This window comes from Fringilla coelebs (assembly GCF_963513975.1).
Source record: "Fringilla coelebs genome assembly, chromosome: 6".
Classification (NCBI taxonomy): domain Eukaryota; kingdom Metazoa; phylum Chordata; class Aves; order Passeriformes; family Fringillidae; genus Fringilla; species Fringilla coelebs.
The window spans coordinates 47440514-47900737 of record NC_140034.1 but is presented as its reverse complement, the minus strand read 5'-3'; the positions used below and the strand labels follow the sequence as shown (position 1 = coordinate 47900737).

The following is a 460224-nucleotide window of genomic DNA, read 5'->3' as shown; positions in this document are numbered from 1 at the left end:
GCTTTGTAGCAAAGCAAGCTGAACTCGCTCTCCTCTTTTCCTTCACTTCTGCAGTCTCTAGACAGAGTTAAATTTCTCCCGGATAACTGAAGAATTGAGGCAGGCTCTTTTCCTATAGGACCCGGACTAAGAAACTTGGAGAAAAATTAGCTGATTTTTTTGGATAAAAGTGCTGAAGTTTTTTTTTTTTTTGTGAGGCTCAATTCTCAGTAACTAACCTGGGCTTCCTCGAGAGCCGTGCTGCAGCACACGACTCAATTCTGGCAGTCAGGGCTGTGAGCGGAGCACACAAAGTACTTGCTCCAAACTTGGGCATTTCCAGCAGGTAATTCCTCCTTCCCACTATCAGCGCAATTCTCGCAGGAGACTTTGTACTAGAAGAAGTTGCAAAGTATGTAATTACGTAAGCCTGTAGTAAGAGCAAGAGATACTCAGTACAGGGAGGGGAAAAAACCTGGAAGGAGGGTTGGTGCAGTTTCTGGAAGTGGCAGGAAGGCTCTGGCACTGCAGCCTGGTACGTCGGGGCTTTGCATCCTCATCCCTCGCTGGCAGCTCGTGCCCAGGCAGGGTTGCACATGACTGAGCCGTGGATGTAGCAAACCTCTGGCCACAGCATTTGAAAGCCTTTGGCCTTTTGCTGCATTAAATGCATCTCCAGCCTTTGAGAATGCTGGAGATGCATTTAATGCAGCAAAACAACGCTCAAAAGCAGATGTGTTTTACCCCCCGTTTTTTCTTGGTACCATTTCAGAGCGCTGAAATAAAAGGCCAAACCAGAGCAAAGGCACTGGCTCCTAATCCCTTCAGTTTCAGTGAATCCAAGCAGGAATGCTGCCTGACAACAGCTGAGGGTTGGGGGCTGTTTCCTGCCCTGACACCCACTGCTGAGGGGGGTTAATGGGAGGAACCTGATAGCTCCAGGGGTCCCATGGCCCCCAGTTGCTCCAGCATGGCTCCAAGACCTTTGCAAACTGATCTGTCCCTTACTCTAGAGGCAATATTGACAAAATGGAAGGATTGTTCAAATTGTTTTATTCCATGTTTACAGAACAAAAAAAAACAAAAACAAAAACAAAAACAAAAACAAAAACAAAAAAACCTCAAGAATTTATTTCTATGGGAAAAATAAGGGGGTTACTTTCTTGCAACTGTGTTATTGGCTTTTCATCTCTTCCAGTGGGATTTTACTCTTCAAGAGGTAAACAAACAAACCTAAATTGACCATTAACTGTAAATAGCCAAAGGAAGAGACTCCAAATTGTTTATACAGAACTCCACCGATGGTTGGACCCACCGTCCGGGTCAAGGGCTGCACTGAGGCACAAATCCCAAGCATGGCACCTAGGAGAGATGGCAGAGACACACAGGGTGAGAGCAAGTCCTGGCATGGAAAAGCAGAGAAGAGCACACAAGATCCCCTTCATCCCTGACGCTGCTCCCCTCCAATAGCAGTAAATCACTTCAAATAATTTCTTGCATTAATTATAGTGGGTTTGTTCTGGTTAGGGACTGCTGCAGGCACAGGGACCACTTTCCACCATGAGCCAGCTCAGCTCTTCCCTGAGCAGTCTGGGCAATCGCAGCACTGCCCAAAAGGCAAAGTGGGTGCTCTCCAGGGTCCAGGGATGCCTTTGGCACCACAAGGTGCTGCTGAATATCACACCTGGCAGGGCTGGTAACTGGGATTAGGGATGGAGAGGTAATTTCTAGGGTCATGTTTGGGCCTTCCTAGCAAATCACACAGATTCTTCCAATTTCCTAATTACCTGAGTGGGCCCTGCTTCACCCAAGCTACTACTGCCATTTATTCTCTAGTCTGAAACAGAGAAACAGCTCTCTAGCAGGAGTGAGAGGGTTTGGCCTAACTACATCTTTAAGAATAAATAAATAAAACCTCAGATAAAGACAGAACCCCCTTGAGATATTCCCCCACCCCCCTTTGCAAAAAGAGCGGATATTTCCATTTGGATGGATTTGGGAGCTCTTGCCCGGCTGGGCCGGTTCCCCCTCCAGCCGCTCTCACATTTGCATCCTTAACAGGAACCCAGTGGATGGGGAAGCACCTCCAGTTTGGCAAAGGTGAGGTTTTTTCCACGTGCAGACGGATGGCCAGGACATCCCCTGGGACACAAGGCTGTCCCACACACACCCAGTGTGCTCTTTTGTCCTGCAGTCTTTGTTCAGGACAGCTGTCATGTTCAGAGGAGCAGAAAATACCCGGCCAGCCAGCAAATCATTGGTCCCCAACGCTGGGAGGAACAGCTAGCTGGCAGTGTATTCAATAAAATTGTGCCCAGCTCTGAAATGATGTTTGCATTTTGTATTTGTATTTTTTTACTATCAGTATGATTATTTGGGCTGCTGGCATCAGTTTTCCACTAACACCACATACCCAGGAATGATGAGGAGAATGCTGTCCTGTTTGCAAGAAGAAGTGGAGCAGGAGTGTGATGTTTAACGTGGGCAGCCACGGGGAAATGATCCCCAGCTCCCAGAGAGAACAGGCAGCCAGGTGTTCGTGTAATGCCGGGCAGCGACTGCTGGGCTTTTATCAGCGTGCTTAAAATACTTGTGCAATGAGCCCAAGCCAAGGGTGTAGCCATGTGGAGAGGGAAATCTCCCGGGAAGCGCTGCCGAGCGCTCCTCCCACGCATGGGAACACAAAGGCGATGGGTGGGACCTTGCCTTGACCCTTTGCCAATGGGAACCATCCCACAACCACCAAACTCTCTGGGCAGGTTTTGCAATTATTTTTTCCCCTCTAGGTATTTGAATTAAACTAATTACTACGTGCAATTGCCAAACTGGCTCTTATGATTGAGGAGGCACTTTTTTCCCTTTCCTTTTTTTTTTTTTTTTCTGGAGCAGAAATCCATCGTCTTAAAAGCCCGGGCTCTCCCTCTGCACTTCTCCAACACGTTGCTGAGAAAGATAATTTCTGTCTAATGGGCTTAAATAAGATCCCTCGTCAGACGCCCTCGGGCTTTGGGACACTGTAAATCTCAGCTCTGCAGCACGGCCGTAGCTCTGTGGCGAAGCCGCACATGTGATAGATCTCACTGAAGGCGAGACCTTTAACTGGGACGAGTCACCGCCTCAGCAGAAAATTTCCTGAATTGCTTCGCGCAGCTCTGCCAACGCGCACGCTCACCTGCTTTACCTTCTGCACCTTCCCTGCTCTTTTTTGTCCCTCTCCAGCTTTTTTCCGTTCCTTTTTCCCATACCTGGCATGACCTGTGCCGGCTGGGAGCCCATCCTCCCCTCCCATCCCAGCTCTCCTCTGCTCCCGCCGGTTTCAGGGCTGGGTGCTGGCGGCTCTCCAAGACGGGCGACTCCTTTCCAGCTCACATCCTGTTGCCTCGCTCGGATGATGGTGCTGGCCCAGATCAGCCACCCGCCCATGGGGCAATCGCGTTTAACCATTAGGTCACTGTGGCCGGCGGCCGCCTTTGAACCTGCAAAGCTCCAGCAAAGCCGGGGGGCTCAGCGCCCCGAGCCCTGCCTGGCTGCAAACTCTCCTGCTCAGGTTCTGATGCACAAATAAGATCAGGACACATGGGCCCGTTACGCAGGGAGGCTCTGCTGGGCTTCCTGCCTCCCTCCCTCAGGAACGGGGGGATCTGTGCAGGAACAAGCCCTCCATTCTTGGGGAAGGACCCGGGCTGACAAGGAGTGCTTGTGTGAATGCAAGTCCCCCTGGGCTCCGGGCTGCCCTCCCACCAGCTCATGCGTCCAGCTGAGCAGCACGTGCGTGTGGGGCTGGATTTTCTCTTCCTGCCTTTGAAGATGAAGAGAAGGGGAAAAAAAAAATCAAAGGGAAACTAATTAAATCATTACTGCTACCTTTGCTTCTGCGCAAAGCCTGAGCTTTGAGAGCAAGTAAAGAGCAAGTGCCAAACGCATCAGCCTCGGAAGGAAGTGACCTTGGATCGGATCTAAAGCAGGCTGATGGGTGCAGGGGATGGTGCTGTGCCACCTCCCACTGCTCCCTTTGTGAGACGCCTATTTAAAATGCGAGGATGGGTGACTCAGTGTCTAGCAAGGGCGGACAGGCTACTCTCCTGCAACGCCCCATCCATCCCAGCCCCGTGCTGAGATGGACACCTGAGCTCAGCCTAAACTTCAGCTTCTTCAGAATTGCCTTTTCCTGACCCAAAGAAAAACCTCCATTGCTTCTACGGCCCCGAAGCTGACCAAAAACATCAGGAAAAGATGTCAGCAAGGCTCAAAAGTGATGCTTCCAAAGGCAAATTCTCAATGTGTGTTTTACTTGCGTTAGCTAAAAGTTGTTGCAAGGGAGTGCTGAGGTTTTCAACGCAGCAACAGGAAAGCTTTTTCATAAAACCAGATTTCCACACTCATGGTAAGGGTTTTCTAACGTGCCACCAAAAACCTCTCTCTGCAGAGCTGGTCTCAGGCTCACAGAGGAAGGAGCAGCCTTTAGGCTGCTGTATGGGTGGAGAAGCCTTTGCGGGGTGCCACCCACGGCCAGGGAAGGATGGCAGGCATTTTAGTGGCTGCATTTCTCTGTGAGACACCCACGCCATCACTGCTGCAGCTGCTGTGGAAGGGCAGCCTGCTGGCTCTGCTGTGTCAGGCATTCCTGCCTTCGCCCCAGCCCCGGCCCGGGTACATCCAAAACAAGCACAGGACCATTAGTACTGCTTCCCCCAGAAATATTGTAAGGAAAAAGCACAGTTTGAAAGGTGCAGGCCAGGAAGGAGTGGCAGAGACAAAGTTTTCCCCCAGAGCCAGTTCCCAATTCTCTGTGCCAAAGCGTCCCTCTGTGGTATGCCCAGTTTTGAGCCAGCTGTAACTCTGCATTTGTAGCAGCACTTGGCATGACATCAGCCCAGGATGGACAGGCAGGGGAAAGCCCTCAGTAGCCCATGGCATCCCCTGATGATCTGCAACCTGCTCCTGAGCATCTGCACAGCTCTGCAGACTGCCTCCATCCTGCCCTGCCAAGGGGAGACCATCCCTCCCGCCAAGGCACAGGCTGGCCTGACAACATATGCAAGCACGGAGCAGGGTGAGGCAACTAAACCCATTTTCCTCCCTGACCAAAGCTTGCCTCCGGGCTCCAAAAGCTAAGCACTGCTCTGGGTTTCCTCACAAAACCCCTTTGAGAAGAGCCTGGATGAATTCCAGCTTGGTTGTGTGTCCCAAAGCTGCTTGGTGCCCTTCCCCGCTGGCTCTCCCTCACATGAACATTGCTCCAAGTCATGAAGCAGCAAAATTTCTTCCTGGCTGGGCAGAGGGGCTGAGACTCTTCCCAGGGAAGTGAAGACTGGGGATAAATGGTCCTTACAGGTGTAAATATCCCACTTGAAAATCACAGGCTCCCAGCAATTGTAGGAGATGTAGTGGGTCAGCTCTACAAATAAACTGCTGAAGTGATTTTCAGAAAAGCTCTTCACCCAGAAACATCTCAAAAGTGCTTTATAAACTTCACTAATGGGCTGTGCAAACTACAGCTCCCATTCTTGGTAGGGTCTGCGCAGAGGTATCTGCTCAGACAGCTGCTAGGGAAGATGAAGGGGGCAGACTGGCATCCCAGAAAATCTCAGCTAAAGTAGAGACTCTCTTGGGTACCTGCTCTGGGAGCAAACCCTGAAAGAGCTTGAGCAAAAGACACAAACCAGGTTAAGCCAGCTCCATCCCTGCACAAACCCAGACAGGCTCCCATGACAGTAGGCATATTTCCTTCATCAACAGAACTAAAGCCTCAGGTATAAAGATTTAAGTGTCTACCACTGCTGTCTTGCACAGAGAAATACAGGAACTCTCCTGAAACAAGGCCAAAACAGAGAGGGGGGCAATTATTGCACCAGGCAAAGCATGTTTGCAAAGAGTAACCCAGAATCCCCTCCTGAGATACCCTGAGTTAAAAGGTGTGAACAGGCAGCCCTCTCTCACACTGTCACAGTGGAAGAGCAGTGTTTTTTGGGTTTTTTTTAACATATCTTGGCTTTCCATGGAAAAGAGAGCTTGAGAAAGCTTTCCCTTTCTGTGCCCACCACTGTGGATGTCAGCAGGCAGCACAGGACTGGGAGCACTGCCCAAGGTTGTTCAAGTCCATCCTGAATTAGCCCCAGCAGTCCCGTTCATCTGCTCTGCCGACACCCATCGTGTGCCCACTGGATCTGGGCATTCACCCAGTGCTCCTGGTGCCCCAATGCTCCACAGCTGTGGTGGGAGCTGGGAAGTGCCCAGGGGAGTCAAAGCTGAGAAAATACCAGCCTGACCTTTTTTGATGAGTCTTACCAGTGTCGGAGGAGGGCACAGCCTTGGTGAGGATGCTGTCGGTGATGGTGGCCAGCATGCTGAAGGCAAACATCATGGGGACCGCAATGATGCAGTAGTGCCACACCGTCCTCATCAGGGCCTGAGGGACAGGACACAACAGACCACAGATCATTCAACAGCACAAACGGTGACTTTGTGGCAAGAAACAACCTGGAGGAAAATCACGAGTCAAACCCATGACTTAGGGAAATGGTGGGAGCCACAATTGATGCGTGGTGGTGTGGCTTTGGACACTGTGGGGTCTGTGACAGCCTGCCATTTGTCTGCAGTGAATTATTCCAAGCATGCAGAGCAAACGATACCCTACAATCTGGCAGCACGTTTCCCCGGCACTGCTGTGGGTATTTTTAGCATCTGGGAATTAGTGACGTCCCTTCCCCCTGTCTTCTGTCTTCTGTCCAACTCCCGAGGAAATGTTGAACAGCAGATGTATGTGGTGTACTTCAGGAAGCTTCCATTACTTATACAAAACAGCCTAGAGAAGGCTTTTTGGTTCATTATCATAAATAATTAAAACTAAACCGAGCCTGTCAAAATAAATGAGCACGGTGCATTATGTAACACCGTACCTTTGGGATTTCTAATCCTGTTCTGCTGCTTCCCTGCTAATAAATTCACCAAATTCAGTAATCTGGAATAGGTCTTCTGGCCATGAGTGCACATTAGCGAGCATAATTAGGGAGAGTAATGATTTTGTTATTGCACATATTCTTAGCAGAGACATCCCTCCAGCTGTTTAATGCTGAAACAAAAGCGGTGAGGCTCCCTAAGCTGTAGGGCTGGAGCGGCTCCCAGCTCATTCACAAGCCCTGCTGGTCAAATGAATGGATTTCTCTGGGGCATGGAAAGAAATTCCCCCTTTATTGCAAGTCTTCTGCCCTAACCCATGTCTCAAGGTGTGTTATTGTGGCTGGGAAATATTTCTGTCACTGGTTTAGCCAGAAGTTTCATTCTCTGGAGTTCTCTGTCCTAAAATCTGGTCCCTGCCTCTCGGCTACAGAAGATGGAGGAGCCCAGAGACATTGCTCACTAATGACTTGGAAATGTTGAGGTTTATTCCTAGATCCCCTCTAGAATTACACACAGCCAGGTTTTTCTCCTCAAAGGGGCTCTTTGCTTACATTTTGTTTAAGATCTAGGCACTTCTGATGAAGGAACGAGAGAGAACAAAGACAGGGGAACAGGTATTTGGTACATAAACAAAAGGAAGGAGAGTAATTCCTTGGTAGGGCAAATGTCATTGCAGGACAACATTGAGGAGCTCATAGAAAAAATCCGTTTTAATCCCTCGTGGGCTAGAGCAAGTGAGCAGAAAAGAGCAGAGGCATATCTTGTGTCTCCTGTAAAACAAGGGGAAATGGCTCCTCACTTCCCAGGGGCTGAGGGAGGACCGAGCCAGGCAGAGCCCAGTCCTCGCTACTCCTCAGCTGCTGGGTGGTGAATAGTTTCTTTTGAGGTGAGCAGATCTGAAAGCATTTTTTAGGTGAGAGGCAGAATCAGGACTCTCAGCAGACAACTCAAAAAACAAATGCCTGGGAAATGCAGGCAGGATGAGGTACAGCCGGGCCTTCAGACAAGGGGAAAAACTTCCCCATCGCAACTGCCAAGCCCTCCTACAGCCCTGCCCACGCTCTCCCAGCTCCCATCTGCAGATCAGACACTGCTTCTTCCCTCCCCTCCTTATCCAGGTGTTACTGCCCAACTCCCAACCCACCCCTTCCCGTCTCCAGCTGCCTGTTGCTGGGAATATCCTGCAGCCTCTTCCCAGCTGCAGCGCTGTCTGTCTGCTGCTGCTTGTGCCAGCCTTCCAAAAACGCTCCAGCCCACCTCCCCTGCCTGTGATAGCAGGATGGGTTCTGGAGTGTCTTTTGTTAATAGCTCGCCTTTCTCCTCACTTCCATCCTTCAGGGAGGGGAACTGCTGCGTGTGGAGGCCACATGCTGCAAGGGCACAGCAGGTGGGACGCTCCTCCACCAGCAGCTGTGAGGGATTAAAAGCTTCACCCAGAAACTTCTGCACTTGGGGCTGCTGCTGTGACAGCGCTCATCCCCGCCGAGACAGAAAGCCACCCCAGAAGCGGATGTGTTCTTGGCAGCCACTTGGACAGAGCACTTCTTAACGAGGCGTCCCAGCTGCATTTGCCTATGAATAGCTCTCATGGGAAGCCACTGCTGACCCTTGTCCCCAGGGCCGTGCTGTTAGGATGTCCACAGCCCTCTGGGCTTGGCATAATTAGCAGCTCTAAGATGATTTCCCTTCCTGGCTCCTGGTTCTCCTCCCTGTGCAGCCAGTGTCAGCCTTCCTGCACTGGGACATCTGTGCTGCCCCGTGTGCCTCTCCACCTTTCTCTCCCACCTCCACCTGACTCCAGCCTTCCCTGGAGGTCAGTGACACCTCAGTGCACGAAAGCCATATAATTCATGTTGCTGCTCTGCCTGATTCCCATGGGACTGGGCTTCAGCACAGGGATTCAGTCCCAGCAGCACCTGCCCTGCACCTGGCTGGGGGTGCTCATCTCTCCAGACGGGCCAGGTCCACCTTGGTCCCACCTAACTGCTCCCACCCATCACCAAAAAACAATGGGGAGCCCTTCAAAGTCCAGGCCGTGTTCAGGAGCATCAAGCTCTGTGCAGATGTCCCATGTCAAGGGGGCATATTGATTTCAGCCCAAAGAGCATGACACCAATTGGAAGAGACCCTTCCCAAGCATTCTACACCTGACAGAATCCCCTGGAGCCTCAAAAACCTTAGGGAGAGGGACCACACTCCACCTGCAGAGCCAACCCTTGGTCTGCACCCATCCTCCCTTCACAGCCTCATCTCAGACATGATTTTGCCTCAAATTAGCTAAGGTGTGTAGGTGCCTCATCTCATCCATGTAGCTGGGAGGCACAAACCTCAACACCCTCCAGGACTTGGCCCTGAGCTCGCCATGGCTGTGGTATGGTTGTGGGAATGGCACTCATCCTACCTGCAGCAGTGGGAGCACCACCAGCGTCCTGGCAGCAAGGCTCAAGGCCAAATCCCGCAGGGAATGCTGAAAGGCTGATGTAGCTCAATTTTCCTTTCGGTCCACTGCACTGACAGGGACTGCAAGCACCTTTCCTCCATCCCCATGGACTGGGCAGAGCTATCAGTGCCCTAAACGTGGCTTATCTGAGCAAACCCAGTTCCCAGCACAGCTACCTACATCCACTCAGTTTTCCAGTTGCTGTTTGAGATTGGCATCAACCATGGCCCGTGTGGACACAACCAGCAACAGCTAACATCACTTATCCCAAAATGGAGGAACAAAATTACTGCCTCGCTGCCTCCTTCCCCAAATACTCTCATGTTGGTGGATTAGACAAAAATAAAGCCCCAGAAGGAGAGTGCACAACCTCTGCTGTCTCACTGCAATGTACAACTGCAATGATTTTTCCCCACCGCAATCTTCATTTACTTTCTGGGTAGTCCAGGAAATGCAGTTGCTGACAAGACCAGGCCAGGATTTCTGTGCAAATCCGGTGACTCAGGAGGGACGTAGCGAGTTTCTGTGCAAGATTAATATAGTTTTTAATCCCCATAACTATTACTCACACGGTTCTTTATCACGGCTCGGCGCAATGCTGACGTGGAGCGCGGCTCTGTTTGCGCAGAGGCCCAGCACAGCTGGTTTTCCCTGCCCTGAAGACCACCCGAGAGAGCCAGAGGTGGCATTTCCAGGGGCAGAGCTGGCAGCCAGGTCGCACAGACCTCGTGTCACTGCTTGTGACGTTGTCAAAGGCGTCGTGGGTGACTTCCCACCCCACTTACCATGCCTAAGCCCACGCCGGCAAAGACGAAGACGCTGAGCCTGAGCAGGGTGATCTCAGAGCAGCGATTAGCGAGCTTCCCAACCACCAAACCCTGGACAACCTGGCAAAGAAACACACCAGCACCATTGAGCCTGATATAACATAATAATTTAAACAAACTCAGAAGAGAATTGCTACTTTCTTCAAGCAAACAGGTTCTTCTTTCAGGGTTTCTCACTGCCACGGTAAATGACTGGAAGGTGTGATCCATTATTTGAAATGTTTTGTTTTCGAGAGAGAGATCCATCCCATCAGCTGGAAGTTTTACTCAGGGTGCATGCCTGAGTTTACCATCACTGCCTACTCAGCAGCAGTGACTGAAACTTTCTAAAAAGGCTTGCAGATACAACTTGTGATGTGTTTGTGAAATACAGTTAATATTACGGTCTTCGTTCCTGGCAAGACCTCTCAAAGAAAAACTGTACGTTTGTAAGCAAAGGAGGAAAATGTCTGTACCTTCTCTTGCCATTATTTTAAACTATAAATATACAAATTGGGTGGTTCATAATTTTTAGGCAGGAAACAAGTATGACGGAGATGCTAATATCCAGTCCCAGCAGTACACGCAGATGTAAAGGATGGGGAACTGGTTCTACAGATTTTAAACAAAAACTGGGGGGAGGGGGAGGGAAGGAAGAGCAAAATATTAAAATCCCAGAAATTATTTTACTTTTCCAGCCCTTTGCTGAGCACAGATTCCCTCTTTTATTTATCTGTTCAGCATCTCCCATGCTTCAGGTGATCCTGGCCCAAGTGGACATGAGAGGAGAGAGACTGGAAGAGATCATGGTTCAACAGTCTGACTGACTACAACACAGGGAAGGGACTGATAGGGATCTACTGAGTTTCCCCTGCCTTGAAAGGCTTTGTTTGATCCAAATGAAAACCCCTCTGACTTGAAAGAAGAGCTCTAGTTCAAAATGCTTTGCTTCACTTTATTTCTGTGGCAGTCCAACCTGGAGAAAACTTCAGTGGTCTGTTTGGATCAGGAATGACACTACACTACATTCGGCCTTGTTTTGTTAGTCCTTAGGCAGAAACCCAAAGCCAGCTAAAAGGAAATGAGTGCAAAATAAATAAGAAAGTAAGTTATTAAACAGAAAGGATATGTTAATCTCTATTAACCAGTCCAAAAGAAAAAGAAAAAAGGAAATAGCAATAGAGTGAAAATGAAGTTGACATAAAGAACAATAGCTACAAAATTAATATATTTCCAACAGCATACCACTGAATGGAAAACCATCAAAATCCAACCCTTCACTTTGCTTCAGAGCACAAAGGATTTTTGACACGAGGGCACATCAGCCCAAGAAGACATTCTGGCTCCCTTTTTGTCATTGTCCCTGCCTTTGGCCAGGGCTCGAGAGCTTGGCTCACGTGTGCCCAGCTGCCATGTGCCACTGGCACGGGCTCTGTGTGTCCTGCCCGGGTCATGTCACCTGTCAGGCAGCCTCTGGGACAGGAGGACCTGCTGTGGCACGAGGCTTGGACAATGCCTAGGGTGACCTGAGTCACCCTGACCGAAAGCCCTGCCATGAGAGGAGGCTGATACCAGCCCCAGCAGCTCCTACTCCGGGGGTGGGTGGGGAAACCACTGAGTGACGCTCCATTAAGCTGAGTGCTCCAAAAAGGGAGAATCGTCATTAACTTTTTGCAACTTCCCAGTCCCTCCTACAGCTGGGGCTGTGCTGAGTCACATGGGATGGGGGCTGAGCCTTGTCACAGGGCACGGATTGACTCAAGGGTGGCATCACCCGAACCCCAGTTCAGCTCTGCTGAGCCATTGGAGGAAAGGAAACATTTCCCAATTTGCCCAGACTTGAATGGCATATTTTATTGGGATACACCATGCAGGCACAGCCCAGTCCCTGCCCTTCCTTGAGTCATTAGAGTAGAGCATCAGCAACGTCCCTGGTCTGATGGCCATGGGAGTGGCATTCCCAAAAACACTGCCCTCGCTGGACACGAGCTCCCGTGGGAAGGTGACAAGCAGTGCTGTGGCAGAGACAGGCTCTGAGCAGGCAGGAGCTGGAGATGTGCAGAAGAAGCTGTCCTCAGAGTCAGCAGAGCAGAGGGATGGTCCTGGTGCCAACGCTGCCATTCCCCATGGGCTTTCCCACCACTTGGACTGTGGCAATAAAAAGCTCAAGGTAAAACAGCACTGCTGAATCAACCAGCTTGGCGAGGGGACTGTTTCCAAGGGCAAGAATGAGCCCAAGTCACCTGCTTTCCCCTTGGGGCTGGGCAGCAATCCCTAGGTTGTACAGATGGCAGTCCCCCCACGGGCTGTCTAGCCTGCCTGCCTTCCTCCCCAGCAAGGGCACTGCTGATCCAGGCAGGCAAGGCCCATCATCCTGATTTTGGACACAGAGCCTTGATTTAGGCACTAGATCATATTTCCAGTCACCAGTAAGCATGACCTCACTTTCCAGTCTGAATTTAGACCTGAAAACCCATTACTTCCAGCCTGCAATTTTCCCTGAGTGCAGAGCTCCTGGGCTGGCATGAGCAGCACATCTGGGAAGGTGAAAGGTGGCTCATGTGTACTCCCATGTAAGATTTTGGACATGTGCTGCTGGTTTACCAGAAGGCAGCGGGGACATCCCAGGTGACTTGGCCATCACCACTCCCATGGACAAGTTCTGGTAGCTGGTAAAGGAAATTTATCCTTATTTTTATTCTTACTGGTGTGTTCTGTGCTTTGTCCTTGCACATAAACTCCCCTTGAGAATGACTGTGATGGGCCTTACCCTCCTGCATTTTATTTTGCCTGGATGGTGCTTGCCTTTGTAACCTGACCTCCTTTGAAGTCGGGGAAGAGCCAGTGTACCTGGCTGGAATGCCTTCTGCCATCAATAAACAAAAGAGAGAGGAAATTGTTTGCAAGTGAAATAACAGGCACTGCCTGTGGCTGTGTACATATGTCACAGGAAAAACCAACTCATCTTTTTTTCCGCCCCCCTTTCCTTCTTTAAAGGCAAATAAGTCTCCCAATAAATGCATAAGAACAGCCAAATCTCTGTTCATCATTTTTCTGCATTCAGCAAGCTGGGGATTTGTTACACTAGTCCAGCAAATCACATGGAAAAATACTCTCTTGCCTCTATCACTGCATTTGGTTTCTGGGAAAACAGCTGCTCCCATTTGCTCAGAAAGGCCAATTACACATTTGACTGTTAACCTCTAACAAATTTCAGGAACCCCTTCTTGCAGGATGGAAAAGATTGCATTTAAAAGTCCAAGGTGCTAGCTTTTGGAAGACTTTTGAAGCACTGGCCTTGCTGCACGGGGCCGCTGCTGAGCTGACTGGCACCTGCAAGAAGCTGACCTCACCTGTGGAGGTCAGAGGAGTTGTGCAGATGCTCAGCTTCTCCTCTGAGCTCAGAGGACATGGGACTGTTGATAAAGATTCCTCAGATGCTCAGCTTCTCCTCTGAGCTCAGAGGACATGGGACTGTTGCTAAAGATTCCTCCATCAGCACTGATTGAAAGCCTGACAGAGCCCAGTGACAAAACCAGCTCCCTTTCAAACGGGAAGCTGTGAGAAGGTCAGGGAGGCAGACACAGCAGGCCAGATAAGCTGGTACAGCCCCGTAGAGGAGATGCAGGGCCCCATCCCTAGCACAGATAGCATGATTCACATCAGAAGCTGCCTCCCACGCCCTGGACCCGTATCTCGCCTTTGAAATTGTGCCGGCTGGCAGTTCCCAGGCCAGCCCGGCTGGGAGGGAGCTGCTGGGGCAGAGCTCGGGGGTCAGCACAGCCCAGGGGCTTTTCTGCACGGGCTGAACGGGGTGCACAGCCCATGCTGGGGGAGAAGGGAGCTCTTTCACTGACACAGCGATGCCAGGAATCGCTTGAGTAGTTCAGGTCTCGTGGAGGAGCGGGAGGGCGGTGGGACTGGAAGGAGGGCTGGTGGTGAGGACCAAACTGCTGAAGGCAGCACTTTGCCAAGCAGGGGGAAGAGGAGGATGGTGTGTTTTGCAAACTCCAGCCTAATCGCTTTCTTTCCCCCTCCAACCCACCCCCCTGCACAGATATAAATCCTTCAAAGCGAGGAAACTGGAGAACTTTCTGTTTGTTGTTGCAAGGTCCTTTCACTAAGTGGGTTTTCCCCCTAGGCATACCTGGCTGTAATTAAATCCCCGGCTCTTTAATCATCTCTTTTGCTGTGTAGGGAGAAAAAAAAAAGCGAGAGGGACAGACTGGTGATAAGATGATACGCAATGTAAATCTCTCCTCCAGGAATCTCTCTCATCTTTTCAGGATCGCTCCGTACCAACTTGTCCCTCCAGAAGCTGCACAGCTAGAGGTGGAGTTTGTATAACAATACAAATTTAAATGCAGTAAATAGAACAGATGTCTTATGATTTCTTGATCCTCAGGGTTATAAATATCTACCACTTTGTCCCACCCAGAGTTTTGTTTGGTGCATTTTGCTTTGGTTTTTTTTTTTTTTTTTTTAGAAAAAGTTCTTAAAGGAAAGTTTCCCCCACCCCCTCCCATGGTTTGAAATCTAAGCATCAGATGTGACTTCAGATATCAGCTGGGGACTCCAGGTATTTCACTTGCCTAATCTTCCAGCAGCATTTTCCAAGCCACATTCTACACCTGGAAGGTGTGCATGCTATCACACAAAAAAGAAAAAAAAAAAAAAAAAAGGAGTCTAGGTTCATTTCTGCCCATTACTCAAAATTAAATTATATATAAAAACCATAATGAAATTAATTATTCTCTGGAGGGAGAATGAATGGCATTTCACACTGCCAGGCATTTACTATGAGGGAAATCTCATTTGCATGGCTTCTCAGATGAGAGGGCTCTGGAAGCCCAGCCCTGGAGGACAGAGGGATTGTGTCCCTGACGGGCTCTCATAACTCTTGCCTGGAGACCTACCAGTGATCAGATAAAGATGCTTCAAGCACATCATGAGCAAGGGAATCTCTGCAGTGCAGGCTGCCTGGTGCAGAGGCAGCTCTCCCGCTGTCTGCCCTCCTCTCCTCATCTCGTTATCTCCCACACGACTTCTCTTCACCTGGCCCAGTCCCAGCTCATCAGACAGCCCCACACTTTCAGGGTGCTTCAAGAATCACTGCAGAGACCTGGATTGCTTGAATTACCCCCATGGGCTACTTTCATTTCCTCAGCAGTCCATTCCAGCTTTGGTCCTATTCCATTTTCTAAGCCACAACTCTGTTTCCTCATCAGACATTTCTTGTCTCACTGATGTCTCACTGCCTTCCCACACCCCCTTTTCTGACCTTGCCTGGCTGTGTCCTGACCCAGAGACGAGCCCCCTTCCCACCCCCACTGCACTTCACCCTGCCCACACTTTCCCATGTCCCCTGCTGTCAGATGATGCTCACCACAGGATGAGCTGAGGCTGAGGAGCTCTGGATGGGATCCCTCAGTGATGCCTGAATTTGTGTCTAAACCAACATCCTCCATCTGCAGAGAGGGCAAACACCTCACACCTCCTAGAGGGTCTGTGTTTCTGTGCTGATTCCCCATGCAAAGAGCTGTTTGGGATAGCAATGGCAAAGAACTTGAGTTGCCTGCTTTAAATTAGGACTGACTCAAAGCCTCGCAAAATCTCCTCTCTAGGTACTCTGCAGCTGGCTTGAATGAGAGGAGTGAGGAGAAACAGATTGTTACAGTGCATTGGCCACTTCTCACCACAGCAGGTCAAATGAGGTTGGGAAGCTGAAAAACTAGATTAAGCAATTGGAGCATAATATCCTTGGGGTGGGAGAGCAAGGCAGGAAGACACCATCACTATTTGAGTCATCCTGGGATTGCTGATCAGGCTGGGAAAGGGAGCTGCAACATTGCCTTCTCTAAGAGGAATATGTAAGTTTTGAGAATGTTTAATTTAAAAAATAGAAACTACAATAACACAAAGAAATAATTTCCCCCTTAATTTCCTTAATGTCCCCCTCCAGCTATAAAAGTCCTTAAACACTATCTTTTTCAAGTCCAGGAAGAGATGCAAACATGGGGGACAGGTTTGCCCTAACAGAAGGGCTCGGGGCAAGTCCAAGAGGATGGGAAAAATCCTCACAATGATTTACAGAAGGGCAAACTAAAGAGTAAAAAAAAAAAAAAATCAAAGCTGAGTATCTGGCTGATGAAATTCACTGAAAATTACATTGTATTCCTTCTGAATAAAGCTGTCATTTAGTCAGTGAAGTGGGGAAGCCAGTCAGCAGATATTAATCATCGTTCACCTATCCAGATGGGTGGAATTCACTTGCACCCTAATCTGCATTTGTATCTCAGCAGTATCAATTCACTGTACAGCAGAAACAAATGCATCTGAAATGGCAGCTTAGGTAACACAAGCAGCTCTGGGGCTCAGCAGGACAGAGCCAGCACACTTCTATTCCCTGCAATCCAAGCAGAAAGCAACCATAAAACATTAACACAGACACCATCCGCAAGAGATATCTTTGGGCGGTTCTAGACAGATACCTGAGTAAAAACATTAATTCTAATGTTTTACAATAATTTAAAAGCCAGAGAGTGAGAGTTCACTTTGGTGCAGTTGAGGATCTTGTCCTGCATCAACCAGAGCAGAGTTTGGCGCTGCCGCTGTGGGACAGTCTTTGCAACACGGATAGAAACCGCATGGATGTATGAAAGAAAACTGCCTGGCTGATGAAAGCCAGTTTCTGTGTCAAATGTCCCAAGGCAAAGACTCCCAGCAGAGCAGATGCTGCACCTGAGCCTGCAGGGCCCTGCTGGGTTGGATTGTGGCAATAGGAACGACTGGCCTCTGTGGGATGAAACGCTGTGACTCTGGGAAGGGTCAGGTCCCTGGTTAGCCCTGGCATCTGACCATCCATGGGGAAGCAGAGTGGATGCTGTAATTCCCGTATCTTCCAGGGCTGTGTCTCTGTGTGGGTCGCCCCAGCAGGGCAGAGGAGCTGACCTTATCTACAGCAGTTTCAACCAAACTAGCCTGGGGAACAATGGCACTGAAGGCAGGCAGCTATTCCAGACATAACAGCAGTATCCTCAAGACAGATATCCTGGACCTAGCAGCAGAGTCCAGGCTCCATCTAGCCACACAAAGCCACTCCTTACAAGAGCAATTGCTGCCCACGTTACCCACTCTAAACAAGCACACCACAGCCATGCTGCAACTCCAGATCTTATTTCTGCCTATGTAACAGGGGTTTAAGTGGTGTGTCTTAAGTTAAAAGCCCAGCTGTGGGGAGTCCTTCTGCATTCAAATGGGGAAGAAGATGTGGGACAGTGACTTGACCCCTCTAAAACCTGAGGGATTCCTGCAGATCCTGGTCTAGGAGGCAGCATACAAGGCTAACCTAGGGAAAGCCTCTGAAAGCAGTGGAGTGTGGGTCAGAGCTTGCTTGTACACTGACAAACTGGTCTTCTTTCCTAAGAGGCTGAATGGGACTGCATTCAGCACGTTGGAGATGCTCACAGGACCAAGAGACAGCTAGTCCAAAGCCACCCTCACAGGAGGGACATGGCAAAGGCACCATCTGCTCAGCTGCAGCCAGTTAATACTGCAGAATCCAGCTGCTGGTGTACAGCCCTGCCTGCCTGCTGCTTTACCAAGATGCCCAGGTTTGGTGAGAGCAGGCCAGAGCCCAAGTAACTGGCAACACCATGCCAAATCTAAATCCCAAAGGAAGCAGCTTAAGCTGCCATTCCCCGGATGAGAAGCTCCCACAGGAACTCTGTGGCAATACCCAGGAAATGAAGAGGATTTAATAACAAGACCACTCTCCTTCAGGATATTGCTTAACTTGCATTCCTACCTCGGGGCTTGGTTATAACATCTGCTGCTCTTTCTGCAAAATTATTAAGCCTCTTCCTCCAAAAGGAACACTCTGCTATAGCACAACACTGCACATTCTTGGCCCTATTACTGCCTAATTCAGCTGACTTCCCTTTTACCCATTTTGCTAGTCTCCTCACCATGTTCTGTCACCCACCTTTCTGTGCTTTGTTGGTTTTGGTTTTTTTTTTGGGAATCACAAGCTTGCTGTGCTTGTTTCCATGCAGCAGAAACAAGTTCTTCCACACAGTGAAAACACCAGTAAGGTTGTCTGCTTCCCTGAGTATGCAGGGTGCTACTATATAAACGTAAGTCAACTCACCTGCACCAGGAAAAACCTCAGCCAAGGCACTTTAGCTTCAATGTAGGTTGTGTTACAAAACCCAGGACATATCAGTCCAAGGAAATTTTAGCTCTACAGCTTAAAGATCGACAGAGAGGGACAAGGGGAAGAAAGCTTTCAGGACACTCCTTGCTCCAATTTCTTCCCATTCCAAGGAACAGAATAAATTTGGAGTCACTTCTCTTTTTGAAGCTAAATGCCATATGGCAGAGCTAGGATTTGCCTGTCAATAATGCACCTGGATTTGGAAGAGCATGTGTCCAGAAGGTAGTGAATTAGGCAGCAGTGTGGCAAGCTGATCTGTCTAAGAGGGGGACTTGCACTTCACTTACCATTTGAAGGACACCAAAATATGACATCAGATATCCAGACTCCACTGCTTCCAAGCGAAAGAAATCCATAGAGATGATGGAAAACATGATCATGAACAAACCTGGAGGGAGGGTTAATGCAAAGAGTACATCAATACACTTGCAGTGCACATAATAGCCCAAACCCTGCTCCCAGTCACCACCAGTCCAAGTCAGTAGCTCTCCCTGGGTTTGCCAGCACTGGGTATAAACATGAGCACAATCCTATTCATAGTCATTGTAGTAATTTAATCTTTAAATGTTAACTTTTTTATCCCCCTTACTTTCATCTTTAAGTAATGTGACTATGTAGGCTGTAGTTTCAGCTGTTAATTATAAACTGGTAAATATTTGTATCACTGAAGCCAGGCTAACCATTAAGACAGCAAGAAAACATTTGTTCAGACAAGACTGTAACCATAAAAATAATCTGATTGGATTCCTCAGCCCGTTTGCCTGACTTCAGATATTAACTGTGGGGAGCAGCCCAGTGACATCAGCCAAAATGCAGTGGTTTCACTGCACACCTCAGCAACAATGTCTGGGGCACGTGAAAAATCTCCTGTGAGGACCATGATAGCAATGTCAACACTAGCAGTCAGGAAAGCCCGGGCAGCAAGAGCACAGACCAGGTCCGCTTTCCAATTGTGGCAATTTCTGCAAAGTGCAACAGAGAACATCCACTCAATCTCAAATGAAAATACAATAGCGTGTTTTCCCCGCTGCCAAACAGACACAAATACAGGCGTGCTTGCACACGCTCCCAGTCTTACAGAGAGAGACATCAAATTAAAAATATTATGTCAAAACACTGTACTTCAAGTGTGGTGTGGGGTAACAGCCTGCTGCTTCCCCTGGTGTCTTGTGCACCTGAGGTGGACCAAGACAGTAGGAAACTGGGGCTCCTCTCTGTGTGTGAAGAACCCCACGGTGTGCCTGTCAGAGATCACTGATCCTTCCAGGAAAGAAGAGGCCAGATGACTTTCAGCAGTCCTGCCTTTCCTGGTAAGATCCTCTGAGTTATAAAGACTGGGCATAAAGGGAGCCTTATTCCTCTCCTTCCTGAAAAAAACAGAGTGCAGGAGGCAATGCGTGAGGACTGAGAAGGCAGCTGTTGGCCTGGCAAAGTGACATGGCATGGGAAGAATTTGCCAGCTTTTCCTGGGAGGATGAAGAGGGTGATCCCAGATTGCTGGTTAAAACACCGTGGAGAATTCGCTTCCCAGCAAATAAGAACAACAAACAATTCCCCTGCATCCAGCACCGCCAGTGCAGCACCTGCAGCAACAAGGACCTGCCTCCAGGCACCCCAAAGCTTTGCCTGGAGGGAGCACTGCCCTCCCACCCCAGGACCGGCCACAAAGCCTTCCTGAGCCCCACCAGAGACTCATCCTGCCCTGTAACAGGAGCAGCTGCCCCCCAGCTGGCTCCATGGGGTCGGGAGGGAGGGAGCCCTGCTCTTCTACTCTCCAGCTGTGTGGGGAAAGTGCCTGGGAGCTGGGGCTGATGAACACCTATGGCTTTGCCACACCCCTCCACGGTGAGCACCCCTCTGTTTTCCAGTTACTTTGAAATTGCTCTCAGCTCCAGCCAGCTTAAGGTAACATGCAAACACCAGTATTTACTCACAACACCCAAATCAGGCAGCAGGGTTGCACACGTTTACAAAAGGCACACGTGATGAAATGAAAGAAAAACCACGCTTGGTTTCACTTGTAGGAAGATTAGATGGAAGCAGGAGCTCGCCCTTCATCCTCACCCCACTGCAGGTACCACCTAGGAGGGGCTTGGCCTCCCTACGTACCTGATGCCTCTTCCTGGTACTGTGCTCCAGCTTCTACAGCTCCTCTCCCCTTTGAAGTCCCTCATCAAGTTCAGACAGATTTGGATCTTTCTCCTCCAAACAAGCTGCTTTCTTTCTGAGCAGGGGAAGAGGCTGTGCTCTTTAATTGGAATCATACATTGCACAGCTCCCCTGCAGGTGCAAAGGTCTCATTTTCAGATGGGTGTCACCCCCTGTGCCTGCATGGTCCCTTAAAGCTACATGGAGGAGGGAGACCCCCTTGCCCCTCTCCTCTCAGAAGCTAAGGTGGTCTCTCCCACTGGTAACACATTTCTTGATGAAACCCACAAGGCAAGCCTCAGATTGAACTAGAAAAAGATGTTTGCTCATTGGAGCAAGCATTTTTTACAAAGATCTCAGCAGGTTCCCAGCTGGGTAGGCTGCAGGTCAGCTGAGTGCAGCCACATAAATAATGATAAGCCTCAGTCCATGCTGACAGGCTCGATGTGGAAAAAAAGAAAAAAAAGGAAAATGGCATAAAACACCCTCAGAAACCTTGCCTTTTTTTGAGGATTACTAAAAAAAGGGTGAACTCCTTAGAAAACCTGGCATCAGTGGGATGAGTAACAAAGGTCATGCAGCAGAAAGCAGGGAAATGGTTTGCGAGATGCAGTGACGATGACAAAAAGCACCAAGGAAAATCAGGAGTGCAAACCCTATTTAAAAAAAAAAAAAAGAGTGACATGCAGTTTTGGAGGGCCAGTTTAGCAATCCCTACTGCAAGATGGTGTGAGAAGGCAAGCACACAGCCTGTGGGAGCTCATCACAGCCCTCCTGCACTGGACTGGAAACATGATGGGATGCAGAGCCCCAAGGCTCACTGCAAAACGCTGCTCAACACGTGAAAGAAAATCCTTTAAAAAATGGGATGCAGGTGCTAAAGCAATCATGCTGAAACCAGATTTTCCAAAGGGATTAGGCAGCCAAAGATTCATACAAGCAGGTATTTATTAATATTTTCAAGGTGATTTCTTGTCAATGAGATATTTTCAAGGTGATTTCTTGTCAATGAGAGTTACGTTTGATATTTTTATCCTCTTGTTTTTCTTTCCATCTCCTATCTACCACAATGCAGCGAGGCTCTCTTTTCCCAGGTCAGCTGAGAAGGTAACTGGGCTGTGCTGGAGCTGTCTGCTGCCTGTCCAATCCCTGGCAGCTCCTTTCCTGCAAGAGGCACAGAGCCCACCTCTCTGCTTTTATGCAACACAGGGAGGAGGTTGCCAGCCCTGCAGCCCTCTCAGGGAGGTTCTTTCGGTCTCAAACGAGCTAATTTTAGACAACAATGAGATCCATAAGGAGCAAAAGATTTTCTTTGCTGCATATCACTAACTTGTTTACAAAGTAAATAGAAAACGGTCTGTAATTTGGGCAATCTAATTAATTATACAGTTGCAGCCTGGGGAGGAAAGGTAATTGAGCTCATGAGGAGCTCAGCCTCCAGCTGTGAGCTGCAGAGAATTAGTGATGGCCAGATCCCCTTTCAGCTGCCAGCAGTTTGGTCAGTGACCTGAAGTGAGGAGAGACCTGCAAAGAGGAGTCACTAGGATTTTAATCACTCCTCGCTGTAGAGGGAGTGCCACAGCAGGAATGCCTCGAGTGAACCTTCTCCTGCCCTTACAGAAATACTGACAGACTGAAATCCCAGTGCCTCAGATTCCAGTGCCTGCCTTAAATCCCAGCTGCACTGTCTCCATCCTCTTTGCCTAGAAACTGCCTGGCAGTTTTGGGCAGGAGATGTTTATTTTGGTTCAGTGAGCATTTTTGCTTTGCACGGGGACAGAAGAACGGATTCTGTAACAGGCAGGAATTTGCATTTCGGCAGGAATGTCTAAAGCAAAGTGCATTTTGCCTGGCCTTTGGAAAAGAGAGAGCACACAGGAAATTACTGTGGGAAGCTCACATGGATGAAGTCTCAGGCATTTTTAACAGAGAAATGAATGCTACTTTAAGTTGAGAAATGAGTCAGAATCAGCAAAGAAACCCCTTTTAAAGTCCCTTTCTCATTCTGTGAAATGCTGTCATTTTATACACTTTTTAGAGTGCAGCTTTAGAAGTTTATTGTATTAACAACCAAAAAAATTGCACTGTTAGGTCAAGCCAGCAGTGGTTTGAGACTGTATCCTGTCTCCAGTGGCAGGGGTAGGACCAACTGGCATTATTGATCTCAGCCAGTACCAGCTACGCACAGCAAGGGGAAAAAACCCAGAAATCTTTTACTTCCTGCTCCAGTTGGACTCGTTCCCCCAGAGATACAGCAAGAAATAATAGATGAGCCTGACCAAGCCCAGGAATGCCATCCCCTTCCAATTCACACTCCACAGCCAAATTTACTTTCATTTGTAAACTGAATTTACAGTTTACAAATTAGTATTTAATTTGTAAATCATGTTTCACGTTCTTTATACCTTTAACTTCAAGAACTTCTCCAGACAAAAATGAATTGGAGAAATATGTAAAGTTTAAAAGCTAAGGTGCCTTAAGTCCCCTCTCAGGATCCCTGTTTGGAAAGGAAGTGCCTTGGCTTGTTCAGATGCATGGTACACACGTGTTATGATGTGCACAAAACAGTTCTTGAAATCATCATCAAGAGAAACTGGACTTTTTGGGTTTGACTGGGAAAAGAGCTGTGAATGTTTTGTATGTGGAAGGGCAGAGAACATCACCCTGTCCTTCCACATCACTGACAAGGATGACATGCAGCTTGTCTCTAGTCAAGTGTGTGGGGAAAGAAGTTAGAGGGTAGGCAAAACTGAAGATTATTAAATTGTGCCAGGGATACATAGTCAGGCAAATAGGGAGATATTTGTCAGGACAGCAACTGACTCAGAGGAAGCAGGGAAAGAGATGGGTTTGGGAAAGGTTTGAGGGATCAGCAAGTTCCTACCATGACACAAAAAAACCCCAGCAGAATATATAAGGGAGAGAAGAACAAGCATCCCCATCAATGTGCAAGGGAAGACACATGCTATGGGTCCCCTGTGTGCAGCTTGGCCCTCTCATCCATCAACAATTTTTAATTGCTGGGGAAAAGGTTAGGATACACATACACCTTAAAATCACTCAGTAAAATCAGGAAGGACCTCAGTTTTTCTGGCAGAGGACAAACAAATTTTTTCTGCTCCGAAGAGCTGACAGCACAAAGAGAAATGACAGACAAGAGGAAAAAACATTTGCAGTGAGGGGAACAGAGAGATTAAGTGATTTGCCAAAACTCCCAGATGCAGCTTATGACAAGTAATGTGTTGGACATTAAGTCCCAGGCTTTTGACCCTGTGTAGCTGAGACTACCTGAAAGCACCCAGCACCAAGTTAGGAGGTGAATCCTCAGTGCTCTGTGATCAAAAGCAATGTGCTTTCAGTAACTTGAGACAAGCCTGGTCTACAGAGTATGTAATCCTATTCTAAATACATCAGCAATGATGGGTAAGGGGTGAGATTCACCTATGGGAAATCCAGCAAAGACCTTGACTATGAAAACTTCCATGACTCCCGGAAACTTCATCAGGCGCAGGATTTCTCTGATGCTAAACAAGCTGCCAGACTGTGATGTGCCTGCAGAGGATGACATATGGGTTAATATTCTGTTTATACAGGCTGAGGGTAGAAAGCAGGAAACTCTGAGATTCTGCTCAGGTTCAAAACCCACCCAAAAATCACATCTCCGCTGCCCCAGCTTTGTGCCAGTGGCAGGAGGTTGGGAGCTGCTGCCAGGTCTGCACGTGGAGGAACCCTCTGAGACAGTGGGGTTTCCTCCCCTGTCAGACCAAACTAACCCCCAGCAAGGGCTCCACAATCACCTCTTCTGAGACACAAGTCTGGGCTGGAAGACTGCAATTCTACATGGGAGAGTGATCAATACATTTGGAATAATCCTCTTCCATAAGCTCAGCTTAGACATTGAAGCATCAGCATCTCAAGGCTGGGACCTTGTTGCTCTTAAATGCAACTCCAAGGTCCTTCAGCAGTTCTTGCAGCATGTCCATCCCCTGTCCCTTTTCATATACCATTTTTCAGAAACACAAAATACTCACTGGGCTCTGTCATGTGATGGTCTGACTTTGGTTTAGTCTGAGAAGGGATCCAAACCACTGCTATCAGGGTGTTGATGAGACTTCCCACCAGCCCAACATATGTAGGAACATAAACACTGCAAACAGAAAAAATAGAGATAACTGGATAAATACCAGAAACAAGAGATTTATGCCTCCATCCTGCAAAGGCTTGGGCATTTAGATGAGGAGCAATTCCCCTTCAAGTCACAGTACATAAGGCATTGAAAGAACTCACATCTTTTCATGGAGGGTTTGGATATGACCACAGTTTAAAATTTCACCAAAAAATGGCTATTTTTATCAAGATAGTTTATAATTTTATTAATAATAGGGTATAATAAAGTGCTTTTAAATCTCCAAGTGTCAGGGGAAAGGCGCTTTTATTGGTTTAATGAAGTTTAGAAATCTTCCTACAGAAAGCACAGCATCTGCTTGTTAGAGTCCATCTAATCCCTGTCTAATCCCCAATTTCATTAGTCTAAGTATCATCTCACTCCTTGAAATTTCTCAAAGAAATAAAATGAACTTAAGGAAAGTACTCAAGATGATTAAGGATGGTAGAATACGCCCTACAAGCAGAACTAAACCCACCAGATAGACAGTACCATTTGAAAAGAAGGCATTAAAAATAAAAACATGACTACAAAACCTTCTGAGAAAGTAAGCAGTATTTTGACTGATGCACTTTTCTCCAAAGGTGCCCCAAACCAATATCAACTATCAACTACCAAACCAACTTCAACTATCTCCCCAAACATTGAATCTTTAACAGAAGTGGGGCCACATCCTTGGATGTAGGCACAGTGAATAGCAATAATTAACTACAGTTGTACAACGATAAAAAGGAACAATTAGAACTTATCTAAAAAAACACAAATATGAAAAAGTCAATAGAGCCCGTAATTAGTCCCCAGTTATCACTGTCCTCTTAAAAGAGAAGATTAGGAAATGACTCCTCCTCGTCTTTCAGGGCATGTGGGAAGATTCCACACTCTAAAGGGCTTTAATTTTAACAAACACAGTGAAGTCCAGGCCTGGAAGACTGAAACAGAGAGAAGTCAAGCTGAAAACAAAGAGAGCAGCTTGTTTTAACAGAGAGAGCAATTATCCACTAAACCAGCTCATTAAAAGTCTCCCCCAACCTGAGAACCCAGTTAGTTGTAGGATTTCCTAAAACATGTGCTTGAAACCAACCACAGGAAGCAGGTTTGGGGTGGAAATGTTCAGCAGAGACACCAGACATTGCTGTCAGGTAGGGCACAAGACAAAGTGACCACCAGGGTGCCTTGGAGGCATCCAAATTTAAGCATTTTTGACTTCAGCAGAATAATGCCTGGATTTCACCAGAGAAGGCTTTGAAGTTTTGCAGATCCATGCAGACTTGGAGGTGAGTGTGCCATCCCTGCACTGCCAGCAACTTGTGCTGCCAAAAATAAGATTTAAAAGTGAGCTGCAAGCCCCCAGCTGATGCTCCCTGTGATCCTGCTGATGAGACTCTGCTTCTTGCCTGGTTTTTTACTGCTGATTTCCTTGTCAGGCTATGGTGCATGTTTTTCATTAAATAACCAGCAGCACCAATTGCAAAAGCCTCAAGTTTCCTCCATGCCAGACAAAGGTGCAGTCTGAATAATTTCTGGAGCATTATTCAAGCCACAGAGCAAGACAGTCAAGGACTGGGATGCAAACAAGCAAGAAAATCATCAGAGAACAAATATAAATATACATATATTCACACACACACACATATTCCCGCTAATAGTAACAGCAAAAATCCCAGCTGAATATTTTAATTCTCATTAATTATTATTAAAACAACAAGGCCAGATAATATCTCTCTACAAAAGGACTTAGCACAGTAATTTAGACCTGCTGCCTTCTATCCACCAAGCTGCTTCACAGCTAATTAACTCAGACCACAAAATTAGTCATTTACTGGATCATTACTTTTCATTTTTAGTGCAGCAGATTGCCACTTTCTAAATTAAAATTATATGCCAAGCAGTTGCCAAACTACTGAAATCAAATTTGTGGACAAAAATTTTTATCCAAGACATCCAGAATTTCTACTTTGCATTGCAACATAAAGTAAATTTACTAAGAAAATAAAAAGGATTAAATAACCAAAATAAGTTAGCTGCAGCTGGCTAAATGTGGGTGGGGGTGGGGGTTTGTGATAGTTTGATTTTTTTGTTGTTGTTGTTGTTGGGTTTTTTTGCTTGGCTGTTTTTTTTTTTCCCAGGGTGTTTCTCTATTTCAAGCTTTCATTCTGATATGTAAAAAACACATCTCAAAATTTTTCATCAGCCAGAAGAACTTCCTTTCCAGCTCTACTTTTTCCTGAGGTTGTCCAGAATCCCACATACCAATGTAAATATGTTTTACTCTTCACATCCAAGAAGAATTACAGTAAGCAATGACAGAAGGATCACTCTGTAAAACTATAAGCAAACAATGCCTTGTGCTTACTTCACTGCAAGCATAGGACTGTTAATTCACTGCTGTGAAAGGGAGAGGAGAACCTTGACAATTTACATGTTTGGGAAAACTTGGGCTCGATTTAACAAATTTGTGGAATTTTATACGGCTGGTTGCTGAAATCAGAGAAACCAGTAAAATATGGAGCTCAAAACTGTGTTTCCCACACCAGCCTGAAGCAAAGTCATCTGAAAATCCCTAAATTTCCTAAAAACATTTCTCTGTAAGTGCCTCATCTTTTCCCACACATTAAGCACTGTCGTTCCTTGATGGAATGGTGAGGAAGGTACACCCTCCAGTTAGCTGCTCTGCTATCCCATCCTTCAGCAGGGACAAACGCTGAAATTTGACAAAACTCACCCGTGTCCTGGAAAGCACCTTTTGCATTTGATCATTGGCTCATTTAAGAGAGATGAAGTGAAACCAAGGGAGGTGCTGGTAGGAAAGCTTTGCTGGGTTGGTAGCACCTGCTGAACAGGAGTTGGCTCGTGGTTGCTCCTCTGTTTTTTTAATTTTAACATTTAAACATCCCATCTCTGCTGATATCAGCCAGAGTCCTTTTGCATTCAGTTTTGTGTTTGGCTTATCAGGAGGAAGCCTCACCAGGAAGGGATGCAGTGGCACTATTAAGATTAATGAAGTACATCAAGCAGGTTGCTCCCGTGGGACCTTTTCCCATCCTCTTCCCCTTCCTGCTCTCCCTCTCATCCCTCCTGGCTGTCCACAAACCAGCCATGTGGAACCAGAGCGAGCCCTGCCAAACCCAGCAGCAGATTTCCTGAGCGGGGCAGAAGAACAAAGGCTGCGGGCAGGACTAATACAATTAAATTAAATGGAGCAAAAGGGCACAGCAGCTTTGGCAGCTGAGCTCATTGTACGGCCTCTTCCAGCTTCTTGTTGATTAATGAGAGATTAAGGGCCTTTACTGTCCTGGACTTTATGGCCAAAATAACTTGGGTAACTTTATCTGTATACTACAGCATGTTATTTATAATTCCTCTGCTTTTTAATCTGTAGAGAGAGCCCCTTCCTGACTTTTGTCAGCAGCCTCATAGTCTTCCCTGGGGATTTCAGCTAGCAAAGTCTCTTTCAGCTGTCAGCTAAATCCACAGCTGCCCACTATTCTTTTTGTTTTTCCAGCCCTGCTATGAAGCAGAGGAATAAACATTTTCCTGTCCTGCATGGGACTGATGTATTCCAATCCCATGCTTTCAGGAGAATGCAAACATTTTGGCTGCAGGGAGCAAACACTTGAATCTAGGACTAGGAGGAACTAGGACTTGTTTTTGCCAACATGACTGGCTGCACCTTGTCCTGACTTAAAACTTTCAGAGAAGCAGGAAGAGAGCATGAGCAGAGGGACCTGGAGGCCAGGAGTCCATAACATCAGCCAAGAACTGCTTAATAACCTAACAAAAGCCTCTCCTTTTCACTTTCCTGAAGCCAATAGGTAAAGTGTGGATGTATTTAAAGCATTCCTTTAAAGAGTTTTAAAGGGTTTCAAAAAGTGGGATGGCCACTTGCCACAGGACCCATGGTGTAGCCCAGTGCAAGGCTGACTTGGTAGCCCTTGGCCATGGAGAAGGGATGAGTGGCTGGTAGCTAAAATTACCCATCTGGAAACCATCCTGAATGCTGGTGGGAAAGCAGAATTGATGTTGAAATTGTAATAGTAATGTACTGGAAAACAGATTGACCCTCAAAACAATCCTCAAAAAAGGATCTAAAGCCAGCTGGAGCAGGGTTGCATTTCTTCCCAACTAACACTTAACCAGCCCCTCTATTTACTGGCAGGGAAATCCCAACCTGCACCTCCCAAAGGCAGCAAAATGAGAAGCTAATCCACGTTCCTTCACAACCTGCTCCCATCAGGGTCAATTACTGTGAGCCAAACGAATGCAATCAGAGTTCAGTTTCTGAATCAAGACACCAGTAACACAGCAAGGCAGTAACACAGCAAGGCAGTAGCACAGCAAGGCAGTAACACAGAGGCTCTCCAACTCCTGTCACCTGCTCCTGAAGTCAGAGGTGGCACACATGCAGCATCTGAAAAACCTGGCAAACTTTAGAGCAAATGCAGCTCTTGGAAAGCAGGGCCTGGCCAAAAAAGAATGTGTGGGTGTGTACAGGTACATACATAGGTACAAATACATGTGCAGAGCATTTCACAGTAGCTTTGAAGCAATGCTTTCAGCAAAACTTCCATGAAAATCTCAATCCCACAAAGGCAGATGCAGCATGCGGGCATCAGGCAGTGGACCAGCAGCAGGAGAGAGGCCACTGGCCAGGAATTTACAGGCATGTTTCCAGGCATATTTCCAGCTCACAGACAGGGAGCCTGAGCGGAATCCCAGCTGGTACCTGCCAGCCACAACCCCCAGGCAGTGCCAAGCAGGGACTGGGCACCGGAACCTCCTGCTTCCACCAAGGGCAGCTACAACAAACCAACAGGAGCCACAGTTTTGGGCTCCAGCCCAAATTCCAGTCCTTGCTCAGCTGCAATTCCCATCTTGGATTTCCTGCCTGAGAAGCCTGGGACAGACCATGGAGGCAGGTACCTATGGGGAGGCTGCCTGTGCCACGAGATGGTATCAGTGGCTTTCCCATTAGCGTTCCAGCCACGGAGCCCTGCTCTGCAAAGCCCCGGAGAAGGCGGCACGCCTGCGATTGCACAATTAAACCTCGCGGCAACAGCAGCGATTCTTTCGAGGAGGAAGCAGCTCCCAATGATTCCCCGAGGATTAAAGGATCAATGTGTACTTCACCGTGAAGGGGATTGTGTTTGTTTTCTTTCTCTTTTTCTTGATAAAGTCAAAGTTGAACGTGGAGACGGCACAGATTGTTTTTTAGTGACTCACTCCTACTTCAAAACTGTGCTGCATAAAGCCAGCATTCATAGCCGGCCCAGATTCCTTAAACAGCTCTGAGAGGACTCTCAAAATATTTCTTTGATTGCAGTTTGGCCACACTGTCCCCTCATACCCTTAGAGGGGCAGATATAGGTGAAAAAAAACTGGTGAGTTAAAAAGAAAAGCAAAGCAAAGAACTGAGGTGAAAAAAAGAAAGTTCAGGTGAAATCATGACACCGAACTATGGGCTCTGGTAACCAGCTTTAGGTCTGTAAGAAAGTGAGCAGTGACCACTGTGGTCCTGATAACTCAGTGATGCATAAGTTACTGCATAACTTATTGTAAATTAGTGATGGTTTTGTTCAAGAAACTGTTTTACTGTCTTGCTGAATGCATTTCTTCTCTGACCCATTGGGGTCTGGTCTATATTGTTGAGATTCTGCCTAAATATTAAAAAAAACCAAAACCAAAGACCAACTAAAAAACCCCAAAAACTCAAGCACAAAATCTCACCAAGACTTCTTAAAAAAATAAGCCCACAAAAGCCTCAACCAAAAAAAGATTTATTGAGCTGACAGAATTTTCCCACATTTCCTCAGATATTCATTGCCAATGTACAGAACTAGTCCAGCTTCCACAGCCCAGGGCAAGAGACAGCACAATAACACACACAAACTCAGACACCCCAATGCTCAGCAGACTTCAAGGCAGCACTAACAGAGCAGGACCACCCATCACATTATTCGTGTCTTTGAGAGGAAAACAAAACACCCCCAAGTCTTCCTTTCTGCAGTTCCTACTCCTGTCCTCATGGAAAAAACATTACAGAGAGACATGGAGAAGTGTGTTCCCCATCTCCTGACACAGAGCACAAAACTTGAGTGGATAGCCACCCCCTCCCATGCCTCAGCAGGAAAAGGGGGGAGTTCACCCTCCTGATGCAAATGGAAACCATTACCAGGTTGTCTTTTTTGTCACATATGCTTTAGATGAGGAGCAGCAGAAGTTGGCTGCTACTGCTTTGAGCAGAGCAAGAGGCTTTTTTTCACTATGGTGAGCTTGACATCACTGCAGGCTGCCCAAGGAGGGAGTGAGACTTCACATCCACACCCTCCAGAGAGCCCCTCACAGGGTGAGAATGAGTCACCCACTGACAAGTGCTCATTCAACTGCTCATTTCTAGTGGCAGCCACATCTGGAAAATTCATGTGGTGCGGAAGGAAAAAAATATTCAGAGGGGAATGGGCAGTCTCCATGACCTGTTTCCATCAGAACTGGGTGAGGGAGGGGTGCTGAAGATTGGCACCGGTGCATTAGCAGGGCAAAGAGCCAGGAGTGGAACTACAGGGATACATCAGAGCTGCCATGTGCTGGGGACATGAGGATCAGGACTTCACAGCCATCACCAGCCCTTGGAGCCACCTGTGGATTAACTTTCCTTAAGGGACATTCCCTCCTGTGCGTGTCACTGACCCAGCACAAGGAGTGTTGCAGGTGGGTCTTGATACTAAGCCTTGAAGAAAAAACACTAGGGCAATGCAGGGCACTGAATAAAAAGCATTGGGCTTCTTCCACACAGAAAATCCTCCTTAGGCAGCGCTCTCCAGATAAAAAGTGTTTGGGACGGATGGATAAGGCTGCCTGTCCAGCAGGGCCCTATCTGCAGCATGAACATGATCCATCACCACCGGGCGCCGGCTGCAGAGAAAATCCCAGCAATGAGAAGCAGCTGGAAGGAGGCAGCCCCTGCCACAGCCCATCCCACCGCTAGAGCGGGAAGGAGATCCCTGTGGCAGGATGCTAATTCCCAGGCAGCTGGAGATCCCTGTGGCAGGATGCTAATTCCCAGGCAGCTGGAGATCCCTGTGGCAGGATGCTAATTCCCAGGCAGCTGGAGATCCCTGTGGCAGGATGCTAATTCCCAGGCAGCTGGAGATCCCTGTGGCAGGATGCTAATTCCCAGGCAGCTGGAGCAGCCTGGCCACGCCAGACTCGCGCTGCCCCATCCAGCGCAGCGCTCTCCCGCGGCACTCGGCTAATTGCCGGAAGGGCGATATCAGTTACGCTTCAGTAAGATGCGGGCGGACCTGCATGCTTTGCCCGTAGTCTGCCGCTAATTTCGAGTATCATTTAGCCTCATGTGCTCTTTTTCTCTGATAAAACACCCAACTACTGCCCTTTCCTCATTCAAAGCTTCACTTGTACGTGTGATTGTTGCTTTTCCCTATTGCACGGCATAAACAGTCCCACTGGCGCCTTGGTTCACGGAGCACCTGCACACCTACATGAATTTATAACAAACAGGGGGATGAACTGCATTCCCCAAAAGATTTTAGTTATTTTAGGCACTGCTTGCCTCACACTTCTACACAGCATCACCCTGCATGCCTAGAAATGGAGAAGTCTAGCCAGGGACCAGGTGTGAGCCGCACTCCCTGAATGGGGGCTTGCAACACCTGGCTGTGGTCCCAGCAGTGCTAACTAATATTGGATGAGCTGGGACAGGCTGAGATAGGCATCAGAAAGTAGGTGTTGGTGGTCAGTGCTCACATCAGAGGCACCCCACTGGTGAGGCTCGGACATGTGCTCTTCAACCTATCTGTGATCAATCTGGCACAGCAGTGAAGCAAGAAAATTTTCTGAGAATACACAACTAAAAGAATATTGTGGAAAAGAACAGCTAGTGGGGAATTGCATATGGCCCTCACAGGGTTGAGGGATTGGCCAATAATGCAGATTAAAGTTTAATTAGATGCTTGCAGGCTAAACAAGTCCTAAATTCACATGTGAAATTATGCTTTCTGAACTGCTTATTTCTGGAGCAGGCAGTTAGACAGTGACTGACATGGTCATTTCCACCACAAAAACTGGGAAGCACCAAGTGAAACTGTCAGAGACTAATTCAAAAGAAAGGCCTAAATCTTCTTGCAACATGATGGTCAGTGGAGTCTGTTGTTACTGTTATTGTGGAAGCAAAAGGTTTGGACAGGTACAAGGAGAGATTAGATAAGCACTTAGAAGAATGATGCACTGAAGATTACTAAAGCATCACGAACCATATTCACTCATTCATGTCAGGAAATCCCCTGAGCTGAAAATAGTTGGAGGCTGGAAAAGTAATCAGAGAAGTATTATGCAAGTTTGTCCGACTCTTGCTCTTCACTAGGACTCTTACTATGATTTTTGTCAGAGAAAGGACAAGGACACTAAATCACATTGAGAGGCAAGTGCAATTTCCTTCCCTACACTGGGAATCAAACCTATATCTCCCACCACCATGTCACCAGCCAGACAGGCACATATTTGCTCATTCCCTGGAAAATGCTGCCTTTTTTCCTGCAACCCTAGAGAATAAATATTCCAGAGGATATATAAGAATAAGCACAACTCTCACTTTGTGTTTGGGAAGGCGTACAGTTGGGAAAGGGCAATGCCACATTTCAGTCCAAGAAATGTTCATGTACCTTATCAAGTGACTGTTGAATATGACACAAAGATGCAGTCTCCTATCTCTTAACCTTTTTCTTGGATACTTCAAAGAAAGTAATAGAAAGTAGTATTATAAGCAGATTTTTGGGGTTCTCCCTCACCTTCTCCTTCATGTTGGTTTGCTCCCTAACAGGTAGAAAAGCCTTTAAATATTTTTTTTAAAATTACTTAATTAAGGAACAAAAACCTACTCTTCCAAGCTCAGAATGTGGTAAATTATTAAAATGCTCAGTTTGGGTGTGTTGCTGGGTAAGGACTCCCACACACAGACTGGTTGAAGGTGAGCTTGCTAGACTACTCAGTGACTCACCACCAAACACATCATTAATTATATGTTACAGCATGTCTGACTTCATAGAGTGCTGTAGGTGGTGTGAAATAATCTCTGAATGAGTTCAAGCTTTTTCCAGCTTTTATGAGGTTACAGTGCTTCAGACTCCAAAAGACTCAGCTAGGCAGGAAACTGTTGAGGATTTGCTGTAGTAACCTGAGCTGCACTCCAGCATGTCAAGTCTCAACTCACAGCAGTGGCTTTGGAAGATCTGCAAGCTTGGCACTGGCTGGAGCTGTTACCTCTCACCCATCATGATGCACTCACTCACTCACTCACTCACTCACTCACTCACTCACTCACTCACTCACAGCAGTGTGTGGGCAGAGCTGAATTTGGCTGCCCAAGGATGAGGGGTGGGGTCCAAGTAGTTCCTGCGAGGGAAAGGGGTAGGATTTGGCAAAAAAAGGATGAAGAGATCTGAAAAAAGCCACTGCCTTTTTTACTAGCACTAAGGTGTGGGGCAGTGACTGCTGCTTCCAAGAGGACCTCTCCCACCTTCCAAAAGCAGACACAGAGACCAGAGGCTTTGGCTTTCTGCAAAGACTGTGCTTTCTTGACACTCTGGCAAGTAGACAACAGGACTGTGGGCAGATAGTCTGATGCTGCAGGTAACAACCTATTGAGCCAGTCTTGGAGGTGTCCCAGCACCAGCCCACTAAGGGACTCTAGCTTCTCCCTCTGTCAGTCCCTTTTGCAAGCAATGCTGCTGCAGTGATCCCTGAGAGCAACCCTTGTGTCACACAAAAGCAAGGACTCTCTCCACACCCCACACCCACAGGCTTTCAGGTAAATAAATAGGGAAGTCATTGGCTAGCCAAGTCTGACACTTAAAATTCATCTCCTACCAGGACTGTGCTCATGTGAATGACATTGTAAAGCTACGTAATCCCTGGCAAAACAAGTTAATTCTTTACCTTGAGGTAAGTAACTGTAAATGCAGCATCCTACCAGAGGTATGGCACAGACTGAGCTCACCTTGGAACAAGTAGTGGCAGCCAACACCTCCTTCCTCAAGGTGTGAAAAACCTTGCCATGCTTCATCAAGGGCTCCAGCATCTTTTGTCTAGTAAGACCTTTTAATGAAATAGGACACATTAGGACTAATTTTGTATGGGAAGCAGCGTTGAAACACTAATACCCAAAAGTCACAAATAAGGCATTTCAAGGGTCAGGTGGGAGACTTTCCAGCGTCCCACTGCAACCTCTCTGGTTGCACAACAGGCCCCTTGAAACCAATCCTTTCTCCAGCAAAGACAGAGCCTGAGGGCTGTGGGGCAGCTGAATTGATTTCATGAAGAGTTTGACCCCAAAAGGAGGCATCTGCATGAGATGAGTGAGTCACTCCATTTCAATAATGGGCGAAACCATTAACTGAAGGCACACAGTCTGCTTGTTTGGGCAGGCTTCCTCTGCTCTAACCAGGAGTGGTCTCACTGCTGCTCTATTTACTGAACTCCTTCAATTAAGTACTTTGTTTCCCTCATCCATAATGACAATGGTTTCTGCATGTCAAATATATTCAGAAAGGAGGTTGCTCTGGGTTTCGCATTTGCAAATTGGAGTAGCTTTCTCCTCTACACAGTTGGTAGGAGAAACACTAGCCAAGGAATGGCAAAGAAACTTCTCACTGAGGGAGGTATTCTCAACTACTTTGTTTAGCATAGTAGGAAATTATTTGGGTTAAAAAGCACATTCAACATTAACGAGAGTTGCTCGCACATTTTGGAGCAATGAACGAAAGCAAACTGAATGCATTTCACACCAGTAATTGCCCGGTGTTGTATTCATCCTGGGTATTTTGGTGGATTCCAGTATTGCCAAAGCCCTGAACAAGAACATCCCTTAGCTGCAGAGCTGCTGCAGCAGTTGCATCTCAAGCTCTGCCTCCCACACCTTTGCTCTCGGTTAGAGGAACTCCCCTTAGGGAGAGAAAGCGCTCAGTTCTTTCTTCACACCACATTTCATCTTGGCCCCACTACAGAGACCACCTACAGGGATGCCAGTTAGCATCAGCTGCACCATGCTGAACTGGTATTTGTGGGAGCACTCAGTGGGAACCACATCTTAGGCAGCCTCACGGGCAGCTCTCCACCCCGCCACCCGCTGACGGCACAGCCCCGCTCCGCTCACCGCCCCATGGCAGCGGGGCAGCTACCTGACAGACTGGTATGGAAAACTGGCAGCAGCGTGTTTACTGTATTTTTAGTTGCATTTAATTGCAAATTAGCAGTTGGAAACAAGGAGGGGTGAGGGAGGTGTGAGCTGCCAGCTGTCTGCAGAGGAGTTTGGAAACCTCTGATGCTCCACGGCTGAGGCTGTGTGGGGTGAAGTGCCAGCCCGCTGCACGCTTGGGGCTTGCTGTGGCTGGGATATTTACATTGCAAGCCATCTGGTGGTGCAAGAGCCAGAGGCCACACACTTCTTTGGCAGGACATCCTAGGGAACACCTGTATTTCAGGTGCCATGAAGGCAGCAAGGGGCCATGTTATTTTTAGTGGCCAGCAGTGCTGATGATTTCAGACTGGTGTTTGTGGTATCCTGGAGCCTTGCAGAAGCTGGCTGCCTTCAGTGCACCAAAGAGGTCCACTTAAACAGATGAACTTATCAATTAGGAAATTATTTACCTTGAGATTGTTGGGTTTTTTTTCTTTTCAGTGCACAGGGGAAAAAAATTACATTTTCATTTCACATCAGTTTTACTTTCAGGAGGACAAAACCATGGAAACAAGGACTTCAGAGTGCTGCCAAGCCTGTTGGATGTACATCTGTACAGCACCAGGGAAATACTGGGGTGTCCAAAGTACACAAATCCCCAGACCTGGGTCTGCATCAGTCCTTGTAAGAGACTTGTATAAAGTTTTCCTTTCTTACCTGCAGAAACAGACCTAATGCAATGGCAGCTGAAAACACCCACACTTTAAATCTAATTTAATTTATCTTCATAATATCCCTGTGGGTAATGGTGGTGCAAACACCCTGGATGTACTCACAGGCAAATGAAGCACAGAAAACCTGAATGCCCTAGTAAGATCCCATAAAGACCATGGTGGCAAGAAAAAGCCTTAAAAATCAGGTGTCTCACATGCAAGTTTAGTGCTCAGACCAGAGTACCACAGTCTTCCTCTCCTCTTTCTTTTCCCTGGATCCCCCAAGAGCCATTTTCTGCCCCAGCCACAGCAGTGATGCAATGGGAACCCACAGCTTGCTGCGTCTCGCAGCACCCTGACAACACAACAGCAGCACCTACACATTACAACACCACTTATGAGAGATGCACACACATGTAGACTTTGAAAATGTGTGACATCCCTATTACTGTTCCAAGAATTCCTCCCCAGGAGCCTTGATGTTGCACAGTGGTGTCAGCTGGCCCAGCTCCACAAGAACCAGGTGCCCTAGGAACAGGCTTCGCCCCGGGGACACATCCTAGAGCCCTGACTCAATTTAAGCATGAATTTGAGTCAGTGGAAACTTGTCTGAGGAAGGACTGAGTAAAAACCACAGGGTGAGAGTAAAACAAGCAACGAAGATCCTGAGGAATTAGTAATAAAAGCTGCAATCCCAGCTGCAGCAGGGGCTGTCATGGAAAAGGGGCTGGAAAAGATCAGCTGCGGGCATCATGGAAAAGATGAAAGTCGGTAAAACTGAAAATGGTTTAAGATCAGGCCCAACATCAGCGGCATAGATGTGATGGCTGCCAATGCCCTTCAAAACGGCATCGAAATCCAATACAAAGAGCCCAGCCAGAGCACAGGGATAGGCATTAGCAGTAGGAAAGGACCTGAAAATTCAATGCTCTTCAGTAAATTATCAGATAGCAGCAGCTGAGTAAAAAAGGGTGCTGAGTTTGGTTACTACATATTTACCTTCAATCCCTGCTTCAGATCAAGTCTAGTAGTGGTCTCTGACAAAGGCTATTTTTTAAAATTAAATTACACAAACTAAGCATAACTTATTGTATTTACAGACACAGCCAACAAACCCTGTATTTCAGCTACACTAATACTATGATGTCCTAAAAGCAAAGCACCATGGAGTTGGAAGGCTCTGGGGATGTTCTTTGTGAGTTGCTTTAAGTCTGGTTAATATATACCTTTAATTTCTTCCCCAGACTTACTTCTTGTAAAATCCAAACATAACCCAGAGAGAAGAGAGTGCTCAAAGATCAACAAATACGTGGAAAAATTTATCCTAGAGGGAACATGAAAGCCATCTGCCTGAGACTCCCTCTGCACTCATCCCACAGATGTGAACAGTGAGAGATGGATGCACTGGTGGCAGAAAAATAGAGTGGCAAACCCTGGTCCTGTTGGCATCAAAAGGAACCGCACATCCAGCCGGCCAGAGAGCTGGTTTTGCTAGGAGCAAATGAGCCCCGCGGCTAGCCAAGACTTTATCGGCTGGAAAGTCCCAGTCATGGGTGCTAGCTGCAAGGGGCAAAGGAAAAAAAAGCAACAGGGAAAGATCAGGCAGTACAAGCCTGAACATGTTCAGTTTGCCCTTCCTACGTTACAATTATATCCTCATTCCTCAGAGCAAAAGGCAGTTCAAAGACACAATAAATCCCTTTCTAGTCTTACGCGTCTCAGGAACGTCATGGAAACGGAACTGAAGTGGTTCCCAGAGATAAGGTGACAAAGTAAAATTAAACCCTTCCCTACAGCGACACTTTGGTAAAATATCAGCAGAGAAATAGAGGTACCATTCAGACACAGCCATTTGACATTCATCTGAGGAAACAGGACCGACCTTAGAGGTTTCAAACTGATGGATTTAATGTACTGCTCCTCACGCTCTGCAGCTGTTCCTTTCTTTGCATTGCCTCTAAGACTCACAGTAACTTCATTTCATGGGCTGGATTTTATTGTCAGGAACTGTAATTCCCTTTTGAGGTACATCTTAATAAATGCTTCAGTTTAGGTCCCAAGAAACTTGGGCTAAAGCACTGTAGACCAAGGATGGCTTTGGAGCAGGCAAAACCTGAGTGACCAGTTAAAGCAGCCACCAAACAGGAGATTTTTTCAAAGCTTTTTCTTTCATCCCTTCAGGCCAATGGAGGGGACAAAGAAAAGAGAGAGAGCTGAAAGACAAGGCAGGCAGCACACTCAAGATGGGGCTGGGAGGTCTCCAAGGGTGTTCCCACTCTGTGTCCCTCGCAAAGCAAACGAAGCAAAACCAAAGGCACAAGGCATAATGATGCCACAGGGACCAATTAAGTGGCAAGGGGAAAATAATTGGATCTTCAACTAAACCATGTGCTAAACAGCCCTAGACAGCAAAACATTAGATAGCTGCAAATGTAGACATGGATGGAACAGACAGAAACAAAAGGCTCCATCATCTAGTACCAAATCACACAGAAGCTGTCCAGCACTTGTGCTGAAAGGTTATGATTAAGTGAAATAACAGCGGCTTTAAAAATTATTTTTTAATCTGCTTAACACCAAGACTTTGATAGAGTATGGAAAGCACCCTGTCCATCATCCCAGCTCTCACTGCTGACATACGCTCACGTCACTGTTACAAGCTTCAGCCTCTCAGAGGACAGACACCTTTTTTTACCATAACTGGGCTGCATGAGATTTTAATTACCCTATTGAAAAGGCATAAATATTTCAGACTGAGTCATTTCTGGATTTTTTCCTGCCTTTCACAACGTCAGGGAATTTCTTTCCACCCTGCAGCCCTCAGGAAAGGGGCACATGGCTGAAGGAGTCAGCGGTCATGAATAATCAGGGAGGGACTTCTCCAGAACAGGGCACCAATGTGAAGAAGTCTTTCTTCTGGGGCGACATTTGCATGACTGAGGGGTGACATAATAATTCCACAAACAAAAAAGGCTTTATACCCACATGGTGGCTTTTGAAACCTCTCTGCACTGACTTAGTCCTTCCCTTCTGTACAGCAGCATCACATTTTGGGGGCAGGAATTCAAGCCCCGTCTCTGCAGCCATGGCTTTATCTCATTCTTTCTGGCTAATGCAATCCCACAACTCACATTAGCAATGCCATTTTATGGCACACAGCATTTCACTAAAGTGCTGAAGGATTCATTTCTGCTCTGGTACGAGGGCATAAGAGGTAGGCAGAGCCCAGGGTGAGACCTGTTTGGGTAAAAGAAACATCAACATACAGGTGGAGGTGAGGCCAGTGCCTGGACACCAGCTTGCAGTGATGGAGCAGAAAGAAAAGGCAGAAATGTCATTGCTAGAGAGTGAAAAAGAAGCAGCATGCCAAGCCCATGCCCCCAACCCCTCCCTACAAAGGAAAAAAATAAAAAGAAAACAACCCTAGCCCCATTAGACATTTGGGAGCTCCTGAAAGAGCTACGCTGAAAAGGAGGTGCTGAAGTGCAGCCAGAGGAGCTGCGTGCCAGGGCACATCCTTGTGAAGGCACTGTGTGTGCCGCCAGGGCACCAAACTGCTGCTGGAAACGCAGCCAGGGTGTAAACACATGGTGCAGATGATCAGACTGAGGCAGAGCTATTGTTTCACTTCCAGCGTGGGCTGTTTGCCAGACACGGACCTCTGCTGAGAGATAACTGAAACGCATTTGAAATTCGGGAGAAAACCCTCTGTTTTAGGGGTAGCTTCTTTTTAAGGAGCGGGCTGAGTAGTGATCTAAGCAGTAAGAATCAGCTAGTTCAGACACCTCCCACCCCAAAAAGCATCTGGGGACTTTCAGAGCGGTGAAGCAGGCACTGCAGGAAGGATGGATGCTGGACCAAGCCCAGCCTCCCAAGCCTGAGGGGATTCGCTCACGCTGCCGGGAGCGGGGAAGCCGTTTCTCACCAGGATAGGAAGTCGAGCGCTTGGCAACAAGGGAGGCAGCTCTCCCACAACTCTGGTTACGCAAACAGCTGCCTTCTGCTGGGTTTCAACATGCTTCACCGCTCCAAAAATAATTTCCTGCTTGATTTGATAGCATTAGCAGGAGCAGGGAGCGCAGTGAGAGCGGTTGTGCCGCTGCACACTGGCTGCAGGTAGCCACTGGGCTCCTGCAAAAGCCCCAATTGCTGGTTTTGGCAGAGGGGCCTGATGGCACAGGAGGGAAGGTGAGCAGGGCGATAGCGTAAGCCTTCTCTTCCTCTCTGAGGGGTTTTGATGCAAGCCTGGACAAAAGTACCTGTCACCTTTGTCCTTTCAGGCCCCTTTTCCAGAGCTGACATTTCCCAGCCCTTACAGCTTGTAACACTCATGGCCTGTAACCAACACTCAGCAGCCAAGCAGGGACCAATGCCAACATAAAGTTCAACGACAAAGTCGCTGCTCGCTGGGTGATTAGGAGCTGTGCTGCTCCTGGGCAGAGTTGCTGGTGTTCTCCCACAGCACAAAGCTGCTATCATGCCTTCTTGCATTCCCCAGTGGATGACTTTGTGTCTGCTTGGAGGTTGTTGGAGTCTAGGCCAGTGCTTTGGGAACAGCAGCACTTGCCATTCCTAGCTGGACTGGAATTTGGATATCAAATTTTGCCCTAAGGTGCATCTGGTTTCCTGTTCCCTATTCCCAGCCCATCCATCTGCATGCCCCTTCCCCAGGGCCTGCCTTGGGGGGACTCCTCCAAGATTTGGAAGCCTCGAGTAGTGCAGAGAGTTAGAGATCCCAAGGGCCAGCCCATCAGCCCTGCGCTCCGTGGGCTGTGCCACACCAGCAGCACAGCACAGCAACCTGCCCAGCTCGTGGCCTTACACAGGGGTCAGCTGGTACCTTCCAGATGAAGTGCAAGTCACCTGCAGCAAAGAGATGAGGCAGCAAAGTAAAACTCAATGTCACTCATTTAAACAGCAGCTGCAGGCTTCAGGGGTGGAGAGCGCAACCACAAAAATCAGAGTATTTTAAGGTAATCCTTTCATACTTTGAAAGCAAAATTGTGCAATGGCACATGTTTATGCTTATACCTTTTAAAGCCAAAGAGATCGTGAGGGGCGATTCCATCTGCCCGGCACCACACTGGTCTTACCAACCCTGTTTTCCAGAGTCATTCTTTGAGCCACACAGTGTTTTATGAAAGATGTCCCTTGGCCATGACTAGAAAAGTAAAATGGGTGATGAACACACTGCTGCTTTTGGGGAGCTTCGACAGAAATGACCCTTGGAAGGTAAAGCCATCAAAAGAGAGGAAAGGTCCCCTCAGCCGTCCTGCATGGGACAGAACTGCAGGATGACATCCCCAGCTTTCACACACAAGACAAAATTTGCATGTGAGCTGACCCAAATGCCAGGTGGGGCCTCTCCTGTCACTGCCACAATAAAAGGGAATAACCCTGCAAAGCAGGTGAGTCCTCAGCTGCTAGAGGACCTGAGCTGGATGGCAAGACAGGACTGGTGGGAAGAGTGCACAGGCTGGTTTCTGTGCTCAACTGACCCATGTCTGCAGCAGCTGCTGCTCCCACAGCCCCAGGGAGTGCAGATAAGCAGCAGTTCAGCTTTTCCAGACATAGCACAATCCCTGTTTACAGCCTCTGGGCTTGTCTTTTCAAAAGAAAGAGCTAGGTGTCTATTCTTGCAGGAAACCAGGTGTGTAAACAGTTCAATTAATATACCCAGCAAACCGTGCTCTAGCACAGCAGAGAGGGCTAGTGGAGACAAGCCAAGAGCACAGGAGCCAAGGAAGGAAAATACTTTTAAAGAATACACCTAATTAGAGATGGGCCTGGGCCAAAAGTTCATATTTGAACACCTGGAATAGCCCAGGGGAGCAGAACAGTAACCTGAACCCAGATCCACATTTTGTAATTCTCTCCTCTCCCAAATGAAGTAAAACCCAGCCCCAAACCCAACCCACAGTTGGAGCTACAGGCTTCCAAAAGCCAGAGTCTGGAGATTTGGCTTTCTGGTTTTGGCCAAGTCACTGTGCTCAGCTGCTGGTGCCCTCTGTTCCTCTCCCCCCACACCCTGCTGTGGGCTCACCATGCTCCCCTCGAGAGCTGGCTCTTGTTCCCTGGCATCCCCATCCGCTCCAGCAGCCACGGCATCCTCGGCACTGCGACCAAGCCCAGCTTGTCTCTGCACTCCCCTCTCCCTGCCCTCACAGTCCTGCTCAAGGCAAGAAGCCTGCCCCAACCCAAAGCCCAGGGGCTCCACTCATGCCTGTGAGACAAATATTGGCAGCAAGCCCCAGTTTTGTGCCAAATCCCCAGATTTAGGGCTTGTTTTGAAGGGTACAACCACCATGCCAGGGAAAGCCCTCCCCCATGCCCTTTAGGAAGGCTTGCAGAAGAAGCAGGCTCCCTTTTCTCCCCTGCAGCTCAGCTTTCCAGAACAGACAGCTAAACTTCTCCCACACCTTATCAACTCTTGTCTGTAGATTTTCTTTCTAGCAGAATCACATTTGACAATGAAAGGTCAGCCTGATCCCCATAAAATCACCCTGTCACAGGCACGTCACGCATTTCAGACAGCTTGCAAGGCTGACTAAACATTTACTTTTGGATGGCTCACTTCCAAAGTCCAGGAATAGATCCCAGTTCCCAGTAAAAGAGTGCCTGAGTGTGCCATCAGATGGCTTCACTGCCCTGTCAGAGCGTGCCTTTTGCATTCCTGCGCTTTCCCCCTCACTGGGTGCCACCACTGAGCTCCCTGCACATCCCCTGGAGAGAGGTGAGGCCTTATCTCCCAGCTGGATTATTCCTGGTAGGTATTTGTCACTCCTTTTTCCATCATCTGACCTTGGGTCCTGTTAGGCTGAGGTAAGTGACTAATGCACAGGGAGGGCTCTGGATTGCTTTCCCAGTGGGCACCCAGCCTCTCACCAGCATAGCTGGAGAAGAGCAAATAGCATTTGCTCACACTGGATGCCACAATAGTCAAGGAAGAGTTTGTGTGCTGAAAAACCTTTAAACAATTCAGCTCCACTGCTATTCAGAGCAGTTGTAACACAAGTACAGGGAAAAAAATTATATAATCCTTCAAGGGCCAAGAGCCTCTGTGTGCAAAGTGCTTGCCACACAGCACCCAGGCAAAATCAAAATGATGCAACTTTTGTTAGGGTGTACAGATTGCAATCAGGCAATTACACATCCCAGACCGTGTAATCACATGCAATGAGAACACACGTGGGCGTAGTGCGAGGTGTGAGCCTGGTGTCACCCACCACAGGCTCCTCCAGTTACCCAAGAGGAGTCATTCAACAAATGCTTCAAAAATGTCTTTTCTAAACATCACTAGATTCAGAAGAAGGCCTCTTTCTGTCATGAAAAGGAATTCCTGAAAGACTGGGAAACCACCAGCGCTGCACTGGAAAACGTCAGCCGGAAGAACTGATCCATCATCTGTCTCATATCTAACTGTGTCCGGACAGTTGGAAAGGGAAGGGGGGAAAAACCCATTGTGCACAAGACAGAATCTGTTATACAGCTTTATATCAGAAAGGAGCCTCTCCAAGCTTCTGTAGGAAGTAAGTTTAAACATGTGATGCATGAACATCCTCAGCTTTAATAACCATTACTGTCTTTCATCTACCCTTTTTTAAAAGTCTCAGAACAGCATTTAAGACTCTGGCCTCCTGTAAGCATTGCTCAGATGCTCCCCAGATGGCTTTTCCAAGGGGATTTCTAATTATTCAGGGTCTTTTAAAGAAATATCCTGCAGGAATCTTTTAGGCTTCTGGGGCTTTCCTTCCTTCCTCTACAAATTTCTTTACCCGGAGCTTGATTTAAAACCAAACTCAAAGGAAACACAATGACTTCAGTATGTCTCAGATCACATACCCTGGGGTAAAAGAGAATTGAACCAAATCCCATAAAAATGGTGCAGATTTCAAAGGGATTCACAGTGAAGTTTTGTAAAGATGTAATTAGACCAAAAGTTTTAGCTGAGAATATAATGGAATAAAGGAACATGTAGTGAGACTGAGAAAGTTAATACTGCATATAGACCACAATGGATTGGATATGCAGTCCCCTCTCCTCAAAGAAAAATAAATTAAAATTGAAACAACAGTTACTGTAATAGCAGCTAAACAGGAAAACCTCTGATTCTCAAAAACTCTCACAGCTTTCAGATCCTGAACTACCTTAAATGGATTGGACGTCCAAAAGTGCTGAATTCCTATCTGCTGAAAATCCACTTTAGACATTGCCAAGTGGGGGATGAAGAAAATCACAGTGATTTCTAGAAAGGCTGGCAACTGCTTCTGCAGAAGAGGGCAGCTGGAGAGCAGAGCCAAACCCCTTACATGATGATAAAGCAAAGCAAATAATTTTAATGAACCTATAAGGCTTTTGTCTCTCTCAGGCCATCCAAGCGGTCTCCCAAGCAATAGCTAATAACAAGACATGCTACTCTTCCAAATCTGCTGCTGCATATCCCCCCTCAAGTGGGATACAACCCCACAAGATGTTGTTTTGCCACCTGCAGATGCTGACTGGGCAAACTGGGAGTGTTTCAGCATGTCCTATGGCACAGACACACTGCTGGCTCAACACACAGCGCTAAGCTCTGTGCACTAATAGACTATCACAGATCCCACCAAGAGCATTGCCCTCCTCTTGGATCAGCATCTTTGTTTGCCAGCAGTGCTTATGGTAATTTCCTGCCCTTCTTGCCACAGCACAGGGCTCAGCCCAAGCAGTCAGGAGCTTGTAATCTGAATGCTACAGAGAACATTTGATAGAATCACAGAATGACTTGGGCTGGAAGAGGCCTTAAGGATCACCTATTTCCAAACCCTTTCCATGGGCAGGGCACATCCTACTAGGTCAGGTTGCTCAGAGCTCCATCCAACCTGGCCTTGAACACCTCCAGGGATGGAGCACTCACAACACCTGTGCCAGTGTCTCACCCTTCCCACAGTAAAGAGTTTATTTCTAATATCTAACCTAAGCCTGCCCTCTTTGAATTTAAAGCCATTACCTCTTGTTCTGTCACTACACGCCCTAGTGAAAAGCCCCCCTCCATCTTTCTTATAGACCCCCTTTATGGACTAGAAGGTGCTTTAAGGTCTCCCCAGAGTGTTCTCCAGGCTGAAAACCACCAACTCTCTCAGCTGTCTTCACAGGAGAGGTGCTACAGCCCTTGTGGCCCTCCTCTGGATTCCTCCAACAGGTCAACATCCTTCTTATGCTTGGGCCTCCAGAGCTGGATGCAGCTCTCCAAGTGGTCTTGAGAGTGGAGTAGAGGAGCAGAATCCTCTCCCTCAAACTGCTTGCTACACTGCTCTGGATGCAGTCAGGGACACAGAAGGCCTTTAGGGCTGCAAGTGCACATTGCTGGGTCATGCTGAGCTTTGCCTTCTAGAGCAGAGGGATCTTTCTCCCAGTTCCTGCTCTTGCTTTCTTGGCTCTGACTTGGGCAGTGTGGCCGGGGCACTTGCCAGTGAAGACCAAGGCAAAAACATCATCCATACCTCAGCCTTCTCCACATCCCATGTAACCAGGTCTCCTATTTCCTTCTGGAGGGGGCTTGTATTTTCCACCATCATCCTCTTATCAACCACATGCCCATAGAAGCTTTTCATATTGCTCTTGATGTCATTGGTCAGATTTAATTCTGTCAGGGCTTTTGTTTTCCTAACCTGATCCCTGGCTACTTAGATGATCTTTCTGTAGTCCTCCCAGGCTAGCTGTCCTTGCTTCCACCCTTGGAAAGCTTCCCTCAGACATCCTCTGTTTGAGACTTTCCAGGAGCTGCTTGTTCATCCATGCATTTTTGCCTGACAACTTTGTTGGGATGCATCTCTCCTAAGCTTGGAGGAGATGATCCTTGAATATCAACAAGCTTGCTCAGACCCCTCTTCCCTCCAGGGCTTTATCCCATGGCACTTTACCAAGCAGATCCCAGAAGTGGCCAAAGTCTGTTCTCCTGAAGTCCAGGGCAGGCAGGTTGCTCCGCACCCTCCTTGCTGCACTGAGATGCTCAAACTCCACCATTCCATGGTCACTGCAGTCAAGGCTGTGCATGAGCTTCCCCTTCCTCATCAGCCTTTCCCATGCTGAGAACAAGGTCCAGCATCACACCTCTCCTCGCTGGCTCCTGTATGAGACAGAGCAGGAAGTTCTCTCCCCTCCTGCATTGCTTATCACCAGATTTGTTGTCCCTCCCAGAACCAGAGCTTCTGAACACGAGGCCATTCCTATTTGAATAGAGGATGCATTTGCTCTGTCACCCTGGCTGGATGGCCTAGAGCAGACCCAGACTATAGCATCACTTGTCCTGTCCTCCCTTTAGTCCTGACCTATAAACCCTTGGTCCTGGCTTCATCCATCCCCGGGCAGAGCTCCATGCAGCGGCTCCACGCGCTCCAGCTGCTCACTGACCGGACTCTGAGGAGCACCGAGAAGTTTCTGATGCTGGAAATACCTGCTCGCTTGGCTGCACTGTCCCGTGGTTTGTGAAGGAGACAGCAGGTGCCAGGGGCAGCCTGGAGATGGCCATTCAGAAATTCCTCTGCCCTCTGGCCGTGTCCACTGCCCAGATGCTCACACACCTGTGGCTCTGCTGCTGTGGCTGCAAGCAGGGTTTCCTAAGGAGACCGGGAGCCAACAAAAGCCCTGGGTGGGGCTGTGGAAGCTGGTGTAGTTCATGAGAAGGTCACACCCGTTCCATTTCATTCTAAACACCCCATTCAAGCAGCCTGCCTTCAGCCTGGCACACAAGTGAACTGGCACTTTGTGACAATGGGGTGTTGCATCTCTCCAGCCAGCCAGCCAGCAGCAAGAAAAGCACCGGGAATGGCTTAAAAGCCAAGACCAAAGCCTTACAAAAGGGCTGCTTTTCTGCCCATCCTTTACAGCAGGCACATTTCAGTCAGGAGAAATACAGGAAAGCAGCAGCAGTGGATGTGCTGTCCCTTCTTCCCCTGTGGCAAATGAAGGTCTATTTTGGAAACACTCCTTCCTTGCAGCCCAAGCCCCTTGTGCCCTAATCTTACTGCTCCTGGTGACACAATACATCTAAAATCTAAGTTTGTCTCCTGCAGAGCTTCACTCCTCAAGTCCTTAACTCCAGGAGTCTTAACTCCTCCCAGTCCACCCTTCACAAGCCACATCCGCACATTTCCGTTCATCCTGACCTTCCCTCCCTCCCTCCCTTGTCTGATAGTCCTTCCCACACAAGCACCACATCCTTCCTGCCCTGGCCTCACCACAAAGCTGGGCTTGTTCACTGCAGCAGATCAGAATGAAACATAAGCATGACCCTTTGAACCAAAAGGATTAGGAGAAGTAAAGGAGAGGGCTGGCCGCTTGAATATGCACAAACACAAAGGTAGGGCCACCTCAGGTTGCCCTGGAGGTCCTTCTGCTAGGTCTTGCTGGGCTCAGCCTCTGGGACTCTTCCATGACAAAAAAAAAAAAAAAAAACCTAACCTGGCATTGACTCTTTACAAACAACTAAGAAAGAAAGGGGAAAAAAAAAAAAAAAGGAAAAAAAAAAAAGAAAAAAAAAAAAGAAACAAGACCCCCAGAATTGGATGGTAATTTGGCTTACAAAGACTCTGCCTGCCCAGGGCACCAGGGGAGGAAAAAGAGAATACATCCAGGAAAAGCAGGATGTATTCCCTCAAGGTAGTAGATATTTGCATGAGCATACCTCATGATGGAGAAAGTCTGCATCCCAAAGGCTGTATGATCTAAATAGCAATATTGTAAATGTATTGGATGAGGGAAGGAAACACTATCGCTTTGCCCTGTATTATGCATGAGAAACAGCAGTGCAGAGGGATGGGATAACTTACTCGCTTCACGGGAAAATCACAGCAGAGCCAAGCCCCAAATCCCAATTCAGGGACTTAACCACAAGCTATTCTGTACTTTCTATTTTCTGTTAACAAAGAAAACAGTATTTTCTTGGATTTCAGTCCCCAGTGATACTGCTGGATTTGCTGCCCAGTCGTGAAATAGTCCAGGAGTGGGAAGAGCAGATGAAGCTCTAGTGAGTCATGAGCAGACACTGCCTCATTGTGTAACCTGGGCTGTGAGGGTCATGTTCAGCCGTCCAATTCGACTTCTGCTAGCGAGGCCAGACCTAAAATACCTCGTGTCTTTTAATAAAATTCCCATTTTGGTTTCACTGTGGGTTCCTTGCCTCCACTTTTTACTTATTCCTTGGGGCTGTTAAGCCAGGCTTGACAAGAAAAATCAGCCACCACCTCTCACAGCCGAGGAGGGATGCAGTTACCAACAGACCAGGCAGGGCTCTGCACTGCACAGGCTTTCAAAGCATCAGGAGAGGGGAGCAGCGTTCAAACATCCATAATTGCTCAGCAGAGCTGACTCCACAAACACACAGGCTTTTGATTGCGATCTGGCGACCACGCACACAGACCGGGGTTTCGCTCGCCCGCCGCCCCCTCACTTTCTGACTCCAGGCATGGGGTGCGAGGCAGGGCAGCCTCCCCCAGTGCACAGGCACGATGAAAGCTGGAAAAGGCAGCAGGGAAATTTCCTTAGCTCCCCTGGAGATATCCTCCTCCCTCTCCCTTTTATTTTCTATCTGCCTGTTTGTTTGGATAACTGCTGTCAGCCTGTGGAGGGAAACCAGGCAAATCCTGCCAGGAGTCCCTCTTCCCATGGCTCTGGTGCAAGCCAATTTCCAGCAGCCTCCAAACCTCAGAGCTCTGGATACTTGTTTTTTGGTTTTTTATCCTAAAATGCATTTTCACCATGGTTACTTTAGGAAAATGAAGCAGCAAACCTCTAAAGGTAGAGATGCCCAGGAGGTAGGAGGGCGCTGTGGGGAAGAGGGGCAGGTGGCCATCCCCTGTGAGCTGGCACAGCCTCACTCACAGCCCTCCCAACATAATCCCTGCAGAAGGCTAAGTGGGAAAGAGGGTTTTGAAAGAAAATGGAGAGCACACCTGATAAGGCTGAGGAAGGGGCTGCCAACAGCCCCCCATTAGCTGAAGCCAAGCCTAGCCCTCCTTGAGGGCAGCCACAGGGCACGAGCTGCTGGCTCCTGTCCTCAACCCCACTCTCCCTCCCTTGGGAAAGGGCCCCACCTACGGGTGAAGGACCAAGGAGGAGCTCTTGGCTCCATCATCACACCTCCCTGCACTGGAGCTCAGGCCAGGGGTTGTAGGGAGAGCACAGAAGAGCCAGGTTTGCTGAAGGTGGGCTAAGAGGGAACAGGGGCACCTCTGCAGTGACAGTGCCATCTATAAACTGGGTACATAGCAGAAAGCCAGCGGACCCAAACTTAAAAATTGGTGGCCTAATGGGGAAGGCAGGTAAAGGATGCTGTAGAACCACCTGTGTGCCTCTCTGTCAACCACAGAGTCTGAACTGCAAATTTAGGTGTAATTGTCTCCCCTGCAGATGTCTAAGATTAGATGAACTCCACCCAAAGTGCACTGAGACATTTCTCAGGTTCAAGAACAGGTTAAACAGTTATCAGAACTAGAAAATTCTGGGGCTGGGAATAGAGGACAGAAGTGCCCTAAACCTGATTTCTGAACCAACAAGTTGTTGAAGGATAACATCCACGATCCTCTATCACAGACTTTACAGATAAACGTCAAGGCCATGTCTTCCAAATTGAGACAGCTGCCATGCAGAGTAAGTGACAAGAAAAAACCCTTAGATTCTGTTTTGTTTTCTCAGAGAAGGCCACAGCTGAGGGCATCTGCACCTTTCCCAAGCCATCAGCTCCTTGACAAACAGCCCATTTCCTCTTCTGTCCCCATTCCTGCCAGGACACCAGGGAGCTCAACCAGCAGTGACAGACCATGCTGGAGATTATGGATGACTTGCCTGCTGGCAAGCAGACTCCACCTCCCTTTCTCCCAAGTGCCTTGACACAAAGGACAAAGCAATGCCTGTACAAGCACCACCAGTGCTTGCTGCTTGGCTGAGCAGCATCATCCCAGGCAGAGAAACACCAGAGTTTTTGCTGGAAGGGAGCAGGAGCAGCTCCCAGAAGCAGAATGCCTTGCTTTGTCCCGAAATGGAGCACAACCCTTTCACCCTTTGCTGTGCTCCCACCCGCCTTCCCAGCTCCCAACCTTCAGTCCTTTCAACACCCACAGTTTTTCCACTCTGCCACGAAGCCATGAGAAATTCCCTGCCAGAGGACTTGGTTCAAATGGGTTTTTGAAAAAAAAATATAAAAAATGCAATTCCCTACTCCAGGCAAACAAGCTCCTTCTTTTCCCCACGAGGAAAAAGGATAATAGCAGAGCCAGGGGGAAAAAAAATCCCAGCAAACTCTCCCCAAAGCCTGCTGTAATCAAAAGAATAATTGCTCCAGGAGATTTAAGCCTACAGCTGAGTCACTAAAATGAAGAAACTTCTCCGTGTCCATAGAAAGCAAACAATTCTTGGGTGATGCAGCAGAGATTCTCTACAGCCTTGTTAGAAGGAAAGAAAAAAAGCAGCCAAATGTAATTAATCATAGTCCCAGGAGAAAGGATGAAATCTCTGTAATTAACTACCTAGACTCATCTTTCCACTTTTGAAAACTAATCCAGCTGCCTACATCCACCTTTCACCCACAGGGCTGCCACAAAAGCCTGTTGCAAACACCAAATCACCTCCCTTTAGGGGTGCACTCACCTGCAGCAAGTGGCCCCACAACAGATTTGCAGAAGGTGTACAGGGAGGGAGAAGCTCTGCAGAGTGCAAACAGAGCTCCTTTTTTTAGTCCCCTTTTGTGGATGAACTGTTAGGGAGTTTGCACTCCCCAAGAACCTGTGTAGCCCTCAGCTGAACTACAGGAGTTATTTTCAAGCTGAAGAAATTTTATATCCACAATCCTGACCCAACCAATCAAGTACCAGAAAAAGCCAATTAAAAAAACAACAACAAAAAAAATCCATACAAACAGGAAAACACTTCCCAAATGGTTAAATGGTTACAAGCGCTTGTGGTAATAAATTGGCTTATACTTCATCCTCAGGGGGTGAAATTTGCCTGAGCAGCAAAGTTTTGGAACACATGGGGGGAAATGTAGCACTTCAAGGAGAAGAAGAGGAAGGGCTGGAGCTGGCAGTCACAGTTTAACAGCAGAGGTCAGGATCTAACATCCAGAAAATCCTATGCAAATCAGAACAAGACATTCGACTTCCTCGGGGCTCCCTTAATAAATAAGGGTTGACAAATATTATTCCAACAATGGAAACAATAACAGACCAGTTCTTTAGGTCAAATACATCAATGGTAAATACAATACAGAAGAATAATACTAAAATGACATCAGCTGAGGAACTGAGAGCGATTTCTACTCCCTCTCTTGTATACAAAGCACTGCTAACATATGAATAATGCCATCAACAACACATGGGGAATGCTGGCCAGCTTTGTGGTGAGGGAAAGCAAAGCCCACAGAGTGGACAGAAATCTCCAGCTTTGCTCTTCCATGACACAGCAGAAACCCTTCTTTGCAATGGAAGGTGATTGGGTCATTCTTCTGGGGGGAAAAATGGAAGTGATTACACAGCTCCAAGCGCAGCTGGTGCCTTCCTGTACAAAAGTGGGAAAGAGGGCGGGAGGATGAGCAGCCGGGCTGGGGGACACAGCATGGGAGCCTCGGGCACGTCCCCGGGCAGCCCCCGCTCCTCTCCCCGGCCGGGGCGGCAGGCACAGCCGGAGGGATGGCGATGCTCGGTGCTGCTCGTGGCACAGAACTGAATTCCTGCTCTCCACCGGTACCAGCCAAAACACTGAAAGAAAACCCGGTGGATTGTTCCTCGAATCTTTGCACTGAGATTTGGCAGAGGAGCTAAGCACAGTGGGGTTTGGCCGCAGCAAACCTTGCTACCGAACCCCAGCGCGGCTTCCTAAGGCTGAAGCTGCTGTTTCTCCCATCGTATCAACCCTCTGCGCGCATCTCGGTGCTCAGGAGGGCGCTGCCAGCACGGCACAGCTCGTCCCGTGCCAGTAGAAATTCCCATGGTCCTTCCAGGAGGATGCACAGATCCTCAGGGAGAGGACCAGGCGCTGCCGGGGGCGGGCTGCTTTCCCCAGCCCTGCCGTGGGACTGCAGAGTAGCCGGGCAGGAGCGGCGGGCTGAAGCTGCCCTCCGCAGGACGCAAGGGAAACAAGCCCTGCTCGGGAAAGCCAAGAGCCAGCTCGTTTTCCACAGGCAGCCGTCTTACTCTCCCGGAATTACGGACAAGGTTCGCTTTTCTCAGCGTTGTGCTGCAGTCACGAAGTTTAAGGTCCAGAAGCTTTCAAAGCGAGCGAGGAGTCTGGAAGCCTCCCGCTGTCTGACAGCGCCGAGCCCTAACACGCAAAAGCCAGGCTGCCTTCCAGTCAATGTCCCTGACCGATTAAATGACACAGGAGATGCCCTCCCCCTGCCTCTCTTCTAAAATCTATGACTGATGCACACGCTGGAAAGTGAAGCCCCATAAATTTTTTCTAGATGGCAATGACGCTTCTATGTTGATGTTTAAATGTGGGTATATAATCAAAGCTAAGAACTGAGGTAACCTTGGCTTTCAGTTAACACATAAAGGTCTACAATCACTGTATTTGGTTAAAAATAATACTTATTAAAACCAGCACTCAGGCAGTGTATAAAACCTTCTAAATGATGATCAGTTAATATTATGTATGTCTCCAATTTTAATTTTATGTAACCATGTCATAACTACCAAATGAATCCTCCTGATCAGTTTTGTGTCATTTGGCCAACACAGACAAGGTACAGCAGCCAACAGGTTTTAGGGCTGCTCCCCAAGGTTACAGCATTCTCCTGAACCTATGAAAGGATTTTGCACGCTAAATTGCATCACTGCAGTCCCTGAATGCACAGTGGGATTCAGAGAGCAACACACGACACTCCACATCATAATCCACTGTGCCCTGTGCAAAACACCCAGGAGATGCATGGCCATACACAGCCCACAGAGCTTACGGCACTAGGACAAGGATGGGAGCGATTTTTACCTTCTATCCTATGCTGTAGAGTTATTTTAACCTGAATCTGCAGAAGCAAGCATCCATAGTAAAGAGAAGTAGAGCAAAACAAAATCCTGAATGTCCACCAGGGACTTTTTTCCCCCACCAGAGCAGTGCTGGGGAATCCTCCAAGGAAATTACAGCCACGTGCACTTCACTGCCTGCAAAATTCTCTGACACACCATACCTTTTGAACATTTATTTCCTACTGCAAAATGGAAGAGAAGGTGGCAGCTGCTATGATGTGCCAGGCTGTGGAGAGTCAACTTGGAATTGTCAGGTGTCTGCTTCATCTTGCTGTGACAGGGTTAGACATCCCCACTCTCTTCCCCCACTGTCCCAAGCTTGCCTTCCCCTTTTCCATAGTCTTGCCCTATATTGAACATCCCCCAAAGACACCATTCACATTGCTCCTGATTTCCATTTCTCACTTGTACTGTATCATTTCTTAAAAGCTCTTTCAGCACACTCAGCTCCAAAGACAAGAAAATCAGGGGAAAGACAAAATCCACCTCTCAATCTAGTTTGTTTTTAAATGTATTTAAGCAGGCAGAAGGTGAGATTTTCAACAAGATCTCCTTGAAAACAGTGGGAGTATTCTTTGCAGCAGCAGGGAAAGCAAAATGTTGAGTTCTGGTATGGTCCTCTACTGCCACCAGGAGTAAGACAGCATCAAAAGCTGTAGGGCAGCAAAATATCCTTTAGCAGCTCCCTCAATGATTGCAACAAATTCAGTACCAAACAAGTGGGCCACTCACCCAAATTTGGTGGACAGAACACCTCCCACGGCAGAGCCAGCAATGATGCCCACTCCAAAGCAAAAGCCCAGCTTCCCCAAAGCAGCAGCACGTTGGGAAGGAGTGGTCACATCTGTGATAACCTTCTGAGCACCTGCAGGGGGGAAAAACAGCCCTTAAAAGAACCTTTCCACAGGGTTTGAGCAGGTGCCCCAGCAGTTCCCATGGTTTTATTGCTAAGCCATTAAGAGCTTTTGGGGTTTTTGGTTTTGTTGGGTTTTTTTCCAATTAAAACTTTTCTGGGATGGTTTCTGGCCAGAGGCAGTTTCCCCAGCTTTTCATTTTCATACTTTACATGGAAGAGGGCCTCCAAACAAGCACTGTCAATCTCCTCTGGGAGCCCCATAGTCCATCAGTTTTGAACACAACAGCCCACCAGTCATGAGAAACAGAACCATTCAAACCACTCAGATGAACCCCTTCACAAGTGACAGGAAGCATTATCAACTTCATTTGTCTTGCAGGAGTTACATGGACTTCTAGTAGCTGAACTTTGTGTCTTCCACATGAAAAATATAGGAAACATCAGGCCAAACAGAACATCTTGGTGGGTCATGGAAAGTATTTTTGTAATAATGTTTAATTTTTACCAGTATGCTCATTTTACCAGGAGAAAGGGAAAAAGCTTTTGTGTAAAATATCCTGGTTGCAAGAAGGCAGCTGGAAAGTCTGGGGTAACACTGCTGCCAGCAAGTGACTTGCACCCATGATGGCCTGGGTGATGAAGGCCAAACAATTCCCTCAAGATTCTACAGGAAGATGGGCCTGGAACTCACATTAATAACCACTGCTTCCCACAGGCAGTACACCTGCTGCTTCATGCTCCCACCATTCCCCCCCTGAGGACCCTCCCATGTCCCTCCTGCCTTCCTTCATGCTGTTGGACCTGCTGACTTCCCCTAAAACGAGCAAGAAGGGGGGGATCAGGCAGGAAGAGCAAGTTGGAAAGCTACTCATCCCTGACTGACCTCACCTGGTATCCCATGCATGAACACTCCTGGCAGCCTGGAGAGGAAGAGGAGGGGGATGTTGGTGGAGAGGGACATGAGCAGGAAGAAGACGCTTCCAGACGCACAGGAGAGAATTAAGGCGGCCCGGGCACCAAATTGATCTGCAAACCTGGTACAGAAATGGCACAAGCTTGTCAGTTTTCTATTTAGGTTTAAAAAAAAAGAAAGACTTCTCAAATAGTAAATCAGTTTTGCTCCTATTCAAGGGGCAAAAACAACACCACAACTAAACATACTAACAAACAACCACAAACCCTCCAAGCCCCAAAACACAAACAGGCAAAACTCAGATCAGGTTTTGACCCACCTCCAACTCTTTGCTGTAATTCAACTCCAAAAAGCTTAAGGACAAAGTCTGAGAGTACCACAGAACTGGTTCTGAGCAACAGGGGCTAAGATGGCCATAAAACAGCCTTAGATAGAGTTTCTCATTACAATTCCTTCTTCCTTCCCTTTATTTAAGCTGCATAGTACAGTTAGCAGATGAATATTACCTTGCACAGCAATTAGTTATGTGTACATTAAGAGGAACACCTCCCTAAAAATGCCAGGGTTGGTATACAAACAGAGCTAAACTTAAGTAATTAAAAGGTTTTTTGTTGAGGGAGAGGTACAGGTCAAAACTTTGCTGTTTACATGTAAGCCAGAGCAGTTTACATTTGCTGTTGGTTACCTAAAGACCACAAATCATTACATTGTTGGTGTGGGGAATTTTTTGTTTTGTTACTTAAAAGTAAGCACAGTGCTTTATCTTTTCATGTCTGTTTAGGAGCATCAAGCAAGAACACGAAAAACTGAGCTAAGAAACGCATTCTCTCTTATCCTCTTTTTTCCTATTTTCTATTTAATCTGTCCCTACACTGACATCAAAGCAGTTTCATGTCTAGAAAAACCCTTTTTATCTCAAAGCTACATTGCAAATTTTGGCTTCAATCTGGCAAAGGACACCTTCAGTCCCAGTCAGATTCTGGTTTGCCATTTTCCTTCCCTTCAGCAGTGACTCTGGATATTAGTGAATGACATGCAGGGAGGAGAACCAGATTTCAGATGGCACCAGATCCAGGACAGAAATACTACTCTAGCTTTGTGTATTATTAGGAAAAACATTAAAAGTGGGCCCTTTTGCACCATCTCCATTCTTAGAAATGCATTTTCTGCCAAGCAGCACTACAGAATCAAATGTTGCTGTTATTTATTTGAAAATGTGTCCAAGGGCTGAGATCAGATCCTCAAAGTGCCCCACTCCATGTACCAGAGGATCCTGTAGAGCTCCCAATCTACATCAGCCAGAACATAAATTTCCTGCAGGTAAACTGAAGCAGCACACACCAGCTCCTATCCATTTATTAATTGGCTGACCAGTAGCAGGATCAAGAGAAGTTGTTAGATTTTCTTGGTCCCATTTTAGTTTTCTGTCACTGAATTACACACATCCTTCAGGGTTTTATTTTTCCTGGTCTTTAGGAATGCATTCTCCCACCACTCAATTTTTCAGGGCTATTTGCATTTCATTAGGAACAGGAGAGTCTGTTCCATGGGGTAAAGAGGCAGAAAACTCAAGCATTTTCCACTCTTTTCTTATTTTGATAGCTTGAGTTTATAGATACTCTTAAAAAGATTCTCAGAAGTTCTTAAAGGTCCATGCAAGTCTAAATTTGTATTCAACATGGATGCAGATTCAGCTGATGAAATGACACCTCCTTCACTTATTGAAATTGACAGCTCTAGTTACCATCAATAAATAAGACATTTCGAAGGTTACACATGGCTATAAAACATTTGCAGGATTAAACTGTTAGGACCTGGGCTCTGAGGACTCTGGTGATTTAAGCCCATTCCCAGGATATTGTTACACTTAAATGTGTGCCATTAAAATGTAGCTAAGTTAATATAAAGGCTGCTTCTATGCTGCAGTATTTCTAATAATAGCATTTATTTTTCCCTCGCTCATTATGAAATCCTCAAACATTTCAACAGGACCACAAACCAGAACAAACTTATTTTTATGAAAGTGTAAAAATGCCTGGCCTTTTTCAGCTATGTAAAGGGTCATGAGAATCATTCTCACTTACCTTCCAAAAATGTAACCTCCCACGAGCTGGAGGACACCAAAGATAGTCTGCAGATAGCCAAACCCCACTGAATCCAAACCTAGGCTCTTTGCCAAGTACTAGAAATGGGGGAAAAAAAAACCAACACAAAAAACAAATAAACATAAAAGAAGCACACTATATTTATGAATAAGCATCTTAATATCTGTGTGGAGAGGATCACAGCTCCAAACAACCACTTCCTTCAGTTCCCCACCCCTACAGAGGAAATCTTCAGTGGGCCAGACACTGACAGCTTAATAAAGTCCAAATGTCTCTATCCCACACCCTGAAGGACAGGGAGATGTGATCAAAACTATCAATTTTGCACCAGATGGCACATTTGTATCACCATTTACCTTTGCAGTTCAACACAGCTGAACACATTCAGCAACTGCTAAGGGGGATAAGGGAAGATTTAGATGCTTTCCTGCCTCCAGACCCTGCACCTGGGACAGCCCAGTCACCCTCTGGGAGATAACTATGGAAAAGTTCTGAGGCTGTTGTTTAATCAAGCAAGCCAGAATCAATGAAAGTACAACATGAGCAAATATTGCCTTTACTAGATGATGCACCCACAGCCTGAACTTGCAAGATGCACACCTTGAAGAGCCAATGAAAGTTATTTCTGATTCATGTTTTTGTTGTGTCATGCCTTTTTTTTTTTGGCCTGGAGGTGCTGGGAGACCTTATCTCTCTCTACAACTGCCTGAAAGGGATTGGTAGCCAGCTGGGGTCAGTCTATGTTCACAAATAACTAGCAATAGGACAAGAGGAAATGACCTGAAGTTGTGGCAGGGATGGTTTAGATAGGATATTGCAAAACATTTCTGCACTGGAACAGAGTGCCCAGGGAAGTGATGGAACCACCATCGCTGAAGGTATCTCAAAAATGTCTAGATGTGGCACTCAGGGACATGGTTTGGTGGTGGACTTGGCACTGTTAGGTTTCTGATTGGATTCAAGGACCTTAAGGGTATTTTCCAACCAAAAGTCTTCACTGATTCTATAAAATCAGACATAAGAGTCCCGTAAGTGAGAAGCAATGAATCCCACTGAGCTGGTTAATTACACACTCAGAAAACCCCACCTTTGATCTGAAACCTCTGCTTCCTGATAGCTGCAGGATGGGTCACTCACAGTCCGTGCCAGAAGACACAAACTACATCAGCTTCACCCAGAGCCCTCCGGCCAGGAAAGGGCTCTGGGCACTTCTGCATCCCAAGTAACAAATCTGCTTTTATGGTCTGGCTGTACCCAGAGACACAGCCTGCCTGTTTGGTAAGAATACCAAGTATTCCTGTCAAGTATTCAAGGATACCTTTCCTCTTTGCTGCTAAAAACCATCCTCTGGCTTTGCTGGAAAACCACAGAGCCCGTCACTGAAGGAAACGTGCTGTGGAGCAAGAGAACCCATACTCACAGGCATGAGTCCCATCTGCATGAAGAGAAAGGTCAGGTCTAGGGCTGCAATCACATAGGCAACACGGATCACTTGCCGCCTTTTGGCCTCTCCCAGGGTCTCATTCCTCATTCCTGAGGCTTCTTGCTGGCCTGCAGAGCTGGTTTTTGCATTCATGGTGCTCCCAGAATGGCTTGTCACAGGACGGGCAGGGAAATGACACGGAGGCACTCGCTAGCTGCCAACGTGAAGCGGAGATAAGGGGCACAAATTGTGTGCACAGTTCAAAGCTTACAGTGTGAAAGGTGCTGAGCCAGCATGCCACGGATTGAATGTCTCTTTCTTTCCTTTTTTCCTCTCCCCTTTGCTTGCTTGCTGGGCAGGATCAAAGGTAACCATACAACAATCCACAGATCTGGTTCTTCAGCCTCGTGGGCTCGCTGCCCCAAGTGCCATCACAACAAAAATCAGCTGGAGTGTCTCAGCAAAGTGAAAGTGGACATTGCCCCAAACAAGAGCATGTGATAAGCTCTTCAACTCTTTTTAACTGCTTCACTTCCTTCACTTTTACTGCCCCTGGTGGCTCAGGAGAGGTGACTGTTTTAATTCTTCATGAAAAGCACTTTTATTTTTAGAGGTTGCAAGTGAAGATTACAGCAGAACAGCTATTTCCAATTCCAGTAGGTTTATACAGACCCTGGAACAAAGAAAACTCTTGCAAGTAGTCAGAGCCCCTCTCATCACCTTTACTTGAGCCATTTTCCCTCCTTTCCACGTGCTGCAAATTTATAGTAATTCTGAGCTAGCAAACATTCACATGTGATTCCACCCAAACTACAGATTACCAGCCAAGGTCAAAAACATTTTTAAAAAAAGTATTAAATCCACACAAATCATGAGGCTGACTGCCAACTGGGAAATGAAATAAATAAGACTCTGGCCTTTGGGGGGTTTTGTTGTTTGCTTGCTTGCTTACTTAGGGTTTTTATTTGTTTGTCTGCTTGCTTATTTGCTTGGGGGTTTGTTTGTTTTCTTACTCATTGAAGCCTGGAAGTCTGGTTGAGGATTATCTTTCTTTTGAAGAGAAAAAGAAGGCAGAGATTGCAATGCTCTGACTTTGCAGAGTTATAGGACTTTTAGAAGGAAGGGAACAGGAGAGTTCATCCACCCTGCTGCTTGAACACCTTGGTTCAGCTGTGGCTTTTTCTAGGCAAGCTTTGAAAACCTCAAAGAAAATAGATTTGCCCCTTCTCTAAGTATCTGGGAAAGAAGTTTTTCCTACTGTCCAGTCTGAATTTCTTGTGCTGCAGCTTGACCATGTCACCCAGTCCCTCTAACTTAGTAACACCTCAGCTTAGAAACAGAGTCTTGACTCACCATGAAGGCAGACACAGACACATCAACACAGAGACATACACAGATGTCTGCTGGCTTGCATGTGGAGGGGTTGTCAGAGCTCTAGGATGCCAGGCAAGCCTAGGGAGAGTGACCTGTAAGATCTCTGGGCACACCTTTTTGTTCAACATGTCACCACCAAGCTCTGGGATTTGCTGAAGGCTGCCAGGCTCTACATCCTGGCAAAGGAGAGGGGAGTCCAAAGGTTAAATCTTTCATCAGGGTTGGGTACCATATCACTGGAGATTGCACAGAAACAACCCTGCACAAACTCAGAGCGTGAGTGAAAAAAGCACCTTTAAAAATTACTTTGCTACAGCAATACCAGCACTCAAGCAGATCCAACTCACATGACCCCAGAATTTGGATTTTTTTACTGAGGAAGGACGATTACCCAGCACATATCCCAACCCAGCAAAGGATCAGTGCTCGACATTTGGTTCATCTCAGAGCAAAACAATGGATCTGCCTGCACTTTGAATGTCCCTCAGCACAGCACCGACATCATCACTCCCTGGCTTGTGCTGGATAGGCACAATGTACAAATTACCATTGAATAGAAGAGTCAAATTAATGACAGAATTCTGTTTATGGAGGTTTCGAGACAACCAAAAAAGCGACTCATGCAAATGCAATGTACAACTGTGCTTGCAGGAAACCTTGCTGCCTTGGACTTGGAAGGCATCAATAATTTCACTGGTAAGTTTGTCTCAGCAGCAACCAAAAACAGATCCCAGCAAGGCAACCAGGGCAGCAAAGACTTGCAGATGCAGCCACTCTCCACCAGACAGGAGCCTTGTCCTGCCAGGGCATGCAGTGCAGACAGCTAGCCAGACACATGCTCTCCCTTGGATTTGCCTTCTTTTTACTGGCATTGATTGTGGAGTAAAAAACCACAAAGTTCAATTTCCAGCCTCTGGGGCTAAAGGCACATTTCTAAAAAGCAGGAAGCTAAACTTGGTGCCTGGTGTGGAGGTGTCCATGGAGAATAAGCTGTGATTATCAGTTCCTGTACACCCCCACCCCTGGATGGTTTAGCAGCCAAAACTGCTCCTTAGCATCCCAGATCAGGCTGCAAGTAAGAAAATGCCCTGGGCCCAGTTTGGTGAGCCTCTTCTAGCAGTCGTGTCCTTGGGCAGGATCATTTCTCTCCCATCCCAGCACTTTGACCCACACAGGACAAAGGCAAGAAGGTGGCAGTTTTAGGCCATCTTTACAAGCCAATGGCCAGGTCATGCCCACGCTGCCCTGGCCCCAAGGATTCAGGGATGAGCTGTATTCTCCAAACCTGGCCAAGATGTTGGCAGCCTCAAACCATCTCAGTATCTTCTTGCAAGGTTTTCTGCACAGGCACTTGGGTTTTCCTGACTTTCAGCTCCTGATTTTTAGAATCTCCCCCCATGAATCCATTGGCCTAAGGGCTAAATGTGGCAGCAGGAGCACTGATGGGAATAGAGCCACTGTGATTGACACAAGACAAATTCTCCTCCTCCCCTGAGTGAGAAGTCTGACTGAAAATGTCTGCAGGAGTCTAAGTATGGTGGAGATTAACCCCATTCCCAGCTATGCTCCACTGAACACCACGTTTGCAGCCCTGCAGCTCAGGGCCAGCTCATTTATACCTGCAGAGATAATGCACCACTAATGACAGATGGCATAAGCTGGCATTGCACTTTTATCTAAAGGCTCCTTCTGGCTCAATTATAGACTACACCATGGGTAGCACTCGGTCACTGACAAGCCATCTTTGAAAAACAAAATTAATTTTAAAACTGGGGAGGAACAGGTTATGAAGAGGAAATGAGTTTTCTTGAGTAGGATAAATAAACTTTGAATAGACATATATTTCAGGGAGACTACCATGAAAACGAGCAAGGGAGATAAATATCTTGTGGTAAAATTGCAGATTAGTCCATTAGCTATGCATTAAGCCTTGACACTTATTCTCAGCAATTTTGGAGTATTTATAGTTGCCTTCCTGGTGTGTCTTTCCTGAGGCCTATTCATCTGAATTTATCTGATCTCTGAAAAAAATTGAGCAGGAAACCTGAGAACATCTTTTAAAAAATCATAAAGGCTCACTGTTTATGTTACTTGGGCAAAAATTTTTTTCTTAAATTGCTGGAATGGGAAGCAAGGCTAGCGCATGCATAGGGAAGGGAAATCCACCCACATCAGTACCAGAAATTGAAAATGTTGGTTGGAAAACAATGAACTGGGGGGAAATAAATCTTGAATCCTTCTGTGAACTTGTTTTTTCTTCCACAGAGGAAGCTAATATGATCTGGAGGAACATGAGGTACCCTGGGTGGGATCCTGCAGGGGGTCAAACCAAGTTTTCAGCCCCAAAGGAGCCTTGAAGAGGGATGAAAACGCAGATATAATGCCCTGCAATGGAGAGCATCTCTCAGGCCTCGATCCTCTATGCATTTGAACTGGCCAATGTCTTCAGCTACACAAAAAAAAAAAAAAAAACAGAGATGGGAAGAAGCAAATCCTGCTCCAACACAGATCAGTCACAAATCCTTGCCCTTGTGGGTGTGCATGCATACCCATGGCAAGCAGGACAGCTGGCTGGGAATGCCAGGGAGGGAATCACTGCCTCTTGCTGCCAGCAAAAGTTTCATTTCTCCTTGAAAAGAGAAACAGCATCTCTGTGTGCTGTGTACTGCCTGTGCCAGGAGAGACATGAGGTTCAAGTTGAAGCATTATGAACATACCTCACCTCCCGGTCCAAGAAGCAGCAGAGAAAACCCCTCCTCTCTCTGGAAGAGCACTGAGAGGCCACCAACCAAAACCAGAGAGGCAGGCAGACATTCAGACATGGAGGGACATAACAACCCTGCACAGTCCTCAGGGAGCCATTGTCCTGGGCATGTTTCTTAAACTCTGTCACATGAGAAAGGAAATGGAAGAATTATCTTGAAGCAATTCCTCATAGTGGGAATGCTGAATGGCTGTAATGAGGGAAACTGCTCAACACCAGCCATGGTCAGTGGGAGCCATCAAATCTGCAGGATCTGGCCTGATCCCTCTCTTTCCCCAACCCCAAGACTAAAGGAACAGGCCTCATTTGTATTCTGGTGAAAGATTTATACAGTTAAGCAAATAAGAGCATAGATGGCCTGGTATTGCCAAAATTATATCCCGAGTTTGTTGACTGATTTATTCCTTTGTCTAATTGTGTCCGTGAAAAAAGCAGCTCGCTAATGAATGGAAAAAAAGACTCCACATGGCCAGCAAAAAAAGAAAAAAAAAGCAGCCATGTTTAGTTTACAAAATAGCACAGTCTTCAGGGATTTTCATAAAAACTGCAGAGACAGTCCAAATCGACAATGAAATCAGATTCCTGGTAGCTGCTGAGCTCTTTTGGCTTTTTCTATGTGTGTATTAAATTGCAAAAAGCAATTATTTATAATTTGTTTTTATAAAAATGCTGGTGCACTTATTATGCCTGGCAAATTATTTTGTAAAATGGAAAAGGCTATTGTTCATTCTCTTGGTAAAGTCTTTGTTACTTAGCATATTAAACTGCAAATCACATTTTATCTGAAAGGTCCCTTCCAACCCAAAGCATTCTATGATTCTATGAAATATGGCTGGTTATTATTAACTTTTTAATGGTAAACCCCCAAAGCTCCAACTAATACTGAAGCCTCATTTGGTGCCTTGTAACCACAAAAAGAGGCTGAGATTCAGATGAAGGAAAAGCATTAAATCCTCCTTGTCTTGCAGATGGGTCTCTAACAGACAGAGGGGTTTAATGACTTCCCTGAAAGCAGAGGAAGTCTGTGGAAGAGGCTGGAGTCATTCATTCAATCATCCTTTGGATGCCAGTTCCCTTGTTAACCACAGGGCAGTTTCTTCTCTCTAATATTCTGGAAAAATTAAAATAAAAGAGAACATTTCTGAACACTGGAATTTGACAACAAAGCACGCAGATGAGACAGAGACTGTGTCAATTTAAAGGAGTTTTGGAAAAATCCTGTGGCCTGAATTCAGGGGAGTTACACCAAAAATGACATGACCAAATAGGAAGAAAAACTCAGCTCTTTGTACCCATCCAGTCTGCTGGGCTCCAGCAGGACCTCAATGGGGCAGGAGCCGCCTGTGTCTGCTCACACTGAGTGGTTTAGGATGATTTCAGCTCAGCCTGAGGACTCACTCTGGATCATCTCCCAGCTGTGGCCATGGCTGTGGCCCCCCCTGCCCAGAATTTCTCCCAAGCAAACTGAAACCCCTTGAGTTTCAGTGAGCTGTTGCCATGCAGTGCAGAAGGGCTGCTGGGCTGCCTCTCCTCCAAGCAGGGTCATCAAAAAGCAGCAAATGCCTCCAGTCTGTTATGCCAGAACACTGAAGAATCAGCAAAAGATGACCCTTAGTGAAAGCCCAGGTCTGCTGCATGGCCTCTCTGCTAGGCAAACATTCTCTCCTAGACCTGACACTGTTCCTCCACAAGCCACACTTGCTTCCAGCAAGCCTGACCTGTCCATCTCTGGAGGACAATGTGACTGAAAGACTGGTTGTTCCATCAGCTGCTGAGCAGGGTCCAGGCAAAATTCCACACACTAATAAGCTGTGGTGACAGCCCAGAATCGATGGATGCTTCTGCTGCCTCTGTGGTTGTGTCTGCAGCTTCCTGGCATGTTGGCATGCCCAGCCTTCAGACAACTTGTTGCTGGATAATGGATGAAGGCCTGGGCTCCAAGATACACGCTGGGAGATGTTGGGAGTGTGAGGTTCACGGCCAAAGAATATTCTAGGAGGGATAAATCCGGATGTACACACAAATGGAGCCTCAAACTTCGCCTGCAATGCACAATATTTCATTCGGCTGGTATTACACAGCCACCTTCTGGAATCACAGCAATGTCTGGAATGCAAAAGCTGTTTATCATTTAAATAACATTTAGGCCATTATAATTTATATGAGAATTGTGACTGATTGGGGCTGTATGGAGCTTCTTGTTGTGGTTTGCTGTAGGAATGCTGCAGATTTCCTCTGCACACATAACATTCTCCCCACAATGGGAGTCCCAGACATTTTCAACTAGTCTCAAGCCTTCTGCCTTTACCAAAACATTTTCCTGTGTCAGAATCAAACAATTGCCTGATTTATAAATCTCAAGCATTCAGGAGACCACCAGCAACACAATGTAGCAAGAATCTCTCCGTCATTCAGCCTTCCAACAAGGCTGTACACAGCACAAACTGAACACGGGTGTGTATCCAGGGCTGCTGCAAGTGCACTTTTCTGTATAGAGCAAGGAGGAAAGGGCAAAGCATGTGTGTCTGTGAAACCTTGCACATCCCAGAGACAGCTCCCCTGCACACAAGGGGGTCTGTGCTACATGCTGAGACAAATCCTTACTAGTTCAGGGCCAGGGGAGACATTTCCTCTCCCAGTCTTGCACCAAACCAACATGCCAGGAGTGGAAAGAGGACAGCTGACCCCATGGCACCACCCTCTACGTGAGTGGGGGATAAACCTTTGCTGCAGAGATGTGCTGGAAGAGAACAAAGATGTCCAGAGCCACGCAGGCTGGATTTATCAGCAGCTCAGAAATGGTGAAATGTGCAAACGTGGCTTCACAGCCCCTGACTGATCTGGGCTCTAAATTACTTACAAAGCATCCAAGGTTCTTGTTCTTCTTCCTCTAAGTAAAACACCTCATTTCAGATGAAGGCTTGAGCGATCTTGTAAAGTCAGAGCAAATCCTGGAGCTCAGACTGCTGCACATTGGAGCAGAGCACGTACCCCTGTGTATCAGTCAACTCAGGAGGAAAACCAAAGTTTTAAAAGACACCTTTAAAAAGGTGTCCTCTCTGCCAGCCAGGTCTGCACCCCCTGCATCAGCAATAAAGGCTGTAGCCACGGCTACCTGGGGAGAACAATTACAATCTTGATTTTAGTTAGAAATACAAGAACAACGACAGTCCTACAAATGCTGGGGGTTTTGTACAAACCACCAGGAGGCTTTGGAGACGCTTCATTGTTTCCTACAATCTCTGCTTGAATTTACCTGGGACAAAAAGAAATCAAATCACCTTTCTTGGAAGTGGGAATTCCTCATGGACTCCTCAGCACTGAGATTGTAGGGGGAACCCACTAAGGCTCTTGAGTGGGACATGAGGAATCCTCACAGTGGTTTGGGGAAAATTTTCAAGCAAAACCAGTGGTGAACACTGAATGCAACTCTAGAACAGACAGATAGATGAGAGTGGCAAAGTTTAGAAGACACATCTTTAAGCTCAATCTACTCTATCATATAATTAAGTTCCACTTCAAATAGATCTGAAATTTTGCTATAAGAAGCCAGAACCTGCATGGTACCATTTGATTCTCTTCTTTCCAATTTCAACCTCTATAGGCCCGGCCTTCCCTTGGAGCAAACTATGAGGATAGATTTCTAACATGTTGCAGGTATGTCTGTCACAAGAAAACACCAAACCTGCTCAATTGTTCTCTCTTGAGAGCACATTTCTCATAATAGTTCCTCAGAATTATTTTGAAACAACACCAGGACCTGTGAATTAAATTTATCTCTTTTTGTAAAGAATCAGGGCAGACTTTGCACACTGTTAGGATCCAACCCTGGCATCAGGACATGAGGGCACAAATTTTCCCTAAGAGCTATTTATTTTTTTTTTAATATTTCAAAATACTTTTTAAAACTTGTCCCTGAGATGATCACAGGCTCACAATGCAGAAATCAAGCAAGTATTACAAATTTTTAGACTAGCTCTGTAAAACTGCCCCAGGTAGGGCGCTGGGAAGCAACTCCCCAACTTCCAAACTTGACTGGGTCCTGAAGGCTCCTGTTAAAACTGACACCAATCTACTCAGCAGGTCTGCCCAGCCTCTCTCCTCACCACCTTCAAAGCAATAAGGATTCATTCCTTTTATTTATTGCCCAGTACCACCAGGGGAGTAGTGGGTTATATTGCTTCTAAGCCTCATCAATCAAATTGCCAAATTCAGCCATCTCTGCCCAGGTGAAGCAACAACCACCACAAATCCCACTGGAGGTGCCCTCAGAAGCTGCAGGACTGCCAGGGCAGGTCAGAGACAAATCTTGCTTAATGGCTGCAGTGCATGAAAAGAAAAGACTCTAGATTAAAGTTGCAGCCTGGTGGTTAAAAAGGGAGGGAAGAAAAAAAAAAACAAAAGCTATTCTTCCATCTGCAAAGCAAGTGCATTTGATCCAGAAAGCAGTGAGATTCTGTAAACATAACACCTCCAGATGTATTTATTTCCTTCCAGAGCAAACTCACAACCATTTGGCCACTGTCAGCCTAAATGATTTCACCTGGTTTCTGTTTTCTCTTTGAATACCAACGATGACCAGCTGACTCATTTTTACTTTGAGAAGTACAGGATCTGGATTACTTGGCTTTAGACTGAAACCATGACCCCAATTCACTGGGAATTTTGCCTCTGATTTCCATGCTGCCAGGATTTAACTTTCAAGTCTTCCATCCAGCTCCTCTTCTGTTTTTATTGTTAGAGAAACATTTGTTTTAGACCCGTTTGCTCATGACTAAGTTTGAGAATGTGTCTCCTGGTTCACACCAGAAGAATTTGTACCATGTCATTTTGAAATGCCCTCACGTGCACACTCACAGGGAGATATCTGTTATCTTGCATAGCATCAGGGTGTGGTTTTAATTGCACCTTCATGGAATTAAAGTTTAATTGAGAAACTCAGGTACAAATTAATCTCTTTGTGCCTGATTCTCCTGTCCAAAGTCCAAAAGTCATCCTAGCTGAAACTGAGAGCTGGGCATCTGGAGCTCAGTGCCCTACATGCTTGTTTTAGCAATAACTCCTGAAAGAAGTTTCAGAGCAGCTGCTAAGGGAAAACTTGAAAGGCTACAGCACAACCTGATGATTTTTCAACCTGGTCACACCACAGGAAAAAACTTGACTTTCCCCTGGCCTCCACCATCTACCAAGGGACATTGCAATCACATGTAATCAGAGTATTTAGTAACATTCCCAACCATGATCTCAGGTAACACGTCCTTCCAGCCTCTGTCCAAAGCTCAAGAACTGCCTCATTAAGCATTAGCTGTGTCAGTGGGTGTAATGCAAACCATTAGAAAGCCTTTAGGCCAGTGCTACCTGTGGTCTTCCATCTCTCCTGCCCTGTTAGGGGACATGGCATTTGTTTTCTCTTCGGATCTACAGGATGCTGAAGGCTAGTGGGATTTGTGCTGAGTGCTGCTGTGGATGGCACATACAAATCCCTTAATGCTGCCCCATACATACATATATATATATATATATAAAAAACACAGGCTGGGCTCCCAGCAATGAGGCACAGCACTAATTGTTCTGCATTGTATAAATGTGCTCACGGTGTGCTGCTGGAGCCAGGTACAATTAACTCCTCACTCTGTAGGAATACATACCTGATTGTGGGCATGGCAGCCCTTTTATGGTTAAACTGCTGTAAAATGAATGTGATGGACTCCCCCAAGGGAGTTCTTTGAACCCCTCCCTCTGCAGGTTCACCACTGGCTTGGTGATGTTTGGTCCACATTCAATGCTTGCAGCAAAATTAATGCTCTGATTCTAGCAGAGAGATTATAAAGTGATTGCTTTCCAAGATTAAGAAAAAAATAAAATTTTAATGCTGCGTCTTCAGAAAGTTACTACCCTAAAAGCAAGTTTAAAGCCGTAGGCAAGAAGATAAATTAATCAAAGATTACAAACAAGAAGCCGGGGGGTGAGGAGGGAGGAAAGATGATCTCACCGTGCTGCGTCACTGCAGGATATCTCAACAGCCCATCGCACGGAATGGAGGGAGCAAGCCCTGAAGGAGAGGCAGATAAGAAGAGGGAATCCAGCCTGGGGTGCAAGAGAAGGAACAGCCAGATCCCTCAGCACTGCACTGCTTTGCCAACCACTCCTAGAGAGGGAACCTGCCGCAGGAAAATGTAAAAGAAACACAACTCCTGGGGCTCCTTGAGACATGCCAGGCCTCCATGAAGCCAGACAAGTGTCTCAAGGTCTGCATCCTCTACAACTGTATCTGCTTCTCTTGGATTGCCAGGGTTGGAGCTGCCATTGAGCTAAGTCACATCTGTCATATTTGAGAAGTGGCAATGACAGAACAAGGGCTAATGGTTTTAAACCAAAAGATTTAGGATAGATATTAGGAAGAAATTCTTTGCTGTGAGGGTGGTGAGACACTTGTACATTTTGCCCAGAGACACTGGGGATGCCCCATACCTAGAAATGTTCAAGGCCAGGTTGGATGGGGCTCTGAGCAACCTGTTCTAGTGGAAGGTGTCCCTCCTCGTGGCAGGGAGATTGGAACAAGATAACCTTTAAAGTCCTTTGCAAAGCGAACCATTCTATGAGTCTACGATAGCCACGTTACACCTCAACCCTAATTTCTCACAAAATAGCGAGTGTATTCTTCTATTCACAAATCTGGCCAAAGAATGGTACAAACTTGGAGCAACTCGAGAAACCTTTAGGATGGTTACTACAGCGACAGTGCATTTCCTTGCTCCAGAAGCACTGTGCACACCGTATGGAATTAAAATCTGCACTTTTCCATAACCTGCTCTCGCAAAGCTGCCCAGCGCTGTCTGCAGGCTGGCGGCCCGCAGAGCAGTGTCCCCAGCAAACTATGCCCAGAGGGATCTCTGCGGGGAAGCAGAGAGCCTGATACCAGGCACAGCGCAGCCCGGAGCCCCTTAGGCGGCGAACAGGGGCAGACACCTCCGGGGCTGGACGACAGGAGAAGGCTCCGACGAGGCAGGGGTGCTGCGGGAAGAGCGGGGCTGGCAGAGCGGGGAAGGGGCAGGGGCGAGGTGTGCTCGGGTGCTGCGGGCAGAGCGGGGCTGGCAGAGCGGGGAAGGGGCAGGGCGAGGTGTGCTCGGGTGCTGCGGGCAGAGCGGGGCTGGCAGAGCGGGGAAGGGGCAGGGGCGAGATGTGCTCGGGTGCTGCGGGCAGAGCGGGGCTGGCAGAGTGGGGAAGGGTCAGGGGCGAGGTGTGCTCAGGGTGCTGCGGGCAGAGCGGGGCTGGTGTGCTCGGGGTGCTGCGGGCAGAGCGGGGCTGGCAGAGTGGGGAAGGGTCAGGGGCGAGGTGTGCTCAGGGTGCTGCGGGCAGAGCGGGGCTGGCAGAGCGGGGAAGGCGCGGCGGCCGCGGGAGAGCGAGAAGGCGGCAGTGCCGACATTAGAGGGCACCATTGCCCCGCGCATCGCCGCACGCCCGGCTCGGCTCCGCGCCGGGGCTCGGGATGGATGGGGACCGGCGGCAGGGACCCGCGGAACGGGGAGGGACGAGGTGCGGGCACCGCCCGAGCGCAAATGCGGCTCGCCCCGGTCGGTTTTCCGCCAGCGCCGCAAGGACTGGGGCGAGCAGAACTTTGGTCTCGTTTAACTCTCCCTTCATACTGTTTTTAAGGTCTTCGTCGTTAGCTTTCTTTAGACAGCCTCCGCTTCTCGGGTGTGTGTTGCTTTCACAGTCAGATTTCAAGTCGTCTCTAGGGCTTTGGGTCATACTCTGTTTTGTTCCCTCTAGGCATATGCTGGGATCCATGTGAAGATGCCTCTGATGCACTTACGGCTGCTCTTGGGTTTGCTCGGGGACCAGGCACCTCCCCTCTGCAACAGTCCAGGCCATGAACGATCTCCTTCAGGACTAGACTAGCAGCAGTAAAAACCTGTTTACTTAAGAAACACGAAACCAAAAATAAAACCTGCGTAATGGCCCCTTCACCACTACCTCCCCCTACATAAAGCAGAAATAACCTATGAAAAGATACTCCAAAAATAATATTACCATGGATCAAGATGAAAGGCGAGGGGAATGTCAAAACAAGCAAAATGCAAACCTCTAGTTTAATGCAGAGTGGCAATGAACAGGACCTGTGAGCGTAGAGCCTGACTTTGACAGCACTTACACCAACAGAAAAGCAGGGAATATAAATAAATGGAGCATTTAACTACTGCTGAAATATCACTACACAGCAAGCAAAAAAAAGCCACCCTCCACAGGTACGTACTGCGAGCTCAAAATGCTGCTTGGTACCTGCCATTGCCAGCCTGCTTTCCCAGATAACAGCATCCTGCAAGCGAGCCAGGCTCCCAGTCAGGATGAAGAGCCAGATGGCAAGTGGAGTTCATCTAGTAAAACAACATGATGGCAAGAGCAAAAGAGGAGTGTGAAGAGAGAATGCAATGGCCCCTGGTGCACTGGCAGGTCCATCAATAGATTAGGCTAAATTCACTGCTACCTTTGTGCTACCCTAATGATGCACAGCAGCTGGACAGCAAGGCTGGCTCTTCTTTTAACAACCAAGAACAGAAGGCATAATAAAAAAAATAATTAAAGGAAATTAAATTAAATTAAGCAATTTTTTTTTTGTCTGAGATATTAGCTTATGCTTTTTTTTTTTTTTTTTTGAGAACACAACAAAAAGCAATTCAAACTCAATTAAAGCTGCCAGAATTTTTCCAGGGCTCTGCTCAGATTTCCTTTACCCATTTTAACCCCTGTAATAGTGTGGTTTTTGCCCAGCTATCAAATCTAATAATTTGACACTTTATGACCTTGTCAAGAAATGGAAAATTCTGAGTCTATACCAGTTTGAATAATTTGAATTGTCAGTTTGGTGGTAGAAAAGCCTCAATGAAGAGATTAAGTAGTCTGTGCTAACTTGAACCTTAATTGTAATCAGTTTATTGAAGCAGGATTCCAAAGTATCAAGCAAAATTGCCACTGGTATAAATGAAAATTGCTTATGATCACATGCTTAATAAAAGAAGTGCAAAGGAGATAAAGTACCAATGTCTATTGGCCTATGCCTCTGCTAAAGCAATTATGGGATGCAGCACATTCTGAAATGAAGCAATCTCATGTAGATCACACAACAACTGAAGAATCTTGAGTTAAACATTGCTGAGTGCAGATGATAACCGTGTACTGAAGGAAATAAGAAGAGAGCAAAGCACAAACCTCCCAGCCTCAGGGGCCCAACAACAGGTCTGCTTGTCTGGCAGCATGCTGAGGACAGTCCCTGCAGGAGAAGTTCACTCCAAGACTTGCCAAAAGACAGAGGAGTGCTCCTCCATGTCACCATGTCATGGGGACTGTTTGCCTCTATACATAAGCATCTCGCTAAACCCTCTCTTCTCAATAAGTTAACCTGGAGTTGCACAACAGCCAGCCCCATCAGAATGGCAGCACGAGAATCTCTCTTTTGTTACCTCCATAACTTATCAAATCTCCTTGGTTACTCCTTGCTCAGTTTACATGCAAGGACCTCTCTTCCCCTATCTGCCAAGCCATCAGACTCAGCCCTGGCTCTGACAGTCAACCTGGACCCTTTCCAAACAGAAATAGTCAAATGCAATAAACCTCCTGCAATGGCAATCCTATTGCAATGATGCACAGGCCATAAAGGAGTTTGTTTTTCCCTCCCCTCACCCTTTTGAAACAGAGCAGCCAGCAGGAATACACACTAGTTAAAGTCATTATTTTTCCTGACATAAGCAGATATGACTTGGATATTTGGAGCAAAAACGTTTCATTCTCATGGGGCATTGTTCTAACCATAGCGGTAATTACTCTGCTCAGTGTTCTGGAGCAGGAATTTCTAAAGAAGCTAATAGGCTTGGTGGTAGGAGCTCTTGGGTAAGATTTTGTGGCTCATGGTAGGCAAACTGCTGGTTTAGAGGATCATAACCTACCCCTCTGCCCTGAGAGTTCACAGATCCACTAAATCAAAAACATCTCCCTGTGCATACAGTACTTCCTCCTCATATGGGCTGGATGCTCTCTATCTCCACACCAAAAAGAAAAACAAACAGTGCTAGAACTTGTGAGCAGAAAGTGGCCAAGACTGTCACCACCACCTTAAAACCTAAAAGTATAGTGGGACAAAAAAATTGAGTCAAAAGCATTAGGGAGCATTAACAGTGAGGAAGCTGAACTAAAAAAACCAAGGGTGGTAATCTCAAACCTGACCTGCTTTACCTCCCAGGTGAGCTGGAAGGTGAAGTGGCCTCACACAAGGCAACTCCTGAACGTTGAAACCGTCGTTCCTTGCCTCCCTCAAGCACTGCGTAAATATTGGCTAACCTCCGGGAGGGTTTGGAAGGACAATGACGTGGGTTTTGCAGAGGGCGCACCCACATCTTGCAAATAGCAGGGGATCTTGCTGGTGCAGCTTTCATGGCAGGAATGGCTAAAATCGAGGAGGTAGGACACAGGGAGGCGGTCGCTGGCCTCGCTGGCATGGGAGGAGGACGGCAGCAGGCTCACGAGGACTCCTCACAAAGAGCTCCTGTCTGCAGGGACCTGGCCATTGCCTTTTGGCTCGAGTCTTGAATAGAGGGCACTTCTCCAGCAGGTTTCTTGAGGACCTCAAATTATTTTCTCTGCACAGCACATTTTTTCCTAGAACCACCCCAACCTATATCCCGAGAGATGCATTTGATGGCTGCTGAGAGAAGTCCTCAGGTGAACACCATACCCTGTTCTCCAACCATCCCAGTTTGTGAGAACCACACCTCCTCTCCTGACCCGTGCCTCAATGATGTGCACCTTCTGCTTTTTAAAATGATGTGCTCTTAGTGACGAGGAACTTTTCATTACTTGCTCCCTAAATTATAACCTTGGGGCCAAGAGACCTCCATGTGGCCATCTTCAAGGGCCATTTTGGGACAAAAAGGACAGTGGGGTAATATTCACCTAAAGCAGCCACATGGGTAGGTTGTCCAGCTCACCTGGGAAACTCAGAATGGCTGTTAAGAAAACAACATCTGAACAAGCATCTTTAAAAGAAAAAAGTCCTCACATTTCCTAAAATACCAGTGCTATCACCATTAGTGAAATGAAAGTAGTCTGTCTGTACCACTGGTCAGCAAAATCTTCTGCCAGGTGTGACTCCATGCCAGCCCAGGAAACAAGTGGGGATCTGCACCCTGAAGGCACTTGCTGCCTCTTCTTCTCTCCATCACCAAGCTAGAGACGGTCCCCACCGAACACCCCACCTGTCCCCACAAACATCAGGAAATGACTTCAGGAGATCAAACCTGTCATGGCATCTCACTGCTCAGCAGCCTGAGCATGGATAGATCTTTCCTGTGCCGTGAGCCAGGCTCCAACATTCTCTGTGCCAGCAGCAGCCAACCCCAGGTGCATGGGTCCAAACCCATGGGCACTGCTGGTACCTCCTGGGGCGGGCAGACTTTGGGAGCACCACTGACTGTGCAGTGCCTGGGCAGTGACCAGGGGCTGTGCCAGCTGCCACAAGCTCCTCACTGCCATGGCAAGTGCAGGAGTGAGGGTCCCCAGCACTGCTGGAGGGCTGCTCTATCACAGAGGTGGGACAAATATAGAAACACCACAGACTTACTTTGGTGTACCTGGCAAGGCCTTTCCAGGGATGCAAAGACAAATGCCTCTCTTCTTGAAGCAGATTTACCTGTGGTCGCCATTGCCCTAAGGGGCCTAAAGCTGCAACCCCTCCAGCCCTGCAGCAAGCAGGCATCTGGGGCAGTGTCTGCAGAGCCAGCACATCCTAGGAATTAATAGTAATTTTATTCCCTCTAGGAAATAAAACCATCCAGGTTGTCTTTGCTCGAGGGTTTGAACTTTCCGAAGGCAAGAGCCATAGGGACATGAGTGAGGGGGTCCCCAAACACACTGCTTGAAAGAGGTTCTTTCCCCTTGTTGTCTGCAGATGAAAAAATCATTGCCACGATGACCCTCTGAGACACGCATCGACACTGTGAGGATGTTCTGGGACCAATTTTAGCACGGTGTCAATTATGCTCCCCCTTCTTTTCCTTTCATACTCCTCCATCCCAAAACAACAAAAGGCTATGATTGCAGTGACCTGCAGAAAATGTAAAGCACAAGCCAGCTGATCCCTGGCAACACAATAGCAAGATTAGTTCATCTGCAGTGAACAAACACGTATTATGTGGGTTTTAAAGTCAGGAGAGGAAAATGCTGTGGTTTTCATGTACTTCTATTCACTAAGGCTGCAAGTTATTACTTCCATGCAGCTGAGAAGCCCTATTTTTAAAAACAGCCTTTAGCTTGTTTTGAAATCTGCAAGCATCTCACTTTGTTTCGCAGCACTGTAATAAAAATCTCCGAGCCAGAAACGATCCCGTTTTCCTCCACACGCATCACCTCCCCCGCCCCAAGCCCCCGCGCTCCACGGATGCTGAAAAAACTGGCGACACTCCTCGAGGAGAAAAAAAAAAAAATCTTATACAAAATAATAGTAAAAAAATAATAGTCAAAACACTCCCACACGCACCCTTCACGCGGAAAAGGCAACACGGAGCGGGGGGAAAAAAACAACCCCGAAAGTCGCCGGCTTGGAAGCGGCGGCGGAGCTGCGGCCGGCGGCAGACAAAGGGAGCGGGGGGCGGCAGCGGGCGGGGAGCGCGGCAGCCGCCCTCCGGGGCCGGGCTAGCGCCGGGGCCGCCCCCCGGTCCGCGGCGGGGCCGGGCCGGGCCAGTGCGGGCCAATGCGGCCGGCGGCGGCGCGGCGCTGCCCGGCGCAGCCAATGGAGGGCGCGGGCAGGAGCGCTGCCGCCGGGGGCCGGGGGGAGGCGGGAGGGGCCCCGCCAATCGCGGCGGGCCGGCGGCAGGGAAACACTATTATGCTAATGGTGTTTTGCTCGCACTCGCGGGGAGCGGGGTTTAAAAGGCAGCGGCCGGGGGCAGGGGTTCAAAGGCGGGAGGCACGGCCGGTCTGAGCGCGAGGGAGCGAGCGGACGGGACAGGACGGGAGGAGAGGAGCGGCGGGGGGGCATCCACGCCTTCCCGGCCCGGCGGCGATGTCCAACGTGCACCTCTCCGGCACCGCCGCCCTGGAGCGCCTCTCGGCCCGGCGAGCCCTGGTCGGGCACGGCCGCAGCCCCGTCTGCAGGAGCCTCTTCGGGCCCGTGGACCACGAGGAGCTGGGCCGGGAGCTGCGGGAGCGCCTGCGGGAGATGGGGGAGGACGACCAGCGGCGCTGGGACTACAACTTCCAAACCGACACGCCGCTGCCGGGGCCCGGCCGCCTGCGCTGGGAGGAGGTGGAGGCCGGCGCCGTGCCCGCTTTCTACCGAGAAACTCTGCAGGTGGGACGGTGCCGCGTCCCCCTCGTCCGGGCGCCCCCTTCCCCGCCGCCGCCGCCCGCCGCCGGCAAGGGGCCCGGGGGGCGCCTGAGCCGGGAGAACCGCGCAGCGCCCCGCCGCCGCGGCATGCGGCTCCGCCGGAGGGGCCCGACCGCCCGCATCACAGGTGCGTGGGGAGCCGGGGAGCGCGGGGGACGGGGGGCGTCCCGCCGCAGTGGCTGACGGACCCCTCTTTCCTCTCCGTCCTCCATCCAGATTTCTTCGCGAGGAGAAAAAGGGCGGCGGAGCCCAAGGCGGCGGCGGAGCGCCCCAGCGGCTGCCCGCCGCCCCCCGCCGCCGTGCCCGCTGAGCAGACTCCCCGCAAGCGGCTCCGGTGAGCCAGGTAAGGCGCGCCCCAGGAGCGGGCGAGGCTGTCCCGGCGCTTTCTGCCCCGCTCTCTTAATTCCTATACCGGGACCAATTATTTTTCCCCTGCTTACCCCCCCCCCCCCCTTTTTTTTGTTCTTCTCCAGACTTTTGCACTACTGCACCCACGGGAGAGGCGCGCCGCCACGGGAGGCGCGACGCCCCGGAGGCGCGGGGGGCCGGGGCGGGCGGCACGGCGAGCCGGGACCCCCCCGCGCCCGCCCGGCCCGGCAGCGGGAGCCGGAGCGGAGCCGCAGCGCCGGCCGCGCACGGAGCAGTGTTATCGTACAACAGTGCAATGTATGACGTTCTGTATAGAAATGTATTATGCCTAATGTGAGTACACTGGCCAGAAGTGTAAAGCTTTAAAAGTCATTTATAAGAAATGTTTAATCTCTGCTGAGCTCTCAGTGCAAAAAAAAAAAAGGAAAAATTAAAAAAACAAGTGTATATTTGTACAAAACTTTTTTTAAGAGTTATACTAACTTATATTTTCTATTTATGTGAGAAACGTGGATAACTTTGACATCCAATAGTCTTTTTTTTTTCTTTTGGTTAAGCCAAAGGGCACTATATTTGCTTTTGTTATTCACAAAATGTAAATTTATTTTTATAGTGGATTTTTTTTTTTTTGCATTCACAAGATGTAGCTATGAATCAAAATATTTTTTAGATTTTACTTGAAGACAAATCTCTTTCAATGGATCCTGAGCCGGTCTGTACCACTGCCATTGCAAATAATGCCACAACTTCAATAAAAAAATCAAATAAAAGGAAACGGCCCCAAGCCTGCTTGCTGTGTGCTGGAGGGGAAGTCCGGGGGGAGGGGGGGTGGCAGAGACAGCCCCGGCAGCTTGGGCGGGGGAGCCCAGCCCCGTCTGAGTCTCTCGGTGCAGGGGGTCCTCCCTCGCCGCGGGGCCCGGGTTCCCCCGGAGCGCGACCCCGCCGCGGGGAGCGCGCCTGCCCCCAGCGCCCCGCCGCGAAACGCGGGCGTGCGGTCCGGAGGGGAGCGGAGGGCTTCTCCCTTAAAAACAAGTTCAAACTCCTGAGTACTGCCGGAGTTAACCAAGCGTGAGGGGAGCACACGCCCTTCATCACACCCTGCTTCGCCTTTCGGCACGCTGTAATGGTTACTTTTAACAGTTCACCCTTTCTTCCCGAGGCTGTGTCTGCCCCCCTCGAGGAGCCCGGCTGGCCCCGGGCGCCCCCCGTCCCCCCATCGTGGCTATGGCCGCTGCCTGCCTCTGTTGGGGTGCGTGCGGGCCGTGGCCCCCAGCGGGCTCAGCACGGGGGGGACGCCCCTGTCGAGGCTGTGCAAACCTTCCCCCCTCCCCCTCTTTCGACCGCGGGCTCTCACTCCCCAGCCCGGAGCCCTGGCTACTGCAGGGAAGCACTTCCTGGTACCTCGTGCCCAGCAATGATTTACAGGACAAACACAACAGTTCTGGGAAAGGCAGCAGTTTCAGCTCGCCCTAAAAGACGTAAAAAGCAAAACAACACTCACACGAAATAAACCCTCCCACGAGACGAAATAAACCCTCCCAGCCAGCATTTTGACAGTGCTTTGGTGACAGTGCTGTCACAGCTATGCAGCAGCAGCACTTTGCGGCGTCCCCGTGGCCTGAGGGCAGGTTAAAGCCGCGGCATCCTCAGGCAGCCCCGAGGGGTCGGGGCGCACGCCCTGCTCTGAATCCCAGCCCCGCCGCTGCCCGGGAGAGGGGGACAGAACAGCTCTGGTGCTGGCTGCAGGTGGTGTAGGATTGGGATGCTGGGGAGTACAGATGGGGAGGAGGACCAGGACGTGGGGACTGACTGGACTGATTTATGCCTTTCCGATTCCACACCCCAATTTGGCACCTCTGAAACGCTGCACACCCCCCTCCCCTGCTGGACCCAGCAGCTGGGGCGGACCGAGAGGGCGTCACTCCCCGGTTTTCTGATCTCTGTATGATACACTTCCACGGAGGGGGGAGGGAGCTGAGAGAATGAGGTTCAGGGTGAATAAGGCTCAAGGTTGACCCACATCGTCTTCCCCCGTCACAGCGCTCCTCTCTGCACCCCCCCCCCCCCCACCCTTTTCCCCCAACCTCTCCCCTCGTTTCACGGCCGCCAAACGCTCCTGGCTGTAAAAGTAACATTGATTACCTCCAGCTCCATGATCGCTTAATCAGAACGGGATTATTTTACACGCCCGCATCAGTGGCCGCTGACTCAATACGATTTTCCCCCCCCTTTGAAAAGAAAAATAGCTTTTCCCTTTCCTTATGAAAGCCAACAATACCCGGAGTGAGGCAGCTGGATCCTCCAGGATTTATGGGCTTTTCTCTCGCTTTCATGAAAGCAGGTGCCTTTGGGACCTCCATTGTCCCAGCCCGCAACTAATAATAGGACTTTTTGCAATGAAAGATCCCTGCTCCGAGCTCCCAAATACCTCGGCCGGAGGAGCCACGAGGTGTGCCCAGCCTGGCTCAGGAGGAAAGCTCTCGCCGCGGGGACAGTTTAGGCACGGGGCTCTAAAGCAAATAACTGCAGCCCCTGGGCACTGCCCGAGCGGAGCCGTCGGGTTTGCAGCCCGCAGCAGGGAGGGCCCCGTCCCGCAGCCCCTGCGCTCCGGCTCCCCGGAGGGCCGGGGGTGCGGGAAGGTGTGCGGCGCCCCCGCGCCCTGCCCCACCCAGCCGGCCGGCCCTCCTCGCCCCGGCACAAAGCACACTGCCCCTATTCTTTCGGCCTTTGTAGCCATATGGCAAATCCATGTAGACACAGCCAACATCCATTTATTCAGGCACATAATGTCCCGCAACAGGGAACAATTGGAACTTTGTTTGCTTCTATTATTGATGCGAATGGGCGACAGAGAGAGAGAGAGAGAGAGAAAAAATCATTTAACTATAAGAGATATCCAGCTAATTATGAACCATATGTGCCTATAGTTTCAAAGCAATCCAATGAAGTTCATTTTAAATCTAGACTACTTTATTAGTACGGAAGACAGATGTCTCAACAGTACATGCATCAGGGGAAACCATGTAAAGAAGTTCTTGAAATATTTAACTAGGACTCATTCATTGTCAGAGGGGCTTTAAAGTGCCCTTTATCATGAGAATGCATAGGCAGAAGCGGAGGGAGGCTGCTGGTTGTTACCGCCAACCCACTTACCCCTTAGCGCTAAATCCCAAATTCCACTTTGGATTTGACGACAGGAATATTTTTGGAAAGGATTCAAAATATCAGGGGTCTTGAAGGACCGAGCTTGCTGCTCATTACAGCTACAAAAAGTCAGGTCATTATTTGAGCTGCCTTAATCCCAGACTGAAACCAGCTACGCAATTAGAGGAATAATCTACTCCAAAATCACCACTGCTCCCTCTCCCAAGGAGCAGGGCCGTGCATTTGGAGCATGGCTACTGCAGCTCCTCCCCTGCCCCAAGAGACACCAAGACAGGAGCCTTAACAATACTGAATCTCCAGAAATTTTTAATACAAGCACCTCTCGATGTGAATCTTTGGTGGGCACCTAAAGGAAAAGGGTGCTGAAGGAAGACTGGAAGGGAAGCTTGGTGGGAGCAAGTTTCTCAGATTTTTTTTTTTTTTTGGGATGCAATTATCAGCAAACAATCTTGGCAAAAAGGTATCTTTATGAGCTCAGCAACATCTACCAGTAATTAAGCCACTTCAGTTAGATGAATGCAACATATGGTTGACACTGGGAATCATTCTCCTTCCTAGCCACAACTTTTCTTTCTGGGCCAAAACTTGTTCTATTATCACTTAAAATAAACAAAACGCTGCTTTCCACTTCTTCAGCAAATATTTGTTGCTAATGAGCAGGAGGCATACGTAACAGGATGGGGGGGAAAACCCATCATTTTAAAAGAATAATATCTTATGTTTTGATACAGAAATAAAATATTCATTTTCAATGAGTTGTGATTGCTTGGTAGGATGGCTGCACAGGGAGATTCATGTGAAGGATCCACAAAGAAAGATGTAAAACGGATAGACAATTTTAAAGCAAAGAAACAGATATGAAGAGTAGTAGTATACACACACACACATATAAATATATACAAGAAGTAAGAAACCAGGGAGTTCCTGTTTTACTGATAAAATAATTCATCCGGGAACACGGGATTTTTTAAGTCACATTGTCACCTATCGCTACAGGATAAAATTAAAATGGTTTTCCAATGTCTTCTCTTTCAGTACCTGCTCAGAAACGTTACTCTTGACAATTATTTTTGGAACAGGGTAAGCCAAAACACAAACCAAAAGTCTTTACTTAAGACAAAAGGGTGGGATTATATCTGACTCTCAGAGGATGGAGAAAATCAAGTATCTTCTCCCCCATACACACAGTATCTAACACTGAAGACCACACAATTCCCAAATTCCCAATGGAAAGTTCTTCATGTTTTGGTTTATTTTGTTGTTTTTTAAAACAAGGGGGATTTTTAGCCACGTGTTTCCAAGAAACCTTGGTTGGAACAGTTTTTTGGGGAAGAAGAGAGAATGAAAGATGCCAGAACATTTAGATGAGCTGTATAGGACGTAAAAGCCCTGAAACAGGCCCTGCTGAGACAAAAAACTCTTTTAAGGGTGGAACAGAACAAACTAAATTTCAGACCCACTTTCCAAAATCCACATGGCCAAGCCTCTGCTCCAGGAAAGCCAGTGGCCTCACATCTACACCTGTGGTGTCATGTGGGACCCAGTCTATAGGATGGGGATGCAGGGAAAGGGAACATGAGGATGAGGAGGCAGTGCCAGCAAACACCGAGGATGGGGATAACAAGGCATGGGTGGAGCAGAAGCATGGCTGGGGTACACTGGCAGAGGTTGGGAGAGGACACAAAATTCTACTGGTGGGCACCAAGGGAGGGAGAGAAGGGAACAGGCCACAACATTTATACCCTGCACATTCCTCAAGAGGCTGCCTGGCCCCAGCACATCTCTGCTGTCAGCAAACACCCGTGAAACTCATCCAGTAACATCCTATCCCTCCCCTCAACTCATTTACAGATGGGTGCTAACAATAATCTCCTCTTTTCTGTCCCTGTGTCCCAGGTCAGTGTGGGAGCTAAAATTGCCCCAGACCTGCTGAGGAGTCAGTAGGTTTCATTCACATCATCAAGGACTACTGACTCTCCCCTACCAGATTTGCTTTGGCCTGCTTGATACTCCCTGTCACACACATTACACCTGTATTACACAGAGAAGGAGGATTGGGGGGAAAACCCTCAAGTCCTTGAGGTGCCCAAGCTGTCTGTACAATTTCAGCGCAGATCTTTTGCTCCCAGTGCATTTTCACAGCGATACACACCATTTCCTCCCCCAGGACACACAGTAGCCAATTCATCCAGTGCTTTACCTTACAGAATGAATCTGGGCCATGCAGCAAAGGTGAAACTTCTGGAAAAACTCCTGCCAGAGAAAGCAAAGCAAGGGGCTAAAGGATGCTTTCATGTATAATCCAGTGCCAACACTTGAATGCAGATTTTTATTCTTCAGAGCACAGTTGGCTCCTCCCGACCTGTTCCTGCAACAGAGGCTTTGTGCAGTTCAGGGCCAGGTGCTTCAAGTTTTCCTCAGCAGCCACTAATTGTGCCCAGGTTTGTTGGGCAGCTGATACGAGCTGCTGGAGTCTGACCTGTGAGAGTGCTGAGCATCCACAGCTGCAGCCAGGGTCACAGTGCCTGGCTCTGCATGTGGTTTTGGCCAGACGAAGCTCACGGTTTGAAAAGGAGCAGGCATGGGGTACCTTGGACCAGCACTCCAAATTAGTTATTATCTCCCATCTCTTTTTATTTCTCTCCCCATTGTTAAACAGGGATAATAACACTCATCACTTATATTTTGCTCCATTAATGTTTGGAAGTTGCTGGGTTACTACCGTGAGCAGCACTGTATAAATCTGGTGGGGACGTTAATAATGTCTTTGAGCAGGGTTTGAATAGTGCCCAGTTAATAAGACGTAGCACCGTCCATTGAACGTCGAGAAAAACAAAATTGAGCAACTGCTCATTAAAGCGAGCACCGTTCTCTCTGTGCACTCAATGCGATCATTTAATTAAAAGATTTTATCTTCATGCGCAGACACAAGGGGGCAGAGCCAAGGCCACATCTTCCCTCATCCTCGCCTGCTCCACATCAATCACACCACAGTATTTCTTGGATGTAACCTACAATAAGAACCTAAAATCATTCAATATTTTTTTCCAAGCCCCTGCACTAACAGAAATCACTGCCTGAGCTTTGGGAAGTCTTTTCACCTCGCCACACATTTTTTCCCCGCTTGTCACCCCTCAGTCCCACCCTCACCCTGCTGACCACTTGCTGGACTCCTGCAGGTGCAGCCACTCAGCCCCAGCCTGCGGTCTCCACCATCCTCGACACCACAGCAAGCCTAGGAAATCACCTCTGTGCCCGGCTATGAGGTGGGGGGGAAGGAGGAGAGATTTTCAGAGCAGGAAGATGCTTTGTATGGGGTTAGTTTTGGGTGGTACTGGTTAGAGGAGCATGAGCACACAGCTCCTCTTGCATGCCGCTCTCTGCAGGGGCTGGTGGCAATAAATGTGCAATCCAGCCACCTCAAAAACTAGCAAATGAAACCAAAAACACCTTCCCCCAAGAACACATCCCCACCATGGCACGTGTTTCTACATGAAAGTTCTGAGGGAAAGTCCCTGTTTGGGTCACATCAAGCAGCCTTAGACTTACTGGGGACTGAGGTTTGGAGCAATTTATTCTGGAAAACAATGAGCACGAATTAAGTTGTTTTCATACATTTGGTAATTGGTTTAGCAAAGCCAGCTTTTCTTAGGACCTTCAGTCAAGATGTTTTCAAACATGAGTCGAGCTAGCATCACTTCAGTTTTGCCAGTGCAGTACAGCATTCCATCTGCTAACTGGTGATCCCAAAAGCTTTGGATTTTTTTGTTGTAGTTTTGTTTTTTGCTCACCCAGATGAGTGAGCAGGACTGGGATTACTGCCCCCCGGTTCTCTATTTCATTCTGCACATCAGGAAGCAAAACCTGTTTCTTTTTCCTGCTGACTGAGGGACTCCAGACACATATCCCTTCAAACGAGGAAGCCCAACTTTTACACCAAGAGCAAACTTTAAGGAGCTGCTATGACCATGCTTTTCTGGTTGGAGGTCTGTAGGAGAGGATGCAGTGGTACCCACAGCTCTGCCTTCCTGGACTCTCACCCTCCTCTCCAAAACATTCAGGATGTCCACAGCACCCCTTGCAGCACGAGTGAGGAGCCCAGGGAGTGCAGCTGGGGAGCGCACATTTAATTGGAATCGAGATGGCAAAAGGCACCTGCCCCACGCAAAATCTGCTCCCCGAATGTGCCAAATTGCTCATTCCCCCTCCAGCACCCGTGAGCGCTGGGGCAGGGCAGGGGGAGAGGGGACGCCCGCAGCTTTCTCCCCACCGGCACGACTGCTGGGCTGGGCGCTGCCCGGAGAAAGGGCAGGCACAGCCTTTCTGCTGCGTAAATAAAATAAAAGCAGCCGTCCGTGTTTGCTCTCGGGTGTGCAGCGCAGCCCCGAGCAGCAGCAGTCACCTCTGCGGGGGGATACAACAGGAGATTTGGGCATCATTTCCATAACAATCGCTGTTAGCAAACACCCATAAAACACAGCGGGCAAAGACACCTTAGCAGAACGAGCTAGCTGCAAATTAAAAGACGTGCTTGTTGGTTGGGCTTTTGTGCCTGTCCGCAGGATTTCGAGGACTCGAAAAAGTCTCTTTAAAATATTCTCTTTAACCACGCTAGATTAAAAATAATAATCCCAGTTGCATTTAGCAGCTATTAAAAGGCAGAGAGAAAATACAGAATTTATATATAAAGCCCGATCAAAGTTCGATGAACTATTCTATTAGATGAAGGACAGCGGGGAGGGGGGGTGGAGGGGGAGGAAAAGGAAGAGAATAAAATTTCCCCAATTATCATATTTCCCTGAAATTCAGCTATGCAGAACCGGAAAAATTACAGACTTAGCAGAAATATTGCAAAATGTCGGCACGGAAGGGGCTTTTTCTTGACCCTGCAGACTATAATGGGAGATAAAGAGATTGACCATTTTGAGAGGAGGATGCCTTCATTTCTCGACGTGACTGTAGATTATTTCGGCTTCAGGAGACAAGAATGTCCCTTTAACATCTGACCTGGCCTTTATTTAAGAGCAGCACTTCACGGTTCAGGAAAGACAGACAATTTTCTAATTCCCAGCTCTGCTGGAGGCTGAGGCAGCAACTTCCAGACAGGACACCTGCTAACACTAGAGAAATGGCATTATTATGTCTACAAGTTTACAAATCTGAGGATCAAAAAGCCTTTGCTTCTGCTGCTACTCCACAGGCCAAGGACGACGACTTCTTCAAAACAGAGTTTCACAGAGTTTTTTTTCTTCCCCCCTCCAAGAAATGGCTTCTTTTCACTTTGAGCAGATCGGTTTCCACGTGAAAAAGTCAATAGTCAAAGAGTTTCCTAAGTTTCATTGGTGTGTAGCAGAAAGGGGATTAGACCTGGGGCCTTTTTACTGGCAAGCCTTTAAGCAAATAAATGTTCTTGAATTCTTAGAGAAACAAACTTAACTTAAACAAAAATCCAGAATATATGGGATTTGCCCCTCCCCAACACAAATTTAAGAGAGAGAGAGGAGAGAGAGAAATAAAGATTTAAGGGATACTAGGGTTAAATCTTTTTCTACTGTAATTTTGCTTTTATTTTTTCTAGTTAACTGAAAGAGAATACCTGCTTCCATATATTCACAACGAGCTATTATTAGTAACTAGTGTAATCCAATATTAGAACCATTAGGGTAATGCAATATAATAAATAAATATTAGAACAATGCAATAATTCATCTTTAACAGATCAGTTGTGATTTCCCAGCACTGAGAGGGTCAAAAAGCAGATGGCATGTACATTCCCCACCTTCCTTCTGAACCCTACCTGGTAGGCAAAGGCACTACTTAATTCCTTTACACCTAAAACTCCTAAAGCTGGACCTGTGGTTTTTCTCTTGGGACACAATCAGTCAGATAATGATTATGATTTTTTTAAAAGGGTGTTTTTCTTACCTCCAAAAATCAGAATAGATGGGTCATTCAAAAGACAAATATTCGAAGTGTGTGTATGTATATAAATATATACATAAATAAATAAATAAAAATAAATAAACAGACATTTGTACTGAAAGCCAACTGCTGCTGCAGGGCTGCTCCCCCAGCCTGCAGACACAGGTCCAGGTGTCTGTGCCAGCCATTTGCCAGCCATGGATGGATAACACCTGGATCAGTGTTTGCAGGCTGGCTTTAATTAAAGCCAGAAATCTAAGGAGAACTCAAGTAATGCAGTTGATTAACACGATCCAACATCAGTGAGTAAACGACAGCATCTTGCTGTAACAAAACAAATAATTTGGGAAAAATCAAGTGTGGGTTTGTGACTGCACAGAAAATAAGCTGTCTGTTAAATTTGCCTCTCTGCACCATTAAATAGTTTTAAAACTTTTCAGACAATAATTTCCTTTTCCTGCCCTGTACCTTTGTGAGCCCAGATTGCAATGCTCACCTGCCCAGCTCTGTGAAGGTGCCACCTCTGATTTTGCTGTGAGCCATCCTACAGCTCTGCCTCTGCACCCCCCAGCCTTGGTCCGTCTGGAAGCCCTTGTGGTGCCTTAAACCACATCCAGCCCCACCGGCAACTGGGGCAGATCCTTGGGCCTTTCTTACTGCTGGGGGATTTGCTGCAGAGCACAGTTCCAAACCCAGTTCCACTTACAATGCAGAAGTGCCTTAAAATTCTTGTCTGGCTGACCTGCCTTGTGAACAAGGCTCCTTCTTGCTGCAGATTCAGGAGCCAAACCCACCCCTACCGCAGGGGAAAAATCACCCTGCCGTAGGGTGAAGAAGAGCAGCATTCCCCCAAGTGACATGTACCCCCAAAATACCCACAAAAGGGAATAGCCCAGACCCGGGGCTTACCCCGTGCAGCAGCAGCTGGCTGTGTGAGAAGGACTCTGGCTTTCATCTTGCAAACTCTATGTAGCTGTCTTTAAGGTGAGGAGAAAAACCCACTTTTCCTCTTTCGGCACTCTTTTCCTTGTTGAGAGCAAACATTTTTAGCTCGACCGCTTTTAAAGGATTTCAGAGGTCGCAGACCCCACCTGAGGACAAGTTCATCCTACTAAAACTGAGTGACACGCCCGAAGAAGAGGGCACACCTCTCCCAGCATCTCTTGCCGACCTGTTTTGGTGTCTCTCCCGTCCCTAACACACGTTTGGAGGTAGCTGGGCTTCCCCAGGGGGTTTTACTCGCTGTGGTGCCGGCGGCTGCCCTCCTGTACCCTGCAGTCCCCATCCTCACAGACTCAGACCTGTGCTGGCACCCGCTCTCCACCTCCCATCAAGACCAACGCTTGCCTTTTCAAAAGAAAGTTTGCAAAAGAGAGAAAACATTTATTTTTACTGCAGATCCAGCCTTATGAACCCACCGATGGCAAGATGCTCAGGAAAGAGTTTGCCTTTTTCCCGGGAGGAAAGCGGCGGGGAAGGAGGAGAGCTTTAAAGGGAGGGAAGGACGAGGCCGAGCTCATGCACGGATTTTAATCTGATCACTTCCCTGTCAAGCTAATCCCTGCCTGACTCAGATCGGACTTTTAGAAACGTGCCTAGAAACCAAAAAGCAAACCTCATTTGAATGAAGCACACACTCCGCAGCCCCCATCTGCAAAGGGCTGCAATTAAATGCAAAAAAAAAAAAAAAAAAAAAAAAAGAAAAAAGAAAAAAGAAAAAAAAAAGAAAAAAAAAGGGGGGGGGGAGAGAAAATTAGCATTTTCCGCGGCCATCTGGCATGAGGAGCAGGCGATGGGGAACAAAAGGAGATTTAGGCAAAGGGGAGAGGCGAGTGTGCCATGGCATTGACCTGCAAATGAGCCTTTGTGAGCGAATTAAAGCTTCCCGGACCCCCCGGGACACCCCAAAACAGGCACCATTACAAACCATCCGGACAAAAACCCACTCATCAAAATTGTCTGCGTTTGAAGGGAGGGGGGAGAGGCCATTTAAACCTGCACCTTCCCTGCCCCCACCCGCAGTAATAGGCTGTTAATAGGGGCTTGGCGGGGGGAGTCACCCCTGCACCCCCGACCCTACACCCCGCTCTGACGGTATAACAGGGGGACACCTTAGAAACGTGGCTCGTCCATCAAACGCACCCGACACGTTATTTACAGCCCTAATCCTAAACAATAGAGAAGGGAAAAAAAAAATAGGGGGGGTTATTTGGTGATATATCAGCTGTTTATTTAATTCGAGGGGAGAGGGGTATAGGGTTGTTCCAAAGCAGATTTCTAAAGCAATTATTAATATATATATTTTAATGGAGATGATAAAGAGAAAAGGAATAATCGGGGATCCCAAAGGAAATGAAAAACTGTGCGGGTTAGAGTTTTTGTCTCCTATCCCCCCTTCCCCCAGGACTCTTGCCTTTAAACTGGGAAACCTTCAGGATTTGGAAGTGAAAGCAAAGATTTTGGCCTGGGGTAGATACATGAAAAGGGAGGGCGGGGGGAAGCCATCTCCCCCCATCCCCTCTCCAGAAAGGGAATAAGGACTAAAGTCGGGGGCCAGCTGGGGGAAACTTGTAAATGAAACGTGTTTCTTTTATGGTGCTCCCCCCCGGGGGACAGCCCCATTATAACCCACCAGCTATATAGACTCAGCTGCCGCATCCCCGGCCCGCCGCAGGTACGCGGGGGCGGAACGGCCCGGGGGGGCTGCAGCCGGCCGGACCCTCCGCCCGGGCCGGGCCGGGCCGGGGCTGCCGGGCACGGCTGCATGGGCGTGCAGGGCTGGACATGCCGGGCAGTATATGCAGTACATGCATGGCTGTACATGCAGTACATGCAGGGCTGTACATGCATGGCTGTACATGCTATACATGCAGTCCATGCATGGCTGTACATGCAGTACATGCATGGCTGTACATGCATGGCTGTACATGCAGTCCATGCACGGCTGTACATGCAGGGCTGTACATATATGGCTGTACATGCATGGCTGTACATGCAGTACATGCATGGCTGTACATGCATGGCTGTACATGCTACACATGCAGTACATGCATGGCTGTACATGCAGCCCATGCACGGCTGTACATGCACGCGCGTGCCCGCGCCCCGCTGCAGGTGAGCGCGCTCGCCGCGGGGGAAGCGGCGCTCGCAGCCCCCCAGGTGCCGCTCCCCCGGGGTTTGTTTGCAGTCAATATTCATGTGTTTCTGTCACCGGGGCGGCTCTTTTCACAGTGATCAGCCGGGCAGAAGGCTGAATGACAGGAGACTCGTGGCTCGGCTGCTTTGGGGAGGGGGAGGGATGGATTCCAGCCGCCCGGCCCGCTGCCCTTGCGGGGTTTTGGGGGGGCCCAGCCCCGGGGGGAGGGGTTGCCCGGCTGGGGGCCGCGGTCCTGCTCTGGGTGGGCACAAAGCAGCGGCGCTGGGCACCGGGTGCCTCCCGCTGCGAGCAGACAGCTGTGGCTTCGGGGGACCCCCACCCCAAACACACACACACACGCACACGGCCTGTGGCTAACAGGGCCGGTGGTCACCCCCCATTCCGTGTGACCTGGGGTCCCGCCGAGCCGCAGGGCAGAGGGAAGCCCCAGGACGGCCTGAGCCGGCTGGCCTGAGCAGGTGGGGCGGCACCAGGGCTGGAGGGTGGGCTACCGAGACATTTTTTTCTGCATATTGGGCAACGGGAGACAAGCGGCAGCCCGCACCTCAGCCCCCGATGCTCAGGGCACCGCACTGCTGCAGTGGCCGTGCTCCTTGGGGCTCGCAGCCCGCCTGGCCCCCAGGGTCACTCCAGGCTGTGCTGGCAGCCGGGGACAAGGGCAGGAGCCGCGCTCCCAGCCGGGCACGGCGGGGCTGCCCACCGCAGCGCAGTGCGTGACACCCGCCTTGCAGGAGCTGCGTTTTGTTCCCTCCCGCTTGCCCAGACGCCTTCCCCTCGCCTCACAGCGCTGCTCTGTGTGTGCGTGTTTTGTTTGGTTTTGGTTTTTTTTTTTTTTTTTTTTTTTTAACGTCCACAAACTTGTGGTTTTCTGTGCAAGTTGTGGGGAGCGAATCAGTATGAGGGAGCACCCTTCTCATTGAAATCGGAGGTGAATAAATTATGAACAGGCGAAAATTGGAACAATGTCTCTGAGTGAGTGTTTTCTAGAGAGTTACTATTCCAGGCTTTGAAATCAATTGATACATAATTAGATTCCTCAAGAGAGGACAAACAAGGGCTGCCATTCACCCCTCCTTCTCCCACATGCATCCCAAAGAGAGACTGGAGGCTTTAGCAGAAACCAGACAGCCAGCATTCTCCAGCACTAAAAACATATTCTGGCTTTGGGTGTTCATTTAACAAACAGATCCTTGAACCTTGCTTCTGTTTTCAGTTTATTTCGACCATGTTTCTTTGTGTTCAGTTCATTAAAACATGTCTCTTTTGAGATCTATTTTTACATTTCAAGAATCCAGTATTGTACTTCTGTGGTGGCAGATGGCCCTAGACATCCAAGCATAAGCTCTTTCCTGCTTTTTTCCCCCTCTTTCTTAGGTCCTTTCTGCGCTGCACTTGAAGCTGTGAGCAGCAACCATCCCTTTCTGCAAGGTCTGGGGCTGGCTCTCGATTCAGCACGGGGTTCTAACACGTTACAGTCCCTGCTGTGCCCTCGAGGTGTATTTTAAGCACAGCGGCTGCTACTGTCTGTAAAATAAGAGCCCTCCACAGCTGGATAGATCCTTGTCACACGGGTGGCACACGGGCTAATTTTGCATCTTTGCCTCATATTTGCCTCATGTTAATGTTCTGTGGTCCCCCAAATGAATTTATTAGTGGTTAAGGTTGAGTTACGTTCTTGAGGGAGACAGAAAATGCAGATTTGGGTTTGTAGAAGACAGGAAAAAGCATGTGACAATTAGAAAAAATGTCATAAAGGTTATTGAACAAAGCAGCAGCACCCCTAGCCAAGTGGGCCACCTAAACTGAAGGCACTGGCTTGGCTCCTCTGGCTGCTCTTGGGATTGATGTACTAGCTACAACCACTTCCAAACCTGCTATCAAATGCAGATCAGAGTGCTGCAGCCATGAGCATAATTTTTGTCACATGTCAACAGGACTAAAAAGACCTGTATCAGCAACAAGAGAAGCCTGTCTGAGCTGCTGTAGACCATTTCTTAGGGGAGGCAGCAATAGCTACAAGGAAGGCAGTGTAGCCTACAATAAGCTGAGAGTCTTGAAGACATTACAAACAGAATGACAAATTCCTACATCTTATTGAGTCACTGGATCTTTGGGAGAGAGTAAGGTAAATTTGATTTATGTATTATTTGGAAGCATAGGCACAGGTAAATCTATGTCCTCTCTAGTAAAAAGATAAAAAGGCTGAGAGGTTTTCATCCAAAGATGTTTGTTGGCATAATAAGCAAAGCAGAAGTGCTCAAACATATGTCTAAGAGGAGGCTATATTTTCTGTTTGCTGCACAGATGGTGTCTATTTATGTCTTTGTGTGTGTGCCTATTTCAGTATCTGATTTTCTGTGGTTTGCTGTCTTACCTGAGTTAACCAGCAGTCCACAGGCAGAGCCAGCTGGAAGATCCCAGTCAGTGCAGGCAGGACAGCTTTGTGCTGCTCCACGGGCACTGCACGAACACGCTGACACAGACTGCTCCCTGATGGGAAAAGGGACAATCCAGAAGCACCCAGTGCTACCCACCTCTGCAGGGCAGTGCTCTTCCTTGGTGCCCTCTGCTGCTTCCCAGCCTTGACCACGGCAGCCCCTCTGCCCTGGAAGGGTGAGCAGACTGCAGGCTGCTTTGCTGCCTCAGCAGCCCCTTGCTTTGAGTGATTGCCCACCTTGTGTCCTGACCCAGCCCTGTCTACTGGCAAACTCTGAAGAACAGTATGGATCTGACTTAGCCTCAAAGTCTTTTTTCTGCCCACCAGCCTTAGCATAAAATCCCAGCAGACACATTTATGCCTTCCTGGCGGATTTGGACAGGAGATTAATACATATACAGCTCAGTGGAACAAGTTTCCATCCCTGCTGCAATTCCTCTTGTGTTGCTGGCCCCAGCCACAGCGTGGAGTGAGTGCAGCTGGGACCACCAGGACTCCTGACTGAGGGTACAAAATCCTTTGGCCCCACCTGGGGAATATAAGAGAGGATGGCACAATCTGGGATTGTACAGATTGTACTGGCAAACGCAGACTCCTCCAGGATGAGCCTGTTTCAGGCTTGCCTTGCAGCCTCCAAAGAGCCTCAGGTTTCTGAGAGCTCACAGGACAGGAATAGCAGGAATAGCACAAGCTTCTTCCTTTCCCCTTCACATGGATCCCCTCAAACTTCTTCTCATGGGGCTGCACTCAGAAATGAGAAGTGGCAGAAGAAATCACTGTGTTAGAAGGTATTGCCACCTCACTTAAACACTTGGGATTTCTGCAAGCCAGAGACTATTCTTTTTACTTCTTTTTGAGTGTCTCCTTCCTCCAAATTCAGAAGGTGCAGTTGAAGACAATTTGGGAGTGAAACAACCCACAGATTCACAGCCTGGATGGAGGAGAAACTTGGCAGGTGCAAGCCAAGTCAGAGAGGTCAGAGAAAGACAGTAAGAACACAAAAGTAGAGAGCCAGAAACATTCACCGGGCAGGCAATGTTTGGGGCTTGTCAGGAAAGGAAAGAAGAAAAAAAAAAAAGCTCTGCAGATCAAAGCTTGATTAGTCTTAATCCTCCACAGAAATGCCCAGGTCCTTCCAGCACTTGCTTTTTCCCCCCTTCCCCATCATCCCTGCTATTGCTTGGCTTGGTGATTTGCTTGAAAATGTGTTAGACAACTCCAGATCTTTCACTGTTAGAAGCATGAAAATAGAGGATAGGTACTATTATCCACTAAGCAACACTCCCACAGCTAGCACAGTCCTCTAGAGAGACCTGTCAGATAATGGCTTTTGAGAGGAGCTTAGAGACATCTGGAGTAGCCATTTTCCCTCTTTGTACATGGAAAATAAAGATTAGCTAGGGCACGAGGAGGGGGGGCTAAGAGTATAATGAAGGGCAATGGATAAACCAATGCCACATTGCCCATCTGTGTGACTGGCTTCAGGTCTACTCCTGCAAAATGGTTCATGCAGGCTCCCCTTAAATCCATGGATTTCTGTGCAGGTGGAAAAACTCCCCATTGGTTTGTAAGTCTGGGGTCTCACATCACAGGCTCTTTGGGGTGGATTTTGTCTATAAAGCAGCTGGTGCTTTCTGAGTGGCAGATGCAGAAATAAATTTCTTTTTTTATTATTATTACTAAGTCTTTTCAAGAGTTTTATTTTCTTTGTAAGACCTGGTTTTCTTTTTAAATTTTGATCATTTTCATGCAAAAGACTTATTCCAACCAATTCTGCATCAAGGGCCACTAGAGTTTGGGACTGAGCTCAGTTTTCACTCTCCTGGCTGCATATCCCATCAGAGAGTGAAAGCTCCAGCACTTGCAATCAGAGATGCTCACAAGGGCTGCAGAGGTGATAGTCACACGTAAAGCATCAATGGCAGACCGGGGATGACATTCCTAGATATGGTGTCTGCTTAAAAAGGTATTTGTGGATTTTGCGGTGTGGTTAGAGAAGAGATGCTCTGGAGGACAAAGCCAGACCTCACCACCCTAAAGGGCCTGGGTTCAGCCCGGCAGCCGGAACTGCCCATACCGCCTTTCAGCGTAAAACGATGGTAAAATCACACTGGCGCGGGCTGCGGCCGGGCTGGGGAAAGGGCGAGGCGGGGCGGTTTGGGAAATTCTTTCCTTTGCCCCGAGCACCCCCAGCCCCCGCCGGGAGCGGGGCCGCAGGAGCGGCGCGTCGTGTGCGCTCCCTCTGCTGGCCCCGCACGGAGGGGACAGACCCTGCCCGCGTCCCCGCTCCGCCAACGCCGCGGGGAGCGCCCCGGCAATCCCCCCGCAGGGATGGACATCCCCCGCGCAGCCCCCGCCGGGCTGCTGCTGGAGCGAGCGTGACAGCCAAAGGTGTAGGGGATGGGAGCCGTGGGGACACACTCCCTGCACCCACTGCATCCAGGCATGCTAAGGAAAAAAGGTCGTTTGGGACATTTTCCAAAAATCTACATTGGAATGGACTCACACGGACACGTCGCTGCCCAAAACTTCTGAGCATCCACCTGGAAAAAGAGAGCAGAAGACCGAATGTGTCTCACTACGATTCAAGATAGGCACCAATACAAGAACACACAATGTCTCACTGCAATTCCACCTCCCAGCTTTTGGGGAGAAACCCAAAGGCGGGGTGGGGGAGGATAAACAGAGGCCCTGACAACATTGTCTCACGTGCTGCTGTGTTTCCGGATGGAGAGGTGCTGAGGAGTTCCACTTATGGTCTTATTGTGAAGACCTTAACCTTGAGCAAGAAATGAAGCTGCTGCTCCAGACTCCTTAAATGGGGATGTGGAGATAACCTGAGCTGTCTCTGGTTACAAGGGAGGAGCTACAGGTGGAAAAGGGGCAACAAATAAGTCTATTTTGGGACAGACACACCTGTGCAAAGCCACCCACCGGGAGCTAAAGTCACTTATTCAACCCCAGGGAGATACAAGGCAAGTGATGCTCAGTGCAGCAGGTTTTACCAATACCTGCAAGATGCTAAGGGAGGCGTGTGGGGGGCAGCTAATCATGCTGGAGTGAGAAAGTAGAGATCTTTGTACTGCTCCTGTTCTCACGGCAGCTGGACTTCTCAAGCAAGGTGGTCATCAATGGAACAGTTTGTATCTGATGCCTTCCTAATGCAGCACTTCAGAACTACCTTGGTTTTGAGATAAAGGGAGCAAATTGCATGGACTTGAAAATTGTTAGTTGAGATCATCAGGTGCACTTCCAAAACCTTAACACCTTTGTTCGCTTTTTAGACCAATGAAGGCAGTAATAAAGTTCTGACTCATCTGATGTTTATCCATATGGTTGAGGTAGAAGATTTGATTTCTTAAGGCTTAATTTCTATTTCACTGAACCTATTTCTGTATTTCATCTATGAATTAACAAATCTTGAGCCTTGTTGCTGTCCTGCTTCCCACCTGCTCCATTCTTCCCAAACTCCTGCAGACCTAGACTGCAATCTGACTGAGCAATTAGAATAGAAATCACAGAGTAAGTGTTTTAATTGGCCACAGAGCACACGGTGCATTTAAATCTCCAGTGATAACACAGAGAATACAATGAGTAACTCTGATGATTTTTAAGACAAGTATGTACAGTTTTAACTTTATTACACAAAAACACCTGAAGTGATTTTAAAATTAGGGTAATGCTTTTTCACAATAGCCAGGTGAGTGATAGCAAAATTAAAGTACCTAAATGTTGATTTTTGGATAGATTTTAAAATCTCCAAGTGTCATGTTAGATAATGTTTCATTAATAACTGACGTACGTGTAATTTGGCCAAAGAAAGGTGGCAGAGTTGTTCCAGGAGCAAAATCTACCATTATGCAAAATCAAATGCAGTATTTTTAAGAGGAGTATTTAGTAAAAAGAAGAGGTACCAAAACATACAGAATCCCAGAGGGACAAGTGGACAAAAAAGAGACAGGACTAGTATTCAAAAAGAGGAAATAAGGCTCAAATATTACCAAATGCTGCTTGAATAAACACATTAGAGATCCAAAAAATTATAGGACAACTAGCGAGGCCAATAATAAGTGTGTAAAGAGGAAAAAAAAAAGGCTAACCAAAATAGCGAAGAACTAAAGCATAGGATTGTAACTGTACTTGAAAACGTTGTTTCCTTATGGTGGGGATCTCAACTGGTCCATAGCTTGGTCTGGCTGGTGCTTGGTTCTTGCCAGAATCCATCTTCAGGAGGGTTCAGGCTGGGCTCATTGAAACACAGGGACCTGATGTTGCTGATGAGATATGAGAAACTTGCCTTAACATGTTTTTGTGCAGCTGAGTAGGGAAAGGAAGGAAAACGAAGCAAATGGAATTGCAGTGAATGGGTCTGTGAGAGGGGGAGCATTCCCAGCATAAGTGGGGAGCCCTGACATGGACAAGGAGCACACATGGATAGACTTGGGATCGAGAACTTGCACTGTGAAGAAGGATATGCTAAAAACCTGTCCCAGTCTGATCTGCCTTGGCTCCTTCCTGGAGGACCCTGAGCTGAGCAACTGCTGGGACCCCAAGAACTGAAATTATTCTCTTATCAGTAGCATTTACACAAATGGGACATGCCAAATGGGACATTGCATGGCTCCCCTACAGAGCACACCTGGTTAAACCCTAGCTGTGTACCTCAGGGTGACATCACAGATGGCCTTTTTTGGCAGCTCAGCACACATTTTCTGCTCTTGACCTTTTCCTGATAAACAGCATAGAGCAGGTTTCTCTACTAGAGGCAAACCTACTTAGCTAACACTCCAAAATACACCTCAATAAAAATACTATCCTAAGCTTTCCTTACCTGTGTTTAACAGAGAAAGGAGATGATGAAGCATTTTATTGACTCCTCTGCAGATGAACACAGAAAGATTAAAACATCACCCCTAGAGAGGTGCCCCTCCATCCTCCTTGGGAACACACTGCTAGTGCTACTCACCCAGCTCAGGGTCTTTTCCAAGGCTCTCTGTTGGAGGAATTTGGTAACAGAGCCAGCAGGGAGGAGTTTTATTTGTGAGGGTATTCCTGCTTGGCTGCCCCACACCTGTGAACATCGTGGATCTCTGGCAAAGGGCACAACAGTGCTCAGAGGCTGCAAGCTGAAGTCAATTATGTGCCAGGTGCATACAAACCAGGTTTTGTCCACCTTCAGGATGCTTTGCAATCTGATCACACTTCCCACCTCCACCCACCTGCTCAAATAAAGAGCTAAAAAGCTCCTTTTTGAAACAAAGAAACCCCAAAACTTTTGGGTAATCCTATGCATTCAGAAGCTGCGACTCAAAATGAATCAACACATCATCTTTGGTGAAGTAATGGCAAGGCTGCTGTTTTAAGCCACTGCCTTCCCTCCTCATAGCTAAATACCATTCATGTCGAGCCACAGTGTGGTATCTAGCAGCAAATTGCTGTGGCAGCCTGGTTTCCTGGGAGACATCCACCTTCCTCTTATGATCTGTGTAACCAGGAGAGTGCTAAGCCTGGCTCAGCTCCCACTACCCCCTCCCAACAGTATTTTCACCAGCTCCAACAGGAGGTATTCAAGCCAGGATTTATGCAATCTCAATGAATCCTCATCTTGATGATGGCAAAAATTGCCTTTTTTTTGACCTGTGAGCAGTGAATCTGCCAGAGAGGAGGCACAAGGCAGCTGGAGGAAAAACAGTCCTTGTTTTGCAAAACAAACATGTTGGTAGTTCCTAACTTCCTACCTTAACCTTTTAGGGAGAGTAAAGCTGGCAGTACCACCAGTATTCCCAAGTCCATAGGGAGCTACCAGCTGGATAGTCCCCATCTGGTGTTTTCTCAGCAAGCTCAGTAAATGCCAACACTTTTTGCCTATCTTTGAGATAAGCGTGTGACAAAAACTTCATCTCTCATATTCAAACCTCTGATTTGTAAAATATGTGAATTGGAGTCTTTTCAGGTGAAAATAAGAGCTCCTGAGAGGAGCCACTGGCATCCACCTCCCCCTTTGTGAGGGACAGGAATGATGCAGTCGCTGACCCTGCTGCGTAAAGTTTTGAAGAAATACGAGTTTTTCTCCTGATGAACCTGCATTTCCCCATGCACAACTGGCTTTGAAGGAATCTATCCCTGGTTACTCAGCAACTTCTCAAGAGCCCAAAAGAGTGTGAGCCCATGAAACCCTTTCTTGTGCTGTTTTTGTGATGACAAGATCGTAGAAGAGGAGGGACTGGACACTAATATTTTGAGTTCAGTTCAGTTGGTAGATAATTCTTCTAAACATGTGAAAGGACATTAACCAACACAGAAATTAGAAATTGTAACATATAGCTTTCTCCAGTTAGAAATTGTATGGTTTTGTATGATTTCCCACCCCCTAAATATAAGCCATTTTCTCGCACAGAGATGATGGACAACAGCCTGACCCCTCCTGGCATTTACTGTTTTCCTTTAGAGAGGTTTTGAAGGCTGGAGCCTGATCCATTCACCATCAGATGCTGGATTTTATACTGTATTAAATGTTTTCTTTTGCAGAAATATTACTTACACAAGCTTCATTAGCATAGGGAAACTGTTGCCATGCATTTCAAACTAAGAAGAGTTTCCAGGAATCATCCCTTCCAGTAACTTTGCTGCTAGAACCATCTTGTACAGCCGTCTTCTCTCACGCTCCCTTACAAATGGAAGCCAAACTTGTGTTGCTGCAATCCATCCCAAACAGTGATGCGCTTCAAACCTGTCCAGTAGGTTTATCTCAAAGTCCACATGATCTGTGTCTGCTCCCTTCATAAAAATCCTTTCCATTCCTGGAATTGTGATATGAACTCCACCCTTTCCTGGAATACCTGTTGTGGTAGGCTTATCCAACAAACTTTAAATAAATGCTGTCATTTTGATTACTAGGCAACTTACTCCTTCCCAGCAGAGCAAATTCCATCCCTTTTCCAGTCGTTTTTCTTCTTTAGGTGGATGGGTTACCTTGTCATACCTTGTTTAGCTACTGACAGCTTGTCACAAGCAGAGTAAAACCATCATTCTCCTCTTGGGTATACTGATTTAAGCCAGGCTTTTGACCAGTACTTTAGGCAGAAATGCAGAACAGCTTCTGTAGGCCAAAGGCAGGAGGATGCAGAGGAGTTCAGCAGGGGGCTGAACTCTTCCTGCATGTAAAATCTCTCCCAAACTCGATCTCACGCTGCACTGGTAAACACAGCTACCCTAAATACAAAAATCCAAGTTAAAACAGTGTGAAGGCTCTTCCGATTCAGAATAGATTTCATTCTTGATATTTAACTTCCAGTTTTGGCCACATGCTTTCTAAAGCAATAGAAAACACTTGTTCTGCATGTCTCCCTTTCTGCTCATTTATCTCCTTGCTTGGATCACACAGATCTAGAATCCCTCGGCCCAGATTCCTTCCTTGACCCTGAAAAGACTTTTTACAAGTTACATAATTCAGGCTTTCTTTGTGCAGGTTGCACAGTGGTGTTATAGTGTCAGCAGCAGCAACCCCACAGTCTGGCAGCAGAAACACTCGCGCCATAAGAGTTAGTTACTTCTTACCAAACATTTCCCCTCCCTGCCGCCTCCTCCCCCTCATCTGCTGCTCATTTTCTTATCCAGCCTGGCTCATATCTTGCAAATGGCATCCCATTTGGTGGGACACACACACTCAGAGTGAAGCCAGACACGTTTGCCCAGTCACGCAGGCTTTACAAAAGCATCCATAGTGATGCAATAATATATAATAATTAAAAATACTGTTTACAAGCTCAATCCAAAGCTTCCATGGCGGGAGGGGAGCTGATGCCAATAATCTGCATGTGACAAAGTGTAATTAAAGAGTAAGAGGATGATGGATGCAGCTGTGGAGTTGACAAGGCTGATGCAGTTCAGGCTGTTGATGATTTTCTTTCCACAAACGTAGAAAGCAGACTTGGGAGAAACTGCCCCATTTTGCAGGATTCTCTGGTGGTTCTGCAGGAATGTTCTCCATTAACTGCCACAAAAATGTCCCCTACAGATCCCCACTTGCAGATGACTGTTGCACACAGGTTCTGACAGCATCTGTATGGGCTTTGAAGGACCTAAACCCATCAGCTGACACACGGATAGCCGGGACTAGAGAGTGATCAACCACGGTCTGAGAGATTGGAGCCCGGCTGGAAACGGTGCCAGTGGCATTTCTGTGCTATTTCACAGGCTGTAGGTGCTGTTTTGTGCAGACATTGTCTACGGTAAAACACACACAAACTGTGTCTTACAAATGTTTCTGGATTTAAAAGTTTCCTGGAGAAGTAGTGCAAGTTTGCAAATCAGGAAAGAATATTACTGGGACTTGTTGAAGTGCTCAATATAAACTGTAACACACAAGCCATTAAAATGAGGATATTTGGCATTCAGAGTCACACATATGGGCCTTTCAAAACCATTCTTCTCATTTGGCAGCTCCTACGGTCCTTGAATGATGCACAACCTCCTTTTATATGTTCCTGTAAGATGCTTCTGCAAAGTTGGCATTTTTTAAAATAAATTGTGGAGGAGAAACCTTACCAAGAAACACAGATCTGATTTAAGGGAAACTTTGGAAAATGACTTCATTTGCATAGTTATTTTTGCAAATCCTAGCTGATATCTGTGCTTTGTGCTCAGTTTTTCATTTGGCTGCTTCTAGACGTGCGAATCTGGAAGCCTACTTGTTCGAAGCAGCCCTGAGCCAGGCTTTGCAAGCGAAATGTCAGCGCTGTCCGAGGCTGGGGACACTTTCTGTGCTGATAAGCACCTCCTCTGAGTGGCCAAACTGATCCATCTCCTGCTCTGACAGTGCCATTGTCTAACCTGACTGTTGAGCGAGGCTTTAAGGCTAAGCAAAGGATAAAACCCTACAATTGACCATGTCCAATGACTGCCTCCATCATGTGACATTTCCTCCACGTACATAAAGGCATAATTGACACTTTGGACCTTGCAGATGTTTTGCAATTCATTTGGTTCCCACAAAGATAGCAGAAAGTAAGTCTCGTGAGCTGGCAATACTGTGTTTTCCTCTGAACACGTACTTATCTCTAAAAGGTATTTAGATGCAAATTGCATCATGTCTCACGGCCCCACTTGTTTTGTTTTGCTTTTTCCTCTAAACAGTCTGTGCCATGATTTTTTTTTAAAGTATGAAAGTATTCAGATATTCCTGGAAAAACTGAGTACCTTTGACTTCTTAGATCACATGCAAACAGCAATATATTCTTCTGCCCTCTGCCCATGGCACTCTGCTTTATGGTCCTTAATTTAATTTGCTTTTCTGACTCTTCAGTGATCCTTTCCAAAGAGAAACCTCTTTGCTAAGAGGCCATTTGCTATGCTGTCAGTGAAACAGATTATATGAAAAACTGGTTGCTTCATCTGGCTCTCAGAGGTTTAGACAAAGGCAGAGCAGCATGGTCAAGTGTGGCCCTCAAACTCTACACAGACATTTTACTACAATCCTAGAAAAATGCTCACTTCTTCATGTAATTGAGCAAAGATTTATTCTCTATGGCTTGTCCATCCTCTGTGTTAGATGGGAAAGATGAAGGTTCCGTTCTGGTTGAGCTGAGATTTTTCCTGTTAGGAGCCTTTGCTTTCACAGATGGAGACCCCTTGGGCTTTCTTTTCACCCTCTGTTTGCTCTGAATTAGCTCCCCTGAAGTAAGACAAGGCAGTAAGTGCAGGGATATTGCAATGTGCAGTATCTGCCTGGCTTGCCTTTCTCACTCTGGATTGATCAGAAGCAAGAAAATGGCAGCTCCTCTTTTCCCCAAGGGAGATAAAAACAGCTTCTTTGGACAAACCCTTCTAGGCTGAAGTGTGCAGGCAAGAACTTCTTCTAGAATTGGAGTCCTCTCATCTGATTCCATAGTGCATGTACCACTTGTGCCTCTGTGTGCCTTCACTTTTTTTAAGTAGTGATCGAAAATTATATCTATTTAAGTATAGAAATACATATAATGTTTCTTTCTCTGGTGATGGTAAGATAATACCTTAGTCAGACAAATTGCTGGGCTCAGCAAAATGTAATTGGGTGAGATCTGTATCACACAGAAATTCAGGCCAGATGATCTTATGGGCTCTCCTGGCTTTAAAACTGAAGAAATACTGGAGAGGGAGAGATGTCCTGAGTCACAAGGATCAGTTCCCTGCCTTTGCAGGCAATCACACCTCTTCTACAAATGATCAAGTGGCACCTTAAAGCTTGGAGGTTTGGTTCCTCATATTTTCACCAGAGTGCTGTTGCAGAAATCCCCTTCTGTGATGCTTAGAAACCTTCAAAAATCTATTTGCGGACAGCTTACATATTTGTTCACACGCCAGCATTGTCCTTTGGGTGAAACAGCAATTCTCCTTCCTGCATTTTTAAGGAAACCAACCTTAGCCTTTTGTTTCGTTGGGTTAGATAGAGAAACTCTTAACACAGCCCCTTAATTCCTCTCACCATCCTTGTTACCCTTCTTCTGCTCCATGCCACATTCAGGAAAAACTCATCCAGCCCAAGTCACCAGACTGCTACACAGTGCTCCTGGTGAAGCCTCAGCACTGGGTGCAGCTTCCACAATCCTTAAGGAAACTCCTCACCTGGTACTGCACGGGGAGCAGAGCACCTTCTGCAGAGGGACAGGCTGCTCTGGTTCCCTTCCAGCTGTTCTCATGCTCTGAGGCACCTCAGGGCTGCAGACCCCATCCCTGAAGCTGGGACAACGGAGGTAGGAGGGCTGTGAGAAGTGGGAAAAGGCTGCACAGCTGAGCCCCATTTGCAGTCCAGGTGACAGACCTGGGTGTTTGCGCCTTCCCTGAGCACTCACAAACACCTGAAGCCCAGGTGCTCCTCCTGCACCTTCCCAGCTGGCCCTGCTTGGTTGGAGAAGTGGAGGGTTTTGCACCTACAGAGGTAATGCAGAGGCTCTGATGGAGCAAATTGCTGACAACTTTCAACACTTAAACCAGAAAATAGGAACTCTGTCCCTTCCTCCTCACTGATGAAATCTGCCAAGCAAAACACGGCTAAGCCAGGCTTGCCCAGGATCAGCTCCTCCTCCTCTTACACAGGCACCCTCATGTGGTCTCTGTTTTATGATCAGATGCCAACTCAAGCATGTGATGAAGCAAATGCACTTACCATGGCACACCTCACGAGCAGGTCAGGGGCAGAACGTGCTGCAACTCAAAACTGAATTTCATTAGAATATTTAAAACCAGGCTCAGGGCGGCATCTATTATTTCCTGCCACCAGTCTACAAAAAAGATGTTGTTTCATGAGGGGAAAACCCCAAAATTCTTTTACTGTTTTCCTCATAGTAGCCCTGAAACATTTTAGGCAAATGATTTAAAAATTGCCTTTAAGGTCATATATCTGTATTTTACAAATGTTACTTTGAAATTAAAATCTCCATTTATAAATGTGTGAAAATAATTTATCAGACTGGATGTTATGGCAAATTTATCACAAAATCAATATATAAAGCTATTATTATTTCACACATGTATACAGAACCTCTCTTAACTGTTATTTCTGGTCCTCTAATACTTGACCTGAACCTGACATACAATGCAGTTTTTTTAAAGTTACTCACACCTTGACTGAGACCTGCAGTTAAGCAAATTTTGCTTAGGCATCAATTGTACTTCCTTAGTTTTGTGTTTTAGAACTCACACTTGATGTTTTAAATCTTTGGACAGGTGTTTTCACTCCATTGAATGACCAGTTGATTTCATGCAGATATAAGAAGAAATTGGGGGGATTTTGGCTGGCTGTGAGGAAGGTAATGTGAGGTAATATGTGAGGAAGGTAACACTGCTGGTATAATTGTTCTGTAACAGAGTAAATGATTCAGTGGGGCACATGTCTTTTATTGGTAGAGAAAGCACCTACTACTTCTTTTTTCTGATTAGGTTTAGCTTGCTGAAATGGAATTTTAGAGTACTGTGCATAGTGCTTGGTCATGGTTACAAGGCAGACACTGGCTCTTTAAATAGGTCGAGAGAATGAGCGCTCAAACTCCAAAGTCACTTCAAAATAAACCCCACAGAAAATTAAAAGGAAGGTAAACCCCTCACTTTTTTTTTTTTCAATCCCAAACAGTTTCTCACAAAGCAACATCCAGAAAGCTCCACTCAATAAACAGAACTACTTCTTCAGTACTGACTTCTTTACGGAGGCTTTAAGCTTTTTTGGGGTCTGGATTAAAAGATGTGAGCACCTAAAAAAACCTGAAACAGAGAAATAAATAAAGTCACCTCAGTGCTTCACGGATACCCTGCCTTTTGCAAATGCTTGTCCAACCACAACCTAAATAATTCAAACCATCGTTGTCAGGCAGCAGCACAGCTCTCCTCAATAGGCACTTGCCTTATCACTCTACAGCAGATGCTTCAGTCAACCATTGGATATTGAAAACATAAATAATGAAACAAAATTTGGAGACAATGGTTTCTGGGCCGGGGACAAAATACTGATGGATATTGTCAGTCTCGGTGTAACCAAGCAGCAAAAGCTCAAGTGACAACAATAGGGAGGAGAAGAATAGGGACAAGTGAGGAGCCCTGAATCTCAATAAGGCCTGGAGCTGCACATGCTGCTGTTACCCTAGAAACTAACCTCTCCCCTGAAGAGGTTTGCTGGGGCATTGTCCAGGGGACACAAGATGTGTCATACACCAGATGGTCGTGTGCTGTATAACTCAGTTATCTGAGTGCTGGAGTGGAGGAATGCACGCCGCCGAGTGCTCCGGAGGGCCGCCCAGGGCACCATCTGTTCTTTCAGACCCAAGGCACTGCTTTGGCGTTGGCTTTTTTTTTGTTGTTTTTTTCTCCTTCCAAGAAAGGAGGGGAAAACAAAATTAAAATGATTCACCATTCAGCAGGGAAGGGAGAGAGTAAAAAAAAAGCGGCTTAATACAGTTGCCATATCTTGCTTTCATTTAGCTAATTTTATCCCTGGGTTTTATGTCAGGTGAATTGCTTTTTTACGCCTGGGAGAGCAGCAATTATTTCTCTCTCAGGAGTCTATCATTTATAAATAAAACCCCTTTGAGACCTCATCGGTCATTTACCATCTGAAAACCCCCAAATGCTTTTAGCCATATGTTCTCCAAAGTCTACTCTCTCCTCCCCAGAGCTCCCTGCAAAGGTTTCAGCAATGCAGGGGAAAGAGCATTTTTCTTTTCCAGGAATTGTTCTCCCCTTTGGCTGGGAAGGGGGGAAGGAGGAAAACAAAAAGTCAGGGCTGAAGTGGCGGCGTGAAGGACTGGCGCAGGAAGGAAATGCTAATCACGGGCTGCGCCGTGCCAAGGAGCAGTGACTAACGTGCCTGAGAGGGGCAGGCACCAGCACACATCCCAGGGCTCAGCCCCAGTGCCACCAGGGCCAGCCAAAAGCCTTCCTGCCTCCTGCTGGCTTTGGACTGAGACCTGACTCAACTTGTGGAAGAGGGAGAACCAGACGGAAATTAAGGTTCAGGGCACTTCAGGGTACTTCAAAGGTGTATCAAGGCACTTAATACGTTTGGGTGCAAGAAGATCAAGCCAGGGCAGCAAAAGTGATGCTCAGGCTGCAAGAAACAGGGACTGAAGTGTGAGTGCTTGGGGCAGTACATTTTGCTTAATGACAAGACCTGTCTTTTGATGCACCTATCTGCTCCCCTGCTTCTGGTTTCTGTCTTGCAACTGCAGAGTATTCTCCCTCTTCTCAACACAGGAGAGAAAATAAATGGAAAATAAAGTGCTGGCTTGATTGCCAATTGAAATAACAGGGAAACATTTGCAACCGTTTAGGCAAAGGCACTATTTCAAATCTGCTCCACAATGGCTGCAAGTGGGCACACGTGGTGGTGGCTGTGAGTCTGCAGCTCCTGCAGCACAGGCAGAGGAGGCATTCAGCAGGATCCTCTGTCATTCAAGCTTTACAAGACAAATTATGATTAAAAAGACATTGTGGCTTGCAGAAGACTCCCTGGTGCAGTTGTGACCAGTGCTCACAGGGGTAACTCTTACCTGATTGTTTCCAAAAGTGGTCTGAAGTGCATTAATCCCTGTGCCAATCAAACCTGCAGACAGTGTTTCAATGAACAGAAGGAACTAGGAAAAGGGATGTAATCAAAGCAAATTTACAAGAAGGATAACAGCCAAAGATGTAAAAGGAGTAGAACCTGAATCACATTTACATTTAGGTTCCATTTTTAACAGCCCAGTTAAAAATCCAATTACGTGACCATTAGGACTGATAAATTATTAGGCAATGCTTAAACAACAGATGATAACGCCTCACAAACTGCTTGTAACCCTAATCCTTCACACATGATTATCATTCTTACAGCATTGGTACTACCTGTATCAACTCTAACGTACTGATGTTTAAAAATCAATAGTCAATATAATCCTAAGGATGTAACATATAGCAGAAATGAAAACTGAATTAATTTTACTCCTTGCCTTTTTGATTTCTATTTCCCTGTAAGATTACTTGCACAGAAAGCAGCAGTGATGAATTTCAGCACAGCTGGCTTTAAAGATTGTGTGAAATGCACAGGCATTGGGGGCTCGGTGTGGGAGGCTCCCAGACTCGGGAAATTATGGCAAGAAAATCTCTACGGATTTGTCTGCACACCCCTGCTGGGAATTTGGCCCTCTCTGATCCAAGACAGTTCACTGAGGGCTGCCTAGCCTACTTTCTGCACCTGGCTGAGAGACTGACCAGCAACTCGATGGGGTCGTGGAAGCTTTATTCCCATTGTTCCATGGGTGTCTGCCATGGAGAGCCAAGCTTGGATTAGCTGAGCCTAAATCCCTGGGCAGCCTGCCAGGGCAACACTAGCTCTGAAGCAAACGTAGCTCCAAGATGGTTTCAAGACAGGCTTTATAGATCTGCTCTTCTTAGGTGCAAATCCACACGCAGAGAGCACAATGCCTCATGTCAGATCCCTGGGAAGTCTCTCCCAGGGGCAGCAGTTGCTCATGCTGATGCGGGAGCGATGTGAACTTGGACAATGCCGCTCCTTCGGGCCAGCCCTTCCCCAGCAGCGCTCCCCTGCCACATGGATGCAGACAATCTCTCTTTGGACACCGTGCTGCGTTACAGTAACACACATGGGCATGGTTTATAATGTGCCCATCCAGCACCTGTGTGTTCTGTGCCACAGCACCAAGCATTTTGATGTTTTAAGCCACTGTCATTGAAAGGAAAAAGCTATTTTCCAGCATCTTTCAATAGCTGATCCAAAGGCAGGGTGCATCAAGCCTTGCAGGAGCAAACAAAACCCTAGTACACGTCTCCTGCATGTCTCCTCCTCACCCCAGGAGTTAGAAGAGGTCTTCTGCTCCAAAGTGAGGGTTACATTTCTTTCAGACCTCTGTGTTTGGGCAGGGCGAGAGAGGACTTTCAGCCCAGTTCCTGTGAAAACAAGGTTAATGCGCTCATGCTGTGTTTGTTTTGCCTCCCCCTAATAACTTTTGAACCTGCTGGCCTTGTTCAATTCAACTTGACAGAAGGATAGAGGTCTAGAAAAAAAATGGAGTTCTCCTAAGTTTTGTGAAAACAGGCACTGAAGACAGAGGGTCCTGGTGTTGTCAACATCCTCACCAACGAAAGGCTGAACAGGAAAGCACGTCTCGTTGGGCATCAGGGGAACAACACAGAAAACAAACCTGCAACCACAGAAGAAAAGCTTCAGCTGAAATTCACACTTCTTAGACATCAGTCAGACCACAGACAAGACCAAAAAAGCCAGTGTTCACAGAAATCCTTTCTAGTTTCAACCTGAATTCAACAGCTTATGGCAATTCCATAGCTACATCTTGGGATGTGGCCAAGTGTCACCTCCACATCGTACTGGCATGACCACCTGCTGCCTCCATCACAGCTGCTGCTGCTGCTCAGGAGACCCAAGATGCAAAACATTACAGAAGCTACTTTAATTGAAATTGGAGGGCATTTTACAGGCTGCTCTGTGTGGTGTGTGTGCAGTAAGACTCACATCACTGAAGTGGAAGGAAATACCTCTAATCATTTTGGCTTGAAAACTCAAGTGGCATGCAGGAATATTAGAAAGCAATAACTTGAAAACAGGAATGGGAAGCAGAAACTTGTGAATTCACATGGTTCTGTGGCTCTGAGACCATGAAGAAAGGAATGCTGCCTACAGAGCTGAGCCCAGCTTCCACTGAAAGCCATGGAAAGGCGTCTTTAGCTCACATTTTCAACTTCCAAAGGCTTACACTGACCTGCATGGACTGAGCAGTCCCACTGCAGGCAACACCCAACTCCAAGCCAACATAAATCAAGTGCACAAGTACATTTTCATGGGAGCTGCATTGTGCCTTCAATCTTTTTCCTTTTCTTCTCAAACCACCACCCCAGCAGTAAAACCCATCTCAGCAGGGTACATGAGGATAAGCTTAAAACTATTTTAGCCTTTTTTCCTTTAAACTCCCAGAAAAAAAGATCTTCCTGTGTTTTAATTTTTTATTTTTCAAAAAAGGAGCTTGTTTTTTGCCCAGACCTTTAAAGCTCACCAGCTGGAATATTTCCAGCTTCCTCAGCACTGATGGGTGCTAAATCAGGTATCTGCTAGCAACAAGAAACCTTAATTTGCTGCTGTAAAATCTCTGTTTAATCTACTGACATCCAAAGATTTCTGCCTTAACTAGTATTTGAGCATAGCAGTGGCCCATTGTGTTATTTGAAATGAACCTGCTTTAAAGCAGAAGAGTGAAAATGAGTGATGGCCAGGCTCCTGATCTTTTGTAAGATACTACATCGAAGGAAACCTAAACCCAGCCTCCTCTAACTGTTGGTTTGGCAGCAGGCACTTCCAACTGACGCTCCTTGGGCTCGGAATAATTAAGGGTTTGCCTGTAGCAGGACTCCAGGGTGGGTAATTATTTATCTGAGAGTGGTACCTCCAGTCCCCAGAGGGCAGGTCCCTTTGTGTAGGCACTGAGCAAACACACAGAAAGGGGCCCTCCTTTCCCGAGGAATTTGTGGTCTAAACAAACAAGTGGGCTGAGTGCAGGGGAGGGGGCAGCAGATGTGGCCAAGCAGGTGAAATGACTCGCCCTGAGGTCACACTGCAGATTAATGCTGATGCCAGGCAGTGCTTCTGTCTTTTGAATCCCAACACAGTCCCCTCACCAGGAGCCTAGATTTTGCTCATGGACTAAAACTCCTCCCCTGCACAAATCCTCTCTACCTCCTGTGGATCTTCCTTTTTGCAGACTTGCACATCGTCCGCCTCTGCTGCAGGCTGAGGGTAAGCTTTCATCACCACCTTCAGCTGGGCAGCCCCATGTTTTGCCTCCTCCCCTATTCCTTGGCTTCTCACCATCCAGATCTGGCATCCATCTGGCATCCCCCTGGTAGGCTGGGCAAGCTAAGCCAGCTAGCATTTTTTTGGATGACTATTTTTAAATTTTTTTTTTTCAGCAGGGACGAGGCTCTAGGCTCAGCTTACACCAGCCTGGAAATGCAAACTGCTATTGAGCTGCTCCAAGAAAGATGCTTCTTTTGCAGCTTCAGGTGCGTTTTATGCATTAACACAGCTCACAAAAATGGGGCAGATAGTCAAGATTTGGCCTGCCTTACCGTCTCCTTTGCTCCCTTTCAAAATACTTACAAACATTTCCTACCCACTTAAAAAACCCCCACTCTAGACAGTTTGGCCAAACAGGAGACACCAGTAGAAAAGGTTTTAGCAGAAACACATACTCACTGAGTGCTGGCTACTTCAGGCTGCTCCAGTGTTGGACTGCTCAGCTCATCTTCCCACTGCTGCTGTTCCCTGTGCAAGAAAGATGCTGAGGCACTTGCTTCCAGGAGAAGTCATTGAGATATGAAGTCCCAGCAGGGCAGAAAATTCCAGGCAGTCCTGCAAGCAGAGAGGTCAGATCTGTCTCTGTGAGCCCTTGTGGATGACTGGCTCCAGGCAGCTGCATGGCAAACTTGGATGGTTCTTTTTATAACATCCCTCTTCAACAGGGAAAAGGGATCGTCTTCTTTTCCTTAGGATGAGGTGGATTGTAAGGTTTGAAGTAGTAGATCTCAGAGCTTTGTACTTTCTGAAAGGATCAGCTGGACTCAGGTGAGGAATCACTGACCTCACAACTGGCCAGCAGCCTCAAAAATCCAGTGATTCCCATGAGGCTGGTTCCAATGGAGACTTTCAGATGGCTATGGAGAACTGACAAGAAAGGGACATTATGTTTTGCATTAAGTGTTTGCTGTGCCATGCTGTTATCACCAAGATTAGGTGTCAAACAGAGAATGGAGGTATGGTCTTGGGAACAAACAAGCAGGAATGGAAGCATTTTCTGTTTGAAACAATGGCCCTAGAAATGCACAGACCTGTCTGCTTTCTGCCAGGGCTATGTGACATACCTTCCTCTCCAGTCATCCCATGATAAAGTCCAGATTTTCTTTTATTTCTCTAGTGAAGAATCAGCAGAAGCTTTACAGTCATGCATTGCAAATAAGGTATATTTACACTGTACAGTGGGCTAAGAGAGAAAGGAGAAGAAAAGCCATCTGCTTTCTTGTGTATATCAAGTGTCTGGATTTTAGAATAACCAAAAGACATGGCACTCTCATCCTGTATTTTATTAGGAAATTAACAGGCTGATTGATAACCTGAAATTACATAGTGAATCTTATTAAAAAAATGTTCAAAATCACGAGAATAATTTTGATTTCCATGAAAACATAATGCCCTGATACAATTCTTCTTTATGCCTGTAAATTTCTACACCCTTAACATTTATCTACTGTACAACAGAGAGGCTGGATAACTGTAACAGAATCTGGAAAGTTAAATACAGGATATTTAATACAGGACTTTCTCTGCAGTCCAAGTCAAAGAGATGAAATGTTGGAAAGAAAGCCCAGAATGTGAGAGTTCCCTATGAGGAGGTTCCCTGTGATCTCATTCATTATGCATCCCTATTTCAGACTGGTAGTATTGGTCAAAAGACTGGTCATATAAACTGCTGTGCCAAGGTATGAGGCTTTAGGGCATCCCCCAGGAGAGGGAGAGCACTGTGGGGTTCAGGCTCTGCAGTGAGGGGCACAGGGTGCACTGGATGTGTAGGATGCTCAAAGTGCAAGAGCTGATAAATCTGTCTACATCTCATCTCCCCAGCAGTTGGAGGTACCACTACCACCAGGCTGGACTAAAGAGCTTTTCCTGAGGCTGTCAGCTCTAAAGACTGATATGATTCAGGTGCTGAGTCTCTGCAAGGGCTTGGTAATTTCAGCCTTAGCAATCAAAGCCCCACTCATGCTCACCTTGTGTGTGAGAGCTCACACTGAGCCAACACTGCCGGTTTCATTGCAGTCATCACCTGGGGCAGTGTGGTTATGCCCCAGGGGTCAGGCTGGGGCCCACAATTCTCTAAATAAAGAGCTGGCCCTTGTCAATACCAACCCCCTCTTGTAGGGCGTTGAGTTTCTCAAGACATTATTCAAGAAAACATTAAAATTGCCATATGTGCTGTGTGGATTAGAGATGCTTTCCTGAACTGAAGCCTTGATTCCTGCAGGGATTATGGATGTTCTGTGAGTGGCCAGCTCAAACACTTGACCAGTGAAGTCCAGCCACTTCAGCCTCTTGTATTATTCTTGGCGTCTGTAAGCTAAAAACCAGTAGATTTAAGAAGTAGAAAGCCTTCCTTTTAAAATGCTCAGGACAAGTACATTTAGACCACTGTGTTTTCTATTTATATATAAATTCTTTGGCAACAATTTTCTAGAAAGCAGAATGATTTTTTTGCTATTTAATACTTTATTGTCTCCCCATGAAAAACTGATATCTTAGAAAATCTATAGCACTTTCCACTATAAATAGTAATGTTCCAGATTAAGGATTAGTTCCTCCCTGAAGAAAAACAGATTTTAAAAATCTGGTCATTATCTGATAACTGTTTATGTAGTAACACTAAAATAAAACAGAAAAAGAAAATCATTCAGTATGTGGTTTGTTATTGTCTAGAATGTTAGTGTATGTTTATACAATAAAAACAACATAAGTTATCCTAGTTTGTTTTAAAAACCTTAGTAATAGAAATAAATTGCTATCTGCAGATTCATAAACAGAATGCATTTTTTTCCATCTAAGTTCAAGTATTATTAGAATATTATTATTACTATTATTATTATCATCATCACAGGAGCTCTAAATCCTTGCCATTTTGCCTTTCTTTGCATCATTTTGGTCTTTTTGAGAAATAACAAGTTGTGATCATTTGTTCAGGAGCAAAATCAATGCGGAGCTTCCAGAAGTTTTGCCAGGAGGAAGACAGCCTGGCAATCCTTTGGCTACTGTGGGTAACTTCAGCATGTTTGAGACTAGTGGTGTAGATACAGCAGTTGCACGATTTCTTGGTTGGCTGATGAACTTAATTTCTCCCTGGTTCTCAACACTCAGTCCCGTTCAGAGGAGAAAAGTAGGAACAACCCAACCCCGACTTGCGCCCCATCAGGAGATGTCGTCCTCGTTGCCTGCCGGCACTGTCAGCTGCTCGTAGGTGGGCAGGGTGTTGTTAGGGAGGAAAAGCTCTGAACTGACATTGCTGCTGTTGCCTCTCTGAGACGATCTGTTGTTGCCCTGATCCCCCTGCTGACGGGAAACCAGATGATGCAGCATGTCCGTGATGAGGTTCAGCTTCTGGTCCATTTGTGTCACCTACAAAGGCAAAGGGCAGAGTTGCTCAGGAGCAGCATGCAAGAAAATTGCAACAGACCAGGTGGCATATGTGTAATATTAATTAGAATCACAGCAACCTCTCTGAAGATACCACAGATTCACAGTCCATCAAACAGATCATTAGGAATTTAATGCAATAGGTCAGGGTTGGATGGGGACAAGCTGGCTAGTACCTCTGGTGTATGCTTTGACACTCATTTTATATCTGGGTGAACACATGACAAATGGGAGTTTAAAGACATCTGCTGGAATAGAGAACTAAGCCCCAGAACTGAATTTCTGTAGGGTTTTTTTTTTTTTTGTTAGTATTGTGTCCTTTTTTTTTTTTTTTTTTTTTTTCAAATTTAAACTTCTAGCCCTAGCCCTAATAATACCAATATGCTCTAGTAAATAACTGCTTGACTTGCAGTTGTCTAATCAACTCTCAAGCTGGGACTGAGTGATGCTCTTTACTACATTTGGGTTCAATTAACAACTGAGGCCACAAAATGCCCATCGGTGTTTTTGCTGCCATTAGTGAATAGCAGCTGGGAGTGGGACATGAGTCAGTTTTATGCTCTCAAAACCCAGTGACACAGCATTCCCTGGGATAGCCATCTGAAATGACATGATCCCCAGCAAAACTGAAACTAAGAATTCTAAGATGGCTGAAAATGATTTTCTTGACTGGGCGACTCCAGGTTCAGCCTGTATCCATAATGCTCATTTTCTTTTTTAGACAGAGGCTCCTTAAATTATTTGATTTCTCTTCTCTCCCCCGCTTTTTTTTCTGGTATTTCTTCTAATGTTTAGGAGAAAATATAATGAAAAAGCTGATACCTAAGAGAGGTTAGGTTTGGGATGTTTTTTGGGATGTATTTGTGGTACTCAGGGGAAAGTTAAGAATTAGGTGTTTATAGGAGTGTCACCCCTTTTATCTGGCATTGGGAGCCTCCCCTCTGCACTGAGCAAAATATCCCAAGGGCAAGGTGGGCACTTCTAGCTTCAAAGTGCTGTCCACTCTCTGACCCTTGCTGTGGTAAAAGCATTGAAATTAGGCAGTAAGACTCTGCCTTATGGCCTCCTAATTGCTTCTTCAAGCATAATAAGAAAGCCTTGATTTTGTCATTGCAGTCTCTGACCCATTGATCCACAGAGATCCCAAAACAGTGAGTAAATTCTAGGCAAAGAGATGTAGTACTTTTTAGAAAGGGAAAAGAAAGCAAACAGAAAAAAAAAAAAAACTGTGATAGGAATAAATTGTTGTCTAAAATATCTGCTAGAAAGTAGTGGAAGGCACATAAAACTGCCAGAGAGAGCATGAGTGGGAGCAATTTATATGTGCCTGGCTGTCATCCAAGTATCACACAGGATAGTAAAAGACAGTAAGGCTGAGCAGAACATCAACAAACCTGGAGGATTTCAGCAGAGACTAAAATGTTTTTCCACCATAGAGAAAATGCTGGGTTTTTTCAAACTCTTTGTACAACTGGTAGGGAAGCAGATACAGTGATTTAAAAGTATGAGGTGCCAGAGATTTATACTTTGCAGCTGCTTTTGAAAACATTAGGCAAAGCACCCTAGATGGTACATGAAACACTAGTAATTCTGGATGGAAATGGCTGTTGAAAGATGAGATTCTATGAAATGAGGAAGCTGAAGAACAGATAAGTTCAAGATTTCTAGAAGGAAACGCAGATGGAAAACGGAGCATATCATCAGGTTCTCATTTCAACCCTGTTTATTCCCTCCCTTAAAAAAAGACACATTTTGCCCAAATGGTGCCCAGTACAGATGGCAAACTCGTGAGGCTCCAAGTGTCACAGCACAAATCAGTGGTAGTGAAACCTACAAAAATACCTCATTCCTGCATCCCCCACTGCCCAGGTATTGTTTTCTGAGATAACTCTGCTGGAAGGACTGCAGTGAAAACTTCCAGACAGCTATCTTCAGAATGCAAAAGACAACCTTTCCTTCTACAAGAAATGCCTTTTTGCTAACTATTCTAAATGAACTGGGGGATTTTTATATGCATGTGCATCTTAATTTGTGATTCCAGGCAGGGATTACCAGAGGGAGCACAGGCTGGAGATATATCTGGAAAACGTGCATTCATGAAACTCTTGCAGTGATGAACTATTGAACATGACAGCAGATTGGACTGAGATCTGGATAGTCCTTCAACAGCTGTGCATCTTGGTGATGAAGTACTGGGGAGAAGTGAGAAGTGAATATTCTTGCTGGGAAATGAATTCCCAGAGATAATTGTCTAATTTTTTCTAGGCAACAAGGTCTGGCTGCTGCAGCTGTGGAGTGCAGGAGGCCCACAGAAGCAGAGGCAGGAGCTAATTGCTATTGAGCTGAGCCATATGAGACTTCAAGACCTTTCTTGTCCACGTTCCTGCTTTTTGGGGTAGGGCTCTAAAGCCACAAAGATTTTGTGGAGGGAGGTCCAGAAAGCTGGTTGTGTTTAGTTGTTGTTTAATCAGTTTTGCTTTCCATTGCCCAGGGGGTTCAGTGCCCATGAAGGGCTTGCTCCAAGACACACTGGACTCAGTGGTAGATTTTGGCAAGCACAGACTCCCAGTGGCTTCAGTGGGCTCCGTACCAACCTTGGACTGAAACATCAATCCCACATAGTAACATGCTCTTTGGATGTTACAGGAGAAGGAGCAGTCTGGATTTCTGTACATGGATCTTCTGCTTCTCAGGGCTGTATTAGAAAAGATGACATTGGCAAATGAGGCAGCAGTGGCCCCCATTTTTAATTCTGCCAGAGGAGTATCTGCTTAAAGTATGAGATATTTTAAAAGGAGAAGTAAAAGCCACCAGAAGGCAGCTTCTACTGTCATCACAGGCCTCTGATGTACCAGAAAAAGAGGCTTGCTGGTGAACAGCCTGGCTTATTAACGTGCCCAATCTGCCTGTCATCATCCAAACACACATCCTGAAATACATCATTCACTTGCTTGCTGCGGAGATAATTATACCCGCTAGAAAAATGCCATTGTGTGCAATATCCTTTTTATTAAGCCAGCTTTAGGCAGTTAGCATGGAGAAATGTATCATCCCCCCTGAATCATACTTTCAAACACATTTACTTGATTAGAAATTAGCTCTGATGCCAGAATGAATAAAAGTAAAGCAAACAGAAAAACTGCTGATGTTGCTCTAATCTTAACCGCTTTGAACAACTCTGATCTCTCTACTTAAAACAGCAAACATGGTTAATTACATAGAAAAATAACTCAGACTGATTTGTTTCCTTTAGGAAAAACTAAGTAAGCCCTTTGTAGCTGATTTATGTTTCATTAGAAGCATGATGTTTGGATGATCAGATTCTTTATATGCAAAATAATTTCCTTTGTATTTCACAGTTGTTGGGAGGAGGAAGCAGTGCTTGAAACTTCAGAAATTACACACCACAGTTATTCCTAAGTCTTACTGAAATATTGTATGAATACAAAATCTCTCCATCCTCTGAGTTAAGTTTAAAAAAAAAGTAAAAATTCAAGGATCATAGATTGAGCACAGATGGAGAGAAGATTTAAACAAGTTTTGAATCTATCTCTTAGAAATGAATAAAATCCCATTCATGCAGTGCACTGAGAAAAAAACAACCCAAAGCCAAATAGTTCCTCAGGAAGGCTGAAGGGTTAGCACACAAATCTTAAATGGCACATCATGAGGAAAAATTAAAACATGCAGTTATAATAGCCTCTCTCCATCTCTCCTGTAGGCTCCCTTCAGGTGCTGGAAGGCCACAAGTAGGTCACTCCAAAGCCTTTTCTTTTCCAGGCTGAACAATCCCAATTCTCATAGCCTTAGTGACATGCATTTACAAAGGTAATAATATTTGTAAAGGGATCAAAGGCATTCCAGGAGGTGCTACTGAACAAGACAGAGACTGTTCTTGCTGAAAGAGCAAAATCATTTCCAATTAAAAGTGTCTATTATTTTTATCTATTAAAATTCCGCAAATCTTCACGCTATATTGACTTGAAACACTTTGTAATTTTAAGCTTTCACAAAAAGTTCATGGTGTGATCTGGAACACAATATGTAACAATAAATTTATTTCCTCGATTTTAAAAACAAAACAACCAAACCAAACCAAAACATAGAAGCCTGGTTGGCTCCAGGGACAGCTCCAGGGACAGAAGGGTCTCTTTTAAGCTCCCCTGTAATGGAGGACTAAAGGGTAGCACTTTGGAGACCTACTCCCAAAACTAATTATAGGAATTTCCCAGGAAAAGGCAATGACAGACACAATTACAAAGCTGAGTGGAACAGCATTTTCAGCCATGGGAAGCAGAAGGACAAAACTTTGAGTTTGGCATAATTTCAGCCACAAAGACCACAAATTATTAATAGGTTATTCCAAGTATTGCTCCATAATCTGCAGAGATCAAGGTTGATTAATGCTGTTGATTAAAGCTGCATCATCTGCCTGTCATTCTCATCCTCAGAGATTTTAAAAGTAAATATTAAGAGTAAAAAATCACAGTCACTTTGAACAGAATGCTGTTTTATAACTACCTATGTTCTAAACATGGTTCACTGATTAAACAGATTTTTTTTTTCCATAATGAAAAGAATTTTTATCAGCTCATTGCTCACTCAGTGGGTTCAGGGGGGCTGTCCTTGTTCTCAGTAAAGAAAGCCAAGCATGAAGCTGCTAAAGGAGAAGAGGGAAACCAGGATGCAAGCAACACTTGGCTGAATGAAAAGGTGATAAAGGAAGATTTCAGCTGCTTTTACAACATTAAGCTCCCAAGTCTGCTGCCCTGACTTAAGTAACATTGATTCCTGTGGGTGCAGCTTTTTGGCTCAAAGAGAACTGATTCTTTAAGGCACTTTTTCAAAAGAACCAAAGAAGACTGGGGAGACCTTCATGTATTCAGCACTTCTGGTGGCCTATTGTTCTAGCAAACTTCTAGGGGAATAAAAGATGATGCTGTCTTTGAGCATCTCTCCATGTCGTATCAAATCTCTAACGTGTCTGCTATTCAGTACCACACTCAGTTATAAGGTAGCTTTATCTTTCATAAAAACACACAAAAAGGTCCTATCTGCTAACAAAATAATCACCAGGCACACCAATGACTCAGCTGGAGAGAAGATAAAGACTAAAAATATTCCAGAACTTATAGCACCTGGTAATGGCAATGTTATGAAGGAATGTATCAGCATCCAGTGGTACTTAACAACAGTGAGACTGTTCTGGAAGAAAACATGTGGTTATAAATCACATTTGTCTTCGGTGGGATTTTTCCTATATAAGTTCTTCAGAATATTTGAGGGAGCTTCAGAGAGAAACTCCCCTGGCTCCTCTTCTTGCTAAGTCCTCTCACATGTTGGTATCTCAGCATTTCTAAAAGTTAATGCTTTATCCCAGAGCATAAAAGTTAATGCTCTGAGGACAGGAACAGGAATAATGTTAGAAGTGGCTTTCTAGAGGAGCTCAGGGATAGGTATGGGAATCTTCCCAGAGAATTTAAAGATTTCTCTATGATAGTGGCAGGAGAGACCAATGGTTTCAGTATTATTAAGGAATGTTTCATTCTTCAGTGCATGATTCTTCAAAAATCATGGAATGTGCCTCCCTTCCATTTGCAATGCCCAAGATCCCCAGATTCTTGCAAAGCCCCCTGTCAGAACTTCTGGCTCTGATGTGTTTATTTTGTTGCCTGAGATGAGGCAGCAGTTTTGCTGGAGGTTATATTCCTGCCACTGAGGTGTTTAAAGCAGAATGTAATCTGAAGATTTGCTCTCCAGACTGTCTGTACTTTCTCTTGAGAGCTGGCCAAAGAAGAAAATATGTGTGTGGTGTCCAGGGGAAGGATAGAAGAAGTGGAGACAGTGAAAAAAAACTCCACCGTAAGATTGATTATTGCTCAGAAAACAGGAAGGCTGAGCTTCTGAGGAACAAAATTGACAGGTTTTGAGGGTTACATGAGTAAGTCTCTTTCTAGTCAATGAAAACATTACATGAACACTGTAACCACTGTCTTAACTGACAGATAAAATGGATATTTTTCAGACAAAAGGCATCTTTGGAAAGAAAGCCACTTACTGCACCCTGACTTCTAAAATCAGCTCTCATGCATAAAGCTATCAATGACAATCTCTGCTTTGAGATATTAAAAACTGTTCTGCTTTTTCAATAAACTGAGACTCTTGCTGCTCTCGTCTTGCTGTGTATTTTTATAGGAAAATATTTATCTTGCACGTCTCAAAAGCGTAAAAAAACCACTTATTTTTTGTAGTAAGATCCCCTGAACAGCTGCTGAGAATTCACCATTGATCAGGGTGCCACTTGTGCATTCAACAGAGGGGGATGACTCTGGGGAGAAAATTCTGAGCCATTGAGCCAGGATCAGAGCTCAGCAACAACCAGGATTTATAAACCAGTTGCTGGCTCTGATTCTTCAGAAGTTATCTTGATATCAGTGAACTATTACAAAGGGCTTGACTTCTACAGTAAATTCCTAATGCACTGTAAAGAAACTCAGTTTGTACCATGGTTTTTAAAAATTGTTTTGGGAATTAAACTAGCAACACCAGCATGTAGCCATTTGGTTACTGACTGTAATACTTGTGGCACTTTAAAGTAATTTTTGTTTGAAGAATTTTGTTCTGGTTGTGCAGCACAAGATCTAGGGTAGCAAATGCTCAAGCTATAGGAAATGGGAGAAATTACATGGTTGATTTATGCATCTGTTCTTTCTATTAGGATTGGGAAAGCAATTTTGATTAGCAAGTAACTAAACTGCAGAGAATTATTTTTCTTTTCCAAATGTTCTTTTTCTCGAAGAAAAGCATGTTTTTCTAAAAGCTTTCTCAAAGTTTCTGGAAATATGACACCTCTGGTTAACTATTCACTCAGCTCCATTTCTTTAATAATTCTTAGGAGAGGGTAGGTTACAACTATAATGTCATTTTTCAGATTAGGTGTCTCCCCTGAATTATATTTGAAACCAGTGGCAGTAAGAGACATTCTCTGATGGGTCAAAACCTGAAAAACTGATATGAAAAAGCCACTTTAGTAATATGTGATGGAATAAATAATATGATATGAAATTCAGCAGACCAAATACAGAATATTAGCAGCAGGTTATCAAAACTCTCTTCCATGATACTGCCACTTTTCCCTGTGAGGAAACAAGCAGCAACAACAGATGTTGTGATTATGTAAGAGAGCCATTCCTTTAAGATTTTAAAAAATTTGAGGTATAAGTAGAAATCAAAGGTTACAAACAAATTGGTTTGGTCTTTTACACCTTCATAAGATTATTTGTCTATAACTTGCTGCTTGACTAACAGAAGCAAGGTAAGATGAATACAAACCAACAAACCACTCCTTCTAACAAAGAGCTTGGTAGGATGCTGGCAATTGTGAGAATTAAATTACAGGAGAGTGAAATGCATTTGGTCATGGACTGTTAGGGAGTGTAAGACCCTGAAAGATTTTGGAACAGCACTTCTTTTAGGAGGTTTTTTTTTCTGGGTTCAAACTGGAAGAGGGGAAATTTAGGCTAAGTGTAAGGAAGAAATTCTTTGCTGTGAGGCTGGTGAGGTAGCGGAACAAGCTGCACAGAGCAGTTATGGATGCCCCATCCCTGGAAGTGTTTGAGGGCAGGTTGGATGGGGCTCTGAGCAGCCTGGTCTAGTGGAAGGTGTTCCCATGGCAGAGGGTGGAACTGGATTATCTTAAGGACCCTTCCAACCCAGGCCATTCTACGATGATTCCATGATTCTTTTAGAAGTGGAGACGATCCAGAAAGGCTTGAGGGTAAAAATGTTGGGAAGGGATGACCTAAAACACTAGTAAGTCAAGACAGGAATGAGGACCATGATGGATGTGGCTGGAGGAGATGGTGAAAAGCAGGACTGGAAACAGCTGCCACTGAAAAAGAGAGCAGAGAACTGGGGTCTCCGTTCAGTGCCTTTGTTGCCATTATTAACAACTTACAAAAATATTTGGCTTCTTTAAAGCACCCAAACTGTTGGAAATCAGCTTTTCCTGGGAGCCTTCCTTTAGTTCTAGGTGTAGTCTTGTGCCACGAGGCCCATCTGCTGCCTCACCACTCCCCAGGCGTGTCCTGCTGGCCTCCCAGCACTCAGTCCATGCCCAGATGTGTGCAACGCTCACAGATCTATCTGGCATCCAGAAGGCTATAGCCAAGCAATTAAAATTTGTGGTTGACTCTTGTTTTAGATAAATCAGACGAGACTTAAAACACATGGAAATTTTCAAGTTAGAACAGCATCCAAAATCTACAGTCTTTGGCCCAGCACTGCCTCAGGATACAGCATATTTTTTTCTCTAAAATATTACAAAGGTCAGATTTTTTTTTTAACCCTTTCCTCTAAATTAGCAGTGTATCAGTAGACAAACAAGGGAGTTTGGAAAATTTTTCCCTCCTTGCATGAAGCCAGGAAAGTGAAGGTGAGGGTCTTGTCTCTAAATATAACTTTCATCAGAAACTACCAAAGATTATTAAATCCCCCTATCCTATTAACTGAATACCCTGATCTTTTCAAGAATTAGCTTATCTTCATTAACTATAGCCCCACCTTCAGGAAACAGTGTCTCTCTGACCAGACACAACTTTCCTCCCTCTCTATTTAAAGATAAGACATGAGTTGGCAAGAAGGGAGGGATTCTTTCTTTACAAGTGAATCAATGATACCAGAGTATTAGAAGTTAATGTATCTGCAAAAATAGCTGGATATCCATCCAGCACCATAATCATAAACAGCTTCCCAAATTATGCTTAAATTGAAATCCAGCCTTATGGAGGATGGGAAACAGGCTTGAGATAACAAGAAATATAGTGGAAATATTGATCAAAGAAACCAGGAAAAAGAGCCCCTTATCTCTGTGTAATAGCTTGAATAGTGTTCTAGAATAAATGATGGCCATCTTCAGGGCCAGGAGTTGGACTTTGATGATCCTTGTGGGTCCCTTCCCACTCAAAATATTCTATGATTCCATGTTTAGTGCATCTATGGCACTGTGCAAACCTGGGTGCACCTAAGCCCAGCAGATAAGTCCTGTTATTGGCAGCACAACGTGGGGGAAACTGAGGCAGCACAGCCAGCGGCCCACCTTCACATACAATGAACATTCTTAACATCAGCTTGGATGAGTGCCACTAAAAAAACCTTAAAAATACTCTGCCTGTCCTGGGCACATCTTCCAGTCTCAAGGAAAACCTCACAGCACCTTTCTGGTTTCTATTATCGAGACGGGGGGCTGGGAAACAGGTTGCTTTCTCATTCTCAATCACACTCTTGTTCAGCAAAACGTTTCTCTGTGGGGTCCCTCTGGCTGAGCACCCCGGTACCTATCTGCAGAGGAAAGAAAGGCTCTCTGTTTGGCTAACAGGCACTTGTATTTCAGATGCTTCAGCTCCACAGATGTGAAGAAAACTCCCCGTGGCTCTTGCCTCTGGAGGACCCTTTCTGCTGGCTGAACCGTGGCAGCACAGCCTCTGAATATCACTCCATATTTTCCTTGTCAGGAGTTTGGCTGTCAGACAACAGCTTTCCCCTAGCTGTAGATTCCTGTTCCCCGTGTGGAACAGTGGCATATTTACAGCACTTTAGGGTTAAAAAGTGTAGAGTACAAGACCCAACTGGCATAAAAATATGTCCAAAACTCCTCTCCCCAACAAAATAAACCCCAAATCAACCCAACCCCCTGTATCCCCCTCCCCACAATAAAGAAAACAAAAGTGACTAATCTTGACCTCTCTCCAAAGGGGAATGTTTTTCTTCTTGAATCCTTGGCTCTGGCTCTTGTATGATACTGGGACTATGACTAATAACCTCTTGCCAGAGTACTGCTGATAATTTCACCTTTGAGTAGTTGTTCTCATTCTGGACCATCATAGTATGCACTTAAGTTGCCAAGATTTTATTTAAAAAAAAAACAAAGAGTAAGATATACACTCATAATCCCCTGTGTTAGAAATACATTTTTCAGCTTTAACTGTAAAGTTTTGCCTGACAATTTTTCCTCCTTCCTCCAAACTGTTATTTTTCAGATGCCTGCTACGAAGTGGTTCCCTTTTTCCTTCCTTTCCCTCAAACACTTTTTCTAATTCAAAACAGATTTGAGACTGCTGCTCTTTTTAAAGCAAATCTGCCATGTATCATGTCGTGTTAGGTCAGCACTGCTTATGTTATGCTTTGCACTTCACCAAAATGAGGCATCCATGCTGCTTTTCAAAGGGAATAAAGCCAGGCTAGGTGCAGTGGCTTTCATGGCTGGACTAGATCCACAGGTTATGGATCTGATCTTATGGCCTGGCACTGGGAAGGACATCACTATCTGCCTTTTTTGCTTAAAAAGTAAAAAACAAAGATAACTTCAACTGTTGCCTCAAAAAAAGTGGTGTTTTTTTGCCAGGTCCTATTTCAGCATCCATAATCTACTAATTATTCATAATTTGATAGTTACTATATGGGCAAAAAAGGGCATAAACCCCTTGGTACCTAAAATGAGCTTAAAAAATGAATAACCATATGATGACTTCTGCAGCAATCAAAACTGGAAAGGTAAAAAGAGGGGGGGAGAGAAAGGGAGAGAAGCAATTACAACAACAGTGAGTTTTGAGTGAGTTTTCCCCGAGGGCTGCTGGTAATTAAACTAACGGCAACATGAATCTCTGTTTGATGTGGTCATGAATTTGTTTTCAAAAGAAAAATCTTTAAAAAGATTCTTTCAAGAGAAATTTTTAGAGAACAAGCTCAGCATGAATAATTAGACCAGAAATACTTTGATAAATATTATTATGGGGAAGTCATTTATGGGCCATGGCATCTGAAGGTTAGAAATCCTGGTGATAAATAAGGTGGCAAGTTTGCACCCATTTGGAACACACAAAACCAGGGCTGTGTTCCTGTTTGCTCGAGCCCTCTCCTCAGAAAGGAGGCGGCCTCTTGTTTTGCCATTGCATTAAGCTTTACAAAGACACAGATGCAAGACAGAAAATTTCAGTGGGAAAGCTCAGTGGAACGAAAGAAAACCACACACAATTCCAAAGGCACTTTTCATTCCCAGGGGCTGCACAGAGATCAGAGGTGAAATTCAGTGGTGATAAAAAGTCTGTGAGCCCACTCTACTCCCCCAGCCTTTCGAAACATCATTCAATTCTGCTGAAATCATATCCCTGGAAATAGCTCCTTCAGAAACTTCTAAATAAAAAACCACTTGCATTTTGTAGAAATTTAAGCATCCAACAAAACCCCACTGAAATCCAGAGAAGATGTAGGTGATCTGCACCCTTTAAAATCAATGGGCATCCCAAAAGCACATTTCATTTGTTTACTGAGCACTTCAAAAAGTGGAGGCAGATACAATCAATCACAAGCCAGCAAATAACCAACGAGTGAACTAGGATGTAATATATTTACCAGTGGAAACCCATGTTTACATGGAAAAGAAACTGCTTGTTGGCTGTCATGGTGTTATTCATAAAGGCAAACTAGGAGATCTTAGGGATACCAGGAGCAAAACTACAACAAAGGCGACCAACTGCTAATGAAGAAGGGTTTTCAGTCAAATTTCATGGGTCATACAAAGTCATTACCATGCCTGCAGGAGTTCAACAGCTCTGCCAGTTGAATTCGGGGGGAATGAAGTGATTATTTTGTTACGCATTTTGTAGTTTTAGACATTTTTGCTTAACATTTCAAATTCTGAAGCCAACCAGCTATGCAAGAATATCAGCTTCAATTTCCAGAGTTAGCTTCTGACCAACTTTCTTGCAGAGGAAACCTCAAAAACAGGTCTTCTGTATACACTGAGGTCTCAAAAACTAGACTTTAAAGACTCATATCTGTTCCCTTTTTTTCCTACTGCTTAAATAAAAACTTATGGTGTTAAGCCAATTTCCCAAGGCTTCATGCATTTTGAAAACTAAGAGATAATTTTACTGCTACTGGTGGCAAGTTCTGCATGAGTTAATTTTCCCAATTACTCCCATTGTTTCCCTCTGGTTTTGAGTCAGTTAAAATATCAAGGTTCTTTTCCATAACATTTTAAGCTATAATGCTTTCAAAAGTAAGCAAATGTTCCTGACAAAATAACATGCTTGAAAAATGTAACGGGTGACAAAGATAATGAAAAATCCTTAGTGCATTTCTTTGTCAGTAACTTCTTCTAGGAATACAGCCAGGCTGGGCATTTGTTTGGACTGGTAAGCCATGACTCAAAAGGGGATCTCTTGGCAGCACAAGCAACTGCTCTGTGGTGGAAGCAAAAGGCTCACAGTCTTTCCTAGCTGATTAATCATTTTGACAGGCTTGAAGACTAAATGATCTGCCCAGCTCCAGATATTAGATGTGCATCCACCTCTTACTCTTCTGGTTCTTAGGCAGTAGCCTGAATTGCTCATTCTGAAGATAATGAAGACCATTTACTGTTCAAAACTAAAAAGGGCTTTGGGCTTTATAATATTATATTATGATAGAGGAGGCTACTACACAAGATCACACAGCACATATAGTCTAGACATGATGAAATGCTTGGAAGACTCTTCAGGCAGAGGTGGTGACAGTCTTGACCATAAAGCTTTGTGATGTTCCCCTTCTCCATTTCCACCTCCAACCAGGACTGTTATAATTGCACAAAGGCAGAGCATGAACACGTGGCTGGCTCTCTCCCACCCAGCCCCTGCCATCGAGGGCTGCACTATCCCTGTTAAATCAATAACAAAATGGAGCTTCTCAGTGATGGGGAGGCAGCATCTGTTTCACAGCACAGGGTAACACTCCTCAGCCTTTACAGAGAGGAACCAAAAGCAGTGACACAGTGAAAGCAGGGGAAAGCATCTCGGTGGCAGAAAGAAGGTGCTGAATCCTGCCTGAGACAGCCAAAGAGCTCTGCAGGATCTTCACTTCAAGTCATGAGAGACACCACTTTAATTGTCACATAAAGGGTGGTCCTCCACAGAGGGACCAAGTTTGTCTTGGGCATTTGCCAGGGAGACTTCAGTGACAGTGGCACTCCAGGCAGGGAACGGCAGAGAATCAGCACCCTGTGTCTGAAGCAAGCTGCAGCCTGCTCCTCCTGGAGATGGATCACTGGTGTTCACAGGGGCCAGACCATGCCTTGCTTGGAAGAGCTGGGTAGATCTGGGTATCACTACACAAACTGGTTTAGCTGCAGGCATTTCTTATTTTCTCTTTGCATATTTTCCTTGAATGAGTGAAAGAGGTTACTCCGGAGTAATTTGTTTTCTTTGTTCTGCTAATCTCTTTTGTAAAGCAAAAAAAAAAATTTTTACCCAGTCCAATAGAGAGACTAATCAGCTACTCAGGAGAAATTCATTCACCCCTAATCATGCAATCTTTGAAAAAAAGTTGTCACATAGTACCTACTAAGGACTTTACAGATTAAAATGCTAACATAATTCCAAATTAATAAAGATTTTTTAATCCATTTTCATGGATGACTGTATGTGATTTGACTAACAGCTTTAGCTCTGACACATCTGCTCTGAAATGTGAAAGGGCTTTACTTCGGTCTCAAACATCACAGCTCTCTTAGGGTGGAAGATGATTCCACTCATAGTACCTGAACTGTTGATTTATATTTTCATGGAATCATAGAATGTCCTGGAAGGGACTCCAAATATCACCTTATAGTTCCAACACCCCTGCCACAGGCAAAGGACACTTTCCACCAGACCATGTTGCTCAGAGCCCCATCCAGCCTGGACTTGAAAAATACCAGAGCCATCAAGAAATGAACTTTTTGAGTTATATCTAAGTTTTAAGATAAATCCAGAACAGCAGTGGGAATAACACAAAGATTATAAACATGACCAAGTGCTTCTGTTTTCATTTTTGACCTCCAAGCCTCAAAATGTTTATCATACCTAGTACTAAGGAAATGGAAATAACAGAAAGTGAAATGGCTTGCCTCGGGTTCTGAGGCAGGAACAGCACCCACACTGCCTGAGACCCCCCCAATAACCACAGCAGTGCATGTTTCTAGAAGGGACAAGGACTGTCATGATGACACAAGTGCCTGCCACTGTCTTTTAAAAGCTGATTTTCAGAGAGGACACAGGAGGTCTGGTTGCACTTACCCTTCTCCGGCTCAGGGAGTACTCACAGCGTACATGTGCAAGTGAGTACACCATGTGGGACCAGCTCTGATACGCATTATTTATACAACAGCTCTACTGACTTAAAAACTAATAAATCCACAGCCTGCAGATGATGTGCAGACACACAGACACATCATCACAAATATAACTTTATCTTGATTCTTTGTGTTTTTCCCCCCTGTTGCTGCACAACAGAGCATCTAGTACAATAGCAAAATAAGCCTCTGGCTAAAGTGTAAGCTTGTTCAAATCACAGCATCTCTCCAATGCAATAGAAATGAGTGCCATTTTCCAGGGAACCATTTCTACGGGAATATTTCACACAGAGGAAACGCTGTCAAGCTTGTTTGCAATGCATTGCTGCAAAATGCTCCACACTTCCCTTACTCTCTGAGTGCCCTCGACTCCTGGTGAGCTTTTCACTGAGGAAGATCCATGTATTTGGATAGAAGTGAAGCACATAGTCTGTAACTTTGCACAATGCAAGTGAAAGCACAATACAAGAGGTCAAAATGAGGTTTCCCCTCCTTATGTATTGTAATTATGGTCTGTTTATAATTCTACAGTTAATTTAGGGCTTGTATGTCCCTGCTGGACAAAGCAGCTTGCCCTGTGTGGAAAATGACATTAACTCAATCTTTGCAGACTGTCCCTGAGCCTACAAATGCTTTTGTTAGTACAGTGAACACCTGTACTAATTACGCACTTCACTCACTCGGGGGTCACTGCTCATGGCAAAGGTTTTAAATCAGCCACCCCAGGAGACAGACATCATTATATTTCTGGAGCAGTCATTCCAGGGCTGCAAAACTAGGCAACCTTGGAAACAGATTCACACTCTGAAGTCTCTAAAGGTGAAAGACCGGGATACCCCATTGCTGGACACAAAATATTGGAATGAAGAGAGAAAATGAAAAGAGTAATCAGAAACTGCTGTTGAAATCTGAAGTTTAGCACTATTTTTTAGTAATTCTGTGATTCTTTCATGTTAATAACATTTTTTCCATCTCTCATTACATACAAATGCCTGACACAGCAAAACCTGTAAGCATGGGAGAAATGTAAAATAATTTAATTTTACTCACTTTGTGATTTGCATGTGCTATTTATGCACCTACAGTTATACTGGAATTCAAATGCCAAGGTCAGCATTCATTTCTTTCACTGATGCAGGTCCCCATGAAGTCATGTTCAGTCCTTCCCAGAGAGTCCCTGTTCACACTGATGCTAATCAGCACTGGTGCTTCCCTTAGCTCAATATGCAAAACGTGCAGAATCAATGGCACATTATGTGAAAACCAGCATCTAAGTGGCTGCAGGGGGCAGAGATATCTGCATTTCACATTACTCTTCTCCTAATCACTGCATGTAAAAGCTGTCAGCGGGTTTGTCACTGGGAAATCACAGAGCAGAAGGTTACTTTGGGTAGGTGCTGCCTTCAATTAAACACATGCCAAGGTGTCACGCCGCCCCAAGTAACAGCGTTTTCCAAAGGCAAGGAGCACTGAGGGCATGGGCAGAGCTCTCCATCCAGCTTTCTGCAGCTGCTCTGTGCCCCAGTGCCATATACCAGGTAAATAAAAGGGAAGCAGAGGCAGGATTTGCTCAGAAATAGCAAAGAACAGGAGCAAGGGCAGAAAAATAATGGAGCCGGGGCAGAGAAGGGATCCTTGAAGGATTTGGCATCTTCACAACTGCCTCCTATGTGAAGGCTAAAAAGGATGCAAATGACCAAATACACAAATTCTTCCTAAGGTGCCTAGGAACTCTAACATTCAAGCCAAAGGCAATGAATCAATATATTTTCTATCAAATTATCTCCAAATTCTTTAATCTGTACTTCATCTTTACAAGCACGCAGCATAAATTTTCAGGGACATGTAGATGCAAATTTTTTCTACCATTTGTGGGACCCTTTTCAGCCAGATTCATTAGGCAACGTTGGAAAAACAATAATGCCTTGAGCTCCGTGTGCTGCATGAGCCCCTCTCTCTCCGCTGGCTGACTCAGGAACGGGACATGTTTTGCAACAATGTCGCCTAAATATACAATAGTCCCAGTTCACTCCTCTTTCATTCCAGAGTAAATGAGGAGTAAACTTATTGATGTCAATGGGATTAAGGTAATATAAATGCCCTGAAAAGATGGATCACAGTTAGCACTCAGAAGAGCACACTCCAAAGGTTTGTCCACTTGCACGCAACATATCCCCTACAGTAATAGAATCTAGTAAATGACACATGTCACTGCAAAGAACTCCTGTGACTAAATGGTGCATTGTGTAAAGCAAACCTTTCTTCAGTGCACAGAGACAGTCTTTTCTTCTACTTTTTAAAACCCAACCCTGTCATGCAAATTCTAGCCAAGCCTTCCCTGTTCTATTATTTAAATTTCTTAAAACATCACAGCTTCATAGAAAACATACTATTAAAATAAAAAAATCCAACTTAAACAGAAAACACCGAACTTGGCAAGGAATATTCAGACAAACTATAGTCTTGGAAAAGAAATTGCAAGGTTTCTAGCATACACTGTAAAAGTAATGAAAACCAAAAGTTTATCTGAAGTGCAATTTAAAGAAATGTGTTTGCATTGTTTTCAGATAAAACAATCCTGAGGCCATGTGTAAAAGTCTTGAACTGCAGGACAGTAATGAGTTTGTGAATCAGGACTGTAAATTCCCTTGCTGTGAATGTGGGAGCCATCAGGAGCATACAGGATTGAGTCAGCAGTTACCAAGGCACATACATACAGCCCAGGCCACTCCAGTCTCCCAACTGCCATTTATCATTTCCTGACAGAACAGTTTCTTGGCAAGCCTCCTTTAAAAACAATTTTTTTCCAAAACAACCAACCATTCCAGCAGGCTATGAATACCACTATAATTTGGTCTATTTTTCATATCAAGTAGACTATGGGCTCTGGTTTTCAGTTAATTAAAGAAACCTTCTTTTCAGATTTGCAAACGTCGTTTGCAGCAGGGTAGAACCCACAGTGAGCCAGCCCTAAAACAGTGCCAGTTACAGACTGAACTGTATGGAAGTAGAAGGAAAATACCCCAAAACATAAATAAACCCAGAGTTTGAAGTTGCAAAGCCCAGCTTACATAACACCAAATTTAGTTGCCCTGCCAAACTGTTAAATTTGGTCTCGGATGAAAATTGCTGTCTTGGGCTTCACTGTGTTTCATTCTCCTGGATGTGTAATGGCTCTGAGCTGTCTGTCAGAATTTGAACTCCAAATGTTGTTGTTATTATTATTACTATTCCTACTATACAGTAATAGCACTTTAGGTCTACACACACAGAGAAGCAGCCCTTGCCTTGAAAAATGCATGATCTAGAGAGATGAGATAAAAACAAGGGGTGGAGCAAAGATCAGATTTTCATTCCTGTTTTAAACATATGCAACTGAGATACGGAGGGATTAAATGTCTTTCCTGTGCTCACACATAAAATATCTGGGGCTAAACCTAGGAACTGAACCAATGCTTTTTAGTTCAAACCAACTTCATCTTCCTTCATTAACCCTTTACTTACTAACTACAAGTCTACTCCAGCCTGTGTTTATAAGCTGAGATCTCAGAGCTGCGTTCAGCCTTTGGGCACACAGGCTCAAAGTACAGAAGGGGAACAGCACCCCTCTAACCACTTACAAGAGTATACATGCTCATGGAGCAGTACTTACTCAGGGACTTATCACTTGAAGCTTTAGAAAAATACAGCTTAGGAAATAAAGTCCCCTATTCTGATTTCTTATTTGGTGAAGGAAGTCTGGATTCTGCTGTTTCTCTGCAGAGTTCTCTATGCAAACAGCCACAGAAACAACAAACTGTGCCATGCTTCAGGGAAAAAGTATATAATCACTTAAGAGATTTCTCTAAACATCTGACCTGCAGCTCACACATTCTTACTGAAAAAAAGAAGGGAAAGAAAGAGTGGTTATGCATGTTTCAGTAAAGAATTCTCTTACTTGGTCTTCAGAAGAGTTTTGTCAGGCTTAGTGGTGTGACCATTTAGCTGGGGAGCCTGTTCCAGTGTCCAACCATCCCCTGGGTGAAGAATTTTTTCCTAATGTCCCACTTGAACTTCACCTGAGGCAGCTTCATTCCATTTCCTTGTGTTCTGACACTGGTGGCCAGAGAGAGGTGATCAGCACCTCCTCATCTGAACATTCCTAAGAATATCTGATTTTATTTGGTCAACTAAAAAGTCAGAGTTTTGTTTTGTTGTTGGTTGGTCCATTTTTGGTTGGTGCTGGGTTGTTTTTTTTTTTTTTTAATAGAAAGAGTAAAGATACCTGGGATTCAACTTCCAAATGAATTTCAAATCTTCATTCCAAAATATGGATATAGGAGAACATCACAAAACACTTTCAGGGTTTAAAAATAACTACAATAATATGCAGAAAAGGATGTGTCTCTTCCTATCTTTTTGCTTGGAATAGCTGAAGCTTTTCAGCTGAAATATTCCTATAAATTTTAGTCTGACATGCCCAAAATGGAAAACTTCAGGTCAGGTGGCTAAATATGCACACAAATGAAACAAAGTCTTATAGTAGGCCATGTCTTACAAAGTTTTGGTAAGGATTTGAAGCACTCCTGATAGCCAAAACCAAGAGGTGTGTATGCATATTAAACCCTAAAATACAGTTAATGGAAGAAAAACTGCTTCACTGCTTGGCTTCAGTATCCCATTTTTGGTTACTTTTACAGGAAAAGGGCTGCCATTACATGCTTTGGTCAGAAAATAGAATTTCTATTGTATGGAAAATTATGGCATATCACAGTTTTTTTAACCTCTAAAAATACTGCGATATTTCAAGGAGTGGAACTGGCAAACTATTTTAATTTGGAAATGCATAAATTACTTCAGCTTAATAATGAATGCTGACAGTACTGAAATGTTTCATTAAAAGAGTAAAACTCTATCACTATTCCAAAGGGACTGAAAGGAATAAAAAGACAACAAAGCAGACTAAGTACAGCCTTTCAATGTCCTTGGATTAAAGTGCTGACCACAATGAAAAAGTCTAAATCAGTGATTCCAAGAAGGTTCAATGGAAAATGTTATTCAAGTAGTCCTCTTCACATAAGACAACACAGAGGTTTATAATGGAACTTCTTTTCCCAAAAAGGCTGATTTTTGCCACCTCTAACTAAAATAAGGTGTTTAGGACTTCTTACTATTTGAATAACATCTCTCCTCTCCATGACAAAGCCCATCCATTTCTCAGTCCTTACTTGCTGCTAGCTTGCTCTCCTAAAATGTTGCCCCAAGTACCTGCACACTGGGGAAGCACACCTTGGAGAGGCTTCTGAAGAACCACCTGCCACAAGGGCTATAAATTTGAAAATAATTTACAAAACTGCAGAATTTCCTGTTTCTCTAAGTGGCTCCAACTAGCTCTTTCCAGCAGAAATTCCTGGGGAGACAAACTGGTTTTCCCTGTATAGAACTGCAACTGCTAATGCTGCAGAGTAATAAGATTGACAAAAAACCTTTGAGTTTTTGGATGGTTGAAGTGCACCTTTTGATCTCCAGCTTTGCTCAGGGTGAACAGGCAGCATGTTTTACCTGGAAGTCTGGCACATAGACTCTGTTGTGGGGTCACTGTGAAAATACAGTGACCCCACAGCGTGGAGGGATGGAGGTATTCTAAAGCTAGCTAGACATTTGCCATCGTCTTTAAAAGCAGCAGAAGCTCAGTCAAGAATAATTAATTTTTATCAACAACACACTTTAGGATTACTCCCAAGAGCATTCAGGTCAGGGCTGGCCTGAAGGTGCTTCAATCTGCACAGTCAATTAGTATCAGTGTTAGTCTACTTTTTCAAATTTTGACTTAAAAAAGTCTCTCTAAGACTTTTAGTTGTAGAAATGGATGGAAAATATAAATCCATCCAGTGATTAGAGGTGAAAATTTTCCATTAATCTCTGGTCTTACTCAGTTTCAGTGATACAAGAAACCATCTTGATCCTATAGCCCAATTTGTTAAGCCAGTTCTTGTACACATTGTTCTGATTACCAGGGAAAATACAGAGGGAAAAGAAAACAGTAAGAGCTGGTCATGTGGTTTTATGAGACACGGATCAAAAATCTTAGCCCTGGTTGCCTCTTGAGGATGGTAAGAAACTCGGGTTTAGGAAGGATATCCCTGCTAAAGAAGGAATGCAGAGAGATCGGCAGGCAGCACCGGGAAACTCCGCACTCCATGACACACCTGGCAATACCGATGGAGAATCTCAACCACTCCTGACGGGACCAGTGCAGCACCAGAAACACCACGTGGCAGGAACTTAACAAAGGCAAGGAAGATGTTGAGGACCAGTGCACGGAAAGCCCACTTGCACAGGGTAATCCTGGAAAACACAGAGGGGCACTGCCCTTTGAAGGAACCTCGCTTGTGTTCCGGCACATTCAGCGTGCTTCCCAGGAATACTTGTACCTTGATTTGCATTCAAAGAGTTAATAAGGATGATACCTATTTCCTGGCAATCAGGATGTGCCTCCTGACTGTCTGAAATGCTTTCTTAAAGAAACCTTAGCCACTGACCCAGCTGCTGGACACCCTCCTCAAGCATCCACAGGAATCTCCCTCTTTGGCTATAAAGATTTCTGCATAATGTTTAAGATCCTCTTTTCTAGACAGGTCCTCTAACTCTGTGTAATTATGACACTGCTTCTGATATGAATGGCTCTCCTTGCCACCAACCTCCTCCCTGCCTTTCCCCCCAAATAAAAAATCCTGGTTGGAAACCAAAACAAATAGTAGATTTTTATCATGCAGAATTTGTTAATAATACTTCCCCTGAAATAGTTCCCAGGCCTTTTTAATGCTCAAATAAAGGCCCAAACATTTACAGCCAGCACTCCAAGCCAACTAATAATTTATTTGAGCCATACTGAAAAGCTCAAGGGGGATTTTGAATGAAAAATCTAGTGAATAAACTGATAGCCAAATACTGCCTTGGAGTCCTGCCACTGTAATACACAGGATGCACGGAGCTCTGTCGGTGACAGAGACATACACTGAAAAACAGTCAATGGGAGGATAGTTAAGTCTTGTCAATCTAAAGCAGAAAAGAGAATGTCTTTGAGTAAACCATGAGCTTTAATATTTCCCAACTTCAGTAGCAGAGAGATGATTAGGTGATAAACGCCTACTGCCTTAAAAACTTAAATACATATAGATATTTAATCCTTTGACAATAAGATAAGAAAGGCAAAACTCTGCTTTCAGAACTTCATGGGAAACTTAATACAGGGAGAATTCCCAAAGATTCTACTGACTGTTACAGAATCTGCATGTACAGACCAGGATTAAAACTCCTAGAATTAGAAAAAAGGAAGAATTTTTTTCAAAGTCACTTCAGAACTATAAAATTGCTTTGAAGAATCTAAGCCAAGCTGATTTTCGGGTCTCAGCTGCCATCTTTCCAAACATAAAATAAAATACATATCAAGAAGTATTAGGGCATGTAAATAAACTGTCTTGTCACTAATTTGCAACATAAACTTAAGAACATGAAAAAATTATTCTGTAACTGAAAGAGTTTTTCCTTCCTCCTTTTGTTTTGTCTCATATTTTTCACCCACGTTCATAGCTGAAAGAAAATGAATTCATATAAGAGTAGCGACATGAAAAAATAGTCTTCACAATTTACTGCACAGTAGTTTGTTTCCAATATTGCAATAGATGGGAGTTTGAAGCACCCTGTGGCTTTGGCTGGAGCAAGAGCACTGGTTTAGCCTTGATTTGAACCTGCTGTTTACAACACACTGTAAGCCCTTCCCATATGGCTGACTTTTAGTGAGGTTTATGTGAAAAAAAAAAAACCTACTGCCAACCGAACACAGGAAAAAGGAAAATATTTTGAATGTGTGTATTTATTTTTGCAATTACTTTAGAGTGCAAAATGAATGAATTTATATTACAGAAAATGTACGTTTTACTCTGACGAAAAAACTGTGCTGCTCTCTCTTTGGCTTGTTATTTGGCTTGCATGTAACGCACAAAAGATGTGGGACGTTCCAGTTGCAGCCTCTGAAGAGACTGGATGTCCAAACTGCTGAGGTTTTTGCAGCTTTCCTGAACTGGGCTCCTGGTGCCTTTTAGACATTTTGCCCCATTAACCACTTTGGGGATATTCTGTGCAAGGGAGTATGCACATGAGTGTATTTAATTGATTGTTTCACCTTCTGAACTACTCAGAAATCTGGAAATTACTTTCAACGAGCAAACAAACCATTGGAATAATCTCTGGAATTTATCTCAACCTCTGGAGACTCCAACATTGAGCTAAACACACCAGGAAGGCTGGATTTGTATTTCAGCACTTCTGTTTCCAGCTATGACCCAGAATCAGAGATGAAATTTAAGAGGAAAACCAATTTATAGCTAGAAACAACTGAAAGCTAATTTAGCAAGGCTCACTTGTGTAGCATTTCATGTGTCCCAACTGTCCCTATGCTGCACACGCTTGAGCCCCAACCAAGACTTATGGCTGCGAGCACATACGTGCACTGAGATCATTCCTCATCCCATTTCTCAGGGAGCAGGGGGACAAGCACAAAGATATGTCTTGGTGATACCTTGGCTCCGGAGCACGCTCTATCTCACAGCTGCAAAACAACGCAAAGAAGAAAGATGCTGTCATAATTAAAAGTATACAGCATGGGCTCATGAGATTTGGGTCTTGAGTGGATTGTTTGAGAGAGAGAGAGTTCTGAAGTATGTAAAGAATTTAACTACTAGTCCCATGGTTTCTGTTCCATTTTTCATCCCTAGCTGTGCACGTTTTTCCTGTTGCCAAAGCTCCCAAAGTGTAACACACCTCTCTGACTCACAGTGACACTGTCGTGAACACAAATACATCTTCACACAAGGCAAACAGATTCCAAGCAGCTACAGAGCTGGGAGGAGAACAGATTTACAATTGCAGAAGTGGAGTTGAGCCTCCCAAATAGAAATGAAGGGGATGCAAACTTCTGAACTTTGGGAAAGTTTAAATCTGTCTTTTCTCAACTCACAGCACTCTGACTCAATACTCATCTCAATGCCTCACTGCAGTTTGGGGAGACAGGGAATAATATTTTTATTATTTCCATTCTACAGATGGTCGAGCTGAAGCACTGCAAGGTTTATTGACTTACTCAGAGTTGCACAGCATGCTTGAATGGAAGCAGAACCCCAGCTGGCCTGATTCCCACTCCCGGGCTTTTAGCCGTTACACTCTCCTGTATTTGCTCCTTTTAACATCTGATTATTTTACTGCTCTAATCAGCTCCCCATTTTATACTCAAATTATTTCCTTAGGTTACATTAAACCCTTTTGTCACATTACCCAGACAAGACTATAGATATATTTTTTCAGCCATGCATAGGCAGAAATTAGTTTCTTTTGTTTAAGTGCAAACATGCACAGGGTCAGTGAAAGGATCCAGACTCTGAGAAATTATTCCTCTGCTCATTTTCATGTTCACAACATGAATTACATTAAGAGCAGAAATTAGTCATTAGCATCTCCCTGTATTTACTGAAAAACTAATAAAACATCACATTTTAAATGCTTGTTACTGCATACTTTTGTTAGCATATCACCTCTCCCACTACCAATGACTAAACAACTGACATAGCTGGATCTTGGCTGAGGCTGCTACAGAACAGCAGGAACACTGGTGAAGCATCTTCCAAAACTGAGTTATTTATCTGGCCAGGGAGATTTTTTCCCCCCCTTTCTCTCTCTCTTTCTGTGCGTGCTCATGAACCTGACCCAACACGTTTCCAGAAGAGACTCTGCGGTTGTTGTTGCCAGACAATGCCTGCAATCATTTTTCTCCAGCCGTACATCCAAACTAGGGGGGGGAGGGAGGGAGGGGGGAAGGAAGAGAGAAAAGCTCTTTTGTTTGGAAGTGTGAAGAGCTCTGTCAAAACATGTCTCTTCAGGGTAGTTTTAAGTTGCAGAACTGATAAGAAAAAAATCCAGCGTAATGATTTCCCTCTGCTTGCTGTGCCTACCCTTGGAGCACTCCCCTCTGCTTCTGGTGCCCATTAGGAACGGGACAACTCCTGAAGAAAAGACCCTCCCTGTAGGAATACCTTCTCTACACTTTTTTTTCCCCTAGGTTTCATAGAATCATAGAACCATTTGGGTTGGAAGGTGACCTCTAAGATCATTGAGTCCAACAGAAATCTGGTCCCTGTAATTCTCCCCCTCACCACCACCAGGTACTCCCAAAGGGGCTTCTGTCTCCACATTAAATTGATGGAGTGTCCCAGTGTAGCTGACAATCTCTGCTGATCAGGCTGTTGTGTTCAAAACTGATGGACTGTGGGGCTCCCAGAGGGGAGGGCCAGTGCTTATTTGGAGGCTCTCTTCCATGCAAAGTATGAAACTTATGAGCTGGGGAAGTTTTGGCCAGAACCCAGTCCAGGGAAGGTTTAAGTGAAAAATAAAAAAGTCTCTTAATGGCTTAGCAATAAAACCATGGGATCTGCTGGAGCATCTGACAGTCAGAGAGAGTTAGTTTACTCATGAACTGAAGGAAAGACATCGTGCATTAGCTTAAATTGGGTTGCAAAAGTGGTATGTAAAAAGCGATGTAGCATCCACCAGGGAAAAGCTCTTGATTGCAAGGAGAGCGGGAAAACAAGCCAAACTGTTCTTTTCACACTAATTAATTAAATAAATAATATTCCTGCCAAAAAGTTGCCAACTGCCTTCAAACTGCAGAGCAACGTGTTCTCACTGGATTAGCCCAGGAACGTAGCAGTTCCTGTCCATTCCTGCTTACAATTTTTTTTTTTTTTTTAAATAGAATAAAAAAGGTACTTTGCTTTGGAAAGAATTTTTTAATGTGTGACTACTGCAATGCAGAATAAAGCAGCCAGCTTAATCTTTTTATGAAAGATGAACAAAATAGATTGGTCTTTATTCATGTTTGTTCTAGAAACAAGCTGGACTTAATCCTTTCAATAACAATCCCTGAATCTGTTCCTACAGTACTTCAGACATTTTTCCAAGGAAAAAAGATACATACCTAATCTCCAAGGTACCCATGCTGCAAATCTGGATCCTGCTATGCTAGGCTACTCTGTTACATCAGGTTTCTTTTCTCTTTAGAGAGAGAGAAAAAAAAAAAGACTAAACAATCAGAGGAAAACTACAGTTAGCTCGGGGAAAAGGGGAATTTTCCAGTTTAAATAGATGTGCAACCATTAACAAGCATAAGCTGTTTATGCAATGAGCTTCATAATTTTACTGTGCCTCTACCAGGTTACACTGTCTCGCTGTCTAAAACTGAAATTTACTCTGTGTGTGTTACTCAGTCTCTCTGGTGAAGTGAAAGAAGAATATGTTCAGATCCTCTCTGCTTTTTATGTCAAGGACAGAGGTTTGCACTTCTACGTGGTTAAAACCAGACATGAGGTAATTTTCAGCATTCCTCATGTGGTAGAGAAGAAAATACACTTAGAAAATATATCTCTCACCAATCCTAATCAAATTAATTAGTTACTTCTGTGGATTAGTGATTTAAGGAAAAATAGGCAGGCTGAGATAGGGCCTCATAGACAAAATTATCTACCACATAATGAAGAAAGTTCACACATTCTTCCTTTACCAAATACCAAATATGTCCCAATAGTCTGGGGCCATCTGGAAATTCATACACCCCTTTTGAAAAGCTTTTACTTTCACTTTCTTCAAAATTAATAACAATTCTTATGTGCCTTTTTTTTTTTTTTTTTTTAGTTTCCCAACTCATTAAAAAACCCATCCAAAACCCAGAAAAAATCTCATGGCTTTAAGGTACAGCTACATACAACTTTACAACTTTACAACTTCAGGGGCCTTTTTTGGACATCTGCTGCACACAGACCATCCTCCACAAACAGAGACAGTGAAAGTAACAAGGACCTTTGGCACTGACCACAGAATGGTTTGGGTTGGAAGGCGCATTAAAGTCATCCAGTTCCAACCCCTCACCTTGGGCAGGGAACCTTCCACTTGACCAAGTTGCTCAAAGCCCCATCCAGCCTGGCCCTGAACACTTCCAGGGATGGGGCATTCACAATTTCTGTGGGCAACCCATGCCAATGTCTCACAGTAAACTATTTCTCCCTAACATCTGATCTAAACCTCCTCTCTTTCAGCCTGAAGCCATTCCCCCTTGTCTTGTCACTACATGTCCTTATAAATAGTCCCTCTCTATCCTGTAGGCTCCCTTCAGGTACTGGAAGGCCATAATTAGGTCTTCTTGGAGCCTTCTCTTTTCCAGGCTGAGAAACTCCAACTCTTTCAGCCTTTCCTCACAGGAGAGGTGCTCCATCCCTTAATCATCCTGGTGGCCCCCTGTGCAGCTGCTGCAGGAGGCTGACGTCCTTTTTGGGCTGGGGAGCCCAGAATTGGGTGCCGTGCTCCAGGGGGGTAATTCTCAGCAGAAAAGAGTAGAGGGGCAGAGGAGCAGAGGGGCAGAATCCCTTCCTTTGCCCTGCTGCCCACCCTGCTTTGGATGCAGCCCAGGATACAACTGGCTTTTTGGGCTGTGAGTGCACATTGCTGGCTCACGTTCAGCTGGAGCCAAAGGAATGCATCAGTTTGTACTGCTGCTGATAGCAGCTTCCTGTTCACAACTTCTGTAAAGAATATGGGAGAGGATTAATGTCCCTATCCCTTTATGCTGATCCATGAGCAGATCAGACACTAGGCAGCTGACAAACATTTCTTGAGGGCGGGGAAGATTGCTTTTGTTTCCACACGCAGCCCAGGGTCCTGGCTTCTGACCAGACCTCCCTCCTGTGACATCTCTTGGGCCAGCAGATGCCTTGCTTACCTACATATGAGTCAGAGGCAAGCAGAACTCAACTAGAGATCAATATTTTCTTATTCTTAGGTTTTCTGGGAAAAATTGTTCAAGAGCTTTGTATCTCAGGCTCTGTAGATGTGTCAGCATGCTGCTGTTTATACACAACATGCAATGATAAATCACTGATCCCAAACTAGCTTCTGTCCTTCGCAGAAGTTTCCCATTCTGAAAGCCCTCCTGTGCCTGATAGGTTCATCAGCTGCTGGAGAGATTGTGAATAAACTGTTCTTTATTTATGATGTGCTGTTCACTTCTCTGGAGGTGTGTCCTGCTTTGCTTTAAAGCTGTAGAAATCCACCAGCAAACAGATCCCTGTTTAATCATAGCACAGGACAAGCGAGTCAGAAAATACTGTGACTCCAGGAGCAGAGAAGTGACAGATAGAGGGGCTGAATCCTGATGCTTATAGATTGTATATCACCCCAAACAAAGCTCATGTATTTCACACCAAATACTGCCTTCAACAAACTTACATGTTGTGAACAAGCCGCTTTGTGAATTTTTGCATTAACTAAATCCGAGAGTGGGAGATGACACTGTAAATTCCCTGCTCACATAGCTAATGGCTAGACATTATGAAGGGAGTTATTCAGATTAGTAATAGCCTTCAGCCAATCTTTTCCTTAAACCATACAGAAGGCAATAACCTTGTACAAGCCCAGGCATGCTGTCCCTTCCACTTAGATCTTCAACTCGCCTGACAGTAAATTTATTTTCCCTTTAATCAAAGCCCCCCTGACTGACCATTTCATAGGGTCTAATCCAGCTACCAGTGCAGTTAATGGAAATTAAATTGTAGCCCCACACTTAGAGTAGGAAATTAAAATTAATAATTAAAAACCCCCTATAGGAAGAAAACTTTGCAGTGAGTACATACCTTAAGCAATGTAACAGGCACATACAACAGGGTATAAAATTTCCAAAGGACAGAGAGACAGGTTCAGAAGTTGTTCTGGCTCCATGTGATAGTTCAAACCAAAGGTACATTTACTTTCATCTTAGTTAAAAGACACAGAGGAAACCCCCTTCTTAATCATAAGTGAAAAACTACAAGATGCTGTCAGTGACAAATATTTTAGATTCCAAATGCTTTCTTAGAAGTTAATTTCACAAGTATGTGAATGTGTCAATGTCTGACCTAGCTCTCCTTTGAACATAGTTTCTTATGACTACAATGACCTCTTATTTTGGCAGGCCTGTTCCCAACAACAGTAAACCTGGAGAAGCAGAGAAGCCACAGAAAAAGTGCTGTATGGAAACAGAGTGTGAATGAACACTGGAGGAGTTCTTTGCACACTTATACCATGTGCATGAGCAACAACAAACATTATAACCACTTGGACTATGTATTCATGATCACTGTTTCAGGAAAGACTAACCTGATCAGGATTTAATGCATGCTACACTCCATACTAAAAAGGGAAAGAGAACAAGGGAAAAGAGAGACCCTGTTTCAGGTGTCTTCTATTCCAAGTAGTATAGAGCCACAACAAATGGGGGACAAGAAGGAAACAATAGGCAGCATGAGAGGTACTTTATCCTAGCATGAGTTTTACAGGAAGATCTGAAAAAGCAGAAAGCCTTTAAGATATTTATGGAGACCCATTCTGAGCAGATACACACAAATAATCGTGTGTGGGATGAAGTACAAATGGGCTTCTCTAGGTTATACAAGCTGGTATAAGCCATGAGCCAACAAGGTGAAAAACAGGAAGGATCATGAAAGATCTTTGAAATTAATCTAAGGACCATACACTCAGCATGATGGCAATAGTGTTAGAAGGATGCAAAGAGAATGATGAAACCTCAAAGCTGGGAAACTTGGAAACAGCTGCAGATACCTCAGTGAATTAAGGCAGGGTGAAATTATTGCATTTAATCACAGATAAAATAATATTGCAATAAAAGCAATTTTGATGCCAACAGACTAAACAAGTCTTCATATTAATTAAGAACAATAATTAACACGATTTTACGAAAGTGAAAACAAAATGGTATTTTCAAAACATTATTTCCCCTGTGCAACAGAAATAACCTTTGTCCTCACAATTCAACAAAATAAGAACATTTCAGAAAAGGTATCAAGCTTTTGAAGAAGTTACTCTGTCTTGCTTGGAAGTGGATTGGCTGAGTATGCTTTTAACATTGTGGAAGAGAAGTCATATGAGTTTCTATGCTATTACTTAGTTCTGCAGCAGTGTTAAGTTCTGTATTATACAAACACACTCTTTAAAGATTACAAATTCTGGCATCCCATGTCAATAACTCATGCTACAAATGTTTACAATTACAGCGGTATTTACTTTTCCTCTTAAATTTTTCTCTTTACAGTGAAACTGATTTATGTTAACACTGACAATTAGACATAGAAAGAAGAATTAAATTTCCATAATTAGTTTATCCATAATTAATTTTCCATAATTAGTTTAGTGATGACTATTAGTAAGGGAGATGAAAGCACGAAAGAATCACCCATAGATTCTTCATAATAAATTGGGCTTTAATAGGAAATGGCACAGGTACTCTCTGGTAACCTGAATGCTCAGTTGTAAAAGATTTGAAGCTCTGAAGAAGACTTCCTTCACCATCTTCTTCATGGCTTGTGCTTTGTGACAGGTTAAGTACAGTCTTTAAAATCACCTATACTTGTGTCTCAGGACAATATATTCCTTAAGAAAGACTGGATTTAATACATTACAGTGTATTGACCTTTAAAGGTACATTTTAAAAAATATTTGTGTCCACATGCAAGCATTTAATGTTTTAAGAAATATCTATTTTACTTCAAAAAATTACAAAACGTATCCTTTACTTAGAAAACACCAATATTCAAACCAAATTAACTGAGAAAGCTCCACAGATGAAATAGCTATTTAAAACCCCAAACATGATGTTTTTGAAATGTAGAACAAATTTCATCCATCCAACCTTTATAAACTAGCAAATAAGTTATTAAGACTTGTTCCATAAAGCTTTACTTTTCAAATCTAAGGAACACTTCTCATCCCACATACTCAAATTCTTAACAAAACCACCTAGAGATGTTGCATGTCTGAATTTTATGTACATTAATAAGTACTACATATGTCAAACATATATTAAGAAATCTGCAGTTCTGAATGTTGCACAGTGCATGCTTTTTTGTTTCCACACTTTTGAGGACACTGAAAGATTCATCCATCAGATAAAAATGTTCTACTTGGGACACTATGAATTTGTTCTGAATCTGACAGAATTCTTTAGGGGCAGTGCTCTATGAATTGTCTAGGTTACTGGCAAAGTTGTATAAACAAGAGTGAATGATTTGCCAAGATCAAATTGAGAATAACCTACTACTGAATGACCCAGCATTTGAGAGTGTAAAGCTGTGCCCTCAGTAACACCAAATTTAACTAAAAATAGGTTGCTATTATGACTTAGAGCACAAGGTATGCAACTTCTTGCATGTGGAACTTGTTTTAAAATGGAGATTACCTTGAAGTAACCTCTGTTCCTTTTACAAGATTGTGTTTCCAGCCACAATGGCTACTACAGTTCACATGGAAAATCAGCAGTGGAACAGTAAGTGGAGATTTGAAAATCTGTGTGACTACTTACAGGCTTAAGCACCACAGTTTGAACAGGCTATTTTATGTGCCTTATTTACAATACTTGGCCATTCATACAGACAAGTCACATAATTATCTACTCAAGAAATTCAACCTACTCACAGCTGTGAGTTTCTATCCCTTTATCATCTGAAAGAAATTGATTGTGATACATCCTTCAAATTTCTATTATAAAATTAGGACTGTAAAATATGACAGGTCTTTACACCAGAGACTCTAAAGCAAACTTTAGAGTTGAAAAACAGAGATTTCTTGGATTTAGGGCTCTAGAGTCATATGTTACTTACGGCTCTTAACTACATCATATCTCCACTGATTCCCAAATTCTGAGAGAGTTCAAACCCAAGTTTGGCTTGTCACCAATTCATGCTTAAAGAAAGAGCATTTATTAAAATCATTGAAGATCTCTCCTTTGACTTCAATGAATTTTGAGTCAGACCTATAATCCATCAATCTCTGGTCTTCCCCCTAAACACAAAATTACCTGCAGGAATACATTTTTGCATTACAGGCCTCTATTTAGCAGAGCACTGGCATGGCTCCACAATGCTCACCTCAGAGATGATACAAGTTCTTACCTTTTCCCATCCTTTTATGTTAGAAGAAAAACACATTACTGAGTTCAAGGCCCTCAGAGTAAGAGCTATGACATGCACAAAACAACAGGGTATTTACTTTTGGTATTGCAGACACTTTGAAAGTCAGACTGTGAGAGAGACTGGGTGCGGGAGAGGGGAAGAGGAAAAAAAAACTCCAGTGGTCAGAAATACATGAAGAAATACAATATTAACAGTGGGCTCTGAAAGTTAGTGTCAAGTCATGGTGGAAAAACCTAAATGGTATTAATTTACAAAAACCTGGTTCTCTTTAAAACTTTGGGTTAGTTTGTTGGGTTTTTTTTTTTTTTTTTGGAACCTGTGAAAAGCTTGATTTGACATTCAGTCAGCCAATACAGGTGAATTGAGTTTCTTCAGTCTGTGTCAGTACTGCACCTTCTTTTTGCAATAAACCATTACCAACTCAGTCACATTACATGTCACAAACCAAAAGCCAAAGCAAACCCTTGGGTGAAATGGACCTTTTTTTCAGTCACATTTTCTGCTAAGCTTCTCCTTCTTTCTTGGAATGTCAGTTAAGCCTTATAAACATTCCAGAGCAGAAAGAGTTGCAATTAATTACTGGGAAATGGCTATCTGCATCATGAATTCTTTTAATGGCAAAAACATACTAAATGCTTTCCTATACCTCATATGAATATATAACAACAGTCAATTACTTCACAACAGACAGGCCCTATAACTTATTTTGGAGGATTTCATTCATGTTTATCTATCTCTCAAGGCTCCTGCTTTGGGGCTGGAAAACAGTGCTCTGTTATCTTTGCATTACTTGACAATTTACTTTCCATTTCACCTGTTTCTTCCTGGAGTTACAGCTGCAGACTCACAAAATTGCCTGAGCCTGGAGAGATAAAAATCAAACCCCAAAACAAACAACTCCCCCATCTTTGCCTCATCCTGAAATATCTCAGTTTGATAATAATGCAAATAAAGGAAGATAAATCTCTCCCATGAATATATTTTTTCTTTTCTCTCTGTGCCAACATTGGCAGTAGTGACAGATTTTATTAAACTGTGTCTTACAAGATTCAGTAAACAAAGTGACTTGGGCATCGTCGCAGCTCAAGGTTTTGAGTCTTTTCAGAGAATCATAAAGGTTGGAAAGAGAATCATAAAGGTTGGAAAAGGCCCTCAGGATCGTTGAAGCTAAATTTTGACCAAGACCCTCAAGACCATTAAATGTAACTTCTGATCAAACACCATTATATCAAGCAAACCATGGCACTCACATCCAGTCATTTCTTGAGGATTTGCAGGGATGGTGACTCCACCACTTCCCTTGGCAGCATGTTCCAGCCCTTGACAACCCTTTCAGTGAAGAAGTACAGTCAATAAGCATGCTTTCCTCTAGGCAAGAAGGAACAGATGAGAAATCCTCTTCCTTCAGCTCCTGAAGAAATGCCAGATCTGAGCTAGGAAATGAGCTCAGTTCTGCAGCAGCACACTTCACCCAAGTCCAGACACTAACCTCCTTTGTGACTGCAACCCCTGAGGTTGAAAAGTTTCATTTCAACCATAGTAGCCATCCCAGTTGTCATAAAATTCAGGGCACTGACTCATTCAAGCAACTGACGGCAGTTCCATGTGGCAACATGTGGCTCTTGGCTTTGGAAAGGAAATTTTCACATCATGACCCTCGTGAGGGAAATCAGTCTGGCAGTTGAGAGCACCATTTCCTACCATGATGGGGTTAAGGACATACTAAGTGGGTCTCATGATCTATAGAAATCTCATTAAGTGGACATAGACATAAACATAGGAGTCATGAAATACTTTTGGTGGAAATGTGGCAGCTCCAAGCCACCCTATGTTTCCGCACTGATTGTGATCTTGAAAAGCAACACCTGCTTGTCAAAGAAACCTCTTCCAAGAAAAGTGGAATAAAAGCACAGAAATAATTTAGTAATTCAGTGGTTTGACTAACACAACAATCACCATCACCAGTCATTGCCCCACCTGGTATGTCAGACAAAAGCTCAAACACAGCAGTTTTATAACTTAATGTAGACTTCCCATGATCAATTTGTTTCAGTCCTTTGGAGGACATAATTTCCAACAAATAATGGGGAATTACTAAAGAGAAGCCAAGAACAATTTGACTTATAGCAGGGTATCTTTTAAAATTCCCAGTGTAGAGAAATAATCAAATTCATATGTTTTCAGAATGTTCCATCCTGACAATTGAATTCTGGAGCAGCAGTGTATACTTGTTTACTGTTTGCATTCCCTGTCTAGCTGGAAGATCCCCTTTCTCCAGGAGAGTCCTGGGAGGTGCAGAAAGTTGGCATAGCTGATTACATCACTACAGGGAAGTGCTTTGTGGATGAAGCACTGCCAAAATCCAATTATTATCTGTGGAGCAAACAGCTCCATAGCTGCTGCTGCAGCTGAGGTTGGAGGAAGCTGCCTGATGGCTGCTCTGTGTGATGCCAGCTCCAGGGCACAAAGCACCTTCATACAGCTGCCTTTCCACACTTCCAGGCAGATCAGAGGAAGTGCTAGCCCTAAAAAGAAGTGATAACTTGTTAAACATCATAAAAGATGTTACAGGAGTTATTTAAAAGCAACAGAGTACCTGCTTATTAGAAGACACACAAAGACATTAAGAAATGATGCTGCTTTCAGAAGGAGCTGGGCAGCAAATGCATTTTCTGTCTGTTTCAGGACAGAAAATATTTTTTCTATTTTCCTTTCTGCTGAGAACAACCTCAAAACCTTGCAAATTTGTGAATGTAAAGCCAGAGAGAATATCAACCCCTTTCTCCCTGGGAAAGCAGAATCTACTGGTGAGGAAATGATGAAGACGTGGGGAAGCCAGGCCCGCATGTGTGTTCTGTGCAGTCCCAACAAAGAATCAACCTCTTGGCACCCCAGGTAATGACCCTGGTCATTGTGACATTTTCCAGTAGCACAAGCTTGTCTTTCTGCAAAACTTTTGCTGGAGCAGAGATTTCAACCACAGCCTCCTCCAGTGCATGAGAACAGTACTGGCTCTTCTAGAAGAGGTGAGAAAAGGAGGTGACTTGCTCTCTGTTTTTCCAGGAATTCCAGTCTAGGCCCCTGAATCATCTTCCCAGTAAAACTTTGTCAAAACTGACATGTTCTTGGTTTTTTTTCTTCCCCTCCTTATTTTCAGTTTTAACTAATTTGACACTCTCTAAGAAAGAAAAAACAACAATATATTGGTGGAAAATTTGTGAACAGCTCTTGTTGCAAAGCACAGCGGTGCCAAAGCCAGGAGCAGGACCTGGGAATGGTCACAGCTCTAATCACTCAGCTGTGTGCTCTGCTACTACTAATTTGTCATAGGAAAACAGATGGTGATGGTGGTGCACGGGGCCAGATTCTTACACCTCTTTAACATTTACAACTTGCATTGCAACAGCATCTTTGGGACCTCAGGAAGCCTGGGGCCCTGTTCTGTTAGGCACTGTACAAACAGAGAGTAAGATACAGTCTCTGCTCTTGGGAGCTTCCTGAGAGACTAAATAGACAAGACAGATAAAGGAGGGAGAAAAAGCAGAGAAGTGATTTGCCCAAGGTCACACAGGAAGAACTTGCAGAGCTCGGAGCAGGTCTCACATCACAGGTCAGTATATTTCCACTTGTCCAAATCCTGCCTGCAAACAAACAGCTGTGGCCATTAAATCACTTGCTGAGCCTCCAACAACTTCAGTGCAGCTCTCTGCTTCGTAACTACCCTGTGCATGTTTCCTACAGGGATACCAGGAGGAGCTCACCAGCACAGCACAGATGGGTGTCATTGCTGCTGGACTCACCCACTACATAACCAACCCCAGGGCAGCAGCAAAATGCTGTGCAAAAGGTTGGGGTTTTGTTGTTTTCGTTGTGGGGGTTTTTTCCCCCCCCCAGATCAGAACAGCTTTGGGTAGAAAGTTACATTAAAATACACTGGACACTGAGCACTAGAGGAAATGCCTGCTTCCAGCAGACTCCAAATACTGTAGGAACTCATCTGAGCAAAGGCTGAGGCACCCTTTGCCTTCTTGTGTTTTGCTCTTATACCAGGTTCACTGGAGAGGCCAAATTCACTTTAACCCTTTCTATATCATGCATTCATTAAAATACTCAGCAGATGCGGAAGCCTGGGCACAAAGCCTCCATCTTTTAAAGGTTAAAAGAACTGTTTTACGAGTAAGGCATTATTTTTCACGTGGAATAACTGAGCTGTAATCTGATGTGAAGCCACAAATTCCAAACTGCAAGGATGTCCATTGTATTCCACAATACACGCACTTTATTCAGGCTGCCAAAATTATTTTTTATCAGAATTTTAGTAGAGGTCATTTAAGAACTTCTTTTCCAGAACCCCATGAAAAATACATATCTTCTAATGAATTCAGGTGTAGTTCAAATGTTTCACTGTAGGCTTGCTCTGTTCCATGCTGCTCCTGCTGCAGGCAGGACTGTCAGCTGGATGGATTTCCTTTCTCATCAAGCCATCCTCTCTCATGTCTCAGGGTAAACAGGGACCTGAGGAATGACAGCACCAAGACCTGGACTCATGCTACCCAGAAGTGGAACTGGTTTAGATGCCCAGTGTGGTCAATGGCCTGACAAAACAAGACACAGGTATGCTCACCCTCTCTCTCTTCCCCTTTAGAGAGAGTTTCCTGAATTTGAGCACCTGGGGTTGTCTCTGCCTCAGCACATGAGGCAGGGCAGGTAAAGAAGATCTCTGCAGGAGAGCTGCTGCTGAGGCAGGGCCACCATCATCCCCACGTCCCTCTGGAGCTGGGTTTGCTCTACACCAGCTCAACTCCAGACCCAAGGAGGGAATGAATGCCACTCAGGGGCAGGAGTGTGCTGAGTGTACTCCTGTAGCATACACGCACACTTTGGTTTCATTCATAACTCTCCCATGTTCCAAGGCTGCTCTCAACAAAAACAAAACCCTAATAAATGGGGATTGTCAGATGATTGTTTCAAAAGTGCATTCCTGCTCTGAGCTAAAGCACCAAGGCAACCAGCAAAACCTACACTGCACTAGAACCATTAATTTTTAAAAACCAAACAATATCAAGTAATTTAGCGCTCAAATTGACAGTAGGTTTTTGTTAAAAGCAGAAAGCAAACAAAATCCAAATTCTTAATATCCTTAGGAGTGTTTTCATCGCTCATTTAATTGACTTTCTCCCTAGAGCTTTTGCAATCCCACTGCAGTAAATTGTGAAGCAGGAAAGAGGATCTTCACTGCAATAAAGCCTGACAAGTTCAATTCCCCTAAACTGAGCAAGCAGAAAAACTTAAACAGGATTTAAAACAATTGTATTAACCCAGGATATGACAAGAAAAAAACCACCCAGTTATGGGCACTGGTAGCACATCTTGCTGGCAAGTTTATGTCTCCCTGTCACCATACACTGGACTGCCCATCCTAGCATTCCACTCAGCAAGAGTTTACAAAAGACCTCTGGCTCTCAGTTAACAGCATTTTATTTCTTCTCCATTTTGCCAGTTAGTGTTGCAATCCTTGAGCACATTAGGCTATCGCTAGACATTCCTCAATTCTTTTAAAAAGGACTGTTCTTGGCACTTGCTGGAAGGCAGCAAGACCATTCTCTTCCTGTAAGGACACTGCCACACATGTAGTGCTACTGCTGCACTTTCAGGCAGGGCATTCACCCCATGCTCCACCTTGGGTGCACTTTTAAGGCCTCTGGGTACCTCTAGTAATGCAGAAAATGACTGGTTGTGCATTGAACAGCTTTTCATGGAGCGAAACATTACAGATACAGATTTTAATCTATAAATTGCTATGCAGCCAGGAGAAAAAGGGGAGGAACAACCATATTCCAAAATTGCCTGCAGCCCAAAAGGCAGCTGGCATCTGAGTCCTAGCAAGAAACGTTGAGCAGATTGTGGGTGCTGGCAATGGGGGAGCATTTTCTTGCTGGCATGGAGGCTGGGTGTTGATTCAGTGCGGGCAAAAGCTTTCTCTGCACCCACAGAAGTGAAATCCTCCATCACCTCTCATCAAGTACATTATGATGGCCGAAGGTTTTTTTTTATCAAGCTGATGACAAGGAAGCCTGTGAGGCTTTTTGAGGATCAGAGTTAAAAAAACACAACCTGATAATGCCTTCTGTTTCTCTAAGGTGATCCTCAACTCCACTTAATCTTGTTTGGGGAGCGGCCGAGATACCGGGGTGAGCTGGCAGGGAGTTAGGCAGAGGGAGCAGGGAGAGGATGGGTGGGCAGGATGTCAGATGGGAGGCACCACTCCCAGACCATGCCTGAATGACTCTGCTTCCATCCTGTGCCACTGAAACAAGGCAAGTGCCAGAATGGATTTCGTATTTTCAGAATTTATGACATGTGTTTTAAATTTAGGGAGGTAACAAAGAGATGGAGAAGAACCATCCATTGTAATAAAGCATGGCAAGTCTCTCCAAGAGCAGTCACCTTGTGCTGGCTTAGAGAATACCTGGCAGACTACCTGATATTAAATTAGAACATATAAAAAGTGACTGCAGGGTTGAATTTGATACATGCACACATGGACCATGCCAGGAGCTGTGGGCTGCTGTGTCCACTTTTGTTGGGACCCAGTGAAACTAATTTTGCAAAGTGTGGTCAAACTCAATAGCAGAGCTGGGACCAAGAGAAAGATCATGTGGCAAAATGCTGCCTAAAGGAACTAATTAGCCAACAGAAGATGAAATTAATTTTAGTTTCTTCTGCTACAGTTCAACGTTTTCACCACACATCTATGGATGATGTAAGACATTAACTGTATTTCAGGTGCAAAATTTCAGTATAAATTTCTGACCAAAAAAATCAATAATCAGATTGTTGTAATTAAAAATTGATGCTTACAGGGAAATTTAGTTAACTGTCAAATTCAGCACCAAGGCACACAGCCTTTGTGCAAATCTGCTTCGGGCGAGTTTGTGGGCTGAGGGCTGGGTGTCCCTTGTTTGAGTTGGAGATTTTGACCCACAAAATATGTGGGACCTGGATTTTCCTCATGTTGCCATGTGAACCCAAAAATCAGCTCCAGTCTAAGTGCAAGAGGGCCCAGTTTTGCTGAGCAGCCTGGAGAACAGTCACAAAATTTTCCACACACCTGGGCTGAGCTTCGAGTCTGTAACAAAGCTGAAAGCTGGCCAAGTTTCTCCTGGCTTTGTTACTGGGCTTCTTGCACAGATCTATTATTCTCTGCATAATTTTTTTTTCTTTCAAAACCAAACCATTAGGGAAAAAAGGTTTGTGGAGGGGGAGGAGAGAATGTAATAGAAACAAGAGTGTGTGTTTGCCTGCAAGAGGGAGATGCAGCACTACAGCAATCGGTATCACTGCACACACCAGCAGCTACAAACAGGCTGAGAGCTTCAGATGTAAGACAGCTCAGGGGAAGGGGGAAAAAAAAGAAGAAAATAAAAGGAAAAAAAACCAACACAGAAGACAGCAGGAGCACTGTTTGTCTTGGCTAGTTAGCACTCAATGCCCGCCTGCATTTGATTCTGCTCAGTCTCCAGACTCCTCCCTTCACTTTGGAGTCAAGGCAATACAGGAAGGCAGGAGGGGAAGGGAGACAGAACACTTTGTACTAGCAGCCAGACCACTGTTTAACTTCTTCAGCCAAAAAACAAACATGAATATGGAAAGATTTTATGGTGAGATACATCAACAGACTGAAGCAGCTCTGAAAATCCTTCTGCAGTTGCTCATTCAAGGTTTTCAACCTGCAGACTTTTCTTGTGATTAATCCCAGTGTTTGTTTTGTAGTAGTAGTGCTAAGTGTTTACCAAGTGATGTGAACTGTCAGTTCTGCCACAGAGAGTTCTGTCTGCTGGGAGTATTTTATGGCCTTCATAATTTGCTGTTATATGCACAGCTCTTGTTGCTTTTTCAGCTTCATTATGGTTTGAAAATGAAACCCAGAAAATAACCCCTGTGCTTACTAGCAAAGAAGGCTGGGTGTTGAGCAGTTGGAATCCAGCAGCCGTGAGCATTTCAAAATGCACAGAGCAAGAAAAAATTCTGTTGCAAACTATACTTCCCTATGCATGGCAAACTTTGAATCACTCATTTATTTACTTACAAAAATTCTTTTATGTCAGATGGCTTTTGCAGATATTCTCCCTCCAAATTCAGAGCATATTTTAGCAGCCCAAATGCTGTGCACAGGCCTTAAGCATGCTGAACCTGGCAGTATGCCCCCAAATTAGGCTGTGCTGAGCAGAGAGAACAACAGACATCTACCTCCCTTGTGTCATAAGAGATCTCAGAAATACAAGTCCTTTTTTTTTTTTTTAATTGGAAATGCTTCACATACAGAGACATCATAAAGTAAACTGCTGATAGCACCTGATGGTGCTATGGCAAGCACTTCTTGTGAACCAGAAAGTCTCAGAAGGTGACAATAACAGCTAGAGAATAACAAGGTGCCTCTGCATCTACAGGCATCACTGAAATATCCAGAACTTCTAAACCTTGGAGACTGTAAACCACTATCAACTTTCCATCTCACATAGAAAAAAAATTACAGCCTTTTGGAAAGCTTGAGCAAAACTGAGATGGAAATGTAAAAAGCATTATTTTAATTTTGTACAAAAGTCTACCACTGTAAAACCGTGGTACCTAAAAGCAATTGCTTAAAAACTATTGAAAGTTAATATCTAAATAGGTATTCTACTACAACTTTTTAGCTATTCTGTGCTAAATATTTTAATTATGAATTAAATTAATTGAATTATTAAACTAAATTAATTTAATTATGAATTAAAGTGTTTTCATTTTTTTATTCAGAAGTGAGGAAGGGAATGGCACGCTTCATTGGAAACTGCAATGTTAAATTCTAAACATTTAGGAATGGGGAAACACAACACTAAGATAGGAGTTAAATGAAAGCAAAAAGTTAGAAACAGGGGAGGAAGCAGTAAGACTAATTCAATGCTTTTCTCCTTCTCATCCCTCCTGCTTTACCAGTATGGGGGAGACTGCAAACAGAGGGGTTAAGAACCAGAGAAAACCACTCCTGGTCTCTGAGTCCCTCCTGGGTCTCACAGAGGAGCAATGTAGAATATTGCTATATACACTGAAGTGTTGTCCATAAGGTAACAGCGCTGGGAAGGTGGATTTCCACCCAAATACCATGGATTTTTTTTTCCAAGTCATTTCAGTCCTCTCCAGCAAATGATCTTTCTATAAATGTCAACACAGATGTGTGTTTTGGAGCCAGTCATACTTGATGCTTTTTATAGTCAGCAGAGAGAAATGGGCAACTCCATTGTAGTCCACATGATTTATCTTAGATGCCTGTTTTAGGATGAGATGCATCATGCTCTAGATATGACTTTTCTCCCACTCCCCCTCCCAAAAACATTGAGTCTGGACTGGTAAGATCAGAGATTTTAGAGTAAAATAGTGAAAGAGACAAGATGAGTCACCTTCACGCTGGCTTGAACCCCTTGCTCTGCTGCAGTGAATGAGATTCTGCCCCTGACTTTGTCACAAAGCCAGTATCACACTGATCATAGCTCTGTCTCCATTTCAGCCACCATGCTACATCACAGTCAGCAGGCCAAGAGTTAACAACCTTTGGAGGCTGTGCTTTTCCATTTGGAAGAGAAGCATGTTGTCCTAACCTGGATGGGCACAAGGATGAGCTGCTAGCAATAATAATGGCCAAGGTCTGTAGGAACCACTATCTTGGCTAAGGTAGTGGTTCCTACAGACCTGGACCTCAAAGGGAGGCAACAACAGGGGGTGGTCAATGCCAAGGTGAAAACATCACAGCTCTCAAAAACAATAATGCAAACCTTTACATCTCAGCTGAAACTGAAGCAGCTTACGGGGCTCACCCTTTTTTTTTCCCCTATTACAGGAAAACTCACCAACACAGCTTTCTAATATCTCCAAGAACCTGGCTTTTGGTAGCTCTTCAACTGGAGCAGATTAAATGCAGCAGTGAAAGACACGAATGTGGACTTTCACAGGACAGCCATTTTTGTGACAACTTCCCAAAAACCCATGAAAACAGACTAATTTTTCTCCAATCAAAATATCTATTTTTATCCTCCCCAAAATTCATTATCAAAGCTTTTATGGATGGGATTGAGCATAAGAAATGTGTGAAGACTGAAGTCTAAGGAAAAACCTAAGGTGAGTGACAAGAAGAAAAAATGGCTTTCTAATACAGAAGTTTGACACAGTATTCAGGAAAGAAAACTTATGGGATCACAGGAATACACCATTTTCAGTCAAAATTTCATTGCCTTTCACTCTGTTAATTATGCTCTAAATTGCCCTAGATGGTGCCAGAAGCAGTCAGAAGTAGAATAAAGGATGATAATAACACCAGTTTGGTTTTGTGGAGCCTCCATAGCTGGGTGGCACCTAAATAAAAGCATTTAAAGTGCCAGAAGCCGATTTGTGGTTTGGTTTTGGATTCATTTACAATTTGGTTTGGCTTTCAAACAGATCTAAGTATGATTGGGGTAGGGTATGAGAGCACAGAACCCTCTTATTTCTGTGAGGTGGGCAAGGCTTAAGTTTCACCATCACTGATTTGTGGTTAGCCTCTTCTTTTGGCTATTAAATTTAATCAAGATTATAGAACTGCTGTTTGCTCCAGGCACTGCTAGAGTCAAAGATGCTCTGCAGATGTACACATCTATGCTTGTGCACATGTGACTGCAGAATCAGGCCCAGAATGTGGACAGCCTTTAAGTATAGAACAGAATATAGTGGTATTTACTAAAATACAAGACTGGTACCTCAAGCAAGGTGACCCAGGAGAAGTCATTCAAAATACTCTTTTAGTCTCCCACAACTCTGTGGTCTCAGTGCACAGCTTTCTATCAAGAATTTGCAGCTAATGAAATCAGGGGGGAATACTGACAGCTATATGAGCATTTAAGCCATATGCATTTACAGGAGGCATAAATAATGAAAATTAAAATTAGAAGGGCATAACATAGTTAAGTGCTTTTGACAAAATTTGAAATATGAATAAGAACCTTATGATTTATGAAATCCCTTAAGAAGACTGGAGTATGAAAAGGGACATGCTAACAACATGCCTGGTTCTAGGGTTTCTTTATGCTGGAAGCCATACATGTAAGGACACATACCAGCTTCCTAAAAACATAACTAGGTCAGGTTACACAATTCTCAGAAGAAGAGAACAGGTAGCTATTTTTTATTGTATTTAGATCAGCTTTGATTCTCTTTGTGCTGCATCTTTTTCCATCTTGCTACCTAAACTGAGAAGGATTCCAAGAGGTCTTTTGACCCAAGCAGTAGGAGAAGAGCTTGGCAAGAACCTGAATCTTGTTTTTTTTGTTTGTTTCAAAATACTTGTGTAGAGGTACATGTGAGAGTGCATCATTTATATGTTTTAACACATGCTCACAGACAACTTATTGAATGTTTATGGTCTCATGTTTCCCAGAGACCCTTCTTCTAAATATCTTAAGGACAACCAGAGACTGGAAACCAAGTTTCAAAGAAGCATCACAGAAGTTATTAAGGGAGAGAGAATGCATGCTGTTATAGGAAAATAGGAGGAGCTGACTTGTTCAGCCTCATGAAGGAAAGGCAAAGAAAAGATATCATGGTCCTGTGTAACTATGACCATAGAGCATAAGATCAAATTGCAATAAAATGGTCACGAATAAATGTAGTTTAAGTTAGAAAAAGGTTTTTAACTGTCTGAAGAGTGAAATTCTGTAAGCTGCTTACTCATGAGGCTCACGGTGACAACTTGCCTAAATGGCTTTCAGATGGATTTTGAGGGGATTAGGGAAGGGAATGATTAATTTATAGAGAGAAATTCCCAGAAAGTGGTTTCTGAAGCAGATCTGTAGGTATCCAGCATATTGGTACAAGGGAGTTTGAAAGGGGACTGTATCTCTGTTTGTAGTGCAGTTATACCAAATAAACTTCAAGCTTTCATGCCTTGTAAAGAATTAATCACGCTGCCTCCCTTGTTTCTGATATTTTCCTCCCTCTGCTGAACAACTGGATACTGCAATAAGATGCAGACACACTCATGCTTCAAGGCATTACATTCCCTTCAGCATCTAGTTGGCACATCCCACTGGCACTCAATGGAACAGCACAGGTTTTTCCTTCAGGTCATACTGGCAGGTACTTTACTGGGTTTCCCTATTTTCTCAGAAGCAATGGTTATTAGTCAGCTTTTTTTTCCACCTGGGAGCTGTATTTTGCACACAATCTCATTTTGCAATACCCTTGATCTCGCCTATTATACTCCTATGGCACATCATAGCATGATTTTTGACCTTTCACTATAAATATGTATTTTTGAAGGCTAATAAGTAGTGTTTTGTGCACCATGATTGCAGGAATGAAAGAATGAAGATTTTGTGCCCTCCTGAACTGGGCATCTGTCTCATCTGTTGCAACTGTGGGAGATCAGTCTCAAAGGTGGTTCTTTCTAACCTGATATTCCTGAATACAATTTACTATAAAAGACCTGCATGCTCATGAGCACCGGGACTGGAAAAAAAAGTCAACAGACAAGTCCTTTTTGGCTTGGGTAGCATTTGGTAATTGCATCTGAGAAAACAGCCAAAAACAGGTTTAGCATGGATTCATCTGAATTAAGTAGAACATTCAGTTCCTTCCTCACTTTGGCCTCTTGGAGGGCAATTTTCATCCCAGACATTTCAGAGCCTCAGTTTTGAAATGCCTATAAAGGGAGATAAAACAGGCAGCTATCTGGCAGGCAAGAAATGCAAGTGGAATAGTGATAGGAAGTAGAACAGAGAGAGAGAAGTCTGATTTGGGAAGAGAAGAAATGAGGCTGGAACTGCAGTACCCTAAGGAATGGAAAAGCCATGACGGGTATGGCATTTTGTGACATAACTCTAATACAAAAATACCCTTTTTGAATCTTTAGAGAAGCAGAGAAGCTGCAACTAGTTATATTCAAAGATATGCTTTAAAACAGGTACTTCATTTTAGTGTTAGAAGAAAGCAACAGAGAGATTTTCCTACCAAGACATGAAAACCTACCCAAAGCAAAGATCAGAACTCAGAACCTTTTTCTCTCAATCCCCTATTTAGTCCTCTAGTGGACACTGTTTAATAAGAGCAGATGCACAGTAAATGCTAAAAACAAAGCATCCCTCTTGAACAATTTCTGCAGAACACATTTATGTTTCTTGGGATGAGAACTTGCTGAAGCTCTGGGTTGGCACTATGAGAATTTTCCTCTCTGTGACAGCACACTATCACTGCCATCAATAAACCATCCACGGAGCTGCCCCAAATACAACAGAGCCTTCTGCCTTCAGAGCACCACCTTGCCATCCTTGCCTTTTTCAGGGGAATTGTGTTGGGTGCAATGGTCAATCCTTTCTGCTTCCCTTTCTAACTTAAAACCCAGCACAGTAACCACTTAACTGCACCATGGAAGGAAATGGGTAGAATTTATTAATGGGGAAAGAAAAATGAAAGAAAAAGCTCGCTGCTTCCTCAGGTATTAGGGTGGAAATGGGGTGGACGCTACCTTGGGTACAGCTCTTTAATGACTGAATAAATGGCAGTAATGAGGCAGTTCCAAGGTTTATTCAGATGACTGCATTCATTTGCTCTAAATATCATATTTAGTGATTTGTGCTGATTCGTCAGTTTGTGGGATTAGTTACAGTTCATTGTAAGTTCTAACTGTATTTCCATGTATTGTGTTAAGACCTGATTCAAGAGTAGTTTTATTTGATAAAAACCAGATGTTCTTAAAAGAGACTCTCTCCTTCACAGTACAAAACATTATTCTTAGCAATTGTATGTACCTTACAAAATTAATAAGCACAGCATCTCCCTGCATGACATATGACATTATTATATTTTTCCCTGTTGAGGGACTTTTAAGCCATTGGGGTCATGACCTCTGTGCCTTAGGAGAAATGGAAAAGCACATGGTTCCAATTTTATCTTCAACCCTGCCCTGCTGCTGACATGTATGTTTACAATACGGTTCATCTGTTGACCCTTCACTCACATTTAAAATATTAGCTAACATTTTTTGGTCCCAATCTCAACGGTGCATGGCGATTAGCTTTTAAGACCAGTTGTTTTCTTTATTGCCTTTTGACATGCACATCTTATCCAAAAGCCCTTGACTGTTTTTCCAACTTGAAAACAGCACCAGCCACGAAACCAGCTCCGGTTTGTCTGGATGCTCCCGCTCTCCTGTGACGCCGGGCACTTCAGATCTTTAAATACACAATCGCCCCACTTGCAGAGATGGGAAACATCCTGCACTGGTCTGAGATATCCCTGAGGAGCTGCCTGGCTCTAACCCTGCTCCTGGCTGCCTCCAGTCCTGGCTGAGGTGGGTCAGGCTGAGCTCAGCCTGACGCGTCTCCTGGGGATGTGGTCTGTCCCCCGAGTTCCCCTGCACGAGACTCCCTGGAGAGGGCAGCTGGATCATGCTACAAGCAAGTCAAGAAGAAAACTCTTCCAGGGGAACTAGCCCTTTTCCCAGTCAGGGCTGGGTGCCGAAAGAACACACTTTCACTTTTCAGCATGGAGAGAAAGAAAGAGCAGTCAGCTAAGACTGACTTTTTGCAAAGGTGGGTGGGGGGTAAAAACTGAGAAAGCTGCTTATTTTCACTCCAATTTCCCTTACATCAAAAGAAAGGTGAAGGAAGAAGGGAAGAAGTGGGGGAGGTATCTCATTTTAATTTCTTTTCAAGAAAGGGGAAAATTTGAACCAGAAAAATAAGAAGTATTTTCCTGCTAAGTTAAAATGATAATTTAGAAAAATACCTTTAGCCCTTGAATTTCTTCAAATTTTTCCCCTTTGTTTCAAGTATTATTTTTAAATTTTAAACAACAACATAAAATGTGCTCTGATAGCATGATTGTGAAAAGAAAAAGGAGCACTTTCATTATAAAAAAAAAATTACTTTGTTGTTTTCACCATACTGTATTATATGATACCTGATTAAGTGAGCTCATATACATGGATGCCTTAGCTCAAACTTCATAATAGGGCATCGCATTCATCATTTGCACACTTCAAAATATTTTCATAATTCTGAAGCTTGGCACTCTCAGTTTTCCTATAATCCACTGTCCTAGTAGATGTTTTCAATGTGCTTATTGATGTATTTGGCTTCCCATAAAAATTCTGTAAATAACTCCCAGGCCTGAAATGTACTAAGCTTATTATGCTGCTAAAGAGACCTTCAGAAGCGTTAATGCTTTCTTTTCAGGGAGTGAAGCATGGTTTCTTTTCAGTGGTTGTTATGGGAAGATATTTCAGTGACAGCCAGGCAGATTCAGGGACACTGTTTCTTGGAGGAAGGGATATGGATATGACAGGCTCTGAAAACACCTACTTCCTTCAGGTTTCAACCATCATCCATGTCCTCAAAAACCTTGAGAAGGGCTGAATAGTGACAGAATGAAAAAAAAGCTTCTGACATCTGTAGGCTAGAGCCACTGCTTTGCACTGTGGAAAGAACCAGCAGAGAAAGCTGAAGTGAGATGCTGTCCTTCCCCTAATGAGCACAGAAGTACACCTCGACACCACAGAGACACTGCTGTGTACAGCTAGAAGCTCATGATAACTGCAGAGGGATTTCCGCTTCTCTATGTTTGGGTAATCCCATGCACTCCCAGGTAATTTGGCTACACACAAATATAAAAATCCACATGTATATTTGTTTAATAGCAAACTGATGTATTCCCAAGCTATCCTGTAAGAGTCCAGTCCATAAATAATCTGATTAAAGTGCTGAAGTCTTTGCTATTCACAGGGAGTTGATACTAGCTGGAGAACCAGACCCTAAAATTGTCTTCCTTCGTCACACCTATAATTCCTTTAATCTTCTTCCTTTTATTTCTTTTTTTTCTTTTAATTTTTTTGATGGCTCCAGTTGCCAGAACAGCAGATACTGGCCAAGACACTTGGCAACCCCATGTCTCAGGAGCTGATGCCAATGGCTGTTGGGGGAATAGCACTGGTGTTCAGCATAATTGGCTTTTTTCCTTTGGGTAATGAAGACATCATACTGCTTCTGCCCTCCCATCCCTATAACCTCTGATCTGGGACGTGGAGTCTCTGGGAATGAAACATGGAGCCTCTCACTGCTGCATAAAATCAGTCAAAGCCAGTGCCACCAGGGAAGCTGTTCCTTGCCATGTTGGCAATTCACTAATCGCCTCCATTATCACACCAGCAAGGCAGACAGATGGAGGCAGCACTCCTGAGTCATCTGCAAACTGAGGTCCATTTCCACATACAACCAGTTCTAAAAGCTTCCAACATAGCCCATCTTCACTTATTTGCATCTTTGACTCATGCAGGATTTAAAACTGTATCATTAGCGCGTTGGATCTGTGCCAGTCAGGCACCACAAAGCTGCATTATGCCCTTCAGCAGTTGTGTGCAAGTCAGATTTTGAAGGGGGAAAAAACAACCCATAAATTCACCAGCTCAAAATTATGCTGTAGCTTATTAATACGTAATTTTAGGAGGTTGGATTTCCTGCCTTCCGCCCCACCAATACATAGCAGCGCAAGTAGAATGCTTAAAGCTTTCTTAATGGCTGCTTGCCCACAATTCCTGTAACCTTGCAACAATGAAGAGCAGAGAGATTTGTTTCACAACACTATCAATAGTAGTCAAATCATTAAAACGTGGTCATACAATTATTCTTTACATCCCTAAAAAAAGACTCAGCAGCAGTAAGGCATAGTGATCAAACAGCAAAGCTTTTCATATTGTACCTTTTCCATGATTTCTGACCTCACTGTGGAAATACTCATATTTTATCAATAAAGCAAAGAAAAAGACAATAACTTTTTCCAATGTGACTACTTTTGCAACATGACAATGAATGACTGAGTACAAGTAAATCTATTATGTCTCAGCATCGGTTTTCTGCTATTTGCTTTCCACTCCACTCCCATAACCATAATTTAATGCTTCAACCTGTGCAGGAGCACTGAAATGTATTTGACCATCCAAAACAATGAAATGTGATTATTTCTGAGTCCTCTGCCACATGTGACATCACCACCATTACTTCAGCTCTTCTTCTGACCTGTTCCAGATCACTGCCCTCCCTCTCCATGCCTGATTTTCAACTGATCTTCTCTCTAGGAAAGGACCCTCTCTTTATTTTGTAAAAACTTAGTGCAAAGAGGGCTGGGCCTTGAGGTACTACCATAACTCAAATATTATGATTACTATTAATAACAACAAAAGCAACAAGATTAGGCATATATGTCACATTAATATTAGAAGTGCTGTGTTGACAGCTGCACTTATGGAGAAGTAAACATTGATGTTTAAAACCATAAAAAGTAAGGGAATATCAAAGTGTACACTGACTTAAAAGAAGCTTTAACTGTTACAGCATTGTGGAAGACATAACAAGAAATGCTTCATATACTACATTCATACAGATTTATGCACACGTGTACTTCATCCATTTTTGTGTGAATGATTTTCACACAAATCCTTTGCTGAAGTTCAGAAAAACCATTGAGTTTTCTGTTTACTCAGATAAAACAGTTACAAAACAGTAACTCTATTGAGGGTGACTTCAGAAGAGAAAGGACCTCTACAAAGCAAAAAAGCACTTTCAAATTCTAACTGTAGCAGATGTTGTTTTGGTCATTTCTAGTTGGCTGTGAAGTTAGAGCCTCAGAACTGTGGTTTCATATGTGGTTCAAGCATTGGCTGCATTTATGCTGGGAGAAAAAAAAGGATTGTTGCATGCAGGATCTGGCATGCATTGTTTAAAAAAAACAAAACAAAACAAAACCCCAAACCATGTCTGTCTTCAATTATTTTCCATTACAGCATTGTCTGCACATAATTGCTCCATGTTTTCCATTAAGGAGTGCCAAATAAATGAGCGTGGTAGAGTATAGGATGCACAAATTCCAGTGGTGATGCTGCCCTGTATCAGTGAATAAGATGAAACACAATCCCCCTTGACCTGTGTGACATTTTCGTACAATTAATCTGTGCTTTTCAAGCGCCCAGCATTATTTACCATATCTTCCATCAACAGCTGAGACTGGGGACTCAGAGAAAATCCAGGCAATGCAAACTTATACAGTGCTTTCAAAGATGTCTTAACTGAGGCTAAATGGTCAAATGCCTCGTAAATGGGCTGTTGCCAGAATATGCAAATGGGATTTTGGGGTTTGTCTTTTTGGTCTTGTTTCTAAAATTTGAGAAAGCTACACATCACAGAGTATTTTTTGTGTGTGTAAGAAAAGCACTGTTTCCACTAAGGTAAGGCCCCACATGGCAATTTGGTTGCTCCCCAAAATCATCCTTTTTATCATCAGTCTTTCTGCAAAAGGCTTTGTCTGCTTCCATATCCTGGCTATGTGGATCAGGCTCATTAGGTTGGGGACAAGAGGAGCCCCCAGGAGTTGGCACCTGGGGATCCTGAGCAGCCTTCCCTTCCCAGAAGCAGAAGGCATGCTGGAGCAGTGCACACCGGGAAGCAGATAGTGCCAAACAAGATGCAGGGTCATTTCTAAGATGTAAGAATTCAGGAGGCACATTGTGATTTGCCAGCTGTTAATGTCCTCCTGCACAGAGCTGGTCCTGGGCTCAGCTCAGCTACAGTGAAGGTTTGTCTTTTTGCATCCATACTTATCAACACCTTTAATCAGCAAAAAATAGTACAGGGCCCAGAATAATTCCATTGTACAGCAGGAGTTAATATACCTGGCCTATAGCACACACATGGCTACTTCTGCCAAGGGGCCTTAGTGAGCAAATTGGTCAGGTTTGGCAGTTCATAAATAAGCTGTAATTATCCATTGGAAACAGCACAGTTAAACCTTAACTACAACACAGCATTACCATTCCCCTATTAGTCTGACCAAGCTACTGAGATAGATGCATCTAAACAGAATAAATCCATGACCTTCACATTGCTAAGGCTGTGCTACTGCCTCCTTTCCCTTTTCCTCCCCAGTGCACTGCCCCCACCCCAGCAGTGCTAGCTGTAAACTCGAGACTGCACACTCTTGGGTATAGCCAGCTGTGCTGCTAGAGGGGAAATCTGAGCATATGCACACTCCAAAATGAAACTCAAATAACAGCAGAGAAAACAAAACAAAGCTGCTTGTGTAAGAGAAGACAGAGTCACACTCTTTCACATTAATGAGGGAATGATGCCCAAGTGGAGTCTGACACTCCATCACAGGAACATCTGCAGAAGAAGTTTTGAAAAGGTCAAGAAGTTATGATTTGCAATGGAAAAATACTCAACTGCTATCTGAGCTATTCTTAATTGGACTTGACAGAAGACGTGTGCACTGACACTACGAGGATATTCAGGAATTGAAGCTGGATCAGCTTCCTAATGGAGCAAGAGAGAAATGTATAAACTGTTAAAGAGGCTGAACTTTCACTGGAATGGTTGTTGTTTTAAAAAAAATTGATGCGAAGAGGAACAAAAGCAATTATAGCACACATTGAACAGAATACATTGTAAGTACGGCTGCTAGTTCTTACTCATTTTGAGGGGAAAAATCACTTATTTTGATAGGACAAAACCAAAAATACAAGATAAATAGAGTTTTAAACCAGTTAATGATTGTAGCTGAGTATTTGGTTAATAAAAGCAATTGATTTTTTTGTTCAGACTACATCAAAAAATAAGTGATTAGTCTGAAAGCAAAAAGCCATTGTGCTAAGAGAGCAGACTTTTTCTGTTACCAGTACAGCAGCTTTCTGTGTTCTGTGGGCTTCTTCAGGCAGGGTAACTGCCTTCTATGCCTTTGAGTAACTCCCAATGGGCTCTTAATGCTGACTGGGTCCTAGAAAAAAGAAACTACACAGCCTCCCATCCTACCCTCTCATTAAAAAAACCACCCCATCTATGTATATCTATATATAGATATCTATCTGTCTCTATATATATCATCTATATCTATATATATCTGAATCTATTTGATTACAAAAATCTACTTAAAAAACACACTCCCTCTGCAAAATGGAACCAAGTCCTATTCTCCTGCCCATTTCACATACAGCTTGCATCTAGTTAGCAGCTAATACCACATTCCTTAAATATTTTCCTTTCCAGAAAGAAGACACCTCCAGCATCAACTTTCTTTAGCCCATAGTATAGTGAAGTAGCCTTTCCCAGAGCTTTTAATTCTACCTCAAATGCTGTATTCTGTGAGCAATCTTTCCCACTAGAGAGGAAAACTACTGGTACTGCTCAGCATGTTGGGATGCATGCCAAGTGCCTGGTAGCTGTGGGTCTTTAGTGGTAGGTGCTTACCCCAGCACATGTAATAATTTATTCTGAGAAAGGGGTAAAACTCTAGTTTAACTGAAGTTAAAGGAGTTTTTTTTTTCTTTAAGGTAATTTACTTACACTTGGATCTTCCAGTCACAAAATGGGAGTAGGAGAAATCAAAGGGTGGAAGTGTGACTGACACATTTTGAACAGTGAACATAAATGAGTTGAGTGAAATGCAGAAGTGGCACAAGCAGCATTCCCTGACATGTCTGAGCTCAAAGCTGGCCTTGGAATTTGGGATTGGAAAACAAGAAGTAAGGAGCTATATAATCCATAGAGACCTAAAGAAGAATAAGAATAAAAGCCCCAAGTTTCCCTCAGTAGATGGGAAAGAAGGGAAGTAAAACGTGCTTCCTTTTACCCCTAGCTCTACCAGTGGCTTTCCATGTCTTTTCTGCATGTAGGAACTGCACGTGTAACTGTGAAGTAGTAATTTTCCAGTGCATGCCTTTTCAGCAGCTGTTAGGACATCTGGAGAAAAATCCATCTGGTGCTTAGCATAGCAAACACCACCATAAACTTTCAGAGTCCCCCTTCCTTTTGCACAGCTACATGAACATGAAACAGCAATGGGGCTCAGAAGTAAGTTTTGCTTCCAGAATAGGAGGTGGGGAGCTGTGAAAAGAAGGAAGATTTTTCAACATGGAGCTTCAGAAAAAAGTCCTGACTCCCTTCAAAATCTCAGAGACAAACTTTTGACTCCTCAAAGACAGCAGCATCTCCAAAGAATTGTAGAGACACTGATTTCATCCCATTCTATCCCATCCCATCCCTTCCTGGGTATTTTTTCCGTTAGGGTTTGCACAGAGCCTGCAGGATTAGGGAAGCGCCAGCTCTGAGTCTGTCAAGTTCTGGTTCTGTTTTCAGTAGTTATATATATTGTGCTCTGTGTTGAATTAAAACTACAATAAAAGTCCTCTCACTTGTTACTGTATTTGTGTAACGCTCAAATTAGATGGGAAGAGTTATTTGAGAGAAACTAATCCAATGCACGTCCAAAACCACATCAGGTTTCAATATAGCAGCTATCTACTAACACACTGCATGGTTAAGTGGGGAAATTCAGCCAGACCTGTGTTGCTCAATGTCAAAGACAGGCAGAAATTGCACTTCTGGCTTATCAACTCCCTCACTGCCCAGGACAACAAAAAGAACTCATAAAAAAAAGTGTGAAAATCTTCTTGGTAGAGTGATAACACGACTTTGTGCTACAATCAATCATTTGCTGTCTTTATATTCCCAGTGGAAATCCCTGGCACCTGAGAAGTGAAATATTGGGAGGTTGCTGGGCTACACAAGAGCTACAGTTGTGTGTCACTAGAAGAAGGAGAATCCTGTTTCAGGTTCCTGACCTGTAAAAGAGCAATGGGTAGAAGATATGCAGAGGAGTTTTCAGGCTTCTTGAAATATTTCAGCCCTTCATTTTCTGTGTATGGGTAGCCTGGCCTATATAATTTGGATGATGTACAGAGTACCATGTAACTGGTTGCTACAAGAGATGCTTCTAACACAGCATCTGTTAATCAATTTACTACTTTAAGATCAAAAAAGATTTGCTAATTTTTTTTCAAGACCAATATGGATTGCCTTGCGTACACACAAAGAATTTGCACTGCACTCACAGAAGTCAGGTATGCAGTGTTAAAAATTTATCCTTCATATTTACATTATACCTATTACAACAGTTTTTGATGTTTCAATTGGTACTAAAATATCTTTAATCTTTCATCATTCATAAGGAAATGGAATGGCAAATCTACCTCAACCCTAGAGGCATGGATATGTGAGTTGCAAGGAAAAACAACCTCAAAAGGGGGTTCTTCCATGAAAATTGCTGCTCGTTGGGCCAAAGGGCATGGCACTGGGTGGGTCCATTGCATCTCCTACCATGCACCAGCCTCTGGGGAAATGGAATGATATAATGCACTGTTAAAGGCTACACTGGGAGCAATGGGCGTGGGGACATTCAAATATTGGGGTACACATTTAGGGAAAGCCATCTGCTCAGTCAACACTACGGGATCTGCCAGTTGGGTTGGCCATGCCCAAACCAATTTATTACATAATAAAGAAAGGGATAAACGCCCTATAGTGCACAGAAAGCATATGCTGGGGGGACAGGCTGGGTTATTCCTGTCAGGCAAAGGCAAAACCATCCATGGGATTGCTTTTGCTCAGGGACCTGGAGGCACATCATGGGTGATTTGGGATGGTGAGGAAGTCTGACATGACAAACCTCCAGGGGATTTGGTTCCGGGTGAGAATAGGCAGTGACTTGAATTGTATGATGCTAATATTCTATAATACTCTATGTAATCCCTACTATGGTTGCTATATGCAGTATCAACAGCATTACAGTAGCAACTGCCCAGATTAATGAAGAATGAAATAACAGAACCAGACAAGCACAAGGGTGATGGAACCAGAACTGGCTTTGGTGCACAATGATCCAGCACTACAGACCATTTCTCCTGCCCTTTGGACTGCTATGACAGATGGATCCCAAAATCATTGACTAAATAAACTCAATGGAAATTCTGAAGGCATGGCCCATAGACAAAGGGAATGATGCCTGTGTGTATACATCCAAAGACAGGAAAGGATGCACTGGAAAGTGTGGGGCCTGGGCATGAAATAAATGGTATAGAAGAAGGAAGGGGTGCTTTGCTGGTTTCAGTTCAGAGAGAGTTAATTTTCTTCCTAGTAGCTCCTATAGTGCTGTGCTTGGGATTTAGGAGGAGAATAATGTTGACACACTAATGTTTTAGCTGTTGCTAAGCAGTGTTTACACTAAGTAAAACACTTTTCAGCTCCCCACACCACTCCACCAGCAAGTGGGCTGGGAGGCATAAGAAGCTGAGAGAAGACACAGCCAGGACAGCTGACCCAAGGGGCCAAAGCGATATTCCATACCACAGAACGCCACCCCCAAATAAACTGGGGGAAGCTGGCTGGGAGGAGCCAATCACTGCTTGGGAACTGGCTGGACAGCAGTCGGCAGGTGGTGAGCAACTGCACTGCGCATCACTCCTCTCTACCTCAGCTATGGATCTCACTTCTTTTTCCCCAATGCTCTCCCCCATCCCTCTGGGGCTGGGGGGTGAGTGAGTGAAGAGAATTTGAGGGGGGCGTGTTCAGAGTCCCACATAGTTGGGGACAAGGGTGTCTACAAGGGATGCTTTTAACACAGGATCTGTTAATCCGGTTTTGAGTTCAGCTATGTTAAACAACTGACTGTGTTAACCTAAAAACAATCCTCTACTTTTTTTCTAGAGCACTGTGGACTGCCTTGTGTACACACACTGGATTTGCACTGCACTCGGAGAAGTCAAGTATGTGATTTAAAAAAATATACTTTATATTTACATAATATTAACCATTTTTGATGTTCAAATTGGTACTGAATTACCTTTCATTAACAAGCTGTTCACTGCAAGCAGAAAATAACAGAAATACTAATTGCAGTGGGAAGCTAGAGATGATTTGGGGGAAGTCCACAAAGTTTAAAACTGAAACTGAACTGCAAAAATTATGAACATATGTATGAAATGAGCTTTGGTTCAACCAGAAGACTGATAAAGACTGAGGGGTGTTTGCATTGGCAGTTATGAGTTGAGGATTTCTGGGGACTGGTACACTTGTATAGCTGGATCAGAACTTCAGTAAATTACTGGCATACATAAATATATACATATACATATTCTGTCTAAACAGTAACAACTCCAACCTGAACAAGCCTTTTGGCAGATCAAAACTGGGAGGGTTTTGTTTTTAGAAAGAGAGAATTAAAACAAGGGCTGCCCAGGACTACATTCTGCCCTGAAGCTCTGACTGAATTTTTTTCTCATGTTATGTAGTTTATCAGGATCTTATCCATGGAATAGTTTGTTAAATTAACAGCTCGAACAGAAAAGATTGCATTAAATGTTGTGGGTCAAGGGAAAATTAATTCCAAAGTTTGAAACTCCCGAGCCCAAATCCTGCACTTACATTACTGTGGATTTACGCCAGTGTAAATGAGAGAAGAATTTGGCCCTTGACCTTCTCCAAGCAGGTCATTATAGTTGAAATAGTAACTGATCTTAGAAAAACATTTTTGCTGCGAGGTATTTATTTCTGTATAAAGGTTTATGGAACATCATATTCTTTGCCCTTTAAGACTGATACTCACATATGTAAACACCACTGGGCCATAGCTTAATCCAGCCTCTCTAAATCTGGCTAAAACAATGGAAATATCTTCTGAAACCATTGTGGGTTGTATCCAATATAGTTAAAAACATCTGACTGCAACCGCAAATATGCTGGTATTTGGTTGTGCTATAAAAACATTTTTATGTCAAATACAACTGGGACTAATACAGTAAACTACAAGTATGGTTAACCCTTGGAATGAACCACATTTAGACACATGAAAGTTAAGGTAGTTTGCACTGATTACATTTTCTTATGAAGAGCATAAAATGAATATAGGGTATAAAAAGCTAATTGCTAATATTAATAGAGTAATTGGCACTTACATAGCACCTTCCATGCTCTACTATAAACATACCAGCAATGTGATCAACTCCTGCAGCTACTTGCTCTCCTGAGTGCTCAAGATAAAACCAAGCCCAAATGCTGCTTGTTAAGTGAATAAACCCGTGCCCCCTTTCCCCTGCACACCTACATGTGCTCAAGTACATACACACAGACACACAGACACATGGACACACACACACACAGAGGGAACCATTTCATGCTCACCAATCCTGGTTTTACCAGAGGGGTCTAATCAGTGCTTGGAAAAGCACCAACAAGGACAGAAAGGGAAAGCTGAGTTAGGTGGGGCTAAAAGAGGAGCATTTAGCTGGCACAGAATGGTATTACACAGAAAGACAGGTGGGCCACTTGGTTCCTACAAAAAAAAAAAACAAAAAGCATTTAAATAGAAGTAATTGAGAGTGTTTGCTGAGGAAAACATTTTCCAACGAAGTGGTGTTCCAGGACAAGACAGAATAGTACTGAGTATAGTGCAGGGCCTTGGATTTGCTGCCTGGGCTCTTGTGACAGAGCTGCTCAGCCCACCATCTGTTCAAAACACAAATAATGGAAAGTTTTGTGGTGTGCATGTAAAATGTATTTGTAAAATAATGTATATCTTTAAATAGAACTGGTATCTGAGAGTTAAATTCATATAAATATATAATGTAAAATAACAAGAGATGCTCAGGAACTATTAACTAAATGGACTCAAGAACTGCAAATTCTACATCTCATGAAAAGCCTTTTGGACAGAGGCTGGTAACAAGTCTTGCTATGGTGATGAAGAAGATACTACCCTTAACTGCCCCCTCTGGTGACACTGCTGGACTTAGAGCAAAATAGGCAGAAGGGAGGAGTGTGCCACTACAGGGACATTTGCCTGTCAGTATAGGCATCATGGCTCAAAGGATCTTTCTTCAGGGCAGATTCTCAAATACTTGATTAAGCATGGCTTGCACCATGTACCTGCTTTGGAAATCTATATTTATTATGTACAAGATGTTTGTTTCATTCTCTGTGCCCTTCCTAATTCTTCTCTATACAGCATCTGGGAAATGAATGGAAGCTTTCATCGACAGGGACTCCTCATCTCCTCCCTGAGTGGTAACAGCTAATTCAGTGTACGCCTTGTAGAGAGAAAGAAGGTTTCTCTCTGTATGCATTGCTTCTCATTTACTGACACTGAATTTCATCTGCCATTCAGTGTCATGCACACAATTAATTTTAAATGCCATTAGCTAAAAAAATCTTGGATCACTAGCAAATACTGTCATGTCACCGTTGTGCAGATCACTCATGAATAGGTTGAGCAGCTCAAGCTCCACACCAGATCCCTGTGGGAACATACCACTACCTTCCTAGCCATTTCTCCACAGCCATTGCTTCCCATCTTTCAAACCCATGGAGGATCCATGAGACTGTTCTGAGAGGGTTTAAGAGACCTTTGTTAAGCCCCTCTGGCAATCCATACCCAGCATTTCAAATAGGTCACTCTTGTCCATGTGAGTGGTGGCTCCTGTATGTCCAATAATTACACTTTTCCCTGACTGGAAAGTCATTAAAATATTGTCTCCTACTATAATATAAATGTCAGTTTTACAGTTCTCAAGTAAATAAACAGGGCTGCTATGGATTTCTGCAGTAGTCATTTTACAGTTATGTGTAGAAACAGTGCAAATAAGATAACCTTCTCCAGCTGCTGGATAATCCAAACCTGCCTAGGTTTCCTTGACCTTCACTAGGAAGTCATTGTCAACTTATTTCCATTAATTTACAAATATTAGTGCCATCTGTTTTGTAGGAAGCAGCCAGTGTTTTTTATTTGTACATTCACTGCAAATCTCTTTATCTTCACAGTCTAATTACTTGCATAATTTTAGTAAGACCATATATATGTGGCTGAACACACTAGATGCTTACAGCAGGCCATCCAAGCAGGTACACAAGCAGGTTCCTCACTTGACTGCTATCCCCATCCAGCCACACACCAAGTCTCACTGACTTTCTCACACATGTCTGCCTATGAAGAGTATGGACAACATCCAAACTTGGACCTGATCCTACTGTATTCAATTCAAGGGGAGTGTTTTCAGCAGTACTATAGAAGTATAAATGTAGTACTGTGAAACAGCTGCTCATCTACAACTCTCAGCACTCTTCAGAGTTAAGCCAACATCTTAAGTCATGCAATGAACCTGTATGCTGATAATTCAAATTGCCATATCTGAAAAGATTAAAAGCAAGCACAGTTAATTGCTACTTAACTGAGCTCAACGTTCAGCCTTTTCCTTCACAACAACATTGTGATCACATGTTGAGCACTGATCTCCTGTCTTAAACTGATGGTCAATATCCACCACAGCAAGATAAAAATAACATCCCTTAATGTACTTCATCCTTAGGCATCCTTTTAAAATGAGTTGCCAGCGTTGTTAAACTTTCCAACTCTTTGGTACCAGATTGGTCAATCCTTATTTTCCAGGTGGATAAAGTAGAACAGACCAAACGAAAAATGTTCTGTTATCAGTTCACATTTTGGTTTATCAATAACTTCAACTGCATTTTGTTAGTCAAGAATATGAACCTCTGGTTTTATACACAATATTGAAGAGCCAAAGTTATTCTCTACAAAATAAACAACGTTTCAGTAGCTTATTATAGTATTTGCTTATTTCATGTTTTGATTTGAGTATTTAAAATTGGATTTATATATTCCAATACAGAAAAGCTTTGTGAATTAGGTAAGAAAGCATAATGTGTATTTTACTTTTGGATATCAATGAAATAGAGAAGAAGCCTTAATCATGTAACTCCTCTGATCTTCATAATTGAGACCATCCCATTTGTACTGTATCTCATATGTAACAGATGAAAGAAAATGCGTGGGTGTAAATGTGTGGGAGGTGAATTTATTTGTTTTTCAGAGCTACAACAGCAGCTGGTCAGCAGGTTCAGTCCAGTCCTCTCTAGTCAAAGTAGCTCAGGACTAGTCAGACTGAGATCTTTTATTAGGAGAGGTTTGGGAGGAAATGCAAATTGTCATTCAAAAGCAGACAGCTGGAGGGCAGGAAAAGTGGGGAGCAGCCATGAACCATTAATATCTACTTGCTAATTTGATTGGTTTACCAATGAGAAAAGAGTGGGACACGTTGCGTCTCTTACTCTTTACCCCCATATATTTTAGTATTTATATACATCCTACTACATCTATATGTGTTTTAAGAAAGGGACAAATTACACCAAAATAAAATTCCTGACAAGTTCTGATGAGAAGTCCTCCCCCTTCCTGCTCCTCTTCCTTCCCTCAAATGGACACTGCCAGCACATTACTGCTGAGCAACAGCTGAGAAAGGGACAAAGAAGGTGCAGAACACCCTCAGTGTGACAGCAGTCAAGCACTCAGACACAGGAGTGACCTCCACAATAAATATCCTTCTGGCTTCCAGAGGAGAAATTAGGAGGATGAGCTAGCACAGCTGAGATCATGTACAAGGAGGAGACCACCACATATCCCTGTAGTAATGAAAAATATAGCAAAAGCCCTTTCTGCAGTCTCATTGGTTGTGCAGGGGCCCCTTTGGCTTTTCCCCAGGCAGAGGTTAGGAAGCCCACAGCCTTCTGCTGCACCTGAAGAGAACTTTAAAGCAGACTGTGATTTTCAAAGCTGAAGGTAACTTGTCCTGTATTATATCTAGGCTGCCTTCTTGGAGAACACGTACAGAAAATAAACTGCACAGTGGAGGAATACCTTTCATGCCTTCCATACTGCAGCGCACAAAGGCTCCAAAGATTTTATTAATTCAATTCATCCGCACTCCCAAACCTTTAGGCAGTGGGGAGTAAGCTATTTATCTTCTGGTTTCTTGTAAGGAATTCACACTAGACTCGCTGCTAAATCATTTTCCCTGTACTACTAGTACAGGAAATTAACTATAAATGAACTCTGAAAACAAATAATTCTGCTGCAATTTTCCACTGATATTACTTTACAGTTTTAGTACATTTAGGAAAAGCAATATAGACTCAAAAAAAGAGTTACAACTTATTTATATACTGTTCCTTAAGTTATGCCCTTTCCTCTTTTAACAGGCCCTACTTATAAGATATTTCTTGGTTATTCTGCAGAGGTATACTGAAGCTGGAACCATCCTTATAACTACAGCATCATAGCATGGTTTCATAGTTGACACTGAAGATAATTTAATTCTGAGACTACTATTTACTGAAATCTGTGGGGGAAGAGATAAAAGTTAGTTTCTTGTATTCTTTGCTATAAAGCAAACAGTTTCTGATGTTTATATAAATGGTGATATTCAGATATTCTGTGCTTGTAGTTACAAATTTTTTTTTTCATAATTTCCTTTCTGTGCAAACACTACTGCATTTCTTTAGAAAGATTAAGCACCAAGGATTTATGCCTTCATTAAGGTCTATGTTTTGAAGAAATAAGAGATGGTGAGATTTAAAGACAGGCTATGCAGTTTGTTCTGAAAATGGTTTTTAAGCAACACACAGGGGTAATTGTGGAGAATTGCAGTTTGGGGAGGATCTACCCCATACTGCTTGAAACTCCCTTGATAAAGTCTTACACCAACAGATTGTCAAATTATTTGACAAAGAAAATCTGCTGAGAGATATTTATTGAAATACAGTAACTAAGAGTATGTATTCTGCAAGTTGGGGGTTTTTAACACATAATTACAGGGCAAAAAAGTTAGAAATAACAATGCTCTGAGCTAAACACAAACAGCAAAACTTCAATTTTGCCCTACTGTAATGTGCTTATTTTAAGAAATATAAATACTTTAGCAAATCAGTGATGTGCATTCACATCAGAGCTGGGTTCTGAAGCACCAACTGGGAACTGGAGTGGGCAGCAAACTGAGTGTCTGACTTGATGGCATGGGCAAGTCTCCTGTGCTGCAAAAAGCAGGCAGTAAACCTTGTTCTTCACACTTTAGAGCAGAAGAGCCATGTAGAAATGAGGTTTTCCACCACTACAGATTGCAGGCTACAGTCATACCCATCAATTTTAATGCAATTTACCATTTAAATAGCTTGGGGGCAAAATCTACAATAAGATTCTGAAGCTGAAGTCTTTATAGGATGAGTGGGAGTAGAGTGTGCTCCTGGGTTTTTTTTGTAGCAGTACAGTGGTAGGTGTTAAAAGTGAAAAACCAATTTTCTTTTGTCATGAAAAACATGTAAACCTACAAATTGAAATCTCAATTCAAAAGGAGTTTTCTGTGAGAAATCTCGAGCCAGATGTTTTTGTGTAAAGTCCCAGCTTCACTGAATGGAGTGGATAAAACATCAGTTCCTTCTCTAGAGGCACCACTTCACTTTTTGTTCGAATTTCTACCAAATTACATTTCCCTACAGAAAATATTTAAAACAACTGGTTTTTCCCCTCCTACTTGAAAAAAAAAAAAAAGTTAATTTTTTTTTAATTCCCATCCCCCCCCCCCCCATAGGAATCACTTTTTTTTTTTTGCCAGAAGCACTTTGGTCAGACCTACAAAGGAGCTGCAGACAGAAGCCATGAACAGATGTCCTCTTGGGAACCCTGCTGTGAGTTGGAAGGGGTTACTACTCTCAGCTGCTCAGCACCATTCCATGCTCTCCTCATTAAGGATCACCCCCACTGATGTGCTCATTGAACAGTTTGTATGAACACTTCCTACATGGCGCAGCTTCAGGCTGAGCCTCTTATCTTGGTACAGACCAACGATGAGCAAAACAAATGGAGCTGAGTTTTGCTTAAAACAAACGAGGGAGCTCCTGCACAAGTGGTGTGAGTGGATGGAGAGGGCAGCAGCCATTGGCAGGGGAAATACAGCAAGTAGCTAAGGGCTGGGACTGGTGACATGGCTGGATTTGGAGAAGCCTGTCCATGGCTCAAACTAGCAGCTCCTCCAGTGTGTAATGGATGCAGAGTTACCCAGACATCAGAAGGAATCTGGCTCCAAGACATTCAACTGAGAGAGCATTTGTCCCAAAAGCAGTATCACAGACATTGAAAGCTACTAGGAATTACAGAAAACAGCTACCCAAGCTGCAGTTCAATAAGAATCACAAGTAAATTAATGACAGCGTAACTTCCCTACAAAAAAAAAGTTCTTGTAAATTCCCAAGCATCAGCATCCTCTGACTACTTTACAACTCTTGGGTGTATTTTGGCCCGTGAAATCTGCCTGATGTGCTGGAACCCAACTGCCCTCACCAGACAAGCAAACAAGCAAACCTCCTCAGCCACGCAATTCTTTCAGGAATTAAGAAACATTCATAGGGGTTCTCACATCTTCCTAACGACAACAAACACTTAGTCAAGTTACCTTTGTTAAGCAAACCAATTTTCATTGCTTTCATTCAAACAGCCTTAAAATAGAATTCTTGCCTGCTTTATTTTGTCAGATGCAAAGAAAACTGAGAAACTGTATCCATTGTTCCTTAAAAGAGCTTATTAGTGAAACAAAGACCTTTTTTTTCCACTGAGTGCTGTTTGTGCAGTTACTTCATGACATTTATTTGGATTCCGTCCCAGGGGAAAAAGGCCAAATTCAGTTTCAGCACTTGCCTACTACAGCATAAACAGTCATTAGTTAACAGATCTTTTTTGGCGGTCTTTATGTAGCCTCCAACATCAAAGCACGTGATATCCATGAAATAATCAAAGCAACATATGTACACTGAAGCACTGTACGTACATTATTTTTCAGTAGCCTAGCAATCCTCAGAAATTTGAAGAGGTTCTCCTAGGCCTTGAGCCAAAGCCCTTGGAAGCTGATGCTTTTTTTTTTTCCCTTTGACTTCAATAGATGCCGAGTCTGGTCGTCAGATAATCACTGCCATGTTAATGGCAAACTACTCTCCATTTTTGTATTAATTTCCTGCTCAAGGAAGATCCAGGACAGAAAGCACTGGAGAATGAAATCATTTGCCCTGTTTCTACACAGGGCAGAGAAAGTCTGGGTAACAGCAGCCAGATCCTCTCTTAGGGCTTCACTGATTCATCCTAACCGTGGCATGGAGGAGTGAGTGGATACTTCCTTTGCCACAGCTTTTCCCCTTACAAAAGGCAGTACAAAAACCTGCAAAAGTAATGGCATTTTTTGTGCTGTGTCCACTAGAATTGGGAACAGGCCAATTTATTTTTCACTCTAACGCCAAGCAGCTGGCAGTCATTTTTCCTCTAGGTGCAAGTTTTTAGGGAAACGCTGGCGATCTCAATACTGGCTGTCTCATACCGGCTTTGCCTCCCATTTTTCTACATCCTGCTACATTACTGGCACTGCCTATACCTTCAGGTCTCGTGTAACACCACAGTTTTTCTCCAAGTCCTTGAAAGGAAAAAAAAAATCCAACCAAAACTAACAAAGTAATGCATTGGCCAACCCCTCCTAACACGAGCAAATGACATTACATGAGATGAGTCAGGGGGATAACCTTTTCCTGCTGTTAGCAGCAGAGAGTCCTGCTGCACTTGCTCTGCATTTGGTCTTGGGCACTGCTGAGATCTGGCTTTTCAACAACAGAGAGGTTCATCTGTAAAGCAGCAGACCAGCAGGCCAAGGGAGGTGATCCTGTCCCTCTGCTCTGCCCTGCTGAGACCCCACCTGCAGTGCTGCATCCATCCCCGGGGTCCCCAGCAGGGGAAGGACATGGACCTGTTGGAATGAGTCCACAGCAGGTCCACCAAGATGATCAGGGGGATGGAGCACCTCTCCTGTGACAAAAGGCTGAGAGAGTTGGAAGTGTTCAGCCTGAAGGAGAAAAGACTTTGGGGTGACCCAATTGTGGCCTTCCAGTACCTGAAGGGAGCTTACAGTTAAGTCCTTATAGAGAGGGACTATTTATAAGGACATGTAGTGACAAGACAAAGGGAAATGGCTTCAAACTGAAAGAGGAAGTTTAGATCAGACATTAGGGAGAAATTGTTTACTCTGGGGCACTGGCACAGGTTACCCAGAGAAATTGTGGATCCCTGGGAAGTGTTCTAGGCCAGGCTGGACGGGACTCTGAGCAACCTGGTCTAGTGGAAGGTGTCCCTATCCATGCCAGGGGGGTTGAAACTGGATAATCTTTAAGGTCTCTTTCAACCCTGGCCATTCTACAATTCTATGATCCTATGAAAAGTTCACTGTCAGAAAAGGTTATAAATAAACAGCCTGACTTGATTAAATGAAATCTGTTTTCATGAGAGAAGTTTGCAATGTGTACTGACAAAGAAGCACAGAAGACAAGTTTTGTTGAAGCTGAAAGAGGTAGAGGAGTTGGTTTGGGAGGAACATGGATACTTCTGGAGACTGAAACCTAAAACTAAACCCCCATAAGAAGAAACTGTAAGTAGTTTATTGTTAGCTGAGTAAAAACAGAATTCTGAAAAACAGCGTGAGAGAGCAGTAGAATTAGTAGCACGGGTAAAAGACTGCAACAGGGTTTAAACTTTACAAGAAGCAACTGATGGAATAAAGACAGTATTCAAATATATATAAAATCCATGAAGGTCAAATAGCAAGACATAATTAATTTAAAAATAAAATAAATTTGAGACATACTTGAAGGTTGAGAATAAAATGAATTTAGTGGAACTATTAAAGGCAAGATCCAAATCCCATTGAAGTTGGTGGAAAGACAATCACCGACTCCTACAGCGTTGGAGCCGGACCAAAGAGAACAACAAAGAAATTTCCAGTGACTGAAAAAGTATCAAGAAAATCTCAGTGGTTTCTTCACATCTGTGTTTGATAACAAAGAACACTGGTGACATTCATGAAGGATGTGTTCCTGGGTACTAATGAGGACAAGTGAAGGAATCTGTGAAGTAACCAAGTACAGGAACAAAATAAAGACAGATAAGTAGTAATGGATTATACCCACAGATGAAGCACAGCATTTTTTATCTATGCACTGTATAATTTTTCCTGCCATGCTGAGCAAAGTCTTAGAAAATGGTACTCTAGAGCATTTCTGAGTACACTGGGCACCAAATTATTGAATGTCAGTTGCTAAAAATCAAATTGAAGGTGAATATTTTAAATTATTTTCCCTTTTAAAAAGAATTCTATATATTTTGGCTAAATATTAGTAAATGGAATTGACATTTTGGGCTATTTCTTCTAGAAACACTCCCTTCACAAAGAGCAAGCCATGACATGATTTGCAATGAGACACAGAGTGTTTGGACTGAAGGTCTGGACTCTCTCTTGTTTCTGGTTACTTTTATAAACAAACAAACAAACAAACAAACAAACAAACAAAAAAGCCTTACCAACAATAAGCAAACTAAAATATTTCTGAATATGAAATGCCATGTGTATTGGACATAAAGCATGCTCACTGGATTTAAATATGTCATTATCAGTATGAGCTTAGGCATGTCTGAACAAAATACTCAGTATCTTTGTGTACGAACATACCCACTGGCAATCCATGGTTCCTTGTCTCAACACATCCTTAGGCATTGCAATGAATTGGAGAAGTAGAATTTTCTAGGCTATCACCTTAATCATTCTTTCTTGTGTGCTTCGCTATTCCTTGGTTCCCACAGGACACTGTCACAGCTGAATTCAGAAGTCTGGACTGGTGAATTACTGGGGGTTAACTGCAAGTTGCTAAGGTGGTTTTGTACACTACTTTGCTGTTAATTGTTTTTTACCTGCCATGACTGTTCCAGCTGGAGAAGCTGGGAAAGACAGGACAGACACCAGACGAGCTGCATATGTACTGCAGTGGAAGAAATAAAGTGGCATTTGCAAAGTCAGATGCTAAGGATGTTTAGGAGAAAACCTTCAGTATGTTCTTCCTTTGGGTAAAGCAGATAAAACCAGACCGTGCAGAATATAAACATGCAGAGCTACTCCACGAGCCCAAACTGGCTGCAATTCTTCCATCAGTCAGTCTCTGTGAAATCTGCTATAATCTCGTGACCCAGCTGTGAACTGTTCCCTTAAAAAACAATTCCTCTGGGTATTGGGTTTCTGATTATCCAAGACAGCCAGATGCAAACAGAAGACCTGCAACACATTTCAGGTGCTATTGAAATGCAAATACATATAAGGTATATTCTTTCTAGTTCTCCCAGAGACACATATTTCAAGCAGTTTCATTTGCAATGCAAATTTATTATGGGAAAATATTGTGCTCTACAGCTAGAAAGAAGTAACTTACTCTTAAAGGTCTACAAACTTCATCCTGATTTCTGCCTGCTAAGAACCAGGAAGACTTTAGACCTCTGTGGCTGCACAGATAGGATTGCAAAAATGCCCTGCAGTACAAGCTCCTATGCTTCAGCCTGAGCTGCTTTTAATGTCCAAAAAGATGTAGCCTCTGGCTCTCGATCGTTTCCTCTGGGAGACAAGTTCTATTATGTCAGAGCTTTTCTCCCTGTTCTGTAATACATAGCCCCTACTGATATTTAATGATATAAACCACAACAGATGGCTGGCAGAGCATTGTGGTAAGTTAATAGCAACTCTTGTAGGCATTTAGAAGCTTGAAAAACCTTGGAAGAATCCTCTAGTGTGGATTGTAACTCAAAGGAAAGGGAGCCACAGAGATAACATAAGAGATATTTTTGTCCTACTTAAATGTAGGACCTGTCACTGGTACCAAAAAAAAAGAAAGATTTTATTAATAAACTGAGAGTCAAGGAAAACCTCTCCTTTCACATGAACTTTTGGCTTGTTGTCACAAAAAATTCACAAAAATAAAATGAACCTCTCTCCCTATAACATTTTGTATATGCTGCTCTTTCAGGGAAAGGCAGAACAGCAGGTGATGGTATTTCATGGTGCCACATGTTCCATCTGCAAATTCCTGAGGGAACCTCCCAGCTTGGGATTCCAACAGGGAGCACCAGTCCAGTGGCCATTAGCAACCATCTGACTGTGCAGATTTGGCAGGTGCCAGGTACAGGTCTGGGGCTGGATGCCTGACTGAAGAGGCACCCCACTCAATTTGACCTCAAGACAAAAGCTTCCAACTCATTTGCTCTGCAGAGATGAAGCTCAATGTCTCTGAAATCCTTCTCTTGAACTCTGACATTTATCTCTGAAAGGTACTTAGGTGTTCCACTCCCACTGACTACAACAGCATTTAAATACCTCTCGGTCATGAACGACAGACACTTGCTTGAATAATTTTAAACCAAACACCAAGCACCATTTATGCCTTTCTGTCTTCCCAGCCATTCCAAAACCCTGGCATTTCACTTGCTGTAGACCACAGCTACCAAAACTCAAGCACAGCTTTTGCCAATCCCTTCCCCTGAGCTGCTCACGTTCCCTGGCTGTGAAGGAGGACAGTGATGTACGACGTGCTTTGGCTGACGATGGCCCAGCTCTGCCAACAGCCGCCGCTGCCCCGGCTGCGCCCGCGGCAGGGAATGCTGCGGATTTCCCTCCGTGGAAAACACACGGTGCCCCCGAGCTGTGCCCTGCTCCCCAGCAGTGATGCTGGCCAAACTCCTCAGCTCAGAGACAGGAGCTCGATGTGAGTTTTTGTCCTTGTATAAGGGGGTCTGGAGAGCTGCTGATTTCTGAGCAAGAGGGTTTTAAATAGAATTCTACAGCTTAAGGGCCGGGGCATGATGACTTCTGTGAGATTTTAATGAATGAGACATTAAAGTTCAGGCTATAAATAAGTCACTTAGAGGCCTGTTATGTACACACTCGTGTAGCATTCCTATTGATTTTATTTCCTGCAGTTATGGCCTCTGGGTGAAATGACAACTCTCAGTAATGGGGTGGAGACTGGGTTGGCCAAGCACCCTCGTCAAGGTGGCAGCTCTCCTCCACACAGGCTTGGCTAAAAGGATGGGCTAAACTCAGGTACATGGAAGGTAAAAAAACCCCCACACTTCAATACTTCAGTACTTTCAAATTTCATGGGATTTATAAAAGGAAATATGAAATGCTTGTCTATATTTAGGTCACTTATACAGAGCTGCACTGACATTGTAAATCTATCACCTCTGTTTTCCCCCCTCCCCCAGTCCTCTCCATTCAAGCCAGAAGCCCTTCATTTTTTCCTTCATAGACTTAAAAGCACTGTTTTGGTGTCTGGCATAATCTTCTGGCACTTCATCCCACCTTAAAGTTTTGGTAGGGCAAGCTGGAAGAATGTCCAGATTTTCCTTACCAAAAGCAAGAAAGTTCCCTTCTACAAAAATCTCCTTTTAAATTCAAAATTTCAGAAAAGTAGCAAAACTTGTATCATTTGGGTTTAGATCCCATGTCCACAGCAAAGGCTGAACTGGGTCTGAACCTTCTCCTTGGAGCCTTTTCTCCAAGTTACCAGCTGGGCTAGAAGAATGTTCTAGACATGAGGGGGTAAAGCTGGTGTACTTTCATAGAGATATCCTCCTTTTTTGTGTTTGCTGAACCCAAAAAATCTAGGTCATGGAGGAATACCAAAATCAAACAGCAAACTGAGTTGGCAAGGGAATCTAGAAATGATCACACCAGGGAAAAAAAGATGTGACTAACACACATACCAGTTTGCTTTATGACTTTTCTTGTTCTTGGGGACACCAAGGTACACACAAAATACTTGTTTTATGAGAGATTTGAAACACTGATGGATCAGTAAATACATAATATAAAGTACATGTAGTGCTTTTCCAGAATATGCCTGATTTTTTATATGCTCAGCTTTGAGCATATAAATATACTTATATACAAAATATACTACTTTTATTTTAAGTAGTTGAATTAAACAGGAGTTTTGCCAGTGATGTCTGATTGACTAGGGCTTGACCATAGCTTTGTCACACATTATTAAAGTCCAAGTTTCTAAAATATGGTTTCTTGTGCCTTTCAACATCCATGTAGCCTAAAGGAATTCCCTTGTACTGTCAATGTATTTCTCCTTGCCACTGACTTCTAATAATTTCCTGTGTTTCTAAAAATTTTTGGACGATATGTACTGAGTATCTCTGAATCTTCCTACAGCTCTGACTGACAAATCTACGGGGAAGTCTAAAACTAGCCAGGACTCCATGAGAGTTACACACCAGCTGGGAAATTTCTTTGTGTCTTGCTATTGCCAAATGTAGATGCAGTGCTACAAAATATTTAGAGTCTTTCATTTTTATGTTCATCTAATAGATGTCAGCACCCATTTACTCTTAATTTTATAATAAAACTCATTAACACATGACAAAAGTATTCTTCAATATTATCAAGATGTAAAATGCCTTTGCCTTCAGAAACTCTGAGCTGATGATGAATGTAGTGGTGCAGTTTTACAGCTAGATTAAAAACAACGAACCACAGCAAACATTTAGCTTTACTTTAGTTTTAGCAAGGAAAGTGTTGTTTTCTCGGCTGCATGGACAGGCAAAATAAAGAAAAGGGAGGTCATCCTATTAGAAAGACAAGACATGCTTGGCACACTGCACAGCAGGGCTCTTCTATAAGAAGATAAAACAACAATGCTAAAAGTACAGAATAATATCCATTTTTCACCACTTTACACACAAAAGGATATCGGTGAAAACAAAAATTTCTTTTCAATAACATGCAACAATCGCTCAAGTAAATTAAAAGTCTTCCAGAACTAAGGATTATTCTGGCCAGAGAAACTGTGAGCTGAGGCAGCCTCTCTGGAGCAAACTCAGCATTGCCACCTGAAGCTAGATTTAACAGAAACACAACCTCTGCATGCGGTAGGTAGGGCCAGCCTTAGTTTCTTGAGTGGTCTCTTTGATGTTACTAATTTTATGCTGTATTTTAGAATTCATAAAAAAATGGTGGCCAGTTGGCTCTTTGATGAGGTATTATTCATAAGCAAATAGGGAGGTTACTGTGAGGACGTGCTGCGTGTGGCTGAGGTTAAACACACCAAAACAACTGTTCTGGTTTCTAATTTGAGCAACACAGCAATTACTTCTCTCTGACCTACCTGGAAACCAAACAGAAGGGTTCATCCCTTCCTTTTATTGACCAGACAAGTTCAGTCACACATTTTACTTATCCTATCATCACCACCTAATTGCTTACAAATCTTCAAAATTAGTCTGATACTCTGACAGACTTAATATGGAAATGTTGACAAAAATACATTATAGAGATGCTGTCTTCATCCAAACTAAATGAAACATAACCTCACTTTAGGGTCTGTATATTCCCTTAATGTCAATGCAAAATTGCTTTTCAAAACAAGGCTTTATTCAATTGACTGCTATATTTTTTGAGTGCAGGATGAGCAGGAACAGTCCAGGAGGCAGGTGATCCCACACTGGGAAACTGATCTAGGGGCTGGTAACTGTATGCTGCAGATAGGCAGGATGCCAAAGAAATTACAGGTTTTGAAATTCACTTATTCCAGAGCCCTGAAAAATCACATTTTCTTAGGAAAAGCAAGACTCTGAAATCTGGTGGCTAGTATTGGAAGGCAAAGAGAGCAGAAATCAAAGAACCAAAGCATACCCTTGGGTGAGAGGATCACAACAAGCCCTACCCATTTGCTGGGCCCTTCTCATTCATTCATTGGTGACATCTGGGTCAGTCAACCCTTACCACCTCTGGTCTTTGCTCCTGCTGTGACGATAAATCTGGAGCCCATTATTGTGAATGGCTTTGTGAATGACAGACAGCAGTGGGCACTCACAAAAACCTGTACTTGTTTTTGAGAAGGCACTGCCCACAGGCACATGTATAGGTTTTGGCCCACTTTGGAGCACTTGCTGCTGAATGTAGAAGACACGTCAGCTTAATTCAGTTTCGAGCATGCCATTACTTGTCTGTTCCTGAAGTAAACAGTGCTGATGTCAAGGCATGCAACTCTGATGTCCCAAGCCTGGAGCTTGAAAAGTATCCAGAGATACTGAAGAACCTCTTCTGGAGGTGCTCTTCCCTCAGAAAGCAGGCTGACATTTTTTAAAGCATTCCCACTCACTGCTCTCTTCAAGTTTTAACTCTTCTATGAGCAACATCGCTCCAGAAAATGAGCAGCTGATGGACCTGATGTACCACGATGTTGGCCCTGGAACAAATGCAACCCCTTCAAACTGCACTTATCAGCTGCTGGGGCCAGAAAACAGAATTGCATTTATTCATCATTTCTGACTGTATTTTCTGCCTTTGCACTACTTGCTTCCAGCCTAGCAGTACCTGTATTAAAATCCTGGTCACCCCAGAATTCACACACTGTGATGAACTCCCTGTGATGTGGATATTGTTCAAAGGCCTTTCCAAAAAAGACACTCACTGTAGTGTGTTTCACTGGTAAAAACAGTGACCTGTGTTACCATCTGACCAATTGCTGATGTGCATATCTGATTTTCCTGTCATTAAGTAAATTCAAGTGTTCTGGGCACAGCCTCAATATTCTGGCAATTTTCCTATACTCTGGCTTTCCTAAGGAAAAAGTAGAAGAGCACAGAAACTGTTTTATGGATAGAGTCGCTTTGGATTCAGTTCTGCAGGTTCAGATGGTATTAACGCAACTAATAAAACAGGAAACCATTTCATATCAGTATTTCAGTACATGCTTTTCTTTTTGTAGTGTTATTTTTGTCCTGTGTCAGACAAAAATGTACTGCAATTCTGAAATGCTGAAAATATTTTCGGAAGATGTGATTAAACAGAAAAGACCCCAAACCAAACAGAAAATAAAATCCACAGAAAGATAAATAAGACAGCATTCCTCATGGTAGACTTGGCTGTGCTGGGTTAATGATTGGACTTGATGATCTTAAAGGTCTTTTCCAACCCTAAGTGATCCTGTGGTTCTATGAAGCAAAAACCTTGTTTACCTAGACATGCAGAGCAAAAGCTTTACAAACTCAGGGAATGTCTGCATTTTAAAGCCTCTCTTATAAACATCCTTTTCTAATACTATCAAAACACAAAACAGACGCCAATTTTTAAATTAACTTGTCAGCGTTTGTGAGATGCTAAGCTAAAGAGAAAAATACAGAAGCTGTATGTGGCCACATACACAGATTTTGTGTATTCATGATGTTTTCTTTTGCTATGTTGACAACCTCAGTCCTTCACTCCTAGTAACCACAAGAGAGATACACCTGTAGCAACTCAGAGCCTGAAAAATCAAGCCTTTAAAAATCAACTTCAATTAACGCGCCTCCGTGTCACCTGATGTACCTTGGAGGCGAAAAAAGTGGATATGAAAGTGTGTTTGTTTTCCTTTGCCATGCCTTGCAATAAGAAATTTCATTCAATATTTATCTAAGGATTTCAGTAGTAAGTAGAGAGTTTGTGGCAATCCAGTGAATGTTTTCACAGCGCTGTTGTTACTGCAGTTGTAAAGTTTCACTTATGATTGAATGTTCAGGGCTGGTAAAACCCTGTGTCTCTTTACTGCTCACAGATGTGTCAGAAAAAAATGTACTAAATGCCTGTTTTTTATTACTGCTCTGCTGATCCTTTTTCTGTGGACATTCCAAAATGCAAGTTAAATCTGATGGTGAATGCATCTTCCAGATATTCACATTAAGGAGCGTAATTCATGTAACATAAAACATACTACCATAACAAAGCTGTAAGATTTAAAAACAGATTTTTTTGGAAGCAAGATCTAATTTCATCCCTCACAAATGTTCTCAATTCAATTTCTGAAATAAATAAATATGTGTGTGTGTAGATATATATATATATATGTTTTTTAATATATTTACTTTATAACAAGATATGCAGGTAAATGTAGCTATCTGCAAAAGGTACCCAGAAGTTCTGCCAGTTGGATGCAGATGTAGACATCTGAAGGAGTGTGCTACAAATTTTACATAGACATTGAAGTCTCTTTTGGCATTTTGTTCTTTTACTGAATCTGAATCACCTACATAGTAACTCCTGGTATTTCTTGGTATCACAGCTCAATCTCAGAACGCTCCGTACACCCAGCGTAAACAGTCCTTTGGTTGGACAAAGCTGCCAGGAATTCTCTGGAAGTCAAAAGGTCAAACATACACTGACTGTTCAAGGTCCTTTTTTCATAAACGTTGGTGACCAATGAATACTGTGAGTTGCTTTTTCAGGCTGATAACACACATTTTTGGATAATAAGTTTTAGAAAGATATCACAGCCTGCCATTCCATCCTGAAGGATTCCAGGGTCTACTCTGAGACACACATTGGGTCACATATGCTGGGTTTATTAATCCTGTTACAATTTCTGGGGCCAACTGCACAGAACAGATACAACTGGATACATTTTTTTTTTTCTGCAAACAGATTAGGCAGGAAAGAAAGGCACTTTTCTGGTAATCAGAGTGAAGAAATCATTAGCACCTTGCAAGAAATATTAAACAATTAATTTAATGTACCATACTCATCTATTACACATATACTGGTAGAAAAACGGATTTAACCATCAATACAAGTCCTTGGGTTCTTAATTTTTTATACAATTGAGATGATGTAACTGCACAAAAAACTGCAATGTGTTTCATCTGATTAAGTATCTGTAAGACTGAAACTAAAAAAATGCCACTACCTCCATTCAGATCAGAAAACACACTGGATGTACCACAGAGCGATGCTACAACAAGCGTTTTGATTTTTTAACTTCACTCTGCTTTTGTGAACGTACAACCAGTTATTTACATCACCAAAATGGATTTTCCTGTGATGTATGACTAATAAACACTGACGCTCGAGCACCTGCAAAAGAAATGTCGCTGCTTTGTAGTCTCTGCCATGAACATTTCACCTTCTACCGTCTGCAGTGATCTCAAATTCTTCTCATCAAAGTATACGTTACTGAGGCAAGGAGCCTACTTTAGAACTTTAAACACATGTTGTAACATCCACTCTATTTAATCTTCCTGCCTTTTCCCTCTGAAAAGGATGTTGTCATGCATGAATATACTGTTCCTTTACGCAACTCCTGCCACAAAGCCAACCATGTCTTCCACACAAGCTTTTGCCTTTGTTGTGGTTCACTGTCTTTTAAAATAATCTTTTCAGCTGCACTGGAATTAGTCATCATCCATCATGCTGCAAAGCCATATAACAGATTTAATGAAAACAAAGTATAATTTTATAGATTTTGCCCAGTGGAAACAAATCTGTTTAATGCAGATTTGGGGCTGCTGCTAACCAGATGATAACGTAGATTCTCAACATCTACTGAGGTGCCAGAAGGGCAGAGAAGTAGCACCTCCCTCCAATTCTCACAAAGACATTCTGTGTTGGGATTATGGGAGGAAAGTAATGTTGACTGTACTGAGGTAAACACCATTTTTACAGTGATAGCATAAGACCGAGCTGTCTTATCATATTCAGTCTCTGTGATGGAATACCTGCTTCTTTCAGAGCGCACTTACTGTCCTACAACAAAACCAGTTGTGAGAGCCATCAACTGTTACGAGATGAGATCCACCATATACAAAAAAAAGTGCTGCAGCAGTTCAGTGTTAACTGGTTTTGACACAAATTACATGTGGCATGCACCATCTGGCTTCCAGAAAAAAAAAAAAGCAGACAAGGCAAGGAGTAAGCAGGGAGACCACTACCTTTCGTGACTGAGCAGGATCAGAGAAAAGCAAGCTTGAGCAGCAGATATTTGCTGCAGGTAATGGCATCAGGGTATAAAAAATGGCAGCTGTCAGAGAGATCCTGAACTTATTTCAAAAGGCTCAGAAACAGAAAGACCTTCACTAATTAAATATTCTATAAAGCAAAGAAAACGTACAGGACAAACAATAAATCACACAGCTCCTTAGAAGTGATTGCGCTTTGAAAAAAAAACCTAAAAAACCCGGTGATTTTTATGTAAGGAAAAACATTTCAAAGTGAGTATTCTGTGCAAAGCCATATGCAGAAAGTGTTTCTGTGTCGTGTAAACTTCATAGAGTTCTTCTGTTCTCTGCTCTGTGCCTCTGGGACTCTGTCTGGCACCGTTTGACCTCCAAGGAGCTTTAATGAAAAGCACATCAAGCCCAAGGGAGGGACTTTTTGATGCACATCACTAAAGAAACCAATACATTTCAAGTGGTGTTCCACCTCCTCCAGTAAAAGCAGCTTTTCCTCAAGACAGCAGTGTAAGGTTTTGAAAACTCCTTTCTGAAGGAGTAAAATAGACATTGTCAGGATACTATTTCTGGGATTGGCAAGACATTACACAGTGGGCACCTGGAGCAGCAGAGCTGTCCTTGGCAAAAGCAGTTCTGATGATCAGCTCCCCCCATCATCTCAGATCATGCTTTTTAGCTGAAATATATTCACTGTAAAGCAGCAGACCAACCAGCCCCACAGCACACACATCCCTTAGCAGAGAAATTCATAAGTCAACATGATGGGCTGGGAAAATTAGGACATGCCTTCCTAACTGCAATTAGACAAGGCAGCAGCTCACCTGCACATGCCAGCACAGACTCAGCTGACCTCTAGGCACATTCTAAATGGCACTGCTTAAGTCAGAGTGGCCAGGTCAAGAGAATTTTAGACTGATCTCTCAAATGAAATTTAAGTGTTTCAACAAAAATGTACTTTTACAAATATGAAATATGCATTGCAAAATGGAATTTAGCTTCTTTTTTTTTCCTGGGATAAAGAACCATACTAAAACTTTCTGGGACAAAATTCTCAAACAGCTTTAGAAAATAATGGAAAAGTAACTTAAAATCTGAAAAATATACTGAGACATTTAAAAGCAGTGACCAGTTCCCCTCAGAGCTGAATAAAAGCACTGAAATTTACTGTCTTTATAGGTGCTACTGTCCTGAAGTGTAACACTGCCTAACTTGCTACTTGTGATCCTATTTCTGATCTTAGAAGCAAGGTCACGATCCTACAACCTTAAAGTTAATTGCCAGTTTTTCTACACACTTTGATGTGAGCTGAAGTAGGGCTCAAAGCAATCATGGATATACTTAAGCTCCTTTAAATCAAAGTGACTACGGGAAGGGGAAGACGGCAGAAGCGGTGCCCTTGGAAACACCCTGTAAAAATGGAAATTCTCCCTTCCTGAAGCAACTCCCATTCTCTGCATATCTGCAGACTCTGTCAGCAGTTAGTAAATTAGCTGTACTTTTTCTCCCATCTTTCTCTTTTGACTGTAAGACAGCTAGAAAAGATCAGCGGTTGAGCTATGGAAATATTCATGTAATACTATTCAGTGAAAAATACTGAGCATCCTAGCTTCTACTCAGTATGTATTTTACAAGACTATTTTTGATGGACAAGGAATTACTACATTTAGGAAATTAAACCAAACAAAACCCAATTCATTATCCAGAGAACAGATGGGAGAAATGCCAGATTACGTACAAGCACACAGATGAGTGCTTTCACTGCAAAACTATAGAAAGGGTTTGGCTTAGGAAGAAGTGACAGGTATTGATATAATCACATTAAATGCAGAATTTTCCATTTCATAGCTGTAATTATTATTGTTTTCAATTTTCAGTATTTCAAGCCTTTGAGTTGTATCTTTAGGAAGAAGCTGCTGAAGGAACCTCCTATTTTCAGTAAAATAGGGATTTCATTTTAAATTAAAGACTTTCGGTGTTCAAACATAAAGTTCACAATAATTTAGCTCATGGGGTTTTTCCCTCCACTGTAAACCTACATTGATTGCACATAACCAAACAACTCTACAACATTTCCACGAATTTGATGCACCTGGGTTGGGACAACCTGAAGATCAAATACAGCCTGGGTGGAGAATGGATCAAGAGAAGCTCTGGAGAAAAAGACTTGGGGCTGTGTGTGGATGAAAGCTCAATATGACCCAGCAGTGCATGCTTCCAGCCCAGAATGCAACCTGTATCCTGGGCTGTATCCAAAGAATTGTGGCCAGCAGGTCGGGGCAGGTGATTCTGCCCCTCTGCTACATTCCCCGTCTGGAGCTCTGGGGCCTCCAAGACCAAAATGACATGGACCTGTTGGAGCAGGTCCAGAGGGAAGCCACTGAGTTGATCAGAGGTCTGAAGCACCTCCCCTGTGAAGACAGGCTGAGAGAGCTAGGCTTGTTCAGCCTGGAGAAGAAAAGGCTCCAGGAAAACCTTTTAGGCAGCATCCTGATGCCTAAAACTCATCTCACTCTAAAGTTTAAACACCCCAAAAGAGTGACTTTCTTACTTTTGTAACAGATTTCTTTCTAAGTAGAACTTCACAACTATTTTCACCATGAGGGATCTGATCCTCAGACTAAAATGTGACAAAACGTTTTCATTACATAAAATAAGAGAAAAATCACACATGGATGTGCCTTGCAGACACCTCAGAAAGCACTTCCAGCTTTAATCATACCCCATTCTCATTAATCTGGACTGCTATGTGAGATTTATCAGTGACTTCCTAAATCCTATAAAACAGTGCTGATTGGTGAGTAAAGGGCTGGAAGGAAATCTCTTGAGTCCTGCATAAATGAATGGGACACAGGAGACTGCTGCTTTTCACCAGTCAACACTATAAGACGTAACTTGTTGGCACATAAAATGAAGTTGTTTAGCCCTGATTTCATTACAGCGACCTGGTCTTTGGGAATCTGAAGTTTTTGTCCTGGCAAATTGTCTGGTCCTTATCACCAGAGATAAGAAAGTTAAAAATTTCTAGACATACATGGATTTTTGGGCATGTGGTTACGGTCCTCTGCTTTCACACACTAAACAGGATTTATACGTACAGGGACAAAAGGCCACGACAGTTGTGATTCCACTCTCCTTGTAAAAGCTGTAAGCATTTTAAAAATAGTAAAGTCAGAGTTGTTTTTAAAGTTTGGGGGGGGGGGAAAGAAACCTAACTACAAATGAGGACCTTTGTTCAACAAGCTACTCAAGCAGTACATAAATCTAAAGCAACAGGACTTCCAACTGAAGTGGACAGTAATCATTTATACTTACACATGGCACATACTTAATTACCTTGATGAATTAAAGCCAAGTGTGCAACATTAAATTTGGGAACAGTCTCTTTCTAACAAAACTTTTTAAAAATTAACAAATAACCTTGAAATGTACTGTACCTTATATGTACTACACCTTAAACTGAAATGTACTAGACTTGCTGGAGAAAGCAACCTGCTGCAGGGAAGGTCACTGGAGTCCACTGGGTTAAAGCAGCCTAAATAAAGAGATGTGTAATTGTTCACTTGTGCTTCAGCCAAACTTGCAAGCAAAAGCCAAGCAATTCTGTATTATGCTGATGTCCACTCTCTGCCTTTGTTAAATTTTGCCATTCATGTGCATTTTATTTTTTTCATGTTTCAGGGAAGTATGTAAAGAAGAGCATGTCTCCATTAGATTAAGGGTTAAATACAGATATTGCTGCTCAGTTCTTGGTGCTTTCCAGAGCCAGTTCCAGAAACTTACTGCCTTTTCCTTGAGCCTGCTTGTAGCCACATTGAGATTAATGAGATTTACACATGAGAAGCTGGAGTGAAAACAATCTTGAAAACAGCTGACTGATTCTTAAGCACCACTGCCTTGCATCATCCTTAATTCCAGACAGTTGGAATCAATCCAGTCCTCCAAGGTTCAGCACTGGGTCCAGTCTTATCTGACTTTTTCATCAATGACCTGGATGAAGGGACAGGTGAGCCCTGGAACAGGTTGCCCAGAGAGGTTGTGGATTCTCCCTCACTGGTGATGTTCAAGAATTGTTTGGACACAATCCTGTGCCATGTGCTTTGGGATGACCCTGCTTGAGCAGAGAGGCTGGACCAGGTCACTCACTGTGGTCCCTTCCAACCTTACAAATTCTGGGATTCTGTGAATACTGAGGAAAGAGCCTGGCACTTTTACTCAGCTGAATTGGTGTAAAAGTACCCACAACAGTAGCTCATGACAAGTTTGCTTTTATCTCTTTTATGTCCTGGTTTCCCCTTTGCTTTGTAATTTGTGCTGTGTCTCACCCTCCTCTGCAGATGCTGTCTGGCTGATTACAAGCAAGCACAGGGACCCTGGCAGACACTTTGTTTTGCTTAGAACAGGGATTTGCTGTCTGACACAGTCCAAGAGGGCCAGGACAGATTCAAGGGACTCACAGCTATATTTATTTACTTATTTATTTATTTTTCCTACCCAAACCAAATTCACACTTAGCTAGACATGTAGATGTACACACACACACACTCTTAGTGGAGAGCTGTTTTTTCATTTCACGAAAACTTCCTAATTCTTGAGCTTTCCTGGAATTACATCCCTATTTACCCAACACAGCAAACTGCTTGTTCACCAATAAATAACATCACCTCAACAACAGTGCATTTATGGAAGCAGAAATTATTACAGGACTTAAAAGACAGACAAGAAAATTCACTTTCTTAAATGAAAGCCTTAAGAGGGCATTGCATTTCCTCATTCAGACAGCATTTGACATGTGCTTAATTGTAAAAGGTTTTATAATCATGATCAAAATGTATATTTAAAATTGCACAATGGATCAGATGTTCTCTCAGATAATAAGGAAAGTTGTAGAAAGTTGTAACAAATACATTAGGAGTTGTATAGTCTATCCTATGCTTCCTGTGAAATGATAACTCTTCAGTAGTTCTGCCAAACTACAACCCTTGGGCCTGATTTCCTTAATGCTGAGTATCAAAGTTTTTTTGAAACCTCAGACAAATGAATTGCCTTTTCTAAAAGCAATGTCAACAAAAATGAATTTCTGTCAAAAAAAAAAATTAAAAAACACATTTTAGGGAAATCTCTAGCCCTCCATTTTCTGAAGCAGAAAAGCAGAAAACAATTCTGATAAGACAAGATTTTGGGCAAAGGATGTGATTTCTTGCTAATTATGTGAAATCCATGGTATAATGTGGAAAATGATAGGTTTTACCTTCCCAATACAGAGATGCCAGCAGCAAATATCCCTTAGCAGTCATTTAGCCAACGCTCCCAAGCAGCAAAACCCCAGGACTTTCACTTTGTGTGATATTAAGGCCTGCTGGGGGTGATGCCAAGACTGAGATCAACACAAGTGAGTGCAGGAGTCTTTCCCAGCACTGCCAATTAATCCTATTTGAGCCCAGAAAACACAGAAGAAAACCTCCTATTCAAATGTAAACAAGAGAAAAACAAGAGAAAAAAGATGAGTGGGAAGTATCTGGAAAAAACATTATGGCTGAGGTGAGCTTGAGAACTGCATCACAGATCTCTGTAAGAATGTTGCTGCATTCTCTTTACTAAAGCCTTTATATCGCATTTAATGCACTTTGTGACAAGGAATAATTCCACAGTATGAAAGAACTCTGCATTTTTTTTAAATCCTACTGCGTCAAGCAAGTTATTCAAAATAAACCCTTAGAAAGGCAGAATGATAATCAATCAAGGACTTCCTTTATCCAACAAATTATTAGTCACTCATATCCTCTGAGAAGTTCTTTAAACCAACAGAGAACCCCAAATCTAGGCATGTCTAGACATTAACTGCAATAGGCTTTGCAAAATTGAGAAGGAAATGTTTCTTCAACAGGTGATATTAAATAATTTCCTTCAGAAGTCTATTAGGATCCTGGACAACACCCCAGTAGGAAGTGACCTAATGGAAGAAAAGGTTAGACCTGTGGTGCCTGCACGGGACATGCTGTGGGATTTGCTCCCAAAGGAAGAATTTGGAGCTAAACATGGCATAGTCTGGATACAGCCTGGCTATTCCCACACACCTCTATCAGCAGCAGGAATGCCTCACCAGTACCTTTCATCCCACTGGTGATCATGTGCATTTATCCCTCCTGGCAGTCATTTATGCTTAACCCAGATTCTCTGCACTGACTGCTTACAAGACTCAATAAAATACCATTATAATAATATAGATGCTATGTGCTTTCACTTCTTTTTATCTGTGCATTCACAAACTAGAAGAAAAGATTAAGAGCCTGAATTGTGTGGCTGACTGATCTCGACTGGACCTGAGCACAGTCCCCAGGCTGCCTTTGAGAAATTGGTGTTGGATGGTGTGTAGCTCAGTATTGGCAAAACATTTCATTATGTTACTTCCTCAGAACAGAAAAAACTGTAGCTTGTTCTAGACAAATCAAAGACTGGGGGGCCTCCCAAAACTAAAAAAAAAACCAAACCAACATCAAAAACATTCAGCTAAAGGTTGAAGATAAAAATCTCATGAGTTCTACATTTGTGTAGTTTTATCAGGATTTTTGCCCAAGAAGAGAACAGCAATAAGAAACAGATGAAGGACAAATTATATATAAGCCAAGGTAGGGCAGAGCCTCTTTAGTTCCTGGGGGATAGAGGGAAAGGTAGAAAGAGGGTATCAAGAATGATACTACAGGAACTCAACATTTTAATGCAAATTCTGCTAAATGCAGATCAAAGGCCTTTTTTTCCTTCAACTTGGAAAAGTTATGTCTTTCAAACATAGCAGAAACTCTATTCTGATGACAAATAATAATTGTATTATAGTTATTGAAACTGTGAATTAAGAGTGCTTCTCTAACACCATTTTATGTCCTTTATTTAGACAAGTTGTATCATTGCAGAGCCAGAATCCCTTGCCTCTTTCCCTCCCAGGGAACTCCTCCTAGCAAGGCATTAGCAACATGGGATCAATGTAATTAATTTCATTCATTTCCCAGGGCTGTTCTGACTAGAACAGTTTTGATATTCATATAGACACTAAATTAGCAACCTGAGACGTAGGTAGATGCATTACTGCTGAATAAACATCACTCAAGTGCAAAGAAAAACAGGACGAATTCTAGAACTGGGCCAGAATTCCCTGCTATAAATACGTATATTAACTGTGTGTATATCTAAGAAACTGCTGACACAGCACTGTGGAAAGCACTGCTAGAGGGCTTTCTGCTGCTGCCAACAATGTCATCATAAATCAGAAGGATTCTCAGGAGCAGCTCTGTGGTTAACCTGCAGGAGGATACTGAACAACAGCCCATTGTTGCCAGAAAAGGACTCTCTAACACCGCTTGGCATCACCTCACACACTTGGTGAACCAGACTTTATACCTATTTCTTGCTTAGCTTAAGCAGGGAACAAAAAAAAGTAATTAGTATTCCATAAAAATCACAACAAAACAGGCACCAGCCAATATCAGGAAAACCCAGTGCTCTCTCCCCAATGCTGAGCACTTGTCCAGCCCATTTGTTTAAAGACAAATATTTGAACAGCTTTGTATCAGATGTACCTTTAGAAAACCAGAAACTGAGAGGGGAAAGAGCACAAGAAATGCTTACTTCTGGAAAAGTTTCATTGCAAGAATGACCATCTATGGAGATCCCTGCAAAGATCCAGCTCACAATGGAGCTGCTTGTAACATGAGAAAAAGTAGAAAATTGCCAGGACCTCACAGAGACACCCAGGAGCTGCTGCTCCCCACTGCACATTGCAGCAGGATTGGGTTCACCCCACCTTCTCTGCAGAAGCTGCCTTGAGGATAAAGACTTTCTCAGCTGCCTAGAAAGGGGTGTTAGTGCCATGGGGTAAGATTACATGAAATTAATTCAGGCCTCAGCCTCATGGTTTCACCAAAAACAAGACCCCACAAATACTCCAGAAATACTGGAGCTTTTATAAGTTTTCTAAATAAACCACCATTGCTTTGTTTCTGCTCAGGTACATGTTTTTTCCTAATGTTTCTCAACATGAGGTTTTCTAATGTTTTAAAGCTACATACTGAAAGTGGCAAAGTTTAGACTGCTGTGCTGAGGGAGTTAACTTGCTGATATCCAAGGATGGACTCACATGCATTGAGACAATTTGCAAACATCCCTAAACTGTGTGGAAATATGGGCAAAATCAGATGCCTAACATTTTCTTTTCTTCTTGATGGAATTTATTCTGTAAATTACTGCAAGAGAAAAGAATCAAAGAGCATGCTACTGAAAAGGCAACAGGGCACCAACAGATAAATGAGCAAAGCAAACAAGTGATGCATTCCCTCACTAATTTGATGGAATCAGGAAAACAAGATTATAAAAACACAAGGCTTCACTACTGTCATAATGCTGTTAAGTTTGCTGTTTCTTGAACTCAATGTTTCTAAGAGTCTGTTTCTTTTCTCCCTTTTTTCTTTTTTTCCTACCTGAGAGTTCCAGAGTAAAGTATGAATCTGATTTACTAATTGTATAGTGACACCTTCAGCATCAGGAAACATGGTGAATCCTGCTTGCAGGAATGGCTGTTTAAGATCCCTAATCCTCAGACCCAAAGTGCATTGGTGCCCCCAGAACAAGAGTGCACCAAGATATTTTGCAGGAGATACCATTCTCCATGGGTATGCCTGTGAGCAGCCAAAGCACTCAGGACTCACTGGGAAGGAAATGAAGACATGAGTAGCTCTCACCTCCTCTGATTTCCCAAGAGCCAGAGAATTTCATAAGGATTATCAGATTTGTAGGAATTTTTTTGCCGTTTAGAATTTTCTGAAGCTTTGTTTTGTTTTCTCAAGGGTGGTTATTTTGGCCCTCTGAGGGTTTTATGAATTTTGCCTGCTCAACACTGTCTTGAGACAACTCACTGCTGGGATCTTAAAGACCCCAAACTGATTGCATTGTTGAAAGAGCCATTCACCCTGCAGCCTTCACGTACCTTGCCTGGTTACCTTCTGACCGAGTACAGGTCTCTCTTTATACAGGAAACTTGAGACTACATGGCCCCGTTCCAAGGGCTAAACAAAAAGAGGTTGTAAACTTTAACCAATCTGCCTCCCTACTAGCTAGAGAGATTAATTTTCTGAAATCAAATCCTTTTGCCTGGAAACAAAACACACTTTTTGGAAAAGCTTTGGGTCTACTGGCTACCATGAACCAAAACCAAGCTGTCCTCCTCTTCTTGCCTCTGGAAACCAAGGATAACTTCAGAAAGCCTTTGACAGAAGTGGTCAAACCTGAATGCTTAGGGAAAGCATCAGCACCAGCAATCACAGGAAACACACAGATCTAAGGTAAAAAGGAAGAAGAGAAAAATGGGTGCAAAATAACATGGTAACATCCCTATGGTAGGGAAAAGCCCTTTCCTCAGAGTTAAGAAATAAAAAATCACTGAGAAATTAGGAACACTTTTGATCACCACAATTTTTCAATATTGTGTTTAAGAGTAGTTGGTTACTGATGCATAGGAAATAGTTAGAGATGGCTAAAAAAATCCACGCACAAAAAGTTCTCATTTGTAATAATCCAATATTACTGTGGTGGATCTCTATCAAAAAAATTGCCAATAACAGCTCACTCATTCTCTTTTTTGCCTTTGTATTTGGAAGTTGTTCTCCCTCAGCCTCATCCCTAATAGCATAGGTAGGCAGCATTTGCCAATTTCACAACGAACAGAAAACAGGAACAGAGAGGTCCCTCCCTTGTGGTTACTTTGCAGTTGAAGTTGGGTCTTCTGTTTGTACCTGAATGGAGACCCATCCATCCTTATCCATTTCATGCTATTATCATGAGGTTAATTACACCATTATCCTAAATTACAGAATGTCTGAGAACCTTGTTGAACTCTACTCTTCCTGTTTTCATAGACATTAGCAAGAGTATGTTTAGCTTTTCAGGTGCACAGCGTCCTCACTGTGAAAAGCTGCTGCCTCTTCAGCCCTGTAGAGGCAATACAGCATCAAACTCCTTTTCAGAGCAGAGGTAGGGGCTGAGTTCCCAGTGATGCTGAGCCCCCACAGTGTCTGCCATCACCTTTGAAAACCAGGCTATTGGGACATGAAGTGGGGAGAAACAGAACTTGATCCTCCTCTCTTACTTTTACTTCTTTGAACAGCACAAAAAATGGAAACCAAAAGAATAAACATTTGACAATTCTCTTGGACTAAGTCAGCTCATCGAAGCACATGCATGGCTTTTCAGGTGTTTCATAGAAGGTTTTAATTTATTTCTCACTGTCCTGAGTAACCCCAGAGAACCAAAATCATGGTAGAAAAAAATCACTAACAAAACACCTGGACAGTCTTGCCAAAAAAGCCTCAAAACATTTCCCACAATCATGAAGTTTCTTTTCCCTTTTTTTCTTTCCCCAGTAACTTTCTTTGTTCTTAAACATCTATAGCTGTTGGAAGGAATACTATCAATCTAAAAACAAAGAATGTGTTTGTTGTTGTGTTTTTCTTTTGCAAAAAAAAAATCTTATATACTCAGTGGAGCTTTTTGATTCTGTGCCCAGATACCAACATTACAAAACATAAGACAAAATTATAGGTACGCAGCGTGCCAAGAAAATCAACTCAGCATGGCTTGCCCAGGCTCTTTGAAAGAAGGCATGCACACTGTGTCACTATTATGATTTAAAATAGCTGGGCCTCCCGAGCCAGCACACTACTGCAGCACAGCTCAAGGTGCCTGCAGATGCCTGTAGCAGCAAGCCAAGTGATTAGCTTCAACAGTGCCCTGAAAGCGCCACTGTGATTCCTGCTCAGTGCGCACCTTGCAGCTTCATCCGAGTACAAAACAAACCTCCAAAGAAATGAAAGCCAGCTTGGGAGGGGGAGGAAATAAACCAAGTCTTTTACACTAAACCTCATTATTATTTACTAAGGAGTGCAAATTTCTTGGGTCCAATGGAGAGGGGGATTTTCTACAGCAAAGGAGAAGAAAATGGCACTTCTCATTGTAGAAGTACTTCTGCTTCTTTTGGGTATAAAAGCTTACAATTCCCTGAGCTCAAGGTTTGCTAGAGGCAAGCAGGAGTCTGTATGTACATGCACATGCATCACCCTGCCAAAGAGAGCCCTCTCAAATGCTTTCCATGTTACCTTCTCCCTTCTGCATCGCTAAGAACCGGGACAACGCCCAGGGAGATTTTGGATGTGCTCTGACACTTCCCCAGACAAATTTTTTTGAAACTGGAAAAGATTTTTTTATTTGTTGGCATCACTTGTTGGGTTTTTTTACAATGCCCTCCAGCTGCTCTGGTATCCAGGTTGGAATCAGGGTTCAAGCTGCTGCAAGTTCACAGATGTCACAGGGTCCAATACACCCTGTGCTCACCAGCACAGTGAGGAGACACTCTGGCCCCAGCTCCCTCAGCCTCCTGGGAGGCTGAAGGAGGGAAGATCCCCATTCCATAAGTTATTGCCTGATAATTGTCAGCTCAGCTCAGCTAATAACATTTCATCCTTAATTAAATCTCTAACTAAACCAGTCTCTGCCCTTACCTTCATACCACCTCCAATTTGTGTTAACTCTCTTAGATAATTTCAAAGAGATATCTAGCTGTCCCTTAAACTAACGTATTCCATATTCGTCCAGGAGCTTCCTTGATGCTTTGCTGGCTAAAATATTGGTCCTGTTCCTATACTTTTCCAACCATTTCCTAAAAGGAAAGTATTTCCAAGTGTGACCAGTATGCATCTATTCTGCAGACATCCCTTAAGTTATTTAAAATACTCACTTTTATTGTGAATTAATAATAGACTTCAAAAGTTTTTTACTAGAAGGAATCTCAATCCCTGTGTTTTCCAAGGTTAGCAATAGCTTCCTCCAGAAGAAACAGTGATCAAAACATCAAACCAAATGGTTGAAATAATACTGTATATGTAGAGATTACATTCTTCTGGACTTACATTTAACCCAATTTACCTGTAATAACTCATCTTGGTAACCAGTTTCCTTTCCCCCCTGCTCTCACTACAAGCACACTACAAAAATTAATGAACCCACATTTTTCTACAATGGTTTCTGAAGTTCTCTATTTTTTTTTTTTTAGAGTTCTCCTAGCTCTCTACCATTAATGTATCTAGCATAGAAAATACCTGTTTCATTACTGCTCTATTTACATTGTTTTTACTTTAGGTTTAAAAGCCTAGGAATCTATAACACACTAATCTTCTGCTCTATTGTTTCATTTTTTGTCATCAATAATATCCAAAATCCCAGCACCACTGGAAATCAGAATAGTCCCATCCACACACATGAAAAGGCTGGAGCTCTGAGAGCTTTCAGCCTACATGGGCATCCCAGGTTTTACACAGGAGCTGAAGCTGAGATATTTGAAGATGTCTTTTTAGGGTTACAATACAGGTCAAAGCTTGGTGGGAAACACAGGGCAGCTGGAGAGAAAAATTAACTTGAATTATTATCAAGTGAGAGCTGGATTAATTCCATTACATTATGATGATTCTGCACTGCAAAGAGGCCATAGATCCTAAAGACTTCAACTCCCTGAGTGCATCTCTGTGCCTCTGAAGACAGAACTTTTTCTGAAGTTTGTCTGCTGCACTTATGAAGTTAACCCTTATTTGCTTCAGTTATTAATCAGCACAAGCCTCTCTCAGGAAGGGAGTGTGGAGAGTACAGATGAGGAACTTTACTGCATTAAAATCTACATCAGTTGTTTTTAGGACTTTGTTTAACAGTATAATTTACACTCCTCAAACATCTAGCTCTTCAAATAATATAAATGTAGCAGTCACTGATAGATCTAATGAATTTGCTTGTGTCCTAATTTAATTACACCTTCAGATATGCCATACAGAAATACTGACCTTTGAAGGGCTGTGGCTTTCCTACTTCTATCTCACAGCCCTTCCACTGGCAGTGGAAAAAAAGAAGCCATCAAAATGACTGAAGCACTGCACTTGGTCAGTTTTTATTAAAGCAGCCACCTCAGGACTGACTAGGGACAAAGACTAGAGAAAAAAGAAAATTATTTGTTTGGTCTTAGACAAGAGACTATGCAGCAGTCTGGGCTCTCTTTATTTACCAAAACTACTCATGACCAAAAAAACCCACTCCAAACTACCAACAAAAGTAGTTCTCATTTTGTTTCAGGTCTGGCGCGATGTTCTTTAACTGATTTTCACTGAAATTGTACAGCCAGCACACAAAAACCAAAATGAAGGTGACCTTGTTTGTAGGAATCACAGTGCTTTTCATTCTCAAGTGTAGCACCACTGACTGATAATCCTCCTCCTCCCCTTTCTCTATTCAAAGGAAATTACTTTCCACTGGCTTTTTTCTAGCTGCCATGAGATTCATAAATTCCCCTGCACAGAGATTTCAGAAGGCTTGGATTCAAAACCAGCTTTGTCAGCTGCTATCTTGGAGCAGCTTTAGAATGACCAATTGATTGTGAGCACTGTGAGCACAAGTCAGCTGCAGTCAAAACTGTGCTGCAAGGACAGCAGCACCAGCACTGCCCATGCTAAGTCCAGACACAGCTGCCTGTTTGCAGAGCATCATGCCCACACCAGCAAGCCAGGTGTGCATGCAGTGCCACCCAAATGCTGCTTGATGCATCCCTGGGCCCCAGGCCAATGTGCCTGCAGTGCACTGTGTTAGCCAAAAGAGCATGAATTCTGGGCTACAGCAGAAACAACAGCTCTTTTGCCTTAGGGAAAAGGCACTGTGTTCCTCCCCATCCACTCCTGATACCAAAATTCTGCTGAGAGATTACGGTGAAATCTCTTTGGCACTGGCTGGTTGACCTCAAAGTTTGGCCAAAATTATTTTCTGTAACATGGAGCAAACACAGATGAAGAGGATCTGTGATTATGGCTCAGGCAGCCTCTTTTTGAGAAGAAACAAAAACTTCCCCTTGACCATTTCCTTTCTAAGGTGTTCTGCTGTAAAATTCCTCTGGTTGAAGCTCTCTAGAAACTTGGGATAAAAGCAGAATAAAGGCTTCCTTCAGTACCTTGACAACCACAGCATGTACTCACAGACACTGGTGGCACAACTGGAAAGTTTCCAGACACCTTGAGCTATGATGAAGCAAGGACCCCATCTCCATTCAAGCTGACATTTTGAATATATTCGACTCTTGGGGTTTCTGTTTTGATTGCCTCATTTGGCAGGATTATCCCTACATGATGGTCAAGTCAAGTCAGATGTCTCTGTTGCCAGCATTAAGTGGAGTGGCAAAACTGATGTTTACACATCCCTCTACCCTGGGACAGATAAGCTGTGACAACTAGAGACAAAGAACTGTCAAAAGAATCTGCCCCAAGTGCAAGTGAACAGGAGGAAAATCATACATGAGTGGTGGCTGCATCATGAAATGATAAAGCAGAAAAGGGACGGCCCTGGCAGGGCAAAGAGCCAAAGCACACTGGGACTGGCAGACATGCACAAACACAGACAGAGATGTAGATGTAACTCCTATTGTCAACATATATTTTTATAGGGATAATTTTAGAATACTTAACAAGGCTGTATACGTTTTCAGTTTGGAAACACAATCTATTTGTTCACTCTTTTTCTATGACTGGACAAAGGGCAGTATTTATTAGGTGAAGCGTCTGACAAAGCCTTTAGTGCTGTTAATCACACCAGCTTCCTTGATATATTAAGGCTATTAGGACTTAACTAGATAAAGATGCACATGTTACTAAGTGAATCACCTTCTATCTGTCTAATGGAAACCAAGTGTTGATTTAAGTGGAGTCATCTGTTTAAAAAAAGAAATTGAAATAAACCCAAGATTAACAGATGTCACAGAAGGGTCAATGGCGAGCAATGTTGGATCCAAGGCTTTTAAAAGAGAAACTTATATGAGTATTTTAACTCACTAGAATATTGCTCTCTGCTTGACTGTGAAAATACAGCATTTAATATAATTTGTTTAGCTTTCAAAACTACATGCATAATTATCTATATGTGTGACAGTTTCTGTGTCATTTAAGCATGTTCAGTCCTAGGTTCCAGGGCTACAAATGATGTTAGTAGATTAATTTCTAGATGATTTAAAACGCACTGTCTAAAACAGTCCCAGTACATTTATATTGGCTGGGTTGGTGTGGTTTATGTGTTTATATATGCTGTTCTCAAGTACTGGATGGTTTTAGTATTAATGGAATATGATTATGTTGAACCCTGCACTGGCCAATATAACTATTCAAAACCAGAGGGGCATTTAAACACAACAACAAAAAGGAATGCTGATTTGTGGTTAAGTCCCAGACATGGCTTAAGTTGAATTCCTGGCTGTGCCACAGATGCCACTGTGATACCTCAGGCAAGTCACTTCCTGCACCTCAGCTGTAAAGGAGGGAAACAATATTTTTCTTTCTCCCTTCCCTTCTCTATTTTGTGTGCTTAACCTGTCAGAGCAGGAGGTTTCATGCCACGATGAAATAACAAAGCTGCCACAGAGGTGCACTTAAAGGGAAGCAGCTGATCAGACTGTCACACCCATGGCATACAAGGTCAATCACACTGTGCCAGCTGGGGCTGCTGGATGGAACCCCTGAGTGGAGCATCGCTTAGTTTGGGACAGAAGGAGAGCCTTTGACATGGGTTCACAGCCCTGTGCTAACTGCTGAAACAGTGGGATACTTGAAAAACATGTAAATTGTTGTTGTAATCAACAACAGCAGTGGGTAGGACACAAGAAGAGAGATGGATTTGAGGAAACTGCTTTTGTCCTCTTGGTTGCCTGAGCTCTAGGAGCGGTAGGTATATTTTGAACCATGTGCTCATATTCTACTTTCCATGACTGCCTATTTTTCTTATCTTCCCTCTGACTCCCCTAGCCCTAAGTAGGAGTCAGACAGCAAAGGCTTCTTCTCCTATTTCTCTTCCTGGATCAGTTTTGGTTTGCAATTTTTAGCAGAGGGTGGGGAAGGGTGGGGGGAACAGAAGGAGCAGATAGGGTGTCGGAAGGTATGGACATTGTGTAAGAAAGGGAGTATATCTCCCTTTTCTCTGAATCTTTTCCAAGAGCTGAATAGATTCCAACCCTGAAAAGACTGCAGCCTGAATAGAGTTCTTTCAGCTCCATCCACTTTCCCTCCCTGATACTCAACTGCAAACGAAAATAAAGTATTTTAATTCCAGCAAGATGACTCAAAAAAACAGATCTTTGACAAGAAACAATTTCAACTTTGATGCATCTAATTTCACTAAAGGTCCATCCATCAATTTGCTATTTATGTTGGACTGTGTTTTGGTCACTCATCTGCAACACACATACCGACCCAGGAAAAGCAGAGATTATCTTATGGTCATTTTTCCCCCCTTTACCCTATAAGACAGACAAATAAAAGTTGTCTGTGTAGCATGCTGTGCACATGTGTTGTTCACTTAAATGCCTTTTCTCTAATCAGCTCTACAGGGTAGTCCATACAACTGTTCCACATTCTCCCTTGGCATATGCACCATGCATTTCCATTCCACATCAAATGTAAACACTCTCTGCACAAGAATGATGGAGGCTGCGTTTCAAATCTTGCTTGGGTTTATCTTTGAATGCCAGACAAAACAGGCTTTATGTGGCTTGATAAAAGATCGAGTCATCCCCATTTGCAGACCTTACATCCACTTGCATACCTACTCAAATATAAACACCACCAGCAGATTCCCAAACCAGCAACTAATCTGAAGATTGTTTAAAAGATTATTAACTGACAAGGCATTATTTAATTCCTCCAATTTCCCCCCCTTCCCAAATTCCTAGATTTTATAGGATATATTGCATGTTAGCTAAAATTCCTCTAGGATTTCCTTTCTTAATAAGCAAGCAAACACCTGTGGGGATCATAAGCACACAGCCACTGCCAGTGTGAAGAATTTTTATATATATAGATATATATATGCATGTTTGTGTGTATATATATATACGCATGTATATGTGTATGTATATATATATATACACATATGTATAAAAATGTATGCATATGCATATATATGTGTATGTATATATGTAACTCTTTGAATTTGTAAAGGTTTACACTCCGCCCTCAGCATTAGGCTTCCCAACTGCAATCTGCATCCAGAAGTGCTAGAAATTTGCAGTAAAATCTATCAAAACTCACTTAAACAGGAATTGCTCTCTTTAGGAGTATTTTTTTTGTTGTTGTTTTTTCTCTTCATAAAATCTGTAAGGAGTATCACAGACGAATCATTCAAATGAGTCACCAGAGCTTAATTAGTCATTGCTTTTGAGTACTAGCATAGCCTCTGTGTGCTAGCTTGAACTACCTTCAGCCAGTCTTCTTGAGAATAAAGACCATGTTTTATATCGCTTAATTTAATTTTTCAGTGCTGAGGAAGTGTACACTCTAATTTCCAGCAAATAAGCTGATAAGGTGCAGCTCTCTCACTATCTGCAGCTATTTATGCTCAATACTAGATTTATTCTTTTTTTATATAATCAGATTTACTCTGATCCAAGAGCTGATGCTTTAGAAACAGACCACAAAACACCACAAGTGCTTGTAACACTGCTCTGCATGTGAGGTAACTATACCTAAGCTTCTACACCTAGAAACTGTCCTACAGGTTATAGAAAACACTCAACATAGTTTATACTAAACCATTTCAAAATTTATGCAAAAAAAATGACTGATTTGAATTTGTGCAGTGACAGAAGATCTAATGATCTTCAAAGAGATAAAATTGGTGCTAACAAACAGATGCAAGCGAAGGTCACTCCAAAGACCTTGAGGTCTTTAAGGTATGGCTCTGCCAACCCTCCCAGGAACAGGGTGCTGCTTACACAGCCTTTGTAAACAGATCAGACCCAAGACACAGCACAGCAATGTTCCATGAGGCTGTGTGGGGGACCAAATCCAGCAGCAAGCAGCTGTGTATAAAAAGCTAGGGTAAAAAGGGTATCTTGAAGAAATTTCTCTGCCCCAGTCTTGTTTCTAGTTCAAGGCTGGTAGCATAGTCTTAAAAATAAAAGCATAAGAAAATACATATGCATAAAATCACAGTTTTCCTTTTTATTTTTTACCAACTCATCCCTGACTACTGTTTAAAGTACTTGCTAAACTGGAGTTTACATACAGACATCCTGTTTAATAATCCTCAAGTGTGTCTTTCTCCATGGCTTTGCCTAATCTCTATCTCAGTTTGTTTCTATTCTAGCTACTGAAGCATCTGGCAGCAGTGAATCCAGCAAGCAATTTTTTTTTTGGTATCAATTTTTTACAGTGTAAAAATTTAATTTTTTACCATGCCTGATACTTTTATTTTACTGTAGCTGGCACAATGGGAAGTATAGGACACTGGACGCAGAAATCTGTAGTTTTCCATTGTTTACCTACTGAAATATTATCAGATTGGTAAGAGAAAAGCTATTAAAACTGTAAGGTTGCCTAATGACCCAGGCTGTTGAAGGATGTGCTTAGTTGTAGTCCAATTTATAGAAAACGGGCATCCTCATCACAAAGTTCAGCACGGAAATTGCTTCCGTATGCTTGTACTTCAGCATCTGGAAAAAGACTAAGGATTAAATTAATAGGGATACTTAATCTTCCATATGCCTCAATATTCCTCCACATCCCCCAGGTTATTACTTCTGCATTACTGCAAGAACTACATACAAGATGAGTAACTGCTTGGGGGTGTTCGTTTTGATTTTTATTGATTTCAGGTATCTTTTAAAACTCCCAGCCAAGCCCACAGCTTTAATTCTGTTTCTCAGTATTGGGAAGGCAAGTCCTCACACAGCTATTGCAGAAGTTGACAATATTTAATACCTGAAATGCCTAGTGCAAGCTAAGCCTGTAAAGTGCTGAATATTTCTATGCCAGACACTTTCTGAAGCCATCTCTCCAAGTGATGGTTCTAACCTTGCTTTCCAGCACTGGCCAGAAAGTTGGGTTGTTTGTCAGTCTTTTGCCATCAATATCTATTCAATTAAATTCAATTGTTCCATTACTATCCAATTAAAAACAAAACCAAAACAACAACAAAATGTGCAACAGGGGCAACATCAGTCAAGGCTATTCTTTTGTTTGCAGTAATTGCTCTGCTACCCAAAGAAGCATGGTAACTGTTCCCAGGCTACAGAATGACATTAAAAATAGAAGAAGAAACCCACCAAAGTTTGATCCTATGTTAGATAATGCAGTTGCTTCACATGAAACTGAAAAACTAGCTGCACATGAAGAATTATTTTAGGTGAACAAGCTGTCAACATGAAACTTGGTATTTTTGAACTGAGGATGATGTAGACGGTACAATACTTTTCTAAGTAAAAGGTTAAACTATCTAATGTGTTCTTGTTGGGTTGCAGGACACCTTTAGGGGAGCACAAAGAATGGAGCATCAAATAATGAGACACAAATAAGTACAGATCTATATCTTCATTTATGACAGAAATGCTGTAATAAAAGTAACATGTCCATGGTGCTGAGCAAAACTAGGTCACAACAACAAAAAGAAGTCCTCTCAAAGGTACACAGCTGTAATAAAGCTTAATGCCTCTGCCTACCATGATGAGGGAAAACTAAAATGTTGGCTCCTCAGGTCAAAGGAGTGACCTATCACCTTTAAATGGTCTCTGCAGCATGTCCTAAACTTTTCTGCATTGAATGGGCTGAGAGCTCATCATTAGAAAAGGCATTATTAGAATCTGCCTTATGATACACTAAAAAAGTGGATTTATTTACATTACAGTAAGATTCCTCTGCAACGTATAACTCAAGTTCACACATTTTCAAGCAAATCAATAAGATAAATAAATCAGATATGAAACCTTTTGTAATGGGGAACTGTTAGTTGATTAGAAAGCAAGAGTGGAAAAGAGCAAGAGTGAAGTCAGAAACTAGACCTAGACTTGTCAATGGTCTTTCAGTATCTTGGAGCTGCCTTCAACATGGTCCCAGTCAAGCTGGTTTCTAACACATGTATGTATAAAATCAATACTCCACTGAAACAATTACAGAAAACTATTTAGCTAGAAGAAAATGTCATACCATGTACAAAAATGCTTTAAGATACAGTGTTCATCACTTTTTGAAAGCCACCTCAAACAAGCCTTTGCACTTATTTCCCTTTAAAAGTTACATAGTCAGCACTCACCGCAAAAAATGGATCAAATATTTAATATATCCTTACAATTTCACTGGCCTCTATATGTTTAGTAATCACAGACATGGTAGATGGAAGACAGGAAACCAAATCAGCATAACCAGAACTCAAAAGGCCTATGAGAAGTACACTGCCTTCTAGCTTTGCTTTCCAAGATCAGTTCAGATTTACACTAGTCAACTTGACAAGCACAGCAGTACCTATTTTAGGGTAGATGTTTTCATGTGACAGACATGTTTTAAAATGATTTTAAAAAGGGTGCTATCTGCTTTCCAAGTAAATCTGAAAAAATGCAATGATGTCTATGTTGCTCTTTGGGTTAGTACTGGTTAAAATATAAGGGCTCACCTTCTCAGCTAGAAGCATGCAAAATGTGCAAAAGGTTGGAATTAATAATGTCTTACAGAACTGTTTGAGTCACATTAAAAGATGTTACATGTCTCACTACCACATAACTCCTGTACAAATAGAAATCTCCATTTAAATCCTACCATGCAAAGTTTTGCAACAGATAGCACAACTCCTAATGTTTCACACAACTGAAAAAGACTACTACTGGATTTTAATGATGACTTTGGCAATCCTTGTATTAATACTGTACTTACTGTCAGATACAGGAACAATTCTGAGTATAAGGGATGCCCAGACAACTGCTTTGGATTGCTAGAAACATTCTTGAAAGGCAAACTTCAAGTCATTGCAGAAGATTAAGTTCTATTTTCAAAACAATTTAACAGAAAGAGAGGATAATGTCTACTGCTCAGAATGGTTTTAATATTTTTTTGTAAATCTGGGTTATTCTGCTCTGGGAGATCCACAAGGAGGGCCTATAGATATCTGGGGCAGTCTGGTTTGTAGGGACAACAGGGAGAGTCCAAGGACTGACCACTTTTAGCCTTCACTGAATATTCTAGATGATTTTGTGCAGTGGCCATATTTGAGACTGAATTTCCTTAGGGCAGCCAAAGCAGCAAGCCTGGCTGATCACCTGAGAAGTGCAAACTGCGCCTGTTATATCTACATTAATGGCTGGCAAATGGCTGAAAAAGAACAGATTAACGTGAACATTAAAAAGCTAGCATTGCAGTCATTCATAGCCAAGCTAAAATTAGTGCAGGGAAAGGAAAATAGGAGCTGCAGGACACAGAATTCCCCAAGCATGCTGCGGGCTTGCTCCTGGCTGGAGCTGCCGGGCACACCCAGAATGAAGCCCCCGGCAGGCAGCGCTTGCGGCATGAGGATGAAGAGCGCCATGTGAGGAGGAAGGGCACTGTGCACACACAGCTGGGCCCATCTGGAAAACTGTTTTTCATTTTGAGCTTGGTAGCAAGCCAGCTGTGGCCAGGTTCCTTGAGGGTAGGCTGAATAGTCACTCACAGATGTTTCAAGGATGAAAAGGGAAGGCTGGTCGCCGCAAATAAATTGATTTGCTGCTGTAATCCTGCTCAGCCACATTCCCTGAGGTATCTACACGCACGCTCTTGGGCCATTGGCACTTGGCAGCGGGTGTGAGCCCTGCTGGGTGCTGCACTCCTGCTGGTACATTCCCACTGGACCACTGGACAGCCCCCTGCACCCAGCACAGCAGGACACCTTTAGGAGAGCACAGCACTTGCCACCATCAGCTTTGAAAGCAACAGAGAACAACAGGAAAGTCAAAATATGCCGCGATTACGTGCTGGATTTCTTTTCACAAAGGCATACCAGGCTGTGCAGTCTCTAGTCACATTCACAAAACCACCTTTTCAGGGTCTTGCCAAAATTAAAGCAGGAAGGAATCTGCAGGAAGGCTCTTGCAAGTGTGATTCATCCCTTTGGCTTTTGTAGGAAACAATCTTTAGGTCCAGGATCACGAACTGCATATATCACAAGGTCAGAGTTTCAGTGCACAAGAAACTCTCTCCCTTAATTGTGCATACTCCTAAATTTACAGAAGAAAACAAAACGTTTTGCTGATGTCAATAGTTGAAAATTCAAGTTTTTGCCATGAAGGATCATAATTCCTGTCAACACACTGCTGTTTAAGCTTTTTATTTTATTTTAAAATGCCCCTTTTAGGAGCCGTCCCCTCTGTACTGCTGGCTGGACATAGCCCTCCTCTGACTTACAGGAGATTTTTCAAATGCACAGGAGGTGTTTAGATGCTCACACTAGCCTGCAGCACTGAATGTATATCCTCCTGAAGTCCAAGACAGAAAACTAATTCACAAACCAAATGGGATGAAACTGTTTAAAATATTTTGTCACCTTAAAAAGCACCTGATATCCTTAATATAGTGTTCAGCTCAAGAAGGATTTAACTCTGTGTTGGAAGCATACCAAGCACCGTGTACTTTATGGGGAAGAGAGGGCCAATCTCTGAGAGCAAAAATACCAAAAAATTAGCTTTGGCCACCATCTACAGCTGCAGCAAAAATGTGATTCTAGCATTGCCAGTGTGTTTTTATGTTAACCACTGTTTGCTGAGTCCAACTGAAATTCTCTATTTTTAGCCTTTCAGCTACTTTCAGATAAAATTCCTGCAGATAGGACTAGCTGTATAGGGCAGATAACATACAACTCTGAAACCACAGATGACCTCATGCAACTGCAAAGAAAGAAGGGTCTGTTACTTAAAACAAGGTTAAAATTTAACCCTGCTATACTAAAATTATACAGGGAGTGTTTTACAGTCCCATTACAAGACATAAAAACCCATAAATTCACGGTGTACTTATTTGTAAGGATGTAAAAAAGAGTAATTAATAACCCCCAAACAGCTTATCTCTGAGCCAGTACCACACCAAGGCTTTCCCAGGCTCGCTGGAGATTTTACAAATAGCTCTGAGAAGCTGCTTTAGCTGCCATTTGAGAATTATTTGTCCACACTGAAAAGACATTGCTCTTTGTCACAAGTCACAAGACATTTCTTAGTGTTCCACACTTTTAGTTGACATTATGGAGAGAAAATAAATAAATGTAATCCAAACTTTCTGGAAAGAGCTTCCATGTGTAAGAACACATATTAACCACAGATGTGAGGGAGCACTGCACAGTGATTCTTTTTCATGCTAAATACACTCTACTTTCCTCTCTTCTACTTCACTCTTCCCCTGTGTCCCCCCATATACCAAAAGAAGCCAGTTTCCTTAAAAACACCATTATTTCCAGGAGAGTGAAGTGCAGTTCTGAGTACTGTCATTCAAGTTGATTAAAGTAATTCAGGAGAAGTGTGTAAAGAACAGGCATTTCACAAGTGAATCAATGCAGATCAGGGTGCTGGTTTGTAGTCCTTGGGATGTATTGCTCACACCTCTTTTAGTTTGCAGAATATTTGCTGATATTTCTTCAGAACAAAACCTTCATGAGGTTACCACTACTTCCAGTAGTGGAAGAAATGCTCTGAAAGTTTTTTCATCAGGAAAAAGTTTCAGTCTTAACTTTAGAACAGGCCAGATACATGAGTGAAATAACTCTAAAGTAAAGAAATGCTTTCACTACCTCACCAAATCACTCTAAGAGATCAGTAAAAGATGCAAACTGTTCTTCTTAACTCTTCCTTTCTTTCCTAAATACCAGCATGGGAAAACCTGTATTTTCTGACAATGACACAACCATGACAATGAACCTCTACCTGTCATCTATTTTCTCGAGCACACCCAGCATTAAAATAAAGGCTCACAAAACACTTAACTGTTGTAATTATAGAACAAGTCTGATTTTTTTGGATTCATGTCACTTGGAAGGAGAAACTCCACTTATCATAAGAAATGAAAACCAGGACGGAACAAGGTTTGCTATTTCCCTCTCTAAGGAATTGTAGGTGGACTTATGTAAACAACAGAGCAAAGATCAAAGGCAAATCTTGGGGACCATAATATACTGAGTTATTAAAGGAACAGAGCCTTTTATCTATTGTGGAGGAAGGAAGTAAAGCATTGAGACATATGTAATATATGCAATTAAAAATAAAATACCCAAGTGAGTCCCAAAAGTGACTGAAATCAATTAAATCAGTTTTTTTTTCTTATTCTGTTAAAGTGATGAGAACCAAAAATGTAATCTGTGATAAAAATTAGACTCCATCACCGGGAAAAGCCAGGCATTCAACTCTATTTTAAGTTGAATTTTCCTTCACATCCTATGAAACAGGCACTGTTCAATCACAAACCATGTCCTCATTCACTGCCAGTTCAACTGAGCCTTACCTTGTCCTCCACTCTGTTCAGCCTGGCACCAATCGTGTTATTTCCTCGATCTTTGCTTTTCTCTGTGGAACAAGAAACACTTTCAAATTAATATATGGTGGTATAACAAAATAGCAGCAAACCACAACAGGGTGTGTTTAACTAGCCCACCAACACCGTGTAACTGAACACCCTTACCAGGCTGATAGATCCATTCCTTAAAAGTAGTTTTCTGTTTCTTTTTATAGCACTGGCCCACGCCAGGGCTTTTAATAGCCCTGAGTTTAAGGCATTTTTAATCTTAGTTTTATGCTTTAACCACAGAGAGCAAAAATGTTCCCAATTTAGTTAATGTTTTAATTGCCACTTAAAAACAATCTGCCACTATGCAAAGGACACTACAGCCAACTTGAATAACACATTTGGTAATATTTTATCTTTTTTTTCCCCACAATAAGCTGTACAGAAAGATGAGTTTGCAAATAACATAAACAGAGTTTTCCGTAGCCAGACTTGTCATAATAAAACTTAGTCCTTTGTGCTCCTTTTCCAGTGTCTTTTCAAAGCTATCAAAGATCTATGTGAATATTACAAACTTCACAAGAAACCTGTAATCTTAGCACACCAATTTACTGAATATGTGGTGAGTCTCAGAAAGACTAGAGCCCATATTTTGAAGACTTCAGTGAAAGTGGGTGCTTTAAGAATCTAAATAAGAACAACCCTAATTTAAAAGTGTTGATAACTAAATATAATTGCCGATGCTTAATCTTCAGAGTGCAACCAGTTGGCACGGTTTAGAAATTTGGCAATAAAATGAAAAGTACTTGAGCAAGTATTTTCCATTAATTATATGTTCATCAGATTAATTTTAGACACATCCTTTGTATTGACTTACCTGAGACGGAGATAAAAAGAGATGGCTTTCCGATGGACTGGTCCAGCCTATAGAACAAAAAAAGAAACATTTCAGTTTTTTATCAGTCTGAACCAGCATCTTCACTCTCTCCAGCTGGAGCAGGGAGGCCTCTTCACAAACAAGCAAAGTGAATTTCAAATAATTCTGGTTTGTCCTGTGAGTAAAGCAGTTGCTTTATGCTAAGAGTAGCTTAAAATGAAAAATTTAGTAGCAAAATGGGATTTGAATTAGATTGCTCTACTGCTTCTTTAACCACCGTAAAGTTTTACCAGGCCCATTACTTTTCCATGTGCTCAGCATTGATTTATCTTTTCCTTGTTATTCTGCAGCTTTCTTTTTGTATCTCTCATCTCTTAGCTGGCTCTTAGGTGCAATTCTACGAGAGAAGGTGACAGTATTGCCCTCTCCAAGTGTAGAACAGCCCCTATCATACAGGGATTGCAGTCTATAGTCACAGCTAGCAGGGACTGAGGAAATACATCTAAGTCCCAATGATCAGATTTTTAAACTTTTTGCCTTTTCCTCCCTGTATGAAAAGAAAACTTTACACAAATGCCATTTTATATTCTCTAATTGTGCACAGTAGTGCCAATATGGCGCCTTTAACCCTGGCAATTTTTTAAATGTGGGCCCCTAATTTACAAACATCCCCCTGCTGCTGTTTACAGGTACCAAGAGGGGCTTCACTGATGTACCTCCTCTGCAGCTCCTTGATTCGCACCATCAGGTTGAGGTGGCCCTGAGAGTACTGCTCAATGACATCTCGGACATCGTAGGGCTTCCTGGCTTGCTGCAAAAGAAGAGACAAAAAACATGCCCTTAAGCCACAAGGATGGAGGAATGGTCTGTGGCAACCTAGATGTTTTTGAAGAGTAAACAGTAAGTTCTTTTAGCACTGTGTAAACATATGAGTTATTTTGATTGTTGCCATGACCACACATTTTTGGTGGAGTAATTCTGACAGTTCTCATTTCATCCACTTTTTGTAACTGCAGGTCTGTATGCCTTCTGAGAGATAATTCACCAAACTGGAGCTCAAAAGAACTTGGAGCCAAAAAAAGTTTATCTGGCACTTTGTTCAGAAGCCTGTGCACTCTCTAGTTCCTTCTGGAAACAAGGTTCATACTCCTTGGCCACTGAAAAATAAAGAGCTCTTGCACATGCACAACCCCCTGTTCTCAGTCAGCAGCTGGGGCTCACAGTTCAGGTCTTACCATGGGAAGTTAAAACAGTCCTAGAGGAATGTGCATGACTGATTTCTTTTTCCAGAAAGACTGGCTGAGCTTTCAAAACTGCTGGGAAACACTGGTGCAAGAAATGCCCCGTGTCTGTAATTTGCACCTCATCCATGGGAAAGACTTCATCTGACCTCCTATTCATAAAACAACTTTTGTGTAGCATAGAGGCACTACTATCAAGATAAATGCAATAGTATCTACCTGTAAGACACCAAGACTAACTGGGAAGCAAGTGAACAAACATGTTGAAGGGCAGCAACAAATTTAAGGTATCTTAATCCTACATCTAGAATCTAGACTCCAATCATTGCCAGAACTGGTGTTCCCAGCACAGGAAAGACATGGACCTGTTAGAACTAGTCTAAAGGAGGCCACAGAGATAATCAGAGGGCTGGAGCATCTCTGCTGTTGACAGGGTGAGAGAGCTGTGTTGTTCAACCTAAAGAAGAGAAGGCTCCAGGGACACCTCACTGGTGCCTTTCAGTATTTGAAGGGGGCTTTTAAAAAAGATGGGAACAGATTCTTATAAGGGCCTGCAATGATAAGACTTCATGGCTTCAAGCTGAAAGAAGGCAGGTTTAGATTAGCTATTAGGAAAAGATTTTTAAGTGTGAGGGTGGTGAGACACTTAAATGGGTTTCCCAGAGAAGTTGTGGATGCCCTGTCCCTGGAAACATTCAAGGTCAGGTTGGGAGGGTCCCTGAGCAACCTGATTGAGTGAAGATGTCCTTGCTCATGGCAGGGGGTTTGCACTAGATGACCTTTGAAGGTCCCTCAAAACCCAAATTATTCTATGATTTCTGACTCATTCGTTATGCTGTTTATAGAAACTCTGTAGATAATTTTCAAGGTTTTGTAAAAACCTTGGTAACACTGAGTTACAACTTTTCTTGCATCTCTTGAGAACAAGAAAAGGAGTTTTCAGGGTACCTTCTAAGATACCAGAATTTGGATCCCTTTTGAAGTCTCAGAATTATTTTGTCACCTGTATTTCAAAAGCAGACGTCTCTGCTCTGCTTTATCTTGTTTCCCAAACTTCAGGATTTCCTCAATTCCATGCCATAAATACTGTTTTTTTCCTAAGCCAAAGGAAAGTGGGGTACCATACAAAAACAAGCTGTGGAGACTGTGGCACATTCATGCACCTGCCTGGGAAGCAGCTCCCACATTTCAGGAATGATTCCTTTAGTAACATCTCTTCATCAAACAAAGTATATTTCAGTCTCCCAGATTCCCCAAGTCAACTAGGGGGAATGTGAGACCCTCTCTAGTGGGAGGCTAAGCAGGACTGGGAATTGCTTCAATCCAACCAAGGAGCACAGAAGAATTCCCAAGCATCTCAAATGCTTACACATATATAAATCATAGCTAACATCCACAAAGAAAGAAATATGTTTCTGCCATGGCATAAGCCTGTAAATTTTTCCATGGACTAGCACTGTAAACATGATAATATAAACAAACAAACAAACAAGAATAATTCTTGGGTTCTTTTTGTTCTATAAATAAGCAAAAAGAGAAATCTGCAAGTTTGAAAACTGAAGGGACAGAAAAGGTGTTCAGTAAGAATAAAGATGCAGAGCTTTCTCCTGCCATCCTCATACTCTGACACAGGAGTCTGACAGTAGTATAAGTATTTCCCCACCTGTTTTTCATTTACAGGGCTGTTTCTCTCTCTTTAAAACAAGAATTAAAAACCTGGAGCAAATATATTATAAGAATGAGGCTAAACTTCTGAGTGAGACTGGGTATTTAAGTCAGTACTGATTTTTCTGTAACTGCTTCATATTGAAAGCTGCTCCTCTGTAAGAAAATACTCTTGATGTTGACCATATAGAAAAACCTGCAGCAGGCAACAGATTAGTATGGAATAGACAAAAGTAGAAGCTAGTCCCACAGTTTTCCTTAACTGCTTCTCTTCCTTACTTTTGGTCCTCTGCTAATCAAGCAAAACTCATGGCAAAACTCTTTTAAATGTGTTATAATCCCCCCCATCATAAATGAAGGTTTTTAAAGGGCACAAAACCCAATACCAAATATTAAATGTGCATCACTGACTGTGACTGTTGTTGTTCCCTAGTAACTGCATGGGCAGGGAGGCAGACCTGGGAAAGGGGAATTAGGAAAGGGGAATTTCTGGGAAATGCAGCCCGGTAACATCAAATAAAGTGGAAAAAACACCCTGTGAAGCACAGGACACTGAAATACATAGTTTAGTACAGTCCAGTATGGAGATTAGAAAAGATTACACACACAATTCATATGAATCACATAGTATGATGAACTACAAGACTATAAATGTAAGATTTTCCAGGGAAATTGTAACAAATCAGGCAACAGTTATGTCATCGGTAGAACTGCAACCTGTATTTTTAATTTATGCTATGTATAGAATATTTGCCATGGTGAAAATCACACCACAAGTCAAAAAGCTATTTTAGAAGGAAATTAATTTACTCAATTGGAAGAATTTACATGGAAAGAAAATTTAAAAAGTTTTCAAAATGAAAATGGGAAATCAGAACAAATTCCTGGTCTTTGTATCTCTGATGGATATCACAGTTGTGTCTATGTACATTAGTTTTAAGACTTCTAGAAACATTCATAATTGGAAAACAAAGGTTATTTGCTCATAAATTAAGCTAATGGGATAACTGAGTATGGCAAATTTTTTTTTCCTGAAATTCATTTGTAATATTAGATTGTGTCAAAAACATCTGCTTTAAAACTAATATATAAAATTCATTTTTGGTAGGTAGGGTGAGCAAAGCCTAGAAAAGCATTCATTTCTATGTCTGCTTTCCCTATAATCAATAAAATCCTTCCTTAATCATAAGTCATTAATCTTCACTGATGCTCAGGACTTGTGTTGAATGTGATCATTTGTATAGAATTTGAAACAGTCCCACAGACTTTACAAGAACATAAACACATCCATAAAAAAGGTATTAATTCTTTATAATATTATGCTGCATTCATGGGTCATATATGGGCATCCTCCAAAGGACTATATTTAAACCTTTACTTTAAATACAGCCTAATTTTCTCTCCTTCTTTTTATAGAGGAAATGGTACTGCAAAAAGACTTGCTTTTCATGTCCTTTGAAAATCTTTGTATCCCTGTTTAGCTTTTCTTTATTTGTTTTATTTATTTAGTTTTAAACAGGAAGGCTTTGCTTTCTAACTGGCTTTTGTCCTTCTGATGCCATCACCCTCTGTTATTAACTGAACCCTTTAAAAAATATATCTAGTCAATTTTAGGCCTACAGGTGTGTCCTGCAAACAGCTGGTATACTTTAAGAACCATGCTGGGTTCATGCTGGGACCTATTTTGCAAAATTTTCCTCTTCCTCTCCTTCTTCCTATGCTATCCTACTAAAAGTTTCAGAGGCATCTCTAAAAAAAATACTCCTTTAAAGTGCTGGCCTTCTTTAGTGTTCCAGCTAATTTTAAGCATGACTAGCCCAATGGACTTCAGATGAAATTGGGTTGTGGGTTTTTTCAACAGTTACAGGAAGAAAATATCTGAATTTTCTTTTTTTGGTAACTTGTTTTTTACATAAATTCAAAGCTTAGTAAAAGAACACCTACTAAAAACCAGCTTCACAGACCTCTTAAATGCTGAAAGATAAATTTTTAAAATTAATCTTCTTCTTTACCTTATTTTTGGACATTACATTAGTCTGCTTATTAGGAACAGTACAGTCATTACTTGGCACATGCTAAAACAATTTAATTTCTTATGATTATTTTATGTGCATAGAACAGATTTACAACTTTTGATGAAAGAATAATGACGTGGTTATCACTTAATTACAGGAGAGATTTTCAAAATCTTCTCGTGGCTTGAATTCCAAGGTGACTTCGCACACATCAAGTTACTCAGGTGCTTTGGAAAACTGTACCTTTGGTGCTCTCCAAATTTCTAAGCTTGATCATGACTTCACATTCAGAAATGATGGAGAAATATCAGATATTCCCCTACTTTACCACTGGAGACACTGCTTCTGAAGAAACAGCAGCTGTACGCAGGAGTAGACCCACCCCACTTCAGCCAAATGACATTTTTAGCTCTTTAGGAGCAGCTAACATTGATCCTTCAGGAAGAAGGAAGATTGCTGAGGAGAGATGGGAGACAGCGCTGTCCAGGGATTTTGTAGATGGCCAGGACCGAGCCTTTTGCAGATGCAAAAATGAGAGTACAACTGAGAAGCCAGATTAGCAGCTGAGATACTGAGCACAACCAAGTTTTAAGTATGAACTGAATAGTCCCATTCTATTCAGTCAAATGCTTTTTCAGCTTCTATCAAATCATCTGCCGCAGGGGAGTTTCGTTTATTTGCCAGGTGGATAATGTTGCACACAGCGCTCAGGCATTTTCAAAATCTGTTTCTGACAAATACCACTTGGGAGGTAGATCTACAATGTGTGGATTTCTTGTTACTAAGCAGTTTAGTTAATACCGTGGCAAATATTTTATGATCTAAATTTATGAGAGCAATGATTCTGTAATTACCACGGAGCAAGGGATCACAATCAAGTTTTAGAATGAAAATAAATTAGATTTAAATGGAACTGGCCACATTTAGGCAATTATTCACACAGCAGCAGACACATCACTGGACTGGGCCACATCCCTTGCCCAATTTCAAGTGCTGACCAGCAAATGCTAAGAAACTTCCCAACCAAATGACGAGAAATATTATCTTCAAGTAGTTGAGACTGTGCCTATCTTAATTTTAGTCTAATAATGATAATAAAAGGTGAAATGTACTAGTAGAAACTTTTTGAAAGCCCTCTCTTCAAGAAAACTCTGGACACGGAACATTTCAGCCTAAACAGTACTGATCTGCATACATTATACATAATTAAAGCAATTTTTCTGACAACCTTACCCATAAATTAGCTCAAGATTTTTAGCAAAAATGAAAATATTCGAAGTAGAAATTTGCTAAAGAATTCAGGAAACACTTCTGAATTTTACAAGGAAATCAGAATTGTGGGATTTGACAGCAGCAAACTTGGCCTTACAGATAGATATATTGGACTGCTAGTCATCATCATCATCATCCTCAGCACCATCATGATCTTTTTGATCTTAAATTTTGTAGCCTTCAAATGTGAAAAAGAAAATACACTCTCCCTTTTTAAAGGGTCTAGATTAAAGGTGGGATAGTTTTCTGGTTTATTGGAAGCAGCAATAGCTAGGTCACGTATGAAAATGGATGTAGGCAGTTAAGCCACTCTCATCCATTGCATTTTCAGTTGTGAAGCCTGTTCTCTAGAGATTATCCCTTATTGATTGACTTCAAGCAAGGTAATATATTTATTACTTATATATACATTCACCTGGTTTAAATCAAGCTGAAGGCTGTTGACATGTGTTTTTACTGGATTAATGAAACAGACTTTCAGAAAGTTTGCAGTCTGAATTTTTTATTCAGAACAGGAAGCAAGGTTAATTAGCTACTGTTAAATGCTTATGACATCACAAGACCACAGCAAGTGAAGTGGCACACGGGAAATGTATCAGCGAGGGCCAGAGGAGGAAAGAGAATCAGTATCTCACTAACTGGGAAGGCGGTCTCCTACTATGCAGAGGGGAGAAAGGAGAAGAAATGAGAAACCCTCCAATACACTAACAAATTCCCACCTTGGTTTCTTATCAGGACTTCAGTATCATTGAGTAAGGGACAGAAACAAGGCTGAGGTAGTATTTTAATCTCTAATCCTACTGACTGGGCATGAAAGCAGCACACAGCTCAGAATTAATGGAGACATACGAGAATGTTTGCACTGCCAGAAAGAGACAGCGATAACAGAGGGCTAAGGGTCAAGTCCATTAGCAGAAAATAACATTTTAATTCAGACTGCATTTCAGGAGTTTAGCCTATTTCCAGTGCATCCATAGTTGACTAACCTGCTGTGAAACAACCACCCTATTGAAGGAGGGAGAGAATAGTGGGTGTAGATCACCATTACTGAAATGAATTGTGTTAGTCTCTCTTAAGTTTCTAAGAGAGACAATGAATCAGGAGAATAAAAGGGTTTATTTAGAAAAGGAGCTTTCTATCCACAACTCACCTGGAACTTTTTTTTTGCCACAAAATACTGCATCCTCCGAATCACCTTGATGGCAGCGCGGTGGTGTTCCCGTAGCCTGTGGGAAAAACAAGGAGCGTGAGGGGGGAAAGAGCATCTCCATCCAGACAAGAAATACAGCAGGCTGCAGAAAACCCTTCCCCAAAACATCAGTGTGCAGTGTGAGGAGCTGCGATCCAGCACAACACACCATTCTGCTGACCCTCCTCACCTTTCAAGAAGGCTCTGAAAATCCAGGGTTTTATCTGACCCATGCTAGGTTTGCACCCATTTCACCACTAAAAGAGGTGTCCACATAACCTCCTTTGTCTAAGAAAACTTCCATGCATCCTTCCCAGTTTCATTTCCACAAAAAACCCCCAAACTCTCAAGTTCCTGCATATCCAGCCATGAACAGCTTTTATACAGTCACTCCAGTTTTAGGATTGTTTTGGTTTGTTTGGGTTTTTTGAGGTGTTCACCCCACAATTTCTACACAACATCTTTCTTCACTTTCATGATTTTTGTTCCACAAAGAATCATTAAAATAAAAAACACTTGAAAGGTCTTTGATTTGTTGACTGCTAAACAAACAATCCAAATAATCTAGTAGTTGCTGGATGTAACATCTACATACATATTTATCCCAAAATGGAACTGTAGCTTAATATAATGACAAAATAATCTGACAGGTCTTTAAGAAATATATGGTCCTCTTTGTGCATATGCATATGATCTGACAACAGAATAAAGAGAAAATAATTTGTTCATTGTGCTTTTAAATTACAGACTTTAATAGAATCTGATGTGATTTTTCAAACAGTGCCTTAAAACCAAAGGTTATTTCAAATTTTTCAGAGCTTGCAAAAATGATGCCTTTTCTTCTTAACATTAAAATATAATATCAAACATTAAACCAATTATTCAGATTGCTCATTCTATTACTCTTACCAAGATGCACTTGAATGACATTACAGCACCAGCTTTATTTCCTTTTTAACTGCATGAACATCTAGTGTTTCTAACTCTCATCCCAAACAGACTTCTAGTGATGGCTTTGCAGCTGCAAAAGCAGTTAGGTGTTCCAGATGATTTATCTTTATAAACTTATTATTAGTAATTATGAGATATTAGATATTAGTAGATAGAATGGCATATTGAGATGTCACCTTGCAGTGCCTTCTCTCCATACTGAACATGACAGCATTCATACTCACTCAGGGATGGAGAAATCATCTAAGCTCTGTAAAAGAACTATTTTAAGTTCTATAAAAGTTTGAGCAAGTTTGGGTCTTTAGTATGTTACAGCATGGTATCAGCCAAGCCTCTGCAGCTAAATATAACCTGGAATTTTTGTGAATATTCAGGTGTTTCCTCAGGATAGATCTCCCCCAATAAATAAAAGTTTTGCATGTGCAAATGGTGGATGTCTGTCCCTGCAGTTGGATCTGCATAGAAGATTTTTCCCTCTTAACACCTTCCTGAGATCTCTTAGAGACCCTGTCTCCAGGCCCCTGCTCCCACAGATCTGACTGCAACATCACGGTTCAAGTTACAAAAATGGAAATTTGCTACTCCTGCCTGGAATGGCTGTGTGTTTGGATCAGTTCCCAGTGGACTGAGTTAACCTAATGCTGGTTTAGGGCACCCCTGTTCTGTGAGCCTGTGCTGCATCATTCTGCTGCTAAGGACTTTGGGTGACTTCCCTCAAACCCAAAGGAAATAAAGTGTTTGGGCTTTTAAGTTCTGCTTCACAGAGATGGGAGCCAAAAAGGTAAACACTGTTTAATTTTCTAGTAAATATCAAAGGAATGATATCATGCAGCTATACATAAAAGCACACAAAAACATCTTTTGACAAATAGAAATATATTTGAATTGCCATAAAACTGCTTGTAGTGTTTTGGTTTATGCCTCATTTCCTCTGGGGTGTTCTTCACAGCCCATTATTTCTGAGTAAAACATTTTTCTTTGGGACAGCCAGTCACCAGTAGAGCACACCAAATCCCTCATTCTCTATCTAGAGGACAAGTCCCATCTATAAGCAAGGCAGGCAGATAATAAAAATGGTATTTGCCATTCAGTGAAATAATAAAGCTACACGACCAAAATGATTTTCCAATGCAGCTATTCACCATCAATCATTTTTCAGTGCTAACATGAACTACCATGCCAGGAGGAAAAGTTAATATTCTCATTTTAATCCTTCCCATTTCCAACTCCAGTAGGAAGCCTTACAGTAAGCTTGTTTCTGCTTATGCTGTAAAATGGAATTCTGCACAACAGGCTGTCCTGATTCCCCAAGATTAAATGCTTCTGCGATGAGAGAAGGGAATAAAGGATTTAATTAGTAGCCAAGGCTGTGATTCACGGTTGTTTGATCTCTTTGGCAAACTGGTAACAAACGCTTTAGTAAATTGAGAGCTTAACCATTAACTGGTGGTATTTGTTTGTTCAGCCACTTGTGACATCTCTGAATTTTGGTCACAGAGGGGCTGTCTGCAGCCTCTGGGCACACGGAGCGCGCTCAGACGTCAGATAGGTGCTCAATGCGTTACCGCGCCCACCTCTGTGAGTGCTTGATGTTTTTTAGGAGTGTGGCTGGAAATGACCTCACTGGAGTGTGCTGCCAGAGCACAGCACTTCACCTTTCTGTGTCCATCTCCACAGCCAGTGGGAGACACCCTTTGGAGAGGCACTGCTGTGCACAGTGAATCTCTGATGGCAGCCTAGAAGGGGTCTCCAGGGACTGCTGGGCAGCTCCAGAGAGCCCTTCTGCTGCAGTGTGGCTGTGGGAGCACAGCTCTCATGCAACTGCAGTCCCTCATTTTCAGATGTTTAGATTTGCCTGACTCTGGGGGAAAGCTTGTTGACTAAATGCATTAGCAACAGTGACCGTCAGCAGGCCTTTTGCTCTTTTGGCAACAAAGCTATTTTCCTCCCCTAAGCATTCATCAGGCTTTGAGCCTCATCATCAGCCTACCTGTTAATATCATAACTGATTTCTGAAGGAACTTGCCAAACACTGTTTGACTGATTCTAATAACTTTTAAAGGTAACATGCTTGTTACCTTAAAAAGTAATATACACACAATGCCTTTAAAATCAAGCTTAAGTTATTACTTCTGATACTGGACAACTTCTCAGCCTTCACCCTTCTGAAGAAAAACTGCCAATAGCTTTCACTGGCTACCAGCAATTTTCTTTCTCAATATGAAGAAGACATCAAGATCACCTTGAATACAGCACATGTTATGTGACATTTCTCATGGATTTAAACTCACAGAATTAGGTCCTGAAGCCACCAAGGAATTTAGACCATTGTTATAACCCTTAGGAATCCAGAAGGATGAAGAAGGATGTAACAATTCAACAACAGAAGGCCATCCTGGTTGTAATAGGGCAAATAGATTTATACAAACCTACATTATTTGCAGGTATAAAATAGGACTGCTCTGTACATGCACTTTAAAATGACCTGTTGTAGATTCAGGCACTATTCAAAGCATAAGAAATGAGAATGAAAAACCTGGCAACAAAATCCAATAGATTGAGCACCCACATTAAAAAAGAAAGCCTGGCAGAATTAAATTACCAGAAATCCTTAGTTTTTCCTGCCTCCTTTAGTTGTTAAGATATTTAACCTACAACCAGCCACTTGGAGGAAATCTGATCTCATCATCAGTCCATCAGAAATCTGAACTGGAATTTCACTTAAACTGGAAAACAAGTATGATGAAGTACTTTATGTAACTCAACTGACATTCCCATTTGGTTGGAAAGTTATTATACATTAATAAATTCGGACTGTTGCAATTCAGACTTTTGTTCATTTGCCTTCATATTGTTCATTTTCCCCAACACAATTGGCCAGAGTCTCAGTAGGTTTCCGAAGCTGTGACTCATTCCCCAGTCCCACACGCACTGGCAATGTCACTGCTCAGTCAGGACCCACCTGCCTTCTGTCTGCCAGGGGGCATGCAGGGCCACCCCAGAAGAGTGCTCTGGGGCAAAGGATAAAACTTTTTAGTTGGCAAAACTGTGTGGCTTTATGAAAAAGGAACTAAGCAGGTGCATGGTTCAGTTGCTCTATGATCCAAGACAAATAAAACCTTTTTTTTTTAAATTAAGTTTTACAAGATTATTCCCCTTTCTGAAATAGATTTATTTTGCTAAAGGATCATAAAGGAAAAGCAATTATTAATTAGAAATATTTATTGTCCTTACCAAGCTGCTAAATTTTATATCAAACCCTTAGTAATTCCATTAGAAGTTTGTTCCCCTTTTCATCTCAGGAAGGTGTTCTACATATTGGTTTAGTGTTAACAGAAATATTAAAGCAAGAGGGCAGAGGAAAGGTGGTGCTGATTTCCTATTTATAACACTTGCCTTTTTGTTCACGTGCAGAACATTTCATTATCAGGACTGTGATGTCTGGCACAGACCTCCCAGTGCACATGGACGCTGATATTATCAGAGCCTAAAGGTCAATGCTGTCTGTTCAGAATGAGTTGAACAGGAACGAAAACGCAGTTGGAGAGAGCCACAGATTTATAATATCTTTTACAAAATGCCCATTTCTCAGTAAACCTAACACTGATTTGAAGTCAGGCTCAGTTTTTAAAACCTATTTAAATTCTCTGCAGTCATCTTAAATTTCTGACTTGGGACAGGGTAAAGTATTAAGAAAGAAGACTGAAGTTGGTTGGCCTGAAGCTTTTGGCAGTAATCGTTATTTAGATTTGAGCTTTATCTTTAATGCATCAGTTTTTAATCATATGTTCTGCATGTGAACTGAAGTATTTTTTTCCATTCAGGCCCTGAAAAACATTCCTTGTCACAGAATCTGGTGGAAGAGATTCAGAGTAACTACATTAATCCATTTCATTAGTGCATTTAAGTCTAATGAAATCTTCCATCCTGAGTCCTCCAGGCATTTTAGGTATAGAATTTGCTGTGGCTCAAGATTATTCTGTCATTCTCTGCCTACTCCCAGATGATGGAAATCTCTCTGCACTGAGCTGCATTTTAGATGCTGAAAATTGGAAGAGATTAGGTTGCATCGCTGTGGATTCTGAAACAGGAAATACTTGATCACCATACCCAGGGATAAAATCCAAATCACTGATTATTTCCAATATTATAGACTACCCAGTTTCTCCTTTCATTTGTTGCTAGTTTAGCAACTGTTTTTTGCCATCATTATGATCAGTTTAGTGAGGGCTCTCTACACACAGCCTGGCCCATAAATGTTTTGCAAAAACTATCTTAAGGATAAACCAGTAAAAGCTGCCCAGAAGTGTTAGAAAAGCAAAACAGTTACACATCTGAAGTTTAATTAAATGGGCTTAGTTTTCACAGGACCACAGAAAGGCTTGGGTTCTAAGGGACCTTAAAGATCGTCTCATTACAACCTCCTGCTGTGGACAGGGACACCTTCCTCTAGACCAGATTGCTCTGAGTTCCTTCCAACCTGACCATGATCACTTCCAGGGATGGGACATCCACAAGTTCTCTGGACAACCTGTTCCAGCGCCTCAACACTCACAGAAAAAAATTTCTTCCTGATACCTCATCTGAACCCACTCTCTTAGTCTGAAGCCATTTGCCCTTGTTCTGTCATTACTTGCCACGGTAAACAATCTCTCTACAGCTTTCCTGTAAGCTCCCTTCAGGTACTGAAATTTACTAAAAGCTCCCATAACATTTCCAGTGTAAGCAAAGTTAGAAACTAATGACAAAACAAATCAAATTTGGATGAATTCATCAATCCCCCCATGGTTATCACTGCCGGCGCCTTCCCAGGTTTAAAGGCAATAGAACTGCAGAAATAATAGATACACACAGAACAAGAAGAATCACAAATAGAAGGTAAGATAGCTTTTAAAAATACCTTTGGTCTCAGCATTCAAAGGCATTTTAGTAATTACTGGCAAACAATCTGTTTATGAAAGATCTACATCAGCTGAACTCCTGTTCATGCTTGTAAATCAGTTATGAACGGGTAAGATTTCATCAAATGAATTTGTTCATCTAAGCACTGAATAATGCAACAACAATAGCTAATTATTTCTATGAAGACATTTGATGAATAATTTTTATAGAACAGTATGTCTCAAGGGTTTAACTTCAAAAATAAAAGTTTCTTTGACTAAAATGCATGTCTTAGAATGTAATCTCTGTTCCCAACCTAGGGGAATGCAGGGGCTGACTTCCATAGGAGTATCAGTGATTCTAAATTTAAAAATTGCTCTGCAGAGTAATGTCAAATTCAGTCTTTCGGTGAACCCTTCAGCCAGTAAACAATTTGATTATTTACTAATTGTGAACATTGGCCCATGGGGAATTAGCTTAAGTTGAATTAACATTTGTACTCTTCTTCACCCACTATGTAATTTCCCAACTATATGTGGTTGGTCTTTTTTATTTAAAATATGTAATTTTAAAACCACAGTCATCTTTGAATGGATTTACATTTTATTCTACAGCAGCTTTCATGTCTCCCTTCTCAAAAGTAATGGGTTTAACTGAGAAATCCTTTCATGTAGCTATAGCAATCCTCTTTCTCTCTACAGATAGTCTGACTTAGTTTGATTTAGCTTGCAGATTTTTAACAGACACATAAAGAAGGACAAGTTTAAGAAATAACATCTCCTTTGGGGGGATTTTGGTGCTTTAAACAAACAAAAATGCTTTCCAACTAGACATATGAGGATCCAGAATAGCTAAACAGCATAGGATTTTGGAGTGTCCCACTTAAATTCAGCTTTCCTTGGGGGAAATGGTCCAACATGTTGTATGTCTAGAACAAAGACAAATTGCTGAAGCTAGAAGGAAGATCAGGTACAGGCTTTCAGAAATAATGCCATGCTGGGGCAAACAGATGTAGCAACAAGATATTTCCTCTGTGGTCTGCTCCACAGTGATGGTAGCTAAGAACTCAACTCTTACAAGGATAGTTGGTACGGAAATCAGGCAATAGCCAGAGATTTCTTGTACATCCCTAATCTCCTTTGCTGTATAATTTCACAATTCCATTTAAACTCATGCCTGTTTCTAGGACAGTAAGAGCTGCACAAAGAACATGGGAAACAAATAGGAAGATAAAATTATCTTTGGTCAGGACCAAAAAGCCACATAAAGAAAGCAGGAAAAATATACAAGCCAGTTCCCATTTTGTCAGAACCAAGTATTGTTTTGCAGCTTTGGTGATGTCATTATCAAATACCAATTGATACTGATGTCCATATCAAATCACAGAGAACCTTTATTCAGCTCTCTGCATCTTATTGAGTTAGAAGGCTGCTGCTTTTTCACACGGTTTCAAGGCCAAGCAATTTGAAAGTAGCGAGACACAAATGAGATCACAGATAAGTAAATAATAATGTACAGCACTCTTACAGATACAGTCTGACACATTAAACTCCTTTTCTAAAGAAGCTGAATTCAGAACACAACAGAGCTTTTTGTTCAGTGCACACAGGAAGCCATGGGCATTATTATTTTTCCTCCTCTGGTTAAAAGCCATCTTTTCAGATTAAAAATAATATTTTTTTGCTGAGCTTTTCATTTATAGCACTGAATTATACAAGGAAATGCAGGACTACACTCAGAGGCACTAGGAAGAAATAACCATACTTCCCCTGGCTAATTGCCTTTCTATTGTTTGACTATTAAATTTACAATAACCTTTGAACATTTAACTGGCTGATGTTACACTACTTCATTATGCTCAAGAAGTTGCTCACACTACACAGTAGCTTTTTGCTGTGCTCATTGTAGGGAACTACAAGAGCCCTGCAAACTCAAGACTGAGTTTGACTTTTTTATTTGGCTTAAATTACATTGCTCAAAAGGCACCTCAGATACAATCTGTACACAAAAATATCTAATGTTGAATATGAGATGTAAAAGCATCAAAATGATGTAACTCATTGAGATTTCTCAACTTTATGTTTCTATTCTCAATTATTTGCTTCTGCTCTACATAACACATGCTAATTTAACATACGCTGTATCTCACATCTTAATTAGGACTCATCTTGTGGTACTACTGCTGCCATCCCATTTAACCTTTTGTTTTGAGACAAAAGAAATAATCTTTCATTGGGTCAGCTACTGATACAGTTCACAGAGGATCCATGAAAGGTCAAAGCAATATTGCATTATTTAAACCACACACAATGACTTTAGCCAGAACCCTCTTCAGTTTTTCCTCACATCCCAGTGATATGTGAATTTTCAATAATAGTGAATAGATGTAAAAACATTGTCCCTTATTTGTAAAGCCAAACACAGGCAAGAGGTTAGAGTCATTTATACATCTTCACAAATTCAACCACCCTACCAAGGCAAAGTTGAGAGTATCTCAGCTGTTCAACACACATGAAAACCATTCCACAGTTGTCACTGAAAAAAAGAAGCAGGTCTCCTGTTGCAGAGACAGGAATTACAGCAGGAAAAATACCTGAAAGGAATAGGCCATTGATGTGAATACCAACATTTAAATAATTACCAAATCAAGTGATGATACTATTTCAGAAGTCTTAACGCTTTCCATGTGTTTTTTTATTACAGAGGTGATTGGCAAATTCTTCTGCTCCCCAGTAATGAAAAGGAGAAGGTGGAACTTGCTGCTGGGAAGCTCTTTCTAAGCACTGAATTCTGAAATCAAACTGCATCCAAGCCCCCCACCATTGCCACAGATATCCACTGAAAAACTCGAAGCCAAACTCTGCTCTGGTGTTCACCACGGGATAACAGAAGGGACTGGGAGCTGATGGACTGTTAGGTCACCTTGGCTGCTGGCCTGCCATCTCTGTAGGGGCTCTGGATGTTACTTATGCACAGTGATAGAAGTGTGTTCTCACAGCTGCACTTTCAGTGGGTGTAGCCTCCGAAACTAAGCTGACAGAAGACTGCAAACGCGAGGGTGCTGCTGCTGCGGTTTCCGCGAGCTGCAATGAAAAGCCCGGCAAATGGTGAAAGATGGCATTAGGAAAAGGGGACTTCACTTCCCTTGTCAAAGCCATCACTTCAGGGAAAAAAGGCAGTTACAAATGTAGTTCAAAACTGCAATTTTTGCAACTGGAAGCATTCTCCAGGATTTGTTATTTTACAATAGTGGGGAAGCACATGGGATTTCAACTTGTGGAGAACAGCCTTTCCCTATAAATCACAGAGTGTAATCTGAAACCTAGAAACAGCACAGGGGCTCACATTTATGGATTTAAAACAGATGAAGAGCAAGCATGCTCTTAACCCTTTCCCCATAATTCCTTCCCAGTACAAAATAAAAATGAATTTACAAATACTGAACAGAAATTAACTTGGCAAAAATCAAGATTAATACAATTCTGTAAACACTGAATAGTTTAGACTTCCCTAAGGACACAAGCACAGAATTGTGCTAAAGCAAAGCACTGTAAAACTGTTAGAGCATAATCCAGTCTTTGGACCGTTCTTTCATCAACTTTTATTTAAGCAGTTTATCTTACTGAGATTAGGATCTCTCCTATAGAGCAAGACCTGGCAAACACAGGCCCCTGGTTTTGAATATCAGGCTATATTTCACGGGGAATGAAGTAACTAGCAGCCTGTCGTCTCACCATAATGTTATAAACTCCTTAATCAGGCAATAGGAGAACTAATACTAACACATTAGTAATCATTTCTCGTCAAAAATATGTAAGAGCATTAAGATGACATATTGTTTATTTATTGTTCCTTAAGATCCAAAATAATTTCTGTATCAGTTTAGCTTCTCCTATGGCTAGCTGGAAAAAAAATCCAAAACCCAGCAAATCCTGTTCCAACTTGAATCCTAAGACACAGCCTTCTCCTTGATTTTTTAATTTTTTAAAATTTAAATTTAAAAAACACAGTGTAAAAGAATGGACTGGAATCTCAGCATTGCCAAGATGCATTAGTCCATACCTTGTCAGAGTCAGAGTTCCAGTACTTCCAGAAATTCACTCCCATACGTAACACAATGGTGTGATTAAAACCAGAAACGGGCCCAGATTGAAATTAAGTATGATGGTATGTCATGTTAAATCTCTACCCAGTGTAATATTTTAGAGAAAACTCTAAACCAACCATCCCAGGATGGTTGACAGGAGAAGACCAAAAATAATTTTAAGCTTACTGCAAGATCACTCATCTGCAGACACAGTATTTGCCTGTGGTAATTCAAGCTCTGTCCCTTTATTGGCTGCAGTTCAGTGAAGTGGTACTTTTGTCCATGTCTCCTAATGAAAAGCTGGGGTGTCTCTGGTCTTCACTGAAAAGGTTACAATTGATGGAAAAGATATCTCCCAAGTGGCAATGATGGGTACCTGAATCCTTTTCAAGTGAAGAAATCAGCTACCTAAGAACAGCACAAAAAAAAACATGAAAAAGAATTCAGTCTTAGCCACCAGGCATGTTGTGGAGCATCCAGAAAATACAGTCATGGCTAGAATTTTGTGCTACAATAATCAGAGGGGCAACCTGAAAAAAATCTGAGCTCTTTTGAAAAATCCTGCTAAAGCTCTTTTATGTAATTGTAGTTGCAAAGAAAGATTTGGGGAAAAACAGAGAGTGTAAGACACAAAATTATTCTACTAGCCCAATTCTGTCTTATGACCAACATTTGGTACGTCAAATGGTGTGTTAGCAGAACTCCATAACCACAAGAGCCACATCTTTTACTTCTAAACCATTTCAAACCAAAGACTGATTTTTCACAAATACATACTTTGTGGAAAACTTAAGATTAGACCATCAACAGCTCCACCTTCATCCTTTCATCACTAAAGCTTTTTCAAGCTACAGTCCAAGTTCAAGTAGGACCACCCAATGCTTCATGTTATTCCTGCAGATGCACAGATCCAGACATCATCTCTCGTGAACCCATGATGGTATCGGTATACAAAGGCCATTGGGATTTCCAAATATGTGCATCAGACCATCTAACTAGGTTGGGATGGATACATGCTTCTGAAAAAAATCTCATGAGACAACCTAAATTATTGTGATAAGCCAACCTATTCCATATGTACAAATTCTATGAGTAAGAAGGAAGAGGCACTTTGCACCTTGAAAGCCACTAAATAAAGGGACTGTGTCACATTTACTGAATCATGTATTCCAAACAGATGGATAAACCCTTCTTTAAAGCATACCCAGAGCAAAAGTTCCTGCCTAAATGTATCCATTGTGTTGAAGTCCCCATCTGGCCAGAGTGGGCTCAGGACTATGTGCTTGAAGTCAAGGGGAGAACACAGCCCTGAACCTACACATGGGCTTGGCATGCCAAGGGATCAGTAGAAACTTGGAAAATTTGTACATGCAAGAAGACATTTAAGACAGCAAATGTAGATTATATATTGTGGAGGACTCCAGATACACACTTTTTAATTAGGTCTAAAAATCTGACCTGAAACATCCAATTTCTCTTGTTCAATCTAAAATAAAGAATGCACTGAGTTATTACTATTGTAAAAAGGCAGGCAATTTTATGAGCTGATATGCTGGAGACAGAAACTGGCTGGGACTGACTACTCTGGTATGTGAACTCCGTTTCTCTCTGTGGCTTCAAAGCACCAGCACAACTCAACAATGTATTTTTTTTACTAGAATTACCCTCTGGTAAGCTAGATATGAAAAGCAGAATGTGTTTTAATTACTTTTCCCCCTCTTAATTAAGAAACTGTTAACAAGCCCAGCTGCATATTTCAATTTAATTTCTGTTACATAGAGAAAAATATTTTTCTTAATATTCCTATTTCATTGTGTAAATATGTGATGATGTGTACCGAACAATTAACAGTTGAATACTTTGTTAGAAATATCAGATTACTTTGTAACTTTACAGCCCTGCAAAACACATTTTTGCAAAGCAATAATTCCTCAGCAAGGGTTGAGCATCAGCTCAGTTGCACTCAGTGTAGGGAACAGAAATGCCTTGATCCTGGCAAGTTTTAGGTAGGCTTTATTTAGTCTAGAAATACTAGAATTTCCCTTTTTTGTGTGTCAAATAGATGGACACACAGCTCTCACTCTCAAGTGTCTTTCCTACAAAACAGGTAGAATCAGGAGGAGGCCAAACCCTCAGCTGGCTCAAATCAGAACTTCACTGATTTAATCAGGCAATCCTCAAAGTCTTATTTAGAAGAGCACTGCATCAGGCCCTCCTCTCCTCTTTTCTCTCCATATCCCTGTGAGCCAGCTCTCTTCCCTACCCACCTTCCATCACATTGGCTCTTGGCCTCTCTCCCCTCCTCTGACTTGCCTACACTCAGATTTTTCTACTTCATATTTTCTGGATCTGTCCTGGGGTTCCTCCTCTCTCTTGTATCACTCAAAAGTTGTTTGTCCCCGTTTTCACAGCCCTTCATAGCTTGCTGTGACTTCTCAGAGCTGTCTCCACTCTGTGTGCCGCTACTCAACAATCACACAAATGTCTTTCCACATTTCCTTCCTTGTTGCCTTTTACCAACCAATTCTGCAGCAGAACCTCTTCCTACCTCTCTTACTCTCTGGTTCCACATCTTTTTCTTAACAATTGAACACAATTCAGAGAATATAATCCTCATATCTTGAGCACAAATACTGAAGAGTAACTAGTAAAATTAGGCTCTCATTGTAGCTATTGGTTTTGCAACTGTGTTTTCTAAAAAAATGATACAAATGCCTTGAAACCAAGCAAAAACTTATTCTTTAAAATTTTTGCAAGACAAGAGTGGTTTTGGAAGAAAAAGGACTTACCAAACCTAATTAGCCCTTCCTAGTAAGCACTTTACAGATACACTTATTTGATACACAATTATTTGATTTCTGACTGATTATTTCATATATCTATTTAAATAAGCTTACATACACGGTAATTAACGTACAATAGGTGTCTATGAAAGCAAATTGCAAACAAGAACTGGAGAAAAAAGGAGAAAAATTTGATTTTGAAAACACCAAAATTGAGAAGGTATTTTAAAGTGATAAGGAAGGTGAGGAGACTTCCAATAGACACATCAGTGATGCCTCACTGAAAGTCTTCTGGGAAAGTGGGGAAGTGTGAAATGGGAAAAGTGCACTGAAAATCAGCAGTAATTTTCTACCAGCTACTTTTATATCTTGCCTTTATATCCCTGAGTTCTTCAAAGTCCAAGAGCAGAGAGGAGAGCAGGCTAAGCATATGCAGGAGCACTGAAACAAAACTAGGTTCATTTGTGGTCTAGAGCTTCATGGAGTGTTTATCAGCACTGAAGGTACTAATGCACAGTGCCACCCTCATATCAAGAGCAAAGAGTTGACTTCACAGTTGACATTGTTCAGGTCTTTAATTTCAGTCTTCATTATTAAGCCTTGATCACTTTGGGGACTGAAAAACAGTTATGAGCAGGCATAGCCTTATGATACCCCTGGAAGAGCCTTTTATTTGGGTTTAATGCTACTTTCCTCCCTGGTTAGGATGGTATAAGAAAACCAGCCAAGTGTATTCTATCTGTGGATGGTGTGGTTTCAGCTAAACCAGGCTGCAAGGCTGTATTTTCTCTTCCCCCTCACATGCCCTTTTTATTCTTATTATTTTCCTCTCCTTCCAGTTTATGAAAGCATGCTCTCACCAGGTCCATCAACTGAGACTTTAATGAGAGCCTGAACAACATACAGGTAGTTTTGCAAACAGGTAATTATGTAGGCTTTTCCATATATAAAAGGGCAAGTGTAGGTGTGATTTCCCCTCCTCCCCTCTCCATAATTTTATTACTCAATTTTTGCATGGCTTTTAGAATACAGAAGAAAAAACATTAGAAGAAAATTCAAGTTGCCTTTTCACCCAGCACTTTTGAGTTAGCATTGATTTTTCCTGGAATTTGCTGATGAACAAATCATGTATCCTGAATTCCACTTGAAAATCCTATTAAATATCTTGTAGTCAGCAAATGATGGGTTATAAGAGTAAATGTCACATTAAAATATGTTACAAGTAGTGGCAACCTGATATTTATTGGCCTGCAGGTCTACAAGTCCCTTTTTGGCTTTGAGGTGTCTGATCCTGTGTGTGGCTTAATGGGATAATCAAATAATTAATATAATTGTATATTTTCTCTTTCTTTGCTGATTCTTAGAGTGGCTAGGCTTATAAAGACATAGCCTTTTTTGGAGGATTTTGTGTATAAGACATTTGGATCAGGAAAAAACTTGGAGGTTTGGTGGTATTTATAGCCTGATTTTGAATTGTAATGTCAGCAACCAGTTTGCAGATGTTTTCCTTTGTGAAAGAACTGTACAGATTTACAACTTTTCCACAGGCAAGTATAAAATGCATTAATTACTCATTGCTTGTCATTATTTTCTTATCATCGGTAGGATATTTTCATACCATTGATGGTGGACTTGCAGTCTTGGTTTAATGGCTGAACTTTATGAATTTAATGGTCTTTTCCAGCCTAAATGATTCACTGATCACATTTTAAATGAAATAACAGCGTGGTCAGAATACAAGGAAAATCAAGCTGATAAACTGCTTAAAATCCAACCAAACCCAGACAAATTACAAACAAGTTTGAGTGACTAGAGCCTGAGAGACTCCATCCTGGAGTGCCATAATGGGAAGCTCTTAAAAATCTGTGTTTATTTGCTGGTTTATGCAAAAATGCTGAGCCAGGCACAGCCAGCTCCTCGTGGGCAGAAAACGCCTGGTGACCGTGCACGACACGGAGACTCTGCTGTGCCTTTCAGGGTCAGGGACTCAGCCAGGACTTTATTCAAGTCAGGGCTGATGTCTGTGGGGCAGCAGCTGTGGAGCTGTGACTGCAGCTCATCCCATGGGCAATTTATCCCTGTAGCAATGCCAGTGAGAGACCTATGAAAAGTTATGACCTATGAAAAGTTATGGCCTATGAAAAGTTACATGGCTTAAGAAAAGCAGAGCTTAAAGCAGAAGGAAAATGCAATTTTTGCACATAACTGAGAACTTCAGCCTCCAGCACTTCTTGGTAGCACTGGGTTTGTTTAAACACACTAAATAAATCCCTAAAGATGCAAGCAGACAACTAAAAACACTCAGGCAAACCCTACCAATTACTCTGCTATCTCAGAGTTGCCTTATACCGATAAAAGTCTGGTCTTTAATTGAAATAAAAATCATTTCACTTTATTTCAGACCAAACCAGAAACAAATGGTTTGGTCTTTGGAAAACTCTTAGAATTTTACATTTGAAAAGGCTTAAATTTCTTTTCTTTGTACTAATTATTTCTGTTTGCAAGTCAAGACATAATGCACCAGTGATAAAATGCCACGATAAAGGACAATTTTGTAGACTTTCCAGTTTGAACTAGAAGCAGGAAAAAACCAAAAAAACCCCAACAAAACAAAAAAAAAATCAGCTCAAAATCTCTTCCCTCAAGACTTTCATGACAGTGAAAAACCCAAAGAGATTTGGATGAGTCTGAGAGTCTCCACATGGGGCAATTTTTGCTCAGTCCTCTGAATCTCTTATCCACTACGTTTTTACTGAGAAGACTAAGATGACACTGCTCTCTAGAAGAGATTATCAAATTTGTCTTACCTGTGCTGTAACCACATGGCATCTGCCTGTGTTTAAATGCAAGTCTAAATACACCTAAGAACACTTTCTATTTTATAGGTTTAAATATGATCTTCGTTTGAACAGTATTTACATGTGTTGTCTGTGTGTATGTATATGCACAAACCAGACAAAATAAAGCAACAACAAATAAAAATTCTTTTTATTTGTATAATTAGGTGATTCAATTTGTGATCTTTTTTTCCACTCAGTTCCTTTTTTTTTCTCAGAGGTATGGAAGGTCCTGAAATGTTTTATCCTGGAAAACAGCCTGTACTGATACCTGTTTTCCAGAGACATTTGATACCAAGCGATTGGGACAATTATTTGTTTGCAGTCAGATCTAAAATAAAGGCCAAAAAAATACTAAATTATTTTTTGCATCAGAATATTTTCCTGGATCTGGACTGAAGTGAATGCAGTTACAATGTGTTTTAGTGAACAGCAACTGCAGAATTTCTGAACAGCTCTTGCAGCTTAAGATTCACATTCCAATAAAATTAAGGTGCTAACTGGCTACACACAGTATTTTCTAGTACAGAGTGCCATCCCAAAGCTTGTTTTTATTCTGATACTCAAAATTATTAAAGCAAAGCACTATAAAGTTCATCTTCAAATGCAGTAAAAAGTATTTCTTATATAGTTATGGCTGGATCACAAATTAATTAAGCTTTGTACAAACTATACCTGGACATTCCTTTACCTGACTCCTTACAAAGTAAGTCTATATAATAAGACTAAAACCCCCTACCTGGTTTCCAAAAGACAGGTTTTTATGATTTTGAGTTTCATAGATATGAACTTCGAGATAAAAAAATCTTACTTTACTTCACATCAATCAGCACAACACAAAATGTTTTAAAAGTAGCAATAGCACAATCCTCACTATTTTAATGGAAAAAAACAGCTTTCCTTTCTGCCTGTGTGTGTATATATTAATAATCTGCTTGCTTACTATTGGAATACTTCTACTGAACCACAGAACTAGTTCTCTTCTTTCTCAGGTAAGAAGAATATTAAGAGTAGTTGGAAGAAATAAGAAATTGAATACAAAATGGAGGAAATACTGTATCCCCTAAATAGGTCAGACCTTTCAAGTTTCTTGGATTGTGCAAGGATTTGATGTACACTATATAAGCTTCAAGATGTTTTCCTCTTTAAAACATGTAGATCTGCATATAATTTGAAGGCCCAAAGGCCTGAAGTCCAAGAACCCTCTTCAGTCAGTGGCAATTCAGAGAATTTTTGTGAGAGAGCTAAAATAACTGGTATGAATCCACTGGAATTAAAAAATCTGCCCTATTGTGTGTTACTCATGTGTGTTACTCGGTTACTAAGACAGCCTTAAATAAAACCATGTGGATTATATAATAACATATAATTGTTTAGTTTTTGTAATGTACCCTCACCTAAGTAGATAATTGGCAACGAGGACTGAACATGAGAACTTTTGACCTGAAATTACTCTTTTTTTTTTTTTTTCTTAATTCAACAGGAACATGCTCTCTTTTCTCTCAACACTTAAAACAATTTACAAAGGTCATGATTTTTTTATTTAAAGGATGTGTTTAGAAAAGATTGAATAATTCTTAGAAGCTGAGGGGAGATATCAAAGATAGTGGAATCTATCTTTAAACAGGAAAAATTACAACACAGATGCTGGCACTGACAACACTTAAATCAATATTCTGGAAGTATCACTGTATCACCTGTCAGTGAAAAAGAACCAAGAGAATGTCATGGAAATGCCATTTATGCTTTGTTTTTCTCACACACATGTGTAAAGGTAAATTTTCAAATATGCATTCACACCAGTTCTTGAAGAGAACATAAAAGGCACAGGTGACATAATACAAGATGTGCCCTAAAATTGCTTCTCACCTTTATCCATTTGTGGAGAGCTGGCCTTTCAGAAGGGTTAGCACAGATCTGACAGGGTAAAATCTTGGCCTGCTGAAGTCAATAAAAGTTTTGCTACTGATGTCATTGGGGTGGAATTTCTTCTATTATCTTTAGACACCTGGACAGCTGCCTGAACATCTGCTGAGGTTGTCTCTAAAATGTCAAAGTGCAGTTTCTTACAATTGCTCTGATCTGCTGGTGAGGACAACTTCATCCCATTAAAAAGTACTTACAAATTAGGTTTCATTACAAGTTGCTGTGCCTGACTTGTTTGGTAGATTTATTATGGAGCCCTCTCACTTGAGAAAACATAATCAAATACTTTCTTGCTTCCCAGAACCCCATTTTTCCTGATTCCCATCAAAACATGGTGTAGTAAACCATTTCCAAGGGTACACAGGAAGTCTGTGGCAAAGTCAAAAATTCAGAGTCTCATGAAATTATCTGAACATATGTCCCAGGGGTTTTTTTGGTTGGGGTATTTTTTGTGGTTTTTTGTTTTTTTTTTTTTTTAAAGAAGTACTAATCAAGAACAAGAACATGAGGGAAAAAATGAGGGAGGTTTATACTGGTGAACTAACATTTTTCAAAACCAACATTTCCTAGAAGCACAATGAATTAAAGTGCAGTGCAAACACTGTACATGCACAAACATAAGCCAGGTTATTTCCCTATTTATGACCATATATGCATACATCAAAATATTTGTGTATCTCTGCTTATAAAGGCACAAGAACAAGTAAGGGTTTGCCTATGAATGGCAACATTTATGTGACCATTTATAGAAGAGTGACAAGAATACAAAATCCATATTAAAACAGAAAAGAGTTTAGAGAGATCTCACTACAGCTGCTAATTATTAACAACTCTTTTATAATTTCATTTTTGTCTCTCGCTTGTTGTATTTAATGTTGTCTTCCTAACTAAGCTTTCCAATTATACAGATTTCCATTTAAATTTGCTATTATATGAAAAAAACAAATGCATTTCTAAAAATGACTATTTTTATAAAAGCAGGGTCATTGGCAGGAACCCAGCCTCACCAGGCTCACTGATGATAGATTAATGGTACAGCCTAAGTTCATTAGCCCAAAGCACAATTGCCTGATATATAGATGGCATTAAACACTGGTTACATGTTCTTGCTATGTTGATGTTTGGGGAGAATTAACAGTACCTGCCTGCCTCAAGGATAGGTACCCTGAAAAAAGTTTTAATTCTTTTAATATTTCACTTTACCTCCAACAACTAACATTCAGCTAATATGAGGAATTTGACAGAATATTTTCAGAAATACAGCAAGAAACATCTGGCCTTGCTACAAGACTGTTCAAGGCTTCAGTGGGACACAAAGCCCCTCCAGAGCACTGAAATATCCTTTTCCCCAGACTGTGCAATGCAATTGCTTGAGTGCACAAGACATTACAACTGCAACAAAGTATAGAAGAGTGTTTAAAGCTCTGACTTTAAGGTTAACCAAGTACAGTCAAGGCCTCAAGAAATATCTTGCCTGAGAGTGGGGGAAAAAAAAATCTGGGAAGGCTGAGGAACATAAAATTAAAACCTTTTGTAGATGGTCATACTATCAGTACGTTGGAATCAGATATGTTTAAAAAAGGCACATCCAGGTGACTTCCCTGCTCTCAGCATTAAACCATGGCTCCCAGGATGAAGAGTAAGATGTCAGTATTAATTTCATGTAATGTTGTACCTGTGTGTTGAATTTTAAGTTCAACTTATCTGGACTCATTTGTTACCTAAATATGAATAGTCATTCAAATCTCCCACACATGAAAACTTGATGTTTAGATGAGAATGAGTCTCTCCAGGAGTTAGAAACAGAAAATGTTCTAATTTAGCTAAAAAAATCTTGCAGTGCCAATTTCATGCTGCTGTGAGTATATGGACACTTCCACTGAGTGCACTGGGCAAATACCTCACGTGAGGTAAAAAACACCCTTGAAAGATTTGCAGGGATGAGGCCAGAGGCTTTTACCTTCTCATAAACTAGAAACATCACCAAAAGACTGTTTCAGGAAAAAAGATATTAAACAGAGGACTTCTGCATTAATTTTGCAGAATTTGATGTTAACCAAAAGACTGTGGTGTGGGCTGAAGTACAAACTTTCAGCCTGATAATATTTATAGAGTGAAGTTAATACTTACAAAAACAGTGATAAAATACAAAACACACAAAGCCCATGCAAGGAGGCCCTCCAGATAAAGAAGCAGCCCAACATGAGCTATTTTTACTTAAGGTATTTTTCAAATTTATTATTTCTCCAACATACTTCCTACCCCAAGTACTGAGGTTTTGCAATGTCCAGAGCACTTCAAGACAAAATTTTCATCTTCTTGGGAAATGCTGGTGTGAGGAACAATGACACAGTGCAAGCATTAATACAGAGAAGTGAAACAGCCCTGACCATTATAAATTCAGATCAAACCTTTGTTGCAAGCTCACTTTTCAAGTGTAACGTAGCAATTTGCTATTGCAATGCCATGCTGTTTGAGTTTACTAGATTTAGAGAAACCTTTACCAGATTTAGAGAAATTTAAAAAATACAAATAAAATCCCGCTATTCTTGCAATGAGTAATTAACCATATTTTCAGTTTTGCCTTCAGCATATGGCTGCCACTGGCAGGAAGACAGAATTCAAGCAAGAGAAAGCAAGACCTTAGTTTTGTCCCATTTAATTTGCCAAGCAATTCCGTTTCTTGTGAATTTAGTAACATATTACAGCCTTCAGTGAACAGTAATCATTGGAAGTATTAGGAAACAGAAGCTAAGGATTAACCTTGCATTAAAACTACTGTTGACCTTATAAGAGTGATTATTTATTAGTCTGTGAAAATCATGACATAACCTCACAGCTCATATAACTATTCAGGTGTATTATAAAAATAAATAAATACCATCCTTCTCTCACTACCAATAGCACTACACTTGAAATCACTTGCACTTGAAGTTTTAATACTGATGTTTAACAGATCAACACAAATACAGCATTCATATTATTGTTAATATTAGAAGTTTTATCCATAAATTTAATAATTGCTGCATGAATAAAAAAATGCCCCCCCCCCCCCCCAAAAAAAAAAAAAGAAAGACTCAAGCCTGTTTTGTATTTAAGCTGAATAAAGAATTTTGTTTAGAATATACAGAGTTAAAAAGCAACTACTTGGTCATACTCAGTTGTTTGTGCAGCACCAAATTTAAATCCAGGAGAGATTATGAGAAAATTTGCTGCAGGCTGTCAGACCTCATTAAGTTAATGGAACTGGTAAATTGGCACATTTCCAGCACATTGTAGAAAGAAAAGCGCTTTCAGCTCAAGAGTGAAGGAGATCTAGTTTCGGTTTGGCAGCTAAAGGAGATTATTAGCTATAAATAATGGCTGCACTGAGATGACTTATATGGGATTGCTTGACCAAAATGAAGTCAAAGAGACAAAAAACATTAACATTTTGAAATGAATGATACAGTCTCTTTGTTGGATGGAATCTAGAACAGTTTTGTAGACATTTTCCTTTTAAAGCCTTACTATTTACAAAAACATCTAAAAGTCTTCGTAACAAGCTTAGCTACCACTGAACTCATTAACAGAGAGAAAATTCTTTTTGTTGGGCCTTTGAATCTCTTAAAAAGATGCTGTGAACCAGTGCTTTAGTCTGAGGTGGTAATGTGCTGTGATGTACTAATATATTGGTATAAAAGTATTATATTATTTCAGTCTGAATTACTGTGGCATGTTTTCAGAGCCAGCACAGCAGAAGGATATCGGTCCCCACACAGGGCATGGAGTAGAAATCAGTAGACCTGGGAGATGCTGGTTTCCTGAGCCACCAGAAAAGACAAAATGCAGAAGAATGTGTGTGTGTATATGTGTGTGTGTGTGAGAGAGAGAGAGAGAGAGAAATTTCTCTTGGGACAATGAGGTCTACATTTTCTTACATTTAGGTTTATTACATATTTCTTACTGCACGTTTTGAAATGGCAAACCATCCTAAATGGTGAACTAAAGAAGATCAAATTTTATACCAATAAACCCAAATTCTGAGGCTTACTTAGATACTGAGATCTGTGAAGTTTGAGATTTCAAATATCCCTATAGCCAGAAGCTGGTTCTAGCGATTTCCTTATCCTATTTGAAGTCGACTGGGTATTTTTCCACTTTTTTGTGGCAAATTTTTTGAAAACAGGTGCTGATCCACTGCACTTCAAAAAAAAAAAGCACAAACCCTGATTCCTTCTTCATAAAATGAGAACAAGAATTCTACTCTTTACTTAATTCATTCTTTGTTCGTCCTTTGATTGTTTCTCTGGAACACATTTTAAAGGAAAATGAGTTTCTGTGTGTATTTTGGCTTCAGCTTCTTTGTTGGGCGGCTGGTGCAGGGGCGCATGTGCGCGAGTTTGGTAAGAACACCTGTCACCTTGCAAACTGGATTAGCATCACGTAGATCCTTGTCAGCACTGCACTGGAGGGACCTTCAGTCCAAATTGAATCCAACCACCTTTGCTCATGATACAGCCAATTTCCCCAGGCACACTGGGTACAGAGGCACTTCAATATCTGCATGCGTCTGCATTTACTTTAGATTTACTGGTGAGTGACTACTGAATTCTGCCAAAGAAAGAAAACATCAGGTTCCCTCCCTATGAATGAAAGCTTTATTATGCTCTAAAAAACTCTGCACAGAAAAGGCTGCCTCCAACAACCAGCTGAGCTAAATGTGAAAAAGCAACAAAAAAAAAGCCCAAAAAATATTTCTGTGGTAACACACAGTGCTTTCACCAGGGATCTCAAGGAAGAATACATCAGAATGTAGGAACATCAGTCATGTTCTGATGCTGCAGGGACAGTTTGAAGAGTTAGGCATACTAAAACAACCCTGTATTCACTGCATCCTTCACATAGCAGGTAGAAATTCAGCATCTAACACACTCTGCTTCACTCCAAAATACCCAACCTGAAAACACTTCTTATTTTTAATACTCCTCAAGAGTAGCTTACCTCCTCTAGACAATAAAATTCAGCATGTGAATGTTTCTGCAGAAATACTCACTAGGAAAATTTAGGTTACTAAGCTACTCTGTAACAGAATACCAGCATTCCTGCATGAAGTCCTCTCCATCCTTTATGAAAGGATAAATGAAAATCAGAGCTAAATAGTTTATCCAAGTGTTCTGTTTGAATAGAAAACTAAATTGACTGTTCCTTTTCTAAGCACCTTTCTTTCCTAAACACAGAGGCCAAAGAGAAGGCATATGGAAATAACAGCTACCATCACGAAGACCAAAATTCATCTATCCAAAAACACTACTATCCAAAAAATCTACTTTGGAGCCGTTTTAACTCTTTTTTTTCCCTTCACACATACACATAAGTGAAGAATGACTGACCACAGTTTCAGTTAAAAGTTAAATGTCAAATGTCAATATAATACTTAAACAACTAAGTAACAAAACTGCAAGCAATTACAAACAGGCAATTTCTCCTACTATCTCTTTTATTGATGCAGAAAAAACCATTTTTTTTCACTTGCAACTTTCAAAGTATGTGAGTAGACTTAATTTTCTCCCATTACAAGATTATATGCTTTATGTAGTACAGATTTATAACTAAATATTTCATCAATATACCCAAGCAGTGCAGACAGGATCCTGGTCAGCAAATCCACCCCAAGAGACCTGAAGCACTAAGTACCTTCTGATATTCTTCTCTAGACACATTAGGTAAATGAAATAAAACCTAAATGAGAGGGTTCTCCAAACCTAGGAACATTACAGATTTTGCAGCCTAGCTGATCATATCTTTTAACTAAACTCGTTTGAACACTTACAGCTTAAACATTAAATATAGGCAAATTGCCTAACTAGCTGAATGTTATAAACCTTGACAGAAGTAAGGACCACTCCTATTTCTCATGATAAAGTTACATCACTGTTTTATACAGATACTATAAGCCAGAAAATGTAAACTGTCGCCTGAAGGCAGGAGTCTCCTAATGAAGGTAAAGAGACAAAATAGGACAAGAGAGGAAGGAGCAGAGACAGACAATTTCTCACTGTGAGGGTGGTGAGGCACTGGCACAGCTTGCCCAGAGGAGCTGTGGATGCCCCATTCTTGGAAGTGTTCAAGGCCAGGGTGGACGGAGCTCTGAGCAACCTGGTCAAGTAGAAGGTGTCCCTGTCCATTGCAGCGGGGTTGGACTAGGTGACCTTTAAAGGGCCCTTTCAACCCAAACTATTTTATGATTCAATGACAACTGATTGCTACTTGAGCCAAAGCAAAACAATGATTCTATGATTCTAAGGTATCTGAGCACATGAATAAACTTACAAGATAAGAGTCTTGGTTATATAGTTCATTTCTTGGAGGAAACAAGTTTAAAACAGCCTGAATAGAGTGTCCTAATTCGAATGCAATATATTTCAGAAAAAAATAACACTCCAAGAAGGAATATTGTTGCTTCAATAGTTGCTGGGTTTTTTTGTACAGCTGAAAGTGACAGTATACTGACTGAATTTTATGGATCAAACCATAACTTTACATACACCAGTAGTACACACTGCATTGTATCCCGTGCCTTCCTACTTGGACATATTAACAGGGTGTGTTTTGACCACTTGTCTACTGTAATTACATTGATTTCTACAGAGGTTTCACCCATTTCCAGATGTTAACCATGAACTTTTTGTTCTTAATGTAAGCCAAACTAAACAGGAGCCAAAATTAGTTGTTTGCTATCAGTCTTTTGGGTGCATATCAAGATACTCAATAAAGTCCTCATCCTTGTTCATTATGACCATGACAAAGAAACAAATAAGATTCTATGGTGAAATTAGTTTAAAAAGAGGTCTTGTTCACTGAAAAATTGCCAATCAATTCTTTTCTATCTGACCCTCAGTATAAATAACACATTGCTTCAAACACATCTGGCTGTATATCTGTAATATTCTCTGCATCCCAGAACTGCATATGCGGGCATTAGTTTTCAATCAGTGCCAGATAATTTTTTTTTAAAGAAAAGTGGCTATAAGAAGACATATTTATGCTTTTCTAATTTCAGTTTAATTTCAAGTATCTCTAAGTACATATTCCTAACTATTCATTCCAGACAGGAAGTTCCTTATTTTTACTTTCTGTAAAAGCTCCCCTCCACCTCGTCCAACTTCTGCAAGGCAATATATGCATCACTTTGAAAAGACCTGTTTGTCTGTAATTTATTGTTTTATAAGTATTCTTTTTTATAAATTGTTAAAATCTTTTACTGTTAGACTATGATATGTATATATTATTTATGAAATACTTTTTTCACTCTGTACTATTAATGTGTAACTATCTCCTTCACAGAATGCATTCCTGCACAGAACTTAATTTTTGCCATTGAAATTAATTTTTTGAACTATTCAGGATTAAAGAGAGGTCAATAAACCAATTACTTTGGGCAGCGGTGCAAAATCAGTACCAGTAAAGTAATTAATACCCCTTTCATTGTTTCCACATCATGGAGTGTTAATAAATTGGGCTTTTGTTACTATCCAGTAATTTCTTTACAACAAATTTCTTCATTCCAATCCATCTTATTTTATGGCTCCCTGTTAATACTTTAAAATACCAGACTAATTAGGTTTGCATTTACACTGTTAAGTCACAAGCTCCATTTTCATCTCTGTTCAGACTCTCTATTTTCTGATATTCCTAATGAGGCAATACTTTTATTTAAAGGGTGTGATCCTTTAAAGAATTTCTAGTGGCTTATTAGTTATGTGAAGAGGATCTTTCAGGAGTTCCCACGTATATCGCTTAAGCACAGCACAGCAGCACACACATTAGCCATGAACGCTAGCACACCATTAAATCCAGGACCTCCTCCAACCTGGAGTTCATCTTTTTACAGCATCAGCCCGTTTGCAACTGCAGCACTTTAATTACTCCCTTCCCTCATATGATATTTTGATTCATTTCATGCATTTATAATGTGCTCGACTGTGGCACAAGTTAAACATCTTCCTTACCTCCGGAAGTGAAGAGAAAAAGCAAGACTGGACAATGTCGTGACTGAGGGACAGAAAAGAGGGCTTTCCCTATATTTCACCTGCTGCATCTTCCAAGGGTACCATCAGGAAATACACAGCTCAAGGAAGCCATGTCATAGGCAGCAATTCACCCCAGTATTTCATAGCCACCCACCAGAAAAAGGCACCTTCTCTGTAAAGCACAACTTAACCTCTGTCCTATCGGGAACAGGAAAATTAGGAAAGAAAGTAATTTCTCTTCTGAAATAGGAACTGATGTGAATTTTTACTTTGAAAGGGACAGAAGTGAATAACTTGAGCATCTTCCTTTTAAAAGGAAATTGCAACAGTAGGAGGAGCCCTCTTGCTGAAAACAACTGCATAAACCAAAAATTTTTAAGGACATTTTCTTCCTAGGGGGAGTAAAAAACCCAAAAATTCTAAATTCTCTCACCTAGCTGTGACTCCTGAGATTTACAGAGGAAAAAACCAAGGTCACACGATGCTGGTCTTGGCTGGTGTAGAGTTAATTCTCTTCATAGTAGCCAATATGGGCAGTGTTTCAGATTTGTGCTGGAAACAGTGCTGGTAATACAGGGACGTTTTCATTGCTGCTGAGCAGGGCTTGCACAGAGCCAGAGCCTTTTCTGCCTCTCAACCCCATCAGCAGGGAGGCTGGGAGAGCACAGGAGGTTGGGAGGGACACACTCAGGACAGCTGACCCCAGCTGCCCAGAGGGACATTCCTCACCACGTGGCATCAGGCTCAGTTATAAAGCTGGGCAAGAAGGTGGAAGGGGGGACAACTGGAGTGATGGCGTTTGCCTTCCCCAGTCACAGTTACGTGGGATGGAGCCTGGCTGAACAGCTGCCTGCCCTTGGGAAGGGGGGAAGCAATTCCTTGCACCTGTGGCTTTTTCTTTACATAACAAACTGTCTTTACCTCAACCAACAAGCTTTCCCACTTTTAGCCTTCTGACTCTCTCCCCCATCCCACCATGGAGGGCATGAGGGAGAACCTGTGTGAGGTTGGCTACACCCTGGAGGAATGAGAAACCTCATTTCTAGCAGGTCAGCTAACCCAGCTGGAGAATAACTGAGCTTTCTTGAGTCCCTGAAGAAAATGCAAAGATCTCTGCAATCCAGGCCTTATGTGAGGAAAAATACCCTGCAGGGCAGCATCATGAGTGAAATCAGTGGTGAATATCACTGTACCTCAAATGCTTCTCAGGCCTTGGAAATGTGTTTGGCATTAGCCCTCCCTCTTCAGATGCTGAGGTCCTACACATTGACATTGTGGTGAGTTAATATACAGGTAACACTGAGATCTGAGCACGTACTTCAAGCCATTCTGAAGCCAACAAGAATTATGCCTGTACCTTAAATGTGCTTTTCTGGTCCTTCTCTGATTTCTGAGTTGCTTGCGGTGAAGAGAAGGAAGGGATAAGAGCCAAGCATGCCAAACACAGCCTACATCACCACCTCCGCTTCACTCAGAGGTGAATGAAGTCATTAACTTGAAAATCTGGACTTGGAAGAAGTTTGAAACCACTTACAACCTCCAAAATTCCACCTGGGAGATAATTTGCCAAGGTGCTAAGTGGAGACAGAGCCAAAGTTCCTGGTTCAGCCAACCCAGCTGTATGGCAGAAGCCTCCTGCCAAGAGCATGAAGGTACAGAATTACAAAGTCAGGTATAAGACTGAGCAATTTTCACAATCGTACACCCAATTTAAATCCCTACATTGATGTTTGCAAAAGGCCTTGAAGATGAAAAGTACTATGCACAATAAGCTCTGAGTAAAATTATTAAAACCAACACTACGTGAAAAGAGATTAATTATGTTATTACTGTTTGCACATGTGAATTTTCCATAAAAATAGAAATCTGGGCCCCAGTTCAACCAAGCATTTTAACATGTGTCTGACTTATAAGCACATGAGTAGTCCCATTTCAGTTAATGAGACCATTCCTGCTTAAAAGTTAGGCATGAGCTCCACTACCTGTGGCCATGGGATTAGAGACACAGACACACAGAGACAGGTACCACCTCTTTAGGCATCTTGACCTCAGATAGTGACATTTTCTTATCTCAGAAGCATAAAACGTGAAAGTCTCTGCCCATAAATGTGACCTAGACACCTAAAAGTCTGTCACATGGATGAGCCAGCATGTCCTGATGTTGTCCCACAGGTAGGCAGCTACAGATCTCTCCGAAGGTGCCTGGTGTTAAGGACATGACTACTTGATGAAGCCTTGTCCAGACCTCGGCTTTGAAATTCTGCTATTGACTCCTACCACTTGCTGAGTACTTTAACCCAAACTTCCCTCTTCCTTTTCCCAGCTTTGCACAGCACAAACACAACTGCATGATGGAGACTGGAGATAGAACTGGAAATGATTCCAGTTCCACAACTGCCCTTAAAGCTTTTACCACTCTACTGAGTTTAAAAGGCACAGAGATACCTTTGAGGAATAGGGTTAAACTCCAGCAAAAGTCAGAGGAAAAATGAAAACAGTGGTGAAAAATTATTTTCAAGTTTTTCAAATAAAACATATCAGCATATCCAGTTCTGAGTGAATACTGCTCTTTAAGGACACTGAAGGGAAAAAAACATTCTCTTGACAATGTATTTCAGAAATTTCCATGGCAAATCCTGTTCTTGTAGTTCCTTTATAGTATATACTTTTAACTGACTGGAGAGCACAGCTACTACTATCTCCCCTTGCCTCACTTTTTTAGATGGAGGATGAAACATAATAGCAACCAGAACTTTATGCCCTACCTTATAATTTATGTTGCTGAATATTTATTAATTTTATGCTCTTCATTCTTTAAAGGATTCCTTAGGCTCCTCTTGAACTGTTGTCTTTAAAAGTCAATTCTAGGTGGAAAACAAAGCACTAAGCAAAAAGAGCTCAAGACTTGACTTTCTTTTTAAACTCTGAACAATGCACAATAACTGCCCTTTCCTGTGGTCACAATTATTGCAGAGAGACCAGAAGGAGGTTCTTCTAATTGATTTCTATGCAACTTCAATCTTGAGAAAAAGACCCTACAACTGAATTTTCCTTCCTGGAATGACTGATGGATTATGTACTAAGACATGGACTCATTAAAAGAGAATCAAAGGAAATTTCTCCAAAAAAGAAACCCCTCTCTTCCCTGTTTTAGTGATACATGCATTATTTTGTGGTACACAAAACTTGTCAGACACCTGTTAGTCCATCTTGTGAAGTACATACTCTGCTCCCAGAGATTCAATACTTTTTACATTTTCAGATCAACGTAGCAGGAATTTTTTCAGTGTAAATAAAACTTACAGAGATGTTGATATTTGGAAGTTCAACTCTCTTTCCTGCTTAAAGAATATCTGTTTGGCTTTACAAGCACCCATCAAGTGACACAACTGAGAGTACCTAAGAAATAATAATAGAGGAAAGGAGGCAAATCTGGCATACAGAGAATATCCTTTTAGATAAAGAAACTTTGCACCTGGTGTCCTCTTTGTTAAAAAAAAAAAAAAGGCAATTTATTTGGAAATGAACACCACTTTGAAAGAAAAACTGGATAAAGTGAATCCTAGCGAGAAAGCAAATCACTTATCGTTTTGGAATGAGAGTAATAGGGCTCTTTAATGACTGATATTTTATATAGAAATAATTAAATGCTGCATAATGTAGAAAAGAGTGAAGCACAGAAACTAGCAGGAAACTTGTGAATGCTGCATTTAACAGCCACGTGAAATACCTTTATTACTTGACGTCCTCTTGCATAAAAACCACTGATAAGTTTTTCTTCCTACACTCAATAATATCCACTTAGTAATTTACTCTGTTTTGACATTCTCTTACACACACGTGTAGATACACTCCTTATAGCCCGTGCTGTGAGAACTCTCCATCTGGTCTGCAAACTGTAGAATTTCCTTTCCCATCTACCTCAGAAATATAGTCCCATGACCCACGGGTCACCATCTGCTCAGTTACACTGGCACAATGCCTAGTATGCTTGAGGTAATGCCACCATCCTTTCCTCCAATTGTAAACTCCCAACAAGGCAGACATCTACCAGAGTGTTTGCACACAATGAGGCAGCTCCCAGTGAGATTATAGTTAAGACACCACAGAAATTCCCTTCATCTACAGTAGCCTAGGATGTGGGAATGACCAAAGACACATGCAGTCTCTCTTGATCAAAGGTCATTCTAAGGAACAAAGCAGTCAGTGCTGATGTGTCCAAGATAGCATAATATAACACACACACATAATTGTGTCCAGCATGTGTGGTTCCCCCCCAGTTCCTCTCTTAATGATCTTTGCTTCGCTCAGTATTCATTTGCGTACAATCTCCTATTCTCAGGATGCCCTAGAGCAGAACAAATTATACTAAACATAAGTGAAATCAAACAAAGTTTTCATTGAGTACCATTCATAACATTTACAAACAAGTCTCTTGTGTTAAGTTTCTCAGAAATAATTGGCAGGTTCAGTTTTACACCGCTAGATTTTCTTCTTTCTTTTTTTTAAGGTGTACCTATAATACAGTAACAAGAAAATCTCACGTGACTTATTTATTAAGAATAAAGGTAGCAGAAAACGGAGAATTCTTTGTATCATAAAAACCAGTAGATAGGAACAAATTTAAAATTTAACTGACTTAGAAAATGTGTGTGGAAAGATATTTTTCACTTTTTTTCAACCGCTGTTAAAAATTTAAAAACCCCTTAGGAACGGATGTTCTCTGGCTTATGCAGCAGACATTACAGGTAAAATCTTCTTTTACCGTGCTCCAGTAGTTTAAGTCCAGGGTAACAGAAAAGTACATTTGAAATTTGCCTATATATTGTACTTTCCTTTTGAGCCCCACTACAAGGAAACACCCCATCAATTTTGTTACACTTTTCTGTGCCTCTCTAGCTAGCAAGTGTTCTGAAACAACAAGCCAAAAGCCCACTGGCAGAACAAAACCAAAACAGGCCTTTTCCTACAAATTGGTGCCATTTGTAGCATGTGCTTCTCCCTAAGTTACCATCTCAGCTTCATTACTCAACTGCCTAACACTTTATTCAGGTAACATTACCCTGGAAGAGTAATTTCAGCAACATTATGCTTATTAATCTTCAAGAATGCCAAAGCTAAAAATAAAATCCAAACACAGTGTGAGAATCCAGGCAGGGTTACGACAGCGTTTCTCAAGGGATCAAAATGTCATTATGTTCACTCCTTAGAGGGAATTTTCTCCTCCAAGCCTCAGTCTTGCAAGAGGAGAGGTCAGACCTCTGGCAGGCTGTGAGTGTGTGTGCTCATGGGCCAGCGTGGTGCTTTCCTCACTACAGCAACACACACTGATGGAGTTGAGGCAAAGCTGCACAGGTTTTTGCCTGAATTCTGCCCACATCACTCAAATGGGTTTGGGTGAAAAGAAATGCACATTGAGGAGATTGCTTGCAATTCTCTTCCTTTTTCACTGAAGGGAAATGATTTTGTCATCAGAACAATGCAGAAACTCGGGTCCTTCTTGGGGCACTCCTTGACAGCACCAAAAAGCAGCATCTGTGACTTAACCCACACTCATCTACATTCATAGAAGAAAACACCTTTTTCATTCTAACAGGAACTTAGAGCAAGCAACATAAGCTGTGCAGTCAGACAAGGCTCTTGGAATTCACAGCATGTTCACCTCCAGAAGGTAGATTCCAGCTTGTGGCATAGTGCACAGAGCTGCCTACAATAACCTGTTTCTAAGCAAGCTGAAAACTTACTTAAAATGACTATTTTTGATTACCCAACTAAATACACACTTACTTTGGTGTCTTAATGCTTTTCACATGCTCGAAATTCAGAAGAAGCAGAAGCACAGATTATTAGAGAGAGCTGGAGCTGGGGATGGTAAGGATGTCTGTGTCATTTCTACATACACATATATGAGAATCATCAAACATCACGGAATAGGGAAGAATTTTCTTAGCTGGAAAATAGCTGTAAGGAAACCACTTGACTTCTAGAACCTTCTTCTATATTTCAAGGTAACTTGATTTGGCTATTTAAGATCCATATTATTTCTCAGCCTCTGCTAGTGCTTCAGCATGTGACCAGACTACATTTTCTTTTCTTTGTGCTAACTTGCAAATCTCCTTACTAAATTTTAAATTATGAGACAGTTATAGCAATGACTGGCTGCAATCTTCCTGATTGTTTTCTGTGCTGATACTTAGTATTCAACATCCAACTGTCAGAAAACAAAACAGGAAAACAGTCTGAGTAGATACAACCAAGGACTTCATATGGGATATAAAATATCTTGGATACACTCCTATGTGTCTCAAATAAAAGCATACCGTAGCTGTATGAACACTAAGCAGGTATTTGCAGCAATCACTATAGGAAATTAACTTGGAAAAACTGAAATTACATGGTAAAGTTATGACAAACCCTCTGAGAAGAACTGGGAAGGAACCAGGCGTTTACTCCAGAGCGTGACATGGATCTGCATTCTCGCATATGTGCTGGTTCCACACCACGCTCCCTGCCCCAGGGGACATCATGACTTGACCTTGCTGCACATTTCTCTAAAACAAGTTTCTTACAGAATTAACTGATTAAAAGGAAAGTGATCATACAGAGCAGAAAGAGGGTTGAAAGATGAATTTTATTTTTTCCTGGCTCAGTGTGTTTATTTTTTTGCCTTGGTTAGACCATTCCAGTAATGTCGTTGGAATATAAATGTAATCCACAAGTATGAGACTAGACTGAGTGCTGATTAATTTAAGTGTCTTAAATCCACAGCTTCGTGTATGAGCTAAGCTTGGGTCAGAAATGCCAAATTAAATAGTGGCACAACTCTTAAGAAATAACTTGTGACTTGGACAATCCATAAGGAATCAATAACAAATTAAAACCAGTCAGTAGCAGTGAACTGAATAAATGAGTCATTCTTCCCAAAACAAATCTAATAGTAAAGTTCATTTGTCTATCAGGAAATTAGTGCTGTATTTTTGAAAGGTGCTAAATTACTTTTTAGAGATATCATAAAGCTGATATTGTAAAGCAGAACAGTTAAAAGGCAGCTTTCCAAAATGCTTTTCTTACTTACTAGGTAAAAGTACCATGTTCGTGCTTAGTATTTCATTCTTCACAAATGGGTAGAAAATTCTTTTGTTTCACTTTTGAAATGTTTACACAGCACAGCTTTCCCAAAAAGCCTTCTGGAAAAGTTTCCAAAGGATTTGGGAAAGATTATAAAATAATGTTTTTCAGGATTAGTTCAGAAGCAGTAACTAAGCCCAGAACAGCACTGGAAAATGGGCAAAAAGTAAGATATTTGTTATGCAGCGCTAGTTAAAAATGTAGTTTGATAAGAATCAGAGCTAACAATTTTGAAATTTTCCAGGAATTCCAGGAATTGTGACTAAGTAGGAAAATGTTGTTCAGATTTAGAGGACTTCAGTATTGGCTTATTCCACATCAAAATAACATTTAACTTATTTAAAATACCTACATATTCAGAAGGCTGGTAGAAAATAAAAATTATTAAAGACTTAAATAATTTAAATGCTTATTAAAGGATTTTAATAGCAAGTCTGTGCTAACAAGCTGTGCCTTAATTGAGATTAGTTGTATTCTTTTGCAAAAAATTCTGATTAATGCATCTAAAAACACCTTTAAAAATTTAAAATCTCTTGGTTTTGCTGACAGTAGGGTTACCAGGAATCACTCAATGAACTTTGAATCAGTTCCTAACTCCTGATTTTATCTCAAGTAATGGATTGAGCAAAAACTTTTCCTATTCAATCAAAAGATCAGTTCATGTAAAACTGACCAAGAACTTCCTTTCTATTACTATGTTTAAGTATTTCCTCATATCCTTTCATTATATTACACCTAGAGAATAACCTATTAGCCCTACCACAAATTAAAAGAACTGTTAGAGCTGGGCAGAACTGTTAGAGCTTTGGCTGCAACCAAAAACCCAGCCCCAGTGCTCAACCCTTTTATTTTTTTGCTTGGTACAAAAATGCCAAACTATTCAGCAGTCATCATCCTTAAATACACAGCAAAGTGTCCCACTATGCAACCACTGGCTTTTCCCTCCAATACCCCAATCTCTTTCTTCTTACTATAGCCTGAGAAAATTCTAAATATGTTAACACAGAAGAATGTGCTCAGTAGAAAACACTGGCTTTCCAAGGCTATTTTTATCTTCTCCCAGTACTCCATTGAAACTTTTTATAAATAATTTTTGCCTCCAATTAACATGTGTTATAAGATCAGCAGAAAAATCATAAATTATTGTTGCTGTAGGCTTTTCAGTGTAATTTATTACTGAAAAGTCATGAGCACTGCTTTGGAAAGGCCAGCCTGTGAATCTGTAAACCGAGGAAATTAAGAACTAAGCTGGTCTCTTTACCCTGAGGTCAATTAGAAATGACACCAGCAGACTTCTCGGTGACCTGGGGAGATTTATAGCTTACCATGCTAGGCCTGTGGTTCAGCCAGAAGATTAAGATCAGAACAGCACCTGGAAGACTGTCATCAGTTAAGACAGGCTGGACCAATGGCTCCAGGCTAAAATGTGCACAGGAAAAGAGGTCATGTCAAGTAGCCTTTGTTTTTACCAGGGCTAAGGCACATGTGGAAGGTACCCGCTTGAGAGAGAGCTGGGCTAACAAACGTCTGATACAGGGGCATTGGACTGTCTTGTAACAGGAACAAAGGCAGTAACTTGGCAAGGCACTGACTTCTCTCATTACTAAAAGTCACCTCCAAAGATATTTGCTACTTGATGAGGCTTCGTGTGATTTGCAGATCTTGTTCTGTACTGCTTTTCCTTTGTTATTTTTACAAGTGCAACCATCAGCTGCAGAATGCCTCACACCATAAACCCTCATGATTTAGGAAAAAAATTTAATCACACTGCTGTGAGAATCTTATAAGAAAACAAAAAAGACTGTGTCTTTTAGCCACTCATAAATATTTTATAATTTGGAAAGAACAATAGCCTACAAGGTCAAAGTTCAGGTCTGTAGCAGTCAACGAGATCCTTGCAAGACAATAAAAGGGAAAGCTACCCTTTGTTTTATAACAACTTTGGAAACAACTTCACCCAGGCAGTGCAAGCTTACAGACTTTCCATTGTATTCAAGTCATTTGTGCAAGCTGCCCTTATTACAGCTTTGATAAATGATGTTTGCAGCGGAAAAGCTGTTTAGGGTTTCTGAGCATCGTGAGCATTTAGATCCGTCAGGTACCCAACAGGGATGCACGGAAGAGCACAGCAATTGTCATTTTCTCAAGGAAACACTATTCAGGCTCAAAGAAGTATTTCCTAATTTCTCCTACTGGATGTAGGCCCAGGCTGGAGGACAATTAGGTAAGAGGAGAACAGAACACAGTCTTTGGGTTCTCAGTGCCACAGGGTCTTTAAAATGGAATAAAAGAGATATCTATCTCATAGAGCTGTGAGGCTTAATTAATGCTCGGAATGCTATTTATAAGGTGGATAACTAAAACTCCTGGCTGAGTCACTACTGACGCTTGTTATTTCTGAGAACCTCTACAACAGGGAAGTTGTCTCAATTTTTTTTCTATCTTCCAAAGTATTAAATTAAGCCTTCAAAAAAAAAAACCCCAAAACTGAAAGTGGCATAGATGAGGATTTACTAACTTAGCTATGGTGTTTCTTATTTTGTTATCCTCTTTTGGTTTATAAAGCTGCAGGCAATAACTCTGGATGTGAATCTGCACACTAAAACGTGTTACTTCTCCACCAGATTAAAACACATCTTACAAGATATCATGTGCCCAGAATGTACGAACCCCAAACTGCTGTTTCCAGCTTCTGCTTTGTAGATATCAGTTCACAGCCTGCCAGTTTTTGTGCACAAAGTTTCTCATTTCTGCTTCAAAATTTAGGGTTCTTCTGGGTTTCTTTGATGTCCTTAGAATCAAAGGATAGTTTGCTAAATGAAAAAATCCTGAAAAGCTTTCCTACCCTTCCCTCACCTTCCCTCTTGGAAGGAGAGCCAGTGCATGCCATGAAACACTTAACATCAACCTGCTAAGCACTGGTGTTTTGAAATGGGTGCCTGATGAGTCCCTCTCAGGTTCTACACCTGCAAACAAATGTGCTATTTATAGAAACAATATTAAATAACCACCTGTTTGCTGGAACGGACTGAGAGAAAAAAACCACATTGTCAAAGTCAAGAAAAACGCAGGTGTGACAGTGTGAGCTGGCTCCAGAGTTTATATGCAGTAGCTTTTCCAGCTGTTTAATTAGACAAACATCTGATAACAATCCTGGAATACCAGACACAAGCACAGAGTGTAAGGCTTTTCTTGTTGCCTATTTGCATCAATTGAGACCATCCCAAGCGTCTACTTCCCATCTTTGCAATGATCTATTCAATATGGACTTAAACTGCACATAGAATATTATTTTTTCCACAAAATTTGATGTTCCTTATAGCATATTAAATCTCTCCTCAGTAACCACAGTCAGTATAAAATTTAAATGTTTATAAATGTTTCAAGCTGTCACATCTTTGTCCTCTATGAGATTGGAGGAGGAATAAAATCAAACAGCTCTTCTCCTCAGGCAACTTTTCCCAACTGATGCAGTACAGAGACGGGCTTGTTGGCATTTGTTATTATAATCAACTTTCCATAGCTTTTACCAAGGCATAATCCTTAATATATGTTTAACCAATGCAGATAGATTTTCAAGTCATACAACATAAAACAAGTGCACAGGGTGTTATGCATCATCAAGAACACAATGGATCATGTTCAGTTATCCACTTCTTTTCTACTCCAATTCCATCCCCTTAGATGCTCTCAGCTCTTATTTGAATGACCCCAGTGTTTCAGTCTTAATAACCTTCACAGCAGTCCATTCCAAACATTTATTACTCCTGGGTTAAAAAGTATTGCTCAGCTACATCTGTTCTTAATTTGATTTTGCAAAAGTTTTTCTTCTCTTTTTTTTTTCTTTTTTTTTTTTTTTCAAATGCACTATTTCCAATGGAAGGAATAGAGCTAAAAGCTCTACTTAGGGAAAAAATTACACACTATGTAGGAGGGTGTGGCAAACATGCCTTTTGTCAGAAAGCTGAATTAATGGGCACTGGCTGATATTTAGAGCTTGTGGGCTTTGTTGCCACAGAAAAATCTGTCATTTTTGGGGACATCCTTCACTCAAAATTTGAAATACATATACACATACACAAAGGAAAAGGCTCCTGCTGGGAATCTCACCATTGCTCTTATTTAAATATGTGATGAACAAGATATCTTGGGCACATCCAGCTCATTTTCCTTCCACACATACCACAGACAGCATGTGGCAGACAGGCCCAGTACTGCTCAGATACCAGGGTAGGTAGGGATCCTGCAGCTCCAACCACTGTGGGCTTTGGGCAGCTACACAGGACATTAGCAATGCTGGGAAATATGAGGAAAATTAATTTCTCTGAAGCTGCATCAATAAAACTATCCTGTGCTGTGATATCCCAGAGTGTGGTTTATAGAAGGCAGCTTTGCTCCTACTTGCTCTTTTGGCACACAAGGTGTACTCATCACTACCTTGGGCACAGGACAAGTCTGATCAGCTCAAGAGGGCTGTGAATCCTAGAATGGCCTGAGTTGGAAGTGACCGTAAAGATCATCTTGTTTCAACCCTCCTGCTACGGGCAAGGACGGCTTTCACCAAGCTGGGTCACTCAGACCTCCATCCAACTTGGCCTTGAACACTTCCAGGGATGGGGCATCCACAAATTCCCTGGGCAACCTGTGCCAGTGCCTCATCACATTCAAAAGTAAAGAATTTTTTCCTACTATTGACTCTAAAACTAAACCTCCTCTTTCAGATTGTAGCCATTCCCCCTTGTCTTGTCACTGCATGCTCTTGCAAATTGTCCCTCTCCATCTTTCCTGCAGGCTTCCTTCAGGCTGCATTGGGTAACCACCCTGAGGTCTTCTCTACTCCAAGCAGAGCAGTGAGGGCTCTCTCAGCCTTTCCTCACAGGAGAGGTGCTCCATCGCTCTCACCAGCTTGGCGGACCTGCTCTGGATCTGCTCCAACAGGTCCATGTCCTTCCTGTGCTGGGAGCCCAGAGCTGGACGCAGTGCTCCAGGTGGGGTCACACCACAGCAGAGCAGAGGGGCAGAATCTCCTCCCTAGACCTGCTGCTTACAGTGCTTCGGATGCAGGCAGGATGCCATTGGATTTCTGGGAGGCAAATGCACATTGCTGGGTGATGTCCAGGGCTCCTTTGATCATGGGTCATCTGCAGTCAGGTGGGTTTTTCTGCTGTGGGCAGGGCTATACCAAAGACAACCAGTGGGCCTTTTCACACAGTGAGAGATCTAAGTTAAGAGAATTGCTCCTAGCATGTTCCCCCCCAATAATATGGATTGAAGGGCAAAAACCAAACAAAATCAAATATGAAGTTCCTGCTAAGCTCCCAAGCAAAACAGAAAGAGTCACACAGGCACATTTTCTATTCCATTTCACATACTGTGATTAGTAACAGCTTCTGCTTTCCTCTGAGTCATTCTTTGAGAGACCACTTTTTAATGCTTCACAGAGCAAAAAAGACTTTGCCCCACCGAGAGGGAACTTTATGAAAGTTCACATCAATCGACAGCAGTGGCAGCAAAGTAAACCGTGCCCCATCTTGCTTCAGTGCCCTTCTGGCACTGCTCTGCCTGCAGTGCAGACAGTAAACAGTAGTGTGTTTGTGTGCAAATAGCATTCTCCTGAATGATGTCTGCACCTGTGTAAACTGACATCACTATCTTTTTTCTAAATTCAGTTTATTTAAGGAGTTCACAAGAGACACCTGTTCCATGCACAGACACAAATAACATTCAATGAGCTGAAAAAAAGCGTGTGTGTGTATGGGGGAGGTGAAAGGCAAAAGCGACTTGCAGGGCCATATCCACAAGTGTGTTTGTATCTCCTGGTCCTACAACAGACAGCAGCTGCTGCTTTCATTTTTGGCCTTCCTGATCTTTGCAAAATAAAACACAACTACAGTGAGTTTTCAATACTGGCTTACTAAAGAGAGAACCTAAGTAAATACTGGGGAGGAATGAAAGAGAAGGGCTGGAGCAGGTAGAAAACAGCCTGGCCCCCACCTCATCTCTGAGAACAGCACCCAAACACTATAAAATCAAGGTGGCAAAAGACTCAGCCTAAAAGCTTATACAGGAGGTTCTATGGCATTTTCCTGCTTTGCTCTCAGCATTTTAAGGCTGGCACAATGCCTGTCTTTGGGGTGGTTTGGATTTTTGTGGGGGTTTTTTTTTGTTTGTTTTTTGGGTTTTTTTTGTTTGTTTTTTGGGTTTTTTTGTTTGTTTGTTTGTTTTGTTTTTTTGTTGGTTTTTTTTTTTTTTACATCTTAGTTTCGTTCTTTTCTTTGAGAAGGGGCACAGTAGGCTTTGAAGGTTTGGTCTCCATAGCAATTGCACTGTTCTGTGAGGATACTGCTCCTGTTTGGGACATCTGCCCCAGATATAATAAAACACAGCAAGCCTATTTCAACTTTAGAGTGAGTGGTGAGACAGAAGGTGCTCACATCCCACCTGACTTAAAGCACTTTAAAGAAAGCTATGCTGATACTCACTTGTCACCTGGCACATTCTCTCTTACTGAAATAATCCTTCTAACAGTATCAGAAATGCATTTCTCAAGCTCACTGCTATGATTAATATAAAGAAAGCAATTTTGAGGAAAGTTGGACGGCAAGGACAAAGACTTCCAAACAACCATGGTGAGTAATTAATTCCCATCTCCTCTTATCTCAGTGGGATAAGAGCCAGGGACCACTGCTGCAGGAGAGCAGTGAGCACCCCATGGAGAAACTTAAAGAGTCAGACAGAAAATCAGAAGTACTATGGCAGGAAAATTAGTTAAAACTGAAACTTAGCAAGCTGGAACAAGACAACAGAATGTGAAAATCAATGACTTTGAAACACATCACAATTTTGAAAATTAACATAAGACCCACAAAGTGGCAGAGCTTGATTTTCTGTGTATAGCCATTGTAACACACCTGTCACAACAGTCAAAGTTTGGGGGAAAAAATGGATTCATGGGTTTATGAAAAAGAAGCCCCTCTGCCTAAAGAACAGCCTTGTTCACTTCAGTGAAATAAAGATGGAAACCATATTTTCACTATGCATCCCTAAAACACCAAAACCTTTTGTCTCTTTCCTCCATCAACAAACTGCTCATATCAACACTCTTCAAAAATAAATTTAAAGCACATCATCACCTTAAGAAAGGCAAATTAAAAAAAAAAAAAAAAGATAACCAGGGGCTTTTTTTTTAAAGGCTGTCAAATGGACCCATTTTAATCAGAAAAGCACCTTACATCCTTACACCTCATTCACTCTCTACTATACCCCCTCTTTGCTGATTAAAAAGTGTTTCCTGAGCAAAACTTCACTAATGTTTAAACACCGGATTTTACTTCAATGGAACTTGAATAGTTTAATTTCACAAGCAATTCTCACCCTGGCATTGGATTAGCAACTCATACCCTCTTGATGTTTCAGTATCATTCCAGTGTCACACTCTAGACCTCTCCAGAGACTCATAAACCCCAGTGCCATTCCCAATCCCAATCCACCCAGTTTCCAGGTCAATAATGATGGGAGCCAGACACACAGCTACTTCTTAATCCCTAGGAAGACTACATGATAAAAACAGTGACACAGAAAACACAGAGGTTTAAAAGTGAAGACACTCAACTTCATAGTATTATAGAGAGGCTAAAAGAAAAAGCATAAAAAATTAAGTGTGAAGCATGCTTTTTCACAGAGCCACAGAATAGCTGAGGCTGGAAGGAATCTTTGGAGAATTTTCTAGTCCAACCTTGCTGCTCAAAGCAGGGTCAGCTGGAGGACATTGCTCAGGGTTTTGAATAGCTCTGAGGAGGAAGACCTCACAACCAGCCTGGGTAACCACTCCGTTTGACCAAGTAAAAGTGTTTTTTCTTCTGTTTCAATAAAATTTCCTGCCTTTCTTGACAATATTCATGGCCATAATAATAGAACAAAAACAGTAGAGCAGGACAATTGTTCCATGTGAAAAAAAAAAAAAAAACTCTTGTAATTTGCCTATAGGTCTGTGCCCTGACAGCATTTAACTGCAATACCAACATGTTACTTAAGTGAGAGTCTGGAACCAACAATTCACTCACAGCTTTTATGTTAGCGAACAGTTTATAGCACAGGAAAAGCCCAAGCAGCTAAACTGCTTTTTATTCTAAGCCTCCATTCTCAGTGACACAGCTCTTTCTGCATGTTATATTCAGCAGGCTGCAGATGGTCATGCAAATTGAAGACAAAGTTTCTTTCCTTTGTGCCAAAGTCAAGAGTTTGACGCTTTTGCAGTGATTCAATTTTATTTAGAATATTTTTTTTAACATGCAGAATTGCCAGTTCTACAGAAACTGCCCATGTCCCTCCTAGGAATATACAATTCTCTGAGATGACAGTTTGGAAACACCATGACTCTTAATGCTCTCGTCTTTGTATTTCACATAGAAACGCTTTTGTGCCCTGTCAATTTTAACACAGTTTATTGGGAAGTTCAATCTAACACAGATGTGTGCTGACAGAAATTTTACAGGTGATGACAAGACTCCATTAACTCAATGTGCATGATGCTAGTTTTTGGGAGTCTCTCAGAAATCATATTGTACACTCCTGACCCTGTATCCTCATCTACTGCTGTGCAAAGCCCTTTTGCTGAAGCAAAACACAAAAAAAATGTTTGTATTAGTTACAGAGATTTACTTACCCATATATTTCTTCTTAAAGTGTGAAAGAGACATGTTATGTGATGGTTTGTGAAATAAACTGCTGTTCTGACAGCAAGATTAAACACAAGAGCACTTGCATGCTTATAGACACAGAACTAGACAGCTGGGGAGGATTTACAAAACCACTTAAGCAAGCCAGGTTCCTAAGTTTCCTCTGGTATTTCCCAGATATACAACCAGCTTTAGAGTGACTCTGCACGACAGTTTGCTCTTACCTTGTATTTTGTGACTACAGCACTCAGGCTAAAGAAGGCAGCAACTTGTTAGCAGAGGAGTGCAGATCTGGGGCTGGACCAGCCCCCAGCACCTGCTCTGCCCAAATATTTGGGCTGTGAGGGGCAGGCAGCACTTTTGAAAACAAAAGCCTCCTTTTTTAACTATCTCAATTCTGCTTGATAAATTAAAAATGTTTGTTGCTAAACTGTCTGAACTATTATAGACTGGTTTTTGTCCAATGTGAGCAACATATGCCAGATTCCAAACCCTACACAGTTACTTCTCTTCCATGGTATATCCTCTATATCACAGTATGATCCAATTCCTCCTCCTCCTTCCTCTGCCTCTGAAGTTTCCTTATCACTGCAATGAGATACGGCAACTTTCATATTACGATCGAGTAATGACACTTTGATTGCCCGTGGCACGAGGCCAGACAGCTCCTAAGGCAGGCCATTATTAGACTGCAATACACACCAAGGCAAGTTTCACTGATGAAATGGATGATGGAAAGGAGCACAGAGAAATGAAAGCAGAGGCACTAATTTAAAGCTGTCATGCGAGGCAGCCAGGAATCCTGCAGTGCACAAGAGAACACGCTTCTCTCTGTGTCTTGGAACCCTTAAACGCAGGGATGGTGAGGCAGAAGAGATATTCAGAAATCACCCTTACCCTCTTAAAATAAAAGGTCTACCAACCATGCATGCACCTCAGTCTCATGCAAGTGCAGTTCAAGAAATACGTCTTCTTGAGGAGTGTTAATTTCCCCCAAAAAACAACAAAAGAAAGTGCAGGAAATTCAGGTTCTGATTAACATAAATCCTTATCTAAATGAATCACTAGAGCACACCTGACTAATGGTTTAAGGTTTAACCTTCACTGAAAATTTCCTTTGATTTAACATTATTTGATTTATTTCAAATTTCGTTATAGTATCTCAAGGGTGCAACATTATGAATATCATTTCTTGGCCATTATCCTCTCACATGAAGACAGAATTTCTTCAATATACACAGTCTCAGAGAAACAGATTATCGCACAACTCTGTCTTTCACAATTTCAAAAATTACATGGCAGTTGTGAAAAAAAATTGCTTAACATGCCTGGAGAAGGTCAAATAAATAATTTGCTCTCACACCAAGCTCTTTTGCCTCCAGTCACCACAAATTCTGTACATCAAAGTTGATGGAAAACTCTCTGAAGAAGAAATCCTAGCTTTTATTCTTTACATAAGCATGACAACACTTGCAGGATTTTTTAAACCTTGATAGTGGTGTGATGAGAAACCTGGCAACTCACACTCATTTTCTGCCCTTCCTCCAGGCTTACTGTAGTGGAAAGTTTTTCTATTATAAATCCCCACTAAAATATCTCTATGACCCCTGCTTCAGAATTAGGTCTTTAGGGGGGGAAGAAAAAAAAGGTGAAAATTATCAAGAAAATAAGAAGAGCTGGAGTTTAGTTTCTAAACACGTGCAGATCACTTTTTGGATCCAACTATTGAGAATGCACACATGCAATATGTGAGAATTTACTTAGCAAGGAAGACTCCATGTATTAATTAACAATTTTGCACCTCTTAAGCAGTAAACATGGTGGCCATTTCACAATTCCTAACTCACTATGGCTGCCCCATTTAAATTAAATATATCCCCAAATCCTGCCTCAGGAAATAAGTTGTGAGTTCAGTTAGTTTCTGAACAACTTAAATACATTAGTATGAAAATGATCCCTTTTTATGAGGTGCTGTTATTTCATGGATATACTTAATGTTTAGGAGTGTGTATATCATCTACTGAAATTATGTACAACTTATAATGAAACACACATAAAATTGCAGTAGCACCAGGAGCACCACTGTAGTTAAGACTCTGACAAACTCTCCTTGATAAACTTATTTTTTAATAATACAGAATTCCAAGATGAAATCTGACAAAAACTACCAAACGGAACCCCAAACATTTGGAGGATACAAACTACAATTTTTGTTTCCTTCATACAGAAGAAACAAAAGGGGAACAAAATTTCTGCCCTTCTTCTGAGATACATTTTGCAGATTATATTTCCAGTTGCTGGATTTGAGGGGGAGAAAAAGAATTATCTGGTCTCCTCCTTCCCACTGCTATCAGTGAAACTCAGCAAATTTGCCATCTGCCATAAACAAAAGGCTGGTTGTTGCTGTGCTTCCTTGAGAGACGACCTGGTAGGTAAGAGTGACTATAACTCCATATAATTCAAAAAGCAAATGTTTAATGTTTCTGCACTTCACTAGATCAGGTGAGAAAAGCAATTCAATCAACCAAAAAGAGTGCTTAGGAATATACTTAAATTGATGGGGGACAGGGTATGTGTATGAGTGTAAAAAAAAAAATAAATTAAAAAAAATCACAGCACACATGCGCCTTAAAATTGAAAAATCTGAATTGAACTACTTGATGAATTACACTAATTCCTAAATACATACTTCTATGAGCAAAAGCAGGATGCTAAGTGCTTAATCTAAGGTGGGGAAGGACAAGGAATGTTTAGAAGGCGTCTGCATGCCTATAGGTATAGATGTTTCTCCTTTCATGGGACCATCACACACCCATCTGCTCTGTTATTTTCAAAGCCACCTAAACCACATCACATAGAGGTTGCATCCTCTAGTGCTAACACTAAAGTTAACTCAGAAAACAACCAAATACTTTGGAAAAATGATAGACAATCTGTTGGGAAAAGGTTAGTGAAGAATAACACCAACGGAGATTTTTGGGCATTGACTTCAATAAATGCATTTTCTCCAGGAACATGTAACTGAAAAAAAACACTCTTGCTTGTCTGATGTCAAAACCAAAGCTTTTTATGACTCGTACATTGGAGAAATTGTTCATGCCTACGTAAAGATTGCCCCCATAGCGTTTCCAAGGTCAGTAATTTGCATGGAATTTGCATCAGAACTCAACAATGCTTGCGGCAAAAAGAGACTGCTTTCTCCCTATTTTATGATGAGGTTCCAGTATTTAAAATACTTTTTCCAAGTCGAGCCAAAGAGATTTTACACCATCCTGTTCCAGATAAGGCTTCTGTTGATTTTATAGGAAACTGCTCATGTACCATGCAGCAAGCAATTGTCTCACCAACCCCAAGGCTTCATGTCAGCATTTGGTAAGAAGTCAGGCTGCAGAATCACATTCCATCAATTCATATCTTTTTCCAAGAACCAGGTTTTCTGTCTTTTGCTCAACCAGAAATCAGCCGTCAGGGACAAAGGCCCTCAATTAAGAAACCTCTGGAAGTCCCACCATGTATACAAAAGCAAGTGTGTGCTTAAACCCTTTGCTGAACCAGCTGTGTGAGACAAGCAGGAGACACAGCAAGAACTTTCCTAAGAGCAAGACCTACATTGCTCATTTACTCAAGAGGTTTACTAAAATATATTTACTCATATAACCTATGAAGTGAAATACTTACTGCACTTTCTAATTAAAAACAGGAGTAATCTACAAGCCTTAAAAATTGGGGTGAAGGGCAGTCTAGCCTCATATGTTGTAAGCAATTGGATTATTTTCAGAAAAAAGAGTACCTTTCAAAATCAGACCTAGGTTATCACCCTTCCTCACTAATGATCCTAACTTCAATCATTTGTTCATACAAAATGTTCTGTAACAGAAATTCCTCTTTCCAAATATAAATCCCTACTTGTCTTGCCAATTTATACACTGATTTTCAGGGACTTGAAATGAAAAATGCTAAGTAATTATGCACCACATAAAAACATATTTGAAGTGTTACTTTAAACCATGTTACACTCTAATGTAAAGTTGCTTACAAGACCCAGAAGATTTCCAGAATCGGGAAGTTAGTGGTTTTATCCAACTGTTTCTCTTTTGATTATAATACTTACACAGCACTCACCAGTAAGCAAAAATAAACAAACTGTCTGTTTACTGCTCTCCACAGCTTTTGAAGCAGGGAAAAGCCTGTTTCTCATGTTGTAAAAGGATAAAGAGGGCCTACATCAAACCAGTTCTAGCTGACAGGGACATCCGGGAAAAACTTACTCCTGAGCAATGTTCCCCTTGATGGCATCACCTCCAGGCAGGCCAGCTGGGCTCCCTGTGTCACTTGTAAGTGGGGAAATAATATTGACTGACAATAGGTTTCAAACACTGTAAGAAACTGGAGAGGCCACCAGGTAATTCTCTTTCTAGAGCTCTTAATATTATAGATATTCTTGCAAATTCTATCACTGGTGACTTCCAGCCCTTTAAATGTGTGCTCAGGCTGTATTTCACAAAGAGGACTCCAGACCCTGTGCCAGAATATGAAGCAAAGAATTCTAAAGAGGGACTGTGGATAATCTGAAAACATAGCCAAAAAGTTTCAGGAGGAAAAAAAAAACCAAAACAAAGAACAAATCGAAACATGTCTTAGATAGTAATGTGTCAACAATGCCTCAATGGTATCCTATCCTAAAAATTCTAAACTAAAAATTCTAAACCATGTCTAGTATTTCACAGCAAAAACCGATGCAACAAGTTGTATGATATTACAGTTTTAAGACATTTGTTTTTCACTTTCTGGCTACTGGACTAAGCTATTACTAAACCCAAAGGTAAAACCCAATATTCTATCAAAATTTTTTTTCCTGCTCATTTTCATTGTGGTCTACAAAGCGCCCTGGAAGAGCCCCAAAAGCAATGTTTGCCCTGATTGCTGTACTTCTTCATGTTCTGCTGTCTGCAATTATTTAGATGGTTTAAGAAAAGGAGAGGGAGAACAACTGTGAAAGGCATTGTGCAACCGCAGCTGACTTCACGTTAACCCCTGTTCCTGGGTTCCACCCTCGGGTCAAATGCCTGTGAGTCAGTGTCTAGCACAGATGAATGATGTCACACTCACACCACCTCTTTAGCAAGAAAATGTGGTGGAGCCTTTCATTGCTGATCTTAAGAGACCCTGGGTTACTAAATGAAGTTCCCAAGATAAAAAAAGAATAGGCTTGGATTTAAAAAGACAGGAAATGAGCACATCACTCCAACAACTTTGAAACAGATTCTAAGAAAATGGGTCATATGCAGCAAAAATGACCAACAAGACGCATGTGTTAAAAGTCAGAAAAAGATTTGCAATACCCAAAAAGCCAGTAAACAAGGGACATTATATAATCTACCCGTTCTAATACAAGCGAACAAACTAAAATAAAACTAAACAGGGCAGTGGATGTGATCTCTTTCAGGTGCCAAGCAACAATAGATCAGATATGCACGGAATAATCTGATTTCAGTGAAACCTGAATAGAGTACACCTGTGTGGATTTGAGGATATAGTTCCATATTGTTTCAACACACTGGAATGTGTAATAAATGGTTTGAATGCACTGCAGTTTTTTGGTTAGAGAAAAATTATCTTTGAGATGAGAATCTTGTGGTGCAGAATTACTGCACCTGAAATCATCAATTAATTAATCACCATCTTAAACATGGGAAAACATAGAAGTGAGGAAGAAGTGGAATGAGTAACCACACAATAAAATGCACTCCTAGATGAAGAATGCATAAAATGACTCAGAAAATACTTAAGGTGGTATTAGATTGAGCTCAATGAGACACTAAAAATGTTCCACAGTGCCCTTGTGGTTGTGAAAGCTCCTGTGTATAAGGGCTGGAATGACTTGTCTTTGCAGGAATTGAGATCTGAGAGAAGGACATTGTAATTTCCTCAACTCCAAAAGTGGTTTGCCAGGGGAAGGAGAAAAAAGAAAAGCCCTGAGAGGGAACTGTCATATCATGACTTTATAAAGCCTGCCTGAGATCGCAGGAGAACAGATTTAACAGAGTTCTTCTTAAACAGATCCAAGATGATCCAGATGCACATGTAAAGAAACAGCAGCAACTGATTGCTTTCTGTACTATTGTGACAGTAGGACAGTATTTTGATTATTCTCCAAATGTAAAAATCTATCTTATTTCCAGAATTTACTGTAAAACAATGTTACAGAATCACAGAATATTCTGTGTTGGAAGGAATCCACTGGGATCATCAAAGCCCAACTCCCATCCCTGCACAGGACCATCCCGAAGAGTCACACCATGAACCTGAGAGCATTGTCCAAACACTTCTTGAGCTCTGTCAGGCTTGGTGCTGGGACCACATCCCTGGGCAGCCTGTTCCAGTGCCCAGCCACCCTCGGGGTTAAAAACCTTTCCCTCAGATCCACCCTAAACCTCCCTGCCATGGCTTCAAGCCATTCCCTCAGTAAGTTTGTACAGGTCCTGGCTGATGCCTTCCTGAGGCTCTAGCAAGGGTTAATGTAACTCTGGTTAGGGATACTCTCAGGATGCTTGCTCTCTCAGCTTGAAGAAATATCTTGTCTTCTCTTTTACTCTATGCTCTGCATTTTGAAATGAAGCAAACATTAAACCAGAGCAACGTTCAGACAAAACATTGTTCAGAAGAATTCTAGTAGGAGTGAAATGCATAAAACTAAGACTATAATGTATCAAATTCCATTTTTCTTTGAGAATGTTGGCAACTAATAAATTCAAATATATACATATATAAAGGTCTGCCCTTATTTACATTTTCCTTTCTTTTTTGTTCAAGTGCCATGTTTTGGCCTATGGAAAACAATTCTCTTTTTTTCAAGTTGGATTCCACTATAACAATGCTCTTTATTGGTAGTCCTCCCTCTCACCCTACACCCACAAACTGTGATACAAAACTGCTCAAAAATCAATCTACACTTGAGCTAACACAGGCCTATTGTCTGCTTTTTTCACTCCTGTCTGCATTCATATTATTTTTTTCCCCTCAAAACACCAATCAATTGCTTCAAAGAAGAAAATACATGTAATTTGCCTGGACTTCTGTATTCCCATTGACATGACAATTCCTATCTCTTGTGACCCTATCCACCTTCAGTAGGTCTGTGGCTTTATAGGCTTTACTTCTACAGCTCCTGCAAATGGCTACAGCCTGTCATTCTGACCCTAGATCTGAGTTTCAGTCTTCATGAGAACTAAAAGCCCTCCTTCATTCTTAAACAGGATAGTATTTATGCTAGACCCTCATTTTCAAGTTCCCTGAGCTCATTGTCTTCAACAAGCCTTGGTAACAACCAAAATCAAAGGTCTCAGTAGCTATCAGAATCTCCTGTGCCTATTCTCCAAACTGAAGGGTTCTTCCAGTCCAGAGGGATAATTTCCTTCCTTCTCTCTGCAAGGTCTGTTTTAAAAGATGAGCTTTACTAATAAACAGAGAAGGGCAATTTACAAGCAAGGTTTTAGTAAAAATAAGCAGGATGCAGCTCAACTTCCAAAGTACAGAAATTGGTCCCAGATATAACCTGCTATGTACATTGTAAGGAAATAAAAACTAACAGTTGTGGTTGTTGCACCACATTATTGTCATTTTAAGATGACTAATAACAGATGACAAACATTAAGGTTACATAATGAAAGTGTATAAGAGTCTAAATCACTCAGACCAATTAATTTGTATGCACATTTTTTACACAGCATAAAGAATCCTCTTGCCTCCCTCCAATGTGCAAAGACAAGATCAAGAGAAGAGTAAGTGCATGGGCCATTTAAAGACATTCTTTCCTACTCATATCTAATTTTAATATCATGCCAAGGAATCTGAGTGTGCAAAAATTCATTACTAATGAATTGACACTACCATCAATAACTTTTCTTGTGTTTCTGTACCAAGTTTGCTAATACAGTATAATGTAGTAGTTCTGTATTTGACTTTAAATATTATTATCAGCAATTTATTATGCATAAAAACTGAGCGCAATATCAGTTCAATCAGAGAAGTTCTCTATTTTCAGAACTAAATACAAAAGTCTGAGGTAGCAGAGTTTTTGGTGTAGGGTCTGTGGTAATTTTGTCTTTTCCCCCAACTTTCTGCATGGATTCCACTTCCGCTTCTTAAAATCTGCTTTGCTAAATTGTAACCACTGACACAGTAGCAGCAGAAGCAAAAGTTTTCAGGACTGCTTTTTCATTCTTAAATCAAAAAAGCATGAATAAGATAAATCTTTGCTCTGATCAGTTAATATATGAACTGAAGTATTCAGTGCCTGAGTATTCCATAATCTGCAAGTGCTTCAGTGCACTGCAACAACTCAAAATAGCCTAACAACAATAATGCCAAGTTATAACACCAAAAATTCTCTTAGGTCTCTGAGACCACCTTTGAGAAGAGCAGATGCTGTAGTTACTTTTCTGTTAAATTTGATGGTCTTGGATGATTTTGGCATTGGTAAGAAATCTGGGGCTCCTGGTGCTCCTTACCCTCGGCACCAGCATGAAACACTTTGAGAGGGCTTGTTTAGTGTAACTCAAAGAAAAAGAGGGTTTAGCATAGTTGTCTCAAATCTCAGAGCACCTCTCAGACAAACTACAAAACCCAACTAGCAGCTCTAGCATTCAGCTTCTTTTCTGGAGGCTTCGGAAGACAGTCAGACTTTTGCTGCACCTTGGTAGCACTGAACTCTTCAAGCCCCGCAATTGCTAATGGGCACTTCGGACCCCATAGGAAGCCAGAAACTGCGATGCTGGTTCAGAGGCAGACAGGGATGTATAAATAAGGCTATTGTTTCTAGGGAATAAAACTTCAATATTGTTATATGGTAGTTAAAGTAGAGTATAATGGGCTATTGTTTCTATGAATAGGTTCTCCCGAGCACTAATCAACACCTTATCGTTAACATTAATCACTGGGATATCTCCTCCAAGATCAAACAAACACTTCTTGAGAACTCAAACTTTGACTTCAGAAAACTTTCTGTGTAATAACATAGATTAGATTTAAATATCAGAAACTACATCCTTATTCAATGAACCTTATTTTAGTGATTAAATGTTATATAAGGTCACCTGAAAAGGTTTAGGAAGATTGTGAGTAAATGTAAAAAAACAAACAAAAACACAGACAAAAAACCCACAAACAACAAGAAAAACCAAATTAAAAACCCCAACAAACAAAAAAACCCCAAAACAACAACAAAACCCAAACAAACAAACACACACCAAAAAAAAACCCCAAAAAACAAAAAACAGCCACCAAAATTCTGTGTTCGGCAAAGTTCTGCTTTGGTTCTGCTCTTTAACATCTGGCATTGGAACCATAATTCTGCTTCTACATGGTAAGATTTTTAGAATTGCTTTGATTAACAGTATCAGCAACTAACACTATTATTTTATGCAGACACCAAGAGATTTAATTTTACTATATTTGTAAATATGTTTGAATCCTATTTTACTTTTGAAAAGAGAAAAGGGGCTACAGAGCTTAGTCTCCATGGTAGCCAGAACCAGATACTCCAACCAGGCAGTTTTGACAGAACAATTACCAAGAGCTCAAATACTCTGAGAATAAACAGTTGTCTGCAAACTGGTACTCCCTAAAGCATGAGTGTTTAGTGTCTTGGGATATTTTAAAAATACTGATTCTGTAATTCCAAGCCCTTTTTATTGATATACATTTCCAATTCAGCTCAATACACTTCCCAGATGGTACAGTGCTCCATTCTTCTAAAAGTAAAAGTCACTCTCTTGTACCCAATTCAAAGCTTGATAGTAATTTGAATATGCTGAATATAATTTAATAGTTTCTGCAATCTCTACAGAAAAATTTCTATTGCACATGTAGTGGTGCTTGGATTTATCCCTTCAAGTAATTGTTGGTGTAACCCTGCTTTCATCTACAATTTTTTTTTTTCTGTAGGCCTGATTGGGATCACATGAAGGTTAGTGACAAGTACTTCCAAACAGTTATTTTAGAAGTAATGCTTTTGTTCCTCTGTCTTTCACTATTCTGTACTGACTTGTTTGGGGTTCCTTTTTGCATACAATGCAATACAAACCTAGTAGGAAAGAATAGCTGCGCATAAGCAGCAGTTGCATCATCTTGCAGAGGAAGAATGCCTACTGCACATCTGTTACTTTTACCCATCTCAGCCAAACAAAATGATGTGTTTTGCTACAGATAAAGGGGCATTTCCCATTAATGCTGGCTTCAGTACTGTCCTTGAGGCAATGGGCAGCTGCCCTGTATTAGAGAGAGCCCAGCTCTGCCCCCCACTGTGTTAAAGGCCTCTCACCTGATATAAAAGATAGCAGCTGCCCTGGCTGGTCACCAGGGCACTCAGCAGCACACAGGTCACAGCAGGACAGGGCACAAAAGGCTGCCTTCCAAAGAGCCCTGCTCAGCTCCCAGGTATAATCAGGGCTCACCCCAACTCAGCACCAGGGGAGATTCCTCCTGTCAGCTGCCTTTTGCACAAGGAGCACTGCAGCACCAATCTGGCGTGCAGAGGGGAGAATATAAATAAATATTATGCTAACATCATTCCAAGGACATACTTCGAACTGATCCAAGGCAATTAGGATAGTTACAAGTTCCATTCTATCACAGTAAAATCTAGAATTCCAGATATCTTGATTTTGCTGAGATTTCTTCTTCAACAGCTTCTCTACATCAGTAATCCTCAGGTAACCTCCCCTCTTTTTTTATGGTTTGGGGTTTTTTTTGGGTTGTTTTTTGCTTTTTTGGGTTTTTTTTGTGTCTAAGTTTACCTGGACGCCAATTGTACAAAAAATCACTTAGCCTAGTTTCAGAAATATTTTCCCGAGATAACAGTAGCAAAATCTCTTCAACAAATATTCAATCCCTCCAAAATAATTGTAGTCCCCCACACTTTCCCATGGAAATGAAATATTTTGAAAAATTCTTGAAACTACAAGTATAATGATGTTTAAGCCAGAGAAGAGCAAACCTTCTAGGAGAAAACAGTTCATACAGTATTTAATTTCTGCAATATGTAATATATGCTTAGAAATGAACATTTTTATGCACCTGAAAGAAAAACTTATTTAAGGGGCTTTTGCTCCTCCTCAGATTAGCCACAATTCCTTATTTTGCAGTGGTTCAGCAGACCCCACAGAGGGGTGGGCTGACTAGGACTGTAATCCTCCCTGAGTTTTGTTTCCAAAGGTTACTTTTGAGAGTCACCTTTTTTTCAGTTTTATCAACCTGACCAAATATACTATGCACATGAAAAATGAGCAGCACTTTCAGATCTGCTATACATGGTATACTGCTTAAAATGCAAAGAAAAGAACTGAAGAGAAGATCAGTTCCAAAGTGAAAATGAAGCTGAGTTGCTTAGAAAAAAAATTACCTAAATGAGCATCAAATAGGGCAGGGAAACAACAGGGATAAAAACTATATAAGCAATGGCCTATAACCAACACAGGATAAGCTCTGATAGTCAAATCTTACAGATTAGTTGATGCTATGGCAAGGAAAAATAAGGTGTGGATATGGAATATTCTGTCAAAAAAAAAAAAAAAAGGAACCTTTATGAACAAACCATCACACTTCAAGTTTAAGCAGATCCTGCATTTTGTTTTGGCAAACAGAAGGAACAGGACACAAATACTTATTTAGAAGTTGCCTTAAACTTTTAAAGCTCCCTAAATTTAAAAAGGAAAATTCTTCTCCAACCCCCATTCACATGAAAGCTTCCAGTCCCATGTCCATCAGTTTTTTGCTAATCTTTCATTTGTGCCTCAGAAAACTGTGTGAGGTCACAGCAGCTGTCCAGCCGTAAGTTGGCCAGGATCCTTTAAAGAATCCACCACATAAACTGTGGAAAAGTTTCTCCTTCACAGGATGGGCTCTAATACTGATACAATGATCCAAGAGTCTCCTATCACCCTACAAGTCTTGGCTTTCTCTTCCTTCAGAAGGATGAGGAGGAAAGTGCTGTGGGTGGACAAAACACTTGACAAAACAAGTAACAAACTATCCAATCTAAAAACTCTCAGGTAGGATAGGAGACCATAGAGAATTTTTTAAGTTCTCTGACAGAAAAACTCTTAACCTTATCATGATGTCACCTTAAGTTTTGCTTTTGCTGGAAGTACATTTTCCACTGATGAAAATTTAGCTGAAACTTTCCAACAGGATCATTTTTAGGACGTTTGCCAGCACAATTTGATGTCCATGAGGTCATTTGGGTTGATTAGTCCAAATGTGTCAAACAAAACTGAAAATTAATCCAGTCTCCAGAAAGAAGTGTCAGTTGCCTCCTGTAGCTAAGTCAAACCAATGTTTTTAACAAAACAAACCCACCAAATGCCTCATGTAGTTAAGACAGTAAATAAGGGCACTTAGAGCTCTGAAATTTCTCACTGGCTCCTTCTTATCCTTATGCATACACTACACATTGCTGTGCCAAGGACTTTAGTAAAGTTTTTTTTCTTTTTTGAGATGTCATTTTCAATCCCCAGAAACATTTTTTTTTTGTTACCTACTACCTGTTAGCCACATAAAAATGAGCATTAAAAATCAGCAGTCCCACTCCCTCAGAGTCTGGACCAAAGATACTTGGTTTATTACCAGTATTTTTGTATGGAAATATTTACCTCAGCCAGTCAGTAAATCCAGCAAGATTTTAAGTAAAAACCTCATTCAAAAGACATCATATCACCCAGCTCCCATGATGGCAATGAGTTCTTTATGTTTGTTTTCATTCCTCCTCAGCAGCCAAGAAGAAGTATTTTGCTCTAAAAGCTGACAGAAACACACACATATTCCTGCTGGAGAAGCTTGGAGCTGCACGGCAGCAAATCCTCCAAGATGCACCTTGCACCCAAACACACCAGAATATGATTTGAGGTAATCAACTATTTTTCTCTCATTCTCCTCAGGCTTCTCTAAATTGTGAGAAATTGACTCACAAGGGACACATGTCTTTAAGATCATGGAATGAGTTTCCAGTTCTGGAATTGCCAAGTGAGCCCATTTATTGCAGAAGAAAGTTGAAAGAAGAAATGTCAACAGTTTCAGGCTTAAGGCAGATCAAGTTGTCCACAGTCAGGTAAAATGGCAACTATTTACTGCTGTCTCATTGTCTAAACTTACAGCAGAAGGTGGATTCCAAGTTTCAGCCATGCAATGGAAGCTCAAGGTGACTCATGTTTGGAGTGATGCACCAAGAAGTACAGACTGCAACCTTTCACAACAAGGACCATTTGTTTCGCTACTAAATCACCATTATAGGTGTTTTACAAACCTTAAATGCATTCATACATGCACGTGAACAAAGTCCAAACATTTGAGAACACCTGATGATTCACAAAGTACCTGTTACTGAAGCAAAGAGAGTAACAGGATTAAAACCTTACAGAAGGAACATTAACCAAACTGACCACAGGAATGACTTAAGGTGATATTTTTATGCTGAAATACCAGACACAGCATTTAGCTCTGCCTCTCTTGAAAAACACCTCTGACATTCATAAAGCTTGCAAGCTGTCAAAATTTCACTTAATGCTTCCCCCAATAATGAGACCTGAAGCAACATAGTGCCTTTTCCTACGCATCAGAGCCAAGGCTTAAGCAGCATGGGATTTAGAGGCAAGCACAGAGGCATGCAGTGCTATTTTAGGCCCTTCTGTAATATCCAAGACACCTGCATGGGGTTATGCAGATGTAACATCAGACTCATGCCCTTCTGGAGAGGCATTTGTAGATCAAACAAGAGAAGTTAAGTCAGCAAAAATGGTACTAGGTGTTGACAATTGAATCTGTTCCAGAGTCTGCTTCTACAAACTCACTGAGACTACTAATAAATTCTCTGAAGTATAAATCCTGATTTGAGTTTTGCCTTTAAATATGAAGAAATTTCCATGAGGATGATTGCCTGCTGCTCAGAGGAAGCTTGCTCAACCTATTTATGGGCTAAAATAAGGTATCAGTTTTGAAAGTATTTTATCAGAGCCTAGAAGGCTGAAGGATAGCTTGCTTCAACTCTATATACCTTGCTATTTTCTGCAGGGATATTGTTAAATATAGCTATTAAAGAGCTGATTTTATAAAAGTACTTGGGCTTGCTGCTGGCCTAAATTGGAAGGTACTAGTGTGACAGTGGACAATCATACAGTCCTCTCCTTAAGCAGCAGCAGGGGAAAGGGGGAACAGAGGCTGGAGCAGAGAATACATTGAAATGAGTCTGACCCCAGAGGTAAGCTGAAAGATGCTGGCAGCAGTGGGAGTAAGGTGGCTTCCTTCATTTTGAAGAAACTAAAGTAACAGTGTATGAAAAATATGGAACAAAATTTGTTCTTAAGGGAAAGCAGCACACATGCTTCATTCACAAAGCATCCATGCTTTCTGCAGGATGCCAAGTCCCACATTAGCATCAGTATACCCACAGGAAAGGGTCAAAGCCCACGCATTTCACTGTGACCAAAGGAACTAAAGCTTCTCAGTTTCTCCTCTTTGGGAGGAGGTTACAGGACACTGGCCACCAAGAAGGAGGGAGGGTCTCTTGAAACAACGGGAAAATGGACAGTCCAGGTAAGGAATGATCATATCAGAGCGTGGTGGGAGCTATCCTGAGGGAAGGCAGGGAGGTGTTAGTGAAAAAGTGTAGCAGCACGGTGAAGCACAAAGGGTGCTGTGTGTGTATACAGGCCAGCTCTACCCTGACACAAGAACTTGGCACGGTATCTGCTTACCTCTCATCTTGCAACATCCGAGCCGAGCTTTGTTTGAGGTGCCCAGGCTTCCTGCTTGGGCACTGCCCTCCCTTTGCTCTAGTTACAAAACTGAGGAGCTTTTCTGAAGATAATGGCTCATTTCACACAGCATATAAAATTCCCTCTGTTACAGGAGCTCTTTTGGAGGTGCGACAAGCCTTTCCAAGATCTTCTATCGGAAGAGAAACTTGTGTCTAAATCTGAAGCTTAGCAGACTGTGTCAGCTTGCAAGCCTGCTGCAGGCTCCTACAGCTTTGAACCCCTTTGGAATGATTGCACAAGCCTGTCAAAACAACAGCTGTCAACCTTACCTGAACTTCCTGCTAATGTACCTGGTCATGGATTTTTTTTTTAATTGCTAGTTTTGGTTTTGTCCTTTTTCTGTGAGTACTTTTTAAGGCAGAAACAATTACACTGGCTTCACACTAACTGTTGCTCTTGGGTCAAAACCATTTCATAGCAAAGTTTTCAGTGGAAATAATACTCCAGGAATAGAGCCACACAACAGATAGACATCTAGGTGACATCACTTGCATCTACTGGAATGCCACTTTCTGGGAGAAAAAAAAAGTTCTCATCATAACAACAAATTCTAAGTGCTTTTACAGATGTTGGCTATACCCCATTTTGCCTGAAGAAACTGAAACTTGGAAAATTGTTTTTCTGGTATTTGACAGCATCAACTTAAAAAGGAGCCAGAACGGGGCAGAAAGGACTGTACACCACTCCATTTGCACACAACACTAATCACACTTGACATGCTTGTTTAGAGACCTACTTGTATACCTCAGAGCTTGGCTATGCACATTTTTAAAAGTCTGAAGAATAATTATTTGTCCATGGATGTGGCAGCGTGACCCGGTAAGACGCGGATATATTTCGCGGATATATTTTGTTCCTCTGCGCCTGTTCCGAGCCAGGCCACTCTTTGCTCCAAATGCTTCAAATGAGGACATACCCTTTCATATCCTTTTAGTTACACAAGCAGGAGTTTCTATTTCCTTGTTTATCCTCAGTGAAAGGGTGAGCAGTCAAGTCAAGCATTGGCCAATGCAGCAGATGTGCACAAAGCACCCATCTGACAATGGCCAGGGTTCCCACTGAGACTTTTGAGTAGAGAATAATTGTACTTTCTTTTGGCATGAACCGAGGGTACAAAATCACATTTACGTGTGCAAGCCTTTGCCCTCTCAACATGTGTTCTCAGCTGCATTTGAGTAGCTGGTGAAGGTCAGCTTGATTTTCAGTCCTAAAAGCAAAGAATGACAGTAGGAATATGGCAGATAGTAAAATTTTAAAATAAAGCACTTTCTCTCTCTCCAACTACATGTGGGTTTTATTAATTAGGGGTTGCAGCACTGGCAGGGGAAAAAAATAGAATTACCACTCAGTGATAAACAGGCTCAGGTTTTTCAAAACACAAAAAAATCACCCCAAAACAGCAACCAAAGAAAGCTGATACTGCACAGACTTACTCTTTTACACCATAATTTTAAAAAATCTCACAAATTGACATAAAAAACCAGAATTTAGTTTCAGGCTTATGTGATGCTTTCTTGTAATGACTCTTCCTCTGTTTGTTTTTACATTATTTCCCTTCCTGCCTCTCAATTATCTTTAAGCATAAAAAACCTCTCAATATAATCTCCATCTGTTATGTTTTCTATCCCTGTTTTCCTGTTTTTCTTTCTATTTTTCTCCTTCCTTGACCTTATTTTTTTGTCTTACCTGCCTTTCCCAATCATCAAATTCTCTACTAACCTTTTCCATTTGGAGAACTGAGCTTTTTTTCCATTCATTAACAGCACCACACTTTTCACCTGAATCTCACCTCTTGAAATGGAACTGAATATTTTGATTTTCTACATCCTGTGTAAGAATTAAGCTGCAAACCGGGAACCAAAAAACCCTCAAAAGAAAACCACCAACCACTCTGCAGGTAACTGTACACACAGTACTCTGGAAATAACAAATCCTAAATTCCTAACATATTTAAGACACAGCAAAGAGTTCACCCTTCAAGCTAAATATGTGTGCTAGTTCCACATCTGAGTATCCATAGATTCAAATGCAGTATTCAATCAGAAACCAAATGAAATCTGTGCGACTGAGTTCTTTTGAATAAGCTTGTTTAATTGCCTTAAAATTAATAGCAAGAAATCACCTGGTTTTCATACTTTTACAGAAACACAGACCTTCTAACTTCCAACTGTATGCTTAATTTTGGTGCTGTTTCAATTTCTCATCATAATAATATAAAAATATAAAATTTTTGAGAATACAGTGGCAGATATCCATGAGACTCACAGCTTTTTTAGTTGGCAAAACACAATCACGTATCATCTTACCAACACAGAAACCCATAGAGTACTTACAACACAACAAACCCAAACCAGACAAATAAATGTGCAGATTGAAAAGTAGATGAGATGACAGAGTGAAACTCCTTGACTATCCAACTTCTATACCCTCCCTGAAAACTTCTTTAAAGGTCACAAATTAGATCTCTGAGACCAATTCACCAGTTTTCTGTCCTTTTAGTGAAAAAATGCCCAACCCTTTAAGTACAGGATTCTGCCTCAGGTCAGTATTAAACTGATGGTACTTCATCCTTCACCCAGCACTGCTCCTACATGAGACTCTTCCCCTGCTCCCAAAGTAACATGCTACCCAGACCACCCTCACCTGCTTCTTTCCCATGTTGTTAATGCTGGAAGTGTGCCTGCACAAATGCAAGCAATGCTCAGTGGGACGTGCAGCAGCACCACCACATCACTTCAATCGATTTCTAACTGAGACTGCAGATATTTTAAGCTCACTTGTTATTTGCAGGGACATTTAATTAATTAAGCAAATATTCATTGTAAAACAAAACAAATGTTAGGGTACCTTTGCTTTGTCTGCTTTAATTTTAAGAGCTCCCTCTGTCTCTGGACACAGCCACACCAATATTTTCCAGGAGAGCTGTTCTGATGCCAGGGTGCACTGGCTGTGCCTGTCCCCTGCTCCCCAAGGACTCAGAAGAGTCCATTCTATGAGAGTGGCAGTTTAAGGGTTAAGGATCAGAGGGCACAGAACCCCAGCTCCATCCCTGAGCCCTGAAAGATGCCAGCATGGAGAGGGCAGTGCTGCCTGGCCACCATCACAGGCATGTCACTGCTTGCCACCAGAAGGCAGAGGATCCCCCTTCTTCCCCCCACCATTTTCTGAGCTCTGCCTAGGTACAAAGGCAGTAAACAGAACCTCGCTGGGCTGGCAGGGCTGGGACCAGCCCTTTGCAGCTGCTCCCCCAGTGTCAGACCTCATTGATTGCAAAATTAACTGAGCATCCCCCCCCCATGCCGTCTCTTGCCAAATCTGTAATTTGCCAGGTGCAAATTCCTCGGCATTTACAAGTCCAAACACTATATTTTGGTCTTATCTGGAAAAGCAGGAGCAGGAACAATAGGCAAATGTTACTAAATTGGTCTGATAATTGGGGACTGGGGGAAGGAGTATGATCAGCCAAACCACAACTGCACAAAATAATGTGCCTTCTTGAACAGCCCAGAAGGTCTGACAGACATCCACACGGATAAATGTGTCCTTACATTTGTATGTTGCTTTAAGACAGAAAAAGACATGCACTCAGGGAGAGACAGACAGAAAGACAGCAGTAACCATTAAAACTCTCAGCTACTGAAATGCTTCTGGCAATTTCTATCCTTTGACAAAAATTGCCAAGCAGGGTGCTATGAAGCTGGTGCATTTATAAACTCAGGCAATGAATAAGGAAACTCAAATATGAGTTAGATACACCGTGTATTCAAGGAAAAAACAACTCACAAAGACAGGGAAACCAAAGCTGATGGAAGCTGAACTGAAGTTGAATTAAGAGTGAACTCAAAGCCTCACAGCATGGGATGGTTTATTAGCAGCCTGAAGACAAAGGCCACAAAGCAGTATAACTCCCTTAGAGAGAGGAGCCCTATTATGGAGCCTTTCAACTCTCCAAGAATTGCCTTTTAACTCTCCCTCCACAGTAGGACAAACAGGGGAAAGAAATTAGTCTTGGATGATGTTAGCTGTTTTGTAACTTGTAGTGCTAGTCCCACTGGAGCTCTTCTGACTCCTGTCAGATTTATCCTCTTGACATTCAAAATGGATTAACCTAAGGTATCTTTTCATAAGTAATAACAATAAAAAACCCCAAAACCCTCAATCCACATAGCATTTTCTCCCTCTGCCTCAAAAAAATGGGGATTAATTAAATGACCAAATGATATTTCCCGGACTTTGTAGTAATCTCTCCTCCACCGCTAGTGCTACTTTTAAAGGAAATGCTACATGCTAACACAGAATCTGCATAATCAATCTGACATCATGGTGTCACCTACCTACGGCACAAAAATGTAAAAAATTCCAAAACCCCCTTGTGTTTTCAGAGACCTCTAAGCCATTGAACCTGAAACACTATCAACAGTAAAATGCATTGGGTAGTAGTCAGTGCATCAGTACTTCCAATTCAGCTCCAATTATTGCGTTCTTGCCAAGAGAAAAATCTATTATTTTTAAAGCAATTTAAGAAGAACTTGGGAAGATTATGCAACCTTATTTCAGCTGTCTGTTGTTGCTTACTGAAGAGAATTTTTAGATGTGCCAAATTCTGTCTTCCTGCAAATATCTCATCCTTAGGTCATTTACTATGATGACTAACACGCAGCTAAACTGTTTGCTTGTATTATTTTCTTACTGTAGGATTGTTTGAGGAAAAGCAGTGGGATAAGTTGAGCATCAGTTCAGAGCAAAAATAATGAATGTATTTTTTTTTTGCTCCCATAAGAAATGGATATACCTTATAAGTAGTGTATTTCAGGAGTGAATTTGCTTTGTCTAAGCATGTGGCGCTCCAAGCAGACTTTGGTCCACATCATATGGAAAAAACCATTTACTGCTGTTTTTGTGGAAAACAAATTTGCATGTTAGAGGGCAAAGAAAATATACATGACTCAGCTGCAACATAATGAAATTGAAACTGCTCTCACAAGACAAATTTCATGATCCTGTGTCTCTGGCCAGGGGCTGCAATACCCCACATGAGGTGCCACTTTACTTTAGGAATATTTGCAATAAATCCCTATAATAATAGAAGTCATTTTTCAATTTTAGGGCACCAACAAGATGCCAACACAACCCGTTTTTTTCTCATTGTCACAACAGATTCTCATCTATTGTGGACATGCGGCAAAAAATAATCTGACACCATGAAAAGACTTCAGAGTCAGGACTATCTGATCAGGTTTCCAACTTCCATCAGGCTCCTGTTTTTACTGCATGCCAGCACAATGATAACTGTGAAAATAGTCAATGTGGATTTTTTGCCAGATGATTAGCAGCTACTGGATTCAATAACTAACCCACTGCTCAATGCTCTAAACATCTAAGGTATCAAGATGAGTTCTTGCTCAAGACAAGCTTTTCTTATTCAAAAGAGGAGCATAAATGTTTAAGCACTGAGCAAATATCCAGTGAATTTATATTTTAATAACAAATCCCAAATTTCAACAACAGTACTGAAATACTGGAGTATTTCAAATGTCCAGATTGGAGGTGTCTGTCACAAGAGACATCCTGAATTGCTGCACTTTCACTATAATAAGGTGGTAGAGTCTGAATTTTGTCAGCTGTCTCAGAAGAAGGCCTGCTGAAGAACGGAAATTAGTAAAGAAAAATGTGAATGAGGGGAGAATGGAGAAAAGAAAACCCTCACTTGCAAGCATTGCTTCACATTTAAGAAGTATCACGCTAGAAAAACTAATAAAAATTTTTCATCACAACAATTCATATGAAAAAACTAAATAAGCAAAACCTGAAAAATAAAAAAAGGGTTGCTATTTTCTGAACTTTCAAGGCCCAAGTTGCAAGTGTATCGAACCTGTGAGCATTTAAGTGAAGAACACCTGCTAGAAAGGACTCTCCGATATTGTGGCACAAAGAAATGAACAGGTCACATAAATCCTATGCAATAGTCCATGGAGGTATTTAGGGCTACATGGCTGCCCCCACACCTTTTGGGTTTTGCCAGCAGGGTAGGAAATTTGTTTTCCAGCAACATCTCTCAGTGTCTGATTTGTCCCATCAAAGCATCTGTTCAGACAGTTATTTTCCAGCAGCTCCACAAAAAGTTAAGGATCAGTTTTGCTAATTAGAAGCCCTGTTTATGCTAACCTCAAGGTTTACAGTAACAATTACTGATCAACTCTGACACTCATACTTTACAGAAGCATTTCTACATTACTTTACTGATACTTTTTCACATGCATCCGTACTGTTATTTCAAAGCACACAGAATAATCTTTTTAACAGTCTCTGTTGAACAGCTGAGCACATACTTCACGTTTGGATCTGGATTTACTGTACGAAGGGTAGCAAAACACTGAAAAGTCTGCTATTTGTTTGGTCATGTACAAACACACCCTCCAAATCATTTGTATGAGAAGTGGAAAGTTTTAAAAATTCATTTAATTTCTTAAAATGTGGGGTCTTCCATTTTTATGGCTTACTATAATTGCTTCTCTCTTCAAACTGGTGATTTTGTCTAGTAATGTAGCAGTGGAACTGATCAGTTAAATGAAGCATGAACTGCAGCCTGCAGAGAGCTGGATTAAAAACTGCTGAGTTTTCAACATGATCCTTAATCAGAAAGCGTTTCTTTTAGGGGAAAGAAAATGTAAAACATAGGGGGCAGAGAGAAAAGGGGTAGGGACAGGATAATGGTGTTCTTTTAAAACAGCAAGGCATTTTAATTTTTATATAATACATAAAACCACAGAACCAATATTCATAAACATGTAGTTCAATTAATAATTATTTAAGACTACAGTCATGGCTTAATTCTGGCTTTTTATCTGTTCATACAACAGCTTGTCACACAGGGTGCTCACAAGGGTTTTACAAGAAAAGTAATTTAACACCAGTAGCAGCCTTAGCCTGTTTTTACCCATACTAATTATAGTCATCATGCACACTCACAGATGTGACATCACATGATGCTAAATTCAAAATGTGTATTTTAGTTTTGGATTGCCCTGGAATGAGCAACCTTAAAGGATCAGGAGGCATTTGTATACTGTGCCTTGTGCACAGATGAATAAAGTCCATTTCTTGAATAGCTGGCAGAGTGCAAAGAATGGGACAAGGAATGAAATGAAGAAAAGAGAGAGGAAATGCAATGTTGCTTGCCCACAAGTACTGCCAAATGGATAAACGTGAAGAGCAATCCATTTCCCCAGTTAATGCTGATGCCATTTTCACTACTCCTGAGCTCCTTTTTCCTTTTGTTAATCCTGTGCCTAGCAAGGTTCATTAACCCTGTTTACACAGAAAAGTTGGGTCAGTCTGACATGCTAACAAAGTGCAGGTCTATCTGCATATACACATATATACACTTCAGTTTCCTCTTAACAAACTTTCCAACTAAAAAAGCCAAGCATCTGGAATGCATGGGTTTTTTTTTCCCCTCACTTCATATTAAAAAAAAAAAACAAACTAGCAAACACAGCATGTAGTTTTACAGAGAGCACTAAGCAGGAAACACAAATCCACAAGAAACTTTTCACTAATACTTGGTCCCTTCCTCTCTAAGGTTTTAGAGGAGCAGCATGTTACTCTAACAGAATGGCAGGTACTTGTGGACCAGAACACTACCTCATCCAAGGGGGCTTTTGAGCACAGTACTAAATCCAAAGACCAGTGCAATCCCAAAGTAAACACTGAGCTGCCATTTGCTGGTTTACCTGGGGCAGAAAAGGGATGCTGCAGCAATTCAAAAAAAGTTTAATGCTTCTAAACCAGTACTGGCATCTGGAATAACTGCTTTGAACATCTCTTTTTTAATACAAATATGTGAAAGCCTGAGATTACCTCAAACAAACCTCTGACATGGAGCTTAAAAGAGATTTCTCCTTCATGGGCTGTACTGCACCACTAGTAATCCTGTTCATTATAAGGCCACTTGGTTGGTGCCTTCCAATGGATCTGGAAGAGCTTCATGGATATTTTATGAGAGAACTGTGCACAAAGAAAGAGATGCAGTTCAGGTCTAAACCAGACTTTAAATTGCAGATCTTAACTCTTGTGGCTTGAGGGTGGATGAAAAGTCAGAGATCTACCTCTCAGGAAGCACCATGAAAAAAAAGTGATACAAAGCAGCTCCCCAAGCAGAGAAGCAGCTTTCCCTATAAAGTAGAAAGGTAGCATTGCCTCTTCACTTAAAAAACAGGATATTTTTTGTTCATTTTCCTGACAGAATTGTCCTTTTTTTTTACACAGAAACTGGAAGCAACCTGTTTGATAGCTCTATCCACGTGTCTGCAGCACTCATACAAGCTTGTCTAGTAACATTCAAAACCTAGCCTGTAGTAGGACTGCTGTGATCAATACACATTTAATAGAACTACAAATGAGAGATTCGGTTGTGTTAACCAAAATTCCAGTTTTATGAGATCTGTAGGCTTCCTCGTGTGGTAAACTAAGCTTACCGTGATTTTAAACAATCCAAAGGCTGATGAACAGGAGCTGGGTGTCAGGAGTTCTGCTGCCCAATGTTGTACAGACTGAGCATGCCATGGAAAGTACCAGGTGTTTTTTTGGAAGTCCCTTTCCCACTGCTGATTCAATAGCTCGTATTTACACAGTAATGTGCAGAACAACTGCACCTGAATGTTAGCTCAGCTACAACCTCAGTGTTTATTCAGCAAGTCTTCTACAATGAATTACCTCAGCCCAGTAAGGAAGGTATTGGTAGTCTGCAGAAAGGTCTTTGAAGCATCCACAGAAATCCCATTTATGACTGTGCAATAATGCTATCTGTATGTCTTGATCTTGCCAAAGTTCACTTGTGTTTATGTGAAGAAAACTGCAGTCCAATTCTTCTTAGTCTGCTCCATTATGACAAAGAGAGAAAAGAATAGGACACTGATAGGCAGGTCAGGTACAATGCTGCCCCACATCAGCCTTGTTTTAATTAAGTCAGCTATGATCTCACGGCAGGATAATTTTTAATGTTGGTGTTTAGGAGAAAGGCTCACATTGAAGGCTATTTTGGCCCCCCTTTAGTTAAGAATGCGATTCATGTGAGTGGGAGAGAACAATGAAGCAAAATCCACATTTTTGTATACACACAAAAAATAGGGGATTTGTACACCAGAGAAAAAAAAGTAAAAAAACTAGAGCATACATTTTTTGCTCTACACTGTAAGGAAATTGGCTACAGGAAGCAACAGCTTGTCCCTGCAGAACCATCACTATTCATACAGCAGTAGGTCCATCTGAGTATTCACGTGCCACACGCATTTAGTCCTTGTTCAAACATCTCTCCACCATCTGAACCCTGCACGTTTGTTTCACTGCTCTGAACGAACAATAGTACACTGAGCTGTGTGTTTACATTTGTGAACACAAAAATAACACTGACTCAGAATGTGGCTTTTAAAAAAAGCCTAAGATTGTCTGAAATTCTTAACAATCACTATAGAGCTTTTCATTCTTTACAAAATATCTCTTAATAGAGAAATTCTGAATACTTTATTACTGGAGTTCATTTGTTTCTAATAAGAACAAATAATCTAATGGTTTCTCAAATAATATGTTTAAATTCTGAATCCTTTTATGTAATTTGTTTTCAAGGCAGTAACATACCTTTTCAAATAGCTAAGCTGTCTAAAGAGAAATAGATTTCCACAGGTAACTTATACAAGTGAATTGAATAAATGCATTAGGACACAGTTTACAGATAAGTAGAATGAAAGCACTGAGTTGCACTGGCCTGAAACTCCTGGTTGTAATGAATTTCCAGTGAATTACTTATTTGACACAGGGGGAAAAAATTACCTCATTATAAAACTCAAGTTTTCACTGTAAGGCAAACAGTGTAATAGCCAATATTATTCTGTCACTTAGAATTTCTTGCCTTCAATCAGCTGAAAAGCTAATAGGTAAAAAGACCTTAAAGCAATAATCATCTCTTTCAAGCTACTTTCCTAGTAAAGGTACTCTAGAAGTTTAGAAGTGTTCAGACTAGTACTTTTGAGCTGTATTGAAAATTGCTGTTTTGCCATACATTTGTCTTGTTTTGAATCATATCTGAAAAAAACAATAGGTATCCCCTCCCCCTAACCTAGCACACAACTTTCAAGACCAGCTGAGGCTTCAATGGTGCTTTTTTTTCCAGAACAATACTTTTGATTAAAATATATAGATTGTCCCTTAATAATGCAGGAAACTAAGTCATGTTTTCAGAAATGACTTAAGAACTTGCTAGATTAAAGGGCTGTCTACACATGGAATTATTTAATAATGACTGCTCAAGAACAGCTATTCCCGAATAATTCCATGTGTAGACACACTTACTCCAGAATAAAGTTGCCTTATTTTGGTCTAATTCAGCCCATCAAAGTGTGTTAAGCTAAACAGAAACAAGAGTGTCAGCACATGGAGTTATTCAAGACTCGCTGCTCCTAAATAATTCCATGTGTGGACAAGTGCTTGCGAGAGCTGAAGTTCAGCTCTGTTATCCCCAGCCACGTTATCTCTGCTCTCACACAGAGCACATGGCACTCTGTGGCACATGTAGAGCTGCTCATTCTGCTGCTCTTCTTATTTCTGTTCAACTAAAAAAAAACCTTTTTAAATTCAATGATCATTTTTGAATGTGAGCTAAACAAATACAGTGACAGAGCCACTCAAATATGATTGTTCTAGAGATTAAGTAAGCCTTGGCATATTTCATTTTCTGAACAAACCAGTTTTTGTGTTGGCATTTGTTCTTGTAAAGTGATTGTTCACAAAAATGCCACATCTTTATGAGGTAGTAGGAATGGTTGAAAGTAATTGGGATTTGGTTTTCCTAAGATGGAACTAATACGGCCAACTGCTGAATTGACATTTGGCTTGATGTTCCATTTTGATTTGGGTAATAAAATAAATAATTTTTTCATCTTATTAAAGAGACTAACTACTGAGTAATCAATCACAGCACACACTAAAAGAAAAAAATCATATTGTCAGCAAGGCACAAATCTGTCAAAGGGTGTAATTATTACTGAAAAACTTTCACAAATCCCTATAATTATTAGATGTAATAACTTGTTAAGTCCAGCTGGAATATGGCATTAGTTGCCTCTAGTTCCAAAGTTCAAATCCAAAGTGATAAGAAGTGAGAATGGATTTTGATAGTCCTACAGCCCCCAGTAGACCAAATCACAAAATCACACCCTAGATGGGTGTTGTTGGAAGCCTGTGGTGAGGAAAAACCCCTTGCTGGAAGATCAGAGGTAGAGCAGATGCCTTTCAGTGCCTGAAACTCCTGAAAAACTGTGCCTGACTGACCATTTTTAGTGACATTTTCCTTGACCGTGTGAAGAAGTAGACTACAAAATTATATCTATTATATTCCCTATAACATTCTTTGTAATAAATCCAGTTTGATAACATTAGAGTTTCATCTAAATGGATCACTGCTTTGAATTAGCTAAAAAAATGCATGTTCCTAAAAGCCCTCATAACTTTGTTTTGATTTTGTGTAAAAGCATGGGTTTGTAGCTGAGGATGAATGTGTGCCTGTGATTTGCTCTAAATATACTGCAGTAAGAGAAAATCTCAGAAGGAGTTGTGGCCAAAAACAGTAACTAACTTTACATGTGAAAAAGCTGTATTTTTCAAAAAAAATGTATGTTTCATTTTCCATGCTCTGACTGACCTGAGGGCAACTGCAGATGCTTCAGATAACTCTACTGGACTCTGAACCAGGACCTACTAAACATCTCTGCTGAGCTCCTCAGCATGTCTTTGTGGTGTCTTTTCTAGTATCACCTGACAGAATAGCTTCATTTTTGGTAGTGAAAATGAAGAATTAATTGCAGTTAAAATAACTTGATAGAGTCAAGTGCAGCTCCCATCAATTTCAACCTTCTTCAAGTTCAGATCTTTAGATCTCATATTCACCCTCCAGAAAATGGGAGTGTTTTACATTTGAAAGAGTTCAGATCACAAAAGAATTCAGTAATAGAGACAAGATAAAAAACAGTGAATGCTCCCCTGAGGAACTGGAATATCAGTGTTTAACTTTTTACCTTAGCATTACCCTAGCACCAAAAAATGAGTGTAAAAATGTTATAAAAACTACATGTACAATATTTTGTTACAAGATCTGATAACACTGCTGGTGTTTCCAAAAGGTTAATTAAGCTTACACAAGAAGATATCAGGAAAAAATGTGATGGCATTATAAGCACTATTTTTGGAGGAATCATGTAAAGAAAGTGTCAGATAACAAGTACAGAGCTAATTTTTTTCCAGTTAGCATTGTGACTTAATACACACTTTCTAAAAGCTGAGCAAACATAAGATAAAGTACTAACTGGGGGGATTTCCACAAAATGCAAGTCTGTATTTACTTATTCAATCTAGGTATTCATTTAAAAAATACTTCTACAGTGCAATGTGGCATTAATACATTGCTAATTTAAACCCGCTGTTAGATCTGTGCTTAGTGTAAAATACTTTTTACACCAGATCTTTTACTCTGTCCTTTTTGCCTTTGATCCCAAAAAGGATCCAGTTTAGTGACTTACAAGGCTTTTTAAAATGAAATGCCTTTGCAATCTTTTATAGTTTAATGAAATCTAGTCACATCAGAGTTGCTTAACCTGTTCTTTAGTAGAACTGCCATTTAGGTGCTAAAAAAGTGCATTTGGCTTTCCACTTTGGAGAGCTGGGTCTGGATTTTACATTTATGATTTGTTGAGGGCTTTTTTTTCCAGTCCAGAGTACTTACTCTGAATAGATGCCTATAAAAACAAAAATGAATTTACATTATCCGCCTCAGTTATAAATCAGAACTACCTCCTCAACTTCAGCTTTGAGTAAATTCCAAGAGATAATACTTGAATAAATTGCCAAGATTTTCTTATGGCAGCATTCAGAAAAGAAGTCAGTGATGGACAATTTTGACTGAAAAATTTCCATGAGCCACTGTGGCACAGAAGTGCCCAAGAAAATGACATTTTGCTAAACCTAAGGGGGAAAAAAAAACCCCAAAAATGAGTCTTAAGTCTCCCCACTTTGGTATCTTGAATGAAGTCAGGACTAAACTTCAAAGCACACAAAAAAAGAATTTGCAGTATTAGATATGCCCATTCTACTGGTAAAAGCTCATCTATCACAAAATCCTGGCTCATGATGAAATAAAACACACTTATTTTACAAATGGAATACAATCCAAAAAAAGAGAAATCCAACCATCCTAAAGGTGTTGGTAGTGACATCCCCATAACGGCAAGTTTGGGTTTTAAAAAGCCCAAGTAACTTGATTTAAGAGCCAACCATATATGAATCCCAAATGGTCAGGAAAACACAAACTTTATCCATCACATTTTTTTTGTTCAGTATCAATAGAAAAGTTTAATTACCCGACTCTCCATTTCAGGTTAGAAATCGCTGATTTTCTCATTTATTTCCTGGGAAGTTCTAGGTGGCACTTCCAAGTTTTACCCTTGAACACACGAATGGGACATCTTACTACAACAAATGGTAATGTCAATGCTGCTTATATTGTTTACTCTGTTCTTTTATGACTCTTCTCTAATTAGTCTAAGAACAGCTCTCCACCCCACCTCTCACCCTACTACATCCACTAAAAAAACCTTCTCATTCTTAGTTTGCTGCATGGAAAATTTGGCCTCTTCTGAACACTCCACCTCACCAAAACGTTTCCATTCTCCCCTTTCCATTTCCAACACCACCACGTCTTATTCCGTAGCTTTCAGGGATGATAACTTTGTGCAACATGTACATATATCAACATACCACTCTCAACTTTATCATTCATAATGTTCTTTATATTTTTCTCAAACAATGCTTAAAAACAAAGGTTAAAAACTTCTGTCCACAGAAAAATGCAAAAACACAGAAAGGAACTTTGTTAAAATACCAGACTTTCAAAGCTGAAGTTACCTATGCAGGAAAGCCAGATCTGTAAAAACTGGTTTTAAAAGTTAACAGTGTCATGTCACTCTTCCTTCATTCTTAAAGTCCCTGTCTTTTTTTCTAGTGAGCAGGCATACCTTTCTTGTAAGTGTGACAGGTCTTGCTGGTTACAATTAACTTACAGGTAACTGAAATTAGCATGGAAAGGAATAAATATTAGGTTTAAAAATTAGGTGTTAAGTGATTAATTTTAAGATATCGACAGAATATGGATTATCCTTCAGTCTACTGAAATAAATTTGACACTGATTTTTAGGTTAAAATAAAGAGAACAATCAAAAGAATCACCAGGTAAATGCTTCTATCAGACAGCACAAGTGGGAACTCATCTGCTCTGTACTTAAATTAGGAGAAGAACATTTATCTCAGCCATGGGCTTCTTCTATCAGTTTGGAAGCAGATAAGGTATATTATTTATAAACAACATTGAAAGAGAAAGAATGTCAGATAGAAATGTATACATTAAGCACTTTTAAAAGATATGAATCTAATACAACGTCCAAAATTCACCTTTTTTTTTCCAACATACCAGGCTATATATACCATTCACTCTGGTTACCTTCAAATATATAATAAAATCAAATTTCCATCTCAGCTGCTACCCTTCAAACTCCCCTTCAGCATTCAAAGAAATGCAGAATGAAAGCACATGACTCACCCCCACTGCTAGCAAAACTGCTTAGCATGTATATATTAAATCTGAGTCCTCTGTATTACCTCTTCTGTCAGATATGTTTAAGGTTTGCTAGGGTGGGTTTTTTTAGCATATAAAACATGTTATAAATTCTTAGTTAATCTACTAGAGTGTATCCATGATTTACCAACAGTTCAAACAAAAACTAACACAAGGGGGAATTTAAAGTGCAACTATTTTATTTCATTATTTTCCCTCTAAGTATAACAACCTCTGGATTTAGAAGCAGTTAGCTGAAGTATCAGTCAAGTTCCACAGCCAAAACTAAAGGCATTATCTTTGGAGTCAATGAAGTCTGCAGCTGCTGGAATCTGGAATGGAATGCATCTTTTCATTAGGCTGGTGCCAAATTAGAAATGCCTGCTCATCCAAATGAACCATGAATGCAGTACTTTAGAAATATCTGCTCTTCACATGTAACTCAGCATGCTAGAGAATGTGACAAGCCTAGTAACACTCAATCTCTGGCACTTGCTGGGGAATGAAAAATGTCACTGCCAGTGTCCTTGACTGAGCCCTCGCACAGCTGCCCCGTCCCAGAGGTGGAAGAGCAAACAAACTCAGCCTCCACTCGCAGCTCCAGGCTGCTGCCCAAAATAGAACATTTTATTGTTTGGATGAACTGCATGGAGAGAAGATGATAAAGCCACAGATAACTGAAACCAGAGCTGGAAACCACAGTAAGAAGCAACACACTGTTACTCTGCTTAATTGAAGAGTGTGGAAACATGACTGGCTCAGACATCATGGCACAAACCAATCTTCCTCAGCCATACACTAATGCTGCTGCGTCACCCTAAGCCTCTACCTGCTCCTCTTTTCTCTCTCTCTGAGCATGTTAGCCCAGAATCACAGGCTGTAGAAGGACTCAAAGTACCTAACTAGGATGCTTTCCCCCACAGTAGCCTAGAACTTGCTGCCCCTGTTAGTATTTTATGCAAGCAGAGAAGGATTCAGCCAGTCCAGATACCTTTACACAGGAACAGAGACAGGCAGCAACTTGCTGAAAAAATAAAGGAAGAGGAACGAAGGGAATCATAGGAGAGTTTGGGTTGGAAGGGACATTAAAGATCATCTTGTTCCAACCCCCTGCCATGGGCAGGGACACCTCCCACTGGATCAGGCTGCTCAGAGCCCCATCCTGGCCTTGATCACTGCCGGGCTGGGGGATCATCCACAGCTTCTCTGGCAACCTGTGCCAGTGCCTCGCCACCCTCAGAGTAAAGAATTTCTTTCTAATATGTAATCTAAACCTGCCCTCTTTTTTGCCTGTCTCTCAGGCAATGTTCAATATTTATTTCCCATGAACATTTTATAGCGCTGAACTTTAAAAGCTTCTAGGCACAGTGATCTCAAAGAACTGCTCTGGAGAGATGATTCCATAGGCAAAGTGCCCTTATATAAAAGCCCTCTGAAGTCCCAAATTACAAAAAAAACACTCTTTAATTTTTATCATGTACATCTCAGTGGATCAAAACGTGGAGTAAGTATGCTCTGGACTGTATCCATGTAGCTACAATAAATTAAAAATAAAAGGGTTATTTAACCCACACTTGCTTGCACGCAACTCTGCTGATATTTTACTGATTATATCTAGACTTATTATTAACTATTAGTCACAGAGTATGGTTAAATTTCTCTGACACTTGCACATATAAAATACTCTCATTATCTGATGCAAGAAACTGTAAGGGCCAGAGCATGCAAACTTCTATTACACAGACTCGCAGTGTTTATTACAAGCTCTCCCACTGAATGTCAAAATTAATAATATTAATTTAAAAAGAAATTGCTACATTAATGAACATTATAGCCACTTGGACTGAATTAATTTGCAACAAAAATTCATTAACAATATTTTGCTATTGCATATATTTATGATAATTTATACTAGGCAAAAAAATCTTTATATTTGTTCAGTTGTTCTCAGAATGACTGAAAATCAATTGTACATGGTATACCACACTGCTTAGGGGGAAAATAGCAAAAATAAGGGCAAGGAACCTGCCAGCACTTTCAACAAACACCTACAATAAAAGTCAAACAAATATTTACATAACTATGGTTGACAGAACTAAGACAATCATGGCCTTCTCTCAAATCCAACCTTGAAAGCTGTTCACATGTTTCATATCACAGCCAGCTTCAAATAGCAAACCCTACTGATGAGACTTTTCCCTAACATTTTAAATGTTTATTGCAATGGGGAATTAAAGAAGAATTTGTTATAGCCCTTTCTTTGATTCTACACATATACACAGAGTGATAAATGAATTCATTGAATCATTAAGGTTGGAAAAAACCTCCAATATCACCAAGTCCAATCTCTGACTGATCACCGTCTTGTCAATTAGACCAGAGCACTGTGTCATGTCCAGATGAAATCTGCCCACCAGTATTTCTTATTGGCAATAATGTGAAAAACTAGTATTACAACCGACAAAATCTTATGCTAACTGGAACCAAAAAAAAATAGTGAATATTGCCAAAGAAACAAGGCATTCAACTACTACAGATGGAACTGGAAAGAAAAGACCTAACTAAAATTTGAACAAAAAACCCCCAAAAACCAACCAACAAATCAAACCTAAAACCCCAGGCTGTTGCCAACACTGAACTGAGTCAATGCACCTGCAGTCTATCATGTCTGAGATAAGGGCACTCTAAATAAGCCCTCTGTCCCTGTCAGGAGATCCTGAGACAATTTAGAAACAAATATCCTTTCCATTTAGGAAGGAAGTACTTTGTAGAAGAACATACACACAGAAATACTGCTCTGGTTGTTGCCATAGTGCTTCAACGAGTACTAAAGCATGGAAAGATGGCCCCAGCATGCAGAACATGTACCACAGTACAGAGGAATCTGTCCTTCTGTTGAGTCATAATCCACTTTGGCCATGGAGTGAAACCCCAAAATCGCCCAGAAAGGCGTGCACAACATTTTGTTCTCAATTTAAATCCAGGCGCTTCAGAATGTGCCACAGGGTATCTACAGCTTGAGTCTAAAATAAGGAAAACCAATTACAAATGTAATGAATTAGTTCTAAATTCCACTCTTCATGACTCTCCAGCTTTTGCTAGTTAATTATCCTAATTATAGTTATTATATCTCATAACTATTATTTACCAATAAAAGCCCACATATTCCTATTTAAATATTAAGTGAATAAGAAATTGACAACTTGAATTAGATATCTATGAGATTTAGCAGGTGACAAATCTTAGCTTTTTTATTGCTGTAAAATCAACCAGAATTCAAGAGATATTTAAGAGATATTTATTCAAGTTCATTTATGTCCCATAAGTTTTACCCTTAGGCATAGAATTATTATAATAGACATCATTCCAATCAACCATGAGCTATAAAGACATTACAAAAAAGAAGTTACAGTCTACACAAATATATAATAGCTCCACTAGGCATAAAGATTAGATCCACATGCAACTTTACTAAATGTTTCAAACGTTACATCACTAATTATATGATACTGTCACTTCTGGTAAACCACAGATGTAATATGAAAAATATTCAGCTTGGTCTCATGTAGATCTTATCACAATGTGCAGGTTCCAAACAAAACTGAACCAACCCTTTTGATCTCTGCACTGTATTAGCTGTTAGCTTAAGAGCAAGCTTGCTGAGTTGAGGAATTTTTGCAAGACTTGCTTCAAATCTCCACACGACAGAGGCAAGAGGTTGCACTTAAAATATGAAATCCTAACTTTCAGTTAAATCACATATTGTAGCATTTATGTAAATCATGAAGGTTAGCTTATGTTTTTGATATTTGATACAATGTCCCTTAGAGAAGTCCTTGTCTCTGTCATTCCTCTGGATTTTCCATAAACAAAAGCTAAGTTCAGTTCAACAGCTTGCTGTCATGTAACTAGCTTAAAATTAAAGTTTCCCCTAATGTCTAAAAATTCAGCAGCCAAAAAAGCACTACATAAAAACATTGTATTAGAAAAACCTGCAGGTACACATGATACTGAATTTGTTGTACTTCCTTTAAATAAGGTCAAAACTTCATCTAGGTTAGTATTTCATTGTTCTGTGTGCCAGCACCACGGGCTTCCAAAATTCCATTTAAACTGTACATGAATGAAATTTCAATGGACAACAAGGCCTCTTGAACATTGCAGAAAGCAGAAACTCATCCAGCACATGGAACCTAGCTGCCAGGTGGGGAGAGGGACAGAGACAGATGGAGAAATAAAAAAATATGACCAAAAAGGGGAAAGAAAGGGCCTGGAGATGAAGCTGTATGAGGAGCAGCTGGGGTCACTTGGTCCATTCAGCCTGGAGGAGACTGAGGGGAGACCTCATTGCAGTTACAACTTCCTCCAGAGGGGAAGAGGAGGGGCAGGCACTGATCTCGGTGATGAGAGTGACAGGACCCAAGGGAATGGCCTGGAGTTGAGTCAGGGGAGGTTTAGGTGGGATATCAGGAGGAAGTCATCACGACAGCCACCCCCTGAGACAGGACACCACACCCTACAGGTCACTACTTTGGATCTGGTGACAGAGTAGCCTCATTCTGGAGCTGGCTGCACCTGAGTTTTCCTGAACAAAGGGTAATGGGAAAAAATGGGATTCTGGCTTTCTCACATTTAGTACCCACAGAGTGGAAATTCTCTCTCCATCATCACCAGCAGACATTTCCACATGAGTTCAACAGTGCCAGTGAAGTGTAAGGAGGTTTTCATTTCCTTGGCCATTGGCTATAAACACGTACAGGGGAAGAACAATAAAAAGAACCCATAAAGCAGGGTGCTACTATTTTCTTCTGTCCTGGAGAATAAAGTAAACAAAATTAAACAGTTACTCTATTTGGGGTCTTCGACCCTTTTGTAAAACAAAGCAAAGAGGAATAGTGCCAAGCTGTTGGCCAAGCAGTTCAGAAACTCTCCTGAGAACAGTAATCTGTAGAAGAAACAACCATGGGTAGTTTTGCAAGGCCAAGCTGATTTTTGCCAGCGGTTTAATAACTGTGCTATGTCTTCTGCAGCAAAGAGAGAAATAAACACAAGGACAGAAAAATCCCAAAAAATATTAAGGAATAAAAAGCCACACAACAGCAGGTAAAGTTGCAAAGAAATCACATTTTAAAAGATTTATAAAGTTTCCTTTCTTCTTCTTTTCCTGAAATCTATATTAATCAGGGCTCCTATCTCTTTTTGAGACCTTCATGAAGATGAGGTGAAACCAAATATGTTTAATGAAGTCTGAAATGAGGCATGAAATTGAACCATTGTTTAAGTCTGTGTTGCCTTTGCTTTCATAAGCCAGGCAGTTCTTGAAGCCTGGGTGGTACAACAGCATTCACTGAGAGACTGCCAAAAGGATATATATTTTGCTTTCAGATATTGTTCTTTTTCCTTTTATAGTTTCAGCTGACCAACTTTGTTTGCATACGTCATGCAAAATGGTTGTATAGATGAAAAAGTAGATAGATAATTAGGATAAGGAGCAAAAGACAAAGAAATGTCCCATTTTCATAACCTGATAGTAAAATAGTAACAGTAAAATAGTAAAATTGGGGTAAGAATGTAAACTAATAAAGGTTAGCCAGAAAAAAACCTCACCATGAAGTGATCTAGAATAGAAAAATTCTAATTGCACTGAAAAATGTTGAAACTATTTTCTAAAGAATGAGTTTTGATGCCTTTAAAATAATACTCTGCTATAAAAGCTTAAATTGAGGGACTCACAATAAAACTACTAAGTTTTCATCTATCTGCTTAATACTTTTCTTGATTTTTAAAGTTACTGATAGGGTAGACCTGGAGCCACTGTGCAGTCATTTGTTATTAGTTTGTGTCAACCTTAATGTCAGGATTAATAACCATATGATGGGACTAACAGCAAGAACCTGATATGGCTCTGGATTTAGGTATATTTTGCATTCAAAAAGAAAGCAACAATTGCCATTTTAAAAAGAACTATGAAGTAAGGAAGGTGAGGACAGAGCAAAATGGGATGGGGGCAGACTTGTAGCTTTCTGCAGTGTTGGCTGGAGTTAACCCTGCAATTCTGTAAGAGGATAGTAAGCCTTACGTAAGGAGGATGCATACATTTAAAAGGAGCAAAAATTATTCATTTAAACCCTTTTTGCCACTATGATTTAAGCAATCCTAATCCCACGACATGTTCCAACAGGAGAGCTCATCTTGACTTCTGCTCCCAGCTGAACCTTTTGGGGAAGCACGGGTGACACACAGGGTACAGTGTCCCTGAATCTGATAAAGCCCACACCAGGAAGAACCTCCACCAGCTGCATTTCTAGGGATTTCAGCACCCACATCACAAGACCACCCCATCAATTGCCTCAAGAGTTATGCAAGTATCAGTCTGGTTCCTGCTGCTCAAATTCCCATTGGAAGGCAGCTCCCGAATTTCACTTTCTTGTAGTTAGATTTTTCTCCCCCTCCTCAGCCTCAATTAGTTTGTGGCCAGCTAACACCCATTTGAGCTTTTGCTGGAAGTTCCCTCTACAAGCCTCAGCTTTTGGTTGCTTTGCCTACCCATTATCAACAGAACACAGTTATGAGTTGATCTTTTTCACATGTTTTTCAGGTTTAAGTCCTAACACCTAAAAGCACCTCTTCTATTTCTGGCTGAAAATCAGGCAAGAGGTGTGTGCAGTTCAGTTCACCGTATAAACCACAGGGGACTGATTACTGCCCTGTTAGAAAAACAGCCAAAAAAAATGTGGTAGAGGTTTGGATAAAAATAGCAGCAGCAAAATCAACTGTTTGAGAGTGTTTCAAACCAGTTTTCAATCCCTGTTTAGCCACAGAGTACACACATCAGGGAAAAGCATCAGGTATGTAAGAAATGCATGTTATGTTCACACTGGCTTTTTTCTTTTTAATGTACATATTTACATTAAGTGAGTACATATGGGTGTACACACAGGTAGATCTTTATATGATTTTCTCCTGTTAGAAATCCTACACGTTGTTGCATGCAAATGTAGCAAATTTTCCCATGGATCACAGCAGTTAAATTTGTAGAACTCGAGCGTTGCACGTTTGCATGCATATGAAAGAAAAACAGAGAAACACAGCGGGAATTGGCATCTCCCACACAAACGATGTGTTGTGCGTATTAACAAATGAACAGCACACTCCCAAGGGAGTTAAAGTACATGGACCAGAAGCTCACTTCCTTGCCAGTTTATTTCAAATATTTCATTGGATGTTCTTGCTGCAAAGAGCACACGTGTATTTAATGTCCGATCAAATATCCTCAGTTTGTAAAGACTTGGTTCTATTTTTAGAAAAATAATACGCACTAGAGAAATAAACGTAACATTAAAAATTAATTATGCCATGCTCTGTGGCAGCATAACATGCATTCACCTCTGATTAGCTGATGTAACTGAAGTTAAATGTATGAAAAGGCTCTATTGTGGTTGTAATTAATTCATAACAATGGATTTGAATAGCTACCCAAAGCAATGGCAGTCACAACTGAATGTAATAAAGCAATTCCAAAAGTAATTTGCATGCATAGTTTATAAAAGTTCTAGAACTCTTTTAAACATATTTCTTTGATTATAAACAGCTGACATACAACAGTATATTCAATTTTTCCAGCCATACTTCCAAAAAAAATATTACATTCATAGCACAGGGTGAAATAAGTCATACTGTAAACACAGGCTTTGTGTGCAATTTTAGCAAATCAAAGACCAGCTGATTTTAAGAAACTAAAATACACCATTGCATAAAAAAAGCTCAATATGCAAAAAGTTAATCACAAAATTTCCCAAGCAAGTTCAGTTCCACCAGCTCTCTTTAAATTACATGCTTAGCAAGGTTTTGTGAGATAGTGACACACAGACAGAAGTACCGGTGCTAAGACTCCACTTTGCCCACTGCCCTCTCCTCCGAAGAGGACTGCTCCCTAATGGACCAGCCCTTGGGAAAAGCACTCCTGAAATAGATCCACTGCAACTCCAGTGTTTTTTGAAAACATTCTCTAAGGTGTCAGAATACATACTTTTGCCACTGAAGCTAAATGACAGTGAGGTCCTTTATGCAATTTGATTTGAAAGGCAGTATGATATTAAACTCCATCTGAAGTCTACCTTTGTAATGATCTCTTACCAAACTAATGACATAAAATAAATTAGCATGTATGGCTAAGCAGGTAGAGAAAGACTGCATTTTCTTGCAGCTTTTGATCCTTAAAATAAAGCAGCATAATATCAGTGGCTTCATCATATCAGTGACTTCTGCATTGTGTCCAAACTCATGATGAGTACCCCTTGTATGCAAGGATTTAAAACAACTTTGGTGTCTATTTACACTGAAGAAGACTTTCTTCCATGAACAGTTTTTGTGAAATTTTTTAGGCAGCACGAGGCACTACTTGAGCGTGAGCACGGACAGCAGAAAGTGACCCCAGATCTCTGCTGTCTTTGAAAGTGATACAGCAACCCACACTTCAGCAGAGTATCAGGTTCACACTTCAAGGGGCTGGTGGAAGTGCACAGGGCAGATCCTCAGCTAGTGAACAAATTCAAGAGCTGAATGAAAGATAATCTTTTTGTTCTGTGAAAACATATATGATTTCAGAAATCGTTCCCATCCCAGAAGACAGAGTGGGGGAGGGAAAAGAATCAAAAGAGGATTTTCAAATAAAAATGTAACAATGCTCCAGTTTTAGTTAATCAAAGCACTTTAAAAGTTGGTTTGAAAATTCCAAGATAGGTTTGCTTGTACTTCATTACAAAGTGTTGCCTGAACATGAAAGGTCTCTTTATTTAAGAAAAAAATCTTGTCAGGGACTTTTTAACTATCTCAGATCTTTTTTCCTCACTTTTTTTTTTAGTGCAGCTATAGATCAAAACAGACTGTGTTGTAAAAGCTTTTTTGAAGAAGAGCCAGTTCTTTTGTCCTAGCTCTCCCCTCAGAAATTCACAACAAATTGCTGACTAGTCTAATGATTGAACTTTTCTGTAAAAATTTTCCCAAATCTATACCTGAAGCTAATCTTCATCAAGAGGCAATCACAAGCAAGCCAAAAGCCTCTGAGTAATTTAAATTACATTCTGTGAGCAGTAGGGAATTACCTTCATTGCCAGTAGGAAAAGGCATGTTCTTTCCTAGAAAGCCCTGACCAAGTTTCTTAGGAGACCTTTGAACTCAGAATTCTAGACCTGAGACTAAGTCAACGGCATTGTCTTTGTTGGGGCTTTTTCAACATGGAATGTGTGATTTAAAAAGACTTGGGTAGTTTTTCAAACAGTCCATCCCCAAACAAGAAAGCTTCTGAAGAAGGCATATGCAGATGTGTGTGGAACAGCATCTCTAGGCTTTCACACCTGTGAGGAAGAAGCTGAAGGTGCAGGATGAGGCCTGAGCTGAGAGCAGTCCTCATGGAACACAAGGGCAAACAGGAGATAAGGAGTCAGTGTTAGAGCTCACAAGAGGATGAGAGCAACTGTTCTGTGCCTAAGATAAAAACCCAGCCAATGCTGTTAGGAAAAATGCAGGAACATTAGAGAAGCTTGAAAGCAACAGCCCAATATTCAGCAGGGCCTATACTCACAATAAGCTAAATAACCTCACCAAAAAGAAAGTCCCTGTACAGGTAAATATCTATACAGCACTGCCTACTGTGAGCTAAGAAAAATATTTTAATTCATATTATTTCAGGGATTAAGGGCTCAACAGGTAGCAGTTAGCCTGGCCCACCCAACAAAACACTTGGAGCAGGGATGAACAACCCCTGACCATGCATGAACTCACCAGACTTGCTCAGTGACCATTATTTGTTAACTACTTGTTATCTATAGAACGAGGCAGGGAATTACAGAAGAAGGAAAAGTCTAATTACATTCATCAGAATATATACCTTTGAGGCAAGGGTATATATTCATCCAAGAAAACTCCATTTCCTCTCTACCTCCACAAAACCGAGCACAACATTTCAATACAATTTTTGGGTTACAGCCTTTGTGAATGCACAAACTGAGACACCTGGGATGTACTACAAGTGGAAGTAGATCCCCCATCCAAGGGGAAGCCAGCAGAATTTGTAAGTGTTCAATTCTTGCAGTAAGAGTGTAATTTAGGGGAAGTCTTAAATGGACTTTTAAAGGTCTTGAATTTTAAGTCTGCATTTGTTTGGTACACTTAGTTGATTCTGAAAGAACTCTTCATGCTGGGGTGACAATATTAATGGAGATAAAACTAGTAATGCACAGAGAGTGATGAGGCCTACAACACTGAATGAGGGTATGTGCTCTGGATTCAGTGCATGAATCACTGATATGATCACTGGATGCTCATGATAACCAACATTAAGCAGCCCTCCCTCCTAATGAAGCCCTGATTCTCAAAAGCACTGAAATCTGTATCAAGCTTCTAATCATCAGTGCTCAATCTTAAAGGTGATTTTGCACTCAGCTCCAGCCCTTCCACCCGACCCTACACAGCCACAGAAAACACAAGAGCCTCTGGATGTCACCAAGATCTCTGCCTGTTCAGCTCCAGCTCACGAGCCCAACATATTCCTCAACACTGCCTCACCTGGCAGCACCATTTCTACATATCTCCATGTGTTTTGAAAATAGAACTGGCAAGAAAATAATGGTCACTGACAGTGGGTAACTGTTAGGCAGAACATATTTTCTTTTCTCAACCAAGTCACCTGAGCAATAAAAAAAGCTCTTGAGCTAGAATGCCATTAGAGGAAGGTCTGTTACTCTAGGGAACAGCCTGCTTACAGAATCTTTGCAAAACACCACAAAGCATTTCTCAAGTATACTGTCTTTGGGTACTTTGCCTTGTCTAACATTACAGTTTCATAGTACAGGTTTAGTTGCATATTTTCTTTGAAAAATGAGGGGAAAGAAGGAACCAGGTGAAGCATAACCCTTAATAACCCCTTTATTTTATGGGTTTAATAATGCCCAACACAAGTTACCTCAGGATAGTGTACTTTTTTAGCAGAGCATCTGGAACAGAGGCACATATTTAAGAGATAGTCTCTGTGCCTGAATGAAACTTGGAAGAGAACAAGTCACCATTCACTGCAGAGATGATCTACACGCCTGTCTGGCATTCAACGGGCTTGTCCTAGAAATATTTTTTGGCATGCTGTTTTATGCTAAGCTAAACTCTCAGCCTGACAAGAAGTTATTTTATGACAAGAAGTTATTTTTTGACCTAACCAAATTGTCCTTAAAAGAGGTACATCATAACTATTGCTGACTTTTGATGAGGTTTCTTTAGCTATTTGGCTGAATCAATTTTGCTTCACTATAGAAGTGAAGCACTATGATGTTTGAAGGGACACTGACTTGAGTCAAAAGTACCTGATACATTTTCTCCAAAACCAGCGTCCTTAAAAACATCAAAACATAAAGAAAAAAAATTATTCAACCAACACCACCCCAAAAAATCTAAAGCCCAAATAAACCTCGGAAAACCTGTAAAAGAGTCTCACTGGAATCAAGATAAGATGAAAATATTACTGAGTTTAGCAGTGCTTTAAAAGCTGCACTTCAAATGCCTACTCTAGGGATATACCCTACTGCTGTCAAACCAATTACTAAAAACCTACTTGGAGAGGAATTATGCAAAATATTTTATTACTCTCTATATTACATCAATATACAAAATTCTGTACTCTTAACTAGGAAAAATTGTAACAGACCATTTATGAAAAATACATGATAGAACAAAGACACCCTCTGTACTTGTGTGTTAGCCAGGTCATAGTGTTGGTGTTTCTCTGTGTTGGGAGAGCATTGCAACAGTGTAAAGTCATAATTCAATACAGAAATTTGTATGGCATATTAATAAAGCCTGTTTGATATACTCTCTGTATGCAAATTTGAGAAACTGAATCTCTGGATTCAGCTTACAGATTTTGATTACTTTTCAGAAAGTTTTTTCAGTTAAAAGTTTTATATAACAAAGCAAATGCTGAAAGCAAAAAAATAAATAATATTAAACACTGTAGCCCAAGGGCACTCTTACCTACTCTGCTATAGTGAAATACACAACTTGGTTTCTGCTGCAGATGATCTGTGATGTCCCCTCTAAGCTTTATTACGAAGCTGATAAATGACTCACTAGAAACATGGTGAAAGCTTTTGGACTTCATTGTGCTATGGAAAACAAATTAGAAACTTAACTTGTTGCATGAGGGATTACCCTTCACAGCATGGCCTTTACAATGTGAAACTAATTATTGCAGGGAAGATTTATGGTGTTTACAGTCAAGAATTCAGGGTCACTTTGACCAAATTCATGTAACTTTAGACCTCAGGCTTGTCTGACTCTAAATAGAATGACGACTCCAGCAAATTTAAAGATAGAAATAGGACGACTTTTTTTTTTTTTTTTCCCCTCTTGAAAGCAAGAAGCTGGGAAATAGGGGCTAAACAATTTTAGCTTTAGGTATTTACTCTGATAATTTTTTTCCTTCTGAAAAGGCAGATAATGCAGCGTGTCAGAAAAACGTGTTTTAATTTTTGGTTAATTTCACAGGAGCCCACTAGAGTGTTAAACCCTGGAACCCTCCAAGTATTTTCATACAATCACCCAATGATCAAAAACATGTGCTACTGATCTGAAAATATGGCCGGCTGAATAATGAAGAGGCTAAGTTGTCCATCTTAAGTGAATATTAAAAGTGATTTAAATTCATAGAACAATTTAAAAAGTCAATAGTAAAACACATTATCTAATATAGAAATTGGCTTATCCTAAGTTATAAAGTGAAATAAACACTACAGAGAATGGCAAGTGATTTGTGTGTCAAGAAATTTCCTCCTAATACCTAAATACTTTTAAGCACAAGTCTGACAACATTATATTTTGTTCTTATGATACACTCAGTGTTTTGTATGCCATCTATTGCCCCTTGAAAATTATTTATTGTTTTTCCAATGGCATAACTCCCTGTTTATGAGGACACCTTGAATATGCTTGAGAGCCTCCTGTAGCATCCTGCTGTAGCTGACCTACCACATATCTTTCCCAGACTCTTGCTCATTCAGAAAAGTATTTAAGCTTGCACTTCATTTCAGTGTTACTGCAGCTCCTTTATCATTATTAAATAAGATTTTTAAGCTTTGTTGAACTAGGGCTGCTGGTACATCCAGTGGGGTATTTTCAACCTCTGTGAACACACACAGGAGTTAAGCAGCTGTGTAACACTAATGACAGGAGATAATTGTGACTGCAGCTGTACCTCCAGCCTCATTACAAAGTTAACAATTTCTGGCAAAAGCAGATAACCTCTGAAATGAAACGCAAGCAAGCCTACCAAAATCTGGACAGCCATGCTCAGATGCAATGCTGCACCTTGCTGCTGTTGATACAAAAATACATCAGTCCAACAAAGACTGGAATCAAACACTCTGGTTTCTCTCTATCCAGAAGACATATAGGAAAGTGAATCTCTCAGACTGAAGAGCTGATGCAGAGCCAATCCAATATAATTAACTGTATCCAGTAACATTTCCCCTTTAAAATACAGTTTACAGTGTTTTTCTTGGAAAACACTAGTTCATAGTTTTAGCAATGACCTAAGCATGACCCGAGCTTTTCCTGTAGCATTACCGGGAGGTGATACCCACTAAGCAAGGAATTTTGAGGAAAGCTGGTCCAAACCAAGAACAAAAGACTGTGTCCTAAATCAACACATAGAGAAGAGTTACAACGGGGCCATAGTGCTACATTCCTTAAGGCGATGTTAAAGACCTTCTGCCGACACTATAACCTGGCAAATGTTACAAGCTTATCGTAATAATTAAACCATGATAGGTTTTATTTATCAGAACTCTATTGTAGGCTCTCTGGAACTTTATTTTTGGTGTATTAATATAAGATCCTGGTTATAATTTCTTATTTATCACCAGCAATGACACAGGAGAAAAGGAAAGAACTTGGCTTTCAGATTCTTGCACAGGCTTACAGTATTGACAGTATACATCCTGATAGCATACAGTTAAGAAATCAAAACATCCAACAGGTGGTGATGCCATTTTTATTTATATCAGCCACTTAAAAAAAAATGGCCCATAAGTATTGTCTGTTACCATATTAAGAGCTAATGAGAAACAGAGAAATCAAAGGGAAATACTTTATAAGAGGTCCTGTACAAATCAGTGTTTTGGGGACAGCATAGCAGTGGCATTAAGAGCAATCAATTCTTTCACCAGAAGCAAGGGGGAGAGAGACAGGAAAACCCCAGGGACTGGAGGCTGCCCAGAGGTGCCAGAACGATTTGGTGAGAAATGAGAGAATAACTAAATTTGATGTAATGCAGATGAAAGGAAAGAGGACAGTTTGAGGCTTAGAGGTTCTTTAGACAACACATAGGAGAACAGGAGCTCTACAGTGGAAGGAGGTCCAGATTAAGGTAGACTTGAGCTACTGCTTCTCCCAACACACAGATTTTGTGTCCTGCTTTGAATCAGGGAATATGGTGGTCTGATCCAGATGTATCCTAGGGTCTGTAAACTAACAACTGCACCTTGACCACAAAAATTTCAATGGTTCCATGTACTGAAATTTGAAAGGATTCTAATTTTCTCTATGACTTGTGCTGACCTTCATGTTGGTGTATATAAGATTGAGTCACTATTAGAAATATCCTTATTTATATAATTTGGACTTTTCTCCTTCAACAAATTGAAACAATTTAATTTTACATACAAATGCTACACAACCATTTCTTAAGGTGAGTGCACCTATGCTGCAGGTAGATTCTAGCACATATTAAAAAACAATCCCAAATTTGTCATAATTTTAGAATAGCTGTCAAAGTTTGGTTCAAGAACTTCATTAATTATGCATTCAAGTGGAACATCTAATTTAACCAGACAGTAATCCAGAATCCTGAAATGGTAACACTTCTACTTTAAATGATTTCATGCAGAAATAGCTTTATCAAATTATTTTAGCTATTCTCAGAACACTCAGAGCTAAAATAGAACTCCATTTTAAATGCAACCAGAATAATGAGCAGTGTATTCAAACCATTTTTATATATAAAAAAATATTTACTGCTACAAAGCATGTAAGAAATTAAAATCTGAAAACTGCTGCACACAAATGAAGTGTTTGAAGGAGCACTATTTTTAGTTTACCAATTGAAACAAATATTTCATAAATGAAACCTCCTAGAATCAGGCTCTTCTAAGGGAGATGTTCCAATGTATTTTGAACACACTGCAAGTTCAAGAGATTCAAGACCCTCTCTTTCAGTATGTACAAATATTTCTCACTTGTTCAGTCTCAAAAACAAAGACAGCAGAAGAGCTAATGCTGTAACAGTTTCTGATTAAAAACAGCCATAAATCAAAGTGCCAGTCTCATGCAGTTTTCCCCTATTATTTGTAAAACTTATTAAGCCTCACAAACTTAGTATTTCAAAGAACTAATTTCTCTTTAGAATTATCAACCCTTCCCCCCTCTCTCCATGTGCACATACAATTAAAATTATACTTGCAAATATAATGTCAGTAAACCTGACAGGCCACATACTGACTACTCCTACTTTGCATGGTATCACACATTTAGGTTATGAATCACCAAAGTCAGGTTGATGAACAAACACTGTGTTGTTCATCTGAGAACCAGACACTTTGTAGCAAATTTCCTATTTGAATGGAAGGAACAATGCTGGCAGAAGTCCCAGAACCACTCACACCACGAAAGGAACAATGTGACAACAGCATGGCAGGTTTATGATAAATATTTCAGAAATGTGTCTTTTAGCAGGAAGGGATTAACATAGACCTTGGGGATAAAAATATTCCCAGTAGCGTCTAGCTGGCATCTCTTTTATGCAAAATGAAAAGCACAGCACAGAGGATAATTTCTATTTATTTGAATGCAAATTCATGACTATTAGAATAAAAATAAATTTTAATTAATTTTATGGTCTTTCACTGGGAAAATCTGAAGAAAATGGTGTTATTTAATTTGTTCTTCTGAAAAGCAGACCTGCATTTTTTATTTTCCAGGATTTTAAATGTACATGCAGTGCCAATGAAGAGGAAGGCAAATCACCTTGATAGGACATAGGCAAGCAGTTCACCATTGCTATTTAATTTCTATATATAATTTAGCAGTTTTCTCTCAAATGGGGAACAGGGGCTATGCAAAAGACACTAAAGCATGGAGGAACCTAGCAACAAATGCAAAATGCACTGCATTTACAGAATTCACAGAATACACAGAATGACTAGGTTGGAAAAGACCTTAAAGACCATCGAGTCCAACCCTTGCCCTAACACCTCAACTAAACCATGGCATCAAGTGCCATACTCGGTCTTTTTTTAAACACATCTAGGGATGGTGATTACACCACCTCTCCAGGCAGACCATTCCAGTACTTTATCACTCTTTCCGTGAAAAACTTTTTCCTAATATCCAACCTGTACTTCCCTTGATGCAGCTTGAGATTGTGTCCTCTTGTTCTATCAGTTGCAGCCTGGTGAAAGAGACCAACCCCCACCTGGCTACAGCCACCTTTCAGGGAGTTGTACAGAGTGACAAGGTCACCTCTGAGTCTCCTTTTCCCCAGGCTAAACCCCAATTGTTCCTCACTGGGCTTGTGTTCCAAGCCCCTCACCAACCTAGTTGCCCTCCTCTGGGCAAGTCTGTTTTGCTAGCCACCATCAAAAAATCATGTCCCCAGGTAACAAATAATCTCCTCAATACAACAACCGATAAAAGAATCTTTGCAACATTCAAGTACAGTAAAACAAGATACTGTCAAAGCTGTCGATGCCTCTGTGCGTGTAAAGCAAACATTGCTCCGTGTACAATGTCCTCTCTCTGTCCAGCTGGTAATGAACATGGGACTGAGCTCTTTGGCTGCACATCAGGATCAGCTGACTGAAAAGGAACACCAGCACAGACCACATGCAGTTACAATCTGGAGGAGGTACACTGAACATGAAGTACAGATTTTTTTTAATATTCCTTTCTAGAAAATGAAGACTCTGTACTACTCACTCAGGCTCAGAATGGCTTTAAAACTTACTAGACAGCTCTGTCAGCATTTTGGAGGTCTCACATGAAGAGTACAGCCTAAGAAGAGGCTGCCCTTGACAGTGAAGTTGCACTCTAAACAAAACTGCAAGTCTCCAGTCGGGCTTTTTACTTTTCTTTGTAATATTTTAAGTCAGCTTTCACTCAGTGTTAGGCAACATGAAAAAGAGGGAGAGTAAGCTGGTAAACACCTCACTCTGAGAAAAGCACAAACATTCTGGTGATGATGATGCTTTACAATGAAGTTCTTAGAGCAATATTTATTAATAACATTATGATTACCAAAATTTAGTGAGGTAATATGTGTTTTAGTACACATTATTTTAAGGCAACATTCACAGTGAGGAGCTATGTTACTTCCCTGCTTGGAGGAGAAGAAAGATTGGCCTTTAAAAGGAAAAAAATGAGTATTTTAATATAAGCTTTTGCTATACCATGACATTCAAGCACAATTAGCTGTTAAGACACTGAACACCACCTACACACTGGTCTCTGTTATTCAGATAGAGAAAATGCTGTCGGGTGGTTTTTTGTGTTTTGGACTACTTTGTGCACACAGCTCCAGGTGCTTCTTTTTTGGCTAGCTCTACATACAGTTTTAGGCTTTTGGACTGTCTCTACAAATGCTAAAATGTTGATTCTTCCTGCACAGGAAGACTGAATTCAACTAGGAAATATGTACATATGTATAAGGTATGCAAGTCCAAGTGCACCTGACACTGCATTTTGAAGCTAGAGATAAAAATATTATATATTACAGACACGGTAGTGAGGAATATATAAAAGAGCAACATTCATTCTCTCAAAAAAGAAAATGACAGGAATAGTTACACAAACCAATTCAGCATTAACCCAGTTCTACATTATTCAAGACCAGTCATCTTTGATCATATACACATTGGTTACAGTATTTAGTTTATACAGTTTGACTCAACTGTCATTATTGTAGAAACCTATCAACTTCAGATATATAGACACTTTATACAGCATGGTGATATTGTGAACATGTCAAAACTAGTACTTGTTACTAAATCTGGGAAAAACTCTTCATTAAAGTTGTCATAAGGATAGCTCTTCTTGCTGAGCACTGGAACTCTTTACTCTTGTCTAATCTCCTCCAAGAATTCTTCCCTGCAACAGTAACACATGCAATATCGACTCAAGTTTGCACCTAAGCTTCTAATTTTTTTCTTTTACTTACTTGTTTTTCTACACCTGATGGGTTTATTTATTTTTAATATTTAGACATACAGTGTCTATATTTAGACATACAGTGGGAATGCCACAGCCCTATTGAAAGTGCACAATACAGTAGGAGAAGGAGCTGGTTTGACAGGAAAGTGTGATCCAGACCTTAACCTAAATGTACTCACCTATTGGTTGCAAGAAAACTATTCCTGTTACATCAGGATAAACTTGATTTGTGTGTATAACAGAAGCAGTAAAGCCAGCAGGTAAGAAGCTCACTTCACCACCAGGTGAAATCAGGTACTTACTAACCCAAGCAGAGCCCCTGAAAAGGAGAAGTTGACAGAGTACATCCCTGTAACTCAGGAGCCAAAACCTTTTTTGCTCTTTATCCAGCCAACACCACTTGCCCATTGATCAGTCTTTAGGGAATTCTTGTTCCCTTCTGTACCTCAGCTAGACACCACTCAAACATACCTGGTGAGTCAGTGGAGACATGCACAAAACTCAAACCAATGAACAAACAGGAGATTTTTTTATGCCTCTCAGCTATTGACATCCAAACCATCAAGGAAAAAAAGTGACTTATAGTCCCAGTAGAAAATCTGCTTGCAGTGTTCATGAAAATACATATTAACTATGACATGAGTACAGCACTGTACAAACAAAATGTCATTAACCCTCTTGATGTTATTCTTGAAGCAAGACCTATAATAATAATAATAATACTACATTACTTGTTTTCATCTACCTTACATCTCAAAAATTACACATTTCACAACTAATTGTTTTAAGTGTGTGTTGCAAGTACAGTGTTATTGGTTCTGCTGCTCTAGGCCTATACACAAGGGGTCAGATTCATTTTTTTCTCCCATTGGACTGAGTATGTATTGAAGAGAATGCTCAACAGAAGAAACCTGTGCTTGTTCTGTGCATGAGTAAACAGGTTTGGAATGTGACTTTGAGAGTAACCATTCATATCAAAGTGATCACTTAATTCTGCAAAATTAATCTAACCCCCTTCAGCAAAAAAAGCCCCGATAACACAAGCCCAAAATATTTAGGAGATGCTTGGCTCTGTATGCGCTTGTAATCTTTTTTTCTTTAACATGAATCATGGTGGGAAAGCAATCTTTTAATTTCTTCAGATTTCTCTACTCTGAAGTGCTTGGCAACACCAAAACACATTATTGTACAACATCCCAGTCACATAACCACAATTCCCAACTGCCATGACCTGAAACCAGGGCTGCACATTTATGGAAGACTGTCTTTTATACAGCAATTAAGCAATTATACAGTAATTAAAGATGTAAGACCTATTCAATACATGGAATATTAGCAATTTTTGTCTGCCTTTGTTTTGTACAAAGTCCTAGCAGTATTTGTACTGACAAGAAATAAAAGCAGGAACAAGAGAACAAACACAGACTTTATCACCAGGATTATCTAAATGAGAATTTATTTCTTTATCTCCAGTTCTAAGGTAAGAATAAGGATGGAGATTTAGTGCCCAGAGTGAAAACTATAAAATGAAGGCACCTGAATGCATAGTAATCAGGGTGAGAGTATCAAAGAAGCACATAGCTGATTTATGCCAGGATTTAAACCACTGTTTTCAGCCTCCTGGATAAAAACAGCAGTGAAATATTCCATGGATAAAGCACTTCTAGAATTGCTTAGTAGGCAAAAGAAACCCCTCAGTGGTACCAAGTGCAATTAAAATCTTCTAATACTAAACCATCTAAACTCTGTATGGTCAATGCACAGGAAAGGAAGGGGATAATGAATGCCTTGATAAGCAGTGAGCATTATTGAACTCTAGATCATGGGCAAGGCAAGCAAACAAAATGAAGCTTGATGGAAGCAGTAGGTGAAGTGCTACAATATACAGGCTATTTGCCATTGCTTAGAGGTTATCCTCCAGTAGCTTAAAGTACTAAGATAAAAACAAGACATGCCAAGCAGCTGATTTGCAGCTTAAACAACTTACATAGGAAAAGTAATAATGCAATTGATCATTCACTAATTTTTTTAAAATTCCAAATGTTAAAAAAATATATTTATACCAAAATTTTCCTTTTATATTTTCTGAAATACTTTTTATTTTTAAAACGACAAAGGCAAAACAAAGGATCTAGTAATTGGATATCTGAGAATGGCTAATCAGCTGCTCCAAATTTGTCACACTTTATCAGCAAGTATCTCTGTCCCCAGGCTAATACTTGGAGGGGATTTTTATTTTCTACTGTATTCCATGCACCCTAGGATGGGGTTTGCCCTCTTGGCTACAAAGGCACACTCTGCTGACTGCTACTGAGCATCACCAGATCCCTTTCTGCAGAGCTACTCTCCAGCTAATGCTTTCCCAATTGATACATATGCCCAGTGGTACCCCATCCCAGGTGAAAAACCTGGCATTTGACTAGTAGAATTTCATCCCATTAATCATTGCAAAATGCTCCAATCTATCTAGATCCCTCTGCAAGGCTTCCTGTCTCTCAAGACAACCAACAGCACCTTCCAGTTTGGTGTCACCATCAAACTTGCTAATGGTGCATTCAAGTCCTGCATCCATACCTTTGATAAATATGTTGAGCAGCCCCAGGACTGAGCCCTGAGGACAGCACTGGTGGCTGCTCACCAACCAAACACAGCCCCACTCACTGGAACCCTGGGAGCCCTGCCCTGCAGCCAGCTCCACACACATCACACCATGAACCCCCTCATCCCACAGCTGGACAACCTGCCCAGAAGGATGCTGTAAGGGACAGTACCAAAAATCTCAGTAAAATGCAGAAAAACTACATTCACCCCTTCCCTTCCCCACCAGGAGGGTGACCTTACCACAGAAAGACCTAATTAATTAAATGGGACTTCCCCTTTGTGCCCCATGTCGATGGCACCTGAGGACTGCATTATTCCTTAAACACCTTTCAACAGTCCTCAGTACAATCTCCTCCATAATTTTTCCAGGAACTGAGGTTGGTCCAGCAGGCCTGCAGGTTCCTGGGTCTTTCCTCCCACCCTCCTGGTAAACAGGAGTCACAGTGGCTGGCAGAGACCTCCCCAGGCTCCCAAGGCCTTTGGTAGCTGATGGAGAGAGGTCCTGCTGTAGGACAGTGAGATCCTTCTGCACTCAGGGATGAATCCCAGCAGGCCCCATGGACTTGTGAACGTTCAGCTGATACAGGATGTCCCCCACAGTTTCAGTGTCCACAAGGGGAAAGCCACTGCCCCAGCTCTCATGGGCCTCCAGCTCTGGGGATCAGGCACACCAAGGTCTGTCAGCATCACCAAAAACTGAGGCAAAACACACACGACTGCCTCTGCTTTTCCTTCATCCCTATTAGGCAGGTGACCATCTTCAACAAGGATCAGTCCAATGTTTTCTTTAGACCTCATTTTACTATTAATGTACTTCAAAAAGCCATTCCTGTTATCTGAAACAGCACGGGCCAGTTTCAACTGTAACTGAGCTCTGGCCCTTGGTGTCTTCTTCATGCATAGACAAACCACAGCTCTGTAATCCCCCTGAGAGGCCTGACCTCGCTTCCAGAGACAGCCAGGGCTAAAAGTCATTACCCAGACCCAGGAGTTACTAAGCTATTAATATAAGCTGTACAGATTAGTGTTTACCCAGGAAGTCAAATCAAAGTTGCAATATCATCTTCCAACTTTTCGTTCTCTTCCAAACAAAACAAAAGCTAGATGCCATTTGATTTTTTTGCAAAATACAATCCTAAAAAAGAAATCAAGCATTTCTCTAGACATCATTCTAAATGGAAGAACGGACACTAACAATAAAAAGCTTGTTCCTTGAAAGAAAATAGTAAAAGTAAGACTAACTCACTGCCTAACTGTTGCCAGCTAAATTTAAACAAAAGACAGGCCCAAAAATAAGTGTCAACTCTATACATCCTCTCAACCTGGGAAAGAAGAGTTTAAGATTTGGATCCAAATTCTGCAGCACAAGCCCATCTCTAATTAAAATTAATTAGATTTAAGAAAGAGATGATAATAAATATATAACTTTGATTCCTGTAGTGACAGCGGCCTGTGTGCCAAATTCTTGCTGAAGGCAAATTTCTATGGTCAAGCTATAAGGCCATAAAAATAAGGGTTTTTAATGAAAGTACTTACAGATGCTTAACTCCAGCAGTGCTTTCAGAGGCTCCTGTAACAAATGCTACCTTGAAATGACAAGGTCCACAGTGCATAGACTGTGTTTAATTGCAAGGCTGATTCAACATTTATCTTCCCAAAGAAGCAACAGGGCATCGCTATCAGCTCTGGCATCTCAGATGGAGAACATTCCAGCAATTCTACAATGTTCTACTTACACAGCAGCTGCGAGAAGCTTTCTGAACCGAGCTTTTTCCATGAAAAGATAATGTGTGTAAAGCATATATGGGTATAAATGAGCTCTTGGAAACTACCTAAATTACGCACAATGATTCCACAAGATGTACTGGATAAACACACAGCAAAAAAAAAAGAAAGGGAAACGTTTATCCAAAGACATCTCAGAATATGGAGTGTAAGGCTTTTTATAAGTCTAACTTTAGAAGACAAAGCTTTTTATTTTGTAATGAGATACATTGTTAATAGAAGACTGGAGAGAAGAAGGTAATAAAAATGAGGCACTACAACCTTGAAGGTTATCCACAGCTGCCAGGAAGTTTTTAATTAAGATGAGCCATTTCCAGCCAGTAATTGGAGGAGAGGCAGCAGGGACACACTATCACATCAGCCTTCTAACTCCAGGGCTCTTATCAGCCCCTCTTATCAGTCCCCTCTCTTAGGACTCCACAATTATCTCTTCCTAACTCCTTCTCTATCAAGGAAACACAACGCTGGGTCTGTATGAGCTGTGTATTTTAAAAAGCACAGCAGAAGGAAGCCAGACCTGTGGTTTCAAGAGTATTTTAAAGGAGTTCTCCTATAAAGCAGCTACAAAACACGACTGCACACATCTTTATCTATTCACAGTCATGCCAAAGGGTGCAAAAGGGCACCTCCAAAGGCTGGGCTGCCAGGCCAGGGCCAGCCATACATCCATGCAATTTACACAGAAGAGGCATTCATGGGGGCTAATGCAAGCTCTGTGAATCCTGTTGCTGTGTCTGTTCCTTTACATCTGTGTTAGAGATCCATCAGACTCCACAGAATCATTTCCCATGTTGCATTCTCCTGCAGCTGGGGGTTGAACATTACAGTTTTGTAACTGCACTTGGGTCTCTGTATCCCTGTGTCCAGTGAGATGGCAGGGCTGATGGTTTGAGGCTATCTGCTGGATTCCCACTGAGTTAGTAGCAGTGTCATCAAATGTTTGTTTTACCCCTTCTTTCTTCACTTCCTCCATACCTCAGGTCAGAGATGCTGCAGAGTCTATGTAAATCTCCCAAAACTGGGAATATGCCAGTCAGTTTTACAGTTCTTCGGCGTTACCAGGCTATTGTAAAGGGGCTGTAATCCCTTTTAACATCTGGAACAAAACTAAACAGCCCAATCTGTGATTCCAAAAAACCCCGAATAACAAAACCACCACAAACCAAACCGCCCCTGCCTGCAGCTTCATGTGTCTTCTGTATTTCAGTGTACACCGTTACCTTTAAAATAAATAAACAGCATAGGCTACATAGCTGAGCCAGAAGCTGTTATAAACACGGGGTTGGGTTTCACCACAAACTTTTACACAGTTACAATGGAAAAACTCCAGGTTGATGAACATTCAGTTGGTTTTGGGAGGGGTTTTTTTGTTGTTTGCAGGGGATTATTTTTGTCTGTTGTTGTGTGGTTTGTGGATTTTTTGTGAAAAAAAAGTATGCAGTAACACTGTTTCTTTAATAGCATAATTATAAGACTTAGAGGTACCTGACTTGTGTTATCTGCCAAGGACAGCAATAGGAATTACTTAGCTTAAGTTCCTAGAAATTCATCTCACTGTAATGGTTTGAATTTAAGCAAAGTTAAATTTAGTTTACAGAGCATCAGAAAATTTCCTAACAGCAACATAGACTATACTGTGAAACAGTCTCTTAGGGAAAGCATTATCACTTGAGCCAGATAAAAATGGACACCAGAGAAAAATACAGTAGGACACAATCCTGCACTGGCAAGCATATCAGCCAAGATGATCTAAAGGGCTCTCTTCCTTTGGTTTCTGTTAAGTGTGAATTGCTCATAAAGCGATTGGAATGGAATATGTTAAAATAAAATATTCAGGAGTCACAGTAGCCACATCAGCTATCAGTCATTCCTTTTCAGCTTCCCACAGCCTTCTTCCTACCAAATATGAGAGTAGTTTAAGCAGCAGAGAGGAGCAGAGCCTTTCTGCCAGGCTGCCACGTCACCCTTTGAAAGGCAGGGCACCCTGGAGTCACCGCATCCGACCGGGAACGCACACTTTGAACTTTTCAGCAATTCTTAACACCTACTGCGTCTCTGCTTGGTCTCTTGTAGTAGGATTAACACAAGTATGTGTGACAGGAAAAGCGCCTTTGATTTGCTTGTCTTCAATTCAACGGTCAGTGCACCAGTTCTGAACTGCTCAGACTGTGAACTAGCAGAGCTCCAGTTCAGAATAACTTGCAGAAGTTAATTATTTTGTAAACATCACAGATGGGTTTTGGTTGGTTTTAGGTCAGCATTTTAATTAAACCTGAATTTTTTCTCTTTTCAAAACAACAACAAAAAAGACAAAACCCAATAAATTTGGTTTCTCCCTTGCAATAAAAGCATTCTTAATCTCTGCTAAACCAGGTACATACTGTACATCACACTGTTTCCTTCATGGAGAAGGGTAAACCACAATTATGAGACATTTACAGCAGCAAATTATTTATTCCTTTCAGCTTCCAGAAATGACTAAAATACTGTGTCAAAGCAGGATATGCTTTGTCATGTGCTTAACCTTAAGCATACACCTATATACCCTAGAAAATGTACATACCACTTCAGAAATTAACCCAGAAAGAATGATGGAGGTAAATACTAGCAAAAAAGTATGTAAAGGTGCCTCAGAGAAAAAAAATAGTGGAAATAAGATTTTCAAAATAAAATCCATTCCTACTTGAGGATGCTGTTTTGAAAAGCTCTTGCACGTGCTGAAAAAGTTCAAGCTCTGGAACAGGCACAGGTGACTCAACAACTCTTTAACAGTCAGAGGAAAGACAGAGAAGCAGTAAAATAGTTCAGGTACAATTCTGTGCCTGAGGCCACAATATACAATCTTACTACCAAACAAATTGGAAACATCATTGTTCATCAAAATGCACAGTAAAGTAATCCAGGACAATTTTTGGCATTGCTGTCAGCTCTTTCTCAGGGTTTAACATACTTTGATAATCTCTACAATAGTTTTCCACTAGCAGAAGGTAACAGGTTAGTAAAAATAGGTATTCTCCTTAAAATTAAACAAGGGCATCATTCACAATTTCCTATCCAGAGACTTTTATTCTACAGTTTTTAAGGAAAATTTAAATCAAATTTTGTTTAAAAACTAACTTAATATTTGCTAAATTAAGATTTTAACTAAAAGGTTAAAAACAAGCTCATTTTCATCATTATCTTGATTACTTTTTCACATTCAAATGAATGGTTATATTAAATTTCTTTAATTTGAGTTTAGTTTTATATCTTCATTTCCAAGTGCTAGAAAGTTCCACACTGCTTAGCAACTGGAATGAACACTCTGTGCATGGTCAGTACTGCATTGCAACCTTTTCATGCAACTTTGTGTTTAGCTGGCATGTATAATTTACCAAGTACTTTCTACTACAAAGATTTTAACTTTTTTTTTTTAAACATACTAATTTAAAACTATTATTAGCTTAGAATACCACTTAGGTATCATGAGAAAAAATGAAACTGTAATCGCTGCAAATTTTAAGGAAGTTGTGGCAAACTGGTACTGGAAGAGTTACTAAGAATAAAACCTGTACTTAGATCATACATGTTCCTAATTTAGCATGAAGTCCCTACTTTATTGATGCTCTGTTGAATAGAGACATATCTTTGAACTGCCCTGTTCTGAGGCTTCTAAGCACTCCAAAGCATGTGCCTGCCTTGCTGGAATTACACCATGCCAAGCCCTGACTCAGAAAACTGGATGTGTCAGATGTTTCTCATGTCCCTAAGGAGAGTATATGAAGCTTTTTATTTTGGTCTGTGTCTTTATATCCAGCCTTCTACAGGCTGGTTTTCTAAGAAGCACATCCATCATGTGTACCTGCACTTCTAGCCCACCAATCAACCCCCCCTTCCTGCAGCACCATTTATTATCTAGTGACTGCTGTTGGGTTGTTTTCTAGCACGTTCAATTTCAATCCCAGCTTCGGTACTGAAGGAATTCACAGTGCACTGCTTTCAGGTCAGTTTAAAACACATAATCCCAAGCACACAGATCCTGTTTAGACTAGCACCCTTTCCACTCAAGCAGCAGGTTCTGACCACGCCATCACACACAGAGCAAAGCAGCGACCAAAGACAGTGCTGGCACATAAGGTTACAGCTCGGGACAAGTCTTGGCAACAAAACAATGCTGAAAACTCTGCATAAAATCTAAGGCCTGCTCAAATTTCTGGCAAAACTCCCACTGACTTCCATGAAGCCAGGATCTACCCACCTCCTCTCTCAGAACAAAGGAACGCTACCACTGAAAATGGGTTTAAATGTCGCCTGCCCTGCAGCGCACAAAACACATCTCGCTGCTTCACAGCACCGAGCTACCAACTCTGCTGAGCCACAGATGCTGCTGAACTAAACCTAAGGCAAACAAGTGTCAGCCAAACTTTTCTTTTCCCCTTCCCTTCCCTGAGTGCTCTATTCAAAACGTGGGGTGGGGGGAAAGGAGAGGGGGAGGAGGGACAGATTATGTTTCAAATGAAAATAAATGCAGTTGTTCCCAAATCAGTCTCCAGCTGTTGTCATCTTCTCCAGGACACAATACAGGTTGTCACTACTTGGAACCACAGATTGCCAGGCTAAGAAGAGTTGAAGGACAGGAATACACAGGTTACACCACTGAAACAGAAAAGCTGAGTGCAGGAAGCCTGTATCAGCCACCTGCACCACACACTTGGAATTTCCTGAGCATGTTTTAGTTAAATTACATTAATGAATCAAAATTAGAAGAGCTGAGGAGAGCAGGGAGAAAAAAAGAAAAGACTGTCAAAAAACATACTCACCAATAGTAAAGATACAAAATTAACTATATTTTCAAATTAAAATTGACTATAATTTTTATGTATTTTTTTTTAGAATGAATTGGTAAGAATAAGCTCTAAAAAGTCTTTAGGCCCATTTCTTTAAAAGGCAGTTCTGTGTTAAATACTGTATTTCTCAATGGATTATCTTCTACCAGATTTTACTCTAGTATGTAATGCTGATCATCTCATTTCTGGTCCAAGATTGCTAACTACCCATCAGCACTTATTAGTAGGATTATCATCCTTAGGAACTACAGAAATTATTGTATAATAAATAATGGTCAATGAATCAAGCATGACTTCACCACTGAATTATGCAGCTTCCCTCACAGTTGCCTACACTCACAGAACTTTAAAGATTAGATGGTTTAGCAATAGAATTTAGAAGTGTCCTTGGTAATGAAAGACACATTCAGGAAACTGAAAAGCTTTCGAGCTATTACTTTAGTTTGTTTCAAATCCCAGAGTAAGGAATGGAAAAGGCAGCAACTTTTCTCTCTGAAAATAAAATTACAGACTTTTACTTCTCTTTTTTTAACCAAATTCCCTAACTGGAATTGCATTATTTATAGTCCAATTGCTTTCAAGGCCACAACACATATGAGAAATGCAATGAAAACTGACAGCAGTATGGATCTGCACTTTGTAAAAGAGGCTCTGTGGTTACATCTTTAATAATTCTAGTGAGAGAAAGAAAAAAGAAAAAAAGGAAGCAATTTGGTGAAAATGTCAACATGCAATTCCACACAGGTCTGATTTTCCACACAATGTTCCTCTTGCTGAGCCAGTGCTTCAGCCAAAGCTGATGGCACAAGGTACAGCTACACAAGCACACACACAAAAACATAAGCACACAAATAAATTACCTTGAACACTTTGGAAACCACCATCACTGTTAGCAGTGCCTGTATATAAATGCCCTATCATAAATGCAACCTGCAAAGGGTCTTTGCTTTCATCATAGCTCAATATGAAAGGGTAAACAATATTCCTTTGGGGAAGATTTTAAAAACAAATGGGTGATTATATATTAAGTGTTTTGCACTACTGTTTTTCTCTTTTGTGAACTCTGCTTTGGCTGGTTTGCCATGTTAAGGAGTAAGGGGAAACCAGCTGAACATAAACTGTTTTGAAAGTTTGCATCTGTAAACTTCTGAGACAGCCTGAGGGAGGTGGTGATAATTCAGTATCATATAATAGCAGGCAGCACAGAGATCAAAGAGAAGGAAGACTTGGCTGAAACTAACTATGACTGTTTGACTGTGTGAGGTACTTGTAAAAATAAATTATTTTTTATGCCTAAGGAAGACTGTCTGAAGTGTAGCCTTGTACACCTTCCACTTTTCTGGGCTTTGTTACAGCCACAGTGCAGTAAGAGCCTCCTGCTGACAATACACGTCTTTCATAAACACTTGGAATAGTTGTAAAGGTTTGACTACACTTGCATGGTCTTTTCCTTGAAAATACAAGTTTTGTTTAACTAAAATGTGGGGCTTTTTTTTTTTTTTCAGCAGAAAGCTAGGGAATAATTGAAACTGAAGCTCCTTGAAGTACAGGTAGAGACCATCTCACTGTAGAACACACTAATTTATTCAGATGCACCATCTCAGCATCTGAACTAAAGTCCTAGTATTGAACACTAACTTCTTATAAGAAGCTAAAGCAGACTCTGTCACAAAATCTGTGTTTTATTTGCGTGGGATTTTTTAATGATGTTCATTAATTATGCCAGACTGCAAGTGTCTGGCTGTGATTTTGTCTCTGGGAAGACTCTGGAAGCTGGCTGACCTGTACACAAAGGCACTATTTCTTTCTGTAAACCTAAGACAATTGTACATCTAGTACCGAACATGGTTCTCCAAACGCTACTTAAAATACTGTTGTGCAATTTTTTTTCAGAGCATCTATTGCCAAAGAGCAACTAGAGTACCTGACTTCTGATTTCTATCTACCTCCTACCACAAGAGCAAAAAAACAAGTGATGCAACCCAGAGGCAGATGTTTCTTCAGCTTAGAGAAACATATTCAGATAAACTACATGGTGTTTGTGATACCTATTCAATTTCATACAGGCTCTATGCTGCTCCTGGAGGTGTTCAAGAAGCAACTGGACACGGCACTTAGAGCTATGGTTTAGTTGGCATGGTGGTAATTGGTCTAAGGCTGGGCTTAACGATCTTGGAGTTCTTTTCCAACGTTAAGGATTCCATGACCTCAATATGTGAAAAAGATCCAGAAAAGATTTCCTCTCCTAAAAGTAAACAGAAGTATGACAGAAGAGAAGTGACATCATCCTATACTTGTGCCAGTTATGGCCTAGGTGCTGAAATGACAAATCCACTAAAAATATCTATGAAAAAGTGATACCACATTACATTTATATTTTTGGAAAAAGAACGCAAAGAGGGTTTTTCATCCTGTATCAAGACATGCAACATTGTTACTGACAGTTAAACCATTTGCAATTCTGATTACACCACAACCTTGAAAAAAAAATCTCTTATCGACTAAAAAGAATTCACTGATTATTTTGCTAACTCATAGGTTCTTTAAAAAAAGTTTACTATTTTTACCAAGATTTTTCAATATTATCTTGAAGATTATCTTGCATGTTTCAGATCAGTGAGGCTTTTTACTGCCCCCCTTTTTCTGACTGTTTCAAAGATGCTGATTGATCTAAGTTATTCCATATCAGACATTTTAATTGTGAATGTTTCCAAGCTCATGTCTGCCTTATATCTGCATTCCCCTTGAATATATAAATATTACCACTGTGTATAAAGCACTGAAAAACACATCACAGAGAAGAATAGCCTGTGTTGTATATATACGGCAGACAAACAAAATTCCATGGAAAAACACACACTGTAAACATCAATGCCTTCCCATTGAGGACAGCTGCTGTAACACAATCCAGGGTGCCTGCTGCCAGGATTTTCCACATGAGTGCATCTTCTTTTAACCGCTGCTCAAACATTGGCTGAAAGAGGAGCTGCTAGACTGAACATGTGTCTGCGCTCGGACGACAAATACACGGCACAGCACTGGAATGCAGAGCAAACCTCGGGGTTTGGGCGGGAAACGAGCTGCCCGCTGCCTACCTTTGGGCTGAGTCCACAAACACTTCTGGGCTGGCTTTCAGAAGTGCATTTTATACTTCCCAGTGAGAAATAAGTGAGCGTGTTTGTAAGCATGCACGCAAGGCACGGAGGTTTTAAGTAGAAGTTATCAATAAACGAACCACAAGTTATGACAGCAGTACAAAATATACATCTCCTGTTGCAGCCAAGCAGAAAGGAAGGACAAACCTATCAGACACAGTTTTGCCAGATTAAATAAAATAGATATTGGCAGAAAATTTCAAAGCTAAAAAATGCTGGGAGGAGGAGGTCATCATAGGTCACAACAGAAAACTTTTTCATAGTATCAACAAAATGCAAACCAAGTCATAGATTAGATAGAAAGAAGAATCAGGTTGCCCTGCACAAAAGGCACCTCAGCTGCCAAAAGTACAAGAGCAATTAAGGAGCACAAATCAGCTTAAAAGCAGAGAAGAATAAATGGTGTAGAAAAAGGGAAGTGCTCACTTGAATTAATGAGTTTGTAAATTAACATACACGCACATTTATCCATACACACACCCACAGCCTTCCACAATGTCAGGTTAAAGCATCCTCACTGGACACTAGGCTGAGGGGTCTGATTGACCCTGGGCTCAGATGTCCTCCAGCCCACCCCAGCTCAAAGGGCCAAGATGATGGTTTTTCCTTTGACTTCTGATGCATACTTCCTGCTACACCACTGCAGAAATGGAAGCCTTTTCCCTCGATTTCCTAGGCAATAAAACAACCACTACTGATTCTTTACCTATTTCTTACAAGATAAGCTCACAAACATCACAGATTTAAAATTCTAGATATGTACCAGCCAAAACAGACACAAAATTATAGTAAATGTTATTTTAACTAGCAAAATAATAAAGGTTTCCTGCACAGATGAGAACGCTCCAGGATACCAGAACTCTCCTCCCTCTCCAAAGCCATCAACTGATCCGGTGTCCTCTCTCTGAGTGACTGAATTAAAGACATGGGCTGTGTGTGTGAGAGAGAGAAAGATTACACACAGATCAAGAGAAAGGATTCAAGAAAAAACTTGAAGGATTGAAGCTTCAAGCATTTTTGGGAACACCTTCAAAACTTTAAGTGTACTTCTAGCTTTGCAGAAGAGCTTAAAACTATGTGTAGCCAAAGGGCTAAGAAAACAAATGGTTAAAAAGAGATGCTAATACTTCCTTAAGTCTTGTGATTCAGCAGGGCCTAACTCACAATTTATGACCTTTTCGAGGCTGGCAATGCTATGATTACTCAACCTGGCTCATAGTTGGCAGACACAGTCCAAACAAGAGAATTGGAGAATCTCACTTCTAATCCCTGATCATTTACAGGGACTCAGCTGGATCTGATTCAGCAACACATGCAGGCACATGCTGTATGTTAAACAAAACGTTACCTCCACTGAAGCTATTAACACTCAGAAAGCACTCAAAGTGCATGCTTAGCCAATTACCTAAATTGGGGGCTACATGTTCAGAAGACAGCTACTCCCAAAAGTGGTGTGTTCTTCCTTTGGCTTAACTGCCTACTCAGCTGACAGTGTCTGCTGTTTTGTGGGAAGCATGGGATGGTCAAGACCAGAATTACTGTCCAATAAAATGCATGAGACAATATTCAGGTGAAGCAATAAACAGAATTATCAATGCAGCTACAAGGGCAGAAGAAGCAGAAAGCAGAGACAGGCAGCTTTCTGAAACCTTACGAAAACCCTTTTGGCTCCACCATACCTTGTCTCAGAGAATGTTTGCCAAAAACTTTCAGTTGTAGCGTATCTTTAGGTTACTGACAAACCCTGTTAAGTCTGGTGGCTCCAGTCTTTGCATTATTTAGTCCTGTAGCCTCTCAGTTAAAATTAAGTTTGGGCATTTTTTTTTTCTTTTTGAAAAAGAAACCCAAAACAAACCATGAAAACAAACTGTTAAAAATCTTAACAGAAGCCAGAAGGAATCCCACATTGTTCTTAAGACCCTTTTGGCTATAAATGGCATCATCACATAGGTAGAGTTAACAAACACATGAGATGTGAGATCTGTTTTAGAAATCTTGATGGAATTTCATTTAAAGAAGAAAACTAAATGGAATAATGATGTTGAAACATGAAAACTCTAAATACAGAAAATGGACAAAGGGATATAACATAGAATAGAATAAGCACAAGATGTGAAGTTACCAGTTCCAAATATATGAGTTGTTGAACACTACTTGCAATACTAAAAATCTGCAGCTTTCCTTTATGTTAGAATTGCCAAGTTAACACCAGAACTTTTAAACACAGAATCAGGTAAAGTTGGACATTAAAAAGCCCCCACTTTCTAGATCTCTTAGAACATCCCCTAAGAAAATGGAAGAGCCTCAAACAGAAAAGTAGCAAGAAGCAAATATGTGTATGGGACCACATTCATTCTTCTGTGAAGCCATACCATTCAGACATCAAATTCCTTTTGACTTTCATAGAGAAATGAACCCCTTTAACTTTGTGAACCCCTGCCCACAAAGTTAAAGGGATCATGGCATACTTTGCTGTGAGGAGGACCAGCAAAGTCTGCATCCCCGTAAATGAATATCCACAATATGAGGCAGAGATGAGAAGGTAGCTGGCGGGGGGGAAGCTCAGCATGAGCACACCGAGGGTCAGACATGGCTATGCACAATCAGACATTTAATGAATTTCTGCAGACAGCTGCTTACATAACTGTCAAGCTGTCCTACCAGCCCTTCAAAAGCACTGAGGCATTTCCCCTCTTTTAAGGAGGGGAAAAAAAAGCCCACTCAGGAAGATAAGAAAAGCAAAATTCATAGGCTGCAATAGTCACAATTACTTATAATAGCTTATGACTACATGGATTAAGCTTTAATTATTACACTGATGCCATTTGTCTACTATTGGATGTGCAGAGAAACCAGTTCTAACTTGTCAGATATGATGGACTCGTGTTTTCTAATGTTTAAAGAGTTATAGTTTGCCCTTGCCTTTTGCCAACAGTGTATTTCCCCAATTAAAGGAAGTTATTTTATACTATTTTAAACAAAGGTTGAAGAAATTTGCCGTAGGAACAAACTTCCTGAGCTTCATTATCCAGAGCTTTAAAATGACTGGCAAGCTTCACTTTTGAGTCATATAAGTTAATTGATGACACCATAATCAGGTCTAATCAGGTATTCTTTCTTCCTGGTAAATACAATCCAGGATACCCTCAGGGATTCTGCTAAGCACAGATGTAGAGAAAAGCACACAGAAAAAGAGGACAGGAACACATTTTTCAAGATGTCTTTTCCCCTTATTCAACTGTCGAAGAGAACAAACGCATTGTCCAATGGGGATTATAAATGAGCCTCTGCCCAAAGTTAAAACTGAACTTCTGAAAATATATATGCTACCACTTCGAATGTCATCCTTCAGACTTTGACAACTTTTATCCTATAGCAAAGACTTACAAGAGAAAAAGCTAGATGTAAATTATTTTTAAAAATACAAGATAGATTATGAAATTATTTACTTTGTCTTTCTGGTGAAAAGAAGGGACAAAAGGGACAAAGGAACCCAGCCACCGATTTATCCACAGATTTGCCAAGTCTCATGACAAGATGATGAAAAAACCTTTAACTATTTCCATCTGATGGAAAATGTAGTTTAACAGCCTTATAGGAAGGCTCCTAAGAACATATCAACTACCTTTAATAAACCAAGACTAATTAGCACACTCTGCAGCTTACTTCCCTGCCCATAAGGCAGCAGCACTTTCCCAAATGCATCAAAAACAGAGTTCAGATGCAACTGCTTAGAGGAACAAGTATTGGAGAAGAGTCAATGATGGATTCCTATGAAATTGTTATAAGATATAATTTCAAGGAAAAAAAAATTGTTAAGGCCTCATGTACATCTCACTTATTTTGTCTCTTAATGGAGATAAGTAAAGCATACTGATTGCTGTCAGCAAAATTAGTTACTTTGATTGATATTCTAAGCCTTACATTGTCAAAGAACTGCTGCAATACCTTTCTCCCCATCTGTCCCAAACAGAGCTATCTACTTTTCCCCTCTATAACCTGGAGTAGGATATACAATATTTCACATTGGAAGCAGCCAGATAGATGTTGGAAGAGGAAATGCCTAGTTTAAGGTTAGTGTATTCTCACTAGTTTGGGTGTGAGTGAGAGTGAAATATTCACTCCCTGAACTCAAACATCCATCAAACTGTTGTATGAAATCAATCTGAACCTACCTGTCAAGAATAACAGAAAAATTATCTGGAGGACAGGGGTCGGTTCCTGATGTCAGCCATTCAATTGCTGTAAAGATACTGGCTTACTACAAGAAGTGCAAACAAGGCTGAGAAAACAGCCTGTCACAGCCACCTCCCTCACAATTTCATTGCTCATGTGGAGAATACCTGTATCTTTACTTTCATAGGGCTTCTCTTCATTAAATTACAGGCATTTTCCAGCTCTCAACTTCAGTAACATCTCATCCTTTCTCTAATAAAAGAAAGAGTTTTATGCACAGGAGAATTTACAAAACCTGGTTGTTTATCTCCCTTTAAGTGGGTTGTAAGACTTTCACTTCAGTGGAGGAACCACCTGTGAGCTTTCCCTCTTCCTCCTATCCTACACAACTGCTTAGTTAATGAAATGGAGTATCATTTAGACTTAACTCCTATGAAATTAAGGTAAGGCCGGACAAGAAGTTCAAAAGTCCTCTGGGGGTTAGTGACATGGAGACAACAGGATCAAATAACCCTATGTAGCAGTGTATGCACATCTGTCCAATTTTTTCTTGTTGATCCACTTGGCAAAGGAACTTAAAATAAGGGAACTCATGAAGGACAAATCACCTGAATCTTTTTATTCTTTCATGACAGCAAAGTATGCCGTATCTGGTGAAACTGTTATTCAGCCAACAATAATATGCATAGCAAAATGCTGTCAGCCATGATAAGGAAACATTAAAAAAACGCAACTTCCCAAGTGTCATAATTTTTCAAGGAAAAAGCCACTTTCTACAATAGTGACCTCAAGTGAGACATGCTAGGAGATGGCAACATAAACTTCAGGATTATCACACCTTGTTTATATCCAGTTGAGCACTCAGTGGTTCCAGCACCATTATAACATTTCTTTTCTCATCTTTCAAGGGTTCTTCCTTTTTCTTTTAACAGTTTCCAGAAACCAGGGAGATTCTGACATGCTAAAGTGACAGAATGCTATAGGTAACCTTGTTCAGCAGCAGAATACTAAAGGTCTATCAGCTTTTAAATGTGTTCTCTCTTAACAGGAAACAGATTCCAAACATAGAGTTAGATAACATGTTGTTAACTTCTTTTCAACCTTGCATTCTCTTCTAAGACCTGTTCTCACCATGGACCTATCTTTGAAACTTGTTTGAAAGCTGTGCTCAAGACCTATGCTGCAAGACCTTTTCCATGATGTGTTGTGACAGATGAAGAATTTAAAACTATAGTCCTGGAACCCTGTGCTCATGGAACTTCACCTGCAAGGCAAATTAAACCAAACATTTTCAAATTCGTATTCAGAGTAGTTGGATCATTCAAACACAAAGCAGAATGACTGGGGGAAAATACCATCACTTATCTGGCCAACTTGAAGTTTTAATGCTTCCCCACAAACCCTGATGGTAGTACAGTAATTGTACTGAATCTTTAGTAATTGTACTGAAGATCACCCAACTGGTCTTTAGGAATGCAAGGAGCAGGCCTCAGAAGGATGGAAGCAAGGCTTCCTGAGCACTGGCCTATCTCATGTCCAGAACAAATATGGAGAGATGTCCTGCTCAATCCTTCTCAGAGATCAACAACTTTAAAACCAAGTACATGTTCCTACTAAAATCCTTTGTATCCAGAATTTTTAAAATACATAATATGCTTAGATTTCCTCTTATTTCCCAATCTTGAGGTGATATTAACACTTGAGTCTGTAGGTGACAAGTGTGGAAAGCACGGCAGTAATCTCATCTAACACTTACATTATCATACACATACATATATATGTATTTTTAACCTTTAAGACTGAAACAATTTATCATACACACTCCAAATTTTTTTACCCATCAAAATAAGGATTACAAATAAATCTTTCCTAAAATTCTAGCAAACACTCTACTTGGAGCATCAGTGAAACCTGTTGAAATGTAATACTGCACTCATGCCACCCTGCAATCCTGATTTAGTCACTCAATTGCCATTAACCCACAGTTGAGTAACTCCAAAGCAAGGAAAATTTCATGAATAGCATGACTGCCCCCTTGTGCCCAACTAGATCCCCTTCCATTAGAAGTGTGATTTCTCACGTCTTAGTATGAAAAAAAAACTCACTAAAGCAAGTAATTAAGCTAGTTTCTTAAGTATGAAACTAGAGCTATCCAGATCTTGCAACTATGAAAAAACAAAATGTAAACTAGGGATGATAGAAAGCAATTTGGAAAACAGCACTGCACAACACCAAAGTGATGGGATCTTAAATGACTGTCACGTTTATTAACAACATAAGGAAAAAAAAAAATTAAAGCAAACAGCTTTTTCTATCTCAAAGGTTGTTTTTTTAATGCAATCTATTTGTTCACAGAATGACCTGGGTTGAAGGGATTTTAAAGGTCATCTAGTTCCAAACCCCTTGCCATGGGCAGGGACACCTTCCACTGAACTGGGTTGCTCAGATCCCCATCCACCCTGGCTTTGAACACTCCCAGGGATGGGGCACCCACAACTTCCCTGGGCAACCTGTGCCAGTGTCTCACCACCCTAACAGCAAAGAATTCTTTCTTATATCTAATCTAAACATGTCCTCTTCCAGTTTGAAGCCATTCCCCTCTGTCCTGTCACTATATATCCTTGTAAAAAGTCTCACTCCATCTTTCCTGTAGGCTCTCTTCAGGTACTGGAAGGCTGCAACAAGGTCACCCCAAAGCCTTTTCTTTTCCAGGGTGAATAATCCAAATTCTCTCAAGTGTTACCTGATAGGAGAGGTGCTCCATCCCTCTAACCACTTTGGTGGGCCTGTAGTTCAGTTATGAAATGAATTCAATGAAGTCAAACAGCAGGACTGTGAGCTGAGCTCGCTGGGTCAGACACCCAGTGTGACTCACTGGCAGCTCTGAACACAGAAGCCTGGGTTCAACATGTGAAACAAACTGTACTACCAAGGGAAAATTCCCAAAGGACCTCAACAGTCCAAGTGGGCTCACATACATATACAGGAGAAACACTCACTTTTCAAATTATTTGGATGGAGACATAGGAACTAAGAAATGGCAAAGTTAATTTCCTGGGAGCTGTTACTTCTGAATATATAGCCATGTAGTTCCTAGGGGAGAACCAAGGCGTCTAGAATGCAGCATCACAAATTTAATACCAGAAAACGATGAAGCAATCAAGCCAATTGTAATTGTAATTGAGTCTGAAACACACCAATTTGCCAACAGAATTAAAGGCATCACGTTCCAAACATAAAAACACATCCAGTGGTATCACCAAGATCAGCTGACTTTCCTCCCAGGTCCCCAGCTCATTTCCTCCTCCTGTTGCTGCTGATATGGCTACTCCTGTTCACTGAAGCTTACATCCTTCAATTACTCTCTTTCCTCCTCTCTCATTCTCCTACAACCCATCTGCTTCTCCCACAGCATCCCCAAGACTTGTCCCCTTCCTCTCCAACCCTCCCCAACCCAATTTATTCCAGCCTTTCAGTGAGCTGACCAAAGGGAGTGCAGATGGGACAAGGGTAACACAGGAACTGAGGTACAGCTTTCTGACTCATTTTGTTTTCCTACTACCCAAACGCTCTCCTCCTCTTTTTTCAGTCTCTCTACTAGACCTGTCACTACTGCCACATGCACTTGGAATGTTTTCTCCATCAAAGTGTAACTCTATAGAGCTATCAATCTCCTTTCTCTACTGCATGTTTTATATGGTCTGCAGTCTGCACAACTGCCTAATCAGGTAGGAACTGGACTCAAAACTTGCAATTCAGATGTGAATATTCTCAGACTTCAGATTCTTGGCTTGCTTTTATTCTTTCCTCCCTTCCTTTTTTTTTTTTTTTTTTTTTTTTTGTTGTTGTTGTTATCTAGATCTTTCTGACACAAGGTCACCTTGCATGCATTAAAAAAAAAAAAAAGTTCTTAGCAAACAAGAGACTCCTGCCATTCAAATATTTTTAACTTCTCTCAGTTGATCTGCAAACTATACTGACTACAGCTCCAGTAGGTATGATCTATATTGAACTGTTTTTGTGAGAAGTTCATACCTTTAAATTGTGCTTCCCTCAGAAAAAGAGTTCCTAGCTGTACCATGTCTCAGATGTGCTATTGGTGGAAATACTGCAAGGTCTATAGTATACATTATTTTTCAGTTCATAACTCACAGGAAAAGTCTGAAAGCTTTCAAGCTTTCAGACAAAAAGACAGAAACAATTAAGAGCTCTAATAATCTGATCCTGCTGTTTGTAGTCATTTAAAATTATTCATGTGTTTCAATATGGAAGTGATTTAACATAATTTAGCAAACCTGAAACCTACATTAAGATGTAATAATGATGAATGGATGAGACCCAGCACACACACTTAGAGAAAACCTCAGAGTCCTGCAGAGTAAAGGAAGTACCCCAGAAAACCTGGCAGGTGCCCCAATGTGGGTGGTCTAAAAAAAAATAATTCAAACCAAAAAGCTAACCGCCCCAAAACCCCCCACAAAATTCAAAATTAGCATCTAAAATCTTTACATAGGCAGAATTGGGTTAGGTTTCTAAAATAAAAAGCAGATGGGCTGAGAACACTTTCTAAGTTCACTGAAGAATAAATACTTTGGTTGCATCCCCCCCTTATTTATTATCCCAGCAGCCAATTTAGGAGTCAAACACAGCTATTTCTGGTCTACTACCTTCCGGTCCTTGGCATAGGCTCCACATACACTAACCACACTGCAAATCCTCTGGGACAAAGCACGGTGCAAGTCTTTACCTTTCCTTCCAAAGACATTTCTCACAAAACCTAAAAATTTTGAAGTTCTAAGAAATTAAAAATCAAGAATAATGACTGGAATGCCAGCTTTTTAGTGTATTTATTACAGTTTGAACACAGATAAAGTTTTGTAACATCCATTTAATAAGGCACCTGACTCCCTGTTCCTGCTGCATTACCCATTTATTTTATGGGATGGGTAATAACAAGAACCATTAAATGTTGCCCAGTTTTAAAAATAGCAAAGAGTAGAGGGTGGAAACAGAAAATAAATACTTTTTCTTTTACACTGTAGTGAGGAAGGCTGTGATATTTTGGGGTTCTATCATCAAATAAAAGTGATGAGCTATTTTTTAAATATTAGACATTTCTACAATAAAATCATATCCTTAAAAAAATTAAGTTGTTGGTTCATAATTTTTTTTTGTTTGCTTTTATTAAAAAAAAAATCAAATTACATACATACTGTGTCAAAATTTTCAGCAGCATTGGTATGACTTTGGTATCTATGAGCTGTTCTCAAGTTACAGACAGTGCCAAATAGGTAATGATTATGAAAAAAAAAATAGATACAAGGGCTCAACTGCTTTTTCAATTAAAAGCTGCACTACATGAAAAAAAAAAATCTAGTCATGGGGATAGTTCAAGTACATTTCACTGCCTACATGTTAAAGGTTTCAACAAAGTGAACTTACTGTCAGACACAGACAAGAAAGTAATTTCAAGTAATGCAAAGTCCATCTTTCTCTTCACTGCCCTTCATATTTGTTCTGTAATGACCATAAAACATTTCTGGCATCATCTGGTGTTTTCCAATCATGCACATTCTGGATTATGGAATTGGTCTCCTTGAAAATGCCATCCCTCAAAAAAACACTGCACCTACAAAGTGCTTCCTCACGACCTCTCGTTAACCAGGACTGATGAAACGAATGTTACATTTCTGCTGTCCTCTGCTCACTTCACCAGCTCTCTGCAGGACATTGTGTCATGCTGAACATTCTCTGCCTCTGTTTCCAAGGCTGTAATTTTTAGAGGCCCAAAATTCCTGAAAGATCAAGTCCCTGGGAGCTATGTCACTCAACAAGTCCCCTTTTCAGGAAGAGTCACTTTCCTGTACCGATGACACTTGGCTGCACAGGAGATGGGGCTTGGCTGTTGGGGAGGCCCTGAGCAAAAGGACATGAGGATAGACCACCAGCTACCACTTCTTGATTCACTTCCCTTTTGACACTACACTCTGCATTTTACATGGGAAGAAAAAAAGGAAACATGAACAGAAACACATCAGTTTTCCTTGGGAAAGACAGGCATAAAGGAGTAACCGGCCAAGTTCAGAACAACAAGCTTCTGTATTTATTTTTATCCCAAAAAGCACTCAGTAACCACAGAGAGGGATACAGGAACCTGAGAAAAACACAGACCAAAACACAACCACAGGCAATAGATCAGTGCTTAGCTTTAGTTTGCTAACAAGCTGACAACCAGTGTAAGTTATTTAAGGTATTTTGTCTGCAAGACAGTAAAAATACTTCAGTTTTTCCCAGCTGAACTTCCTGCTGGAAGTAAAACAAAACATACAGTTCTACACATGCGGTGACAAAGTTCTTGAGACCCTCAGTGAAATCACAACTATATTCAGTCACTGCAGTCACACAAAAAACAATTTCAATCAAGAGCTCCATGATCCTCTATGAGCTTTCTATCCAGAGCAAGCGCCAAGGCCATGCATGCTGCACTTCACACACCCAGCATCCAGGATGATGCAGAGAGCTCCCAATTTTACAGCTCTACTGTGGATTTGGCACATGTTTAAACCAAAACCTTCCACTGCAGTAAGCTTTGCTACACCAGCAGGATGTTAATCACACTTGGCTGTGTTTTTAACTTTGGAAAAAATCATCAATAGTGATCAGAAAGAGCAGCTGCAGAAGAAAGTGTTTAATGTGTCAATGTTGTAATTGAATTTCCAGAGAAATACAGCAAGAGGAAAACACTGCATTTAGTCTGGGTTGGGTACTGGTCGTACTGGGAGCAGCAGTTGCTTATGAAAAAACCTGCAACCATTTCATGAAGTTAATAAGAAAAATGTATTGATAATATATTCAAGCAATTTTCAGGTCACTTTTACCCACAGAATGTACATCATGCAATTTCCTGGACAATTACAGTATTAGGCCAGGTAAACTAACTCATTTACACCTCTTGGAATTGTTTCCCTGTGCATTAACACTTTATAGAAAAGTATTTTCCTTTAGCATTGCTGCTCTAGTGCACTATTTAGCGATATCTAAACCAGCTGTTGATGTCCATTTTTCTAACCAAGTGTACTTTGTGACAGAAGATGCTCTAACAAGACCTTATTAAAATTAGTGATCCAAGTATTAAATCACAAAGGTCACATGTGCTATTGGTTTTAAATACCATAATGTTCCATGCCAGGACTTGATAGCTGAGCCTGGAACTAGATGATTAGGTTAAAAATACATCAGATTAACTATTTCCTTGTTAGGCACTGTTGGTTTCCATCTCTGCCCAAGCACAGACATGGATATCTGTGACTACACTCACATCCAAAGCCATCATTTCACTAAAGAATGTTTTTCTTTTTTAATAAACACTAATATTTTGACCAATATCAGAATATTTTTTTTTTCCTAAAAATGCATTTGCTAGTTTGTGCCTGCATATGGAATAAATCTCAGTGGTCAACGATGTCTCTTGGCTGCCACATACTGACCTTGACAGGCATTCCTAAAACCTCGTGCTGATACCAGGTTTTCCTGCTGGAAAGCTCTGACCTTGAATCCAGTATGTTTGCTGCACAGATTTAGCACAGTCCATGCAGCATCCGTGGGCATAATGCTGCCCATAGATTTTGGAGTATTCCAATCTAAATGCTACTTACGAGTACTAAATTTCACAACTTCCTAACTTTGTTACTGCATTGGTAAAAATCTATTAATTTTTGCCTCGTTAATAAAATGCTAAAGGTAATTAAACATATCCTTTTTTTTTTTTTGATAAAATAACTCCCAATGAGAGTGCAGACATTATAAATCAATCAAGTTTTTAACTTCTTTTGGTATATCCAATGTACCTAAACCAAAAGTAAAGCCATTCTCCATCCTCATAACAGAAAAGCTTTATTCCTGTCTTGAATTTTAATTCTGGAATTAACTCAAGACCATGATAAAAAAATTAACCTTTTTTAATATTAGATAAAAGTAGGACATATTTATTGTCTCCCCTATTCAATAAAAATTAAAATAATAAAAAGGTTTTGCACTTATCATTCTGCATGATGCCCAAAGTAAACAATGATAAAAGTTAGCAAGTGGGGAGTTGCTTGTTGTTTTTACAGGAGAGGAGCCCTGTACTTCTGAATCACTAAGCAGCTGGAGTCTGGTTTAATTACTCAACATCAATCAAGATGTAAAGCAGCACTTGGAGACCAAGGAATGCACCGTTCATCTGCAATACAAAAGAAATAGCTAAGCTATCTTAGCTTCTGCCTAGACGGTTTGTACACTAGAAAAAGTCAACACATTACTTTTATACCATGTCAGTAACATAAAATAGCCAAACAGTAATTTTGCACTGCACTTGAATGCATCAGTGACAATTTGCAGTAAGGGAGAAAGGACCATGAGAGTCTTATTTCATACAGGTTTGCAACCTCTAACACAGAAGATATTTGTACAGTACTGACTTCTAGCAAATAGCAGCACCAGTATATGACAGCGCTCCCCTCTCCAATAAAAAACAGATAGAAAATTAACATAATAAAAAAAGGAGATGTGAAATTGCAAACTCTACTTTCCTGCCTGATTTTTTTTAATCTTGTTAATTCTTTCATACAAGTCTTTTACTGTGATTATGCTCATATTAAAAACACAGCACAGTAAAGTAATGGTGCAGCTTGATGGAGTGCTACAGCTTTCTACAGGATCAAAGGGAATCTGATTATCCCTTCTGGTCTTCAGAGCTATAGACATAAACTGCACACTCTGTCTAATCTATGAAAAAAAGCAACCACCCATCAGAGTACACAAGCAAATCTCCCTGAAGATAAAAGAGGTAAGTAACCACACAGACAGATGTTCACCACACCACTCATTGCACTGTCAGAAGCTGCTCAGTTGCTGCAGTGTCAAGGGTGAAATAAGACACCATGAAGAGCTGCCCAAGTCCTCAGCACAGCTCAGGTTAATCCACATAAAAAAATAAATACTGTAACTGCCTGTATTACAGAAGACACAGTCAGTCAAACTTAGCCCAGTCTGCCATGGACATCAGATGCACAACACAGGAAGAGTTTTGTGTGCTGGGATCCCCCCATTCCATATCATACAAACACAGCTCAGAGGGCTGCCAGGTGAGGCATAGGATGGCTGAACATATACATCCAGATGCAACAGCCCCTGCTAATGTCACATTTGTCTCAGCACAACAATAATAATGCCATGACACACCAAAGGGAATAACTGAGGGAAACAGTCCTCCCCTTTTACTATTAAATCAGCAGATTGTAAGCAGAATTCCTAAGGGAGCTTGATGACACACTGAAACATGCTGAATGAAAAAGGATGCTGCCCAGAATCCATCAAGCACTGAAGCCTCTCCTGTTGCAAGTCAAGGAAATGACTGGAAAAATGGCATGTGACAGTAACCAGTGATGACTGAACGTTAAGCTCTGGTCTTAACTCAAGGATGTTCTTACATAGCTGCTATCACTGCTCTTCTTCTAATGTGCCCTGTCACTAATGATAAAATGGACCCCATGGAAGTCATGGTTTAAATGTTGCTAACAGCATTTCAAAGAGAATTCTTGTGACAGCAGAAGTCAGCTCTTCCATCTGGCCCATTTGAGAGTGAAACTGAAATATTTGCTCAGACTTCAGAAGGTCATTTTGGAATAGAAGAAGATAAAAGCAGGAACCTTTTACAATATGACCTAGCAAATCAAAGCAAATAGGGATTCCACTCACTGATAATCCAAAAGAAAAGAGACAGTTATAAGACAAATACAGCACTGTTTGTTCTAGGCAATGTGGTTGTATCTCTTGCCAACAACCTATATGCTGGTAATTAAAATATAGAACACTTCATAAAAATATAAAAGAAAAGAGAAAGAAAACATTATTTCCAACAAAAGCCAGTGGTAACTGCAGCACCATGGACACTGCACTCAGTGTGTACCAGTACACTTTATCTCAAATATTTCAAAGTGATCAAAAGCATCCATTTCAATCATTCAGAAACATCCATCTGTTATCATGTCCTCTCAGTCTGGAAATTATTAAAAAGTCCCAAATCTGTTTGCTTAATTATTACATCTATTACACTGTTTAACAGGGAGGGGTTTATTTTTAAAATGTCATGACAGAATGCTTTCAGGATGGAAATACACTTAACAAAAATGAAGTGGTTTTTGTTTTTAATGTAAAGCTTTCCTTTGAGTGTAAGCCCACTGTATAAAATCTAAGATCCCATCAGTATATCTCAGCAGGAAGAATATTCTATATGTAAATAGACAAGCCCAATGCTTAACTAATTGAATGCATTTTCATTGCCCTAGTTATGACACACCTGAAACATCTGGGGAAGAGTCATTAAAGCACCAAGAATTATTGTTATTTTGATACAGACAATAACAGGATCACAAATATGCCATGTTAGCTAATGCTTACACCCAGAAATACATGCAGTCAACTGGATCCACACTAATGCTGAAATTAAGCAATTACACCAACACAGGGCAAGAGCCTCTTGGTAACTGAGGCTTGGCTACAAGTAGCATCGATTTCCCACTGCTTTAAAATGCAAATAAAACAAAAAAGCCAACACAGTGAAACAGAGCAGGAGACAATCTGGGAACACACTGGGAGAATTAAATCAGTGAGAAGTCCAGAGAAGAGGGCTGGTATTGCTGCAGTTCCCCTTTCTATTTCACTTTTACAACACAACAGACCACAGCAAGCATTAAACTGAAGGACCAAGTTCGATCACAAACAACACACTGTGTGTACTGCATTGTTACTGACCATTTTATAGGCTGTCCTGTTTGAACATCACGCCTCAGTGTCTTTCAATTAGTATTTTTGTTTCCTCAAAGGGGTGCTGATAGTGGTTAACTGATAGACTAGTCTTTCTTAATCAAAGATTTTACATCAGCAATTCCACAGAAGTAGGGCTATATTAAATACAACATTTATTTCAAAACATGTTTAAAACAGAGTTAGACATATGTCCTGCCAATAAAAAACCCCACACCTGCATTTTTATTATTGGACACAGAACCAGTCCTATTAAACTCAGTGAGAATATGCATCTACATTTACCAAAAGAGAACAATTTTTGCATAAACAAGCAGGGCTCTGAAATTTAATTTGAAGGGAAGCCTTAAGCCCTTTATCCCAAAGGTTGAAAGTTGGCATTTACTTTCCAGGACTAGTGAAGGAAAAGAACTCGGCCTCATTGGTTTTTAAATCACAAGGATGCCAAGTGTTTGCTTTTCAGTACCATAGCATGTGCCCCACTCTTCTGACACATCTGTGCTACCTCTCAAAAGGAAATATTTTTCACACTGTTTCATGAATCCCAAATCCATGCATCCTCAGGTCATTGGAATGCTTCCAATTCTGAAAATGTCTTTGTGTTTCTGCTTCTCTGATAGAGTATGTACTGCTTTTAAGACCTGAAACTAGACATATTCACACTTAATTTGACCTATAAGTCTGCACTGTAGCTAGTGCCATAATTTTGTTGGGTACTTGGGTTTGCATTAAAAAACACAGAATTTGCACAACTTTTTTACTACCCCTCATATCTAGTGTTGATCTGACACTGTTTAAGGCCTTTTAATTAACTGTGTACACAAAGTACATGCACTTTCAAGCAAACAGGTCTCAGGATCTACATTTGGGCACCCCTGTTTCAAAAAGACACATTTAAATTAATTTTTTATTAATTTAAATTAATATTTTATCCAGTTTTACATTTCATCCAATTAATTCAATTTTAAATCGAAACCAAAAGTCTTAAAAGAACCAATGAATCCAATTCTCTTCCACTCTAGCAGAGACTCAATTCAAATGTGTGGGGACACATTTTGTACTGTCCCATCATTCGTGCCTTAGAGCAATCCAGGGAAATTTTAACAAAGGTTACAACCAAAAATTAAGGGAGTAAAAGAGAACTATATAAGTTACTAAAAGTTGAGAGTGTTCATTTGGTGAGGTTCTTCATCTGAAACACACTACCTATTCAGCTACTACCCAAATTGGACTTAAAGATGATAGAGTGCCTTGTGAAATGTATCAATAAGAAATAGCTACATAATTCCCAGATAATTTCCATTATCCCAGAAAGGATAATGGAAACTCCCAGCACACAAGTTTATTAAAAAAAAAGAAAAAGAAAAAAAGTGGTTTTGTTGCTCCATTGTTCTTGTCTAAGGCTTGAGGAAATTTATTACTTCCTCCTCCTGCTTGTACTAAGAAATCTTCCAGAATACAAGTCTCTTAAATCCCCTGCCTACAAACAGATGTACACTTGGGTGAATCAGATGAAACCTTTGCTTGGGGACAGGGAAGAGTCTGCCCAAACATTTTCTTTTTCTTTAATAAATGCCCTTCCAAAATTGCTCTAAAAAGTATTTTTTTAGTATTTAGTATTCTGCTAATTATAGTGTGTAGGAAGAAGGGCTGGAAGTTGGCAGCAGGCATTTCTGCATGTTTTGTACCTCAGAAATACAAGTATGCCAAGAATTTTCATCTGTGGTTTCACTGCAGAAATCCTCAGATTTCTAGAGTGGAAAAAATTGCTTCATTGCTCTGCTAGAGGATATACTGCCACACATCTACTATGGCAAACAATTAACATATTTCAGGATTTTGAATTACACAATGTCAGAAGATTTCGTTTTAAAGGCATTTAAAGAAAAATCTGCTGCAACTCTTTTTTTTTTAAAGAATAATCTGAGAACCTGAAATACCATTGTAGCATAAAAGACAAGTGGAAAATCTTCTTCCAGAAGGGAAAATACCAAATCCCCCCCACACACCCCTACAGGCCTATTTTAGATATATTTTTTTTTAATACAACAAAGCACTAATAATGATCAAACAGAGCTTTTCTTCCAATGTAGAACATAACTTGACCATTAGATAAAGTGCTGCTGAAATGGAGACTTGTATTTCATATAAGTAGTATTTAAAATTTGCACTTCACAGCTATTCCACTGGAAAATGGTGGAGGGAGTAAGATAACCTTCGCCAGGCAAGTACTCCCACACATTGTCTCCGCACAAAAATCTTGAGGCTATCAGCCACCAGCTGCCCAGAGACATTAGCAAAGAGCTAAAGCCTTGTGTCACAGCCAAGTGAACTTGTCTTCAGGTCAGCACGAAGATTTACTGGCACTCAGAGCAGGACACACCAGCGCCAAGGTGAAAAGGGTTTGACGCAAACATCTGAGATATTTGAGCCCCATCAGCCCCTCCCACCTGAAGCGCCTTCTCTTGTCCAAGTCAGCCAATGCACAGTTCAACAGGCTGGACTTACTGTGAGATGTGAGTTATTGGGGTCAGCAGGGTCTCACCCTCCAGGTCAAGCTCATCGGCAAAGCTGCTGGTCCTGATGAAGGGTCCTGTGCTCACATCTAGAAATGCTGGGCTCTTTTTTACTGTGGGAAAAACGTGCAGATAACAGTTCAAGCAACAGCATTTGTCTGCAGCTCACCTGGACCTCTGAAATACATTTTAAAAGAATACTGAAAACAAAAGTTGCTACCAAAATTGCACGTACCACAGAGTCCACAAAAAGCAAAACTTTAACTCTTCTTCTGCCCACAGTATTTGAACTTCTGGTGAAGATTAAAACTGATATTTTATTCCTTTTTTTATTTGTGTTCATACTCTTGATACACTGGACTATTCAGTATCTATATGACAGAGGGCTTCATGCAGTATCAAGAGACAATTTGCTGGTTCCCTCTCACACTAAGGCATGAGCCAACTCAACTTTGGGCTCAGAATCAGGACAGGCAGCAAGATCTCCAGCTCGTCCCAGACAAGGATCTTACTGGGAAGGTTGATTCACCAAACTTCAGATATTGACGGTTTTACTGGCAGATTTACTTGCAAATCATCACTTTCACACATCCAAGAAATCAGGGAGGGTGTTATAGTTTTCAATTTTAAACTCAGGCTCTGAAATTCTATCAGATACTAACACTAAGAAAATGGAGTGCTTTTTCCAACATGACCCTAACATTTGTTAGAGAAGCCACAGCATTTGCATATAAATAAAACAACTAGTGTGGTTTACATGACTGTAAATGAATTTACAGAAAATAGAACTTGGTAACATTCCATACAAATCACAGGTAATTATGACAAGTCCACATAAACCCTTGTCAGTCCAACTGGCTGAAATATTCAATAAAACAATTGCAATGTAGTAATTTATGAAAACTCTAGTGTATTAAATAAAATATTTTATAATAAACCAGTAAATCATGCCCTGCCAAAAAGCCACACAAAACCTAAAGGAATACAACAGAAATAGATAAATGTAGCTGATACTTCCTGAGAATAGAAGTGGGAATATCAGGAAACAATTTTTTTTTAATACAACCATTTTATTCAGGTAATTGGGTAGTTTTATATGGCAGAAATGGTTTTGAATTTAAAAAAAATAAATAAAGAAGAATTTTAAAAACTGAGGAAAAAGTATTATTTCATCTTTAAGCACATGGCTGTCCAAACTACAAAAGGAAAGTCTCTGTACTCCAAAAGTTGTAATAGGAAAGGATGCCCTCTGAAATCACAGTTTAAAATAAATAAATTAATAAGACAGCTACTAGGAGATACATTTATTACCAGCAAGAGCCACTTGCAGCACTTCAAAATTAAGATTTGGTAGCAAGTTTTAAGAAGCACTAATTTCTATTTTTGCTTTCAGTATCATACTAATATTATAGTATCATACTATTTAATCACTTTGCTGTAGCCATCATTCAAAAACATGGCTGTGAAACCAGCAAAATAATTCCAGATAGAGATGTGCAGTGAAATGTCTTTCAAACAGATTTCTTCGGGCTTTCACCAAATTAATTTCAACTGTTTCCATTTCTACATGACACAAATTAAACTTTCCCAGTTTCTAGCAAATAAGGACTCACAAATGTTTTTGTTTTCCTGATGGCAAGTGATAAAAACTGCTGAACCTAAAGCCATGTAAAGGGTTTGCTGAACACTCATGAGACCGCGCTCATGAGAGACACAGCACACTCCACACCCAGGGGGATCTGCAGGAACAGCAATTCTTGGGTCAGTCACAGCTACTGCTTTCCAGTCCTGTGGGAAGGGAAAGGAGGACTGGCACAACGAAAAAAGAACCAGATGCATGGGGATTTTTTGAAGGAATTTTGAATGAGTTAGAGATGGGATTTCTGAGTTTTTAGATGACGTGGGGGTTTTTTTTCTTATTTTCTACATAGGTAGGAAGGGTGAGTTTGACCCACATCTTTACTGTATGGTTCAGAAGCTTTTAAGATTCCTAGTTATAAGGCTTTTAAAGGATTTATTGACTAATAAAAAACTGCTAATATGGATATTTATGTTTTTGACCTAATCCTTAACTATTTCATCTTATGGATTTGTGTAACAGTGTAAGTTTTTTTAGTTAACCATGTTATGATACATAACCTACAGCACTGCATTCCAAACTCCTTGTATACTTTTGTAACTATTTTTATTTTTTCTATATTCTAAACTCTAAACCTTCTTAACTTAACATGTTTCTGCTTTAAACATGTTCTGCTCCTGTGTTATCACATAGTGAGCAGGAGCTGATCAGTATGAGGCAAACATGGTATCTTCTTCCCTCTGTCTGAAAAATTTCTGAGATGATCATAACTAAGAAAAAGCATGGCCTTAAATGAGAGTTTCTCTGCCTCAAAATGCCTTGAAACACGGCTCAAGCAGAACACCAGAGAGCACATTTTTTAATTTATAAAAATTAATTCATAGCCATTAGACTTTGGACAAGCCTTTCTTAGAAAGCATTGTTAAAAATATGCTTTAAAAAGACACAGTTTCTACATATGAAGGCTAAAGAGAAAAAAAAAAATGAAGCTTTAGACACTAGTTTTCAATGGGTAATAATAGGTGAATTTAAACATTTGCAATTTACAACCTGAACAACCTCCAGACTCAAAACTCTACTGAAACATCTCTTTTTACAGAAATCACTCTAATTTTTTGTGCCACAGCAGACAGCTCCAGAGAGAGCATTGAAAAGATTTAGGATTTAGTAATTAACAAAGGTGATGCAACATGATGAAAAATGAAATATTATGAGCATTACCTGGAGAGGAAGGAGCACTGGAAGACTGCTGGTCTGTGGAAAAGGATGGCCAGGAGCGCTGACAATCTGAGTTAGAGTGAAGATGCACATGAAACAGAGATAGGAGAGGAGAAAAGAAAAACAAACAAACAAAAAAATAGAAGCTCCAGACAGACAGCTAAAGATGCAGACATACCTAAAATTAGTAGTTCTACCTGACAAAAAATTAAAAATACTGTAGCAAACAGTGTATGAAAGTGTACAAGAGTTCATTACACGTTGGCAGAATGTTCGGTGGCCACTGTGGAGGGGTCATGGCTTTTCCAAGCCCATCTTTCATGGCAGTGTCAACTGCTGCAAGATATTCCTCCCTACAGGCCTCCTCTGTTTGCCCCTTTCCTCCAGACTTCAGGGTTTCTCAGTTGTTTTCCTTTCCTAAGTGCCCAGGCTCCCAAGGGTCAGACCTCTCTCGCTCTGGTTCACACTGCTCACAGAGCAGCTCTCTCCTGGTCAGGTTTCAGTGCTGCCAGGTGGATGGGCAGTTTGGACACCGACATCTGAAGCCTCCAAGCACATCCCATAAAAAGTTTTTGAAGCTGCCCACTTCAACCATGCAAACCAAGTGCCTGCCTCAAGCTGAATTTCTTGGGGAAATGTTTCAGGCAAGCAAGAGGAGCCAGTGATGAGAAGGAGTCTTAGCAAAACACAATCTTTATGTTTAGTTCTTTTGAATACCTTATTGAATACATTATTATGCTAATAATAACTATTTGATTAAGAACTGCCTGTGAATTCACACACTTGGACAGGCTGATACTTCTCAGGAGTAGTGCTTTACTTTTATGCAATGAGAAAAACTCTTAAAGCAAAAAATGCATTGAAGTTAAAAAAAAAAAATCAGAAAAATCCCTCATTTTGCAAGCATCCTCTCAGTGCTACACACATGTCCTTGTTCCAGCCAGGACAGGGTTAATATTTGCAGTAGCCAGGATTGGCTATGGATCCTTTGGTTTTTGCTGTACTGATGATGCCAGGAGAAAAAAAGGAGGGAGAAAAAGCTGGAAATCTCTGATTGCACAAAGATACTGGCAGGAAAGCCAGATGAGGGATCCAGGAGTGTGAAGACTGAAGTAGAAGTGGGCAGCCCAAAAATTTACAGAATGTGAGAAAGCAGCATATGGATATGTTCCTAGAGGCTTTCTGAAGGCCAAATTAAAGCTGAATGAGTATCCTTTATCCTTTTACTTTCTAGTTTCTTCCTTCTAAACTTTTGACTTGGCAGCTGCAGTTTTCTGTGTAGGTAATCTTTTTCACAGAAAGTAAAATAACACTCTCTCCTCTTGGAGCTGCTGTGAGAACAGTGTTGGACAGCCTCTCCAGTCCACTGAGCTCTGGTTGCCTGGCTGGGACACAGAAACTGAACCTATGATGGCTGGTAAAGCTATTCTGATATTTCCCCAAGATAAAGGAATTTCTTGTTCACATAAAACAGGGGGTTTGTTCGGTGGCTCTTGCTGCCCTCCTGATCTTGTTCCACCATGTCTATCCCCACCAGAGACGCACCTCGTGGAATGGTGGAAACTGGGAAAATCAAGGATTGATTGGGAGAGTCCAGGAGATTCAGTTTGGTTTTGCTGTTGTAACACCTTAATTACATCTGTGTCCCATGTAGGTTCAGGGGTGGAACTGACCCTTGCCATTTCAGTCAATTTAATTCAAGGCTGAGCATCCTTGCACTCGATCACTGGAAGGAAACCTCTGCTGTCTGCGGTGGATTCAGAGCAGAAAACTTACAGGTGGCTCATAGCACTCTCACTAAATCACAGAGGTCTTTTGCCCAGACCTAGCCCTTGTCCTGCTGTCTTTGGGGAGCACTCAATTGCTAAGAAAGTGCCTAAGCAAGCACATTAGAAACATCACAAGACCACATGACTGCTTAAGTGATCACAGAATCCAGACAAACAGTAAAATAAATTATTTATTTTATGGGTCCCCATCTGTTCACAAATATCTACAGCATATTTTTACAGGAACAGATGCATGTACTTCAGAATGCACAACACTGGGGGGTCAAATCTGAAAGTTTTCTCCCAGACTAAATCAATTATTTAAAAATTAATTCACATCATATGCTTAGATAACTACTGGATGAATTATATCTATTTATTATAAAATTATCTTTTTCTATTGGTTATATACACATGAGCAATTTTTCTCAAGTATAAAAAACCCATTAGATGTCATCTACTTATACAAATGAGTGGTCACTTTTCTCTTTGTAATGAGACTCGGTGCAGTTGTGATTATAAGTGTGAGAATGCACATTTTCTGTCTGTCTAGATCTCCTTGGCTGCAAAAGATTTCTTAGAAATTATATGGCACTAGACACACATGAAAAGCACTGCAAACATTACACTATCATAAGCTGGCATGCCATAAATATGATTATTTTCCTCAACTTACCAATTAATTTTAACATTCCTGTTTGTCCTGTATACTTGTAACAGTTTATAGAGGAGAACACAGGTAAAAAAGAAAAGAGATAAGTGTCAGAAGAAATGAGAGAAAATCCTTTTACAGAAAGCTATAGAGCAGACTTTTGAAATAGCAGTTGTAGGCTGCCATCAAATTGTATTGTTCTTAATCAGCTCAGAAATTTAGTGGTAAAAGGTGGGACTTGACAACTCTAAGCATTGTTCTGTAATTTGATTGTTTTGAAGAAAGGTGTCTGTACTCAAATTTTGAGACACTCAGTACTTGTCCACCTTTTAGCAGCTATGTCATTTCTACCACCAGATGCAATTTACAACCATTCCTTAGCAAAGGCCAAGAAAGAGTGGAAAAGCATGGATGATGCAGAACAACACAACACAAGCACACCAAAAAAGTACAAGGAAGGCAAGACTTTCTGCTTGGACTAAAATATGCCCAGTGCCAGCCCACACTGCTGTTTTATTTTAAAGCCCATTTAAATTTATTAATGTCTGCCAAATTTTTGAGGAGAAAAAACATAAGTACTTAAGGTATCTATAATCAATAAAACACACCTTAAAAATTAAACCTTGCTCTTGTTGTCAAAATTTGACCAATACATTAAAAACTTCCAATGAAAGTACATTTGTAAAAATGCCACATTGTAAATTCAGAGTTATTCTGGAAGTTCAGTACAGCAAAAGAAAATAAGCTATTAATCATAAGGTGATTATCAATGTCCTGCCTTCTTTTTCCTCATACTGTACCATTTTGTACAGTGCCATTTAATACAGATGGATCCAGATTTATCTTAAGTACTTCTGCTTTCAAAACTTGATTCACAGCCTACTGCACAGAGCAGATGGCATGAGCACATGATGATTTCATGTAGCAGACTATGTTTGGTGCAGCCAAGGCACACCAATCCTTTTTGGTTCAGGTACAAGCACAATAGTAACACATCCTGGGTAAATTTCACATGGAAAAGCTGACAGCTAATCCCTGTAATTTCAATCAATTGCAGAATTGGGGAAAGTATGCACCAGCCTAAGAGTCCGCCTGCTGGAAGAGCCTAACTAGGTCTTCCAGCAGACAGAAATGAGAAATGATTTAGTTTGTCTGCAAGTGAAGCATGCTCATTAAAGCAATGGTAAAATCTCACCCAGACAAGCCAGCAACCAAAGGCAAAAAAGCAAAGTATTCTTTCTTTAGAGTGACAAGAGCTTGTTCTTTCCTTCTTTACTACAGGTACTAAAAAGGACCTGTATGCAAATCTAATCATGGAACTCATCACAGTTACTGACATTTTATAATGGAGCTTCTTACCAGAATTTTCAAATGGTTCAAAACTGAAATCAGTTTTCCTGTCCTCAGCCACGTGGTCATAAGTGATGTGTGGTATAGCCAACATCCTGTCTGGAGAAGAAGGCCCATTGTCCTTGTCTAACTTAAATTTCTTCTTTTTAACCTAAAAAAAACCCACATAAATTAAATTACTCAAACCAAGTCACAGAGAGTTGTCTCTTCAGAGAGGCCTTCAATAATAACACTGTCCCCAGTGAGCTATAACCAATTAAAGGAGTGCCTGAATTACATTTTCATGATCCTACACTGTGTTTCTCATTATGTTGCCCCCTCATCCTGCCAAAACTGGCTAATCATTAGATTTCTGCACATTGTCATTTCCAAATCCCTTGTCTGCAGTTAAAAAAAGAAAATCTGCTAGTTATGCAGCTGCTTATATAAATCAAACTATTCTAGAATATCTTTATCATTTTATGGATGCAATAAATCACACCTTCAGCACAAAGCCAATGGATACATTGCTACTGAACTTAGATGAACCTTGGAGATACAAGGGAAGGCTTTTGCACAACATCCTCTCCTCATCCTCTCATTAGCCTCAGGCTGCTGTGCAATACTCTTACAATGCAGAGGATGGTGTACTACATAATCTAAAGAGTCTGACAAAGGGTTTTGTTGCTGTATTTAGAACAAATAAATTCTGAACTTATAGAATCTGTTGATATGACAATATTACTGTATGTAGGCATAAGAAGTCTTTACCATGAAAGCTTAGAAAAATCACAAAATCAATAGCTGAAAGAAACAGAAGCTTTGTTGGGTTCTGTTTGTTTGTTTTAATCAATTAAAAGTTACTATTTTGGAAATATGACAAAAGTTATTTTCTTTTAATTTTTTACCTTTCCTTACAGTTTTCCAAAAAACAATGGTAAGTAACTAGCTGATGTGCCTAAGTCATTATTACTCTTTTCCAAATACAATAAAAAATCAAGCTCAGGGAAATTCAGCAAATTGGCTTCTAATTTATAAAGTTTGTATACTCAAACCGTCAAAACTGAAATGTAAATCAAAATTTGAAACCAAGTAATAATCTGTAAAACAAGCAGAACAAATAATCTCTAGAGAGTAAAAAAACTCAATCTAATTTGAAATCTTCAAATTACTATAATGTGAAACACTAGTTATTGATACCATCACCGATTTCTTTGGTTTTGGACTGGGTGACAGCAAATGATAATTCCTGGCAGGTTTTCGAATGTATATTTTCCATGTCGAAGAATCTGGGTTTTCTGCAGCATAGCATCTCCAGGCAGTCTGGAACAAATGTTTTAAGCAACAGAATAATTAATCAATCAGATCAGTGGCTCAGTGTACAACACAGTAACTTCCAAGTAGCATGTCAGTCATTCTTTATTTAATGATATTCTTGAATTTACCCTCTGGAAACAAACCCAGCATGGTTTAGAACTCTTATTAAGTAAATAGAAACCACATAGTTAGAAGTGGGAAACCACACAGAAAGATGAGTCTTTTCAAGTGCAACTTTTATTCTCAGTAGCAACAAACAAACAGTGAGAGAGAGCTCTAGACCGGACTCAAAAAAAGGTCCAAATTTTATGTTCTGCCCCAATTTCCTACCTAACTTCAGGCATTTTGCCTATTGCATCCTATGTTACAGACCCCTACTCAGAAAAAGACAAAAATTGTTCTTTCATGCTTCACAAAAATATGACCAGAAAAAAAAAAAGCAATTGTGATGTGGTCAGTAGGGCTATATTCATATGAAGAAAGGCAGCTGTGGGCAAAACAGAATAGTACCAGTGGTTAACCAAGAGCCAAAACCCAAACCCAGCCCTCCCTCTTGCCAACCATAATGATTAAAGTCCCATCTTCTAAGCCAAAAGGGAGGAAAAGCAGGGCTAGGAAACAAGACCAACAAGAAAATGCTACTGCAGTCTCTCTTAACTGTGTAAATAACAGAATTGATTGATAATGACTCTCCAAATTAAAAAGGCAGATCCTCACTTCCTACATGAAGAAAGGACACACTTACACACAAACAATCTAAAGCAGGGAAGGCCAGAAAACCCTAGATGAAAGAAACAAAGCAAGGCAGAATGAGAGAGCTAAAGAAACAGCATTTGGAAAAGAAAGGACTTGTATCACCATATAAATCCATCCATGATTAACAGAAGAGTGGAAGAAACAAAAGACATCTAGAAGAAACCAAGAAGGAATACAAGGAAAGAAAATTACTCATCTGGGCTGTTCTCTTGTCTTGTACCTATTTTGCAAACATCTTGGTTTAAGAACAATCTTTTCATAAGTCATTTGTAGAGCACTTACTGAATTGGGCATTCAGAAGTCTGAGACTATTAGTAAATCATAATTACAACTATTAAGAACAGGTACTCTGGAACTATCCTTTACTCCTCCTTAGCATTTCTGACGGAGCCAATTCTGGACATGCGGTCTCAGGCTTCCCAATAATTTGGTGTTCATTTCCCAAAAGAATCAGTGGGACCCTTAAAAAAATCTGTTCTTTACAAAACCATACCATACGAGTCTCAAGATTTTTAGCTAATCTCTGGCTATAACCAGGGCCTTTTTCACATTAACTCTGGGACTGTTTAGTTTCAAGCATAAACTTTACAGTCAGCTACTGTTTCCATAAAGATTCTGACCTGGAAACCCACATTCACTCATGAAGCTAGAGAAATAAGTCATATGAGAATGAAGAAATGATATGGTGTATATCAAGTTTCCTTTCAAATTTGATCTCTGTGCTTCTAAAGCTATTAGAAGGTACTGAGTAGAGGGAGGAAACCTGGAAAAGCCTAGAATAAAACCATGTTAATTCTTCTTCAGGGTGATGACGGCTCCAATGAAGGATAAAATCTCTTCTACCATACTGATACTGAACTGCAATTGCATTTATAACAGGGGGATCAATATTTTCCTGCCTGTCAGTTATTCTACATGAAAATACTGATTTTAAAGAATCCCAGTGGTTTCCAGCCACCTATTCTAGAGCTGAAAAGTCCAAACAAAATTTTCCTATTTAAGACTCTGACATATTTCTCCTAAATTTGAAATTTTTAATAATTTAGTTGTACCAACTGAAGCATATTTGACATTTGTCTTCACAAGCAGCAATGTATTTTTTTAAAAGCACAATTCCACATGAAACTTCCTCTTTGTTTTTTCATTACTATAAGCATAACATTTCATAACACTTTCCCCAGGTAAATTGTTTAATAATTACAGGATAACTTTCAGTTTTGATTTTAACCAGCTGAATTAAACAGTTTACACTGATTTGGGAGTGCACTTTTCTGCTCATTAGTTTACATTAAAGACTGGATTTCCAAAACTTGCATCTGTAATTTCTGTACAGTTTTAAGTGGAATCAGAGAGGGGAAAATTGCCAACAGCTTGGGGAAAAAAAAAAAACACAACAAAAAACCTACTATAAATGGAAAGAAATGACAGTATGCAATATGCAAGAACTCAGTACCTGTATGAGTGAGGCAGCAGCTGGAATCTGACGGTTGAAATGCTTCTGTCTTTGTTTCTGTTGTACCTTTAGGGCAAAGCCTGAACCAAGAATTCCCTGTGGAAAGAAAAAAAATTTTTTTTTCTTTTATTCAATTTTTTTGTAAGAGTGGAGGGAAAGAGCCCCACATAAAATTGCCAAATTATGTTGGGTTAATAAACTTCAGCATCATAAAACCCAACTAATTATTTCAAGGAAATGACTTAATACAGTGAAATTTTTAGTCTCAGTTTTTACTTGCTGAAGCCAACTGTGAATGCTATCATGCCCTGATGCAAAGCCTTCTGGACTCAGACCCAAAAAAGGAAACAGAAATGACATTTCATACCCTCTAAAAGTCTCACAAAGTCTTGTGTAGGGGAATGACAGAATGGGGGGGGGGGGGAAAATCAATTTGATGGGCTTAAATACATTTTTATAAGAAATAAAGCTCTGGCAGGGCATGATGTAAGCCACCAGACCTTTTAACTGTGGTATGGTAATTTCTATGTCCATATATTAATCCCTGGTGGGAGTGAGGAAAGAGGAGGAAGAAGACAAAAAGACACTGTCCAGCTGAGTTGAACACAAAGCCATCTAATTCACTCTCAGGACAAGGGACATGGACTAATGGCACTGGACTCTGTGAAACCCGAACTAGATCCAAATGTAGTATAGATATGAAGTCCAAATTTAAGAAAGACAAAGCTATTTATGTGGTCATTTGCACAGGTATGGGTGTATTTAACAGAAGTTTTAGTAACAGGTGAAAATGAAATCTTTTACAAATCGTCTTGCAGGATTACACCTATTCAAGGAAAGCACAATTCTTTTTCTACACATAGTAGAAGGCATCAGAGCAGGCAGGGATCTTGGCTCAACCTCTAAGAACTCTATTAATCATTAAATACTTTGAAAGGAACATGAAATGCCCTATTATGTTGATTTAGTAAAGATCAAAGAGATGATGATGCTCAAACACCACATATTTGGGAAATGAGGGATCATTGCCAGATCCAGAACCCACACCAGTTGCATTTAGCCACTACAATCAGTTTGACTGTGATCTCAGCCAGATCCTCTTACTCAAAACACCAACAAGAAAGCCAGCAATAGAGCTTCAAACCTTGAATTCCCCTTGGGCCAACCAACAGGAACAACTTCACTCAGGAAGGAAAATCCCACTAATAAAGGGGTGATTGGTGGTGTTCTACTTCAACAAAGGTTAGGGAAATCTGACAGGTAATCATAAAACATGGCTGTGAAGGCACGGCTGCTACACAATCATTTATAAAACATTTTTGTGGCATTTTAGACTGATTTTAAAAAAAACAACAAAACACCCCACCACCAACACTCTTCAGTCAAAAAAAAGTAGGTTTTGGCATTTTCCATACCAATAATTTCATTTATCTGATTTCTCTTCTAAAATAAAAGTGGAAGAGATTAGAAGGGGGGGGGAAAGCATATGTTTTAAAGGCAAACTGATGCTGGAGAATTTAAAAAACTTAATTATCCTCCTCTGTAAAAGATTATGTATATTTAAAGTAGGCAACTAATTTTAAAAGGTCACTGGAGTTTTCATGCTGTGAAGAACTTTTGTGATGGTACTGGCATAAAAGTATTCTTATCTATTCTGCACCATCCCCACCACTTCTTCATTAGAACTACACAAACATCTGCTCACATGACTCTTTGTGTCCCTGAACTGAAAAAATAAACACACAAACAGAATGCTTCAGGTGGCACAAATATTTTAACAGCACAATTCAGGAGTATTGCTAAATTTCTGGGAAACACACCCTTAGCTATACCTGGCACAGAGTATTTGGATTTTCAAATCACAGTCCAAGTTTTGCTGATTTTGATTTTACCCTTGGAAATGAAGTGCCTTGTTTCTTGTTTGAAAGCACTCAAGAACCTGTTTTCAGTGCAAACAAAACACCATAAGGGCTTTAAAAGGTCAGTTCTAGGTCTCTTTTGAAGACAGGACTTTTGCCATGGACAGACATTAATTTTGTGAAGAACTGCATCAGTGTCTCTGGCTACTGATTACTGTCTTTCTGCCAGTGACATATTTTTGGAAGCTTTTCTAGAAGAATGATGTACATGAGAATTCTCCAGTTCACCTTGGACCAAATCAGTTGAGTAAAATATGAGTGAATGCCTTAAAAAAAACAAAACAACACTAAGTCATCACTAAGAAGTTATTAGAAATAATTGCCTTTACACTTCTGAGATAGGCTGGGAAAATTACATGGAATTAAACATCTCTTCCCCAAATACAAATCCTTCTCAAATCGACTGTTGCATACAAAAACCACTGCATATTTATTTAGCTACTTCTAGAAGCTCTTTTGTTCTACAGGCTACATAAATTTCAGCTACAATATAGAAGCTTAACACAGAGCTTAGACAAAACCAGGTTAAATGAAAGGTTAAAGAATCAATAACAAAAGTTTCCCCTGATAACTAATGAATCAACATCGAATTGTTGTAAAAGTACACGATAACCTACCGCAGGCAGTGCAAAAAATGAGATTGCAAACACTGAAAAACAAGATGCAATTGTCTTCCCTATCCAGGTCTGTGGCACTTTATCTCCATAGCCAATAGTTGTAACAGTCACCTACAAAGAGAAATAAAGAGGGCATTACAGCAAGTATTAACAAGGCATTTTGGGCTTGTTGCTCTCTCTTCCTTTTTTATTTATTTCAAAGAAGCACTCCTAACACTCCCACTGTCAGCCTGTGACACTAATGAAGGTTAACTCTTCCTTCCAGGTTTGCTTCCCCACCTAATACTGAATGGAAAAACATACAGGAAACAGAATTACAACAATATACATGTTTAAAATCTTGCAAAGTAAAACAAATCTAAATCTTGCAAAGTAAAATCAATCTAAGTCTTCATGGCTGAGGCAACTGGACAGCACATGAAGTTACTGGGATGGGGGTTGCCTGCCCACGTCACACACTTTCCTTAGGGAAAGGCTGCCAACAGCTCTGAGCTGGGGATTTGACTGGTGGGCAGGAGATGTTTGCTGGGAATGCTGCGTGGAAAGAGCACACACTCACTGTGACCAGGCACTCGGGCATGAAGCACTCTAGAGATAACACTGGTATAAACAGCTGAACATTTTCCATGTAGTAAAGACCCTGAACACAGCCCAGTGAATCACCAATCCGTATAAAACACTGAGAGCAGGAACAGATGATTTAAAGCACGCATGCAGGAAACATCTGTTGAGTTTGCCTTTCAGAACGCTGAAGTAAAGATTACCACCACAGTGATGTAGCATAACAAGGCTTAATAAGTCATTATTTGCATGAGCTCAAGGAAAGAACATATTTGTTTGAAGCAGGAGGATGCATTTGGCATCTGAGAGCAATTTAAATTCACCTATGTCACCAGCTCTTTCTGAATTTGTAAATTTGAGATATTTTTATCTGTGACTTCGAGGAAGGCCAACCAAATCAGAGCATGGGAAACCACATGGAGCTCTCAAGCAGCTGAGGCACAGCTCAGTTGTTGGCAGATCAGACCTTCTTCTGACCCTGTGGGCTTCCACTGCCCAGGACACAGATGTTGATCCCACAGTCACACACACAGGCCATCCTCAGCTTGTCCTGAACTTGCCCAGCCTCTAAGCAAAGTCACTGTGTGCAAGTCAAACACGGGACAAAAGGGGCAGCTGGAGGAGATGGTGCACATTGCAGGTTTCTTGCCCATTGCTGATACTCGAAGCATTCATGTATTAGTTTTTAATTTTTAATACAAATTTTCAAAACTTGGCCTTTTTCCAAAACTGTTTCATGCCCCACAGAAGCACTGTAAGGGTGAGTTAACTACCCAAGCACCTTTGCCTGTATTCCTGAAATTGCTGTTAAAATTCTACCTTAATTCAGGACCCGGTGAGGGAAGAAAGTGTGATGTTATCTCCCTACCTATATAGGAGGGTGACTTGAACAAAAAAAATCCTAAAGCCTGATTACAATTTCACTTTCAAAAATATGGAATAAAAAAAGGAAATATAAATATGGGAAAAGTTATGGCCTCCAATGCCTTCTTAGAGAGAAGATTGAGAGAAAATAACAGGTTATGCTTCTGTTTTTGAAAAAAAAATAGAAACCCTTGTAAGTGAAAAATGTTATAACTATTTTGTGTTACAGTACTAAAATCATGCTGAAATACACATATTAATGTGAAAAGAAATAGGTACTTCTGAGCTGACTGAAGTATAACTGAAGAAGAATTCATATACATCTAAGTATTTATCTCCCCTTTCCCACCACATCCCTGCCTCTTCCTTCTGAATTGGTTTATATGAATCATCAGTAACACAAAAAAAGTATTTCCTGTGGTAGTTGCCTAGGATGGTTTTTTTTTAAAAAAAAAAACATTTTGGAAACTGGGTTGCAAATCAAAGTCTGAAGTTAACTTTTTCCTCTGCCCTCATAACTCTACACCATCTACAAATGCATTGTATTCTGAAATTGCATTTTCTTTTTTCCCCAAAATATAAGCAGTTGAAATCTTACATGCCAAGTTTCTGCCCTAAGTCATTTTTTACAGCTGGATTAAAACTCCCTAAAGAGCACAGTACTAATTTTACAGCTGTAAAAGAGGATATTATAATGGAAATACTGACTCAACCTCTACTCTAGCATAGTAAAGATGTTGGCATAATGAAATTAAATTGATACAAGAGCTCACACATTGAATTTCATTGAAAAGCCTGTAAAACAATTGCTTTAATTAGGAACAAAATCATATTCATCCACTGACTATTTTAGAACTTTGATCTGATGAACATCACCACAGATTTAGGCATTAAGACCAATGTTGTTCCTATTACATATGAATCAAAAGTCTGAAGGGGGGAATATGAAGCAAAAACCCACCCAGAAAGAAGAAATAGTAGTTTTCATCAGCACGGAGTAGGGAAAGGATTTTATTTTAGGCTACACCAGACTAAAGTGAGCACAAGAAATGAATCAGTTAAGTAAGAATGTTCTGATTATGAAATCCATGCTGTCTACCTGGGAAAATTTGAATAATAAACCACTCTAAAATGCAAGAATCTCTAGATGTAACAATATCTACATCTGTACTTTGCAAGTAACAATTTTAAAAGGTTTCTTCACATCTACCCCATAAGAGTTCATAGTATGGGAACAAAATGTAGTTAGAAGCACTCCTGGAGTTAAAGCTCACAGATGAAAAAGCAGCTGCAAAAGGAAGGGATGCCTTGCAAACATCTTCATCTTTCATCATCTTCACCTCCCTGCTCCAACAACTCCTAAACTAAACAACACCCACAAACAATCCAAACACATAATCCCCCAAACCAGAATTTTTTTTAACAAAGGATGTCACAGGTGTGTAGCTGGTACACTTGTAAACCACATAGAAACTAGAAATGACACGTTCCCTTCTGTCAAACACTGAAGTCAGTGTACAGCTCACTACAGCCTTTTTAATTGAGAAGAGTGGAGAAAAGCGTTCTGAATAACACAAGATCTGTGATCTCACTTTTCACGAAGCTATTTTTTAAAATTTATGTCCAACTGTTTTATAAATTAAGTCAGATTACTTTTAATTTAGCAGAAGTTTTATGCACGTGCAATTTTGAGTGGAATTTCCTTTAATGTTTCACCAAAGTTTCCCCCCAGCTTTGATTTTCCATTTACATTTAGCACATATTGATGGGCTTTACTAAACAGGACATTGTTTTGTTTATGCTTAGGAGTAAACAAACTTGTAAATGTTTTGTTGAATTTGGTCCTTTGCCTATCTTCTAAGCTGAAATAATTAAAGGAACAAGAAATCCTCAAGTAAAGCTGTTCTTTGGAAAACTGCTTGCTTCAATTCAAAGCAAAAGGCACAGAGAAATATCCATGCATGGGTATAGCCAATAATTGCTTTTGGAAATAGTGTTCATGATCAAAGAGACTATTAGCACAGTTTTTCTGAGGCATGTTTGTTCCAAAGTGAAGGTTGGAAATTGTGTGTTTATTCAGGGGATATCAAAAGCAGAGCTCCTCTCATTTGCTCTGAGATAGGATTGAAATGAATGCTGAAGGAGAGAGGGAGGGGGAGTAAAAAACACCACCACCAAAACTCACAAGCAAACACTAAGACCCACAAAACCCCCAGAGACAGTGAGCAGGTAATGCTTTCTAAAGATGGTCATCTTTGACCATCATGACAGATTCAATGAGAACACTTATCCTATTTTTTTAAGTGTCTGTTTTTTAAATTTTATTTTTAATGTTTTCCTGGTTTTATTGGTCTTGAATCTATGTAAGGTCTTTAAAACTGTCAGTCTGGACATGACAGACAATATATGCAGACTAATTTTGAATACTGGCACTGGAGAACTGAAAGATGCACCACATTACATTTATTTTACTTGCTAAAACTAATTTTTGAAAGATGTACAGATATCCTGCCAGTGGCAGAATTTATACAGCTTGCAGTGCCTTCAAAAGCAGCAATAATACAGACAACTCTTTATGCCATAAGGTAACCTTAGGTTTCTTCAAGAAGCCCATAACTAACATGGCAAATAGCTACAGTCAAGAGTTCTCAAGGAAATTCAAATAAAGCCCAGGAAGCCAATTTATATATGAAAATGGAAAAGCAATAGAGACTTATAAATAACAACAGTGACAATGAAGAACATTTAATTACAAGTTATGCACCCTAGGGGTCTGCCTACAGTCAGTAAAGCACAGCAATATGAAAGTACCCAACTCCAGATGCAGCTTAAGTGCTGGTAACACACTTAAATTAAAGTTTAGTTGTGGTAGCACAGACCTTTTATATGGTTTACTTCAGCTATGTTGCATATTCTGTTACAGCTGCCCAAAGAACTTGCTTAGCAGCGCACACACAAACTGAGATAACAAAAAAGTACAGTGCTGGAGAGTGAGAAAAGGGATGTGAAAACACTGCCAAGGACTTTTTGAAGCATTCTCTACTATGTCAGGTAAGTGCACTTTCAGAGAAAAGAGATCACTTATTTATGATGGTGTCTGAGACAGGAACTGTGAATTATCCTCTTCTGCAGAGTTAGCTGAAAACAGATTTTCATTGACCAGAATTTGTGGCGTTTAAGCAATTCAGAAAATTCTGGCTAAACGTAACTGAAACTTTCAAGATCTAGCACTTGAGAAGGTTTTTGTATGAGTTTAAGACCTCTGTTAGGAAGAATCCTTCCTAATAGACTTCCCAGCTAGTCAGAGAATCATGGAATGGTCTGGGTTGGAAGAAACCTTAAAGACCACCTAGTTCCAGCCCCCTGAGATAGGCAGGGACACCTCCCACTAGACCAGGTTGCTCAGAGCCCCATCCAACCTGGCTTGAACACTGTCAGGGATGGGACATCCACAGCTTCTGTGGGTTAACTTCTCTGTCCTAACTTTATGGGTTTTTCCCCTAGCACAAAGAATGAGAATATTACACTATCAAGAAATCAGAAATGGATGGACCTGAATCCATCTCAGTTTTGTTCTGCTAAATCTTCTTAGCAGTTAGTGGAAGTGTGTTAGAGCAGAACAAGGACACCTAATTCGACTTTTAATATTAAAGAAATTACATTATGTGTTCATTGAATGCAGACTCACACTTCATGTGGCATGCTGCAACACAACAGAGGCTACAACAGAGAAAAAATATTATCATTAATCAATACATTTAATGAGGAAGACAAAATAAAGACAAAACTGTAATTAGGAAGACAAAATAACTGGCACACCTATTAGCTGAAAAATAATTCCCTGAAAGGAGAATATTTCAATATCCTGACAGATCTTGTTGCTTCTATGGGAGGTTTTACTGTATTATTAGTAAGCCAATCTGGTCTGTCACATATTCAGTTTTTAATGGCAACACCAATGACAGCATGTGTTTTTAAATGCAGCTACATCTGCCACTGTTAATTACTGAGTCATCTGACCAATGTAGTGGAAAATAAAAATGCCATAATGACATGAAAGCACTGAAAAAAGCTGCTTGACAGAAAGCCACTTTCTTGTGCTACACAGTAAGTCTTCTGGTCCTAAGAAAGCCTGTATTTAGCCATGGCAGACAGCAAGAAGAAAGAATTCTAAAGCAGATCATAGCAGCAAAACAATACAACAAAACAAGACCTGTTGTATTCAAAAAGGGCTACATATGCATCTCAGCACCAGCAGACCTGCAGTGGATTTGCTCATCACTGGCTCTTTCCTTCCTGAAACAGCAAGTGATGGTTTGAAAAGAGAAGACTATATAAGCACACACATGCAGAGGTTTATTAAAAATATTTCTTAATATATATTCTTAAATACATGTATGTATTTTATTATTGAAATGGAGGTGTTAGTCCTTTCACTCCTATACAGAAGACTTAGTAGTTAGCAATATTTTAAATGGAAAAAAAAAAGAGAAACAATGCCTTTTGATTTTAAGCAGCAAAGAAAAAGCTCTAGAAGATCAGCACATTTTGAAAGTGCAAGTATGTTATCAGTGATGTCTATGCATTTCAAAGATCTGCAGCACTTACTGATGACAGTTTGTTTGATCAAGCTAATAGAATTAAAGGAGATTTAAAAAAGCCATTGCTTGAATGCTAATGACAAGGAAAAGCAGCTTCCAAAAAGTAATTTTCTTTGAACTGCAATAGGAAACAGAAATGAGAACAATTACAGATGGGAAATCCCAGAACAAAATTGCCAATCTAGTACTTGTATATCCTTTGAGAACAAATGAGGGAATAGTTACTAGCAGAAGCAACAAAATTAAAATGTTTATGAAAATATAACCCCAGCATAGAGCTGCCACACCAGTAAATACATACAATAAACAGAGACACTGTCACTAGCAATACCAATAAAGGAGAACTTCACTACCAGAACTAAAGATACATCTACACCTAAGTTGTGGTAGCACCTTAGAACAAGCTGAGAAATCTCTAAACAAGATGGTTACAATAAAGCACAGACAAATGCTGTGTAGAGACACTAAGTGGCTCCCAAAGCAATATAACCACTTTAGAAGAATCCTGTCCCTGAATTTCCTATCTATCTTAGATGCTTCTTGCTCTAGAATTAGTCCATTCTGAATAAACTGGGAAATACAGTCACAGGTCAAACTGCAAAACACAGATAACTGTTCTAACGAAAAAAGCCCAACCCAACAAAGGATGGACAAAGAAAACCTAAACACCACAGCCCTCTCAAAAAAACTAGCCCTGAGTTAGCAAGACTCTTACCATCTTAGACAGTAGAACACTACCATGACAAAGGCAGCAAGAAATAATCACCGTACTAGTAGGGAACACAGGATAAAGAAATAGAACACGAGTTTTTACCTTTTTTAAGTGTAATGTGATCACTTTAGATCACATGAGACCATAAACACCACATAATATTACTGATCTTCTATAGTATTTTTGTAGTGTCACAGAATTACAAATTCCATGAAAGTGTATTGAAGCAGTAAGAAGCTGTTTCAAAGAGCTTTTCTTACTCCATGTTTGCTTGAATTTTACTCCTCATTGGACAGTGTTAACATGTGAAATTGCCATACTTACTACTCCCCACCACAGGGCGTCTGCATAGCTGCCAAACTCTGTTTCTCCGGAATCATTTACAGCATCTTTCTCAGCCAGGTACACAAAATAGGAGGAAAAAATCAGGCCCAGAAACCCAATGTAGAGTGTAGTTATCAGCTCCTGCAAAGAGAATCAAAAAAATGGCATTATTATCTCATTGAGACACATAAATTTCTTAACATTGATGGGTTATAAAGGATAACTGGAAGGGAAAATTGTGATTTCAGAAATTAAAAAATACTGACACTGAGCGTTGGCTATGCAAATTAACAAAAAATCCACTGAGATCCACAGACAACAAAGCATCAAAACAACCTCGCCACGCAGGACTTCTTAACCTTCTGGCCACCAAAAAGTAGCTTGGTAATTTTTTCAAACAGTGTCAGATTCAAAACAACTCTGGAATTTAGATACATATTTTGGGAACTATTAGGACTAGTTTTCAGAAGTCTCATTTCCTGTTGTTGAGTCCAACTGCAAGTCAAAATTTGCCAAAGTGGCAGTGAACATAAGGCAGAACAACCACACTTGGTTAAAATAAATGACTACCTGCCTCCACACTAAATGTAAGTGATATCAGCAGCAGGGCTGAATGTATGCTGTTCTGAATATAAGAGCTTTGGCATGGGCTGTGCCACTCCTCAGACTTCCCAAACTCACCTGTCTGTGTATGAACACCACCGACCCCAGCAGCCTCCAGGTACCGCCCTGACGGTCAACGTGCAGCATCCGTAAGATCTGCAGGAAACGGATGCCCCTGGAACACAATTGTCAAATTAATTAAAAGGCCAAACACACAAGGGAAGAAACAGAGGTGGAAAAGGGAACTCTGCCTTCCAAAGCACAGTTTTAAGAGACACAGAGTATTTTATGTTAGACTCAGTAGCCAGTGTCTTTTCACCCCACTCACCAATCTTTCTTCTTGTTATGAAGACAATCTGGGGAGACCATCCAATGGAAGAACTGACCTTTGTACACATGGCTAGTAAGGATAACTCAAGGATTCAGGAATTTTGGACACAAACTGAAGACACTCTGGAAATCATTCACCAACTCATACTTGACTTGCTCACCAGGATGGAAAACAAAATATGGAACCAGCTAACTGAAGATCTGATTTCCTTATCTTTGAGGAATTTCATAGGCAATTTGAACCAGACAGTCCAGTAATATTTTAAAATATTCTTTTTATGGGAGTCACTGCAATCCCGGAGCATAGCTGCAACTAGTGTGAATAGCAAAGCACACCATTCATCCAGGAAAACCAAGTGGTGTGACCTTCCTGAGCACAAGGCGGATTCAGTCCATCAGGAATTCACAACCACAGACATTTTATAAAGAAGCATCTTGAAAATGTCAGAGATATCAAGCATCAATGAATTGCTATAAAACTAAACCAGGATTTGGGTAGAACCCACCTAGCTGGGGCAAGGAGAATGAGCTTCTCTATCCCCACTAACTATAAAAGTGTTACCACAAAATTTTATCTCCCCTACACTTTATGGGATCACCAATATATGATCAGTCATCTGCTCTATTACATGATACTGGGCAGTGACTCATTTTTTCCTGCAAGAATTGAAACAGGAGGTAAGTTAAAACAAAAGAAGAAACGCCACCTTGCTCAGACAGCACCACTTTCTTTTATTGCATATAATTACCTGATAGCAGAGGTTGCAAAGACTTGACCTTTAGAGCCCACACAAAGAACTATCATGGAAGCAACAACTACAATTAAATCTGGAAAACAAAAGTCAATTGAAGAAAATTAGCAGCATCTTACAATACTTCTGAAAGACTACTAGAACCAAAGACCATATTACTTTAACAAGTTGAACAGTCACTCCTACTTAATATTTTTGGTTTTATATCAAGAGATCTCAATTGTGGCATATAAAAAAAAAATCCCATCATGTGGTATCATGGAAAGGTTGTACTGGGTCCAAGCTGACCACAGCCTAGATGAACAAGGAGTTACTGTCAAGCAGCCTGGAATCCCTATTAGCTTTAACCCAGGAGGAATTTCAGCAGTTTCCATCTATTCTCTCTTCTCCAAATCTTATTTTCTCTTCTGTGCTTAGACAGGATTTTAATTGACAGAGAGTTTGAGGTTTATTTCATTTTTAAGAAAATTGCCTTACTATCATTTCATCTGTCCAGGTCTAAAAGGGAGTGAAAACTGAAATTAGGGTATGAGTCTAATTTAGTTTAAGTCAGTCAGTACTGTACTCTAAATCTATATGCCTCAGGCCTAGTACATTTTGGAAAGGAACTCTTTATTTTGGAGAATTAAATAGTTCTTGATCCATATCTGGGACAGCGGAACTACATTTTGCTTTCCAAACTGAATTAATTTGGATGATGTTTCAGAATGCTTAGTGTTCTAGCACTTGAGAGAAATTGATTGAGGCCAGAGGGTGAAGATGCAGTCAAAGTCATCTTATAGCTGCAGTCACATCTGAGATGCAGTTGCTATTTTTATATATATATATACACACACACATAGATATATATACATGCATATACATATATACACACGCATACACACATATATATATATATATATATATGGATGGATGCACAGAGGAGCTAAATCAATTTTATAATTGACAAAATTCCCAAGTACAAAATTTTGTCATTTATATTCAGCAAAACTGTAGATAGTTTATGGAAACCTATGTCCTGCATTCAACAACGTATAACATCTGAGTAGGGGAAAATGTCGCAGAACAAGAATTACTATTCTTCCACAACAATACTCCTCTTCCAATGCCTGATTGATTTATCTAGTCCATAGATATTTCAGGTGCTTAAGTACAGGGAAAGGGTCTTTACACTGTTTTTTCAATGCTGGCTAAGAAAATACAGATTGATTTTGAATTATGTTTCTTTTGGTGAAACTGTTAAAATTAATGACAAGCATTCTAAAAAAACAATGATTAGTGACATATATTGCATATTTGGATGTAATTTCCAGGAACCCTTAAGTCATTTTAGGAAGCCAATTGAATCCCAATGGAATTGAGGTGTCCAGCTCCAAATGCATCACTGAAAACCATATTTGAATTCAACTGATACACAAAGCAACTGCAGTGCATCTATTGCACTCTACCATGTGACACACAGCTCAATTAGAGTGCAAAATAAGCTCATAATAAACTAGTCAAATGGCTGCTAAGGGGAGAAAAAAGGCTGTTCAGTATCTTTGAAAAAATATAGTTGTAGCTCTTGTACAGTATCTGGGATCCTCAGGTCACAGGAGACAAGACCACAGCCAAGACTTATTCCTGGCAAAGCTTAAGATCACTTCTGAAAAGAAAACACTCTGCTCTTCTGGAAAAACAAACCAAGCTACATTTGTTCTCAAATGACAGTGCCATGAGTTCCTGAAAGGAAATTCAGATCTACATTCACACTAATGACAAGAGCTCCCACTCTAACTTGGCTTCAACTGCTACACAAGTTCAACTTCTAAAAGCCTTTAGGGCAAGCTTTACTAATTGTTTACATTGACTTTGCAAGCTCTGCATACTCACCAATGATTGAAATAGGCTTCCTAGCAAAACGAAGCCTTCCCCATATTCCAACGTATTTACTGCGGCATCCTGCTGACCATAGCCGAACCACATACTCTGTTCCAAAGAATACCACTAATACAATTTCCTAAAACAAACACATGGGGAACTAGGTTAATTTTCTACTCCATGTATGTTTTTCATCTCTTTTCAGAATGTATTAGAAAGCAATAAATAAAATGTAAAATTAGGAAGGTGACAAATATATCAACTATACCAAAAATGATCTGAAGTAAAATAGAAAAACCTGTAAGAGTAGAGAAAGAAAATATGAGGAGCAAATTGAAATACTTTGATTGCATGTAGTTTGGCTTGTCTACACATAGTAAAACTGAAAACCATTCTGCACAATTCACTTGGTCTAATTCAAACAAAAGGTTTCCTGACTGAGCCAAAGCAAACAAGCAGAGTCTGTATTTAGAAGATGAGCATTTTGCTAGTTTATTTCATTTCAAGAAGAGGTGTGCTTCATGTACCACCCACCAGATCAGCTCAACTTCCCCCTTATTTATACGTTTTCAGTCTCCCTTTAAGCTCTCACGGATTGACAAAGGCTTCTAGTATCCATCACCAAAATGTCAGTCTCCAGGTACACTGAAGACAAAGTGAGCTCTCTAATACAACTTCCCCATCCTCTTGTCAGCATTTAGGGACTTCAGTAGAAACAGAGATCTAGTTCTGCAGCACTGCTGGTACCAAGCTACTTATAAACTACTCACCTATACTAAGGTGTGACTTTGGAAATGCCTCCCAGGTGACAGATTCCAAAGACACTTGATATTCTTGCTGCTTGGCCAGAGGTACAGTTAGGTCCCATTTGGAACATCATCAATGTGCAGATAAACCTCGGGCTTTCCGCAAACTAGATAAGCATGGCATACCCAGCGTAGTTTCCTTGTGTACCAGGGAGCTGCAATCCTCCCTCATTGGCCAACTCAATTAATAAATGGTCGCATTCCCCATCAGAGCCAACAACAAAATCCACTTATTGAAATGGTAAGAGTGGCTTGTCATTGAAAACACACAACACATGGCATAAAGTAAGAGCGCAGCTGAGAAACCAGTCTCGACATGTCACAGTTACACAGGTCAGTGCAGAAAAAGAGAATGAGCCCCTTATTTCAAAGTGTGATTTCACATAAAGAGCAACTGCAGAGAACACAATGTGCTGTTGAACATTCTATCCACCCCTCTCACATGTCTGCAGGCTTCACTGCTGTTTTGCATAACAAATTGGCAAATGGGACTCAAGGTGGTACCTATGATTATTTTCTTAATTGACTGAAATAGCAAGAACACAGCCCTAGTTTAGTCAAGATGAATGAGTGTCATTATCACCTTTAAAAATGCATGGGACACTGCCCTGAATACTGAGCCAAAATAATATGGCCGTACACAGTAAAAATAATGGGGAAAAGGTTAGGCATCAGTTGACTTTGCTATAATATTTTTGTATCTCTAAAACATCTTGATGGCATAAAAACCCTGTTCATCTCAGGGCAAGAAAGTGTTGAAGTTCCACTTTGTGACATTTCTAACCAAGATAGTAGAACATGAGCCAGGGCTCTTTCCCTTAATTTCAATGTCTCATAACCTATGCAAGATGACAGATGCAGTAGAACAGCTATCACAACTGTTTAAAGTCACATGCATTCAAGGTAGATTTTTAAGATAAAATAGAACTAGCAAGAGCATTGGTTATAACAAACAGACCCTTCAATCCAGCCAAGAATCTTTTCTACAGATTCCTTCCTTCCAAAAGGATCCACCAGAACCCTCCACCATTTCTTTTACTTTAAAATTCAACTATTGTAAATATTTTCCAATACGTTAAAGACATAACGAACATCATAAATTGAAAGAAACAGCAGCTGCACCAGATGCTTTAAGGAAACCCTGTGTCTTATGACAAGCTCCAAACGCAATGAAACTTTCCCTTTGTCCGGTCTAATGTCACTTATGAACCAAAACCAAATGGGAGAATTATGAGCTCTGCTTGACATGAGGTCCTGTGGAATTGTCACAGAAATTAGAGCACCCGAGGAGCATAGGAGCATCTTCTCTGATCAGGTGACTGCATTTCTTTCACAGACCTCGTCAATAAACCCTAATATCCAAGCGCTCTTTCTTTTGCAGAGGACTAGTAGATTTCCCTTCATCACCACCATGGAGGAAATTCCCTTTACAAAAGACAATCCCATCCACAGAGAAAGCAAAAGCTGTCCTTCATTCAAAATAGCTCATCTGAGGAAGGGATAGGAAGGGATATATAAGGGTATATAAGGAGAGATATATATAAGGCTTCGCATCATGTGTGATAGCACAGATAATACCATTAGATACCCCCAAAAGCAATTGCTAAAAGCAAACGAAGGGAAAAAAGTTGACTTTTTCTTTGCTTACCAAGGTAACATTTTAGCACAATGGAACCACAAAGAGCACTGTGGACTGTCAGGATGACAGTTTCAGTTTTACAGGAGGAAGGCATGAAGAGAAAGCCCGGGTTGTGCTGTAAAGAAGAGAGCATTCCCCGCGCAGGGAATTTGCATGGGAGCAGTGCGCAGCGTATGCTTCCTAAAGCCCTCCATGGTTCATTGGCTAACAGGCACACCGGCAAGTATGCAAATGGGGGCTGTCCCAAAGACAATGCGACAGACACGCACTCAATGGTTACTGTCACCCAGCTCTTTGCGTGACATGCAGACAAGCTCAGAGAACACTGATTGTCCTATAGACTCCGCTGACTGGAGGGAACGACCAGTCGGCTTACACCAAGACACATTTTTCACTCCTGACGTTTTGATAAAGGCTTATTGACCTAAATGAGACCCAAGTTATTCAGGGAACATCGGGGGTGAAAGTGCACAAGCTGTTCTTCATGGTCATACACAAAAACGCCAGGTATCCATTAGCAACTGGCAAATTCCCCCTCCCCTGCCCGTGGCTCTGTGACAGACAAAAGTGGTTTTAATATCTTGCGTCGCATAAATCTAATAAGTAGCCTCCTGGGGGTGGGGGAGGCTGATGAATTTCTGTCTGTGGGCTCTTATATTAGTGGCCAGAAACTTGTAGACAAGAAAGAAAAAAGTACATTAGTTTTGTTCCCCTGAGCAACTAAAACATTCCCTGTATTTTTTTGATACCAACTTAATGTGAAATTTACATGCACTAGAAGACAATAACTGCCTGAAAAACACGAGTGAGCATGGGAATTAAAACTTAGTCAAGGAGTTTTCTTGGTTAAAATTACATACACACAAGTACTACACTGTGCAAGGACCCATTCAACCCAATGTAACTTCGCAGCAATCTCCTTTCTACAAGGTGAAAACAGAAATACAACATTGAGATTAAAAACTTACAAGTTATAATGAGCCCTCTAAGATGTGACAGTCATGTACATTCATACTATGAGCATACAGGGGCTGTCTCAAGAGAAAATACTTTTTTTTTCCTTTCATTATTAGAAACCTGGTACCCTCACTTCTGCCATCATTCCAGTTCAGCCCAGGTATGCCTTCTGCCATATTCATGCCTTCTCAGCTACATAATCCCAGCACAGGCAAGTAAAATATGGCATAATTTAATCATCTGGTTACAGTGCAGCTCTCACCATCCAATGAAGGAATCAATAAAAACACAGTTGCCTGACAAATATACCCATGCTATCTGCTAGCACAGTCCATACCTCCAGAGTTCCCAGGGTATTTTTCTAATAAATGCATCTTGAAAAGCCCTTCCTTTACGTCTCAATCCCCACTGTACTAAAAGAGCTACAATCCTCTGATGAGAGACATCCAATACCTGCACTGCAAAATTAAGTACAGTAGCAACTCCAAAAGAAATAACAGGGCCCTAAAACTTAACTGAAAGAAATTATTTTAAGCTATTAGATTAATAACTTGAGAGGAAAAAACCACAAGAAATCGCGACACCACAACAACAGCTATTTAACAGATACAGAAATTGTCTTTGCAGGCTAAGAATGCATCTGTATAGAGAATATATTGCCTGTAGACCTCAAAACTGTAACTGGCCATGAGGCATCACAGACATTCAGGCAACCATTTGATGTGGGAGGGCTAGATGAGGTTATCTGAAATCTATTACAAACAAAATTGTCTTTACTCAGTTTCTAGACTTTTTTCAATACACTCATAAATGTAAGAGAGGTAAAACACATGCTCTAGGAGAAAGGAGGCAAAGCATACCATTATGTTATTCTGACTGGCTATAGAATACCCAAAACTGAAGACTACTACAGCTTATTGCATCTCCCAGGGAGCTATCTGCCCTAAGAGGAAGCCGTGATGACAGGCACAGGAAGACAAGAAGCATTGGTGAGGGAGACAGCTTTAAGACTCATAAGAACACATTTCTTGTACTGAAGAATTTCCTCCCATCTCAACATTTCACTGGGAATACAATTTTTACCCATATCTACAATATCACAAGCTCTATTACATTACCCTCATAGGAAAGATAAATCACATTATTCCTGCAATTCTATCAAATCTGGCTTCAAGGATGATAAAGTTCCCACAGATTTCTTTAAACAATTAAACAATCCCTCATGTAGTTTATGTAGGGATTGCATGCCAACAATCATTCCTTAAACTGTAAGACTCCAGTGGCACTACTTGCACTGAAACCTATTATTTTAGCCAAGGCAATGGAATATTGCTACTATGGAGAAGTGGAACCTCCTCACAGTCTCAGAGTGGAGTAAGGACACTGCCACAAGGTTATTTCAGAAAGCATGTCTCTGAAAGAGCCAAGAGAGGGGACAACAGAGCTGCTGAGGCTAAAGTGACAAACAGGACAGTTGCCATCAGTCAAGGGCTGTGTAGCTGGATTGGACAACAAACAGGCTAAGCATCTTAGCAAGCAGAGATACAGCATCCCTCTACTCCTCAAAGGTAAAAAAAAAAAAAGCAGGAGCATGTCTCTCATATGGAGCAACCACAGACTCTTAGGACAGTTAGAGCTGGAATGAACCTTAATGATCACCTGGCTCCAACCGCCCTGACAAGGGCAGGGAACTTTCCACTAGACCAGGTTGCTCCAAGCCCCATCCAACCTGGCCTTGAACACTTCCAGGGGTGGAGAATCCACAACTTGTCTGGGCAAACTGTTCCAGTGCCTCATGACCCTCACAGTAAAGAATTTATTGCTGAAGTCTTCCCAGAGCTTCCTCTCCTCCAGGCTGAACAACCCCAGCTCCCAGTCTTGTCTTCAAAGAAGAGGTGCTGCAGCCCTCGGATCCTCTGTGGCAACAGGTTGCATGTACACTGAGAGAAGGGCAGTGCACAAAACCCAAACACCACAGCCTGTGTGTGACTCAGAGAGAGCTGGAGCCCACTTCTCAGCACACTGTTCACCTGACACATCAGGGCTTGAAAAGTGCTTCAGACAGTATTTCTGTACAGCTCGAGCAGGGTATGCAAATTAACAGCAGCAAAGGCAACTGTTTCTTCTAATCTCATCCACTTTGTATAGAGAGGCCCCTCTTTGTTCTATTGAGAAAGGCAGGATTTTTTTCCTGAAAGCTGTACTGTGCTTTCTAAGATACATAGAACAGCAAAATCAGATGGCCTAGGCAAGAACACAAAGACTCAATAAAATAAAAATCCCAACTTGACGAAGCACAAAGATCAAAAATAGAAAGACAAATGGTTTCTCATATATATAAACACTTACTGAGCGACAGGAAGTCTCAAAACCGCTATTTAGGACTGGAGATTTTTCTCCCCACTACTTAACCTCCTCACTTCCAAAGAGCTTGTAAATTACACCTTTTCAGAGGAAAACAAATAATGCTAAGTTTTTAAAAAATGTTTAAAGCCAACACACTTGGTTGTTCCTTTCTTTAAAAAGACTGGTTTTATTTGCTAAAATTCTTTATCTAGCAAATTGGGCACCAAATGATTAAACAGGCTACAGAAAACCAAAAACACAACATCAGCATTAGATTTCCACCTTTAGAGGTCCATAATTAATCCCAAGTTACTGGACATCATTAAAGCTCCTTTATTAATGTTTTGACTTAAGATGAAATGATGTTTCCATTAGTGTGCATGTTCTGAAAAAAAGGGATGCTTACTAGGAGCCAGAGCTAGAACAGTTGATTGCAACAAAGCCTTTTTATTTTCCCTTAATCGGTGCTGAGAGCACAGAACAATAGCACTGGGACAATTAAACAATACCTCAGGCCTGCAATTCTGGGTTGAAATTTTTCCAACTGCTCCAAGCAACTAAATCCTATTGAATTTCAACAGGAGTCAGGCACCTAACTCCTTCAGGTGTATTTAAAAAGCCCTTTGCTGATTTTCTTCACTCTCTTCTCACTAGAGGTTTCAGCCAAACCCAATTGCTGGCAGTTGGAATTTTTCCACCGGCCCCAAAAGGCCTCAGATCTCAGTGGTGTAACTCTGCACAGAGTGAAGAAGGCATGGTCTGGGAGCACGGCTGCCTTGCAACAGCTTTCCACACCATCACACAAGCCTCTCCATAATGCAGTTGTCTTTAGCTTTTGAACCTGGCTGCTGATGATATCCACCAGGAATCTGCAGACGTGAATTAAGCTGGGCTCGCACGTTTATTTTAAAGAACTTGTTTTAATGTGGAGCTCTCCCCCATCACAAAGTATGCTCTAGAAGTAGACTTCAAACCCAAAGTAGTTGGCAAGAGAGAGAAAGTGTCAACATGCTAACCCTGATACAAAAATTATTAAAAATCCCTATTCCTTTCTGTTTACTTCATGAACCTCTTATTCAGGGCTTCATAAAAGTCTCTGGAAGGAATTCATTCAGGACCCTCTCTTTGAAAAATGCTCTGGCTTCTACCCAGTGCAGCATATGCTTAATTTTATATCTTACTGAATTCAAAGGAACTATTCACCTACACTTCAGATGAAGCACACATGAACACAGTTCACAAATATGCAAACTCATTCATTAGTGCATACAATATGCTAATATGAGTAGAAGGAACTGCTGCAGACTATTAAAAAGAATCAGTGTAAGCCAAGCAAGTCTGTATTTCTGTGTTACAGAGAACTGTCATAATAACACTATTTACACAGTGGCTACTTTCCTTGATCTGAGCATTTTCATCCTGTCAAGTATCTTGTTGCATGCTTTTTTACAAAACAACCTTTCTCACTCCTTTTTTAAAAGGCTACTTCATACCCACCATGCCCTACACTGAGCAGCTCATAAGTCTTGCCTTTCCTCCACAGCCAACATGGAATTTATTGAGGGACCTCAGGAAGAGACTGTATGCCTGTTGTTTTCCAGCTACAAAGTACAGGGCAATAAAAGCCACTGTGACTCCCAGCAAAGCATATTTCCTTTATACCCTTAGATTTACAACACTACTCCATTCTAAGAGAAAATAAATATTGCATATCATCTCTTTTTTGTAATCAGAGTCAAACAAAAGGAAGAATTTGGCCATGATCTACCTAGTTTAACCTGCAGTAGCTCCACTTTGTACATCTAAAAGGGAACATCAGGGTAGATGGCATTTTTAAGATGCAAGTTCTGGTCACCTGCTATAAAATTTGATAACAGCAACACTTGAAATCCAGCGGTTTCAGACATAATGTACTTTTTTGGTTGTTTGAGGCCATGTTGTAATAGCATCCAGGAAGCATCTACACATTTGAAATTAAAAGGAAAATTAATAAAAAAATATTTTTGTTCCAGTGGTTTTAAAAACCCACTACTCCCCACCCACACAAATGCTTCAGGACAAGAAGCACTGTGGATGGAAGTACAGCTGGATATGCACAGAGACATCATGAGGCCCCCACATTGAGCTAATGAGCTAATTATTTATGGCCTATTTCAACAACTTGCTCCTGCAAAAGCAGATAACAGAGTATGTAGAAGAGGAGCTCTTTCTGACAAAGTCCTAACTTCTTAACTCTCTTGTGCAGGCAAAACACCTCCCTGAGGCCCAGTCCTCCCTCCAAAAGTAAATTATGGAATGGTCCTATATGCTAGTCTTGCTTCAGGATCCTCAGCTCTGGCCTTGCTTCTCTCCTCTATGTGGTTTTTGGTTTTTCTTTCTGGGATGTGATGTAATTTCCACAAGTAAGAAGAGTGAGAGGTCACCAAAAGCAGGACATTAATTCTACATTTACTCATGATATCCTCTTCTTCTGGAAGCAGCATGTTTTTAAAATTTATCCTCCAAAACCAGGATTTCTGGCCTGAGCAATGAACAAGCTTTTCAATAAGAGTTTAAAAAGAAATAAATCTTAAGTGACTAACATTGGTTTCAACTTCCTCCGGATTAAAAAAAAAGCAAAAAGGAGAACAATTTTTGTCTGGTCTGGCAGGACAAAGTTCCAGTATAAGAACATGAAGTTCTGAAACAAAATCCTTTCACACACCTGGGTGACAGTCACTCAGTTACCAGCACTGATAAGGGTTCAAGTGCCATATTTCTGTTTGACATCCCCATAAACACAACCTGCTTTTGCCTCAACATACTTGAGCTCTCTCCCAGGCCTGCTCCAGGGAATACACATCATGCTCTTCCACACAGCTGCAAAAACAGTCACACACTAAACCTGCAGTCCAGGCACTTAATACTCCTCACAGGAAAACACATGTGCTAGTTTAAGCTAATAAAAACCCTCTCAGATGCCATATGTACACAGCCCATTCAGTCAGCCTTTTACAGTTGCCTCTAAAATTTGTGAAGGAGGAGAGGAGAATTATTTGACCTGCAAAATAAACGTAACTGAAGGCAACAAAGTCAGCATTTTCAGCTAAGTGGCAAATACATTTCACATACTGAAGGCAAGTAGCTTCCTCCTGGTGCCAATTTCCTGCGCCCGTTCCAGCCAGGGAGCGCCGAACAGTTGTGGCTATCATTCAGCGCATCAGGATTAGAGCATTCCGAAATGGGAACTTAATTTATACCGACCAAAGCCCATGACCAGCGCTGTGCAAACTCTCTCCAAAGCTTTGATAGCGTTCCAAAGAGACCAAACTAAACTTACATCTGCAAAATGAAGATAGAAGCCAGATCCCTCTGAAGTCGCGTAGCCCATTAACCAAGCTACCGTTATGTGCAAAGACTTATATTTTTATATGAATTCATGTTTCTATCAGTTTTAGCTCCAACATAAACAAATGGTGCAGAGGCAGCTCTTTGCAGAATTCAAAGTTACTGAAGGAGAACTGCAGCTCTGTGAAACTCCACTCACTCACTATCACCTTTCCTCTGCTCCCTTTACAAATCAAGGACAAGTGCACTATTCATTGCTGGAAGAAAAAAAATTCTTTAAAAAGCCATGGCCTTCTCAGTAGCAGCTGGTCTGAGCTTCAAGACATCAAATACCTCAGGAAGCTAATGGGCATTATATGGAATGAATTTTTAAAGAAACAAAACACAAAACAAAACAAACAAACCACCAAGCTGGTATTTGGCAGAATTCAGCAACACCATACTCAAAAGCTCTTTGGAAAAGGAGGGACCTTGTAAAAGCAATGCCTTGCACATGTCAAGAATAAACTCAAGATTCTGAACAATACCAAGCAAAAGTCACCTGAGCAGAAGAATTTCCCCAGCAGAGCAGTAACTGAAGAGCTGAAAACAATTGCAACTTAGAGCAATGGGCACAAGGAGCATGGTTTAGAGACAGATGAGCCTCCTCTGTGCTGGAGCATTGGGCATTCAAGGTCAGACTTAGAGTACACTTTAGAATACACATTATTAGAAGAACCAAAGCATTGGTTATGCATTACAAATGCATTAACACATCAGAATGTTCAACTGGTAGCAGCAGGGCAGAACTTCATATTGTTGCACTCATTTTTCTAAAGCTTAAGGCACGGCTGCTCTTTATGTGAACTATACTTCCAGGTAATTCATTGAAGGATTTTTTTGAGGGACAGCAGAATTTTCTAGGCCCTTCTCTCTGATCTGAGATTTATTGTTGCTTAAATTAGTAATTAAAATAAACATATCTTTGTCAACCCACATTTTCCAAAGAATTTTTCCCAGCAAGTGATGAAGCAAATGTCAGTCTTACTCCATAATCATATGAACTCTGTCAATAATTATAAAATTTTTCTTGTTTTGTGGTTAGGATCTTTTACATGTGAAAAGATCATCCAATGTTTTAGCCTATGCTTTATATCTTTGAGGTTTTCAATGCTTACTCTTATAAAAAGCTGATTTTTGGATATCTGTCCTGCTTAAGCCTCTCAAAACCCCATTAGATGTTAGAAATTATATCAACCAAAAACCCTTAAGTCTAATCTGGACACCAAAGGCCTTACTCACAAATAAAAGAGCAAAGATTACCCACTGGAACCAAAAATGCTCGTCCCCCACAAAAATATATGTGCTCAGCCACAGTGGAACTAGTGAAAACTCACACTTGTAGTAGTTGTCTTACAGAAGTGAAGCAAGAGGTTACACTAAAGAAAGGCGAGTCCTTGCTTTAAACATACCCAACCTCAATATTTACTAACTCACGACACAAACCACCACTCTGTGTGAGTGGTAACTGAAACACGTGACATTCTTCACATCACACCATTACTGAGAGGTTATAATGTTTTTTCCACTGTAAAAAAATTCTTTTATAGCAATATTTTCTCAGTATACAAAATAAATAATCAGAGGCAAAGTTATTTTCTAGGACAAAGTGAGAGGAAAAAGAGGGGGCACCTGATGCACACCACCAAATACTGACCCATGAATAGTGCATGTAAAGCTCAAACAGCTCTGCTAAAAATTACTTTCATGACAACCTCACATTTCCTCTTTCCTCAACACACAACACATTCACATTTAACTTTGTCAGCCGCTAGGACTCGTTTAGGGTTTAATTCATAACAATTACATTACACTAGAAAGGGACTGCCTAGTGTACAATGTGCATTTCCTCATCAGCTGGACAGCCAAAGGAAACCTACTAGATATGCAAAGTACTTTACAGCTGTGTCCCATAACTGGGTATTTGAATATTTACAAGCTACTGCACTTGGGATAGCAAAGCTGATGACATGAGTGCATGTTTTTAGTAAACCCAACAATAAAGCTCTCCTCATTAGAAATCTGCCCTTAGCATGTTATACCAGAGAATTCTTCTATCATGTACCACGTTACTTGTCCCTAATGGCACACTGATAGAGCCAGAAATGCTGTGCCTATCCAAACATCAAGTTTTACAGTGCTCTAGATGTGGTAGAAACTCTGGCAATCCTTTATGGGGTTTCACACCCTTTGAGTAGTAGCAATGGGTATTTCATGCTATGAAGACATGGACTATGTTCATCTTGGGTGCTAATTTACTCTGAAAAACACTAAGAAAGCCCTCTTTTTAGACACTTTGTGAATTAATTGCAGGCTCAAGGAATTAAATTAGATTAATTTTTAGCTTTAAAACTACAGCAAACAATGGTGGTGGTAGAATGAGCAATCAGTTCTCAGAGCAACACCAAGCAATTACCACTGTGCAGTTCCTCACACTGCAATAAGAAATCATCTTTGACTGTTTCAATGTTAAGGATAACATTGAATGTGGATTCTTTTTTTTTAACATGGAGAACAGAGAGAATAACCTTGGGGAAGGGGAACCTATTGCAAACTGGAGGCAACTGTGTACTAACTGACTACTGTACTGCTGTTTTCCACAGAAATTCCAGCCACATTAGCTTTGGCAGCAATTAAAGAGTACTTCTGGAATCCTTAGTGACATTCAAGGAGTTCCTTTTAACTTCACTTCGTGTTCTGTGGTTCTTTCTACTCTTGAAAGCAGGGGTTTTTTTTTTCAACCTTCAACTTGTTTTGCCATTAAAATAAGGGCAAAGATAATTCAGTCAGAACTCAGGCTCAAAGGAACCCCACTGAAGGGGGTTCAGCTTCAGGAGCTGAGAAGTTCTTCTTTTGCTCAGGTTGTCCCTCTTTACTGTTTCTCAGTACACTGTGCAACTCTGCCTGTGAGCCAACACAATCATAGCACCCAATGATAAAAGAAGCTATTCAGAGTTTTGGCAGGAAGAATACTTCTGACATTTTGTTTTGGGATTAGACTTCAGTCATGAGGCTTTAACACTAAGCTGCCCACGTTACATACACAGATCTGATTTCTGACACCCCTTCACTCTATAACAATTTATTTTTGAATATTCTGATTCGAGTCAACGGGATGACCACTGAAGCCAAGCTGCAATCGGTAACAGACAAGCACAGTTGAACCAATCCTCTGAAAAGGGAAGATTACACCCTTGCACCAGTTATACCTGAGTACTGAGCCACATAATCAACAACTTATGCTTCCTGAAAGGAAAAAAGGGAACAAAACACCAGCATGCAGCCAGGCATTAGAAATGCAATTGTACCATATTCCAAACACCAGCTAAACTCTTAAAAACCTCTGCAACCACACATGATGTGTTTCCAAGCATGTTCATAACTATGAAACAATTATACAAGCAACATTAATATTTATACTGATTAACTAAATTAGCATTAACTGCCAGGATAGAAAGTGATCTCATAGGGATTGCAAACTCCGAGTACTTGAACAAGTTAAAAATGCCTTTTTCTCCTGTTAAGGGAGAGAAATAGGGATGTACAAAGGGAAATTATGTCAAATGCCCTAGGCACATTGAGATGTGAGCAGCTATTATTTCAGGAGTACCTACACCCTTTTCCATGAAGGGACAGCATATATGACTGTCTTATACTACCTAACCCAACTAATAGCTGAAAGCTGCAAAAAAACCCAGTCATCCCAGAAGAACTGCTTTGAACTCAGCTTGGAGCAACAGTATAAAAAGCAGAGGAAATTTACTGAGGAAATTTACTATCAGTTCTCACTTGAGAGAGATGTTTGTGTGGGTTCTCTATTTTTGGGCTGCTCTCCCTAGAGAGGCCCACGTGATTACCTTGTCTACCTCCGGTTTCCCTCTCAAAACTCCCAAATCCATGAGTTGATCTGGACAGATCAGAAGACCAGGCATGTTAGAGGAGATTTAAACTTCCCGAAAATGTTGTGAAAACAAGGATCCCAGTGGAAAAGAAATACCCTCTCTATACTCTGAGAGGAAAGATTTCATGTTAATAACCACACTGACTGGAATTCCCTAATTTTTATCAACATCCAGCTTCAGGAAGACTTATTGCAATTTTCAACCAAAGCCATTTGGCTTCATAAGAACCAGCAAACAAAATGCAGAACAGCAAACAACCCCCCACCTCAAGACCTCCAAAGCACCTTCACACCTTAAGTCTTTCCATAATAATATCATCAGTTTTATCTCATTAAGTAGAATTTTTTCTTATTGATTCCTGTAACCAGAAATTTAAAACTATGAAACCAAGAGGTTTTCCATTTCAAGGACAGTTCATTTGCCATGAAACTCAGTATGAAGTCCAGAGTGGAAAAGGAAAGCCTTCCTTCATGCCATCTTTACCACCACTCACCCACATACTGCTTCCCATTGTTACATGACTGTTTCCAGGTAGAAATAAAAGCATTTGGGGAAAAAAAAAAAAAACAAACCTGACACCCACTTTCAATGGTTTAACTCCACAGAGAGCTGTAAATCTTGGTTCATCAGAGCATGAGCTCAGCAGACAAAGAAAACTGAAGAATCTTCATTCAATAAGGTACGTGCATTCATCAGGTAGTCAGTCACTTCTTGAATCAACTCAGATTGATTAAACTTCTTTCATTAACTGATTTCAGCTCATCTGGTTTATTAACATCTATATAGCCCACCTGGGGCCCTTGAACATCTGCTGCACTTGTCTGACTGGGGAAGCTCCAGCCCCTTTCTTTATTATGATCATTTCTCAGATTTCTGTTAAGGCCTTTAGATCCGCTTTAGATCTTTCTTAAGAACTACGACAGCTAGCAGCTCTTATTCTCCATAAAATCATTTATTGCTGTTGTCCAGCAGAGCTGAACACACTTCTCTCATTCAACCCCACGTGCTCAAACAGAAACCATGGGTAGGGATTCTCAAAGACTGACAGCTCTGTTGGTCTTCCATAAACAGAGACATACGGTTCATGCCTGCCCATGCATTTTCATTTTCTAGATCATGATGGTCACAACAACCCACTGAGCTCAAATATTTGTAACCAGGAGTGGGTGTCAATAGTGAGTGTGGGTGGAGGTGGTGGAAGATCAAGCACTCCTTTGTGCCCCACACACTTAGGATGTTCCTCTTGAGATGCTTCAAAGACGCTTTTCTGCATGCATTATTATTCCAGAAAAGCTATCATCTACTACAATCATTTGAAAAATATGCAACAATGTCCTAATGTGCAAATGGAAAAAAGTTTCCATTCTTCAATTTCCTCCAAATTTCTGAGTGTTACACAGAGCTGTAGTATGAGCTGATAAATTTTATGGTAAACAGGAAAACAACAGCCAACATACCAACCACCAAACCCTCAATATAGTCTCTGCCTATTGGATGCAGAATTTGTTCCACAAAAATCAGTTGGGAATTTTCCTGTATTGTACACAAGATTATGATCTGCAATTGGTTTAATTGATGCTAAACAGCTCAAGACTTTGACACATATTCAACAGTTATTTTGAGGTTTATTTGTAGCTGCATAACTGTTGAGAATATTCCCTTTGAAAGTGTGTGAGAGTTTGCGGGTGGGGAGTGAACTTTTTTTACAGTACAGGCCATAGTGTGTTAACACAGACATTATCTCACGCTATATAGACCTTCCCTAAGATGAAAGGCATAGATGGTTCACTGTATAATAAAAAGAACTCTTTAAGCAGAAGAAGTAAATATTTAGAAAGAGAAAACTATCTTTGAATTCATAAAAACCACCCCACACTGAAGAATCACATCATATTAGACAGAAACATCACCACAGGGAAGAGCGGGAGTGGGGTAACGAGCACAAGCAATAGCCTTCCTTACTAAAATATTTAGCTTAAAGTACTTAGATAATCTTTGACTTTCAAAACTGCTGAACCAGTTGGTTCTATCTCATGTTCAACATCATACTATTAAACCAAGTCAAAAGTTTCTGTGGTTACTATCAGATGAAATGAGCTAATTTCCCCAGAGAACTGGCTACACTGACCAGATGTCTTTAGCCAGCTACTCCCCAGATCTAGCAGGAGCAGCACATGCAATGCCTGCTCTGTTACTATGGAGACAGGTTTTCCCATCCACTCTGCAGCCGGGCTTATAGTAGCTACCAGCTGTTGTCTCGACTTGTACTCCATCAGGAGAGACCGAGGAAAGAAAGTGGGAGACGTAGGGCTGAGCTTCTCCCAGCCCCAGACCTCATAAACTTTACCCGCAGCCTCCAGCCACCCTCAATCTTCCCAGCCGCTGCTTGGGCTCCTTGCTATTGTTCAAAGCTGCCTCCGGGGCTTCCTCTGCCGGGTTTGCAGCCTCGGAAGGGGTCGGTGGCAGCCCTCAGCTGATGGCTGTAACGTGCTCAATTGCTGGGCTGCAAACTTAAGGATTCCCCAGCACACGCTTCCAGCCCGACATTCCCATCAGAATGCTTTATGAGCTTAAATTTAAATCTCTAGCAGAAACCCATTTCAGGTTCCTGACATTATTCTCGCTCCATACTTTCAAAGAAAAACTTTGTGGATTAATGGCTCCCTATCAATCCTGCAAGGCTGGTTAATGCCTTCAATCCCCATTGCTTTTTAACTCCTGTGGAACTTTAATCCTCCTCTGACCACGCTGATGAGCTGCAGAGAAACAACGCCGGTCAGGATTTTCATTCTTGTATTTTCTTTTTGAATGCAGCCAAGTTCAAATGTCTAATTATAACACTGCAGAGTTAATGATCAATTTAACAAAGGCTTTAGAGTATCTTTGAAGTCATAACAACAAGCCAAAGGGGGGTTTAAAACATTAACTGCACAGGGAGCCTACGTAGAGAGCTTTCTTAGGATTATCTCTCTCACTTAACAAAGTTTGAGTCATTTCAGAATACTTCAGCAACCCCACGGCTCGATCTGGTTGCCACATAGCACAGAGCTCCAGCTAGTGTTTATTTTATACCTCTGAGCAGCACCAATCATTACCCTATTAATTCAAGCATGTTTAATTCAATGTCCTTCAACTACTCACTCATGCCTATTTGTAACTCTTAAGCAACTCCAGAAAGGTACAGCTTGTCACCACATTTATACCTAACAGGCTCTAATCACTGAGGTTAGATATACAATGTAAGTAGGGTATATATAAGGACAGTTAGAAGTGATGTTCACTGAAACATGCGATACGCGGCTTTGGCTCGAGGCACGCTTTTCTGCGCTTATTGCACAGGCTGAATCTGCCTTCAGATGTACATAACTCCTGCTGATGTCAGTGTGCTATAAATACACATCAGAGGACACACTCTGACCTGTTTACTTTTTAATCTGACATATGTAGCCACTCATATTTTGTGTATATTACACACTGCTGCCACGCTGAATCAGCACATCCAGAAATAACAATAAGGGCATGCTCAGCCTACAGCAGGACAGAGAGAGCAGCCAGGCTCTTCCTTGCCTTCCTGTCACAGCAGCCCTACCAGAGAGCATCACCAGGTACATTTTGCAGAGGGCTTTTTGTGTTCCCAGTTCAGGTATCAGACAAGGGTGAAGGTGAAAGGCAATAACCTGACTTAGGGGAGCAGCGAAGAGCTGGGATAACAAAGAAACTACAGGCAGCCATTGCTAGTCCTCCAAGATTAGCTGAGGGGGAAAAAAACTCCCAATCTCAGCCTGCCCACAAGATCCCTACCAACATTTTCCTTTGCCTTCTACTGAAGAACAGGGCTGGACATTTTTCCTATTTTAAATTACAAGTGAGGAGAATGTCTCTCCTTTTTGCTGTGGACAGCCTGTAGTGGTGGGCACTCCAAGAAGAACATTTCAGGAGTTTAACCAATGAATGTAACAGCCACCCTGTGGCTTGTGCTGAGGGACAGCACTGTAACGAAGAACTTGCAGGCACATAGGGATTTATATGTGGGGCTTTATCAACAAAAAACCTTTACACATCTTTTTTCCTTAGTGCTGCAGTTACAGACACAACGACTGTACGGTGACATGCAGGAAGAGTAAAAGCAGAAAAACTACATCAGCAAAAATCAGTGTTTCCTCCCTAAATCAGGTGGTACAATCTGATTTCCTTTCAGATCTCCTGGGAGATTACATCTTATTGCTTTCTTCATTTAAACCCAATTTCCCTAGACCTTATCTACACGGCAATTTCCACTTCATGGTGAGTTTGCTCATTACGTTCAGGTAGCTGCCCCCACAGCCCTGCCACAGCAAAGGATTACTGACAGAGTAAAGATCATTTAAGCTCTGACAAAACGTAAAGAAATAAAGAAGGGAAAGCAGTTAGCCTGCAGGACACTAAAAAAGCTTTCAATGAACCCCCAAGTACACCACTGCTGCAACTAAACCTTGAGGCTTCCCATTTTGAGAGGGGTTTTCACTTAAACTCCAAAAGCTAGTCTTTCCAGAGATGATCATGGCACTCCTGAAACTTATATTCCACAGAAGTAAAAGGATAATTTTTTTGTTCTATTTCAAAGCAATTTTGTTAGAAAAATGCCATGATGAAATGGTCTTGGGACACTGCATCACAACCATGCCTACCCTTCCTTCAAAGTATACAACACAGTCATTGCACTGCAGTGGCAGTACAGAACTGTGTATATTTAATCAAATACAAAGGAGAATGAGGTATCAAATATGTCTGCTTCATCATGCTTTGAAAGCAAGATACTTCATTTAATCAGAAAAACAAGCAAGTTCATGAGCTCTCCTTAAGATGTTCAGGACCCTGAAATCAGGGGGGTGCATAACAAGGCATGGAATTTTTTAGTAGTATTTCACTGATATAGTTACTCAACAGCTATAAATAAGCATTATATCTGGAGAAAAAGTCTTCACTTTGAAAATTTCAGTGGTTTAGGAAGTCCTACCCTATCTTCCAAACCGATAAGCACAATGAGCAAAATTTGCACACCTGTGAAAACGCTGGATTTGTTTAAGCATAAACTGTCAAAGACGTGGTGGTGACAAGACATATGTCAACTGACAATCAAATACATCAGAAAGATTCCCCCATGCTTTTCAGAGATTATAGAAGCCTGTGTTTCATTTCAGAAATACAATTAGGTCTGCATTTGTTCTACTTCAGCTTTCTGCTCCCAGCCGGAACCCCCTTGGTTCCATCCATCAATCTGTGCAGGAGAGAGGCGTCTGCAAAAAACACACTAAGGCCCTACTTCTGACATCTCAGCTGCAGGATAATTGCTGTGAGCTCACCCTTGAGCTTCAAGCAAAAGCTGCACTCAGGTTCCTGAAAGCTAGGAAGTACAAACACAAAAAATAAACCAAGTCACACCAAGAAGGAGCTCTGCCATAGTACCGTGAGGTAAGTGCACTGATTTTCTGCCAGGTCCAACAGCAGGGATAAAAGAAAAGAGTGTATTCCAATACTTCATAGACTTCTCATTCTACTGCATCAAGTTAATCTGAGACCAACAAATGTTCAAACCAAAGATTCAGACTCTGAACAGCTGCAGAAGCCAAGGAACCACTGCAGATGGCTGTCTCCCACCTCTTATGGGAACAAGTCAGACCCAGGGGATGAGCAGGTGAATTTTTGGCTCCACTGATATTCAGCAGAAACCATCTCACAGATTCTACTTCAGCAGCTTCTTTTCCAGAAAAAAACCAACCACAGTGAAAATCAGCACCTTACAATCCCTTCTCACATTTACACAGCTCAGATCTCAACCTCCCCAAAAATTCTGAGAGATTCTTCATTTTTAGGCATTATGTTTGTGGTGAAACACGTATCGAAAAGCTGCTACTGCTAACTTATCACTTTTTGTGCCAATTCATCAAGTAGTTTGCATCCAGCAGATCATAGCTCTAACTTTTTGGCACAGGAAAGCTCCTTAATGCATTTATATGACGGCAAGGGTGTCTATGTGTTTAAAATCAACAGCTATGCCTTTCTCTGTCCAAAAGGCATCCTGTTTTGAGTAACAATCACTGCAGACCTTACAACTGCAGTAGAAGTGACCAGCTACATGAGAGTATCTCACAAATATTAGGAGGACAAGCTGCAGCTTGAGGCTCTTGCCTTCACTATTCCCCTGCAGAAGGCTGCAGTGTACAGGTGCTCCAGACACCATAAACACTACCCAAAGCTGAAATCTCTGTCCAAACTGAAATAAGTAGCTAGGTTCAAGATACATGCAAAAGGTTAGGCAATGTCATAATTTCTCTTTAACTTTTCCTTGAATTAAGTGCTTGGTTATGTACCTAAATGATGTATTTATTGCCAGATGTGTTTTTAAATGCACTTACTAAAAGACATACATATTGCACTACTAAAATTCTTGATTAACCACCAGTTTCTAAAACATTTAAAATCCACCTGTTTTGATTCATCTAATGCCATGCACTACAGGAAGACAGAAATGAAACATGCTATTTAAAGCTTTCTGTAACAGTACATTTGTCAACAATACTTGATCATAGCATTTGCTTTCACTGTGCTGTATTTGTTTAACTACTAATGCTTATTTTAGCCCATATAAAGAGTTCTGAAGAACATAACCTCAGTAGATGCCAGAAGAATGCAGCTTTTAAACATAACCTTACATTCAAAGAGCAAAATCAAGCTCTAACAACATAAGCAAGCAAAATTCTCTCATATACACAAACCCTTCTATGTAATTTTCTTTTCTTTTTTGAAAGATTTAGTGGCAAAACAGGATCTAAGTATTTTCCCTGATAAATAATTCAGAGGACAGTAGAAAATCTCATGTGTGGTTGTTGGTATTTGGCAAAAGCTATTTGAATACATTAAAAAATTTGACCTTAGTATTTTATTACCAGAAAATCCAGCATTTCACATCAGAGTTTGCTGGCTTCTGTGTGGCTTGTTTCCTTGAGGTCAAGTCTTTTAGGAGGGGTTGGTTTGGTTTTTAATCTGGTGTGTTTATCTGTTTACCAGAATCACATTCTCACACTTCAAGGTGTTTTCTGACTTTATTACGTAAGGTGTACACCCTTTGTAGGGGTGGTTTTGACCCTGGCTGGATACCATCAAAGCCACTGCCTTCCTCAGCTGGTCAGGAGAGAGAAAATATAAGGCTCATGGGTCAAGATAAGGACAGGGAGAGAACAATCACCAGTTACTGTCTTGGGCAGAACAGACTCCACTTGGGGAAATCAGTTTAATTTATTACCAATCAAATTAGAGCAAGATAATGAGAAATAAAACCAAATCTTGAAACACTTTCCAGCCACCCCCTTTCTTCTTCCAAGGCTGAACTTCACACTCAAATTCTCTGCCTCCTCCCTGCCAGAGGGGCAGGAATGGGGGTTGTGGCCAGTCCATCACACATTGTTTCTGTCCTTTAACACGTTGATTGCGTAGAAAAACAAAACCAAAGTTCTCTACTCTGAATCAGCAGCAATGCTGCACTGAACTGGATAAGACCAATAGTTTTGTGAATTACAAAGCTCCACAAAAGGCCACAACTTTATTTTGATTGCACTGAAAAATATAACCAGTAGGTACCAAACCTGGACAAAAAAAACCCTTCCCATGAAAGCAGGGAACAAACATCTGTAGCTCACCATTTAAATTACAAGTGAAACCTTTGCATACACTAAACTTAACAATAGTGCAGCAAGTATTGATATTTAGGGCTTACAAACGCATTTTCAGGACTGGTCCAGTCCACATATCTTCATGGCGCAGCAGGAAGGGAGGATTATAACAAAATGAGGCCAAAATGCTATTTTTCATCTGACTTCAAGGTTTGTCATGTTTCACAGGGTTTCCATGGTTAATAATAAATCTGTCCCTGCCAGCAGAGTTAATCACACCAGATGAACACAGACTTTACCATGCAGGATCACTGAACGTTTCAAAGATCTGAAAGGTGCTCCAAATATCAGGTGGGGTCACACATGAGACTTTCAGGGACAGTTCCTGACCCACATGAGCCACCTGTTTAGGCTCATGAAGGCCACCTCTCTAAAAAGCACCCACATCAAGCCCACTCTTAGTGCCAATCCAAGCACCAGCACTACAGGGAGGGAAATCAAAATAAATACAACCCTCTGTTCTTCAAAGCAAATCCTGAAAGAAAGAGTTTCATGCAGCTTTTCCAGACCCCTCCACTAGCAGTGTATCTCTCCTTTGGAGTAATAGTAAAATGAAGTTCTGTACAATTCCACCTCACACACAGAAGTGGCAGTCCAGGAATCAAAAGGAAGCTCACAAATATTTTTGTTTCTTCTAGACAAAACCAAATCTCCTCAAGCCAGACTGCAAAGAGCAAAGGTCTCTGCAAACATAGTAAATGCCTTCGGCTACTTAAAAGACAATGTTTATTTTACTTCAAAGATTCTTAGACTAAATTACCTTAAAGCAAGAAGTGCTTTCTTTCCCAAACTCTTAAAACATGCCAGTTGGTCTAGACCTACATATCACAGGCTAACATAAATAAGTGCATCTTTCATGAAATTTATTTCACAAACAGGAGCTAGACCACTAGACAGATGCAGCAGCTATGTTTTAAACATTCTGGCATCCCTTTTCACCCCTGTTTCCGCTTCCCTGTGCCTTCCTTTTGATCTGGCCCCACCCTAGGAGTCAGTCATCTTCCCTGGGGGAGGAAGGGTGTACTGGCACAGCTCAGCTCTGCCAGATGTTTTGAGGGAAGTTTCATTCCCTCGCTGCTACTTGCTCAGGAGACAGAGGAGGTATTGCTCTGGGCTAAGCTTCCTGCTCATTGGCTCTAGTGGAGCTTTCCAACTTCTGAATTAATACCTAAACTAAGAAGCCAATTCACAGAAGAAAACAGAGGGAGGGTGTATGAGAAGAGATACCCTGTTTGTTTGATGGTTTGGACTTCTATCATCAGTGCCAACAGGTAATTTGTGATTTACAAAATGAGCACAGATCTGGGGAAGTGTCCTTCAGTCAGTCCAGCCTCCTGCTGCTTTTATCCTTCAATACTTAACTCTCCATGCTATATTTGGGCCCACAGCACAAAGGGGCTCTCATTTACAGCCAACTCCCAGGCACCACCAGGAGCACATGAAATAGGTGCAGCCATCACAGAAGCACGTTCTTCAAAGCTCACAGGAAGCCCAGGGTGGGTGTGAATTTTTCTCTTGCTCAAGGACAGGTTTGCCTGCTTTCTTCCAAGGTATTCTCCAGCTAGGAAAGCGTAAAGTAAGTACAGGCACATTCCCAGAACAGCCTGAGAGCCATAAAGGCTCTGCAGGAGGTAGAAGGCAGATTGCAAATTCTAATAACACTTAGTTGCATTAACTATTACAGATTTTTCTTTCAAGAACTGACTTTGTCAGGGAGGGTGAGAACCCAGCTGTAGACTCTAATGCTTGTTCTTTGTCTTTCCTGCAATCACATCTTATCTTTCCATACTTTGGCCTTTCTTCTTTAAATCATTAAAGGAGACTGGAGAACTGCTTTTTTTGGAATTGGCCCATGAAATAAAAAGCTATATATTCATCTTAGAGACATGCTCAAGCATAATCCCACAACTTTCTGCTGTACTATCATTTTCCTGACTTTTGACGTGAAGACAATGAATCCAGTAGTCTGGCACAGTTTAACATGTGATACAGTTTAAACAAAATTTCTCTTGGGAAAAGGCTTGTCTGGTGACATTGGCAGCACTAGTGGCTGACCCCTAGGGAAGTGGGACAGCCACACACAGATGGGAAATAGCTAGGAAGGGACTACATGGAAGCACTGAAATATTAGACCCTACCTCGTGGCTGAAAACTCAAGTGCGAGGTCCAGATGCTAAAGTCTGAATGTGTTAGCATCACTGCTAGGGAACTGATACTAAGTGACAGATAGATTATATTACATAAAGTTCGATTTCTGGCTGCCCACAATGGCAAACAACTCAAACAAAGGCCTGATAAGCTACTGACAATAAATAAATCAAAGTAAAAAGCATGCTGCTTTGAAACTTTTGCCTTACAGCCAGGAACATTACAGTAAGCTCATTTGTTAAAAGAACTGCTTGATTTTGACCTAATACTACTTTACCAAAGCAACTGAAAATTATTGATTTCCTCTGTTATGAATTGAGATGAATAAAGACCTAAGAGATTGCAAATAAGAAGCTTTCATTGTTCTGTATATCACTTCTGCTATGCTGGTCAGTCAGATGCCATTGTTTTTCCTCCTGCTCCCACAGCACGTGAAAAGTATCTTACTAGGAAATAAAACAAATGAAGAACTACAAAACAAAATTATTTCCCAGGATTTTTACTCATTTTTTTCAGCCTTATATCTAGGACTAATAAAAAGTAAGAAAAACAGTAGCAGTCCTAAAGAATTCCCCATCCTGGTTCAATTTTCATTTTTGTTTTAAAATGTTCACAATACCTTGGGTCCTGGAGCCTATTAAGACAAGGTTTGGGATTAATATTCATATAGAAGTGATCAAAAGACATTTTAATTTTAAAAAGCTGACAGGCAAGCAAAGTTGTACTGTGCATGTAGGCTAGATGCACATTCAGGAGGGCAATACAAGCTCCCCCAAACGTTAATTGACATTGGCTTTCTGTGTATTTGGATTCTCCATGCCTTACAGACTGCTCCAGCCAGCAATGATTTTTAAATTCAAGGTATGGAAAGAACGACGGAAGATACAGTTCCACAAGAAAATTTGCAATTCATTAAGAAATTATAATACTCAAGAAATCCCTGTTCCAAGAGATAAACAGAAGTGACACTTCATCCCTCACCCAAGCCACCTGACATTTCTTCCTCCACTTCTCACACCTTCGCATGAAAGGCTCCACTGACAGCATCCACCACCTTCCTCCAACTCTTTGAAGCAAACACTTCTGCTAAAGTGAAAGAGCTCTAACTCAACATCTCCCTTAAACAGCAGGAGGAACTTAATACCTGTTACCACCTTTGTCAATGTCTCACCAAATTAGGAAGCAAGGAGAAAGAAACAAGTGTTTCAAGGAACAGACAATTCAGGTTTCTCAGGTAATTGTCATCAGAAATGTTTCTCCTGCTTGCCTCCTTGTTTTATCCATAGTGAACCAATGTTTCTCCACCTAACACCACGACTACCTGTGGTGCCCTCCTGCACTTTTATTCTTTCTATATTCCAAGAGGCACAGCAGCAGAATATCCCACTCCTCACCTAGTATTTTCCAGATGTTCACCATACCAGATATAAGTAGCAATAATCCACACATTTGTGGGAATTCTACAGGAACTACAGAGCTGAAGTGTTGTTACATTAAAAAGACACTGTTACTTGACTCTACTTAATAGAGATTTAAAGTGCCAGAGGATATTTTTCTGAATTATCACTGATTCCCTTTTCCTAACAAAAAGCACTAGCAACGCTGCAGGGAGAAAATGACCAAAAGAAAACTCCTTACCATCTATATTTACAAACACTTCTTTCCAAGTAAAAGCTAATTACAGACACAAAATCAGTAGAAATCAGCAGTTAGGGCACAGATCATAGAATCACAGAATGGTTTGGGTTGGATGGGACATTAAAGATCATCTCTCTCCAACCTGCCTGCCATGGGCAGGGACACCTTTCACTAGACCAGGTTGCTCAGAGCTCCATGCAGCTTGGCCTTGAACACTGCCAGGGATGGAGCATCCAAAGCTTCTTGGGCAACCTGTTCCAGTGCCTCACCACCCTCACAGTAAAGAATTCCTTCCTGATATCCAATCTAAACCTACTCCCTTTCAGTTTGGGGCCATTCCTCTGTGTCCTGCCATTATATGCTCTTATGAAAAGTCCCTCTCCATCTTTCCTGTAGGCTCCCTTTAGGTACTGGAAGGCTGCAATTAGGTCACCCCAAGCCTTCTCTTTTCCAGACTAAATAAAGCTAATTCTCAGCTTTTCCTCCAAGGGAAGGTGCTCTGACCATCTTCCTGGACTCATTCCCACAGGTCCATGCCCTTTATGTGCTGGGTGACAGCTGGGTGCAGTACTGCAGGTGAGCTCTCACCAGAGCAGAGCAGAGGGCAGAACCCCTCCCTCGACCTGCTGCCCAGAGCCCTGCTGCTTTCTGGGCTGCAACTGCTCATTACACATCCATGCAGATAGGATGGTTTTAAAGACAGAAACACCCCTGCACATAAGCTACAAAATAACTGGAGCTGCCTGGGACTTGAAAGCTAACAGTCCCTTGTGTCTGAACACTTAAAAATCAGAGTTCAGCTGCTTTCCAAAAGTCAAATCAACTCATGAAACAGGAGATTCTTCTAATCAGAATTTCTCTTAATGTCTTCACTAGCATTTCAGTACCATGGTTTGTTGACCTTGACAAAGTAAAGATTGGCAGACCGCCTGTTTGTTTTGGGAGCTGTTCGACAGAATGGACACAGTGTGCATTTTTGTGTGACTTGATGCATGGCTAAGCTTCTCACCTCTGACTCATCGGCCATTTACCTGACAAACAATTAAGAAGAGGAAAGGAAATTTCACATTATTGCTATAGTACTTGAAAGCATTTTTTCTACATTGTAGCATGGAGTTTCCCAGTTCTGTTGCCAATATATAAATATAGGTCTCTGTTTACAAAGTTATTAATTTCAATTACTGCTGCAAACTTCTGCTGCTTAAAAGGTCTACAAGATCCCAGATCTATTGCCTCCGCCTTAGCCACAGTATCACAAATGTATTTGCAAGCACATACCATTGTAAAATTGACTTGTATAGTCAGAACACTGCCCCTAATTTCCTTGAATTTTTTTTCCTTGTGGATGAGATAACTTCCTAAGACAGTTCAGAATTTAGGAGTAAGGGAAGAATTATTTCTTTAAGTCCTTTTCAACTCTGTTTGCTTTAAAAAGGTGTATGACTCACAGTGGTTAAATATTTAACTGTTTCACTAATGAGTTGAATCCTAACATGTGAGTATGAAAACACGTGTCCTTGCATCTGAAAAATCCCACTCATATCCAAGGAGCATTTTAAAATTTTTATATATATATTAATACATTTACAAACACACATGTTAAGAAACTGCAAGGTAAATTGCTGTTTCGAGACTATTCTGCACACATATTTGGTATTCCGTGTGGAGATATGTGGGAATTGGGGCTTGGTTGCAGGGGTGTTTTTTTCCCTTTTTATCAAAAAAATTGCACTAATTCAACCCCAAATGTGCCTGTTATTGTGTTAATAATAACGATGACATAATAGTACAATTATACCCTGTGGGACTAGGCTACACTGACATGTGCAACCACGTGCCCACCATCACTTCAAAGACAGAAAGAGATTGAAGATACTACCCCACCCTGCTGCTCATTCCTGCCCTTCTCATCTTGGAGATTACCACCCACAAAGCTGCACAACGGTAACCTGTTGTGGAAGTGCTCTTTGCCCTCTCTGTTACCACCACAGTAGGTTTTTAACCATCTTTGGTGGCAAAAATACAAAAGGGTTTCTGGCGCAGCTGGGCACTGCAGCAGACCATGAAAGTGAACACAGTCCAATCCAGTTCTGGGCAGGGGTAAATACCACGGAGGGCCTGCAGCAGAGAGCTAGCAGATGACTGCTTCTGAAGATTTCCAGAGAGACATGCATCTGCAAACCTACCTGCACCCTGCCTGTTGCAGCTGAGTTTGAACAAAACAGCTTTTGTTTGCAGAGATGGCCCAGCTGCCAAGGCGCGTTCAATAACCAGCTCTGGGTTATGGCAGGCAGGTCTAGACCTGTAGGATAAACTTAACCTCAGCCAAGTTGGCCTCAGTCAGGTGTCAGGCTGCAACCCTGCTGTCCTGCAGCAAAACAGATGAAAAGTAAACATAAAATGCTACTTAATTCATTATTCAGTCAAATCAATCCATGAGAGGCACAAGCTTCAGCATGTAAATAAGGGCCAAAATCTCAGCTTTTGGGGGACAAAAAAAACCACCAAACCAGAGCCTTCACAGTTCTAAGTTCCTGAGACAAGAAGTTAAAAATATTTTCCTTTTCCGTGTTGTGACTGCCGAGGCCCATCACTCAAGCAGAATGCTTGGAGCAGGCCAAAGCTGGGACTTCTGGAAGTCGTGTTTTCTCTGCCTCAGTGCCTGGCTGTGCAAGAGCCCACTCAGAACTTCCTTCCCCTAACATTTTCAACCACTTTGTTTGGGCTGCAAAACCTCTGAGGGTAGGAGCTATCTTTCAGAGCATGTGGCTCCACACTCTACTAGGTGTTCTACTCCATCTTTCAGGCAGAGCTGTAATGGAAACAACAATAACGTCCTTTCTCAGAAGAATAACACATGAGTCTGCTTGTAAATTGTGTTGCAGATAAAGTTTCCATCACACTTTTAACTATCAAAAGCTAACAAATCTTACTCTACAGTTCCACAAACAGTTTAAGCCAGAACTGTTGCCAAAAGAAGCAATCTCATCTGGCCAAAAAAAAGGTTAATTTGAACCCATCTGGGTTCTCCAAGGCAATTGACAACAGAGCTGCATAAATGCTTGTGTTGGCAGAAGGAATGGAGCAGCAGGATCATTTCTTCAGGTGGCAGTGCCAGTTTATGTAGGCTGAAACCCCCTCTTGAAAGTGCAGCCTGGGTTCTCTGAAGGATTTATCTCACAAAGCCAACTTAAGAGTGGAAAAGCTACGGATCACCCGATTTTGCACATAAAACTGCTAATATTCACCTCCCAAGAACGCTGCAAGGTTAAGCACACTCGTGTTTGTAAGGCACTACAGAAGTAAGATCAGTAAATATTTAATTTTCTCTCCTCCCTTTCCCCCAGCCTTGTCCACTGAATATAACTCATTCTGAGCTCCATGTACTAAATCAATGACTTGGAGCAGCTCCTAGAAGGTAGCTGTCAAGCTCCCTGCCTGTGGGCCAGATGGAGGTCAGTCATCACACACACGCAATCCAACTAAAAACAGGTCTGCAGTGCTGCAGCCAAAACAGCACCTAAATGCACACTGCACCCCCCCGTGCTGCAGGGAACCATGGAACACACAAATCACCTCCACAGCAGACACCTGGTCTCACCTTGATCTGGGGAACAGCTGCAGAGGAATAAAAGACGAGTAAATCAACTCCTTTTTGCATGTGTTCCATGTGTGTGAACACATCCTGTCAAACTGACAGAAACAACAGCAAAAAGGAGAGTTTCTGAAAGGTGCCTAAATAAGGATGCTAACAACATGCTGGAGGAAAAAAAAGAGGCCAGCCTCAGTGTCATTAGCATAAGGGAAACCATCAAAGAGAGGCAGCACATAGCTTGCTTTCACAGACTGGGTGTGAAAACAGGCATTTTGGTTATTTTGTTAGTACTTCAAAGTCCGGCTGTTTCTGAGCGCCAGCAACAGCTCTTGGTTCCCCAACATCTTAAAAATATGCTCCTGGTCCATGGATTAGGTGGAAATACCAGGTACAGGTTCCTGAAATCAGGGCTCAGCAGGGATAGCCGAGCAGTGCAGAGGTTTTAGGACATTTATCCCAATATTTGGGATATATATAATATATGGTTCCTAGAGGGAACTCAGAAGACTGCAGAACTTACTCTGCTGCAGAGCCTCCAGCTGCTGTGGCTGCCAGGGCACATGGGCACCCATCCTTGTTTGCTCCCAAGGCACGGGACACGCCACGAGCACGGGAAGGAAAGCTCAGCACGTGGCAGCTCCCTGGGCTATCCAGACTTCTCCAGCAGCTCAGCACAAACACCATGTGCTGAGCTCCACAATTAAATTCATTTCTTTTATAAACTGAGATAAAACGTAAACGCCCCTGCTAAATTCTGCTAGCCACTGAATCAACAGCTCTAATAAACTCTCACAAGGCCTTTCTGATTACTGAGATAAAGTAGAATTGGGCCTCATAGTACAACAGGAGCGATCCTAGAAACTCTTTGTGCAAGACAAGTTCAACACAATTCACGCTTCAGTCACGATGACATTTTTTATACCAACAAAATAAAAGTAAATTAGATAAAAATACATTTAACACATTAAATGTGAGATAAATACAGTTTGCAGTTACATAAATCAAACTCGTGCTTCCTAGGTTACCCCTAAGTACAAGCAGACTCTGTTGAAGAAATCTTTCCTATTACATCCTGATCCTGTTAATATTTATGCACACAGGAAGCTCCACTGAAGTCATGATGACGACTCATACACACACAGTTAAACACACTGCACAACTGCAAGGCTCGTGCCATAAAAACTTCACTTAAAAACACAGAACATAATTTAGTTGCCTCTGCACATATACATTTAAGAAAAAAACAGCCAGCATACAGGCTTGCATTTTTTCCCCCCTGAAAGGCAAGGCATTACCCACCCCCTTTTCTAAAGCCATGGAATAAACCCTCAGTAGGGCAGAACTGCCAGAGGCTCTACTCAATAGAAATGAAATCCAGCTAGAAGTAATTTTTTCTTCAAATTATTGATGAAAAAAGAAACATTCTATATATAAATACATATGTCAAGAAGCATATACATAAATACATTTGAAGAAATAAGAGTATTCTCCCATGTTTTTGTTCTCTATCTGTGCACAAAGCCAGATATTTGTCACTTTTTTCATGGCCTGAAAAATTTCTAACAGGATGTTCATTTACTCGTTGTCCTTCCAAGAGCAGTGAGATCTCAGTGCCGAGGTGCACTCTGCTCTTGTCAAACACAGAAGTCAAGAAACAAAATAACGAAGCTTTTTAGAAAATAAACTCATAGAAGTTTACTTTGGAAACTGCCAACAAAAAGAAAGTCACCAAGAAGTCCATTTGATTTTGGGGTTTTAGCCAGTTAATTGAACCCACTTAACCCAACATTGCAAAACAAAGTTCTTGATACAGTCAATTTAAGTTATTTTCTCGCTACTAACTCCTGGAAGCTCCTTTCTTCTTAAGCACTGGCACTCGCTGCTTTTCTGCACTACACCACACCTGCAGAGTTTATTCCAGTTCTGCCTACCAAGAGCCACTTAAAGCCATTCAAGAGCCACCAGCAAGTGACAGCTGGCAAATTCAAACCTGTCTCAGTAGTCTATCATATGTAATCAATTGCAAATAGAACTTCAACAGACTCATCCCATTATTTCCTAGCTAATTCCCCCTGGGAAAACAAGCCAGCAACTCCCACTTTGAATCATGAAGCTAGTTTTGCCCCTGTCTCTCCTCCCAGCTTCTCCCTTTCCCCTCCCTTTGCCTCGGTTCACGGCCCTGTTTCAGTTTTTCAGCTTGATATCCGTTATGTTATGTCAGCTGTTACATTACGCTTAAAACAATAGACTCCAGCTGGCTGAGGTCAGATGTGAAAACAAGGACCTAACAAAGCCAGAGACCCTCCAGTTATACTGAAATTGAGATACACACTGAATGTAGCACTTAATGACAAACTACTTTCCAGACATTTGGGCAAAGCATAAAGGAAACACCTGTCACTGCAAACATTACACACTAATCCAGATAAACCCTAAATTTAAAAATCTTTCTTTTCACTGCTTGGCTATAGCATGCACCAGTATTCCACGGTTTAAAATTTCTTTTTCCTAGATAGAATTTGTATTACTCTGCTTGTTTACTAAAATAATAAATAGTGAGAAATATGTATAATTTCAGAGAAAATATGTTTACTGCGCTTCTTTTGGAGTTTATCAAGCTGATGTTCCAAGTTAGATGCGGATTTACACCCCAGGAAATTTTCGTTAAAGTTTGACGAACTTAAGTAGGAAGCTTGACAAAAGTGAGTAATAAATGTAACTATGAATGAAACATGCCATTTGCAGTGATGGCATTTTCTTATCTGCACCTTTGAACACAATTTATTGGAACGTACCTATTCTTAAAAATAAAGAAACAAACCACTGTGCGAATTATGAAGGCAAATACGAGCTCTTGAGAACAGGTGAAAGACTAATAACTCCAGAGAACATATCTCTTACTTATCAAAACCCTGGTGCACTTTAAAAGCAGTGTTTCCTGAAAACTTTCCCACTGCTGCAGCTCACGCCTGACAAGCTCTGTGCAAAAGGACAAGGTGGCACCCTGCTCATCCCCGGGCAGAGCCCCCGGGCTGCCAGCGAGGGAGATCAGCATGTCAGATCATGCGGGCCACCAAGCAGCCAGCAGACGGCACCCATCCATCACCGGTGCCTTGTGCTGGCCACAATCTGTCACCAGCCCCACCCCGAGCTCGGGGGAGTCGCTCTGCCCAGAGCACATCTGAGTCTTCAGAGTCTGAGTCCCAAAAAATGCCTGGTACTTCACAGCCACCTCACCCCAATGGGCATAAATGCTAAATTCCTTCATGCACAGCCATGTAGATGCAGACTTAATTTTAAGTGGCAGCGTTCGGTTGTGCCACCACACAACTCCAGGCACAGAAATCCCAGGGAAAGGGATTTTTCTTTTCAAACTTCGAAACAAAGCCAGAAGTAATCAATTTTCTACATCCAAGCCACTCCACTGTAGCAGACTAAAATAAGAATTCAAACCCAAAATGGGGACCTTCTGGATGAAATGTGTGAATATATGTAAAAAGAGACATAGGTTATTTCCTGTAAAAACTGCTGCTTATTCTTATCATACACATCTAAAGGCCATTCTTGGTGGCCACTTTAGAGGAATTTAGAAAAATTAACTTTTTCTTTTATCCCAACTGAATAGGAAACACCTAATAACACCAAGAGTGTACCTGGCAAGGCATAATATATTGGAAGTCTTTCTGTGTTTTAACAAGTTTAAGAACTTTTTCTTTCTCCTCCATGCAAAAACTTGCCCAAATCATTTCACTGAAAATATTAATTTTTATCTTTTTTTTTTTTCCAAAGCCATCCACATGATGAGCAATAAAGTAGACCAAACTGCATGAATTTTGAGGCTCCACCACAAAGTTGCCAGAGTTTTCTCTGGCACCAATGTTTACATGGCCCTTTTCTCCCACCTCCCTCTCCACAAATTATGATTGCTAATTACTCGTATAAAATTCCCCGAGCCCATGTGGAAAAACATTTCTTTATTAAGAGTTCTTCCAAACTGTATTTTTATCTGGTAGAGGACACCACCCAAGGTCAGAAGCAGCCGCCCCAGGAGAACACAGCGTGGGCCAATGCTGCCCTCTGCAGATTTTAAAGGGAAATTCCAACACCCTTCTCCCTTCTACCAGGTTTTGATTTTTAGCACGTGTCTAAACAAAACCAGCTCATCTCTCCCTTACTGGTCTTAGCATGCTTTCATTCCATATCACCTCTTCATTCCTCCTTAACTCAGATCTCATCTACACCAAACCAGAGCAAGAGGCTTGTCTTTTTTTTTTTTTTAAATAAGAAAGCACCTATTTAATGAAATTATTTCAGCTGTCCTGAACAGGCAGCCTGACTTCCACTTTAGGAGCATCTGATTTGACTCAGAATGGACACAAAGCAGAATTTAAGCACGTTCATGCAACCTTCTAAACCGAATGAATTAAATCCTTCTAACATCACATTTACATTAAGCACATAACTCTCTTGTGCAGGCCCGGGGAGTTGACAAAGGATTGCTTTGGGAACAGCTGGAACAAGTTAAGATCTTACTACCAGCAACCTTTCAAACCCAGGCAGCTGATTTTGCAGTGAGGCAGATTAGAAGCCCTCACGTTATCTGCCAGCACAGCCCAGCCATAAACATCACAACCAGGGGCTGAACTGCAGCCAGGAACACCTGGGTGCACATTCAGGGGAAGATCCCTGCTCCAGCTACTCCTTATACTGTTACCTCATTAAAAGAGGGGAGGGCAATTTTAATTTCTAATCGTGTTTTCTGAGCCTTCAAATCACTCACAGCTGGCATTGTTCCTACAAACTAAAATGTAAAGAAGCCGGCTCTGACTGAAAGCCGGGATTCTCCCCATCAGCTGTCAGAGGAGGGACAAAAAGGAAAGGCTGCAGTGAGTGACTCCCTGGACAGGTCTTTCTGCAGGTCCAACAAAGGAAAAAGATTAAAGACTATAAATCCACTAGACACATCTTCTACACCAGCTGGCCTCACTTTGGGTCAGACCAGGGGACATTGCTGAGGCTGCAAGGACACATTTTTCACTTTCTCAGCTACAGCTGTTCTTCAGAGTCTGTAGACTAGATTAATCTGTAGAGCTGTCACCAGGCACCTTTTACAGATATTAAATTAATTTAATTTTTTTTCATTTAATTTAATTTTTTCATTTAATTTTTCAAAAGGATGAAAATGCACCAATGCAGATGTGAGTCTGCATTTTGGCCTTCTTAAGCAAGGGATATTATCAGGAAAGAAAACTGCTGGAACCCCTTTGAAAGGTGTATTCCCTGTGAGACCACCTTCAGAAGCAAAAGCTGTAGGTGTTTTTCTCTCACAAAAGACCCACCAAAAACTTCAGCAAACAAAAGCCAAGTTTTATACTCAAAACAAAACATTATATTAAAAAAGCAGTATAAACTAGATTTCCTATGGGCCTAGACTCTGTACCAGTTTCTCATACATGTAAGAATAATTTCAATGCCAATAGCCAATAAAGTAAACATTAATAAACCAAATTGATGGCCTTTTAATCTTAATTTGTATTTTTTGAAGTTTAAATATTGTTTAATGTCTTCAGTAAGAAGTATGCTAAAGTAGAAAAGGACCTTAAAACAGAAAGCTGGAAAGAGTTTATACTTTCATCATAAAAACGCAGCTTTTTCTTCTCTTTTTTATTTGGCGGGAATCAATATTGAAATGAGATTCCTACCAGAAAATAGCTTTTTCAGGCACACCAAATATCCCTTGGTTCAGCAGAATATTTAATCCCCTTGGATCAGGCACTTGGATTTTCTTAGATCATGCTGAGATAACAGCATTCTGCTGTGTTCTGGCACCATAAAATCCTTGCTTATGAAAATAAAAGAAAAATATGGCCTCTCTGGGAACATCCATCTCTGCACTACTTTTTTCCATAGTTTAGACATTGTAGTCTCAGAATCAATTTTTACCCTGATACACCACATTCTCTTTGTGAGTCATGGCAAAAGCTCTCCCGCACCACTGTTTTACACGGGCCAAGTGTACACAGGGCTCTTCAAAATGATGATGCTTTCAGAGTCTTGGCTCAGACTCCAGCTCACGCTGGGCAAGTGCCAACGAGTAACTGGAGTCAAACCCCCTCCGACAGCACCATCTAGTGAAAAAAAAAAAAAAAAAGGAGAAAATAAACACATGCAAATTTAAACAGTTTTCACTGCATTCTGGAAACGAACAAAAGGCCAATTCTCTCCTAATCTCCCATTACAACTGCATTTAGGTATAGCTTTCATCAAGGCTCTTTGCCTCGTGAAGTGTGGTGACAAGTAGAGAAAGATTCAGCGGCTAATTGTAAGCTTTTTGTCTAAATCTGGAACACCACTTGGAACACATATAAACTCGCCCCTGTTTATTTTTCCAATGCTAAGCTTGTGTTTTTCTTGCTTTTAGGAGAAATAGAAGTGGCTTTTAATGCTTTCAAATTATTGGTAGCATAACATCTTTTGTTTCGTGCTGTGCTAGTGGGAGGTGATATTTTAAGACAAGCAGCTCCAGAATAAAATAAATTAATATATTTTGATATACTATAAAATAATATATTTTTAATATACTACACGAAATTGTTTTTTTTACCCAGTTTCAAACTGAAACTGCCATAATATATAATCTCAACAACTTTTATAGCTTTTACTTTCATGTTCTTGTATGGCTGTATTAGTAAAGCATGGAATTCTTTTTTATGAAAAAGGGCACACTCAGCTTCTGTCTGTAACTTCAATGTGACCATGCTCCCTGCTTTCAAAAAGACTACCTGCTGAAATTATGCAGGTGCTCAGATCTTTTACAGGGTCAGAGCCAAATACTTTGGCTATTTGGCAGAAATAAAGCAGTATAGATATTACTTTGGAGTGCTTTTAATAGTCTTGTTTAATTAGTTTTCCAGTCAGGAGGAAGAGATTCTGTTCTTTTCCCAATGCCTATCTTCAGTGCCATGCAACTCCAGTTTCATGGGTTTACTTGAGGTCTCAAACCACAAACTCTTATGTGGCCAAAGATCCTTCATGCTCAGTTGAGCCCAAGCAAAAGCCATCTTCAGGATTCCCATACTCCTGGTAGGGTGGTGGTACTCTGCTGTTCCTTTGAGCTCTGTCTTATTTAGTATTATGTTGTCCATCAAATTGCTTGCCTTCCTTTGCTCACCTAAAATGACAATGCTACCGACTTGAATTGTCTGGCTCCAAATAAAAATCATTACTGTCAAAAAATTAAAAATCCTTCTACTATAGACACAAAAAAGAAATTAATTCCTACTGTAGAGCAGTAGAAAGAGTTCACTCCTAAGCTTTCATTTCTCCTTACAGCACCATTTGGTTTGGAAGCTTGCACCCTGTCTTTTCCAGTTTTGTGTCTTAATCCCTACATGCTGTTACACATTATTTTACTTCCTTCTTTCCATTTTGCAGCCTCTCTTCAGCCAGCCCTCTGTGATTAAATCTCCCCCTAAGAATTCAGTTACATCTACTTTTGACAACTTGCAAAAATTAAACTAAAGTAAAACAACTTCTTTGACTTTAAGGCAGTTGACTACCTTAAAGTCAAAGAAAAATCTCTTAAGGAACAGAAGAATAGGAAATTTCACCGGGTAGATGCCAAGAGGAGTGAGATTCTGACATTTATATTAGTGTTTCAAGATGCCACAACTCCTTGGAAAGTCCCACTGAAACTGGAGAGAGCAGAGAGCACATTAGCCCATCTACTGCTTTGGATGGATGGCTCCCCATAATCCCCACAGGTTCATGAAAGTTACCACAGTTAATCCTTTAAGAAAACACCATCAGCCTCTGCCAATACTGAACAAACAGACAACTGCTCATTTCCTGTGAAACCCACGCCAGTAGGGTTTCAGTTTTGGAAATTAACCACAGTTTTTCTCACTCTGCAGAACAGGAACACTGATACATCATTCACCAATTCCCTCACTACTTGGAGAGGATGATGATAGAGAACAGCAGAAATGCACAATACTGGACCTTCCTCACACCGTGTGTAACCCTGAATGCTCTGCATGCACCTCACACTGCCAGATACAGACAACACACACTGAACACCGGATGAACAAACCAAAACAGGCTCCATGACTTCACAGGGTGGGGGCAGAGAATGAAACCTTGCTAGTTATGCTGTCACTAGAAGTTCTTTCACTGACATGAAGACAACACACATGTCAAATACTATGATATATTGCAAAGGTGAGTGAGACATTGCTAGGAGTTAAATTCATCACAGACGTTGGCAGAAGTTATGGATAAAAACCCCTACTAGTTATAGAGTAAAAAAACCCAAAACAAATTAGATCTGAACAAAAAAGAAAACGCCAAACCACCAAAAAAAATTGTACAGAATGCAGAAATAAAGGTGTGGATGCTCTTAGCTGGCACTAGTTATGTTACACCTAGGAGTTCAAACATCTTATGAGTTAGCTAAAAATAATAGACAGGAATGAAAGCACTTCATGCAGAAATAGTACGATTGACACTAAATTTAATAGCTATATTCTTATTCTTACAGCATTCATATTAGGTACAGAACCTTGGCATATTTAATAGATAAAGAGACAAAAAATATTAGAATTGATGGGGGTCTTAAGTGAACGTTTTCACATGAATAGTGGTAATACACTTAATGATATTACTGAAGCATTGCAAATATCTGTTTTGAACAGACATTTAAATCGCCAGTTAGCATTTTCTCAATAAAGTAACAGTGTTTCCACAAGTTAAATAATGGTCATTTATTTATAAACACAAAGAAATCAATGATTTAGCAGGGGGTATCCCACTAGTGAGGTACAACAAATTCATAAAAAATTTGGATGTTTAAAATCATGCCTCTCCAACCTCAAAACTAAGGCTCTTCTATGAAACCTAGGCTGGCAGGACACAAATACTCCTGAAGCATTTGCTGATACATCTATGCTGCAGCACTGCTGTACTATAACCACAGTGACTGTGTTTTCTCTGCTGAAGGGAAAGAGCATAAGACAGGTAGAGCAAATTGTCCTAAAGTCAATGGACATGAGTTTTCCACTTCTGAAACAAAGCTGGACATGACATCAACTAAATGAAAAGACTTCCACTTACTTTTTTTCCCCCTGTTGTGGCCACGTCTGGTCTTCAGTACAGCTGAAAAAAGTATTAACCCAAGCAATAGGAGAGGTTCAAGCTTAATTAGAATAACTGCATATGTTGGACACACCACAGGTGTCCTCAGTATAGGCCACAGAGGGTACACCACTTCATTTTTGGGTTACCATGACTTTTGGAGTTTCTGTGGCTTTGCAGACTCATTAAGGAAAAGGAGAAAAGTCTCTTGTCAATTAAACCATAAGGAACATTTTGTTTGATGTGGTGTTAGCTCAGGAGATCAGAATTTGTACATTGACAACAAACACACATCAATCACGTTAATGGCCATGTACATACCATCCAAAATAATGTCCCTGTAGCAAGAGCTGCATACTGCTCAATTGTAGAAAGCACGCTGAAGATAAGGCATATCAGCACAATAAGGAAGCTGCAAATGAAAAGAAATTAAACAATTAAAATAATGTAATGCAGTGTAATAACCTAAAGGGAGAACAGATAATTATGCCATCACAAATCATCTGTTTACACTGAAATGTCATTGGTATTGGATTACCCCTAAACGCAGCTGGTTAAGTGTTGCACGATCCTGCTTCCTGTTGGATAGTTTATTTCTCTTCAGACACTGAGGTTTGGGGTTGGACATTATCAAATGAAACCATATGGTAACACCAGCTTTAGCCTACCTCTAAGATTTGCCGTTCCCTAGTCCCTCATGGAATGAACATTCCTTGCTCTTTCCTATTTTGAGGACTACTTTGGCTAAACTGCCACACAACCCCCAAACATGTTTCAAATATTTGCCTTTTTGCTGATCCAAAGCCCAATAAACTGAGGGGGAAAAAAAACCAACACAGCTAGGCCAAAGTTTAATACAATACTGTCTTTTACAATTGATCCCTAAAAGACCCCAAATAAAGTCTGACACTTGGCAATTGAAACAAAACCCAGTTCTGATTCCACCTAATTCCAAACCCCTGCCATGGGCAGTCACTATCCCTAAAGCAGGTTGATCAGAGCCCCACACAGGCTGGCCTTGCACACTCTCAGGGATGGGGCTGACACATCTGTCCATAGGGAGGGGGTCCTGGATTCCAACATAAGATTTGGGACAGCCAGGGAAACAGCCCAGCTGTCTGCAACCTCCCAGAAATCCTCTTCCCCACGTGGGGAGCCAGGCTGCTCAGCCCTGCAGCCTCTGCCTTCAAAGCCCCTCCCTGAGCAGCTTCAGCTGTGCCCCCCACCCCATAGGACTGCTCACCTTCCCCTAAAGGATGTACCACATCTGGGAAGAAAACCAGACTGGATGCTATCCACTACACACTAGCCACAGGCAGCTTCCAAAGAACTGCATGCTTCTTTGAAAAACACAACAGGAGCAATCAGAAAGACTGAAAACATCCACCTGTTAAACACAAAGTTAGTTGTTAGGGCTATGTCTCACAGTTCTGTTGAGACAAGCAACACCAATCCTTTGCACTCAACTGAAACTTGCTGCAAAATCCAATAACTAAATCAGCCATCCTGTTAGGCATCTCTAAAACAGTTAACCATCTTGTAACTAAAAAAAACCCCAAAAAACAAAAAAAAAAAAAAACCACAAAAAACCAAATTGACATAATGAACAAAACTGAACTCAAGAGAAGTATTAAACCAGGACACAAGATTGCATAGCTCAGCTGAACTCATCCAGAGCCTCTACTTTTATTCATAGAAGTGAGCACTTCTTCGGGTGAATCTTTTGAAAGACCAAACCCTCAAGAAAACAAAACTGAGTTGAGGTTGACATCAGCTACACCCCTCAATGACTGCTTCATGATACAGCATATGCAAGTCCAAAGCACACACAAAAAATGATGCCAGGATCACAGAATCATTAAGGTTGGAAAAGACCTCTCACACCAAGTCTGACCTTTGAGATAATTGAGTCCACCCTTGAGACTGTGCTACCAAATAATGGAGACAAAGTTTGTAACTGATTAGGCACAAAAATCAAATACATAATGAAATTAATAGGATAGAGATTATCATATATCAATACAAGTATCCATATAAAAATACACTTTACCTAAGCAAAATATATGTAGGTGTTTGTTTCATCTCAAAAGTTTTTTCATTTTACCCTGTATCTCTGCCTGTGGGCATTCTTAAGCACAAGTAAGCTGTGCAGACAAAGCAGGAGAATGCAAAGGTGAGACAGTCATTTGAAACATAACACAAATGTTCCCTAAGTATCCAGCCCTTCTGTCTGCAATATTCTCACAATTGCATAATACACATGACAATGTAAACGTAAATGGAGTCAGTTGCACAGAGGCAGCTGAGTCTCTCTGGATTCGAAGTCCAGCATACATAGAATTAGCAGCTGAAAGCAAACAATGAGCTGCAAGTACCATTTCACATTTACTACACCCCTTAAAAGCAGTAGACATGTAGAATGTTTAACTGAGCCAGCACAAGAAACCACAAGGGGGCAACCAAAGCAAAGACTCTCCCGTTCCTGTCCCTTTCCTAAACAAACACAAACCCCTAATAAGCACTCAAGTTGAAAGTTCATGTGCCGTAGTGACAAAAAGATAAACTTAGGGTCAATCGTTTGACAAATCTCTTTGCTTGTTCCTATTAGAGAAACTGATGGCTGAGGTAAGAACTGCATCAAGTGCCACTCACCCCCTACCTGCCTACTTTTATGGCTTTTCATGCACATGGACCCATTTCAGTCTGACTAATTTATTTTTTTTCATCCCCGGAAAAGCTCTTACAATTCACTGCTGCACTCTGTCCAGGCTGATGCACAAAACACCTTCATAACCACAAATACACATTATGCCAAGCAAAACAAAGGTGTTTGGTCAGGTACTGCTGCTTCATGTCTGTTCCTTTGGTATAGAGAGATGACACCCACAAGGTGCCAGCACAGCCCCACAGCTGAGCTACTCACCCTGCTACACTGGCATTGCTATTTTGCTTGGATCAACTGCACATAAGGAACAGAAGGTGCAAAATTAAGAGCTTAAACAAATACACATGGTGTCCTCCTCCTGTGGTATGAGCCTACTGTTTGATGCCTCCCAAAACTCAACTTTGTTTTTGTTTTGGTATTAGTGGCTCCCTTCTCCATCTCTGAAGTACAAGAAGGGAGTGAGGCACCAGTAAAATAGAAAACAGGAAGTTTGGCACCTTTTCTTTCCCTTCTCTTTTTTGACAGTTATGTCTTCTTTCCTCAGTCAGAAGTGGAAGACAGATCCCCAGTTACTGCCTAGGCAGCAGACGAGTCCACAGGAGTTAGTCACAAACAGCCGCAGGAACAGGCTCTGCCTCAAACTTGAATTTGATTATGCAAAAATCATCCCGGAGCAATTTAACTGGCCAGCCTCAGAAAAGCAAACATTACAATTTCCATAAAATAACCTTATCACTCTTACTATCACTTTACCGTGACTGCTATTACTACATTAAAAAAAAAAAAAAAAGGGAAAAAAACCCACTTGTCTTGATACAGATGCTAAGCATGTCAGAGAAACTAATGGGCAACAAACTCCACTATGGCATAATTTTTTCAATATACATTTTTCCTCTAAAGGAGAGATAGTCAGCATTAGGAGTTTCCTAAAATCTAGCACTCTAACAGTCAGACAGGGCTTCATCTCTTGCAAACCACAAGTTCTACCTCCTGCAACCCATTGCTTGTTTACCCTCTACGCACAAATGTGACCATCCTCAAGAAAGGAAGCAGAGTGATAAGCTCAGGCTCTCGTCAGCTCTGATCTCTCTCTGTGATTGTGGGGCCAAGCAAGCATCAGAGATGAGGAGATAGCCTGTGAAGTTTTTCATGCTGTCCCTCCCAGCTTACAAAGCAGCATCTGCTTGCATGTAGATAAGTCACATCTACTGCATCAGTAGATGCATTCAAAAATACCCAGCTTGGTGGTTAAGTCATATCTAACAGTGCCATGGTTTTTTTTAAGCCAAGAATTTTGCAAGTGGCTGATCATCTCTGTACTTCCTGATGTGAGACCACAACACCCCTGCTAAAGCAGCCTGGACATTACAAAGCCAGGGACGTTTTCGTTCATGGACTCAGTTTTTGCTAGACCAGGACAAGGAGACCTGTGCCCTCACAGACAGCACTATTTTACTATTTTACTTTTCATCTCGGTTTTCCCAGACAGCTGGTTTCCCATCCCTGGTGGAGCCAGAGACAGAGGTGGAGCTCTCAGTGTGCAAGGAGCAGCACCAGGGTGCAGCACTGCAGTCACACTTGGAGCTCAGGGACATCCCCAGCTGCAGCTGGATTTCACAGGATGTGTCTGTGCCACACCACCCTCTGGAGAGAACAGCATGAACACAGACACTGCTGTACAGAGAGCTACACAAGGCAGTGCCTGCACAGGTGTGCTCATGCAGGCAAACATTTCATAATTGTAAGTGTTGTCTTGCTTCATTGTGCCAGTCAGACAATTTAGGTAATTTTTTTTGTCTCGAACAGGTTTGAGAAGCTAGAGCATTTCCACAAAAGAATCATTCAGCCAACAAGGGAACATGGCCAGCCACCATATGTGCTGTACTTAGAAACAGAGAGGAAATATATTAAGAGCTAAAGGTAGATTTAATGTTTCATGACTATTTTAGGATATATTTTGACTTACCGACAGACCTATGGCTTTTTCCCTGACCTCAGAGTCAGCTGCACGAACTTGACACATTATAGGTAGCTATCAGTACTGTGCAGCCTTCAGCCCTGAGCTGCTGAGTTTTTTCTATATTTAACTTTGATTTTTGAACATTAGCATGTCTTTTTTGTGGCTTGAAACAATGTGTAGAATGATCAAAGGAACAATAAACCACTTACTGAGAGATAACAATGCTCATTTAGTGAATGTCACAGGTAGGAGAACTGATAAAGGTTTATAAAATATGTCCAGTGATATGACCAGGAACATTTAAAAAAAAACAGTCTGAGACATGCTGGAAGTACTTACTCACTAGATTAAGAGAGTCACATGTGCATGCAGCTGTTATCATCAAAACCAGCACTAAAATGTGGGCATATTTCATTCCTTCTTGCAGTGTTTCTTACATCCTCACAGTGGGAGTCTTTCCATAAACCAGGAAAAGGCTGCCATTCGCCTATAAACTGAGCTGAGACCTTAAACACATTTAATAGATGAGAAGGGACACGCAAAGTTCAGCTCAATTTATATTAACTTGAGCTCTAACCATCCAGGAAGACAGTTTTTCCTTGTTCAATGTCACAAGCTGCCTTAAGTCTGGGTTTTCTAACCATTTTTATCCATTACAGCTATCAGTCTTGAAGATATCCAACTATTGGTGCACTCAGCTTATTTTAGCTGGTAACTGCCAGCTAAAAAGTGGTTACCAGCATCTCTGGTTTTTTCTGTTTGGCATGAGGTCAAGGGCTAGTTGCAGTTCATCCTCTCTGTCTACTGGAGAAAACAACTGTAACTAAAAAAGAAATACTCTGCAAAAAAAAGAAAATGTCTTTAGTGTGCTTCTCTGTGCTGAACATTCTACCTAAGCCCTCTTCTTGAATCTGTGTGCCCGTATTTTTACGCAGCTAGATTGTCTTTCTTTGAATGCACAGCTCTGTTCAGTCACACACATGATCAGTCATCTACCCTGTAACTCAGGTGGGATTTTGTTTTGTGGGATTTTGTTAGTTTGTGGATTTTTTTACAGAGTAATTTTTTTTTGCCATTTAACTTCTAAGTGTGACACATTTCTTAAGAAAAAAAATTAATTTAAAGTTTAACCTCCTCTAAGTATAAAGCTTTACAAGAACTGGAAGGATGACATTGAGAATCAACAACACGAGTGTGCAGATTGAGCTTGGGCTGATTCTTATCTCAATTATCATAATTTGCAAACTATAATGCTCCTGCATATCCAGTTCATGTTAGTTCATTAAAATGTATGACAGCATCATTATTTCATCTTTCCATGGCTTATACTTGCTGACACTTTTCAGACTGTGCACTAAAAGGTCAATGGTGCCAGAAAAGAACATTTTCATGCAGATTTCCAGGTTACAAAGACTGTTATTGCAATGTGGATTTAGATAGACAACTTCAGGTGAGAGACACACTGAAGACTCTTTCATTTTGTCATACATTCTGCTGTGTTCCATGCCAGCAAAGTAACTCCTTATTTAATTTACATCCAGAAAATCCTCATGAAAAACTTCACCAGGTTTTTACCACTACAGGTCAACATAAATCCCTGACCACTTCACCCAGTACCACATAGTCATTTCCACAGTACAAACAAGAAAACATTCAGAACTAACCCATATCAAGTAATTTCTTACTGCAGCAAGGCACCAGGTTTTTGTTCTTTCACTCAATGTACTTTGAGACTGCTTGAGAAAAAAAAAAAATCTAAGAAAAGGTAAAAGAAAGGGAACAGGTAGAACTTGTAAAATAAAGGACAGCTGATAATAATAGCAGAAAGAAGTCTATGAACATAAACAGCATTGCTAGGATCTAATACAGGATGACAATTTATTTTATGGGATCATCAAGGTATAGTGTCAAGTACAAATACCAACCAGTGCTTTTAAAGCTGAGAAACTCGGGGATGATTTTTTTAAAAAAGAAGCAGGATTTCACAAGGCAGAGAAAACTTTCATCCTTCATGAAATTCACTCAAGTAAACATCCCATGTGTAGGCCTTATGCTGAACCCTTTAGCAAATCTGAACTGAATACCTAAAGAACACCAACACTGTCACGACTATGAGAGTACAGTGCCAGGTTACTGACAGAAAGCTAAATAAGCATTTAATTAACCAGCTGGTCCTCCATCACTTATTCAATTAACAAATAAAGAGTTTGTAAGAGAATGGTCTGGTGAAGGTACATGGTTAGAAAGAAGGAGCCCTATACTCAGTTCCTTTTTGCCCATACCTTAGCCCACTTTAACACTCCTAATTATGCATTAATTTTATTTAACTACAGTAGCTGCTAATGCATCAGCATGAAAAAAAGAGAAAAATCACTGTAGCAAGGAGTTAAGAGACAAGCAACCTACACAAACCATACCTGAAGATGAAGCAAGTTTAAAAAAGAATAAATACAACGAAAGGACTTTAGGGCCAATAATTTAAAAAAAAAAAAAAACCACTTTTTTTAATATTAAAAAAAAAAAGTAGGGGTTTAAGTCTCTGGCCATGCAGGCTCTCTAGATGGTTTTCCTCTAAGGATTTGTCATCTCTTCTTCTGTTTTGTTTTTGAGGCAGGGGAAGGAAGGAGGGGTACAGCCCCTCCCCACCTTCCAGCCTCTCTGTGGCAGGAGGATGCCCAGCAGAAGGGGACGTACGCTCACATTCATGCAGAGAAGCATGACTCCCTGCAGCAGTTTCCTGCCCAACACACGCTTCCTCTCTGTTGTGTCCAACACAGGTCAAGCCTGTAGACAGGTCACTGTTCTCAGCTGTCACTTACCATCAAAAACCCCTCAACAGACAAAGTGCGAATGCTCTGTTTGTCTTAGCTTAGCTCTATCAGATGGAGCTTCCTGTTAATATGTATTTGTTCCAACTCCTAAGGAAAAGTAGAGTTGGTGCTTCCTGAAGGAAACAATGGCATAATTTTTAACCAGCTCCACGACTCCTTGTCAAAGTAATGCTGTCTTCTGGCTCCCGCGTAGGAAAGCAGATTTATTGCACAAGAAAGATCACATACAATGCAGGGCTGTCTGATACTAGGAAAAAAAGGTTAACTATTCAGCTAAATAGGCAAGGCTTCTATCACACTTACCTGGCTCTTCTGGGAGGTTAAAGTCTGTAAAAATAATTTAAATTACGGGCAGCGTACCAAAGCACAAAGCACACAATGAATCAAAAGTCATTTAGGATACAGCACCAGAATTATTGCAGGAAAGGCCCGTAAGGTCTTGGCAAAGGGTATGATTGCAGTAGAAATGCAAACCAGACGTCAAGATGCTTCAAGAGGAAAGGTTAACTACTCACAGAAAGCAATGTTATTGCATCCTGCAAGGAGGTGTCGGTTCCTTTGAGAACAGGCATGGATTAACAGGAAAAAGATGATAGGTACTGAGTAAGAAAGTGGAAAATGAATATGCTACGTTTAAAACAAGTGCATGACCAAGAGATATGAACCACTGGACTGCAGAAAATTCATCAGCCCTCCCCAGATAGTTCACAATAAGCTTCCAATGTGCTCATCATCAATATGGAAACCCCAACATAACAACACAACAGCCTTGGAAGGGGTGAGTTCACACGTGCAGTAAGGGCATCGCCCAACACTAGAGATCAAGAGAGTTTTTGAAGTTTTCTTTACATCAGGCTTGATAAGGGAACATGTGTCATTCTTTATCAGCCAATTCTGGAGATGCATTCTTTTACCAGAGAAGAAAAACTTCTAGAAACTGAGTGCCACAATACAAGTAAAACTTGTTTTGTAGTTGGAGTTTTATACAGTTGGTCTAAGCACTCACTACACCACTATCCCACTTTTCTTGTAACAGTGGATTTAAGGCAGCAGAGCTTAAATGATTTAGTATCCAAACACTAAAAGAAAATTACTAAAAGTTCTTGGACTATAAAATGCAGCTTCTAAAAAACTGGCAAGACTATTCTTCTGCTTTGCTGTTGTCAAACCTTAATTAAATAAATCTTTCTAAATAAAATACTCTCTTTTAAAATAAATAATTTTAATAATTACCTTCTTTAAATATATAATATTTCTTTATACAAGTAACAATATTTACTTCCAATGGTTTCTCTTGTTTGGGCTGGCTGAACACTATTTTCTGGCTACAACTGACAAAGCAGTTCAAGAGCTCTACGTATTATCTGGGTTTTTTTGGTTGTTGGTTTGGGTTTTTCCCTTTGTTTTTTTACTTTCATCCCAGCAGCACTGCTACAAATCACTTTGCCTCCCCCATTAAAGATCAGAGAACACCGAATCATGACTTCTAGAGCACATGCATCTTGTAATGCTGCAGAACACTGGGTTTGGTCAACTTTTCAGCTCACAGACTTCTTCCTTAGGGAGCAGCTTCTGGACACTGCAGGTAGCCAAGTAAGTATCCTGCCCCAAAGAAGCAAAACAAGGCAGAAGAAAGGAAACATTGCCTCCACACCAAAGGAAAAAGGCACTAGGCCACAATCTTGTACAGCTGCTATAGTAGTGCACGAGAAGTTGAAGGCTTATTGTGTGGCAAGTGAGTAAGGGCTATGGTTTTAAAGGTTCCATAAAGAAATACCCATATTTCTAGCTCTCTAGGAAAAAATATTGCTTCTCCATGACAGGGAAGCAATATTTTTGACAGCATCCTTAGTTCTTCAATTCTGAAACAGTGAAAGGGTCTAAAAGTCAACAGGTAGATAAATATACAAATGGGGAAGAAGCAATCATACCTTGAGCTATTGACGTGGACAGATACATAATGTGATTTACTGCAAATGCCACAAAAAGGATACCAGACCTGAGTAACTGGCCTACCTCCTCACACAATCCCCCCCAAAATGACTTTTCAGGCCTCTTTTCTGCTAAAACCAGCGTGCCTGAAAGGCACTTTCATAAGTGCGGGCAAGTAAGATGAAGCCCGTGAGAAAGATCTGAAGCTGGGATAAGTGCTCGCACCAGGGTTTCCATTATGACCCTCTGCTTTAATTATTTAAAGGTACAGCTGACAGATGCTTTCACAGAAATCAGCCTTGTCATCGTCCTTGGAGCTTGTCCACATTCAGCTCCCAGCTGCACTTTCCTAGGGGCACTGGGGGCAGAAACATGGCAACCTTCCTGTGTTATAGCCCAGAAACAAGGAAGAGAAACTGCATGACAGGTTAACATTCCTAAGGTGAAAGCAGAGGAATTCAGCAAACAGAGGTATTTCCATTTCCAGGGGACAGAAGGTATTTGCAGAGGGGAAGACGTGACTGCGTCTTAAAAGCTACGGCAACTTGACTTCTCAGTTTGCTTTGAGCATGATGGAAAGTTCAAGTGTCCCTGGAAGAACAGAAGAGAGTCTAGAAAGCCACAGGTAGCTTTTAATTTATGGTGAGAGAGCCTTTCTGTGAATACAAAAATCTCTGTAAATACATGCCATGGAATACATGAATGCTCAGTACTCCATTTCCTCAAAAAAGCCTATACAGATTAAATTTCCAAAGTGAAATCCACACTGTGCTTAAAGAGCTTTAGCTTTGTGCCCTCTCCACACAATAGACAGTTTTTCAGGCCAAAAATTACGAGGATAATTATTTCTATTATTCCAACAGTCAAGTTGGCTGTTAATGGAAATTCTAATTGTCTGTCACAAGGCTAAAAATTCTGCAGTATTTGAACTCACCTGCCCTGAATTAAACAAGGTAACATCAAGACAAAATGGCTCAAGAAAGTTATAATCAGTTCTGAGGCCTGCATCCAAGAGGCATTTCAAGGTGGTTTAGTGTCCAAAACACTTAAGTTTCAAAATGGGACTTCAAACTTGAGTAGTCAATGAGCAAAGAAGTTCCTTGTAAGAGATGTTAAGATGAAGTAATAAAAGATGTTAGATGCGTCAAACCTTAAAGGAAGAACTCCTAATCAGGAATACAATGACTCTATGTAACAATTTAAAAAAAAAGTAATCAACTATTAATTGGACAACCAACTCTGCTGTGAGTAACAGCCCCCAGCTGCCAGATATGCATTGTACTTTTCACCTGCCCACAAGCTTCCAACACCAAAAAGCCAGGAAGCATCTAAACATTTCTGGGAATAGTCTTTTGATGCAGGGCAGCATGAGGAAGCAAGAGCCCAGTGCCTGAGAGCACCCCCAGTGTGTCATTCCAGTGTTAATACAGACATAAAATTATTTCTATTACAGCTCTTACTGGGGCATTCAAACTACACCTAGCAAGTGCTTGCTGACAGCATGCAATACATTTCTGAAAGCAGTTGACAGAAGTCAGAAAGAGGCAAAACAATTGTTTTGCACATTGACTTGAATAATAAATGAAATTCCAGTTAACTGTTAACATTGCAAGGCCCAACATTACATGTAAAAGCTTGACTATTTAGTAGTTTCAATTGCATAGAGGAAAGCATGCAATATATCTACAACATTAGGAGATCAAAATTATTAAACTACACAAATTTAGGACTCAATAGAATTCCAGAATCCTACCTCCTTAAGGCTTTAGAAATAGCAGAAAAATTTGGGGCATTAAACCATAATACGTATATTTTCTGCATATATCCCTCTCTAAAGCGCCAATATTTCAGTGTGTACACTTAGTTTTCTATGTGGCACTGTACAATGACTAATAATAAACATAAATTTGTAACACACAAAGCTGAGTACAAGGGAGCAAGACTTGATGAGAAGCAGACCTGGAAGGGTCCTCTTCTGGAAGTCATCATTTCATGGCTAAACTGCCAGGAAATATCAAACAATGACTTTCTGTCGAAGTTCAGTGCCCTTGAGATTAAGCTGCCATTTCAAGTGTACGTTTAGAATGTGTCTAAAATGTATTGATACGATCTGCCAACATATTAACAACATCCATCCCGGTAACACAAGACCTCATGGCAAAATTATGCTCCAAGACACTGCTCTTGGCCCTGAACCACCAGTCATTTTAAAGGAGTATTGACAACATTCCAGCAGCATCCAAAACCCTAAGGGAACCACAGGGTCAAGTTCAGCCACCTCTGTGACACTGCACTAATGTATGTCATTCCACACACACAGCTGGCTGCCAGTTGTGATGTTCAATAAGAAACTCTCTGGTAGCCATTTTTTTCTTGGGGTCTGCTAACTCCAGCAGCTGACTTTGCAGCCATGGGAATTCATTGTTTAGAATCCTGTAGATTCTGGTAGCGCTGCACAGAGAGAGAAAAGGCAGAGCTCAAAGATGCAGAGAGAAACACCATCAAGAGTGATGGATAGAATCCCCATAGAATCACCCATCAAGAGTACTGAACTTTCTGCTTTACTTTTTAGAAAACAAGGATTTCCATGGTTATAATAAAGGCAGCCTAAAATTTTGAAGGTGCTTGTGAAAGGGCTTCATAATTAAGCCATTAAACTTCCCACGCATCAAATCATCCATAAAATCCTTCAAAGTAAGGAACAGATTTGCAGGTGTGTTCTTCATCCAGGAACACAGCCATTATTCTTTTGAATAAATTTTTAACTTAAAGCACTGACCCCTTTTGAACATGTAGTTCAAGTTACAGCTACTAATTGTTTCTGACCAATCAATCCCTAGCAAATTTATTAACTACAAAGTTAGTCTAGTGGAAGATTTAGGATCCTTATTCTATGCTAACTGAAAAATTTCACAATAACTAAAAACAGGCAAGAATTGTGATATGGAGGATGGAGGACATACTAGTCACTTTGCAAGTCACAAGACAAATGAAAGAAAATAACAAAAGATAAAAGTATTTTACCACCCTTTTGAAACCAGCTTTAAAGAAATATTTACTTCTTATTTCCAAATTATTCTAGAAACAGGCTTGCACAGATTAAAACACTACTTAGCCTGTTCTGAAAAAAAAAAAAAATTCTAATAAAAACTAAGTCCTACGGAGTTCAGAATTTCAGGCCTGACCATTAAGACCTTCTGGGGAAAAAAAAAAAAGAAAAAAAAAAGAAAAAGGAAAAAAAAGGAAAAAAAAAAGCTTGATCTCAGGACCAATTCAAGACAGAGGGAGTCAGAGGGGGTCACTGTCTATCAATGTTAAAACCCTATCTGCAATGATCAATATTGTTTTTAAAGATGCGAAGCACTTCAAAAGCTGCAGGACACTGAGGAACACCAAGCCATCAGTGCAGCACAAGCCTGAAGGACACAGTTTGAGTAGAGCCATTATTGAAAAGGCACCTGTGCCATTGGAGAATAGTTTTCTCTGCAGTTTCACCTTCGTCAGTACAAACAAAAGCATTGTTCTACTTGGAAAGTCTTTGGCAGCAGAATGGGGAAAATAACAAAGTATCTCTAATGTGCATAGCACATAACATTTGTTTCATAATCTGATGGAGCAAATTAATTTCTTGACCAGCTGACAGGATACTCTTAATTAAAAGGGGAAAAAAAAAATGTGTGGAAGGGAGCTTTCTTAATCTGTGTACTCCTTTTTTCCTTCTCCAAGGAATTGCTGGGCAGATTCCTGCTCCACGCAGTCTGTGTGCGAATTTCACCTGAAACAACCCTGAATGTCATAAAACCAGAACCAGTGAAATCCTCTTGCTTTATGTTTCTTAAATATTGTTTGTACTTTTCAATGTTTCTTAGATAAATACAATAGATGGTGCCACACATTTTAACTATCTGCTGCTCAAAGGGCCACAACCATTAAAAAAAAATAAAAATAAGGAAAAAAGTAAATACCAAGGTGTCTTTCCCATAAAACAATCACTTTTTGAAAAGGCAGTTAGCACTACTGGCCTCAAATAAAATTTAAAAAATGGATCTAAGAACAACTAATTTATAAACCTAATACTTTCCAGATTTCCTTTTATATACAGTTTCACACTGCTCAACAAATACCAAAATAAAGTCATGCTACTCTGAGATATCCTAATCAATTCTTAATTGGGAAGAAGGATGCAACTTCACATCACACATCTCTGACAGAGACTTCTAGGAGAACACTATTTTTAATAAACAAAATTAGTAGTAGTAGTAGTAGCATGACTCTGGCTCCAGACCTACATTTGAGCTCCAAAAAACCTGGTATTGCAGATCCATAAAAAGTGAGGCACACCAGCAAAACCAATATTTGTGATGGAGCACTGAACTCCCTCATAACATAGACTTCAACACAAAAATCAAAACCAAAAGAAACCAAACAAAAAAACCCCCCAATTATCCTGAACAGTGAGGAGCTTCTTCCGTAAACTTTTACAAGTGATCTATGGAGCTTTTGTTCTTTACTCAAGTTGGCAGACACGTTTCTCATTCACCTCAGCCACTTAAGCATAAGTTAAAATAATATTATCACACCCACAATAGACAGTTCCAGAAAGAGGCTCCTTTTTATCTAATTAAAATTCCCTGTTTGAAAGGTTTTGTTGTTGTTTTTTTTTTCTTTTCTGAGACTGACTCCTTTACCTAAAAGTAAATTGTCAGATAAATTGCTGCTGCTGCCTACCATGGTTAAGACACAGGAGCCCAGGAAAAATCTGGGGATGGAAACTGCCTCAAGTCAAGCATTCATCAGAGTCAGGGGAGAAAAAAGCTTCACAGGAGAAACAAATGATGTCTGTCTGGGGAGAAACAGGTGTGGGAGAATGGAGGCTCCTGAGGGAAGGCTCCAGCAGGTGGCCCCAAAGCAACAGCAAGGCTCAGCGCAGCAATGCACAGCCGGTGCCATTCCCAGCAGCTTTCCCAGAAAAGGCAACCACAATCCCAACCCCAGTTAGGTCTGCTGGAACTGATGCATTTGAAAATACACAGTTGTTTCATTAAAGAGAGTAAAAGCTTTATTTAATTTTGGTAGTTGGTTAAGAACGTAAACCAATACACAAAACTAAATCTGCTCAAATTTGTGATTGCTTAAATGGACGTTTATTTTTTGAAGTTAAATTTTTCCAAGGATAGTGTTTCTATTTTTTATGGTTACAGAGCTGCACAGCTTTTTAAAAGCTTCTTCCATTGTGATTAAAAAATTTTCAAATCATTGTAGGAAGTATTTTAGGCAGACATTTCCAGAGTATTTTAGGAAGACATTTCCCATTAATAGAAGGTCAGAACGAGGGTAGAGCACATATTTCATTGCATGTCATTACTCACACACATCCAAAATTAGTTGTAGTCAAAGCCATTTTAAGAAACTTAGGTATGGTTTCCCATATAAGAACATCAAAAAAGCACATGCTCAAAAAGTAACACATTCTGGTTAAAAACTTCTGCGTTCTGAAATAGCACTTTCGGGTCTCACACGCAAGTGTCTGCCTTCACTCTGTCCCTTCAGAAAATGTTTCACTAATCACAGCTGAAAAAAATCAAACTGGCCTTCCTCCATATGAAGGAAGGTATGCTTGGACCCAAGGAGGTGTGCTGGTTAATGAACTTGCTGATTAATGAACTTGCTGTCTCACTTAATAAAAAAAAAAAGAGATAAAAAATAAAAAATGAAAAGTTAGAGTCTTATTTCTTTTTTAAGTGGGACAACAGGATAGAGAGGATCAGATCACAGAAACATAGAATTGTTTGGGTTGGAAGGGACCTTAAAGCTCAACCTGTTCCAAAGCCCTGCCATAGGCAGGGACACCTTCCACTAGACCAGGTTGCTCAGAGTCCAGTCCAGCCATCCTTGGCAGGGATGGGCCATCCATAACTTCTCTGGGAACAAGTTTTAAAGAAATTCAGTAGTGTCTAGTTCTCGTAATCTGCTTTTTCCATAAATTTCACCATCTTCTTATTCACCGGCTAAGAACTTGCCATGCATAAAGTCTGAGACTTCAAAAATATGTTAGGAATCAAGAAATTAAAGTTCTGCATAACTTCGATCTCACACAGTTCCCTTGCTCTTCCAGACTGACCTTCACTGAAAGCATACTGCATGCTATGCATTGCAAGTCTGCAGGCACAGAGCACATGGCTTTGGTCAGGCTAACACTGAAAAAGAAAAAAGAAAGTGAATTGAACGCCAGCTACTTTCTGCTTCCTAAGTGTGTGTAAATTTCCACTGCAGTGACCCAAGGAGCAATCATCATCCCATTGGCCAGCAAAGAAAACTGAACAGCGCAGAGATTAAGTGACTTGTACAAGGTCATACAGCACCTGCGATGCAGAGCTGAAGGTAGATCCAAAGGATCTGGCTTCCAGGAGTCAGCTTCACACAGCTGGGCCAGTTCTCTGCACTGAACACGCCAGCAGCCAAGGGGAGAGCAGCCTCATGTAAGTCACACTGGGCAAAGACCAAAGTCAGCACCTCTGAGCCATTCCCCAGGTCCAGGAAAGCCACCACCAAGCCTCAGCACGGACACTGCAGATGTGGTCAGAGCAGAAGGGACAGAGCTGCTGCATCCCAACAAATCCAGCACGCCCATCAGCTTGCTGGCCACCTCCCCTGGTGCCCAGTGCTGAGCACCCTGCTGGTCAGCCAGCTCAAGGGGGAATGCCTGAAAAACTGGGACCACCCTCAAGAAAGACCCTGCCCCAATCCATATACATCCCTGGTGCTCTCTTGTCTTTTGGGGAAGGGCTCCACATGGAGAGAGCACCCCCTGCATCCCCCACCTTGGGCAGATGTGGGACAAACACAGAAACTGCTTTGGCCATGCCAAAGGTTCTCACCCTCATTTCTAACATCCATCCTTCCCGTCATGACAAGCTATGGAGCTGCTTGAATAGTAAGAAATTTGCATCTTCTTGAGGAGGCTGAAGAAAAAGTATTTGCTTGATAATTTCACTCAAAGGAGTGAAAGAAAAAGTTGATAAGAGTCCCTTCAAGTTGGCTTTATGACATTGAGAAAATTATACAGAGTGGGTAAGCTAAAGGCCTTAAAAACTGACAACATCTAGCTTATACACCTGAGACCAACTGAAAGGGGGAGACCACTGGTAATGGTGACAGAATAGAAAAAGGCCAAAATCATCCCATTAAAAAAAACAAAAAAGTGCTTTATAGCAGTAGCATGTATGTTTTCAAGCAGAACAAGGCTGCATCTATCAAAGATAAAACACAGTAGTAATTCAAATACAAGATGGTAGTAACTTATCTAAGTTTCACGTGCCAAAAGGGACCCAGAACTCTCTATTGCTCCTCACATCTTATACTAGAAAAGTAAGAATCAGTGTTGAGGATAAACCCCCACATAACAATCTAGAGCTTTAGGGAAGATCAGTTTCCTGTCAGAGACACTGTAGCAAGGTGATTTTTTTTTTGTTATAAATATGTTGAGATTTAGCTGACAAAGAGTTAAAATGCACCATTCTCTGAAGCTGTTTCTATTCCATTAACTTCCCAAACACCAAGGAGGTGTTAATTATGCACACAATTTTGCACACAAGCCCATTGTTTGATTCAGGATTTTGTGTAAGCAGAGATCTCTACTTTCACACAGGTGAGGACTCACACCACTGCAGCGGGCACAGACACAGACCCCTTTGCACCACTGAGTCCTTCCAGCAAGACAAGTCCTCACAGGAGCATAAATTAATTCTTATCCATTATAAGGCAGCTAACCTCTGCAGAGGCTTAATTTACAAACCTGTGTGAACTTTCAAATGTTATGATGGGCAACCCTTCCAGTATTTCTTTCTGGCCTTGTTAACATTGAACGAGGTGTGGAAGGTGGCAATGAGGAAATGAGCATTCAAGCAGTGATTGAGCCCAAAGACATCCAGAGTGCCAAGACCTTCAAAGCCATATCAGGTACACAAGAAATCAAGTGTGAGAGGGAAATATCAAAGGTGTCTTACTTCTGTTAAAGGACAGGAAGATCTGGGTTTCCAATTTTATATTGGAGGAAGGGGAACAAAGGAGAAAATCTAAAGCTGTAACTCTAGTGCAGGTATTTTACCCAATAAAGCCACCTTTAATCCAAAGCAGTACAAATACAGATTCACAGGTATTACTGCACACCACACAAAGAGAAATACTGAAATGACTGTAAGTCACTCTCTCTAAGATAATACACCAATCTAAGTTGCTACCACATCACGTAGCACCAATACAGAGCAATCAGCCACAGCCTTCTCATCGCTCAGAATGAAGCTGAAAGCTAAATTTGCTACATGTTTAAGGATAGAAGAAAAGCAGGATTAAAAACTTTATCCATGCCATTTGTTCCATCAAAGATTAAGCTCTACAGGAAATTACCGTATACATCTAAATTTATGTTTCAACTTATGGATCAGTGTCCCAAATCAAAATTTAACTTTTCTCAGCTACACACCTCTGGTCTTAGAAGGTGAAAGACTCCTTGCTTTGTGGAACTGCACAGAGCCTGAACGGGAAACCACAGCACAGCCCTATGCAGACACACACTTCCTTTAGAAGCTGTGGGATTATTTTATTCTCTGAAAACACATAACCACTCTTCAAGTTTTACTTCTTGTGGTCCATTGTCCACATCACAACATCACCCTCAACACCCCAGATATCAGCAGCCTTGGCAACTAGACAGGGTCAGGACAGGGGACAGCTTGTGCACCAGCAGCCACAGGCTCCCAAAGCTTGGCTAGAGCTGGCACTTGGATGAAATGCCAGGGGCATCTAGGAGAGCTTCTGCGGCTACATCAGCAGCTACAGACCAAAAAAGGGAAACACAGGCTTATTGCTCAGTGGAGTGGGGGATTTGATGGCATAGAGGCACACAAGCCAGTGCACCCAATGCCCTCTTTGCCTCAGACTCTACCAGCAACATCTCCCTGACTTCTGTGCTTGGATGCAAGGTTCAAGGAGAGATACACTACCAGGAAGAACACCAGACTGAGTTAGGGATGACTTGAGAGAACTCATCCTACACCAGGACATGGGACCAGACACGTTGTGTTTGAGGGCCCTGAGAGAGATGGTCTATGTGACTGTGACTTGTCATTCAGGTAAAGGGTCCCCCTGACAGCTGAAAAAGATACAAGTCACAGCCAAAACAAAAGAACAGAGCAGAGATATTTCTCTATGCTACAGCTGAAAAAGTCACAGCCTACACCCCTGTTTCCAGTGTCCTGCAGTAGCTAAGATTGCCAGAGACTACACTCATTCAACTCCACTGAAGTTCAGCTGCAAATTCCACGCCCACCAAGCCACAGACATGAGGGCAAGAAGCCAACAACGGAGCAATCAGGAAAAAGGAAATCCCTTGCATCACAAAATTCATCTGTCTGAAACCATCTGGAAATTGACTCTTCAGGATATAAAGTTCACAGCATAGTTTCTAAAGAAATGCAAGCAAAAAAGATTCACAAGTTTCCTGGGCTTTGACCCAGAATAGACTTGAACATCCTTGTCTAGTTCTATATAGTTCAGAGGAAGATTGAAGTGAGAGGTAAAAGGTTTCCATGCTAAGACAGACAGCCCCTTCCTCATCTTTCTCCAACTATTCCTGCTTAATAGTCCAATTTCTAAAAGAATGAAATCCTGTTGTTTCATATCTCTGGGGTGCCATGGTACAGAACAGAACTCCATGAATCCAAAAATCAGGGACAAAGATACCACAGCTATCCCCCTTCAAATAGCACATTTAGAGGAATACCATGAGTGACTCGTCAGTCACCAGGCAATCCAGAAGCCAGGCTTCCTGAAAGATCCCTGCTGGCATTTTGTAAGTTCTAACGTTTTTCTAGCATGAAAGATGTGGAGGATTCAGGGTACAAGACTGATGATGCCAGTCAAGTCCCACAAAATCCTAACAGTCTTTTCCCACAGATTTTGGAAATTGGTAAAGGAAATTTATTTCCACCAGGAGAGAAAACCCTGCATGAATGAGTCCACTAAATTTAGTATGAGAAAAAGTCACTGGTTCTTTTACTTTTGTCCACAACCCCAACACAAACACAGTGTGGAAGTGATAGTGGCTCCCCTGTTCTTCCCATGTGAATAGACTTTTTCACACCTCAGTCCTCATAGGGACCAGAAAAGGGAAAAAAAGATATGCATTAGGTGGCTCAATATTCTTCCTAAAGACATCATGTATTGGTGGCATCCCATCACAATTGCTGCCGAAAAGGGAGGGGAAAAAAGTCAAAAATGAGACCATACTTCAGACTAAAGAAACAAGAGTCAATACAATGTACTTTAACCAGCAGGCCTCACAGAGTGCCTGAGAGGGAACAGGACAGACTTGTTAGGTAGCTTGCAGGGGTTAAAAAAAATTGCATCAAGAATTTCCTAACTACCAGTTATTCTTCCAAAGAAGATCAGCCTGGTTACTGTCAGGTCCCAAACGTTCCAACACACACTCCTTTGGCAGCAGATGCTACCTAAAGGTCTTAAAGAGTAGTTCAGTTTCCAGGCTTCCAGGGACTGCCTCTGTCATGTTTTGAGATATTCCACCACACACTGTGATCAAATCCTACCCCAAGAGACTTGCAGCTTTCCCCAAAAAGCTGTGGAATTTAAATTCTGTCTCTGCCATAACGTTAGGGGGAAGAGGTTGGTCATGTTCTTTTCTCCCTCACCCATTTTCTAGTCTTCTAAACTCACTCTGAACTTTTTTCTCCTGATCTGTTACTTCTGCAAAAGGATCAAGCAAACATGTAAAAATGTCCAATTCAAAATATTTTTCAGGGCCCATGAAAATTTAAAAAAAAAAAGAGAGAAGCAGAAATTTTCAAGAAGAGAATATTCCACAGGAGGATATTTGGAGGCTGTCAGACTGTCTTGAATTTTAATTGACTCTCAAACAGCATATTTTAGAGTTAGGTAGTCTTCAAGAAGGGTTAAATAATGCAGATGAAGTCCCAGGGGGTGCCCACAAATGATCATTTTTTGGTATCTCTGGAAAGACTACCCAGCATATCTGGGGAATTAATGCAACTTTTGGGCAATGAAAAGTAATTAATCTAGTTTTGTCTCTTTGATGCGCTGCTGTTTATTCGGTCTCTCAAGCACTGTTCATTGCAGTTTTTACTCAGGTCAAAGAACCTATTGGCTCAGAGTGAGCTCCCCTTTCACACAGCTTATGAGCTGCTCAGACACTGTGCACAGAGCAGCTGGGAGAACAGGCTCAGGTACACACAGATCCATCATGGTCACACACTGGCCAGCACAGCAACCATGGACCCCTCCACAGCACACTGGCAGCTGTCCTGGGCTCTGAGCTTGGCAGAGGCAAAGGACACAAAAACCATCTCCAAGCTCCCAGAGTAACCCAGGAGCATGTCCATTTGCAGAACAGCACGCATCTTTTCCTCCCAGGTGTGTTGACAGCGCTCCATAACACCCCGAAGTGATGAGCACACAGCAGACACAGTCCATCCCATCCCCTCCGTGCGCTGCTGCTCGCACACAGCGCTTCTTCCTCGCCGGGTCCGAACACAGACCACGGCAGCTCCTGACGCAAACAGCCTTTGTTCCTCCGTCACAGCATCAACTCATTAACTGCAAATATGCCAAGCGCAGCTCGTAACATTGTTTCCCCTACAAGGCTTCCAAGCTTGTGTTTTATTTGAATGGCTTTTTACCAGCGGCTCCCGAATTAAGCGAGGAAGCAAGTCCAGCGCGCTCAAGGTCACTGTTTGCATGTCCAATTCCACTGATGGTTATAACTGTTGTGGTTTTCCACCTCGAGGGGGCAGGAAGCTAGAGGTCTTCTGGGTAATCAAATGCACATGTAGAAACAATAAAATACACCCGTAAAATGATGACTGCCAAGCTTATTAATGCAGACTGCCTTGCCAGAAATGGCAGCTAGCTCTAAGTGTTCTTAGACACCTTTTGCCTCTTTATTTTTCTGTTTCTTTTTGGTTTGCTTTGCTTCTGGGTGGGCTTTTTTAAAGTGCTCCAGAGGTGCAAACAATCAGTGTTCCTAGAAGCCTCCACAGCAAAAAGCAGAAAAAAAGACATCTGAAATTATTTTCGGTGTGTGAGCTGCTATCAGTATTCTTCACTCATTCCTGGAATATTGTGTTTAACACAAAAACAGATGCATAACGAAGGCTACTCTTTGTTGTCATTTCTGCCTAATATTTGTTAAACAAAAGGTGTTACCGACAGGTTATTCTGAACAAGAGGTGTGCAAAACCAAGCAGAGAAAAGCAGAGCAAAGCAAAGCATCTTTGCTGGACAGTTTACCCATTTCTCACATAGATGCTTTCCCAAAACACCATCTCATTGTTGCTGTTATTTGAAAAGATGCTTATAAATGATGATAAATTAATATGATAAATGATAATAAATTAATACGCTCTCCTTTGAGGAACTCAGGAGCCTAAGGAAAGAAACAACTGCAAATGAAAGGAGATGGGGATTCCAAAGCAAGACTATGCTATTTGCTAGGTATTGGTGGTATTTCTCTGTGTCATCAGGTCCCCTTCTAGGCATCACAGAGGAAAATACACAACAAAGGATTTGAACACTGAGGTAGCCTTGGGAAGAAAACATTTAACATCCCACTCATCTCAAGAAGAATTTACTATCTGTGACCTCCCCTCAAAAACCTTCCAAATATATTAAAATAATAAAAAAAGCTAGAAAAGGTCCTTCTATCTTTTTTTTTTTCTTTCTTGAGGATTGGGTTTTGTTGGTTTATTTTTGTTTGGGATCTGAAAGGTACAAGGGTTGAACTTGAATGCATACCCAAAACTCTTCAAAGAGATGAACACAAGTATGTACAAGCTACCCAAGGATGATTTCACTTCCCAATTGCTTAAACTAAACAGATTGTTCTACAAGGTCTCATCACAAGACAAAGGCTACCCAAATTTCCACTTGCTTTTCCTTTTCTCTCCCAATGTACCCTCTGCTAAAAGAAAAATGGCCACTGAAAATAGATTTTAAAAGATAGGCAAAATATGATTTTGATTTTCTGGCTATGATTTTGTTATTCTAGAAAAATATTTTTTTAAAAAACAACATTTTGAGACAGTTTTCGCCATCACCAAGATTACCTTCCCAAGACCCACTATAGGGTGGGTGTTCTGGATCTAAACACCTGAAGAATACCAAACTATAGCCACTCAGCCTAGTTATTTTAATATAAGGTTTTCTTTCTTCCCTCCAACTTTTTCACCTCAGAAACTGTACACTTTGAAACTAGATTTAAACATAATTGTTTCCCATCGTCCCAAACAAATGGGAAAAATATATTATACCTGAAGATTATGCAATGGCAGGTAACCTTCAATGTTTTAACTGTCAGGATTTAAGTCAGCTACATTAATATTTCAGTGCAGCTTGGCAAGAAAAATCAGTATGTAGCAAGATCAGAGCCTTCTAGATACTTAGTATATGCACTAGAGAAACCATTAATAATTAAAACATTTAGTTACTTTCCTGTGTTAGCATTAATGCTGAGCAGTGAATACTGAGGTGAGGATTTTAGGGGTTTACCTTGTTTCACGCTTCTTTTTTTTTAATTCTTTCATATTTTGGCTTTAAACTATTCAGGATAGGGTTTTTTTCCCAGACTCCTAAGTGCACAGATATCTTTCACTGCCAGCAGAACTGTGTTGTCTAAGCAGCAATAAAAACGTCACTCACAGCTCATGACACTCAATCAGAAAATCTGTCCTGTACATACAAAGAATTATTTATATTCTAGAGAGAAAAGTACAGCTACTACTTTAAGCTATTTGTTATCACCACCTGAGCTTTGCTGACCCAAAAACACACTAAAAAGCAAATACCTGGCCATTCTTTGCATCAGCCACCACAAAGGATCTGATCTCTGCCTCAGCTGACACACTCTCAAGTAAAAAAAAAATTGGAAAATATCCCTGATTTAACAGTACTTCATATACATATTGGGTTCCAAAGCAATTTTTTAGTTTGACCCAAAAGGAAACACATTGCTTTCCTCTGTTTCTGGGCACTTTCTCTCAAAAAAAAGCACACAGGGACTCAAATGCTGTTTACAGACAGGAGGAGCTAAGGAGTAGTGATGCAGAGCTGCAAACTTAAGCTTAGGATGCTTTGTGTAATGGGAGGTGATGATCAACCTGATTAAGAGTTTCACAGCAATTTCATGCATATGCAAACCTACCAGCCACCTAGCACAGAAATTTACAGCACTGAATTCAAGTTGAGCTGAGAAAACCCTCTGCCAGCCAGTAAAAAGCTAACCACATGCCACTCTGAGCACACAGGACACACACAGTGCCCAGTCACCAGCAAATAAATGAACAGTCACTCTAATATAGGGGCAGGGGTGTTTTAGAGAGATGTGAGAGAATGTACATGCAAAAATTAATTATGAGTTCTGGGCTTCTTTAAGGTCAGCCTTGGCAGAATATTTTTATAGGAGGAAAAGTCAGTTTGATTTTTGGAGCCTCTTATTTACTGAAACTTTAGACTTACAAGAGAGATGGTTGCTGCCAGCTGCCAGAAAACCTCTTAGTAATAGATTCATAAAAGCCTTCTTCACATGCCTGAAATCACAGCTTTTAAATGGCTCAGGAGCCAGAGGATTATAAAAGAATGCAGGCAGCACTCTTTAGGCATGGTAGCCCCATTCAGCAAACACCGAGGAACCTTTCCAAGCTTTTACACCGCTGCCTCAGCCTCTAATCTTTCTATGCCATGGAAACACTACAGGGATGGTAAAGGAAGAACCATAAACAAGTGCTTCCCAGTGCAGTTATCCTGCCAACTATGTTTTGAGAGCTTGGAGTGATCTTTATTAATAACCTACCTGCTGGGTTAATTTCACCACCACACTGATAACTTATCTGTTTAACTTCACTACTTTAGCTGGTCCTACACAAACCTCTGCCCCTTCTTCACTCTGTATTTCTCCTCAGCTTTCTATCTCCTCATGTTTTTTCTAAGAATCAGAGCAAAACTGTACTTGGCAGGCCCTTGACTCACAGGTCAAGATGAAGAAAAACAAATGAGAGTGCATCTCATCGAGAATTAAGTATGCTTGAGTACTCTGCGAATAAACACTTATACAGCAAGTTTTTATTACTCTTCTTTTAAATACTCAGCATTTCAAATATTGTATTACACTGAAATAAGCAAGACCTCCACCTACAAAGAATGAAAACTGAAATACAAATTAACATTAAAAAAAAAAATCTCTGAAAGCAAAAGAGATTATCTCGCATAACTCCCCAGAAGAGCTCAGAAGCCCCATCCTGGTGGCTGGGCTGCAGGGCTCCACATTCTCCAGGACACAGGCTGCAACTCACTGGGCTGGCTGCAAGTAAGGTTTCTTTCATGACCATCCACCACTAATGTCTTTTAGTTGCTTATGACACCTTTCATTCCGTGCACTGCACTCTATTTTAAAAGGATGTGTCCCAGCCTTAAAGACAGTCCTGCTTGAGGCTAGCAAAAAAAAGAGCAATTACTGTGGAGGCTGTCTCATGTTACACTTCCTCAGAAGACTCCAGCATGATCCCTATTATTTATTGTTTGCGTTGCACTAGTACCTAGCAACCTCCACCATGCAGCAGTGGGGTTTTTTGCTTAAGCACTGCATACACACACACAAAAAAAGGCAATCTGACAGTAAAATTGTCTAAAAGATCAGCTGTGCTCAAAGCAGATTACAGAACATCACTATCATTGCAGGCCTGAAGATCTGGTGCCTTTCAATAGGTGCCAACATTCACCCAGTTATTCAAAATAAGGATTCATAGCTCTGTGCACCATACCTTCTGCAGGGTTCATATTTCTCATAACTCCCAACAAGTCTCCTGGCTAGCCAGGCTGAGCATGTAGATGCATTTGTATTACACACTGGGTTAAGGGGAGATTTTCCAGTCTAGAAACAGGGCACGCAATAAGCATTAAAGTTTGCTCTTCAGGATTTATTTCCTCACCAGAGCTTACAAGCAATTCAAAAAGCATTTGGTTGTCAAGCTGCTCACAATACAGAATTGCTGCACTGGTTATTTTATGGTAATTGCATAGCAGAGATCTGGCGCCTTTATTAAAAGGCCACTCCTGTTTCATGAGTAACAGGAACTGCTTGCTACACACAAAACTGCAAATCCATTCCCTGGCTGGAGTTGTGAATGCTTAGAAAGACTTTTTTCTTGAAAGGTAAACATTTCCTATTTCATGAAAAAAAAAAAACCAACTAACAAATATGAGGAAACATCAAGATAAATAAAGGTGAGAAGTGAAAAAATCCACACCTCCCATCCATCAAAGCCAAAGGCAGCAGCATAGTAACACTGCCAGGATACTCTGAATTAAAAGACTTGAACTGGTGACCACTTGAAAACCGACTGATTCCAGCTCCTGCTTCTGTTTCATCACACAGAAGTAGCCAGCCAGTAATAGCTTGGCTATGCATTATTCCAGCAGGAGTGTTCCTCTCCATAAATTAACTATAGACACATCAATAGCTCAGCATTTCGTAAGCCAAAGCAGTTTCAGCAATGAAATTCCTCATGCAGGAGGAAAAAGAAAAAAAAATATAAAAACATAACCAACACAAATCCTGGCAACTGGCAATAAGGAAAAGCAGTTTCCTTCCACTTCAAGTGTGGACAGACTTCAACACAGAAAGTAAACAACTGCTCCAGATTCTCATTACTGCTTTTCCTAATCTGATACACAACTGCTCTCCCAAGAGTCCAAAGAAGTTGAGAAACATACACACACAAAAAAAAAAAAAAAAAAAACACCCCCAAAAAACCAACAAACCCAAACAAACTGGAAAATGCTGAAGGAAAAAGAATGTCAAATAAAGACAGATACATACACAACATTAAGAAAAATTAAAACATTGTTATTCCTTTGCTACTTCACCAACCAGAAGTGAAGAAGTTTGGAGGAGAGGCAATGGTATCTATTTTCTACCTATACTTGGGGGACACCAAAATAATGGTGTTCTTATTCTCAGTCACCAGGATAGTTCTGCGTATTATTTTTGCTCCCTTTGCCCAGTTTCTTTGGGAATAGACAGCTGCCAACAAATTACCCATCAAAACAAAGGGCTTCCCTGAGCATCTCAAGAAACAGATGAAGCATTAAATTGAAGCAGCCACAGTCACACTCCTAGAATTGGTTATTTCTGGTCAAGTCTCATTTAAAGCCTTTCAAAGCTGCTACAGAAAGCAAGTGAATTCAGGTCTCATTCCAAGAGAGACAGTCCAACATATCTTCCACAGTCATGTGTGAAAACCACAGCACAGACAGTTGGGATACAGCTGGTACTTAAGGAGTAGACCTGAGGTCAGTGAAGCAGTTTCCATTGCAGCTACTCCCGATTAACTAACTGCTGTCAATCTGCTCCCTCTCAGCTGCTATAAAATACAAATATTCTTCATATCACCTTCTTATTTTTAAGTTGTGGTTTTCAGAGTAATTTTCAAAGAGTTTTCTTACTGCTCTTTTGTTTAAAAGTGGTTCAATGCACTTATAATTGCATTTAAAATGTTTGCTTGGTACTTCCAAAACCTGCACATCCACCAGTTTCTGCTGATGCAGGTGTAGGCCCTCACCTGACAGTCTGACAACAGCTCAAATCCAGCAAGCTGACCTCAAAACCAAAATCTCACGGGTAAAGCCATATACAAATGTTGATGCAACTGTTCAAAGTGATCTTGTGTCTGGCCCAGTTCCCTAAAGGTGGCATGAATTTTGGCTAATAGCGTGTGCCAGGAATGCAGGGCCATTCAGAGAACGTTATTGCTGATGTTTTTTCATTTTCAGTACAAATGCATAAGCATGACTGCAACATTCTAAAAGGCAATCTAAAAGGATTAGGGAATACAGAACTTCGTTTCAACAGCAATGAAAAGCAATTACAATATAGCAGCATCCATACTTTTAAACCTCAACTTTCTAAAATCTAACATCTTCATATTGCCCGATGCACGTCCAGTCAATCTGTTCTCAACATCCCATTTTGCATTTCTTTACCTGTTAGATTCAATTGTTCAACCTGAGTTCTTCCCAAAAACAAAGGATTTCTGCTGAATCTAAGTTTGCATTCAGCAGAACGCTCCTAGCCAGAAACATCTCTGCAACACAGTGTCAGAGTTGCTAACACCAAATGACATTAAACAAACAGCAGGCCTCCACTGCCCTGCAATTAAAATCGATAAGAAGCCTGTATTCTTCAGGACTCCTTTTCAAGTCTAACAGAAAGCTCTGGAATTGCCAGCCACTGGAGGTTTTTATGGCTTTGCTTTTTATGAATGCACAGCCGAGCAGGCGATAAGCGCTTTTGTGCACTTGGCTGGTGTTTGCCCACGATCACGACTGTCGATGAGGTTTTACTGGTGTGAAAGATGCCAACAACACCCCAAGGACAGACTGGGACATTCCAGCACTTGTCAGAGAGGTGCCAATTTGCCCCTAAATCAAACATGCCACAGCAATGCTGATAACAGCTTTAGACGCGGGTGCCAGAGGAGAGAGCAGTCAGATTGTGTTATTTACCACATCTAGAACAAACAGCCTCCAACTTCCACTGAACTTGTGACTCAGGGGGTAAGAAGGCTAAAAACCTTATTTATGCTAGAGCTGTCAGCCAGTCCCTGATGCCACTGCACTCACACACATCCAAGGGTGCCGAAAGCAAAGCGCTCTGAAGCACCGCAGCAGTGCCAGGGGAAAACTGAAGAGCACAGACCGGCTACCTACGTGTATTGTCACTTCATCCCAGAGGCCAGAAACATTCCCAGAGCACTAGATGATGTGAGGATGCACAAGGATCCCTGCTCCAGAAGGTCGTGTTAGAGCACATTGCAGTGTCTCTACCCAGTTAGGTGAGCCACAGCCTGTGCCAGGCTTTGGTCCCAGTGCCAGCCAGCACTGTTGGTGCCCACTTGTGCTAAGGAGCCAGCACAGGCACAGCCCTGCACTGCTGCAGCTCCTGAGCTTCTGGGGCAGAACCAGCTCACACCCCGTCAGCTCACACCCATCAGGGTTTGCACATGCATTACCTCCACCTCCATGCTTAGCACAGCTTTATCCAGGCTGATCTAGCAGGCACAGCTCAGCTGTAATCCACATCCAGCAGCAGAAATGCATCCTTAAAAACCATCTGGATTAGTATCAAATTTGGTAGAGATATGAAGTGCAGAGAAGGTTACAGCCAGTAAATCTCATGGTTTCATTCAGGTCCCTGGGATGTTGATGGAGCTCATCTGGTCCATTCCTCTCTATAAAATTATACAAGGCAGCCAGTAACACTGATGTGAAGGAGTTGGGAGGAAGAAGTAAATTTACAGGTGGTCCTTCTTCCTTACTGTCTAGGCTATTTTCCTCCATTTCATTCCACAAATTCAAACTTATTTCAGCTCATTACTATAAAGCAGTCACTTGACACTTTGGGAAAGAAAGCACACATTGCCTGGCTTTCCCATGACTATTTATCTTCCTTGTATTGCAATAGCAGTGCTGCTCCTCCAAAATATCCTGCAAAAAAACCATTTCATTCTACCTTACATTTATCACAAGATACTGGAAAGTGAAGAAACTACTTTCATTACCACACCATATCCTAACTACACCACTAACTAACTAAACCACTCACTCAAAGCAGAGTTCAATTTCTAAATACCTTTTAAAAGACATGCTCTAGAATACCAGTTTTATTTTACCAAGGTAGGTGCTAATCTCAGCCAAATTTTATTCTGGTTAATCAATGGCTGCCTATGGGACACTTTGCTCCAACTGAGTTAATTTCCACCCTCAGTCTCAGTCCAAAACTTGCACAAGTTTCCCATGGTATTTCACAGCCACTAAAATTCAACAGAACACAAAGTCTCTTCTACAGACCAAAGTACCTGAGACATAGGGAGGGTGGGGAGCAGGCACAAGAGGCACAATATGAAAAAAACAGTGACAATAAACTCTGCTTCAAACTGACAAATGTGGTGTTTGAGGGGGGTGGAGAGAGACTGCACTTCCAAAGAGAACACAGCACTCCACTTTAGCAATCAGACAGGAGCATCATCAGATTGCATTTGTTACAGGGAGGAGGAGGAAACTGAAGATACACAGGGCTGGGGGTTTTGACCACAGCTCACACTGACTGCTGGCACACATTGTATAAACAAACAGACTGATTTCCTCAAAGTACTTTGAAACAGTTTGATTACTTACCAAGTCATTTCCAGCAGAATTCCTCAAGAAAAGAATCCCATGGCATTTTGCACATATTATTTCAATAACACAATAATATAATTATTTAATATATATTATATAAATATTACTATAGTATTAATAATCAATAATGTTAATAATCAATAATATAATAACAAACACAGACCATATACAGGTTTCCTGAAACAAGCACTGTTTCTTTCAAGAGGAAGACATCTGACAGAAAATTTACCTTGGAAAAAGCAGTCAGTCTCAGCAGAGGTTAACAGCTAGTATCAAAACCTGCTTGAATGTTATCTCCAGTCCTTCATGTAACAGGTGCAAGCAGGTGGCCCTTTACTCCTACAGATACAATCCACCGAAAATTTCTAGAGATCAGGCTCTTCTCATAGCATGTCACATTTTCACAGTCAGTTCAATTTCTCTATTTCACTTGACAGCGAGACTTGATGGATGCGTAATATTTCCTATTAAAGCCATATAACAAAAGAATGCCACAGAAGTCACGAGGAGATAACCTCAGTGCTTGAAAACCAGAGTGCAATAAGCAATTCATAACCTCAATGCTTGAAAACCAGAGTGCAATACGCAATTCAGACACCAAAGAAGGCTCAGCATTAACACAATACACCTACAGCCTTCCATGGGCTGCAAAACCTGCAGGATTTCAAAGGTCTGTTTTCTCCCTCACTCTTGTAGCTTCTTTCCTCATTTCTGTAGTTCAAATAGGTAGTTGCCCAAGTAAGACCAAGTCACAAAATTAAATAAAATCTACAGAGGGCTGTCTTGAATGAACAGAACTATGAAGGCATACAATTGACACGACTGGGTGACACTCAGATGCCTGTGCCTGGCATACTTTACATGCTGTTGAAACAGGATGCTCAGACAGCTTAGTGCCAGGGTACTGGATGACCTGTTGACACAGAAAACATCAAGTGAGCAGGTTTATTTTGTGTGAAGTGCTGAGATAACCAATTATCAGTACCTTCTGGGTCACAGCTAAGATAACAGCATACAATCACATGAAGTTTACTCACACTACAATAAAGCAATACACGTTTAAGTTATTTACTCATTGTCAGGTTTGACCACATTTTAATGTCTTCTAAGACAGGGGTGAAGAACAAATAGCCTCTACAAGATCTATTTAGGATGAATATTAGGGGGAAAAAATAGGGCCTTATTTGCTGAAGTTTGTAAAGATCAGATAAAGCCATTGCACAGAATACAAACACCACTGATTCTTAACAGGGTCAGCGCAGGACAATCTCTACTTATCAAAGCCCCAGGATGGAAGATCTTTGCTGTTGTCTCTTCCCCTGTCTCCCCTGCCCTGCACAAATAATTGGGCACAGGCATTTGAAGGGTGTAAGAATGAGATTAGCAGCAGAAACCATTTCCTGCATTCATGCTCCTTTGCTCTACTTGTCAACATCCGTGCAAGAGATGAGGCACCTCCAACTGCGGTGCCCTGCAGCTTGCTGTGAAAGAAAAGACTCCAGAACCAATCCCAGCTCATTTTCAGATGACATGGGAAGGGGATAGCTACTGCAGGAACAAACACTCTCTTTGAAGGCAATTCCTTGCTCTGCAGAAAGAAAATGCATTCAGTACAAGGACCTCAGCCTTTGTGGCACAAGGGATGAGCAAGAGCTCTGTAATCCTTGCCTCTGCTATTACACCTGGTGACTTTGGAGACAATCCAAGGAAATTACCTGGTGGGTGATTTACATTCTGTGCTCAAACCATGACCCAATTTTCTGTACTATCCAACTGATATAAAAGTGTGTAATATTAGCACTGCAATGAGAAAATACTGTAAAAAATTGAAACAATCTAAAAGGATCCCTGAGGTTTCATGAATTCATTGTAGGTTTGCAGAGGAAACCAACAACTTCTGAGCACTGAATTTCTGCACATCCAAGCCTGCCCAGTCTCCCTGTGTCAGTTCCAGCTGTCTGAGAGTGAGCAGCTTATTGCAAGGGTGACCACACTCTGTCTACACAGAGGGAGGTAAACCTGTGTTCTTGCCCAGTCTAAAACACATAAGGAGAGACAGAGGGAAGACCACTAATTGTTAGAGATCTACATCAAAACTACTGGTGAGATGGTAAAAACCTGCATACAAATGGTATGTGATTTAACATATTTACTACAGACAAGAGACAGCAGTCACCTGGACAAAGTTCATACAGAATTAGCACCATGAGATGCTTAGTGTTAAAGAAAAACCAGCTGTACTATAAATAACATAATATTAAAATATTTCTACACACCTGGTGCACAATGCCTTGCAAGTAGTTTTAATTATCCTAATTTTGGAGATGAGTATATGCAAGTTTTCCTCTTTACTAGCTGGTCCTTACCTTTTACCTTTACAAATTGCTCCCACTAGGAAGCAAACAGCTGTCCACATAGTAAAGTTAAACACACAATGATAACTTCTTAAGATTCAAACCAAATATTACTCCAACAAATGTACTGTATTTCCTATTATTGTAAAAGAATATGTATGCTCTATTTCTAGGGTAAGAGTAAAATTAATAGATTATTATCAAGAGCACAATTTGTTAGGATAAACAAAGATTTTTCTACTAGTCTATGATCTTCGTTCACTAAAACCAGTATATTTCTCATTTGAAGTAAATACTGGTGTAGTTATATACAAAGCATTTACTTTTTAGAAAAGCTCAGCAGATCACAGAGGGATTTTACGGTTAAAAGCAAAAAATTCAGTTCCCTATTACAAATGGGACAAAACTGTGTTGTCAAATGAGGTCTCATAAGTCCACTTGCATTAGCAAAATATACCTGAGATGTATGTTCCTAGTGAGAGCTTTAATATGAAATTCAAAGATCCAACTCAATATTAGCAGAAGAAACTTAAAAGGATCCAGAAGCCCTGTCCCAGGTTTATTTTGACTTTGGTTAACATTTTTCGTAAAATATTAAATTATCACAGTGATTGTGAACAACAAGAGATAAAATAAAGATACCTACATGGGGCACTTTGCTAGGAATATCTAAAGGCCACTGAACAACCTGCAGTAAAATTTCCTATTTTTTGTAGCTTATCACTTTTAAAATGATAAAATCTCAAGGCTGCAGACTTGATGCCTGAAGTATTCCTTGCAAAAGTAACACAGAGTTTTCTTCTAAAACTCAAGAAGGATTCAGTCAGTTTTGAGCAAATGTGTGCTCATTATCTCACACAACTGGAAGTTCTGACAGTAAAGCAGTTCAGAGAAAAAAACCTGGCTTTTGTCATGGTGGTTGTAGCAAGCTTTAATAAAACACTAGCTTCCCCTGTGCCTCTGTTTTATTGTAATGTTTCCAAGGGGTCACATTTTCTGTTATAAATGTGGTTGTTAAGGAAGGAACTACCATTGAAGAAATGTGGGACAGTATTTTTGAGTTTTGTGGAGTTTTGTTGTTCTTTGGGGGGTTTTGATTGGGTCTTGGTGGGGTTTTTTTGATATTTTAAACTACTTACACTACACTTGCACACTTACTCAGGCCCTGCTTTGCACTGTGTGCAACTTCTTACAGCTCCTTGAACATAGAAAATGTTATTTTAGCATTCTGTACCATAGAGTAGGAACACAAAGAAGAAGAAAGTCTATATATCCTCAAAAATGGGTCACATCAGACAAGGGAAAAGCTCACACCAAGCACCTCTCTAGTTTTCCAGGTATGCACAGCCTGGAAGCCAGAGAAAACTCTTCATTGAGAGCAGCTTTAGAATTTCCTATTAAAAAAAAGAAAAACTACATAAAAACGTACAGTAAAATTAACATTAAATTCGATTACTACAGCATTGAATACTCCTATTTATTATATACAGAGATAAAAATACACTCTCACATGCATATCTTCCTGGTAGGAGGTAACAACTCCACACATCAAGCACTCCTGTAGCAGAGCCTAGCAAATGCCTGTGCTCTCCCATTACCATGCCTGGCATTATAATGGTTCTCACAGGCCATTATGCCAGATGAAGCATGACTGCACGACCAGGCTGAGTACCCCACCTAAAAACCCACCAGTCCAGCATCCTGCGTCAGTCAGCCTCCCCACCAGGTTTATTTGCATCTGGCAGCTCTCCAAGACATCTGAAACGTGTTGGACCTCTTGCTGGCAGGCAGAAAACACCTTGCCCCCAACGAGACACTATTTTCCATCTGGAACCGAATGAGCAAGCGTCCACAGCTTTTGTGCTCAGCCACTAATGCACATTAAACAATCTATTAACACACCAAATTAATGAGGTGGTGCCAAGTTTGAAGTCAGCTAAGCTCTGTGCCTGCACATAGCTCTCTGCAGCATATGTTGGCACCGCTGTTTGTAACACATCCAGCACTCAGGCATTTGGAGCTCAGCCTAATTAGTTCGCTGCAATTGAATCTCAACTCTAGCCTTGATTCAGCTGCAATGGAAGTTTTGAAAGAGGCCTATCTACACAGCCTTGCATGTTTTCTCCCAGGCACTTGAGGAGCCAGGGCAAGGAAGTGTGCCAGAATTGCCCAACCAACCATTTGACAGAGACACAGAAATGTGAATGCTGCACTTACTGGTTTTGTTAAGATCATTCATGTGCAACTTTTAAAGGTAGGAAAATTCTTTTCCTGGAGGAAAGCAAACATGAGAGAATGACTTGGAATGTCATACTGGAAGGATGATGGGAAAAGAGTGAAGGCCTATCCCTGGAAAGCCTGCCCAAATTGAAAAAATGCATAACTTCTGTGTGTCACGGTTTTTATTTCTCCACTGCACACAATCTGTCTTCACTGAGCACTAGTTTTTGCCAGTTTACAGTCTTCTGCTTCCATTTGTTTTTAGAAAACCTAAGCATCGGTACAATTACAAAGTCTTTTTTCTCCCCACAAAACTTCCTTGACCCAATGAATTTTTTTCCATATCCCACTGTGCATTTCAGAACAGAAATTGGATTTTCCCAATTATTGCTAGAGGCGTCTCCAAAAGGCATTTTACCTAAAAGACACCTAGATTTTCACCTTCCTTCCCCTTCAACAATCAAAATGCATTTCCACAATAATTTTCATGCAGCAATCACTGAACGCAACAAATAATGCAAAGACAGTGATTTCATCAAAGTGGCTTCCAGGCATTATCTACTAGTGTTGCCATTGAGAGGATTTGGTTTCTCATACTGCTTTTCTTTCTGATGGCAGTCAATTACTAAGTAAACACAGATTTTTTTTTATTATTATTTTTCCTTAGTCAATTACACAGTTATTTTTATCTACATTTCCTAACCTAAGAACTTCCACTGTCCCACTGGGAGAGAGAAATGGGGACTCCTTCTGATCTGTAACTGGACTGACGCTTGAGCTCTTCATGGCACAAACTTGGATTGGTCTCAGCCACAAGACAGCCAGACAGCCCAGAGCAAAAATGAAACTTCTAACAGCTTGCAAATTGGGAAACAGGGCAAGAGGGAGTAGCTCTGTACTGGCCAAGCCAAAAAATACTATTTCAATAACAAGGTCCCAAAGAAGCACCTTCTTGCAATATTGTAGCTAAGTGGCCGCACTGCAGCATAAAAGAGTAAGAAGGGAACAACAAAACCCTTTAGCCACTTCTCAGTCTCACCTGCCTCCAAAAATCTGCCAAGAGCCCAAGCTTCAACATCAGGCTGATCAGCAAACAGGGGCACCTCTGCAGCAGCAGCTCCTAAACATGAGCACACCTTCTTACGTGGGGCAGGCAAATGGCCTTCCCTCCTCCCTGGGAATACTTAAAAGTCAGCTTTCCAGGGCCTTTTCCTCTCAGATAAAACTTTACCAAGCACATTGACAGATATATAGTGTTAGGCTGCAAAGGTGTCTGCTCTGCTGCAAATTGGCCTCAACTAAACTACCTCGATCACCATGAGACAAAAAAAGTTAAATCTGTGTCTTCCTGCCATTGACAGCAGGGAATATGACCCTGATCAAGTCATATTTCTTTCTTATTGACAGCAGGGAATATGACCCTGATCAATTCATATTTCTTTCTTTCCACTTGGAAAAGCTGTGCTTACCTTGGAGGATTTATGTCTCCTTTTTCTGTTTTAAACAGAAGCAATAATCTGGAAGTCTGATTTTGAGCCACAAAAATCTCTAAACATACAAAAGTTCGTATCAAAACCACAGCAATTCAGTTTGCAACATTCTTCAGTCTGAAGGAAAAGTCATGTGTGAGCATGTGCACACACTAACTGTTTTATGGATCTTTTTTCCTCCTCAACATTTTACACAACAAGTATGAGCCAGTAGGTTTGGAAGTGTGTTTGCAGTAAGTCTGGAAAGACGGCAAAAATGGGATTTTAAATTGGAGTTAGGCTTTTTCTTCACGATGTAATGTATGTAAAGAGCGTGGTGCAAACACTGCATTGCCTTTAATAACTCTGTGAGTCCTGATTCAGGCGACTGGAATATTCTATCTACCCTCACTTCCTATCTCTGTGTGCACACACATGCAGCCGTGCTGCTAAGAGTCTGCCTGTTTCCACAGACCAATTTTCCAAACCCCAACCACTGGCCAGTCCAAGCTTATGTAAACAACTTGGGATTCAAACAGACTCAATGACAATCATTGCTGATTAAACCAAACTTATACAAAGGCAAAGTAAATTGAACCAGGTACAGGCATGCAAAGATAAGACAGGAGCTGATTATCTTGCATGGCAACAAAGGAAAGCTGCCACAATAGAACAAACCAACGGTCCATCAGTTTCCAAATTGCTCCTTCTGGTTACAGCCAACACTTCAAAGAACACAGGGAGTCAACACTGCCAAAAGTCATTATTTGCCACACCAAGAACAAGAGAAATCCGTTCATAACTTCAGTTTCTTCAGGCATATTTTAAGACGTTTATTTTAAAATTAAGAGGGTGAGAAGAAACTCTTCCCTCAAGCACCTAAATCTAAAATAATTCTTTTTAACATCTGACAACTTCACTTACTCTGTACAGTCATTTTCAACTGTAGGACAGTACCCAAGAGTTTCAGCAGGCCACTCTGAGAGCCAAGTTTCTTTTTCCACCTCTCCTCCTAGAGACTGAAAACTTGATTTTTTCAGGCTGCAGAACATTTCACCTCTCAGAGCTGCCCTCTCAAGGTGCACTGCTATGATAAGTGTGATAAGATGCCCTAGCCTGGAAGGTCACTGAGAACAGTGGCACTCAGTCATTCCCTTGCTCTGACAGCCAGGCAGATTTGGTGGCCCTGGCAGGACATTGCCATCCACGCAGCCAAGCTCTTGCTTGCAAAGCCCGAGTCTCCAAGCAACCACCAACTGTGTTTGCAGATGCCATGCATGTAGATCCTCAGCCACCAAGCACAATTTACTTGCCCTGGTAAAATCAGGTGCATGTATACCATATGCCTCATCTATTTACATGACATTTATTACAAAATCAAACCACGTCAAGTAGCTGAACTAAGAGGTTCTGTCCTCTCTACTAGTACTTTTAGGCAGGTTTTTTGAGTGGCAAATTAATGGCTGATTAACCATGCCTTCTCCCCAGAGAGGCTATTTCCACAGTCTTCAAAAATCAAGTATAAAAGAGGCACAATAATTCATTCCCTATTCTGCTCACTTGAGATGTTTCTCCTCTTCAGTCTAAGCAAATCAGAAATATTATTAGAAAAGACCTGTCTAGAATTAAATTGATTTCATCAGAGACTGGAGTGTCAAATTACCCTGGAGACTGAAAATATCAACAAGAGAGAATATACATTTCGCATAGTGAAAAACAGGTATTTCTGACACCTTATGAAAGAAATGAATCCGAAGAAAATAGGTCATGGCCTGACCTGTGCAAGACAGCCAGATTCCCTCCTTTAAGTCAAGGTACACAAGGGCCTTTGCTACTCACCAGAACAAGCAGCAATCCAACTAATATGAAACAAACAAAACAACCTAGAATCTGTGGATTAAAGCTTAGTGTCCAACTTCCCTTTTCTAAACAATATAGTACAAAACTGAGGTAAATCAATCCTGAGTATCAGCTCTTAGCTATTAGTATTCTACATACCACTGACTAAGATTCCTGAGCAGGAAAAGGGTGTGACAGGCAATCAGTAGATGTAGCCCTTATCGCTTGATAAACAGTGTTTTAACAAGCAGCCAGAGATACAGGTCCAGAGTAAGTTACATGGGCTATTCCAGGAGTTATTTCTAACTGTAACAATTACAGCATATAATTAAGAACACAGTCACACACTCCACACCACGCAGAAAACAGAAAGTTAAGCCCCCAGTGGTTGCTCCCATCTTGGCCAGGGCTCTCCACTCAGCTAAGGGCTTTATGCCCTGACTTAACACCACTCCCGTTTCCTCTCCTTCCCCTCTAAACATGCAGGACAGCGACAGAGACCTCCCAGGCAGCTGGAAGCCCCCGGAATAAAGCAGCAGGCAGGCTGCAGAGGGAGTCAAAAAGACAACAGGCAAAATGAGTTCAGTTTCTTACACTCGTTTGGGCAGGAGAAACTAACACCAAGGTCCTTGCACACCCCGAGGTAAAACCAGGCTTAGCATTCTATGAATGACTGCTTGTATGCTGACAATAGAACAATCAAGTACTTCCTCCAGTGGGAAAGGACACATGCACACCTCTGTGTGCGTCTGACGACTCCAAGTCCTTTCCAGCTGTGCACCTCATCCCTTGCATCCAGCTGCCTGCACAAAGCAGGTCCCGTGCCTCCTCCCGAGGAGACACTGGTGCCCAGCAGCTTCTCTGAATGAGACAAATCTGCCTCATCAGTTAATTTTAGCAACAATTCATCTGCCAGTACTCAGCACCTGGCTGGCAGGGATTGTACTCCAAACATAGCGTTCCTTGGCACAGCAGAAAGTAGCTTTGGGAGCTCAGAAAGAGCTGGAGAAGTATGGACCAAAGACTAGTAACTTATACCATGATTTAAAAAGACTAGTAACTTATACCATGATTTAACGGGCACAAAAAGCTTATGTACTACAAAAAAAAAAAAAAAATTGGGCTGAGAACAGTAAAGCATCAATTCCCTCTGCTGGTGGGAATCAGAGCTAGGCTGCCTAAAGGGTACTTGCAGATTGCCTTGTGAGAAACATACAAGGGTGTCAGTACTCTCTTCTGTCTCTTCAGTGCCCTAAGGAATTTAAACAATGCTTGGTAAGAGGCTTGAGACTATTTACTGCCACTGTCATTCGTCATTGCATCAGGAGAGCTCTGGAAAGAAGGGAAATGCTGGGGCTAATGCTTACACCATGGGTGTGTGTTGAGGGGGGAAACACGTAATGACTTACACATATTACAGAATCTTAATTCTTGCGCAAACAGGATTAATCCACACTGCAAATACTTGCAAAAAAAAAAAAAAAAAACCAGTTAAAAGTCAGGCTAGAACCTTAAGTAGTGAAAGGACTATAAGCTTGGTTTTTGTTTTTAAGAGTTTTCTTAGACTTGCTGTTAAGGTTTAGACATTAAATAAGATATTCAAAACAGTTTGCTGCACCATCTAAACGTAATTTGAGACACCTGAAAGGTCAGAAACCATAAAAGACAGCTACCTAAAACTCCTGGTTAGGGGCAGGGGAAAAAAGAAAAGGCGGGGGGGCTCCAATTCCCAAAAGCATTTTACATTGTTCAACAACTATCAGGCACTTCATAATTACAGTTATTACTCATTTTCTCATCTCATGGCATTATCATAAGGCTAAAGAGAATGGAGCCCACAATTACCTCAGCAGTTGTACCCAGTCATCTCCCAATTACATACACTCAGATGACAGCTGTTTCCCCTCCACTAAAATAAAGTTGGTACCACTTAACCTGTTGACCTAAACACTCCAGAATCCTCAAGTATGGAACAGAAGCACAAGATCCTGACCTGACTTTAGATAACAATTACTTAGAAATAGAACTTAAAATCAGAATACAGTAACAAAGTCATAAAAACTGACTTTGGTGTGATTTTTCTTAGGATTTTGACCACAAAATATCTTTCACTCTAGCTACTGGAATAAGCACATATACATGTAATGGATATACACACATACATATATGTTTGTGCATGAATATAATAAACACACACCACATTCCGACCTGACCTTCTCACCTACATTTAACACACGCCAATTGCCCAAGGGCCACACGAGCCTTCAGCAACACCTCGGTGGAAAAGCTGATACCTCACAGAGACACCTGTTGGGATGCTCGTGCACCACAGACCTGCTGGCTGGGGTTTGGCACTGCACTCTACAGACAGCACTACAGACAAAGCAACTTTCAACCTACCTGCGGTTCAACAGCACCCTCCAACCACCACCTCCCTCCTGTAGTAATGGAGAGCACAAGGAGGTAGAGCCGGGGCAATAAAAGAGGCAAGGAAAACAAGCATCACCTGTTTCTCATCCTCCTCTGACAAGACTGCAGCGCTGATAATTGATAGCACCTGTTCAATAGCACCTGTTCAATTAGGAACTGCTGCTATGCGGTGAGCATCGGCATCACACAGGTGTCACTGCTTGAAATCAGGAGCCATGCATCAAAATGTAATAAAGACTGGGTGACACTGCTACCAACTTCATTTCTGTGATCAGTATGAACAAGGCTCCCTCGGTAGCCTTCTGAAGAAAATTGCCTGAAACCAGCTCCTGCACTATCTAATAAACACCTAAGGGTTCCTGATCTGAGATACAGCATTTCTCTTAACTAAAAAGGCAAACTTTCCCCCGGAGAATGACTTTTGTTTTGCATCACACCTGCGGGGGAAAAAAAAAAAAAAAACCAAACCACCCAGAGCCCAAAGGACCGTATCTGCACGATGTTCAAGCCCGGAGCACCGGGCAGGTCTGGAAGACTCCGTGCCCGAGGAGCCTACGGGGAGGGGACGAGCGCAGGGAGGGGGCTCGGCAGCAGCGGCCCCTCAGGGGGCGGCCGAGGGCGGCGGCGGAGCCGCGGGCACGGCCGGGACAGCGCTCCAGCGGCGGTAACGGGAGCGCGGAGCAGGTGCCCGGCGGCAGCGGGGCGCTACTCACACGGTGAAGTGGTACACGAAGCACTTCCATCCCGTGGGCCGCTCCAAGAAGTTGTAGACCCTGCCCTGGACGCTGCTGCGGCTCAGCAGGGGCTTGCGGAGGCTGTAGATGGAGACGCGGGGGTCCAGGCTGACGGGGGGCCGCGGGCAGTCGGCGCTCACCACCACCACCTCGCTCCGCAGGCGCCGCGCCCGCTCCCGCTCGGGCGCGGGGCCGCATCCCGCGGGCGCCTGCCCGCCCTGCGCGGCCGCCAGCGGGGCGTAGTGGGCGTTCGGGGCGCTCTCGGCCAGCTCCAGCGCCGCCGCCTTCTTGCCGGGCGTCATGCTGCCTCTCCTGGGCAGCGACAGCCGGCCCAGGCTGCGGCTCTTGGGCTCGCCCGGCGGGGAGCTGGAGGACATGGCTGGGGCGGCGCGGCGGTGCCCCGGGAGCTGCGGGCAGCGCCGGGCGCCCCGTCCCGCCGCAGACACCGCTGGCCCGGCCCCCGCGGGGCGGCTCCGGCCGGGAAAGGTGCGGGGAAGCGGGGGCGGGCCCGGGCGCAGTCCCGGTGCGGCCCGGCGGGAGGCGCTGCCCGCGGCAGCCGCTCCCCCTGCCCGGCACCGGCCGGAGCCCCGGGCGGCGCCCGGAGCATCTCCGAGTTGCGCTCGAAAGTGTCGCTGTCCTCATTGCTGACCTTCGCCTGCAGCACCTGTGCCTTGGCACGGCTACGGCTGCGTGCAGGTGGCCTCTCACCTGTGTGAGGAGCTGCCGGGGCAGGGAGCAGCCTTCCAGAAACCCAGCAGACTTTCCTGCCTTCTCAGCTACGCCGGTGTTTCCCAGAACTGTGGCATCGTGTGGCTTAAGATGCTGGGGTTCAAACCCTTACTTCAGATTTAGGACCTCCAAAGCCTTCTGGACTTGCTGCTCCACTCTTTTTTGCAGAATTTCAGCACCTGGGAGCAGCAGAGCTCTGCCAGAGTTTGAATCCTCGAGTAGGCTCTTTTTAAAATGAGTAGCAAGAACTATGTGCCCAAATAACAGGTCTTGCAGTCCTTTATGTTATTGTAACCGAAGGGAGTGAATAGCTGAAGAACTGGGAAAACAGTAGAACTCCACAAACACAGTCCTGTAGAACTGCATCCTCTACAAGTTGAGTCCCTCACCAGCAGCATTTTGGCTTTTGTGGAAAGTTCCATGTGTTTGGCCATTGACAACAGGTCATTTTGAGGGCCTGGATAACTTTCCTGTGCGGTGGAGTTAGTTACGACTTCCATAACTGTGGTGTGAATCGATTTGTCATGACTTTGGTGCAGCAATTAGTTAACAATTTATATTCCCAGAGTGAAGGGAAAGGTGCTCTTTGATCTGGACTGGTGGGTTTTTTCTCCCAGCTCAAAATAGAACAGCACTAGTAAGAGCTATGTTGAGTTCATGGTTGATACTGGTACCGGGACAAGAATGTTACAGGGAGATAAGGTGCTAAATAAAGTTAAACGAAAACAACTCTGCTAATTGCAGTTCCATTCAAATGTCAGGCTGTACAAATTGTAGGGGAGAATCGTAGGGGAACTGGGCAAGATCCTCCACCAGTGTAAACAAGAAAAACCGGTGGGCTCTTGTACTTATTTACACCCCTGAGGGATCTGGCTCCATCTTAGGAATACAAAACCAGAAGTGTTAAAATGAGACTTTGAAAAACTTGTTTCTAAACCAACAACGTCCTTACCAGGCTTTCCCCCCTCCACCAGAGCATGAAGAACAAACCAGCTTAATAAAAACAGCATTTCAAAGGAAGAATTTCCTGCATCAGGTCAAAATAGAGCCTGATTTTTCTATTTTGAGGAACTGTTCTTTCTTGAAACAAGCCTGCAAGAAAAAGGGCTAATGGAAGAAAGAATGTCATCACTACCCTTGAAGGCTCACTGTTTGAGGGCCAGCCTGATAAAGTCTTGATATTAAAGCTAACAAATGTGTTTCTTTATATAAGTGTTCCACTTTGTTTTATAGACCAACATAACATTGTCTGGGTTATACAGAGCCTTATCCTGGAGCCAGCTGCAAAATATAACACACAGAGTTCAGCCACACAAGAGTTCAGCCACACAAGAGGCTGTATGTTCATATGAAAATGATGTTGGTCTTCATAAACCTTGTCAAAATCCTTAAAAAATATTGGGACATAACGTTGTTATTTATCCACTGATTAACAAAACAGAGAATAGAATCCTCACTCAATCTGAACCTAGGAAAATGGAATTTCTGTATTACTTATGCAGTTTCCTTGCAAAAGAAAAGTTAGGCAGTATTATATACTTAAATGGCTAAACAGGGAGGAAAACTGGGAAGGTCTAAATTCAATCTTCAGTGGTCAGTGAGAAACTGGTCCAAAGAACCAAAGTTTGTTTCAATAAATTTTTTACTGCAAAACAAAAGAAGCCTCAAATACATTCCACAGCCTAATATATTGAGTTGTTTTTCAGGACAGAAATATTGCCATAAGGTTTTAGGTTGGAATTCCAGTGCTGGCTAAATCTTTCAAAGAATCATCGCAAATAAAGGAATTTTAAAGTATTTAAAATTAATATTCAGGAAATATCTAAAGACCTTTTCCCAAAGTCAATGAATTAATCAGGATCTATATTTTCAGTGTGTTACTGATAAAAGATAACACTTATTTTTAGGTAGCAAAAATCATATTGTTTGATGATGGCCGGCTTGTTCAAGGTACTGAATGGCAAAACATGCCTGGCACAGGTGAAAGCAAGAGCATACTTATATAAAAGTGTCAAATAAATGACTACTTAGTGATGAGAATCTAGGGTATAATTATCTTTAATGTATATTAACAAAATTGTATATTAATTTGCAACGTTTTCAAGATGCATATTTTAACATAGTAATGGCAATTCCCTTTTTTCCCCCTTCATAAGTTGCCTTGTCTTGATCTTAATCATGTTTATTTTACAAAACAACAGAATTATGTAAGTGGAAGAAGAGAAAAAAAGAGAGTCTGATGTATGCATGAAAGAGTTAAAAATGGCAAGAGGAGGGAGATGAGTGTTCAAATATATTTATGGACCTTGATATCTAAGCTTTGATAGTGAAGAAAGTAGGAAGATATGTCGAATAAAAAGGATGTGGATTATAAATATTAAGGTGGAACTACTGCGCTGAATTGTTATTATAATAATAATAATCTACTGTGCTAGAATAATAATAATCTACTTTCAGTATTTACAGAACTGCAGTGAAAATATACCTTTTAATTCACAATTTGCAAGAACTGCTTTAAATCCTTATGTCTTTAAGAGGACTGTGATTTTATACATGAGATATCATAAGTCATTATGGTATGATGATAATACAGTGAAGCTGGTGGCAAAGCTCCCAGTTTTAGAAATTTAATTGGAGCAAGACTAGTAAATTATTAGTTAAAGGCTTTTTTGATCAATCAAAAATGTTTGTACCATGCTGGGCCTCTTTCTGTCATCCTGTACCAAGTTATGAGCAACATGCCTGCAGTGCATTTATGCCTGCAGTGACAGATATGCTCATGACATGCTGCATTTTCATTTTGTGCCTGCCAGAGCACCATGCAACATCACACTGCTAAATCACTGATGAATGTTTACAAGCAGGAATTGCTGCAGCCAGTTAGAGACACCTTGATCTTTTGCCTGGTTTCTTCCCTGTGGAAGCTGAGGCTCAAACAGTTTGTGTCTGAATGTTCTGTCTTCTGAAAGCCTTTAGCACATTGCAATTACAGGTTTCACCACTTCTCTTCTGGCATGGGAATCTTCTTGTTTGCTGTTAGATTACTTTGTGGGATGGTTTTTGTTTGAATTACGTTTGGGTTTTTTTTTTTAATGCCACTTCCATTTCTGCCCAGCTACAGTAGGAGACATGTTAAATAACAGCTTTCAAGGAAAGGAAAGAGAGAGTTATGTTGTCTCAATTTTTGAACTCTTTTTTCTTGGAGTAGAGTAAATATTTGGTTGTGTTCCATTTCCTGGAGAATCCACATTTGGATTGGGTGAGTAGATCTTTATAAAAACACAGTCAATGGTGAAGGTAAATGTCACTTGAACTAAGAATTGTAAAGAATAAAGTCCTAGACTGTTTATATATTTTCATATAGCGAGGTAGGACAAAAACTTTTGAAATAATCTCTATCAATTAAAATTCTGCTCACAGACTTGTCATTACTTTAAAAACATTCCCATTAAAAGCTATAAAATAACTAAGTACTTAGACAAAAACAACAGTTTGAAAACACAACAATAACATGGTAGAAAATTAAACCTCAGCCTTAAGATTCAAAACAAAAGCAAGGGGAAAGAGACACAAGGGTTTGCTTCGCTTTCTAAATCCTGGGAAGGCTATGGCTTAGCCAATTCAGTAGGGAGATGGAGAGACATATGTAGGTTTTCATTCATTCATCAAATTTCAATTAAGAACAATCTTCTGAGTACGTGTAGACATTTTCCATTGGACATCTTGATAATATTATTTACTATTTTTTTTAATTAAACTAAATCTATTAATAAACAACTTGTGTGCCTTTGTGCAAATTAACTTCAGGTTTTAAATTTAAGCAAAATCTTTGCTGCAGGCTCTTGAATACATCCATGCTTCCCCTGTGTAAATCCAGCAGGTTTTCCCTGTTGGCAGGCATTGCTAGTCAAGGAACTTCAGCACACCAGCAGAAACTCCAGATACAGAGAGTGTATTCAAACTGCAGTATGTTCCCAAAACACTGACCATCAACTTTTCATAAGTCAGAGATCACATTAATTAATCACTTCCTTAGTAGACTAATCACTGCCAAAAAGACACACTTCCAACAGGTGTTTATGCAGTCTGCTTTCCTGCCAGTCACTTTCAGGACAGATGGAGCAGCCAGGAAAGAGCAGATAGTGTTCTACTCAGAAAGCTTGAAGTGTCCTTTAATTCCCTCCCTTCTTTACCGATGGGTTATTTTTACCAGTGGATGCAGTCTGCTCAGGAATCCGGGCAGCAGAGAGAAGCAGCGCTGCAGGAGATAGCGAGTGGCATGCACCAGATATCTGGCATATGGAGGCCATGCAGCCCTGCTGACATCCCTGATTAGCATTATCTGCTTGAGTGCTAGCTCAGTGCAGGGTTGTGGCTACATTTATTTTTTGTGTTTACATTGTTTCATAGGATTTTAAAGCATATTGGTGCTCTTCTGGGAAAGAATGTTACTGTCCCCCAATGCTCAGGTTTGAAGTCCTAAAGCAAAGAAAGACTCTGAGAATATTTATTTAGGCTTATGCCTCACAAACACTTTCTGTTTTGTTTTCAAACACATTGAGAACTCTGAGCCATTGATCTCTACCCTCTGGATGCAGTTATCCAGACAATTCCTTATTCACCTCACAGTCTAGCTATTGAATCAGTCTGCAGTTTAGAGAGAAGGATGTTGGGAGGGACTGTGCCAAAGGCTCTACAGAAATCCAGATAAATGACATTCCTTCATGTCAAATGGTATCCCTGTATCCCTTGCCTTGTCCACTGACGCAGGCATTCCATCACAGAAGGCCATTAGGCTGGTCAGGCAGGATCAGCCCTGGGTGAAGCCATGCTGGTGCCTCAAATCACCTCCCTGTCCTCTGTGTGCCTCAGTAGAGCCTTTATGAGGATCTGTTCCAGGATCTTCCCAAGCACAAAGGTGAGGAAAACATGTCCTCTCAGGGTTCTTCTTTCTACTTTTTTTAAAAATGGGTGCAGTATTTCCCTTTTTCCAGCCACATACCTGACACTCCACCTGACAGCCAGGACTATCTGAGTATCACAGAGAGGGGCTTGGCACCTGTGCCAGCCAATTCCCTCAGGACCCTGGGATGCATCTCATCAGGTCCCATGGATTCTGTACATTCAGGTTCCTCAGCTGGTCATGAGCCTGATCTCTATTACAGTGGGAGGGACTTTGCTTCCTCACTCCCCATCCTGCCGTCCATCCACTCGAGAGCTGTGAGAAGAGAGGTTGCCAATAAAGACTGAGGCAAAAACCTTGGTAGACTCTTCATTTCTCTTGTTAAGGAACATTAATTTATATGAAAGGCTAGAACCAGCCAACCAGAATTTTGGTTTCCATCACTAAAGATCAAAAATTTTTCTACAGTGTTAGCCTCTCCTATTTGCTTTCTGGCTGACCAAAATCTTCCACGTGTGACTCTGAAGAATTCAGGCCCTAAATGTTTACTTGTTTAGGAGCAGAGCCCTTGAATGGCTCACAGGCATTAAGAAAAAATAAGTGGTGCTAGAATTGTAACTGAGCCGTGTTGGTGCATCACAGCTTGAAAACGTCCCTTGCAACATTTTCTTCCTGCCACCAACCTACTTACAATCTTCAACAAAGCAGCAGTAGGAAAAATAAAGATCTAGAACTTGGGAAAGCCTTATAAAACTAAGAGAGGACAGCTTTAGGAGCTCTTGTTCCAGACACACTTGTGCACACTTGTGCATCGATCCACTCTATTTCAGCAGTTTCCCATAGTGTCCTGTCCTCCTGAGTTCTTTAATGTAGTTAATTTTCCAGCAATTTTTGTAGCTGAAAAGGACTCTTTTAGGTATTACTCCAAAAGAGGAAGCTAAAGAAGCTGACATCTTGCAACGTTCATTTTCTCCATTATGGCAGAGGTGGTGTATTTCAGTCTCAGGGGCACGTGAGACTCAGCAGGCATTTGCTTGCTCACCAATGCCACACAGGATCCTGAGTGCACATTCTTCCAGAGGCCAGCACGTCTGGGGGCAGAGTGACTAACAGCATTCTCCAAATGAAGAGATTCTTACATCACTTTCTTGCATCAAAAGCAAATTCTCCTCCTCACGTTAGTCACAAACCTTCTCTTTGTTAGGCTAAAATCAGCACCAAATAACACTGCTGAGTAAGCTCCAAATAAATTAACTGAAATTCTGAAATATCCCCCCAAATTTTTGCCCCATGGTTGCTTATGGAGAGGACTATTCTTAATGAAAGGACAGTCCTTGTATTTCAGGAAGGGTTTCACTCTCAACAGCTGAGAAAGAAATCACTAGCTATCACCAAATCTCTTCCTGGTCCGGGAACACTTCCTGCCTGTGACCACGTTAATCTGTAACATATAATATCCTACCTCACGTGTAAGGAATGGCATGGCACAGATAATCATTCTTCTTCAGCAGGACCCACTTGGCAACCCACTTTTGATGTCAAGCATCACCTGTCTGACAGTTAAGCCTGCAGTTGAATGTCTTTTAATTGCAGGTAGTTCACTGGGAAACTTCAGTGGGAGGTTTTGTGCAATGCAAGGAATTTAATGCCAACTCTGTGGGAGAATCAAAGGTTTTTCAAACAATAATCCATCAAAAAGCTTTCTAATGCTTAAAAAAAAAACCCCAACCACGCAGCAAAGAGTAATAGAACAAATACTAGCAATGTCTCCTCCCCTCCCCCTACACCTTTTCTTACATGATTACCCTCCAAGGCAAACAAAATGGAAACTATAAAACTCAGTGTATAGACCACAGGAGACCTGTGCAACAATCACCTTTGCCAAACTGGAATTTCAGGTTGCTTTCATCTCACAAAATAAGAGTTTTCATTTTGCTAGGACCATTCTAATAGGTAAAGCTAAACAATACAATGTAATTAAAAGTCTTGCAAAAATTGTTTTAACCCGTTCTATAATTGTGATTTAATGCCAAATTCTAGAGACATGCCTGACCTTTTTCTAATGGGGTTAATTGCAATTCTTATCTCAGCGTCCTCATCTCCAGTGTCTCAAAAACACAGTTGCCCAGCAGGATTTTGTGTTTTACAGTGCAAATGCTAAAGCTGAAGTTTGCTGAGCTTGTGGAGCCCCAAAACTTTGTGTGCGAAGACCACAGCTCCCTCTGTATTTTTGCGGAAGTGAAAAAGGGAGCATTAGAGCACCCTCATCATCTCCCTGACTGATGGCTAATTACAAATCCAGTGACCCAGGCTGTAGCACAACTACTTTTTAGAGACCATTTGTGTGCATGGCAAGGCATTAACAGTTGTTAACTGGGCTATTAAACTGCTGTTAAAATTTGACATCACTCGAGGGCTCTGCTAAAGTACCACCCAGTGGGAAAAGGAGGTTACTGATTTCAGACTCTCTGCACCACATCCAAATCACAGAAGCTCCGGGAACAGAATAGCTGCATTTGCTTTGTTCTGCCTAAAACAACAATCCATAACCTTACTGGTAAATTACTTCATCTACATCTTCACATCTTCAAAGCAAATGTGCTAACCTCACTAAGTCAGTGAAGAGGAAACAACCCACCGAAGTCACATCTTACCAGCAGAAAAGTTGCTTTTTCTTGACCAAATTTAAAAAATAATTAGTTAATTCATGATTGATATTATTTCAGACCTCATTATAAGCAAACGCAGAGCTTTTTTGTTTTTATTTAAAGACACCTAATGCTTCAAATGTTTTTGTGTAGTCTGTTTTTATATACTCTATTCCTGGAGTTCCCTCTAGTGGCTAAAGTGTCAAGTTCATCTTGGTCTGGCTTAAAAGGCCACAAATGTTTTGCCTAATGTTCTTTGGTAGCTATTTCTCGTAATAGACAAAGATTTCCCTAACGTTTATAATTCCTCCTACTAAATAAATGTCAAATTAAATACAAATATTTTTCCCATTACAAAAAAGGAAGAATAATTGGTCTAACATTATGCATATTTGAATAATGAATAATAGGAAGCTGGCAAAGAGAGGATCAAATTTGTGTAAATACACTGAATTTATGAAAGTATTTTCAGTCCCCCATCAAAGAGAAAAGTTTCAGTCTCTGACCTCGGACTTGAATGACCAGAACTCAGCAGCCAGTTCTCCCACAGACTTCCTGTGTGACCTCTGTTGTGACATTGTTCTTATTTGTGCCTCAAGTTGTCAGTTTGTAAATGGGATAATGGCACTGTCCTCCTTTGTCGCTGTGATGATAAATGTGATTGCAGGTTAAGCACTCGGATCTGCTGGGGAAGAAGAGAAGAAGGAGCAGTCACTAGAAAGGCAGGGAGCTTTAAAAAACTGCACAAAGTACAGAACCAAGAGCACTGGAGTTCTTAATCAAGACATGTTTTGAATGGAAACACAGACTTGAATGAGTGCTTTAACTGTTCTATATGTGACACAGAGATTCTTTCCTGCATTTGCTCTTGGTGAAACTTCCCCACGTGAACAGACTTGGAAGGGACATCACCTGGCTTATCAGCTACACAGCAAAACACTTCAGTGTCACTGATAACGCTGATTTTTTCAGCTGGAGGCCAGCCATTGCACACACCCCCTCTTCCACCCCCTCCCCCAAATACAGCCCATCGCCACAGCCATGGCTGCTTTTAATTAGAGGGGGAGAAATGGGAATCTGCTGAGGATGCAAAACCTCAAATTTTATGTTAGAAGACACAGATTAATGCAATGAACATTCCAATGAAAGTTCCACCCTGTAAGATAAAGGAATGTTAGTGATAATACATTGCACACGCACCGGCAGGCTGAGCAAGGCAGTGGAAAGAGCTGAATAAACAGTGTCATGAATTTGCAGGTGCATTTAGCACCTCACAAGACTTCTAGTCTGTAAGATAGTAATTAATTTTGAATCTTCATACTCAAGAATTATTTCCCTCTTAGCAGATTGGCATTAAGGCTGGAAGGCTACCAGGAAGGGATAAAGAGATACAGGTGTCATGATGGGTCAGAGTGGCCAGCAAGTCCTACTAGGATTCTCCAGAAAAGTTAATGGAACTGTCTGGGGAATGGGCTAATAATGAACACACCTGTTTTGAGCAGAAGGGAGATGACACAAATAAAAGCAGACCGGGCTGCATCCTGATGTTTAGTACTTAGAAAGATAAAAACACACAGGATTTCAACAGAGACACTTGCAGAGCAATAGCCCAGGAGGGACTGAGATGGTCTTAATTGACAGAATTAACTGTAGATTAAACTAAGCAAACCACTCATGTCTGAATTGGAGGGAAACTTCTGCTTGGGCTGTGACTTCCACAGTCCCAGCACCTCCTGCTTTCTGACAAACCATTATTCAAGCCTGGACAAAAATAGCCACTAACTTCAGCACTTTCAGAGAACATTTATTGATTAAGGTCCTGCTTCATTTCAGGGTTTTATACTTCTAGCAACTGTCTCTGCTGTAACAAAGATCAAAGACTTTTAATAACTGTGATGTTATGGAATTTAATACAATTATATTCCTAGAAATAGAAGGATTTACAGAAGCATGGATACTTTAAAAATAATGACATATAGATGTACAAAGGAAATTTTTAAGAAATTCAGAATTATTACATGGCTCACTGTGAGAAAACCAAAATCTGCTGCTCTCTCCAACAGATAGAATTTGGATATCTGACTGCTTTATGACATTTTATAGTCTCATCAAAGGGATGTATCAGAGATACATTTTATAAGTGTTTTAGAAACAAAAGCACAAAGGAATGCACACTTGCAGAGGAAGGGTGAATTTAAAGACTATGAAAATAGCAAAATCTCTTTTAAGGAGTGAGAATATTTATGGCATAAATCAGCTCATGCAAGAAAACCCAAAGCCCCAGTACAAACATACAGGAATCATACCACTCATTTTAATAGTGAAGGACAAAAATATTTGAAGAAACACATTACTGTAATCATGAAAGAGTTGGGCATATCTTTGATTTCTTCAAAGTATCTTTTTTTCACAGCAGTCATCTGAGTTGCAATAATTTATACCAAATGTGGTCTGTTACATATCAAGAAAGGCCCACAGGCAAGTTACCTAAGGAAGCACTGTGGTGCAATTTTGTACTCTAAATACAGAACAAATCCTTAAACAAATTCACTTTTAAGTGAAGTTATCAGTGAGGATAAGTTGCTTTGGAAACCTAAATCATTAAGAGAGCACCATGACTGCAAACCTGTGCTTTGGGAAATTTGTTAAAGATTTCTGTAGCTTGGGAAAGCACATGACTCTTCTCAAAGGGAATGAAGGAATAGTTGCTGATGCATTTACTCAATTATTGCAAAAATTTGAAAAGGTAATTTAGAAAATACATTCACAGTTAACTCTACTCCTGCTTGTTTGCTCCTGCTACCTCTATGCTTCTCTACTGCTGGAGAGAAGTGCTAAATAAAATCATTTGCATCTCCATCCATTTTACAGAGCTTATTTCCATCCCAAAGAGCTGTTGATACCATTCTACACCAGCAATGTTTACTTTCATTGTCATAGGGACCAGTGTGACAGGTGAATTGGCAACATCTTCCTCTTCCCAAACAGGAAAAGGGAACAGCAGCAAATAAAAGCCACCTCAGTGCATCTCCAGCCCTGCAGATGGATGGCCATGCCTGTTGCAGAGGACAGCCAGCAGGTAGGATCACAAAATATTCTATGTATATCAAGAGATGCTTGTGATTCACCCAAGAAGGGATCATTGCTTAGTTCACACTTTCTTTCCCCTCTATCATTTTTTCAGTAATCATCAGCAGCATACACAAATCACTGCCACTCTCTCTTCCCCCTGACTAATGAAGTATATGTGAAACTTTAAGAATTTCTGTAAGTAATTTCACAAGGTAGCTGTTGCTATCCTTTGTCCACGATCACTTTCTGCAGTGTTTTTTTCTGTTCAGTAATTTGGTTACCTCAGATAAGTGGTATCTGACTTACTGTATTTGCCCTGCTCTTCAATTAGACATCAGCAGCATTCCACCAGTGCACTCTCTCTGTTCAGACAATTTTTAGCTTGCACTAGGAATAATCCTAATAGACTCAGGTATTTAGCTGAGCCTTGCATGCAGTTTTGGCCTGACATTAGCAGGATGCAGAGCTGTTACAGTCAGGCAGCCATCTACCCTACAGCTCCTCCTGTGACAGCAAAGCACAGGGTTGGACACCTGACCTCTGCTCTTCTGCACTGGGGTTCCCTGCACTGGGGGGCTCTCCCACCAGCCCCACCAATTTAGGATGTGAATATGCACTAACAACTTTTCTTTCTGCTACTCTGCCTTCTTCTTTCATGTATTTGCTGTTCTCACCCTCAGCCCACGAAGACAATTCCCAACAGTATCTTGGGGTGCAGATGATGTCTGTGGTTCTGTGTTTGTTCTAATATTTGCTTTCCTAAATTTTTCATGCAATTTTTATTTTGTAAGACTGCATTCAGAACAGTAGATTATCTAAATGCTGGATGAGAGAATGAAGGTAGAAAAAGCCCCCTTTATTTGATGGTCTCTGATAAAAGGCAGTCAATGTCTGTAAAGATTCTACATTCAGACAGGATCACAGGGAGTACAGCCAGAAATGCTGCTAAACCAGAGTTTGGCTAAATTTATTCTTCATTAACTCTTGGAAAGCCCAGTGAATTTTGAAAAATAAAGTCAATAAATTATAACAGTCAAAACCATCCTAGCCTTTGGTAAATTATTTCAACTTTGTATTTCTTTTTTGGTTCTAAGGGGCAGCTCAAGAGAACTGCTCATGTCGATAGAATGAGGTACATGCATTCTCAGAGTACTAAGTCTATTGTCTTCAAAACAGCCTTTTAAAGATCTTCATAAAAGTAAACAATACCTGGCTATTAGTACCACCCCAGGTGAGTATGTACTCTATTTCAGTTTTATATTTACTATTATGCACCTACATATGTTTTAGTTTCATCAATATTAGAATCATAGTCAATGTGGACTAGGAAGCATACTGATAGCAATAGTAGAATTTACACATTTCTATAGATACTTTTAAACCTTGTATTAATTTGCATGAAGTTTGCATAATTCCATACAGTTGTTGGTTTTAGTTGTTTTACAAGAGGTGCAGCAAGTGAGAAAGTGACTTTTGAATTTTTCTTGGCTTGCATTCTGTCATTAGCTAGAGGTTATATTTTCAACATTTTCATCCTTGTGGATTTTGCTCTTTTTTTTTAAACAGACAGCCAAAGAGCAAATTGACTGTGATTTGCTGTAGCTGTGGGTTAAACATCAGCACTATCCACAAGAAGAAAGCAAAAGCTTGATTCCTTGTAGTGGGCAATAGGCATACACTTAAAATCTAGGATTGGCAGGCTTGCTATATGCAGGAACCCTGAGTTTCTGGTGGAAAAAAAGATCAAAAAAAAAGAAAAACAAAAAAAACCCCAAACTATCATAGGGCATTCAGTGGGTCTAAATATACAACACAACCCAGTGAACTCAGGTGCTTAGGTCCAAGGTTTCCTGCAAGTCTCAGGCACACCCAAATGCAACTTCAGCTCTGCAGTTAATGGAAAAGAGAAAAAGAGAGTATTTGTGGCTAATAAAGGAAAAACTTAGAACAGCTGATAAACCATTTTGCCAATACTGTTCGTGCACAATGTTCAAACTTCAGAACTGTGTCTACAGTATTGATATATTTAAGAGAAAAAGTGCACTAAGTTATTTTCCTAAGGCTTTGAATTCTCAATGTATATTTTGTATAAGGCTTATGCAAAAGAGTTTCTTGGTTTTGAATATACTTCCCCTTTGAGCTCACAAAATTTGCCTGAAGCACTGAGCAAGCTGTTGTAAACATGAGACCATGAAAGTAGCCACACAAGGAAACACAGCAAAGGGGGTTTTTCCACTGTAAAAACTGCTCTTTTCCATACAAGAATGCATATCTACAGGCATGAAATTGAAAAAAAAAATTGCACAGATGACAAACTGGAAAAAAAGTAAAGAGATTATTTTAGCACAGCTTGTAAACATTGGTATGAGCTTAATGGTAGGAGTTAATTTTGTGAAGTCAGCTGTTGGCATGAAGAGAAACATTTGTGAACTTTTGCAGATTCTCCAAGTATGATATATTAAGACCCTAACAAGCTGAACTGGGGAAAACCACTCTAAGTTATTTCAAGTATTTCCATTTCCCAAGTGGCAGTCCTTTTTATTTTCTAATGTTTTGGATTTCAGTTGTATTTTTGTATCCTTTGCTTTTAACAGTATTTATTTACCCATGTCCATGCACAATCCAGTTTCAACTAAAATTTTCAGTTCTAGTTTTGTCTGCCTTGTCTGTGCATTGCCCTTCCTGAAGCACTTGTTTTGAATTGGAACTACCCCAAATTTCAGTATGAACTATGGCTGTGGTTTTTCAACACATTATTTCCAGAGAGTTGTGTAGCATGCTGTACACCACATCAGTGAACTGATTCTGCTGAAAAATGACCTGGCAAAAACGAGTTCTTTTTATGTGAACTCGGTCTGATTCACTGCGGGGCCACACAAGGAGTTGTGCTGGCACAGCTTCAAAGTACCGTGCCATGCTGTGGGAACAGAGCAGGGAAGGTCCAGGAGCATTTGAAGCCGGTGTCAACCTTCCCCCACACCCCATACACGACGTGCTGTGCAAGCCCTGCCAATTCCTTTATTTTCATCCGACAGCCTGGCTGTGTGCTGTCTCTCAGATCCATCTGCTCCTTGCATTGTTTACTTCCCTGGAGTCTACGTTTCCCTTTTATCACCTCTCCACCCTCTCAGGTTTTCTCCCCAGAAGAAATCCACTTCTATGAAGTTCGCTGGCTGACATCCATATGCAAATTTCTGCAGATTCACTAACAGTGCGTTATTCAAATAGCCTCCGGTCCTCTTTCCTTTGTTAAACAAATGAAGACAGAAACAAAAAAAAGACCAAGTACCTATATTTGCATTAGCATTTTGCACTTTCATTTGTTAAAGACTCAAGCACTACCCACTCTCCTGGAACACAGGATGTGAAGCCAAGGAAGACTCCTTCGCTTCACCCCCTCGTGTCCTGGCAATGGCAGGAAGGATCCAGCTCCAGAGCCATACCCTTGAAATGTTCAAACAAAGCCTACACTGCTTCAGTAACAAGACTCTCTTCCCACACATCTATTTATAGCTTGCTTTTGTTGATGGGGATTTTTAAATAATTATTTCCCTCCTCATTCAGTTGTTCTGATTTTTGATTATGCACAGACACAGAAAAGAGGAATTACTTGATAGAACGTTCTTTAGCAGCCGCAGTTATGGAAGGGAAACTGTCACCCCTGATGGGGCCAATTCACATAAATACACCTGGAAACTTATCCCTTTTCTGTTTTACTAGGACACTTCAATGCTTCACTTCTCCCCACGATTTTAATTCAAGTTCCTGATTTCCTGTCTGGCCCCGTGTCTGCAAACTCATAAAAGCTCTGGTAGCTGAACACATTCCCAAGGTTATCAGCCTGAACTAGCCTCTCTCTGTCTCTGTCCTAGCCAAACTATGGAGAAACCTTCCCACAGGTCCTTTTCCCATTCACCCAGGTCTCATCTCTGGCAGTCACTGGCTCTCCTTAGCCCTCCTGTCTGAACGTGAGAGAAGTGTAGCACAGCATAATTCAAGCTGGATTTGCCTTGACAGTTGTGTTTCTTTTGTCCCCTTTTTCTATTTGTGCCATGCTCAGAGATTTATTTGCTACAGGCATGACAAAGCCCTGTGCAGGACAGCTGGCCACGATTTCTGCTGGTGTGTTTCATCTCCCCCAGGTCTTTACACTTTATTTAGCAATTCCTTGGCAATCATGGCAGATGATTCTGCGTTGTCATTAGGCTGTGATGCAGAAAAGTTTCATGCATTCTTACTGGAATTTGAATGTGCTAATGCCTGAGAAACATTTTCCAAAGCTGCAACATAAGTAAGATAATGTTTGTAATTGCACACAGATGTATGTACATCAGTTTCTCACACAGACATATATGCATTTATTTTCCGTAGCAAACACTTTTTTTTGTTTCACGTTATTTTTTTATATTCCCACAACAATTATAGACAGTTTTCCCTTCCTGGATTCTAGTTAATACCTTGTTATACCTCCCTTTCTCCACTGCATTTAACCCTGATTTAAGTACTGGCTTTGTTTCTTCACACTTAAATGTGCACACCAGCTAAAGTCCAATTCACTTTTCAAGCACATGCTGAAGCTGAATATGACATTTGCAGTCTTTACTGTGCTCTTCACTTCCCTGGTATTCTTTATTCTGATCCCCTGCATCAGCTTTGTTTTTCATATTTAGTAAGTTTTAATTCAAATCAGGAATGAAAATGCAGCTACTATTGGAAGCAAATAATTCCATTACACTGTTGCTGGCACTGCCCCAGTGAACTCACTGATGTAGTTTTCCTGGAGTGAGTACTTGCAATAAAATCAGCAGGAGCATTTCCACTGGAAAAGTTACATAAGTGTATGTGTATCTCAAGGATCAGAGCTGCATATCCAGCTCTTGGGGTTTAAGGTCAAGTTCTTTGGGTCACAACAGAGAGATGCCATTGCAATCAAGAGCTGCTGCCTGGTTGCTTTCCTTGTTCCCTACCCAGCAGAGAAAGGCTTTCATTCTTTCCAAGGAATCTTTCTAAGAGTGTGGTTACTGCTGTACCCCTGCACAACCCTGACACCATTCTTCCCTTGAGCCTGTTCCTTGCTGTCCTAACCACAAATATAAACAACAAATCTTTCCTATTATCCTTTTGCACTGGCAGACTATTAAATTCTCTTTTGTCTCCCTGCATTTTTCCCTGCTTTTGGTGGCACAGTTCTAATTTGTCCAAGTTTTCCTTCTCTTTTAGCACAAGTTCTCTGCTGTTCTTTGCTCTAGCTCAAACCTCCTCCACCTGGTCTGTAATTCCCCTGAAACCTGGCACCCAAATTCAAACATGCTGTTGCAGCTAAGTGACTTCTGCTGAACAGCTGAGTCACTGCACACACGCTGTTTAAGCTCTCCTGGGTGTCTTTTCTCTCTTGCAAGACCAGCACAGCACTGTTACTCACATCTGCTCTGCCTGTAACCCTCAGATCCTTCCATCAGGACTGCAGTTCAGCAGAAGGGATCCCGTTGCCTGGGTTGGAAGCTGACTGTTCCTGCCCAAGTGAAGTTCATTGTATTGGTCTTCATGGAGTTTTTCCCCTTACTACTCACTTCAATTTGTGTGAGCCCTCTCTTTTTTCTGACCAAGAGCTGAGGCTTCTTTTTTGCTGGGATTGCTAGCTCACCTTGCACCAGCAAGGACAGGGGAACTGGTGTAGTTCTCTTTTGCTGCACACAAAAGCATACTTGCAAGTTTATAAATCAACAGGTTTGCCTCGTCTGCCACTGAAGCTAAGGGCAGGGGGGACTTTGTGACTGGTTTAACATCAACCATAGTGCATTACTATATTTAATCATTTCACCTATATATTCAAATGTACACCGTGAGTGGGTGAAGGAATCTGATGTGATTCAGAGTCAGGGTGTGTCCCAGCCTGCTGATCAGCATTCAGGTATGAAGGAGAATTCTTAGTGCCTCTAAGTCAGGAGAGCTAATGACTGCCACACGCCCACTCTCTTAATGGAACCATTGCCCTGGAAGACAACAGCTGGGGTCAAACCATCCCTTGACTGGGCCCATTTTCAAAAGACATGTTTGCCAGCCTCAAATTTGACCTCTCTTCCTTTCATGGACGCAGCCTAATCCTGGTTAAAATCTAAAGGGAGGGTGAAGCAGACCCACATTCTTCTCACCCCTCTGGAGGTGAGCAATGTGTCCTGTGTTACCACACAAGGAAGTGGAGATGCACACTCACAGGGGAGTAGCTGGCAGTGACAGGAGGGGGAAAGCTGGGGGACACTGAGAGAAGCTGTAGGAGAAAGGCATGGCAGGGGAGGGGCAGAGGAAGCAGAGACAGGAGGGAGGATAGTAGAGAAAGGGGGCAACACAGGAGTCAAAATATTTCCCTGTGGTCCTGATCTCAACACTTTTTCTGAATAAATCCTTTAGAAAGGAATCTCTGCAAGGATTCTCCTTGTGGAGCTTCCCTAGAGCCACCACAACTGCCCCCTGAAGCGATCCCTCCAGGACAATTTCCTACATCCCAGAAATCTCGAGTGCTGAAATCAAGTCAGGACCATCCAAAAGGAAGGAATAAGGAGCATTAGGACCTGCACCCTCCAGCATCACTGGTTCATATAATGTTACAGCTCTAACAACTCCCGTTTATGAGGTTAAAAAAATAATGATTCACAAGGCTGGCTGTCACCTGGAATGATTTAACCAGGCCATCCCTAATGTAAATGACATTGACTCACATTTCCAGATGTAGGTGGAACTGGCAATTGTCTTTTCCTCATAATTGTCTTAACTTGCTTTGCTAGTTAGAAATAGTTTCCTAGGTTGTATTTCAAATCTGGTAATCATTAGAGGTACATTCTTTCCATAGATGTTTGCATTTGTAGTTGATGGAACATCTAGGACAGAATTTGACCTACAAACTTAGATATGTAGCAGCAGCCTAAACAGAAATACATGTACTTAAATCTGAACCAGAACTAAAGTAATAGTTCTTGATGTGTACACAAAATTTAAAATATGAATGCACATGTTGGGGCAGACAAAATTTTTGTGAGGTTTTTTTTTTCTCCCTTACCCCTGAAGTTTTTCAGATTACTTACCTTTAAGTAATCATTTAATTAAATTTAATACAATGGCATTCTCTTAGATAATGCAGAGGAAAAACCTTTAAACAACAGGATAAAAAAATGTTGGAAATCTCTAAAAAGTTTAATCAAAAATAGTATACAGAAAGTGAGAAAATTATGAAATATCATCCCCCATTGGTTTTCATAAAAAAAATGCCTGGAGACTCTTCCTCCTTCTGGGTGTCTATTCTATCCCAAGGCACAGGTTTATCCCAGCCCCTCTCAATTAAACCCCACTGTGTGATGCTGCAGTGACATCAGTGGCCACTGAGCTGACTGCAGTGGTATGTCATGACCTCCAGCACAGAGATTCAACCCAATTACTGTGACCTGACACACTTGCAATCTAGTACAGCCCCAAGTCTCACAGCAATAGCCCCTGAAACCACCAGAGTCTCATGTGAAAGCTGAAACCAAGCCAAAACAGACTGAATTAAACCCAGGAGAGAGGTATTCTGAAAAACCATAATTAATCACACAGTTTGCTGATCTGGGCTTACTTTGCTTGTTGGAGGACTTTGGGTGAGATACCCACATGCTTTTTAAGAACACAAGTGCTGAAAATCCAGGAGGAAATGACAGGGCCGATGACATCCTGCCCTGAGCACCCATCAGAGGCATAACACAATCCATGAGCTGACTGATGGGTGGGGAGTGAAGCTGCACCGCAGAGCAAAGTGCTGGCAAGTTGAGGTGCAGCCCCCAGGCAGATCCATGATGATTTTGCCCCTGACAGGGAGGGGATACACTGCAGAAGTTGAGACAGCTTCTAGGAGGTGGTAAGGAAACATCAGCCACGCTCAGTCTGTGTTTAAGAACCACAGGTACACATCTTATGCACGGGGATTCTGTTCACAGAGCAGTCAGGTTGGAAGGGACCACGGTGGGACATCTGGTCCAACCCCCCTGCTCAAGCAGGGCCATCCCAGAGCACAGAATTGTGTCCAGATGGTCCTTGAGTATCTCCACTGAGGGAGACTCCACACCCTCCCTGGACAATCTGTCCGGTGCTCGGTCACCTGCACAGTAAAGAAGTTCTTCCTCTTCCTGCCAGTTAACAGGGGCTTTCCTCACTTTCCAGCCTTATAAAAGCTTGTGAACCAAGCTGCTGTTTCTGCACCTTACCTATTTTTGCCTCCTACACTCTTTTTCACTACCACTGAGAACCAGAATCCCTAAACGGAAAATGAAATTATAACGTGCTATTTCCAGGGGGGAAAAAAAAAAATTACTCAAATGCAAGAATTAACCCTATAAATCTCAGCAGCCTAGTGTCTTTATTCCAAAAGAGAAGTCACAAATAACTGGACTTAAAATGAACCACTTGAGGACAAATTAACCACTGGATTACTTTGTGAATTGCTCTCTATTTCAAGTTCAGTGCTTGTGTGTTGCTATAAATAAATGTGTACTATCTAGGACAGTGATGAACAGTGACTACAGTACCCTGGAAATTCAGTCCTCAGTAGTTTTGTTTCTATTTAAATCCTTTGTTCTGTCATCAAGTTCCAGAAAGTGATTTCTACATAAATATTAATAAATAATAAATAATGTGTTATTATTACTCTAATATTAATTTCCCCCCATAATATTCTTTTCAATGCTCTTAGGAGATAAAGCTAGCTCTCCTGTGGAAAAGTGGGCAAAGACAAGAAGGTGGGCTTTGCTGTGACTACCACTATTGAAGATCTAAGAGGAGTTCTCAGGTAAGGCTCTCAACCAGACTGGTCTGGTGTCTGAGTGTTCACAGTAGTCACTCTGCTCTCTCCAGAAGGGAGCAGCATGCAGCCAGGGAGAATGACAACAGGAATCTTTAAAGCAGTGATCTCTGACAGGAGTTTGGGGGTGGATACAAAAGTGTGACATGGCTGTAGGGGAAGCAAATCATGAGAGGGTCCATAGCCTCTCTTCAGAGGCAGATCATAGGGGAAAAGGCAACTCGTAGGGAAAACCAGCGTTTTCACAGCAGTCAGAAGAGAAGAAAATACAGAGGCAGCTGTGGTGAAGCAGCCGGGATTCAGTCTCCCAAGAGCCTCCCATCCCAAGGGAGCAGGAGAAGCAGCCAGGATACAGCTCCCGAGAGCTTCCCAGCCCAAGGGAGCAGGTGAAGCAGCCAGGATACAGCTCCCGAAAGCCCGAGGGAACGGCTGGAGGGCTTGCTCCCTCTGCTGGAGCATCCTAATAGACCCGCAAGAGACTTGCTGGTTTGACACACTCTCAATCCCACAGCAAAGCTCTCAGACGAGGAAATACAAATTAATGCAGTGTTGATTACCGTTGCTGGCTTAGTGTCACAAGAATTTTTTTTAAAGACTATGTAGCTCAACATGCAGCTGGAGGCGGAGGAGAGAGAGCTATTTCATTGCTTTTGTTTTGAAAAGAATGAAAATAAGGCATGCAAATTAAAATCTGTGTTTTTCAGATCATAATTCTGTCACACAGTTCAGTCAAACAGGAGCACAGGAAAAGCAGGCAAATCTTTCCAGTGTCTCATGTAATGCAGAAGAGC

General features: G+C 41.6%; 3 protein-coding genes across 4 annotated transcripts; 1 reads left to right on the top strand and 2 right to left on the bottom strand.

The window, feature by feature from the left end:
- Positions 1 to 950: 950 nt before the first annotated feature.
- On the bottom strand, positions 951 to 59016 carry SLC67A1 (solute carrier family 67 member 1). Its single transcript, XM_084207881.1, has 10 exons — positions 58846 to 59016; positions 57405 to 57502; positions 55296 to 55441; positions 54284 to 54416; positions 24520 to 24635; positions 23930 to 24040; positions 18628 to 18728; positions 10105 to 10206; positions 6268 to 6388; positions 951 to 1341 (listed from the first exon to the last, which is right to left on the bottom strand). Exons 1-10 carry the CDS (start codon positions 58999 to 59001, stop codon positions 1154 to 1156), a joined length of 1272 nt encoding a protein of 423 aa, XP_084064007.1. The 5' UTR covers positions 59002 to 59016; the 3' UTR covers positions 951 to 1153.
- A 16892-nt stretch (positions 59017 to 75908) lies between these two features.
- Positions 75909 to 77490, top strand: CDKN1C (cyclin dependent kinase inhibitor 1C). Its single transcript, XM_084207963.1, has 3 exons — positions 75909 to 76491; positions 76581 to 76707; positions 76838 to 77490. The coding sequence occupies exons 1-2, from the start codon at positions 76041 to 76043 to the stop codon at positions 76700 to 76702; spliced, it is 573 nt and encodes a 190-aa protein (XP_084064089.1). The 5' UTR covers positions 75909 to 76040; the 3' UTR covers positions 76703 to 76707; positions 76838 to 77490.
- A 32466-nt stretch (positions 77491 to 109956) lies between these two features.
- Positions 109957 to 439706, bottom strand: KCNQ1 (potassium voltage-gated channel subfamily Q member 1). Of its 2 annotated transcripts, none has more exons than XM_084208526.1 (18): positions 439237 to 439706; positions 398883 to 398973; positions 361336 to 361462; positions 359461 to 359539; positions 358460 to 358556; positions 357779 to 357919; positions 350717 to 350827; positions 348181 to 348276; positions 345861 to 345977; positions 344685 to 344826; positions 343350 to 343376; positions 340908 to 340973; positions 338100 to 338220; positions 219206 to 219281; positions 212579 to 212673; positions 211863 to 211909; positions 210986 to 211047; positions 109957 to 112106 (listed from the first exon to the last, which is right to left on the bottom strand). In XM_084208526.1, exons 1-18 carry the CDS (start codon positions 439632 to 439634, stop codon positions 111900 to 111902), a joined length of 2100 nt encoding a protein of 699 aa, XP_084064652.1. In that variant the 5' UTR covers positions 439635 to 439706; the 3' UTR covers positions 109957 to 111899. The 2 variants fall into 2 exon arrangements, with proteins under 2 accessions (XP_084064652.1, XP_084064651.1); XM_084208525.1 differs by having other exon boundaries at positions 109958 to 112106; positions 345855 to 345977.
- Positions 439707 to 460224: the final 20518 nt, after the last annotated feature.

Excerpts from the sequence above, each read along its gene's own strand:
- CDKN1C (XM_084207963.1), top strand. The coding sequence starts at position 76,041 with ATGTCCAACGTGCACCTCTCCGGCACCGCCGCCCTGGAGCGCCTCTCG. Across the intron at positions 76,492-76,580 it reads CCCGACCGCCCGCATCACAG|ATTTCTTCGCGAGGAGAAAA; the intron begins GTGCGTGGGGAG and ends TCCTCCATCCAG.
- SLC67A1 (XM_084207881.1), bottom strand. The coding sequence starts at position 59,001 with ATGAATGCAAAAACCAGCTCTGCAGGCCAGCAAGAAGCCTCAGGAATG. Across the intron at positions 57,503-58,845 it reads TGCAGATGGGACTCATGCCT|TACTTGGCAAAGAGCCTAGG; the intron begins GTGAGTATGGGT and ends CCCCATTTCTAG. Across the intron at positions 24,636-54,283 it reads GTTCTGTCCACCAAATTTGG|TGTTTATGTTCCTACATATG; the intron begins GTGAGTGGCCCA and ends TTCTGTTTGCAG.
- KCNQ1 (XM_084208525.1), bottom strand. The coding sequence starts at position 439,634 with ATGTCCTCCAGCTCCCCGCCGGGCGAGCCCAAGAGCCGCAGCCTGGGC. Across the intron at positions 361,463-398,882 it reads CAGGGACATTATTTTGGATG|GAAATTGTATTAGTGGTATT; the intron begins GTATGTACATGG and ends TGTTTGTTTTAG. Across the intron at positions 340,974-343,349 it reads AGGAATGTTAAAATTAATTG|ATTGTCAGCGCTCCTGGCCA; the intron begins GTAAGTTGAGGA and ends ACTCTAACTCAG.